At 46.3% G+C, this 419710-nt stretch overlaps 7 protein-coding genes and 3 long non-coding RNA genes across 45 annotated transcripts; 5 read left to right on the top strand and 5 right to left on the bottom strand.

The window, feature by feature from the left end:
- Positions 1–13930: 13930 nt before the first annotated feature.
- On the top strand, positions 13931–39459 carry PTH1R (parathyroid hormone 1 receptor; the record flags this gene model as incomplete). Of its 5 annotated transcripts, XM_082347392.1 has the most annotated exons (16): positions 13931–14040; positions 16285–16341; positions 18701–18823; positions 29369–29471; positions 31374–31508; positions 33131–33241; positions 33353–33471; positions 33640–33734; positions 33960–34152; positions 34656–34809; positions 36414–36474; positions 36837–36903; positions 37190–37284; positions 37950–38091; positions 38197–38238; positions 38903–39454. In XM_082347392.1, the coding sequence occupies 14 exons, from the start codon at positions 18749–18751 to the stop codon at positions 39278–39280; spliced, it is 1770 nt and encodes a 589-aa protein (XP_082203518.1). In that variant the 3' UTR covers positions 39281–39454. The 5 variants fall into 5 exon arrangements, with proteins under 5 accessions (XP_082203518.1, XP_082203517.1, XP_082203520.1 ...); XM_082347391.1 differs by lacking the exons at positions 13931–14040; positions 16285–16341 and adding an exon at positions 17534–17670; XM_082347394.1 differs by lacking the exons at positions 13931–14040; positions 16285–16341; positions 29369–29471 and adding an exon at positions 17637–17670 and having other exon boundaries at positions 38903–39459.
- On the bottom strand, positions 19473–33114 carry LOC309608127. Of its 3 annotated transcripts, none has more exons than XR_014232655.1 (5): positions 32592–33114; positions 29728–30140; positions 29355–29498; positions 28554–28634; positions 19473–27385 (listed from the first exon to the last, which is right to left on the bottom strand). It is a non-coding gene; the product is annotated as an uncharacterized lncRNA (long non-coding RNA). The 3 variants fall into 3 exon arrangements; XR_014232656.1 differs by having other exon boundaries at positions 30085–30140; XR_014232657.1 differs by lacking the exon at positions 32592–33114 and having other exon boundaries at positions 29728–31366.
- A 2781-nt stretch (positions 39460–42240) lies between the features above and the next one.
- Positions 42241–105946, bottom strand: CCDC12 (coiled-coil domain containing 12). 7 transcript variants are annotated; one of them, XM_082347450.1, is made up of 9 exons: positions 105523–105673; positions 72427–72494; positions 62396–62475; positions 60913–61086; positions 60705–60766; positions 60425–60459; positions 59304–59380; positions 45232–45380; positions 42241–42327 (listed from the first exon to the last, which is right to left on the bottom strand). In XM_082347450.1, exons 1-9 carry the CDS (start codon positions 105631–105633, stop codon positions 42256–42258), a joined length of 828 nt encoding a protein of 275 aa, XP_082203576.1. In that variant the 5' UTR covers positions 105634–105673; the 3' UTR covers positions 42241–42255. The 7 variants fall into 7 exon arrangements, with proteins under 7 accessions (XP_082203576.1, XP_082203571.1, XP_082203573.1 ...); XM_082347447.1 differs by lacking the exons at positions 42241–42327; positions 45232–45380 and adding exons at positions 54027–55582; positions 56538–56586 and having other exon boundaries at positions 105523–105945; XM_082347445.1 differs by lacking the exon at positions 60913–61086.
- Positions 72504–90178, top strand: LOC309608128. The gene is made up of 2 exons (XR_014232658.1): positions 72504–82571; positions 83762–90178. It is a non-coding gene; the product is annotated as an uncharacterized lncRNA (long non-coding RNA).
- A 2040-nt stretch (positions 105947–107986) lies between the features above and the next one.
- Positions 107987–138921, top strand: NBEAL2 (neurobeachin like 2). Of its 8 annotated transcripts, none has more exons than XM_082347281.1 (54): positions 107987–108163; positions 117528–117616; positions 117688–117816; positions 117918–117999; positions 118099–118223; positions 118423–118505; positions 120147–120232; positions 120332–120614; positions 120777–120883; positions 121391–121471; positions 123060–123143; positions 123548–123646; positions 124103–124704; positions 124787–124919; positions 125006–125125; positions 125331–125652; positions 125877–125959; positions 126074–126166; positions 126359–126536; positions 126665–126798; positions 127171–127330; positions 127580–127682; positions 127850–128003; positions 128108–128266; positions 128473–128632; positions 128809–128894; positions 129061–129573; positions 130237–130415; positions 130510–130669; positions 130911–131048; positions 131141–131497; positions 131585–131734; positions 131884–132041; positions 132193–132317; positions 132405–132540; positions 133019–133179; positions 133278–133594; positions 133695–133790; positions 134092–134216; positions 134301–134441; positions 134609–134739; positions 134856–134965; positions 135056–135173; positions 135281–135378; positions 135449–135565; positions 136190–136279; positions 136366–136475; positions 136625–136797; positions 136932–137026; positions 137284–137400; positions 137499–137657; positions 137734–137882; positions 138222–138357; positions 138442–138921. In XM_082347281.1, the coding sequence occupies exons 1-54, from the start codon at positions 108113–108115 to the stop codon at positions 138541–138543; spliced, it is 8247 nt and encodes a 2748-aa protein (XP_082203407.1). In that variant the 5' UTR covers positions 107987–108112; the 3' UTR covers positions 138544–138921. The 8 variants fall into 8 exon arrangements, with proteins under 8 accessions (XP_082203407.1, XP_082203408.1, XP_082203403.1 ...); XM_082347282.1 differs by lacking the exon at positions 121391–121471 and adding an exon at positions 108655–108678; XM_082347277.1 differs by adding an exon at positions 108655–108678 and having other exon boundaries at positions 131141–131734.
- An 880-nt stretch (positions 138922–139801) lies between these two features.
- On the top strand, positions 139802–142927 carry LOC309608106 (death domain-containing membrane protein NRADD-like). Its single transcript, XM_082347462.1, is given in 6 exon segments — positions 139802–139969; positions 140584–140736; positions 141750–141812; positions 141815–141932; positions 142052–142194; positions 142297–142927. Coding segments are annotated over 6 exon segments (933 nt in total). The 5' UTR covers positions 139802–139833; the 3' UTR covers positions 142617–142927.
- A 2868-nt stretch (positions 142928–145795) lies between these two features.
- Positions 145796–264301, bottom strand: SETD2 (SET domain containing 2, histone lysine methyltransferase). Of its 6 annotated transcripts, none has more exons than XM_082347285.1 (21): positions 264067–264296; positions 230742–230784; positions 224926–229286; positions 221572–221703; positions 218617–218745; positions 215176–215299; positions 213816–213893; positions 212009–212106; positions 209812–209938; positions 201263–201397; positions 200390–200509; positions 198315–198977; positions 180702–180750; positions 175226–175409; positions 167953–168622; positions 160526–160660; positions 158184–158323; positions 154666–154777; positions 148932–149012; positions 146969–147070; positions 145796–146619 (listed from the first exon to the last, which is right to left on the bottom strand). In XM_082347285.1, the coding sequence occupies exons 1-21, from the start codon at positions 264135–264137 to the stop codon at positions 146458–146460; spliced, it is 7716 nt and encodes a 2571-aa protein (XP_082203411.1). In that variant the 5' UTR covers positions 264138–264296; the 3' UTR covers positions 145796–146457. The 6 variants fall into 6 exon arrangements, 4 of the variants coding, with proteins under 4 accessions (XP_082203411.1, XP_082203412.1, XP_082203413.1 ...); XM_082347286.1 differs by having other exon boundaries at positions 230742–230757; XM_082347287.1 differs by lacking the exons at positions 145796–146619; positions 146969–147070; positions 148932–149012 and having other exon boundaries at positions 154672–154802; positions 264067–264298.
- A 130-nt stretch (positions 264302–264431) lies between these two features.
- On the top strand, positions 264432–417791 carry KLHL18 (kelch like family member 18). 8 transcript variants are annotated; one of them, XM_082347383.1, is made up of 14 exons: positions 264432–264800; positions 299955–300348; positions 325724–325807; positions 337486–337573; positions 351951–351994; positions 394177–394307; positions 397449–397589; positions 402361–402559; positions 404764–404924; positions 406169–406305; positions 407824–408046; positions 411985–412089; positions 413687–413798; positions 414539–417791. In XM_082347383.1, the coding sequence occupies exons 2-14, from the start codon at positions 300277–300279 to the stop codon at positions 414923–414925; spliced, it is 1884 nt and encodes a 627-aa protein (XP_082203509.1). In that variant the 5' UTR covers positions 264432–264800; positions 299955–300276; the 3' UTR covers positions 414926–417791. The 8 variants fall into 8 exon arrangements, with proteins under 8 accessions (XP_082203509.1, XP_082203508.1, XP_082203513.1 ...); XM_082347382.1 differs by having other exon boundaries at positions 407809–408046; XM_082347387.1 differs by lacking the exons at positions 299955–300348; positions 337486–337573 and having other exon boundaries at positions 264772–264800; positions 407809–408046.
- Positions 278615–290677, bottom strand: LOC309608134. The gene is made up of 2 exons (XR_014232664.1): positions 282250–290677; positions 278615–281930 (listed from the first exon to the last, which is right to left on the bottom strand). It is a non-coding gene; the product is annotated as an uncharacterized lncRNA (long non-coding RNA).
- On the bottom strand, positions 314023–363107 carry KIF9 (kinesin family member 9). Of its 5 annotated transcripts, XM_082347365.1 has the most exons (22): positions 362997–363107; positions 361790–362032; positions 358912–359009; positions 357076–357241; positions 354869–354975; positions 352798–353022; positions 345339–345422; positions 345136–345228; positions 344225–344372; positions 343058–343122; positions 340973–341050; positions 335411–335479; positions 334468–334572; positions 332918–332973; positions 332056–332146; positions 331436–331569; positions 329683–329874; positions 328303–328517; positions 325091–325267; positions 324541–324656; positions 324025–324129; positions 314023–317190 (listed from the first exon to the last, which is right to left on the bottom strand). In XM_082347365.1, the coding sequence occupies exons 2-22, from the start codon at positions 361974–361976 to the stop codon at positions 317140–317142; spliced, it is 2562 nt and encodes an 853-aa protein (XP_082203491.1). In that variant the 5' UTR covers positions 361977–362032; positions 362997–363107; the 3' UTR covers positions 314023–317139. The 5 variants fall into 5 exon arrangements, 3 of the variants coding, with proteins under 3 accessions (XP_082203491.1, XP_082203492.1, XP_082203493.1); XR_014232633.1 differs by lacking the exon at positions 324025–324129 and having other exon boundaries at positions 325074–325267; XM_082347366.1 differs by lacking the exon at positions 324025–324129.
- Positions 417792–419710: the final 1919 nt, after the last annotated feature.

Raw genomic sequence — 419710 nt, 5'->3', positions numbered from 1 at the left:
GAATTCCCATGTGTCTGTGCCTGTGTGTCTACACGGAGGGGGAGAGGGAGGTCTGCGTGTGTCCGTGTGTGTTGTCTCCGTTTGGCTGGGTGTTTGTATGCAGAGGGGGTCTCTGTGTATCTATGGGGGGAGGGTCTGTGTCCATGTGGGGGATGACCCCCCCGGGTCCGCGGGTGTTGCTTCTGTGTGTTTGTGTCTGGGTGTTTATCGTGCCTGCGTGTCTGGTCGTGGCTCGCAGGCAGCTGCAGCCCATCTCTGGGAACACCCTAAATGGCAGTAGGATGGGGTCTGCTCCCTCGAGGGCGGTCACCCAGCCTAGCTCAACAGCCAGGCAGCCTCCACAGCCTCCCGCATCAGCATCTGCCTGACCCTGAGTTTCTTGGTTTCACCTTCACTTCCTATCGCCCCTCTTCCACAGCTTCCCGCGACCCACTTCCCCCACACACCCCAGGGCCTGCTCCCCGCCAGACCCTTGCACACACTGTACCCTCTGCCCTTGCCCCTCTGCTTGGCGCCTTCAAGGCTCGTCCGCACTGCACCCTCCTCCAGGAAGCTGTTTCCACTGCCCCATGTTGCCCTCTGCTGACACTTCTGGTGGGGTCCTGAGAGGGTCTGCCTCTCTGAAGGACCCCAGGGCACTGGGAGAGGTTTGCCTCCCGGGTGCCCAGCCTAGGGTACGCCCCCCCCCTAGTTCCTACCCACAATGCCACCCCAGATGGCAGTGACAGAGGGCAGCCTGGCTGGTCTACCATTTCAGGAGTTGGGGGGAGGAGGGAAGGCTGAGGTGGCATAAGGCCCTTCCAGACACAGAACTCGGAGAGTGGGGACATCTTGCAAACACATTGACCTCCATTTCTTGCCCAGTGTCTGTGCCGGGGGGTGGAAAGGAGGTGTTCCCTGTTATTTTTAAATGCCTGGAGCCTTTGATAGAAACTTCAGAGGCATTGCCCCCCCTCCTGGCCCCTGGGGATTTCCCAGGTGTAGGGAGGCACTGGGGGTGGAGCCTGAGGGGAAGATTCACTTGGGCCTCTACCTGGATGCCCCCAACGTCCCCCTGCTGAGCCCAGGTCCCTCTCATCCTGTCACTCAGCCTCATGGTGAGGGGAACAGCAGTCCAGGGATAGGGCTGGGTCCCCTCCTAGCTGGAACACAGGACATTCCTCCCCTCATCTGGAGGGCAGAACACCCCACATCTGGAAATCTGACAACATCCGGCGCTGGGGGAGAGGCAAGTTTTTCACTTTTCTTCCAGATGTTTGGCAAGACTATTAAGAAAGAAAGGGGTGGAGGAGGGTCCTCAGAGACCAGCCAGAAATACCACAAGAGGAGAAGACAGACAGAGGGGGGGACACACAGAGAGAGACCTCTGGGTGGCCCCATCACCCAGACCTGCTGACCCTCAGGACAACTGACTCTGGACCCCCTCGAGGGCTCCCACCAGCCACAGGCACAGCCAACAAGACACCACCCAATCCCCTTTCACTCATCATGGGGGAAACCGAGACCCAGAGCCTTGGACATACGCAGGGGCGCCCAGAACCCCGATCTCACTGATGCATCCACACACAATTGCCATCCCTTGGAAACCACTCAGCATCAGTGGGAACAGGAGTAGATGGGTGACATGGGCCTCCTGAGGCTTGGTTCCCAGGTGTGCAGACTCATGCAGCCTGCTAGAGCCACACAGAGCCACCTTCCTCTGCCTGGTGAGGGGATGTCTTGGTCCTCTTCCCTCGAGCACAGGGCAGATATGGTCCTATAGTGGGGACGCCGTGTACAGAGCCATCCTCCACTCCCTCCCCAGGGCTCAGATGGGCCTTTGACTGTCTGAGCTCTGGCTCCTGGGAGCAGCAGTGCCCTAGGCTCAGCCCACAGGGCCACTCTCAACCCGTAACTAATGCCCAGACCCCAGCAGGGACTCTGCAGGGATCACCCCCCTTGACTGCCAGCAACATGCCTGTCGAAGACAGGAGGAAATTAAGGGGTGGGCAGGTGGGCAGGCAGGTGAACAGGAGAGGGGACTTAGTGACAGGGAGAGGCAGGCACTGGGTAGCAAAGACGAGCCACAGAAGGCTTGGCACTCACCTCTCTCTCCCAGGTCCCAGCCTGGGCTCCGTGCCCCTTAGGAATGACAGCCCAGCAGACAAGATCCTGGCAGAGCCTGGGGAGAGAGACAGGGGTCTGGATCCCTCTTCTTTGACTCCCCCAGCTCCAGTGTCTGAGTTGTGGCCCAGTCTGATGCAGACAGCATATCCCAGAGCCCTCTCTGGGGGCAGCCACCTTACCTCCCCCTCCCCCAGCTGAGGAAACTGTGGGCCCTGACTTCTGAGGAGCCCATGAACAGAGACAGGAGACCCCTGGCCACATTGGCCTCCTTCTTTGTTCTTTCCAGCCCCCATGCCTTTGCACAGGCTTTCCTCCCTCTGGTGCCCTTGTTTGGGACCCTGGCCATGGCTTGTTCCTTGTCACCTCTGGGTCTCAGTGAGATGTCATCTCCTCCAAGAAGCCTCCTCAGACTACCCTGGACCTGCTCCCTCTGCCCTGCCTCTCAGCTGGACTCCCCATCCCTGCGCACCCTAAAATGAGCTGTTTCCCTGTTATCTTGTCTCTTATGTGTGTCCCCCCTCCCATGAATGTCAACTGGCATAGGAGGAGTTTTTGGTCTTCCATGGCTGTATATCCGTAGGGTCTAGAACAGAGCCTGGTACACAGTAGGCACTCCATAAATGTCAGATGAGCAAATGTCCCAAACATCTCACAGGGGGACTGGAACCCTTTGCCGAACCCCATCTCTGGAGTAAGGCAAGGGGAGATTTGCTGATTGACTGACAGTACTTGTGTCTGCCAGGGGCACCCCGGACAGCGATGCAGCCATTGCTGCCCCTCAGCCCACCTGCCGCCCCCCTCCACGCAGGCCTGCTCTTCATGCCACTCCCCATCCATTGCTAAGACTCCTCTCAAGAGCCTGAAGTGGTAGGGACGACCGGATGATATAGGCAGTGACTTGACCATGATGCAGCCAGCAGGGGGCGTAAAAGGGATAGGAACTGGTCTTTGGATCCTGAACCCAAACCCCAGAAACCAGGATCCCAACCCAGATCTCAGACTCCAAATCTGGAACCTGGAACGCCAAACCCAGACCACAGACTCAGGCCTCAGAATCCGAACCCCAAACTTAGCTCCTGGAACTCAGAGCCCAGGACCAGATTCCGCTCTGGGGACACAGACTCCAAAACCTAGGATGCCAAAGCCAGACCTTCAACCCAGACTCCAAACCCTAGACAGCAGGCCCAGGACCCAAGACTCTAAACCCAGAATCCAGATCCAGGACTCAAGACCCAGGGCCCAGGACCCAGGACTCTAAACCCAGACTCCAGGCCCGTAAACCCAAACCTAGACCCCAGACCCTGGACCCAGGACAGGGGCTGCTGGTTTTCCAAAGGGGCACTGCCTCCTGCCCTGTGTAGACAAGGGTGGAGCAGGGGAGGGGCTAGCTCTTGGCTAACAGCAGGGGTGAGTGCTTGGCAGACCTTCCTGCTAGTGTTCAGAGGGGCATGAGGAATGTCCCTCATCCTGTCAGAGCCAATTTGGGGAACTCAGAATATGGCAGCCACATGGAGGGAATGGTGGGGAGTGAGGAGAGGGATGGATAGGTGAGGCCTGGCTATCCCCTGGGCCCAGGAACCAAAGTCAGGGAAGGAGGGTCAGGCTCCCCATGTGCCCTTGTCCCCCTGGCTGCAGGCTCCGCAGACTGCCCTGGCCCGTCCAGGACCGCCCCTCCTGGCCCACGGCCTTTGGGCTGGGACGCAGGCCCAAACTTCCCGGAGGAGTCAAGAACGCGTCCTGGGCCAGACCCAGAGCCTTAGAAGTAGGTCAAATGTTGTTGTGCAGCAGGTCCTGGGGACCCCATCTGGGCATGGGCAGGCCCACGGGCTGCAGCTCACCCACCAGGGCACACGCGTGTATTCACATAGATGTGGACTCACCACTACACGCCCATAAATACAGACCCTACACAGGGCCGCTAGTTCCTGCCCAACTGCTCAGATGAGGGGACTGAAGCCCCAAGAGGGGCAGGAGCTGCCCAGCAACTCTGGATAGAGGCGGCACGAGGCAGCCACGAGGACCCAGAGAAGGAGAGGAATTTCTGCACCATCCCACGCCCCTGGAGCCTTGGGTGAAAGTCTGACTCCAAGGAGGACTTCCCAGCAGGGCTGCTCTGCCACCAACAGGATGTGGCCTGCTTCCCGGAGGCACAGCCCCAGGCCTTGAAAGATGGGAAGGAGTGGCCAAGGGGGAGGCAGGAGACTTCATATGCTCTTGTGACCCAGGCCGGTCCTGGCTCCTTTTGTCCTCAGTTTCCCCATCTGTACAATGGCCATGGGTGGGGCAAAGTGATCCTGAGTTCGAAAGACAGTCACTGCCCCTGAGCAGTCATGAGCCCATCCTCGCCACCCCCATGCCACACACAGACAACTCTGTCCTCAGCAGGCCAAACACACCCCCCAGGCCCCTCCTTCTGCCCACTGTGCTGACAGGGACCAGATGCTCCAACCTTGTGGTTCTGGGGGTGGGGGTGGCAGGGCCCAGCGGGCTGGCAGACGAGCCCTGGGTTTGGCCCAGGGACCTATAATCAGCTCCTGCCCCTCTGATCCCGGCCCAGGACTGACGCTTGGGGCTGTGGTGTCCTGGCCGGCTGTGGCCACGGCCGCTATATTTGGGAGCCCAATTGAGGATGAGGGAGGGGTGGGCAGGCAGGAGCCTCCAGGGACCAGTGTCTCATGGGGGACAGGGTGGGGGACCCTGTTGGCCAGGCTTGTTCCCTTATGGAAAGAGGGCACAGCCTTGACTTCAGGGGCCCAATCTGAGGGGCGTGCTCTGCTCTCAGGGGCCCAGCCTGGGGGTCATCATCCCTGCCCTCAATGGCTGGTCTAAGGAGGTGGATTGAAAGTCTGAGTGCATGAGAAAGCAGAGGGGGGTGCTGACAAGATGAATGGGAGTGGGAAAAAGGCTCCCAAAGGGCGAGGTCTGTGGCAGAGGGGTCTGAGATGCGAGGGATAGGAGGAGGGTGTGCCAACATGCTACGCAAAGGGATGGAGAAAACAAAGGCCCGAAGCTGGGGTCCAAGGGAAGGGAGTGAGGTGCAGCCCTAGCCCTGGCTTCCCGGTTCTGCCTGCTGGTCTAGCTTCTAGAGGGGCCCAGCCCCTCCCCCAGCATGGCCTGAGGCCTCTCTGAACTGCCCTGGACATTCCCCGCCGTTGGGCCAAACCCTGTACTCTCCCACCAGCAGTTTCCCAAAGAGCAAATATTTATTGTCCTTGGAAGAAAAAAAAGAGTCCCCTTTTAGGATTAGGGTATGGGAGCTGCTACTGAGGCTTGCAGGGGTTCAGCAGCGGCCTGAGATGACCAGAAACCCCACCTAGAGGCTGAAGGCAGAGGAAGGAGGGTGAGCTGGCCTCAGAGGAGAGGGGCTGTGGCTGCCCCAGGCTGTTGGGCGGGGGCTCTGCCCAGATCTCCATCTCCCCAAGATTTCCCCAGAATAGGTCTGAGGGTGTACAGACTCTGTCCCCACGACATGAGGTATGAACGTGTGTGTGAGCGGGTAGATGTGTGCAGTCTGTGTGTGTTCAGATGCATCACTGTGGGCAGGAGGATGGGAACACATGTGTGATCCTGTGGGCGTGTGTCATCTTATGTGTTCACGTGTGTCACACGAGGCTGTGACCACATGTGTGTAGGAGCACGCCTGGGCACTCCTGGCTCTGTGTGCGCGTCCATCTGGGAGCTTGTTCATCTGTTGGCATGGGGCGGGGTAGGGGCATGTGGACACAACCTCTGTTGAATGGCCAATTCAGTCAAAAATGCAAGTAAATTTAGCAGGGGAAAAAAAAACCCTGTCAGTCAGACGAGGAGTCTGAATTGGGTGGTTGTTTGACTGGATGGACCGACTGTCTCAGGCAAACAGTTCGCACTGGCTGGGAGGAGGAACCAGCTCCCCTGGGCCATCATGGAGAAACTGGAGACGGGGACCCCAACTACGGCAGAGACCGAGACACAGAGACCAAGACAGAGACAGAGGTGGGGACAGATTCAGAAACAGGGGAGGGAGAGTTGTTGAGGTGGACCAGAGACAAAGGGAGCAGGATGGAGCTTCCCAGAGCCTACAGACAATGCATGTGCACACAGCCCTCTGGCCCCCAGTCCCAGCTGCAAGCCGGGTTGAAGGCAGATTCATTCTTTCCTCTCACTCACCCTCAAGCAGCCCAAGGTGGACCAGAAGGGGGCGCCAGACTGGGATGCAGGAAGGGAGGGTGGGATGGGCAGCTATGACAAGGAGACAGTGACAGGAATGAAGGCAGTGCAGGGGACCGGGATGGCGGTGGTGGAAGTGAAGGCAGGAGGTGATGGTAGTGATGGCAGCAGAAGAGGGAATGGTAGCTGGGAGAGCCTCCCTCCCTGTCCCCTTGCAGACCACACCTAGCTGTGGAGGCGCCACAGACCCAGGGCTGTCCCCAGCCCACCCCACCGAGCACCAGCTGTGTCCTTGCCTCCAGTGGCCACACAAACACCCTCTGTGGCTCAGGGTGTGGAGCTGCATTGCAAATGACCCAAGCCCCCAGCCAGGAATAGTTAGGGTCAATTCCCGTACCTGCCTGTGTGGATATTTATATATCTGCCCGCCCACCTGGTGTATTCATGTCTAAAGTACGACACACACGTGCACACTCACACACACACACACTCACTCACAGGATACCCCATTCAGGCTAACCCGCCCCCGGTGTGTGTCTGTGTCTGTCTGAAGATGCCTACTGGTCCCTGGACGCCCCTCACGTCACCTGGTCCCTTTCTACCAATACGGGGACCAACAGGAATCACACTGAAGAGTGTATGTGCACCCATGCACACACACATACTCACGCACTCACAGTCACTCAGGAACCCCACCTACGGGTGCTTGGACCCAGAGCAGGCACACTCCTATGCACACATCTTTAAACACAAACCCTCACACTCTATAGATGCCTTTGTGCGCACACACCTTCATACACAGGTGCACGTGCACTTTGCCCACACATTCCCTTTGCGTGCATACGTACACACATTCACATGCCTCTGCATACACACACCCCTAACACATCACACCTTCAAGTTCACGGTATAGGAAGAGCTCTGGGTGGGAATTAGGAGTGCTGGGAAGGAGGAGAGAGGCTGAGGGCAATAGAAATCAGGGGACCATGGCAGGCCTGCCTGGTGAGGTGTGGGTAGGTGGCAGTGTGAGTGCACGTGTGTGTGTGAGTTTGAACGTGTGTGTCCAGTATTTTGGAACCTTTCCACTGCCTCCTCTCCAAATCCCCTGGAGGGCCATCCCCACCCCCACCCTGCTCACAGAAGGAAATAGAGGCCAGAGCAGAGCAGCTGGGCCTGGGGAGGTCAGCGTCCCCAAGTTTGGGGCTTGCAAGCCTTAGCATCTGTGTTGTTCTTGGAACACCCAGGCCAGATAAGGACTGGGGTCAGAGCTCGGCTCTCGTGGGAAAGGACTCTCTGGAAGGCTCCCGACCCATTCCTTTCCCAGATGTTGGACCCCAGAGCAGGCAGCAGGAGGGCAAAGGGGATGGCTGGGGGACAGGTAGGGCCCCATCACGCTGGGCTGGAGAACTGGAGGGGGTCCACAGCAGATTCAGATTCACAGATGCCCAGGAATGTGCAGTGACCCCTCAAACCAGCCCAAGGACCTCCAATTGTCAGGCCTGGAGCGGACAGAAAGGGATGATACCAGATACCCTACTCTCTGCAAAATCTGGACTTGGGACCCTCTGCTCCAAGGAGCCTCATTAGGTTCTGGAGCCAGGGCTAATGGTCAGAGACTCTGTGTCTGAGAAGTCTGCAGCCTAGCTGGATGGAGAGGCTGTTTTGAGGAGATGGATGGAGTGCTAGGCGACATCAAAGCACCATGTCCCATCCAAAGCAAATCCAGGTATTGGTCCTGGGATTGGTTATTGGGGCCAGCAGGGGACCCAGTTCTGGTCCTGTCCCCATCACTGACTCCTAGAGACTCTTGCTCTCTGGAGACCTCAGTGTTCACACCTGTACAATGGAGTGGGGTTTTAGGTCAGCTCAGCAGACACACAGGCCCCCCAGCACAGTCAGTTTGGGGCATCTTCGGACCTGAGTCTCCTCCTTCCCCCACTTGCACCAACCTTTGTCCCCTGCCCAGGTCTCAGTGCCTCGGAGAAGGCTGGAGCTTCTTTGCTGGAGCTTAGAGCTTAGAGTCAAGTCAATAAGGGAACAATCGGCTGGAATTCCACATGAATACAGGGCTCTCCAAGGCTACAGATAATCGAGGAGGGACTGGGGGATTCCTGTGTCCCCTGGGAGCCTTGCCTGACGGCAAGCCCCACCCCACTGAAGAGGGGCCCTGTCTTCAGGAGTCCTGGTCCGAGGGGATATGCAGGAACCTCTCTGGTAGGTGTAGCAGGCCCCTCCCCCAGCCCATCCCCCACCTAGCCTGCCTGCAGCTCCCTGCCTGACCTATAATCACTGTAGATGCAGTTTGGGGTCAGGAACCATGAAGAGGAACCATTGACTGCATCAGTCAAGAGCCCTCACCACCTTCACACTCCCCCTGCCTGGCCCTGGGGTCCCCCCAAACCCATCATCCCACTGAGAGCAGAGGCCACAGGTTCAGATGGGCTGGCCTGGGCTGGAGCACTGGGGTGGGCCCTCCCTGCAGCCCCAGGCCTCCCAAACTTCAGTCTCCCATCTAGGAGTTGGGCTCCAGTCCTGCCAGCTTGACCCTTGGGCTGCTCCCTGATTTGCTAAGAACTTTCCAATCCATCAGGTTTAATCTCCTAAGGCTCCCTGGAGAAGAACTTTCTGACAACGCATGACAAGAGACTTGTCCAGAGGCCAGAGGAGGGTCTTTCTGAGATCCTGGGATTCCCTCCCTCCTCTTGGGGAAACTGAGGCTCAGAAGAGGCTGTCTCCATAGCAACTGAGAGATAAGAGGGGCAAGGGGCGGGGAGAGTATTTGAAGTCTAAAGCTCCAGCCACTAATTCTCCCCTCCTGCAGAGACGTGGGACAAGATGATGCTTTTTTTTCTACCATGAAAGACTCAGCAGGACCACAGAGATGACCCAGTCCCTGCCCTCAGGGCTCGCAGTCTATCAAGAGAGAGGCAAGAATCAAGAATCCAAGGTCTTACTCTGCTGGGGGCTCAGAAGCAGATCCAGGAAGACCTAGGAGAAAAGGGGACATTTGAAGGGTATATGAGACACCCCCCAAGCCAAGAAGGGGAGGGCAAGTCAGACAGTGAGAAGCAGGGGTAGAGACTCACTAGGGTTCAGGCAATGGGAACCCCAGGGCAGTGGTGCCTGCAGGGAAGTGGCTCCCAGAAGTGGAGCCTCCAAGTCTCTGAGCCCAGCCCTGCACACAATAAGTTCTCAAGCGTTTGGGGAGTAAGTGATCTGATCCAGGGGGGTCACAGGAAGGCGTCTGAGCAAAGGAGGGGCTCCATCAGGTCTGACCTTCCAGAACACTTTTCTTTCTCTCTCATCCCTCTCCTCTCTCTGCTAGGTCATCACGTCTTTGCCTCCGTCTGCCCCCAAATAGCCCTCTGTGATCATGCTTAAATTGGAAAATATATGTGGAGCAGTAAGTGGGAGGGGCGGAGGTGGCCACTCTTCCGTCAGGGACTCAGCTCTGCTCCCTGGGCCAGGAATGGCTTCCAGAGCCTGCTGTGGGGCGAAGGGTGTTGCAGAGGGGTGGCGTACGCTAGTTGGCCCAGAAGTCAGCACTCCTGTTCCCCGCCTCTGCATGCCCACACCAGCTCAGGAAGGCAGGGAAGGAAAGGGGTGCAGTGGAGGTGGGGGGAGGCTAAACCACCAGTCTCCCTATGGAGAGAGCATGACTGAGTCCATAGTCGCCGGGGCTTCTGCTTCCCACCTGCGAAGCGGGGCTTGAGGTTTTCATTCACTCCTGAAGAGGCAGAGGGGCCCCGGAGATGGAGCAGCGGCCCAGGACAGGTAGGAGCTGGGTGTGTGACTTCGAGCTGCCTCTCGTCCTTGCTGGGCCCAGCTGGTGACCAGTGCCCCCTCCAGCTCCGGGGAGGTCTCTGAGATAGGCATAGTCATTCTTCTGTTACCCTGGAACCTCCTCCAAGGTGGCGACTCACCTGTCTCCATCGGGGGCCCTTCAGCCTCTTCCACAGCCTGAGAGGGCCCTGGGTGTTGGGAAGGGCTGGGGACCTGGTCTGGATGAGCTGGGTGACCTCTAGCATGCCATTGCCCCTCGCTGAACATCGTTCTCCCACACAGTTTTATAAACTTCCCCAAAGTACTTCCCCTTCTGGCCAGTTCAGCCACGTCCATGGCGCCTCTGGGCCAGGCTCTGTGCCGGCTGTCGGACAGCCAGGCAGACACAGCCCTGGTCCCAGCCCGAGATGTTCCCAGTGTCATTGTCAGTTCATTGCTTAGCTCAGCTAGCGTGCCCTGAGGCATTCAGGGTGAGAGGAAACTGAGGCCCAGAGAGATGGCCCAGCAGTCCCCAGATGGCCCAGTCTGAACCAGGACCACCCACATAGATGGTCCCTCCAGACCAAGCAGGACCCAGTGTCAAGAACTAAGGGTCTCCCACCCAAGGTCTCCCCACCACCGCCCCCAGGCAAGACCCAGTGTCTGAGCTAACCCCCTTCCCACTGCCTCCTCCTTCCTGGCCCCCTCATCCTTTCAAACCGCAGGGCCCATCCGGCCTCTGGAAAGCGTGCCCAGGACCTCGGTGATATTTTGAGTTTAAGAAAACTTTGCAGTCGGCAGGAGCTCTTAAAGGTTATAAATAGCAGCAGCAGGAGCCCATGCCGGGAGAGGCGGAAACACGTGTCAAACACACATGGGAGGTGGTATTCCAAGGCACAGACCCCCTCCTCACCACCACTAGGGACTCACCAGGCTTCAGGGGATTTTACAACCACTGGAGTGGGAAGTCACACCCCACCTGGAAGGTGTCTGGGAAAGGAGACTCTGCTCTTGCCCCCAGCCAGGGTCCCTGAGCGGTTGGCCAGGTTGCCCCGGGCACATGGGGGCGCTGTTGAAAGGGGTCTGGGGTGGGAGGTCTTGCTCCTACCCTCTCCCTCTCTGCGCAACACGGGAACCCCGGGGGCTGAGAGGAGTTTTGGACTGCGTCCCCTCTAACCCCGGTCAGCATAAGCCCAGGGTGAAGAAGGAATTATTCCAAGGTCACACAGGAGCTGGGTAGGATTCAGACCCCCAACCCACAGTTCTTTTCACCAAATGCTGCTGCTGCATCCCTTCCATTTTGAGGGACCACAGGACAACACCTTACCCCACCTGATTAAGTGCAGCTGGAGGACTGTGTGGAGGGGCCCCTGATACGCGTCATCCCCTCCTGACCTGGGGGTGAGCAGACCCTAGGGCCTCATCTCTCAACAGCCCATCCAGTCCCCACGTTTCCACTTCTGATGAAGATCTGCCTTTGAACAGATGAGGAAGGGAGCGCTGGAGAGGGCAAGGGATTCCCCCCACCCCAGAGGGCTGCACACCCATGCCCACCTTGCCAGGGTGTGGCTTGTGGACAACCCAAGGCCAGGTGTGGGGTCTTCACAAGGAATTCAGCTCTGGTTTGGGCCACTGCAGTCTCAGGTTTGCCTTGAAGGCCATACGCTTTGGGGACATGCTCTCAGGAGCCTGGTCTGAGGGAACACAGACATGAAGACCCCCTCGATTTTCCCGACTGCTCCACAGTAGGCATAGGCAGGAACCGTTACTCCGCAAAGACTGGGAAGCCAAGGTGTGTCTGAGTTCCCCATGGCCATCCCTAGTCCTGCCTCACTCGTGCCCCACCTGCTGCCCATGGCCCCCCGCAGGTCTGGGGGCAGCAGCCAGGCCTGGCGTCCAGGCGCTCTGAACCTCAGGGAGCCCCGAAGGGTTTATGGGGCTCCTAATGAATGGGCCTGTTGAGCTCAGAGGGGGCCGGGCCCGAGTAAACACGACTGGGTCTGAGCTGCCATTCTCCCCCTGCCTCCTTCTTCAGGACCCAGGACGAAAATACGACTTCCTGTCCCTGGAGCTGAGGGTTAGACTCGCCCCTCAGAGCCCTGGGCTGGGGCCCACAGGAGGAGCACAGCCTGGCCTGCACGGGCAGCCCCCCAAGGTTGCGGGGGAGACGGGACCTCAGGTTTTCAGAGTCACAGGTCTGCATCCAGGACCCGAGTGCTTGGGCACTTTATGGGGCCCCTTCAAACCCTGAACTGTCCATCTGTTAATGACAGACTGGGAAACTGAGGCCATGAATAGGAAGGGGATCCACAGGTCAGGACAGAACAGGCACTGAGCCCCAGCCTCTTGCTTCTCTGGCCAGTGAGGATGGGAGCAGCTGGAAGAGCAGGGGGCGTGTGTGGGCTCAGAGGAGGGAGAGGCTCCGTGGGGGGAGGCGCAGGGCAGTGGGAAGCTTTACAGAGGGCAAAGGAGGTCTTCCCCCTTGGACACGGCTGCCCACTGACCTGTAAAGCTGAAGTCTGCCCCCCCTCCATTGGCCCTGGTCACAGAATGGGTCCTACGTGCCCTGGGATACCCCTTGGAGCCAGACACTTGGGAGTAGCCCAGGCCAGGGGCAGGAGCCCTGTTAAGTGCTATTTGTCATAGTCTCGCTATATGGCCCTGGCCAGCCCAGTCTACTCTCTAAGCCTCATTTTCCCTACCTGAAGGCCAGGTATTGGCAAGTTCCCTGCCCCTCTTTCCAGCTTGTGAAGTAGAAAGTACTTTGGAAACTATAAAGAGTGCTACCCTCCCCAGGAGCCTGGGAGACCTGGGGAGAGGTCGCCCCTGAGTGCGGGGGCCCTAGGAACATGCCCCAGCCACTGGGTGGTTCCAGGCCAGCCGCCTCACATGCTAAGCACTGGGGGCTGTGGCTGGAATGTGTGGACAGGCAGCTGCCACGTGAATCATTACACCTCATCAGGCTGAGCCTGGGACTTCCAGACTCAAACCAGCTCAGACTGGGCTCTGGCAGAAGGGCAGCCTCCAACTAGGATCTCCGGGCCCTGAGGTGAGGTTCCAGGATCTTGCATGGTCTCTTCCTCACCATCTGTCCACGTCCTCACCCTTAGCGTCCAGGTCCAGCACTGGTTCTGCTACAGCTCATTCTGCAGAAAAATAGAGAGAGGTCATCCTGTCTACAATCCCCTGCCTCTGTGACCTCTAACTACGTAAGCAGGCCCTGAGTCTGGGGGGAACCGGGGTAGGGGGGCAGCCAGTCAGGGCTTCCTGGCTGGTTAAACACCAGGAGCCCATGTTCCAGTAAGTAAAGAGTCTGACAGAGAGAGGGTGGCTATGGGGCTGCAGGGATCAGGACAAGGGCTGGGTGGACGAGGGTCCCCATCTCTCCTAGCTGGGGGACACCGGGTGCTCAGTGCTTGGAGGGGAAGCCTTCTCAGCCTCAGTTTTCCCGCTTGTGACCTGGGTTTGAACTACCCTCATCCACCATCTGATTGCTCCAGGTGCCCAACACTTGAATGAAGTCACTCATAGGGGCTGTGCTCATACCTCGTGGTGGCCTGAAATTTCTGAGATGTGGAAAAGGCTGGAAGGGGCAGGCAGGGACACAGGAACAGAGAGAAGGAGAGCTAATCAGAGAAAGTCTTGGCAGGGCAAGGAGAGGACCACTAAGGTACACATACACCTGAGGGACTGAACGGGCATGGGCACCTGGCAGGCAAGCCCATGGACAGTGGCGGGGAGGGCCCAGCCCAGGGCACCTGAACACTGGTACACTTGGACCTGCCTCTGCTTCCTGACCAGGGGTCTGGGACAAAGTCCTAGGCTGGTGCAGGGTTTGGTAAAAAATAATTAATTTTTCTCTTCAAGTGAAAGCTCTGACTCAGGCCTTTTCCTGTCCCGAACAGCAACATCCTTGCTTAGGTCTGAACCACAGAAGCTGCTCAGGGCTATCCACAGCCTCCCCATGGCCAATCTGAGTCTACTCTGTGGCTCTAGGTCCCATTTGGAACGTCCTGTGGGCTCCAGGTGAGTGGGGTTCAGGGGAGCCCTGAGACCTGAGTGTAGCTGGAAGGGGTGAGGCTGGGGCACCCAGTTGGGTTAGTGTGTGTGTACCTGTGCTTGTAGGGCAGACAACGTATGCCCACTAGGAGATATCTATGGATCTGGTGCTACCGCAGCAGGGGCTTGTGACCATGTGATCAGAAGGGACAGGAATCCCACACTCCCAGCCGCCTGTCCCGGGAGTGCTCCCTGCCTGGGACAGGGCAGTCTGGCCCCCTGTGTCCCCAGCTTCCCGCCATTCACCTTCCTGAGAAGTGAGAAAGCCAGGCTTCCTGCTGCAAGGGGAGGGGGCTGCTTGACCAGCTGTCTGGGAGCCTCCAGTGACTCATCCGGGTGGGGGGTGATTATGAGCAGCCGAAATGGCTGTAAAAGTGGCACCTAGGTTCACTTATGGCCTGGCCATCCCCTCCCCTACCAGCCCCTTGTCTTGAAAAGCTTCCAGAGGGGCTTGGGAACCTGGAAAGAGGTCTGGGATTGAAGCTTGGTGGGGGCTCAGCCTGGGGTCAGGGTTCAACCAGGGGTTAGAGATCAGACAAGGAAAGGACTCAACCTGGGGGTAAAGCTAACTCTGGGATCAGGGCTGAGATTGGGATTCAGGCTGACTTTGGGGCTAGGGCTGAGGGAACGAAGGGTCGGGGTCTATGGGCTAATTTTACCAGATAGCTTCCAGGCTCGGGCAAGGGATTTTCTGAGGGAGTGAGGCCAGGCTGCAGGTCTCAGAGAGCCTCTGTTTTTCCTGTTTGAGTCTGGTGCCCACCCAGGCCCCAGGGTCTGTGTACCTTGGCCAGAGCCCTACTCATGGTGGCCGTGGCGGCAGCAGAGGCCTGTCAGCCTAGGGCTGCTGAAACAGAGTGCAGTCCCTGCTCCAGTTCTGAGCGCCAGTGACAGCCTTGGCTCCTCCTCCTAGGCCCCAGCCTGGGGATCAAAGAGGGGAGTCCCCACAGGGACTCACTCCCACTCCCCACCCCCAACCAGAACTTTCTAAACGCCATTGAAACTGACCTGAAACTGACCAGAAACTGACCCTGGGGCCCTGGGGCTTGCCTGTCAAAAAGGGTGGGCTGTGCTCTGCCAGGCACTGGGGTGCTACCAGTTAATGTGTGACACCCCCACCCCCATAGTGGCACTTTAACCAGAGGCCTGGGGGTGATTTAGGGGGTCAGTGGCCCCGCCCACAGTGGTGGAATGTCCAGCAGGAGACTCTGGAGTGAGGCACATGAATTATGGCTAGGGAAACACCCTTAAGGGGCCCAGAGCCCATGATCCCTCTGTGCAGCCCTATCCACAGCCCACCCTGGTCCTCCCAAGCACAGGGTATTGTTTGTTTCTCAATCTCAAGCTTGCTGGTGTCAGATCTGAGAAGGACTTCCTCCATCAACTCCTAGTTTCACCTCTCAGTACCTCCAGTCCCTCCATGAATGTTCTTTTCCTATCATCAAGGGGTGTGGGTCATCAAATCATAAAACTTGGAATCGAATTGCTTAGAAACAGAGACATAAAGCTTCTTTGAAGAACCATGAGTGTTCTTTAGGTGCCTGCTCTGGGCACCTGAGCCTCTGTCCCTGTTCCCAAAGAGCCCACACACCATAGGGAGCAGTCTCCAAACCACAGCCACCCCTCCCCCAATAATGGAAGAGATGGAGACACAAGGAGAGAGGGATGTCCTTTACACCAGGCAAAGAAGTATGATCCTGGCTGAGGAAACTACAAAGGCAAAGGCAGCGCAGTGAACACAGAAAGAAGACCAGGAGTCTAGTCAACGGTGCCTGTTGGGGAGAGTCACCTTTGTAGGAAACTGCCTCAAACAGCAGTCTAAACACCAGGACAAGAAACTTGAGGGTAGTGGGGCATGGAAGAGAGTATGACCATAGAAATGTATGGAGAAGACCCTTGTGAGTACAGTCTGGGAGATGGGTGGGTTTGAGCAGGAGGAGGGGGTGGGTTGCCAGGAAAGTTGGCTGCAGTTGGACTCCAGTGGCCTTAGGGCTTGGGCTTGGGCACTCATTCACTTTGAAAAGAGGGGTCATCCCTGAGACAGGGGGCCGGTTTGAGGGCTCTGAGGAGCTCAATTTCCACAGGCTGAGCCTGGGGAGCCCCCAGAGTCCATGGGTCTCTCAGAAACCCAAAGAGATACCCATCCTCAGAGGCACTGAAACAGTAAAGTTAAAAGTGCCCTTTGAATCAGCTGGTCAGCTCCCCATTTTACAGATGAGGAAACTGAGGCTCAGACAGCAGGAGAGTCGTCGTGTCCAGGATACCCAATTGGTAAGTGGGTGAGCTGGGGTTGCCACTTAGCCCGGATATTTCCTATGGCCCTGACAGTCGCATTAGCTTCCTCCTGACCATCCTTAAAGCCCTTTGCTCCAGGCATCCCCAGGCCCTCCCTGCACCTCAGCTTCCCCACCTGATACTTAGAGGTCGTAGGCTTGGGGTCCGAGGTCCTCTCCTCTGAGCACTCCTGCATCCCCCTCCCCCCCACCCCCGGGCGGGAGCACATAAGCCCCGCCCCCATCTGGCCTCTGCCCCCAAAGTCTCCTCCCGCCCTTTTCGCAAGTTGAGGGTCCCCAGTGGGCCAGAGCCGGCCAAGAGCTTTTGGGGGTGTGAAGGAGTGGGAGAGGGAGGTGGAACCCCACGGTGGGGGTCCCGGCTGAGCCCTAGGTCTTGCGGCCTCTAGCCGCCCGGGGTGGAGTCAGGGGCGGAGCTAGAGAGGCCGGGCCGGCGTCTGGATGGGTAGAGACTCGGAGAGACCCGGACCCGGGAGAGACTGGGGAGGGAGAGAGAGGGACGTGAGCCCAGAGACGCGGGCAGGGACGGGGGCGGGTCTGGGGCACAGCAGACCGACCCACTCGGGAGATTCCTGAGGCTGGGGGTCCAGGCGAGGGCGGGGCGGGCAGGAGGGCGGTGGCGGAGCCAGGCTCTGGGGCTGGCGGCAGAGCAGCCTCCCCGGGGATCCCGGTCCAGCCTGAGCGGGAGTCCCGCGGGCGGACAGACAGCGCTGCGGCCGGGGGCGCGCGGGGTACCTTCAGTGAAGAGGGCCTGCTTCGCGGCTGAGGGCCCCTATTCACCGGCCGGGGCCGGACGATCAGAAAAAATAACGTCTGTGCCTTCCCGGAGAGGAAAATGAAGCGGCGGGAGCGGCTCGGGCCACGTTCCCGGGCCCCGATGTCAGAGCTCCCCGGGCCCCGTCCCCTCCACACTCACATCCCGCAGCTGTGCGACCCCGGGCCGCGGCCTCCAGAGAAATGTCCCGGGGCAGGGGGCGGCGGGCTCCGCTCTGCCGCTCCACACCGCGTCGGAGAAGACGGAGGGGGGGCGGGGGCGGGAGAGGCCCAGGGAGGGCGCGGGGGAGGGAAGAGGCGCCCGGGCCGCTGGGGGGATGGGGAGCGGCAGACGCCGAGGCGAGGGACGCGCGCGGCGGGCGGCGGCTCCAAGAGGCGGCCGGGCGGGGGGCGCTGGAGGCCAGGCCGGCCAGGGGGGAATCCCAAGAGCTCCATGAAGTCTCCCCGGGGCCGCGGAAGCGGCGCTGTCCTGGGGAGGCTGTCGGGGGATCCCCGACACCCATGGCTAGGCGGGGGCCGCGGCGGCGCGCTCGGAGTAAGTCGGGGTTGGGGGCCAGCGGCGAGGGGAGGGGGCTGGAGTTGGGTAGGGTGACTCCGGGCCTGACCAGGGCGGGCGGGCTGGTTTGTCTCAGTGTCAGTCAGCGGCGCCTCTTCGGAGCCCCGTGGAGCCGCCAGCCCCGCGCCGCTCGGCTCCGTGGCTTTTTTGGAAACTTGCAAATGTTTTCGTAGAGAGAACAGGGGGAGGGGAGGGAGGGAGCGAGGGAGTGACCGAAACGGAGCTCGGGGCTGCTGGAAGAACGGAGGCCAAGGCCGGGGGAGCTAGAGACGGACTGACAGACAGGCAGAGAGACCGGGCGTCCCGGCCGCAGGCGCGCTCTAGCGGCGCGGGCGCAGGCGGGGCTCCGGCCGAGGATGGGGAGGGAGTGCCGGAGGCGGACGCGGACGGGATGAGGACCAGAGGGGGCCGAGGGGCAAAGAGCTGGCGGCCCGATCGCCGAAGGGCTCAGTGTCTTTGCAAAGTTGGGATCGAGTACCCAAGCTGCACGCCCGGAGCTGCGCAAAACGCGTTCCCCCGCCCCGCCCCCCTACTTGCGCTAGCCGCGGAGCTAAAAATAACAGCCCGTTCGCCCCCTGCAGACCGCGACCCCAACCCCTCCCCCGACCCCTCCCCCACTGGGCGTGGGGCAAAGCCACAGCTCCCAGTTCCCCAAAAGAAAAAAAAAAAAGAAAAGAAAAGAAAAGGCGGCGCGGGGGGAGAGGGGGGCGGGGGGCGGGGGGCGGGCCGGGGGCGGGGGGCCCGGCCATATGGATGTGATTTCTCCTCTCCGAGGCAGACGGGCAGCTCCGCAGCTCTCGGCGCCCGCCCGCCGCCCGCCCGGCCCCCGGCTGCCTCCCTTCCTCCCTCCCTCTCTCTCCTTTGCGCTCGCTCCCTAGCCCTCAGCGCATGGGCCCCGCGCCGGGCCCCGGGGCCTCGGGCCGCCGGGCCTCCGGGGTCCCCTAGGCCCTGGCGTGGGCGGGGCAGCCCGGCCTGACGCAGCTCTGTACCCCCCCACCACCACCACCAGGGCCGGCGGCGGCGGCTGCCCCGAGGGACGGGGCCCTAGGCGGTGGCGATGGGGACCGCCCGGATCGCGCCCGGCCTGGCGCTCCTGCTGTGCTGCCCAGTGCTCAGCTCCGCATACGTGCTGGTAAGTCCCCCGCTCGAAGTCCAGGACAGGCTTCGGGCTTGCTCTGGGGTCCCTGGGCGGGGGCTGGGGGTGGGGGGAAGGTGTCCAGGGCTCAGAGGCTTGAGTTCCCCCAGTAACCTGAACTTTGGGTGGGGGTCCCCTCTGGCCTGGGATCCTCGGTGCCTGCTGTCTCTGGGGTGTCTGGACTCTGGGTTCCAGATGCCTAAGATTTCCTTATTTCTGAAGACTGGGTTGGGGTCCCAGGTCTGGAAATCTGTGGTTAGGGATCTCCTATCTTCTGCTTCTCTGAGCATCACTGCTCTGTGTCTCCCTGGAAGATGACAGTGTGATCTAGCAGAAGATTAGGCTTTGGCCCTGATGTAGGGTCACACAGACTTTGCTCTGGGGTCCTCTGTTTTCTGCAAGTTTTGTTTGCAATCTGGGACACAGGGCTGTGGGTCTGAGGTCAGGGGGTAGGATTTAAGGACCCCTCAAGCTCTCACCTTCGCATGCACACACACATGCGTGCACTCATGCCCAGCTTCACCCAGACTGGAAGATGTCTGCCCAGGGAGACGGGTATGGTGTGGCATGGAGGAGGGATGGAGCTCCCCTGAAGGAGACTGGCCTCACAGAACACTCCCACAGGAGAAACATGCTCCGGTGAGTGAGGAGACCCACATTTGTACCCTCCTGAGAGCAGAGGCCAAGAGGGGACCAGAGAGAGAAGAAGCGACAGATAAGGTTAGAGAGAGAGAAGAGAGAGACAGAGACAAAGAAGATGGGGGTGAGAGCTCCCCAGAGCAGGAGGAGTAGATAGACCAAGAATAGCAAAGAAAAATAGGGAGAGACTGACAGAGGCCAAGAGCTGGAGACAAAGAGCCGAGTACCCTCCTCAGACTGGGCCAGGGTCTGGGGACCATTTCCTGGGGAGTCAGTCAGATCCCACAGCAGCCCTGTCCTGGGGGATCAGCCATTGCTGAGGAGACTGTCTGCCTGTGTCTGACTTCAAGGCCCCCGCTGCCTCCCCCTCACCTCCCAGGTGCGGCTATTTGCCATCTAGAGACACAGGCAGGCAGCCTTCCCCTGACCAGCTCCCTATCCAGGCGGAGCCCCAGGCAGAAAGGCAGGAGCTCTTGGATTCCTCCAGCTCTGCCAATGCCTGTGTAACCTTGGGCTATCCTTCTTCACGCCTCAGTTTCCCTATCTGTAAAAAGACACCAAGAAAGAAACATTTGCCTAAGAATCCCTTGATCTGAGGCTCTCCTCTCCTCTGCTGGCCTCAGTACACCCCATTCACTGTGGTCCATGCCTACACAGCATGGCACCCCACAGCCAGAGACATCGCCCCATACAAGGATTTGTTGATAAGGAAACTGAGGTTCAGAGACGATCAGCACCCTGTGCAGGGGTGCTTCGAACACTGGTGAATGCCAGGGCCCAGAGCCATTTCCCCAGCGTCCCCTCGGGCCAGGCTCACCTTTCCCAGGGCCCCTTCCAGGGTGTGTGAGCATAGCCGCTGTGCAGAGCCAGCCAGTGTGGTCTGTGTGCACACATGTGTGCAAGTGACTGTAGAGGAATAGACAGGGTGATGGGCGTGGGTGACCTGTGAGTATATCTGTGTGTCCGAGCAGGGCTCTGTGGGACTCAGCATGGTATTCTCTGGGTCTGCGTAAGTGCAAGTGTCTGAGACCTTGTGTGAGCTCACGTATGTCTGAGGCTGTGGTCTGCACATGACTTGTAGGAGCATGGTTATGCATGTGTGTGTGTGTTTGTGATCACATGTGCATCCAGGTCTATTGTTTTCTTGTTTTTATTTAATAAATGCTTCTGTAGTGCTGTCTGCTTGCCAGAAACTGTTCTAAGCACTTCACAATATTAGCTAGTTTAATCTTTCCAACAACCCTCTGAGAAAGGTTCTGTTATTGTCCCCTTTAACTGACCTTCACACAACTGATATGACCATTATTTGTTGCATGTCAACCAGTGCCAAGCCCTGTGCCTCTATGAGGGACCCACACTGATTTCCAGGGAAGCTGAGGCACGTGCAGAGAATTTGCCCAGCTTAGCCCTGGCCCAAGGCTGAGGGTAGGAAAGGAGGAGGGATGCCAGGGCTGGGTCTGCCCTGGGACCTTGTTGGGACATCTATGGCTGGACACTCAGGCCGTGAGTGCAATGAACCTCCCGTGGCTCCGGGGATAGAGGATATGGCCTGAGGGTCACCCAACACCCTGTAGGCCCCCTGGCCTCAGCTGGAGCCAGCAAGAAACTGAGAGTCTGCCAGCTCCCTCTCCTAAACCCAGGGGATACTGCTTCTACCCTCAGCTGATAGACCCTGTCACCAAACCTATGTGCTGCCTGCCCAGCTGGCCCCAGGACCAGGCTCACATCTTCCTCCATGAGGGACCCCATGGTTGGAGGAAAAAAAAGTGTCCCACTGGGAGGACACTGGCTGTGGCCAGACTTAGCTGGTCCGTCTTGTGCCTTACAGAAAAGAGTAGCTGTGAGGTTGGGAGTCAGGTGGGGTGAAGTTTGGAGGAAGGGATGGGCCCACAGATTGTGAGTGGGAGGTAAGGGGTGGTCTTATCCTTGGGGATGCCTCATCCTAAGGACACCCTCAGCATGCACGCTTGTGAAGGAGAAACTGCAGTAGGAGAGGCTGAAGGTCAGCGTTGTGGGGTTGGGAGGCTTAGAGTGTAGAGATATGACCTCAGGGTCAGACTCAGGAGAGATTGTGGTAGGTGGGACCCAGGGAACCATTCTCAGCAGGCTCCAAGGGCAGCTCAGCCAAGGGGCTCACTTTTAAAGACAGGAAGGAACAAACACGTATTGAACAGTGGCCGTCCCCCGATTCTGACCTAGAAACGGTCACAAATATTTTCTCATTCCATCTGTTCATCCACCCATTTTATGGGAAAGGGCCCTGAGGGTCACACAGTGAGTCTGTGGCAGAGGTGGGATTTGAACCCAAGTCTTCAGACTCCTGCACTGAGCTTCTTCCTCCAAAGCAGGGTGAGAGCTTGTGCTGGCAGGAGATCCCTATGTCCCACTCAGGTTTTCTTTTTCTTCCTTTTCTTTCTTTTTTTTTTTTTTAAGTAGAATCCTTTGGTTATTTTACTTTTATTTTCTTATTTTAATTTCATAACTAATACTTGAATATGTTCTTTCTTATAAAAGAGTCAAGTAATACAGATTAAACAGAAGTTATCCTTGATTACTCCCAAACCCATTCCCCATTCTAGAGAAAACAATTTTAAACAGTGTGGGTGGGGGATGTCCTCCCAGATCTTTTTCTGTATATTTCCAAACAGGTACCTTTTTGTATACATATAAAGTAGATAGTTTTATTCTATCATTTGCTGTTTGTTTGTTTTTATAAATTTATTTATTTTATTTATTTATTATCTTTGGCTGCATTGGGTTCGTTGCTGTGCACAGGCTTCAGTAGTTGTGGCTCGCGGGCTCTAGAGCGCAGGCTCAGTAGTTGTGGCTTGTGGGCTCTAGAGCGAGGGCTCAGTAGTTGTGGCACACAGGCTTAGTTGCTCCGTGGCATGTGGGATCTTCCCCGACCAGGGCTCGAACCCATGTCCCCTGATTGGCAGGCGGATTCCTAACCACTGCGCCACCAGGGAAGCCCCTGTATTTGTTTTTTAGTAAATGATAGCAGTTTGTATATAGGGCTCTGCCATATGCATTTTTCTACTTAAAGGTGTGTCTTGGAGATCTTCATGTCAGTAAACATAAATCTATCTTTTTAAATGCTGCATAGTGTTCCAAAACCTGAGATTCATTAAGCAGTCCCTAGGAATGTACATTTAGATAGTTTCATGTGTGTTTGTATGAGTGTGTGTGTGTGTGTGTATGAGAGAGAGAGAGAGATTCCAGACGGTGGCAGGGAAGCTCCTTGAAGTGCCCTCTCATGTCCTCGTGTAACCATTTCCCTGTAGCATATTTCTAGATTCTGTCATTGCTGGGTCTGAGAACATGCATATTTTTTATTGTAATAGATATGGCCAAACTGCCCTCTAAAAAGCCTGTGCGGGTTTATACTCAACACTAGGAATGACGGAGGAGGTCTCTTCCCCACACCCTCTGTCTCACAGGGTAGCCTGAAGATTCTTTTCCTCACCTTTGCCATGGTGTCTCTTGCCATTTTAATTTGCCAATTACCAGTGAGCTTTTGGACTTTTACATTGGCTTAGTGTCCATCTTCTAAGAGCTTGCTCAGAGCCATTACCCATCTTTCTATGGGTTATTTGTCTTTTTCGTATTGATTCGTCGAAGCTTTTTATATCACCTGCCCTTAAACACCTCCACCCTCCACCCCCAGCTCTGGGAGTTGCCTGAGGACAGGGCAGGAGGAGGGGGGCTGAGCCCTCCCGGGAACTTGGGTTTTCTTCGGAATGTTGTAATGAGGCATCAAGAGGCCTCCCCCAGATTCCTGTTGTGGGCCTTCTGGGGACACTCCCTGGTCCGGCCACCACATCAGGAAGGCAGCTCTTTCAGAGAGCCCCCGGAAAAAGAAAGGGTGGAGTGGGGGGTTTGCAGATGCCTGAAATTGTCTGCAAAGTATAGTGTGACTGGGAGGAGGTGCAAAGTTTTGCTCAGATTCTCAAAGACATCAGAAACCTCCAAACCTTTCAGAACCCCAACTCTGGGACCTGCCTTGTGCAGAGGTGAGACCTGGTAGGATTCTCTTCTGCTGACCAGGTTATGGTTAGGTTAGGTCATACCATCCTTCTGGGCCTTGGTCCCCAAGCCCAGGTAGAGGCCACTTATGAAGATCCACAGAGTCCTAGCAGCCAACTCTGCCATCCCAGGCTCCATCCCACTGCCTGCCCTGAATGCCTCCACGCTGGCCAGGATGAGAGGCGTCACAGTGCCTCCCCCCAGCCCCTCCCAGCCCCGAACACAGGCAGCCTGTTCAGGAAGGCCAGGCGAAGGGGAGGAAAAGTCAGCACTTGTCAGCCGTGGCGTGGTGGGGCAGGAGTGTCCCCGGCAAGGAACCCGTCCCAGCCTGCTCAGGCCAGCCAGCCAGCCAGAAGGCAGCAAGGGCAGGGAGCAGTCCCTAGCCAGCTGGCATGGGAGACATCAAGGGGTGCCAGCACAGGTCCCAGTAGTGGAACCTGGAGAAGAGGGGCAGGAAGGCCAGGAGGTCACGAGGGGGTCTCCCGTTAGCCAGGGTTTTCTCCTTCTGGCTTTTCTGAAGGTACAAACTCTCCTTCCTCCTAATACGAGGGTGCAACTGTCCTCTGCCCAGTTAGAGATGAGCACAAGCTGCCGTCACCAACGCCATCACCACCTGATCACCTCTACGTCTACCTCCATTCCTGAATTACCTTTGTGGAAGCTGCCTTAGGTGCTCTGCAAAGAGGCTCTTGCTTGACACAGTGAAAGATACAATCCAGAAGAACTCTGTGGCAAACTGGTATTGAGGCTGGCACTAGAGGATCCATGTGGCGGGGTGCTTCCTCCTTTCTTTCCCTTCCTCTGGGGTTGCTGCTTCAGTATCAAGCAGACCTTAGCTCCATTCCTGGCCCTCTTCTTTCTAACTGTACTCTCGCCTCAGTGGCCTCATTTGTAAGATGGGGATGCTGAAGGAGATGTGGTTAAAGCTCCAGGGGCAATGGCTGGTGCCAACATGTAGAGGGGCTCTCATGGGGTGGGAGACACTGGTCACATCCAGGGATGAATGTTGGTAGATCTGCTTTCTCCGGAGGTGACCAAGAAGCCAGCAGCTGCCTTCCCCTGGGGGAGCAGGCCGACCCCAGTCAGAGCGATGGATGAGATGACCCAAGAGGGCATCCTGAGGCTGACACCATGTGGTAGAAGGAGCCTTTTTCCCAGAGACAGAGGTGTCAGCAGCTGAAGAAGGATCCCTTGTATTTCCTCCTTTGTTTTGCCCGGAGGAGGAGAATGTAGGCATGTCTGGGATCACAGACAGCAAGTGTGTGGAATTTGGCAGTTAGGAGAGGAACTGAGAGGAGTGGCCCTCATTTGGTCAGTGGCACGAAACTGACTCTCCACCACCACTGTCACCATCACACCTCCACCACCATCACTAGCCTTGACATTGCCCCACTCACTGTCTTCACCTCCACCCCCACTGCCACCATCACTGCCATCCGCAGCTCCAACACCATTCTCAGTGGGGTCTCCCTGGGAGCTGAGTTAGAAGGAGCTGCTTGCCCCCTGGCGGGAGGGGTACTGAGCAGATGGCTTTTCTCTTCCTTTGAGCTTCTGAACTCAGGAAATGAGAAACACATCCGGGCTTCTTGACCACACATTACTTTCTCCCTGAGACAGCAGCTTCTATGTTTGTAGATAACATACTGGCTTCCAGCCCCCATCTCACCCTGCCTGTAGCCCCACAAATACCAGCCCTAGGCTCCCAGGCCACTTCTCTCCCTGCATATTCACAAACTGCAGATCATGCACATGTGTGTACACAGGAAGGTTCCATGTTAGAGGGTTGGACATGGGGAGAGTGCTACAGCCAAGCCCTACAATGGTTAGGTCAGGGGAAGTCAGCCCTAACCCAAGACCATAGGAGGGGTGTGGGAGGAAAAGGGGTTTGGGGCACCTGGCACCAGGGCTAGGTGACCCTATCAGTGGTGGGTATGGACTAACTGACCCTTGGCCATGACCCAGCTCCAGGTCCCTCAGTCCTCATCCGTGAGACCCGAGATGCACAGACTCTCTGGATCTAAAATGATACAAGTCTGAGTGAGTCCTCCTTACCAGGAGCTAGGCCAGGAAGAACTGAACTCTGCAGGGGGAAAAGGGCTGGTCGGGGAGGGCGCAGCGGATGGAGTGTCCAGGCCAGGAGGAGAATCAGAGCTATCAGCATTTTCTGCATCACTCCATTAGAAAAGACCTCACTCAGGGCAGAGGCAGAGGAGGGGCCCTCCTGCCCCTTAAGCCCAAGTATGGGGGTCTGGCAGTGACCCTGAATCTTAGTGTGAGTCCAGGGTGGATCGAGAAATGCAGGGAGTTATTGGGGTGTCCTTTCACCCCAAAAGCTTGTCAGGCACACCTCACCTGCAGGCCCTCCTGTACTCCCTGCTCCCAATCCTCCTTGGAGTCCCACCACCCACCTGCCCCTCACTGTGGGCCCCTGGTCTCAGTCATCTACTCAGACAGTCTCCCCCTGCCTGTCTGGGTCCTGAGCCCGGGGGCACCCATGTGCCCTGCAGCACGGTGGCCCATAGCCGGAGGCGGGGAGCCATGACTTGGTGCTGCTGCTGACCCAGTGGTAATAATAGCAACCAGCTTTTTGTGGGCCCCACCCCTGCCCAAGCTTTTCATACAGGACCTCATTTAACCCTCACAACAGCCCTATTATTATCCTGATTTTACACGTGGGAGACTGAGGCACAAGGGTTAAACAGCTTTGCCAAAGATACAAAGCCAGTCAGTGGTGGAGGCAGGATTCAAGTTCCGGTGCTGGTGGCAGAATCTCCTTAGATGAGGAGAGGGTGCAGCTGGAGGGAGAGGTGATGGACGAACTCCAGGCAGGCGAGCTGTGCTCTAAAGCAAGTGGGGATGCTCTTGCTGTAGAGCTGCCCTCCACTCCTTGGGAAAGTGCTTTCTTGGCTCCTTGGCTTGAATTCTTCTTGCTGCAGTGGCAGTTCTGCCATGATTGGGTGACAGAGAAATGGGTCATACAGTCCAGGGGGGCCAGAGATGGTGCCACCGTCCCTGTGGGTGAAGGAGTCTGGGGGCTATCTGGTGCCTGAAGCACATACCTTCCCCTCTCCTGGGCATTCCCAGACCCGCCAGGAAATGAGACTCCAGAAAAGAGGATGTGCCTCCTCTTGGCCATAGAGTGCAGCAGCAGCAGTAGATGGCGGCTGAACAGATGCCTTGGGCCTGTGAGAGGGTGTGTGGGTCAGTTCCTGGTCGTCACCCAGCTGCACACCTGTCTGTTTGTCAGTCTGCCAAATGGGCAGTTTTCAACCCATGGCTGCCTGCCTTTAGTCTAGGCCATCAGCCGTAACCCTCAGTGGGTCACATCAGTGGGCTAGTCTGTCTATCAGGAGGGCTGGTGTGCCAGACTTTGGGGACTGGTGGAAGCCTGTCAGCCACCCAGGAGCTTTTCCTCAGCTGGAAAAAATCTGGTGATTATCCGTTCATCTTGAAAGAGACGAAGGTGGGCAGAAGGAGAAGGGGTGGTGGGGAAGGGGGCATGCTGAGGGAGTAAGGATAAGATGATAGGAAAGGTGGTACTGACAGTGGTTATGGGGCTGGTGGCAGTGATGGTGCTGATGTTGCCTTTGGTGGTAATGGTGCTGGTGGGGACGGTGATGGCAATGCTGGTGGTAACACTGGAGGTGGTGGTGATGGTCACGGTGGTAATTGTGCTGGTGGAAATAGCACTGGTGGTGGTGATGGTAATGACGTTCTACCAGTTGTGATGGTGATGATGGTGGGTATACCGATGGTAATAGTAGTTAGTGCTCATGGTGGTAACGGTGCTGCTGCCACTGCTGGTGGTATCGGTGGTATTGGCGGTGGGCGGCGTGGTTGTGTTGGTGGTGTTGGTCGTGGTGGTGATGGTGGTGGTGGTTACTGACAGAGGTACTAGTTGCAATAATGGAAATGGAGGTGAAAGGGTGCTGTAGTGGGGGTGGGATGGGCAGGGCAGCTACACAGGGATCAGACCCCTCAGCAGCTTGGATCCCCAATGCCAGAGGCACAAAGAGAACTTCAGGTTAGTCTTGGAGCCCCCTGGATTAGGGAAAGCCCGAGTTGTCCTCCCTCAAGCCCCATCTCCCCAGCGCTACTTCTGCCCCAGCCTGCTCAGCCTTAGCTGCGGGTGGGGGAAGTTAGAGGAGCTGTAGGGGCCAGCAGCAAGCACGTGGGAATCTCTCCAGCCCTTCCTGGGCATTGGGTCCAGCTGAGATCTGAGGGTCCAATTCAGACGCCAGTGATCCGCGAAAGCACGGACACCCACAGACATGCAGGCTAATGAGCAACCGTATCACACACTCGCAGACACACACACGCGGACCTTTGCCCAGAAACATAGGTACACATGCATGTTCACAGACACCTCAGGCTCACGTCCCAAATGTGCATGCTGGACGATCCCCACGTGAGAATATACAGAGACAGGGGCACACACGAGTGCACACACCAGCCAGACAGTGTTTGTGCGCGGCCACTCAAGGCTGTGCCGCCACTCACACGCGCACACGCAAAGACGCGCACGCGCCTCTGCTAAGTGAAACCAGCAGAACCCAAGCCCAGCCGAGCCAACTGGAGACTCCTTGGCCCTAGAAGCCCTTGCTGCTGCCACCGAGAGACTCGGTCAATTAACTTCTCCCTGCAGCGTGCTCCCTGACCCTCCCGGCCGGCCGGCCGCCCCCGCATGCTGGGGCCCGCCCCTTCCCCCCACCTCCACCTCCCTCCCCTGCCTCCTCTGGGCTCTCCCACCCTCCAAAGCTCCGCTCAGACTGAAGGGACCCGGCCCTGACAGGGGATGTCTGAGGGGATGCAGCTCTGCCTGTTGAAGGTCTAAGGGAACCAGGCTCTGTCCTGGGGGTCTGCGGGGACACGGCCCTGACTTGGGGGTGAAGGTGGGGTCTGAGGGCATGCATTAACCTCTTGTGGGTCCCACTCATGGGAGTGGCTGGGCTTGGGCACACTGAGTTGTTCCCAGGGCAGGATGCTGCCTTTACCCTCTGACTTCCTTCCAACCCTAAGTCAGGGAAACAGAGGCTCAGGGTGAGTCCCATCTCACCCCCACCTCCATGATGTTCCTGCTCTCTTCCTTAAAATGATGCCAGTGAACCCTCGTGGGTGGCAGCCAGTATCCAGGGTGTACGTGCTGGAAGGAAAGAAAGGAAGGACATTCCAGGCAGAGGGAACAGCAGGAGCAAAGGCCTGTCCACATCATCAGAACACAGGGTCTACTTGGATGTAGGGAAACTTCCAGATAAGCAATGGATGTGGGTGACTCCCACCCACAGCCTGCACAGGAGTGCCCCGCCCAACCCAGACCACTTGCCAGCAATTTCTCCATCCTCTCCCTCTTGGGACCTCAAGGGTGGGAGGAGCTGAGGCACTCTCCATTCACGGGGAAAGCACTGACTGGGGAGAGGGCCAGGATGGAAATTGGTGACTCCCAAGGTCCCGAGGGCACTAGGACTTGAAGGAATCCAGGCCCCGTTTGTTTCCCCAGAGTTCACCACCCCTTATCCACCCCCTCTCCACCCAGGTCCCCAATAGACAGCCAGGATCCTGTGAGGATCCACCCTGGGACATTCCATCCCTTTCCCACGTACCCCTGGGGAACAGACTGGACAGAGAATATCAGTGGCTGCAGCCTATGGGGTTACTATCGGGCAAGCAGGGGACAGCACCCCTCCCCCTTTTCTCCCTATGGTGGGGCAGGCCCTTCCCCTTGAAGCCGAGGCTTCCCTTCTGTACAATGGAGCTACATAAGGCAGATTTCCCGCATTCTTTGGAAAGGGGGGGAATCCCTCAAGGAGGTTGGGATAGTTGTGGAGTCTGCTGCTCTGCTGGTAAGTCCTGCCTGCAATCTGACCTTCGGCTTGGTAGGTGGATGCAGATGACGTCATGACCAAAGAGGAGCAGATCTTCTTGCTGCACCGTGCCCAGGCCCAATGTGAGAAGCGGCTCAAAGAAGTCCTGCAGAGGCCAGGTGGGGGCGGGGCCAAAGGAGGAGGGTCTGGGGGCAAGGTCAGGAGACAGAGGGGCCAGAGGAAGGTGGGAGCCCAGGATGCAGAACCAAGTGGCACCAAGGGAGGGTAGGTCCAGGTAAAGTGGGCCAGGCCAAAGTGAGGACCAAAAATGGGGTGAGTCAGGTGAGATTAAAGTCAACAGGCTCAGAGATGCACTGAGCCTCCCCACCCAGGGTGGGGATAGGAGGTTATGGAGGCAACTACTGTCTGAATCACCTCGAACTGGCTTAGATCTAGTCAGGCACGCCAGGATCAGGAGCACTGACTAGGGCTCCAGACCCCGCTGGAGTGGGCTGGGACAGCTTTCTGCAGGAGGAGGAGGTATCCAGTGCAGGTCCAGAAGGAAGAATAGGTCTTTGAAACAGGCCCCCTGGGCAAAGGGCAAGGCAGAGGTGTCCAGGGTCAGGAGAATGGGGCTGGCAGGGGAGGAGAATAGAGGGATACGGATGGGCTTCTATGTCAGTCACACTCACTGTCCAGTAAAGGGTTCTTGATGGGGAAGGAAGGCTTCCTTCTACCAACACAGCATCTCCATGGGACCCCTGCCACGGTGAAGCTGGGAGGGGCACTCACCTGACCTCACATCTCCTGCCCCAGTCTCAAGCTGGTCTCTTCCTTGAGTCCATTTCCTGGAAGTGGAAATGGAGCTTCATTAGCAACCATCCAGGCCTCTGACTTCTGTCTGATTAATCTCAACCTGGAAGAGGCCCAGACCCCACCTGACTGGCAGGCAAGAGCAGCTTCCTCCCCTGAGCTGGCCCCCAGACTGCTGGGAGAGGACGCTGATGCACACCCAGGACGCAAGCACACAGTGACATACCCTGGAGCCCACAGACTTTGCGCCCATTCACAGGGACTCACATGGTCTCTGCAGTCACAGCCCTGCCCACATTGGCCCCACCAGTGGCTCCCTGATCCTCTGCCCCAGTCACATCAGGGTCTGGGGGGCTCCTGAACCCAGCCGTCTTTCTGGTTGTGGAAGCATGGAGGCACCTCCCTCTGCCCTCTCTTTGTTCCCGATGGAGGCCTTCCCTTCCCACTCTACCTCATCCTGCTACCCCCACCCTACTGATGCCCCAGGGCGCAGGCAGGAAAATGGGCACAGCCATTCTATCCCAGCCCAGGGTGTCTGCACTCAGCTTCTCATTGTGGCCACAAACCCCGACATGGGAGGGCCAGGGGGCCCTGGCTTGGGCTGTAGCTGAAGGTTAGATAATGAGGAAGACTTTCAGCAAGGAAGAGAGACCTCAGGCATCTCTCCAGTGGAGGGAAAGGCCAGGCCCCATCTCAGATGGGGAGTCTCCAGGGTCCCTTGTGGAAGCTGTGAACCCCTTACTCGGGTATCCTAGGGCAGGGGATGGGGTAGGTGGGCTCATCTGTCCTCCCTTGACAACTGCACACTCTTGCTTTTGTCTTTCGCACCACCAGCTTCTCGACCTACACAGCGCTCTGGCCGGCTTCATTTTCACTGTTTCACCTCTGTTGACATCACCACTACTGTCTACTTTTGCCATGCGCCCCCTGGTGGGGCCTTCGCCTCCTGCGTGGGCTTTGGCTATGACTCCTGGGTCAGACATTTCTGCCCAGATTTACCGCTCAACCCACTCACTAGTTGATCCCACACCTGAATTGTGTTCGTTACCATTTGAACCCCTTGTTTACAGTCTCCATGCCGACTGATTACTTCTGCACCTGGCGAGCACTTTACAGTTTGTAAAGCACGTCCCTACCTGTCATCAGCCTAGGTGTCAGCAGGGCAGGGGACAACCCCCATTGTACAAAGGGGGAGTCTGAGGCAGGAGGGTACCCTGGGTCTTCTGCTGTAGTGCTGTCGACAGCCATAACTGCCCTAATTTCTCCAGCTGACATAATGGAATCAGACAAAGGATGGGCATCTGCATCCACATCAGGGAAGCCCAAGAAAGAGAAGGCATCTGGGAAGCTCTACCCTGAGTCTGAGGAGGACAAGGAGGTGTCCGCTGGCAGCAGGCATCGAGGTACGTCTGTGCTTCCATACATCCATCTGAGACCGACTCGGACCCACTTGCCCCACTGCTCTACAGCCTTCATGTGAGCTCATGCTCCTCGGCTCTTGTAGAAGGGGAGGTGCTAGGAGGAGACTCAGCCGAGGGGGCAGAGTGTGGAGGGGGCAGGCAAGCTGGATGGACTAGGGCCCCCAGGAAATGTGGGCAGAGAACTTGACCCCACACCTCAGGGGTGGACCCAGGGCTGTGGCCCCTCCCATGGAGAGAGATGACAGAGAACCCTGGAGACAGAGGGGCAGGGAGAGGCTGGGAGAGACCCAGAGACAAAGAGAGGCAGGAAGAGACAGAGAGGGGACCAGGAGGCACACACTGGGACTGGGACTCAGGGTGTCAGAGGAGGGTGCATCAAGACACATAGTGGGGTTGGCCATAGAGACAGAGCAGGACAGAAGGGCGGCTGTGAAGGGGTGGGGCCAGACAGTGGGACAAGGAGGGCAGAAGAGAAGAGAGGGAGGGAGATGCGGGCTGCATTGTCCCTCAGGGAGGTAAGGAGAGACAAACGCAGAGCCCAGGCTGCAGCCACAGGGCCAGTTTGAACCGGCTGGGTGGGCAGGAGATTCCAGATGGGCCACATCTGGGAGGCTGTGGTCACCCTGTGGCTCCCCAGGGATCAGAGGGAATTGTGGGCCTGGCCAGGCGGGGCTGGGAATATGGTGCCCAGGACAGAGAGCCTTTCACCAAGCTGGGGTGGGTCTAGCTATCAAGGCAACCTTCCAGGGTGGCTGGAGAGTCCTGTGGTTGGAGCCCTGCAGGGGGAAAGAAGGGAGCTGGGGGTGAAAAGTGGAAGATTCAGAGGCTGGAGACTCTCCAAGGTCACTTAGCATCTCTGCTGTGAGGCTGGAGCCCCAAAGTGGGATGTGTCGCCCTGACTTGAATCCCACAGTTAGCACTTAGATTTGGGGGATTATATGTACCCCCACGAGTGGTCACCAGAGTCTCATAGCAGGTGCTCAGGGCGGGTCTTGGATAGTGGTGGAAGTGCATATCAATCCCAATTTCCCAATGAAGAAACTGAAGTGCAAAGAGGGTAGACACCTGCATGAGGTGGGCAGCTCTTCAGGAGTCCAGCTGGCACTGGAAACTAGACCTTCTTCCTCTAGTCCATGGTCCCTGGGCAAGGAGCACATAGGAAACATTCTCAGCTGAGGGACAGTTAGTCTGGGAACTTGCTCTTCTTTAGGGACACCTGGAAGGTGGAACCAAGAACAGAGAGAAAAGAGAGAGGTCTGGCTAGGGGCTGAGCACCAGAGGAGGGCAGGGCCCTGGGCTGTATGACCTTGGCAAATCACTCGCCTCTCTTGGCCTCCGCCAGCCAATCTAGAAAATAGGACCATTACCAGCACCTGCATAGAGGGTCTGTAGGGAATTCTATGAGGCCAGGTGGGTGCAGGGCACAGTAGGGAGTAAGGGCTCAATACATTCTCTCCAGAATGCTCCAGGCCTGAGTTCTCCAGTCTTGGGGCACACCTATCCCTGAGGGAGCCAGAGACCACAGGTGTGTTTATTCCTCTGGGTCACTAACCATGGATCTGACTGATGTCCCCCACCTTTTCTATCTATCTCTGTGGTCACAGGGCACCCTTGCCTGCCAGAGTGGGACCACATCCTGTGCTGGCCGCTGGGGGCACCAGGTGAGGTGGTGGCCATGCCCTGTCCTGACTACATTTATGACTTCAATCATAAAGGTAAGGCAGGCTGGAGTAGGGTGGGGACCACAGGGATGTCAGGACTTGGAGCTCAGGGCTTCAGTGATTCCAGACCTCTCTGCCTGCCCTAACCCTCCCACGGACCTGCAGGCCACGCCTACCGTCGCTGTGACCGTAATGGCAGCTGGGAGCTGGTGCCAGGGCACAACCGGACATGGGCCAACTACAGCGAGTGCGTCAAGTTCCTGACCAATGAGACTCGTGAACGGGTGCGAGGATTCCTCCTCCCTAACCTGACCCGTATAAGGCCACCCCACTCCACTGTTGACCCCTGAACCTAGTCCTGACTCCTCCAGCAACCTTAAAGTGGCCTCTGACCCTTAACCTGATGCTCACCCCAGTCCCAGGGCTCTGACAGTAACTCCCCACCTGCACAGGAGGTGTTTGACCGCCTGGGCATGATCTACACCGTGGGCTACTCCGTCTCGCTGGCCTCTCTCACCGTGGCTGTCCTCATCCTGGCCTACTTTAGGTGGGCGGAGCGAGGAGTGGGGCGGGGGTCTGGGGTGGGGAGGGGACGTGGTCGGGGAGGGGTCGAGTTGGGGGGCGGTGGGCGTGGCCAAGGGCGTGGTTGGACGGGGCGGAGGCATGATGTCTCTCTTCCCCTCACTGTAACCCTACACACCAAGCCCGGCCTCGTGCCCTCCCGCTGCGCGTCCCCGTGCCCCCACCCACGGTGTTGTCGCGCGCTCCGCAGGAGGCTGCACTGCACACGCAACTACATCCACATGCACCTGTTCCTGTCCTTCATGCTTCGCGCCGTGAGCATCTTCGTCAAGGACGCGGTGCTCTACTCCGGCGCCACGCTTGATGAGGCTGAGCGCCTCACGGAGGAAGAGCTGCGCGCCATCGCCCAGGCACCGCCGCCGCCCGCCGCCGCCGCCGGCTACGTGAGTGCCCCCTCCGGCGGCCCGCGCCCGCCCGGGGCCCCTCGCCACCAATGGCTTCGCGGGAGCCCCACCCACCCTGCGGCGCCTCTGCCCTCGCCCCCGCCTGTCTCCTGCAGCCACGCGCTTCAGGCCACTCACACACACCTCTCTGCGTCCATTGCACCTCTCAGCCCTGCTTCCAGGCCCTGTTGCCCAGAGCTTTGTGAGTGTTCCCCCTCCCGGCGCTTTCATCAACACTCCTGCCTCGGCCCAGGACCCCCAGTCACCCCACCTCTTCACCTTGATCCCCCACCCCCGTCGTCAGTGCCCTCCTGCCTGGGCAACATCGCCTCCACACACACCCCTCAGCCCCTGCCCTCGGTAGAGCCTGTCCCTTCCTCACCAGCTTGACTAGCACCTGTCGTATCTTACCAGCACCCCCTCCCACTGCCCATCCCTCAGCCCAGCCCAGCCCTCCCCAGATGCAGGCCCTGCTTTGTGGCTAACACCAGCTGGTCTCCTAGGTGGGCTGCCGGGTGACTGTGACCTTCTTCCTTTACTTCCTGGCTACCAACTACTACTGGATTCTGGTGGAGGGGCTGTACCTGCACAGTCTCATCTTCATGGCCTTCTTCTCAGAGAAGAAGTACCTCTGGGGCTTCACGATCTTCGGCTGGGGTACGCAGGCACGCAGGCAGTGAGGCGCAAGCAGGGTGGGACCATGGGCGGCAGGGTCAGAGAGTGCCACTGAGGGGAAGGCACCCATACAGCGTATCCTGTGCCGGATGTGGGGCAGCAGGTGGTGAGCCTTCTGTGACTGACTGCCCCCCCGCAAGCTCAGGGAACAGGGGTTGGCCAAGGGTTAGGGTTCACTTGGGGTTGTCTCAGCCTGGAGTTGGGGCTCACCTGGAGGCAGGTTCACCCGGGGTTGAGGCTCAGCCCAGGAGAGGGAAGGGGGGACTCTCAGGTCAGGATTCCACTCAGGATCAGAGTGGATCTTGGGTCAGAGGTCAACCTGGGGCTGGAGTTGGAAAGCAGCTATTCTCACCACTGTATCACCACTGCTGGGGCTGGAGTTGGGATCTGGAACCCTCCCTCCACCCTGAGCCCCACTTCTCCACCAGTCCCCATGCTGCGTGGAGCTGTCCATGCTTCTGCCACCCTGCCCACAGGGTCCATGGCCCAGAACTGCAGGCCCTGGCTCTAGCATCATCTAGGCTTCAGCAGCTCCTCTGCAGAATGGGTTGCTGGGGTTCTGCACTCCTCCCCCCACGGGCTGTGGGATCGAGTTACCAATAATTGTCCATTATTGTTGGCAGCTCCAGAGCTTGGCCAGGCTCCGGGGCAACTGGCCAGACTGCAGAGGGGTAGGCGGGGTGGCTGGAGCCCTCCCTGCACTCAGCACCTAGAGGCCCTCACATCAACAACCATAGCCTCCCTGCCCCTTGGTGGACACTCTGACCTTGACCTCATCCGTGGCAAGCCCCAGAGTTGCAGGCTGATGTGGGCTCTGGGGCTAGAGGGTATCAGTGTGGGCGGGAAGCACACAGATAGGGGAACACAGAGAACTTTGTGGCACAGGAATGTCACAGCTCTTTTCCTTGCATAAACCCAGCTCATGCCCTGCCCTTCCCAAGGGTACCCTGGGCCTAGAATGAAGTGTGTGGGGGCAGAGGGTGGGGATTTGGGCTCCTTCCTAGAGGCAAAACTCACTCAGAGGTACCATGTACCATCTGAGTTGGCTTGGGCCTGGGCACACTGAGATTTCCCTGTAGCCCTTTATCCAGCCTGGAACAACAGCACACCCTATCCAGCCTCATCCATGGGGCTAGGACTTTTTAAAGGGTGGCAGTGCTGGAATAGAAAACCCGTGATGATAAGCTCCCTCCCTCACAGGGAACCCCCAGCCCAGAGCAGCACCCTTTAGGGGAGGGGAGGGCAGAGTGGACTGGGTGTGGATAAATTAGTGACACCTTATTCACCAAGTGCCCAGCAGGAATGCATGTGTGGTACAAGATGCAGAACCAAGATGAGGGCAGAGGGCTGAACAGGGTCCTGAGGGCTGGAGCCCTGAGGGGAGGCTGTGTGGACAGCAGGGCAGCACATGCAAGAGTAGGGCTCTGTCACCAATTAGCCCATGTGCCCAGGGCGAGGGGGGTCAGGGACAATGGTGGGCTAAGCTGGGGGTCACCAGGGATGAGGGGAATGGGACTGGCAAGGTGGTCTGAGGAGAGAGACATCATGGACAGTCCCTCACACACTGTCTCCCTCTCTGCCCACAGGTCTGCCCGCCATCTTCGTGGCTGTGTGGGTCAGTGTGAGAGCCACCCTGGCAAACACCGGGTAGGTCCAGGTGGAGAAGTGGGCAGGAGGCTCTGACACAGGCCAGAAACACCCCTGCTACCTTCTTTCTCTGTAGAGCATATGAGGGGCACCTCCTGTACTCTGGCCCTGAGTGGCCCAGTTTCAGGAGTTTTCAGTTCATCTTCAAGCTGGGTACCCGCTCAGGGTCAGCGGAGGCTACTTCAAAAGGGACCTCTGAGGATGGCCTCAGGCCTGGCCATATATGACACTCCCCTGTCCTGTGCTCTTGGTGGGGTTGGGGGACAGCTCATGTCAGAGCAGACCAGCTCTGGAGCCTCCCTCTGGGAAGGCTCAGGTTGGGAACGGCAGCAGGTGGGGACTGATGCCTCAACCTCCCCCAGGTGCTGGGACTTGAGCTCCGGGAACAAGAAGTGGATCATCCAGGTGCCCATCCTGGCCTCCATTGTGGTAAGCAGGGGTGGCCACAGAGCTGGGTCGGGGTATGGACCATGGGTCCCAGTGACCATCCCCTGACAGGGACCTATAGAGGCTTCCCTGGACCCCAGGGTTGGAGCCACAAGGCCCAAGAAGCAGCTGATCCCCACCCCAGTCCACATGGGGAAACCAAGGGCCTAAGGAGCCACCTGGAGACACAGTGGCAGAGCAGAGCCTGAGCAGGGTCATGGGTCCCAGAGTCCTTGCCCCTCTCTGCTAGGGTGCGGCCTCGAGACACAGCCCTCCCTCACTCCCACAGCTCAACTTCATCCTCTTCATCAACATCGTCCGGGTCCTCGCCACCAAGCTGCGGGAGACAAACGCTGGCCGGTGTGACACGCGGCAGCAGTACCGGTGAGCCACACCCACCATGCCCAGGCTCCTCAGAGTTCAGGGGTCATCCAACCCCAGCACCATGTACAAAAGCAGACAGAGGCTCCAAGAATGAGCCTGTCTCAAGGAAGGACTCAGCTCCTGACTCCCTGGCTGGCCCTGCCAGCAGCGATGGGATCTTGCCTGGCTTCTGGGGGCACCCCCAAAGCCAGGCTGGGCCTCTTGGTGCTAGGCCCTGCACTAGAGCTGGGGTCTGTGAGGGCAGGACAAACCCAGACTTCTCTTCAGAGAGCTGGTCGCAGGGAGTCTGAGAGACAGGTGGGCAGTGGGTGGCCTTGAGAAGGCAGAAACTTGACTGAAACCTGAGGAGGGACCTTGGGACACCGAGGTAAGGCCACGGGGGAGTGGGGGAGTGCCTGCAGAGGGACCAGCAGGTGCAAAGGGCCCTGGGACAGGGCGACATAACTTATGGTCCACTCTGGGACACCTCAGAATCAAGGGGCCCTGTTAACACTTTGCTGAGAAAACAAAGTGCCATTGGCTCAGGTGAACTGGGCTCCCCCACTGGCTGCCAGAGCCTCGGGCCTTTTAGTGGCTTTTGGAGCCTGGGGTTGGCAGGTCGGGGTACACAGCACCTGTTGAGGGGGAAGTGGCTCCACCCTGACGCCCCTGCCCCGCTGGCCCAGGAAGCTGCTCAAATCCACACTGGTGCTCATGCCGCTCTTTGGCGTCCACTACATCGTCTTCATGGCCACGCCATACACCGAGGTCTCAGGGACACTCTGGCAAGTCCAGATGCACTACGAGATGCTCTTCAACTCCTTCCAGGTGCGCAGCCCTGTCTGAGGGTGAGGGGTGGGTGAGGTTGGGGAGGCTGCTTCCACCCTCTCCAGATGCAGCTCTGGGCCCTGACCCAGTACCCTCTCTCCACAGGGATTTTTTGTCGCCATCATATACTGTTTCTGCAACGGCGAGGTAAGCGGTGGGCCATGCTGGGGCTAGGCAGGAAGGACGTAGAAGTGCCGGGGGAGGGTGGGTGGAATTCCCTGGTGGTCCGGTGGTTAGGACTCCGTGCTTCCATTGCAGGGGTCCTGGGTTCGATCCCTGGTCGGGGAACTAGGATCCCACAAGCCGCACGGCGCAGCCAAAAATAAAAAAAAAATTTTAAATTAAAAAATGTAAAAGAAGTGCCAGGGGGTTGCCGAGTCCTGTCCCTTCATTCTTCTGCCTGGTTCTTACTCTGTTCCTCCAAGAACATCCCTGAGGACGTTCTGAAGGCAGAGAGAAGTCTTTCCAGATGATTCAGGCTGAGGATGCACTAGGATTTGTGGGCAAAGCCAAGTGTCTTCCCAACCCCATGGTTGAATCGTCTGTCATCCGGATTGAACACTCATCCACCCTTGGGGTCATTTGAGCTTTCTAGATTCTGGGTGTGTCAACTGCCTGCAGCCAGGCACCATGTTCTGAGAATGACGGGATTCTTCTTGGCCTTGAAATTTTCCAGCAATAGCCTGTGCCTCTGTTTACATTCAGTGCTGAGTGTTGCAGGGGCAGGGATGGGGGCACCGCTGGGGTTGGGGACATGTGGCAGAGGGGTTAGGGGCACACCTGACCACCCACCCTCCTCCTGCCATCCCAGGTACAGGCTGAGATCAAGAAATCCTGGAGCCGCTGGACATTGGCACTGGACTTCAAGCGCAAGGCACGCAGCGGGAGCAGCAGCTACAGCTACGGTCCAATGGTGTCTCACACAAGTGTGACCAACGTAGGGCCCCGCACGGGACTTGGCCTGCCCCTCAGCCCCCGCCTGCTGCCTGCTGCCACAGCCAATGGCCACCCCCAGCTGCCCAGCCACACCAAGCCAGGGTCCCCAGCCCTTCAGACCACACCACCTGCCGTGGCCGCTCCTAAGGACGATGGGTTCCTCAACGGCTCCTGCTCGGGGCTGGATGAGGAGGCCTCTGCACCGGAGAGGCCACCTGTCCTATTGCAGGAGGAATGGGAGACAGTCATGTGATTGGGGACCCGAGGGTTGGACCTGTGGACATAAGGGTTGACAAGCGGACCAAGAGGCAGGTTGTTGGACAGTTGCCCACTCAGGGCTGGGGCTGGGAGGACAAAACAGGAAAAAAAAAAAAAAAAAAAGGAAAAGGAAGCAGTGTGTGGCTTCCTGTGGTCTGAACTGGGCACTTATTCCAGGAGGGGAGGAGCTGGGAGCCATGGGGGTGTTCTTGGTCTTACCTCAGGAGGAGGTCTAGGAACCATGGGCCAGTCCCTGGGGGGTCGGGACCCAGCCCGGCAGAAAGGGCCTGAGAGAGGCCCCTGTCTAAGCCTAGAGAAGCTCAAGTTTGCTGGGTCATCAGCACCCCAGTGGACCCAGGCAGGAGGAGGGCCCCAGCCTTTCCCTGTCTCCAGTTGTCACCTCGGCTGCTCCCTGCACTTGTACCCAGGCTCCATGGGCACCCAAGCTGGCTTTGGCCCAGGCTTCTCCAGGCCATCTCTCCTCCTGCTGGCCCCCAGTCACTGTCACCCAGGGCTGACAGCAGATCCCTTGGGTCCCTGGCCACACCCCCAAGCCTTGGGCCCTGCTACAGGCCCCTTCCTGCCTGTCTAGTGGCCACGCTATGCCCTTTGGAGGCTGGGGCCCTCAGGGAACCCTCCAAACGTGATCCCCAGCCCCTACCCTGGACCTGACACACCTCTAGCAACCAGACAGAGGGTGCAGGGGCAGTGCCAAGGCCATCGGGTGAGAAGTGGGCTGGGGTCTCTGCTCTGGCTAAGGAACTGTGGGGGAGCCAGGGACATGAGGGCAGAGGCTGGCTGGGGTGGGTGTCTGCAAGGCGCAGCACATCCACCACTGTGGATCCAAGGCGGTCACTAGCATCCCCACCCGACATCCACCCACCACATTACTTGCCCCCTCAGCCCCTGCCCACCACAGTCTTGGACTCTAGAATGGCACAGGCCCGCCTCGGCCTGACACTCTGAGAACTGAGCCAACTGCCTCTCCACTCCATGTTCCTGCTCAGACCTGAAGATGGCCCTGCCTCTGGGCCTATGCACAAGCTGGTACCCCTGCCTGGCCCTTCCTTCCTCTCATCTCCAGCTCCAACCCTTGTTCTTCTCCATGGACTCAGCACCTGGGGAGTGCTCCCTGCCTCCAACTCCCTTCCAGCTCCCCACCCCACACGGAGGGCTAGGAGAGGGGTCATGAGGCCAGGACCACAGACTCAGTTGGTGGGTGCTGTAGGCATACTCAGAGGCCTCAGGTCCTGCCCGCCTGCCCTTGTAGATGGTGGGCAAGGCAAACAGCTATCCAAAGGCCTGGTGCACCCATGGAGCTCTCTGTGGCACCACCTGCTTGGAATGGTGTGAGAGAGGCACAGGGCAGGACCTGAAGCCCACTGAGCCACCAGGCTGAGCATCAAGGGTTCCTGTGAATGCTGAGAGCCACTGGAAGTTCTAGAGGGAGAGCAACAAGGTGTGAGCAACATGCTCCAATGTAGAGGCCCGAGAAGGTTACACAGAGGTCAGGGGTGAGGTAGCCTTGCAGGGGCTGGTGGCCGGGTGGGGGGATGGGGATAGGGGTGGGAAGTACTGTTCTGGAAGCGTCCTAGATGAGGTACTGACTGGGGGAAGGAGACCTAAGCAGGACAGACCCCCCCCCATTCCCCCCGCCGGGCCCCAGGGGAGTCTGATGCCCCTCTCCAGGGCTTAAGCCATGGGACCTCCAGATCACTGGGCCTTCAGGGCAACTCATCCCACCCACCCCACAGGCAGAGTCACTGAGGCCCCCAGCTGGCTGGGCCTCAGGGCCCCATCTTCCAGCCCAGACTCCTCCTCAGGAGGCTTCTGAAGTAGAGTCCACAGACCTACTCACCCTGAAACACTCATACTGGCCACCTCTAGGACAGAGCTATGTCTTCCTTTCAGACTGGGTGCCCCCCCTGGGCAGAGTGGAGCCTCTCCTCTCAAATTGGATTTCCTCTAGAACATGGTTTAGCCTCTTCCCACAGACTGAGGACCTCTTCCACCCCATGACAGGGCTGTGTTTACTCCTCAGACTGGATACCCCCAGGACAGAGCTGTGTTCATCCTTCAGACTGTGCACCCCCCAGAACAGCACTATGGTCACCCCTCACACAGACCGGGCACCCCCCAGAACAAGGTTATACTCACTCCTCAGACTTGTTACCAACTTCCCTTTAGATGAACCCCCAAGACAGGGCTGTGCTTTCCCTTTGAACTAAATGCCCCCAAGACATGCCGGGTACCCCCCTCAGGTTTGGTGATCCCAAGCAGGGCAAGGTTCCCCCATATCCACTTGGATACCTCCTGCCCAAGGGCTGGCCCTCCTTCCTCAGGATTTTTGCACCCAGGACAAGGCCAGGCCTCCCCCTTTAGACTGGGCTGGATGTCCAGGATAGGACTGGACCTCTTACATCAGTCTAAGCTCCTAGTCCAGGACAAGGTCTCCTCCCTTAGACCTGGAGCTCCTGGGCCAGGGCCAGCCCCCCCCCCGCCACTCAGAGAGACCCTGAGCCCCACCTGGGCCATCCAGGTGTTGGCAGAGGAAGTGGGAGCCCTCAGAGGGCCTGGCAGGCAGTCAGGACCCTGTTTGCCTTGAACAGGGGCTAAAGCCAGGTGGTCATTTCTCCCTTCAAGGCCTCACAGCTCAGCCAAGCCGCAGGGAACACGTAAACACCAGCCGAGTTGGGCAGCAGGCAGGCAGGGAGGAGGAGACCAAAAGACCCTGACTCATCAGCCTCCTTGGCCACGGTGTCTGGACACCTCATGGTGCAGCTCCAGACTCCAAGTCAGGCCAGTAAGACGAGCTCCAGCTCCCACCTGTCTTGGGCATGAAGACAGGCCCAGCCTTTTCTGGCCTGTCTCCCCCCAGCCCAGGCTGAGAGAGGGATCTCTGAAGACCCATGGGAGGAACGTACCCTGCTGGGGGCTCCTAGAACATAGGCCAGGCTTCAAGAGGAAGCTTCAGCTCAGAGCAGGATCTAGAGGGTCCAGGGTCATCGAAGAGAGGCCTCTAACGACCCACAACATGCAAGCCTGTGGAGAAGGAAAGACTAAGTGGGGCCCATGTGTCAGCGGAGAGGGAGCAGGCTTTGACAGTCCACTCCCATTACCGCTCAACCTGGGGCGGTGGTAGGACAGAGAACAGAATGAGGAGAAACGGGACTGAGTTCCCTGGAAGATGAAAGGGACGTGACCCAGTCCAGCGGTCTGATGAGAGCCTTGTTCAGACCGTTTGTGAGGGAAAATGGACCTTCCTTGGGGGAAGAAGGGGACATGACCATGCTCTGAGGGCACATAAGCGGACATAGACCTGCCGAGGTTGTCCGAAGGGACACAGCCCTGCTCTGAGGGTGGGTGAGGAGACAGAACTTCCATGGGGGTCTGAGGGGACACAGCTCTGCTCTGAGGGCATGTGAAGGGACATTGGACCTCCTGACGGGGTCTCAGGGGACACAGTTCTGCTCCGAGGGCACCTGAGGGGACGAGACTTGCCCTGTGTGGTCTGAGGAGACACAATCCTTTCCTGAGGGCACGTGAGGGGATATGGACCTTCTGTGGGGGCCTGAAGGGACACAGCTCTGCTCCAAGGGCGCATGAGGGGACATGGACCTTCCATCGTAATCTGAGGGGACTCAGCTTTGCTCTGAGGGTGCGTGAGGGGACAAGACCTGCCCTGTGTGGTCTGAGAAGAAACCATCCTTCCCTGAGGGTACGTGAGGGGACATGGACCCTCCGTGGGGCTCTCAGGGGACACAGCTCTGTTCCAAGGGCATGTAAGGGGACATTGAACCACCTAAGGGGATCAGAGGGGACACAGCTTCACTCCAAGGGCGTGTGAGGGGACTCTGGACCTCCTGTGGGGGTCTGTGGGGACACAGCTCTACTCCAAGGGCGCATGAGGGGACACTGAAAGTCCTGAGGTGGGGTGAGGGGACATAGCTCGGCTCTGATGGTGTGTGAGGGGACATTGAACTGCCCGAGGGGATCTGAAGGGAAACACTCTGCCCTGAGGGCCTTAGAGGGGACATTGAACTTTCTGAGGGGGTCTGAGGGGACACAGCTCTGCTCCGAGGGCACGTGAGGGGACATGGACCTTCTGTGGGGCTCTCAGGGGACAAAGATCTCCTCCAAGGGCATGTAAGGGGACATTGAACCACCTAAGGGGATCAAAGGGGACACAGCTTCACTCCGAGGGCATGTGAGGGGACTCTGGACCTCCTTAGTGGGTCTGAGGGGACACAGCTCTGCTCTGTTGGTGTGTGAGGGGACATGAACCTCCCGAGGTGTCTGATGGGACACAGCTCTGCTCCAAGGGCACGTGAGGGGACCATGAACAACCTGAGTGGGTCTGAAGGGACACAGCTCTGCTCTGAAGGTGTGTTAGCAGAAATTGAACTTCCTGAGGGGGTCTTAAGGGACACAGCTCTGTTCCGAGGTTGTCTGAGGGGACACTGGACCTCCTGAGGGGACATAGCTCTGCTCCGAGGGCGTGTGAGGGGACATTGAACCTCCTGAGTGGGTCTGAGGGGACAAGCTCTGCTCTGTGTGTGAGGGGACATGAACCTCCCGAGGGGGCCTGAGGGGACAGCTGTGCCAGAGGGCAAGTGAGGGGACATGGACTTTTCGAGGGGGTCTGAGGAGACACAGCTCTGCTCCAAGGGCACGTGAGGGGACAAGACCTGCCCTGTGTGGTCTGAAGAGACACAATCCTTCCCTGAGGGCACGTGAGGGAATATGGACCCTCCGTGGGGGTCTCAGGGGACACAGCTCTGCTCCAAGGGAGCGTGAGGGGACATTGAACAACCCGAGGAGTCTGAGGGGAAACAGCTCTGCTCTGAGGGCACGTGAGGGGACATTGGGCCTCCTGAGGGGGTTTCAGGGACACATCTCTGCTCCGAGGGCACCTGAGGGGACACTGAATCTCCTGAGGGGGTCTCAGGGGACACAGCTCTGCTCCAAGGGTGAGAGGACATGGACCTTCTTTGGGGGTCTAGGGGACTCAGCACTGCTCCAAGGGCGCATGAGGGGACAAGACCTGTCCTGTGTGGTCTGAGGAGACACAATCCTTCCCTGAGCACATGAGGGGACACTGGACCTTCCATGGGGGTGTGTGGGGACACACTCTGCTCCTAGGGCGCATGAAGTGACATTGAACATCCTGAGGGGTTCTGAGGGGACACACCGTGCTCTGGGGGTGTTTGAGGGGACACTGAACTTCCTCACAGGGTCTGAGGGGACACACTCTGCTCCGAGGGCGTGTGAGGGGGCATTGAATCTCCTGAGGGGGTCTGAAGGGATACAGCTTTGTTCTGAGGGCGCCTCAGGGTACACTGGACCTCCTGAGGGGTTGAGGGGACACAGCTCTGCCCCGAGGGCATGTGAGGTGACACTGGACCTCCTGAGTGGGTCTGAGGGGACACTGCTCTGCTCCGAGGGCATGTGAGGGGACATGGACCTTCCGTGGGAATGATGGGCCACAGCTCTGCTCCGTGGGCGCGTGAGGGGACACTGAACCTCCTGAGTGGTCTGCGGGGACACAGCTCTGGTCTGTTGGTGTGTGAGGGGACACGAACCTCCCTAGGGGGTTTGAGGGGACACAGCTCAGCTCCGAGGACATGTGAGGGGAGATGGACCTTCCGAGAGGGTCTGAGGGGAAACATCTCTGCTCCAAGGGCACGTGAGGCGACAAGACCTGCCCTGTGTGGTCTGAGGACACACAATCTTTCTCTGAGGGCACGTGAGGGGACACTGGACCTCCTGAGGGGGTCTCAGGGGACACAGCTCTGCTCCGAGGGCGTGTGAGGAGACAAGACCTGCCCTGTGTGGCCTGAAGAGACACAATCCTTCCCTGAGGGCACCTGAAGGGACATCGACCTTCCGTGGGGGTCTGAGGGGACATAGCTCTGCTCCGAGGGCGCAAGAGGGGACAAGACTTGCCTTGTGTGGTCTGAGGAGACACAATCCTTCCCTGAGGGCACGTGAGGGACATGGACCTCCACGGGGAGTCTGAGGGGACTCAGCTCTGCTCCAACGGCGCGTGACGGGCAAGACCTGCCCTGTGTGGTGTGAAGAGACACCATCCTTCCCTGAGGGCACATGAAGGGACATGGAGCCGTTGGGGTGGGAACACTGAGGGGACACAGCCCTACACTGAGGGTGCTTGTGGGCATGGACTTCCTGAGGGGCTCTGAGGGGAAAAAGCAGCGCTCTGAGGGTGCTTGATGGGGCACAGACCTTCTGTGGGGGTCAGCAGGGACACAGCTCTGCTCCGAGGGCACAAGAAGTGACCTGCCCCTGCCCCAGGGGGTCTGAGGGATACAGTTTTGCTCCTAGGGGGTGTGAGGGGTCATGGGCCTGCCGGGGGGGCGGGGGCGGTGGTCTGAGGGGATGCAGTCCTGCTCTGAGGGTACTTGAGGGGACATGGACCATCCATCCATCAGGGGTTCTAACAGGGTCCTGGCTCTGCCTTCATTTTTAGAAGTGAGGTCTGGCTGTGGGGACCCGGTCAGAGGGTGCTGGGTCAGTGGCTCTCATTGAGCACTGGGGCACATAGGCTGGACTGTGTTCAGCTATAACCCTGTTGTCTCCTCAGCCAGCTCCAGAATGATCCCCGCCTGAGGCTCCCATGGCCAACTGAAACAAGCCTTGCCTGGGGCAGAAGAGCCTCCTCTTGGGCAGCGTAGGGGACTCTAGAGCTAGACAGGGGTCTGGGCCCTGGCTGGCTTCCCGTGTTTGCTGTGTGATCCAGGGCAAGCTGCCTTCCCTCTCTGAGCCTCAGCTTCACTTCTGAGGTCGGGCTCCTGTCTAGGTCTCTTGGCCTGTGTGGTCTCAGTACCCCGACCTGCTCCCTGGTGGGCCCCCAGGCTAGCTTTTGGCTGCCTGGACAAGGACTTTATCTTTCCCTTGGGCAGACTTGGGGCCCTCAGCACTGAAGGCCAGGACATCCCCAGGTGAGAGGCTCCCTCCTTCTTCGGCATCCCGGTCATGCAGGCAGTGGGGGCCAAGAGGGTGGGTGTGGATTCTGTGCACCTCCTCCTCATCCAAAGGCTGGGGGTCAGGAAAGGGGCCAGGGTCTGGGAGGCAGAAAGTTGTATCCCAGGCCTAAAACCATCCCTTCAGGCCTCAGCCTTCCATCTGTGCGTGAAGGAAGGGGAGGTGGGGCCCGTCGTGTGCCTGAATTAATTATGCCCCCGCCACCTGCAGCATCTGTTTTAGGGGGGTAGAGAGGAGAGTTTCAACGCCCCCAAAGGCTTCCTGACTGGAAGGCCTGATGGTTCTCAGTCCCAGTTCTCAGACTGCAGGGTGGGGACACGGCCAGCGGTTCTGGTAGGGGACTCTGTTGATGGGCAGCCCCATGGGGCTCCTGTTGGCTTTGCTTCCCAATGGTGAGGAGGAGGGGACGAGGCCAGACTGGGAGGACGGGGTACTGGGCATGGGACGCTGGGCTTGTGACCCCTGCAAGCTCCCTTCTCAGAGCTTCAGTACCTGTGGCTCCGGACGCCCAGGCCCTGGTGCACGAGGCCCTCCACCTGCTCCTCTCCACTCCCCACGCTGTGCTCTCCAGTCAGCCCTCCTTGGGGGCCTCTGCCCCAGCACCCTTTTCCTGCTGCAGCATGAGTCAGGGGACAGCCTTGGTGTGAACCACGTCCTGGCCCTGCCCAGAGGCGAAACTGTCAGGCTACCTGCCCCCAACAAGCTCACCCCCACCCGTGAGATAGAGAGGTGTGTTGTGTGTCTGTTGTTATCTGTATGTGTTTGTATATGTGCTTATTTGCATTTGCGTGTGTTTGTCTACGTGTTTGTTTGTATATGTGCCTAGTTATATGTATCTGTTGTGTCTACTTGTACTGTCAGTTTGTAGTTCTAGTTGTATCCTGTGTCTGTGTTTGTAGATGTGCTCATGTTTGTAATATGTATCTGTGTGTCCATCTGCATGTGTGTCTTTTGGTGTGTCTGTGTGCGTGACTGTATTGTGTGTGTAACAATGTGTCTGTTTGTATTTATTGGTATGTCTGTGTATATGTGTGTGTTTATTTGTGTGTGTGTGTCTGTGTGGACCCGTGGTCTGAGAACGCCGCCTGTGGGTGGAATTTGGCCCAGAGACATGTTTGGTTTGGCCCTCATAGTATTTTCAACATCTTGAGCCAACATTTAAAAATCAGGATATTTCACATAAAAATTCAGCTTTTCGGTTTCTTTTAAAAATTCAGAAGCCCTGGCAGCCTCGGGCCTGCGTTCCCATGAGGCCACTCTCCTCCAGAGCCGCTCAGGGGCTGCCTCGTCCTCCTACCCTCCACAGCCTCACCACTTTTCTCGCCCAGCAGCACCTTGAGGATGACCGAGTTTGTGATCCCTAAGTCTGGTTGCCAGGGAGTGTGTGCACGAGTGTATGGGATGAGGTCGTGTGTGTGTATGTAGGGGGGAGGGTGTGTGAGTGTATGTGTGTGTGCATAAATCCATTTTGCAATGGGGAGCGTGTACACGTGAGTGCGTGTGTGCATATGAGGTCAATCTGTGTCAGTGGGCTGAGCACACGTGTGAATGTGTGCGTGTGTGCATTAGGCAAATGTGAGTGTGTGGGGGACATGTGAGTGCCTGCATGTGTGTAGGGCATCTGTGCGTGTGGAGGTTTAGGCGTGTGAATGCATGCGTTTGCAGGTGTGTGTGCATGGGGTTCGCGTGGACATATTTGTGGCCATGTGGAGTGTGTGAGCCACTGCGGTCTGAGTATGCTCTGCACAGGAGCTTCTTTTGGCCTTTGAGGGGGAATCGGATTCCAGGCTTCTGGCTGGGCCACCTTGTGGGATTTATTTCTTTCTCAGTGCCAACCGGAGGCCTGAGTAATGGGAACATTTTAAGAAAACCAGTAAATACATAGAGAAAGGGCAGGCTGGCTGGGAAACAGGCTGGACACCCCTGCCCAGCCCACAGCTGCCAGAGGCCCTGAGTCCAGGCCTAAGGCAGGGAGGGAAGCAGCCCTAGAACCCAGCATGCTCAACCACTGTGCTCTATGGATACCCACTTCTGCCCATCCAGTGGGTGAGTCCCCTACACTACCTGGATGGCCCCTGGATCTAGGCATCTTCACAGCTTGGCTCTGAGCAACAGATGCTCAGGACAGGCCCAGGGGATGCCATGTCAGACCTGGCCCAGGGGCTAAGGGGACCTGACCCTCCAGGTGGGGCCCCTTTCCCAGCCAGGCTACAGTGGGTCCACATCCCTGAGTATTCTGTCCACACACGTCTCACACATACGTAGACCCTCCCTCGGGAGGGATGAGGCTGCCTGTGACCTGGCAGGGTTGGTGCTCCCCACAGGGTTGGGAGGGTACGCAATACACTCCACTTGGAGCCCACACACCCGAAAGCGCCTGGTGCCTGGAACCTGGGGAAGGCTGGTGTCGGGGGGCGGAGTGGAGGGTTCTGTTGCTCCCCAGGACATGGCCACCACTGTCCTGGGTTTCGGGCTGACTGAGCCCCCACTCTCGGGATCACCTCTGATATCAGCCCCTTAAATGACATAGGTCCCACGGGAAAGGATGGGGTGCTTCCTCTGGTGGGGTGAGGTTCCTTACAGAAGATCCACTTCAGCAGCGGGAAAAGCAGGCTATGCTGACCCACACTCCCCTGCAGGGGCCCTGGGTCAGTGTCTTCTGCTGCCCCCCAGTGGCCGTGTGAGGGCAACGGGGGAAATAAAGGCTACACGGAGATTCTTATCCATAAAGGTCTGCTGGCTGAATAGAATCGCTGGGCTCTTGGCCCTAGATCCCCACCACTCACTACACCCCACCGTGATGCCCAGTGAGATGGTTTGGGGAAAGCGAAGTCTTTTAGACTGGTCTGAGGGAAGGAACGTGGCTCCTAGCACAGATCCCGAGACCACTTGGAAGGTCAGCTCCTGGAGAGCAGGGCAACATCAGGTTTACAGCTGCATCCTTAGCCCCTGGAACAGTGTCCAGCACAAGGTAGATACTCAGGAAACAGGATGAATTAATGCCTGAATCGCCAGCTTCTGTAAGGGTGCTGCAGCAGGCCCCAGATGCAGCTCAGAGCCCCATGGAGAGGTCACCTGAAGGTAAGCAGGAGTCTCGCACACTGAAGCCCAGAGGTGGGGAAGAGCAGCATGAAACCCCAACAGGGGACTTGGCCTGGACGATGCCTGGGGCTTGAAGATGCACAGGTAGAGTCCAAGGGACTTGATTTGCCCAAACTGGTCACCTTCACACAATTCACCTGCAGCCCACTGGGCTAGACAGAATTTTCCCTTGTAACTTTAGGGGCTGTGCCTCTCTGTGACCATGTCTGCCATTCCTCACCATGTTACAGGCCCTATACCAGCCCGGATGTCCACCTGGCCTCTAGGGTCCTGTCCCTGCAATCCCAGGTATGACTTCCTCCCAGCCCTTGTGCTGCCTCCCCTCTTACCCAGAGGCATCAAGCATGAGTCTCTGGGCCAGCAGGCCCTGTACTCCTGTCCTCTGCTTGGCAAAGGGGTATCCATGCTGTTGCCGAACATTTCAAGCTTGACACCTCTCCTGAGATGACCCAGAGGCCAGCTGTCCTCAAGGATTTCAAGCAGGAGGAGGGGCCTGGAGTGTTGGGAGGTCAGGGCTGTCCTGGAGGAGTGCATGGTGAGCCGGGTAGCAGTGGGCACACCAGGGCTCCATCCACAGAGCTGGGCACTGCCACTTGGCCCATTTCTTCAGCCCTATGACAAAGGGGCTGCTGGGGCCTGAGAGTCTGTTGCCGGGGCCTGTCCCTCCAATCAAGAGTACTTTATTATTCTAGGTAGGAGTCCTTTATCAGATATGGGGTTTGCAAGTATTTTCTTAGTCAGTAGCTTTTCTCTTCATCCTTTTAACAGGGTCTTTGTTGGAGCAAAAGCTTTTCATTTTGGTTATCAAATTTGCCCATTTTTTTCCTTATGAGTTGTGCTTTCTCATGTCTAAGAACGCTCTTCACCAAGCTCTAGGTCCTGAAGGTTTTCTCCTATAATCCACTTTAATTTTTGTATAAGGTCTGAAGTATAGGTTGGGGTTCCTTTTTGGGGCCTTTGGATGGATATCCAATCACTCCAGCACAATTTACTGAAGACTATCCTTCCTCCATTGAGCTCATTTTGCACCTTTGCCAAAAATTAGTGAGCCGTACCTATGTGGGGCTACTTCTGAGTTCTCTGTATTCTTCCATTGATCTATGTGCCTACTTTTCCACCAATACCACCATCTTGATTACTGTAGCTGTATAATAAGTCTTGAAATGGGTAGATTGATTCCTCCTGCTTTATTCTTCTAGTTAAAAATTGTTTAAGCTGTTCAAGTTCTTGTAACTTTCCTGATACATTTTAGAATAATCTTGTCTATATATAAAAATCTTATTGAGATTTTGATATGAATTGCATTAAACCTGTGTATCAATTCTCCAGTAAAACCACCTGAGCTTGAAGATTTCTTTTTCAGGGGTTTAAAAATTATGAATTCAATATCCTTAATAGTGACAGAGCTATGGAAATTATCTTTTTCATTTTGGGTGAGTTATGGCAGTTTGCACTTTTCAAGGAATTGGTCCATTTCATCAACTTGTCAAAATGTGGGTAGCTATTTACAGTACCCCTTTATTGTCCTTTTGATGTCCATGGGGTCTATAGTGATAGCCTTATTTCATTCCTAATATGCCTAATGTGTGTATCCTCTTGCTTTTTTTTTCTTTTTATTTATTTTCGGCTGCTTTGGGTCTTAGTGGCTGCACGTGGGCTTTCTCTAGTTGTGGTGAGCAGGGGCTACTCTTCATTGCGGTGCGCGGGCTTCTCATTGCAGTGGCTTCTCTTGTTGCGGAGCACGGGCTCTAGGCGTGTGGGCTTCAGTAGTTGTGGCAAGTGGGCTCAGTAGTTGTGGCTCGAGGGCTCTAGAGCGCTGGCTCCGTAGTTGTGGCACATGGGCTTAGTTGCTCCGTAGCATGTGGGATCTTCCCGGACCAGGGATTGAACCCATGTGCCCTGCATTGGCAGGAGGATTCTTAACCACTGCACCACCAGGGAAGTCCCTGTCTCCTCTTTCTTCGTCAGTCTTTATTTCTTATTAGTCAATTACTGATTTCTGCAATGTTTACCAGTTTCTTTGCTCACCACTTCTTCCTGCATCCTGTGGCAGGCACTGCTGGCTGCCTTCCCGGTACTCTTTCTACCCTTCTTCCTTTCTCATGGAACCTCAATTTCAATCATGGTGGCAATGTGCCCAGCTTAAAATACCCTTACTCCCCACATGTCTGCAGTTAGGGTTGGATCTGACACAGTAATGGCTGATCAGATGTGAAGGCAAGGAAGGGGGACTGGGCTTGAAGCCATGGTTTCTTCAGCTGGCTTGCCCTTTGCCCTTCCCCCTCCTGCCTGTAGCTCGAACCTGGGAGGTCGGGGGCGGGGGGGGGGGAGGCTCCCAAGAGAGCTAAGGACGGCAGCTGAGGACACAGAAGGGACTCACGTCCTTGGTGGTCTCAAGAAGTCACTGTACCACCTTAGACATAACACAAGAAAAAAACCCTCCTCGTTTAAAATCCTGTAGGTGAGCATCTGCCAAATGCCGTCCTGATTCCCATATCCTTCTCCCTGCGCCCACCGTGCTCCTCCTGCTATGGAGCGTCCTTTAGTAGTTCTTTCAGCAAAGATCAGTGCAGAGTAGACACTTAGTGTCATAAGCCTGAAAATGTCTGTCTTGCCCTTATTATTTATTATTGAGCAGACTGACGTTTATGTTTCCTCAGCACTTAGGAAAAATTTGTCTTCTACTGTCTACCATTGATGAAAAGTGGAACTCATTCATTAGTAGGCAATCCTTTCCGTTGTTGTTTTTTTTTTTTTCCTCCTGTAGCTTGCTGGATTTTCCTCTTTCCCCACAATGTTCTAATCTTGACCATTGTAGTGAAACTGCAGATGTGGCCATTAAAAAAATTCCACTTCATACTTATCGAGTAATTTAGGTTGTGAATTCTGGAAATTTCTTTTAAAAGTGTGTGAAATACAGTATATACAACCAAAAACAATGTATAAAATGAATGGATAGAGAATAAAATGAATTCCCAAAACTTAAGCCAAGATAAAGAACATTATCAACACCTCAAAGGGCCCCTTCCCAGAGTTAACCACAAGCCTGATGATGAGGATCATTGCCTTGCTCTTCTGCGCCGACTTTACCACCCGTGTGTGTATCCTTACAGAGTATATTGTTCTACTCTGCCTGTGTTGGAACATCACACAAATGGCTTATACTTCTTTTCTTCCGTGACTTGCTTCTTCTTTTTTTTTTTTTAATTTATTTATTTATTTTTGGCTGCGTTGGGTCTCTGTTGCTGTGTGCGGGCTTTCTCTAGTTGTGGCGAGTGGGGTCTACTCTTCGTTGCGGTGCGCGGGCATCTCACTGCGGCGGCTTCTCTTGTTGCGGAGCGTGGGCTCTAGGCGCGCGGGCTTCAGTAGTTGTGGTACGTGGGCTCAGCAGTTGTGGCTCGCGGGCTCTAGAGCGCAGGCTCAGTAGTTGTGGTGCACGGGCTTAGTTGCTCCGTGGCATGTGGTATCTTCTGGGACCAGGGCTCGAACCCGTGTCCCCTGCATTGGCAGGTGGATTCTTAACCACTGCACCACTAGGGAAGTCTGACTTGCTTCTTTTGAGATGTATCCACAATCTTACACGGGGCTATAGCTCATTTCCTTGCTATAGAGTATTCCACTGTCAGAACCATAACTCATTGTGTTTTACTGTGTGTTATTGTGTGTATGTGTGCTATTATGAACATTGCTCCTGTTAGGGTTCCTGTCCCTGTCTGCTGGTATTCCTGTGCAACAGTGCTCTAGGACACTAATAGTGGACTTGCTGGTCACCGGCTGTGCACCAGTTCAACTTTTTCAAAAGTGGTCTTACCAACCAGCACTCCCACATGTGGCAGGTGGGAGGCCTGCTGCTCCACAGCACACCAGGGTAGCTAGTAACCCTTCTGTCTGAAAAGTCTCCCTTGTCTGGCATCACCCCAGCTACCTGAGCTTCCTTCTGTCGATTTTGAGCATGACAGACCTTTTCTAATCCCTTTCAATCTGTTTGAAAGACTGGGTTTAGGTTTCTTTTTCTAAATGACATCAGACTGAGTTTGTTTGTTTGTTTGTTTGTTTGTTTATTTATTTATTTATTTATTCATTCATTCATTCATTCATTTATTTATTTATTTATTTATGGCCGTGTTGGGTCTTCGTTTCTGTGCGAGGGCTTTCTCTAGTTGTGGCAAGCAGGGGCCACTCTTCATCGCGGTGCGCGGGCCTCTCACTATCACGGCCTCACCTGTTGCAGAGCACAGGCTCCAGACGCTCAGGCTCAGTAGTTGTGGCTCACGGGCCCAGTTGCTCCGCGGCATGTGGGATCTTCCCAGACCAGGGCTCGAACCCGCGTCCCCTCCATTGGCAGGCAGATTCTCAGCCACTGCGCCACCAGGGAAGCCCAGACCGAGTTTTTTTAAAAAAAAGCGAACAGGTACATTAATAGTAATTAATGACATATTTGGATTTATTTGTCCCACCTTTTTCTCTCTTTGCCTTCTTTTGGATAATTTATTTTTTTTTCTTAACTTCTTTGGAAGAGGTACACTCTAGGGATTTCCCTGGCGGTCCAGTGGTTAATACTCTGCGCTCCCAACGCAGGGGGCACGGGTTTGATCCCTGGTCAGGGAACTAAGATCCCGCATGCTGCATGGTGAAGAAAAAAAAAAAAAAAAAAAAAGAAGGGGTACATTCTATCACTCATATTTCTATTCTTAGGGTTATCCTAGAAATGTCAGCCTGTCTGTATACCAGAGCCTTTGCTCTCTTCCTGAGTGAGCTTGGTAGATGACTGTAATTCCAATCACCTCTCACCTTAGGACTTACTATTATTGTTGTTATGTACTCTAAGTAGCTCTTGCTTTACTTTTACTTCGCAACACATATTTGTTTTATAAGGTTAATGTCTACTTAAATTTACACTTTCTTTCTCTTCATTCCTTCTTACATCTCAGATTTTCCATCTGGGATTGTGACCCTTCAGTCTGAAGACATTCATTCAAAAAAAGACATTCAGTTTTTTTTTTAAGGAGAATGTTTATTTCTTTTTTAAAAAAACAGCTTTATTGAGATATAATATATACCTCATACAATTCACCCATTTAAAGGTACAATTCAATGGCTTTTAGCATATTCACAGACTTGTACAACCATCACCATAATCCATTTTAGAATATTTTCATTACCTCAAGATAGATTTTTTAAAAAAGTCTGCTGGTGACAAAACCTCTGATTTTGTTTGTCTAAAAATATTTTGTACTGGTAACATATTTTCTCTGGGTATAGAATTTCAAGTTGACAATTACCTTTTGTCCAGTTAACACTGATGCCAGATGGTACCATTCCAGTTAACACCGGCTGTGTTTGAGACATTTGCTGTGGGCTTGATCTTTGAAAGATAATATAATCTTCTGTAATTTTAAGATTGTTTCTTGGTCTTTTTATTCTGACAATTTATTCCAATGTGTCCAGGTATGTACTGGTTTTAAAATACATCCACAAATTCTTAGACTCCACCTCGAGGTGGAATCTAATTCTTCTCCCTTTGAGTGTGGGCTGGACGCAGTGACTTGCTTCTAACAAATAGACTGTGGCATAATATCAGTTCCAAGACCTGGTCATAAAAGACCCTAAAGCTTCCTGCTGCTTTCTCTCTGGGATCGCTCATTCTGGGGAAAGCCAGCTGCTACCACATGTGAACACTCATGCAAGTCCTATGGAGAGGTCCACGTGGCAAGAACTGTGTGTGCGTAATGCTTCTCTAAGCATTCCTGTGAGCCCTGGGAGTGGAAACGGTCCTGAAGCAGATCCTCCAGCCCCAGTCGAGCCTTGCGATGCCTGCTCCCCTGGAGGACATCTTGACGGCTACTTCAAAGAGATCCCAAGCTAGAACTACTCAGCTAAGCCACTCTTGAATTCCTGATCCACAGAAACTGTCAGATAATAATGATTTGTTGTTTTAAGCCACAGAGATTTGGGGTAATTCGTATGCAGCAATTTATAATTAATACGAAGTGTGAAAAAAACTTGAGGCAAACTTGCTTATTGAGCTGTAATGAACATACAAAAAGTACACAAAACATATATGTACAGCTCAATGAATATTCGTAAAGTGAACGTACCTAATGAATCACCACCCATAACAAGAGATAGAACATTTGACTGCAGATGTCTTTTGGTTGCCCAGCTTGAGAATTGTTGACCTCGAATCTGTGGACTGGTGATTTTGAAAAGTTCAGTCATTTAAAAAAAAAATGACCTTTGCCCCATTTTTGCCTTTTTTCTCCCCCTGGAACTCCAACCACATGTTGGATCTTCTCACTCTATCCTTCATATCTCTTAGCCTCTTGTTTTACATTACTGACCTGTTTATCGCGCTGGCTGCATTCTGGATAACCTCTTCAGATCTAGCTTCCTATTCACAAATTGTCTCTTTGGCTCTAATTCACAGATACAAGGTTTTAAATTGCTATAATAATTTTTACTTCTAGAGCATCACTTTGGTTCTTCTGCAAATCTATTCTGGTTTTCAAGCTTCTCTTTTAGTTCTTAAATAATTTTTAAACATTGAAATTAACTGACTGATAATTCTAATGTCTGAAGTCTTTGCAACTCTCATGCTACCATGTTCTTTCTGATGTCCTTTGCTCTGAGTGCTTTGTTGCCTAGTATATCTGGTGAACTTTTCTGTACGCTATTCCTCTTTCTTGGAACTTTATTGGTGGGGATTCTTTGAGGACTAAGATGAATAAAGATTCATTCAGGTCAGATCTGCATTTCCTTCTATCAAGTGTCTGAGACCACCACATTCTGGGACCACTGTAAATCTTGGCCTGAGGCTTCTCATGTGCAAACCCACATGAGGGAGGGCTGCCTCAGTTCTCAAGGGAGACTTTATTCTACTCCAGTAATTGGCAGGGTTCAAGTTCCCCTTGGGATGCCAAGAGTACAGACTGATTATTAGTTCACAGAGGGTGCTGCCCTTTGGGGCCCCACCAGGCATTGAGGGCCTCCAAAACCAAGGCTCGATTTCACCTGGCTTGTCAAATACCTTCAGGGCAAAGGTCAGGCTTCAGCATTCGGCCGCTTCTCTTACCTTTTGGCCTGAGTATTCCTTACTTTCTTGCCAGATCATTAATGCATTTAAAAACCATTTGTCAATATTTATTTACCTAGTATTTTAAGCTGTTTTCCGAGGGAAGATCAGTTCAGGCAACCATCCTACCAAGAAGCCAGAAACAGAAGTGATTGCTACTCCTTCTTCAAGTACCTTTTTTCTCCAGTTTTCTTTTCCCGAACGAATTCCTATCAGCTAAAGGACAGCTACCAGTATGTCAGGGTTCTCAACCTATCCCCTCTCTCTCCTTCTTTCTCTCTCTCTGCCACCTTTTGGATCTTCAACTTTACTTCCAATTTATTAATCCCTTCTTTGACTATAAGTTATCATTTAGCTCTTCCAGTGAGTTTCTTATTTTAATAAACATTCTTGGGCTTCCCTGGTGGCTCAGCAGTTAAGAATCCACCTGCCAATGCAGGGGACACGGGTTCGAGCCCTGGTCCGGGAAGATCCCACAAGCCGTGGAGCAACTAAGCCCGTACGCCACAACTACTGAGCCTGTGCTATAGAGCCCGCAAACCACAACTACTGAGCCCGCGTGCCACAACTACTGAAGCCCATGCACACTAGGGCCTGTGCCTCGCAACAAGAGAAGCCACCGCACTGAGAAGCACATGCACCGCAACGAAGAGTAGCCCCCGCTCTCTGCAACGAGAGAAAGCCCGCACACAGCAACGAAGACCGTACGCAGCCAAAAATAAATAAATTTTAAAAAATAAATAAACAATCTTTATTTCCAAGATTTCTGATCAGTTGTTTCTTATACCAAATCCCTGTTCTTGAGTTGTGTGTGGGAGGGGGGTCAGTCCCTCTTTGATCTCCCTGGTAATAAAACAAATGCTCATTTTAAAGCCTGTTAGGATGTTATCGTTATACTTTCTTCAAGTAGAAATTCTCCCACTTGTTGGGCTGCTGGCCATTCTTTACGGCACTGGATTTTCTCATGCATTTTATAATTTTTGAGTGTCCCTCATGGGTGATAGTTTTTGCTTTTCTCTCTCCCTGCAGGGCTGTTGTTCTGTAAGGGCACACAGGGCTGTAAATGCAGACGCGAACTTTTCATTAACTCTCTGGGCTCTCATACAGTGGGGATATCCTTACTCTGGTGCTGAGTGGGAGCCTAGCTGCCAGTCACAGGTGTCTGAGTCCTACACTGCCACAGACAAACATCCTGCTTCCAACTGCAATCCCAGGAGGCAGGGGCATCTTTTCACCCTTTATTCCTAGGAAGGGAAGCCCAGCTCTAGACCCCGGCTATGCAGAGGGAGCCTGGCTCCAGTCCTGACACCTGTGGGGCACGTCTGATCCCTGTCCCTTGTGGGAATCAGTCCTGGCCTTGTCCCACTGCTCACCGCAGCAGCCAGCCACCTACCGCTTCAGCCCTTACTCATAGCTGCCAGTTTCTGCTCCCTTCCCAAGAATTACCTTCTTAGAGGAGTTGCATAATTTTAAGTTAAACCACTTACTTTACTGTATGAGTGACAGTCTGTGTGCACACACTCCCTCCACCTCTACCGCCCGAGTCCTCAGCACCGTCTACCAGAGCTGGGCCATTGTGTTCCTAGAAGCTGGCACGGAGGGAGGAACACACTGGGATGACTCAGGGCAGGGGCGGGAGGCTCAAGGGGAAACCATGAAGGAAACTTAAGAGTGTGATCATCCTGGAGGAGATGAAACTCTAAATGGTCACAGGTACCTGGAGTCAGACTTGTGGCCAGCCGGTCATTCTGGAGAGTCAGCTCCACGGAGGAGGCTCACGGTCCTGAAACCAGGACCTTGGGGACCCAGGGTCCAAGACCACCCCCGAAACCCAAGCTACAATACCCCAGTCTTTAGCAGAATGGGCCACCCTCCCCCATACGGGCACCCTGTGCCAGGGAAGCCAGCGTCTAGCTCTGGCCGGTGAAGTGGGGAGACAGGCTGCTGGGGTTGTGGGTGGAATGTGAACGAGCAGTGCCAGGGGCCCCAAATCTGTAGTGGCCCAGAGTCGAGGCTTTGCCAAGGCACAGCTCACCCCCTTCATGGGCCCAGTCGCTTCCTTCTCACTGCAAGGGGGTCCACAGAGGACCAGAGTGGGAGCCTCTCCAAGGTATCCCAAAAACTACTATAAGGCCTATCTCTGTCACCCAAGGATTTTGAGATGATCACCGCTGACCAAGGACTGGACCAGAACCTGGGCCCAGAAGATCAGGCCTGGGCCTTCCCCACCCCTCCAGCCTCAACATGTTCAGCCCAACACAGGGCTTACTCATATTAAACATCACTTCTGCAGCTGCCCTGTCTTGGGGCCCAAACCCAGAGTATCCCAAATATTCAGGAGGTTTCTGCCATACACAGGGGTCTGCTTGTTTCTATTTCCAGACATTAAAAAAATTCAAAATAACATATATATGTAGAGATACAGCAAGCCCACAGAGTTGTTGCTGGCTCTGCCCCAACTCAGCACGGTGGGGACCACTCAGGAGACAAGGAGCCGACCTCACAGCATGGGGAGGGGTGGGGTTCAGACTGCTAGGCAGGGAGTCACTGTTCTGAGGCCAAACTGGAGGTGACGGCAAGCCCAGCCCCTACCCTTGCCCAAGACCATCCTCCTATAGGACAGGCCTGAAAGGTGGGCGGTGAGGGGATAGGGCATGCCTCAGTCGGAGTCACCAGCCTCTTGTTCGGTGGTGGTAGCCGCCACTGCAGAGGCCAGGTTGTCCTCCTGGCCCTTCAGCCTCTCACCTGGAAGGGTGTCAGATAGGAGGAGTGGAGAGGGGCCGTGTGCTTGCGCCACCACCCAGAGGGCCGGGAACCCTGCCTTACCAGGCCCCGCACTTACGGATCAGCTCGGCGATGGCCCTCTGGGTCCGCTTTTCTAGCTTCTCCAGCTTCTTGGCTACGTCTCTCTTGAGGTCCCTGGAGCAGGGAGGTGGGAGGAGGCCGGAGGCTGAAGGCTGGCCTGGTGTGGCCTTGGGGCCTTCCCCTCCCACAGCCCCTCCGGCATCAGGAATCACACTCGGGTGCCTGAGGCCAGGATGCTCCTCCCTCTCTCTTTCTGTGTCCTCCAAAACCCAGCATCAGCCACCCCTGCCCGTCCCAGTGAGGCAGGGACTAGCACCACAGACCCACCCAACACAGGGGCCCGAGTCAAGGTGTACAGGGTAGATGGTTCTTAGGGTCCTCTCTTTGTCTGTTCCCCTTGGTCTCCATCAGCCAGTGACTTGCCCTGGCCCGCTGGGGGTCCTGCTCCTCCTTCGACCACACGTTCACCCTCACCACCAGGAGCTTCCAGAAGTGCACACACGGCCTATTCCCCCTGGCTCTGGGTTTCCAAGGACACACGCCCCATGCTTTTGTTTCATCAAATTAGAACACCTTCAGCTAGTGCCGTACTTGACACAGAATTGCAAGTGAGAGGGAAATGGCTGGTACCTCTGGCCCAAGGTAAAGTGAACACACGGCCCTCTCTCACCATCTTTCTCTGCCCAGTCACAGGGGCACCAGGAAGGATGAGCATCCCCATTTCACAGCAGAGGGAGCTGAGGCCAAAGGGAAACAGGCTAGCTGGTGGCAGAACTGGGGCAGAAACCTTCATCTGCCCTTCCCACCGTCTTGCCTCTACCCTATGGCTCCCTGCGGGCAACGGTCAGCCTTGTTCAAATGGAGCTCTCTGAGGTGGGGCGGGCCCTCATCCTTTCAGAAGGGACTTTTGAAGGGGACTGCTGAGCCCCCGCTGCCCGAGCCCCTCCCCACCCTTAGGTGTCATTCCCCGTCATGTCCCTCTCATTCTCCACTTACGTCCTTCTCGGCACTTACTTCAGACAGTAATAATCTCCTGTAGCTGTATGTCTACACTGCCTGCCTCCCGTTGCGAGGCTGGGAAAGGCCCAGCCAGAGCCTATGCCTAGCACCAAGAGTGTCCCAGTCAGTCTGCACTGGTCCTACATGGGCAACACTCACCAATCAGGCTTCCGGGGTGCGAGGTTGGCCAGGTCCTGGGGAGGGAGGAGACACATGTCAGGGCTGGAAGGGCTTAGCCCCAAGGGAAGTAGAAGACAGGGGACAGAGGTAGGAAAAGGGGAGAAAAGGGAGGAGGAAGGAGGGGACTGAGGGGAAACAGGGAGGTAGAAAGGGAATAAAGAAGTGACGAGAAGGAAGGATGTGTGAAGAGAGCAGGTGGGAAGGAGAAAAGGACCCACAGAAGGAGCAAGGGAGGACGGCGACACCCCCAGGCACTCACCACTTCCTCAATGATGGGCTCTGGCTTGGCGGCCTCCAGCTGCTCCTTCACCTTCTCTTCCACTAGAGGGCGCAAGACAACAACAGAGGCAGGTCGGAAAGGAGCCACCACTCTCCCAGATACGGCAAACTGCAGGCAAACTGCAGCCGCAGGTCCCTGGGAGAGTCTGGGATTTCTTGCCCCGGCTCTCCCCTTGGCCCCTAACTACCTAGAGGTGAGATCCTGCAAAGGCAGCTCTGGAGGAAGGGCTTGGGTTTCTCAGGATGAAGGCAATCCGGGGATGAAGGAGGGCCAGCAGGCGGCAGGCAGCCAGCTAGAGTAGACGGAGCCCAGACCTCTAGCCAGGAAGCATGGGTGCTTCTCTTAGTCCCAGGATCCCCAGCTGGGAAATGAGACAGTTGCCTGGATATATCCAAAGTATGGTTTTGGGAAGGGCCTTGAGGACTGGCTTTTCCCATACCCTCCTGGGGCTCCTGGGCTCTGAGGATGTACCCTGGGGATGGCCAGGGCACAGGTGGCTTTTCTTCCCATCCCACTCTTAGATCTGTGCTCCCAAGACCAGGGGGGCAGCCACCTCGAGGAGTCCTGCCCACGTGTACCTCCCGGCTCCACCCAGCTGCCAACAGCACAACGGGCCTCTGGGTGGCCTGACTAGGAGGGCCCTGCTCCTGTGGGGACAGATGTCAAGAACAACAAATTTGGGCTCCACGGGCTTCCTCTAACCCCCCTCACCGTTGTCCTGGGTCTCCTCATGGCCCCTCTGCCCTGCCTCACCTCCCTCCAGACACAGGTGCTGACCCTGAGACATGGGACCAGTTCCCCGTCCCTGTCCTCTGTCCTGCCTTACTCTCCCCACCATGCCACTGCCTCACCATGGCGAGGCCCAATCCATGAAGCAGATCACCTGGGAAGTGTGTGAATCTCAGGGCCGAAGGAGATGGGGAGGCAGACTGGAGTGTGGCTGAATGGGCAACACTTTACTCTTTTATAAGATAAATGTATCTATTAATTTATTACTCATATAATTAAAAATTGATAAAAACAAAGAATAAAAAACATGGCCAGGGATCTGCAATGATAAGAAGCACCCCAGCATCTCCAGCGTGGATGGCTCTGGACAGGCTGCAGCTGGCCAGATGCTCCGGCTGCTGTGCTGCTCCCCACACCGTGGTGTGACTGGGCAGCCTCTGGGCCAGGCCCTTCATCCCACCAGTGAGAACACCTCTGCCCATCCTCTGTGCTCTGGCACTGCCACGCCCCAAGCTGGGTGGGTGTCTGCCTGCCCACTACTCTCCAAGGACCTGGATGGTCAGCCCCTCTTCAGCGTCTCTCACTCTGACCCTCCAAGGGCCCACAGCACCCATCACCCTGCCCCTGCTGTCCAAGGGCCCCAGGGCCACTTCCACTTCTCAGCCCAGAGAGGTCCTCTGAGGGGATGTGGCCTCTTCCCTCACAGGTCCCTGGAAGGCCTCCTAGGCAGGGCGTGAGCAGGGCAGAGCAGGCACAACAGGCCGCTTCAGTGCCCAGACTGCTTCTAGTTGCGCATCTGCCACGAGATGGTGACGGAGGGTCCTGGAGGCCCAACTTCCAGCCCTGGCACTGTCAGTTATTCTCCAAGAGAGGGTGACACCTGCCAAGGTGGAGGCAACCAACAGTGCCATGGAGCAGAGGTGGAGACGCAGCCCACCTACCTGCGATTGGCTTGGCCTGGGGCACCCTTCTCCTCTTCAGGTCCTCATCCTCTGGGACATAGTTCCGCAGCCTGAGTTCCCTAAAGGGCAGAGAGAACAAGCAGAGAGAAAGTAAGGTATAACACGGTCTCATTCACCTTATACACTTGCAGGTTGGCATGTGATGAAGCCATAGGAGCTGGCTACTTCCTGACTCTCCTCTGGTCTCTCTGGAGATGATCTGGGGAAGGGAGACAGCGCAGGAACAGAAGCTTCGTTGTGACAGGCTCCCTTCTCTGAGCCCCAGCCTCCTCATCTTCCAGTTAGCAGCCGGGCTGGGCGCTCTCCCAAAGCCCCACCTGCACAGTAGGTTCTCATCAAGAGCTGGGGTTGGGGTGCATAGAGAGCATTCACTGGATGTCTCTCCAGCATTATCTCCATTTGACAGTTACGGGAACTGGGGGTCAAAGAGACTGCACCATTTTTATAGGGTCCTACAGCAGTGGTCGCAGCATCTGAGACAAGGCAAGGTGGGACTCCAAGCCAGGGCCAGAGTTACTCCTAAAAGAGAAAGCCAGTGGTCACCCACTGGTTCCCCAAGCCCCACCTGCTCCTCAGAGCCTTCATGCCCTGGAGCCTCAGCTACTGGTGGCAAGGGTCTGGTGTGCTGGGAGTGGCCAGCAAGGGCTGAGGGAACAGGCACGACAGTGTGCAAGGCTGGGAAAGCCACAACGCACCTGGACAGCCACGAGAAGTTCCCATACCTCACCCCCGCGAGGGGGTTTTAAAATCTACCAGAGCAGATCCCACGACCTCTATGAAGCGGGAGCGGCCACAAGGAGCCAGAATGGCACACTGGGATTGACCAGCGACCGTGGCGTTGTTTTCCTCTCATCGCAGTCTCCTCGGGCAGGGCTGGCAGTACCGAGTGCTCACTGGAGGCCTCCCTGGCTCAGCAGCTCATCAAACCCCGACTCCCACACACAGCAGCCTGCCCGCAGCACGGGCCCTTGGCTAACTCCACAGGGTGGCAAAGAGAGAGTTCCTGGGGGCTGCTGCTTAATAAAGGCAAGACAGAGACACTGGGACAGACCATCTGGGCCCTGGGAGAGGCAGCAGTGGCCTCCCCAACCTGTTAGCCAGATGGGACCGGGATGTGGGTCCTCTTTCTTCCCCACTACCTCTTCTGAGCCCTCTCAGGACTGCTGGCGCCTCAGAAGTCCTGGGAACATTTTCCCAACAGGAGGCCTCCTGTGGTCTGTCATCTACGGAACCCTCTGTCTGTGCCAGGGAAATGTGTGGCTGATTTCTCCAGCCCCTGGGCCTAATGCCAGGTCACTAAGGCACTGGGAGAGAAAGTGGGGCATGATAGGTACATTGACTTTCGTTTATAACAGGGTGGGGAGAAAAGCGGAAGAGAAACTGGGTGTGGGAAGAAAACTGTGGGGATTAGTGAGAATAAAAAAAAACTGTCACTCTCAGAAACTGGCTCCAGGGTCTTGTAGGAAATCAGGGAGAGGAGAGTCTGGTGGCAGCTGTACCCAGAGCTCACAGCAGTAACAACAAGCACCCACACCTCCAGCACCCCCTGCTGCCCAGGCTTCAGAAGACTAGCCGGAATGAGGGCGGACACAGCAGGAGACAGGGAGGGGCCAGAAGCAACAGGAAAGAGCAGCAGCCACCCCCAGCACCCCCGCAGCCCCGCCGGCCACTGTCCCCTGTTCTCCCCTAGAGCTGAGCACTGGTCAAGCAGTCAAGAACACCTGGGTCTCAGTCACTGTGGAATTGCCCCATTCTGGGCTCCGATTTTCACATCTGTAAACAAGAAGGCTATGCTGGGTGTGTCGAGCTCTGTCAAGCTAGGTTCAAGTCCTTTCCTGGTTCAGTCTGTTGAGGGATAATGAAGAGACTGACCCTCACTAACGTCCAATTAACTGCTCCTCCCACCCCACCCCCATTACCACCAAATGGCAAAAGTCTCTGGAGAGGTCATGGGGCACTGGGTTCTGCTCTGGGGCCTGGCCTTTCTAACAAAGGAACAAGGTTTAATTCCCTCCTTCTGCAAACTTAAAAAAATCTGTGTGTTGGTGAATTACCACGGCAACAAGGACCTGAGGGGCTGCAATCACAGAAAGAAGGGAAGTGCAACAAGGTGAGCCTGGCTTTGGGCATTACTTTCCCCTTAAAGCATTTGTGTTTTTACAAGCAGAAGCTGAAAAGCCGAGAGACCAAGCAGAGCTTCCTGCAATCTCATGAGGCTGAAGAGACAAAAATTTGTGTTCAGTGAGAGGAAGCCTCTTCATCAGTCCTGAAAGGGTAGGTCAGGGTATCCATGCCTGCCAAAAGCTGGAATAAACTCCTTCTGGGGGAAAATAAACTATTCAAAATCCCAAATTATCTCTGGAATTTTTCATATGCAATATCCAGAATTCAACCAAAGCCAAGAGAAAAAAATAAAGGTAACAGAAATACACTCACAGGAGATCTAGATACTGGAATATAATATCAGAAATGAAATGTAAGTTAATTGAAATTATTAAAAGTTCAGGAAGGTATACCACAAGATCAAGAATTTTAGCAGAGATATCTGAATTTCGGAAACTGTAAAAATCAATCAAATGGAAATTCTACAAGTGAAAATAGAATCAAAATTAATAAATCAATAAATGGGTTCAACAGCAGTGTGGATACTGCTAAAGAAAGGATTAGTGAACTGTAAGATAAGCCAGAAAATATCCAGGCTGAGGGACAGAAGTAAAAAGTTGAAAAATACAGAAAATAACTTAAGAAACATATGGAACATGATGAAAAGATCTAACATACATGTAATTAGAGTCCCAAAAACAATATTTAAAGAGATAATGAGTAAAAAATTTACAGAATTAATTAAAAACACCAAGCCATAGATTAAAGAAACTCTATGAACTCCAAAGAAAAGCATAACTAGGCAAATCACTGTCAAACTACTTAACACCAAAGACAAATTCTTAAATTAGACAAAGACACCCAAATTTCAAAGGAGAAACTGAAAATGACAGCTGATTTTTCAACAGAAGCCATGAAAATCGTAAGACAATGGAGAGATACATGGGAAGGGCCGAAAGTAAATAAAATGCCACACCAGAATTATAAAGCTAGGTTAAACAGCTTTCAAAGGAAGACTTTTCCAGATAAAGAAAAGTTGGGAAAATTAGTCATCAGAGGATCTGTTCTTTAAGAAATACTAAAGGGAATGCTTTAGACTGAAGGAAAATGATCTCATATGGAAGCATGGAACTCAGGAAGGAATGAAATGCATTCCTTGAAAAGCATGAAAGAGTAAATATGTGGGTAAATTTAAATGAATATTGACTGTATAAAACAGTAATAATGACTTGTGGGATTTCAAATATAGCAACAACAGTACACAAGACAGGAAGAGAGGCAAATGGCCTTAAAGTGTTCTGAGGTCGTGGCACTGTATGGGAAATGGTAAAATGTGACTTGTTATGACTTTGATAAGTTAAGGATGTATGTTGTATCCCTGTGGAAACCACTAAAAGGGAAAAGAGTATATTATTAGCAAGATAACAGGAAGGAAATGGAAAGATTAAAAACAAAAAATCCAAAAGAAGACGAGACTTGAGACACAACAGGAAAGCCAAGAAACAAACGGTAAGACAAGAGGGTCACGAGGTGGGCCCAAGCTGCCGTCCTGGGGGCTTCCCCCTTCAGTGACTGGAACTGCCACAGCTCTTGGAGACTGGGTGGGATGTGACTGCACTCATCGGCAGGCACTGGCATCTGGAATTCACCCTTCTGGAGGCCACTAGAGCCAAACGCTGGTTCTGCTATCCCCATTTTAGAACGAGGAAGCTGCTCGGGGGAGAGGGTACAAGAGCCTTGGCCTTCCAACAGTGTGACCTGGGTTCAAATCCAGCTTTGAAGCTTTTGAGACAGGATGGAAAGGGTCATGCTTTCGTTGGCTTCCATATGGAAATCAAAGGTATCATTTCTCATGAGGCTGTAGGTGACACAGACTGTGGACATCAACACTGCACAGAGTGGTGTCCTGCAGAGCAAAGGTCAAATCGCCCAGGAGTGCTACCTTCCCACTCCACACTGCTGCCCCAAACCCTGAGAGCTCTCTAACTGCTAGGATGGGAATATGGCAGACTGTCCCAAAATGGGACGGTCAACCCTCCAAAGTCCAGAGAGTAACCCTTGAATGCCGGTGGGAACGAGCAGCCCAGAAGACACACGCATGGCCTCCCAAGCCTTCTCAAAATACTGCCCAAGCAGATCGAAAGTGGTCCTCGTGTGGCCCACAGGGTGGCAGGGACGCGCCTGTTTCTGCACATTGCACATCAAGTGGCAGGGCTGGCCAGGACATACCCCAGCAGTTGAGGCCCAGCCAAAGAACAGCCTACTACCTGCCTCTCCAGTATGTCTGATCTCCATGAACTTGGCAGCATTGTTACTAGTAAGTCCAGGAGCCTGGCTTCTTATCTTACTGCTTATCTCTACAGCCCTTTCTGCTCAGCACTGGGTGTGAAATCGACCTGGACTGAAATCTTCTGGATAAGGGAAGAAGACAGATTCCAACTGCATGGGCTCTTCCTATGCCTGAGGCAATGCCCAAACACTGAGGAAATGTGAGCCATCCCCAGCTCTCCAGGAGCCAAAGGCAGAGATGGTGGAGAGAGCCAGGCCAGAGGAGAACCAGGAGCCTTTCAGACTCCCCCGGTCTAAGGCTGCAAAACAGGAGAGTCCTGTGCTAAGGTGCTCTGGAGGACACAGACATTAAGAGATCCCTCCTGGAGCTAACCCTCTCCTAGCGGGGAGAGTGCATCATGCAAACCCTGGTTATGTGCCCTTTGGCCCATATGAACAACAGAACGCCACATGACCAAAGGGACAAGGAAGATGCTTTTTATGAACTTTTGTGTAATGAATGTCAAGATGTACTGTCAAATGGACATGAGCGAGGTGAGAAACAGTAGTATGGCAGTATAGTGTGCTATCACGTGTGTAAAAACAAGCATGTGTATGGGGGGGGATATATCAGAATATTTGAATATCTGTGCACAGTTCACCTCTGAAAGGAGCCAAGCAGCTGGCCCTCAAGGTGGTCTTGCAACTAGGAGGCTGGGAGTAAAGGAAGATTTTTTTCCCCTGTGTGTCTTTTAACAACTTTTGCATTATGAACCATGAATCCTTTACATACTCAAAAAATAAAATAAAATATATATAAAATACATAAAGATACACCCAGATATTACACGGATCATTATATAACCACTGAAAATAATGTCTGCAAAGGATTGTTCTGAACATATAACAGAAATTTAACAGATAGAAAACAACAACCAAACGTTGACAATGAGGGACTTCCCTGGTGGCACAGTGGTTAAGAATCCACCTGCCAGGGCAGGGGACATGGGTTCGAGCCCTGGTCTGGGAAGATCCCACATGCTGCGGAGCAACTAAGCCCGTGCGCCACAACTACTGAACCTGTGCTCTAGAGCCCGTGAGCCACGACTACTGGGCCCATGTGCCACACCTAGTGAAGCCCGCACGCCTAGAGCCTGTGCTCCGCAATGAAGAGAAGCCACCGCGATGAGAAGCCGCGCACCACAACGAGGAGTAGCCCCCACTCGCTGCAGCTAGAGAAAGCCTGCACGCAGCAACAAAGACCCAATGCAGCCAAAAATAAAATTAATTAATTAATTTTTTAAAAAGTTGACAATGATTATCTAAGAGTGATTTTTCACTTGGTTATTTTGAATGTGCCAAGCACTAGTTAAGTCAGGCCCCTGCCCAGCTGGAGCTGCCATCACATCTGAGCCGCGTGGTCTGCACCCACTCTCACCCAAGACTCTACAGAGCCCAGCCCAGCTTCTCTAAATTTACAGGCTGAGGGGCTTCCCTGGTGGCACAGTGGTTGGGAATCCGCCTGCCAATGCAGGGGACATGGGTTCAAGCCCTGGTCCGGGAAGATCCCACATGCTGCAGAGCAACTAAGCCCGTGCACCACAACTACTGAGCCTGCGCTCTAGAGCCCACGAGCCACAACTACTGGGCCCACATGCGCCTAGAGCCTGTGCTCCGCAACAAGAGAAGCCACCGCAATGAGAAGCCCGCGCACCGCAACGAAGAGTAGCCCCCACTTGCCACAATCAGAGAAAAGCCCGTACGCCGCAACGAAGACCCAACGCAGCCACAAACAATAAATACATAAAATAAAATAAATAAATTTTTAAATAAATAAATAAATAAACTTACAGGCTTAGCTTTGCCCCCAATCCACCTGAAAATGCATAGCTGCTGGGCACTTAAAGAAGTAGAAACAGCTGATATGCCAAAACTCAAGGACTGAAAAATTAATTATGGCACTCTCAAAGAAATACAAGGCAGCCATTGAGAATTTTATAGAAGCATATTTATCAAAAGATGATCAAGATATGGTATGTGAAAAAGGTTACAAAACAGAAGGATATTCACAGATACAGGCTAATAGGATTTACTAAATTTCCGACAATTGAAAACATCTTTAAGTACTTTCAATACCAATTTAAATTTAAAAAGAGGCGTGGAGTAAAGGTTTATGGCAGCTAAGCTGAATCCCAAAGGGCCCACAAGATGAGAACTGAAGTGGCCACACTGGCTGTCGGGGCCCAGGCGGCGGCGGGGCCCGGAGCCTGCACAGTTCACTGCCCCCCACTCTCCTGGGGCCCGATCTATCCCTCAGACCACTCTGGGGGCCGCCCTGGGCTGCAGAATGCCGGCTGCAGGCTGCGCAAGAGAAACACTCTCTCTCCACCGCATAGCTGTCGGCAGCCCTGATGCCCGCCCCTCCAGCCCCAGCCAAGAGGACACATGGGACAAAGGCCGCAGCACTAAGAGTGAAGGCGGTGCAACGGAACCAGGCCTGGCCTGCCTGGGAGCTCGCACGCAGAGGACGGGAAGGGCTCCGTGTCCCCATCTGTGACACGACAGCTGGATGAGCTCAGCTGTTCTCCACCCTGCCTGCACACCAGACAGGGATGGTGGAGGGGTCCCAGTGTCGCTCCCCTCCCTCTCAGCTGGGAGATCTTAGACGAGTCACTTCACTTGTGTGAACTGTGGTTTCCTCACCTCACGGTGGACCACAACCTTCCCCCAGAACAGGTTTAATGAGAAGGGCTTTCGAGGCACTGGAGATCACAACATACAAGATGAAGACTGTTTTCCATGTAGAAAGGCCCCAGCCGTGCTCCCACTCTCCCCCTACATGAAGGGAAGCACCTGGCCCGGTCACACATCGAGTCGGCTTCCCACGACACCACATTCCTTACACCAGTTCTCTCTTGATTCACTCTTCCACATTCCTGCGCCTAGTCCCGAGCAACAGGATCAGGAAAAACAGGGCGGCCGCAGGTCTCTGTGCTGCTGCCTCAGCACGAGTCATGGAGCCACAGCCCAGCCCCTCTATCCAGGGCCGGGACATTCCGGCCTGGAGCGGGAGTGAGGTAACTCAGCAAGTGGGGGCAGCGGCCACTCTGAGCATTACCGCGAGAGCAGAGCAATGTCTGCCGAATCAAGCTGACGTCATGGGTCTGCAAGCACACCCTGGTGCAAAGCTACCATCCTGGGGACCCAACCGGCAGGTGAGAGAAGGCCTGGCATTTGCCAGCCTAAAGGGCTTGGGCACTGGGACAAGGCTGGGCCGGGCCTCAGCTGGGGTGGGACCTTTCTCCACATGGAGTTGGAGAACCGGTTTTCCATCCCTGAGGAAGGAAGGTTCGTGGCCTAGTTCCTTCTCTGGTACGTGACGCTCACCCAGGGTGTCCCTGAATGGTGACGGCTCTGGCTGGGTGCAGACCTCAATCCTAAGCCAAGGGGAGGTGACGGCTGTGGGAGCTGAGGGTTTGGGGCTTGCTTGTTCAGGCACTTAAGACACGCTCCCCCGCTCCATGCCCAACAGAGTGTGCAACACCGGCCCTCTCCTCCCACCTGGCAGGGTGGCCACGACTGTTGGCCACAAACCCCACCCTAGACATACCTCCACGGCATACACCAGCCAATCTGCCATCAGGAGAAGTGACTGAGGGCTTACAAAAAACAACAGCAACTGACATAAATGCCCCTTTTTGTGGCCAGGTTTCCAGGGCTGCCGTATCACATCTTATCTAGGCAGCAAGCAGGGGGCTGTGTTAGAGATGAGTCATGGGCGCCCCTGCAGTTAACCATGAGGGAAGGTTGGCTGGGAGAGGGCAAATCCAGACCAGAGGAGAAGCAGGGGTCCTTCTGGGGGTGGGAACTTGTCTTTCCTTCCCACAGAGCCTGGCCTACGCTAGTCGACCTTTGGAGGACTGACTCCCACTCAACGGGGATTTGGTTGTAGGGGAATGCGGTAGGATTTACCCTGAAGAGAGTAATAAAAAAATAAAAAATTTTTAAAGGAATTCTGATCCATACATTCCATGCAATACCAATCAAAACTCCAGCAAACTTTTATTTATTTATTTTTTATTTTATTCTTTTTTGTATTCGTTTATCTTTACTTTTAATAAGTAGGCAACAATACAAACACGTACACTTGAATGATGCCTACGTTCTGAAATTTTAAGAGGAACTGACATGAGACAGTCCATCCCTTCCACACTCCTTGAAATACCCATGCACGGGGCCACTAAGGAATGGGTTAGGATGAAGGCAGGGGCACCGTCTCCGGAAAGCCACCCCTTCCTCTCCTGGTTTCCACAACATATCATTGACCTCCTCTGTCACTCTTTACTCTCAGTCACCTTTAGCAAGCTTTTAAAATAGATATTAACAAGCTGATTCTAAAATTTATAAGGAAAGCCAAAGGAACTAAAACAGCCATGACTCTAAAAAGGTCTCCTTGGACAGATGGGTAGGAGCACGGGCAGAGAGGAACGTGGGTGATTCCCCAGCATGGCTGGTGAGGGGTGAGGTCCTGGGGTGCCTGCCTCCAATCCTGCTGGATTTTCCCATTTTCTCAGCCACAACCCCTGGCCCCGCACTGTATCTGGTTAGACAACTGAATCTGCAAAATGACCCAAGGCTCCAGCCAGTAATCAAAAACCTAAGAACAAACCAGAAGAAAACCAAAGGGTCTCTCAGCAGTTACCACAGAATGGGGGAAATTGTGCAGGCACCCACCCCCAAGCCCCCAAGTCTGCAGTCACTCGGCAAAAGAGCTATGACCTGGCCTTCGTCTCTGTCACCAGAGAGGGCCGCATGCTGCGCTGGGGGGGCCAAGGCCCAACAAGACACCACAGAGCCCAGTGCTAGGGTGACAAGGGTCCCTGCACCACCACTGGGCATCACCAGCCTCTCAGCACAGAGCTGTCGCCTTCTGTGATAACAAGTGAGATGGCAAGGACCCTGCAGGGCTGCTGTGAGGAAGGCGTGAACACACTTTGTAAAGTGTTAAGTCACACATGCACAGACACACACGAGCCCCTGTGGACTTGAAAAACCCCTATCTCATCTGAGATCAGCTCCTGAATAAGAAGGCAGAGATGAGGGGCCTGCATCTGGGGAGGGTTCCACTCACACTGGTGAAGGAAACAGCAGGCTGTGGCATCAGGAAGGCCTGCTTCCGAGTGCTGGTCCAGCCTCCTCTGGGGAGCAGCCCTCCCCACCTGCTGCACCCCCTCAAAGCACAGCCCACCGAGATAAGCTTTCTCAGGGCATCAAGATCTACTCCCCCAAGTGAGCAGGCGCCCAGGCTGCTGCCTCAGACAGAGCTTTACACACCAGGGAGAGTCTGGACCTGATTCTGCAGGTGCTGTAGAACCATGTCACCCAAAGTGTTTTAGGACAAGAGTGAGGGGACATAATATGAGGGTCTGGAATAAAAGGCTGGTGGCTAAGAGTCAGAAAGCCAGTGGGGGAAAGGGTGCAAAGAAGGTTCCAACTGTAAGACTGTCCTGTCTGAACAAGGCAGCCATGAGGTGGAGAGGAAGGAATGGGGTAGAGACTGAATGCAGAGTTGGGAGGATGTGGAAGCCAACAGGTACTGGAGGAGAGCGCAGGGCAGAGAGCTGCGTGTGGGGCATTACCTGTGCTTCTCGCCTTCCTCCTCCCCTTCTCTGAGCTGCTTGGTCTTTGGCTCCCCATCTTCCTTGTCCTGCAAAGGAAGGGAGAAAACCAGCTGCTCAAATGAACACTCCTCCTTCCAGGAGCCAGACAGCCTGGCCAGGACCAGCTTGGCATTCCAGCCTCTAAGCGGGGCACATGCCTGCTGCAACCGACAGGGCACAACGCTGGAGCCACGATTCCCACCCCTCAACTCCCTCAGCAGAATTTAAAACCCATGACCCTGGGCTTCCCTGGTGGCGCAGTGGTTGAGAATCCGCCTGCCAATGCAGGGGACACGGGTTCGAGCCCTGGTCTGGGAAGATCCCACATGCCGCGGAGCAACTAAGCCTGTGTGCCACAACTACTAAGCCCACGAGCCACAACTGCTGAAGCCCACGCGCCACAACTACTGAGCCCACGTGCCTAGAGCCCGTGCTCTGCAACAAGAGAAGCCACCGCAATGAGAAGCCCGCGCACCACAACGAAGAGTAGCCCCCACTTGCTGCAACTAGAGAAAGCCTGTGCGCAGCAAAGAAGACCCAACGCAGCCAAAAATAAATAAACTAAATAAATTAAAAAAACAAAACAAAACAAAACAAAACCCATGATCCCAGCCCAGGCCCAGACCAGGGTGGCCCTCAGACAACACTAGCAGGAAGAGCTGGAAGGTCTTAGGTGGTGAGAGATGATGCTGGTCAGTGCCGCAGAGGGCCCATGCTGGCAAGTCACCAGCCACCCTCATGCATCGGGAAAGATGGGGCAAAGAGCAGTCACCAGCAACGAGAGCAGCACAAAAGCTCAGGTCTCCTGACCGCCACCCCCCGCCTTCCAGGCCAGAGGCCTCTCCAGAAACACCTATTTGGTTCCCTTTAGGAGCAGCATAACTCAAATTAGGACCAGCTTGTAACAAGTTCACTCCTGCAACGTATTCAGGGGCACAGAGGGAAGGGGAATTAGTTTGCAGTTTCCATGGGAAAAATTTCTACATCTGGTTATCTTCCTCTTCCTCCCTTCCCCACCTCTTTGTAAGTCCAGAGAAGCCATGTTCATCTCAACCCTGACAGAGTATGCTTGCTCTCCAGGTGCGCCGAGGGCCCAGCAGAAGGACACCCCAATGCTGCTTCCACCTGCAGCAGGAAACACCTTCCTGGGCTTTCTTCCTTACCATGTGACCACTGCAGTTGGATCAGACCTGCCTGCAGACAAACGAACATGGAGGGCGTGCACTGGGTGTGCTCTCGCATGCGCCCACGCCCCCAGTGTCTGTCCTGAGAGAATCTGGGACAGAGCCCTGCCTGGGGTCTCCCTGCGTGCCAGGGCTGGCCCTCCAGAGGGGATCAATGTGCCCCTGATAACTGGCCATGACCTGCCTTTGACTTGCTGGAGTTTGTTCCGAGGAGACATTTGGAAGCCCCTGCCATGGGGGACCTGCTGCAATGGAGAAAAGAACGTATAAATTATAAGTAAAATAGCTGCTTGTACCACCTCTCCTAGAGGTTTGTTTATGTCACTGACAACGGCCTCCCCGAGAGTGGCATTCGCATTATGAGTCACTTCCTGCCAGTGTTCGTCGTGGAGACCCTGGAAACCACCAGACTGCGCCATTCGTTGGCCACACACCTACGGGCAAGGAGACCACCCAAACCAGGCTTGGAGTCCTGGACCAGAGAAAGGTTTCCGTGATGTGAATAGAGCAAGATGTTCCCCTGGCTCTCTCAACCCAGGGCAGCTCAGTCTCCTGGGGATGAGGCAGCAGGAACGACAACAGCTACATGAGTGAGGTCAACATGGGTCTGTGGGGTGGGTAGGGGGCTTCCTACCTTCCTACTAAGGGGTGGGCAGAATTTGGGTGTTACAGGATGGGGAGAGAGGAGCAGGAAGGGCACTCCCAGAGGAGAGCAAGCTTGAGCAAAGGCGGGGTGTGGTCTGAAGAACACACAGGTGGTTGGAGCAGCAGTCAGGGCACAGGTGAATGCAGGTAAGGTTGTCAAGGGGTGGGGCCGATCACAGAGGGCTCTGGCCAGTGTTCTAGGGCAACGGGAGCAGAGCTGCTGGAGGAAGGACCAGAGGCCTTTCCCAAGAGCCTGCTGACAGGCTGGGCAGGGAGGCCCTGGGGCAGAAGCATTTGTTTGGTGATGGCCAAAGAGATAAGGGGAGCAGGCGTACAAACGCTCAACTGAGAAACAAGTTAAGGCTCCCCACGTGGCTCCCAGGCTGCATGCACCTCTCCCTGACAAATGCTAGTGATCACATTAAGCCAGAAGCCAGGACATGGGAAACTAAAAGCTCCTTCCTAATTGCCAGGCAGTGGACTCCCTGATGGCCAGAGGTCCTGCAGCAGGGGAAGAAGGTGGCAGACACCTCCCCTTGGTGAGAAAGGACAGAGGTGGAAGAGCAGCAAAGGCTCAGCTTTCCCCCGAAGTGGGCTGATGGGCAAGCCCACAGGAAGGCTTCTTTCCATGAGGGCCCTGTTAACCTGGGCCAGCTGGAGGTAGAGGTTGGGGACCGTGGAAACAGCCTTTGGGAGCGACTCCTTTGCAAACACCATGCCCGTTCACAGCCCCTGAGCAAGGGCAAACTCAGCGGCACAGCTGCCACCACCCTCCTGGGGTCCCGGAGACACTCAAGTGTCTCGGCAAAGGCCAAGTTATTCATTAATAAATGAGAAAACACTCAATGATCTAAATGACATTTTAAAAACATGCCCCGCAGTCTGGTGGGCCATGCAGACTGCTGAGGTTAAGGAAGACCCCAGCCTGGGATGCTGTGCAAGAGCAGGGGCTCAAGAATGGTACCCATATGTGCATGGAGCGGGAGCCAGTAAACAAATGAACAGGCCACGTAAGTGCCGGGATGAGGCGCGCTCCAGGCTGCCCACTCAAAGGCAACTCAGGTAGCACGGTGAGCATCTTTGAGCAGGGAAATGGCTTTGGGGCAACCCTGGCCTAGGTCACAAGGCAGGACTTGCACTGCCTGGGACAGTGGTAGGAGGCACTGACCAGTTTCATGGCCCACCCAGCCTGAGAGACTCGAAGGCCCTCAGAACTGGAGGGCTCACAGGACCACCGCCTTCCGAGTCCTCAATTCAACCCATGGGGGAAGCTGGCAAATGACCGCCACGGAAAGGAAAGATTTTCCCAAGGTCACAGAATCTGTCAGTGGTAGCTGGGGTTCTGGACCAAGGTCCTCCTGAACTCTTGCATTCTTGCCAAGGAGACGGGAGAGGCTCTTAGTTTCTAAAACCAGCTCTGAACCCAGTCACCTCTCGCATGCTCCCCTCACAGTTCAGATTTGGCCACGTGCATTCAGACCAGTCACAGCCAGCCTGGGCCTAGGTCTAAGCCCTGGAGGACACCCACGGGAGTGCAGGCAGGGCCCGAGGTACACAGCATCCCAGGGAATCTAGAGACATCTCACCCACCCCCAGACCCTTAAATGTAACTCGTCGCCTAGCCCTGCCTACACACACCCTTCCCCAATCTCCCGCCTTTCTCCCTCCTTCCAACCCCATGTTCTATCCCACCCCCATAGGTCCCCACCACAGCCAAGCCCATAGCTATTCCCCCCACCCTTGCCTGCCACCAGCTACCCCCTACACTCTGGAGAACACAGCAGCCTGCTGCACCCTCCTCCTCCTCTTTCTAATCCATCTCCCCTACATCTCTCTCCACCTTATCCATCCACATGGACGGAGGGTGTCCTCTGCTCAAAGCTCTCATTGGTCCCCATACCCTCAGGAACAGCATTCTCCTCAAGGTGCAGCCTCTCAAGGCCTCAGCACTCTCCCTGTAGCCCATCCATACTGGCCTCGTCCAGAATACCCTGACACCGGACCCTCTGTCCCAAATCCTGATCTGTCCATTCTGATCACCCCTAACAAAGCCCACCCTCTGGCCAGTTCTGGACTCCAGCTCAAAGGCTACCTCCTCAAGGCAGCCTTCTGAGGTTCCCAGGCAACGGGCTCCGTCACTCCTCTGGGCCCAAGACACAGGCCTGTGGTCATTCCTACTCATAATCAGGCCTCTGTGTCCCTTCCTCAAGTCCCTCTCAGTGTGGGGACATCTCCTAGAGCTGGCATAGCCGTGAGCCTGGACTACATCACCTTCATTAACTCTGTGCTAACTTAACTACTACTCTCTCCACCAACTCCAGAAGAGCCCAATTCTTAGAACACTGGTGGCTGGAGGGCAGGAAAGCCAAGGCCTGGACTGGGGTCCTCCCCACAGCCCGCTTGCCTGTTACTGAAGGTACCCCACATTTCTGACCCCAGCCCAGGTTTCCACACGTAGGCCCTGCCCCTGCTCTCACCTCCCTCAGAGCCCACAGGAGGAAGGGGCCTCTGAGGCAGGACTTCAGGGGCTCTCAAAAACAGCCCTGCTCCAAACAGAGCCTGACCGACCTGTTTCATAATGTTTGAAATCCTTTTGCCAGGAACAACACTTTTACAAATAAAATTAGCATTGTGCAAGATCGGTGTTATTTCTTCTTTAAATATATGACAAGACTTCATCTTGGCCTGAAGTTTTCTTTGTGTGGTTTTAGGTATGGGGCTCATTAGATTTTCTATTTCCTCCTCAGTCAGTCTTATTATATTGTGTCTTTCAAGGAATATCCATTCATACTGAATTTACTTGCATAAAGTCGTTTATAATAGTCCCTTATTATCCTTTTTTTTTTTAAATTTATTTTATTTATTTATTTTTGGCTGCGTTGGGTCTTCGTTGCTGTGCGCAGGCTTTCTCTAGCTGCGGTGAGCAGGGGCTACTCTTCATTGCGGTGCGCGGGCTTCTCATTGTGGTGGCTTCTCTTGTTGCGGAGCACGGGCTCTAGGGGCACGGGCTTCAGTAGTTGTGGCACATGGGCTCAGGAGTTGTGGCTCGTGGGCTCTAGAGCACAGGCTCAGTAGTTGTGGCACACGGGCTTAGTTGCTCCACGGCATGTGGGATCTTCCCGGACCAGGGCTCGAACCTATGTCCCCTGCATTGGCAGGTGGATTCTTTTTTTTTTTTTTTTTTTTAATAAGTTTATTTATTTATTTATATTTATTTTTGGCTGTGTTGGGTCTTCGTTTCTGTGCGAGGGCTTTCTCTAGTTGCGGCAAGCGGGGGCCACTCTTCATCGCAGTGCGTGGGCCTCTCACTATGGCGGCCTCTCGTTGCGGAGCATGGGCTCCAGACGCGCAGGCTCAGTAGTTGTGGCTCACGGGCCTAGTTGCTCCGTGGCATGTGGGATCTTCCCAGACCAGGGCTCGAACCCGTGTCCCCTGCATTGGCAGGCAGATTCTTAACCACTGCGCCACCAGGGAAGCCCCTGGCAGGTGGATTCTTAACCACTGCACCACCAGGGAAGCCCCCCTTATTATCCTTTTAATGTCTGTAGGATCTGTGGTGATATCCACCGATACTGATAATTTGTGTTTTTTCTCTTTCCTTATTAGACCAGCTGAAGATTTATCAATTTTGGGACATGTCCAGACTTGGTGTTTTTTGTTTTGTTTGTTTTTTAAATTTTTTGGCCACGCCACGCGGCATGCAGGATCTTAGTTCCCCGACCAGGGATTGAATCCATGCCCCCAGCAGTGGAAGTGCGGAGTCCTAACCACTGGAATTCCCAAGACTTGGTGTTTTAACTCTGTGTTTGCTCCTCAGTCCCCTCTCAGAAGGAGCCCTCACTAGCTGAATGCACCTGCCTCTGGATGGTATACACAATGGGGGGTGGGGAGATCACTCCATACTTGCTGCCTGAACGTAGGGCGACTACCAGAAGTAGCTCAATTAACCATCAGAAATGTAGAAAAGCAGGGGGAGAAGGGAGGCTGCTGCACCTCCTCCTGCTGACCTCCCCACCCAGGCAAAGACAAGGGTCCCTCTTCCCTAGTACCCCTGGACCCCTCTGTGTGCTGGGTCTGCCTTAGGCACAAGGATAAAGGAAACAAGAACCCTGCCCACAAAGAGCTCAAGGAGCAGGTTTAGACAATGGTAACTGTGCCAAGAGTGAGGAGGAAAGCTTCATTCAATGTTTTGTATACTTGCAGAATCGGCAAGGAATAGGTGTTGTCAGGGAAGGAGGTAACCCCTCAACTCAACTCTAAATGCCAAATGGGGACTTGCCAAGTGGCTAAAGAAGGCAGAACACTCCTGGGAATGGTAATTGCCTGGCAGACATGAGAGCAGAGCAAGGGCACTGTTAAGACCTGCAGGGCAGACCCAGGTGGCTGGCTCACCCAAGACTGAGGGGGTCAGGAGTAGAGGGGGGCTGGCAGGGTCTTCCTCCAGTGCTCTGGGTGGGCCGAGGCTGATGCTCGGAAAGGCACTTTGGCAGCCTGGAGAGTGGGTGGTGGGAGGAGACGGAGACTAGAAGCTAGGTGAGATGCTCCACTCCCAGCCTGGACCTGTCCCTACCTGTTCTTTGTGCATATGCGCTGGGGAGGGCGGTTAAGAGTAACTGAGGGCCGGGTGGGTGCCATCAGGGGCAGATGTGCTGAGGCAGGGGTGCTTGCTTTGAGGGGACAAGGAACAAGCCCCTCCCTCATCTGAAGAGGAGCTGCTGCCTGGGGCTCTCCCTTCCAGAAGAAAAAGAGGGAGGCAGGAAAGGGTTAACAGAGAGACACTTCAACTTCTGGGCTAGGTTCCTCCCACCATGAGACCATTACTGAAGCAGCTGGAGAGCCAACAGAAACTCACAGGTACAGAAACACTTTCCAGTGCCCAGGCAAACATGCCTCATTAGCTCTGAGTATGCCAGGGGTACTGTCCATGGAAACAGCCCTTCTGTTCAACAATCAAGAGAACAGGCTCCAAACCCTAGTTCCCTAAGAAGAGGTGAAACTGGCCCCGGTTTGAGCCTTTCCAGTTCCAACTTGGCCCAGGGTGGGGAAAAGTCAAAGAGACATGGGCACAGATGCCAGGAAGTGGGGAGCAGGAAAGCACTGACAATGCTGAGGGCAAACCTGGCAGGTTTCACAGTATCACCCTGTTGCCCATCCTCAGAGCCAGGGCAGCCCCATGTGGGGCAAAGGGACCTCCTGTCGGGTGCAGCTGCAGCGGGAGCTGTGCTCCAAGGGCACTTAGGGGGTAGGGCAGTCACCCAGAGTCTGACTCACCCTGAACATGCAATGATAAGCCCTGGGCCGAACACCACCACGCCTGGGCACAGAAATTGCATGGCTCTCTACTGCCCAGAGACCGGGGAAGGGGGTGGGGAGGGGAGGTTCCAACAGGCAGCTTGGGCGGCAGGGCGCCTAACTCTGGGCCCTGGCACTCAGTTTGCTGCTACGATGACCTGGCCGGTATGCCCACTGCCCGCCCAGTAGGCAGAGAGATCCTTGAAGGCAGATGCTTGTCTTACCCACCTGTACCCGTGGGCCTGACACCGCCTACAGCAGGCACAGCACAGTGGTTGAGCTCATGGGCTCTGGGTGGGAATGTGTCTGGCAAGCCCGGCTCAATTTCACCTTGCTGTGTGACCTTGGGCAAGCCATTTAACCTGTCTGGCCTGGGTTTCCCCATGTATGAAAACCAGGACTATCATACCAACATCATGGCACTATTACAAGAAAGAAATGACCAGGGAGGAAGGAGGAAGGCCTGCGGCTTGGGTAACAAGACAGCAGACCCTGAGGGGCAGGGAGAATCGGGCCAGGGCAAGAAGGGAAGGGCTGCAGAGAAGCCACGAGGCCACAGGGCCAGACTGCTGGCACCTGCAGAGGTCACGGGAAGTCTTCACTTTCATTGTTTTCACCAGGCTTTCTCTGCAATCCCGAGATGGGCAGTATTATAACATCTGCTCCACGAAGACGTCAGAAGACATGTCAGACAATCTGTGCAGGGGGAACAGGTCTTCTGATTCCCCGTTCAGTGCTTCACCAAGGATCAGAGAGTTCAGAAGGGGAGGGTGGGGACTAACGGCCCAGAGCTGAGAGCCACTGCTCTCCTGTGGGTGTGGACATTCCCTAAAGGCTTGTGAGCGGAGAGAACAAAGCGCAGGGAGTTGAGGGCTGGGAGAACAGAAAGGGAGCGGGAGATAAGGACTGCAGATAAGAGCCGGAACTAGGTCAGTGGCGATGGGATAGAACAAGGGGGTGCCTGAATGCTGCGAGGGGACAGGGAGAAGTCAGGGACGACTGAGGTCCTGACGATGACTCACTGGGAGAATGAAGGCGCCTTTAACAAAAAAGGTGGCAGTGCTTAGGGGACAAAGAGAAAGGGTGCGGCAGCTTTCAGGATGACCAGGGTTGAGGCTTAATGCCTGGAGTCTGGCAAGGGCCAGTGCGGACAAAGGCTGAGGTTCCAGTGCCTGTCAAGGTGTCCGCAGCAGCAGAAAATGGGCCCACTCCTCAGCAGAGGCAGGGCTGGCCCCACCACTGATACCCCATCCCGAGGCCCAGGCAACGGCATGCAGGCCAACACATGGCCTCGCCCCAGATGACTGCTGACGTCCTGCGTGTGGCAGGCTAGTGTGGGGAGGTGACCCCAAGCCAAGTCGGGTCCTATTCTTGCCACAAGTGCAACTGGGGAACCAGTAGTGCTCGAAGGGGGTGGCAGATAACCCCTCCAGCAGACTATTAGTCAACAAATATTGACTGGCTCCCTCCTGCTAGGTACTCCACACTGGCCGAGGAGAAAAAAAGAACAAGTAGGCACCTAGTGTTCACAGACCAGGGTGTGGACTCAGCCTGGGTCCGTGGACAGGATTCCAGAGGTCCATGATCAGACACACACACAGGCCAGGTGTGCAAAGGCTCATTTTTCTGGAGTAAGAATCCACAGCTCTTCAGATTCTCAAGGGGGTGATGACCCAGAGGAGGAAAGGGAAGGTGACAACAGCATGGTGGGGAAGGAGGTTCTTTGGGTGGCACTTGAGGTATCTGGGGAGGCTCTCCAAAGGAAGTACAGTACCACCTGTCTTGCATTTTACTTTTATTTTTATCTTTTTAAATTAATTAATTAATTAATTTTTGGTTGCGTTGGGTCTTCATTGCTGCACGCAGGCTTTCTGTAGCTGCGGCAAGCGGGGGCTACTCTTCATTGCGGTGCGGGGGCTTCTCATTGTGGTGGCTTCTCTTGTTGCGGAGCATGGGCTCTAGGTGTGCGGGCTTCAGTAGCTGTGGCACATGGGCTTCAGCAGTTGTGGCTCGCGGGCTCTAGAGCGCAGGCTCAGTAGTTGTGGCGCACGGGCTTAGTTGCTCCGTGGCATGTGGGATCTTCCCGGACCAGGGCCTGAACCTGTGTCCCCTGCATTGGCAGGTGGATTCTTAACCACTGTGCCACCAGGGAAGCCCTCTGTCTTGCATTTTAAAGGCTGAGTGGAAAGAGGGGCTGGGGGATGGGCAGCAGAGGGAACAGCTATCACTGTGAGTGTGCAGAGGCTTGCTAGGGCCCTTCCCCTGCTCCCACATCCCCTGCAGGAAAGCCTTTGGAAGGTCACACTGAGGGCAGAGCAAAGACCAGTCCCCTCCTTTCCTTCATACACAGTCAGCCTGGACCAGTTCCTTTGGGCAGCCAGGCAAGACTCCCAACTCCCGTCCAGACACCTGTAGGGGGCACTGTGGTTTGCAGGAAGCCGGGCAGCAGGACTGGACAGGCCGGACAGTAGGAAAATCACTCTCCACTGCTTACCAATGGTGAGACCGTGGGCACCTGCAGGACCTCTCCGAGGCTCTTGCTCCCTCCCCTGTTAAAGTGGGGCTGGTGCTATGTCACAGGGTGTTTGAGGATTAAACAAGCTAACTTGGGGTCCACCATCTGGTGCAGGACCCCCCATGACACCCATTATGGGAAACAACCTGCTGGCATCCTGGGGTGTTCCGAGTCCTGCCATCCATCAGCAGTGAGCCTGACTCTTGCTGCATCCTCCTGGGGAACCAGATGTTCCCTCTCCTTCCCCCGCCACCACCTACTTGCCTGACCCCTCAATATCCTTTTCTGATAGTGCTTCTTTATTTTCTGCCAAGTTTCTGTAAATGACAAAATTTAATTTTTAAAATTGAGACTCAAATTAAGAACGACCTGTCTGATTCCTTCAGGGGCCCCAGGCTGGAAGAGCAGACACCACATCTGTGAGGCTTCCCTACAGAAACCTTGTTCTGCACCCACCACAAAACTCCACGGCAGCTGAAAGACGGTTGGTAGGTTGCAGCACTTTCCCCTAGCTGTGCGGGCTGAAGGTTACACCCCTTTTTTAGCAGAGGGCATTCTTCCCAGGCAGGCCTTCTAATGATAACTGTCCCAGACATTTGATTTTACCTGGATTTGCCTACAAGAGATTTTGTTTGTCACCTGTCTTCCTGCCTAGATTCAAGCTTCAAGAGGCCTGCCTATCACTGTTCCCCAGCACCTGGCACATGACAGCAGGGAAACAATAGCCAATGAATGAATTGACAAGTTGGGGGGAGGCAGGATGCACATGTTAACTCCCCCGCTTACAGATGAGGTTCTCCTCCCCAAGTTGGTTGTCTGAGCCTCCAAACAGCGCCCATGCCTCAGGCATCACTAGGCTTGTGATGTCGGACCCTACACTCTTTCCGTCAGTTTGAGGAGACAGACAACTGGAAGCCCACTTCCCTGCCTCTACACACACAGTTCCTTTTACCCTCACATCTGCTTGTTCACCCCTAAGCTGTCTGTTCTATCCTCCCCTCTGACAATTACCCGCGCCTCTGCTTCTTTCCCGGAGAATAAGGGCAAAAATCTCAACCGTGCCCACTCCCTAAGAGAGTGGTAAGAATCAAATCTGACTAGGTTCCACAAAATTAGAAGACTTTCCAATAAAAGGTGAGCTCTGGGGAGGGCTGGACCCAATTGTTATTCAACTCTGTTCTACTGTATTTCCTACAACAGCCGTTATAACAGTATGCCAGGCAATTTATTCAATTAACTGAAATAACATTTTCATTAATCAGCATAAAAATTTAATAAGGACAATACCGCTTTCTCCTTTCACAGATAAAACTGGAGGCCCAATGTTGTTACTATTAAGTAACCCACCCAGAGTCACACTGCTTGGGGTTGCCAGCGCCCAAAGGGTAGCGTGGGCCCCATGCCTAGGTGGCTCCCCCACAAAGCCCAGCCCTCTGCTCTGATCCTACTCCCACCCGCCTCAAATACGCAGGTGGTCTCACTGGCATCTAATGGCACTCAGCATCACATCACAGGGCTGATATCTCTTCCTGGTGACATTTCAGAGAGACATGACCAAACCATCAGGAGCCCCAGATACAGACATTTCTGGGCCAGGAACTCCAATCCCAGGAAAGCACCAAAGGAGACAAAAGAGCAATGTATGTAGAGGTATTCACAGTTGTGTTTCTCGTAACAGGCAGAAGTGGAGCCAGGAGGTAGATGTGACCTGCCGGACACAGTGAGGCAGGCCAGCTGCTCACTGAAGTAGCAACCTGATGGGCACCACCGTGAGACAGAATAGGACTATGAGGGGTGTGGAGCCCACACACGTAACCATGAGTGAAACCACGGCAACACCTGACGCAGAAGGGTCACAGACTTCACAGGCTCACACAGCAAGACTGTGGGCAGTGCTTCTTCCGTTTCCTTTAATTCTGTTGTCAAAATGACTTAATAACAAAATGATTTAAAAACAAGAGTGACACGAGGAACCCAGCTGCCTGTGGCTCACTGCTTGACTGTACTCACACCATAAACAGACTCTCCTGACCTTCACCTGGCTCAACAGGAAAGCAGGAAACCATGGGTGGCCCTCAGGCCCAACACAGCCCAGTCAATGTTTAATGACCTTTCTCCAGCTTAGAAAAAAAAAAAGCAAAAACTAAAAACCCAGCATTGCTGGGGAAGAGGAGGACAGACTGAGGCCTGCACACACCAGCGTCCCTGTGCACCCAGGGACAGGCCCCGCAGTCACACTACAGGCCGAGGGGCATCCAATCAGGCCAAACATCTCCTGCTGAATAATCAGCGTGAAAAGTTCAGTTAAGAAATTAACTGATGGCGAACGATGAGGTTACCTCCCCTACCCTCACCCTGCCCCACCATTTCCCTTTTGTGGAAGGAGGGGGAAAACGTCTCCCCCGCCACAAAGCAGAACTCACAACCACCAGGACTTCCTCACCATGCTAGACTCACAGCTGAAACAAGAGCAAGAGAATCCCAATGGCAAATGATAAGGTCCCTGAAGCTCCCCTGCCCTGGTACGGGACAGCCTCACGTGGCACTGTGGGGGGAGTTGGCCTGGAGCCCCCTCCCTATCGCCTCACAGGGGACAGCCAGAGTCACCAGGCACGGGGAATGGGGGGCCCAGACGATCAGTTGTGGGGAATGGAAGAGCCACCCAGAAGCTCAGGTCCTGAGGACATGCCGCTGGTGTCTGACCCTCTTCAGATCCACCGGCTGAAGAGCAAACAGGCCTCCCCCTTGCACCTGAACTCTGGCTGGTAGGCGGGATTCTGAGGCGGAGTCCCAAAGGGAGGTCCCAGGGAGCCTCTCTCCTGTGTGTTCACCACCCCTGGATCCAGTGGAAGCAGCAAGCAAGGGCCTGAAAACCCCAGTGAGTGGCCCCTGAAATGACACCCTTCCACACCCCCCCACACACACCTAAGCACACATGCCTGTTCACAAGGATGCTGGGTGCCCCCAAGCGGTTCCCCAACAGCCACCAACAGGACAACATCAGGGCTCCTGTTACCCACATCACACGGCTGGCTTATTAAAAGCCTGTGACCGCCTAACATGAGCAGCTCTTCTCCACATGGACAGGTGTCAAAGCAACCCCAGTCCATGCCTGAACAACAGATTTGGAAACTTAACTGTCTTAGTAGACGTCACACACAGTGAAGTTGATCTTGCTGACATGGCTGCTGCCTGCAGACGTTTAAATAAGCCCCTGAACTCCTCCCAAAGGGCAGGTCTGCTTTTCCTTCAGAAAAACCTCAGCCCAGCCAACTCCAAAGTCCATGTGCCTGCCACACTGCTTCATTTCTTCATTCGAATGTTTACAGAGTGCCTCTGGGTCTTGTCATCTGGCAGACAAAAAGGTGACTAAGACGTGACTGCTGTCCTCAGGGACTTGAGGGGCAGGTGAAAGGGGAAGCAGACAGGTGAACGGAGAGTCCCCACACAGCGAGGCCGTGAATTCCTGGGTGCTAGGGGAATGCAGAGTGACTAACAGCTGAGGGGAAGACGAAACCTCAGCTCACCTGGAGGAACACTCAAGGCAGAGCGGGCATGGCAGGGAGCGCCGGAGTTACTGGAAGGAGTGGGTGTACTGAGGCTGGGCCTTGTGTCCATGGAGAGGGCAGAGACCCCCAAGGTGCACCTGGAGGAAGGACCCAGCATGGGAAGGCCTGCCCCATGGGCTACAGACTTTATCCCATGAGCACTGAGAAGCCAACGAAAGGACAGGCAAGGAGGTGGCAAATATGTGCTGAGAGTGTTATTTATAAAGAACATTCAGAAAGGGCCAGAAAGGAAAGTGCAGGGCTCACTGGTTGAGGCCACTGGAAAAACAAGCCACATATGGGTTCAAAAAGCCACCTGCTTACCCCCCAAGGATGGCAGATGGCAGCTGCCTCTGAGTCTGTCTGGAGGGACAGCCCCTTCCAGCTGCACGGTGCCATGCTGTGCTCGCAAAGCTGCCCACACTTCACTCAGGCACACAGGGCCTCTCGTCCCCACAATTACCCTGGGATCAGGCGTTATCATCCCGCCCAAACGACGAGGTTCGGAACAACTACGGAACTTACTCAACGGTTCACAGCTAATAAAAGACAGGTCAGCATTTAAACTGAAGTTTCTGATTGCATCATGCTTCCAAAACTCAAATAAATAGCCTCAAGGCTTGGGTGTGCTTTCTGCACAGTAGCCAGAGAAGTGTGACCATGTCCATTACCAAGTGAGAAAAGTAACAAAACCATAAACTGTTAGGGCTGCAAAGACCTCAGATATCATCCGGTACAACATGAACTAGATCCAGTGGCCCAGGGAGGGTGTTAGAAATCAAACTGACCAAATCAGAATCTTCCAGGGTAAGACCCAGGAATCAATGTTTCAAGAGCCTGCCCACTCCCAGGTCATGATTCTACCACATGGCCCGATTGAGGAGCTTCTGAGTCAGACCACATCCCTCCTCTCAAAGAGGCTGACCCACCGGAGGAAGTGACCTGTACGATGCCACCCCAAGCTGCCTGAGTGCCTACTGTGGCCACCAGGGTGGGTGGGCTCTGGATCAGAGCAGGCAGGATGAGAAGAAACACAGAAATCTCTCATACAACATAGACATCCTGAGGGCCACAAGAGACCCAAGTAAAGTACAGGACAAGAAGGGCAAGAGCTAGGGCTAACTAGACCTCAGGTCTCTGGACTTCAATTTGACTGGTATGTTGTCTATTTTACCATGTTGCCTGGAGCCATGGAGGAAGGTGACTGGAACTTCAATTCCCAAGTCATTCTATGGGCTGCCCAATGCCCACACCCCTCCCTCACTTGGGAAGGCTCCACGTGGAGCCTCGAGGGAGGAAGAGCCAGCTGCAGGCTATAAAGTGCCCCCCACTCACTGTCCCAGCTGTGGGGAGGCGCCAGCAGCACAGACTTCTCTCTGGCGGCACTGGTAGCAGAGCAAGCTGCAGTGTCTAGTACTTGAGAGCGAGCCATTTTCCTGTGAAATGCTGGGCTTCTTTCTGACTGCAAACCTCCAAGGTAGGCTCTCTCTTTTTTCAAAAATGAACAAACAAACCAGTCAGAATAGATTTCTGTTGCTTGCAACTAAGTACCCTAGCTTCACGTGACCACTTACAGCAATAGCCTAACAATAATTATGGGCATCACTTTAAGCATTCCAAGTTTCTTAAATTCCCTGACTCATCTGATCCACAGGGAGACCCTGGATGCAAGCAAGGCAAAGGTTCTGATGCCTAGCTTGCAAATGGAGAAGCTGGGCTCAGGGTGTAAAGTGTTCTGTGGACTTGGTCCCAGCATTCCCCCAAGTCCAACACAAAGGCCAGTGGGTGATGCAGGCAAGCCAAGGCGCTCACCTGGCCTGGGGTTCCTCTCACCATCCTTCCATCCCAAGCTGGAGCTGAGCTTGAAATGTGCAGGGTCCCAACACTGGCACCCCAGTTCAAAAAGCAAATTCTTTACAAGTCAATTCCCAGGCAAGTCAGCAGTTTACAGAGCAACAAAGTGCGCTGAAGCTCCTAGGAGACTAGAAGCTATTTTAACCTCTGATCAGCTGCTTCTCAGTGTCACAGTCTGAGAAGTAAAGGTAAGACAGCTGTCTCCTCGCTGGTGTGATCTCCAAGTGATAAAATCCTAATTAAACCAAATTTAAACTACAAGCCAGAATTGGCACATTTATTTGTTGCGGAAAATATCGCTTAAACAAGGTCTTTCGGTCTTCACCTACACATATTTCCTCTGGAAGCAAAGCCTTTTTTTCTTTTTAACCATGTGCTGGGCTGAAAGGTTGAGAAGGCAGAACCCCACAAGGAAGCTGTGCTGTGGGACTACGCTGAGTTCTTGAGCTTCTCAGAGCTGCACTCTCCAAAACTGCAGAGGGGCATTAAATGAGGGAGCGTATGTGATGTGTGCAGCTCTGTGCTGTGGCTGCACCGAGAAGCCCTCTATCAGTAGGCGCCAACACGGTGATGACTGACAGTGGGGCCGGACGCTCTCACCTGCACCCTCCGGCCTCTCACCTGAGGCCCCGAAATTCTACCGCCCAAGTGAGGCCTGCACCCCCACCCCATCCCTGAAAGGGGTCATATGACAGATCCCCACACGCATGCCTCTCCCCTCCCCTCACTTCATCTAGAGGAGGACCGAACCCTTGCCCTTGAGCTGACCTCAGTTTAGAAGGGCAGATCCATCACGTGTGCAGAGGACATGAGTCCAGGTCAGAAAAGCTAGCCACAGTGGGCGGGTGAATGGGGCAGGAGCTTCTCCCTAAAGTCAGACACCTCCACACGTGCCTGTTCTGCTCCTGCCCCTCGCCTTCTCCCAGGCCTCCAGACTGCCCTCCACTCAATCCCTCCACAAGTGTTTTCTCAGCACCTCCGCTGGGTCAGTTATGCTGCCTGGGGCACAAAGCCAACCAATAAGACACAGTGGGGAAAGCAATTCACACTGGGCTCGGGACTCCCTCCTCCATGCAGCCCACACCCTGCTGCAAGCCCTCCCTCCAGGAGGCTCACAGCCCTCTCGGACACCCCTCCCGCCCCTCCGCAATGCACAGCAGTACGCAGTATTATAACTGGTGTGCGCGGGTCTGTCGCCCCACTGGGCCCAGCCTCACTGACATCGGTCCCCAAGCTCTTCACAAGCCCAGCACACAGCCGGCGCTCCTCAGTAAGAGTAAGGACAGCGGTTACACAAGGGCTTGGAAACTTACGCCTCGCCCCAAAGAGCCCAGGCCTCAAGCCCCACTCTCTAAGGAGTCATGGACTCCTGGACCCAGGGCAGGAAAGTCCTGCTCTCACCAAAGGACTGCCTCTCCCAGCTATCAAACACACAGGTGCTTCTTCTTTAGGATTCAAACTGCCCTGCCCGAACTGGAGTGCAGTGCGGCCCTGCCCGAACTGGAGTGCGGCCCTGCCCTGAACACAGGGTGTGGGGGGAGAGGGAGTGCCATCCTTGAAAGGACAAATGTTTTCTGCTCCAGCCACTCACATTTTCTCTAGACAGAGCAGCTCTTGAGAGCCCTGAATCAAAACAGCCCTGGAGTGTGGATTTTACTCGCCACGGGGCCTCATTACCACAGCAACTGTTTTTCCTCTTGGAATTCTTTCAAGAGTACAAGCTGTTGCTTCCCTCAAAAACAAAACCGGGGAGAAGCCAGGGCACCAAGGAGTTAAGGGAGGGCCCTGAAAGAAGGAGGGCCAGACGTGACCAAGCCACAGCAAGCTCTGCCTTGGGGTCTCCCAGATCTCTGCAATGGCTTAGCAACTAGAAATGGCGAGTCCCTCCCAGCTGTTTAGGGTTGTATGTGTTGGGGGGTGGGGAGGAGACAGTGTTGAGGGTGTGGGGTGTGGTTCATGTGTGTGTTTTGGGGAGTTATGGGATGTGTAGAGGTGTGGGATGGAGGTACTGAGGGTTGAGAATGCAGGGGGAGTGGGTGTAGTCTGGCGGGTTGCTGTGTGGGGTACGTGGGGAGGGGCTGGGGAAGTGTGAGGAGGTGTGGGATAAGATGAGGTAAGGGAGTGAGCGGGGGTTGGAGGGTGTGGGGGGGATACTGTTGTGTGTGTGTGTGTGTGTGTGTGTGTGTGTACGTGCTGGAGGTGGGTTGGGGGTACGTGAGGGGGATGTGGGGAATTATGTGGGTGTGGGTTGGGGGGAGGTGTTCTTCAGTATACCAAGATGAAACACGGGACATATCTTCCCCTGAAACAAGAACACAGGGTTGAGGTGGGGGTTGCTTCCCTGGTGGCGCCATGGTTAAGAATCCGCCTGCCGATGCAGGGGACACGGGTTCGAGCCCTGGTCCTGGAAGAGCCCACATGCCACGGAGCACCTAAGCCTGTGACCCACAACTACTGAAGCCCGCGCGCCTAGAGCCCGTGTTCCACAACAAGGGAAGCCACCGCAATGAGAAGCCCACACACCGCAACGAAGAGTAGCCCCCACTCGCCACAACTAGAGAAAGACAGAGCATAGCAGTGAAGACCCAATGCAGCCAAAAATAAATAAGTTAAAAAAAAAAAACCAAAAACGAACACGGCGGAAAGTCGGGGAGGGATAAATGGGGAGATTGGGATTGACAAATACATATTAATATATATAAAATAGGTAAGTAAGAAGGACCTACTGTATAGCACAGGGAACTCTACTCAATACTCTGTAATGGCCTACCTGGGAAAAGAATCTAACAAAGAGTGGACACATGTATATGTATAACTGATTCACTTTGCTGTACACCTGAAACTAACACATCATTGTAAATCAATTATACTCCAATAAAAATTTGAAAAATAATAACAAAGAAAACAAATTGCATTTCAATCCTGTATTACAATATTTAGTACTATGGAGCAACCACATCCCGGTCCAAGTGTTAGCAGGAGTGAATTTAAAACATACAGCCCGAGTTTGAAACAGCTCACCTAGAAGCAATTGTTCGAGGCAACTCATATTTCTAGTCAGAACACCCCAGTCAGTTGGTCCAGAACGTGGAGAGAGTGGATGGCAAGTCCAAGCAGCTTTGGGGAGCCAGGCTCAGCAGGTCCCTGCCCTCTGTGTGAGTCCGTGGTCTGGTGCACAAAGCCAAGGGGCTCAGAGTCATGGGACATAGAACACCCAAGACAACTGCCAATGCCATGAAATATCTAAATGCTTTGTTAAAATAAGTTTGAGTTGTCCCTGCCCCAAGGAGCTGCCTGTCTACTGAGGGGCTGGCGTGAACTGGGACTCAGTAACATTCAAAAAAAAAAAAAAATTAGTTACTACTATTATTATTATAGTAACTACAACTATTATCAAGATGTGGGAGGTTAGCAGTATGGCTTATCAAGGACCCTGCATGCCAACCATTCACAAGGAAACAGTCTTCTTTCTAAAAAAACAAATGCCAAATAATAAGTAGTGCTGAGTCACTGATATCCATATGGGGGAAAAGTCTTGACCTCTACCTCACACCATGTAAAAATAAATAAATTCCAGATGGACTGGCAATCTAAAGGTGACAGGTAAAACAGTAAAACTTCTAGAATATAACATAAGAGAATATCATCATGACTCAGAGTATGCAACCATTTTCTTAAATAGGCCATAGAAGGTATTAGGGGGAAAAATTGATAAACTGGCCTACATTAAATGAAGAACTTCTGTTCATCAAAGAATGTAATTAAAAGCAAGAAAAGTGAAGGCCCAGAGGCGGGAGAAGAGACAGTTGCGGCACACATATAGAACAAAGGACTCACCCAGGACTGGAATAAAGAACTCCTAAAAATCAATAGGAAAAAGTATCAGGCAATCCAATAAAAGGCCTGAACAGGTACTTCATATAAACATATGAAAAGATACAGAACTCTATTAGTTAGGAAGAAAATGCAAATTTAAACCACAAAAGTGCTAGAGAGAACTCTCATATACACTGCTGGTGGGAGTGTAAAATGGTACAGGCGTTTTGGAAAACTGTTAGGCGGTATCTACCCTATATATGCCCTATGACCTAGCAATTCTACTCCCAGGCATACACCCAGCAGACATATGTACATAGATTCACCAAGACATGCACAAGATTGGGTATAGCAGCATAATCCATAATAGCCCCACCCTGAAAATCTAGAGTGGAATGGATAAAATGCAGTGTATTCAAACAATGGAATACTGTACAGCAACAAGAATGAAGTAATGCCACACTCAATAAAATAGCCCACACACATAATGGTGAATGAAAGAAGCCAGATACAAGAGTATGTGCTGTATGATTCCATTTACATAAGGTTCAAAAGTAAGAAAAGCCAAACTCTGGTGTTAAAAGTCCCAAGGGATTGACTACTCTTGAGATGTAAGCACCTTGGGGGGGCAGGAGGGGCATTCTGGAATGCTGCCACGTTTCTTGATCTGAGTTACTGATTACATGGGTGTATTCACTTAGTGAAAATAACGGAGCTGATTTGTGTACTTTTCTTTATGTATAATATACTTCGATTAAGAGTTTTAAAACAAATTTTTAGTGCCATTTCATTGTTGTTAAAACAGAAAAACTGACATCCATTTAGAAACCAAAAATAAATCATTAAAACCTAAAGCGGGGGCTAATTCTGTCTAGATGACAGTAAGAAGTACGTTCTCCAAAGAGAAGAATATCTCGGGGCCCCCAAGCACACCAAGAAGACAGCTACCTGGACACCAAGAGGAAAGCACACTCCCTCACACCCTCCTGACTCTAGGAGACAAGCGAATACAACTGAGGGATTCACCAACAAGGTCACACAAATTCTTCTGTTGCAAAAGCTAACAGAAAGATTACACACCAGCTTGAATTTCAAGATTCCTTTGCTTTCCAATTCCTGTCCCCCATCAGTGGGGCCTTGAGAACACCTGGTTACATCTTGTAATGCCACAGAAGTCACCCAAAAGGGAAACTGAGGCTTGAATAACTGTGTCAGTGCAGTGGAGGAGCAAGAAAGAGGGATCTTGTCTTCTGGCTTCCTGTCCAGGGTCCCTTCTGCTACATGAGGCTGCCTCAGCCACTGCAGGTGAGCTAAAACCGTAAAGGAGCCAGAACAGCTGTGCATCTACCTCGGGAAGCCCTACCCTCCCGGGGAAACTTAGAAAGAGGTTCACCCATTGCCCAGCTCAGTAGCTTCTCCCCACGATAGCAGAGCAAGCTGAGGGAAGGTCTCGTTCTCTTCCCTGCAGCCCATGGCAAAGCCCCTCCCTGCACAGCTCCAAGGGGGAGGCTGCACCAGTTCCACCCCATCGGGACGGCTCCATGGGACTCAGCCATGAGGTGGTGGGCTCCTCTGTGCCCATCTCCAGGGGGGCGGTCCTGTGTGACATTGTACAGCCCCTGACCCTCTCTGGGTCTCCACTGTCACATCTGTAAAGTAAAGGGGTCCTCACTGGGGGTAGAACAAGAGTACAGCAAAAAGAATAAACGCACATACACACTTCTCATTTCTCAACACCTTTCTGCACCCACCACCTCACTTCATCTTCATCCTGGGGGGCTGGGGTTACCGTGGCCCTCTTCCGGCTGAAGAAGTGTAAGCTCAGAACACGAGGAGATTTACCTATCGGTCTCAGAGTTAGCAGAGTAGCAGGCAAGGTGGCAAATGCAATCTGCCTAGGCAACCCTGGTGCAGGGACCCTCAGAGAAGCCACCAGCCTGACTCAGAGGCAGCACTCAGTTCAAATGGAGGCAGCCCTCGGGGCCTGCCCACCCACAGGGATGGGTAAGGGCAAAAGAGAAGGAAGCAGGAAGGCCGCCTGCTCCACAACACTGGGCCAGCCCAGAGAGCCAAGCCACAGGGGCACTGCCTCAGCCTGCACTACCTCTCCTGAGAGACCAGTGAGTCTTACAGCTGGGGTCCAGTGAGGCCTTGCTACAGTGGAAAGGAGGCCCAATTCACAGTGAGGCTGTGGTTGCCATGCTGCACCTCTATCCAGCCGGCCTGGACCCCACTGGCACCCTCCCCTCCCACACACACTTCCCTGAAACAGCTGGACCAAGCTCGCCTGCCACCTTGTCCTGCCCAAAGCCATCCCAGTACTCACCTGGCTTCCCTCAGCCCCACTGCCCCCTCCCTCTAAGTTTCCTCCGCCGACTCCTCTGAAACGCCCGCAGGGCGAGCCTCAGGGCACTGATGGTGCCCCCAGTTCTCCCCCTTTGCTGTCTAAGCTCTGAACCCAGGGGCCCTCATCTAGCCCCACAGCTTCAAATCCCACTACACAAGCACCTCTCAACAATCCAGATGCCCGCCTGCCAGTCTCTCCCCACTTAGATGTCTAATAGTCATCTCAGGCCTAAAGTGACCTAAACTGGACTCCTGATTTCCCCTTCAAGACCACTGTCCCCTGGACTTATCTCAGGAACAGGTCCCGCCATCCACTCAGCTCACTCACCCGACAGCCCATCTGTCAGGACGTCCCGGAACCCTGTCGGAGGGCCACTGCCTCACACCTGGGCTAATGCAGCAGCCTCCTACCGCCACACACTGTCAGGGCAGGGCACTGGTGCTCAGGCCTCCAGTGGCTCCCCATCACCCTCAGAGGGAGGTCCAGCCCCTGGGGCCCCAGCCTCCCATGGCCTCTCTACTCTCATGCCCACCCTACGCCCCCAACCTTTGACCCTACTCCTGCCACACAGGGATTCTTTCTGCCCCTGAAACAAGCCAAGCTCCACCTAGCTCGGAAGGCTCTTCCCTACATCTTGGCATCCCATCCCTCCCACCCCCACCCCTCACTCCTACCCCCTCTATCTCAAACCTCCCACTCAGAGAGATCTTCCCAACCGAAGGCGGCTGTGCAGCACACGCACGCACACACACACCCCCACCCCCATCCTAGCCCTCACAAGTTCCTGACGTTATCTTCCCTGTTTACGTGTACTTTACTAACCACCCACTCCTCCCATGGAAGCCCCTGGAGGCAGGGAGGCAGTCTTATTCACAGGCTAGATCCCCAGGGCCTGGCACACAGCTGGTGCTCAATAATACTTGTTTGGTGGCTGGCTGCAGAGTTCCTGCAGTCAGAAAGGGCAGCTAATGCTCCAGGGAAAGAAGATGTTCTACTTCCTTTTGTCAAGGGAGAATGTCAGGGGAGTGATCAGAGATTTCCAGAAAAATGCTGTACCAGAATCATCTGGGGAACTTTAAAAATGCTTTGATTCTAAGATCCTGACAGGAGGTTTGGGATGGGGCCAGAGAAGAGATTGCAAATTGTCTCCCCAGGTGATCCTGATGCACTGGTAGGTCTGAGGACCTCTGACTGAACCAACATCTTTATTTTACAAATGAACAAGTCACGGCCCTCCAAGGGGATGACTGAATCCAAAGTTTCAACACTGGTTCATCAACAGGTATCTGTGTTGGGAGCCCAAACCTCCCACCCACAAGGTTCTCTCTCTCACTGGCTCTAAGACCTTAGGGTCTGAGCAGAGGTGGGGAAGAGAAGGTCAGTCCTTAAGATGAATGGGAACTGCACACCTCGTCAAGGTTGCAGCTCTGCAAATCCACTTTGTTAATCTAACATCTTGCACTAAAAATGAATTCCACCTTCAAGGAATTAGGGCTAGGCTGAGTAAAGCCAGGGTACCAGGAGGATGTCCTCTTTGCTTCCATCGGAAACACAGCGGGCTCCACCCACTGTCACTCAGCAGAGAGGGCTGGAGGACCACTTGACTTCCCTGCTTCCAAGAGGGCAGAGGATAAAGGACAGACACCCATGTTTATAAAAGGCCCATGGGCAAGATCTTGAGCTGGACACTTCTTGGACCTCTTTCTCTGTGCTCCTAGCTACTGAAGAGGTCAGAAGCCATGTCTAGGATAGGGAGGCTCAGAGTTTTGAAGATCTGCTTCTATCCCAAAGATGTGATGAATGGAGCTGAGATTTGAACCACATTACCTGGCTCCAAAGCAGATGCTCCCCGCTAAGCCAGGCAGCTCCCACCAGGCAGCCTGATGGCAGTTTCTGTGTGTGATGGGAAGGAGGCCCCTTCCTGGGGGCCGCTTGTTCCCAAGCACCTTGGGTTGAGGAGTGGAGAGGGATACAGGGCCAGGGCCTAAGGGACCATCCAGGATTGGCAACACGGCAAAGCACTGGCACAAGAGGTCCCTTCAGCCTCAGGTTTCCTTGTCTATTAAACAGGGAGAAACCAACACCTACCTCAAAGGGCTGCTTTGGGGACTGAACAAGTCACGAGATCCTGTCACAAACGGCCGTGTAAATGTTGTGACTGCCAACCTGCAAAAGGCTCTCAACCCAAGAGGCAGTCACCTCCTCAAGTGACTTAGCAATCAGGCTGTTGGGCATGGGGTGTGGCCACGTGGGGTGGGGACAGAGACAACTTCCTGAGAGGTGATCAGGACGTGGACAAGTCAGACTCCCCCCAGCTCACTGGGCTCTCCTCCACCGCCCCCCTCACTGCCCTACTCTGCCCCCTCCCCACTTGCTAGCCCTTCCCTCCAGCTCCCTCTTCTGCCCCCATCCGGCCAGGACCTTCCCCGGCGCACCAAAGTCAGAAAGTTTCAACGTGCTCCCCTTTGCCTTGGCACTGCTCCCACTCTCCACATGCACATTCCTTGAGTGTGAAGATCACAACTGTACCGCTGAATGGTCAGCATTTAACTGCACTGGGTGCACACACAGAAGGTCAGGGATACGCATGTGCTGGAGACACCAGCCACGCAGACTGACAACTTCAAAGCCCTCTGCCCCAACTCTAGGCCTCCCAAGACCTGGCTCTGTGGTGCAATGTATAGCACATTGGACTTTAGGCCCCCCAGGCTGATCTGATGGTCCCCTGGGTTTCCACCTGCCCTCTCCCTCTTAGCTCTCAATAAATGGGAGTTAGGTAGAGACATGGTCTCTTATGAGATGGACCAGAGGAAGCAAGTCCTCCAGAGATGCACTATCCTATAAGACAGCCATAAGTCAAGTGTAGCTGTTCAAATGTAAACTATTTAAAATGGAATAAAATTAATGTCCTGTTAGCCACATTTCAAGGGCTCAAGAGCCACATGTGGCTTGTGGCTATGGTACTGGACAGCACAGATTATATGTAGAACACTGAACAGTGCTGCTCTGGTCTCTAGAGCCAGGTGAAAAACAGGAACTGCTGTTGAACCTGAAAGCTGACAGCCAGACCTTGGCCCTGAGATCACATCCAACCCCTGAGGGGCTGGCCAGGCTGACAACCAGTCTCCCTGTCTCAGGGCAGAAAGAGACAGCCTAATACAGGCCAAATGTCAGTAGAGCCAACAGCCAAGGGGCAAGTGTTTGTGCCAAGTGAATCACCTTCAGAAGCCACCATTTGGCTGCTGAGAAAGAGGTGAGAAAAGAAAGTGGCCTCAGAGTGCTCTGCTGGATGGCATGGTAGAGAGATGCCACAGAACTTCACCTACAGCCTTGAACTATTCACCTACTCACCCAGCTTGGAACTTCTGGATGAGCATCAAGAAATGAGGTTCAAATACTGCAATACAGAAATATGTGCCCTGGCAAGCTGGCCGCCCTTGCAGCTGCAAGCCCTGGCTCCTGCAGAACTTGGCCACCAAAGCACCCAGCAGCACTTTCAGACCTCATCCCTGCCCCAATCCCTGCCAACTGCTTGCTGTCAAACCCTCTGGAGCATCCCCCACTCTCCCTTCTGTGCCCCTGGATGTTCCCATCTCTGAACTGCTCCCATGGAACATTCCTCTCCAGCTTCTTTAATACTCCCTTCCCAGTCCCATCCACCACAACTCAGCCCATGTTCCACTCTGCCTTCCCATGAAGCCTCCCCGGACCCAGCTTGGCTTTCCCAGGAAATGAACCCCAGGAGCACAGTCGAACATCGTATGTGGTCTTTCCACCTGTCAACCTGGGTTGGCTGACCTACAGGATGCTGCTACAAGCAGGGTTGTCCCTGCATAAAAGCCCCCTCTAGCAGGGGGTCTTGCTTGGGCTGGAATCCAGGAGAGTCACTTATGTTCCATAACCTTGGGCACCTGAACCTCTTCTTGTCTTGCCCCCTCTCAAATCAGTTGCATCAGGTGGGCTAGCAAGGAAGCACTTTGTAAAACTGCTAAGCTGCACAACCATGATGGAGCTTTACTGCTGAATAATACACAGAAACTTCATGACTATAATTTTGAGTCCATCTGTCACAATCTCAGGACTGATTCCTCCACACTACACTAAATTATAAGTTTATAGTCTTGTGGTGGTGGGGGGGGGAAGGAAGATAACACCATGAGGAACATCAACCTCATGCCCGAAACCCTGACGCCTCCAGCAAAACCATGTGCACAGAAGGTATCAATGAAGGACCTGCACAGAGTCTAGGGGGCCAGCAGGGAGCCACCCCATGGGGCAGACAGGCACTCTCCATCAACAGGGGCGGCTGAGGCAGCGCTCGACCCTGGAGTCTGTCCCACAGAGGCCTCATCCTAACATCAGAAGACTGAACTAAAAGTGGGGCACCACTTCCTCCCTGAGAGAGGAGACCACTTGCTTCCTATCTGCCGGCAGTAGGCAGGCCATACTTCCTCCCCACTCCCAGGTCCCACAAGAAATGACTGTGGACTGAAAAACTCAGACTTTAGACCCTTGACTGTCTTTTTCCCAGGCATCTACCCCAAAAGTAACGTCACTCAAGAACTGTGGAGATTACGTATGACGCTAAAAACACAGGTAACAAAAGGTAAGAAAAGATAATTTGGACTTTATCAAGATTTTAAAAACTTTCGTGCATCAAAAGACACTACCAAGAGAGTGAAAAGACAACCCACAGAATGGGAGAAAATATTTGCAAATCCCATACCTGATAATGGTTTACTATCCAGCGTATATAAAAAAACAACAACTAAACAACAGAAAGACAAGCCACCCAATTAAAAAATGGGCAAAGGACATGAGTAGATATTTCACCAGAGAACATATACAAATGGCAAATAAGCACATAAAAAGATGCTCAACAGCAATAATCATTAGAGAAATGCACATCAAAACCACAATAGTGGACTTCCCTGGTGGCGCAGTGGTTAAGAATCTGCCTGCCAATGTAGGGGACATGGGTTCGATCCCTGGTCCGGGAAGATCCCACATGCTACGGAGCAACTAAGCCTGTGCGCCACAACTACTGAGCCCGCATGCCACAACTACTGAGCCTGTGTGCCACAACTACTGAAGCCCGCATGCCTAGAGCCCGTGCTCCGCAACAAGAAAAGCTACCACAATGAGAAGCCCATGCACCGCAATGAAGAGTAGCCCCCGCTCACCGCAACTAGAGAAAGCCCACACACAGCAACGAAGACCCAAAGCAGCCAAAAAATAAATAAATAAATAAAATTAAAAAAACAAAAAACAAAAAACATGACAGTGAGATACGAATAGTGAGATACCACTTCACGCCTACTAGGAGAGCTATAATTATATTTTTTAAAGGAAAATCACAAGTGTTGGCAAGTATGTAGAGAAATTGGAACCCTCATGCATTGCGGGTAGTAGTGGAAAATGGTACAGCTGCTCTGGCAAATGGTTTGGCAGTTTCTCAAAAAGTTAAACACAGAATTATAAGCAATTCCACTCCTTAGGTATATATCCAAAAGAACTGAAAACACGGACTCAAACAAATACTTATACACCAAAAAGTACACCAATACACCAATGACAGCATTAGTCACAACTGCCAAAAGGTGTGCATCAACAGATGACTGGATAAACAAAATGTGGTATGTACGTATAATGGAATATTATTCAGCCTTAAAAAGGAATGAAACCCTGTTACATACTAGAATGGATGAACCTTGAAAACTTTTGCTAAGTGAAATAAGCCAAACACAAAACAACAAATACTGCAAGATTCCATTTACATGAGGTATTTACATCAGGCAAATTCAGAGAGACAGAAAGTAGGTTAGAGGCTACAAGGGGCCAGGGTAAGAGAGGAATAGGGAGTTATTGCTTAATGAGTGCAGAGTTTCTGTTTAGAGTGATGAAAACATTTTAGAAATAGTGGTGACGGTTGCACAACATTGTGAATATACTTAATGCCAATGAAAAATGGTTAAATGGCAAATTTTATGTCATACAGATTTTACCACAATAAAAAAAATACCAAAAAAAAAAAAGAACCGTGGCAAATAAGGCTACACCCATCCTTGTCAGTGGGAAGAAGGGCCAGAATCAGGACTAATTGGGATCTTAATCAGTAGGGATTAAGGCATGTACATACGGGCAGCTTGGACTTAGGGCCTATACTCTTTTTTTTTTTTTCTTACTTTATTTTAAAATTTATTTATTTATTTATTTATTTTTGGCCACACCATGTGTCATACAGAATCTTAGTTCCCCAGCCAGGCATCAAACCTGTGCCCCCTGCAGTGGAAGCGTGGATTCTTAACCACTGGACTGCTAGGGAAGTCCTGGGTCTATACTCTTTTTCCACTATTGTTTTTTGGGGATGTAATTCATAAAACCTCAAGGAATCAGAAATTATATAGGAAAGCTTCTCAACTTGCCCCCACCCTGCCTCTGAGAAACCAGTCCAAGTCAGTGCATAAAGAGAGCCACCACCTGTTCTCATCATCCCTCCTAACCCCAGCACTCAACTGGGATACCTCCTCCTTATGTGACAAATAAAACCGCCACCCATTTATTGGCCTTAGTGCTGCCACCTATAAACTAGCCCTCCTTCTTCCTTCTTCTCAAGGCTGTCATCAAGACCAGATAAGATAAGCCAGGCAGGCGGTATCATTAGCCATGTTAAATCTGAAAACACTGTTGCCTTTAATAAAGAAATTCAACTGCTAGAGCTACAGAGTAAAATAGGAGCACCCTGTACTCCCCATCTCTCTTTCCTTCTTTCCTTTTCTTCATAACACCATCTCCGTCTAACACTAGATACATTTTGCTTGACCATCTGTGCCCCCAGCTAAATGAAAGCTGCTTGGGGCACAGACTTCTGTGTGCTTTGTTCACTGTGGTACCTCCAGTGCCTGAATGACTGGTGCACAGTAGGTGCTCAGTACACCTCTGTTGAAGGAATGGATTACTAGCTCTAATGACCCATTTTGAAACAAACCAAACAACATTTCATCACCTACTGCTAATGCACCATTGACACCACTGCATGGAAACCGAAGAGTCAACTAAAAATTCTAACTTCACTTTCTAAGCAGGAAAAGGACTGTACGAGTGGAAAAATCAGGGGCTCCTAGATACGCATGCCAAGAAAGGAAAAAGCTTCCAATGGAATCAAAATTGTGGCTTCACAGTAACTCTTGTTTCTTAAAATGAATGCAAGGAAACTCCAAAGGCCAGTGAGCTCTCAATTCCAAGAGGAAAGTCATGTGATTTCCAAATGCACATTTTTCAGAAATGAGTTCACAGCCATGAGCTTTCTGAAGTCAGAACTGTGAAGATTAAACCAATTAAAGTAGTAATCAGTATGCCAACAAACTGGATAACCTAGATGAAATGGACAAATTCCTAGAAACACACGATGTAACTAAACTGACTCATGAAGAAATAAAAAATTTGAATAGACCTATAATTAAAAAGACGACTGAATAAGTAACCAAAAACCTCCCAGCAAAGAAAAGCCCAGGGCCAGATGGCTTTAGTGGTGAATTCCACCAAACACTTAAAGAGTTAACACCAAACCTTCTAAAACTCTTCGAAAAAAATGAAGAGAAGGAAATACTTCCTAAATCATTCTAGAAGATCAGCACTACCCTGATAGCAAAGCCAAACTACAGATCAATATCCCTTATGAATACTGTTGCAAAAATCTTTAACAAAATACTAGCAAACTGAATTTAGCAACATATTAAAAGGTTTACACACCATGGCTAAGTGGAATTTACTCGTGAAATGCAAGGACGGTTCAACTTACAAAATTAATCAACATAATACAATAATAAAATATAGGAAAAAAACCACACGGTCATCTCAATTGATTAAGAAAAAGCATTTGATGAAATCCAATTCCCCTTCATGATAAAAACACTCAACACTAGAAATAGAAGGAAACTTCCTCAACATGATAAAGACCATATATGAAAAACCCATAGTGAACATCACACTCAACAGTGAAAGACTGAATACTCTTTCCCTAAGGCCAGGAACAAAACAAGATGCCTGCTTTCAACACTTCTATTCAATATGGTACTGAAAGTTCCAGCCAGAGCAATTAGGCAAGAAAATAAATAAAAGTCATCCAAATTGAAAGAGAAGTAAAATTATCTCTGTTCAATAATGACATGATCTTATATGCAGAAAACCCTAAAGAGTCCACCAAAAAAACAAAACAAAAACAAAAAACAAAACAAAAAAAACAAAAACAAAACCAAAAAAACCCTGTTAGGATAAATAATTTCAGCAAAGCTCCAGGATACAAAATCAATGAACAAAAATCAGCAGTATTTCTATATGCTGGCAATCAACAATCTGAAAAGGAAATTAAGAAAACAATCCCATTTACAACAACACTAAAAAGAATGAAATACTTTGGAATACATTTACCAAGGAGGCTAAAGACTTGTACAATGTAAATTAAAGAGTATTGTTGGGCTTCCCTGGTGGCGCAGTGGTTGAGAATCTGCCTGCCAATGCAGGGGACACGGGTTCGAGCCCTGGTCTGGGAAGATCCCACGTGCCGCGGAGCAGCTGGGCCCGTGAGCCACAATTACTGAGCTTGCGCGTCTGGAGCCGGTGCTCTGCAACAAGAGAGGCCGCGATAGTGAGAGGCCCGCGCACCGCAATGAAGAGTGGCCCCCGCTGGCCGCAACTAGAGAAAGCCCTCGCACAGCAACGAAGACCCAACACAGCCATAAATAAATAAATAAAACAAATACTTAAAAAAAAATAGTATTGTTGAGAGAAATTAAAGACTTAAATAAACATAAAGACATCCCATGCTCATGAATTGGAAGACAATATTGTTAGGATCACAATACTAGCCAAAATGATCTACAGATTCAGTGCAATCCCTATCAAAATCTCAACGGTGTTTTTTGCACAAATAGAAAAATCTATCCTCAAATTCATATGGAATCTCAAGGAATCCCAAACAGCCAAAACAATCTTGAAAGAGAACTAAGTTGGAGGACTCACTCTTCCTGATTTCAAAACTTACTACAAAGCTACAGTAATCAAAACAATGTGATACTGGCATAAGGACAGACATACAGAGCAATGGGACAGAATAGAGAGACTAGAAACAAACCCTTGCATATATGGTTAAATGATTTTCAACAGGGGTACAAAGAACATTCAATAGAGAAAGGACAGTCTTTTCAACAAGTGGTACTGGGAAAGCTGGATCTTCACATACAAAAGAATGTACCGGATCCTTATGTTATACCATATGCAAATACTAACTTAGAACGGATCAAAGACCTAAATGTAGGAGCTAAAACTATAAAACTCTTAGAAGAAAACACAGGGGAAAGCTTCATGATCTTGGATTTGATGATGCTTTATTAGGTATGATACCAAAAGCAGGATCAACAATAGAAAAAGATAAACTGAACTTCATTAAAATTTAGAACTTTGTGCATCAAAGGACATTATCAGCAAAGTAAAAAGACAACCCTGGGAATGGGAGAAAATATTGGCAAATCACCCATCTGATAAGGGGATAATATCCAGAATACATTAAAACTCCTACAATTCAACAACCACCAAAACCCAATTTAAAAATGGGCAAAGGATCGAATAGACATTTCTCCAAAGAAGATACACAAATGGCCATAGGCACATGAGAAGATGCTCAATATCACTACTCATCAAGGAACTGCAAATCAAAACTACAACCACAATTAGGATGTGTATAACCAACAAAACATAAAAAAAAAAGTGTTGGCAAGGGTGTGGAGAAACTGGAACCCTTGTGCATTGCTGGTGGGAATGTAAAATGATGTGGCAGCTACAGAAAACATGGCGGTTCCTCAAAAAGTTAAACACAAAATTACTGTATGATCCCAAAATTCCACTTCTGGATATATACACAAAAGAACTGAAAACAGGGACTCAAACAGATATTTGTATACCCACTACTTACAATAGCCAAAAGCTAGAAGCAACCCAAATGCCCACTAACAGATAAATGGATAAACAAAATGTGGTATATACAAACAATGGAATATTATTCAGCCTTAAAAAGGAATGAAATTCTGACACATGCTGCAACATGGCTGAACCCTGACAACATTATGCTGAATGAATAAGCCAGTCACAGAGAGACAAGTAGTATATGATTCTCTTATATGAGAAACCTAGAGTAGTCAAATTCAACGAGACAGAAAGAATGGTGGTTGCCAGGAACTGGGGAGAGAGGGGAAAGGGGAGTTATTGTTTAATGGGTACAGAGTTTCCATTTGGGATGATAAAAAGTTCTGGAAATAGTGGTATAATTATATAACATTGTGAATATCCTTAATGTCACTGATTTGTACACTTAAAATGGTAAATTTTATGTTATGTATATTCTACAATTTTTTTAAAAGTAAAGGAAAAAAAATAGGTCCATATTTTCAGCGCATTGAGAGAATCCCTCTTAAAAGGCCAGTTTTCCTGATAGCCTGGGGCATCCTTCCCATTGTAAGGGGGCCTGAGGATGCCATTTTGTCCTTTGTATTTTGCCCTCAAACCCAATTCCATAATCTGGACCCTAAATCCAAGGAAACAGCTCGGGTTGACTAGCTACTGTTTGAAAGGCTGAGGTCTTGAGCATCCCTAGGCCAGGCAGTTTGCAGGGATAACTGTCTGACAGAGCCGACAAATTGCCAACAAAAACAGAAGCCAATCCCGCTGGCTTTCACTTTCTATTACTTCCCCTTACACTTTCTCGCAGAACACCAGACAGCCATGCAGAAAGGAAACGGGCCAAACCAACCTGCCTGATTTTTTTTAGTTGGAAAATGGAGTCCCTGTTTCCCCCCGTTCCTTGCAGGTCTAGATATTTAATATCCTTTGTATTTTGTACAGTTGAGGACAAAGTTTTTGCCCACCCCAAAACAGCAGAACGAACAACGTCCATCCTCTGTACTCTATATACTCTCTACGGCTCTTGCATACAGATAATCTAACAGATTATCCTGTTAGATCTCAAAATAACCCAGTGAGAATGAATGTTTAGGGGTTGTTATCCTCCGCTGGAGACATGAAGAAACCAGAGCTCATGCGATGAAGCAGTTAGTCCCAAATCCTACAACCCCAAGTGACAGGACCAGGATTCGCACAGAAGTAGTGAACTTCAGAGTTCTCCTTCCTCTCGATTACTTCGGAAAGAACAACGAAGTAGAAATGGAATCAGACCATTTTGGTGTCAAAAAAGACCAAGGAAAAATGTTTCCAAGTTTGGCAACTAATAGGACTAGGAGGTCCATCCCCAAAGAAGAGCCTGGTAAAAAACTAAGCGCCCGCCTCTTTCCCTTAGGTCTACCCTAACCCAGACATGGATCTTTCCTTCTGGTTTTTTGTACTCAACGATCCAGCCGGGCGCCCAGAGCAGTCCCGTACTGCCCTGCCCAAGGCGCTCTGGCACACAGGGGAGAGTCTGCCAGACTTGCGGAATTTCACCACGATGGGAGGCCGGCTGGTCACGGGAAAACGAAAGATTCAGCGTGCTCAGACACGAACAAATCACGCCTAAACCAACGAGCATATGAAACTAAAACTGGCCCTGTAAATCCACACGGGAAACACCGGACAGGAGCCAAAGGGCCTACGGCGCGTCGACCACTGCCCTACCATACCAACGCACGCGCGACAGCACTAGCAGAAGCATAGTACCGCTCCCGCAGACCCAGACTTCGGCTGGCGCCGACGCCGTGCGCATGCTCCAGCAGCGCGCATGCGCGTCCCCGGCAGTTGCCTTTTCCCAGTAGTCCCCTGCCCTCTCGCCCCGATCCCGGATCCAAACGCTGGGTACCTCAGCCACGGCCCTCACTCTGCATTCCTCACCTTGCGCCCGGTTTTCTCCCGTAGGGCCTTCAGCCGTTCCTTTCGCCGCAGCGCCTCTTCCTCTAACCGGCCCACACCGGCCGCAGCAGCCGCCATCTTGCCCGCAGACATCCCCCCGCCCCCACTCTTCTCTTGTCCCGCAGCGCGCAGGCCCAAGGTGTTAGACGAACCCCTCACGGCCAATCCAGGGACGAGAATGGGAGAGCAGGAAGTCCTGAAAGCCAACCAATGCTGAGTTGCTACAGGAGGACCCGCCCTCTTCCTCCCCCACAAAACATCTAGCTTGTCGGGGGTCGGCAGAGAAGGCTCTAAGGCTCGATTCGTCCAATGCCAATCAGGGAAAAAGCGGCAAGAGGAACCAGACCTGAGTGAAGGAGGATAGAGCGCGTCAATCGCTCTGGTTTTACCTAAGCGCCAACCATGCTGGGCACTTGGAATGCGCTGCCCCATCTTTGTCCACTTGTCCTGATTCTTAAAGACTCGAATGCCTTCAAGAAGCCTTCCCTCACTCTCTACTCCGACCCCAGCCTAAGAGGTCTGCCTCTCCTTTCCTCTTAAGCTATCAGTGGCTTCCTGGATGCACTTGTTCATGGGCCTCTGGGCCCTTCTCTGTCCACTCTCAGCTCAGACAAAACCTAAGCAGAGCAGGGCTTGGCTGAATGGCCATTTTCCTCTGGGTTCATGGATGATCCCCTCCCACCTCCAACCCCCCGCCCCCCCCCCCGGGGTGGCAAAGTACCCAGGGTCAGACTACCTAACCTGGAGAAGAGCAAACCCCAACTTGGGCCCAGTGGGCCCTAAGGGACCACCCTGAGCTTAGTTCCTGAGAACTAAGCTGAGAGTTGGTTTGGCCTCCGCCAATAGGTGCACTGCTTCCCAGCAGGAGCTGCCAGGGTACCCCTTCCCAAGTTAATTAGCATGCCCTGACAACTGAGAGACCACTTTGGCTGAAGTCAGTATCTTCTGACAGCCTATCCAGGTCCCCAGAGCCACACCTCCTCCCACCTGGGGAGAGTGACTTGTCTCTCAGCAAAGCTGTTCCCTGCTTGCCGCCTCCCTTCCCACGCTGACAGCAGGTGGACACCCACTCCTTGCTTCCCAGTTCCCTTCAGAGACCCCCAGTGCCACCGACCCCTGTCCAGATGGCCCCCACAAACGACCCTCATGACCTCTGTAACTTGGGCCTTTTGGTGCCTTCTGCCCTGCATCGGGTGGGGTGCCCTGCTGGGGCCTGGTATGCAGGTAGTACCCAATATGCATGTAATAAGTGTTCAGGAAATGTCAGAAGTAGGATGGATGGGGCAGAAGAAAAGGCCAGAGTGGAGGAGATGCCCAAGAAGCCAGGAGGACAGAACAGGATGGGTATGAGGACAGAGTCTGTCTCTTCTTGGCCACCCAAGGTCTAGGGGGCGCCAGGCTGGTCAATTCCTCCAATTGATGGTAACTCTCTGGGTCCCACAAACTTTCCCCTCAGCCCCAACAAAGGGCCTCACCCCTGCCCAACATCATGGGCCCTCCTCACCTCCCAGGGCGGGTAGGGGGAGGTGGGGGAAGAGGCCCAGGGTTGATGGTGGCAGTGGTTCTGGAAAGTCAGGCCTCTGTCCCTGTCCATACTGCCCAGTTGGTCCTCATTTGGCCCATTTGGGCCCCAGTTTCTCTGCCTGTTAAACAGAAGCATGAGGTACCCTTTAGCCTTTAACCTCTTGAAGTTAAAGAAAAAAAATGTGAATCAAGTGCTGAGCCCTGGAGTGGAGGGTGCCTCCATTTGGAGTATCTAGGCAGGCTTCCTGGAGGAGGGGATCCAGGCGAGGCGAGGAGTACCTAAATCTTCCAGGGATCTGCCCAACAGATGGAGGGAACTGCTTCCCCAGAGTTATTTCAGGCTTGTCTTGCTGTTTTCCCCCTCCCGCCCCCGCCCCGCCCCGCCCTCCTGCCACACTGTCCTGCTCCACTAACAACAGGATTAAAAAAGTGACACTTCGGTCTCCCCATAAGCGTTTATACCAACTCCTGGCACGTGGTAAACTCTACAAGTGGTCGTCACCGTTGTTGTCCTCGTTAGATATTGAAGGACCCTGCCCATCTGCACGCAACCCGCAGCCCCTTCCCCCAATCCCGCGAGCCTGTCCCTTCCACGAATGGTGGCCATTCCAGCCAGGTGGGCTGCGTCCCGGTTAGATCTAGACGTAGGGCGAATCTGGAATCCCTGACCCCGACCCTAGTCCGGGTGGCTCAGATTGGCCTTTCCGGAGGGAGCGGATTGCGGGGGGCGGGGCTGCTGGGCGCCCTCCGGTGCCGCCCTGACCTCAGGCTCCTCCTTCTGTCGGGCTCCCCGCCCTTTGCACGGTCCCGGGATAGGCGGGGCGGCGGTGGCGGCTACAGAAGCGCAGGAAGCCGGGCGGCGGCCGACCGGGAGGAGGAGGAGCGCCACGGCGGCCAGTACTACTTCCCTCAGTAGTACCGCGCCGCTCCGCCCTGGAGTGACGCCCTCCGCCCATGGGCCTGGCCGAGGGCAACCGGCGGGCGGCGCGGAGGAGGCGGCGGCGGCGGCGGCAGGTGGCGTGCAGCAGGGTCGGAGCCTGGTCGGGCCATGGCCGCCTCGGAGCGGCTCTACGAGTTGTGGCTACTCTACTACGCGCAGGTGAGCCCGCCCTGCCCCGCGCCCGCCGTGCCCACAGCTCCGCGCGCCCAGCGTCTGCTGCACCTGCGCCCGGCGCCACCTGGGCCGTGTATACGCACGCGCCGGGCGTGCTCGGGCTCCGCACGCACGTGTGCGCCCCCGGCCGGCTGGTGCCTCTGGCACTTATAGCTGGGGGTCGGCCCTCGCGGGCGCGCACCTCACAGGAGCCTCTTGGGTGGGGACAGTGCAGCCTCGGTTGTCCCTGAGGAGAGGGGCCTGGACCAAGACAGGGCACTTACCCCTTTTACAGATGGGGATACTGAGGCCCGGGAAAAAAAAAAAAGGCTGGCCGGGTCGGAAGGGGCGAGAGCCTTACTTTGCATCTAGGCTTGCCCTTCCTGTGGGCGCAGCCCAGTTGGGTGGTCATGGCCTACGGGTCTGAGTGGGCTGGGGGGCTTCAGGCATGCAAGGGAGGCGTCTCTACTTCGGTCTGACTTGAGTCAACTCCTCAGATACCCTGCGGCGAACTGCCGGTGGTGAGCTCCTCCTTGACCCCAGGTGGCCCCACCCCAACCCCCGGGGGGCAGGGTGTGGATTACGGGGGAGGGGGGTGTCCAGCCCAAAGAAAAGATTCGCCTTGGATGCTGGGGATGAAAATGGGGAATGCGGGTGAGATGGGAGGGATGTTTGAAAGGGATGGAGGGAGGCCATTTTCTCCTGAGCTCCCCGTCCTTCCTCAGAGACTACCTCAAGTGGCCTCAGAAGATGAAGGGAGCAACTCTGACCCAGGTGTACCCCAAACTGTGTCTCGCACATACAGGCCCCCACTCTCCTTCTGTATTCACAGCAAGGAGAGAACCCAGGGTAACGACCCCCCTCCCCTTCACCCAGCACCAGCCTTCCTCCCTGCACCTGCCTGGCATCATACTCCTGGCTCAGGTGTGCCTTGGGCACAATGCACTATTGTGTGCCCCTGATCTCGTCACTAGGGGGAAGTTCATGCTCAAATCAGCCGGCCCTCTGAAGAGGCTAGCCAACTGTCTCCCAGGACTGCAGGCCAGGACTTGGGCCCCAGGGATCAGGAGTCCAGGCCATAAGGGCCATAGCTTCTTTAGCCCACTTCGGTGGTGCGAAGTCCAGGCACCCGGCAAGAGGCAGTGCATGGAGTAGAGTCTGTCTTTGGTGTGACCCAGGGCATGCTCTTTACACCCCTGAGCCTCTGCTTCCATATCTGTAAATTTGGCACAGTCCTGGCCTCGGGTGGCCTGGACTGTGCAGAGGGATAGCCAGTATGGCTGGTCCAGGCCAGAGAAGTTCCCTGCTTCCCTGCCCCACTGGATCCCCTCACCCCAGCTTCTCTGTCTCCATCTCCAAAGGTTGGTCCTTGTGAAGGAGCAAAAGATTTGGGAGGAAACCTGCCCCTGGCCCTCATGCTTCTGATTGCCCCCATGGTCATGGGCAGGTTCTTGGTTTTCAGTTTCTTCAGCTGTGACCAGGCAAAGGGGTGCTTGAACAAGGTGATGAGTCTGAGGGATGTTAATCAAGCTTCTGATTGTCTCCGTGGTCGTGGGCAGGTTCTTGGTCTTCAGTTTCTTCACCTGTGATCAGGCGACGGGGGGCTTGAACGAGGTGACGAGTCGGAGGGTTGTTAATGGTGGGTCTTCAGGCTGGGTGGCATGCTGCTGGGGAAGGGTGTCTTGGCAGTTTCCCAGGATTGTACCTCCGACGTGGTTACCTCCTGCTGCCCCTTCTAGCTGAGCTCTGCAAGTGGTCAGTCCCTCACAGGTGTTTAGCATTCATCTGTGCTGAGTCCCTTCTCCCCTTCCAGCTCCTCACCTCACAGGGCAGGTGTGGAGCACAGGCTAGCTGGTTGTAGCCTTAGAAGCCTGGGCAGGCAGGGTACAGCCCGGGGCCAGGCAAACAAATCCAGGATATGAGTGTGAACCCAGGAGCCGGGAGGGGCCAGGTTTCCTGGGGGAGAGGAAGCTCCAGCCAGCCTCCCAGCACTGCCTTCCTGCCGGCTTGGTCCTGCCTCTGCTCCCGGAACGTGGTCTCCACCCTCTGTACTGAGCTCCCAGGGAGTGGTGGCTGTGCTACTTTGAGCCCTGCCAGGGACCTATTGTGTGTGTGCTTGGGGGAGAGGGGAAGATAAGGTAAAGGGGTCGAACTGAGAGAGGGTATTAAGAGGCCCCTGAAATGGCCAGCTACCCAGCCAGTAAGCTCCCCCAATACTTTCGCCCCTCCCTTCAACAGTGAGAGCTGACATCAGCTGGCAAACCTGTTTCCCCAGTTGTGGGTCTAGGCCTGCCCTGGGAGCGCCCCTGTTTCTGCCCTTCCTTTCCCCTCACAGACCCCAGGTTCAGGCCTGCTCACCCCCTACCTCTTGGGGCCACGAGTGGGCGAGGGGGCTGTGGGTGGCTACTGAAGGAGGAAGGAGGGCCAGAGTGCACCCTGGACATCACTCAGTCTGAGCCCCTCAGAGCCTTAGTGGGGAAACCAAGGCAGGGTCGTACCAAGGTCGTCGGACAGGTTTGGGGCGGAGTCTGGCAGAGCTCTGGCCCAGCCTCCATCCTGTGTTCCTTTACCCAGGAAAGGTCTAGTCCAGTGGGCGGGAAGACTCAGGTGGGCCTGCACCATGGGACGGCACAAGCTGTTTCCTCTGCCTGGAGCCTTCTCCCTCCTGTCTGAGGAGGCCTTCCCCGCCTGTTCCCGCAGCCCAAGCTGGACCTCAGCCCAGGCGTGTCCCCACTTGAACCCTCATTGTGCTTGCTACTCTGCGGTTTCCCCACGCCTCACATTTAGTAGGTGCTCCTTGGGTATTAGCTGGATGTCTGGGTGACTGATCAGGGATGTCTTACCAGAGGACTGCGTTTGGGCCTGGAGGGCTGAGCGCACAGGAACAGGAGGAGCAAGCACACGGCAGTGGGAACTATGAGAGGCAAGTTCGTTGGATGGGTGGGGGCACATCCAGAGGACTCAACCCAGCAGGGCTTCCCCAGTGAGGGCTTAGGAGGTGGGGGAGAGGATAAGGGGACTGGGGCAGCACCCAGTAGGCTAGCAGTTGGGTGGCCTGTAAAGGTTATGCAAACTATGCAGATGAGTGGCCCTCTTTCAGGCCGGAGCAGTAGTGTTGCTCAGTAGCCCTCCAGTGAAAGGGAGCATTGGGGAGCATGAAAGCTGAGGGGCACTTAGGGTCCCCAAAGTCAGGACAGGACAAACATTCAGGGTACAGGTGGGGAGCCTAGGCTGAACTCTCTGCTTATGCCATTGAGGACTCAGGGTTCCAGGAAGGTCGGGTCAGAGCCTGAGCTGACCTTGCTCTGCCCGCCCCTCCCTGGTCCCTCACCCCTGACTGATGAGCTCTACTGCCTCATGGAAACCTAGTCAGGCCCTCTGCTCCCTCCGAGACCTTAGCTGGGTCATATTTCTTCCTGTGCCTCAGTTTACCATCTTGAAATGGGAAAAAAGGACCTCCTTGGTGCTTGACCCCCCCCCAACCCTCTTCCATACCTTAAAGGGGCAACCAGGGCTTCCTCCTACCTGCCTTTATTACTGAGGCAACTGAAGACGGAGGGACTGAGGTGATGGGGAGAGTAGCACAGAGTCCAGGGTTGGGGGAGGGGCTGGTAAGCCCTGGAGTTTTTATGGCAACTGGGGAGCTGATGTGGAAGTGTGGGGTCACCGTGGAAACAGGTCAGTTACTATGGGGACCCTGAAAGGAAATTCCTGTTTTCCAAAGTGATAGGACAAGGGGAAGGTTAAAACCTGAGGGATGTTATGGAGACCAGAAGGTCCATGCCTTTCAAGACCCCCTCCCCAGGTAAGGGGGAGAGACTGGCCCAGCCACCTAGGCACTTGGACCACTAGCCTCAGTTGTCCTTGCCTCTGGCAAAGTCCCCATCTTCCTGCTTCGTTCCTTGGCCCGAGGCCCTCCAAGTCTGACCTCCAGTCGTCCTGGTGTAGCCAAAAGCCACCTTCAGCTTGACGTTGCCATCCCCCTCCTAATGCTGAGTGGGGAGACCCCCACACATGAAGGAGGTCATCCTGGTCAGGCCCCACCCCACCCTATCCCATTTCTGCTTGCCTGTTCCAGGAGATGGGGTGCTCACTACCACCTAGGCAGCTCTGACTGGGAAGAGTCACCACTATGGAGCTTCAGTCTTTTCTCCCTACCCTACTTCTAGCGCTAACCTGGGGTCCATGAAGATCCTCCCATTCCACCTGCCTGGGACAGCCAGCTGGGGAGTGGCCCATGGGACCTTGGCTCTGCCAGTGAACCAAGGTCTGCCACTCATCTGTCACTCATGGAGGTGGGTGGGGAGAAGATGAGTGTTGCCCTGGAATGCCAAGGGCTTGGGAAGGCAGAGCCCCTGAATATGGGAGTGGAGCTCCCATTCACCTTACCACATGCTGGTGGGTGTGGTTGGAGAGCCTTTACCTGTTAAGCAAAGAGATGGTTTTAAAGAGGCAGCTGAAACAGAGAGATTAATCGTTTGTTTTGTTTTTTTTGTTTTTATTTTATATCAGAATGTAGTTGATTTACAATTTGTGTTAGTTTCAGTTGTACAGCAGTGATTTAGTTATACATATATCTATTCTTTTTCAGATTGTTTTCTCATATAGATTATTACAGAGTATTGAGTAGAGTTCCCTGTGCTATACAGTAGGTCCTTATTGATTATCTATTTTATATATAGTAGCGTGTATATGTTTTTTTTTGTTGTTGTTGTTTTTCTTATAAATTTATTTATTTATTTATTTATTTATGGCTGTGTTGGGTCTTTGTTTCTGTGCGAGGGCTTTCTCTAGTTGTGGCAAGCAGGGGCCACTCTTCATCGCTGTGCGTGGGCCTCTCACTGTCACGGCCTCTCTTGTTGCGGAGCACAGGCTCCAGACACGCAGGCTCAGTAGTTGTGGCTCACGGGCCCAGTCGCTCCGCGGCATGTGGGATCTTCCCAGACCAGGGCTCGAACCCGTGTCCCCTGCATTGGCAGGCGGATTCTCAACCACTGCACCACCAGGGAAGCCCCAGTAGCGTGTATATGTTAATCCCAATGTCCTAATTTATCCCTCCCCCGCACCTTTCCCCTTTGGTAACCATAAATTTGTTTTCTAAATCTGTGAGTCTGTTTCTGTTTTGTAAATAAGTTCATTTGTATCATTTTTAGATTCCACATATAAGTGATAACATATGGTATTTGTTGTTCTCTGACTTAGTATGATCATCTCTAGGTCCATCGATGTTGCCGCAAATGGCATTATTTCATTCTTTTTATGGCTGAGTAATATTCCACTGTGTATATGTACCACATCTTTATGCATTCATCTGTTGATGGACATTTAGGTTGCTTCCATGTCTTGGCTATTGTAAATAGTGCTGTTCATGATACATGAACATTGGGGTGCATGTATCTTTTCAAAGTATGGTTTTTTCCGGATATACGTCCAGGAGTGGGATTGCTGGACCACATGGTAGCTCTATTTTTAGTTTTTTAAGGAACCTCCATACTGTTCTCCATAGTGGGCGTACCAATTTACATTCCCACCGACAATGTACGACGGTTCCCTTTTGAGAGATTAATATTTAGTAAGCTACCAAGTGTAAGAATCAGGTCTGGACTCCAGAACCCTTGCCCTCAACCACATTCAATTTGGCATCCCCGGCCTCTGAAGTACCAGACAGGGCTGCCTCTTGGGGAAGGTGCTGGCTCTGATGGAGGTACATTTAAGCAGAGGAAACACGGAGAGCAAAGCACATGCAGACTTGTGGCGGTGGGGACAGTGAGTAATATCCAGTGGGGCGGCCAGTGAATATGGCATGTGAGGCTGGAGATGAGGTGGGCACTACCCGTGGGGGGGCTTCGGATGTCGGGGGGAGGCTGTGGATGTGCCCTGGGCCTGTGGCAGGGTGGCTGACCGGCTGCTCAGACAGTAGTGGTAACTGACGGGTACTGGGGGCGCTGGGTACTGTTTAAGGAACTTTGGGGATGGGGGATTCGGAGCAAGATCTGGTCCCTGAGACACAGGGCAAGCCAGGCCTGATTACAGGCTCGGGGTAAGGCACGCAGGTCTCAGGCAGCACCGAGTCAGGAGCTCAGTGGTCCCTGTCCCTCTGAAAGACAGTCCCACCCACCCATCCACGCCTCAGCCGCCTGCCCTCAGCCCTCCCGGGTTACCTCAGAGTTCTGAGGAAGTGGCAGTTCCATGCTCACCCAGGACCTAACCAACCCGTGGGAGCTCCCCTCCTCCAGCACTGAGTGTCCTCAGGGCTGGTTGGGCATAGACTGGGGTCCCTACAGGGGTGACTCTGAGATCCCCATACCCACAGCTTTCTCCCCTGCTGCAAGGCCCTGGGAGGAGTGTGACTGCTCCTGACCTGCCTTCATGGGAGGGGCAGGGTTGGGACCCTGGCCTGTCGGGTTGGGGTGGGGACTGGGCTGGCCCACCGATGTTCCTGTTCAGAGCTGGAAAGGGAAGGAGGAGCCAGCGAGGCAGAGCTCTGAGAGGAGCGTGGGGATCCTGAGCAGCCCAGCCACCTCTCGCCGGCTCTGGAGCCTTCGGCATGCAGCACTGCCTCCATGCTCGAGGTCCCTGCTCTGCCCTGTCTCCCAGCCCCGGTGCCTGGAGGGACTCCCTCACGCCCCAGCACTGCAGCCTCAAGCCACCGGGCCCAGGTCAGAGCCAGGCCGAGGCTTCCCGGGGAGAAGAGGTGAGACCCCCAGAGTCAAGACCGGCAGTTACCCCTACCCCTGCCTACTACTGTGCTTTAGAGACCCCTCCTGCCCCTCCAGAACCCACAAAGGCTGCTGCCTTGATTGCCTCAGACCTGAACCCAGCCCAGCCTGGACCTGCTGGAAGTTTGCAGGACTGGACAGGCTGAGGGTGTGGTTCTAGGGACAGAAAAGCAGGGGTGTGCAGAGTTTGAGGGGCCCGTCAGGTCTGGGAGGGCCGATCCAGGTGATGGCCATGAGGAGGGTGGGAGTTTCCTGCTTAAGTACCAAAAGCCCAAGTCTCAGATGGCAGTGGGGCATGGGGAGATCAGAGGCCTGCACAGGAGAATGTGAATCACAGATGTGGAAGGGCAGAGAGGCTGGAGAAGCAGTCCCTGGTTGGACTAGGGGCCCAGAATGCCTGGCTTAGCAATTAAGCCTTTTATCTTTGGGTCAGGGAGGGAGGACATGGTCAAATGTGGGCTTACAGGTGCTCAGCAGAGCTGCAGTGGGCAAGAAGGACTCAGGTTTTGGGTGGGAGAGACTGTGGCTTGACTGGGGGTGGTTTGGGGCTAGAAGAAGGGAGGATGGTATTGGGACAATTTTGAAGGTAAGGAGGGATGTGTGGGGTCGTTGAGGCAGGGTCGTGGGTCATGTGGTCAGCTTGGGCTGAGTGGCTCTAGCCACCATGAGTGATCCTGGCCTAGAACAAAGGTTCAGCTGCAACTTGCTAGTGGATGAGGCATCCCCTCTGGGGCCCCCCGTTTTCCCATTTGCAGTGGGAAGAGTTCAAAAGAAATGGTCTAAGAGCCCTGGCCTGCTCTGGTGTTTTCAGGGTTGGGCATGTTGGTGTCCTTGCTGGTTTGTGGAGAGGAGAGGTATAGACAGAGGTAGGTGAGCAGGGAGGCTGCCAGCGGCAGAGGGTGGAGAGGTCGCCAAAGGTAACTGACAGGCAAAACGTCACAGTGGTGTGGGCCTGCACCTTGGTGGCCCCAGCCCCTCTCTGAATTGCCTGGGCCTTGGCCCTGTGACAAAATGTACAAGGAAGGTGTCCAACCACAGGGTGGAGGGCTGCTTTGTCTAGGTTTTTTGGGGGCCTGGCCCAGTCTGCTGGGGTCAGGCCCCTTCCCTGGGGCCCATTCAGCCCTGGCCCTGTGGTCTGGGGCCCACAGGTGGCAAAAAATTAGCCGTCCATGCAAAGGTAGTTCTGGAGGTCCTTGATGTGAGGTCCGTGGCACCTGGGGAGCAGTCTCAGGGTGTTGTCTGTGATGTGTCCCTTGCCCCTACATGTTCAGTATGGTACCTGTCCTTCCCCCCTGCCCCTGGGAAAGAAAATTGCCTTCTGGGCCCTGCTGGTTAGGGTGGGTGCTCCAGATAGGGCTGGTGTGGAAGGAGAGAAGGAGGAGGGATGGAAGGAGGAGCTCAGGTCCAGGCCACCACCCACTCCATGCCTTGGGAGGGGCTTAGAGGTTAGAACAGATTAGGGCTAGTCCAGGGCTTACCTGTGTCCCTGGAGCAAAGAGACCAGCAGGGCCAGATGGGGAGCCTGGACGCGGGAGGAGGGTGGGGCAGAGGTATGGATGAGTCCTTCAACATCATTGCCTGGGCCTGAGGCCTTAGACCCAGGTCAGGGAGCTGTGGGTGCCTTGAATGAAGGGCACTATAGTAGCAGGGACCACAACCTGTCCCTGGATAGGCTTGCCCTGACTCCTATCCCGGAGTTCTCCTGGACGTCTTGCCTGTAGAACTAGTTTCTGTCCACAAGCTCCACCCAGGGCAATGTGACCCCCACCCCTCTGTGCTGCAGGCCCCACCCCCGGTGCTAGGCTGGGTCCTTCACAGCTTCTCTTGCTGGGCCCTGGGTGCCCCAGGCCCTCCCACATCCCTGCGGTCTGCCGGGAGGAAGCGGCCCCCTTCCCCCACCGTGACTTTGCGCTTCCTGCCCCGGGGGCCAGGGTGGGAGGGGACGTTTCCCGTTCACACCAAAGTTTCCCTGGCTAGTGGCGCCCAAACTTGGGCTCAGCCGCAGTCCCTCTTACCCATGGAACCAGCTCTGGGGCCTGGGGTCCAGGTAACCAGCCAGGGTGTGGGCGGAGGTTCCCAGGGTGAGGCAGGGCATTTTGCCTGTACAGGTGGGGGATGTGTGTGTGCGTGGGTCTGCTTGGTCGATGGTGCACATGCAGCCTGGGATATACAGTCAAGGAAGGTTTCCTGGGGGTGGTGGCTGCTGAGTTGGGAGAAGGTGGCAGGCGAGAGCCCAGCCCGTAGCTTTGGGTTCAGGGAGGCTGGTGAGTGGGAGACCTTTAGCCCCAGCACCCCTGTGGGCCACAGCCATGCCCTAGGCATGTATACACTTAAGTCCCTCCCCTGCCTGTGTCAGGCTTGCCTGGGTCCCCAGGGGTTCAGGAAGTGGGAGAGGAGACTGGGAGGCTGAGAAAAGCAGATGGGGGCCCTGAGAGAGTGGTCAATATGTAAGGCAGTCCTCTGATGCTGACCTTCCACTTCCTGTCCTCCTCCCCCACCCATCCCTCCCTTTCTCCACCCCCACTGCTCTGCCTTCAATCTCTGTGTACCCCCATTCACTTTCCACCTCTGTCCACATCCCCTTGTCCCTCCCCTGTCCACTGCGCCCCTTCTGCCCCCACCACTGTTCCCCCGAACTCCTTTGCCTGCAGAAGGACCTGGGCTATCTGCAGCAGTGGCTGAAGGCCTTTGTGGGTACCTTCGAGAAGAGCATCTCACTGTCCTCTCTGGAGCCACGCAGGTGAGGCTGGAGCTACATGGAGGGTGGGAGACTGAGGGGTGCTCGGCACCTAGTGACCCCGCTCCCTGCAGGCCGGAGGAGGCAGGTGCGGAGGTGCCGCTGCTACCTCGGGATGCGCTGCACGTGCTGGCCGAGCAGCTAGACGAGGGGGACCTGGAGCAAGTCCTGCTGCTGCTCAAGCTCTTCGTCATCCTCTGCAGGTGGGTCCCTGTTGTCTTCTCCACGGTGAGAGAATGTGCACTTCTGGGCCGGGGTGGGGGCTGGCTTGTCACCGGGACCTCTCCCATCATTCACTTCCCAGGAACCCGGAGAATGTAGAGGCAGGCTGGGGCCAGGTGCTGGTGCCCCGGGTGCTGGCATTGCTGACCCGCTTGGTGGCCAAGGTGAGGTTGGCAGGTGGTAGGGGTTGGCCACCCCTGGGGGTTGACAGGTGGTAGCCACGGCCCAGCTAACCCCCCTTCACCCTCTCTTCATGCCTACAGCTGAAAGAACCCCCACCACCGGAGAAGGGCCGTGAGTCCCAGCTGGAAAACGTAGCCCTGCATGCCCTGCTCCTCTGTGAGGGCCTCTTCGACCCCTACCAGACCTGGCGGCGCCAGCACAGTGGGTGAGAGGCGGCCCGCAGGCAGAGGACCCAGAGGAGGCCCGGGACAGGATGGGGGTGGCCACAGGATGGGGGTGGCCGCACTGGCTAAGGTGCGGAGGTGGGAGGGGCCGGTGTGCAGGCTGCTATGGGGAGGATGACGCAGGAGGAGTGAAGTACTGGCCTCACCTCGGCCCCTGCCCACCCTGTCCCCACCTGCCAGGGAAGTCATCAGCTCCAAGGAGAAGAGCAAGTACAAGTTCCCTCCTGCGGCTTTGCCCTGTGGATTCAGCACCTTCTTCCGAGGTCAGGCCCCACCCCTGGCCTGCCTGGCCCCGCCCCCAAACATGAGCCCCGTCCTTTGGTTCCCCATTGCATATGCAGGATAGGACCCACTTGTGGCTGCACTCAGGGCTGGGAGAACCATGGGAATTTGAGTGGGCTTCCAAAGGCAAGTAGGAGTTTAGGGGCAGAGAGGAGAGGAAGGGCATGTCTGCACAAAATGAGTAATTTCTTTTCGGGGGGAGTCGATTTCCCTTCCCCCTTCTCTCCTGTCTCTTGGGACCCCCCCCATTGCTTGTACCCCACTCTGATCTGGACCATCTTAAAACTCCCTGGTCCAGTCTCTTTGTCCCTGTAGCTCCACCCAGTCTCCTCTCCTCCACAAGACAGTGTCTACATTAGGTGTCTCCCCTTCCTGCTCCCATACTCCCAGGGAAGCTGACCCCCCAGAACATCTCTGGCCACCTGTTCTCCCTGGGCACCTTCTGCTCCTGAGTGTCCTCTCTCCTCTCATTGGAGGACACTGGACAGGATTTCAGATGGGCTCATGGCAGGATGCTGTCTGGACAGGGACAGGCCAGGTTTGGGAAGGTGGTGGCCTAGGAAATATCTCAGTGTTTCTGGGATGCACCAGGGAGCTGCGGGCCTGGGTTTGGAACGGGAGCAACAGCTCCAAGAGGGAAGATGCCCCTGGGAAGCTCCCTGCCTCTGTTCTCCCACAGCCTGAGTACTCTTCTTAAAACACACTGGATTTTGTTTCCCCTACTGTAAATTCCTCAGTGGGGGCCTGACACCCTCAGAATCCAATCCTCTCCACAGCCTTCCTTTCCAGCCCTGTTTGCTCTCTGCTCTCCGCTCTCCAGCAATGGTCCTGTCCTCTCATTCCTAGAATCCAACTAGTTATCCCACCTTTGGTCTTTGCCCATACTGTTTCCTTTCCCTTCCCAGGCCAACTGCATTATCAGGCCTCACCTTGAAAGCCCTGTCCCACGGGAGGCCCCCCACCGCATCCCACTGATATCAAGGCAGCTCTGCATTCCCCCCCTCCAACGCCCACACACTCATGTGACCCAGGGCTGGTTCTTTCTGCTCTCTGGGTTTCAGTTCGTGTCCTGGCATCCTGTCCAGCTTTACTGGAGCAGGGCCAGGTGGGCCTCCCAGATATGACGCTGTGAAAGCCCCTAGAAGTCCCCAGTGGGGGTGTAGGGGGATGGTGTGTGGAGCATCTGTATGGTAGATATGGCAGGGTCCCCAGAGCCGGTCACGGGATGCTCCAACCATCACAGGGCAGAGGGACCAGGAGACTTGCATCTAAGAAACTAAACCCTGGGTTGCCATGGGGAAGTGCATGGGGGGTGCTCACCCTGGGGTCCTCATTTTGGGGCTTAAGGTTCCAGGGAGCTGGCTAGGCTCTCAGGGCAGGGCCATACCCCCTACAAGCTCCCCAATGAAGGGCTGTGTCCTCCTCAGACCTCCTAGCATAGAGTCATGACATTTTAGACTCCCAGCACAGAACCTGGTCTTCTCCCTCAGATTGGGCCTCCCAGCCCTGTTCCTTGACCCAGCCCCCCACTGCCACCCCAGGGCACCCACCTCTTGTGTGGTCCCCTGGACCCCCAGCCCTGTAAGCTTTGTGACATTGTCTTGCTCCCCACCCCCATCCAGAGAGCCTGCAGGATGCGGATCACTTGCCTCCTGTGCTCCTGCTGCGTCTCATCCACCTCTTTGGTGCTGTCCTTGCAGGAGGGAAGGTAGGCTGGGAGGAGCCTGGGAGCCCGAGGGTGGCTGTCTCAGGGTCTCTCTGCTGGGTGAGCCCTTTGCCCATTGCCCGTCTCTGCCCACACCTGCAGGAGAACGGGCAGAAGGCTGTGAGCGCTGGCACTGTTCAGGGCCTGCTGAACGTGGTGCGGGGCTGGGGCCACGGGCCAGCCCAGGACCCCCGCCTAGTGCCGCTGGCACTGGAGGCACTGGTGGGTGCGGTACACGTCCTGCACGCCAGCCGCACACCCCCCCGGGGGCCAGAGCTCCGAGCCCTGCTTGAGGGCTACTTCCATGTCCTTAATGCCGACTGGCCGGCCGGGCCAAGCCTGGACCCCGAAGAGGCCCTCATCACCCTACGGGTCAGCATGCTCGGTGGGTATAGCCTCTTGGGCTCTTGGGGAGGTGGCACTAGCAAGGGAAGGCCCTAGTGATGATGGAAACGCTAGCCTGGGCAGCATGGGAAGAAGGTTTAAGGCTGACCAGAGGCGCTGCTGAGACAGGCTTGGGCAGGGCTGATCCTTGACCTCTCCACAGACGCCATCCCCATGATGCTGGCATGTGAGGACCGGCCAGTGCTGCAGGCCACCTTCCTCAGCAACAATTGCTTTGAACACCTTATTCGCCTCATCCAGAACAGCAAGGTGGGCGGGGCCCAGGCCGGGGTGGGGGGCCTGGACCCCAGAGGCTGGGGGCACCACGTGTGGATGCCGAGCTGCTGATGAGCAAACTTGGGCTGGTGGGATGGCTTGCACGATGGCTTGCACTTCAGTGGGAGGGCCTGGGGCTCAGGATGGCTCTGGACCCCACGTGAAGAGGGTGTTGTAGAAGGACGGGAGCTGCCCTGGCCCCTTGTTTCCCTTTTCCCCAACCCCAGACGTAGGGGCAGGAGGAAGGCTCAGCTGTTTTGGATGCAGTGCCTATCCCTGCCCACTTATCTGCCCCCGGCTCTGTCCCTCTGGGCAGGGTATGGGTGGCTCAGCTCCCCTCCTCTTCCCTAGTGCCTGGTGGGGCGCTCGGCCTGGGGCTCAGGGCGCATCCTTCCCTATGGGGTGGAGCCCTGGCAACTGCTCCAGGTCCTGCTCTAATCCCACCCTTCCCCCATCTTCTCTCTCCTCTGCCTCCTCCACTTTGTGCCTCCCCCCCGACAGCTGTACCTGCAGGCCCGGGCGCCCCCTGAGGGGGACAGTGACCTGGCTACCTGGTTACTGACCGAGCCCGATGTCCAGAAGGTACCACCCTGGGGCTGACCAGCTCAGGCACCCACGTCCCTGGGCACCCACCCCCCGGCGCTCCCTCTTTGAGCCTTTCTGCACTGTGCAGGGGGAACGAGCAGATACATGCCAGGCCTGGTATAGCCTAGCGACGGGGCTGGGTCCCCCATGCTGTCTCACCTACCTTCCAAATCCCAATCCTAGGAAATGGCGCAGTTGTGATCTGTTCCCTGGCTTGTATTAGTCTTGGGAGCTGGGGTTTGGCTATGCCAACCTGGAAGGAACCTTCGATACTCAACCACCCCACCCCCATTGCACAGAAGGGGAAACAAGAGGCCAGATACTCAGGGATTTGGCTGTGGTCACTCACAGAGAAAGAGGTCCCCCACATGGGGCCACTTCTTTGCTTGGATCCTTGCACCTGCCTTAAGCAGGTCACTGGGAGTTCCCTATCCTCTCATGCCCTCATGACGTGCTCCCTGCCTCACCTTGCATGGGGGCTGTAGGAGGCTGCGGGGTGTCAGGGGCTCTGCATGGGGCACCCTCTCTCTGGTGGCTCAACAACTGGGCCCCCACCTCCAGAGCCCCGCCCTGGCTTTGTCCTCATGAAGCAGCCCTGTGTGTCTATTGCACTTGGCTGTTTTCTGAGAACCTGCATGTCCATTCATCTACAAAGCAGGCAAGGCCAGTGAGACCCCTGCTTTTTACAGATGAGGAAACTGAGGCCTGGAGGAGGGAAAAGATCGCCTGAGGTCCCTTGCGGAGTCAGGCAGAGCTGGGACCAAGGGCCCCATGGAGCCAAAATACAGCCTGGCACCTGCTGACAGACTCTCCAAGCCCTCCTGACCTCTCAGCCCCTTGGTAGGGCAGGGTAAAGGAGTAGCATACCTCTGGCTGTTGGGTTCAGCCAGGGTGAGCCTCAGTATCCCCACCTGGATCTAGGGGAAAGGGGCAGGGTAGGACTTAAAGGTCTCGAAGGTTCTTCTGGTTCTAACATCCTGTGATTGATTGTCCCTAAATTCCCCAACCCCCTGTCAATCATCATGGGTGATGGGGCACTTGCCAGCCTGCCTGCACATGTGTTTAGCTTGGGTGGGGATGGGTGGAGACCGGGGCCCATAAACCCACCGGACAGTAGAGGGCAGAGGGCTGTGGCCAAAGGGTTCACTGGTGATCTGTCCCTGTATCCCAGTGAGGCCCTTCCCAGCCTTGGTTTCTTCCCTGGCTTCTCTGTCAGAGTGGGCCTTGCCAAGCTGCTCAGAGAGGGCCCCAAGGTCAGGGTGAGGGTCATGGCAGTTTGGGCAAAGGTAGAGGGCGTGGTGGCTTCTGTTCTAGCACTATGTGGCCCAGACAGGGTTGCCACACTCCCAGGGCCCCAAGGTCAGGGTGAGGGTCATGGCAGTTTGGGCAAAGGTAGAGGGCCTGGTGGCTTCTGTTCTAGCACTATATGGCCCAGACAGGGTTGCCACACTCACAGGGCCCCAAGCCAACTCAGCTACTTGCCTTGGGGCATCTGTTCCTGTCCCTGCACCCGTTTTACTGCAGGGTGCCGCCAGCTGCGACGTCCTGGCACCTGCCTCTCCTGACTGCCCCTCCCCACCCCAAGGTACTGGACCAGGACACAGACGCCATTGCAGTCCACGTAGTCAGAGTGTTGACCTGCATCATGAGTGGCTCCCCCTCCGCCAAGGTGAGGATGCTGCGGTCCTGCTGTAGTCGGGGTGTGGGATGGGAGTTAAATTGACCAGTTGTCTCTAGAACAGGCCTGGCTGATGGCTGTCAGAGCAAGTGAGCTGGGGAGGTGACCATCCTGCCCTCTGGGGTACGGCTCAGTCCCCTGGGCGAGCATGGTCATTAGTGAGTCCTGGGAGCTGGCTGTCCTGGCTCAGAGCTGGAGGGCGGAAGGATGCTTGTGGCTGACCACCATCTGCAGCCTTCCGAGGTAGACCTGTTCCTCTGCCAGCACTGTGACCCAGAGGCAGAGCCAGGCAAGGGGGCCCTGAAAGGTGATGCCTCTTCCAGGGTTCCCGTGGGGTGGTGTGAGTACGCCCTGGGGCCCACATACACACTCTTTTCCCACGCATCCCTGCACAGGAGGTGTTTAAGGAGCGCATCGGCTACCCTCACCTGCAAGAGGTTCTGCAGAGTCACGGTCCCCCCACCCATCGACTGTTGCAAGAGCTGCTCAACATGGTGAGGGCAAGGGCTTGGGGGCAGGGTCCCAAGGGCAGCCAGGACTGAGTCAGGGCTACCACAGAAGGTGAGCTCTCCTCCACCTTAGGGGACCATGTTGACTGTGTGTGACCTGGGGCCTGACCCTGTGTGTCAGGGTCACTGGGGTGAGGATTCTGAGCTGCATGGGGCCCAGAAGCTGCTGCATGTTAGCAAGCCCCAGGATGATTCTAGGAATAGGCAGTTGGGGTTTAGGCCCAGCCAGACCGAAAGCCAAGGGTTATTGTTGGTAGCGATGGTTGTCTGAGCACCTCTGGCTTTCCTGAGCCTCAAACACAACCTGTGAGCTGGATGGGGTAGCACACGTTGTGTTCCCATGCTGTAGGCAAGTAAACTGAGACAGGAAGTCCCACTGTTGGTAGGGTGGCCTGTTCCATGCCAGTTGCCCGGGAACTATCACATTCTCTCCACCCGCAGGCTGTGGAGGGCAACCACAGCACGTGTCCGCCACCACCAATCCGCAATGAGCAGCCGGTGCTGGTGCTAATGCGGTGGCTGCCAGCACTGCCCACAGCTGAGCTGCGGCTCTTCCTAGCACAGCGCCTCTGGTGGCTCTGTGACAGCTGCCCTGCCAGCCGTGCCACGTGTGTCCAGGCCGGTCTGGTGGGCTGCTTGTTGGAGACGCTCAGCGAGGGGGTAGCCCTGGGGGCCCGCTGCCAGGAGCAGCTGCTGGCGCTGCTGCAAGCACTGGGCCACGTGTCACTAAGGCCCTTGGAGCTGCGTCGCTTGCTTCGTCCCCCGCCAGGGCTGGACTCAGGGCCGGGTGGAGCTGAGGCTGGGGATGCCCGACACGCAGGTGCCATCATCCGCGCGCTCTCAGGCATGGCCCGGCACCGGGGCCCGGCACGAGCCCTGTGCTACTTTGACCTCACGCCCAGCATGGCGGGTATCATGGTACCCCCCGTGCAGCGATGGCCAGGACCTGGCTTCACCTTCCATGCCTGGCTGTGTCTGCACCCCACGGCTGTAACACCTGCCCCGGCCCCCACCCGGCCGCTCCAGCGAAAGCAACTGTACAGGTGGGTGACTGCTAGGGACCAGGGCGCGGTGCCAGGGTGAGCAGGAGAGCCAGTGGGCATAACTGGCTTGGCCTGCCCCCAGCTTCTTCACCAGCAGCGGCTCAGGGTTTGAAGCCTTCTTCACGGCGGCTGGGACCCTGGTGGTGGCCGTGTGCACCCGGAAAGAGTACTTGACCATGAGCTTGCCTGAAGTGTCCTTTGCCGACTCTGCCTGGGTGAGCCTCCGTCCTCATGTGGCCCAGGGAGGTGGAGGGGACACCACGTCCCAACCTGTGACCTGATGTTGTGGCTTCTGTTCTAGCACTGTGTGGCCATTGTCCATGTGCCCGGGCGCCGGCCCTTCAGCCAGAACCTGGTGCATGTCTACAAAGACGGCCATCTGGTGAAGACGGCACCCCTTCGCTGCCCCTCCCTTAGTGAGGTGTGCCAGGCAGGGTTTGGGGAGGCTTGGGCAGCTGGGGGCACTTCGACAGGGTGGGGCCTGGAGCCCCGTGTCCCCCCTCCCCCACCCTACAGGCCTCAGCCTCTGGGGCCTGTGCAGCCTTGGGGGTCACCGAGGAACTGGATGCAGGTGGAACCCCAGGCTCTGCTGTGACCTGACCACTCCCCCAACCCTGGCCCCGCAGCCTTTCTCCTCCTGCTGTATCGGCTCTGCTGGGCACCGCACAACGACCACCACCACGGGCCTGCCTGTGCCACCCGTCCCCGCTGCCCTGGCTCACACTCACCCCTCCCTCACCCGCTCCCTGTCAGTCCCGGCCACCACAGGGCTTGGCTGGGGGTCCGGGCTGGTGGCCCCCCTGCAGGAGGGCAGCATCAGCTCCACCCTCGCAGGCACACAGGACACTCGGTGGGGCAGCCCCACATCCCTGGAGGGCGAGCTGGGGGCTGTGGCCATCTTCCATGAAGCCCTGCAGGCGGCAGCCCTGCGGGTCCTGTGCACCCTGGGTATGCAGCGCCGTCCCCGTGCCCTGCCCCAGCCCCTACCGCGTTGCCCCAGGACCCAACTGGTTGGGTCTCAACAAGTGCCCAGGCCAGAAACGAGGGGTTCGGCGGGGGGAAGGTGTCCCTGCGGGGGGTCTGTCCTCTGATCAGGCAGAGGAGAGGCAGGCTGTGGGTGGGGTTTGGCCAGAAGCCCAGCCAGGTCTGAAGCCCCCCTGCCCACCCCCTAGGGCCCAATGAGACAGCACCCTTCAAGCCTGAGGGTGAACTGCATGAACTTGGCACCAAGCTGCTCCTCCATTACTCACCTCAGGTATTGGGGGAGTGGGCAGTTGGCTTAATCCCGCTCCCTCTCCCTGCCTCCCACCCTCTGTCTCCCGCCACCTCCTCCACTGAACCTTGCTGCCTGCTCACCCCCTGTCCCCAGGCCTGTAAGAACAACATCTGCCTGGACCTGTCCCCTGGCCACGGGCTGGATGGCCGCCTGACAGGCCACAGGGTGGAGACGTGGGACGTGAAGGTGTGTGCTCACGTGAGCAGTGTGTGCAGGAAGCATGAGCATGGGCACATGTGTACAGGGTGGGCTGGGGAGTGGCACTGTGCCCTGGGAGGTCTTGAGGAGACCCAGATTTCCAGGCTGGAGGGTCTGCTGGGATGGAGTGGGGCAGGAGATGGCTGGGTGCTGCCCTCTCATGGTGGCCCCCACCCGCAGGATGTGGTGAATTGCGTGGGAGGCATGGGTGCCCTGCTGCCCCTGCTGGAACGAGTGGCTACACAGCCCCAAGAAGCCGAGGCAGGTCCAGCAGAAACACATGACCTTGTGGGGCCTGAACTGACCTCTGGCCACAACACCACCCAGGGACTGCTTCTCCCACTAGGCAAGTCCTCAGGTAAGTGTCCCTGGTTCCTGAACTGGGGGGAGGAGATCTTGGCATGGTCGGGGGGCTGGACTGCTTGAGGTCTCTGTGGCCACTGGCAGGCCTTTGACGTACATCTGTTCCCTTCCTGGTGGCGGTAGAGGAGCGAATGGAGAGGAATGCAGTGGCTGCCTTTCTGCTGATGCTGCGGAACTTCCTACAGGGCCACGCTGTGAACCAGGAGAGCCTGGTGCAGTGCCAGGGGCCTGCCATCATTGGGGCCCTCCTGCGCAAGGTGGGGCCTGTTGGGGCAGGCGGGGAGGGGACTGCCCTGTCTGACTAAGGGGACTGATTGGAGGGACCAAGAAGGGGAGCCTGACGCCATCAGTCAGGAAGGGCCTCCTGGGAGAGATGGCATTTGAGCAGGGCCTTGAAAGGCCGGGCAGGGTTTGGCTAACAGGGTCTGGGGGAAGTAGCAGCACAGCAGGGCACCTGCACAGCAGGCTGGGAGCTTGCACTTCAGAGGTGGCAGGGAGCCACCGAAGCGTTTTGAGCAGACAGGATGCTTGTGTCCATCTGCCTGTGCAGGGCAGGGTGGAAACTGGGAGGCCTGAGAGTGGGCGGGCAGGGCCTGATATCTCACCCCAGCTCCTCTACCCTCCCCCAGGTCCCCAGCTGGGCCATGGACATGAATGTGCTCATGTCTGCCCAGCTTCTGATGGAGCAGGTGGCAGCCGAGGGCAGTGGGCCCCTCCTGTACCTGCTCTACCAGCATTTGCTCTTCAACTTTCACCTCTGGACCCTTAGCGACTTTGCTGTGCGCCTGGGTAGGTGTGGGGACTTGGGTGAGGGGATGCCGCCAGGCAGGATGTTGGTGGAGGTTCTGAGAAGCTATAGCCCTGTGGGTGATCTGAGGGGACATATCTGCCCTGAGGCGTCTGAGGGGACCATGACCCTCTCCTGGTGGGGGGTGGAGGTGGGCAGGGAGGTCTGGCAGGGGCATGACCGCTGTCTTGGAGGATGGAAGGGACCCGGCTCAGCCAGGTAGCCTGAGCCCTCTGCCGCTTCCCACTTAGGCCACATCCAGTACGTGTCTAGCATAGTCCGTGAGCATAGACAGAAGCTGCGGAAGAAGTACGGGGTCCAGTTCATCCTCGATGCTCTGCGCGCTCACTACAGGTGAGGCTGGTGGGGGCAGATGGGGTGGGGTGCTGACACTGCAGCTTCTGGCCTTGGGGGCAGGTCTGTTCAGTCCCCCAGCTCACCTTCCCTCTTGCCCTGTTCTCCCCTCCATGCCCCTGTGTTCTCCTGGCCCTGGGTGCATGTTTCTGCTGGGACCTGCCCAGCCTACAGCGGGAGCGCCCCCTAGCGGCTGATGACCTGCGCACAGTGCAGACTTCACTGCTGGGCCTGGCGCGGGAGTTTCTGGTGCGGAGCTCTTCCACTGATGACCTGCAGGTGGTGCTGAACTTTCTGGCGGCTGCGGGTGATGATGGCCAGGTAGGCTGGAGGTTGGCGAGGGTGAGGCTAGGGGGAGGGGTGGAGTGTGGACCACGTTCAGGGTTGGGGGGTGGCCGGCTCAGTGTGAGACTTTGTATCCCCAGGTGCTGGGTGCGCTGGACCTGCTGCTGGCACTGCTGCAGGGCTCCCCAGCACAGGAGTCTTTGGCTGTCTTCCTGCTGGAGCCAGGGAACCTTGAGGTGCTGCTGGCACTGCTGGTGCGGCCAAGGCCCATGCCCTTGCTGCCCGACCGAGTCTGCAAGGTACACTCAGCTCACTCCTGACCCTGGCATCCTAATTCACGGGGGCCCCCGCCTGAGTCCAGAGAGGTGTAGAAGGCCTTAGGCTGGTGGGTGAAGCTGCCTTTGCAGGCCTCTCTTGGAGCCACACACCTGCGTGGTGACTCACCCTCCTACAGTAACTCTTTCCCCATGATGATGACCCCCTACCCTCTACGACCCCTACACAGATCCTGCGCAGACTGCAGCAGAATGAGCGCTTACCTGAGCGCAGCCGCCAGCGGCTCCGGCTACGAGAGTGTGGCCTCCAGGGTCTCGTTGCCTGCCTTCCAGAGGGGGCCGTTTCCCCCCAGCTCTGCCAGGGCCTCTTCAAGCTGTTCCTGGGGGCAGGTACAACCTGGTTGGGGCCAAGAGGCAGGCCAGGTAGAGGGGTGATGTGGATCCAGGAACCAGGGCAGGTGGGGATAGGGAAGGTGTTGGTACCAAGGGACCAAGGCTGAGCCAGCAGAGGAGCACAGTCTCCCTCTGGGGTCAGTCCCTCAGGCCTTTTCTGGCCATTTTCCCAGATTGCCTGAACCTCTCAGATCTATTGGCTGTGGTGCAGCTGTCCCTCCAGGCTGACCTCAGCATCCGCTTAGACATCTGTCGTCAGGTGAGTGGGAAGTGAAAGCTTTGTTGGGGGTTGGGAGGGGCTTCTACCCTGAGGACTTTGCCTGTGACAAGGGGTCTCTGGAGGCCTCCCATGCAAAGGCCCCAGGAGGAGGGGCTGGGGCAGGCTGTCGGATGAGTCCCTCACTTGCTGTGCCCTGGCCCGGCAGCTCTTCCACCTCATCTACGGACAGCCAGACGTAGTGCGGCTGCTGGCCCAACAGGCCGGCTGGCAGGATGTGCTGACCCGGCTGTTTGTCCTGGAAGCCGTCACAGCTGGCAGTCCCCTGCCGTTTACCCCCGAGCCACCCACCTCCCCGGAGCCAGCCTTACACAAGCCACCCACTGAGTCACCTGAGCCTTCGGACGTCTTCCTGCCCGCAGAGGTCCCCTGCCCTGACCCTGACGCCTTTTACCAGGCTCTTTCCCCATTCTCTGCACCCTTTGAGCTGGGCATGGAACGGGCCAGTGTGAGTTCAGGCAATACTGCTGGCGGTGGCAGTGGCAGTGGGACTCTCACTCCAGCCAGCCAGCCTGGCACACCTTCCCCGCTGGATGGGCCCCGGTCCTTCCCTATTGCCCAGGGCCGCCACAGCTCCAGTCTCTCCAATGTGCTGGAGGATGGCAGCCTGCCAGAGCCCACCATCAGTGGGGATGACACCTCTAATACAAGCAACCCTCAGGTGAGGCGGGCCCACCGTCTACCACTGTACGGCACCAAGGGAGGGCACCTCTGGGACACAGGGCAGGCAGCGTAGCTTTTCCAAAGGTGTTGCCCTGTTTGACATCAGGGCTACAACTGCCATTCGGGTCTGGCGCTGCCGCCTCGTAGCTTTTATCTGCGGTGTGTTCCCTGGGGGGTGGGGGGTATTCTGGAACAGGGCAAGTCATGCTGAGACAGAGTTGGGGGCACTAACCAGGCTTCAGAAGGCCCTTGAGAGCCTGTGAGGCAGGGACTTCACAGGGCCCGTGGGCAGCATTGCTCTAAGGGTCCTGCCTTATGCTTCTGGATCTGGGGATGGGCGTCTGCTTATTCTATGGCATTCTTCCAGAGAATTCTAGGACAGTCCTTGAGGCCTGTGAGGACTGTGAGGTAACCGTGTGAACTGCCTCATCTCCCCTTAGGAGTCCTGGAATCCCAGGATCCTCCCTGGAACTCGGGCAGTGGCTGAGGCCCACACCATCTGTTTAGGCCTTTAGCACCAGCCTGGCTCGGCTGTTGGTCAAAGGCTTGGCTTCCTGCTGTCCCTACTAGTGGGTGGGTGGACGTGCTGAACAGGGATGGTAGTGGGGCAGTGATTGCCTCCCTCCACAGCCTGCACCCCACACACCCACTGTGTCCGCAGCAAACCTGTGAGGAGGAGCTTTGTAACCTGCTCACCAATGTGCTGTTCTCGGTGACTTGGCGGGGAGTGGATGGCAGTGACGAGGCTGCCTGGCGGGAGCGCGGCCAGGTCTTCTCCGTGCTCACCCAGCTGGGGGCCTCGGCCACACTTGTGCGCCCACCAGACTGCATCAAGCGCAGGTGAGGGGGTGACTCAGGAGGGGGAAGAGCCTCGGGGAAACCTGGGGCCAAGAAGGCGGTCAGGTAGACACCTGGGTCCCTCGCCCCCCTCCAGCCTCCTGGAGATGATGCTGGAGTCAGCCCTGACCGACATCAAAGAGGCCCCCCTTGGGGTCCTAGCCAGCCTCACCCAGCAGGCGCTTTGGCTGCTGCGCCTGCTGCAGGACTTCCTGTGTGCCGAGGGCCACGGTAACCAGGAGCTGTGGAGTGAGAAGGTATGACAGCTCAGAGGGGCACGTGCTCAATGTTCTCACGCACCTGAGGGCATCTGGTCTGGGAGGTGGATGAGTACACGTGTGCCGTCATGGGTGCATCAGCTCCCGGTATCTGTGAGCGTAGGTTTATCTGTATGTACACACCCTCCCTGGCCTCCAGCCCAAACCTTACCTTGCTCTTGCCCCATGGGCTTTTGGCCTCCTCTGGTGATGGCCGCCTGGAATATATGGTGTGTGGCAGCTCTTTGAAGGTGTGTGCAGCCTGCTTGATCGCCTGGGGGCCTGGCTGCACCTGGCCAATGGCACAGCAGATCTCCGAGAGATGGCACAGATCGGCCTGCGCCTTGTGCTTGGCTACATTCTGCTGGAGGACCCACAGGTGAGCACAGGGTGGGTGTGAGGGGAGGGTGTGTGGTGGGTATAGGGAACTCCGGGAGTAGCTGGTGACACCTCCACCCCTTCGGTCCACAGCTGCACGCCCAGGCCTATGTGAAGCTGCACGCACTGCTGCAGACTGCAGTGCCCATGCGCCGGGAGGAGGCTTGCTATGTGCTCTCCAAGCTGGAGGCGGTGCTGGCGCGGGCGCTGAACACCCCACCCTCAGAGACCCCCACCGGGGACGGGGAGCCCCCATCTGCAGCTGCTGCTGCAGAGCGCTGCTCGTGGCTGGTACCGCTGGTGCGCACACTGCTGAACCGTGCCTACGGGCCACTGGGGCTGCAGTGGGGGCTGCCTTCCCTGCCTCCCACCAACGGCAGCCCCACCTTCTTCGAGGACTTCCAGGCCTTTTGTGCCACCCCCGAATGGCGTCACTTCATCGACAAGCAGGTGCCTGGAGCTGGGGGCACGGGCAGAGAAGTGGGAGCTGGGGACCCACGTCGAGCACCGGTCTCCTCTCCCTGTCCCATGTTCCAGGTGCAGCCCACCATGTCGCAGTTCGAAATGGACACCTACGCTAAGAGCCACGACCTCATGTCAGGCTTCTGGAATGCCTGCTACGACATGCTCATGAGCAGTGGGCAGCGGCGCCAGCGGGAGCGGGCACGCGGTCGTCGGGCCTTCCAGGTGTGCGACCCGAGGCAGGGGGCGGGGAGCTGCTCCACACGTGGGCCCAGAGGACGGCTGATGGGATGGAGTGGAGAAACAGGGACAGCACATGAAGCAGCCAGCGGGACTCACCCATTCCTCCACCTACCCACCCCCCCACTCCTCAGGAGCTGGTGCTGGAACCTGCACAGCGGCGGGCGCGCTTGGAGGGGCTGCGGTACACAGCGGCCCTGAAGCAGCAGGCAGCGCAGCACTCAACCGCCCTGCTGCACTGGGGGGCGCTGTGGCGTCAGCTCTCTAGCCCCTGTGGGGCCTGGGCCCTGAGGTGGGCGGGGCTCGGGGTGGAGTCCGGGTGGGGTGGGGCTTGGGAGGGAGGAGCCAGGGGGGTGCCTTTGCGGGTGAAGCCTGGGAGGAAGCCAGAGGTCTACAGCCTTCTGCCCGCCTGCCCATGACCATCACTGGGGACATATCTGTAGGGACCCGCCTACCCCCCGGTGGAAGCTCTCCAGTGCCGAGACATACTCGCGCATGCGTCTGAAGCTGGTGCCCAACCATCACTTCAACCCTCACCTGGAAGCCAGTGCCCTACGTGACAACCTGGGTGAGAGGGTGTGCTGAGCTGGGTCCACCCAACCTCGTGCGCCCTGTCTTGTCTGTCTCTGGCTGAGCACCCTTGGGCCTATTGCAGGTGAGGCCCCCCTGACACCCACAGAGGAGGCCTCACTGCCTCTAGCAGTGACCAAAGAGGCCAAAGTCAGCAGCCTACCCGAGGAGCTGCAGGAAGACCAGCTGGGTGAGGATGAGCTGGCTGCGCTGGAGACCGCGTGAGTGGGGCTGGGAAAGAGCTGCTTGATGGGGGCAACGGGTCTGCTCCAGTGTGTGCTGGCCGGCAGTGGGATTGACTCCGGAGTCTATTTCCCCTCCTGCTGAAAGGGATGGTCCAAAATCAGGTGGGGGTATTGGGCAGAGCTATAACAGGATGGATAGTTGCTCTTTCATGGCTCGGCACCCCAGAGCAGGACTGAGAAACACAAACCAGACTAGGATGGGGGCCCATGGGAGCAGGCAGGGGCTGAGTGAGGGAAGCTGGGGACGGGGGTTGGTGTCCTGGCAAGACATTCAGAGGCCCAGGTTTCGGGGCGGGGACTGCGGTCGGTCTGGACCCTGGGCAGCTCCTCCTCCTCCTCTGGGAGTCATGAGCTGTGTACCTCATGACTTGGTGACACTCTGAGAGTGTGGTCCTTGGGCTTGTCAGAAAGGGGATCCCAGAGTCTGGTGCCTAAAGTGGGTGCTGGCCCCCAGGTTGGAGGCCGCAGAACTGGATGAGCAGCACGAGAAGCTGGTGCTGTCAGCTGAGTGCCAGCTGGTCACAGTGGTGGCTGTGGTCCCAGGGCTGCTGGAGGTCACCACACAGCACGTGTATTTCTACGACGGCAGCGCCGAGCGTGTGGAAACCGAGGAGGGTGTGTTCTGATGGAACGGGTCGGAGGGACAGCAGGGCTGGCTGGGGTCCGGTGGGGCCAGGGCGAGTGACTCCTGCGCTCGCTGTCCGTCCCCACAGGCATTGGCCATGACTTCCGGCGCCCACTGGCCCAGCTCCGCGAGGTCCACCTGCGGCGTTTCAACCTGCGCCGTTCGGCGCTTGAGCTCTTCTTCATTGATCAGGCCAACTACTTCCTCAACTTCCCCTGCAAGATGGGTGGGGCCACGGCCTCATCTCCGTGCCAGGCCCCCAGGCCCCAACCCTGCCCCATCCCGCCCCACACCCAGGTACGGAACCAGGTGTACTCGTGGCTCCTGCGCCTGCGACCCCCTACCCAAGGCTACCTGAGCAGCCGCTCCCCCCAGGAGATGCTGCGCGCCTCAGGCCTTACCCAGGTGAGAGCCCTGGAGTGTGAGGATCGGGTGAGGTCAGGGCCCTGTGGTTGGGAAGAGGGCTGGCAGCCCAGCTGGCTCATCTCTTGCCCCTGCCCCTCAGAAATGGGTACAGCGTGAGATCTCCAACTTCGAGTACCTGATGCAGCTCAACACCATAGCGGGGCGGACCTACAATGACTTGTCTCAGTACCCTGTGGTGAGGGCCTGCTCCCCACCTCCCCCACTCCTCTGGTCTGCCAGCCCTGGTTCACCCAAGTGTGGGTACTGATGGTGGGCCGAGCCCTGAGCTTGGTCCTGGGCGGGTGCTGCCTGAGGCCTGGCCTCTGTTCTCCCTGAAGGGAATCCTGTCCCAGACAGTCCCTCCTGCTCCCCTGCAGCGCCTCCACGTGGTGCGTCCCCACCTGTGGGCTCCGCGCGTCTTCTTGAGGGTGAGGGTGAGGGCAGGGCAGGTAGGCCATCAGGACCCTCATGCAGCTCCTGCCCGGGTGGGCGGCCAGTTCCCCTGGGTCCTACAGGACTACGTGTCCCCAACGTTGGACCTCAGCAACCCAGTCGTCTTCCGGGACCTGTCCAAGCCCATCGGTGTGGTGAATCCCAAGCACGCCCAGCTTGTGAGAGAGAAGTGAGTGCCTGAGCAAGGCTGGGCTCGGGGGTTGGGATGGACAAGAGGAGGGCTTCTGCTGCATCCCCCCAACTGTGGCTCTAGGTATGAGAGCTTCGAGGACCCAGCGGGCACCATTGACAAATTCCACTATGGCACCCACTATTCCAACGCAGCAGGCGTGATGCACTACCTCATCCGTGTGGAACCCTTCACCTCCCTGCACGTCCAGCTGCAGAGTGGCCGGTGCGGAGGGGCAGGCAGATGGGGCGGGGCAGGGCAGGGTGGATGAAGGGAAGAGGCGGGCCTTCCAGGCATCCTGGACCCTCTGGCTCCCTGCTTTCCTGCGGCCACACCTTCTCCCCCGCTGTCTCCCTTCTCTCCACCTCACTTTGGCCCGTGCCCCTCCCCAGCTTTGACTGCTCTGACCGGCAGTTCCACTCAGTGGCAGCAGCCTGGCAGGCCCGCCTGGAGAGCCCAGCCGACGTGAAGGAGCTCATCCCAGAGTTCTTCTACTTCCCTGATTTCCTGGAGAACCAGAACGGTAGGAGCTGGCGTGGGGGCGGGAGGTGTGGGGATGGAGAGCACAGGTTGGGGCGGGTGGCCAGGGAGCAGGTGAAGATGGCGCAGACAGACAGCTGACCCAGTCTTCTGTGCCAGGCTTTGACCTGGGCTGCCTGCAGCTGACCAACGAGAAGGTAGGTGACGTGGTGCTGCCCCCCTGGGCCAGCTCTCCTGAGGACTTCATCCAGCAGCACCGCCGGGCTCTGGTGAGATGAGCACACGCAGACAGGCGGGCAGCCAGGGTTGGTGGGGGGGCTCAGCCGTTCCTGGACTGACTGCCTCCTCCCCGCCCCCAGGAGTCAGAATATGTGTCCACCCACCTGCACGAGTGGATCGACCTCATCTTTGGCTACAAGCAGCGGGGGCCAGCTGCAGAGGAGGCCCTCAATGTCTTCTATTATTGCACCTATGAGGGTGAGCAGCGTCCTGGACTCAAGTGGGAGCCGGGGCACAGAGGAGGGATGAATGCGGTGGGCACAGAGGGAGTCCTGACTGGCCTGCCCTTCCTGTCTGATGCTCAGGGGCCGTGGACCTGGACCAAGTAGCAGATGAGCGGGAACGGAAGGCTCTGGAGGGCATTATCAGCAACTTCGGGCAGACTCCCTGTCAGCTGCTGAAGGTAAGGCCAGCTTGGAAGACAGTGGTCAGGGATGCCCTGGCCACAGTCCTGACCGGCCACTTGCCCACAGGAGCCACATCCGGCTCGGCTTTCAGCTGAGGAAGCAGCCCAACGCCTTGCACGTCTGGACACTAACTCACCTAGCATCTTCCAGCACCTGGACCAGCTCAAGGCCTTCTTTGCAGAGGTGAGAGGAGGCAGGGTCTCAACTTCCTACTTTGTGAAATTCGTTTAATCCCACTGTCCTTACCAACCTCTTGGGGCAGATGGAAAACCTAAATCAAGGTCACTGATACTAAGACATCTTAGAAAAAGAGGTAAACATCAGAGGAGATGGGAGTGCGGGTGGGATGCCTTCTTCGTGAGGAAGAGTCAGGACAAGGTGTTGACTCACCTGACCATCCTTAGGGAGACCAGAAGGAGGGAGTCCGGCCTTAGATACTCTACCTCACTTTCCTGTCTGCATCCCAGAATGCCCCCAAGTCTGACGTGTTTAGGCTCTTCTCTCCTCCTGCTAGCAGGCTCAGAGCCGTGGAGTAATGGGTTGGGATGACCAAAGTTGAAACCAAGCTTGACACCCTGGAAGGATCTTCCTTGTCCATCTGGTTTCTCACTCACTTTCTGAGATGCCCTGAAGGCACACTGGTCTCTGATGCCTATTTCTCTGAGGGACCTCTGTCTGTATGATGCCTAGCCTGTGACCCCTGGGGGCTGAGGGCCAGGGACTGAGTCGTGTTCCAGGGAGCAGGTAGTGTAGTGAGGGCCCTAGCTGGCTGCTTAGGCACAGCTAGCCTTGCTCCGCCCCCTGCAGGTCATCAGTGATGGCGTGCCCCTAGTGCTGGCCCTGGTTCCCCACCGGCAGCCCCACTCCTTCATCACCCAGGGCTCTGCAGACCTGTTGGTAAGTGCACTGGGCCGGGCCCCACCTCAGCTCCAACCCCTTTCTGACTCTGCCCCAAACCCACCTCTGTCCCCTCTTGCCTGCAGGTGACCGTGAGTGCCAGTGGGCTGCTGGGCACCCACAGCTGGTTGCCCTATGACCGTAACATAAGCAATTACTTCAGCTTCAGCAAAGACCCCACTGTGGGCAACCCGAAGTAAGACAGAGGGCTGTGGGCAGGGGTGGGCTTTAAATACCCTGCACCCCAAGTCACCTCCCTACCCAAACAGAATGCGGGCCAGCTGCAGGCTCTGGCCAAGATTTCTGAGGGCCTGGCCTCACCTGTGGTCCTCCTCACTGGGTCAGGATGCAGCGATTGCTGAGTGGCCCTTGGGTGCCAGGCGGTGGCGTGAGTGGGCAAGCCCTGGCAGCAGCCCCAGATGGAAAGCTGGTGTTCAGTGGTGGCCATTGGGATGGCAGCCTGCGAGTGACTGCACTACCCCGGGGCAAGCTGTTGAACCAGCTCAGCTGCCACCTCGGTAGGTGCAGTCTTGGAGCTAGGGGTGTGCAGGTGGGAGTAGGGTTCCAAGGCTGGCCAGGGAGGGGGTAACCACTCTGTTTTGCTGGTACCCTCTCCTCCCCTCCCCTCCCCTTCCCTTCCCTCTCCATTCAGATGTAGTAACCTGCCTTGCACTGGACACCTGTGGCATCTACCTCATCTCAGGCTCCCGGGACACCACATGCATGGTGTGGCGGCTCCTGCAGCAGGTATGCTGGGTGGCAGCCCTCCGGGGCCCCCATAGTCCGGATCTGCAGTCCATCTGCCCCTCAGTGGGCCTCTCCAGTCCTGCTCTGCTCTCTTCTCCTTCCCTCTGCTACCATGAGCAAGTCTGGGGCTCCACAGCCCTCCAGCTCTCTGGCTTTGGACAAGACCTTCACTTTTCTGAGCTTTAGCCTTCTCACTCACTCAGGGGCCAAGGTAGTGGGAGGCCCCAGTCCTGAGCCAGCTCTGTTGTTCCCCACAGGGTGGTCTCTCGGTGGGGCTGGCATCAAAGCCTGTGCAGGTCCTATACGGGCATGAGGCTGCAGTGAGCTGTGTGGCCATCAGCACTGAACTTGACATGGCGGTGTCTGGATCCGAGGTGTGTGTGTATGCCTGTGTCCAGGGGAGGCTGTTTGCTGGGCACTGCCCCTGGAGCTCACACACCCCTGCCTAGCACCCTAAGCTGCCTTCCTGCAGGATGGAACTGTGATCATCCACACTGTACGCCGTGGCCAGTTTGTGGCCGCACTAAGGCCCCCAGGAGCCACGTTGCCTGGACCTGTGTCCCACCTGGCACTGGGGTCTGAGGGCCAGATCCTGGTGCAGAGCTCAGCACGGGAGCGTCTGGGGGCCCAGGTACGGGAAAGGGGCGCCCAGCCAAGATAGGGGTGGTTGGGATTCTGTCCTTGCTGACACCTCCTGCTTCCTCCAGGTCACCTACTCCTTGCACCTGTACTCGGTGAATGGGAGGTTGCGGGCTTCACTGCCCTTGGTAGAGCAGCCCACAGCCCTCGCGGTGACGGAGGACTTTGTTTTGCTGGGCACAGCCCAGTGTGCCCTGCACATCCTCCATTTGAACAAGTGAGCCCCACTGTTTATGGGTTTGTGATCCCTCAGGGTGGTGGTCATTGGCAGAGGACACTAGGAGGTGCCCCCGTGGACCCACATCCCCTTTACATGTCTGTGGACACATTCTTCAAGGCCTGTCACCTGTCCTCCCATCCCCCAGTGGGGAGATCTTGCCCTGGGCCTCCCTTAGCCACACACTCGTGGGAGGTCCCTTTCTGTGTCAGGATTTTAATCGAGTCATCCTTCAAAGGACTGGGAGGTAGATGGGAGAATGGAGAGACACCTATCTGCTGGATCAAAGCTTCCTTGTAGTTGCGAGTTCGTATATATCCCCTCCCTCCCTCCCTCCAGACTGCTGCCGGCCGCGCCTCCTCTGCCCATGAAGGTGCCCATCCGCAGCGTGGCTGTGACCAAGGAGCGCAGCCACGTGCTCGTGGGCCTGGAAGACGGCAAGCTTATCGTGGTGGGCGCAGGGCAGCCCTCTGAGGTGAGGATGAGGGCAGGGAGGGCCTCGAACGGGGTGGGGAAGCGACGGTCCTGGCTGACCCCAGCCTGCTCCTGCTCCTACCAGGTGCGCAGCAGCCAGTTTGCGCGGAAGCTGTGGCGGTCTTCCCGGCGCATCTCCCAGGTGTCCTCTGGGGAGACAGAGTACAACCCTGGAGAGGCGCGCTGACAGCCTGCCCTGCCCCGCCCCGCCGCGCAGCTCCGCCCCCAGCGGGCTTCGCCCCGGGAGGGCCCCGCCCAGGAGTCCAAGGACAGGGCGACATCCAGCCCACACTCTGGCAGGGGGTGGGCGGGGCCCCACCTCTGCCCAGCTCAGGGATTGGTGGACGATGTCACCCCAGGAAGTCCCGCCCCTCGCCGGCAGAGGGGCCGCCCGGAGTCCCAGCGCTGGCCTCGGCAGCCGCACAGCACTTTTTGCACAGTCTGGGGTGGGGAGCCCAGGTTCCCAAGCCCCCGTCCTGGCAGAGCACAGGGGCCGGGCCGTGGCCTTAATCCTAAGGGCGGCCCCCCGCTCGCATCTCAGCAATAAACCTGGACTAGTTTTGTAGCTGTTCCGCCTCCAAGCATGTGTGCACGCGCGGCGTCTCAACCCTCCCTGGCCACAGTCCCGGGCTAGTGTCCCCCTGGTCCATGAGCACCTGCGGCGACCCGTCCTCTCCCCAACCACACCGCCCCTGTCCCTAGGGGCTCCGGCCGCAGTTTCTCCGGCAGCTGCACGCTCAGTCCCCCTTCGGGCTCACCTCCACGCATGTGTGCGTTCCTGGGCCGGGCGGGGCAAGACCGTGGGCGGCCCCGCCCCCTCGGTGTCCAGCCCTCCTCCTGTCCACGCTTTAGTCTCGGGCGGGTAAGAACCTAGTTTCCCCAGGGACTCCACTCTGTCTTCCCGGCCGGCCCAAGGCCTGGAGGCCCCGTCCCGCCCGGCTGAGCAGATCCTGGGACCCGCGGAGGGTCGGCCCCCACAGGTCAGGAGCGGGTTGGGGACAGAGCTTCGGGTCTTTCTGGACGGAGGGAGCCGAGGCTGCCTCTCTGCCCCCAACTTCCAGACCCGAAATCCTGTGCGGTTGTGGTGCCAGCTTCTGGGTTGGATTGCCTGTGGGAAGTCGGGGTAGTGTGGGCGTGTAGGGTGTTGCTGTGTGTGCGTGTGTGCGTATTCTGTGGGCCTTGAGATGGGTGCGTGTGGGAGTTGGTAGAGGCTCCAATCCCACAGCTCGGGGTGGGTCGGACACAAGGCCTGGCTGTCTCCGCGAGCGTTAGTCACAAGCTCACACGCCAACCCGGATCCAGAAAGGGCCCCTTATGTGGTAAGTGACACAAATGTACATACACATCTTTCAGGTGGCAAGGGTCACCACAGCCTCCGTGCCAGACCCACTTGCCGACTGTGTGCTTTGCCATATACATGGGCCTCTGGCCTTGTGGAGGGAAGTGAGTTTGGAGTGCCTGGGTTGGACCAGGTTGGATGTGGATGTGGGGGAATTGGAGGACCTTCCCCCAGGTCTCATCTCTATCCCTTTTCCAGGCAAAATCCCCTCCTCTGCCCAGACCAGGGTCTCTTCCCCAGGCCTCAGGAGGTAGGTCCCAGCAGGATCAGCCTTGTAAGTACAGATGGGTCCTGGATTGAGTGTTCTTCAGGTTTCTGGCCTCCAGGTCCTTTCCAAATTCCCAGATGAGAAAGGACCAGGGGGGCCTCTGGGCCCACATGCCCTCTGCCCTTGCTGAACCCACCAAGGAACCCTCCTGTCCAGCCCCTGAGCAGGAGGTGAGGGCTGGACACTGACCCTAGAGGCAGGAGTGGGAGCTTAGTCACTCCAGGGACTATGCTCTTGCTGAGAACTCTGGAAAGCCTCCTATCAGCAAGTCTCCACCTGGCTCTGGCTTAGATGGGGATAGGAGTCTCCCTGTGCCACCCCTGGACTCAGACCAGGGGTTTGCCATGGTCTTTGAGACAGGGTGGTTTCCAGTGTGCCCTTTTCCATCCAGAGCTGCAATATGGTCTCCTCCAGCTTTGGCCAGCTGGAGCCAGCAATATCACTTCCACCCCATTTGACCTGGAGGAAACTGGTCCAGATTGGTGACTGGGGAGATTGAGGGGGGAGGTACCCAGCCCTGGAATGAATCAGGATGAAGTGAGCCAGGAAAGGGGGACAGACTACCCCAAGGGACTCCTGACGTCAGGCTTGAGGAATTTCCCCCATGTCCCTATACACAGCCCCTTCTGGACTCAGAGAAGTCTCCCAGCTCCTTTTTCTGAGTGCTGCCCATGACATTCCAACCCCTTCTCTAAGAGATGCAGCCACTGGGAGCACTGCTAGCTGGCAGAACCATGCTTCACAACTCCAGCCACAGGGAAGGCATGGTCCATGTGAGTAAGTACTTCTTTTTTTTAAATATCTTTATCTTTTTTTTTAAAAAATTATTTATTTATTTTATTTATGGCTGTGTTGGGTCCTCGCCTCTGTGCGAGGGCCCCCTCCAGTTGCAGCAAGCGGGGACCACTCTCCATCGTGGTGCGCGGGCCCCTCACTATCGCGGCCTCTCCTGTTGTGGAGCTCAGGCTCCAGACGCGCAGGCTCAGCAATTGTGGCTCACGGGCCTAGCCGCTCCGCGGCACGCGGGATCCTCCCAGACTAGGGCTCGAACCCGTGTCCCCTGCATTGGCAGGCAGATTCCCAACCACTGCGCCACCAGGGAAGCCCGTAAGTACTTCTTGATCCAGATTTTGGGCACTGAGAGGGTAGGATGAGAGGTATCCATGGGCCCCTGGCCTTGCAGGCCACACACAAGTCCAGTCACAGGCTCTGGAGTCCCTGTTTCTTGTGCCCTGCCTGCACTGGATTGGGGGACAACTGGCCTGCAGGCAGAAGTTAGCAGCAGCATTTACTTGCCTTCCGGGTCAGTTTTATTTTGCAAAAATCTACAAGGTCTCCTGTGCACAGAGGCTCCCACGGGGACCAAAATGAATCAGTGTGCTCTCACAGTCCAGAGTTGGTGGGGGAGACAGGACACACAGTTCAGTGCCATAGTAGGCAGAGGAGATGCACCAGGAGCCAGAAAAGGGAGACTGGGAGAGATCAGGAAAGACTTCCCAGAGTAGGAGATTTCCTGCCAGTTTGTCAGATGGCAAAGGTAGACCAGCAAGAGCAGACGTCTGGAAGCCCGGAGAAGGTACATCCGGGAAGGGCTAGGTGTTCAAGCGTGGCAAGCCAAGGGGAGGCTGTGGGAGATGAGGGTGGGGAATGAACCAGTCAGCTTTTGACGCCACGGTATGAACTTTTGACTCTACACAGTAGGGACTATGATTTCCAGTCTTTTTAGCAGCAAAGTCTACGTCTGCTGCCTCCTTGCCTCTGTCCTTGTCTGTCCTTTCCTCCACAGATAAGACCCGGAGGGAGCAGGACAGGGACAGGGAAGGGGTGGGGGCAGGGGGAGCCCTGGCCCCGGTACCTCCTCCCCATTCCCCCCTGAGCTTCCAGGGGCCTTGGGCAGCAATATTCCTGTCTACTGTGCCCTCCTGGCCTCCGTGGTCCTCGGTCTGCTTGCCTACGTGGCCTTCAAGTGGTAGGTGGTCTGGGCATTGCCCTCTGGTAACCTCCCTCCCCATCTGGGCTCCCAACCAGCTCCCTCTCTGTCTCAGTGAAGGCTGGAGCAGGCTGGCAGTTTCCCCCTGCTCCCCACAGCTGGTGCTCACGTAAACAAAGACAGCAGCTGGCCAAAGCTCGGACTGCAGAGCTGGGGGCCTTCAACAGGGACCAGATGCATGGGGATAGCAGTGTCTTCCAGGACTCTCCGAGCAGCCTGGAGCCCTGTGTCCCCAGCCAGGGTGAGCCCCTTTCCCCAAACTGTAGTCCTTCAGACCTACCTAGCTCTGCCCCACCGCAAAGCCTGCCTAACCCTCACGTGTCCCTCATGTCTCCCATCCCAGGGCCACATCCTGAACTTGGCTGCCGGCTTTACCTCCATCTCCCTCGGCAGCAGCAGGAGGAAGTGGAACAGCTCCTGGAGGCGTCGGGTGAACCTGACAAAGGCTGGCGGGGCCTGGCGGGCCACCTGGGCTACCAGGCTGAGGCAGTGGAGACCATGGCTCAGAGCCAGGTGCCAGCCTACACCCTGCTGAGGTACTGGGCTGTCCAAGAAGGCAGCGGTGCCACCCTCAGGGTGCTAGCAGATGCGCTGGCTGTCCTGGGCCGTGAAGATGTGGTCCGGGCCCTGGGCCCACTGGCTGAGGACTGCTCCGTGGTGTGACGCTTCAGAGCCTAGCCTCTCAGGGAACCTGCTCTGGTGCTCCCACCACCCCCAGCTCATACACCTTCCCTTTCACAGGCTTCCTGGCATTGGTGACCTCGGCCTGCTGTTCTGGGGGGACAGGGAAGATCCAGGCACCACTCACCTCCCCTCGCCCTACACTCCTCCAGGACAGGGACCAGGATGTCACGGGGAGGGGTTGATAGTGAGGAGCAGTCCTGCCCTCCTGATCCCCATTCCACCTCCCCTTACTTAGCCTCAACTGTTTTTTCTACTTTTGTATCCCATATTAAAGGCAACTTCGGACTATTGTCCTGGCTCTGTCTGGTTCCGTGGGCCTGTGAGACAGTTGGGTAGCTATGTGGCAGAGGCCCAGAAAAAGGATGGGATCCCTAGAAGGTGGGAGGAGCCCCTGAGTTGGCAGGCAGTGTGTGCCCGCAGATTTGTGAGCTCTGGGGGCAGAGTGTATGTAGTTCACATCCTGCATCTGCCATTCACTGGCTGAACTGTGTTAGGAAGCATTTTACCTTTTTGAACTTCAGCTTCCTTAACTGGAGAACAATAAATAGACTGGCACATTCAGAAGCCTCCCACCAAGACTCTCAGGCTTTGGGTTTGAGACCATTTTCCTGACTTGTGCTGTGACTAGCCTCAAGGGCTAGAAGCCTGCCCCACCCCTAGGCAGAAAGCAAGAGGCAGTTCAGAGGCAAAGTGAACTGCCTCTGAACTGGTCCTGGGAAGCTAGTTACCAAGGGCCTCAGGTCATCTCTAGGTGAGGAAAAGGAAGAAAGTGTTCTTTCAAGACCCATACTCCAGACTCGGAAGAGGGAGGTCCAAACATGCTTCCACACAAGCCAAGGACAGGCAGGTCATCCCACCTACCTGAGGGGCTGTTGAGGACAGGGCAGCTGCAGCCAGACCACCTGCACCCCTCGCATATGCCCACCCTGAATGGAGGAGCAGACAGGTCAGTTACTGTGCCTTTGGAGGCGGTTGCTACAGCAGACAGGCCCTGCCTAGGAAGAAACAATGGCTGCCATCCTGGTATCCATCAATCAGGATCAGGGTGCTTAAGAAGCACAGTCACCTAAACTCAGGAGACTTGGGTCCAGTCATGATCCAGGGGCCCGGGTTACAGCCTGTCCCCTAGCTGAGATGTGACCTGCATTGGCTGTTGTGTGAGTACCAAACTCATCAGACTGCTGCTATTCCTATGCCTCAGAGTTTACCAGGGCTGCTTAACCCTGTAAATCTTATGCTTAAAATCAGGGCAGGTTTGGAGCCACCATCATCCGGAGATGAAAGCAGGAAAGGCTTGGTGTTTGGTCAGCTATAAACAGGCCAAAGCACTGGAGACATCACACCTACTTTGGCAGGGAGTTGGCCAGAGGGCTATCAAGGATTAGATCGGCAATGAGGGTGAAATCCTGCATTGAGAGGAATGAACAGGTCCTGGATTAGCCGGTAACTCTCTTCACCACCGAGGGGATTTGAGCCTAAAGGTTTCAAGGGGTGTGTGTTTCAAGATCTTCCCCTCACAAACTCCAGAGGAGGTAAAATAACTGAGAATTCCTCTGCAAAGAGGTCCTTTCTGAAACTTGACAGCTCTCTGGTCACCACCCTTTAATGAAAGGCTGCCTAGATTTCCTTGGAAAATCTGAAACCTGGACCCTCAGGTAAAACCATGAGTTTGACTTGGTTGCCAGCAGCAGTGCATATGGCTGCACCTCTGCATGGGAGACCTACCCAAAAGAGAAACACTTTCTTTTAATGTGCTCAAGCACATTAGTTGAAACATTTTCTTTACAATGTTAAGGGGAGGACTTCCCTGGTGGTGCAGTGGTTAAGAATACGCCTGCCAATGCAGGGGACACAAGTTCAAGCCTCAAGCCCTGGTCCGGTAAGATCCCACATGCCGCAGAGCAACTAAGCCCGTGCACCACAACTACTGAGCCTGTGCTCTAGAGCCTGCGAGCCACAACTACTGAGCTTGCACGCCGAGAGCCCATGCTCCGCAACAAGAGAAGCCACTGCAGTGAGAAGCCCGCGCACTGTAACAAAGAGTAGTCCCTGCTCCCCACTAGAGAAAGCCCGCGCACAGCAACAAAGACCCAACACAGCCTAAAAATAAAAATGTGCTATCAACATTTCAAATGTTTAAAAATAAATAAAATAAAATGTTAAGGGGGTTAAATTAAGGTCCCTCCATTTGATATAATAATGTGCTTGAGTTAAACAGTTTAAGGCTGCAGTACCATGGGAAAATACTTTGGCTACATTGTTAAATAGCATGTCTAATGATAGGTCTTTAAAATAGGTGTTTTTCTCCTCTTTTCACAATTTCTTTAATACAAGGATATGAGATGAGTTACTGAGCCTCTCTGAACCTCAGTCTCCTCATCCGAACAGTGCCAATTCCTGTGCCTCCAGGTTGTGAGGATCAAAGGAGCACAACCTGAGCTCTAAGTGCCCAGCAGGCAGTGACTGTTCCAACTGCTGCCCACCCCACCCAATATCTGGCAGGCCACAGCCTCTTCCCCAAGGGCATTGCTGCAATGAGCAAAATCACCCCAGTGAGGAAGGGATGGTAACCAGTCTGCAAAGATGGGCTGGGTCCCAGGCTGGCCTGAAACCTTTGGCCCTTCTCACTGCCCAGACAACTGGTCCATCAAGGATGGGGTGTGTCTCCACTGAGCTGTGTCCTCCAGAAGATGTCCGCTCTCATTACCTGAGCACTGTACCCCTTTATCGGGGTACTCCCTCTAGGATCCAAGCCCAGTGTCAGGAGGCATGGTGGGGAGTCAGGGAACCCAAACGTCAAATGAGCATTCCTGTGGGCTCTGGGAACTCAAGTCTCTGGAGAGAAGAGGTTCATTCCCTTTCACCAGCCAAAAGGTACAAAGGGAAAGACAAGTGCCTTTCTCTGGACTGGTTTATTAACCAAAGTAAAGAAGCCCAGCGCCAGAGAGGTCGCAGGTCCACTTCCTTTGCTCAGGAATGCACGTGTAAGATGCCTACCTCAGTCACAGTGGGACCTGTGGGGAAGACCTGGGATAAACTCCAATCTCAAGGATTAATTTTGGACTTCACACACCTATGGCCACCACCTCTTTTCTCTCTCTGTGCCAACACTATATACAAACATGCTTGACTAGCTTTTAGGGAACACACGTGCCAAGTTCTTTAATTGATTTTATTTTTTACATAAAAAGTTCAGTAAAAATTGGATAAAGTAAAGTGATTTTAAGCAGTAAATCAATCTTATCAACATAGCATAAGGCTGGCCGAAACCACAAGGCAGCCTGCTCTGGAATATTTACATGATAACAAATTAAACCTTGCAGGAGAACTTAAACCATCCTTACAAAGTCTTCTGTGATCCTAGCACGTAGAGGCTTAAAAGCAAAACAAAAACCAAAAACCAGGAAAAAACAAATTATTTTCAATATATTCACATATACATTAAAATATAATACAGATCGTCAGGGTAAGGGGTTGTGGGTGGGGATGCGCATGAGTCTGTGCGCTGACAGCACCGCCAAGGAGGAGACCCAGGCTTGAGAGTGGGGTCAGGCCTGGCCAGGGTCTCAGAAGGGAAGTCTCAAGGGCCTAAACCCTTGCCTCAGATGGCCTCTACCAACAGCTCACAACCAGGGACCGCTTGTAGATGGAGCTCATTTTTGTGGCTTTCAGTTGAAATCTGCAGGTTTGAATTCCCCAGGGTGATGTGTCATCAGTAGCACAGCCCTGACAGTGGGGTGGGGAGAGAGGGCCCACGGGATTTCTTCTCCCCAGAGTCTCTCCTACCAGCTTGCCCGTCCTCCCACCCTGGCCCTGAAGGTCACTCTAATTCAGTGTCCTCTTTGGGTTTGTAAACAGCCCCAAACTTCTGCATGTACTTCTTAATGTACTCCTTGGTTTTGTGTTTCACATTCTCATTGCACTCCAGGTCCTCGGGGTTCTTACAGTACTTCAGCTCCTTATTCATAACGCCGTGAGTCAGCTGTCCAGGACACAGGAAGAGAGATCACAGCCACCAATCAGAGTGGAAATGATTTGAGAGGGGAAGGCCAGTCTGCTGCCTCGGGCCCCTTCTCACAAAGACTGGGAGGTGAACTGGAGGGGGAGGTTGGGGCAGGCTGGTGCTGGGATCACCAGAAAGGGGAAGCTCAGCTCTCAGAGAACCGCTACCATCAAGTAGGGTACCCTCTCTTCCCAAACCTTCCCCCTCTGTTCCTGGGTCTCCAGCCTGGGCATATGTCAAGGAAAACCCACTTTTTATGATGAAAGGGGCCTTCTTAGAAGGCATAGTTTGCCCAGAACGTTGTCAGACCACAAGCAGGGGGGAATACCTTGCGAGCTAGGTGTTTGAAATCTTCAGTTGTGGTAATTCTTCCCACTTTGCAGTCAGGTTTCCGGTAAGGGTTCAGGCACTGGACGATGAACTGGGACATCTGCAGGTACGGGGAGAAGAGCACACTGCTCAATAGTCCAGAGAAGGCAAGAAAGTTGTACTGAGGAAATACTTAGAATAGGCAGTAAGCAGAGCCAGCCAATCCTTCCCTTTCCCTCACTCATGCTAGCTGGTGTGGACAGAAGAATGCTAGTATGCCAGTGGGATATAAGAGAAAAGAATCCTGGGTCAGCCTCAAGAGGGAAAGGGCTCCCTTGGATGGACTTAGCAAGCCTCACTTGCAGATGGAGGGACAGAGCAGCAGGACTCCATGCTGAATCTCACAGCAGCCCCAGATTTCAGCTAACAAATCTCATGTTCTTGGCATAAAGAGACTGTAGCTAAATTCTCTGGCCCCTGGAGGCAGGGCAGAGAGGGCCTTTCTGTGCTACCGGGAGGCTCAGTGACTCCAGGAAATGCAGGCATTTTGTTACTGAAGGCTACTTAGATTCTGTAAGTGTTGTACTTCATTTGATTCATACTACATCAATGTGAAGCAGAGGGACACATGATATGACAGCTGGTTGGAGAACATCTGGGGTAAGACCCTTTTCAATACGCAAATTCCCATGTCCTCCTGAGCTATCTCTGTAGTGTCTGTCCTACCCAGTGGCTCTCAAAAGAGATCCAGGCACAGGATTTCTGCAAGTATTTGTGGCGCTAAGCCACAAAGTTGACCCCAGGGGAAAAAGGGAGTGAGGAGGTCAGTGATAGCCACTTCACCAGGGAGCACCATGAACAGGGTCTACCCATCCCTGGAAGTCAGTGAGTTTTCAGACATTCAAAGAACAAGGCTATATCACAAGGTAGGCACTAAATAAACAGCTGCTAGTTGGCTGGGCTGAAATGCCAATAATCACAAAGCGACAGTGAGAAACTTAAGTTTTAACCCTAGAGAAGGCTTTTACTCAAAATTTTTCTGTGGTCTCCTGCTTCCATACTCTCTCCCTTCAATCCATTTCCCCAAATAAAATAGGGGATTTCATTATTCCCAGCTTAAAATCCTGCAATACTCCCTGCAACTCATAGTACAAAGCAGCACAATACTGTGCAGCCTCATCTTCCAACACCCCTCACGTACCGGGTGCTACAGCCCACAGATTCCCTGAAAGGGATGACGCCTTCTTCTGCCTCTGTACACTCTACTGCCTGAATTACATCCCTCCTGATCTATCTGGCTAATTCCTACCCCTGATTCAAGAGGCCTTCCTGACACCCTGAACAGAGACCTCCAAGCCCTATCGTGGCACCTTCCTCACACAGCTGCCATTACTTTTTTTTTTTTTTTTTTAATGCCATTACTTATTTACAGGTCTACTTCCTCCAAGAGACAGACTATGAGCCCCTTCAGTGAACAAAGACTGGAGTTTAGAATCTGGATGCCCTGAGGCAGAAAAGGTTAGTGTCTTGAGAGCTGTACTGCACTTCCAGCAGCATAAAGAGGAGCTGCTTTCTCCCAGTCACTTGAGGATTAGGCAGCCACCAATGAGATATCACAGAAAAAGAAATGGACTTGGAGCCAGAGGCCCGAGTTCAAGTCTTCTGTCCAGAGCTTGCCTTCTCTGAACCTCAAGAGCTCCTCCACCAGCATAAGAGGAATGACAATTCCGGTCTTGCCTACCTCACGCGCTGTTGTGGGGATAAAATGATATAATGGATATGAAAGTGCTTATTATCCCACTGTAAAGGACCATACCAATATGTCATCACATAACAACTACACAGTCCAATCACAGAAGCAAGGGAACACCCAAAGGCAGGGCCACCTAGTACTACAAACAGCTGTGCACACTTAGGATGAGAAAGAAAGAGTCTCAGTTTAAGCCTTCAGAACTTAGTGTCCACATCCCACCAAACCTTACCTCTTTTCTGAATACTTCTTTGCTTTTCTTAGCCAGCTCACTGGAGGTGTCTGCTTCTGCTGTCTTAGGCTTTTTTGAGGTCTAGAAATGGAAAACACCACAGTGTGGGAATGAGAGGTCAGGTCAGTGATGCCCTGCTCTTCCAGAACCTCCCTTCTTTCCCGCAATTGGGATGCCTGACTCTTGGTATTAGAATCTTAAAGGGACATGGCCTGGAGTCAACTTAGCTGCTGTTACCACTCTCACTTCATGTTTAAATCTTGTCATCTGGCACTGGCCTCGCTCCTATAAACCAAGTTCTAATTCTCTACCCTAAGTGAAAGCTACATCCTTGATGTAGCTAAACATTTGTTTCAGGGTCACCTTCTCTGCAGAGAAATGTGCTGTGTGATTTGGACCACTCAGGTCCCTGTTCTGAGCTGCAGTATCCCACACTGTCAAGAGAGGCCAAGTCTCAACGGGCTCCACCTCTCCTGTCTCTGACATTCTAGGACTCCTGGACAAAGGCAAAATGCTTTAGCCACACAACCATGGTCCAAATACCATGCTCCTCATCCAAGTCCCCTAGACTGTAGGAGACAGTCTCAGCATGCAAGAGAGGCTCCTTAAAGGTTGGTATCCTCGGTTCAGGAATGGAAAGACTAAAGAGGTATCAAGGTGTTGCGGGGGAGGAGATGAGGGTCATGCAAGTCAGTGAACAGATGAGTAGATCCTAAGACAGAAGATACTCTGTCCCAAGATGCTAAGATGATGACAAACCTAGGAATGCTCCCTTCCAGCACTGCAAGGGGGCGGCTGCCAGTCCCCCTGCCCCCCGCCTGATTAGGCACTGCTGAGAGGTGAGGGGCCAGCAGCCCTGGCATTCAGAGCACCTGCCATCAAGGCCATCTCCCCATACCTTTGCTCACCACCAGTCATCAAGCCCCTTCCTAGTAAATGTACTTTTCCATGGAAAAGATTATGAGCATTCCCCTTTGAATGCAACTCACTTCAGATGGATGTAGAAGCAGTTGGCATTACAGGTACTTCATTTTTTTGCTAGCTGCTTAGAGCACAAAATTATTTCAACCTACCCCCACTTCTGATTCCTCTCTTTCCAGAAACAGTATGAAGGTGCTGGTGATGAAGGGACTGTTCAACTCCCTCTGCTCCGGACTGGCTCCAGAGAAAGGTGGCACTCCCCTGGCTTTTGGGCTTCTATACATCAGCTTTCCCTGACTTGTTATAAAAGCTTTGCGTATTTTCTACTTTTCTACTTTCTTTCTGTGGCTGTGGGAGCAGGAAAGGGAGGGCAGGGTAGAAAGAACATACAGATTCTACCTCTGGTTTTAGGAAACAAAACGCAAATAACTCTGTTTTCAAAGGTTTTGCTTTGATATTTTGTGGTTATTTTTTCTAGCAGTAGAGCGTGGGTGTGCTTCACAATAAGACCTCATGTAGCAAGGGATCAAGAATTGCCTGAATAAGCCAAGGTAATTTCAACACACCCTCAGCTGCTGTCTTGTGGATCTCAGAAATGAGTAGCAGCAGCAATGAGTACAGAAAGCCCCTTAAGGTATAACAATGATCTCAAGGCTCTGGCTCCTATAGAAGAGGCCAGGCTCTCAGTGAGGGCACTGTGTAAACAGGAATGTTCTGCTTCGCTCTGAATGGGGTATGTGTTCAGAAAGCTAAATAATTCCAGTGCATTTCTAATTTAATCTCTGATGTGGTGAGGTTGTAGGGCTTTAAAAACACACAATCCCCTGAGCTCTCTCTAGGAGCTTTCCTGGTCCAGAAGAAGTTGAGGTATCAGAAACACTACACATGATTCAACCTAAATTCTGCAACACATGAACCTGTACACACCAGTTAAAAGGTTAAGAAAGAAAGATCCTTGAAAATAATAAAAACTCAGTATATTCTGTTTTGAAGTTGCTGCCACCGTTGGTAACAAAAAGAGCAAAATAATTTCAGTTTGGTTCTAGATCAGGAACTATATACCACACCTTAGTTTGTCAAATGAGGCATGGGAGAGGGCGTGCAGGAAGTGAGAGGACAGGAACAAATCATCTCTATGACACTTTCAAGAAACTGGCAGGCCATGCCTTGCCTCTTCCATATCCACTTGTTTGCTTAGCCCCAAATGATGCCTCTCAGATGCCTTTGCATGCATCTTCAACATCTCCATCCTTAGTTCCTCACTTTGCCTAAACTATTAAAATAGTCTTCAATCTGATCTCCAATGCTACCAATCTCACCTTTTCAAATGGGCCTGTTTCACTCAAGGGACACATATTTGATTGCCTGTCTTGCTGCTTTAAAAGCATTCACTGGCTTTTAAGCATACAATAATCACATTGGTAGGACACCAAGATCTTAGACAATTTAAATCTGACCTACTTTTCCATATTTTTGTCTTGCTCACTACCTACCCCATATGTATCCAAATTCCCACCATAACCAAATTATTTTTATTGTTCCCTATATAGGCTCTGTCTTGTACTGACTTTATACCTTTGCAAAAACGGCTTTATTTGCCCAGAATCCTCTTTCTTGCTCACCTTAGCTATAGGTAAAATCATGTTTTCTGTGACATATCACTAGTGCATTTTCTTAGACCATTAATCACTGTGTTCCCATAGCATTCTGTACATACTTCTACTACAGCAATTATCCCGTTGTGTTCTTGGTTTATAGATGTGGTTTTTTCCTTAGATTGAACTTCATGAAGATTAGTACTCAGATTTATTTCTCTTTCTATCTGTAATACCTTACACAAGGCCTGTGAATTAATGAGAATTTACAATGTTACAGTCTTCATCTCCAAGGGCTTTAAAATCTAAATGAAGGCCCTAAAGACGGAAAAAAAAAAAATGGGAGCAGAAGGAATAAACACATAACCCACAGGCATCCTTCTCCTGTCTGAGATGCTAGCTAGGTGAATACAGTAGTAAACTGGTTAGGAAGGTTAGATCCAAATAAGTCCCTGGCTATCCAAGTCAGACTAGGTCCTAATGATAGGGACAATGGTCTAGAAAGAAATCCAAAGACTGACACCTCAAGCCTTCAACTTGTGCATCATGGCAAGGTTGGTTGGAATATCAAAACTCATTTGTTCCTTCATAAACTATCAAAGGGTTAATAACAAAATAGATGACTTCATTTATATTTTCTCATTAGAAATACAAGAAAAGGTAAAGCTGACAAGCCAGAGACAAAAGCCTAAGAAGCTAAGAGAGTGAATGAACATCCAGATAGTTTTTTTACTGGAAGAACATGACAGTTACGGGGTTTTTTCCCTTAGGTACCTGTCCCTATAAAAACTCTCCCACAGAAACTTCATACACTGCCGGTAGAAATGTACAATGATATAGCAACTTTAGAAAACAGTTTGACAGTTTCTTAAAAAGTTAGACATAGACTGTCTAACTTTGATCCAGCAATTCCACTCCTAGGTATCTACCCAAGAGAACTGAAAATGTATATCCAAAGATTTGTACACAATTGTTCATATACCATTATTCATAACAGCCAAAGAGTGGAAACAACCCTAATGTCCATCAACTGGTGAATGGATAAATAAAATGTGGCACATCTAACAATCGGATATTATTCAATGCTAAAAAGAAATCAGCTACCAAGCCATGAAAAGGCATGGAAGAACCTTAAATGTATATTGCTAGGTGAATGAAGCAAATCTGAAAAGGCTACAAGTCCAAATATGTGACATTCTATAAAAGGCAAAACTGGAGACAGTATAAAAGATCAGAGGTTGTCAGGGATAGGGATGGGGATGGGGGGAGGCGGGGAGAGAGGACGAGATGAATAGGGGGAGCACAGAGGATTTTCAATGCAGTGAAACTATTCTGTAGACGATAATGGTGGATACATGCCATTACACATTTGTCAAAACCCACAGAATGTACAATACCAAGAACACTAATGCGAACTACAGACTTTGAGTGATAATAATGTAGATTCACTGATTGCAATAAATGTACCATACTCTGGAAGGCTGTTGATAGTGGAGGACGCTACGCATGTGTGATGACAGGGGGTGTATGGAAACTCTGTACTTTCTGCTCAAATTTAAAGGGAACCTAAAACTGTCTGAAAATAAAATATATTAAGAAAAAGAGGTATATAAGGACCTTTTCAGACAAAAATGAGAGAGCTCATCACAATTAGACTTGAAATACTCAAAATATTAAAGGAAATTCTTCAGACTGGGACTTCCCTGGTGGTCCAGTGGTTAAGAATCCGCCTTCCAATGAAGGAGACACAGGTTCGATCCCTGGTCAGGGAACTAAGATCCCACATGCCACGGGGCAACTAAACCTGCACACTGCAACCACTGAGCCCACGTGCCATAACTAGAGAGAAGCCCGTGCACTGCAACAAAGAGCCCACACACCTCAACGGAAGATTCCCACATGCCGCAACTAAGACCTGACGCAGCCAAATAAATAAATTTTTTAAAAAGTGGATAGAATTTATAAAAAAAAAAAAAAAGGAAATTCTTCAGACTAAAGGAATGCTAAATATAATGCTGAAGAAAGAAAAACATTTCCCCCAAAGTGAATAAAATATAAAAGGAGGTATGGATTTGTTTCCACTTTCTTTCTCCCATTCCTTCCTTCCCTCTTCCACCTCTTTCCACTGACTTAACTAGTTAAGTGTCTCTTATTTTCAAAATTAAATACTATTCAAATCTTAGAGCATAGATATATTGTCTTTGATTTCATTCAAGACACCACATCCTTGGAGACAGTGAGTCCTGTTCCAAGTGGAAAAGGATAAAAATTTTTAATTCAAGCATTGAGAGTCACACTGATTTACATGACCTCTAATCCTGATTACTCTCTTGTTAGAAGGAGAGATGAGGAATAAGCTATTTCGCTTTACTCTAGAATAGTATTTCCAGAGTAAAATATCTCAGTTTCAAATCTTAAAAAAAGGGGGGGCCCAGTTATACTTTTTTGGTGAGGTTTTAATGCAACTAGTTTAACTTCTTTCCAGACCCACCAATCCCAAAATGGCAGGACATTAAAGCAGACTAAGAAAGACTGCAGTTAAACAGAAAAAACACATTTAAAAGAAACATAACATTAAGAAGAATGCTGTAATCTACAGGGAAAGAGCTAAGATATATTAAAGGAAGTTATAATGGAATAAGAATACTATGATTATATTTGTATGTTTAAAATGAAAAGAAAGAAAAACACCTGTGTGTGTTTTCCATAAAGGTCTGGAAGAACATACAACAAAGCAAGGTTTTGCAACTTTGGCACTACTGACATTTGGGCCAGTTCTTTGTTGTGGGGGATTATCCTGTGCACTCTAAGATGTTTAGTGGCTTCTCCGGCCTCCGTACACACTAGAAGCTAGTAGCATCTCCACAGCTGTAACAACCAAAAATGTCTCTAAATATTATCAAAAGTCTCCTGAGGAGCAAAACTGCTCTTGGTTGAGAACCTGTGCACTAAAAAGTTAACAGTATTTATCTCCGGAGAGGGAAGTATGATGAAAGGGGAGCAACTAAATAGAAATTAAGGGCTTTTATTTTTTGTTCTATATACCGTACTTCTGTATTGTTTGCAAGTCCTACCACCTCCAAGCATTTTTTTATATGCGTAATTCTCCAGAACAATAAGAAAAATAGAATTCCAAGATAACGTGGCTACTGACTCTACAAAATGACAAGACAAAGAATCCCAAATGATCAGGAAACATATCTGTAAGCCACACTCACCTTCATGGGATTTTCATCATATGTTGGGGTTCCCAGGTCCATCTCAGCTTCATGCTCAAGGCTGGCATCATCTCCTGGGCTTTCCCAAGTAGGAGGATCCCACTGAGTCTGCCTAGAAGAAGGTAAGAACAGCCATGCTGTCATGGCCAGAAAACAGAGAACTCTGGCATAGGTATCTCTGCTCATGTATACATAATATACAACATGCAATGAAACACAGAACAAGTCATCTCCATAAGACAGAGACATTCTTCCCAGCAGCAATGGTTCTATCCCAGAGACATACATTGTTTTTAGCCCACTGTATTTCTGTAGCCAATGCTGTGGCAACATTTGCTGGGTATCAAAGACAACAGTAAAACCAAACATCTTTGTCTCTCACCTGACTATCAATGTCCTGAAAACAGGATTCAGCCAAGTCTAAGGAAAGTACATGGAGTAGGTGCCTGCCTATGCCACCCCTCTGCAGGTGATCAATCATGACCGTACCTAGCATGTACCCGGAGCAAAATAAAATAAATCACAACACCCTCCTCACAATCCTTGATCATGTGAGAAAACTGTTTCTTGCCTTAGGAGTCTTCTTGTTTGTAGTTTTGCCCCTCTGGCTTGATGACTTACAGCATGGAAAAGATGTACAGGTTAAAAACTTGTGCCCTCTGCTAAAAATATTTTCAGCTGGCTACAAAAAAAGAGCTCAATCACGTTAACTCGTTGCATGTTTTTTTTTTTGGCCACGCCGCGTAGCTCTTGGGGAAATTAGTTCCCGACCAGGGAATTCCCTCATTGCATGTTTATGGCTGTTTTGAAAGTTAGCAGGCAAAGGTGGTTTTGTTTTTGTTTTTGTTTTTTTTTTAAGCTAGATCTGTGAAGTAACATGTGGAAGTAAGGAAATTCTATTCGGGAGTCAGAAGTCAGCTGTCACAGGAAATGCTCTAAGGGGAATCACTTAAAACGTGAAAAGCCTCCAAGAAGCTAGCGACGTATCTGACAGGTCTATCCTGCCATTAGTCTTGTGCTTTCCTACCACAGCAATCTTTAGTTAGCAACATTAAAGGCATTTGATGTAAATCAGTTTTGCAGATGATTATGAAAATAGGTTTATCTCTGACCGATAGAACTAATTATAAAATGGGCTCAAGATTTCTATTGTAATCAAAGAACCACAAGCAGCTGTGGGTTTTATTATGGGAATTAAACAGAGCAGGAGGTATTAATGCTCTTAGGTGCTACTTAAGGAAAACCTAGAAAAAAAGATGGAAAAATTACACACATAAATAAGAAATACAATTTTTTTTTTTTTGAAAAGTGATAGTCCATTAAAAAGCTTGCTTTGGTATTGAAAAAACAAAGTTCTGGTAAAATTTGCAGACACTGGTTTTTAAAGTCACAACACTTTCAGTCAGCAGCATAACAAAGGCTTGTTTTTTTGTTTTTTTTGGCTGCACTGGATCTTCATTGCTGCGCGTGGGCTTTCTCTAGTTGCAGCAAGCGGGCTTCTCATTGCAGTGGCTTCTCTTGTTGTGGAGCACAGGCTCTAGGCATGCAGGATTCAGTAGTTGCAGCACGCGGGCCCTAGAGCTCGCAGGCCTCAGTAGTTGTGGCGTGTGGGCTCATTAGTTGTGGTGTGCGGGCTCTAGAGTGCAGGCTCAGTAGTTGTGGCGCACGGGCTTAGTTGCTCCGCGGCATGGGGGATCTTCCCGGACCAGGGATTAAACCCATGTCCCCTGCACTGGCAGGGGGATTCTTAACCACTGTGCCACCAGGGAAGTCCCAAGGGCTTGTTTTATAAAGGTATTTTTATGGGAGTAATGAAGACCTTTCTAAGTAGAATACATAAAGGGAAAATATCTGACTGCATGAAATTTTTAACTTCTTCATGTCACAAGACATTACAAACAAAAACATTTGCAATATTCTTGATAAAGAGATTAACAATGCTGAGAGAAAATGGGTAGATGCCCCAAACAAACAATTCACAAAAGATACAAATAGCCAATAATCTAATGAAGACGTTCCATCTCAAAAATAAAAGAATTGAAAATAAAAATAAGATTTCTCATCTACTATTTTACATGAGTTAAAGAACCTACATGAAGAAAAAGGCACTTTTGTGTACCTTTTGTGGGAGTCTAAATAGGTACGATTTTTTTTTTTAATGGTAAGCTGACAATACTTACCAACTTAAAATGTGTATCTCTTTTGATCAAATATTTTGCCTCTAAGAATCTGCCTGAAGAAGGCAGTAAGATTAGTATTAGTGTCTGTAAGGATGTCCAGGTTTAGAGTTATATATAAAATAGTGAAAATCCATCAATCAGGGTGGGTTAAACAAAATTTGGTATAGCCATACAGAAGAGCAGGGGTTAGGCAAACTTCTTCTATAAAGGATCAGAGAGTAAATACCCTTGACCTTGTGGACCAAATGATCTCTGTCACAACTAGTCTACTGTCATTGGAGTATGAAAGTAGCCATCAACAATTCCTAAATAAATGGGTGTGGCTGTGTTCCAAAAAAACTTTATTTACCAAAACAAGTAGCCCATGGACATAGTTTGCTGAGCCCTGCAACAAATATGCAAGTATTAAAAATAATGTAATTTTTCATTAATTGATACAGAAAGTTCTATAAATAGATTGGTAAACAAAGCAGATGACAAAATATGCACCCCAATAACTCACATTATATACCAATGCATACATACACACACAGAAAACACATATATTCACATTATATACCAATGAATACATACATACACACACAAAAAACACATATATTCACATAAAGCTATCTGCCTAAAATATATTTTTTTAATTCTAAGAAAAAGATAAATCAGGTTTTTTATATAAATTGCAGGAGTCATCAAACTATGGCTCACGAACCAAATAAAGTTTTATTGGAACAGAGACATACCCATTCATTTATGTATTGTCTATGGCTGCTTACACAACAATAGAAGAACTGAACAGTTGTGACAAAGAATGTTTGGCAAGCAAAGCCTAAAATATTTATTATCTGGCCTTTTACAGAAAAGGTTTGCCCATGACCCCTGATTATCTACAATGTTAGATTAAGTCATTACCATTTTCTAAAAAAATTCCTTAGTTCCCCTGGTGGCACAGTGGTTGGGACTCCGCGCTCCCAACGCAGGGGGCCCCAGTTCAATCCCTGGTTAGGGAACCAGATCCCACATGCTGCAACTAAGAGTTCACATGCCTCAACTAAGGAGGCCGCCTGCTGCAACTAAGACCTGGCACAACCAAATAAATAAATAAAATAAAATAAATTCCTTAGTTTTCTCCAAGAGTCTTGCAGATTAAAAACACCAGAACATACCTAAAAAGGACCAAAGTCTAACATATGTCATAACATTTATGATGGGATTCTGGAAAACCAGCAGCCCTCAGGCACAGTTAACAGCTAATAAAGAGTCTATAACCATAAAACTCCCCTTACAGTGGCAGCTTCTTTGACCAACTGAAAGCTGATTTGGGGGTGCTCAGACAGCAATTCTTACCTTGTGATCACATGGTAGTAGTAAATCTTCCCTTCTGGGTCTCGGGCTGTCTTCCAGTTGGGAGGTAAGACAATGGTTTTTGGTTTGGGAGGAGATGGGGGTGGTAAATCCAGGAGATTATTTGTCACAACCATTTCAGGCTAAAAAGACACACAAGTTCTTGATCAGTGACATTTCTTTTAATCTGGCTGAAAAGGACAAAAATAGTCTACTTAAGCAGTATGTAAAAACACACATCTACCTCTTCTTTTAAAAAAAGATAAAAAGTAAAGGTACAATCTGGGAAATGATCAGAGACAGTGTATACGAAGAGCTTTAGGGATCTATCAGAAAATTCACAGCAGGCTCCAAGTTCACCATCCAATACACCATATTTTAAAATATTCAGCAGCTCATTATCTAGAACAATATTTTTCAACCTTAAAAAAAACCAATGCTAAATGGCATATAACCAACTCCAAGATACCAATTAGCTGAATGGGCTTTAGATAGAAGCAAATATGATAGAATGTTAACATTTATCCATTATATATTTTTTGTATGTTTGAAACCTCATATTTATATTTTAAAAATATAGAAATGGGTGAACAGCTTTTTGTTTTTTAGTTTAATTGAAAAAATTTTTTCAAATAAATAGCTTTTAAAAATTTAATGCCACATTTTGAAAAACATAAAAACTTCATAATCACTGTTATAAACTGAATTGTGCTTCCCCCAAATTCATATGAAGCCCTAACCCCCAATGTGATTGTATTTGAAGACAGCACCTTTAAATAGGTAATTAAGGTTTAAATGAGGTCACGAGAGTGTGGCCCTAACGCAGCAGGACTGGTGTCCTTGTAAGAAGTGGAAGAGGCATCAGGGAATGGGCGCAGAGAAAAGACCAGGTGAGGGCACAGTGAGAAAGCAGCCATCTGCAAAACAGGAGCAGCCTCAGGAGACAGCAAACCTGCTGACACCTTGATTTTAGACCTGCAGGCTCCGAGACTATGAAAAAATGAATTTGTTAGTTAAGCTACGTAGTCTGTGGTATTTTGTTAAAGCAGCTCTAGTAAATTGATGATATAATCACGATAAGGATATATACCCTTAATTGTTCATTCTATGTAAGCCAGTTAATAAAGAAAAAAATTTCCAACTTTACCCTTGCTTGAGCAGTTAAAGAGGAACCTGAGATCCCAGGCTCAGATAAAACATGGCCACTTTTAAGAAAACCTAAGTCTCCGAGCATGGCTGCTTTGTGAATACCCCCCAAGCCTTACTTCACAGAGCTGCTTTTTGTTGGCCCCACTTAAGTTCCACTTCCTCCATTCCTGTAGTCCTCTATCTAGCCTATAAGGTGATCTCTTTTCCCTAAGCTTTCGTGTCACTTAAGAATATTCCAAATTATTCAATATCTACTAGATTACCAATCCTTCTCCAATTTGGGAATAATTTTTTCCCCTCCTCAAATTCTATCTGCATATTTCATGACACTAAACGTTGACTACTTTTAGTATTATTCATTGTGATCCTCATCTCTCTTACTGGAATGTCAGCTTTTAAGCACAGGAATGGAATCTTACGTTTGTTTTCAAAATGCCTAGAAGGACCCAATTCATAGCAAGCCCTCAAATACCTGCCATACACACTGTCTTATTTCTAAGTGTTTCACATGTAGTCTTTTTACTCCATCTCCACCAACTGCCCTACTTATCGAAAGCCACCATCACTCACCAGAATGCAACAAGAGCCTTCTCTGGAATTGTCAGTATTCTAAACTGCTAATTTGGTCATGTTTAGTTTCTCAACTGCTTCTAGTGCCAGCTCCTATTTCCCATTTCATCTAAAAACAGCATTTCATCAAGATTTCATCATATCCTTCTACATATGTTGCAGAATACCAAAAGCTTCTTTCAATATATATTGTACAACATGTAAAGTGAACTATATCATTCAATTTTATATCTCTAGTCCTCAGTACAGTATCATAGTCTAGTTCTCCATAAAAAATGATGGAGCTAGTCTAGAAAACTATTACTTGAGAAATTCATAGCAAAGTATAAGAATACAAGATCAATCAGTTTAAATTACAAATAAAAAGGATCCTAAGGGCAAAGTACACATAAATGAACATAGCTGTAAGTTCCACAGAATTTTTTTTAATTGACAAAACTGTGGAGTAGTGCTCCCTCAGGGTACACAGGCACTTGAGTGAAACTGGCGACTACAAAAATTTTTATAAAAAACAAACAAACAAAAAAGGAGTAAAAAAAACCCCTAACTAAACCAAACAAAAAGTAATCTTTCTAAAGATAAGGTAGGTAGCCAAGGAGAGTTTTAGCAACCAAAATATTTCTTACTGGCTGTAAGGGCTGAGGCTGCCCTGGTGCAACTATTGTAGTCACGGCTGTGGCTGGCTGTACCACCACTCCTTGTGGGTGAGCTGTGAAAATCTGTTGTCCCTGGATGTACTGAAGACTTGGCTGGGCATAACTCTAAAAGATAAAATGAAGAAATTCACAATTTATAGTTTTCTAGCTCTTAATAAGCAGTATCTGACTTTGAAGTTGACAAATCTTATTGGAAGATACATCCATTAATTTTTTTTTAACTTTCAATGTGAATATTTTACTACAAATGTGTAAAACAATCTTTTACTTCAAACTCTTTTTTTCTTTTTTGAATAATTCCCTAAGTCATTTACTTACTTTGATTTTACTTTATCATAAAAAGTTAGAAAACTTTTTTGAGGCGGAGGCAGGGATGGGGGTGGGGTGGAGTACTCATGAAACCTGTCCAATTGTTTGGCTTCAATGAGACTTGAATAACAACTGAAGTGCTACTCCTAGGATATCTGAGAAAGAGCTCCACACAATGCTCTTTACCGAGAGCATTTTAACTACCAATTCCTAATAACAGCTTGTTTTGACCAGAAAAGGTCAAAAGGAGTGATCCACAGTAGAGGAAGTTGAAGGTGATCAAATTTTAAACTAGTTTTCTAGCTTTTTGTAGGTTTCTATAAGAAAGACAGCAGAATTCAATGTATCTAAAATCCTTATGACACACTGATTTATATACATAGTGCTTTATCAAGCAGAAAAGCCCTTTGGCATATATTATCTCACTCAATCCTGACCACCATCAGAGGTGGGTGTATCTCCCACACCTGGAGTTATACAACAAATAAGTACCATGGCTAGCTAGGACTTAAACCTACTCTGAAATTACGATAGAAAAACTGTTTAAAGAAGTGACAAGAAGTCCTGAAAACAACCTTGTTTTGTTAAAAGGTGATGACTACCAAGGAGCTGAACAGATACGTATTTAAGGACAGATTTTTTTTTTTAAATATTTATTTATTTATTTAATTTATTTTTTGGCTGCACTGGGTCTTCGTTGCTGTGCGCAGGCTTTCTCTAGTTGCAGCGAGCAGGGGCTACTCTCCGTTGTGGTGCGTGAGCTTCTCATTGCAGTGGCTTCTCTTGTTGCGGAGCACAAGCTCTAGAGCGCAGGCTCAGTAGTTGTGGTGCACGGGCTTAGTTGCTCCGCAGCATGTGGGATCTTCCCGGACCAGGGCTCGAACCCATGTCCCCTGCATTGGCAGGCGGACTCTTAACCACTGCGCCACCAGGGAAGTCCCTTAAGGACAGATTTTGACCCTATAAACTGAGATTCTATCAGGTAAAATGATTCAGAAGTATTAATTGATAAGTACTCAAAATACAAAATATAATCAAAATATAATTATTCCAAATGATACCAGTAAAGACCCAAGGAGTCTGAATAGGTAAATATAGCTGCCCAGCAGATTTCTGGATGAATAATTACTGAGAAGACACACAGAAAGAGGAAGAATACAATACATGATTCAGTATTGCAAACAGCTTAATCTACACATATCATAAACCAGATTCAATGCTAACTGTCAAAGCAGAACTGTCAGAATAGTATCACGAAGCTGAGAGAAAAATGTATACCTTAGAAATATTTTCATCTCTAGGTATTTGGATACAAGATGGGAAATATGTGCAACATCAAAAATTTTGTAGAAATTTATCTCCTCACCTAACTCCTGTCCCAAAGCCTGAAATTTGATTAAATCCAGAACACTTTTCAACACTGACATATAACCAGACAATACTGAATCAGAAGTCAGTACCAAAGAAGTATTAGCAACAAAGATGACCAAATACTGCTTAACAAATTAAAAAGCATACTCTAAAGATAAAATATAAATAATTCTTAAAGTTCTACTTTAACTTTGATAAAATAAACCATAAAACAAAACATCTAACCGGGCTCTATTCTATGATCACCAATTTATCTGGAAAGTTAAGTTTCCAAGGAAGTTTCTAAGGGCCAACGCCCAGAAGGAAGCATCCTCAAGAGGCAAGTTACTGTGCATGTAGGAGGTCAACACATATGTGCTGGTAACCCTGATTCTGAGTAGAAACAGTTTCTGGGAGGCTGAAGAGGACAGATGGATAAATTGGAATTTTCCCAACCCACTAAGCCAAACACCAGATACTGTAACGAATCCCAAATTTAATTTCTTTCTGACCCACTCTCCTAATCTAATCGATTGGCAAATTCTGTTGGCTCTGAATTTTTTATATATGTATGTACATGTGTATGTGTATCTGTACGTATGAGTTTATATATATGTGTGTGTATGTATATATATATATAAAAATACATAAAAATAAAATCTGATCATTTCTTACATCTCTCCTTCTACTATTCCAGTATAAGTGGCCATATTCTCTTGCCTAGATTATTCAACAGTCTTTTAACTGATCTCCCTACTTCTGCCCTTGACTCCCACAATCTCTTCACCCAGAGCAATCAGAGTGATTCTCTTTAAAATACGTCAAATCATGCCAGTCTGCTGTAACTGCTCCAGTGGATTTTCACATTATTTACACTAACAGCCCAAATCCTCACAAAGCCCTGACCATCTTGTTCCTACCCAAGGCCTTGACCTCATTTCCTACTACAGGTATACCTCAGAGATATTGTGGGTTCAGTTTCAGAACATGCAATAAAGTGAATATTGCAATAAAAAGTGAATCACATGAATATTTTGGTTTCCCAGCACATATAAAAGTTATGCTTCACTATACTGTACTCTATTAAGTGTGCAGTAACATTAGGTCTAAAAAACAATGTACATACCTTAATTTAAAAATGCTTTACTGCTTAAAAATGCTGACCATCCTCTGAGCCTTCAGAGAGTCATGATCTGTCTGCTGGTGGAGGGTCTGGCCTCGATGTTGATGGCTGCTGACTGGGTGGCTGTGGCAATTTCTTAAAATAAGACAATGAAGCTTTTGCCACATTGACTGACTCTTCCTTTCACCATTTCTCTAGAGTATGTGATGCTACTTGATAGCATTTTACCCACAGTAGAACTGCTTTCAAAATTGGAGTCAATCTTCTTAAACTTGCCTCTGCTTTATCAACTAAATATATGTAATATTCTAAATCCTCTGATATCATTTCAACAGTCTTCACAGCCTCCTTACCAGGCGTAGATTCCATCTCAAGAAACTACTTTCTTTTTTGCTCACCTGTAAGAAGTAACTCTTCATCCATTCAAGTTTTATCATGAGACTGCAGCAGTTCAGTCACATCTTCAGGCTCTGCTTCTAATTTTAGTTCACTTGCTATTTCTACCACATCTGCAATTACTTCCACCACTGAAGTCTTCAACCCCTCCAAGTTATCAATTAGAGTTGGAATCAACTATATCTTCTGGATAACTTGCTGCAGTTTCTACATGAGCACTTGCTGCTTCACCTTGCACTTTAATGTTGCAGAGATGGCTTCTTTCCTCCAACCTCATGAACCAACCTCTGCTAAGCTTCAAACTTTTCTTCTGCAGCTTCCTCCCCCATCTCAGCCTTCATAGAACTGAAGAGAGTTAGGGAACTGGTTCTGGATTAGGCTTTGGCTTAAGGGAATGTTGTGGCTGGTATGATCTTCTATCCAGACCACTAAAACTTTCTTCATATATATCAGCAATAAGGCTGATAAGACTATTTTGCTTTCTTATCAATTTCCTTCAAGAACTTTTCCTTTGCATTCACAATTTGGTTAACTGGCACAAGAGGCCGAGCTTTTGGCCTATCTCAGCTTTCAACCTGCTTTCCTCACTAAACGTCATCATTTCTAGGTTTTGATTTAAAGTGAGAGATGTACGACTCTTCCTTTCACTTGATATTTAGAGGCCATCGCAGAGTTATTAATTGGCCTAATTTTAATATTATTTTGTCTCAGGGAGTAGGGAAGCCCAAGGAGAGGGAGAGAGATCGGAAAATGGCCAGTCGGCAGAGCAGGCAGAACACAACATTTACCGATTAAGCTCGCTGGCTTATATGGGCTCAGTTCATGACACCCCAAAACAATTACAATAGTAATGTCAAAGATCACTGATCACAGCTCACCGTAACAAATATAATAATAATGAAAAAGTCTGAAATAGTGCAAAAATTATCAATTTGTGACACAGAGACATGAAGTAAGCAAATGCTGTTGGAAAAATGGTGCCAACAGACTTAATTTGACACAGGGTTGCCACAAACCTTCAATGTGTAAAAAATGCAGTATCTGCAAAGCACAATAAAATGAGGTGTGCCTGTACTGTCACCTTAACTCATTTAGAAAAGGAAGGGCTTCACAATTATATCACACATTTTGAATGACAAACATTTCATATCCTGATTTTGAAAAAAAAAATTTAAAAGCTAGATCAAAATACTAATTTTGAGAACAACTGTCAACAGGATGAAACATGTTATCTTCAGAGTGATCTAGAGGTTAAACACCCAAATCTAAAATAGAAAAATGCTAATATTTTGGAGGGTAAAATTTCTTTGACCCTCAGTGAAACTACATTCATGAAGAATTTATCTGACAAGATCACAGTTGTGTAAGGCTTATCATGGAGACACTCTAAAGGATTCAATTAATGTGTAGTAAAGCTGTGGTTTCTTTAGCATGAAAAGTCTGGCTACAAATGCTGGTTGTGAGATAACTTCTAAACTGAAATGGCATTACCCAGCTTGATCATTCCCTGTATTTACTAGATATGGCTCCAGACAAATTTTATGTTTCTAAAATGCAAAGATATATTTAAAGGATAACAATTTATCAACAGGAAGGAATGTTACACATACTGAAAATAATTCCCAAAGGAAATGCGAAAAACATCTTAACAATATCACTGCAAAACAAAAACAGAAACCACAAAAAACAAAACCTAAACAAACAAAAACCAAAAACACCCAAAATTGCAACATTCATTTGGAGATATAGTGTTTGAAACTCAAACTGTCAAAAAGTAGAGGGAAAATAAGGAAGTCTGTTGGAGATTGGCTCTACCTACAAGGGACTTGAAATTACACAAAAGCTAATTTCTCAAACATAAATCCAGTCTAGAAATATCTTTAAAATGTGACTTCTAATGGGAATTTTAAGAGAGGGTCCAATATGTTATAGAGGGGAAAACATAACTGTTCTGCTCCCACTTCTAAAGGGAAAAAAACAGCTATTACTTTATATCTGAGTCACTTCACTTATGTGAACAATTTATAGTGTAAGCACTCAATTTTTTGAGATGTAATTTAGTGTAACTTTTTAAGAATAGGTCACTCTAATGTCACAAGACCACTATAAAGCACATGGCCTCAGTTAAAACTGAGCTTTTATGTCTAATAAGCAGCTGTGGCAAAAAATTAAAGTCACCTTCTGATAACACATCTGCTCCAAATTTCAAAGATACTGCATATGTACACACACTCACAAATTTATATTATACCATATCACATACTACTTCACTGTCAAGGTTATTATACCTTATTATAGGTTATTATACCTCAGCTCATGTTGGTATGGTTGATATTTGATTTGAACAACACAGGCCTCAACATAGACCAGATATATGAGCCAGACACCAGATAGATGACCTTGATCAGCTGTAATTCACAGCCCACTAATGTCAATACTCTCAGTATTAAGGTAACTAAGAACTATAATTAAACCTTCAAGGTATATGGTGCTTTAAATTTATCATTACTAATATCCATTATCTCATACAAACCTCAACCACTCTGAGGCATTCTGCTCATTTAATAAATGAGAAAACTAAAACTGAAGAATCTAAGTGCCTGTCTCCAGGACACACAGTAAGTGACAGACTAGGACTTAAAATACACACGCTAACAACATGCTCTATGCTTCTCATTACCCAGAGTTGAACATCATCTCTGATTAACTAATCTCATAAAGAAGGGAAGGATAGTCTGAACCATCTTAGTCCATTTATCAACTACTCTTGCACACGAAAAGCAGATTAGGGAGTCAATAAATGACTCCTTGGTAGGAACAGACTGAAAACTTGAAATAAAATTGTAATACTTGAGTCTTAAGGCTATGACTAAACCCTAGAGAAATCTTTTACTCACTGGGATGGAAAAAATTAATTCTATTTTAAAAGAACAACCATAAGATCACTGAGCTCTCTACTAAAGAGTCTTTAATTCTGTAGGAGGCAGAATTATGCATAACAAACACCACCACCAACAACAATAAAAAGCTACTAAGAAAATTGATAGCCAATAACCAATAATGCCCATTTTCTTACCTGCTGTATTTAGCCCTATAACATTAGTTTTAAGCCAAACATGAAAGGAAAAACACACACACAAAAAACTAAGTATAAGAATGTTCAGTGCAGTATTATTTATAATTATGAAAAAGAACTTTCAATTTAAACAACTACCCCAGGAAAATGGATAAACAGTGACCTTATAAGCAAATGTGGTATTATACAGACGTTAAAATGTGTATGTGTATGTATGCATATATATATATATACACACACACATAAAAATACAGAGTAATTTGGAAAAATGGTTAAGAATCACGTTACACAGAAAAACATGGGATAAAAAAACTTCCAAGTCTTCAAAATTAAAAATTCATAAAATATATAAACATGTGGTTAAAGAGATCATAAAAAGTGAAGGCAGTTAATACAGTTAAGGTTTTCAGAATTAAAGCAGGACACTGTCACGGCCTTTTGAACAAATTTTGATACAGCTTCATAACAAAAATACGAACAGAAGTAAAAATTACTTCTGTTACTTCAATACTAAGTAATGTGTACAGGAAACATCTCTGGGAGTTTCCGCCATCCACAATAATTCACCTTTAAGGGGTGACGAGGAATGATGGGAGAGACATAGGAATGTGGTGAAGACGATGCCTTAAAGAGTCTTTTTTTTTTTAATGTATTGGTTTTATAAAAAAGAAAAGAAATTTGATTAAAAACCACAAAAATACACTTCAAAAGTTATTCTCTCTCTCTCGCTGATCACTTGCTTTTGGGGAAGCCAGCTGGCATGTTGTAAGCAGCGCTACTGAGAGTGGTAAGGAACCAAGGACAGCTAACAACCATGTGAGTGAGCTTGAAAGTAAACCTTACATCCCCTGTCTAATCTTCAGATGACTACAACCCTGCTTAATAGCTTGACTATAATTTCATGACTCTGAGCCAGAACCACCCAGCCAAACTGCTTCTGAATTTCTGACCCACAGAAACTATGAGATAATAATTACTTACTGTTTTAAACTGCTAAGTAATTTGTGACACAACAGATAACTAGTATATATAAAATTAGCCAATATGTAAAAGTGGTCAATGGCAGGACTTCCCCCTCACATCAGATTTAACATCCCATAAACAGACAGTAAAACAGACAAGAGAATTTCCAAAATTAGTTACCTGTACAATTGGTGGAGTTGTCTGTGAATAGGGTGATGTCACACCATAGACAGTTGGACAAGCCTGTCCTTGATAATATATGGTTGCTTGAGACTGTGCAGGAGAGTACTGCTGCTGTACACTCACGGACTGTTGGTTTGAATCCCAAACACCATAATTCTGTCCCTGGACTGGGCCTGGGGCTGGCACTGGCAAGACGGTGACACTGGAGTCTTGGTGTACCACACCATCACTTTGGGCCACATACTGTGAACTGGAAACTTCCACAGGGGCTGCCACATGTGGCACCACTGGCACAGGTGGAGGGGCAGCAAGGGGTTCTGTAGAATGTCCCACCAAGGGCTGAGAATGATCATAAGCAGCAGGAGAACACACAGGATCCATGCTGGGTGTGGGGAGGAGCACCTTTCCAGCATTAGGATTGCTGGGATCCACATAGGCCTGCATGGGATAACCTGGTGGGTAGCCAGCAAAGGGGTGATGAGGGGCATTGTAGCCAAGAGAGTCATAGGGCAGTGGAGATGTCATTCCCAGGTTCTGCATCTGCTGCTGTTGTTTTTGAGCCTCCCGCTGAGCTACCTCCTGCTCAAACAACTTTCGACGCTCCTCTGTAGAAAGTTTATTGCGATCTTTAATTCGTACTTTCTTTTTAGAAGTTGGTGTATCATATCTAGAAAGAAAACAATTAGAGCACCACAAAAAGTTTTTCCCTAAATCAGAGACATAACCAAAGCACTAATAAATGTTATGTCACTCGATACTAAACCATTAACCACACCAACTCCAATTTGGCACTGGTTGAAAATCATACTCAAAAGTACTTAAGGAGTTTTGCAGATAGGAGAGAACCTCAAGGAAATAGACACTTAGATGAAAATAATAACTTTATCCTTATCCTCAGCTTCTAGAACTTCAAATTAAAGATACATGTAGTATCCTAAATAGATTCTTCTTTATAGTTAAGTTCTGTAGTTCTGTAACTACAAATTCTGAAATTAAAACAAAAACCCAAATACACTAATAAAAGCTACAGAATTTGATGTATGTCTGACCACACCCATTAATATCAACAGGTTAGTTAAGTGAAAGATAAGCATGTACACATAAAAGTATGGGGAGTTATATTCACATACTCTTCTTTGTGCAGTACCAAGTATAATATCATATTGCTAAACCTAATACCCTGTGATAGTTTTGACAACTATCCCCAGTAAGCCCCCAAGAAACCATCAGCTCTAACATTCACAAGAGAACTGAGGACTTAAAAGATTCTTTTGTGAAGTCTATGGATTGAATCGAACTTTTGAGAAAGGCTCTTGGCAAAAATGAAAAATGACAACTAATTTCAAGATGTTTCATTGCAAAGAAACATCTAATAACAGATTCCTGGATAAGGGTACAACATTTATCCAAACAACAAAAAATATATGGTCTAAAAACCTCTTAGTTGAAAACATCCTTTAAAGTGTTAGTGGGGTGGTAGTACCCTTAGCTGCCTGGCAGAAACAAATGCAAACAGTCTATAGAAGAGAGCACCTTAAATCCAGGCCTCAATGAATTCCTACAGATTAAGTTCTAAGGAACAGGAGTTCATTAGAAAATAAAATTAATCTTGTCATTTGTGACAACATGGATGGACCTAGAGGGTATTATGCTGAGAAAAATAAGACAAAGAAAGATAAATACTGTATGATTTCACTTGTATGTGGAATCTAAAAAACAAAACAAATGAACAAACAAAACAAACAGTTACAGATACAGAGAACAAACAGCTGGTTGCCAGAGGGGAGAGGGGAAGAAAGAAACAGGTGAGAGAGATTAAGAGGTACAAAAATTCAGTTGCAAAATAAATGAATCACACGGTATGAAATGTACAGTATGGGGAATATAGTAAAAAACTATGTAATATCTTTGAAAGGTGACATACCGTAACTAGACTTATTACGGTGATCATTTTGGTATAGAGATATCAAATTACTATGCTGTGTAACTGTGTAACAGGAACTAACAGTGCTGTAGGTCGATTATACTTCAAAAAAATTCACAGAAACAAACTCATAGAAGATAAACATGTACTAGGGATATAATGTACCACATGATACATATATAATGAACACTGCTGTATGTTCTATATGAAAGTTAAGAGAGTAAATCCTAAGACTTCTCATCACAAGGAAAGGTATTTTCCCCTATTTCTATAATTTTGTATCTACATGAGATGATGGATGTTCACTAAACTTACTGTGATGATCATTTCATGATGTAAGTCAAATCATATGCTTAACATCTTAAACCTATACTGTGCTGTATGTCAATTATATCTCACTGAAAGCAAAAAAAAAAGTATATAATTATAAAATTATAAAATACCCCCCCCCCACCCCACACACACACAAGTGAGAGGAAGAGACACACAAAGACTGCTGATACTGGAATTATCACACACAAAATATTAGAGATGTTTAATATGTTTAATAAGATAAAAGAGGCTATTAAAAATATGCCTAAGGAACAGGACCATAAAATACTATCAGGCAGATTTGAATAAGAACCCCATGAAGCATCTAGAAAGGAAAAAGAATGAAAATTAAAACTCAATTATCATATAAAATTGAAATTGCACATACCTGGCAAAATTCTACTTAAATATCCAAGAGAAACTTTTGCACATGTACACCAAAATAAGATAACAGCACCATACATAACAGAAAAAGCTTTATAACAAAACATTATACAGTAATAAAAATGAATAAACTGACACTGTTATGAATAAATCTTAGTAAATAAATATCAAGTCAAAACAAAGTACTGTCAAATTAAATGCAAAATAATAGCCTTTTCATACAGTTAAAACTAACATATTTTTAAGAGATATATATTAGATGACATAAAACTATATTTTAAAAAAGGCAGGCCAGGGTATAATGAACACAGAATCCAACAGATACTACTTGTTATCACAAGTAGTAAAGACAGGGGACGGTACAGAAATAAGTGACATAGCAAGATTTATATAATTGTTAAGATCCTGACTTTTGTGCTGGGACCTCCAGGGCTCATTACATTATAATAAATGTATGGAGAAAAGGTCCATGGATAGAAATAAATGTCATGAACCAAGAAATAACCTAATATTCAATTCAATTCAGTGCCCATAAGAGCCATGGTATGGTTAAGCAAGAGATTAGATCTGAAGAGAATTAGTAACTTGGAAGATGATCTTCAAATTTAAAAAGTTCGATGAATTTCAACCAGGTTGAAAAAAAAAGAAATCCTCATATAAACACAGGGTAGCGATAATGCAGAACACCAAATACAAAGATAACTTCTTAAAAGCAGGTCAAGAGAAAAGCCAGGTTACTTAACAAAGAATAGCAACCAACAAGTTTCATAAAATCAATAAGGAAAGTCAGAAGAATGAAGAATAACAGCTTCAAAGTGTTGAGAAAAACTGTCAACCCAAAAGAACTTCCTTTCAAAAATGAGAATAAATGTTCACATAAAGACTTGTTCATAGCCAGTAGTATTCACAATAGTCATCTGGAAACAATCCAAACGCCTATCAACTAATGAATTTATAAACAAACTATAGTATACCTATACAATGGACTACTAAGCACTAAAAAAGAACTGAGACACATAATAACATGGATGGATACCTCAAATATAATATGCTAAGTGAAAGAAGACAGAATATATTTTATAGTATATGATACCATATATATGACATTGTGGAAAAGACAAAACCAAGTCAGAAAGGAGATCAGTGGTGGCCAGGGACTAGGAGTAGAAGAAGGGGACGCACTACAAAGGGGTAAGAGATAATTTCATGAGGTGATGAAATGTTCTATTGGGTTGGCCCAAAAGTTCGTTTGGATTTTTCTGTAAGATGTTATGGAAGAACCCGAATGAACTTTCGGGCCAACCCAATATATAACCTCTGTGGTTGTAGTTACATAACTGTATGCATCTGACAAAACTCAATGAGCAATACACTTAAAATCATGAATTTTACTGTAAGCAATTTATACTTGCTGGTTAAATAAAGCTGATTTTTAAAATTGAGCGTGAGCAATGCAAACAAAATATGAAAAAGACTTTTTAGACAAAAACTGAAATATTATGAAGAGAAACTCACTAAAAGAAACCATTTAGGGACTTCCCTGGTGGCGCAGTGGTTAAGAATCTGCCTGCCAATGCAGGGGACACGGGTTCGATCCCTGGTCTGGGAAGATCCCACATGCCAGGGAGCAACTAAGCCCAAGCACCACAACTACTGAGCCTGAGCTTTAGAGCCTGCAAGCCACAACTACTGAAGCCCACGCACCTAGAGCTGGTGCTCCTCAACAAGAGAAGCCACCTCAATGAGAAGCCCGCACACCGCAACGAAGAGTAGCCCCCTCTTGCCGCAACTAGAGAAAGCCCGCATACAGCAACGAAGACCCAACGTAGCCAAAAATAAATAAATAAACAATTTTAAAAAAAGAAACCATTTAAAGGGGTCTGAGATAAGAAAGAAAAGAAACTAGTAAATGTAAACAAACTAAAAAAAATCAGTTGGTCTACATAAAAAAATTAACAATAACTGATGGGAGGAGGGAGAAGGAATTATAATACTGGACAATAATACCATGTAAATTGGGAAGGCTGAATGGTCAGAGTTATTCAGGATATTGGTTAGCTTTAAATTTTATTAAATTGAAACAACCAGTTAAAGAATTAAAGAATTGTCACAAAAGATAAAAAAACAAAAACAAAAACACCCAATCAGCTATAAGCTATTTATTAGACACAGAAAAGTTGAAAGTAAAAGGAAGGAAGAGCCTTCCTGGGACAGGCCTTCCCCCATATCCTATGCTTTAGCTCCTCTCTGAAGTACCTAGACAACAGTATTTGATGCACATTTCCTGAGCTGTTTTACAGATGTGAAAACCCCCACCAAATGGAAGATGTTAACTACTTAAAGACCAGGAGCACATAGCCCCAGGCCTCCTTAAGCCTAAGGACTGATAATATTAACCCCTGTGACACCACCCTGTTACCTCACCATCAGCCAATCACAGAACAGTGCACAAGCTGATCACTTACCCTGTGACCCCCCTCCCTCACCTGGCTTTTAAAAATGCTTTGCGGAAACCCTTCAGGGAGCTTGGGGTTTTTTTTAGAGCATGAGCCACCCATCTTCTTGCATGGCCCTGTGATAAACCTTTCCCTGCTCCAAAAAATAAAAAATAAAATAAAATAAAAGGAAGAAAGATATACCAGTTAAATCCTACTAAAAGGAAGATAAGCATATTTCTATGAATATCAAACAAAAGAGACTATAAAGCAAGCTTCAATAAAATTCTAAGAACTGTTATCATACAGATCAATTAATGACAAATTGAAAATTTAACAAAAAGAAGTTTAAACACATTGCATATCCTAATAGTATTTAGAACTAGATTATGATGAAGCTGCATTAACAAGAGTAGTTCAAGCAGTCTTACAGTTCTTAAACACTTCTATTAGAAGAGAATAATTAATGAGCTAAGAATCCCAACTGTTCCAGTTAAGAAATTAAAAAAACAATATAACAAGCCTAAAAAAGTGGAAGGAAACAAAATATGAGTAGAAATCAATTACCAAGATAAAAAATGCTATCATTCTGTGATTTGCATTGGAGGTATTGCTAGCAAAGTAACATGAACAAGGCATAAGAACTAGAAAGGAAAGCCAAAACAAATTCATATGATATGGACTGTTGACAATGACAAATAAAGGAGACAGTGGGGCAAAAAAAAATCCTATACTCTTGAAATTAATACAAGTTTTGTATGGTTAACAAACATAGGATCAATATACAAAGGTGAATTGCATATCGAAACACCAAAACCAAAATGAATATGTAACAGAAGTTAGGGTTTTCAGAAATAAATACACCAAAAGATACTCAAGTTTTTCTGGAGAAAACTATAAACAAAGACATTAATGAAAAACTTTATCTTCATTAAAAGTATTAAAGAAGACCTAACTAAACAGAGAATATTCAAATACTCAAAGCAGATTCTAAGGAAGAATAAATCTGAGAAAAGACAGGGCATCCCAGAAGATCAAGTAGGGATTTGCCCTACTTGCTATCAAGACTTAAATATAAGATAGTCATAGGAGCCCAGAAACAGATCCTCCCATATGTGAAAACCTGTTGGAAAGAGGCAGCACTGCAGATCAGTGGGGAAAGGAGGGGCTTTCAAGTAGTAAATGATGCTGGGACAACTGGGTGTTCACTTAGAAAAAAATGAAACCAGATTCCTACCTTAAAATATATACAAAAATTAATTCCCAATGGATTAAGGACTTAAATCTTGCTAAAAAAAGAAAAAGTGTATACACACACACACACACACAAAGTCATCTCAAGAATTGGGAAGAATTTCTGAAAACACTGTAAACACTAACCATAAAGGAAACATACAATATATATGATATATTCAATTACACCACAATTAATAAATTCTGTGTATTGAAAGATACAGAAAGAGTCAAAACACAAGTCATAAACTGGGAAAAAATACTTGCAGAATTATATTTAGAATATAAAAAAAGAACCCCTAGAGCTTAAAAAGACAAAATTTAATGAACACCACATATAAAATGACACTTCACAGAAGAGTAAACAGAAATGGTCAATAAACATATGGCAAAATGTTCAATCTATTTAGTAATTAGAGGAATGTAAATTAAAATCATGATGAATTACTATTATATACCCAGAGAACCCAAAATTAAAAATTCTGACAACTGCATTACATGACTGCTATATCTCAATTTTTTTTGAAGTATATTTAATTTAAAAAGAACTTCTCGGGAACAAATGTTTTCTAGTACCCAGCAGGTGATTATGTGGCCTGTTTTTCTAACAGCAACACAAGACAGCCTCTGACACAGGGATCAAACAACATTTTGAACTGGTATGGTGTAAGATTCACTAGAAAACATAGGGTTATCTCCCATCAACCCCCATTCCCCTTTAAAGAACAAATCTCTGGCTCCTCAAATAGCATTTAAACGTTATGAAGTAGAAGCCATTCGAGTACCAAAAATCTATTAGTCTTCACAGCTATTATTACTGTCAAAAGAGGCTCTCAGTAGTTATAAGTAGAGTTTCCTTTTATACTCACTCACAAAAGAATACATTTATTACAAAAGCACTTGTTGCCCCAAATCAGAAGTGTATCACTTGGGTACTTTTTGACTTGCTCAGAAAAGAGAGTAACTCACATAGGCCACTTACCTGTCATCTGGCCTTTTTGTTCCCCGCTCATAGGCAGAAGAAGGTGGTGAGAGGGAGCCCCTTCGTTTCCTTTTCTCTTTATTTTGAGTTTGTTTGTCTGGGTCTCTCTCTCTTGACCTGTTAGGAGTCTTTGGGGCAACTGTTTGATCTCTGAAGCCAACAGCATCCCTTCCTCGTTCGGTTACTAAGGGAAAAGGGTTTTTTAAAAAATTTACTTGGTAGATTTTTCTCCATCATGATAGTATACCAACTGTATAATAAAATTTCTATCCAACAAACAGATCTATGGACTCCTCCTTCATATACCCAGTCCCGAATGTGGACGAGACACAAGGTCTTATATGCTTGTGTGCTCTACTTCCTAAAAGTCTCTTCCATGAATGCCCTTTTCTACCTTTTTCCACCAAAGTCTCAGTCCAAGCTTTCATCATTTCTAACAAGTTCTGTGGAACACATGCATGCAAGATGTTCCTGATACCTTTAGTAAGGCAGTCTGCTTGTCAGTTCAAAATGTAAAAGCCTTCCACTGCCCTTATAACTCTGCATATTTACAATTGGTAGAAAAACAGCCTGGCATGCTAAACATAAAAACCTCAATAGAAAAATCCCTTTAATTAAAAAAAAAAATTAGACAACTTTTTATGAACTACAATTTCAAAAGAAAAATATTTCAAACACAGGTGAATCAGGTGGTAACTCAGGAAGTTATCAAAACCAGAGAGCTACATCTTCAAAAAAAGAACGCCAGCTTCCTATTCAAAGATGGAAGCTGGGGGCTTCCCTGGTGGCGCAGTGGTTAAGAATCCGCCTGCCAATGCAAGGGACACGGGTTTGAGCCCTGGTCCAGGAGGATCCCACATGCCGCGGAGCAACTAAGCCCGTGCACCACAACTACTGAGCCTGCGCTCTAGAACTCGCAAGCCACAACTACTGAAGCCTGTGTACCTAGAGCCTGTGCTCCGCAACAAGAGAAGCCACCGCAGTGAGAAGCCCGCGCACTGCAATGAAGAGTAGCCCCTGCTCGCCACAACTAGAGAAAGCCCGTGCGCAGCAACAAAGACCCAACGCAGCCAAAAATAAAATTAAAAAAAAAAAAAAAAAAAGATGGAAGCTAACCTTCTTCACTCAGTCTCTTTACCTAGAATGGTTCTCACCCAGTTCCATTGCCATTGCTCCCAAAAGCTGCCCTAAGTACTACTTTTCACTGATCACACTACCTAGTCTTTCATTTTCCTAAGTAGTCTAGATCCCACCAATGAACATTTCAATATAAATTGACTGGTATTATATGCTGTTGCTTTGTGTGTGTTAGTACTGCTACCTACTAATCATATTGCTCTCTTCATAAGGAGAGAATTTCTTTTTTTTTTAAAGTGTTTTTATAGCTACTTTATTTATTTATTTTTGGCTGTGTTGGGTCTTCGGTTCGTGCGAGGGCTTTCTCTAGTTGTGGCAAGCGGGGGCCACTCTTCATCGCGGTGCAGGGACCGCTCTTCATCGCGGTGCGCGGGCCTTTCACTATCGCGGCCCCTCCCGTTGCGGGGCACAGGCTCCAGACGCGCAGGCTCAGTAGTTGTGGCTCACGGGCCCAGCTGCTCCATGGCATGTGGGATCTTCCCAGACCAGGGCTCGAACCCGTGTCCCCTGCATTAGCAGGCAGATTCTCAACCACTGCGCCACCAGGGAAGCCCAAGGAGAGAATTTCTTATAAAATATCTCTCATAGCGCAAAGCGGATTCTCAATAAACATTGTTTTTTCTTTTCTCATCTCAGAAAAATGTGCTATCAGTTGTTTTTTCCCCAGCAGTAGGATTAGGTTTACATATACCATTCTCACAGTTCTTTTAGCTGGCCAAAAACTCCATTTATTTACAAAAAAGTTACTAATCTACAGCCATGTATGAGTATTTGTCAGTGAGAAGCTAACAGAACTAACTCATCTAATACCACATGCTGGCAGAAAATACTATACAATTAAAACAACTGTTCAGCTCAGAAGGTATTAGCACAACATCCTTTTGTGAAGTATTATTATCTAGTTTCATCTGGATCTGCCCATGACTACTCTATTTCCTCCCTCAAACCCAGGTTCCTTACCCTGGTGTTAATTTCCTTAAAATGTGGCTATTTCTTCACTATATACTGGTAAAACAAGAAAAGGAATCATACCAACAGTACATTCTGACTCTGCATCTTAGAATATGTGAGGCAAAGAAATCATCTTATATATTCAGGCTGATTTTCTCATATTTTAAAACGAGGATAAAGCTAGACTGCAGGGCTTCCTTGGTGGCGCAGTGGTTGAGAATCTGCCTGCCAATGCAGGGGGCACGGGTTCGAGCCCTGGCCCGGGAAGATCCCACATGCCGTGGAGCAACTAGGCCCGTGAGCCACAACTACTGAGCCTGTGCGTCTGGAGCCTGTGCTCCGCAACAAGAGAGGCCGTGACAGTGAGAAGCCTGCGCACCGCGATGAAGAGTGGCCCCCGCTTGCCGCAACTAGAGAAAGCCCTCGCACAGAAACGAAGACCCAACACAGCCAAAAATAAGTAAATTAATTAATTAATTAAAAAATAAAAATAAAAAATAAAAAAAAGAAACTGCCAGTGTTTAAAACAAACAAAACCCTCTGCCTTTATTTAAAAAAAAAAAAAAAAAAAAAGCTAGACTGCATATTTCCCAAAGTATTTCACAATCCTTATGAATTTTAAAAGTTCTAAGCTTTTTTTTTTTTTTAAAGTACAAAGGAAGGCACTTTTTTTTTTAAATCTATTTATTTATTTATTTATTTATTTATTTATTTATTTATTTATTTATTCATGGCTGTGTTGGGTCTTCGTTTCTGTGTGAGGGCTTTCTCTAGTTGTGGCAAGTGGGGACCACTCTTCATCGCGGTGCGCGGGCCTCTCACTATCGCGGCCTCTCTTGTTGCGGAGCACAAGCTCCAGATGCGCAGGCTCAGTAATTGTGGCTCACGGGCCTAGTTGCTCCGTGGCATGTGGGATCTTCCCACACCAGGGCTCGAACCCGTGTCCCCTGCATTGGCAGGCAGACTCTCAACCACTGCGCCACCAGGGAAGCCCAAAAGTTCTAAGCTTTTTAACTGCTTGACATTGAGGAGTAACATAGGAAGTCAGGTTTGCATTATAAGCATTTCTCTAATCTAAAAGCCTGAGACTGAGATGGAGGCGGGGGTTCCCCACATGTGAGGATGAGACTGAAGTTGGCACACAAAAGGCTGCTCCCTGAAAAGATTATAACTGTCCACTACAGACCATGTCCTGCTTCTCTCAGAGGGCCATACCAGACTAGATATTTACAAAATAATGGTGGCAGGGTGGGGTGGGGGGACCTTCATAGGTATTGAAACTTTGCTTGTCTTGCTAATGTTTTCAACTCAGTGGGCCCAGAGAAGCTAGCCTCTGATGATCAACTCTATAGTGGTGTTGCTGATATTGCCAACCAGTACTACTCAACCCAGCTTTCTTTCTTATGGGAAGAATTCTTTGTAGCCCTAAGTAGGATGTCTGGCTATGAAGAGACTAAACCAGTAGAACTAAAAATATCCAAAAGATACAAAAGTGATGTAAAGGATACTTTACAGGGCTTTAACCAATAAGATTATTTAACCAATAAGATTTAAGATTACAAAAAGTTCTTCATGCCAAAAATAAAGAAAAAGACCAAAAACATGATCACACTGGCTCCTTTACTCTATTTATATTGGGTCACTGCTGGAGGGGCACAAGAGACTAACAAGAGCCATCATAATTTATACCATTGCTTTAATCTCTAAAGTATGTTGGAAACATAGCTAAGTGGTAAAGCCCAGAAACCATACTGCAATGGTTTCCCTATTATCTGTTCTGTAATAATGATTCTTAACCTTGTGAGGGGTCACTGATTCCTTGAGAATCTGATGAAAGTTTTGAATTTTCCCCAGTAAAATGAATGTATACCAAGGATTTTGCATATAAACATCTACAGGTAAAAACTTACACACACCTAAGGAGTATAGGTTTAAGAATGTCTGCTCTAGAGGAAGAAATGAATGGAAGAAAAGCTACTAAAAGGCCATGACTTCAAGGAAAGAAACAACACAGGGAGTATAAAGGGACATCTCCTTTGACAAAAATTCACTAAGAATAAAAATGCACAGATCCACCTCCTAGAGCAATGGAAATAAAAATAAAAATTAACAAATGGGACCTAATTCAACTTAAAAGCTTTTGCACAGCAAAGGAAACTACAAACAAGACAAAAAGACAACCCTCAGAATGGGAGAAAGTATTTGCAAACGAAGTGATAGACAAGGGATTAATCTCCAAAATATACAAACAGCTTGTGCAGCTCAGTATCAAAAAAACAAACAACCCAAACAAAACATGGGTGGAAAATCTAAATAGACATTTCTCCAGAGAAGACATACAGATGGCCAAAAAGCACATGAAAAGATGCTCAACATCACTAATTATGAGAAAAATGGAAATCAAAACTACAATGAGGTATCACCTTACACTGGTCAGAATCGCCATCGTCAAAAAAATGTACAAACAATAAATGCTGCAGAGGGTGTGGAGAAAAGGGAACCCTGCTACACTGTTGGTGGAAATGTAAACTGGTATAGCCCCTATGGAGAACAGTACTATGGAGGTTCCTTAAAAAACTAAAAATAGAGCTACCATATGATCCAGCAATCCCACTCATGGGCATATATCTGGAGACAACCGTAATTCGAAAAGATACTTGCACCCCAATGTTCACTGCAGTACTATTTACAAGAGCCAGGACAGGGAAGCAACCTAAATGTCCACCAACAGAGGAATGGATAAAGAAGATATGGTACATATATACAATGGAATATTACTCAGCCATAAAAAAGAATGAAATAATGCCATTTGCAGTAACATGATGGACCTAGAGTTTGTCATACTGAGTGAAGTTAAGTCAGAGAAAGACAAATATCATATGATATCACTTATGTGTGGAATCTAAAAAAATGGTACAAATGAACTTATTTGCAAAACAGAGAGAAAGTCACATATGTAGAAAATAAACTTATGGTTACCAGGGGGGAAGGTGGGGAAGGATAAATTGAGAAATTGGGATTGACATATACACACTACTATACATAAAATAGATAACTAGTAAGGACCTACTGTATAGCACAGGGAACTCTACTCAATGCTCTGTAATGGCCTATACGTGAAAAGAATCTAAAAAAGAGTGGATATATGTATATGTATAACTGATTCACTCTGCAGTACACCTGAAACTAACACAACATTGTAAATCAACTATACTCCAATAAAATTTTTTTAAAAACCCATGTTTTCAAACTTATACCAAATATTTCATTTACCTAATGACACATTATCTGGTTTCAAAAACAAAATAAAGTTCTTATCAGTTACATCTGCATATTTCTAAAAGAATATTTGTAAAGCCATATGCACAAAGTATCTCTGAATACCTACTTGTGCTCTCCTTTTCAGTTTGACTTTTCTTTGGAATTCGATATACCTCCTGCAAAAAATAAACCAAAAGAAGAGTTATCAGTGTGGAATGAAAGTGGTGATTGCTTTGAAGCTGAGTGATTTCACATGGCAACAAAGAAATGGGGAGGAACAATCTGGTATTTAATTTTTCTCCGAAATGTTACTTATGTTTGGCTTTAAATAAAAATAGAGCATGGTCCCTTAAAAAACAAGTAAAAACATATAGCACAAATACATATTTATTTCTAAACGTCTACCAGGCTTGTATGACCTCATTAGCCAAGTAGCAGACTAAGTAACTAAGACATTTTATTTCTGGCAGGAATACACCTCCTGATGATCTTAATTTCTATATGCCTTCTGCATATAAAATGAAGTCATCTATAGTTCCTTTACTGAGAGTATTCATATGAACAAGTCAAACATCTCACTTGCCATCCCTACTTAAGGGGAGAAAAGGTTAGTAATAACTCAGCTATATAAACACACTTCAGAAAAATTACATGTGTAAAGACAATTCCTGCTATTCAGCGTATTTTTCTATAAATCAAAATCAACTTGGCTAATTGCCAAATGTAATCTACTTTTATACTGCTGTTATTTTAAAAAAGGAAAGTTTTAGATCATTGTTGCTCTTCAAATACTATCTAATACTTTATCAAAATTGTTCTTGAGAAATATAAACTATGTTTTTAAGCCTTGAGGTACCTTTTCTTGCTGTATGAATCTAAAGCCTAGCAACAATTCTGTTCCCTGACAATCTCTCACTGTTCTAAGTCCATCAAGTAGCTCTTGGGCACATACTTCCTTATCCAGTCACCTTGTTAAGTGGGCAAATGGCAAACCCACACATTCTCAATGGTACATCATACAAAACCCTTCCTTCAGAGTAATCTCATAATATTGACCACACCTATATGACCTGGTAATCCCATTTTATAGGAATTGTACTCCAAGAAAAATCTTTCCACACGATTTTTGGTTCTAGCAGCATTTGTGGAAAACGAAATAACCCACATGTCACACAACTGAGGAAAGTTCAAGATGTAATATTCAGCTGCCATTAAAAATGCCAATGTGGACTTTACAGACGCAGGGCAATCTGTATGAATGCATTATCTTATTTGAATTTCAAAACAACACTATGAGGTTGTTATCTCCATTTTACAAATGGGAAAACTTACTTAAAAAGCTCAGCAACCTGCCCAAGGTTATGATGCACTTTTATCATCTGTACCAGATGACACAGTGGCATTATTCTGGGAAGAAGTACCATTTTTGGGGATTTATCCACAAATGTAGGTAACATCCACCATCCCCCTAGCCTTTTCTAAGTAGAACTTCCACTGCAGCTGGGATTCTCAATTCTGGCTGCAGAATTAAACCACTCCAGGCAACTTTTATAGATATACTATCCAAAACAAATTGAATCTAAAATTCTGGGAATGGGTCCCAGGCATCTGTATTTTTTAGAAGTTCCCCAGATGATTCTGATGTCCAGAGAAAGTGGGCATCACTGAACTACTGGCTTCTCTTAACAGCCCTCACTCATTCCTTCCTCACAAGGGAGAATCTGAGAGAAAGAACTATGTATGTCTGTCCTCAGCTCAGAGCCATCTGGGCTCTTTCTCCTCTTGGGCTGCTTCTGCCTGTAGAGAGGATACATTCCAATCTATTCCTCTGAGGGATGCCTGGAGTTGTCTAATTCAATGTCTACCTGTGGGTATGAATCAGGGATAAAGAGAGGAAGGACTTAACACTTTTAGCTCTGACTTCTCTATCCACCTCTTGGAGGGGTTAACAAACTCGGGAAAAAGAACACCACTTATCAGCACCTACCCACATTATAGGGAAAAACAGGTATTCTGCTAATTTTAAAAGTTTGAAAATGACTGTTGCATTAGGTACTCTGTAAACCTAGGCACTCCAAAAGAGTTCATTCATGAAGGGTGCTCAGAACAGATGTATCGAGGGATATCTGAGTCAACTAAGAATTACACAATTTTAACTTATTTAGTTTCTTTTGCAGAAGGTCTCAGCATTACAAGTATTTATTACAAACATTTATAGCAATTTATTACAGACCTCAAGTTTGGGACCCATTCTATGGTGGCGGTTAATATACCAGAGGAAATGCTTCTCAAAGATACATTCTTAATTCCATTCAAAAGTTTAGAGCAACTGCTAACTAGAAAATGTATTCTGATCACTAAGTTGTACACATGAAACTAATATTGTATGTCAAACATACTTCAATTTAAAAAAAAGGATTCAGGGACTTCCCTGGTGGTCCAATGGGTAAGACTCTGTGCTCCCAATGCAGGGGGCCCGGGTTCGATCCCTGGTTGGGGAACTAGAGCCTGCATGCATGCCGCAACTAAGAAGTTCGCACGCCACAATGAAGATCCAGTGCAGCCAAAATAAATAAGTAAATAAATAAATAATTTAAAAAAATTTTTTAAGTATTCTGATGTTCACAAAATGGCTGATTACTACTGATTAGTGACCAAGAGCTACTGACTATTAGAGTATGCCTAACACTATGGGGAAGTTCTATCAACATGCACCCAAGCACTTGGAATTACTAACTTCCTCCTCTTCATACTGTCAAAGTTGTATACAAAATTTAAGCTGGAAACTAAGATTATCTACTTTGAGGCCCTGAAATGCAACAGAATTTTTCCAAAGTCCCACAGCAACAAAAAGTAAGAAGGAAGCAGCACTATAAAGATTACTGTAACATTTCTTAGGATCATTCTGTCTTGTGAATAAATAGCAATAGTGTTAGCCTACATGATATGAAAATCTGTTTGGAATAATGTCACACCCGCATGGCACAGAATCCACTGCTGAAAATGCTATCTGAGTTGCCTTCATTCACACTAATCCTTTATCTAAATGGGAGATTAAAAAAATAAAATTAGAGGATAAGAGTTAGAAGTCCTACATCTCCTAACAGGTAGCCAGAAAGCAGGGAGAGAAAAAACTGAGGGTAAGAAAATATTTTTAAAAAAAAAGAAAATTTTTTAGAACTGAAAGACATATTAAGTCACCAGATAGAGAGTACTCAGAGCACCTCCCACAACAAAGGAGTCAAAATGGTATCAAAATAGCAACACTGTAAGCTGGAAAATGATGCAATGACATCTTGAACATTTTGAAGGAAAATTTATTTCCAAATGGTAATTATATGATTTGCCAAACAAGAATAGAATAAAGGTATTTTTCAGAGTTATAAGGTCTCAAAATTTTGTCTACCAGAAGAGAATGTTAAAGACACTCCAATGTGGAGGGTCTAAAACTCAAGATTCTAGATGGTGTGAAATACATCTCATAAACTGTCTACAGTGTACATTGTACCATACTAGGTACAATAATTTATAAGACCTAACAATAATTCCTGACAGAGTGATGGAAAATCTTTCGAAGGTTACTGTAAATGAATTATCCAGCATTTAGATGATATAGGCATAGATTAATAAATATATGCATATAAATTCGACAACGGGGCATTCAAAATAGATCAAGTGTCCAAGCTCTACTTCTGTGCAAATAACTAGGCGGTCGTGGCTATTTAAAATAACACCTGCAAAAGATCTGAAGATGTCATTCTAACCTGTCATAATTTCAAAAAAAGTTGTCTTCCAACAATACTGTCCCTAACTGAAAAGTTTAGTTATCTAGAAAGTATTTTTAAAGCAACTGTTATAATTAGCAATAGAAATTTTTTAAATTACAAAAGGGGTATATGTTTTGACTATGGGTTACTTGAAAAATGATGAAGATGTTAACAGAAATGTACACCAAAGATGAAGAATTAGCTTATAAAACAAGATTATGAGTTTGAGTATGAAAGGCAAGTGGAGGAGAGAGCCAAGAGAAGCCTGAAGGGACTTCCCTGGTGGTGCAGTGGTTAAAGAGTCCAACTGCCAATTCAGGGGACACCGGTTCAAGCCCTGGTCCGGGAAGACCCCACATGACGCAGAGCAACTAAGCCCGTGTGCACAACTACTGAGCCTGCGCTCTAGAGCCCACAAGCCACAAGTACTGAGGCCATGTGTCACAACTAGTGAAGCCCGTGCGCCTAGAGCCCGTGCTCTGCAACAAGAGAAGCCACCGCAATGGGAAGCCCGCACACTGTAACAAAGAGTAGTCCCTGCTCACCACAACTAGACAAAGCCCATGCACAGCAACAAAGACCCAATGCAGCCAAAAATAAATAAGTAAACAAATTTATTAAAAAAAAAAAAAGAGAGAGAGAAAGCCGAAAATACAGACCTAAAATTCAGGAAATAGGCTAAAGCAAGAGATCCACAATTTGGGAAAACCTTAAGAAAACAATCGATATACTGTGTTACTGTCAGAGATGGCCAAGAAAGAAGGTACATAGAGAAAAACAAGCTGACTTGAAGGAAAATGAAATTAAAACGTGGAAAGTCTTTATACCTGAATCATATCGTAAGTTTTCCATTTCTTAATAAACACCTGCCAGCAATCCCACTTCTGGGTATGTATCCAAACAAAATGAAAAGCAGATCTCAAAGAGATGCCTGACTCCCATGTTCACTGCAGCATTATTCACAGTAGCCAAAATACAGAAACAACCTAAGTGTCCATCAAGAGATGAATGGATAGAGAAGCTATGGCATATGTATACAATGGGTATCATTCAATCAGTAGAAAGAAGGGCACCTTGCCATTTGTGACATGGATAGACCCTGAGGATATTATGCTAAATGAAATAAGACAGAGAAAGACAAACACTGTACAATATCACTTATTATATGTAATCCAAAATAGCTGAACTCATAGAAACAGAGACTAAAACAGGGGTGAAGGGAGGTAGAGTAACAAACTTGGTCAAAAAGTTACAAACTTCCAATTATAAAATGAGTAAGGGGCTTCCCTGGTGGCGCAGTGGTTGAGAATCTACCTGCCAATGCAGGGGACACGGGTTCGAGCCCTGGTCTGGGAAGATCCCGTTGCCGCGGAGCAACTAGGCCCGTGAGCCACAACTACTGAGCCTGCGCGTCTGGAGCCTGTGCTCCGCAACAAGAGAGGCCGCGATAGTGAGAGGCCCGCGCACCGCGATGAAGAGTGGCCCCCGCTTGCCGCAACTAGAGAAAGCCCTCGCACAGAAACGAAAACCCAACAGAGCCAAAAATAAATAAATAAATAAATAAAAAGATGAGTAAGTTCCGGGGATCTAATGTACAGCATAGTGATACAGTTAATAATACTATATTATATACTTGAAAGTTGCCAAGAGAATAGATCTTTAATATTCTCCCCGAAAAAAAGAAATGGTAATAATGCAGGTGTTAGCTAACACTATGGTGGTAACCAGTTTGCAATATATATGTGTATCAAATCAACACGTGTACACGTTAAACTTACACAATGTTAAATGTCAGTTATATCACAATAAAGCTGGGGAGAAAAGAAAGGAATGTAGATACTAACACAAAGCACCATTTTAACTCAAGAAATATTATACAGCTATGAGTTCGATGTTTTTGTCTTTATTGTATGTGAATCATGATTCCCCAAAAGCAGTTAGATTATATTTAAAGTACAGTAAATAGATTCTGAGTAAATGGATTCTCTTATGGAAAAAAAAGTTTACTTTTAATTATACGGTTTTTATACTACCCATTTTTAGTTAAAAAAACAAACAACACTTGAAAAAGTTACCTACTGCTAATAGGTCACACTAAATGGGTCTAAACTGGGATGTTTTCTTCCAACAGTCTCAAAAAGTACTCATTGGAAGTTTGCTGGCAAAGTACTCCAGCACATTTTTAACACATCTCAAATGATATAGAATAGACTCAAATAGAATAGACTCAAATAGAATAGACTGTAGAAAAAAACAGGATTAAAACCAAATTACAAAACAATACTTTTTCTGGGAAGTGTAAAAATTTAACACTGATGTAGACTGTTCTTTAGCTAAACAAGACTTTGAGAACAAAATAATTTACAATGAGAGTATAATTTTTTACCTTTTATTATATACAGATCAGATTATATATTCTGTAATAACAGATTTACTTTTTACAACTAAGACTATTTTTCCTTGCTATTAGCAAGTACAGATAAAATTGTGTAGTGTATGTGTCAAACAAATCTTTATTCCTAAATGACATCAAGACTAAGAACAAAAAAGAGAAAGAGACTCTGAGCAAGGTGCCATTTTTACAGCTGGAAGAGGAGATAAAAAGCAGCAGGAAGGGACAAAAAGAAAATGTGAAAGCAAAGTTATGCGATATGGAGGCTAGAAGTTAAAGTGCCAACTTCAGGTAAAAGGAATTCTAGGAGAGAAGGAACTTTTTTGAGAAATAATGAAGATGAGTTTTCCAGAATTAAAGAAACATAAAATACCTTTGATTAAAAAGGCAAAGAGCATCAAATAAGAAACAAAAAGACTATGACCTAGCAATTCTGCATCTGCGTTTATCCATCCGTCCCCCGCCCAATTTCATACTGGCTCATATAACTATATGTAGAAAATGATATCCATACAATGGAGTATTATTCAGCTATAAAGTGTAATTAACTACTGATACATAGTACAACATGGATAAAGCCTGAAAACACTATGCTAAGTAAAAGCAGCCAGACACAAAAAGCCACAGATTTCATGATTCCATTTATCCTCATTATTCAGAGATTCTGTATCTGCAAATTCACCAACTCACTAACATTTATTTGTAATCCCAAAATCAATACATGAGACAAAACTTCACCAACTCTTCCCCCCAAAAGATGAGTCAATTGTTGGTATTTTTTGGTACACTTTTTCCAAATAATTAACTGATAACATGATGCAACATTCTTTTCCCAAGAGTATCTCAGAAATCTTTTCATTACTTTTTCTGAAAATGCTTCTAGTACACTAGTGGTCTTATATATTTCCTTTCCAACTTCTTCAACATTATTTTTACTGACTTTATGAAATCAGTGCATTTTTATTTAATAGGTCTGCCAACTTTTATAACAGTGAGACTTTGGCTGAAAAAGAAAATAACCCATTGGACAACGATACATGCTGATGTTAACTGAGAAGGGACGTTTGAATAAGAATTTTTTTAAGTGTTCAGTTCACTAATGTTTTTTGTCATAATTTTTGTCTCTCTAAGCAATTTTGAAACTGTGAAGATACTGAGAATACCATATACGTGTGAATATGTATATATGAATGTTTATGTATTTAGTTACATGTGAGAGAGAAGCTTCTCCAAGATAACTGAACGCATTAGATTTTTTAAAACCCCACTTTAAAAAAATCCTTTTTCCCAGGATTTTCAGGTATTTGTCAAGTTTCAGGGTTAGAAGCAAAGAAACCAAATATTTACGTGAATTTACTGAACACTGAAAATCTAGAAAAAGAGATAAGAACTTAGAAAAATAAAATGATAATAAATAAATAAGCTCAGGAATTCCCTGGCAGTCCAGTGGTTAAGACTTGGCACTTTCACTACCATGCCCTGGGTTCAATCCCTGGTGGGGGAACTAAGATCTCGCAAGCTATGCGGTGCAGCCAAAAAATGACAACAGAAAAAACTAAGCTCATTTGGTTCCCATTGAAACCATATGGCTTACAGACAAATCATCTTGGAAAATACATGGTTAAATCAATTCTGTTAGTCATTTAGGCTAAGGATATTAAAACACTTACATCTGGGTAGTATCAGACTGTAAAGAAACCTGATTCACAATTCCACACACCAGTGCAGGGGTCAGCAAACTACACCCTAAAGTCTGACCTGCAGCCTGGTTCTTTAAGTGCCCCTTCAACCCCAGCTAAGAATGGTTTTTTGTATTTTTAAAGAGAGGGAGAAAAGGGGAGGGAAGAAGAAAAAGAAGAAAGGGGAAGAAAAAGGCAGAAAGAAGGGAAGAAGAAGGGAGGAGGAGACTGAGGCCTTACAGTCACATTTTAAATTTAAGTATTTTAATATTTACTATCTGACCTTTTACAGAAAAAAATTGCCAACCCTTGATCTAGAGAAATAAAAGCACATCTTTGGGTAATATATGACTGTCATGGAACCTGATTCATAATTCTATATACTAGCATAAAGATTTTAAAAATCTATTTTCTTGATTAACAACAACAAAATTAAAAAAATGAACATACAACATATAACTTCAATGTCTATGGCCCTATACCACTCTAAGGTTAAGAAGAAAAAAAAGAAAAAGAAAGAAAGAAATTACTGGGCAAATACTGATATGTAAATACCCTAGGCTCCTTTTCCCTCAGCATAATTCTGTGAAACGCTTTCAGTGGTAAAGGTTCTATAACCTGGATTTAGCTTCCTTTAATAGAAGGAAGAACTGTACCTCGATCATCATACCCCTGTAAAGTGTTAAGAGTCTATGATTTTATCTCATAAATTGTATTACAAAAAGTGGGAGCAGGGGTATCTCCATTAGGTCACAGACGTCCTGAGATTTGACTGGAAAAATAACTTAGAAGATAATACCCATGTCTGGAAGTTTTATAAAATCACACACGAGAGGGGTGGAGGAAGGGAGAGTAAGGGGAAAAGGGAGTAGAATAATTTTATTTATTCTTTTAAACCCCTGAAGAAACACTCTAACTTCAGACAGCTGGGCTCCCAACAAACAAAAGATAATAAGATCCAATTTCAGTTTTCAGCCACTCAGAAAAATGGGCAAAGGATATGGACATAGTTCTTACAATAGGAAATATAAACGTAAATATATTCAATACTTCATGCATAAGAGAAATGCAAATTAAAACTATAACAATATTCCATTTTTGCCTATCAGTCTGACCAACATAAAGTTAGACAACACCTGTGTTCGCCAGGGTGTAGTGAAACAGGCACTCCTACACATAAACATTGCTGATGAGAGTTAAACTGGTACAACTATGAAGAGAGATTTGACAGTACCTATCAAAATTACAAATAACACAGACTATGACTCAGATACACAACTTTTAGTAATTTATCCAACACGTATATCCCACATATGTGAACATGTTCAAAAAGTTACTTGCTGCTAAGCTAAAGAAAGGAATCAACCTAAATGGCCGAAATAGAAGACTGATTAATATATGATTATGATAAACTGATTATGGTATATTTATACAATAAAATACTAGGCAGTTATGAAAAATAAATTCTTCATAAACTGGTATGAAATAATCTTTACAATATATTAAGTAAAAGGGAGCTAAACAGTGGTGCCAGATTTGTAAAAAAGGCAAAATATATACACATAATATGCACAAATTCTCTCCAGAACGCTCACAACAAACTAGTTGTATTGGTTGCCTCCAGGGAACAGGACACGGGGCAGGGTCAGGAGTGAAATGTTGCCTTTTGCAGTATGCCTTTTGAATTTTGTCGTGTGCAGGAATGGTCTATTTTAAAAATTAAAAGAAAAGATAACATGCCTCAGAAGCAGCCCTAGACACAGTACCAAAAGACTTCTGTGCATTGTGACTGCATTCAAGGTAAAGAATGAGGGGCTGTAAAGTCTCAGGCAGAGGCCTAAGGAACATGGGGAGTCCCAAGGCAACTTCTAAATGCTGCTATTTAGCAGTACCATACCTTAAAAAGCTTTCCTAGTTCACTGACATTCAGTTTATTTTTTATTTTTATTTTTAAAGGAAGGCATCCAGGGTGCTGGTAATATTCCATTTCTCTCTCTCTTTTTAAATAAATTTATTTATTTATTTTTGGCTGCATTGGGTCTTCATTGCTGTGCCCAGGCTTTCTCTAGTTGCAGCAAGTGGGGGCTACTTTTCGTCGTGGTGCACGGGCTTCTCATTGCAGTGGCTTCCCTCATTGCGGAGCACGGGCTCCAGGTGCGTGGGCTTCAGAAGTTGTGGCACGCGGGCTCAGTAGTTATGGCCTGAGGGCTCCAGAGTGCAGGCTCAGTAGTTGTGGCGCACGGGCTTCGTTGTTCCACAGCAAGTGGGATCTTCCCAGACCAGGGCTCGAACCCGTCTCCCCTGCATTTGTGGGTAGATTCTTAACCACTGCGCTACCAGGGAAGTCCCTGCCATTCAGTTTAAACTTGTCCCCCCAACTTCCTCCTTCTCTAGCCTTACCCACCTTGACTCTAATTCAAAAAATCTACCTTAACAACACTCGGTTTTATTCAACACGCATCTAAAATGTGCCGAGCTTCCACTAGTACTGAAGCACAAGGTGAACACCTGACACATGTGCCTGCTTTCAAGGCCTCCCCAGCCCAGTAGTAAAACGTGTGTGTAGAAAAATTAAAGTTTTATGCTGGTAAGTAATCACTGAAGAATAATCAAGGTCATGATGATTAAATGTTTCTCAAATTTCAGATTTCTGTTTTCTAGGCAAGTTAATTCCAAATCTAAGATTTTCTTTTACACTTTCAAATTTACCTCCTCTATAGTTTTTCTAATTAAAACTTAAAAATCACCACAGCTCTCCAAGAGACTTCACTGAAGTTATATGTTGCACTAATCAATACAACACTGCAGCTAAGACCATCCAGAAAACACTTTTTGGACCACAATTTGTTCTTTTCCCAACCCACATATATACACACCCCTGTTTGAGAAACTGCTCATATTTATGGACCCTTGCCCCAGAAAACCCCACAGTTTTACGTATGATTTCAGGCGTTCTGAAAATCCCTTGAAATTCAATCATGGATCACAGGTTGATCTCTGCAGCATTAAGGAAAAAAAGATACTTGAACAAAACACTAAAATGATAATTTCTATGATTTAAGAATGAATTTGAACTTATTACAGTTATTAAAACAGAAACAGATTGAGAGAAGTCTGAAAAGTATTCAGCAAAGATACATAATTGCATGAACTGTCTAGCAAGGACGTAGCAATCACTATTTGCTGGATCAGAAAAAGGAATGGAAAGAACATAGGATTAAAATCAGAAGATAATTTTCAGCTATGTCACTTAAAGTTAAGTTACAAACTCATGGGCCTGTTTGTTTCCCTTTTACAGTTGATAAAAACACCACCACTTACTTTACAGGGTTGTAAAGATTACATGACACTCATTCAAGTATTTTCTGACCACCTATCAAATAAAATATACACATTATGGATTCAAGAAGAATCGGGACTTCCCTGGTGGTCCAGTGGTTAAGACTCCGTGCTTATACTGCAAGGGGCGTGGGTTCGGTCCCTGGTCAGGGAAGACGCCACATGCCATGGTGTACAGCCAAAAAATTAAATTTAAATTAAAAAAAAAAATAGCAGCAGTGTGGTACCATGGAAAAAGAAGGACCTTCTTCACTTCATCATTCAAATATTTATGAAGTGCCAAAGTACAAAGTACGCTCTCACAATGCCCTGGGGAGACTCAAGTGACCAAGACAGACACAGTCTCTGCCTCTGCACAATGTACAATTATGAAATGTTACCTGCTATGATTGGAAAGGATGTTATGGGAGCATATAGAAAAGGGAGAATACTCTGTCTTGGAGGAACAGGAATGGTTTTCAGGGGAAAGGATGAAACTTAAATGAGAAGAGACATCTAAACAAAAGAAACTCTTCTCAGAAACAAGTCAATGAGTGTGTGTGTGTGAACATTAGTAGCACTGTCCCTCTGGTAGGCCAGAAACTCTTGAGGTGAAAATGCATACATAAATAAGGACCAGATTATGCCATGGTATGCAAGCCTTGTTAAGAAAAATGGATTTAACTTAACAATGTAATGAGGAACCGTTTAAAAGTTTTAAATAGGACTTTGACATGAACAGATGTATATTTCCAAAAAGATCACTCTGGATACTGAATGTAGCACAGATTGTAGGGGGCACAGAGTAGTCATTCACTATTATTAAGTGGTAACTTATTACAACCATTATTAAAAATATACCATGATTAAAAGTAACTCTTACTACCAATGATTAAGGAATGGTCTCTGCCCTTGAAGATCTCATGGTCCTGTGAGGAGAAACAAGCATCTAAGCAAGTAATTTTAATAACCTGTTAAGACTGCTACCACTGTATAGAAATACAGAAAAAGGAATGATGGATTAGAAAACCATCATTTGTTAACAATCATAGCTGTACAAGATTCAGGCAAATTCACTGGATGGATAAATTTCACAAAAAAGAGTATTTATTATTTCCAAAGGTGCTCCTATATTATACTCTTTAATTATAAAGGGGAAAATAGTAACTTTACATTGGAGAAACCTGGCAGACACCAACTTAACCAAGTGACTGAAGTTGACAATGCCAGTAATGGGATAAACGAACATTCCAAACAGAACTTCAGACAAACCCAAATTGAGGAATATTCTAAAAACTTTTAAAATATTCAAAAATGTGAAGTTTATAAAAGCCAAAGACTGAGGAACTAACTATTCCAGATTAAAGGATACTAAAGAGATACAACTCAATGTAACGCTTGATCTCAGGTTAGATTCTGGATCAGAAATTTTCTTTTTTCTACAGAGGACATTATGTGCACAAGTGGCAAAATCTGAATGAAGTCTGTTTAACAGATTAATAGTATTGTGTCACTGTAATTTTCTGATTTCGATAAGTACACTGAAGTCATAAAGAAGAATGTCCTTGTTTTTAGGAAATACACACTAAAATATCTAGGCGCAGTGGGCATGATATCTATAACTTATTCTTTAAAAGTTAAAAAGAAATTAAGAGAAAATGTTAAGGTAAATTTGGTAAAATGTTAACACTGGGGAATCTGGATGAAGGGTTTAGAGGAATTTTTACTGTTTTTAACATACATCTGTCACTGGATGTGTATCACATGAAGAATACATAAAGAACAGTATTCTTGCAGTTTTCCTGTAAGTCTGAAATTACATCAAAATCAAAAGTTAAGAACATTAAGAAGAAAAATTTATATATTTTCATTATGGTTATATATAAAACTAGATTATACCAACTTATCTGTACTCAAAAAGTCTCTTAAGTTTCTGACTAACTTGATCATGGTCCTGAGGGAAGAACAACATTCCTTACAGGTGTCTTCTAGCCCAGTAATTCTATAATGTATTTACTCTCCCACTTCTCAGATAGTCCTATATCCAAATCACTTCAAGTAACTTTTCCTAAACAGTCAAGACTTTTTTTTTTAAAAAGTAACTTCATGGGGTATGGAAACATGGTCATTATGTCTTTAGGGGAAATAGAATTAAGAGCTCACCCAAAAGAATAAAGTGTCAAAATGACTTCATTCAAAATCAGAATGTTTAGAGCAGCCAGGTTCTGTACTTTATCATTTAGATGAGGTGTTGGCAAACCTTTTCAGTAAAGGACAAAGCAATAAATATTTTAGGCTTTGTTGGCCATCCAGTCTGATGCAACTACTCAACTCTACCAGTACAGTGCAAAAGCAGTCACAGACGTATGTAAATGAATGAACTTGGCTGGGCTCCCAAAACTCCATTTACGAAAAAAGGCAGCGGGGCAGATTAGGCCAATCCATAATTTAGATGAAAGTATTATCTGATAATAAAGAAACCAGGCTACTAGGAAGTTTTAGACCATGTTTGCCTTTTATCAAATGAGATTCTTATTACAAAAATTCAATGTAGTTGTACCTAAAATAGTGCTCTTTGGAGGCAATTCTGTATGTTAAACAAAAGGATAAGTAATACTGATCCTTTTGAAGACAGAATAATGTCTACTAAGGATTTTGAAATTTATTACAGAAATTCAGGGCACATCATTTCATTTTGAAATGTTGCATAGCAGATTTCACATATTAGTTAGGAACTGAAATTCCAAGCAGTGACTCAAAACTTGTTTTATTTTTTTTGACCACGCGGCTTTTGGGATCTTAGTGCCCCGACCAGGGATTGAACCCAGGCCCCCAGCAGTGGAAGCACAGAGTCCTAACCACTGGACCGCCAGGGAGTTCCCCCAGACTCAAAACTTTTCAGTTGAGTAACTCTCTGAATTATTTAAAACTTCTGTAGAGAGTTCAATGCTTAACTTTCTAGGAAAATAATATGTTTAATTAAAGATAATATCTGGAGAATAAAGATGAAAAAGATAATAAGGATGGTTCTTAAGAAAAGTCCAACTTATCACATGTACAAAATGTCCCTAAATCATCTAATCCAGATGTAACTATAACTACTCAGACTTCACTATAAGGAGACACACATCCTGTAACCTAAATGTTTATAAGAGAGGCTCTGGAATCACTAGCCATCACAATCTCTCAGCTGTTTAATTGCAACTGAAACTGCCAAATTCACGAGAACCTTACCTCTTCTTCTCATGATCCAAATGAAGATTTTCCAGTCAAGTTTATAATTAATCATCACTTATAAACAGCTGTTTTGCCCTGTGAAGTCTCGGGTATATTTTCAGCATGAGGGGTGATGTACAGTAATTCCTTTTACAAACAGAAATATATGCACATGTCCCTGCTGAAAATGTAGCCCAGTTAATTTGCATGTGAAAATGAATACATGATCATGTGTAGCAATGTGCTAAGTGATGTTTCTTGTTGAGGTCTACTTTAGGAGTCAAAAATGTGTAAGCCTTGTAGAGCCAAGGCAGTGGTCCTGTGTATAGAGGTATAGAAAAAGTAGCTCACTTAATCCTTTCTCGCCAGGAGTCGGGATTTTCCCAGAACGACATCCATTGTCGGCAATGGACGCACCAAAATAACGCCGGTGCCAGTGAGTTAACCACCTCTGTCCTCTTTTCACCTATTATATTTTTCATGCATCATCCAACTTCCCAACCATCTTCCTGTTTTCTTCACAGAATGCACGCTAGGTTCTTGTTTTTCTTCAGCACGAAGTTGAAAATGGAGTTGAGAAAAGGAGACACATGGTCAGCTGGTGATGTTAACAAGCTCCTTGCTGCCCTGAGAAGCTAGATGGAAATGGTTCAAGTTACAAGGGGGATCATCATCAGATCTGGGAGGACAAAGAGTAATTCATGAAGCTTCATTCCCTTCCCTCCCACCCGCTTTCATTTACTGATGATCCCTATAGTCTGCCTTCACAGCAAAATCAAGATTAAGAAATCTGAAGCAACCTCTTTCAGTTCTTCACTCCATCCAGTATGTAGAAAGGACAAGTGGAACACATGTCCAGCAATGTTACAGTGGCCCGGGAAGGTCAGGGAAGCTTGGAGTGGCTAACATAACCACAATCTTAGATCAATGCTTTTTAGTATAATCTTGAAATTAACACCAGCAACTAACACATGCTTGGTAACAGGTGCTTAATAAAGGTTGGTTGAATAACACATTTTCTTTTCTGCCAACGTCTACTTGAACACACAGGTGGAATTCAGACAGAAGTAGTTAACTCTTTCAATGCCGGGAATAGGATGGATATATAGTAATCACATCAAGTCGTTTCTCTAAAACATGTTCAAATTATGGGTTCCCTAGCTGAAGTATATTTTTTAAGGACAACTATAACCGGTTTTGAAATTAGAACCATGGTGAATGTTAATTAGAATGATAGATGAATTAAGAACCCCAGCACCAATGCATAACAAAACATCACAGTTCAGGCAAGCAAAAACATTTCTCAGTAATGCAATTCTAGATGGGTAATGATTCCAGAGCAAACTATAAAGTTTGAGGAAGGAGGATTTTATTTAATAACTTCCTTGATGCTAAGAACTGGGATAAATCCAAAATATGAAGGTTAAGAAGAATATATTTTAGGTACAAATAAAATTTTAAACCTCAAGTCAAGAGGATCATCAGTCTACATAGTACTGTGCAACTACTTCGATCTTTCAGATAGGAGTGAAGAGGACAAGCAAGGGAAGAAATAATTTTGTAGGACTCAAAAACATTTAAGTCTGGAGTGTGAGTTTAAAGTACCAGTTATATCTAATTGAGTTAAGGATATCCCAGAGAATAATTTATATCATTACAATTATAATTAAAAAAAACTACCATACAGAGAAACAAAAACATTTACTTATTGCAGATTTTAAGAAGAGACAGGTTTTTAAGAAATTAAGATGATTATGTCTTTTTTTTTTTTTTTTTCTGTATTACATCAACCAGAGCCTTCTCAGGCAAAAGTGAACTACTAGGTCTACAACCCCCCTCTCTATAAAACTATGTCTGTAAGGTCTTTTCTACCTTCACCTGAGTGCTTGTCTCCATTTCCACCTTCCTTACTGAGCCAATCATAGTACAGGCTCTACTAGCAGTCTCCAAACACAAGAGGGACTTCGTCCAGGGACTCCTGTGACCTCACAAAGCAGGCCTTAAATAAAGGTTCACACAAATGACTGTCTCAGCAGCTCTTTCAATTAATTGCAACTCCAGTTCCTGCGTTCACATGTTGTATCATAAACAGATTTACTCTGAATCTTTCCTTTTATATTTATAAAAAGGTCAGATTTCAAATAATAAGGCTGAGTTTATGCTGAACTGTAGGTGATCAAAGAGTAGCATGAGTAAGAGCTCAAATGGGTAAATGAGAGCTGAAACCACACCATACTTAAAGACGGGTCTCAACACAGTAAATTACAAATGCAAAAATAAGCACAGTGCACAACCAACCAACTACTCATTCTGCTAAGTGTAAGGATAGTTCCCTATGGGTCAAATGGTAGGATATAATGGGTGAGCTTTCTGGTCATAATTGGGAACAGAGAAGACTCAGGTGTCCATTTTGCTGCAACTCTGTATTCTTGGTTTATCTGGTTGCTTCACCTCTGGCGCCAGAAAGGAGGAACAGAAAAACAGAGGCTAGGTAGTAACCTGTTCCCACAGGGTCCTCAAGACCTGGATCCCAGGATCCCACTTACAATCAGAATTTGGCACATCTCTCCTAGGCTCATCCTGTTACTCACTTCTGTGTTTATCCAAGACCCAGACTGGGTTCTCTGCAAAGAAAACCCTGCACATCATGCTATATACTTTAACAAGTGATTATGCAAGTATTAGATGTAAGGGTTCCAGAACTCTGTATTTTTCCTCTCGATGACATCTTCTGGCCAGAGAAATAGGCATTTAAAAGCAGGCCTATTTCAGAAACAATAATAAAACTGAATATGAACTAGCTCCATATAATGTTGTTTTACTGGAACAGATATTTATGTTCAATAGTTTGTTTTTGTTTTTTTTTTGTCATGAGACATTCCACCAAGCTAACAAGCATGATTCTATAGCTTTATATGTTCAATCATTTTTGATGAGAAGTTGCAAAATTACCTTAGCTTCCAATTAATTTTATTTTTAATTAATTTCTAGTTAATCCAATAAATTAATTTCCAATTATTTTAAACATTCATTTTTTTCTTACAGACTTAAATGTAGAATCCATGTTTGTTACTCAAAGGATTTTTGTTTTTAATGTAAAGACCACTTGAATGACTGAATTTACTGTTGTGATATACTTTTGTAAGCAAGGAAAAGGGGGATGTTTGTATATTAGTTTGGCTGGTATCTCTGGCCAAGGTTTAAAAGACATTATTTATTTATAAAGACATTTATAATTAGCTGACAGAGAGATAGTATTCCATTTTTCAAAAATACATATAGCTAGAAAAGTAGGTAATTCGACTGAAGGTTTATAGAACTCTAAACCTGGGTAATTCAGGTTAAAATGAACAGAAATGTTTTCTTACCTTTAGGTCTTTCCAACTGTCCAGGAGCTTGGTGGCCAAATCACTTATATCTACTGTTTTATCTGGCTGTTCCTGGCTCCTCTCACTCTCCACATCAGATACACCCTCCTCTTCATCTTGGGATGGTGTTTCCTCAGCAATAGGTTCATCTAGTTTTGTGCCATTGCTCTCTTTAGGCTCTATTTCAGTGTCAGCCTCTGGTTCACATGTGGGTAGCTTACTGGCCTCCACAGCAATTTCATTATCAACTTTAGATTCAGGCAGCTGTTGTGTGAGTAGCTGTTGTGACTGTAACTCTTCCTCTTCTTCTACAGGGACGTTTTCTAACTGGTCAAGGTCCTCTTTGCCATCCTTGCCTTCTAACTCGCTGGTAGCATCAGAGATCGCACTGTCCATGCTATTTTCACTTATAATTTTAAGTCTGCGAAACATTAGCTTCTTGGGGGTGTCTGTGTCAGCTTCTATGCTCAGCTTGGTGGAAGGATCAGGTGTGTTGAGCGGTGTGTGAGCACGTGACGTATTCTCGCTAGAATACCCATCTCCTTCACTCAGCTGAGGGACAGCAGTCTTGGTTTGAGACCAACGTTGAATAATAGGAAGTACTTTGCTTTCCTCCAACATATTTTTAGTAGGAATGGGTAAATGTTCCAAAGTCTTTATAATCTGATTAAACATAATTTAAAAAAAACAAACATCACTTTGTACAGTTGACTTTTCAAGCCTCTCCATGGGACTCAGATCAATTCTGCAAAAGCAGTGGTTTTTTTACTGTCTTATTAAATTAAGACCTAAATCTTGTAACCACAGACGGATTTAAATGTCATAATATTACTTTCCTCTAGTATGGAAGGAAAAGTGTTTGATTTTTTATTTTTTTGGCTGCACCACGAGGCATGTGGGATCTTAGTTCCCCAACCAGGGATCAAACCCGTGCCCCCTGCAGCGGAAGCTCAGTCTCAACCACTGGACCACCAGCGAAGTCCCAGAAAAGTGTTTTAATAAGCCTGACCAGCAAGAATAAAATGTGGAGCAGGTGACTGCTCACACACCAAATAGGACTAATTTAATTAATATTCTCCACCAGTAGTTCTCAAACCCAGGTAGATTTTTTAAAAATATAAACAATACTGGACCTCATCCTGGGTATGTTTTTCTAAAAAGTTTCCCAAGTGACTGTGATAAAGGCTTGGGAACTAAGCAACAATATATATTTAAATGTCTTGCATACAAACAAAAAATGCAGATATTACTTAACCTCCTTAGCCTTTGACAAACAGCTGTCTAGCAAAGAGAGACACTCTCTTCATTCCGAGATAACCACCCCCACCCCACACTCTGAAATCCAAGAATTTCTTCCAAAGTACTCCCCCAATGTAGTTCTACAGAAACCCCAAGGCTTCCCCAACTCCTACTTATTGCTGAGTCTCCTGGGAGAAGGATGGAGGCAAGAGAATCACTCATTTGCCCACTCACGTTTTTGTTTTTAGAAGTATATTATTAAATGACTTTGGGATTATATTAGCACTTATGATTAAAAAGAACTACATTTAAATCAAGTTAGAAAATATTGTGTATTTCATGGGACGGTATAAATATAACAATTCCACTAACAACATTGTCAGTGAACATCTATTTAGATCTTTTAAAACAATTTACTCCTCAAAATGTTCTTACTCTTGTCATCCAGAATTCAGCTCTTCATAATTTTTTAGAACCCCAGAATTTAAGTTCCATATGGTTTCCTATCTTTTTAAAACTATGGTTTTAGCAACACACTGGATCTTTCACTTAACTATGATACTAGTATATCTTGCTCTTGCAGTTCCCAACTATGTAGTACTAAGCTTTAAAAGATACCATAGGGAAAACCACTGGGCAAACTCACTTCCAGCAAGGTGTATGTAAAGTTACAGTTATAGGAATGATATTGGGATGATAAAATGATGTAATTATTTAATATGAGTAGTAAATATAGTGCTAAATTCATTATCACTGATATTATCACAATACCCTCAACCTAAATAATAAATATAGTGGTCTTAAGAAACAAGCAGGTCAGCTGAATGTGAACTGACCTCTTCCTGAAGCTTCTGGTTACTTTCCCGGCCATCACCTAGTTCTGCCATCCAGATCCACAACAAAGACAGCCCATGACGTTCCAGAAAGGACTTCAGGCAAGACTGCGAATGTGTGTTCTTCCATGGGGGAAGCGAAGCAGGATGCAGGGTATTGGGGGGTGGGAGGAGGGAGACACATAATACCAGAGAGAGTGTTAAAGAGGGCCCACAGAGAGGACTAAACAGTTCATTTATATTCACAAAGAAACCTAGAAATTCTATTTTGATTAATCTACTAGAACTGTGCAATTAATGAATGCTTTAAAGTGAGAGATTATAATCTTTTTTGATACTTAAAATGTCAACCTGGACTTTACTAAAGTTCAAATTTTGAAGGACTAAGAAAAAAATTATATTCACCATTTTTACTGAAAAAGCTAAACCTATAAAAAAATTTAAAAATCTTTTCTTATTATCCAACTTCTTGTGGAATATTTAATAAACTGGAGTAAATATGATTACTGTTAAAATTCCTTGCTTTGAGATCCTGTGGTAAAAATGGCCTTGCCATGCTAATAATCAAGTGGCGGTGGGGAGAGACCCTCTATCAAGTGTCATGAATTGTTACACACACAAAAAAAATTCCACCATGTTCTTTGACTAGAGAGAAGACACACAATATCTACTAATAGATTAAATAATGCTGAACTCTTAAGACATTTTTAAGAGTACAAGTTTTCAAAGTCATATAGAACTCACATATCCATTTTAAAAACGAGTAACTCTTCTCATATCAGAATTATTCCTTTTCCATTCATCATTCTGGATTGTAGTTTAAATGTCCCACCTCAAGTTCAGAAATAAAAAATAAATTAATATCAAAGTGTTCACCTGTATGAGCTTGAGACAGGTAAGTTTCTGTTCCAAAGTTTCAATTCTAACCATTAGCCGGGATAAGCTGAGCACCTGGTTTTTATCAGAGAGACCCTCACCATTCTCCATCAGGGCTTCTAGCTCTCCATCCACCTGCCACAGCAAGGAAAAATATCTGGTTATAGACAACAACAACAACAACAACAAAACCCCCCCTAATCTAAGAATCAAACAATCTGAAAAGATGCTCGACCTCACCAGTAATAAGGAAAACTAAGACCACAGTAAGAAACCATATTACACTCACTATAAGAAGTCTGATAAAATCAAGTCTAGGCAAAGATGTGGGTCAAAACAAACTTTTGTACACTGCTAATGAAAATATAAATTGGTATGATCAATTTGAAAAGCATTTCATTCAATCATCAAATATTTACCAAGCACTTATACATCAAGTATAGTTCTAGGTGCTAAAGACATTGCAATGAAGCAAAACAAAAAAATCTGCCTTTATGGGAGGAAGAAAAATTATATTAAGTGAGAAGTATGTCAGGGAAAAAAAAAAGTATGTCAGAAAAAATAAAGCATTGAAATAAAGCTTGAAAAATAAAATATTTGTATCCCCTATGCCTAGCCACTGTACACCTAAGAATAAACCCTAGAGAAACTTCTGCACATGTGTACTCTGAGAATCAGAAGAATGTTCATTGAACAGCCATTCATAAGAGCAAAAAACTGCCAACAACCCAAATGCCTGTGGCCAGGCTGGATAAACCGGCATGTTCACATAATGGCATATACCACAATGAAAGGAATCAAGTGCAGCCAAATGCAACAAAAATTATCAATCTTAGCAAACATAATGTTATGTAAAAAAACTAAAGTTCCAGAATACTGCATGCTGTATGAATCCGTTTCTCTGCACCTCAAAAACAGATTTTTTATAGATACATACCTGAAAAGTCTATTTTAAAATGGCAAGGGGGACTTCCCTGATGACGCAGTGGTTAAGAATCCGCGTGCCAATGCAGGGGACACCGGTTCGATCCCTGAGCCGGGAAGATCCCACATGCCGCAGAGCAACTAAGCCCGTGGCCACAACTACTGAGCCTGCGCTCCAGAGCCGAAGAGCCACAACTACTGAGCTCACACGCTACAACTACTGAAGTCTGCACACCTAGAGCCCGTGCTCCGCCAACAAGAGAAGCCACCACAATGAGAAGCCCGCATACCACAATGAAGATTAGACCCCGCTCACCGCAACTAGAGAAAGCCCGCGCACAGCAACGAAGACCCAATGCAGCCATAAATAAATAAATAAATAAATAAATAAATAAATGATTTTTTATTCATTTGTTTGTTTGTTTTTAAAAAAGGGCAAGGGAGGTAAGACACAAAATTCAAAATGGTGGTATCCTCCAGGAGCTATAAGCAGAGAGAAGGAAGCAGAGAAGTGCTCACAAGCACATATAAAGTATAATTATAGTCTTTATAACTTACATAAATTCTTTGTTCCAAAGATATTAAATAATAGAGAACAACAGCAACAAAAAACAAGGTTCCAAAGGTTGTTTTCTAGCTGTGTTGCAGCAGTTATAAAAGATATAAAGACACCCTCACAGAACTTACTATCGGGGAGATAAAATTAACTCATATGAAAACGAACAATGAAGCATTAACTACAAATGTTAATGTTTAAAAACCTAAGAGGTCTAAGATGAAGGGAGTGCTTAAAATGAGAGTCACCAGAAATGAATTCACCAAAGTGGGGTTAGAAATAGGTAAGATAAATACAAGAGGAGGGAGGAAGCAGAAGGAAAAGTCTGAACAACCGGAAATGGAAAATTAGGACAGTGCATACTATGCTCAGCCTGGCTGGAGTGTATAAGGTGCAGTGAGGAATGGAGAAAAATCTTATCAAAAAGAAGGCTGGTGTTAGAACATCTCAGATGTACTATAAAAGAATCTGGATTTGATGAGACTAAGTAAGAGAGCTCTATTACTGAATCCCAAAAAGGGAATAATATGATCAAAATGGAATTTGAGAATAATTAGTCTGACAATAACAGGATGAAATCTAGACAAGATAGAGATTGAAGGAGAAGAGATATAACGATAGCATTAAATCAACTTGACATGAAATGATAAAAGTACAGAATGAGCTGATAATAAATTAGAGAAAAGCAAACCTAAAAGAAAAAATCTTGAAATTTTCTGTTACTTAACTGGCTAAGTGTCTCACTTAATATAATTTTAGGCAAGGCATTGAAACATTTCTATTTCATATTATATCCCAAAACTCTTTTATTAGGGTATATAGAACAAAAATAAATGAGAAAATATAAAATGCTGCCTGCAAGAAGTTGAAGATACATAAACTCATTTTTTCCTTCTAAAAAGTACATTTGAGGCTCATCCTTTTTCGTTTCCAGTATTATTTCTTAGGTTTTGAATAGATTAAATACATGAACAGAAAAGCCAATTTATAGTTAAATCTTAATGTAAAACAATTTCCTTAAAGATGTTTTTTTCCTTGCATATCCTAAATGTAAAAATTTCCTGTGTCCCAAATTCCAGAGGATTAGCATAGGAAAGACCAAGGGCTTTAAAATACTACTTTCCCTCTCAAATACAAGAATCTTGCTTTTGACAGTTTTGAGATGCAAATATTCACTAAGCTTATATTTCCTTTTGGGGTTATTTCCTTTTCATAATTAGGCATGTAATCTTTAAAGTTAAAACTGAGTTGTTACTTTCATTCATCAATAAACTGAGTAGATATTACTGTATAAAAGGCACTACTGGGATATAAAAAAGTAGCATTCTTAAGGAAATAAACAGTAAAAATGTAGAAGTATAAATAACAAAATTTTGCAAACAAAATACAGAAGGTGAACAACCTTTGAACATTCCTACTATAATGATAAGCTTAATGGTTGTATTACATAAAAGTAAGCATGCCAATCCTAGTGGTGATATGATACAGCTTCCATAATTTTGGGTACTCAAGTGAACAATCAATTGTGGAATTAATAACTTTTAGGACATCTGCAGGGGAGGAAGCCAGGAGATGACTGACATTGATTGCTTTCATTAAATTTACTAAAAGTATTTATTTTTCATTTATGGGTCACCACCTTCGAAAAAGGATTTGTGGTAAGTACAAGGAGGATTAGGATGTATTTTAATAAATTACTGATAAATGAAAATTTATATGTATATAGACAATTCTACAGCACTTAAAAATTTATTCTGTTAATTACCTAATCAGTCCAAGAAAAATGTTTATTCTTTATTTTGGGGTATGAACCGTCTTTAATGGGTCTAAAGCACCATTGTTAATACATTCTGATAAATATAACATACATATAGAAACAATTAGTAAATAAACAGGTTTAATAAACAAACAGTTGAGCAATATCCATGGCAACCAACACTCAGGTAAAAGGGCAGGGTGGGGGGATGGGGAGGATACTGTCAGTGTTCCTGAAGTGCTCCACGTGCCCCTTCCTTGTTATAATACCTTCTCTTCTTAACTCTAGAGATAATGTCTCCTTACTTTTTAGGAAATAGTTCTGATTTTTAAAATAAGTTTACTACATATATTATAAATCCCTAAATATTATAATTTTGTCTGTTTTTAATCTTTATGTAAATGAAATCACACTGGACAAAAAATCTTTGTGCCATGGTTCTTTTTCAATCAACTTTACATTTTAAGCAATCATTTTTGCATGCAACCATAAGTTTCTTTATTTTTGTGACTAGTTTTTCATCATATATTATAATTTATTCATACTAATGTTAATGGGTACTTGAGTTGTTTCTACTTTTTCTAATGTAAGCAATGCTGCTGTGATTCCTGATGTGCATTTTAAACAAGTCTCTCTCTGGTTATAGACCTAGGAGTGCAACTGCTGGCTCATATAGTATACATACATTCACCTTTAGTAAATAACACCAAAGTGTTTTCAAAAGTGATTGTATCCATTTACACCTCCACCACCAGTGTATGAGATCTACTGTTCCTGTGTATCATCTGACTTAATTTTTATCAATGTGGTCAGTATGCAAATAACATCTGATAGTAGTTTTAATTTGCACTCCCCTGATTACTAATGAGGTTGAACACCTTTCCACATGTTTACTGGCTATCTAGATTACTAAAGTGTCTATGGAAGTTGCTTATTTTTCTTTTGGGGCTATTTTTTTCTTATTGATTAGACAGAGCTCTCTATATATTCCAGATACTAGGATTTGTTTGTTATCTGCTGAAAGCAACTATTTCCTTTCTTATGTGGCTTTTCACCCTCTTTATTGTGTAAATTAGTTACTGTTAATTTGTTTCACAAACTCAAAAGAGATTAAGGTAAATTTCAGACTATTCCCTGTTTATAATTTACAAACTACAAATAACATCAGATAATAGTAGGGATTTATTATACCTCCATCAACTAAGTATTTAATTAAGTACCTAGTTTGTGACATACCCAAAGAAGACAATCACCTGTCCTGGAAGAGCTTACAGTTTTAAGTGGATAAACTGTATGTACATAGCTTCAATCATAAGAGCAAGGAATAAGAAATGTTCACCAATCAAAGGTTAATATGGGGGGACAGATGCAGACTACAGTGCCATTAAAATATTCTTGTTAATAGTTAAAATATGCAAAACTATATTTTAAACTGCTGCTATCTTTTCCTTTCCATGGCATCCCCTACCCAAAAGAATTCCAAAAACTAACACTTGGGAATTTCTTTCTTTCCTTTTTTTTTTTGGCTGTACCACGCAGTTTGCGGGATCTTAGTTCCCCGACCAGGGATGGAACCCAGGGCTATGGCAGTGAAAGCACCGAGTTCCCTGCCAGGGAACTCCCTAACACTTGGGAACTTCAAGAGGTGCTACTTTTGTGATTCTATTCAACTGTACCTGACCAGAACTCAGAATCTAAGCATCCAGCCGCAATTTCAGTAGGAGACCAATCCAATTAAAACTAAAGTGGAGTTAAACTCTTCATTACAGTCAAGGACAAACGACCCTTCTAGGAACCCAGATTCACTCTGGGTCATTCCTCTATCAGGGTAAAGTTTCATACAAAACATCCCTGTTCCGGAACAGCTTCAAATTCACATCTGGAGGGCTTCACTGGTGGCGCAGTGGTTAACAGTCCGCCTGCTAATGCAGGGGAAATGGGTTCGAGCCCTGGTCCGGGAAGATCCCACATGCCATGGAGCAACAAAGCCCGTGCGCCACAACTACTGAGCCTGCGCTCGAGAGCCAGCGAGCCACGACTACTGAAGCCTGCACGCCTAGAGCCTGTGCTCTGCAACGAGAAGCCACTGCAATGAGAAGCCCACGTACCGCAACAAAGGGAAAGCCCGTGTGCAGCAACGAAGACCCAAAGCAGCCAAAAATAAATAAATTAATAAATTAAAATAAAAATTCACATCTGGAGCAACCCATGACTTCAGCCCACCAACTGACTAGATTCACTTTACATCTAATTTAGTCTACAATACCATAAAATACTGATATGAACACACTATTACCAGAATAAAAACAAGCAAGCAAAAACCAGGAATATCTACATCTTGGTCCCTTGGGGTTGTTCCTGAATCTTATCAGGAAAGTAGAAAGCCATCTGATATTGTTATGATGGCAGTATAAAACCACCCAGGAAACCATCACACTACAATAACACTCCCCACCAATAATGCAGTTTTTAATGTAAGTTCTGAAAACAGAAAATAGCCAAAGGGAAGCTTTTATGGAGATTTTAGCTTAGGTCAACATGTTTAATGACTACTTTGTGGTTGCTCTGATAAACTATCAATTACATGAAACAAGAGTTAAAAATAAAAGTAATCTTGATGAAGTTTAAAGAAAAATTCCCTGTAATAGTCAGGTCCAAAAGCTAATAGGCTATGACCCAGTGACCCCACTTCCATGGATATACCTTAAAGAAACATGTACAGAAGAGACATGTGCAAAGACATTAAGAGCAAAGGATTGGAAACACAAGTGTTCATCAGTAGGAATATATGTAAATAAACTGTTATATGATGAAAACCTTTACAGCAGTTAAAAATGTACATATATATACATATACATACACCAACATGGAAGAGTAAAAAACAAATTGTAGGGGTTTCCCTGGTGGCGCAGTGGTTAAGAATCCGCCTGCCAGTGCAGGGGACACGGGTTCATCCCTCGTCCAGGAAGATCCCACATGCCGCGGAGCAACTAAGCCTGCGAGCCACAACTACTGAGCCTGCGCTCTGGAGCCTGTGAGCCACAACTACTGAAGCCCACACGCCTAGAGCCCGTGCTCCGCAACAAGAGAAGCCACTGCAATGAGAAGCCCACACACCGCAATGAAGAGTAGCCCCCGCTCACCGCAACTAGAGAAAGCCCACGTGCAGCAACGAAGACCCAACACAGCCAAAAAAATAAATAAAATAAAAATTTAAAAAAAATTGTAGAAATATATATATATATATATATATATATATATATATATATCATTTCTAAAACTCTACACAAAGGAACTCAATACGGTTAAAAGCAAAGAAAAGAGCTAGACTAGCTCTTTCCCATCGCTTATTGGGTGACCTTGTAACCTCTGTGCTTTAGTGTTCTCATCTGTAAAAGAAGGAAAATCCTTGTACCTAACCTAAAAGGGTTTATTGTGAGAATTAAATGAGTTAATGTGTCAGGCGCTTAGAAGAGTGCTTAGCACACAGTTACAATATATATGCTCTCTAAAAAATAGAGCTGAAGCAACAATACTCTAAAGAGCATTTGTTCATCTTGGGTGGTAGAAGCATGGGTGTTTCTTGTAAACTTTCCCTTTTTGCATTTTTTAAATGACCCTTTTTTTGACCCTTTTTTTTTTTTGAATTTTTAAATGGCCCTTTCTAATGCTTCCTGCTATCTAAGTCTTCTTATAGAATTCAGATTCTCAATAACTAATTCTCTCCAATTAATTTGGGTTTACTGACATCACCTTTTAAGTATTATATTTTTATCCCTTTCCTGACTTATGTTTTCTATCTGCTCAACTAAATAGTAAGACTACTGTCATTTATAATTCTTAACATAAGTATGGGTTCCTGAAAAGCCTAGGAATGAGCTAACTGCAAAAGACTCACAGGTGGATTTGCTGGTTAACACCTCTGGCCCCCTGGCTCCTTCTGGCCCTCCACTAAGATTCATAGGTCTGGGGATAGGCCCAAAAATGTGCATTTTTACAATGGACCCTGCCAAGTGGTTCTGAGGTGGAGAAACACTGCTCTGACAAAGGGATCCTCAGAAAAAGCGGAGGCGTGGGGGAATTTTTAAAAACGACACAAAATTCTTGTCCCAGTTAAGAGCTCCTGTAGTAGCAAGATACCACTCACCTCCAGTTGTGACTCAGGTGAACTGGGATAGAAGAAAGGCTATCAACCACTGTTCTAATGGATTAAATACAAGGACCATCTGAGACTATCCCTTTCTCACTCTTGGGTTGCCTGTTACCTCTCAAAACTCACCTTACGCTCCAAGGAGGATTTTTAGAGATTTTAAGAACACGTGCAAACAAAAGACAAAACAATATTAAAAGATTAGGAATGTAGATCAGACTTATGTGAGTCAACAGATAAACATGTTACTTATACATAAGATTAGGAGGTTTTTTTTTTTTTGAAATTCACGTTCTTTTATTTATTTATTTATTTATTTATGACTGTGTTGGGTCTTAGTTTCTGTGTGAGGGCTTTCTCTAGTTGTGGCAAGTGGGGACCACTCTTCATCGCGTTGCGCGGGCCTCTCACCATCGCGGCCTCTCTTGTTGCGGAGCACAGGCTCCAGACGCACAGGCTCAGTAATTGTGGCTCACGGGCCCAGTTGCTCCGTGGCATGTGGGATCTTCCCAGACCAGGGCTCGAACCCGTGTCCCCTGCATTGGCAGGCGGATTCTCAACCACTGCGCCACCAGGGAAGCCCCAAGATTAGGAGTTTTACAGGCTCTCAAAAACTATTAGCCTGTCTGGGGGGCTTCCCTGGTGGTGCAGTGGTTGAGACTCTGCCTGCCAATGCAGGGGACACAGGTTCGTGCCCTGATCTGGGAAGATCCCACATGCCGCAGAGCAACTAAGCCCGTGAGCCACAACTACTGAGCCTGCGCGTCTGGAGCTTGTGCTCCGCAACAAGAGAGGCCGCGACAGTGAGAGGCCCGCGCACCGTGATGAAGAGTGGCCCCCGCTCGCTGCAACTAGAGAAAGCCCTCACACAGAAACGAAGACCCAACACAGCCAAAAATAAATAATAAATAAATAAATAAAAATTAAAAAAAAAAAAAAACAAACTATTAGCCTGTCTGTTTTCAAGATGACTTCAATAGTTCTCAGTATCCAAGTCTCATCTCCATGAAACAAAAATAGCAATCGTACTTCCTTTCCATGATTATCTCATTTGACCCTGAATTTCTCTGGTTGTAGTTTGACTTTTCAAAGTTCAATTAGGAAAGCTACCTCCCTTCTTAAAATGCACATGGTGACAGTTGAAAGAAGAATGGAACACTTACCGAATCCTTCTTCCGAGATCGTTCTTTCTTCATTTTCCCTCCTGCTGCTCTGATGCTGACTCTGTTCTCTCCTCCCAGGTAACCCCGACAATTAGCCGACCCACAGAAACATTTCTGCGCTTCTTTCCTGTTCGAGGAGCATAGGAAAGATGCCAATTATGTGAAAGTAAACCATAAAAAATGTTGATAGTATAGCAATTACATACAGGAGAAGAGTCAATCCAGCTTAAAGGAAAAAAACAGTTTTTTTAAGAGACACCAACAAACCTGATACTAGCTAATGGAAATGCCTGAAAATTGCTCTTAAAAATAAGTCATTCTTTATTAGCTAGACAAAACTAGCCAAGAAATTAATAAGTAATTTCTCCATTTATGAGAGTTTCTACTAATGTATGAAAATAAGAGATCATATATACCTGTTGGGGCTAAGAACAAAATTGCTTAAATAGATCAACACCTATAACTTATATGTAAATATTTAACTGACACACAGAACAAAATGTATTATTATGAACAGATATATAGATATAAAATGCATAATTAGTAAAGGACACTTAGAAGGAAACAAGTGGTTATTAAAAGTTATCATTACATAAGGATGAGACACTACTAATAAATATAATAATAAATATAAATAAATGTAATAAATAAATGTAACCATGGAGTCAAGGTAAAGTGGAGGAAAGAATACTGGCCTAAGTCTACAGCCCTGGGTATAAACCACCTCTGCCATTTATTTACTCTGCAACCAGAGCTACCCAAGGAAAACACGAAGGACTATTCCAAAAGTAAACTGATAGATTTAGTATATTACAGTAGCAATCAGAGGCACAAAATTTCCAGTTTCCTTTCTTTCAAAGAGGACAGTACAAATACAAGAGGAAAAAAAAAATAATGGAGGCCTACATGGAACCTGGTCAACCCCAGAATACTTGACCATTGCCTAGATCCATTAGTTCATGAGGTGTTGCAAAATGGTGATACCATTACTGGCTTCATTTATTAGCTAAAATAACCTCTATAAAGAATTTCCTCTCACCAACGGCTTGGTTTAATCAAAAATTCACTTGGGAAAGGAAGGATAAATCCTTGATTTTTTTCTTCTTTTAATTTTTAAACTAGTGGTTACTCGTAGGGAGAGGGAAAGGGGAAGGGGAAAAAGAGGGATAGGGGATTAAGAGATGTAACTATTATGCATAAAATAAATAAGCTACTAGGATGTACTGTACAATAGAGGGAATATAGCCAGTGTTTTGTAGTAACTATAGATGGAATATAACCTTAAAAATTGTGATTCACTATGTTGTATACCTGTAACTTATGTAATATTGCACATCAACTGTACTTCAATTAAAAAAAAAACAAAAACTAGTTTCCAAAATCATGAATTGGTTCCTTTCAATTATGACTAATGCGCTTTTATTTTTAAAATGTCATTAAAACTCATGGATTTTACGTAGTGTGTTTCAAACCACTTGCCATTATTATTCTTAATGATGCATAAGTGTTAATAAGAACTCTCCCACTTTTGGTAAGTGAGATTCTATTCAAGCTACCTCCGAAGTCCCTTTGACATGACCCTCCTAATCTTTTATAACTGGTTTTCTGGTATGAGGAGATTATCCAGAGTTATCTTGTTCAATACCTGTCCCAAAGTTGACACCAGACATTTCTCCGAGGAACCCTGTTCCTTTTAGTGCGGTTTTATTAAAACCACAATATAAATGCTAGGGGTATTCAGTGCTATTGCATCAGTTACTGGTTGTGGTAGAACTAGGTAACAAATTATTTTTCAGAGTACAATATGGTATAGATGAGACATGATAAAGTCATGAACTGATAACTGACAGATGAATTATGGCCACACAGGGATTCATTATATTGTTCTCTTTATACCATGTCAACACCCTGTTGACATTTCTGTAATAAAAAGTTTTAAAATTACATTAGAAACATAATTATATAAATAAGGCAGCATGAAGTTCAGAGAAGGAACATGTAGTTCCAGTACAATATCCCTTAATGGCCTGAAGTGTCATACAGAAGGAAAATACACAGAACTAAAAGAGAACACTATAGATAAGAACTGACAGTACATATAACTTCTTAGTAATTCACATCTAAGTTTTAGATTTCTATATCTGAACAGTCTATTTCTCCATCAGAAGCAGCAAAACAGAATGGAATCAATACTCACCCATATCTTTGGAACTGATAGTCAAATGTTAACTCTGAGCCTGAAGGAACCAGTTTGGTGGTAAAAAACCCAACTCTCAGTTGTCCGTTCACAGTCCACTGAGATGTTGTTTTTAAAAGAAAAGAAATTAGTAACTGGTTAATCTATGTGTGTGTGTGTTTTTTTTTTTTTTTAAAAAGATCATCATCATCTGCCTTAATTATGCATGTGCCTCTTTAGATAATAAAGGCTTTTCCAAATAGCTAACAGGGAAACTAAAAAAAAAAAAAAAAACAGAAAAAACTTAAGTATCACTCTTATTTAATGAGCTACCAGATGAATATCATCTATAATTTAACTCTAATAAAAGTAACTGCTACTTTAACTTATCTTAATACACATTTCCACATGGTAAAGATTCACTTGTAGTAAAAATAGGCAAATATGGGATGCTTGGTGTCACTGAGTACCAGGCGAATTTGTATTACCTTATGTTGAAAGTAACTAAGATAAGATGGGGCGTGGAAAAAGGGAAACAACAATGCCAGAAGTTTAATTTCATGAAGCAGTGGACATAATGCTGAGTGTACAGAAAGGGAAGGGAAGCATCAGAACAGATACATAAAACTCAAAAATTAAAATGGGGGTAAATACACAGGGATTGGACCTTGTAGTTCCAGAATATGTAAGATGTAAGATGACTGGGAAGCTCCTGTCCAGACCATTTGAACCCCTACTGATGAAAAACCCAGACTTAAAGAGGTGAAGAGAAGCAGTAGAGGTGGAGTCTCACAGCTAGACATGTGGCCACCAGCTGCAGGCAAAACTAGAACCAGAACTTAATTAGGTTAAATAATTTCACACTGGGTTCTCCTATTCGTTATATGTTTTGGCTCTTGGAAGAGCTGTATCTAAGATCTATTAGTACAGAGATCAAAGGGCAAAAAATATCCAAGAGTCAAAACTATTCAATATGAGAGGAAATCACTGATATATTTTTCTAGGGCGTGGGTCCATAGCTTTCTTAACCTAAAAAAGAACCAATATTCTAATGTGCATATATATGCTTTTTTTTTTAACTCTAAGCTTAAAACACAAATTAGACGGTACCAAGATCATTACCTCAAAATGTTACATCGAATTCGGTAAATGGATTTATCAAGTGTCAACTATGTGCCAGGCACAAGGACATAAAGATAACCAAGACCCAAAGTCTGGCCTTTGTTGAGGAGGAGAAGTATATCCACATGCATACCATATATCGTCTCTCTCATCTGTGGCCATTCAGCCCCTTATAAATGTTATTAAAACCACCAAATTTGGCACCTGGATAAGACTGATATAAAATCTGAATATAATAGTACACACTGGACTTCATCAAAATTAAAGTTTAGTTTTTCATTTCAGCACCTTAAACAATATCTAAAATTTATGGGCAGAGATGTGACAATTAAATGCAACTGGAGTTCCTGGATTGGATCCTAGACTAGAAAAATGACAGATGGCAAAACTTGAATAAGGTCTTTAGACGAGTTAGTAGTTAACAGTATTTCCTGGATTGGGTAATTGTATTATGGTTATGTTCAATGTAAACATTTGCAGAAGCTAGTGAAGGATAATATATAGGAACTCTGTACTATTTCAGCACTATTTATTATTTTATACATCTAAACTTACTTCAAAATAAATTTTAACAGAGTAAGAAAAAAAATCATTAAAATGATTAAAAAATAATATCCATGGGTACCTTTGGTATAGAATCTAAAATTAATAGTCAGAACAGCAGTCCTGAACAAATATCCCAAACTCTAAATCTACCTCAACTTACTTTTTGAGTCTCACAGTTTGGTTCACAGCTGTGATTCATGAACCGGGAGCAATTTCCTTTCTGAGTGGCATCTATTATCTAGGGAAAAGGATAATTTAACAGTTAAAAATGAGACCTTAAAACATATGTGCATTTTGCAAAGGCAAGGCATCCGGCAAATTTAAGACCCTTATCCCTAATCCCCCGTTCCTTTAGAGAACTCTCTCATATTACTTTACACATCAAAGTGACAAATATCCGGGGCTTCCCTGGTGGCGCAGTGGTTGAGAATCTGCCTGCCAATGCAGGGGACACGGGTTCGAGCCCTGGTCTGGGAAGATCCCACATGCCACAGAGCAACTAGGCCCATGAGCCACAACTACTGAGCCTGCGCGTCTGGAGCCTGTGCTCCGCAACAAGAGAGGCCGCGATAGTGAGAGGCCCGCGCACCGCAATGAAGAGTGGCCCCCGCTTGCCGCAACTGGAGAAAGCCCTCACACAGAAACGAAGACCCAACACAGCCAAAAATAAATAAATAAATAAAGGAGTTTCTTTAAAAAAAAATAGTGACAAATATCCAACTTCTTCCTCAGAAAGATCTCTAACTATCAACATTTTACCTAGGGGGCAAAATTATCTCCATATATATCAATGTCTCATTTTCTTTTAGCTATTTCTTACATCCTATTATATTCCAATCTTACTTCCTGTGTTTAAAACTTCATTTTCAAATGCATGCGATACCACAGTGCAGTAGCTCTCAAACTTGAGTATGTATCTGAATCCACTGGAGAGCTTGTTAAAACTCTTGCTGAGCCCACCCTCAGAGTGAGATTCAACAGGTCCTAGGATGGGTCCCTACAACTTGCACTTCCAGATTGAACATAGAGGCAGACATGAGAATCTAGCTAAATTCTAGTAAGCCAGACATTAAAGAGATTTGTAAATGGTACTCCTCACTAAAAAAAAAAACTTTTTGGAAAATGCTTAATTTTCACAAAAGCATATGTTATTTGTGTCAACATCATAGGCTTATTGTCACTTTTAAATGGTTTAATAAAAAAATATTTTCAACTTCTCAGCTTTCATCTTTAATATAAATATTGATAAATATAATCCACATAAACAAAAGCTCTTTGGGGGCCATCAATAATTTTTAAGAATTGTAGTATGAAGCATGTATGTTTACATTTACATATACATGTAAATACCCCCCTCTCCCTCATCCTTTTTGTAAGCAAATAGAAAAAAACTATCCACACTGTTCAGCTCCTTATTTTGGTCACTTAATATATTTTAGAGATCAGTCCATATCAATGACCCCTTTCAAACTCAAGAACTTCCAGATCTGTTTCAAAACAAACACATTCATGCCACTTACCTCATCATTCTTCAGGGCCATGAAATAGTAGTGGATGTTTTTGTTTCGTGCATACTCCTTTACCCGGGCTTTAAACTCTTTATGATCAAGTACCTCTCCACAATATTCCAGGACAAAGGTGTTCCTGGCAAAAGAAAAACAGCATTTCCTGCCTAGGAGATATACGGAAAACACATACATCCATGCAAAAATAATGCATTTTAAAAACTATTGTAAAGTGGACAGATTTGCTGTTACACAAGATGTAATTAAAATATATGTAAAGTGCCTAGCAACTAATCGAGGTTAATTTTCTCCTTCCTAATACTTTGCAAAGAATGTTGACTCTAAGAAGCTTTTATAATTTACACTTATAACAAAACGCATATCCTTGCTCTCAATAGATATTAAAACGAACTTCCGAGTCTGGTTTACATTATCATGAAAACAATGATTCACAACTGAGAAACAGTTATGAAGAAATCAGAAGCAGTGAAAAATTAGAGGCTTTATGTCCTAAGAAAAAAGAAGGCAACTTAAATACAGCAGCCCTTCTACTTAACTACCTTTACTCTCAAAGGTCTCTAATGATGTTAAAGGTCAAATATACCTTTTCTCTGACTGCATTCTCTGTGAGTTTTCTCTAGCATTTATCAACAATCATGATTAAGCTCTCTCCTTGGCTTCTTTCAGTTACCTTCTACCTTTGATTGTTCTTTCATGGTTATTTACCTATTTCTTCTCTATTGAAGATATTCTCAGTCTCTTCCCTCTCCCTTTATTTTATAAAAGCTCATTCTCACCAATGACTTCAAGTATTACCTCCATGTAAACAAATGCTTCTCTACAGTTTACTCCCAAGTTCTGACCTGAAATGACCTACCTGGAAGTCTTGTCTTACCCTTTCAAAATAAACATGCCCTGGAATTCCCTGGCTGTCCAGTGGTTAGGACTCGGCACTTTCATTGCTGGGGCCTGGGTTCATTCCCTGGTCGGGGAACTAAGATCCCACAAGATGCACAGAGAGAAAATAAACAAATGTGCCCTAACACTAACCAAAGAGATTTTTTAAATGTAAAAATGTAAATCATTTGTATTTGTTATGATATACTGACATAATCAGTATACTTCTCCTTTTTTTCTTTTTTTTTGGCCACGCTAAAAAAATGCTATGTTTAACGCTTTCTTTAAGAAGCCAGAAACAAAAAGCCACATTTGTATTTCATATAAATATCTAGAATAAGGTAAATCCATAGAGATGGCAGATTTAGAGGTTGCCAAGGGCTGGGAAGAGGGGGCAATAGGGAGAATCTGCTTAATGGGTAAGGGGTTTCCTTTTGGGGTGATAAAAATTTTTGGAACTAGACAGAGGTGATAGCTGCCCAATATTATGAATACTAAATGCCACTGAATTGTGCACTTTAAAAAGGCTAATAATATATTGTGTGAATTTTACTCCACCCCTCCCCCACCCCGCAAAAAACCAAAGTCCCATTTGGTATCCAATAACATTAAGTCAACCTAGACAGCACTGCCTTCCATTCCTATAGCCTAAAACTTGAGGGTTTTGGTAGGAATTTGCTTATTTTTTTGGTGGCGTCTGTCATGGTATTTTAACAGTAACTAGCAGCTTTGCTCCAAATACCTCCTCCTCATACCGTGCACATCTGACAGTATGCCCTTCTTAAGTGGGAATACTCTACCAGTGAACACCTAAATAGCTTAGAGTTAAAAATTTATAAAATTGGTATTACCATCAGCACATGGAAGTACATGAGTGAAGGTGTGGGAATCCTGGAAACATTAAGTCCTAGTATATTTTACCAAAGCAGGGTTCTTTGTGGGTAGTTGAGGAAAGCTAAAGAGCTTCAGGAAATTTTAACCTGCTATGTGAACCAGTCACGCATTCTCTCCTCTCTTCTCCCAATCTCCTTCCCCGTAACAGACACGGACTCCTGAGCCATCAAATAGTCTCTGTTGCATACAACAAGAATTTACGTTAAAGTTGAAGCTATGTTAGTGCAGACTCTGCCAAGAGGCAGTGTCCATTACTACCCCTGTAAGAGAGGGTTATGTCCAAACTGGAGTTCCTTTAAAAAAATTTTAAAAAGACTCTCCAAAAGAAAAGCCTGGCTGGCTTGAGTAGAATAAAAGAAAGCATACCTGAAAACCTGCATCTAGACCAGAGTTAGTGATTTTAGAAATGCACCAGACTGCCTTGGGGAGTACTGAGTTCAGTGTTGTTAACAGTGTTCAAGGGAAGCTTAGTCTACTATTTATTTAAAATATTATAAAGGATCCAATGAATTTGGATATGAAACATACTGAGATGATTCTGAGATACTTGTTTCAAAGAAACAATTTAAAAATGGTTATAAACCAAAATACTTTCATAATACTTTGCAGAAAAGGGAAATATATGAGGTTCCTACTATCTACTTTTTTATATAATAAAACGTGGGTTTTTTCTGGTTGGTTCTCAAAAGGATAAGTGACATGAATATCATTTCCTATTTTCACAATAAAAACCAAATGATTTGGCTTTCAAAAGATACATGAGGTTCCTGTCAGAAAACTAAATTACCTGGTGGTGGTGGTGGTTATTATTATTAGGTTATTTGCTACCTGGTTGCTTTGAATCCCCACAATAAAAAGACTAAAACCCCTCACCCCATCCCAATTCCCATTCAAGTGTAGCCATATGCTAAGGATTCTGAAACAATAGTTGTCCCTGAGTCACTAGAATCAGCAACTGTTTTATTTTCTTCCTTTATTCCTTTGATGTATTTTTTAAAATTCTTCAATCATAAACACATGTAATCTGTATATACTTAACTTTAAAGAAAAAGGTACTCAACTTTCATGAGAATACTTAAATATGCTAAATGTAAGAAAATTAGTGGCTAAAGGAAATACCGAATATGGTAGAAAATAAAACTGAACCTTTTATTGCATTACATATAAAAGTTACATGACTTTAGAAGGCAACATTTATTCATTCAAAAATGTTTAATGAGTGTCTATCAAGTATGCTTTAATTCTCTATCTCAATATCCTCAGACACTCTCCACTACTCTTATCCCAACTAAACTTTATATAGATTCAACTTTATAGATTCTGTCCTAACTCCTTTTTATAGAGTTTCATAGGGATTCTGGGGATCTACAGCAAACACTTGGTAATTACTTGGAATTAAAGGTAACATAACTATCAGACAAAGAAGGACCGGCCTAGTTCAAATATCACAAGGGACAAACTGCTCTCTCATATATAGACAGGAGAGATTTCTATTTAATTTCCTAAAAGAAGTGAATTTAAAACGAACAAACTAGCTACCAAGTGGTCATTCTGCACAATAATCATTATTAAACTTCAGTGTAATAGGCAAATTATTTTCCTAAAAAGTATCTAACCAACTTCAACAACACAAATGAAGTGAAAGGCGATTAAAACATAACTTACGAAGGAAGGTCTTTAGCAGCTCTCAAGCCCCAGCCTTTCTTTTCTGTGAGTATGACTTCCACATCTGCATGCTGTTTTCTTTGAAACCGTCTATTGGAACAATAATCCCCATTTGGACACCGAGAAGAACTGAAATGAGAAAAGGAGAAAATTAATTCTTCAAAGCAGTAAAAGAACCAAAAACACGTTCACTAGAATGTTATGTAAATATATCCATATCTTTATGGCATAATCAGCATACGTGTGGTAAACCTCCAAGTGAGCCTTCCTCAATAATTCTTTCCATCATGAAGGGATTCCTTAAAATTGAGTGTCTACATTGTTAAACAGATGATGCCCGAAATACAGTCTTGTCAACTGGTCATTACCCCTCTCTGACTGTCTAAGATACATTTCCAGGCTGCATGTAAGTCTGCAGTACTCTGACAACTATGCAGAGCTAACTTATTTTCAATCAGTGCACCTTCTCTTATATTCCACTCCAATCATCACTAATTTCATCTTTTGAATGTAGCTAACTACTTGAGCTACATTTAAGAGAAACCAAAGTCGTCATTAAACATATCTTTGTTCACAGTAAGCACAATATAAACTGGCAAGGCTCTTCCCTCATGGATCTTAGAATAAAACTAAAATCAAAAATTTACTGAATTCTTAATATTCCAAAGCTGACAGATACAAAGGCTTTTAATACTGAGTAAGGCTACAATAAAAATTACCAATTATTTCCAATATATTATTATTTATTGCCAAACCAGTAGTAGTAAGCAACATTTTTACAGATGTCCAAAGGATAAGGGATTCACTCTGGAGAGAAGCAGTGAAGGAAAGCTTTCCGGAAGGAGTAGGATTAAAGCAGAATCTCTAATGACACATAGGATATGGACACATAAGGAAAACAAGAGGTACAATGACAGTGCCCACCTGTGTGCAGAAATAGGAAACAAGGCCTACTTGAGAAAAGGGGAATAAAATAGCTAAGGATAACTGATAAGAAAGGTGGGTTGCTGGAAGATGAAAAGGCAGGTTGTTGATGTACTATGAAGGGCTCTCAATACCAAGGTTACATTTGAACCTAATCTTGAGAACCACTAAAAGTTTTGAGCGTGGGAATAACAAGAAAAAAGAATTTCTGTACTTCATATCTGTTCAACAAGGTTGGCAGGAAAAACCAGAAGAATGCAGAGACCAGGGCAAACAATGTCAAATTAGGAGAATACTGTTCTTATGTCTTCTCTTCTTTTTTAATTAATTAATTAATTAATTAATTAGGCTGCGTTGGGTCTTTGTTGCTGTGCGTGGGCTTTCTCTGGTTGTGGCGAGCGGCGGCTACTCTTAGTTGCAGTGTGCAGGCTTCTCATTGTGGTGGCTTCTCGTTGCGGAGCATGGGCTCTAGGCTCACAGGCTTCAGTAGTTGTGGCACACGGGCTCAGTAGTTGTGGCTCGTGGGCTCTAGAGCGCGGGCTCAGTAGTTGTGGCTCGTGGGCTCTAGAGCGCAGGCTCAGTAGTTGTGGCGCACGGGCTTAGTTGCTCCGTGGCATGTGGGATCTTCCCAGACCAGGGCTCAAACCTGTGTCCCCTGCATTGGCAGGCGGATTCTTAACCACTGTGCCACCAGGGAAATCCCTCTTCTCTTCTTATATGTTTACTGTCATCTCTACTTTTAGTTTACATTTAAAAATACCAAAAATGCTTTCTCTTTTTTATTTTTTGAGGTATATGTTTTATTTTTGTAACACTATTACATAAGCAAAACCAAAAACTGAGTTTAAAAAAAAAAAAACTTCATTAACACTAAAAATAAGGTGCCTATACTATAAATCACCTTAATATTCTTTCCATGTTAAAAATGATACAATTTTCAATCGGACTGGTTTTTTTTTTAAAAATCACATTTTTTTAATGTAAAGGTATTTACTGTTTATATGAAAAATATGGAAGCAAATGTCTATCAATAGAAGATTAATAATTATGGGTTAACTATGAATAGAATACATAATGTAGTCAAGAGAAAGATTTAGATAGGCCTAAATATGTAGCTCTGAATAGGTCTCCAAAACATATTTAATTAAAAGTGTGGGGACTTCCCTGGTGGCACAGTGGTTAAGAATCCACCTGCCAATGCAGGGGACACGCGTTCGAGCCCTGGTCCGGGAGGATCCCACATGCCGCGGAGCAACTTGGCCCATGTGCCACAACTAGTGAGCCTGCGCTCTAGAGCCCACGAGCCACAGCTACTGAGGCCCACGTGCCTAGAGCCCGTGCTCCGCAACAAGAGCAGCTACCACGATGAGGGGCCTGTGCACCGCAATGAGTAGTGGCCCCCGCTCGCCACAACTAGGGAAAGCCCGCGCGCAGCAACGAAGTCCCAACGCAGCCAAAAATACATTAAAAAAAAAAATTACTAAAAAAAAGAAAAGTGTGTGTGGCAGGTGAGGGCAAACAAAGTTTCAAAAAGTACATATAGTAAGGATTTCATTTCTACACATAAAAAGAGGAAATGTCTACCCATGCTGGTATAGGCATAAAAATTATCTGGAAAGACTACAAATAGAGGGATTGAGGCTTGGGGGAGCAAGACATTTTACTTTAAGCACTTTTGAAATGTTAGGGTTTTAGCTTATTTTATAGTAAAAGCTAAAAAATACCAACATTTACCTCTCAGGACGTGAACCTTACAAGAGATAAAAGGAGACTGGGTAAAAATTACTATTACTATGTTAGCATTAGGGCTACTTTACAGAGCACTTACAACATGTACTATAATCTAACGCACAATGCAAGGGAAATTTGCCTCCTTATAAACACTATTACACATTGGAGATTTCATTGCTCAGAAATACTCAACAATAGGTAGAAGGAGAAAAGTTAAATTTACTCCTAATAATTCTTCTTAAAATTTAGAGACATTTAATAGAATAGTTGAGCAAAAGAAGAACATTCTAATTTACTTACCATTCAATCATGAGGAGACGATTAAGACAATCTTCCCCACATGCTATTTCACCTTGAGCTCTTTCATCTTTAGAAAGAGGTGTACACTCACACTGCATTCGCTTAATATCCCGATGGGATTTATTCTTCTTTCTATTGGGTAAAATTTTATTAAAATTGGTTAAATAAATGTCCTGGCAATGATACAACATACACAATCAAAAATGTGCTAAATCTCACTAGTTTCCCATTTAATGATTCTGGTTAAGTCAATCATTCAGAGAGAAGAAAACATCTAACCACTAAGCATTTATGAGACTGAAAACACTAAGAATTGTATTGCAAAACAGGTGAGAGAGACAACCTCAGCCTTGGCAAATGGGAAGCTGGGATAAGTGCAAATCTATCATTTTGGACTCAGTCCTTATTTCCTAGTCCTTGTCATCTAAACCTTGAATTCTGAGCAGTTTCAAATGTTAATAGTCATATTTGGCTCCACAGAAAAATAGGAAAACTCATGAATATCAAATAATAACACAGCTGATTAATTAAAGTTAGGTTTAAGAATCAGTCCTCATGGACTTCCCTGCAGTCCAGTGGTTAAGGCTCCACGATTCCACTGCAGGGGGCGAGAGATCAATCCCTGGTCGGGGAACTAGGATCCCGCATGCAGTGGAGCAGCCCAAAAAAAAAAGAATCAGTCCTCATGGATATACAAATAATAGTTGAGATACAAGGCTAAGGAAGAAAAGGAGTTGCTTTAGAAAGAAAAAGGAGTTTTTAATTAAGAATTTAACTCAATCAAATCCTTTAGAGAATCCTTCAGCAACATCACTTTTGTACAAATCCTGTTTAAAAGAAAACTGAATGATATAAAAAAAAAAAAAAAAAGAATGACGTATATATTATTATAGAATAGCATTACTACAGAGGACTAAACTTTCTCAGTGTAGATTTGGGGGAGAAGATAAACTGTTCGAAATTGACTGGGTTCATAAAAACCTAAGCCAGAGTTCGCAAAGCAAAAGTGAAAATGTGATTATTTTTGTTGAACTCAACTCTGGCCTTTTTGTTGAACTCAATTTTTTGATCTTTGTCAAAAAAGGAAAAAAAAAATTCAAGGACAGACGAATAAGATCCCCTTCTTAAGATTAGGGAACTATGACTTACTCTTCAGCTATTAGACAAGTGAAGAACACAGCTGCTCTAAGTGACTGTCTTAATCTCCTAACTAATCTGCTTTCACCTCCAACATATGTTCTCTACTACAGTCCCAGTTTTATAAAGTACCTAGTGTGTCATGATAGTTTCCACGAAGTCTGAGTAACAAGAATGATTCATCTGGATCAATTAAAGATATAATTCATTAATGAGCATAAGAATATGCTTAGCCTGAATAAAGATGACTAAAGATAAACAAATTATCTTTTTACAAGTACTTAAGAGCTATGTATAAAAACAGTAGCTTTATTTTGTATTGTTCCAAAAGGCCAGATGAGGACTACCGGGCACAGATTTCGTTCAGGTAAGCCTATTTTCACTAGACATAAGAATGCACACACTATTTTACAATAATTTGTCTTCTTAGTGGCTTCTATAAATGCCCAGCTTATATCAAGCACTTTAAAACGCCTCTCACCAACCAATTATGTATATAAAACTCACTGAATAAAATCCAGAGGGTTGGGTTGATTAATTTTATTTCTGTTCTTTCACAAAGATAATGTAAGTTGCATCACTCTACTCACAAAATTCTTACGGAGTACCACTTAAAATATTCAATATTTTGAAGTTAAACCTAATTTACAACTAGTTATAAATGAATGTAATTGTAAGAGGCCCGTTTTATCCTTAAAAAACAAAAAAAGTGTTTTTGTTTTTGCTTTTTAAATAGGAAAAACTTCTGATGGGTCTAACTTTAAGATGAAGTCTTTTACCTTATCCACAGTGGAAAATGTCTTCATTTTAAAAAATTCTGAATGCTTAAAGGGATGATGGCTAAGTTGATTCTCAACTAGAGGAGAAATTTCCAAAAGGAGGTAGGTGGTTAGGAGACTATAAATTTTTTTTTAAAGGCATATTCAACATATATTTACATTGGGAAAACAAGATTATCGAAGAGAGGTGAAAGAAAGTCGACTGAGAATCTGTGCTCTAGAGGAATTTGTTTTTATTATCCTAGTCTCATTATACCTTGTTTCATGTTAGGGATTTCACCATTTAAAACTTAAAAACTTGTTATGCTACTGCCACGTTTAATCTACTAGCAACAGATTTTGAAACATGACAAAAGAAAACTATATTCTAATCTAGTTCCAGCTTGTAAAGTACCTAAAGATATTTTTCAAAAATGTTCAGAATGGTGCTCGCTTCTGTAGCATATATACTAAAATTGGAACGATACAGAGAAAATTAGCATGGCCCCTGCGCAAGGACGACACGCAAATTCGTGAAGGGTTCCATATTTTTAAAAAGAAACGAAGTTGAGTTATTTCTAGTGACGTGGATGGACCTAGAGACTGTCATACAGAGTGAAGTAAGTCAGAAAGAGAAAAACAAATACTGTATGCTAACACATATATGTGGGATCTAAAAAAAAAAAAAAGGTTCTGAAGAACCTCGGGGCAGGACAGGAATAAAAACGCAGACATAGAGAATGGACTTGAGGACACGGGGAGGGGGAAGGGTAAGCTGGGACAAAGTGAGAGAGTGGCATGGACATATATACACTACCAAATGTAAAACAGATAGCTAGTGGGAAGCAGCTGCATAGCACAGGGAGGTCAGCTCGGTGCTTTGTGTCCACCTAGAGGGGTGGGATAGGGAGAGTGGGAGGGAGACGTAAGAGGGAGGGGATATGGGGATATATGTATCTGTATAGCTGATTCACTTTGTTATACAGCAGAAACTAACACACCATTGTAAAGCAATTATACTCCAATAAAGATGTTAAAAAAAATGTTCAGAATGAAGTAAGGAAAAAAAAATCCAACGTAACTTTTTTCTTCTCTAAAGGCAGACTATTTTGCTGGAGTTTTGTTTCACTTTCTGCCACAGTTTCACATGTAAAAGAAATTTAAGAAAAACTGGGCTGGTCTATATACTTTTTTTAATGTACTTCTAGAACCAAAGAGGTAATGGGACCAAAAAAAAAAAAATTTAGACATCCCCTTCCTGGGGGGGGGGTGGGAAATAGGGAGACTGCACACCACCAAATCTAAATAGGTAAATACACTTTTTAAATTTTTTAAGTTACATTTTATCACACAACCATATTTCATACAATCGAGCTCATATATTCTGAACTTCTGAAAGTTAATTTTTTTCCTACAAAAAGAGGTTAATACTTGTCCAACAAGTATTAATTTGGCTTACCTTTCTGTTAAATAAACATTTTCTTCAATCAGATCAAAGTAACAAGGCATCTTCCCTTGCTTGGCACATTCCTTCCACCGCTGTGGGTCCCTGAAGTCCTCCATGACACACGAAGGCCCAACCAATGCTGAGCCTAGATGCACTGCTGTCTCTCCCTGCTCTACCTCCACTCTAACTTTCTTTCTGTCCTGAAGCTCACCATCACTTTCAGAATCACTCTCCAATTCCTGTCTCCTTTTTTTAAGAGGCCCTCTATCTTTCATATCATTTTTTTCTAAGTTTTTCGAAAGATCTTTCTTCTCATTCACAGCTAAAGAGTCCTTAATGGAATTGCTGCTTATTTCAGGTGCTTGCACTGACCCCTTGTCCTTCTGAAGGGACAGAAAAAATTTACTGGACTGGCTTGAGAAGTGAGATCCTCCACGTTGATCCCAATTCTCCTCCTCTTCACGGTCATCTGTTAAGGAATCTGGTACCTGCCCTTGAATTCGATCATACACAACCCCAGTTCCAGGCGGTCTACCTGCTGATCTTGGATCCCAGTAGCCATTGCCTTGCCAGTAATTACGTGTCCCACTATACTGTTCTGCACTTTGCTGATACTTGTGTCCACCATAGGCTCCATAGCTGCTGTCAGGTTGCTGATATGTGGTAGTAGGCTTTTCTTGTTGAGAGACGTCCCACCCTAGATTTCTGAGCTCTTCTGATGAACGGAAACCATCCGCTCGGGAGATCTCACAAGAAGAAAAATCTGACTCTGTTTTTCCCAGTCTACTATCTGCCCTGTTAGGGAAAGTGGTCTGTTGCCGAGACTTACTTGAGACATCTTCAAAATCATCAGAAGAATAAACTGGCAGCTCTTCTTGCTGCCTAGAAGTTATTTTGGCTTTCACTGTTTCCTCAGAATTTGGATGACCTAGAGGGTCAGATTTTATGTCTGTATGACTTGTACTATCAACCCCATCACTCTGAGGATGAGCAATTTCAGACAGGTGATTATCTATCTGTTTTCGGCTGGGCTGTATAAAAGAAATTTCTGAATTCTTCTCTGTTGCTTTATGAAAGAAGAACTTCTCAGTTTGAGGACAGGCTTTACTTGCTATACTCTCAAATTTTTCCTCATATGAATGCCTCCTTGGCTCCAATCGCTCATCTTCCCAGTGGTCAGAATAGTGTCTGTAACTTTGACTGCTCCGAGAAGAACAAGGACTTGTTTCTTCCATGGGCAAAGTAGAATTCTTTGGCACAACCACAACAGACTGAAGACGGTTTCTTGGAATACTGCTATCATCAGAATCTGTATCTTCTGAATCACTTTCATCACTTGAACTTTCGGAAGAACCAGAATAATCTTCATGGACAGTAGATACAATCTCTGAGGCATGACCACTACTGTCACATTTTAAGGTGTATGTTACACCATCACTGTCCTCCATGATTAAATTCAAATCACAAGAAGAAAATACAACTTCTGAATCATCAGAAGTATGTGCATGTCCTCTTCCACCTTCTTCATCTAAAGAGATTTCTGGTCTTCCTCTTCTATCAGGCAGTATGGAATTCCCTTCTTCTTGAGCCTCTTGCACACATTTCCCAGATAGTCCATTATTATGCCTGTTTTCCCAGGAAGCAAATCCTCTTCCTGAATCAGGGAGGCCACTACCTACTTCTAGTATTTCTTTCTCTGCATGCTTTAAAAACTCTGAGCTTTTACTCTTCAGCACAGCATCCAAAACTGGAGATGTATTCTCTCCACATTGCAAGAGAGTTAAACTGTCTACTTTTATTCCTGGTGGAAGACTCTGAAGAGATGAAGCAATACATGAGCTCCCTGTAGGTTGATATAAATCATCAAAATGATTAACAGAAGCTGAACTAGTACTACCAACACTCTGCTTATATTCTCCACATGCAAATTTTGAGTGCTGATCTGTCAGACTTCCATTATCACATATAACTGTTTTTGATTTCAAATGCACATTCATAAAGCTATTTGAAGAAATCTTCATTACTAAAGGCTCAGTATTTTCAGCTCCGGAATGACACAAAGAAGGGCGGTTGTCGTTTGAAGTACAGTATATATCTGAATCTTTGGTTTTACAGCAAGAAACTCTCACATCAACTGGTTCTTTAACTATTGTTTTGGAATAATCTATAGTCATAACTGGCAAAGATATGAGTTGATCCTGGTGTGGCGACACCGGAGGTTCTGTTTCTCTAAATGGGCTTTCTGACTTACTGTGCTGCATGCGAGTATCATCCAAGTCTTTTTCTTTACATCTATTAATATTTTGAAATCCATTTGATGAAAGCATGCACGTTTTGACCAAAGGGGATACCTCTGATCCAGTCACACTATCATCAGAAGACATCAAAACAGTGTCACGTTTAGAAGTGCAAAATGTTGCCAAATCAGATTCTGCCCCAGGAGATCCGTTTATATTAAATTCTGTGGGACAGTAACTTCTTAATTGATCATTCTTCACTTTACATAAAGAGTGTAATTCCTTAATACTGTCATGGCTATCATGTCCTATAAATTCAGACTTAAAAACAGGTGATTCATCTAGCTTTTTAAAAGTAGGTGAATCATTTAATCGATTTGATGGAGATGGAGACCCAATCTTCTCTCTTTCAGGAACTTTACTAATCATTCTTAATTCACTACCTTTTGAACAAGGAGTCTGTAAACTACAAGAATGAGACTGTTTGATTTCCTCATTCAATTCTGTACAACAGAAAGAATTTTTAAATTTATCAGACTTGGGTACAGGTTTTGAAGGGGCAGATTTATAACGGGAAGCACTGTTATCGTGCTTGGAATATGATGACCCCCGTCGGAATCCCAGTTCATTAGTGGGAGAACAACATCTTTTTATTGCTTCATTTTCTGAAGTCCTTTTGGATTCTCTTTCTAATTTTGAAGAATACTTTCCTCTTTTCTCCGTCTCTAAGTAAGAGGACTCAGTTTTACAGTCTCGATCAGATTTAGAATAGGAGGAGGATGTCCTTAGGTCTCTGTAAGAGGAGGAATGAGATGAGGTGCGCCTTGAGTAGGTCTTCTTATACTCGTCTTCTGAGTCAGAACTTTCTCTTGCCCTGTTATCTGTATATGGCCGAGAATAGCGTGCCCTCTCTCGATAAGGGGAACTCCTATGGTAGCGACGATCAGAGTCATAATAATGGGATCGTTCTGACCGAGAATAGGATGAACTAGTTCTAGAACCTCTGTCAGATCTAGAACGAGACCTGCTCCGCCTTCGCTCTCTCTCTGATCTACAGCGAGAAGATATATAACGAGTATCTCTTTCAAGTTTTGAGTAGCTAAAATATTTATCATCTCTCTCTGTTTTAGATCGTGAAGATTTCCCTAAATCCTCACTTTTTAAAGTTGCTAAGCTCTTTTTTGAATCTCTTTCTTTTTCAGTGTTGGCTGAAAATTTTAAATCATGTGATCTTTGACTTGAGGAAGTCCGTACAGAATCTTCATCAGATTCTGAACCAAGAAAGGTGCCTTCAGATTGTGAGGATTTCTTCTTAGAACCTGTTTTTTTAGAGCCCAGACTACTCTTAGAACTATCTGGAATTTCTTCTTCCTTCCCAATATGGGAATCTTCTTTTTGTGAAGGAATATCTGCTTGCTCATTCAAATTGTGAGTTATGTGTTCTTCTGAACTATTAGATACAGGGTCCTGCTTAGTGTCCACTTCTGATGATTCTGGTACAACTGTAACTGGTGGTTCCTTCAACACTCTAGCAGCTACATCTACTGGTGCTGTCATCAGAACTGTCACTGGTGTGTGTGGCAAGGCCACTGGCTCTGTTACTGGTGCTGGTAATGAGGGTGTTGTGGCTTGGGGAGGTGGAGGTGGTGGAGGTGGAGACGAGGGTGGCGAGTCTACAGTTGTTGATTCTGCTATGACTGCTGGTAATGGTACTATGGGAGGAGATGGAGATGCCACTGCTGTGGTAGAAGTCAGCAGTGGCCTGGATGTTACATGAAGCAGATGTTTCTTAAAATGGATTTTGCCCAATTCTACCCTTGATTTTGGTGGGGAAGATTCTTCTGTAGTAGATAATGTATCTCCAATGTCCATTTTAATTTTAGGGGTCGAGTCTACTTGAAGAGGTACAACTGGGGAATTTGGAGTATCATTTTGCTTTTCACTGCCAAGTGCCGTCAGAAACCTGTTCTGCAAAGTTTTCTTTGTAAGGCTGAAGCTGAATGACACCTTCTGTCGTCCCTGTTCCTCCAAATTAACTTTTGTCTTGGTGCCTTTGGGCAAAAACCGACTAGAAGCAACACCTTTGAACATTGGTCCTTTGATGAAACCTGTTTTCTGCACATTTTCAATCTTTGCCTATAAATAAACAAAAAAAGCAGTTACTACTACAATAAAGTTACTTTCAAATGGCTAGCATCACAGTTTAAAATGTCAGGGAAATGAAAAGTCCTTTTTAATGACAAACAGCATGAATTTCATTAAGCTGTATATGCATTTTTAAAAACTCTTTATTATAGAAATTTTCAAACATATCCACAAGTACAGAGAATAGTTTAATAAACCTCTAAGTACACATCCTCAGTTTCAACAATTATCCATATTTTTCCATTCTTATCTTAAAGAATTTTATCCAGTTTTATAACTATTTTCCAGGCAGAATTTTTAACGAGAATTTAAAAAATAATCTGATGTGTATTTCAAGATACACTACAAGAGGACATGTGGATAGAGAGCAATAGCTAACATCTCAGTAATGAAAATACTTTGTTCTTGTGTCCTATCTGAGAAGAAACATCAGAAGTCATTATAACCAGTGGTCTTCTGGTATCACATAGAATCACTTGGGTACTTGGTAGAAATATAGATCTGTGACAAAACTCCAGGAAATAACAATTCAATAGCTCTAAGGTGAATAAGAAAGTTTATTTTGTTTTGTTTTTTGAGAACAAGCATCTCAGGCAATTCTGAGGGATTTCCTAGATTTGGGAAACCAGTGGTATAGAGCAGTCTCCCATCTCACTCATTTCACAGATGAGGTAACCAAATGGGGACCAGGTCTTTCTGCCTTCCTGGAAATTACTCTGTCCTGGCACACTACTACTGCATCTGCCTGGGCCCCACACACCCAGGCCATGCTGATTTACAGTCTGATCCTACCGTGAGTGACAACTACAAAGTATACATCTAAGAAGACTTCACCCTTCATTATTTGCCAAACCACCAAAGGAACTGATGGGTGTTAGAAGTTAAAGGCATAACCTCGGTTGTAGACAGAACAGCAGAAAAGTCTATAGCAACAAACTCAAGCCTAAATTAAAGATAGTACACTTGCCATCCACAACATTTTTCTAACTGACATTCTTTAATCAACCCTGACTATTTAAGAGAACAGTTTTCCACTTCAACATGGTAAAATCTGAGATCAGCTTTCAAAATTATACAGTTACCATTCAAGTGGGAAAGTAAATGTTTTCACATGCATTATCACAGAGCAGTGGTCTTCAAATACTTTTAAAGAAAGAAAATTCACTTTTCAAATTGAATCTTACATGGAAGCTCAATGCATAAAAACAGGTAAAAAGCTGTCTCCAAAGTTGCCAGCTTCCTTTACCTTGACTAAAGCTCTTGAAGCTCCAAAGTCTAAAAACCATTTTCTTGAAATATACAACATCCCTCACTGGAATGAATTACTATAGATCCAAAAACAAAACTAAGCAAAAACTATTACTTCATTTCACATTCAAAATGATAGCTAAATTTTGAATGTTTTCAAGCTCATAATCGCTGAATACCTAATTAAATTATACTTACCTCATTTTCTTCTTCTCTATTGTCATCCAGCCAAGAAAGCATGCAAAAGAATAAAAAGAAATCATAAATACTTAAAACCGATTGAAATGTAAGTTGTTTTTTATTAAAACTTAGGATACCTACAACCTCCAAGTATATTCTATATAGGCTGTCCGTTCCTTCATAGCCTTAGTTACATTTAGCATAGCAAAAATTTAATGAAGATAGTGTCATGCACTGTGCTAGGTGATGGAGAGAAAAGGTGAATAAAGCAGAGTCCCTGCCCTCAAGAAGCTCTTACAATTTCCTGTAAATACAAAATATAATTTTGTTATAAAAGTAATTCCAACATAATGGAGTAAATACAAGGATAGAAATATGCACAAATGTAACAGCAATGAGGAAGATAAGCAACTCAGTTTAGTGGAAGGATAGGAATGCAAAGAATCCTTCCTAAATGAAAAATTAGTTTTTGAAGAATGTATTTGAAGGGAGATCCTAAACGAAGGAAGATCCCAGGCAAAGATATAGAGATTAAAACACAGAACAATATGAGCAAGGAAACTATAAAATAATGTTATCTGAGTATAAAGCATAAGGCAGAAAGAAGCCAATAATTAGCCAAAGTAGGGAGCAGTGGCCAGGTCCAGAGGCCAGGTCTCTTACGATGAGAAACATTTTATCTTATGAATTAGTGGTTCTCAACCTGTTCTGGTATCCATTCAGCAGTCCCTTTGCTGAATGCAAGGTTTACACTTTACATCAGAGCATGTGGCTTTCTGAGCTCACAGTTATATTCTAACAAAGATAACCACACTATGTCCTGACTGAGGAATCAAAAGCTAAAAGTCTGGTGTATACCAGTGCACTGAAGCACACTGGGGGAAGAGAAGATACAAAAGGGTTTTAGGCTATAACAGCCAGATTTGTATTTTAAGCCAGTGTCTCTGCAGGCTATGTGGCAAGACTGGAGTACAATAATCTGTTTTAAATGCCCCTTAAAAGAAATGTACTAAAAATCTTTTTCCTAAATGTAGGCTTTACTCCACTGTAATTCAGTCCATTCACCAGAGTCCATGGTAGCCATACAAAACAAAGTAATGAAGGGGAAACAAAGTTGGTAATACGTGGATGAGATCTAAAGCAGTGCCAGGGTTAAACACTTTTTTCTACTCTAAAACCACAAAGACTACAGAGATGTGACCTTACAACTGCTGTATTTCATCAATTCTATGATATACATTTTTCCCATATATAACATCTCTACACAATGCATCATACTATCAATAACATCACAGTCTAATTGGCAGAGTTTTTTCCTTTCTTAGTGATTAAAAAAAATAATTGTGTCTCACAATACGGCATACTAGATTCGATTTAAATTAGTACCATGTGACATTTTTTTTAAAGAACAGAAAAGGAACCTGGAGATGTCCAAGCATTTGGAATGTCATTCATATTTGTACTCCTCTTTTCAGTGGATGTTTTTGAAAAAACATTCATGGTTGTCTTCACGGTATCCATACACACAAAGTGCTGGAAATACTGAGGTTACCAGAATGCTTTCCTAAGTCTCAGCACTTATACTTTGGATAAACAAGTGAAAAGAATTCTGACAAGCTGTAATCAAAGTGATCACATAATCAAAGGGCTAAAGAAACATTATAAATGTGGGACTTGTGTCGGCATGTGAGGGGAAGAAATAGAGTTTCAATTCAGAAATCAGAAAACTGCTTGACAAAGATAGCAAGGCATTTCCCATAACTTGATAATATTTTTTAAATTTATAATAAAAAGGGGACTTCCCTGGTGGTCCAGTGGTTAAGACTCCACGCTCCCAATGCAGGGGGCCTGGGTTTGATCCCTAGTCAGGGAACTAGATCCTGCATGCCGCAATGAAGACCCTGCATGCCACAACAAAGACCCAGTGCAGCCAAATAAATAAATAAATATTTTTAAAAATAAATTTATAATAAAAACAATATAAGCACATACAAAAAACTGGGGGGAAAACATCAAATTTTTCTCATCTTAAAATCATTTCATGTTAATAGAAATCAGATTACACACAAGCAAAAAGAAAAGTCCACAATCCAACCCATCCAGAGACAACTGCTGTAAACACCTTGGTATATAGAGCCTTCTAACACTTCTTTTGTGTGTGGGGAGGGCGTTAAAACAGAGATTTTTGTTTTTCTTTTTGAGTATAGTAATCATACCATACAAGCCATTCTGTATCTTGCTTCCCCCTCTCATTGTAAATACAGCAGGTGAGCAAACGAGGTGTTTAGATCAAAGAAAAAAAATGGAATCACTACAACAGATGGAGGAGGGAATGATCTTGAGAGAAGGGGATATAGATGAGTAAAGACATAGTTAAGTTTCAAAATAAAGCAAGAATATTCCTTTTGGCCTGTATTTCTCTCTGACATCATTAGTTGAAAGTTAGGGGCAGGGACAAGGTAAAAGACTTGAAAAAATTCAAGTGTGGGGAACAAAAATGGAAGCAGACTATAATCTTCAATGTTGCTGTCCCAAGTTGGACATTACTAATTTATAATCGGAGTCACTGGCACACTTATGTTACTTCCCCTTGCAGCATTAGGCTATCTAGAAGCAATGAGGAGAAACAACTGATGAGTTACTCTATCAAGTTGGGTGGGACAAGAGAGGTAGAAGAAGGCAAGGGGCTGAGAGAATTGAAGGCATTCCCAAGAATGATCCACAGATAATAGAATAGGGAGTAAAATCTGAAGGAAGCTGATAAACTGAAGGAACAGGGTAGGGACAAGATAGCAGCAGCTTCAAAGAGTAGATTTGGTGGAAACCAGAAAGAGAAGTAGAAGGGTGTGGTGAAGGAATTGGATATTATGGTCAGACTAATATTTCAGAGTTGGAGTACCCTTCAGGAGATAATACCTAGGTGTGGCCAGGTGAGTAGACTGCCACAGCAATAAGAGGACAAGCCCTTTTTGAAGATATTAATGAAATTGTGAGGCCATATTTAATAGCAAGAATCAGCCACAAATGTTTCTAATAAAAGAACACTTGCGGGGACTTCCCTGGTGGCGCAGTGGTTAAGAATCCGCCTGCCAATGCAGGGGACACGGGTTCAATCTCGGGTCGAGGAAGATCCCACATGCAATGGAGCGACTATGCCCATGCGCCACAACTACTGAGCCTGCGCTCTAGAGCCCGCGAGCCACAACTACTGAAGCCCACGTGCCTAGAGACCGTGCTCCGCAACAAGAGAAGCCACCACAATGAGAAGCCCACACACCGCAATGAAGAGTAGCCCCCGCTTGCCGCAACTAGAGAAAGCCCGCGTGCAGCAACAAAGACCCAACACAGCCAAAAATAAAAAATAAATAAATAAATTTATTTTTTAAAAAAAAGAAGAACACTTGCTTTGGTAAATAATATAATGTCAAGAGCAAAGAATAGGGTTTTTGAAGGAAAGTTGCTGGAACAAGGGTTGGAAGCCACAGGTAAGAGTACTGAGCCTCCTGTGCCCCTGCCATAAAAAATGAGGCATGCGAAAACAGGCATTTAAGTCTCCAGCATGGGACTGTGCTAGAGTGCCTTATTTCTTCTTTTGAAAAGCTACTACAGAAGAAAAACCAGAAGAATACCGCCAGTTTTCTGTCAAAAACGTACAGTATGCAGATCTGCAGCTTACTGAAGAACTATAAAGAATTCTGATTAATCCATGTCAACGCAGAGACAAATCTCTATTAGGTCACAGGACACATGTGGGAAAAAACTTAATTAAGAGTTTTAGTCATAGCAATCTCAAAGAACCAAAGAATGACATGATTATTCAAATCAATCAACCAACCAACTTCTCAGGCTAGAACATAAGAAGTAAAGTTTCCAAAGGGAGGCCTGGTATAATGAGAGATATTTGGCCATATCAACAATATTCATAAGTATAAACAAGTTGGACAGTAAGGGAATCTATTCTAGATACCATGTTACACAGGAAATGGTTACAGTTAAAACGGAAGTATTTTTATTTACTGTGGAAAAAAGACATTTAAAATGTCTTTAAAAAGCAGTGGTCCCTAACCTTTTGGGTACCAGGGACCAGTTTCGTGGAAGACAATTTTTCCACGGACTGGGGTGCAGGTTGTGGGGGGGGTGGTTCATGCAGTAATGCGAGCAATGGGGAGCAGCAGATGGAGCTTTGCTCGCTGGCCCACCGCTCACCTCCTGCTGTGTAGCCCGGTTCCTAACAAGCTGTGGACCGCTATCGGCCCTTGGCCCAGGCGTTGGGGACCCCTGATTTACAGAACTTTAGTGATTTATTTCAAAATATCAAAAAACTTCCAAGATAAAATAGTATTACTTTGCTCAATTCCAAAACTTGGACCTGTGACCAAGAGAAGTATAGAATGACAGATTTTACCTCATTTTAATTTAGAAAATTTTAGTTTTTTTCTCTATTTGAAAAAGTAACACATGTACGGAGGGGAAAACTTTATAATACAAAAAGATATACAACTAAAATTAGATCTCTCTACGTAGTGGCAACTATTGTTAAGTTTTGTACATCCTTCTAAAAATTGTGTGCATATATGAGCAAATACATTACTTTTAAAGGAGAAAAGACATACAGAAATGGAAACATACCTTTCTCTACCTTTTCTCCACTTAAAGCCCTGGATATAATTACATATCAACATATTTAGATACAGCTTCAGTTGTAGTTCTACCGGCATAATAGCTTTTCATAAGTCATTGGTATTTTCTTTTTTCTGGGAAGTGCTTTTTCAGGTCCTTTGTCAATCGATTACCTATTGAGCTGTTAGTCTTTCTTACTGCTTTATAAAAACAAAATGTGAGGAAGCTGCAACTGGAATGTATCACTGTACAGGGTACTTAAGTTTCCTTGTCCTCAGAAATGTTTAAGAAGAATCTGGATGAGAACTTACCTAAGATCAGACAGAATTCCTAACCTAGATATAAGGCTACAAAAGTGAGGTCCTAGAAGGTCTCAATCCGGGCCTTCAGTTTATTAAATTTCCTGAACCACAAATCAGGAACAGCATTTTATTTTGATTTTAATAAGTAAAGACTTTAAAGAGTCACTCCTACTTAATCTTTAAAGATTTCTTACTAAAATTCAAATATTCCTCAAATATAATACTTAAAGCCAGTGTTTCTCACATCTGAGTGATGTAGGGGCCTTTTTTTTTTTCCTAGTAAGTTTGAATGTGTATGAATTTTTTATTCAGAGCAGTAGATTTTTACAAAATACTGTCTTTTAGATTCTGTATTGAACATTCACCCTGAGGACTTTGGTCTACTGAATGAAAGCTTTAGTCCCTCTAATAGAATTACAATGCATACGCCAAATAAAAATCATTAAGGGAGAATCTCAGAAGTCCATACTCTTTTTTTTGTTTTCATATACATATATCTATTCTTTTTCAGATTCTTTTCCCATATAGGTATTACAGAGTACTGAGTAGAGTTCCCTGTGCTATACAGGTCCTTGTTGATTATCTATTGTATACATGTGTTAATCCCAACCTCCCTTATCCCTCCCCCCCACCTTTTCCCTTTGGTAACCATAAGTTTGTCTTCTAAATCTAAATTTATTTTACATTTGACCCTTGAACAACATGGGGGGTTGGCACCCCAACCCCCGCACAGTTAAAAATCTGCATATAATTCTAGTTTATATGTTTATGAACATAAACTGTATGCTTATGTTTATTTTATAATCCTCCGTATCTATGGTTCTGCACCTGCGGATTCAATCAACTGCAGATCATGTAGTGTCCATTTACTGATAAAAATCCGTGTGTAAGTGGACTTGCGCAGTTCAAACCCATGTTGTTCAGGGTCAACTGTACTTGAAAATTACCACTGAAAGGTAATGGTAGTTTTCAGGTGAAATAAATTTTAAAACTTAAAAATAATTGTTAAGGTCTGTAGGTTAGAAAATAGTATTAATGTTACTTTCTTGAAATTGAGTTGTACAGTGATTATATGAGAATGACCTTGTTTTTAGGAAATACACGTTGGAAGACACAGGGATTAAAAGGCATCATGTCTGCAACTTTCAAACATTTCAGAAAAAAAGAAGTAATTGTGTGTGTGTGTGTGTGTGTGTGTGTATAAAAAGAGAAAGGTAAGTGGGAAAATGTTCACATTTGGGGGCTCTAGATGAAGGGTATATTAGAAATCCCTATTGTTTTTGAAACCATTCTGTAAGTCTGAAATTATTTCAAAAATTAAAAATTATTTTTTTGGGACTGCCCTGGTGGCGCAGTAGTTGAGAGTCTGCCTGCCAATGCAGGGGACACGGGTTCGAGCCCTGGTCTGGGAAGATCCCACATGCCGCGGAGCGACTAGGCCCGTGAGCCACAATTGCTGAGCCTGCGCTCCGCAACAAGAGAGGCCGCGATGATGAGAGGCCCGCGCACCGCGATGAAGAGTGGCCCCCGCTTGCCGCAACTGGAGAAAGCCCTCGCACAGAAACGAAGACCCAACACAGCCAATAAATAAATAAATAAATAAATAAATTAATTAATTAATTAAAAAAAAAAAAAAAAGAATCCACCTGCCAATGCAAGGGACATGGGCTCGATCCCTGGTCTGGGAAGATCCCACATGCCACGGAGCAAATAAGCCCATGTGCCACAACTACTGAGCCTGCGCTCTAGAGCCCACGAGCCACAACTACTGAGCCCGTGTGCCACAACTACTGAAGCCCACATGCCTAGAGCCCATGCCCCGCAACAAGAGAAGGCTCCGCAATGAGAAGCCCGCGCACAACAAGGAAGAGCAGCCCCCGCTCGACACAACTAGAGAAAGTTCGCGCACAGCAACGAAGACCCAACACAAAATAAATAAATAATGGATTTTTTAAAAAGTATTTTTTCAACCTAAGATAAAATATAAAAAACCATTAAATACCCTCACAGACTCCTTCACCCCTTAAGAATGTGTTAAGAAAAAAAAATACTAATGGACTCTTGGAGATCCTAGAGCCTCAGCTGGAGAAGCACTACCTGAAGAAACACTACTTGAAATCTTTCTAAATTCATACTCTGGTAGGCACTGATTAGAATAAGCTACATAAAAACTAGAACTTATAATAAATAGAGTATAAAATTGCAGAGATAGTATTGTGAAGAGGTGAAAACTCAGAGCTAAGACAGGAGAACTGGTTGATAACAAAAGGAAGGATGCCAACAATGACAAAACCGAAAATTAGTATTTCATAACATTGCTTATAACACATCCTAGCCCAGAGGTTCACTTCGAGTAGTACTCTGAGCTCTCTAGAAGAAAACTGGTTTGCTGTATATACCCCGGCCCAAGAGCCACGCAGAAATACTGGCAAAGAACCCTACTCAAGTACCAAATGATTATCCCCAACATTAAGGAAGAAATGGAATTTCACAGCTCCAGCCACCCAATTTGTTTCCCTTTTAAGATTTCTAAATCTTTGACCTGCTCCCCAACAGGTACAAATGAAAATATCTGTCATGGAAAAAAAAAGTTGGAATGAATACACTGAAGTCATGCATGTTTTGACACTTATGCATTAAGGCACTTACAGTGTCATACATTCAACACTTAAAATGTCTCAGATCCTCAATGATATGAAAAAGTACATACAGGATAAAGTCTTCATAAGTAAAACTTTTACCACAAAAGATCACATCTACCTAGTTCTCTGCTTGGCCTATGGTCATACACGTTTGCAAACCTCTTCCAAACAAAATGAGTTCATCCTTCTACAGACTAAAGTTTTGATACAGAGTAGGTGTCCTAGCTAACTACCACGAGTTAGCTAGGCTTAAAGGAAATGTGGAAACTGCATCAGAACATATCTTTCCATAGCACACAACCACACTGATGGATTGACCAATGACTTATTTTAGAAAAGCAACACTGTTAATTGTTAAGTATCAGTACACATCTCAATCACAAGGCTATTTGTTCAACAATTATTTAAGGATCTACCCCACTGAAGGAGGCAATATTAGTTCTATAAAGGCAAGATGTCAAGTTCACAATCCTTACCCCATCAGGATTTTCACACTCTACTGAAGTAATATGGCATAGAGGTATACCAAATAACCATGATACAAGGTAATAAATAATTATTGCCATAAATGAAATGGCTAATAAGGGGCTTTCTTATTAATTTTTCTTTTTTCAGTTCAACTTAGACTCACTTTCTGATTCTCCTTTAGTATTTATTACTTTGCTTATAAGGATGTCAGTGCAACAGAGCAAAAAGATCAAACTTTGATACCTACGTTGGAATCCTTTCTCTACATTTACTAACTCTATGATTTGTGCCATTCAATTCCCTTTCTCACCCTCCTAGATGCCTACTTCACACATCCCCCTACCCCAAATCTCAGTCACCACCATCTCCCTGACCACTCTCAACTGATACCACCACTTTGCTCAGTGTCCTATTTCTTGCCTTCTCAAGGACTTTCATTTCCTAATTAATTCCCTCTCCTCTATCATCAGTCTCTGTCTCTCTCCATTCTCATTAGTCAAACAGATTTTTATATGTCTTACCTTAAAAAAAGAGGGGGGGCAGGGGCAGGGATACATCACTAGTGACCAACATCTTAAGGCCAATGGCAATTTCTTCCCTAGGCTTTCACAGACCGCATTCTCCTGTTTTTCCACCTACCCTCACTGGCTACTCCTATTAATCTTATCTGTTGGCGTCTTCCTATTCAGATGTCCTCACGTTGGGAGTGTCCCAAAACCTGATCCCTACTTGGCCTTTCTTCTCTTCTCCATCTACTTTTTTCCCTCCTACCTCATCTCATCCAAATTCATGGCTTTAAGTGTCATCTATATAGACTGTTGACTTCCACATCTCCAAACCAAACCCTTTGCACTTATTTACCTAAATGCTCACTGGACATTTCTCCTTGGATGTCTCATTTACCCCAAATGTAACATGGTCAAAATGGAACTAATGATGATAACCCCATACACCAATTAAGATGATTGTTATAGACACATATTATGAATTTTATGTTAACAGCCAAGTGGTCTTTCAAAAACATAAATCATATGGCACATACCTGCTCACTCTCTCTGACCTTAGCTCTTTTCAGTCCCTCCTCCTCATTCCCTAGCTTCTAGCCACGTTAGCCTTCTTTCCATTCCTCAAACATTCCTGAAGGTTCTCTTTTAGAATACAATTCACCCTAGATCTCTGACAGATTACTTCTCAATCGTAAGATGACATCCCAAATGTTATCCCCTCTGAGATTCCCCCATCATTCTATCTTATAGTGCCTTACTTCATTCCTGGCCTTTATCAATATGAGGTATTTTTTCCCTTTGTTTTGTTTTAATGTAGTGCCTGTTTCCTCCCACCAGAATACAAACTGCTTTAGGGCAGGGATTGGGTTTATCTTGTTCACAGGTGCATTTAAGTGCCAAAAAACCCCGAACATAGAAAGTACTCAGTAAAATTTGGCTGACATCACACTCACTTTCCTATCTAGCTAGGTTTGCTTTACACTACTCCTCACTAAAAATTTCAAAAGTTAAGATGGTCTCTTCTAAGTTCAAACACAGATCAGTCTTGACTTCAATAATTTTGCAAACTGTTCTTCATTCAACCATCTTCCCTCTCTCTCAGCGTCCACACACACATTATCAGCTTCCATACTCATCTTAGTCCTCTCAGTCACTTTCATTCACTTGACAATTATCTGAGTGCCTACTATGTGCTCGGCACTGTACTGCCTTTTCCTATGCCTTTCTTTAACACTCCAGACGCTACTAATAAACTCGACTCCTACATCATATACTTTGCAGAATGACAATCACACACATAGCCTTGACTTGCATTTATTGTTCCTGCCTTCCTAAATAGAGTTTAAGTTACAAAGAGACAAAGGCAACATCTTGTCCTTACTGTATAATCTCCCCTGGGTTTACCAGTCCCATTCCTAGCATAAATTCTCATTACTTTTTTTTTTTTTTTTATGAGAGATATTATTCAGTAAGATTTCTTTCTCTCTCTCTCTCTCTCTCTCTCTCTCTCTCTCTCTGGCTGTGTTGGGTCTTCATTTCTGTGCGAGGGCCTTCTCTAGTTGCGGCAAGCGGGGGCCACTCCTCATCGCGGTGCGCGGGCCTCTCACCATTGTGGCCTCTCTTGTTTCGGAGCACAGGCTCCAGACACGCAGGCTCAGCAGTTGTGGCTCACGGGCCCAGCCGCTCCGCGGCATGTGTAATCCTCCCAGACCAGGGCTCGAACCTGTGTCCCCTGCATTAGCAGGCAGACTCCCAACCACTGCGCCACCAGGGAAGCCTCTCATTACTTTTTTTTTTTTAGAGCTTTTTAAATTTTATTGATTGATTGATTGATTGATAGCTGTGTTGGGTCTTCGTTTCCATGCAAGGGCTTTCTCTAGTTGCGGCGAGCGGGGGCCACTCTTCATCACAGTGCGCAGGCTTCTCACTGTTGCGGCCTCTCTTGTTGCAGAGCACAAGCTCCAGAAGCGCAGGCTCAGTAGTTGTGGCTCACGGGCCTAGTTGCTCCATGGCATGTGGGATCTTCCCAGACCAGGGCTCGAACCCATGTCCCCTGCACTGGCAGGCAGATTCCCAACCACTGCGCCACCAGGGAAGCCCCCTCATTACTTTCTGAATCAAAGAAATTTCTTAACAATAATACCAGGTTTTAGCTTTCTCATTTCAAGCAATTCTCAAAGGAAAAGAGGGAAATACCTCAAAACTGACCTGTGGAAAAAAACAAGCCATACAGGCCATAAATTAATTTATAACATTTGCCATACTCTCATCCAAGAAATAGGACGAATGAGGACAACTGAATTAAAACACTGATGAGAAATATATGTGATTTATGTGGACAAAAAAGTCATGAATACCACTGCTTTTTATCAAAGGCCTGGAAACTTTAGGCAAAGCACTTTGGAATGAATATGCTAACATGAACTGGTGCCAATGGACTTGATAAACACAAGCACTATTTCTCACTTGCCCTAAAGTCCACATCTTCAACTAGCATAGTACCTCAAACATAGAGTTTCAACTGGTAGAGGTTCATGTACACAGATTAAATCTAGAAAAAAATTAATAAAAACAAATGTTAGTAAAATTACAGCATTTACACGGCAGGAATATTCTCACAGTATGTCATCTGATCAAAGCTATCTCTGATTATATAAATGTAAGTCAAAACAGCACTTCTCTCCCCCATGTCATACTCATCAACTACTCTTATACCCCCAAATAGTTGCAACTTTAATGCGGAGTGTCTATATAGACAGTAAGTAAAGCTATTTTCTTTAAACAAGAAATCACTTTGTAAACAAACACAGCTGATCTCGAATGTATCACTGTACAGTTCCTGGTCAGTGAGGAAAGGCAAGAATATGATCCCGAATGTTAACAATTGTATACACCTGAAATCTGTTTCTAAATCTGTCTTCCAAATCAGCTTGCAGGAACACTTGAATGAAGTGAATTATGTTCTCCTGTTAAAGCAATTTGTTCTCCAAAACCCATAATTAGGCTGCATGGGGATCTAATTTGAACATTTTAGGGCTTGTTACATACAAATGAGTTTCACTACTTTTATTCATTACTTTGAGTTAAATCTCTCAAATTATCTGTTTTATTTTCCTCACTAGCAAATTGTGGGAGAGGGGATATCCATTACCAAATAACCTTCAAAACACAGAATGCATAAATGCTGAAATTCAGTTTTACTACTAGTCAATAAATCACAGAAAGAGCTGAAGGTAGTTCTCAGTAACCTCATTACATTATGTATACTACTGTCTTACAGCCCCATTATTAGACCACCATCACCATTATAAGTAGCTAATAGAATATTTTCCATTTTTCAGGTACTTCGTTAAACGCTTTACATACATCTAGCTCATTTGATTCTCAAACCTAAGAAGGGTATACTACCTATTTGTATTCCCACTTTTACAAATGAAGAAACCTACAGTTATAGCTGGCAAAGTGGCAGAGCCAAGTATCCAGGCTGTTTGACTGCAGAGCCCTTGCTCTTTAAGTCAAATATTTATTAGCTATTATACAAAATTGGGAGAAAAAGGGTAAAAAGTTTCAGAGAAATGTATTTTGATTCAGTGTAATAGTAAATGTATCTGCCTAACAACAGAAGGGGCTGTATCATGAAATAAAGAGTAACAGAAGTGTTCAAACTAGAGTCCTGATGATCATGTGTCTGTGTTTCAGGGCAATCAAACAGATGGTGAGTAATAGTTGTACTTTATAGCAGAATTCTAGCTAATAAATGCAACAATCATCAATGGTAACAAAACCCAGTAGATGAAAGTTTGAAGAACTTTGTAATGAATGGATCAGAGTGACTACACCAGAATCCACTGATTAATTCTGACATCACTAAAAGTAAGACAACAGGGTATGTGCCCCCCACATATGATGCAATAGGTAACTGATAAACTACTGGCAGTCGTGGGGGTGAGGGGTCTGATGTAACTACCAGTCTCAAAAAAATATATAGCAAACATATAAGGAGACTATCACAGATTAAGAGAGATTTGAAATCTAGTAATCACATAATGGGACTTCCCTGGTGGTCCAGTGGTTAAGAATCCACCTTCCAAAGCAGGGACGTTTGATCCCTGGTCAGGGAACTCGGATCCCATATGCCGCAGGGCAGCTGGGCCCTTGCGCCACAACTACCGAGCCAGCGCTCTATGGAGCCCATGCGCCACAACTAGAGAGAAGCCTGTGCGCTACAATGAAAGATCCTGCATGCAGCAACGAAGATGCTGTGTGCCACAACTAAGACCTGATGCAGCCAAATAAATAAATAAATATTTTTTAAAATTCTTTTAAAAAATTACTTAACTATTTAGACCCTAATTTTTTTTAAAAAAATGAACAGGGATGGTGTACTAAATAACATTAAGTATTTCCTGCCAATTGCATTAGATATGATAATGGCATTGTGGTTATTTTTAAAGCCTCTCTTATTTCTATATATTAAAGTATGAAATGAGAGAATATCTGGCATGCTTTAAAATATTCCAGTAACAACAACAAAAAAGTAGGGGACAGATGAAACCAGAATGGCAAAACGTTAATAACTGTTGAAGCTGGATGAGTACACTGGGCAGGGGCAAGGGGTATTCATTATACCGTTCTCTCTTGTATGAATGTTTGAAATTTTCCATAATAAAAAATTTTAAATGTTTAATTGCAATATGAAAGAGGATAACAAATCTCCAAACAAGTAAACAACAGGAGACCATGTGTGCACATGCAGCAAGCAGAGAAGTGTGCTGGCAAAAGATATGTATTCCTGTTACCATCCAATCACCCACCTACCCACAATCAGGGCCCATCTACCTGGTTGTGGCTAAGCATTAATCCCTTGACCCAAGCAAAAGTAATCACCAGGATTCACCCATCTGATTTAGCATTTATCTCTATGGTTGTAAGAATTTAACTCCCCAACAATAACACCCCCCCCAAAAAAAATCATAAACACGTAACCACAGTAAACATTATGCTATGATGGGAAGTATTTTCCATAAGTTAACTTTTGCCAAATAACATCAATACACAGTTCTACTTTAGAGTCATTTTTTAAAAATATTTATTTATTTGGCTGCTCCAGGTCCTAGTTGCGGCATGTGGGATCTGTAGTTGCAGCACGCGAACTCTTAGATGCAGCAGGTGGGACCTAGTTCCCTGACCAGGGATCGAACCTGGGCCCCCTGCATTGGGAGCGTGGAACCTTAGCCACTGGACCACCAGGGAAGTCCCTACTTTAGAGTCATTTTATTTGAAGAGACTCAAGGTGAGAAACTTTTAAAAAAAAAACCAAAAAAACAAAAAAACTCAACAATGGTAAATATAAAACTGTCTTGTGTGTGGGAAGGAGAATATTAATATTCTGAATATTTGAACCCATTTTCCACCCATTTGCCAATCTCTTTGGATAAGGCACCACTGTGCTAAATTTTCATTTCGTGTGAAAATTATCTTTTGAGTTCTCAAGGTAAACCTAAGAACAATAGAGTATTTTGTACATCATTTTGCAAATGAGAAGTCTGGATGCAATTTCCACTTCCAGATACCAAATTCCAGATATATACTATATTATAATAATAATGTATAACGATAATAAAGCTAGCTATTCCATAAAATAGAATTTTATCAGAACTTCTATACCATAGATTTTTTGTTTTGTTTTGTATCTCAAATTTCAAGTTATACTATATTACAATTTAGAAAACACAGTTCATCTACAGCCCTAGCCGTCAAGTCCCTAGCCACTTTAAAATATTCCAGCCATCACAGAGGGGCAGTAAGTGACATAAACAACTCACCGTAAGAGGTCAAATCTTATGCTCTATGACAAAGAAATACTGCAAGTTGACAAGGCAGATGCACACCTCACAGAGAAACAACAAAGGGTAAAATAAAATGATAAAAGGACTATGACAGGACTATGACTTAGAATTAACAACAGTAACTAATACCATACCCAGAAGTTGAACTAGGCAGCTGGTTTTCATGCCTACCATCTACACCGATGAGAGCACTGAAAATCAAAGCTGACACTATGTAAACACTGTAACTAGTACACGGTTCAGCCAAAGTTTTCTGTTCTAGCGCCTTCTGTCCAGAAGGCATGCTCCATTCAATTCCTCTTCTCCCCCATTACATGTTTTCAAAACACCTGATGAGGAGGCATAACAGAATAATATATAAGAGCAAAACCTTGAAAAGTCTGTCAAACTGGATTTGAAAACCAACTCTAATACTTTTTAACACTTTTTAACCTAAGATGCTAAGAGAAATGGTGGCCAAACAGATTATCTATAAAACTGAGATAGTAGTACTGTAATTACTTCAAAGGTAATGAGCAGAGAATATCTATTTAAAATCCTCCATACAGAAAATATCTGCAAACAATGCAACGGACAAGGGGCTAATATTCAAAACATACAAACAGCTTATACAACTCAATATCAGAAACAACCCACCCAATCAAAATATGGGCAGAAGACCTAAATACAGACATTTCCCCCAAAAAAGACATACAGATGGCTAACAGGTACATGAAAAGATGCTCAACACTGTTAATTATTAGAGAAATGCAAATCAAAAGCACAATAAGGTATCACTTCAAACGGGGCAAAATACCCATCATCAAAAAGTCTACAAACAATGCTAGAGAGGATGTAGATAAAAGGGAACCCTTATACACTGTTGGTGGGAATGTAACTTGGTGCAGCCACTATGGAAAACAGTATGGAGGTTCCTTAAAAAACTAAAAATAGAACTACAGTATGATCCAGCAATTCCACTCCTGAGCATATATCCAGAAAAAATGAAAACTCTAATTCGAAAAGATACATATTCACCAATGTTCATAGCAGCACTATTTACAATACCTAAGACGTGGAAGCAACCCAAGTGCCCATCAACAGACAACTGGTTTAAGACGATGGGATATACACATACAGTGGAGTATTACTGAGCCATAAAAAAGAATGAAATATTGCCACTTTTAGCAATGTGGATGGACCTAAAGAATATTATGCTTAGTGAAATAAATCGGACAAAGACAAATACTACATGATATCACTTATATGTACAATCTAAAAAATAATACAAATGAATCTTTATACAAAACAGAAAGAGACTCACAGACACAGAAAACAGATTTATGGTTACCAAGGTGGGGAGGGGACAAATGAGGAGTACAGGATTAACAGATACAAACTACTATACATAAAATAGATAAGCAACAGGGATTTACTATAGAGCACAGGGAATTACACCCAGTATTTTGTAATATAACCTGTAATGGAATATAATCTGCAAAAAAACCAAATCACTATGCTGTACACCTGAAACTAACACAATACTGTAAATCAACTACACTTCAGTTAAAAAAATAAAAAGTGAAACCCTCCATAGAGCGCCTGCCACATAGTGCTCAACAAATAAGCACTGTGAGCTATCTGAATTACGTATTTGAAAGATTCTCTAACAATAGTCTTCACTACTAGAAAATAAGCATGGGGCTTCCCTGGTGGTTCAGTGGTTAGGAATCCGCCTGCCAATGCAGGAGACACGGGTTCGGGCCCTGGTCCGGGAAGATCCCACATGCTACGGAGCAACTAAGCCCATGCGCCACAACTACTGAGCCTGCGCTCCAGAGCCCGCGAGCCACAACTACTGAACCCGCATGCCACAACTACTGAAGCCCATGCACCTAGAGCCCGTGCTCCACAACAGGAGAAGCCACCGCAATGAGAAGCCCACGCACCACAATAAAGAGTAGCCCCTGCTCGCCACAACTAGAGAAAAGCCCGGGCGCAGCAACAAAGACCCAACACAGCCAAAAAATAAATAAATAAAATAAATAAATTTATTTTTTTTAAAAAAAAGAAAAGAAGCATGAATAGTAAGGTCCTTGTTCGTATTTATGTCTCCAGGTACTGGCACTGATATGCACAGTAGATCATTTCAAATAAATGAGGAGTAGAGAAGTGGAGGTAAGAGATGAAAGGTAGGAACAGATTGAAGAGAATGGTAAAAAAATATAGAGAAGCCAAGAGGAGCAGGGAGTTAACACTTAACTGTGGTGTTCAAACAATGCCAACTGGCTCCGTTTGTCATATATCCATAACTACAGAAATTGAGACTAGAGTCTGGAAACTACTGTTATAGCAATATAACCTTGACCAGTGATCAGTAGGCTCATGTTTTTTCAAGTTTTTAATTTGAAATAATTACAGACTGACAGGAAGTTGCAAAAACAGTACAGTCTCTGTACTCTTCACTGAGCTCCCTCCAATGGTGATATCTTATATAGCTATAGTCCAAAACAAAACCAGCTAATTGACATTGGTACATTACTTTTAACCAAATTAGACCTTATCTGGTTTTCACCATTCTTAACCTGCATTCATATTCGTTTGTGTGAGTAGTTCTACACAATTTTATTTCATGTATAGACTCATGTAACCACTATCACAATCAAGATACATAACTGTTCCATCAGTGACACTGTATTCTGAATATCTAAATTTTAAACTTCATTTTTGTAGGAATTCATATTTATTATGTTTTAAAAGTATCAGTCCATGACAGACTGGAAAAAAACAGAAACAAAAACCCTGGTCTTGGGCTTCCCTGGTGGCGCAGTGGTTAAGAATCTGCCTGCCAATGCAGGGGACGTGGGTTCAAGCCCTGGTCCGGGAAGATCCCACATGCTACGGAGCAATGAAGCCCATGCGCCACAGCTACTGAGCCTGCGCTCTAGAGCCCACGAGCCACAACTATGGAAGCCCGCGTGCCTAGAGCCCATGCTCCGCAACAAGAAAAGCCACCGCAATGAGAAGCCCGCGCATGGCAACGAAGATAGCCCCCGCTCACCACAACTAGAGAAAGCCCGCGCGCAGCAACGAACAACCAACGCAGCCAAAAATAAATAAATTTTTAAAAAAACCAAAAACCCTGGTCTTTCACCACAGATAGTTTGAGAAACACTAACTAAACCAGAACATGCACGAGTTAGCTTTATTCTATTTGGAACCCCTTACTTTCTAAATAATTGATAACTGCGCGCCTAGAGCCTGTGCTCCAAAACAAGAGAAGCCACCGCAATAAGAAAGTAAGTATTTATTTTTCTATTTTGGGGTAGTAGACAATGCTAAGTTGAAGCATATACAGAAAGTCTCCACTTTCTATATGTTAGGGTTTAACTGCTAATAAAGTTCTATTCTTCACTCCTTTCACTCCTATCGTACCCAACAGACCAAGGAAAACAGAAAGCTAGGCTTTCACTTTAAAACAATGCCTCCAGAACAGTGCAATGTGTGGGGATTAAATAGACCTTATGACCTGAAAAAACAAAACCAAACAAAAAGGTTCCCAGAAGCTTCACAGTGCTCATCCAAAAATCTTCTTTTGGATTTCTTTTTTCCTTCCCAGATTCCTGAAAATACACTACAATCATTTTTTACCTGGGGCTTTGAGAAATTTTCAATATGTTTAGACCACATGCCATTTATTAAGACATTTTCTTCCAGCTTCTAGCCCACACTTTGCACACTCTAGTTTGTTAAAGTATGATTAGGACCCTATAAACTACATTTCTCCTTTGATAGTAATAGCAGGTGCTAGAGGAAGAATCAAAGGCTGGAAGAATATGAGGGAATATATATGCTCCTTCTTATTGGTCACAGTTCCTATGTGTATGGACTCATTAATGCATTTCATCCTGGCGTCGATTCCAGTTTCTACCTTTTTCCCAAAATCCCAGACCAGCCTGACTGCAATTCCTCACACACAAGCACCAGTTGTCCAATATCCCTCCTTTGGAAATTTCAGCTCCAAGAGGGGCCCTACTCCAAGCTTCTGGGTTCTGGTAACCACACCCTCTTCCCTTTTTTCTCCCAGCCCTAGGGCAAGTAGCTACTTCTGCCTTTCTGTTACCTCAGTGTCCCCTTTTCATTTTCTTAGTTCTCCAAAAACGCTTTTAACCAATTCCTTACGTTAAATTCTGTTCTCCTGACAGTATGAGAACAACATGAAAGTTTAAAACTCTTTCCTTGAAAGCTTATCATAAAAGAGAAACATAAAATACAAGTAATTATTCCAACCTGTGATATCATCACTCTAATGCCAAGTTGGGGCTTCTTACCAAGCCACTCTAAAAGCATGAAACTGGGGACTTCCCTGGTGGCACAGTGGTTAAGAATCCGCCTGCCAATGCAGGGGACACGGGTTCGAGCCCTGGTCTGGGAAGATCCCACATGCCGCGGAGCAACGAAGTCCGGGCACCACAACTACTGAGCCTGAGCTCTAGAGCCCGTGAGCCACAACTACTGAGCCCACGTGCCACAACTACTGAAGCCCGCACGCCTAGAGCCCGTGCTCTGCAACAAGAGAAGCCACCGCAATGAGAAGCCCACGCACCACAATAAAGAGTAGCCCTTGCTCGCTGCAACTAGAGAGCTCCTGCGTGCAGCAACAAAAAGACCCAATGCAGCCAAAAATAAATGAATAAACAAGTAAATTTTTAAAAATAAATAAATAACAAAATAAAAGCATGAAACTGGGATGGGTCATGCTTTCTGGAAAACGTAACACATTCAAAAACTGTACATAAGCAGTCGTGAAAATGAGACACTCAATATATGATTGTTCATTAGTGCTCTGGAGCAAGTGTATGCAAATTTTTTATAGAGAGACAAAAAGTAAGTATTTTAGGCTTTGCAGGCCCTGCAGTCTCTGTCACAACTACTCAACTCCCAACATTTTTTTGTGAAAACAGCCATAGACAGGGACTTCACTGGTGGTCCAGTGGTTAAGACTTCGCCTTCCAATGCAGGGGGTACGGGTTTGATCCCCGGTTGGGGAGCTAAGATCTCACATGCCTCCCTGGCCAAAAACCAAAACATAAAACAGAAGCAATATTGTAACAAATTCAATAAAGACAAGAAAGAGAGAGAAAGAGAGGAAGGAAGGAAGGGAGGGAGAGAGGGAGGGAGGGATGGAGGGAGGGCGGGCGGGAGGGGCCACAGACTGCTGTGAATGAGCGAGCATAGCTGTGTTCCAATAACACTTTATTTATGGACATAGAAATTACAACTTCATATCATTTTAACATGTCACAAAATACTATTCTATTGATTTTTTTAACCATCTAAAAATATAAAATCATTCTTAGTTCACAGGCTGTACGAAAACATGCAGGCAGGCTGGATTTGGCCCAGTGGCCTGTTTGCCAACCCCGTTCTAGATTGTGCCTCTTACAAAATCAAAGTATTATGTTCACTGATGGACTAAAAAAAAAATTACTCTAGCAAACCTAGGTTTAAACTATAACTAACCTGAAATGTTAATGAAACAGACAAAACAATGTTACTTATCCTCCTCAAACTTTCTTTAAATGAAGACTAAAGATAAGAAAATTTACTAACAGGGAAATTTCAAAGTATGATGCAGGTTCAATTTAAATATTTGCCAAACTTGTGTACCTTCTTTCTACCTCTACAGCACCATAAAATAAGCACTGGTTTTAAAATTAACCTTGAATAATGTAAATTTCTAAATCAGAGATTAATTGAATTAGGGTCTTAATGATGTTCAACTGAGAAGAACTTAGGTAAAAGTAATAATGGTCCCCATTTCCCAAACAATTCTTAAGTAGAAAAAACATCTACAGACATTAGCAAGTTACATTCAAGTTTCTTATTTCAAAGTAACCATGATTGTATAGTCTCTGTTAATCTGCAACTACTTTGATTCCTTAGTATTAGCAATGAGGAACGTCTCTTTGGCATCTTATGCTCCCACAAATATGTTCATTATTGCTACTTATGAACTGTGTCCATCTGTCCAAAAACTATGAGTTGAAGTCCTAACAGCACCCTTGAACTAGGACTACCTCAAGGCCTGGACACAGTATGCACTGATAAGACAAAAAAAAAAAAAAAAAAAGTAGCACAAGCAGCAGTGCAGTAGTATGCATGACACGAGAAAGGCATAAAAACAAACATTACACCTCTCAACAAAAGGCAAGTTCTCTACATGTGTACCTCTCCTGGTTTTCCTTAATATATGGAAAGACAACAAACCAAGGCTTGAGTTTCATATGGGATTAAAAGTTCCTAGAAGCTCATTTCCAATGCAGATTTCAGACTAAAGGCACTTGGCCAAAGGGGCAGACCTGGATGACCCACATATCCAGTGTACCTTTTGCTGAAATGATGTCCAGGCCTCTAATCCTCTAGAATACATATCTGCAAAGTCAGACGAAAGAACCAACTCAACTAGGGAATCACCTGCACCTTCCAAATTGAACTATTATAAGCACCTCAAAACTAATCCAGAAGACCTCCAGGAAAACAACTCAGAATACAGAAATCCAGCTGATTATGAATGGCAGCTATTCCAAATATTTCTTAATACCGTTAAAAAGATAGTCTTTGACAAATCGGTAAATGAAGAGACCTTTGCTCAAGTTGTGGTACTGCCATTAAACTAGTGAGCATAGCGTGAACTTCTTTGGGCCTCCTTTTCCTTCCTTATTCTGTAAAATGAGAGGCACTAGCTCCCATGCCCTTTAAAATCACAGCCATGGAGCATAAAGACTTAAATATAAGACATAACACCATAAAATTCCTAGAAGAGAAGGTAAGCAAAACATTCTGACATAAATCCTAGCAATGTTTTCTTAAGTCAGTCTCCCAAGGCAATAGAAATAAAAGCAAAAATAAACAAATGGGACCTAATCAAACTTCTAAGCTTTTGCACAGCAAAGGAAACCATAAACAAAAAGACAACCTACAGACTGGGAGAAAATATTTGCAAATATACAAACAGGTCCTACAACTCAATAACAAAAAAAAAACAACCCAATCAAAAAATGGGCAGAAGACCTAACTAGACTTTTCTCCAAAGAAGCCATACTGATGGCCAAAAGCCACATGAAAAGATGCTCAACACTGCTAATTATTAGAGAAATCCAAATCAAAACTACAATGAAGTACCACCTCACACCAGTCAGAATGGCCATCATTAAAAAGTCCACTAATAAGGGCTTCCCTGGTGGCTCAGTGGTTGGGAGTCCGCCTGCCAATGCAGGGGACACGGGTTCAAGCCCTCGTCTGGGAGGATCCCACAGGCCGCGGAGCGGCTGGTCTCGTGAGCCATAATTACTGAGCCTGCGCGTCTGGAGCCTGTGCTCCCCAACAAGAGAGGCCGCGACAGTGAGAGGCCCGCGCACCGCGATGAAGAGTGGCCCCCGCTTGCCGCAACTGGAGAAAGCCCTCGCACAGAAACGAAGACCCAACACAGCCATAAATAAGTAAATAAAAATTAAAAAAAAAAAAAAAAGATATCTTATTAAAAAAAAAAAAAAAAAAAAAAGAATCTGCCTGCCAATGGAGGGGACACAGGTTGGAGCCCTGGTCCAGGAAGATCCCACATGCCGCGGAGCAACTAAGCCCATGTGCTACAACTACTGAGCCTGCGCTCTGGAGCCCGCGAGCCACAGGCACTTAAGCCCGTGCGCCTAGAGCCTGTGCTCTGCAACAAGAGAAAGCACCGCAATGAGAAGCCCGCGCACCGCAATAGAGTAGCCCTTGCCCACCGCCAACTAGAGAAAGCCCACACGCAGCAAAAAATAAATTAATTAAATAAATAAAACTTAAAAAGTCTACAAATAACAAATGCTGGAGAGGTTGTGGAGAAAAGGGAACCCTCCTACACAGTTGGTGGGAATGTAAATTGGTGCAGCCACTGTGGAAAACAGTATGGAGGTTCCTCAAAAAGCTAAAAATAGAGTTGCCATATGATCCAGCAATCCCAATCCTTGGCATATATCCAGACAAAACTATAATTCAAAAAGATATATGCACCCCTACATTCACAACAGCACTATTCACAGTGGCCAAGACACAGAAACCACCTAAATGTCCATCGACAGAGAAATGAATAAAGAAGATATGATACATATATACAATGGAATACTACTCAGCCATAAAAAAGAATGAAATAATGCCATTCGTAACAACATGGATGGACCTAGAGACTATCATACTAAGTGAAGTAAGTCAGAAAGAGAAAGGCAAATACCATATAATATCACTTATATATGGAATCTAAAATATGGCACAAATGAACTTATCTACAAAACAGAAACAGACTCACAGACATAAAGATCAGATTTGTGGTTGCCAAGGGGGAGTGGGGGAGGGAGAGGGGTGGACTGGGAGTTTGGGGTTGGTAGATGCAAACTATTACATTTAGAATGGATAAATAACAAGGTCCTAGGCACAGGGAACTATATCCAATCTCCTGGGATAAACCATAATGGAAAACAATATAAAAAAGAGAACATCTATATGTGTATAACTGAGTCACTTTGCTATACAGCAAAGATTGGCACAACATTGTAAATCAACTATACTTCAATAAAAAATTTTAAAAAAAGAAAATTATAGAGCTAAGCAATTACGCTTTTTAAAAAAAGCATCAACTATCCTACAGAACAAAAGCCTCAATTTTTAGAGTACCAAGTTTTCTACCATTTTTCAATGTCACAGCTTTATGGTATATCTAAAAACACCCCTTGATTTATCACTGCATTTGTAGCTTCCTCACTTCCTTTTGGCCCCTAATATTCATAATGAGATAAATGAAACTATTGATCTGAAGGATTTGAATAAAAGACAAACAAGAGTAAAGCACACGGGCCTAGTTTAAATAGGTTATCCATTCCGGAAAATACACAAGTATAAAACAACTAAAAAGACTGGGGCGGGGGGGATGTAACAAAGCACACTACACTGTCCCACCAAAGGCAGTTGTCATAATCTCTCTCAGACCACCACCATGAGATCTCTAATTTTCATTAGTTTGTCTCCACCAGGATCAACAGAAGAAGGCTAAAAAGTGTCTTGAGCACCAATCACTCTCATCAGCTCAACACATACCACTCAGTACCCTGACCTCCTCTCTCCTAATCTAATAGTTATTTAAGACGGTCTTTCAATGTCAGTTATTATTAATGCTGCTATTCACTCTATGAGAAAAACAGAATAATGATAGTAATGAAGAATCAGGTCAACTCAAACATTTACCAATACTAAGCACATACTACTATGTTCCCAGCTGCTAGTTACTGGGATTCCTCCATTTAAAAGAATAAGTCTCTAAAACATATTTATCATGGTCCTTGGATTTTCTGGTACATAGGACTACAAAATCCCTTAGGTCCTAGCAACAGAACCAACAAGTCTAGATCATGCAAGAGAATGGATGAATGCTAAAACAGACAGGCTCCAATGAAATATTAGTCTTTCTTGATGCTATCAGTAACCACCCAAAGTATCTTAAAAGTTGGAGAATTATAAAAATACACATGTATACAAATACATCTTTTAAAATATTTATATGGAAAAAATAATAATAATGAAAATACTTAAGCAATGAGTACATTTCACAAAAGCACATAGCTAACAAATTTTGCAGCTAACATATGCACAGCTGAAAAAAATGTCCTATCATAGGTTCCAACTCCTGCTCCAATTTCGTATCCTCTGACACTATCATTATCTTGTCTAGTAATAAAGAAAAGGAGTCAAAGAAAGGTGAGCACCAAGTATTTTTTGGTAGTCTCACTGTCTCTCTATAATACACATGAGCATTCTATAACTGGGGAAATACTTGTTTTATACTCAACTACCACTGTTTCAATTTGTTACTATTTAGTTATTAATTCGTCAAACTGCTGTTAATCTGCCAAGAAAACTCCGTACTATATTTTTCATAATTTATACAATTGGTTTCCAAAATAATAATACACCCATAACAGATTTTTTAATTTTTTAATGGATACAGTAAACTTAAGCTTAAATAAGATACCTATGATGGTGACCTTGAGGAAAACTTCAGTAGTACATTTTCACCTATTTCTAACAAAATGTTTTATTGTACCTCAACAAAATTCAACTGTTTACTATAGATAATCCTTAACCAAATTTTCAGCACAGAAGCAGTACCATAAAATGTGTTTTAGAGTTGATATAGATACTAGAATTGAGAAATTAATGGAAGAGTTATATATTTAACCAGGCAATTTTAGAAAGTTTGTGTGTGTGCTCAGGTTCAGAAAAATGGACTTCCAAAAAAAGGTTTTTGCATCCATCTATACAATTTATGAAAAATGTTAGCTCTAATTTACATTCATACAAAATTCATAAAAATTTTAAACATGGCATCTTCTGCCTACTAAAGTAGAGCATATATAATTAACAACTATTCACCAAGAAGCAAAATATCACACACAAGACTCAAAATACAAGTTAGTCCATGAGTCTCCAAAGAGCTAATCATGAAGCAAATACTGGTGATTACTACACAGCCCTCCCCAAAGAGAGTCTAACTGTACTTGGCAGGAAGTGGGCAGCAGGAAGAGCTACAGTCAGAAACCACCACTTGCTCCAGGTTCTTACAAGCTCACAGCAGTGCTCCCAGTAAGCAGACCTGGTAGAAGCCTGCCAGCACGATCAAATTCCTATCAATACCCACACCATTTTAAGGATATTTTCACTTGTGAGATGTTAGCATCAGACAGAAAAGGCATTCTAAAATAAAAAGCATCTTTAGGAATTCACACCAACTTTAAACCTCCAGCTAAATGACCAAAGTATTTGCTCAGTTGGAAAAGATACTGAAATAACCATTGAGCTTGATTTAAAAAAAAAAAACTACCAAATTATGGCTTCCCTGGTGGCGCAGTGGTTGAGAGTCTGCCTGCCAATGCAGGGGACACGGGTTTGAGTCCTGGTCTGGGAGGATCCCCCATACCACGGAGCAGCTGGGCCCGTGAGCCACAATTACTGAGCCTGCGTGTCTGGAGCCTGTGCCCCGCAATAAGAGAGGCCGCGACAGTGAGAGGCCCGCGCACCGCGATGAAGAGTGGCCCCCGCCTGCCACAACTAGAGAAAGCCCTCGCACAGAAACGAAGACCCAACACAGCCATAAATAAATTAATTTTAAAAAAAAAATCTACCAAATTAAACATAAAGGACATTATACATTAATTCTAAAGCTAAGGGACTCAAATACAACACCTGATTAGTGTATGGTTAACCAAGAATGACAAAAATTGCCTCTCATTTGAATCCATGAAAGTACACTTCCAAATATAATTCCCATTATGAAAAAAAGCAAACCTATTGAATTTTCAGTTGGCTAGTTTGTTGGCAAGCTTCAAATCAACCATTTTCAAGAGACTATACTTAAACACCTTGAGTTTTTTTTTTTTAAGGAATTCCTTTTATTTTTATTATTTATTTATTTGTTTATTTATTTTAGCTGTGTTGGGTCTTCGTTTCTGTGCAAGGGCTTTCTCTAGTTGCGGCAAGCGGGGGCCCCTCGTCATTGCGGTGCGCGGGCCTCTCATTATCGCGGCCTCTCTTGTTGCGGAGCACAGGCTCCAGACGCGCAGGCTCAGTAGTTGTGGCTCACGGGCCCAGCTGCTCCGCGGTATGTGGGATCCTCCCAGACCAGGACTCGAACCCGTGTCCCCTGCATTGGCAGGCAGACTCTCAACCACTGTGCCACCAGGGAAGCCCACACCTTGAGTTTTTAAAATAAGCAACCAATTAATCAAAGGGCAGGAATAAAAGCTATTTAATACATCAGCACCAGACAGGACAAACAGAAATAAGTATGGACAAAAAAATAAAATTTTAAAAAAGAAAAGAGAGAAATATAGGAATCAAACTCTAAAGAGAATCGCAAAACACCATCATACACTACCTGATATACTTGGAAGGAGACATTTTCCACACAGCACATATCCTAAGGCCCTTTTTTTTTTTTTTTTTTTTATTAAAATTTTTTTTTTTTAATTTATTTATTTATTTTATTTATTTATTTTGGCTGCGTTGGGTCTTCATTGCTGCGCGCAGGCTTTCTCTAGTTGCAGCGAGTAGGGGCTATTTTTCGTTGTGGTGCGCAGGCTTCTCATTGTCGTGGCTTCTCTTGTTGCAGAGCATGGGCTCTAGGCACGTGGGCTTCATTAGTTGTGGCGCTCAGGCTCAGTAGTTGTGGCTTGCAGGCTCTAGAGCGCAGGCTCAGTACTTGTGGCACACAGGCTTAGTTGCTCCGCGGCATGTGGGATCTTCCCGGACCAGGGATTGAACCCGTGTCCCCTGCATTGGCAGGCGGATTCTCAACCACTGTGTCACCAGGGAAGCCCCTAAGGCCCTTTTAAACTCCTTAACATGGTAAGAAAACAAAGCAACTTAACACAGTACATTCACAGTATAGAATATTCCCTGTTAAAAAAAGATAAGCACATCTTATATGTAAATGCAAGCATGTAGATGATACTATATGTGTAGTAGACAAAAACAAAAGGTCTGGAAAGGAATACACTAAATTGTCAGTAGTGGTTACCTCTTGGATGCGGGATTTGAAGAGATGGAGCCAGAAGGAGATGCTAAAGGTGGATTTTTACTTTTTCCTCTATAAACATCTGTATTATCTTACCCTTTTGCAATAAGCAATTATTGTTTTGGTAATTAAAAAAAGAAACCATTTCAGGGCTTCCCTGGTGGTCCAGTGGTTAAGACTCTGCACTTCCATGCAGGGGGCACAGGTTTGAACCCTGGTCAGGGAACTAAGATCCAGCATGACGCTCGGCGAGGCCAAAAAAATAAATAAATAAAAATAAAAAAAGAAATCATTTCAAATCTATTACCAGACGTTGTTATTGTTTTCAAAATATCACACTGATGGTTAGTACAAAGAGATAATAGTAGTAAAGTACCTTCAAACCTTGAATTTAAAGCTCTATCCTCAGAATAAAGAAGACTAAGAGACACGACAATTAAATCCAATGTGTAATCCCAGACTGAAAAAAGAGGACACTATTGGGATAATAGGCACACTTTAAATATGAACATATATCAGGTGTATTATTATAAATGTTAAATTGCCTGAATTTAATTACTGCACATTGGTTATCTGAGAGAATGCTTATTCTTAGGTAGTACCATGAACTATTCAGTGGTGAAGGGTGATGGTGCCTACACCTTACTCTCAAATGGTTCAGCCAAAAATAAACAAACACAGGTATATATGTTTTTATATAGAAAGATAAAGCAAATGTAGTGAAATTTCAACTACTGGTCAATCTAGGTGAAAATACGGGAGTTCACTATACTATTCTTAAAACTTCCCTGCAAGTCTGAATTTTTTTTCAAAATAAAAGATTCCTTCCCCCTAGAGAGTGGATCTCTCTCAGAAAGGAAAAGGAAGAATCCTAAACCTGACTTTCAGTTACTCTAGGTGTAAATGTTTCAGTTTCTAATATGAAACGTCTCTCAGGGTCTTACAATAGTAGCCCTTAGTGCATTACAAAATAAGGTGCTCTATAGTATCCTGGAAGAATTAACAGAAATGATGAAGCTAGTCAACTTTTGATTCTAGCATATGACTATTATAGCTTCTCTGAAAAAACTGACAATGCTCATAGAACAACACTAAGTATCAGGGTTAAGAAAAATTATTATAAATATCTGTTAAAGAGTAAATCATAATGCATTTCAATTTAAAGGGGACTAGATTAAATCAATTAATCACTACAGTGAAAAGTGGCAGCGAAAATGTGAAACACAAAAGTCCCACTAACACTAGAAAAGTATGATTGATAGATATGGCTTGGCAGCTTGAACATTTCTTAGGAAAACACAACTGTATCAACTGTTGCTTGATACCTTTCTAAAGACATAGAGTGTCAGTAGAAGTTTGGTGGGCCTGAAATCTAGATAAGGCAAGAGCAAAGAGGGACATGAATTCTGGAGAGGTATACTCTATCCTAAGTACTAGGATAGTTCCACCAGGCTTTCTGTGATTACCAGGAAAGCCTCCAAGTAATATTTTGGCCTCCCATGTACCTACCGAAGACTGTACCCTGGCCTGTAGAACATACCTCAATCACTACAGAGCTATTTCTCTCTTATAAAATAACAAAAACTGAATTATGTACTGGCTGCAAAGCTACTAAAGGTCCAGACCATATGTGGAATCTGGTGATCACGTTATTCTTTCAGTTGGCTTCCTATGGCATCTCTATCCCCATTGTAACTTAGATGAATTATGAGAATTTTATGAGAACACAACTATCTTCACTGCTTTATATTTTATTTGACATGCCGAAGTATTTTTTCCCAGTTAATAAACTTTATTTTTGCCAAATTCACCATGCTTTTCGTATCATGGTGCCTTGTAAAGTACTGTTCTTTCTAGCTGCATCTTTCCATCCAATACTAATAATAAAAGAGTTAACACTGTCCTAATTCTTAAATCCTCATAAAACCCTTTGTAGAAAATACTGTTATGATCCTGACTTTACATATAAGGACACTAAGGCACAGAGTCATTACAAAATTTGCCCAGGTTCATAATGCTATTAAGTAAAAGAGGTGAGATTCTAAACCAGGAATTAGGATCCAGAGCTCAAGGGTTTAACATTTTTTGTGCCTTGGACCATTCTGCAGTCTGATGAAGCCTGCAAATTCCTTCTCAGCTTAGTATTTTTAAATATATGAAATAAACAAAGGAGACCAATTACCTTGGGGACAAAAAACCCAAATGTATGATATAGTAGTATATATATGCTTCTCAACAATCTAGTGGTGGATCTCCTATTTACTATAATTTCTATGTAATGATGAACATAAATAATACTTTGAGATATCTACAATAATCACAATATAATATCTGTGATTTGTACTAGTAGTAAAATCACAGGTACTGTTAATTGTACTGTAGTTTGCTGTTTACATTAATAATTAAAAGGAATGCTAACTTCTAGTTAGAGGTTAGTGAAGAGGTAATTTTCCCCCTAAGTTTATGGATGCCATCCATGTTAACACTGCCCACTATATCAATCCTCTTAACACTGCAGTTTAAAAGGACCAATCCTGGGTCCTTCTCTCTTTCTACGCTGGATCTCTTGGTGGTCTCATCCAGTCTTGTGGCTTTGAATACTACTTAAGTTGATGACTACAAAGTTTATCTCTAGTCCAGACCCTTCCTCTAAATTCCAGACTTGGATATCAATTCAACCAGAATGTGTAACAGGCATCTCAAACCTACCACGTCTAAAACTGAACTCCTAATCTATTCCCCAAACCTGCTCTTCTCACGGTCATCCCTATCTTAGTTGATGGCAACCCCATCTTTCTCACTGCTCAGACCAAAACTCTTGGAATCATCCTTGACTCCTCTCTTACGTGCCACATCTGATCTATCAACAAATCGTACTGGTTTGATCTTCAAAATATATCCAGAATTCAACCATTTCTATCTCCTGTTACTGCCCTGATACAAGTCACCAGCATCTCCCTCCTAGATTTCTAGCTTCCTTACAATTATAAGTCTCCCTGCCTCTACTGTTGTTCCCCCCTGCAAACTGAGTGATCCTTCAGAAGCTGAAAGCAGATCATGTCACTCCTTGGTTGAAAACTCCAGGCAAAGTCCTTATAAAGCCTCTACCAAGCCCTGTGAAATCTGTACCCCACCCCAACATAATGTACTATTACTTTTTTGTTCATTCCATCCTAGCCATACTGAGCAGAACTCACTAGGTCAGCCTCAGCACCTTGGAACAAACTATTCCCTCTACTTGGAAAGCTTTCTCCCCAGACGTTAACCAGGCTAACTTCCTCCTTTTTAAGTCTTTGCCTAAATATCACTCTCAAGAAGGCTCACCCAGTTCACCTCATTTTAAATTTTATTTAATTTATTTATTTATTTATTTATGGCCGTGTTGGGTCTTTGTTTCTGTGCGAGGGCTTTCTCTAGTTGCGGCAAGTGGGGGCCACTCTTCATCGTGGTGCGCGGGCCTCTCACTATCGTGGCCTCTCTTGTTGCGGAGCACAGGCTCCAGACGCGCAGGCTCAGTAGTTGTGGCACACGGGCTTCGTTGCTCCGCGGCATGTGGGATCCTCCCAGACCAGGGCTTGAACCCGTGTCCCCTGCATTGGCAGGCAGACTCTCAACCACTACGCCACCAGGGAAGCCCCACCTCATTTTAAATTTCAACATCTACCCCAGAAATTCTGAATCCCCCTTACCGTGCTCCATTTTCCAAAGCACTTACCTTTGAACATTCCATTATTATTTATTGTTTTTCACCCTGCACTAGGAGGGGTGCCCACACTAGCAAAACTGTTTTGTACACCACTCACCTCTAGTATGCCTATGTTTGGCACAAAGTAAACATGCATATATTAAAAAAACAGCACTTCTATCATTGTAAAGTACTTGCCTGTGTCTCTCATTAGAAGAATTCCTTGAAGACTCTGACTGGATCTAATTTGTAGTCCCCTCAACACCTGGCCTGGGGCCTGCCCAACAGCAGACACCTAAAACACTGATACTCAGGTGATTACAGCCACTTTCACCTGAAACACAATCCTATATGCCACAGGAAAAGCCAGGTCTTACAGCTGTGTCTGATTAAATACTCGGTAGAAGGCAAACACAGAACATCAGGTTCCAACTGTTACTTCAATCAAACTGGGTTTAAGTTTCATGCTTCATTTCTTCACGTGTCTAAGAAGCATTTCAAACTATCTGAAGTCTATAAAGGTCACTTGGTCATTCCTTCCCCCCAGCCATGGCACCACCTCTCTAGCCCACATAATCTTTTCATGCTTGACTTAAAATCCTCTTAAGTGTTCCTTGATGACCCCAGCTAGAAGCACTTACCCGTGCCATGCTCTGGGCCAAGTGCTTTCCATATGTTATTCTCATTTGATTCTCCCAAAAGCCCTATGAGGTTGCTTCCATTATGACACCTATTTCAAAGATGAGAAAACTCAAACTTGGCGAGATCAAGTCACTTGTTCAAGGTTCAACGAGTGTTCAAACACAGGTCTGCCTGACTCTGAAATCCAAGTTCTTTAACCCTCCACTATACTGCTTTTCTCTCTCCAATATTACAAACCCTAACTAGTTTATACATACTACCTCATAGGATTTGTTGTCACTTCACTTATCTAGGCTTCAATTCCGGCATCTGTAAAACAGGGGATATCGTTCAGGATGCCTCCTATCAAGAGCCCTTCCAATTCTTACAGTATTATGAAATAAAACATTTTATAATCCTTTACATACTCCAAGTAGGTTAATACACACACATACACACATGTATTTTAGCACTTAGTCACTTAGAAATTAGAAATCTCCACTGCCAAAAAGCAGTGAAAATAAAAACTCCAAGACCTTATATAAAAAAATAAAACATTCTTGATTCCTCTCCACATTCACATCTATCAGAGATGCACTTCTAAGTCCATTTTCCCACGTAGTATGAAAAATTGTTTTCCCCCAAGAAGTGTAAGAATGTGATACTTAAAGCTTCTGGACTTCACCAAACAACCTGGTAAAAGGAACTGAAAGCAGCCACTTAGCCCATTCAGGAGCTAGCATGTTATTTTAGACAGGACAAGTGCTCAATAAGCGTTTATTGGATCATGATACAGAATTTTTTGTTGTTGTTGAGGTTTTCCAAGTCTCAAACCAAAAGCCTATAAAGAGCCACACCAAAACTAAGGTAAAATGTGTCAAAAGAGCATATCTCTTGGAATCATTCTGGCCATAAAAGTGAATTTCATTTGAAATCCCTATCAACTGTTAAGTTTGAAATGAGTCATATTCGTAGGTCTACACTTAACCAACACCAGCAAATGGAGTTTAAGGATAGCTTTTTAAAACAATACTCTTGTGAGGATGCAGAGAAAGAAGTGAATCCAGGCTCTGGAGTGGAAGCTCTCTTGAGATATCAGATACAGTAGCAGACGCAGCCCACAACAGAAATGTAAAAATGTCCTAGGCTGAAAACATACTATTGGGCAAAACGATATTTCGGTTTTCTAGAACACTGTCTGTTTATAGAATCCTCAAACGATTCTTGCTTTTTAACAGAGTCTTCAAAAGGAGTAGAAAGTCATCCGTTCAGGGTAAGAGGTTGCTGCTACCAAGGAAGTAGAGTGTCCGAAAGTGTGCAAATCTCAGAATCTAGTAGAGAACGTATGCCGCTGCGGACGCTTTCACCTCCGGGCGGAAAAACAAACCCGGTGTCACCTCAACATTGGGGCCACTCAAACCTCGCCACCATTACAAAACCGAAATGCCAAAGGTGCAGAATATGAAGCCGGAAGCACTACCAGGCCAGGATCGAGTTCCAGGAGAAAAAAATCAAAACCGAGAGTGCAGCGCGGGGCCCTCGGCCGCCTTGGGCCGAGAGACGCACGCTAGGCCCTTCCGGTCGGAGCCGCCGTCGCCGGTAGGCCAGGCGACGGGCCAGACTTTCACCCGAGCCCGGGGATTCGCGGCCTACCCTCGCCAGTGCCCTCTCGCCGAGTCTGGCACCGGCTGCTCCTCAGACTCGGCCCCTTCGTCTGTAGCGCGGCCCGCGTAGGCCGCGAGGAGCCGGAGGAGACCGCCGAGCCTCGGGCCGGCCGGGTCGGTGCAGACGCGGCGGTGGCGGCAGAGGCCGCGCCGCCCCTCCCCCACCGGCCCGGCCCAACCGCCGCTGCGACGCGAGTAGCGGCGCCAACGCCGGGCCCAACCGCCGGCCCGCGGCGGCCTGGACAAGGGGCCGGTGGCGGCGGCGCGGGACTGCTCCCCACGCCGCCTGCGCGAGTCCACCGCAGGCCCGTTACTCCCCGCGCCACAACCCGTCAGGACGCGCCGCCCTCGGCTTGCGCTGAGGCGGCCGAGGGCAGCGGGAAGCCGCTGAGCTGATACTTACTCAGGGGTCGGGTGCTCGGGGTCGTAGAAATCCCCCATCTTCGGAGGCGGCTGCGGCGGCAGCTGCTTCATCGGGAGCGGCTGGAGACGGCGACGCGAGCCCCCTCCCCGCGGCAGGGCGACGGGAGGGAGGGGAGGGGAGGAGGCCGCTGGTCCGACCGCGGCGGCGGCGGCGGCGGCGGCAGGGGCGGCCCGCGTCGCTTGCTCGCTCGCTCGCTCCCTCCCTCCGGCGCCCGCCCGCCGCTCTCTCCCCCACACACTCACACGGGGAGCGACGCTTACCCCGCCTCCCCTCTTCAGCACAGGCCCGGCCCCTTAAAGAGACACGCACCCGCCGCTAGTCCGCCGCCAGTCGGCGCGCCGACAGCTGCCGGTTGTCCTCAGGCCGGAGCGGGAGGAGCGGGAGGAGCGGGAGGGGCTGTGCGCAGCCCGCGGACCCGGCCCGACTTCGCCAGCGACTTCCTGGAACAATAAGCCCCAGGCCTGAGCGCCGTTGGCCCGCCCCGGGCCGAGAGCCGCTGCGCCGCGAACCCTCCCTCGGGCCCGCTTGGCGGCGGGGCGCTGAGGCGTGACCCGGCGCGCCCCGGCGTTGTTTGCCGGCGACGACGGGGAAACAGCCCGAACCCGCCGGCACACTAGCCTGCCTGCTCCGCCGCTCTCGAAGACCTGCCCTCCCGGAGCGCCGGAGTCCGCAGCGGCGCCGAGGGCCCCTCCCCCGGGCCTGCGGGCTCTGAGGTAAGGCGGTCGCCGCTTCTCCCGTGCCTCTCGCCCCTCTCTCCTTTATTTTTCCTCGCTTTTTCTCCCTGTTGCCTCTTCATCTCGTCCCCTCAGCAAGTACGTAAGCGGAGCTAGGCTGGGGATTCGCCCTAAAGCCGAGCTCTGGGGACGCCCCTTCCTACCTCCCGCCCCCGCTGGGTCGGCTGGGCCCCGTCCGCCCGTCGCCGGGCTGCGTTCCACCACCCACACCTCCACCTGGAGCTGTACGTATTCTGCCCCCACCCCAGCATCTGGGAGCTGCGGATCCCGTCTTCTGCGTGGTTCTTAAAGGCCTTGGAGGAAATATCTTTTAAGAAAAGTTTATTAATCACTTTCCTGCAAAAACGACATGGTAAGATGAAGTAGGACAACTTGAAAGGGTTGTGAGTCTGTTATTTTTGGAAGGAGAAACAAGAGTACATAAAGCCATTAGCTAAACTCTAAGGGAGGTTCATAAGATCAGATTTTTTGTGGTTGTTTTTTTTTTTTTTCCACTGTAATTTTGAATCGGATTTTACCAGCAAACAATTGGATGGAGGTATGTGTTATGGACTGAACGTGTACTCCACCCCACAAATTTATATGTGAAATTCTGTCCCCCAATATAATAGTATTAGAAGGTGGGACGTTTGGGAGGTGATTAGGTCATGAGAGTGGAGCCTGCATGAATAATGGGATTAGTGCCCTTATAAAAGTCCGTTGAGCTCTCTCCTTGTCTGCCCTGAGGATACAAGGAGAAAACAGTGTGCAACCCAGAAGAAGGTCCTCCTCACCAGAACTCAGCCGTTCTGGCACTCTGATCTCCAACTATCAGCCTCCAAAACTGTGAGAAATAAATTTCTGTAGTTTATAGCCACCCAGTCTATGGTATTCCGTTTTAGCAACCGACAGTATAAGAGACTAGACATCCTTTACTAACTCTTTTTTATATCGTGTGTGTGTGTGTGTAAACACATATATGTATGTTGTCACTGTCTGTTAGTGCTTTATCATCATTGTTTCTCACTTGGGGATTATTTTGGCTTTTTTGTTGGTTTTTAGGCATGTCATGCAGGTCCAGAGCCTGTCTGACTCCCTTGGTTCAAGTCTCCCATGGCCACTTCTTTACAAACTATGAATATTACTTAATTTATCTGCTTTTTCTCATTGTAAGATGAGAATATTAATGTGGACAGGACCTCACTGTTTTAAGGATCCAATGAGATAATATTTGTAAAGCTTTAAACCTTCAACAAATAACAAGCACTCACTCAGACGTTATAGTACAGTGGTTAAGAGCTGCGAGGCATTGTATACCAGCCCACCACTTTCTAACTTTGTGACATTAGGCATGGTTACTTTTCATACTTCCAGTGCCTCATCTGTAAAATAGAGGCATTATCCACTGCACAGAGTGTTGTGATTATTGAACTAAATTGTATAAAACATGCTTGCACAATACCTCTCATTAAGTGTTATGTTTTAGGCTTTGAAAGAATAGATTGGAGCCCTGTGCCTTAGATGCCACATAGGCCATTGGGAGCCACTTGACATTGGACAGACAGGAAAGGACTACTTTTTTTTTTTTTTTAATGTATTTTTTTAAACGCATTGTTTACTTTGTTTATTTATTTATTTATTTTTGGCTGTGTTGGGTCTTCGTCTCTGTGCGAGGGCTTTCTCTAGTTGTGGCAAGCGGGGGCCACTCTTCATCGCGGTGCGCGGGCCTCTCACTATCGCGGGCCTCTCTTGTTGCGGAGCACAGGCTCCAGACGCGCAGGCTCAGTAATTGTGGCTCACGGGCCTAGCTGCTCCGTGGCATGTGGGATCTTCCCAGACCAGGGCTCGAACCCGTGTGCCCTGCATTGGCAGGCAGACTCTCAACCACTGCGCCACCAGGGAAGCCCAGGACTACTTTAATTATAGGTGGATGTGGCTAAAATAATTTAAGTATGAGGTGATAAGGACCTAAACTGAGGTGAATGAGAAAAAAGCAGTCAGTTACAAGTATCCTGTTTCCTAAATAACAAAGTAAGTAGTTCTCTTGCAGGAGGTGCAGCTGGTCTTGATAATACCTGGTCTTAAGATAACATTAGTCTGGTTAGAACCCAATAAGCATGCCAGACTATGGGATTCAGTGGGAAATACTAAGCCCCAAACATAAATAAATGAACCGAGTTTTTACAGGCAAGATTGTTGGAAGATTGAGTACTATTTAATGGCCTCATCTGTCACTGTACTAGGAGTTCTCTGTACACGTATTTTAAATTCAAAGAGAAGGCATCCTTGGAACACGTACTTGGGCCTGGCCTCTTGATCAAAACTGTGGGATAATTTGGTCTTTAGCCTATAATTGACTATCTCCTACTTTCTTACATAAAACCTTTTACAAATATGTTTGAAGGAAAAATGTCAAAAGTCTTACAGTAAAACATATTATAAAAGGCATTCTATTCTTAGAGTGCTAAAACCATAGAAATTTTCATAATTGCTCCTGCCATTACTGTTCCTGTAGGCCCAGAGCACCCCCATCTCAGGGGGACCCAAACATAGCCAGTAGTGACCCTGAAACAAAGTTGACTAGGACATCTCTTCCCTTAGGGGAGATGGAAGGACAAACATCAGATATTGCCCACAGTTATGCTCCTGGTACCTGGATGGGAAAAGAAAAAATATAATTGAGGTGAAGGAGAGAGCACCAGTTGATTGCTTGAGCACATTCTTCAAAACTACTATGTGTAAACAAAATTTTTCAGGTCATATGTTGACAAGACAGTTCTTAGGACTGATAAAACACAGAAGCAATAATATCAAGACACCGAGGTAGTCTGAGGTACCGCTGGGTGGTGCCTCTTTTCAGTGTGCCCAAGTCAGAGCTCTGCTGGCTTCAAATGGGAACCTGGCTAAGGCTCTAGGAGAGAGAGAGAGAAAAGGTTGTTAACCCCTCGAACCTACAGCTGGGGCTGAGTGGGGAAGCTGCCCCTACCTACTTACCCTTGCCTCTTCCTGTCCCATTCTTCCCTCACCAAATCCTTCGCTGACCTAAGGATTGTCAGAAGACTGTATTCCTCAAGAAATGCCAACATGGGAAGGGCATGCAAGCCCCAGGCCTTCAGTCCTACAACTCCCCAGAGTTCCTGGATTTGCCAAGAGGGGACAGGGTTGACAGTGGCAACAAAGTCAATGTGGGCAGCGTGAGAAGGACAGTGTGAGCAGGGCAGTGTGGGAAACCATATCTCTACCCATGTGCTCCCACAAACACCGTCACGTTCGCAGAATTAGGCCCATTCTTAATGGCCATAGCCTATGGTTAATAATGGTCTGCCCATGTATAAAAGGTTGAATTTAATATCAGAGAGGCAGTTTGGGAGTATACATGAATGATATACAGAAGGCTGGGTTATATCAAGATCAAATGTTTGAGAGTTGAAGCTTGCCAGTACAAGGTTTATGAAGATCACAACAGTTTGTGAGATGCCTAATTAATTTCCTTGATTATTTAAATATTATCTTGAATCTATTCCCTGATGTTAATGATCCTGTCATCAGTTTGTTTTTTTCTAGTCCAGTGTTCTTTTGAATAGAGGAATTGTGTTACATATTCCAAAAATGTATTTTTCTTTATTTGGTCTCTAGGAAACCAAAATCGGCTGTTACTGTAGTTGCACATTAACCATTATGTCATGACTACAAACAGGTACATCTTAGCATTAGAATAGAAACGTGATTTGGGTGTCTATAAGCTGTTATATACAGTTTTTTAATGCTGATTTACTGCTTAGTTTTAATAGATCAATATGTCATTCTGTTGTAACTGAAACATTCTTTTCCATTAATTAAAAATATAATGAGGGGCTTCCCTGGTGGTGCAGTGGTTAAGAACTCGCCTGCCAATGCAGGGGACACGGGTTCGAGCCCTGGTCCAGGAAGATCCCACATGCTGTGGAGCAACTAAGCCTGCAAGCCACAACTACTGAAGCCTGTGCGCCTAGAGCCCGTGCTCCACAACAAGAGAAGCCACTGCAATGAGAAGCTTGTGCATGGCAACAAAGACCCAATGCAGCCAAAAATAAATAATAAATTAATTAAAAAAAATATATATATATAATGAGAAAGGTGGTTTTCAAAATATAAAGTATGTTACTCTACAAATGAAAGACATGGATCAAGTGGTTTAAATGTGTATTTACTCTTCTGTAGGACAGAAATATATATAACCAACATCTCAGCATTTGGGGACCATGAAATGGGATAATGTCTGAGAAAGTACCTAGCACATGTAAACTAATAGCCATACAGTAAAAAATTAGATACCTTATAAATTTATATAGCTACATGAGACTCAGCAGAATTGAAACTTATTTTAGATTTAATCAGTATACCGAAAAAAGACAGCATCATTTAAAATAATGGTTATTTTAACTGTTCTACACAAATCTTTCACACTCTTTGGCTCTGGAATACCTTCCTTGGGGAGGTGTAATTACAGTTGATTTTTATTCATGTTTAATTAGCACATTTCAACACAAGTTACGAATATAGAAAACAATACAAGATCTACATTGAGCCTTATTACATATATTATTTGTATCAAGCCAAGAACCTTCCTATATATATAATATTATACTCTGTAGTTGTCTTTTCTGTTCCATACTGCTTTGTTAACTGACTTTCATTACATAAGTCTATCTTCCCAACTCTTTAAGTTTGTTTTATTACTTTGCTACTTTTTTGAAAACCTTACTTTTTTTACTTTTTTTTTTCTTTTAGAAGCTCTTAAAATGTTCACTTTGAATTTTTCTGTTGGGACCAGATTGTTGAGCAGTTAACAGGCTTCTATAAGTCTCCTTCATAAGTTCCTACAAGCCAACCATATAATTGGGCTTGAAAGTGCTGACATAAAAGAACCACAGGGACTTCCCTGGTGGCGCAGTGGTTAAGAATCCGCCTGCCAATGCAGGGGACACGGGTTCGATCCCTGCTTCAGGAAGATCCCCCATGCCATGGAGCAACTAAGCCTGTGCGCCTGTGCTCTAGAGCCTGCGAGCCACAACTCTTGACCCCGCGAGCCACAACTACTGAAGCCCGTGTGCCTAGAGCCCATGCTTCGCAACAATAGAAGCCACTGCAATGTGTCTTGCCTGCGCACTGCAAGAAGAGTAGCCCCTGCTCGCCGCAACTAGAGAAAGCCCGCGCGCAGCAGCAAAGACCCAACACAGCCTAAATAAATAAAATTAATAAATTAAATAAATTAATTTAAAAAAAAAAAGAACCACATACTTTAGTCCTCAAGTATACAGGAATATTGTTATTAGGTAATTTTTTTTGCAATATGTGTTAATCTTGTCTTCCCTACAAGATTATCAAGCACTCAGGGAAATGATTATAGTGTTTGTTTGTTTTTGTCCTGTTTTATTTTGAATCTTGGCACCCTTTCAGAGAACTCATCTCCTGAGCTTCTTCCCTTCCAGCAGAGGATCAAACTGCTCAAGATTATCTCTGCTTTACAAAATAAACCAAAAATTCCAAAGGTTAAGTCACATGACTAAGAAGTGGTAAAGCCAGGATTTGAGCTTGGTTATCCGATTCAAGACATCTTCAGGCAGAAAATCTGGAGTTTGTCACCAATAGAACAGAATCCCTGATATAAGAAAGAATCATGAGCAAAGAAATCGGTAAATAAGTGGTTAAAACTAAAAAATATTTACCATAGAAAGTAATAATAATACATAATTTGTGTGGTTAATAAAGCAAGATAGAACTAATATCCTGGATAACAAAGTCATAATTTGGAAGTGGGATGGGTGGGGTGATGATTGGGTATGAAGTTTTCCAAGGTCCTTGTACTGTTTGGGAAGAGGGTAAACATACTGATTAACTTTAAGCTTTACTCTTTTAAGTGTACAAGTTAAAATGTCTTGGGTAACTACCAAAAGAGTGTATCATTTCCAAATTCATGAAGGGAGAAAATCAATTTTTTTTAAAAAAGCAAGATATGTAGAAAAAAGAAAGAAATAGTGAAACATAAAACCAAAAACAAAACACAGAAAGATGTAAATGGATAGAAAGAGATGTCAGGCTAGGGCTTCCCTGGTGGCGCAGTGGTTAAGAATCCGCCTGCCAATGCAGGGGACGCGGGTTCGAGTCCTGGCCCGGGAAGATCCCACGTACCACAGAGCAACTAAGCCCATGTGCCACAACTACTGAGCCTGCACTCTAGAGCCCGCGAGCCACAACTACTGAAGCCCACGTGCCTAAAGCCTGTGCACTGCAACAAGAGAAGCCACGACAATGAGAAGACTGCGCAGAGCAACAGGAAAATCTGTTTCCTGCTCCTCTGGATTGTTGGCAGAACTCAGTTCCTTAAGTTGTAGGACCATAGTCCCACTTTCTTGCTGGCTATAAAATGAGTAAGGGTCATTCCCATCTTGTAGAGGCTGCCACATTCCTTGGCTTATGGCCCCTTTCTTCCATTTTCAAAGCTAGCAACAGGCATGTTAAACCCTTGTCCTTGTCTCTGTGTTCAACTCTTTTTGTCTTCTTCCATTTTTAAGGATTTGTGATTAGATTGAGCCCAGGTAATCCAGGATAATCTCCCCACCCCAAGGTCTGTAATTCAATCACGTGGAAGTCCCTGCCACTTAAGGTAATATATTCACAGGTTCCAGGGATTAGGGAGTGGACATCTTTGGGGAGCTATTATTCTGCCTACCACACCATCATAACTTGTTAATATGGTGAATTACATGAAATAAACTTGCAATATTGAACCCGAACTTTCATTCCTGAAACAAACTCAACTTGGTCATGATTTTTACCTTGTAAACAAATTGCTGGATTTGCTTTAATAGTATTTTGTTCGAGATCATTGCATCTTTATTTAAGAATGAGAATAGCTTATAATTTTTCTTTCTCATCCTGTCCTTGCCTGTCTGGGTCTGTATGTTCATCCGTCCATCTATCCTTTCCTCCCTGCCTTTCTTTTTTGAAGGAAAATTGACCGATAATTCATTTTTTTAATGGTTCTAGGACCAAATAGGTTTTCTACTTCTCATTGGTCAGTTTACTAATTTATATTATCTTAGAAAGTTGTCCAAGTTGAACGAAGTTTTCGAATTTATTGGCGTCAAATTGTTCATTTTTTCAGTTAATTTTATAATCTCTGCAATTTCCACAGTTTTGTCCCACTTCTCATTATTTGTATATTTTTTCCCCAATTTGCCAGAAATTGGTCAACAGTCTTTTAGAAGAACCAATTCTTGGCTTTGTGCATCTTCTCCACTGTATATCTTTTATTTCTTTCATTAATTTTGTATTTTCATTTTCACTATTTTATTTCTACTTTAGTTCTTAAGTTTGACATAATTTGTTAATTTTGTCTTTTTTCCCCCTGTAACATAAGCATTTATTTTTTTATTATTTTTTTAATAAATTTATTTATTATTTATTTTATTTTTGGCTGCATTGGGTCTTCGTTGCTGCACGTGGGCTTTCTGTAGTTGTGGCGATCGGGGGGCTACTCTTCATTGTGGTGCGCGGGCTTCTCATTGCAGTGGCTTCTCTTGTTGCAGAGCACGGACTCTAGGCGCGTTGGCTTCAGTAGTTGCAGCACACGGGCTCAGTAGTTGTGGCTCGGGGGCTCTAGAGCGCAGGCTCAGTAGCTGTGGTGCACAGGCTTAGTTGCTCCACAGCATGTGGGATCTTCCCAGACCAGGGCTCAAACCCGTGTCCCCTGCATTGGCAGGCGGATTCTCAACCACTGCGCCACCAGGGAAGCCCCATAAGCATTTAAATTTCTTAATTTCCCTGTTATTACTTTAGCTGTATTATACAATTTTGTTATTTAGTTATTTCATTGATCTTTAGTTCTAATTAGTTATTAGAACTAAATAACCAATGTTATTAGAACTAAATAACCAGTGAGTTATTTACAAGTCTCCTTTTGAAACTTCAGAAGTGTTTTCCCCCCTAGTTAGTAATTTCTAACTTAATTGCGTAGTGCTCATAGAATGTGGCCTATATAACATCAGTCATTTGAAATTTGTTGAGAATTACTACCTGAACTTATATGTGGTCAATTTTCATAAATATTCCACACGTGCATTAGAAGGATGTGAATGCTGTAATTGTATAGTGCAACACCAAATGTGTGTTAATTCAGTCTTAATTATGTTGCTCGTATCTTCTGATTCTTGTCTATTAGATCTATCCATTATTTTGAGGTGTTTTTAAATCTCCACTATAGTGGTAAATATATCCATTTTTCCTTGTAATTTGTCAAATTTTGCTTTTCTTATTTTAAGAATTTGTAATTAGGTGCATATATGTTTAGAATTCCAAAGTTCTAGGGCCCTGAACTTTTTATCATTATTTAGTGAGCTTTGTTTATTTCTATTTTGTCTGATGTTAACATAGCTACACCTATCAAAATGGTTAAGTCTCAGGAACATAAGGAGCAGGATAAAAAGGAATAAATGAATATATTTTTCCCTTTATATGAAGTTTTACAAGTCAAAATTAAACAACAGATTGTACAGGGAATTAAACTTGGCAGAACTTGGGGCTGGGCTGCTCATGAGAGCCCGGCTCTCCCACTCCTGCCAGGATTCATCCACTCCAGGATTTGCAGGCCACAGAGCTCAAGCGGGCAGGCTGGCAAGGGGGATCACCCACTGGAATCAGAGATCCGGGGTCCCTGCACAGGACCTGACCCGTAGGGGAAAAAAAGAAAAAAAATGGCAGAACTCAAGAAGGAAAGGGAAAAGTAAAGAATTCGGGATAATTTTTTTTCTAAAGGGGTAAAAGGATCACATGGAGGCACCCAGAAGGTTTCAGAGAATAGGTAAAGTTCTATTTCTTAAACTAGGTGGTAAGTACATAGATATTTTTTTTTGTCTACCCTATGCATGATTAATATTTGTATCTATTTACTATTTAATAAAAACTTTGTGTGTGTGCATCCTTTGACACAGCAAATTCTATTTCTGAACTTCTACTTCATAGAATATCCATACCAAGGAATACTATATTGTCATTAAAAAGAATTTTCACCATGCTTGGTGTTCTAGAGGAGTTTTCATGAGGTTTGGGGGTTTGTTGAATAGGAAAAGCAAGATTTTTAGACATAATAAAAATGTGTATATATATATGAATATATTTATTTGATTTTGTGAGTGTGACAAAAGATGCGAGCATATCTTTAACTATATGTCATTTAGCCAGGTTATATTGAGTTGGGAGTTGAAGGGGAGGAAGTGAGAGAAAAAATAAGGAAAAATTACTACCACCACACCCCAGTAAATAAATATTGATCTACAGATGTTTGTATATATTTAGAGCTCCATTAAGAAATTAGAAGAACAAAGTATGTATCTACTGAATTATAGGGATGTCAATTTAGAAAAGTATTTGGAGTCTATTTCTTTAAACCAAGATATGCATATTAATGTAAATGCTTGTGTAAGTATATCCAAACAATGAGAAAGGTGCAAAAAGGTACAGACTAGTCTGATACTATTGCTGATGTTTTGGATGTGGGGTATGAGAGAAAGAAAGAAATCAAAGATGAATCCTAAATTTTTTACCTCAACAACTGGATGACTGGTGGACACGCGACTGGGAGAAATAGCTTAGGGGTTATCGAATTAATAATTATGCTTTGAACATATTAAGGCAGAGAATGCTGATAAACTTCAAATGGAGATGTCAAGTGAGCAGTTCAAAATGCCAGTCATGAATTTAGAGGATTTCTCATAAGGAAATACAAATTTTGGAGTCCTCAATATACAACTGATATTTAAAGCTATAGGACTGCATAAGATTTCCTAGGGAAAAAGTACAGCTAGAGAAAAAAGCAGAAAAAAGGACAGTGCTCAGGATTGAGCATTGAGAACTTAGTGCTTACAGGTCAAAGAATGATAAGCCAGCAGAGGCACAGAGGTGAAGTTAACAACAAACAGGAGAGTGTGGTCTCATGGAGTCCATGAAAAGAAAGCGTTTAAATGAATGAACAAAGAAATTCAAAAGCAGTATTGCTTCCCACTCTCAGTTACTTTTCAGATTTATCCTTGTATCAGTTATCAGTTGTCCGGCATAGTGGGAGGCCAGAAATCTGCACTTCCATCCAACAGGAACAAGGCACCACTCCCCTCTGTGGTATGAAAGAAGGAGAAATGGGAAACCTGAAATTTCACCCCCACCTGGCAGTCAGGAGGTGGCACTCCATCCCATCTGGCCTAGTGTCAGAGTGGTCCTTTTAAAATAGAAGGTTTACACAAGATCCAGAGTCTTACAGTGCTCTAAATGTCCAGGATACCATTTTTTAAAAATCATTCATTGGGATTTCCCTGGTAGCACAGTGGTTAAGAATCCACCTGCCAGTGCAGGGGACGTGGGTTCGATCCATGGTCTGGGAAGATCCTACATGCTGAGGAGCAACTAGGCCCGTGCGCCCCAACTACTGAGCCTGTGCTCTAAAGCCTGTGAGCCACAATTACTGAGCCCATGGGCCGCAACTACTGAAGCCCACGTGCCTAGAGCCCACGCTCCACAACAAGAGAAGCCACCACAATGAGAAGCCTGTGCACCACAATGAAGAGTAGCCCCTGCTCGCCGCAAATAGAGAAAGCCGGGCGCAGCAACGAAGACCCAGCGCAGCCAAAATAATTTTTTTTTAAAGCCTAGAATATTAAAAAAATTAAAAATAAAATCATTCATCATACACCAAGAACCAGGAAAATTTCAAATTGAATGACAAAATACAATTTTAAAAGATGCTGACACCAGAAAGAGAAAGGCAAATATCATATATCACTTACACGTGGAATCTAATATATGACACAAATGAACCTATCTACGAAACGAAGACTCACAGATGTAGAGGACAGATTTGTGGTTGCCAAGGGGGACAGGGGTGTGGGAAGGGATGGACTGGGAGTTTGGAGTTAGCAGATGCAAACTATTACATATAGAATGGCTAAACAACAAGGTCCTACTGTATAGCACAAGGAACTATATTCAGTATCCTGAGAGAAACCATAATGGAAAGAATATAATAAAGAATGTATACATGTATAACTAAATCACTTTGCTGTACAGCAGAAATCAACATTGTAAATCAACTGTACCTCAATTAAAAGATGCTGACACCAAGATAAATCAGATGTCAGAACTATCTGACAGAGATTTTAAAGCAACTGTCATAAAAATGCTTCAACAAGCAATTATGAACACACTTGAAAGAAATAAATAGAAAGTCTCAGCAAAAATATAGAAGATATAAAGAAGAACCAAATGGAAATTTTAAACTAAATGGATGAGCTCAACAGCAGAATGGAGAAGATAGAGGAAATAACCAGTGAACTTGAAGATAGGACCTAAAAAACCAAAAAAAACAAAAACAACAACAAAAACTATCCAGTCTGAACCACAAAGAGAAAATAGACTGATGAAAAAAAAAAAAGTTAACTGGTCCTCAGGGACCAGTGGAACTATAACAGAAGATCTACATTTGTGTAATCAGAGTCTCAGAAAAAGTGAGAAAGAGTAGAGCTGAAAAGTATTCAAAGATATGATGGCTGAAAATTTCCAAATTTGTCAAAATACGTAAACCTACAGATTCAAGAAGTTGAATAGACAGAATAGACCCAAAGAAATCTATACCAAGGTACATCATATTTAAACTTCTGAAAGCAATGAAAGAAAAATACCATCTATAGGGAACATTTTTTGGATGGCAGATTTCTCATCAAAACCGTGGTGGTCAGAAGGAAGTGGCACAATATTTTTCAATTGCCGAAAGAAAAGAACTGTCAAATCCATTCTACATATGGTGAAATTATCCTTCAGGAATGAAAGGAAACTACAGAAAACTTAGAAAAACTGAGAATTGTCACCACTAAATCTGCTATAAAAATTGCTGAAGAATATTCTTCAAATATAAAGGAAATGATGAAAGATGGAAACTTAGACTATCAGGAAGAATGAAAGCACAATAGAAAGAGCAAAAATATTAGTAAATACAACAGACTTCCTGCACTCAAGTCTTCTAAATTATGTTTGACAGTTGAAACAAATATATATATATGTATATAACATTGTCTGATTTGGTATGCAGTGTATATAGAAGAAATATTTAAGACAATTATAAATAGGGGAGGGTAAAGGGACTTAAAGAGAGGTTAGTTTTCTATACTTCATTTGAACTGATAAAATATTAAAAACAGTACACTGTGATAAGTAATGTATGTATAATGTAATAGAGTACCCCCCAAAAAATCTATACAAAGAGATACACTCAAAACATTATGGATAAATCAAAATGCAATTCTAAAAATATATATATATTCAATTAACACAGGAAGACAAAAGGAAACACCAGGAGGAACAAACAAAATGAAATAAAATGGCAGACTTAAGCCAGAACACATCGATACATTAAATGTAAATGATCTAAATACAGTAATTGAAAGACAGAGAGGGACTTCCCTGGTGGTCCAGTGGTTAAGACTCTGTGCTTCCAATGCAGGGGGATCGGGTTCGATCCCTGGTCGGGGAACTAAGATCCCACATGGCATGGCCAAAAAAAAAACAAACCAGAGATTAGGAGAGTAAATTTTTTTTAATGTTTATTTATTTATTTTTTCTTATTAGTCATCCATTTTATATACATCAGTGTATACATGTCAATCCCAATCTCCCAATTCATCACACCTCAAGCCCCAGCCCCCGCCGCTTTCCCCCCTTGGTGTCCATACATTTGTTCTCTACTTCTGTGTCTCAATTTCTGCTCTGCAAACCTGTTCATCTACCATTTTCTAGATTCCACATATATACGTTAATATACGATATTTGTTTTTCTCTTTCTAACTTCACTCTGTATGACAGTCTCTAGATGCATCCACGTCTCTACAAATGACCCAGTTTCGTTCCTTCTTATGGCTGAGTAATATCCCATTGTATATATATACCACATCTTCTTTATCCATTCGTCTGTCAATGGGCATTCAGGTTGCTTCCATGAGCTGGCTATTGTAAATAGTGCTGCAATGAACATTGGGGTGCATGTGTCTTTTTGAATTATGGTTTTCTCTGGGTATATGCCCAGTAGTGGGATTGCTGGGTGATATGGTAATTCTATTTTTAGTTCTTTAAGGAACCTCCATACTGTTCTCCATAGTGGCTGTATCAATTTACATTCCCAACAACAGTGCAAGAGGGTTCCCTTTACTCCACACCCTCTCCAGCATTTGTTCTTTGTAGATTTTCTGATGATGCCCATTCTAACTGGTGTGAGGTGATACCTCATTGTAGATTTGATTTGCATTTCTCTAATAATTAGGGATGTTGAGCAGCTTTTCATGTGCTTCTTGGCCATCTGTATGTCTTCTTTGGAGAAATGTCTATTTAGGTCTTCTGCCCATTTTTGGATTGGGTTGTTTGTTTTTTTAATATTGAGCTGCATGAGCTGTTTATATATTTTGGAGATTAATCCTTTCTCTGATGATTCATTTGCAAATATTTTCTCCCATTCTGAGGGCTGTCTTTTCGTCTTGTTTATGGTTTCCTTTGCTGTGCAAAAGCTTTTAAGTTTCATTAGGTCCCATTTGTTTATTTTTGTTTTTATCTCCATTACTGTAGGAGGTGGATCAAAAAAGATCTTGCTGTGATTTATGTCAAAGAGCGTTCTTCCTATGTTTTCCTCTAAGAGTTTTATAGTGCCCTGTCTTACATTTAGGTCTCTAATGCATTTTGAGTTTATTTTTGTGTATGGTGTTAGGGAGTGTTCTAATTTCATTCTTTTTTTTTTTTAAAGAAATTCACATTCTTTTATTTATTTATTTATTTATTTATTTATTTATTTATGACTGTGTTGAGTCTTCGTTTCTGTGCGAGGGCTTTCTCTAGTTGCGGCAAGTGGGGGCCACTCTTCATCGCGGTGCGCGGGCCTCTCACCATCGCGGCCCCTCTTGTTGCGGAGCACAGGCTCCAGACGCGCAGGCTCAGTAATTGTGGCTCACGGGCCCAGTTGCTCCGTGGCATGTGGGATCTTCCCAGACCAGGGCTCGAACCCGTGTCCCCTGCATTGGCAGGCAGATTCTCAACCACTGCGCCACCAGGGAAGCCCTAATTTCATTCTTTTACATGTAGCTGTCCAGTTTTCCCAGCACCACTTATTGAAGAGGCTCTTTTTTTCTCCATTGTATATCCTTACCTCCTTTGTCATAGATTAGTTGACCATAGGTGTGTGGGTTTATCTCTGGGCTTTCTATCCTGTTCCATTGATCTGTATGTCTGTTTTTGTGCCAGTGCCATATTGTCTTGATTACTGTAGCTTTGTAGTATAGTCTGAAGTCAGGGAGTCTGATTTCTCCAGCTCTGTTTTTTTTTTCCCTCGAGACTGCTTTTGCTATTCGGGGTCTTTTGTGTCTCCATACAAATTTTAAGATTTTTTGTTCTAGTTCTGTAAAAAATGCCATTGGTAATTTGATAGGGATTGCATTGAATCTGTAGATTGCTTTGGGTAGTATAGTCATTTTCACAGTATTGATTCTTCCAATCCAAGAACATGGTATATCTCTCCATCTGTTGGTATCATCTTTAATTTCTTTCATCAGTGTCTTATAGTTTTCTGCATACAGGTCTTTTATCTCCCTAGGTAAGTTTATTCCTAGGTATTTTATTCTTTTTGTTGTAATGATAAATGGGAGTGTTTCCTTAATTTCTCTTTCAGAATTTTCATCATTAGTGTATAGGAATGCAAGAGATTTCTGTGCATTTATTTTGTATCCTGCAACTTTACCAAATCCATTGATTAGCTCTACTAGTTTTCTGGTGGCATCTTTAGGATTCTCTATTTATAGTATCATGTCATCTGCAAACAGTGACAGTTTTACTTAGAAGTTCCTTTAGCATTTGTTGTAGAGCTGGTTTGGTGGTGCTGAATTCTCTTAGCTTTTGCTTCTCTGTAAAGCTTTTGATTTCTCCATCGAATCTGAATGAGATCCTTGCTGGGTAGAGTAATCTTGGTTGTAGGTTCTTCCCTTTCATCACTTTAAATATATGGTGCCACTCCCTTCTGGCTTGTAGAGTTTCTGCTGAGAAATCACCTGTTAACCTTATGGGAGTTCCCTTGTATGTTATTTGTCGTTTTTCCCTTGCTGCTTTCAGTAATTTTTCTTTGTCTTTAATTTTTGCCAATTTGATTACTGTGTGTCTCGGCATGTTTCTCCTTGGGTTTATCCTGTATGGGATTCTCTGGGCTTCCTGGACTTGGGTGGCCCTTTCCTTTCCCATGTTAGGGAAGTTTTCGACTATCATCTCTTCAAATATTTTCTCGGGACCTTTCCCTCTCTCTTCTCCTTCTGGGACCCCTATAATGCGAATGTTGTTGCGTTTAATGTTGTCCCAGAGGTCTCTTAGGCTGTCTTCATTTCTTTTCATTCTTTTTTCTTTATTCTGTTCTGCAGCAGTGAATTCCACCATTCTGTCTTCCAGGTCACTTATCCGTTCTTCTGCCTCAGATATTCTGCTATTGATTCCTTCTAATGTATTTTTCATTTCAGTTATTGTATTGTTCATCTCTGTTTGTTTGTTCTTTAATTCTCCTAGATCTTTGTTAAACATTTCTTGCATCTTCTCGATCTTTGCCTCCATTCTTTTTCCGAGGTCCTGGGTCATCTTCACTATCATTATTCTGAATTCTTTTTCTGGAAGGTTGCCTATCTCCATTTAATTTAGTTGTTTTTCTAGGGTTTTACCTTGTTCCTTCATCTGGTACATAGCCCTCCTCTGCCTTTTCATCTTGTCTATCTTTCTGTGAATGTGGTTTTTGTTCCACAGGCTGCAGGATTGTAGTTCTTCTTGCTTCTGCTGTCTGCCCTCTGGTGGATGAGGCTATTTAAGAGGCTTGTGGAAGTTTCTTGATGAGAGGGACTGGTGTTGGGTAGAGCTGGCTGTTGCTCTGGTGGGCAGAGCTCAGTAAAACTTTAATCCACTTGTCTGCTGATGGGTGGGGCCAGGTTCCCTCCCTGTTGGTTGTTTGGCCTGAGGTGACCCAACACTGGAGCCTCCCTGGGCTGTTTAGTGGGGCTAATGGCAGACTCTGGGAGGGCTCACGCCAAGGAGTACTTCCCAGACCTTCTGATGCCAGTGTCCTTGTCCCTTGGTGAGCCACAGCCGCCCCCCGCCTCTGCAGGAGACCCTCCAACGCTAGCAGGTAGGTCTCGTTCAGTCACCTGTGGGGTCACTGCTCCTTCCCCTGGGTCCCGATGAGCACACTACTTTGTGTATGCCCTCCAAGAGTGGAGTCTCTGTTTCCTCCAGTCCTGCCGAAGTCCTGCAATCAAATCCCACTAGCCTTCAAAGTCTGATTCTCTATGAATTCCTCCTCCCGTTGCCAGACCCCCAGGTTGGGAAGCCTGATGTGGGGCTCAGAACCTTCACTCCAGTGGGTGGACTTCTGTGGTATAAGTGTTCTCCAGTTTGTGAGTCACCCACCCAGCAGTTATGGGATTTGATTTTATTGTGATAGCGCCCCTCCTACCATCTCATTGCGGCCTCTCCTTTGTCTTTGCGTGTGGGGTAGCTTTTTTGGTGAGTTTCAGTGTCTTCCTGTCGATGATTGTTCAACAGTTAGTTGTGATTCCAGTGTTCTCAAAAGAGGGAGTGAGAGCATAGGAGAGTAAATTTTTGAAAATCATGACTCAACTATATGAAAAGGCAAAGGAAGTACAATAGAATAGCCAAAATACTTTTGACTTCATAAAATTTAAAACTGTTGTGCTCCATTCCAAAGATGGGCAGAAGACCTAAATAGACATTTCTCCAACGAAGATGTACAGATTGCCAACAAACACATGGAAAGATGCTCAGCATCACATTAGAGAAATGCAAATCAAAACCACAATGAAATACTACTTTATATGCACTAAGATGGCTAGAATAAAAAAGACAACACTAAGTGTTGACAGGATGTGGAGAAATTGGAACTCTCATACATTGCTGGCAGGAATGTAAAATTATGAATCCACTTTGGAAAACAGTCTGGAAGTTCCTCAGAATAGTGAATATAGAGTTAATATATGAACCAACAATTCCACTGTTGAGTAATAAAAAAAAATACATTCTGGGCTTCCCTGGTGGCGCAGCGGTTGAGAGTCTGCCTGCCAATGCAGGGGACACGGGTTCGAGCCCTGGTCCGGGAAGATCCCACATGCCGCGGAGCGACTGGGCCCGTGAGCCACAATTGCTGAGCCTGCGCGTCTGGAGCCTGCGCTCCGCAACAAGAGAGGCCGCGATAGTGACAGGCCCGCGCACCGCGATGAAGAGTGGCCCCCGCTTGCCGCAGCTGGAGGAAGCCCTCGCACAGAAACGAAGACCCAACACAGACATAAGTAAATAAATAAGTAAATAAAAATAAAATTTATAAAAAAAAAAAAAACATTCCTACAAAACTTGTACATGAATGTTCACAGCAGCATTATTCATAATAAGCAAAAGTGGAACCAACCCCAAAACTTACATTAATTCATGAATGGATAAACAAAATGTGGTGTATCCATACAATGGAATGTTATTCAGCAGTAAAAAGGAAGTCTGATATATGCTACTGCATAGATGAGCTGTAAAAACATTGTTTTTTGTGAGGGAAGCCAACCACAAAAAACCACATATTGTATGATCCTATTCATGTGAAATGTAAGAATAGGCAAATCCATAGCAACAGAAGGTAGAGTAGTGGTTGCTGATGGCTGATGGAGGTGGGGTGGAGAAATGGGAAGCGACTGCTAATAGATACAAGGTTTTATTTGTGGGTGGACAAATGTTCTCAAATTAGACTGTGGTGATGGTCTATTGATATACTAAAATCCATTGAATTATTTTTTAAATGGGTGAATTCTATTGTGTGTGAATTATATCTCAATAAAGCTGTTAAAAGAAGAAACCACAGATAAGATTCAATTGTATTTCTGTATGCTACTAATGGACAATTGGAAATTGAAATTTAAAAAGCAGTGTCAGAGAGGAGCTTCAAGATGGTGGAAGAGTAAGACGTGGAGATCACCTTCCTCCCCACAAATACATCAGAAATACATCTACATGTGGAACAACTCCTACAGAACACCTACTGAACGCTGGCAGAAGACCTCAGACCTCCCAAAAGGCAAGAAACTCCCCACATACCTGGGTAGGGCAAAAGAAAAAAGAAAAAACAGAGACAAAAGAATAGGGACGGGACCTGCACCAGTGGGAGGGAGCTGTGAAGGAGGAAAAGTTTCCACACACTAGGAAGCCCCTTCGCGGGCGGAGACTGCAGGTAGCAGAGGGGGGAGCTTCAGAGCCGCGGAGGAGAGCACAGCAACAGGGGTGCGGAGGGCAAAGCGGAGAGATTCCCGCACAGAGGATCAGTGCCGACCAGCACCCACCAGCCTGAGAGGTTTGTCTGCTCACCCGGGATGGGTGGGGGCTGGGAGCTGAGGCTCCGGCTTTGGTCGGATCCCAGGGAGAGGACTGGGGTTGGCTGCGTGAATACAGCCTGAAGGGGGCTAGTGCGCCACGGCTAGCTGGGAGGGAGTCCGGGAAAAGGTCTGGAACTGCCGAAGAGGCAAGAGACTTTTTCTTGCCTCTTTGTTTCCTGGTGCGTGAGGAGAGGAGATTAAGAGCGCTGCTTAAAGGAGCTCCAGAGAAGGGCGCGAGCCGCGGCTACCAGCGCGGACCCCAGAGATGGGCATGAGACACTAAGGCTGCTGCTGCAGCCACCAAGAAGCCTGTGTGCAAGCACAGGTCACTATCCACACCTCCCCTCCCGGGAGCCTGTGCAGCCGGCCACTGCCAGGGTCCCGTGATCCAGGGACAACTTCCCCGGGAGAACACATGGCACGCCTCAGGCTGGTGCAACGTCATGTTGGCCTCTGCTGCCGCAGGCTCGCCCCACATTCTGTACCCCTCCCTCCCCTCGCCCGAGGGAGCCAGAGCCCCCTAATCAGCAGCTCCTTTAACCCCGTCCTGTCTGAGCAAAGAACAGACGCCCTCAGGCGACCTCCACGCAGAGGCAGGGCCAAATCCAAAGCTGAACCCCAGGAGCTGTGCAAACAAACAAGAGAAAGGGAAATCTCTCCCAGCAGCCTCAGGAGCCGCGGATTAAATCTCCACAGTCAACTTGATGTACCCTGCATCTGTGGAATACCTGAAGAGACAACGAATCATCCCAAATTGAGGAGGTGGACTTTGGGAGCAATGATATATATTTTTTTTCCCCTTTTTCTCTTTTTGTGAGTGTGTATGCGTATGCTTCTGTGTGTGATTTTGTCTGTATAGCTTTGCTTTTACCGTTTGTCCTAGGGTTCTGTCTGTCGTTTTTGTTTTTTTGGTTTTTTTAGTATAATTTTCAGCGCTTGTTATCATTTGTGAATTTGTTTTTTGGTTTGGTTGTTCTTTCTTTCCTTCTTTTTTTTTAATTACTTAAAAAAAATTTTTAATAATTATTTTTTGGTTTTTATTTTAATAACTTTTTTCTTCTATCTTTTTCTTCCTTCCTTTCTTTTTTCCTCCCTTTTATTCTGAGCCGTGTGGATGACAGGCTCTTGGTGCTCCAGCCAGGCGTCAGGGCTGTGCCTCTGAGGTGGGAGAGCCAAGTTCAGGACATTGGTCCACCAGAGACCTCCCAGCTCCATGTAATATCAAATGGGGAAAATCTCCCAGAGATCTCCATCTCAATGCAAAGACCCAGCTCCACTCAACGACCAGCAAGCTACAGTGCTGGACACCCTATGCCAAACAACTAGCAAGACAGGAACACAACCCCACCCATTAACAGAGAGGCTGCCTAAAATCATAATAAGGTCACAGACACCCCAAAACACACCACCAGATGTGGACCTGCCCACCAGAAAGACAAGATCCAGCCTCATCCACCAGAACACAGACACTAGTCCCCTCCACCAGGAATCCTACACAACCCACTGAACCCACTTTAGCCACTGGGGGCAGACATGAAAAACAATGGGAACTATGAACCTGCCTGCAAAAAGGAGACCCCAAACACAGTTAGTTAAGCAAAATGAGAAGACAAACACACAGCAGATGGAGCAAGGTAAAAACCCACCAGACCTAACAAATGAAGAGGAAATAGGCAGTCTGCCTGAAAAAGAATTCAGAATAATGATAGTAAAGATGATCCAAAATCTTGGAAAGAGAATGGAGAAAATACAAGAAACGTTTAACAAGGACCTAGAAGAACTAAAGAGTAAACAAACAATCATGAACAACACAATAAATGAAATTAAGAATTCTCTAGAAGGAATCAACAGCAGAATAACTGAGGCAGAAGAATGGATAAGTGACCTGGAAGATAAAATAGTGGAAATAACTACCACAGAGCAGAATAAGGAAAAAAGAATGAAAAGAATTGAGGACAGTCTCAGAGACCTCTGGGACAATATTAAACGCACCAACATTCAAATTGTAGGGGTCCCAGAAGAGGAAGAGAAAAAGAAATGGACTGAGAAAACATTTGAAGAGCTTATACTTGAAAACTTCCCTAATATCAGAAAGGAAATAGTTAATCAAGTCCAGGGTCCCATACAGGATAAATCCAAGGAGAAACACACCAAGACACATACTAATCAAACTATCAAAAATTAAATACAAAGAAAAAATATTAAAAGCAGCAAGGGAACAACAACAAATAACATACAAGGGAATCCCCATAAGGTAAACAGCTGATCTTTCAGCAGAAACTCTGCAAGCCAGAAGGTAGTGGCTGGACATATTTAAAGTGATGAAAGGGAAAAACCTACAACCAAGATTACTCAACCCAGCAAGGATCTCATTCAGATTTGATGGAGAAATTAAAACCTTTACAGACAAGCAAAAGCTAAGAGAATTCAGCACCACCAAACCAGCTTTACAACAAATGCTAAAGGAACTTCTCTAGGCAGGAAAGAGAAGAGAAGGAAAAGACCTACAATAACAAACCCAAAACAATTCCTCTGGTAATAGGAACATACCTATGGATAATTACCTTAAATGTAAATGGATTAAATGCTCCAACCAAAAGACATAGACTGGCTGAATGGATATAAAAACAAGACCCGTCTAATGCTGTCTACAAGAGACCCACTTCAGACCTAGGGACACATACAGACTGAAAGTGAGGGGATGGAAAAAGATATTCCATGCAAATGGAAATCAAAAGAAAGCTGGAGTAGCAATTCTCATATCAGAGAAAATAGACTTTAAAACAAAGACTATTACAAGAGACAAAGAAGGAGACTACATAATGATCAAGGGATCAATCCAAGAAGAAGATATAACAATTGTAAGCATTTATGCACCCAACATAGGAGCACCTCAGTACATAAGGTAAATTCTAACAGCCATAAAAGGGGAAATCGACAGTAACACAATAATACTGGGGGACTTTAACACCCCACTTTCACCAATGGACAGATCATCCAAAATGAAAATAAATAAGGAAACACAAGCTTTAAATGATACATTAAACAAGATAGACTTAATTGATATTTATAGGATATTCCATCCAAAAACAACAGAATACACTTTCTTCTCAAGTGCTCATGGAACATTCTCCAGGATAGATCACATCTTGGGTCACAAATCAAGCCTTGGTAAATTTAAGAAAATCGAAATCATATCAAGTATCTTTTCTGACCACAACGCTATGAGACTAGATATCAATTACAGGAAAAAATCTGTAAAAAATACAAACACATGAAGGCTAAACAATACACTACTTAATAACCAAGAGATCACTGAAGAAATCAAAGAGGAAATAAAAAAATACCTAGAAACAAATGACAATGAAAACACTACGACCCAAAACCTATGGGATACAGCAAAAGCAGTTCTGAGAGGGAAGTTTATAGCAATACAATCCTACCTTAAGAAACAAGAAACATCTCAAATAAACAACCTAACCTTACACCTAAAGCAATTAGAGAAAGAAGAACAAAACAATCCCAAATTTAGCAGAAGGAAAGAAATCATAAAGATCAGATCAGAAATAAATGAAAAAGAAATGAAGGAAATGATAGCAAAGATCAATAAAACTAAAAGCAGGTTCTTTGAGAAGATAAACAAAATTGATAAAACATTAACCAGACTCATCAAGAAAAAAAGGGAGAAGACTTAAATCAGTAGAATTAGAAATGAAAACGGAGAAGTAACAACTGACCCTGCAGAAATACAAAGGATCATGAGAGATTACTACAAGCAACTCTATACCAATAAAATGGACAACCTGGAAGAAATGGACAAATTCTTAGAAAAGCACAACCTTCTGAGACTGAACCAGGAAGAAATAGAAAATATGAACAGACCAATCACAAGCACTGAAATTGAAACTGATTAAAAATCTTCCAACAAACAAAAGCCCAGGATCAGATGGCTTCACAGGCGAATTCTATCAAACATTTAGAGAAGAGCTAACACCTATCCTTCTCAAACTCTTCCAAAATATAGCAGTGGGAGGAACATTCCCAAACTCATTCTGTGAGGCCACCATCACCCTGATACCAAAACCAGACAAAGATGTCGCAAAAAAAACTACAGACCAATATCACTGATGAACATAGATGCAAAAATCCTCAACAAAATACTAGCAAACAGAATCCAACAGCACATTAATAGGATCATACACCATGATCAAGTGGGGTTTATCCCAGGAATGCAAGGATTCTTCAATATACACAAATCAATCAATGTGATACACCATATTAACAAATTGAAGGAGAAAAACCATATGATCATCTCAGTAGATGCAGAGAAAACTTTCAACAAAATTCAACACCCATTTATGATAAAAACCGTCCAGAAAGTAGGCATAGAGAGAACTTAGCTCAACATAATAAAGGCCATATATGACAAACCCACAGCCAACATCGTCCTCAATGGTGAAAAACTAAAACCATTTCCACTAAGATCAGGAACAAGACAAGGTTGCCCACTCTCACCACTATTATTCAACCTAGTTTTGGAAGTGTTAGCCACAGCAATCAGAGAAGAAAAAGAAATAAAAGGAATCCAAATCAGAAAAGAAGTAAAGCTGTCACTGTTTGCAGATGACATGATACTATACATAGAGAATCCTAAAGATGCTACCAGAAAACTACTAAAGCTAATCAATGAATTTGGTAAAGTAGCAGGATACAAACCTAATGCCCAGAAATCTCTTGCATTCCTATACGCTAATGATGAAAAATCTGAAAGTGAAATAAAGAAAACACTCCCATTTACCATTGCAACAAAAAGAATAAGATACCTAGGAACAGGGCTTCCCTGGTGGCACAGTGGTTGAGAATCTGCCTGCCAATGCAGGGGACATGGGTTCGAGCCCTGGTCTGGGAAGATCCCACATGCCGCGGAGCAACTGGGGCCGTGAGCCACAATTACTGAGCCTGCGTGTCTGGAGCCTGTGCTCCGCAACAAGAGAGGCCGCGATAGGGAGAGGCCCGCGCACCGCGATGAAGAGTGTCCCCCGCTTGCCGCAACTAGAGAAAGCCCTCGCACAGAAACGAAGACCCAGCACAGCCATAAATAAATTAATTAATTAATTTTAAAAAAAAAGAATAAAATACCTAGGAATAAACCTACCTAAGGAGACAAAAGACCTGTATGCAGAAAACTAGAAGACACTGGTGAAAGAAATTAAAGATGATACCAACAGATGGAGAGATATACCATGTTCTTGGATTGGAAGAATCAACATTGTGAAAATGACTGTACTACCCAAAGCAATCTACAGACTCAATGCAATCCCTGTCAAACTATCACAGGCATTTTTCACAGAACTAGAACAAAAAACTTCACAATTTGTATGAAAACACAAAAGACCCCGAATAGCCAAAGCAATCTTGAGAAAGAAAAATGGAGCTGGAGGAATCAGGCTCCCAGACTTCAGATGATACTACAAACCTACAGTAATCAAGAAAAGGTGTTACTGGCACAAAAACAGAAATATAGATCAATGGAACAGGATAGAAAGCCCAGAGATAAACCCACGCACATATGGTCACCTTATCTTTGATAAAGGAGGCAAGAATATACAGTGGAGAAAAGACAGCCTCTTCAATAAGTGTTGCTGGGGAAACTGGACAGCTACATGTAAAAGAATGAAATTAGAACACTCCCTAACACCATACACAAAAATAAACTCAAAATGGATTAAAGACCTAAATGTAAGACCAGACACTATCAAACTCTTAGAGGAAAACATAGGCAGAACACTCTATGACATAAATCACAGCAAGATCCTTTTTGACCCAGCTCCTAGAGAAATGGAAATAAAAACAAAAATAAACAAATGGGACCTAATGAAACTTAAAAGCTTTTGCACAGCAAAGGAAACCATAAACAAGATGAAAAGACAACCCTCAGAATGGGGAAAAATATTTGCAAATGAAGCAGCTGACAAAGGATTAATCTCCAAAATTTACAAGCAGCTCATGCAGCTCAATAACAAAAAAACAAACAACCCAATCCAAAAATGGGCAGAAGACCTAAATAGACATTTCTCCAAAGAAGATATACAGATTGCCAACAAACACATGAAAGAATGCTCAACGTCATTAATCTTTAGAGAAATGCAAATCAAAACTACAATGCAATATCATCTCACACTGGTCAGAATGGCCATCATCAAAAAATCTACAAACAATAAATGCTGGAGAGGGTGTGGAGTAAAGGGAACCCTCTTGCACTGTTGGTGGGAATGTAAATTGATACAGCCACTATGGAGAACAGTATGGAGGTTCCTTAAAAAACAAAAAATAGAACTACCATATGACCCAGCAATCCCACTACTGGGCACATACCCTGAGAAAACCATAATTCAAAAAGAGTCATGTACCACAATGTTCATTGCAGCTCTATTTACAATAGCCAGGACATGGAAGCAACCTAAGTGTCCATCGACAGATGAATGGATAAAGAAGATGTGGCACATATATACAATGGAATATTACTCAGCCATAAAAAGAAACATAATTGAGTTATTTGTAGTGAGGTGGATGGACCTAGAGTCTGTCATACAGAGTGAAGTAAGTCAGAAAGAGAAAAACAAATACCGTATGCTAACACATATATATGGAATTTAAAAAAAAAAAGGTCATGAAGAACCTAGGGGCAAGATGGGAATAAAGATGCAGACCTACTAGAGAATGGACCTGAGGACACGGGGAAGGGGAAGGGTAAGCTGGGACAAAGTGACTGAGTGGTAGTGTATATATGGACATATATACACTACCAAATGTAAAATAGATAGCTAGTAGGAAGCAGTAACATAGCACAGGTAGATCAGCTTGGTGCTTTGTGACCAGCTAGAAGGGTGGGATAGGGAGGGTGGGAGGTAGATGAAAGGGGGAGCAGATATGGGGATATATGTATATGTATAACTGATTCACTTTGTTATAAAGCAGAAACTAACACACCATTGTAAAGCAATTATACTCCAATAAAAATGTAAAAAAAAAGTGTCATTAGCAATAAAATAAAAATATGGATAAATTTTCAAAGGATATGAAAGACTTGTACACTGAAAACTATAAAATACTGCTGAGGAAAAGAAGATATGTAAATGGAGAGATATACCTTCTTTATGATTGAAAGACTCAATATTATTAAGGTGTCAATTCTCCCCAAATTTAACTACAGATTAGGTGCAGTACTAATCAAAATTCCAGCAAGCTTTTTTGAAAACATTGTCTTACTGATTCTAAAATTCACACAGAAATTCAAAGAACTAGAACAGTCAAAACAACTCTGAAAAAGAAGAACAAATTTGGAAGGCTAATACTACCTAATCATAAGAGTTATTATAAAGCTACAGTAAATCAGAACAGTTTTTTTGTTGTTGTTTTGTTTTCAGTCACACCTCATGATCTGTGGGATCTTAGTTCCCCAACCAAGGATCGAAGCCGGGCCATGGCAGTGAAAGCACTGAGTCCTAACCGCTGGACCGCCAGGGAATTTCCAAAACAGTTTGTTTTTTTTTTTTATAAATTTATTTAATTTTTTTTTTTTTGGCTGCGTTGGTTCTTCGTTGCTGCGCGCGGGCTTTCTCTAGTTGCGGCGAGCGGGGGCTGCTCTTCGTTGTGGTGCGCGGGCTTCTCGTGGCTTCTCTTGTTGCGGAGCACCGGCTCTAGGTGCACGGGCTCTAGAGCTCAGGCTCAGTAGTTGTAGCGCCGGGGCTTAGTTGCTCCATGGCATGTGGGATCTTCCCGGACCAGGAATCGAACCCGTGGCCCCTGCATTGGCAGACAGATTCTTAACCACTGTGCTACCAGGGAAGTCCCAACGGTTTGGTTTTGACATAAAGATAGGCACATATATCAAAGGAACAGAATAGAGTCCCAAAACACCCCACACATGTGTAGACAATTGATTTTTAACAAAAGGCATAAAGGCAATTTAGTGGAGAAAGGATACCATTCCAACATTGGTGCTTAGTTGGACATCCATATGCAAAAATAAACAAACTTGGATCCATATCTCACACCATACAAAAACTAACTCTAGATGAATCATAGACCTAAATGTCAAACCTCAAATTATAAAATTTCTAAAAGAAAACAAGAAACCCTTTGTGACCTTGACTTAGGCAATAAAAGCACAGAACAAACTGATTAATTGGACTTCATCAAAATTAAAAACTCCTACTCCTCAAATGACACTGTTAGGAAAATGAAAACACAAAGCATAAAGTAGGAGAAAACCATTGCTACGCATATATCTGATAAAGAACTTGAATCGAGAATACGTAAAGAACTCTCAAAAATCAATAAGAAAACAGCACAATTTTTTAAATGAGTAAAGGATTTGAACAGGCACTTCATCAAAGAAGATATCCACATGGCAAATAAGAACATGAAAAGGTGCTCAACATCATTGGTCACTGAGGAAATGCAAATATAAAATGGAACAAGATTCCACTACACACACACCTATCAGAATAGCTAAAGTTAGAAAGACTGACCATATCAAATATTGGCAAGGATGAATTTTGCTTTCTTCTTGGTGGTGGGAGGTGAAAGATGCAATAATTTGTCTTCTATTTTGGAGGTGATGTACCAGACTACTGGACCCCTAAAAGTTTTACTGATGTGGTGGTCCCCAAATCTTCATAGGATTTTTCTCCCAGCCATTGTAGCACATGACAAAGACTCCATCATGCTAGCCATTTATTGCTTATTTGGTCCAATTAATATGATGTCATCAATATAGTGGACCAGTGTGATATTCTGAAGAATGTCCAGATTATTTGGATCTCTTTATTTTATAGTTTGACTGAAGTCAAGAGAGTTAAGCTAGCTTTGGGCAAAACTGTAAATGTGTACTGTTGTCCATTTCAAATGAATGGGAACTGTTTTTGAGATTAGGGATTGTCTAATGTTTAAAAACTTTTAACCCTATCGTAATATGCAAAGCGTCTGTTCATTTCGTTCACACTATTTAACCCTAGCATATGACCGAACATAATTCAGCATATCCAAGTACCCCGTATGGTAGAGACAATTTTTGGTCATTTTATCCCTAATACAATCTAATTTCTGCCTCACCAGACAGCACTCACAACTATGTACATCTCAGAGAGAAAACTTGTATGTATACTCCATGGAAGTACAATAATTTTCCATGCTTTTTTTTTTTTAAGGTTTCTCTTTTTTTTTTAATTAATTAATTAATTAATTTATGGCTGTGTTGGGTCTTCGTTTCTGCGCGAGGGCTTTCTCTAGTTGTGGCAGGCGGGGGCCACTCTTCATCGCGGTGCGTGGGCCTCTCACTATCGCAGCCTCTCTTGTTGCGGAGCACAGGCTCCAGACGCACAGGCTCAGTAATTGTGGCTCACGGGCCCAGTTGCTCTGCGGCATGTGGGATCTTCCCAGACCAGGGCTCGAACCTGCGTTGCCTGCATTGTCAGGCAGATTCTCAACTGCTGCGCCACCAGGGAAGCCCTCCATGCTTTTTTTAAATTGAGAAAATGGTTTGTATCTAGAGAACTGGTGTTCAGATCAAAGTGCTCTCTCAACAGCAATTTATTGAATCCTCTCTATATGCCAGAACCTGTGGGTAGAAATAGAGGGTACAGAAATAAATGAAATAATGTCTGCCTTTGGGAGGCCCTCAAAGTAACTGGAGAAACACTTAAAACAGTTAAGGGGTAGTACTGTATTGAACGTACTGTAAAGATGGGACCAGAGTGCTAAGGGAAAAGGAAGTAACTCCTCATGCCTGGAGGAGTTTAGGAAGGACGTGGTACATAAGTTGAGCACTAAATAGTAACTATTTATCTGACCAAAAAGGGGGCAAGTGAGGGCATTTCCAGGCAGTGAACATTAGCCCTATTAGCGAGTTTGTTAGTAACTTTGGAGCATACTTGAAGCCAAGAGGGTTGTTCTCTCCTTTCCTACAGAGAACCAAAGCAAGTGGTTAGATAGCTTTATGTGCTAGGTTATGAGAATCTGAATCTAGGTTATAGACTTTCAACAATGGAGCAGCAGCTAGCCAAGGCAGGGGCTAAGACGAAAGACTGCCTGAAATCATTCTTAAATACATGCTCATGTGAGAATGTCTGGCTTCCTAGGGTTTGTACTATCTAGGGTGGTGTAATAACACAGCCATCAGGAATGAGCCTCCCATTCCCTTGGAATACATTTTCACAGCTTTAAAATTTTTTTAGTCCTTTACAAATTCATGAAGAATGAGGAACCCAAAGACGATTTAGAGTTGGGCTCCTCGGTGGAGTGAGGGCTGCTTTTTTTCTCAAAGGATGCTTAACAACCCTTGATAGTTTGGGTCATCACGGTTGAATGCTGGCAAAGTATAATTTTTTTAAATGTTGAAAACATGATTCATACAAACACAGAATGAACATATGTCAAGATTTATTAACTTATTAGTAAGGGAGCCAGTAAGTTAAAGCTGGTTATAAGATCATGTTGAGGAACTGGGTATTCATAGACATTTATAAAAGAAAACTAGGAGTAAAAAAGGAATGTTAGAATTAAAACGTTAGATTAGATATAAAACTGGTTCATATCCAGGAGGGCATTCAAACTGTACCCTTTGGGTTATCTTTTCTACTGGATAATATCTAGCATATAACTTCAGAGTCTAAGCCTATAATTGATAGTAATAACAATGCTACATTCCCTTAGGCTAGGTGATGAATTAACTCTTAGATGAGACCACCATCCATCCCCAGTAATGCGTTGAAAAGTACGTGCCACCTACCTTCTTGCCTTTTTTCCAAGTAATTTTTCTTAACAACATTTCATATTTCTTCAGCCAGGCATTTGAGTTCTCTTCCCCCACCCAGCCCACATCTGCCCCAGCATGCCTTTTTAAGTCCAGCTGCCCTCTACACATTACCGTCCATGTATACCACACTCTTCTACTTCAGAACTATTGCCCACCCTCTCCCATCAACCAAAGACCCTGCCGTTCATTGCCAGAGGTCAGAGTACAACTTATCCTTCAAGGGCAAGTGCACTTGGTACTCTCTCCTCAGAATCAGTGCTGTAACAAATTGAATTACCCTTGACACCCTTCCAAATTACTTAGTACCAATCTTTCTTGGCTGGTCTAAAAAAAATGGTTTCTTGGGATTTCACTATTTTATATGCTTGGAACCTCTGTAGAGACAGCCTGCTGAAAAACTAAGTCTTCAGCTATTAAGGTATTTGGTCCTGTTTAATTGGATTTGATGGCTTGGGCACACCTGCACTAAAGCTTTCAAATGAAATGCGCGTTCTGTTGCATGAGCCTAATTTAAAACTGGCCCAAGGGGACATTTTGTACAATTGGTGGAAAATTTGTGATATCATGTTGAGACTTAAAATGACTCAATTCAGCTTTGACAGATTTTTTTTTTTTTTCTTTTTGGCTGCATTGCGTCCTCGTTGCTACACGTGGGCTTCTCTCTAGTTGCGGAGAGCAGGGGCTACTCTTCATTGCGGTGCGCAGGCTTCTCGTTGCGGTGGCTTCTCTTGTTGCGGAGCACGGGCTCTAGGCGCGCCGGCTTCAGTGGTTGTAGCTCGCAGGCTCTAGAGCGCAGGCTCAGTAGTTGTGGCACACAGGCTTAGTTGCTCTGCAGCATGTGGGATCTTCCCGGACAAGGGCTTGAACCCATGTCCCCTGCATTGGCAGGCAGATTCTTAAGCACTGCGCCACCAGGGAAGCACTTGACTGAATTTTTGATGCAAAAAAAAAAAATCAAGGAACTTTGGAAATTGGGCCACAAAAAGAAGGATGATAGACCATTAATTCTGGCAGTTGATAATGGGACAACTGCATATCCACATGCAAAAGAATGAATTTGTTATACTAAGTGAAGTAAGCCAGACAAGGACAAATATCATATGATATCGCTTATACGTGGAATCTAAAAAAAGTGATACAAATGAACTTATTTACAAAATAGAAATAGACTCACAGACATAGAAAACAAACACAGTTACCAAAGGGAAAAGAGGGGTGAGGGATAAATGAGGAGTTTCAGATTAAAATGTACAAACTACTATATATAAAATAGATAACCAACAAAGACCTACTGTATAGCACAGGGAACTATACTCAATGTCTTGTAATAACCTATAATGGAAAAGAACATAAAAAAAGAATATATATATTTATATATATGTATAACTGAATCACTTTGCTGTACATCTGAAACTAACACAACATTATAAATCAACTCTATTTCAGTAAGGAAAAATTTTAATGCAAAAAAAAAAAGAAAGAATGAATTTGGACTACTATCTCACAAAATTAACTCAAAATGGGCCAAAGACCTAAATAAAACTGTAAAACTCTTAAATGAAAACATAGGTGTAAATCTTCATGACCATGAATTTGTCAATGTTTTCTTAGATATGGTACCAAAAGTACAAGTAAAAGAAAAAAAACAAACTGGACTTCATCAAAATTTAAAACTTTTGTGCTTCAAAGGACACCACCAAGAAACTGAACCCACATATAAGAGAAAATATTTGCAAATCATATATCTGATAATGGACATGTATCTAGACTATATAAATTCTTACAACTTAATAATGAAAGATAACCCATTAAAAATGGACAAAGGACTTAAATAGACATTTCTACAAAGAAAATATTAAAATGGCCAATAAGCACATGAAAAGACACTCAGCATCATTAGTCATTATGGAAATGGAAATCAAAACCAAATGAGATACTACTTCATACCCCCTGGGGCGGCTGTAATAAAAAAGACAGATAATAAATGTTGTTCAGAATGTGGAGAAATTGAAACCCTTATACACTGCTGAGGGAAGATAAAATGGTAGAGCCACTTTGGAAAACAGTCTGGCAACTACTCAAAAGGTTAAACATAGAGCTACTATTTGACCCAGCAATTCCACTCCTAGGTATATACCAAGAGGAATGTACACGTATGTCTACACAAAAACTTGTATTTGGGTCATAACAACACTATTCATAATAGCCAAAAAGTGGAAACAATCCAAATTTCCATCAGCTGAAGAATGGATGAACAATTGTGGTATACCCATCATTTAAATAGTATTCCTATATAAAAAGGAATGAAATACTGATACATGCTACAATATAGATTAACCTTGAAAACATGCTAAATGAAAGAAGTCAGTCACCAAAGACCACATATTGTGTGATTTCATTTATGTGAAGTGGCCAGAATAGGTAAATCTCTAGAGACAGAAAGTAGAGTGGTGGTTGCCTGTGGCTGGGGGAGATAGAATGAGGAAATGGGGAGCAACTGCTAATAAGTTCAAAGTGTTTTAGAGGGTAACAAAATGGCGTAATATTAGATTGTGGTGATGATTGCACCACACTATTAATATACTAAAAAGAGTTGAATAGTTGTGATAGAGACCATATGGTCCACAAAGCGTAATATATTTACTATTGAGCTCTTTACAGGAAAGTTTGCCAATTTCTCCCTTATAGTAAGTTTTAAATTGAAATGTGTGAGCCCTCCAACTCTATTCTTCTTTTTAAAAATTGTTTTGGCTATCCTGGGTCCTTTGCATTTCCATATAAATTTTAAGATCAGCTTGTCATTTTTTCCAGAAAGGCCTGCTGGATTTTGATTGTGATTGTGTTAAATTTATAAGTCAAATTGAGGAGATCATTTTTTAATTAATCTCAAATTGTCTTTTACTTTACTAGTGAAAAACCTCTTCAACTGTCTTCTGTGTCCTTTTGATAAGAACTATATCATTTTTGAGCACTCCCTTGCTTTCTGGCATAAATTATTTCAAGCTCATTTCATAATTTTTCTTGTCACAGTCAAGGAGTTCTGGTTCTTTCAGTGGAGTCAAAATTTTGGTACTTGGTACTAGATCTTGGTACATTGCTATTGGGGGTGTTACTGCTCCAAAGCCCTCTCAGTGCACAGAGCTAGGGTATATTTGAATATAAATAAATAAATAGATACATACATAAGTAAATCCCCTATATACACATGCATACACATTTATATCTATTTATTATTTATGTCATTGTATGTGTATATTTGTATATTATATATGTATATACCTATATTAACATTCATGAGTGGTTCACACTGAATCCACTAGTTATAATCCAATACCACAGAGTTCTTCCAGTTTTCTTCATTTCCATATTTGTTACTCCCTTCTTTGCAATGAGAACCCTGGCTTACATATTCCTTAGTATACCTATATGTTTATATATTTTATATAAATAGTTATAGCTGTGTCTATATCTATACACTATATACTATATTAGTCTATATATATTTATGTATGGTAGGATTGGACTTTCCAACATCTCTGTGACTATCAGAGACAGACTGTCTTCTTTCCTCATGTTCTAACTGGGAACCCAAGAGGTCAAGGAACATTCCCAAGATCATTCTATTTGTGATGGACACAGGCCTTGCTGAACACAGGCCTCCCCACCCCCTGATGGGTTTGATTGTTTCCTGTGATTCCATAGCAAGCACAGACCTGACTCCCAGTAGGAGGATGTCTTAGATTGGCTGCCCTTGAAACAGACTCTGAGCTGCAGAGAGTTTGTTCCACAAACTTGTACAGCAAGTCTGTTAGAGAACATGCTCAGTAGACACAACTGTAAGGGGCAAAGGAGGCAGAACTGGGCAGAAAGAGAAGCCAACCAAGGTTGGAAATGAGGCCTCAGATCACTCTACAAGCAGATCTGGAGCTGTGGTAGCCCCCAAAGTTGATTCAAGTTGTGAGATGAGGAGCTGGCTTTTTTATCTCCACATCAGCCCACCATTGGCTATGGGCTGGCCCATGGAACGGGGCATAGCCTGCATGGCCAGGTCCCTGTAGCTGAGGGCAGTTTCCAGTGAGAAATGCAGATATGAACTGTCAACAATTAATACTTCCAGCAGCTGAGGGATGGGTGCATCAGCTCTGAAGAGGGGATGGGGTAGAGCCCCACAGAATCCACTAGAGGGAAAGAAGTCTAGCCTGCAGGCAGTGGTGTCAGACAAATATTCAGCATCACACAGGAGGTGGAGCTCAAGGAGCAGAATTAGAACAGGCAAGGGCAGCTGGCATTATGGCGCTAGAAACAGGTCCTGGGAACAGCTTACTGGGCATGAAGAGACCATATGGTGTGAGAAGGTTCTGAGCTGGACCTTTTACTTCTGGCCTGTGTGTTTAGGTGCTGAATGGTCCAAGTAAAAAGAAATCGCAGGATCTCTCTGAGTTGCTTCCTTTCAGTTCATCAACTTCAAGTGGCAGTTGTGATTTAGTTATGTGTTGCTTTCCTCCTTGAGTATTGAACTTAAGACAGATGATAAATTGACCTCATAAAAAATATAAGCTCAAGGGGAATTCCCTGGCTGTCCAGTGGTTAAGACTTGGGCTTGGGACTTCCCTGGTGGTGCAGTGGTTAAGAATCCGTCTGCCAATGCAGGGGACACAGGTTTGATCCCTGGTCCGGGAAGATCCCACATGCCACGGAGCAACTAAGCCCGCGCGCCACAACTACTGAGCCTGCGCTCCTGGAGTCCATGCTCCACAACAAGAGAAGCCCCCGCTCGCTGCAACAGGAGAAAGCCCGCACGCAGTAACCAAAACCCAACACAGCCAAAAAAAAAAGACTCTGGCTTTAACTGCCGTGGACCAGAGTTCAATCCCTGGTTGGGGAAATAAGGTCCCACAAGCTGTGCAGTGCGGCCAAAAAATTCTGATTTTTACAATGGAGTCTTAGTCTGAGACTGGTTATGATCCTTGGATACTTCTGCCAGCCACTTAAAGACAACATAAAATTGTGGTGACGCTACCCTGAGATCAGCTCAGCCCACAGTTAAGTCCTAGAAGGAGGTACTTTTCTGCTCTAGTCAGGAGTCTTTGTCTTCTGTGGGATTTGTGCCTATTCTCCGTGTATCACATGGGGTTCACTTCCTTCTTGTGCTGAATCCACTTGTGTCTAATCCATTGACTATTCTCTCAACCCACTCTCTGCATTAACTCTGTTCCATGGGAGAGCCCAGAGGACACTCCTTTTATCAAAGCAGTCAAGAATGCACTAGCAGGGACTTCCCTGCTGGCTCAGTGGTTAAGACTCTGTGCTCCCAATGCAGAGGGCCCGGGTTCAATGCCTGGTCAGGGAACTAGATCCCACATACATGCCACAACTAAGGAACCAGCGAGCTGCAACTAAGGACCCACCTGCCGCAACTAAGACCCAGCACAACCAAATTAATCAATTAATTAATTAGTTTAAAAGAAAAGAAAAGAATGCACTGGCGAGGGGCTTCCCTGGTGGTCCAGTGGTTAAGGCTCTGTGCTTCCAATGCAGGGGGTGTGGGTACTATCCCTGGTCAGGGAACTAAAAATCCCATATGTCTCACAGAGCGGCCAAAAAAAAAAAAAAAAAAAAATGCACTAGTGAGAGAGGCACCAGCATCAAGAAAAAACAGTGGTGACTGGTCTTCGGAGGCTGGGGCTAACAGTAGGAGATGCTCTTAGACAATCAGCTTCATCATAGGATGCAAAAATAATAGAGGTCACGTGGTATAGGACTTAACTCTAAGAAGAAAAGTGAGCTCAATTATTTTAATTAAAGAAATGCAGAAAGCTCTACAACTGGTTAATAGAAATGGGGTATAGTCATCATCTTACTTCATCTTCCCAACAGCCCAGTGAAGCCATTTTACAGAGAAGCAAATCAATGCTGGGAAAGACCAACACCTTTACCCAAGATCCACTGAAAGAGGCAGACCTGGACTCAACTGCATGGCCACCTGTCACCCAAGTCCAAGCGTTAGCATCACACCACGCTGCTTATGGAAGCAGTATGAGACACAGTTCCAACCCCTCCAGTAGCTAACAGGTCTCTGGGAGACAGGATCAGCATGAACAGATTCAGAGGAGGAACAGAGATAATGTGTGTTGAAACTTGATTCTATGGGATTTTCATCAGAACTCAGAGGTTGGCACTTACTGCACGGACCTACTGTATGAAGCAGGTGGATTGGCCAGCACAAGGGGTCGCCGTGGTGCATCGCCCAAATTCCCCTTCTGGACCCAAGGTACTTATCTCACTAGCTGCCTGTGGGTTTTAATCACAGAACATAGAGCTTCTGAAATTCCATACCATGCTCAATGCTTGGCTTCATCATAGCACTAGTGCTCCTTTAAAATTGTGTGGTGGATCATCTCCTAACCTTGAACGCTGACTGTAAACTCATTTTCTTCCTTTACTTTCTCAGAGAATTGCAGGTCAGCTACTTGCAAAAGTTCCTTTATCTTTGCCCTGGCATCTGCTTTCTTTCCCTTCAGGAAGCTCTCCTGCTCTTAGGCTGAAAACCTGGCTGCTCTGTGTCTGAACTGTAACCCAGAGTCATGATAAATACATTTATAGCATGTGCTATACTGAAAAAAACCCAACAACTTAGCTTCCTCAAAAAATTAGACATAGGGCTTCCCTGGTGGCGCAGTGGTTGAGAATCTGCCTGCCAATGCAGGGGACATGGGTTCGAGCCCTGGTCTGGGAAGATCCCACATGCCGCGGAGCAACTGGGCCCGTGAGCCACAACTACTGAGCCTGCGCGTCTGGAGCCTGTGCTCCGCAACAAGAGAGGCCGCGATACTGAGAGGCCCGCGCACCGCGATGAGGAGTGGCCCCCACTCGCCGCAACTGGAGAAAGCCCTCACACAGAAACGAAGACCCAACACAGCCAAAAAAAATAAAAATAATAAATAAATAATAAATAAAAAAATTAAAAAAAAAAAATTAGACATAGAATTACCAAATAATTCAGCAATTTCACTTCTGGGTACATACCCAAAAGAATTGAAAGCAGGAAATCAAACAGATATTTGTATACCAATGTTCATAGCAGCATTATTCACAATAGCCAAAAAGTGGAAACAGCCCAAATATCTATGGATGGATGAATAAATAAACAAAATATGGTTGGGATATTAATCAGCTTTAAAAAGGAATGAAGTTCTGATACATGCTACAAATGGATGAACCTTGAACATATTATGCTAAGTGAAATTAGACACAAAATGACAAATATTATATGATTGCACTTATATGAGGTACCTTTAATAGACAAATTCATAGAGACAAAAAGTAGAATAGTGGTTTTACAATAGCCAAGACATGGAAACAACCTAAATGTCCATTGACAGATAAATAGATAAAGAAGATGTGGTATATATACGCAATGGAATATTAGTCATTAAAAAGAATGAAATAATGCCATTTGCAGCAACATGGATGGACTTAGAGATTATCATACTAAGCGAAGTAAGTCAGAAAGAGAAAGACAAATAACATATGATATCACTTATACATGGAATCTAAAATACAACACAAATGAACATATCTACAAAACAAAAACAGACTCACAGATATAGAGAACAGACTTGTGGTTGCCAAGGTGGGTGGGAGGGAAGGACTGGGAGTTTGGGATTAGTAGATGCAAACTATTGTATATAGGATGGGTAAACAACAAGGTCCTACTGTATAGCACAGGGAACTATATTCAATATCCTGTGATAAACCATAGTGGAAAAGAGTATGAAAAAGAAAAAATATATATATACATATATAACTGAGTCACTTTGCTGTACAGCAGAAATTAAACACAACATTGTAAATCAACTATATTTCAATAATTTTTTTTTTTAAGTAGAATAGTGGTTACCAGGGCCTGGGGGAGAGGTGAGTGGGAAGTTATTGTTTAATGGGTACACAGTTTCAGTTTGAGATGATGAAAAAGTTCTGGAGATGGATAGTGGTGATGGTTGCACAACAATGTGAATGTACTTAATGCCACTGAACTATACACCTAAATACAGCACATGCTATAAATGTATTTTCTTCATAACCTTGGAACCGCAACTTTAGTTCATTTACAAGATGGAAAATGTCAGCTATATAATCTAGTTGCTAATACCAATCTTCTCTGTCATTAAATCAGATCAGATTTACCTATTGTCAGAAAAACGTGTTTATTTTTTACATCAAATAAATGTGTTAATACTTATTTCAAGGAACATGACAGTAACCACTAGGAAATAAATAAATCTATAAATCAGATTATTAAAATCCATCTAGTTTAAAGTGATATAGTTCTTGGGCTTCCCTGGTGGCGCAGTGGGCTTCCCTGGTGGCACCGTGGTTAAGAATCTGCCTGCCAATGCAGGGGACACGGGTTTGAGCCCTGGTCTAGGAAGATACCCCATGCCACGGAGCAACTAAGCCCGCGTGCCACAACTACTGAGCCTGCGCTCTGGAGCCCGTGAGCCACAACTACTGAAGCCCACGTGCCTAGAACCTGTGCTCCACAACAGGAGAAGCCACCGCAATGAGAAGCCTGTGCACCACAACGAAGAGTAGCCCCCGCTCGCCGCAACTAGAGAAAGCCCCCACGCAGCAACGAAGACCCAATGCAGCCAAAAATAAATAAATTAATAAATAAATAAAGGGATATAGATCTAATATAATTAAGTATCCATTTTATAATTATTTTATTAAAAATAAGATAATACATCAATATATTGTTTCTTACTAATTTCTAATAATGCAATGTAATGTGTAGCTAAAATTATACATTACTTGTGAAGCAAGGAGTATGATAAATGCATGGTTTCCCTGGGTAAAGAGTACATATGTGTATGTGGATGTGATTCAAATTCTAGTGTTTAGCTTTTTAAAAAAATAAATAAATATCAAGTATAAAAACAGTAAATAACTCCATATAGGAAATCTTTTCCTATTTAATGAAAGAGAAAAGTATTTACTGCTAAACACTAATTAAACTAGCATGTAATTTCATTTTTTTTTGGTCAATAGAAGGTAGACGATATTTAACAATTTTTAGGGAGTTCCCTTGCTGTCCAGTGGTAGCACTCAGTGCTTTCACTGCCGTGGCCAGGATTCAGTCCCTGGTCAGGGAAATAAGATCCCGCAAGCTACATGACGCGGCCAGAACAAAACCAATTTTTAAAACAATAAGGGTTTACCATTATAACAAATACTTCATGATATGATTTTTTTTTAATGAGTCTGAAAGACTTTTTCCCTTTTTTAAAAAAATTATTTATTTGTTTATTAATGGCTGTGTTGGGTCTTCGTTTCTGTGCGAGGGCTTTCTCTAGTTGCGGCAAGCAGGGGCCACTCTTCATCGCGGTGCGCGGGCCTCTCACTATCGCGGCCTCTCTTGTTGCGGAGCACAGGCTCCAGACGCGCAGGCTCAGTAATTGTGGCTCACGGGCCTAGTTGCTCCGTGGCATGTGGGATCTTCCCAGACCAGGGCTCAAACCCGTGTCCCCTGCATTGGCAGGCGGATTCTTAACCACTGCGCCACCAGGGAAGCCCTTTTTTTTTTTTTGGCTGCGTTTTGGGTCATCATTGCTGCGCGGGGCTTTCTCTAGTTGCGGTGAGCCGGAGCTACTTTCGCCCAGGTGCTCGGGCTTCTCATTGTGGTGGCTTCTCTTGTTGCAGAGCACAGGATCTAGGCGAACGGGCTTCAGTAGTTGTGGCTCGCGGGCTCAGTAGTTGTGGCTCGCGGGTTCCAGAGCACAGGCTCAGTAGTTGTGGCACACGGGCTTAGTTGCTCCGCAGCATATGGGATTTTCCCAGACGGGGCTCAAACCCGTGTGCCCTTCATTGGCAGGCAGATTCTTAACCACTGCGCCACCAGGGAAGCCCATCATGATATGATTTGATAAAAATGATTTTAACTACCTAATCAAGTAATGCACAACAAATCTAAAATAAATCAGATAAAAGTTTTATCCAAGAAATCTGGAAAGATTTAGTAGTCCCATGAAAACGTTCCAGGTGTATTTAAAAGAATCACTGTCAATAGTCTGTACTTTTTTTCTTTCCAAGAATGATCATTTAAAGACCTGCTTACATTATATACATATAGAAAGACATTTTTGGCATTCAGGACAGAATTTCTTATTGTGCTTTTTTTAAATTGAAGTATAGTTGATTTACAAAATCGTGTTAATTTCAGGTGTACAACACAGTGATTCAGTTTTACATATATATATTCCTTTTCAGATTCGTTTCCCTTACAGGTTATTACAAAATATTGCGTATAGTTCCCTGTGCTGTGCAGAAGGTCCTTGTTGATTATTTTATATATAGTAGTGTGTATATGTCAATCCCAATCTCCCATTTTATCCCTCCACTACCCCCCTTTCCCCTTTGGTAACCATAAGTTGGTTTTCTATGTCTGTGAGTCTCTTTCTGTTTTGTAAATAAGTTCACTTGTATCTTTTTTTTTTTGGCCAAGCCACGCGGCATGTGTGATACTAGTTCCCCGACCAGGGATTGAACCTGCGTCCCCTGCATTGGAAACTTGGAGTCTTAACCACTGGACCGCGAGGGAAGTCCCTGTATCATATTTTAGATTTCACATGTAAGTGATGTCATATGATATTTGTCTTTCTCTTTCTGACTTACTTCACATAGTATGATAATCTCTAGGTCCATCCATGTTTCTGCAAATGGCATTATTTCATCCTTTTTTATGGCTGATACTCTTGCCTTCTTTGTTCCGCTCTCCAAGAGCTAGGCATTCTTGGGCAATAGTCAGGGGATAGAAGAGGCAAAATTATTGAATAAAAATTGTCAATACTCCCACTGCCTCTGTCATTTATCCGAATTCAAAACTTGGGGCAGAATGCCCTGGTCTTAATTTAACTTTACTCTTAACAGAAATGAGCCCAAGACAGGGAGAGACAGGAAGCCCTCTCCAAGAGTAAAGAAGGGTAATGACTTTTTCTTATAAAGGGACAGAGGGCTATTGGTGATCCAGGCCTAGACTTGGGCCAACCAATGTTAGAAAATTTATGGGCAATGAAAAACCGGAAACATGTATCAAAGCCCTAAGAAGGCCTTCTCATGTCCCAGGGGAATCAGATCCTGGTTTGAAGACCACACATCTTGGTCATAGTGGAGCTGGTGAAGTGATATTGCCTCTTCACTCTACCAGATCCAGAAAGAATTGGAGGTAAATCCCTCGGCCAGAAAAGGGAGGGACTATGACCTTTTAATGAGTAATTAATAATAAAAACAATAATACCTTTTCTTCTTAATTTATTCATAGGTTTTCATGAATAAACTATATACTATTACTTTTTATTATTTATGCCTAGTGCTCACACACACTGGTTTTCATGTTTACTTGACATTAAAATTGACAAGAGAGATCTTTTAATTCTTTTAATAGTTAGCCAAAATTAGATTTTCTCTTCAGAACTTTTTTGTTTGGAGATCTGTAATCATTTTGTGACTTTGTTTAAGTTCCTATATTGAGATCACCCCAGAACACTTTTTAAAGGATCAGTCTACCTAAACTGTTACACTTGGGAAATGGCTCAAGAGATGCTAATTTATCAACATAATGAAATACCATGAAGTCAACAGAAACGGCAATGTTGAAGGCAAACGATGTGGTTGTGTACAATAGCATTTTAAAAAAATTTATTGGAGTATAATAGATTTATAATGTTGTATTAGTTTTAGGTGTACCACATAGTGATTCAGTTATACATATACATATATTCATTCTTTTTCAGATTTTTTTCCCATATAAGTTATTACAGAATATTGAGTATAGTTCCCCATGCTATACAGTAAGTCCTTTTTGGTTATCTATTTTATATATAGTAGTGTGTGTATGTTAATCCCAAGCTTACAAAGCATCTTAAATGCAGAAACTAGAACACTGATATCAGTGAGTCAGGTTATGTTGGTTCAGAGCTGAATTGGAGAAATTTAACATATTAAGTGGGAGATATATGAGGAATTTTTTCCCTTAAATCATTTTCTTAGTGTGGTTAAAATATGTGTTGTACAATAAAAATATGCAGTGTATGTTGAGAGCAGTGATCACTGTTAATGAGTAAACAAAAGTGTTCCTTGCAAATTAATTAGTAAGTAAAAGGACTTTCAAAGGGCAACGAGCTTAAGTTATAAAAGGGAGAGTTGGTTATAGAAAAACCTATTTGGCAAAAGGCTGCCAAAGAGACCCTAAAACATCTCTCCAGGGGGTAAATTCAAGAAAGGCCAAAGTAATAGGCTTATGGGGTAATGAACAAATCTGCAGAATAAAGGTCCAAGGACCTGTTGCTATTGATAAGCTTGAATATTTTGACATCCCCTCTCAAAGCAAGAAAACTGGCCAAGGCAAAGGGAAATGTAGTGTGTATAAACTCAACAACCACATATCAAATGTGTGTAAACCTCTGCCTCTGTGTTTCAGCATTTGCCCCCCTCTCAAGGGTTCTCCTCTTTCCTCTTTCCCTCCTTCCTGGGATCCTGGGTAAGGAAGCTTGAATAGGGGGAGTGGTTGGTCCTTGCTCATTAACCTATTTATCCACTTGGATTCTGCCTCTGCTCTGGCACCTCACTGGGATGTGCTGGCCAGTGAAGCTGACCTCAAGCTCCACTGCCTGGGAGTCTTCCTCAGCCACAGTTACTCTACAGCTCAGTTGCTTTGTTGGTTCTGATGTCATGTTGAATGTAGCACCATGTTGAACAGAGTACCACTGTGTGGTAGGGCCCTTTGGATGCAGCACTATGTTGGTGGTGGCAACATGTTAGAGGAATTCCATGTTGGATAGAGTGCCACATTGGCAGCAGTGCCATGTTGGATGTAGCACCATGTTGGCAGTGGCACCGAGTAGACGGGGGCATGTTGGTGGGCCATCTGTGATTACTGAGTGCTGCACGGGCTCTCTAAATGACTGCTCCAGGGAATCCAGGACAAGCTGTCTATTCTGGTATTTCTCATCCCACCCCGAAACTGTGGGTCCTTAATACACATACTGTCCTTGGAAGTTCAATCCTGAGAGAAGTGTGGAACTAGAGCCCCATCTCTGACTTCTTCCTCTCTTCCAAAAAATCTTAAGAAAGTAAAAATCACCCATCATTCCACCCTACATAGATAGCTACTGATGATATTTGCATAATAATATTTTTATTTGTGTGTACGTTTGAATGAAATGGTACACGTTATACATAATGTTTTATAATACTTTTATTTAGTAGTATATTTGTCAGTCTTTGTGTGTGTGTGTGTGTGTGTGTGTGTGTGTGTGTGAGATCTTATTTATTTTAATTTTTCTTGAAATATAATTGATTTACAATGTGTTAGTTTCAGGTGTACAGCAAAGTGATTCAGATATATATATGTATATATATATATTCTTTTTTAGATTCTTTTTCATTATAGGTTATTACAAGATATTGAGTATAGTTCCCTGTGCTATACAGTCCTTGTTTTTTATCTATTTTACATATAGTGGTGTGTATATTTTAATCCCAAACTCCAAATTTATCCCTCCCCTGCCTTTCCCCTTTGGTAACCGTAAGTTTGTTTTCTATGTTTGTGAGTCTATTTCTGTTTTGTAAATTATCTTTATTTTTAATGGCTGTATACACTTCCATGGTATAAATGTACAACTCATTTAATCAATTCCCTCTTCATTTTGGGTGCTAACAATTGTTCACTCTTATATAAACAGTGGTGTATATCCTTGCAGAGAAATCTCTGTTCATCACCATGATGTTTTCATTAGTAAATTTCCTAGAATTAGAATTTCTGGGTCAAGGGATAAACTAAAGTGGTGCATGCTCACTGTAAAAATTCAAACAACACAGGAGTTTATATTGCTAATAGGTGTATACACTTCCAGCCTTTTTTCTCTGCATGTCCACACACATATGTGCGCACATGCACAGACACACATTTATAAAAGGTAAAATGGTATCATACTATGCATATTGTTCCACAGCTTGCTCTTTTATAAAAACTAGAGTAGATCATGAACATCCTCCTAGTCTATAAGTTTACCTCATTTTAAGTTGCAGAGTATTCCAGAATAAAGGTATATTTTGTAAGCCATTCCCCAGTGGACAGACATTTAAGTTGCTTACAGTTTTTCTCTCTTATAAATTGTGTGGCAGTAAATATTCTTGTTTGTATAACTTTGCACACTTGTGTGAGTAATTCTTTAGGATAAATTTCTAGAAGTGGATTTCTGGGTCAAAATGTGTTAGGAACATACTGAAGTTCAGTCTCAGCCTTGGTATTCTACCAAAATTTGATATTTGCATTTGGTTTTAGCCAAATAGCAAAATGCCTATCTCGTGATCACTTCTGACTTTCCTGACCTCGTCATCAGCGATCACATGGTAGCCCTGGACATCAACAAGTCCATCTAGTCGACCAAGCTCCTGCTTTGCTTATTGACTCTGGTAGGTAGAATAATGCCCCTCCCGCAAAGATGTCCATTTCTAATACCTGAAACAGTGAATATGTTAGGTTACATGGCAAAGGGGGATCAAAGGTGCAGACAGAATCACGTTTACTAATCAGCTGATTTTAAAATAGATTATTCTGGATTATCCGGATGGGTACAAGATAATTACGAAGGTCCTTAAAAGTGAAAGAAGGAAGCTGAAAAGAAGTGTCAGAGGGAGACAAGACTATGGAAGAACAGTCAGAGAGATGACTTTGTAGATGGAGGAAAGGGGCCATGAGCCAAGGAATGTAGACAGCTTCTAGAAACTGGAAAAGGCAAGGAAATGGATTCTTCCCTTTTGTCACCTTGATTTTAGCCCAACATCAGACTTCAAACTATAAAATAATAAATTTGTATTGTTTCAAGCTACTAAATTCGTGGTAATTTGTTACAGCAGCAACAGAAAACTAATACCGTGATCAAGAGATTTCTGGTCTAAGAGAGCTAATCTGGTTAAGTAAGTATTTATAGGATGGAAAATCAATGAAGAAAATGTTTCATGAGTGTCCTTGACAATGGAACACACATGGTAAAGCTTGTGAGTGGTTTTGGAATCAGAGGCATACAGTGCTTTGTCTATACCTTTCAGATGTTTCTTCAGACAGTCCCTTTAGTGCAGCAGGATGTGTTGGTCAAAGGCAGAGAACGGGCTGCTTTCATCATTTTTCTTCAGGCAAAGACATTACCTGACCTGTCAGAGATTTGGGAACTGTCTTGTCATACATATACAGGTTGAAATGGCAGCCATTAGGTGTTTAAGTACAACGATAACAAGACTTATCACTATTTTTCAATAATAATACCAACACAGTAGGACTTACTAACAACCAATTGTTGCTTACGATAAAAATAGTTTGCAGGAACCTGATAAAGAGAACTGAAACCAATTTAATTTCCTCTCTCTGGATTAAAAAAAGTACTGGGTCCATGCATACTTTCCTGTCATTATACACTGAGAACAAGCAAAAATAACTTAGCTATTTGTTCCAACAAATACTTGCTCCTAGAAGACTATGAACTAACAAAAAGAGCTTACTTATCAAAACTAGCATTTTACTCATTGACACTTGCTTAAAGACTGTTGCCTCACTGTGCGTACCAATCCAAAATTATTGTTATAAATTCTGCCTAATCTCGATCAGTTTCCTGCTTTGCAAGACCCTCCTTTAAACTACCCAGTTTGGGCCCTAAAGCCCTGTAAACATCCTTCCCTGACTTTCCCCTTCTGAGAAGTTTTTATGACTTTGTCAATTTGGCATTCTCTTTAATGCTGTAAGTTTATTAAATTTAACTTAACTTTAACAGGTCTTCAGGGGGTCTTTTGGAGAGTCTTTTCCCAATAGAGATAACCTTGAGAGTGCTAGTATACTTTCCATGAACCCTACTCTAAAGATTCTCCTATATTCTCACTCCAGGGAAGATACTGAAGTTGGTGTGTATGCAGTGGAAGCTGAGTATCACATGGATATTCATAAACAGTTTTGTTTCCTTAAACACAAGTCACCTTGCTCCACAGCAACAGTTCTAGGTCCAAAGTCAAAGGAATCTATTTACTAGAAATAAAAATATGTAAGTGAAAGTAACAATGTTACATCTACTATTTAGTAAGTGTTTTCTTCAAGTAAAGCAAAACTCTTCAGTTTGTGTGTTTGCTTCAGTGAAATTGTATCACCAACTTAGCCTCAAATCCAGGAATTGAAGAGGAGATAAATCTTTACCCAGTCAGCTCACTGCTAGAGAGGAAGGAAACTTTAATAACTTGATGACAACATCACTGTCAGCTGAACACTTTACTGCAGAACCTACGGAAATAAATCTGGTTCCTCCACTCACCTTTGCTGACTATACTGAAAATGAATGACTGTTTAGTATCACAGAAGTACACGTAACAATCGAGCAGCCCGTGTTACTTGGAAATTATGGTGCCCATAAGGATTAAAATGTAAAACTTAAAAAATTTGGCTACTAAAATAAAATAATTATAATTATTTATAAAAATAATAATTACTATATAATAATTTTGAAATAATTTTAAAATAATTCTAATTAAAATTTGTATTTGAACAAAATGTGTTTATGGTACACCTCTGTTATACACAATTAAAATTGTTAAAGGTATCACCAAATTTTTATCCAAAAAGTTTGTACTAATGTAAAAAGTATGTACCGATATACATTTTTAAGGCTCTGGAGATAGACTACCTAACTGTCCTCCAGAAAACATGAGCCAGTTGATTCTGCAGCACTGAAGAAGAATGTCCATTTATCTGTTGTTAAAGGAGAATTTTTCAAAAAAGTTATAATCGTGAACAGGAATAAATAATGGGCATTTATGAATTGCAAAGTCTTCATAGACATTAACTTGCCTCGTCCTTTTAGCATCCATGTAGTAGGGAGGGCAGTAACAGCTGCTGCCTCCATTTTACAAATGCAGAGATTGAGCCTCAGAGAAGTGGCACCTAAGGTCACAGACTCTGAGTGGTAGCATGTGGACTTGGCACGGGGTTCTCAGACCCTGTGTTCCTTTTTCATGTACCTGGCCACATATGTGACCACATTCTCTATGCTCTCAGCATCTCTGGGAGCCTTCCAGTTCCTCCTTCAGCCCCTCTCACCTTCTGCAGGAGAAGGCTAGACACAGCGCTATAGCAAAGACAGTTTCTTCCACCCTTGCCATCTCTGCCCTTGCCATCATTCCCAAATTTAAGAACAATACTTGTCCACTTGGGACTACCCTGGTGGTCCAGTGGGTGAGACTCCACGCTCCCAATGCAGAGGGCCTGGGTTCAATCCCTGGTAATGGAACTAGATCCTGCATGCATGCCACAACTAAGAAGTCCACATGCTGCAAGTAAACGATCCCTCATGCCACAACGAAGATCCCGCGTGCCTCAACTAAGACCCGGTGCAGCCAAAATAAATAAATAATAATAATAATAAAAGAACAATACTTGTCCACTCCACACACACTCAACTCTAGCATCCTAATGCTTTTTACAGCTTTTCTGGACAGAGCAGAATCTCCTTCAAGGGGTGTATAATAGGAAAATCCCACTTGTTTCTTAAAAGCCATTTAGTTATCAAATCACACAATCATGGCTGACCTTTGAGGTAAGCCCCTTCCCTGCCTGCAATACTCCCTCTTTTTTCTTCCAGCCATTGCTGATACATTTCTGCAAATAGGGTGCCTCTCCCTTTATTGTTGGAAAGCTGAGCTGGTAAAAATGTCTTTCATCTGCTCATATAAAAATATCTTTCTAAATTAAATGTTATTTTTGTTAAGAAAAGCAAATTATATTTAACAGAAAAATTTAAAAATATTTTAAAATTTAAGGGGAAAAATCACTTCCAGTTTCATCCAGAAATAACCACTTTTGACATTTTAGTCTTTTTTATTCATATATGTGTGTGAATATCTCTGTATATGATGTAATTTTCAACTGATATGTTAAGTAACTTTTCCACAACTGCTTTTATAGAATCACAGAATCTAGATTTAGAAGAAAACTCGAGGCCTTCAAGATCTTTCTTCCTGGTTTGAGGGCTTTGATTGGGTCTGCCTAGACACTGCTTGTATCCTCCAGGAACTGGGAGCCCAGTTTGTACCAAGACAATCCATTTCTGGGTTGGAAAATTCTCATTCCGTTTTTGTCTCCTGAAATGACAGAATATGAATATGAATATGTCCTATTTGGATTTCTCTTCTCAAATTGAATATCCCTGGTTTCCATGATTATTCCTTGCTTGACAGAATTTTCAGAGCCACTCATGATGCTGGTCACCCTCCCCAGGGGAGTCTGTTCACTTATAACACTGCCTCCAGTCCCTGACATGAAGTCCCAAGTGCAGCCTGGCAGATGTGGTGTGCAGTGGGGCTGCTACTTCCCTAACCCCAGACACTTGACCTCCAGTAACACTGCCCAGGATGGCACTATATTTTTAGCAGCTACTTTTACTGTAAACTTTTGGGTTGGTCTTAAAAAGCCATCAGTCAGGATTAATTGGAGAAAGATAATGCCAGTCTGAATGCTGCCTTTTCAAATCCAAAATCTATTTTGGGGAGTGGAAAGGGAGCCTAACATTGGTTGGTGTGTGTGTGTGTGTGTGTGTGTGTGTGTGTGTGTGTGTGTGTTTGTTCACCGTCTATCAGATGTAATGCTGAACACATTCATATCTTTATTATTATTATAGTTATTGTCACTGTCATGGCAGTTTCAGTTGGTTGAGGTCCTACTGTGCACTAGACATACATTAATTTCATTTCACAGAGCCCCAGGATAATTAATTGTTCTTTTACACATGAGGAAAGGAAGGCAGGAAAATTGGACAACTTGTTCCAAGGTCCCACACCAGTAAGATGTTTACGCCCATGTTCTACCCCTATATCGTATTGCCTCAGAAAAGTGCAACCACTGATCAACAGTCAAGTTCAGAGTGAGACTCCTGGTAATTCCCTGGTAGTGCAGTGGCTAAAGACTATGTGCTTTCACTGCGGAGATCCTGCAAGCTGATAAATGATCAGATTTTTAATATAGTTCAGAGGTTAAAGTCCACTAAATTTCTTGACAGATTCAATGTGGGGTGTAAGAGGAGTGAAATACAAAACTAAGGATTTTAGCCTGAGCAATAGGGCTGAGATAAAGAAGGCTGTGGGTGGAGCATGTTTTGGGGTAGCATTTGAGCATTTAGGTTTTTTGTGTTTTTTTTTTTAAATAAATTTATTTATTTATTTATTTTTGGCTGTGTTGGGTCGTAGCTGCGTGTGGGCTTTTCTCCAGTTGGAGCGAGCGGGGGCTACTCTTCACTGCGGTGTGCGGGCTTCTCATTGCGGTGGCTTCTCTTGTTGCGGAGCACAGGCTCTAGGTGCGCGGGCTTCAGTAGTTGTGGCACATGGGCTCAGTAGTTGTGGCTCACAGGGTTTAGAGCACAGGCTCAGTAGTTGTGGCGCACGGGTCTAGTTGCTCTTCAGCATGTAAGATCTTCCCGGACCAGGGCTCGAACCTGCGTGCCCTGCATTGGCAGGCGGATTCTTAACCACTGCGCCACCAGGGAAGTCCGAGCATTTAGTTTTAAACATGCTGATTTGTAGATATCTTAATAGACACTCAAGTGGAGATGCCAAGTTAGCAGTTAGCTATACAGGTATACCTTGTTTTATTACATTTTGCTTTTTGCACTTTGCAGATACTGCGCTTTTTACAAATTAAAGATTTATGGCAACCCTGCATTGAGTAAATCTATTGGTGTAAATGTCTAACAGCATTTGCTCAACTTGCGTCTCTGTGTCACATTTTGGTAATTCTCACAATATTTAAAAATTTTTCGTTATTATTATACTTCTTATGGTGATCTGTGATCAGTGATCTTTGATGTTACTATTGCTAAAGATTACAACTCACTGAAGGCTCAGATGATGGTTCGCATTTTTTAGTAATAAAGTATTTTTTAATTAAGGTATGTACATTTTTTAGACATAATGCTATTATACACTTATTAGACTACAGTGTAAACATAACTTTTATATATGCACTGGGAAACTAAAGAATTCATATGACTCGCTTTATTGAGATATTCACTTTATTGCAGTGGTCTGGAATCAAACCCACAGTATCTCCAAGGTATGCCTGTACAGTTTTGGGGATCAGGAGAGCAGCCAAAGCTAGATATATAAAATTGAGAGTTGGCACATGGATGATGTTTAAAGCCACAAGGCTGGATGAGATCACCAAGAGAGTGATCTCCCTATTATCTCCTCTGGATCTGTGATTAGATGTTTCCTAAATCTTCTCATTCTCTCCACCATGACTCTTATCCGTGCTTTCAATTTTCTTTCTCTTCCTCCCTCTACGCTACAAGTCCCAGCAGTTTCTTCAGATCCAACATCCAGGTCATTAATTCTCTCTTTCACTGTTTCTAGTCTGTCATTTTAACTTTTAGAACTACATTTTCTTCATTCCTAGAAATTCTTTTTAAAAAAATATGCACTCTATTTTAGTAGCCTTTATCATATGTTTGACACATACTTTGTCTTTATTTAAAACATAACATATATATTGTATAATCTTTATCCAGTAATTTGTTATCCGAAGTTCTTATAACTCTGATTCTGTTTACACTGTGCCTCCATCATGATACATTGTTTCCATGTATGCCACATGTGCACACATGTGCATGCATGTGCATGTGTGTGTCTGTGTGTGTGTTTAATCTTTGGAGCTCATGTTTACTAGGGCTTTGTGGGAATGCTGTGTAGCTGGATAAAGGGCCTGAACACTAGATTTTAAAATTTGATTCTACTAGGTGTTTCAACCTTGGGAAAATATTTTTTTTCTGTCTAAAAACAAACATTTAGATCTCCAGTTTTATTGAAGCCTTGGGCTAATTTTTATGCTAATTCTTCAGCCTGGTGGTTCCTGGACCACACAGTGTAAATTTGAATCCCAAACCTGTGCAGGGTTGCAAATTCTCACAGGACCTGTTCTCCCTCATCCCTGGGGATAGTTTCCTTGTTATTTCTCCATGTCAGTGGGGAAATTTTTTTAGCTCACCTCCTCATCAGGTGCTACCTTTATGCAAGGGGTCCCATTTCCATCTTCCTATGAGGCATGGGCCATAGTCTTATTTCTCACACTTACATGGGCATTAACACTCAAGAGCAACCATCCGCTCACACACCTTCTACCAGCCACAGCCGGTTCACACACTGACCACTCTGGTTTTCAATTCTCCAGCTCCTGGCAGTTCCCTTTCTTTCCTGCAAATTTAGCTTTGCATTTAAAAGAATGTTATACTTTAGACAGTATCTCTGTTTGTAGCCAGAGTGTTTTCAGGTTACCTTATCTGTCACATTGATGGAATTGGAAGTCCCTTTAGGGGTGATTGTGATGGTCAGATTAGCTCAGCAGGAATTATTTTCTAGAACAACAGGCATATTTGAGTGGACATCATGCCCCCCAGCTCCCTGTCATGTTGGAAGCATCTGCTCCTGTGAGGAGTTTGCATGGAGGGTGATCTACAGAGCACCGTTTGGCTTATTCCTGTGGCTCTGCCCACGCTGATGATTACTTGTTTCAGTTTGTGCCAGAACTGACCGAGGCGTATGTGGTGATGAATGAGCTAGAGACAAATGGGACCAACTGCCATGACAGAGGCCCAGCCTGCCCTGGCCTGTGGGCCCCAGGACTGGCTGTCCAGGAATTCTGTGCAGGGACGTCCAGCATGCCACATGCCATTCTAGCCAGTGACAGGGAATGAAGGGAAGGGGGACTGGTTATACCACAAATGGCTGCTTCCTGTGGCTTCAGCAGGATGATGTACCCCTGTTTACTATGTTCTATTTCCTGAGCTGCTCCAAAGACGTGGGAACCCCAAACAAGTCCTGGTAAGGGCAAGGGCAGCCAAGAAGGGAAAGAATCTGAACTCTCTAAGGCCTCCAACTCATCAGCTGGGATGATGAGCAGAGCCTGGACATATCGGCCTGTTTGGCCACATTTAAAGGAAACATGAGGACTGACCAACAAGGCTGTGTGTACACCATAAGTGCTGATCAGTGACAGCCCCCCGTGTATCATCCAGGGGAATGAAGTCAGGGGACTCCAAAGCTGCTCCGGGAAGCCTTGGCATAGAAGGAGTCTCTGAAAGCTGTTTCAGGACCATTGTGTATCTGCCAGTCAGTGAAAGAGAAAGGGGGTGGATAGGAGAGAGGGCAGAGACCTTAAGGAAAGCCTTCAGCTTTCTTTCTTCAACAAAACCCCCATCTGGCTGCTCACTGATGGGCTGAAGAACAGAACCATAGGGTCTTTGATTGGAAAGATGCCATTTAGTTCAACCTTCCAGCTAGTGCAGGTTCTGCAATCTCCGTGCCAGACAGCCTCCCACCATGGGGTTCTCACTGCTAACTTCATGGTAGGAATGATCTCATTTTAAGCCTCTTCTTATTTTGAGGTAAAAATCTGCCTTTCAGTCATTTCCACCTACACCCCATCCTCTCCTGGTTGCTGAGGAAGAAGCGCCTCCTGCCTTCACTGGCTCAGGAACACAGAGAGGATTCCCTGAGAGAACCTACAGTCTCACCCATGAGAACCAGGGCTCCTCGGACCCAGCTCATCCCCAGGATGGCCATCCAGGAAAGGAAAGAGGCTGACCAGTGGGACAAAGGCCTGCCAGAGGGAGACTGGCTGAGCTACTTCTTCACTTTCTTACTGGAGACTCAGTTAGGACCCCTGTACATAGGGAAGACATCCTCCCAGATAGGAAATAAAATAAAGTTCTTGGATGAGCGCCGAAAGCTGAACTAGAAAGTTATTTTATCCTGTCCCTGCATATAAGACAGTGAATCGAAACCAAAAGTGTTCTGTGAAGATATTCGAAGGTGTCCTTTGAAGGCTGTTCCTCCTGGCAGGTAGGCCATTGTGTGTTCTCTGGGCTGCGCCCAGCCTTGGAGCAGAGGGATTGGAGTCTGGGCAGGTGCTTTGGCAGTGCCTCTAGAGCAGGCAGGAGTAGCTGGGGGTTTCGTCCTTCAACGCACTGGCAGTGAGTCCCTATTTTCTATGTGTCTGCTGGAGGCCCATCATGGTTTTCGAATAATTGTGCTAGACACAGAAAAGGGGAGAAAACAGAAGTTGATTAGGACATGCGGACCTAACAAGGACTCAGAAGCCACACCACTTATATCCACCCCATCATTCTTCCTGCAAATATCACTGTTTGGGGACAAGGATTCCCTTTGACTAGCCCCAGTTCTGTGAGAAACAATGTTCCATCCCATCCCTCTCATTCTTTCATCCTAAAGAAAGTGTGTAAAACTGTTTTTAAATGTTTAAAAGGAGACAGGCATGTTTCAAGGGCCCACTTGAAAGTTTCTGACAAGAAGTAGGTTCAAAAAAAGAAAAGAAGAGGGCTCTCTCTCCAGAGGGGTGGGGGCCCATGTATTCTGAAGGGCCTTCCCTCGGCAAATCAACCAGATGTTCGTGAATCCTACCCTTTTAATGAACTGCTAGGCTCTTGGAAAGCTGTGGAAAAAGTAAGCTGAAAAAGAATCAGTGGGCAGGGCAGTGAGCAAGCAAATGCTAAAACCAACATAGAATTTGGAGGTGAATCCTAGATTCCCCACATGGTGAATCTGAACTGAAACTGAAGCTCCCACATGAAGCTGGAATTATTTTACCCCAATTTTTTATTGTGGTAAAATACACATAACATAAAAATTTCCATCTTAACTGTGTTTAAGTGTACAGTTTAGTGGTATTAAATACATTGATAATGTTGTGCAACCATCGCTACCATCCATCTCCATAACTCTTTTCATCATCCCAAACTGAAATTCCATATGCTTTGAACAATAACTCCCCGTTCCCCTCTCCCCCCAGACCCTGAAAATCACCACTATACTTTCAATCTTTATGATTTTTTTAAGTCAGTCATTTAATTTTTAAATTATTTTTTTTAAAGTTTTATTGGAGTGTAGTTGATTTACAATGTTGTGTTAGTTTCAGGTGTACAGCAAAGTGATTCAATTATACATATACATATATTCATTCTTTTTTAGATTCTTTTCACATATAGGTTATCCCAGAATATAGGTTGTCCCAGAATATTGAGTAGAGTTCCCTGTGCTATATAGTAGGTCTCTGTTGGTTATCTATCTTATATATTGTAGTGTGTTGTATGTTAATCCCAAACTCCTGATTTATCCCTCCCTGCCACATTTCCTCTTTGGTAACCATAAGTTTGTTTTCAATATCTGTAAGTCTGTTTCTATTTTGTAAATAAGTTCATTTGTATCATTTAAAAAAGTTAGATTCCACATATGAGTGACATCATATGATATTTGTCTTTCTCTGTCTGACTTACTTCACTTAGTATGATAATCTCTAGGTCACACCATGTTGCTGCAAATGGCATTATTTCATTCTTTTTTATGGCTGAGTAGTATTCCATTGTATATATGTACCACATCTTTATCCATTCCTCTGTCGATGTACATTTAGGTTGCTTCCATACCATATCTTGGCTATTGTAAATAGTGCTGCAATGAACACTGGGGTGCATGTATCTTTTTGGATTTTGGTTTTCTCTGGGTGTGTGCCCAGGAGTGAGGATTGCTGGGTCATATAGTAGTTCTATTTTTAGTTTTTTAAGGAACCTCCATACTGTTCTGTATAGTGGTTGTACCAATTTACATTCCCACCAACAGTGTAGGAGGGTTCCCTTTTCTCCACACCCTCTCCAGCATTTATTTACTTATTCATTTTTATTTATTTATTTTTTTGGTGTGTTAGTTTCTGCTTTATAACAAAGTGAATCAGCTATACGTATACACATACCCCATATCTCCTCCCTCTTGCGTTTCCCTCCCATTCCCTATCCCACCCCTCTAGGTGGTCACAAAGCACCGAGCTGATCTCCCTGTGCTATGCAGCTGCTTCCCACTAGCTATCTGTTTTACATTTGGTAGTATGTATTTGTCCACCAGCATTTATTTTTTGTGGACTTTTTTTCCCCCCAGATTTATTGAGATGTAATTGCCATATAATATAATATTGCATAAGTTTAAGGTGTACAGTGTGTTGATTTGACACACTTATATATTGCAAAATGATTGCAACCATAGCATTAGCTAACACCTCCATCATATCATATAAGTACTATTTCTTTTTTGTGGTGAGAACATTTAAGATCTACTCTCTTAGCAACTTTCAAGTATATACTACAGCATTATTAACTATAATTACCATGCTATACATTAGATCCCCAGAACTTATTCCTCTTATAACTGGAAGTTTGTGTCCTTTGACCAACATCTCCCCATTCCCCACCCCCATCCCCAGCCCCTGGTAACCACCATTCTAATCTCTGTTTCTATGAGTTCAGCATTTTGTTTGTGGACTTTCTGATGATCACCATTCTCACCAGTGTGAGGGGATACCTCATTGTATTGATAGTTTTTGTTTATTTGTTTGTTTTATTTAGTTAGTTATTTTGGCCAAGCAGCGCAGCATGTGGGATCCTAGTTCGCCAACCAGGGATCGAACCTGCATCCCCTGTGTTGGAAGCAGGGAGCCTTAACCAGCACCAGGGAAGTCCCCTCATTGAGGTTTTGATTTGCATTTCTCTAATAATTAGTTATGTTGAGCATCTTTTCATGTGCTTTTTGGCCATCTGTATGTCTTCTTTGGAGAAACGTCTATTTAGATCTTCTGCCCATTTTTTTGATTGGGTTGTCTGTTTTTTTGATATTGAACTGCATGAGCTGGTTGTGTATTTTGGAGAGTAATCCCTTGTTGGTTGCTTGACTTGCAAATATTTTCTCCTATTCTGAGGGTTGTCTTTTTGCTTTGTTTATGGTTTCCGTTTCTGTGCAAAAGCTTTTAATTAGATCCCATTTGTTTATTTTTGTGTTTACTTTCATTACTGTAGGAGGTGGATCAAAAAAGATCTTGCTGCAATTTATGTCAAAGAGCGTTCTGCCTATGTTTTCCTCTAAGAGTTTTATAGTGTCCAGCCTTACATTTAGGTCTCCAATCCATTTTGAGTTTATTTTTGTGTATGGTGTTAGGGAGTGTTCTAATTTCATTCTTTTACATGTAGCTGTACAGTTTTCCCAGCACCACTTATTGAAGAGGCTGTTATTTTCTTCATTGTATATTCTTGTCTCCTTTGTCATAGATTAGGTGACCAGAGGTGCGTGGGTTTATCTCTGGACTTTCTATTCTGTTCCAATGATCTATATTTCTGTTTTTGTGCCAGTACCATACTGTTTTGATTACTGTAGCTTTGTAGTATAGTCTGAAGTCAGGACACCTGATTCCTCCAGCTCCATTTTTCTTTCTCAAGATTGCTTTGGCTATTCGGGGTCTTTTGTGTTTCCGTACAAATTGTAAAATTTTTTGTTCTAATTCTGTGAAAAATGCCATTGGTAATTCGATAGGGATTGCACTGAATCTGTAGAATGCTTTGGGTAGTATAGTCATTTTCACAATATTGACTCTTTCAGTCCAAGAACATGGTATATCCCTCCATCTGTTTGTGTCATGTTTGACTTCTTTCATCAGTATCTTATCATTTTCTGAGTACAGGTCTTTTGCCTCCTTAGGTAGGTTTATTCCTAGGTATTTTATTCTTTTTGTTGCAGTGCTAAATGGGATTGTTTCCTTAATTACTCTTTCTGATCTTTTGTTGTTAGTGTATAGAAATGCAACAGATTTCTGTGTATTAATTTTGTATCCTGCAACTTTACCAAATTCATTGATGAACTCTAGTAGTTTTCTGGTAGCATCTTTAGAATTTTCTATGTGTAGTCTATCTTTATGATTTCTGACTACTCTAAGTACCTCATGTAAGTGGAACCATACAGTTATTTGTCTTTCTGTGACTGGTTTATTTCACATAGTGGCTGTACCATTTTACATTCCCACCAACAGCACACGAGGGTTCCAATTACTCCACATCCTTGCCAACACTTGTTATTTCCTTTTTTTTTTTTTATTAGTAGCCATCCTAATGCGTGTAAGGTGGTATCTCATTGTAGTTTTGATTTGCATTTCTCTAATGATTAGTAATGTTGAGCATCTTTTCATGTGTTTACTGTCCATCTGTATATCTTCTCTGGAGAAATGTCTATTCAAATCCTTTGCCCATTTTTGAATTGGGTTTTGTTTTCTGGTTGTTGAGTTTTAGGAATTCTCTGTATGTTCTGGATATTAATCCCTATCAGGCTGGAATTCTTGAAGGAGTTTAAAATGGTCCTGGGTTGGTAATGCCGCATGGCAAAAGCAGGTGCAAACTCTTTCAGGAGGAAAGTAATTTCAACTTATACATTCAGGACTCTTAGAGCTTAAGTTCAATCACATTTATGGTCAATTGAATTTCAACAAGGGTGCCAGACAATTCAATGGAGAAAGAATCATTTTTTCAACAATTGGTAATGGGAAAACTGGATAGCCACATGGAAAAGAATAAAGTTGGACCCCTGCCTCACATCATATGCCCCCTCCTCTGAGCCCAGAAGGGGTAGGCCTCTCTGTGGTCAGACAAGGAAGCTCCTGCATAGTGGTCACAGTCAAACAATGTCCGAGGCTGGGCTGCCTATGCCTACTTGACCCCACTCCATTCTCTCCCATAGAGCCCTGCCCTCCTACAGGTCTGGGCTTCTTTGATCCAGGGCTGATCTGGGCTTCCCTTCAGGGGCCAGAGTTAATAAAGCTTGATGCTCACAGCATAGGCTAAATGGCTGCCTGGATAAAGCCATCCTCTCTCCTTCTGAAGGAGTGGGCCCAGGCAACTAGGATGGGCAGGTGACCCTGCCCCAAGCCACAGCTGATTGAACCAAGAATGCACACTTAAACCAAGAAGAGTCAGTTAGGCTTCTCCCTCCAGAGAGACACAAAGTAAGTAGTCAGGTGACACTGGGTACTGGGGCTGTGAAGTCCTGGAAAATAAGGGCATGCCAGGGCCAAGGCTGGAGCTAGAAATTGAGAGGTGGGGAGGAGAGAACAGAGAGAGGAAGGATCAAACCTCAAGGAGAAGCTAAGGTCAGATCTGGAAGGAGAAAGGCCTGGAGGGAGAGGAGCCTGGGCCCTCCTTCCTACGGATAAGTTCTATGGCCTGCTAATCAAAGTGTGGTCTTGGACTAGCTGCATGGGCACCATCTGGGTACTTATTAAAAGTGCAGACTCTCAGATTTACCCTGGACCTGCTGCATCAGAATCTGCATTCTAACAAGACTCCTGGTGATGTATGTACACAGCACAGAGTGAGAGGTGCTACTATGGAACCTTCAGAATCTGTGTTAACAAACCCCTTCACTCAAGCTTCTTTGAGTGGGCTTTAGCTCCTCACAGCCATCAAAGGTCAGTGAAGGTATCAGTTTAACTACAAATGTAAAGAATGAACTCAATCAGGAGAAGGGCTTTCTAACTATAACACAAAATCCAGAAGCCAAGAAAGAGAAGACTGATACACTTGATTTCATAAAAATCAGCAAAATAACTACAAAAAAACCATAAGTAAAGCCAAAAGACAAATAGGGGAAAATATTTGCAACTCATATCATAAAGAGCTAATCTCCCCAATATATCAAGAGTTCCTATAAATTAATAAGAAAAAGACCAACAACCAATAGAAAAATGGGCAAAAATATCAACAGGCAGTTTATAGGAAAAGAAATTAAAATGGCCCTTAAACATATGAAAAGAAGCTTGACTTTACTGATAATAAGAGAAATACAAATCAAGGCTAGACTGAGAGACATTTTTCACCTTTCAGATTGGAAAAAACCAAAAAGCAGGATACTGCATCTTGCGGGGAGGCTGTGGGGAACTAGCACCCTGTATATGCTGCTGGGGGGTGGGGGGTGGGTGATGGGTTCAGCTCTAGGCAGGCAATTCGGCACCATCTATCAAAAGTACAAATGTCCTTTTGGCCAAGAAATTCACTCCTACAAACTTGCCTTTCACTCCTGTGTGAATTCACATTTGTACAAGGTTAATTATCACAGCAATGTTTGTCATAGTAAAGAAATGGAACCTCCTAAAATCCCTCAATATGAGATGCATTAAATGAATTCTGATAGATCCTTGCAATGGAGTACTACTATGCAGCTGTGAAAAAGAACACAGCAGCACCGACAGGTTGAAAGGGGACGATCTTCAGGATAGACTTAAGTGGAAAAAGCGAGAGGCAGAACAATGTGCAGGAGGAACACTAGAAATAAGTGACAGCGGCTCCTTGTCAGAGGGGACTGGTGGGAGCTGGACTGATGGGGGACTGGGTATTAGTATTTTCATGCTTTTTAATGCTTCAATTGTATCATCCTATTGAAAATGTAAATGAATACCACAAAAATATTTTTAAAACAATGAGCTCACTTGGGCAGTCACCCCATGTGGAGCTGCCACCTGCCGTATAAGAACTGCCTCTGGGCACAGAAAAGCACACAGCATACAGGCCTCCTGTGTTCTGGCTCCAGGCTGGGCCTCAGCAGAGCGGAGACCCTCTGTTCTAGCCCAGCCCGCTCAGTGGGGAGAGTACCAGGCCATGTCTAGCTTTGCCTTGGCTGCCTGTGGTCCTCTGGTCCCCTGCCACCTGTGCACAGTGGCCTCCATTGGAGAGGGTCTCCCCAACAGGAAGTGGCCTCAGGGGAGCCCCAGGCCCTGTCCTGGCATGTTATTCACACATGGGCTGTCTTAGCACTCACCAGCCATGTCCAGGCCTGGCCAAAGTCTGTGGGACCCCTATTGGTTCCAGCCCAGCCCCAGGACTCTGGAGTTGGCAGAAGATACCCACTGACTCTGGGTGACTCTGGATTTCCCTGGGCTGGCTTATTCCTTCTCTGCCTCTCTGCAGTGGGGAGTGTAATCCTGGGTGTCCTAGTAATGAGGTCCCTGAGGCCTTGCCTTCCTGGAGACATGAATCCCCCGAGTTACCTTCTGTTCTGTCTTGACTTTGGCATTGTAGAAGGAGACAGAATCAGGGCCCTCTGGCAGCATCGTCTGCTGCAGCTGGCTGAACCTGTCCTGGTCATCTTCTCCCTACAAGAGGCCCAACACAGCACAGTCCCTTCACCTGGCATTGTCAGGATCCACTCTGACAGGGCCTGTGGTGGGCATTAGGGCAGCCTCTCGCTGGGTCTGCAGACCTCCACCCAGGATAGCTCACAATCCCCCAGCCTCATGTTTTCCAGTGTCATCATGGACACCCTGTAACCGCCACCAGGGAAAGATGAGCCACTCAAGAAGGGGTGCAGCAGCATGTGGTGTTTTTGGTGTCCTCATCCTTGATAACGGGGGAGAGACCTGTACCTGCCCACCTGCCTGGGCCAGCTGTAGGAGAGGCTGGGAGCAGCCGGTACACTGCCAAGCTTGTGGAGAGAACAGAGGACAAGGCACTGCCCACTGCCCTGTGCTCGTCCACCATCCCCACCCCTGCCCTGTGCCACTCACCAGAGACACAATCCTGCTGAGAGGCATCATGCCTGGCCGGATGCTGTCACCTGGCTTCAGTGCCACCTGCAGGTCCTCAGGGACAAAGAAGGACTCATTGTACCAGATGTCAAATTCTGCAGGGAGACAGGGAGATGGCACTGTGAGGGTGGGGAGACCCTGAGGAAGCAGGTCAAGGCTGTGTGTGTCTCTCTGTCTCGTGCTTGTCACAGCTCACCCTCTCTTCACTTCCTGCTCCAGGGTCTCACCCTTTCCCATCTCCATCTCCTGCCCTCAGAATCCTGGAAACACACATCTAAAGCCCTGTCCAGGGACTTCCCTGGCAGTCCAGTGGTTAAGACTCCACTGCAGGCTTCGATCCCTGCAGCGGGAACTAGGGGAACTAGGATCCCGCATGCCCCAGGGCATAGCCAAAAAAAAAAAAAAGTCCTGTCCAGCCCCTGCCTCTGCCAGAGAAGAGTTCTGAAGCCACTTCTAGAACCCAGACGGTAGCCCTGCCCTGTGCCTCCTGGAACCCCAGGTGGCCAGCCAACCTTCCCAAACGGCACACCCGTGAGCAGGCGATGTCGACACTGATCCACCAGGTGCTGGCAGTACTGGATCTCAGCCCTGAGGTCCTGTAGGTCCTGATACTCTGTCCGGTACTGCTTCTTGAGGTCTTTAAGCTTCAAGATCAGCAGGAATTCCTCCTCATCAATGATCATCAGCCCCTTGTTCTCATACTCGCCTGCAGGGGGAAGGAGGAGGTGAGGGAATGAGGTGCCCACCTGAGGTGGTCAGAAAGAGGGGAGAGTGCTGGCAAAGCATGAAGACAGGACCTGGGAAGGGCTGGGGTGCAGCATGGAGGTGGACAAGGCGTGAGAAGGCCAGGCTACTAGGATATGTCTCACAGGGAGAGGGAGCTCAGGTCAGAGGACCACACTGGCATTTTTAGGACAAACAGGAGGGGTGGGCAGAGGAAAGGGTAGAGATGGCCCAAGTTCCACGATTACTTTGATCTTAAACCCCACTAGCCAAAGATATCCAGTAAATACCTCTATTATACAGGTGTTTACCTTTTTTTTATAAATTATGTAAACAAGCTGCCACCACTGGCTAGTACCACAAGGCAGTTGGGCAGGGTTCCTTATTAATAACAGTAGATGTAAACCCACATTTCAAATTGTCTTCTTGACGATTTCAGCATTCGCCAGCTACCTTCTTGTCAGAGACCATCAGACATCTGTATCTTGTCGGATGGCTGTCAGAGGGCTCCAGGAGGAGAGAGGTCAGTTGTGCTATTAGTCATCTCCTCCACTCACTGTCTCTTTGGATGGACCTTTTAAGGTCTGTCAGTTTGATGAAGGTTGTTGGGTTAAGACAAAATAACAATATCTGTGGAGCCACTCACCTGGCTGTCTACTGCCCACAGCACCTTGAAAGTTCAGCAAAGGCGTCGTGTCAACACCCAGCCCAAGGACCCCTGGAGAGTGAGTCCTGTGTGTGACCGAGGTGTGTGGCCAGGGTGCACGAGGCAGTCCCCAGGTACCGGAGGAAAGCATTAGCACTTCCACTGATGTTTACAGGGGAGAAGTGAGGCACATTAAGTGTCACTGACACCTTTCATGGAGAGGCAAGGGTTCCAGTTCAAGGTGTTTGCAGTGGTGGGGGAGGGGGGTCCAGGGTAGCCCTCACCTTCAGTGCAGAGCAACCTGGTTTGCTGCCGTGGGCCTGATGTGGTCACTTTTATACAGACAAATCCGTCAGTCACAGAGTAGAGTCTTTACAGTACTCTGTTGACATGGGGAGTGACATCTTTTGTACTACCCAGAGGTTCTCTGATTATCTCCAAAGAAAACGCTTATGAGAGCTGAACTTAAGATGATTTTTCTTTTTTTTTTTTTTTTCCCCACAAACGACAAATTAATGTCTCAAATTCAGTGACTGTTCTGGGCTGATAAGTGGCTATCAGTCAAGGTACCTAGAAAATATTTTAAAAAATGAATTCACTTGATCTGTTCCCTTAAGATAAAGGTATTTTGCTTGGCATTTTAACAACCAATGGGAAAACAACTGCTTTGGAAGGGGAAAGAGCAAAAATGTTTTTTGATACTGATAAAAGTTTAAATATTTTAAAATATTGTTTATTTCTTCTACATCCCATCCTTTAAAAATATCCATTTTCAGGTATATTGAGGAGTAAGTGATATATCAGCATAGCATGCATATATATTATTTAAAATATGTAAATATATAATAAGGGGTTGCATATTCAAAGGAGGTGTGGGGGGACTTCCCTGGTGGCGCAGTGGTTAAGACTCCGTGTTCCCAATGCAGGGGGCCCGGGTTCCATCCCTTGTCGGGGAACTAGATGCCAAATGCGTGCCGCAACTAAGAGTTTGCATGCCACAACTAAGGAGCCCACATGCCACAACTAAGGAGCCCTGGAGCTGCAACTAAGGAGCCCACCTGCCACAACTAAAAACTGGTGCGACCAAATAAATAAATAAATAAATATTTAAAAAAAACAAAAACAAAAACAAGGTGTAGGCAGAAGGGACAAAGAAGGGCTTGTTGGTCCTGCAAGGCCTTCACTCTAGAGGTTCTGGGTGGGGTCATGTCTGGAGCCACCATCACCCACCTTCCCCTACTTCCCAAATTCATGGAGGGCTTTGCCCTCTGGAACAGTGTGTTACGCTTGGTCCATAGGGTATGAGCAAAGTAGCCCCAAGAATTTGGAAATAAAGTTGCCCTCTGAGAAATAAGTGAGTAAAATGCAACCTCTGTGAGTGAGATGATCCCCCTGACCTGCAGAAAACCAAGTGCCACCTGGAGATGCCCAGGTGATCAGTGAGATCATTCAAGAAGGCTGGCCTAGCATAGGGTTGCGATTTAGCAAGGGAAAGCCCAGTAACCGGTGGTGTGCCCTGCCTGTGAACAAGAGTGTGGCCTCTGAACCACCAGCCTCAGTGTTGGGATGGTTACTCATTAAAATGCATGTTCTGGGCCCTGCTCCAGATTTCCTGAGTCAGAGCCACTGATTGCAGCCTAGGAATCTGCACTTGACCAGCCCTCCCAAATGAGTCCTCTGCTCACTCAAGCTTGAGGGTTCTTGGTGCACATTGAAGGTATGGGCAGTGTCTGCCACTGGGACCAGGGCACCAGGTCAGGGTAACCAGGTGAGCACTCTCCCCACTCCCCACACAGGGGTCCCTGCTCGTTGAGCCTGAGGGCTTCCCACACCACCTGCCTTAAGAGACGAGGCTTTGCTAGGCCAGTTTGTTGCAGGGTTGGCATGAGGAATGGTCTTAGTGACAGTGAATCACTTGGCCCCTGGTATCCACATTCTCATTCCCTCCTCAGTTTCTCATGTCTTGACCAGCACCCCTACCCCAATCAGACCACTGTGGTCAGTGAGGAGACAACACCAGGACCCATGGACCTTGTGGCGGTCGCCAGCCACCCATCTCCCTGGGGAAGTGTCTACAAGACCAACATTCTGTCCCTCCATGGGCAGAAGCACATATCAGATGGAAGGTCCAGCACTTAGATCTGAGATAATGCAAGAAGGGGGACTTGCAGGCAGAAGCTAGCTGACAGGGAAGGACTCTGTGGTTCCCCAGGGATGACTAGAGCCAAGTGATGACCCAGGGATGAAGCCTGCACCCCAACATCCCCTGCTGGCCCCCTTCCAACTCAGTCCTCCAGTGCCCAAGGCTGCCCCATCCCGAGCAGGATGACTCAGATCCCACTGTCCCCCAACTATCTTCCCATCACCTTTACCTTGCTTCTCTCGTAGTGACTTCTGGAAATTTAGTGCCTCCTTGGTCATGTCGATCTCCCGCTTGATGGCATTGATGCGCTGTGTGGTCTCGCTGGCCCTTTTCCTCCGCTCGTTCAAAATGGATTTGTTTTCTTTGAAGATGCGGTTGATCTCACTACCCCGTTCGTTCTTAAAGTCCTCAAAGGCCACAGGCTTGGCGGGTGGGGTGCTGGGCCTGAAGATGGAGGGGAAGGAGGAGGGAGAAATGGGGCAGCTGTTTTGGAGCCACCGGGCACTTCACCTTTCTTCCCTGGGGCTTCTGTAAGCAGGAGGTCCGAATTCCTGGGCACCACGTACCCCAGATGGGAGCTAAACTGTGTAGGAATCATTCTCTCGTCTCTGTTTTACTGAGTACACAAGGGCACGTGACTATTGCAGAAAATGAGGAAAGTAAGGAAAAGTTACAAAAAAAACCCCAAAATACCACTCATTACCTATTGGCAACCACATTTTAGTGTATCTCCTTCATTTCTTTGATAACTGTTTTAATATTTGGAGTCATGCAATATATATAATTTTACATCTTACTTTTTTCACAGAAGCATTCTTTCATGCTATTAAAAACTCTTTGAGAACTCTAGTTAATAAGATGTAAGATGAAGTGCTGGGCAGGGGAAAGTGGATTGTCTGCAACTTACTTTGAAATCCATTTTTTAAAAAAAGATGGATGGAAGGATGGAGAGAAAGACACATGATGAAATACTATAGTAACATTAATGGCAGAATCAAGAGGGGTTTCACTATACAATTCTTCCACCTTCTCTGAATGTTTGGAAATGTTCACAGGCTGGGGAAAAATTCTTCATGTACATCTTTGTACATTTAAAGGGCAGAGAAAATAATTCACTTAGTGCCCTTTCCCTAATGTCAACTATTGAAGGTGTTACCAAAAATTTTTTCTTTTGCTTTTTAAATTAATGACACAATCTTTTTGTATAAATCTTTGTCTACATCTCTAATTATTTCTCAGGATAGATTCCTAAAAACTCAATCACTGACTCACCACAGAGAGGAACTGGGTGGCTGGAGGAAGGGTCTCATACCTGAGAATTTTGTATCTTTTGAATACATTACTTATTCAAAATATGCAAATTTAATTATTTAAATAATTGCTATTTGGAGGGTCTAAAATGATTCTGTGTATAATTGTGTATCTTGGATGACTCCTGAGGTTGAACCATTTTGCACGTGTATAAGCCATCATATTTCTTCTGTTTTGGACTGTGCTCCTAGTCTTTGCCTATTACCCCATTTTATTTCTCTTCTATCTGCAGGTGCTCCTTCCTTGTCATACTCTGATTTTGTATGATCTGGTGCAGCGGTTACTGTTAGATGGTCACCTGGGTGGGTGTGATTCCTCCTTTGGGGATTCCGAGGCAAAGGGCTCAATACTGGAGGTCTCCTGGTCCTGCAGAAGCATGTCTTTGACATCTCCATCCTTGGAGGATGGGGTCAACTGGGTCTTGGAGGTGGAAGCATCCAAGTCCTTGCCACTCACAGGGCTGCTGGCACCCTCCTTTCTTGCCAAGGAGCTGGAAGGAGAAGGCAGGGAGACCCCAGGCTCAGTGTCTCTGATGCTGAGGGGAGTAATCTTGCTCAGCACTCATACACCAGAAGCCCCAGCCCGCTCAGCTCCGATCTTGAACATAAACCCAGGCCAAAGGGCAAAGAGTACAACCCTAAGCCATGCAGATGGGGAGGAAGAGGAGAGAATTTCTCTCCCTTTTATCAGAACAAGAAGTCCTCCTTCCAGCAGTCTCAGCAGGAGACACCTGGGAAGAATGGGCAGTCTCCAGTTTGGAAGCATAAGGACCTTTGGGGTGGGCCACAGGCTCTAAGGAGCATCATGGCTGCTGAGGTATTAGTCACACAGGCATCCCCGGGAAGGAGTAGCAGAGCCCCCACCCAGGGTGTGTCTGTCTGTGGACCAACAGTAAAGAGAGACACGTCTGCCCCGCTGCTCTGACCAGTCCACGACTTGCTCTCCCACCTCTATCAGTGCCCACGCCAGCTCTCCGGAAAGTAGCCATCCTCCCTCTCCAACTGATGGCACCCAGGGTCCTCCCTCCCAGAGAGGTACATGTGAGCAGGACTGAACTAAAGCGAGGATGTCCATGGTTCCTTCCACTGTTTCCTTCTCTTTTCTTCTTCTTGCAACAGGTGTGGCTTGGGGGAACCAAGCCTCGATCCATTTGTTACTGCACTAATTACCCAACGGCAGAACAGACAGGCTGGGGGTGTGACCGCCCTCCTGAAGAGGCAGGAGGAGGCCAGGGCATCCTCCTACCCGACTCCAGTACTGCATGTGACAGTTTTCTACAATCAGCTCTGGCCCGTGTCCTTTTACAAGTGATAATAATGGTAACAACTTACTTGTATTGAGGTCTTCCAGGGACAGGGACTGCATTTACTCACTTATCCTCAAAACCACCCCAGTGACTGATGCTATTATTATTATTATACCCATTTTAGGGATGAGGAAACAGAGGCAGAGAGGCTCTTACACCTCACAGAAGGTGACCCCCTTGGGTGAAAGAACTACTGAGCAGGGAGGTGAGCCCAGGCGTTACCTCCAGAGCATGTGCTTTGTCCACCACGACACAGCACTTCCCAGGGAGGCTGGTTCATGAAGGGAACCTTGACACCCTGCATCTACAAACGAGTCTTGCCTCAAAGGTGAGCTGGAGTTTTTAGATGATGTGGGTGCCAATTAGCCGGGTCACAGAAGGAACCTGGTGGTGGGGGCTGGGTTTCCACATGAAGTACCGGAGGGCGAGTGCCGGCCTGGCTTCTCACTTCCACTCTACCACACCTTAGCAATGTGACCTTGGAATGAATTCCCCTCTCTGAGCCTTGGTCTCCTCATTAGTTAAAATGGAGACATGAACTCCCACCTCGTGGAACTGCTGAGGATGACAGGTGACCGGCCCCAGCCTGGGCCCCACAGATGCTGCTAGTATTGGCAGGAGAGGTATCCATTGTGACCACCCCATAACTAACACTGGGGGAAGGGAGGGACAGCTTATGTCCTCCCTTTCACCAGCCACGGAGGGCCAGGTGCTGATCAGCTGGAGCAGCAGGAAGGTCACTCACCTGAGCTGCTCTTTGAACATCTTCTTGGACTTGGATTTCTTCCCGGGTCTGGTAGAGGAAGGGGCGACTCCGAGTCCGAAGCCTTGTCCGTCAGGCTCGCCCACTAGGTGGCCGTCAACGTCCACGAGCCCTGCCTGGACAGAGGCCAGTTGCAGGTCTGTGGTTAGATTAAGGGTTCAGGCTCCCTGGGGAACCAGGCGTATATGGACCAAAGGTGGACATGTTCATCCCACACACCAAGATGTGGCTCCTGCTGATGTCACTCCAGGCTGTCCCCAGCAGAGCTGTCTCTGACCACCCTACTCAATGTCCACTTCCTACATCAACTCCTCTCATGGTCTGGTGTCTCATTCCATACTCTGAGGCTCTTGGGGCCCGTTTCCAACCTAACTCCGGGAATTGGTCTTGTTTACTACTAGCCACATCTCCATTTTATGGAGAACATTTTGAACTCATATGCGGTTTACTCCTGCATGGGTCACCCCATGCTCATGCTGGTGTTACCTTTACCTGTTGCAACCCTAGATCTGCTTTAATGCAGGACACTCGCTGTCTCTGGAAAGATCTGGGGATGGAAAAATCTGATGTGAGTCTTGTCGGCAAGAGGCAATTGTGCTTACCTTCTGGACAGCAGAGATGGCTGCGAAGTCATCCTTGTCTATGAGGGTGTACTTCCTGCGCAAAGCGGACTCCACTTCCTGTTCCTGTTGGCTTGGGAGAGAGAGTGAAAGAACCCCTCACAGCTGGGGCCATGCTGAACCCACTGCGGCAAGCACCAAGTACTGGAGTTAGAAGTTGTTTGTGTGTGGCCCCTGCGACAGAGCCACATCCTCATCATGAACCAGACCAGACAAAACATGCTCATTCCTCTGCTCCCCACTCCCCAGTGCGTGTACCCCTTGTCCAGCCCCCAAATCTGCAGGGGCCACCTTATGTGCCAAGCACAACTGCTCTAAGATGACCTTTAACAAGGACCGTAAGCCTGCCTCGGCACCATGCTTCCCCACCTGTCCGTCTCTAACAGGCCCTTCAAAATCACATACCCAGCTTCTGTGATACCATCCAGCATCAGCCAGTCAGGCTACAGGTATGTCTGTACCCAAATAAACCACAAATCCCTCCTGAGGTGGGGAGGGGGTTGTGGGGAGTATCAAAGTGTCCTGCTCCGGCCATCTTCAGGGCTGGCACTCCATAAGGACCTCCTGTCCAATTAATAAACTCAGGAAACCAGGGACCACCTCGTCTCTGAGTAGCCCTTGAATGGAGGGCTGTCCTCCCCACTTCCCCCAGGGGAAGGGAAGGGCAGGAGGATATGAGAGCTCAGGCCCAGAGACACCCAGGGCCTGCCATACCCAGAGGCCTCTGATCTGGCTCCTCACACACCAGAGAGAAGGCAGTGCACTTGGAGACCGGCATCCATACCATGGGAAATGAAAATGGCAGCCTGACGTAGGAGTTGGGTGGATGGGGTGGGTCCCTTACCTCAGAACCACCCGGAACTGGTTGAACACCTCCTGGATCTGTCTGAGGTTGATTATCTGGAGGGAAGAGAACAAGGCAGAGGTTAGACCAAGGGCACCACGGGACCAAGGCTGTGTCTGTGTTAGTAGAGAAACCAGGACCCCTTGGCTAACCCGTGGACCATCTGTCTCAAGAATGGGACATCTGGGACTTCCTTGGTAGCGCAGCGGTTAAGAATCCGCCTGCCAACGCAGGGGACACGGGTTTGATCCCTGGTCCGGGAAGATCCCACATGCCGCAGAGCAACTAGGCCTGTGCGCCACAACTACTGAGGCCACGTGCCTAGAGCCCGTGCTCCGCAACAAGAGAAGCCACTGCAATGAGAAGCCCGCACACCATGACGAAGAGTAGCCTCCGCTCACCACAACTAGAGAAAGCCCGTGCGCAGCAACGAAGACCCAACACAGCCAAAAATAAATAAATATTAAAAAAAAAAAAGAATGGGACATCTGCCAACACCCTCTCAGCAAAGTGGCAGTCCAGCCCTCCTCAAGAACAGAGGAACACCTGATTAGTAGTTTTAAAACTATTTACTGCGACTATAAAAATCACTTTTTCTGAGTGAAGACCTGTATAAAATTAAAATGACTCTAGTTCTTGAAAATACTAAGAAAACATTTAAATAAAATTTATTGTCCTCAGCTCTCTCCTGCTTCCAAAAGGTTCCATTACAAACCTTTCTGTGTGGGCACAGACACACTCACCTGTGGCTGAAGAAAGGCCATCAGCCTCCCTCTTGGGCCTATAGCCCGCCAGCATTACCCTCGACGCCTTGGTCAGTCTGGGGCTGCCCTCATTAGGAAGACCAGAGCAGCCTGCCCCTCAGTTGTCCCAGGCTTGCCTCTGGCAGCTGCTCACAGTAACAGGTCGGGCAAGGTTCTGCCCATGAGCTCCCTGGTGAGAGGTCTGCCAGCCTGTGCTATAAAAACAATGCATCTTTCCCTGTGTGGCTGCTGTCTCCTCCTCCTTGGCCCACTCCAGCATGGGCCCTGGGGGTTCTGCCTTGTAGACAACCAGCATGACCGTCATCCTTTAATGCCCTCACTCTGCCTGGCACAGTCAAGCCCCTGAGGTGCTGCATCTCAGTTCATCCCAGTTCGGTTTCCCTCCCCACCACACCGTACAGGTGAGGCCACCAGAGTACACGAGCTTGAGCATTTTCCTGAGGTCACTCAGCAAGGAGATAGCTGAGCTGAGATTCGATCCAGGGCAGCCTAGCTCCAGGGTCCACACTTGTGCCCCCAGTGATGGACCACCTCCTGTGTATTCAAGGCTGTTTAAGGCTGTCAGCCACTCTGTGGGTCACCTACAGCCCTGCAACCCTAAACATGGATGCCGAGGCCCTGAGGTGGGCTGAAGGGCCCTGAGGCCAGGAGTCCAGCACCACCTACCCTACACCCCCTGTACCCTCTCAGTGTGAGGTTCCAAGGCTAGCACAGCACGCTTCGGGGTATGGCCGGGAGATGGAGGCCCGGGCCAGCTGGACACGGTGGTCCTGAGGGGCTCCTTACGTCAATCTCGTCCAGCGTTCCCTCCAGGTACCTCCGCACCTGGGAGTTGATCTCGGCAATCTGAATTTCATCCATGGGGTCATAGTTCACAAGGGTACGGTTGGCCTTGGAGGAGGAAAAGGAACATATTGTTAAGCTCCAAGCACCCGAGCCCAAGCGGGGTGGCAGGGACCATTCTGAGAACCAAAGTGGGGAGGTTGGGCACAGACCCTGGCCGCCCAAGCCAGCTCCATTCCCTTCATCACCACGTCCTGGCAAGGAGGGCCTGACTCACAGGCCAGGTGTTCAGGTCAGCAAGGGACAACCAGGTAGGGCGGGGAAGGAGAGGCTGCCCAACAGGGGGCCTGCTACTCCAAACAAGGGGGTTCTGCTGACTGAGTCTCAGCAGACTCTGTAGGATGAGGGCCACAGGAGGGAGGGGGCAGCCTCTGCCTTGAGGCTCCTCTGGACCATGAGCATTAGCTCAGACAGGCTACTGGAGGACTCCTGCCCCCACCCCCTACCTTCATGGCTCCCTGCTGCTGTCCCCACCTGACCATCCAGCCTTGGTCAGGGGCCACCTCTCCTGACCTTGACCCATCATGCTGTCTGCCCCTGTACCCCTGCCAGGCCTCTGGCCCCTGCCCCTCATCCCCCTGCCTACTGCCTGACCATCTGACACCCCTGTCCACATCTTCTTGTTTGTCCAGTGTCCCTGCCTACCAGACATTCCTGGTCCCCCAGCCCTTCTGCCCCACCCCCGAGTCTCTCTACTCAGCCCCCAACCCATCTGGCCCCCTGTCCACCCAGTCCCTCCGCCCACCCAACCGGCTCTGCTCATCCAGTATCCCTGCCCTGACCCTTTGCCCCCTCCCAACCTAGCCCTTCTGCCCACCTGGTAACCTGACCCTAGTCCCTCTAGCATTCTGGCAACCACGCCCCACCACCACCTCTAGCCCCTTACCAGGCTGTCATGGATGGCTAGTTCCTGCTTGAGCAGTGCCAGCTCCTTCTCCAGGTTCTTGACCATCCGCTGCCAGGGAAACATATTGTGTGGGGTGGGGGGGTGAGGGGGAAAGCAGGGAGGACGGTCAGAGAAGCCACCCTGCCTCTTCCATATCAAGCCTATAATTCCCCACCTGTGCCTGGACATCCTTGCTCTTCCAGGTAATCCATGGGGTGTGATCTCAGCATCTGGATGATTCCCTCCCCACTGGTGACTTTTCCCCAAATGGGTGACTTTAGGGTTTGAGGGGGTCTAAGCAGTCCTCTGGCCTCTGCCTCTTACTGCAGAGGAGACTGAGAACAGAGTGAGCACGGGCACCCCTAGGGCCACCTCAAACCCTGACTCCCAGGAGCTCCAGGATACTCCAGTCCAACAGGGTAATGGCCCTCTCAGTGCAGCCCATGCCTCCAGGGTGCATTGACCCTCATCCTTCCCAACCACTACGCAAAGCATTACCATTCCCCACTGATAATCAGGTATGCCACCTCCAATTTATTGCTGCTACAAAAAATGCTGCAAAACATCTTTGCACTTACATCTTTGTATACGAAAACACAGTGATCTATGAGCTGCCTTATTACTTCTATGTGATCTGCCTTATTACTTCTTTCCTACTCTTTTCCCCCTGCTCACTCCACTCCCACCAAATGGGCACATTCCTGCCTCTGTATTGTCTGTCCCCTCTGCCTGGGACACTCTCCTCCCAGGTATTTCCATGGCTCACCTCCCTCAAGTCTTTGTTCAAAAGCTTCTAAATTAGGCGCACCTCTATCACCTCATGTAAAACTGCAATCCCCTCCCCACCCTCACACCACTCTTTTTTAACATCTTGCTCTACTTTTCTTTCATAGAACATACCCTCGAGCAGTGTTGTCTAATAGAACTTGCTGTAATGATGAAAATGTTCTGTGTTTGTGCTGCAAGCCACATAAAGCTATTGAACACTTAAAATGTGACTGGTGGGACCAAGGAAGTGAATTTTTTTTTTCTTTTAATTAATTAATTAATTAATTATTTTATTTTTGGCTGCATTGGGTCTTCATTTCTGTGCGAGGGCTTTTTCGACTTGCAGCGTGCGGGAGCCACTCTTCATCGCGGTGCGCGGGCCTCTCAGTGTCGCGGCCTCTCTTGTTGCGGAACACAGGCTCCAGACGCGCAGGCTCAGCAGCTGTGGCCCACGGGCCTAGTTGCTCCCCGGCATGTGGGATCCTCCCAGACCAGGGCTCGAACCCGTGTGCCCTGCATTGGCAGGCAGACTCTCAACCACTGCGCCACCAGGGAAGCCCCCTGAATTTTTAATTTTATTTAATTTTTACTGATTTCAGGGGACTTCCCTGCTGGTCCAGTGGTTAAGACTCCGCACTTCCACTGCAGTGGGCACGAGTTCGATCCCTGGTTGGGGAATTAGGATCCCGCATGCCGCGTAGCACAGCCAAAACAAAAAAATTTTTTTTACTGATTTCAGTAGCCACATGTGAGTAGTGGCTACTGTATTGGACAGTGAAGCTCTACAACTTACCTATTTTGGTTTTAAGAAAAATTATATATATTTAAGGTGTACAACATGACGTTTTGATATACATGTACACAGTGAAATGATTACTACAGTCAAGCTAATTAACATATCCACTAGTTACCATTTTTTGTGTGTGTGGTATGAGCATCTGAGATCTACTTTCCTAGCAAATTTTCAGTACACAATACACTACTATTAATTATAGTCACCATGCTATACATTAGGTCCCCAGAACTAACTCATCTTAGAACTAAAAATATGTACCCTTTGACCAACATCTCCCCATTTCTCAGCCTGCCCCCACCCACTCCTGGTAATCACTGCTCTACTTTCTGCTTCTATGAATTTGACTTTGTTAGGTTCCACATATAAGTGAGATCATGCAGTATTTTTCTTTCTGTGTCTGGCTTATTTCACTTAGCATAATGTCCTCTAGGTTAATCCATGTTGTCGTAAATAGCAAATCTAGAAATGACTGATTTCTTATGCTTATTATATCTATCTCTCCCACCCCCAGCAGACTGTCAGCTCTTCAAAGACAGAGATTTGTGTTTCTGTTGGTACACTGATACATCCCAAGTGCTTCAAAAAGTGCCTGGCACATAGTAAGTACTCCATAAATTTTAGCTGAATGAATAAATGATACATTTCTAGAAGCAGAATTGCTTAGTCATTTTACATTTGATAGATACTGTCCTAGTGTTTTTCATATAAGAAGCACAAGGGACTTCATGCTGAGAACCTTCACTGTGAACAACAGGGCTTCCTTTAGTTGTCAAAAAATGGCCACTGGAGGGAGCCCCTGACAGCTGGTTCTCAGGACTGGTGACCAAAGCTGTCACCAGTCTGTAGCAAGGGGTCCTGGTGTCCCGGTGGCTCAGTGGCAAATCAGGGCACAAAGCCTGAACTCAAGACACATGACCAGGGTCCAGGTTCTGACTCTGCCCCTCTGGGCATCCTCAAGATGGTCCTTCAGGTGGACTCCCTGTGAGGTGAACGGGAGAGGACTGGTGGCCAGCCCCCACTCATCTCCATCCCTTCCTCTCAGCTGAGGGATCTCAGCTCTAGAAAATGCGCTACGCCCAGCTAGGAAAAGTCTGGCTGAGCTGCTGGGGACCTCCAGCTGGATGACTCTGTCCAGTGTGGCATGAGGAGCCAGGTTAGACCTCTGGGCCAATCAGGTGATGGTGGAAATGAGCCATCTGCTCCCATGGGTCACCAGCCTCTATGCTGCACCCTGAGAGTATGGAAGCCACTTCTCCTACTGCCTGGAAAGCTTAGTGGCCTCTAACTTGCCCTCTTCTACTGACTGGAAAGAAGCTGCTTGGAAATAGGGCTGAAGCAGAAGACCCCACAGAATAGGGTCTGGCAGCACCTCCTGGCTGACCAACTCCCTTATAAGAAACAGGGGTATTTTCTGGATGGAAAAAAAATGCCTCAGAGACAGCACAGACCCATGTAAGTTCCTTGATGGTTAGGTGTTTCCATCATAAACGTAATGAGGATAATTCAGAGAGTTCTGCTTAAGTCCACGCCAGATTGTGAGCAGCTATCAGCCTAAGAAGTTTCCCTATTTTGACCCCATGGCAGCGTGCAGGTGTGCTTCCTCTTGGCAGAGTAGGGTACCCCAAGTCTCTCTGCTGTCTGTTTATGCCCGTGGCTCACAACCCTTACACCACCTCACAGAATCACAGAATGACATAGTGGGAGGGTTGCTGGAAGTCATCAGTCCAACCTCCTAGTTCACAGATGAATATCCTGAGGCTCAGAGCCTGAGCAACTCACCACAGAGAGCTGGTAGCAGAGCTGGATCAGGAACTCAATCTCCCACCTTCCAGCCAGCCCCACCAACCAAGGAAACTCTACAGAAGCTATTCCACCCCCTTGAAAACAGGTATCAGTACTGAAAATGGTGCTGGAAACAACCTGGGAATACAGGCTACAGTCTAGGAAAGGCAACAACCAAAATAATTTTCCAGGTCTCTCTCGAGAACTCATACATATAAAGGAAAATGTTTATCATAAAGATTATAAACACATTTGCATTTGGTGACATGGCAACTTGGCTGTCCAGGAACAACAGTGCAGATTTCAGAACAGGAATTACATTAAAATGAAAGCCCTCGCTGCCAGGTGCAACGCCCACTCAGCCAGGTTCACAGGTGGTAATGTGGTAGTCCTAAGCTAAGAGAGCACCAAATAAGAAAATAAGAAAAATAAATAAGAAAAGCTCCAAGCTACAGAAAAGCATAGAAAATAATGCCATGAAACCTTGGGAAGACCACCCTAAAATCTGACTTTAACAGCATGCCACCATATTGGCTTCAGGTGTTTTTGTTTTTGTTTTTTTAAGAAATAAAACATTTCAGATAAATGTGAAGCCCCTGGCTACCCCACTCCAAATCCATTCCGAACCCTGACATCCAGAAGGAGCCTCTGCTCAGTTTGGTCTTTTCACTCCCATACATTTTTTCTTTGTACACACATCTATCCACTAATGATGATCAGCATTGCTTTGAATGTTCTTATACTTGGTATAAATGAGAGATGCCACCATTCAATCCCCAAGTTGTTTTCTCACTAGAGATTATCCATGCTCACAGCTCTAGCTCTGGCTCCCTCCCTCTGCAACCTACTTAGCTACCCTTCTGTTAAAGGCTATTAATCATGTTCCTAACTTTTCACTATTACAACAAGCAGTGCAGCACCATCTTCTATAAGTCTCTTTATGTGCATATGTGAGAATGCTGCTAGACTATATACCTAGAAGTGATACCGCTGGTCTGCAGAAGTGACTAGAGTGCTAGCTAACATTCCCTGAGCATTTACTCTATGACAGCACTGTGCTAAAAGATTCCTACCCATTATCTTGTTCTTCACATCTCTTTGAGAGTGAACTCTGTTACTCCTGCCTTAGAAAGAATAAGTATCTCGCTGAGGTTATACAGCTGACGAAGGAAAGAGCAGGCTGCTGAACGAGTATAGCCCCACGCAGGGGCCAGCGCTCTTAACTACTGTGCCCGTCATTCTCCAAGTGTGGTCCAGAACAGCAGCAGCAACAGCACTGGGGACACTCATGAGAAATTTGAATCCTCAGCCCCCACCCCAGACCGATGGAATCAGGAACTCTGGGAACGGGTGCAGTGACCTGTGGTTCAATGAGCCCGCAGGGTGATTCTGATACCCACTCAAGTTTGAGAACCACTGCTCTAAGCTCTACTTCCTCCTCAACCTCCAAACCATGGGTTAGATCCACAGAGCCCCCGGACTGTTATTTTCCTTCAGGATTTAGAATCTGAAAAGTTTAGCTAGTTTGTCATGGGTTTAGGGCATGTATATGTTCCTGTCTCCAGTAACTACGATTGCATAAGCATGTTAAAGGAAAACCAAATTATTGGTAAATGTGTTTTTACTTTACTAGATGTTGCCAAAATGCTCTCCAAAGTGGTTGTCAATTACACTTTGACAAGAAATAAATAAGCATTGCTGTTTCTGCACATACCATTGTTTCCACATTGTCAGAAAATTTCTAATTTTTGCTAGTCTGAGGGTGGAATTCCACTAAGGTTTTAACTTGCATTTCCCTGGCTATTGGTGATGCTGATCATTCTTCTGATTGGTCAGCTGTTTGCTGAGAGGGATTGCTCAGACTGGGAAGAAAGAGGTTCTGTAGTGACCTAACCAGATGAGTCTGAGAGATGGTCCACACTGATTTAGCTCAGAAACAATTAGCTCTAAGGACTCTCATGCAGAAGCCCAGGGCACTCAGAGGCCTTGAAGCCCCACATAGGAATTGGGTGGGGGCCTGACCTAGCCCTTTCACCTTTGTGGCAGCCCCCAAGGGACTCTAAACACTGGCCTATCCCAGAGCAGAAAGGGACTGACCCAGGATCACATGGGTATCTTTGGTCAAGGCAGGAAGGGAAGCCAGGCTCTTGTGACCCAGGCAGCAAACCCATACACCTTCCCCACAGTGAGATAGCTGCCTACAAGCCCCTTAGTACCTCAGCGTCATACTTTTCATTGATGGCAGGCTCAGTGGTGACCAGCTTCATCCTGCTGGCAAACCGCAGTGAAGACAGCTGAAAAACAGATCAGACAGACCTCTAGGTTCTTGGTCAATTACTTGTGAGTAGAGATATTCGCAAAACAGGTTAAAGGAGTCCACTAGAAAACAAGTCTCCCTGCAGAGAGGAATGCTCCATGGGCCCATGGAGTGACGTCTGGGGGTCCTGCCCGAGTCCCTCTGGGGGCACAGCCAGCCAGGGGTAATTATGGCTGGGGGCCCATGGGGTGGCCACAGAAGCGGGCACTTGGGAAACAACCCCGCTGCGCTGATGTTCCACGAGGAGTGGAGGGCTGCTCCCTGGCAGTGAGGAGCAGCCAGTGAGCCCTGACATCCCAGCCTCATACTGTGCTGGGCTGACTCGGAGCCCTGAAACAGGGAAGCCGACTTGGAGGGGGGATGGGTAACCCAGAAGTAGCCTCAGGAAAGCCTGAAAGGGCTCTTCCATTGGACAGTCTTGCCTAGTGGTTAAGAGCTCAGCCACCAACCAACTGACTGCACAACCTCAGACAGGTCTTGTAACTTCTCTGTAAAGTTGGGAAGACCTGCCTCACAGGGTCACTGGCAGACTTAGTGCTGAGGTATGTAATGTGCTCTGGACAGAACTGGCCCACAGAGAGCCCTCAGGAAGAGACCCCTGTCATTTTAGTTGGAGTTGCTTCTGTGAGGGTGAAATCAGACTCTCCTGCTGTAAGCACAGCAGCAAGTGTGGCCACGACTCCCTCATACACACATGCGTGGTCACTGCATAAAGCAACACAAATCATGACAGGAACTGTTTTAAAGTATTAAAGCATTTGGAGAAGAGAATCATGAGCTTCCACACCCCCAATATGCCTTTGTCCCAACCCCCGATACTCTTCCAGCAGCTCCTTAGGGCTCCTATGGGCTCAGTCCTAATCAGAGATCCCAGGTGGTGTGGGCACAAGCCTCGGAGGACAGCAGGTACCAGGAGAGCTGCTTCCTGTGTGACCATCTCAGGGATGGGGATAAGGGGAGAAAGGGTCTTCCACGGTCTTGGAGGATGTATTTCTTAACCAGGCAGCCAGGAGGCCCAATATTCATATGACTCCTCTTGGGGTTCACTCATGCTTTGTTATGCTGTGAGACCAGTAGGTGCCTGAAGGCTTCCTCTGGGGATGCTGTCTGCACGTCAGCTGGAGCTCCCCTCTCTGGCCTCCCAAGTCCCAGGGCACTGGGTATGTGGCAGGAGAACTCCCCCTGGAAGCTGGGATGGTCCCTAATGCACCAAGCTGGGAGGCCCTGCAGGAGCATCTTGCCCTGCAATGTCCCTGGAAATGACCTGTTTCACCTAGTGGATTCTCCAGATGACTGAAGCTTGCCCCAAACATCCACATTTGAGCAAAATGTCTAGGGAGAGATTTCCAAACCTATCTTATTTAGGATGGGTAGGGAGGAGAGGCGGGGAGCCCCAGCCTGGGTGCCTAGCTATGTGGACTCACCTGTGTCACTGGCTCACTTCGTATTTCTGCCTCTGGTTCTCATAAGCTTCTCACCTCCCCGGGTCACCTGTTTCCTGCTGCTGGATTAATCTCCCCGAGTCACAACTCTGGCCACAGCCCTCTCCTACTAAAACCTGGTGACAGCCCCAGCCACCTGGAGCAGAATAGCCAAGGCCTCAGCATGGCCGCCAGGGCCTATCCAGCCGCTGCACCTTCTTCTTCTTCCTCTCCTTCCTGAGATCCTCGCTGCAGTGGCCAAATACTCCTGGCATGGGCCAGAAAACACAGTCCTTGCCCCACAAAGCTGGCTCTCAGCCTTCTCTCCTCACATAGGCCCCACACTGAGCTTGCCACCTGCCTTGCCTCTTCCTTGACATGGCTTCTGCCCCTTGGTACTTGGTATTTGGATCCTGGCTGGGCCCCCTTCAGCAATTTTGGCTCAGACTCATCCCTGGATCCCTCCACCCTTGACCATGTCTATAGCTACTGTGTCAGTTTACCCAGCCCTGGCATGCATGAGGAGGAATTCCATCCCGGTTGCATTGGCTGTCTTTACATACCGTCTCTTCTAACTGGGCGGCTTCTCCATAGATGTTTGTCACAAGGACCATATTGCAATTTCCCCCTGCAGAAAGCAGGACACAGAAGGGTCATGAACCATGTGTGTTTTCTGCCAAGAGATTCCTTTGAGGCTGGTGGGTGGCAGAGGTGGGAGGGCTCGGAACATTTGTGTCCCTTCAAAATTCATATGTTGAAGTCCTAACCCTCAATGTGATGGTATATGGAGGTGGCGCCTGCAGGAAGTAATTAAGTTTACATGAGGTCATGAGGGTGGAGCCCCATGATGGGATTAGTGCCCTTGTAAGAAAAGAAAGAGACCAGAGCTCTGTCTCCCTTTCTGATCTCTTTCTTTTCTTTCTCTCTCTCTCTTTGCCATGTGAAGACACACGAGAAAGTGGCCATCTACAGGCCAGGAAGAGAGTTTTCACCAGGAGCCATTCCTGCCAGATCTTGATCTGGGACTTCCAGGTTCCAGGACTGTGAGAAATAGGTGTCTGTTGTTTAAGCCACCCAGTCCGTGATATTTTGTTCTAGCAGCCTGAGCTGACTGAGACAGGGTCAGAGAGGACACACGCAAGCATGCATGAGGCTAGGAGGCAAGGGGAAGAAGAAGAGAAGCAGGAGAGGCTGTCAAATGTACCTAAAAGAGGAGCTGGGGGAAAAGCAGAGGAGAGAAGGCCTGGGGTAGGGCAGAGGCCTCTAGGCCAGGGCTTTGCTTATGGTGGGGGGGTTGGGGGGGAGCACTCAGTTAATAATCACACAGCAACCACCATGCCACTGGGCCCAATGTGAAAGCCTGGGAACACAAGGATAACAAGATACAGACCCAGCTCCTCAGTCAGGGAAAGGAAGACATCACAGGAGAAGCCCTCCACCTTGGTATTCAAGGTGATGAAGGATTCTGCCAGCTGGTTCAGGGAAGAGGGGAAATGAGAAGGTACTTCTGGTAGAGGCAAAAGCTTAAGCAAAGGTTCTGAGGAGTGAAGAGAATGGCATGGGGGACATGAGAGGGCACTGTGCTTGATTCTGCCTTTCCAGGTGTGCCTGAGGTCACTGTGAAAAGGCTGCAGGTAAGTCCATGCCACCAGGAGGGAGCAATTCCATTATCACCAGTAACAGACATGCCAGGCCTGTCCATCCCCACTGTGCACCAACCACACCCTCACCTAAGGAATCCTTCAGGGCGTGGGTGAGCTTGCACTGCCGGAAGGGGATGTGGTCTCGCTTCTGGTCCCCGAGGGCAATGATGGCCTGCTCCAGGAATGACAGCGACTTGTTGATGTAGGTGGCTTCCTTCAGGACTCGGCCCTCAGACTACAAACCAAAGGTCAGTTCCTCATCAGACCAAGTGGAGAGGCTGCCCCACAAAGAACACTGCAGGTCTGTGGCCAGGCCAGAGCCTCCTTCCCAGAACCAGGTCTTCTCTCCCTGTCATGGGATTGTATTGTATCCACCTTGGGCTAATGGGAACACTCACAGGAACACTCGTGCAAATATTCTTATGAATGAATGCTCATGTGAATATGAATACTTATGTGAATATATGAATACTCCCTTAAGAGTCACACTATTATGAATACACATGGGAATATTTGTGCAGATACTTGAGCAAATAATCCTGGGAATATACATTCATTCAATACACAAATACAAACATTAATACGAATGCACATAGGAATGCTCATCTGAATGCTCTTGTGAATACTTACGTTAATACGCTCACATGAATATTTATGTGAGATGAAAAATTAATGCAAATATTCATTGTGTGAACACTCACACTGATACACAGAGAAATGCTAATACGAGCATGGAGCATTGACTGAGCACTGACTGAGTGCCAGGCACTTTGCTAAGAATTTAGGAGCCATCATCTCATTTAATGTTTACAAAAATCCTGCCAGGTAGGAACTGCCTCTCTGTTTCACCTCTGCTAGTTCTGTCCCTCCAGCTCCACTGCGCCTAGCTCGGGATGGTACTCACGAATGCCCAATGAGGGACGGCCCAGGTGCACAGAAACTAAGCCGGAAACAGAGCTGTGGCTTCTTGAGGAAGAATTTCCTGCTCCCCCACTTACCCCAGACTTCCCCAGCCTCTCTGAGCCTGCTAGATCCACCAAGTTAATTTTGGAAGTGATGTACTTTTCGTCTGATAAGGTCCGCGAATGGGCCTATGAAACACCCAAAAAGAGGTTAAACTGTCACAGGGAGAAGGTTCTTACTGAGCAGGCCCCATGGGAATCGACCACCCCTCTCGGCTCTTCAAAGAGCTTGCACTTACCTCCACGTAGATTGTGAAAATGCAGTGTGACCTAGATGAGTTCTTGTTCATTGTGTGGGAGGCTATAATCCTGTTGGTCTCTCCCTGAAGAAGACGGAAAACACAGACAATGTTCTGAAATATTAAAATAACATGGCATTTGGATCATTTTCCTATTATGCAGAAAAGATATTTATATCACTGCTATCAGCCAGGCCTTCCAGGGAAATCTCATTTATAAACTAGTAGAATAGAAGACAAATTGGAGTCCAGACCTATACTTTCACTCACTGCTAGAGATGTGTGAATTTGTATAATAGTTTTCTTTCTTTCTTTTTTTTTTTGGCCACACCATGCAGCTTGTGGGATCTTAGTTCCCCGACCAGGGACTGAACCCGTGCCCTCGTGAGTGAAAGCGCCAAGACCTCACCACTGGACCACCAGGGAATTTCCTGTATAATAGCTTTCTGAAAAGCAAAGCAGCAATAAGAATTAAGAGGCTTAAAAATGTTCATGAATATTGAATCATAACCAACCTACATATCCAACAATTAGGGAATGGTCTAGCTGTACAATGGAATGTTATGCAGCCAGGAGAATGCTGACAAATAGTTTGTTGTTGTTGTTGTTTTATAAATTTATTTATTTATTTATTTTCAGCTGTGTTGGGTCTTCGTTGCTGCACGCGGGCTTTCTCTAGTTGCGGCAAGCGGGGGCTACTCTTCGTTGCAGCGTGTGGGCTTCTCATTGCAGTGGCTTCTCTTGTTGTGGAGCACGGGCTCTAGGTGCACGGGCTTCAGTAGTTGTGGCTCACGGGCTCAGTAGTTGTGGCTCACGGGCTCTAGAGTGCAGGCTCAGCAGTGTGGCACACGGGCTTAGTTGCTCCACGGCATGTGGGATCTTCTGGGACCAGGGCTCGAACCCGTGTCCCCTGCATTGGCAGGCAAATTCTTAACCACTGAGCCACCTGGGAAGTCCCAACAAATAGTTTTTAATAACAGAAAAATGCAGAATCCAAAATCATAGCAAACTGACTTCCACAGCACAATAAAAGGACTATACACCACAACCACATCCTTGCATACCCCGGGATGCAAGGATGGTTTGACATACACAAATCAATGTAATACACTTCATTAACAAAATGAAGGACAAAATCATATGATGGTACAATCTAAGGAATGCAAAAGCATTCATAGAAGAAAGAATAAACAGATCGTGCTACCAAGATGTTAATAATGGTCACTTCTGGGTTGGAGTTTATAGGTGAATTTTTTATATATACAGGCTTGTGCTTTCATATATTTTTTTTACAGTGAACATGTATTACTTTTAAAAGTTAGAAAAAGTCAATAATTTGTTTCTTTAAAGGGACAGCAGGCCCTTGCCTCTAACTCATAGGATTGGGCACTATGACCAGAATACACTTAAAAGGAAATGTGGTGGAAATGGCCGTTCTTAGAGAAAGAGATCCTTGCAGGAGGGACTCCGTCTCCTTAAAGGCCCCTGAGAGGTGCTATGAACAAGCCTCAAATCAGTGATACCACGTTCCCCTGGGGAGAGTGGAGCACCCGAAGAGGAGGGGAGGCCCTGGGCTGTGGAGGAGGCCTGGCTGGCCTCCAGGCTATACCCTCATTGCCTCATACTGTCCACCTGTCCTGCAAATTCAGTGACATTCACCAAGAGTACAAGGGGTCACTTCACCTTTATCTTTCAGTCCCCTCTTTCTGAAGTGCCCTCTTTGCTTGTCTTTCTGCCTTCTAATTAAGCAACCTCTGAAGGCCAGAGAAGTGTCCTTTCCTCCATGAAGAGTCCTTTGCTGACTGCCCTCCCCCTAACCACATCCATCCAGGTGTCTGTCACTCCTGGAGCACAGTTCAGATTGTGCCCTGGTTGTCACGGGTTTCTTCCTCGTCCTTCTCCACCCCACGGCGAGCCTCTTTAGGCCTCACATTTATCCTTCCACCATCACTGCCTAGCAAGGACATGGCCCTTGAGGAACTACTGCTGCAAACAAACATGCCTGGTTCAATTCTAAATATGAGTGCTGAGGCAGTGCCAATCATGCTTCTGAACAGCATCCACTGAGCACTTATTGTGTGCAAGGCTCTGTAGTCAGTGCTCCAAATGCATCATCCCATCTGGTGCCTCTGCTATGGGAAACAATGCGGAGGCTCTTCAAAAAAAATTTTTTTTTAATTTATTTTATTTATTTTTGGATGCATTGGGTCTTCGTTGCTGCGCGCGGGCTTTCTCTAGTTGTGGTGAGTGGGGGCTACTCTTCGTTGCGATGCACGGACTTCTCATTGCGGTGGCTTCTCTTGTTGTGGAACATGGGCCCTAGGGCACGTGGGCTTCAGTAGTTGTGGCTCGCAGGCTCTATAGCGCAGGCTCAGTAGTTGTGGCGCACGGGCTTAGTTGCTCCGCGGCATGTGGGATCTTCCCGGACCAGGGATCAAACCCGTGTCCCCTGCATTGGCAGGCGGATTCTTAACCACTGCACCACCAGGGAAGCCCTCTTCAAAAATTTTAAAATAGAACTACCATATGATTCAGCAATTCCACTTCAGAGTATTTATAAAATAAATCACAGGGATGTAATGTACAGCATGGTGACTATTAATAATACTGTATTGCATATTTGAAAGTTTGAAAGTTGCAAAGAGAGTAGATCTTAGAAGTTCTCAGCACACAGAAAAAATGTGTAACTATATATGGTGACGGATGTTAACCAGAGTTATTATGGTGATCATTTTGCAATATATACAAATATTGAATTATTATGTTGTACACCTGAAACTAATATAATGTTACAAGCTAATTATACCTCAATTTAAAAAAATGCCTGATCCCATCTGATTCTCATAACAATGTTTTGGGGTAGGTTTAAAAACAGTGTCTCCACTTTTATAGATTAGCAAACTGCAGCTTGAAGAGATTAATGATTTGCTCGACATTAAGGCTTCATAGATTGAAAGAAACCTGAATTTGAGCCCAAGTCCCCAACTCTAAGTTCTACACCTTTTGCATTGTATCACAGCCCAAAACATCAAGGGGGCCTTCCAGGAATACAATGGACTAAATATTCAGAAAACTTCCTACTGCAAAACACCTAAAGATGATAGAGAGAATATTTAAAAATTCCTTTTGAATGCATGGCTGAGACTGCAAGAAAGTAAGGTCAGGACCCAGGGCCAGACACAAAGCAGGAGCAGGAATCCAGGAACTGCAAGCTAGAACCAATGCTTTTATTGCCCTGAGGGCACCTGCAGAGGGGGGGTGCTGTATGATAGCCCTTGCTGGATTTCTTGGTGATTCTCTGAGCAATGAAATTGACATGTTATAAAGATAGAGAATATCTCCTTTTGCTCCCAAAGCCATTTGCTCTTCACATTCTGAGGGTGGTAGACCTAGAGCCACTTGTATCCTCCCTCACCTCCCTCCACTCCCATCCCCCCACCCAAGCCATCTGTTACATTCAAAGGGTGATAAGATCTTTCTCCTTCAGAACCAAAAGCTTAACTTCCAGGTAGAGACCTTGCCCTCCTTCCCTAAGAGAGGATTTACAAAATAAAAGCACATGCTCTCTTTCATTCTCCCTTTCTGTCTCTAGCTGCACCGCCCCCCACCTCCGCCCCACCCCGCGCTGCGCTGCAATCTCTCTCTATCCTAACAGAGGGGAAGAGGAGTAAATGTACCAGCTCCTATATAAGCTCTGAGATTCGTAACTTTGGAATTCCTCTCCAATAGTACAGACACCCTCTCCCCTCTGTAGGGCTTCCCTGGTGGTGCAGTGGTTAAGAATCTGCCTGCCAGGGCAGGGGACACGGGTTCGAGCCCTGGTCCGGGAAGGTCCCACATGCCGCGGAGCAACTAAGCCTGTGCGCCACAACTACTGAGCCTGCACTCTAGAGCCCGCGAGTCACAACTACTGAGCCCGCGAGTCACAACTACTGAGCCCATGTGCCACAACTACTGAAGCCTGCGCACCTACAGCCCATGCTCCACAACAAGAGAAGCCACCGCAATGAGAAGCCTGCGCACCACAACAAAAAATAGCCCCTGCTCGCTGCAACTAGAGAAAGCCCGTGCGCAGCAACGAAGACCCAACGCAGCCAAAAATAAATAAATAAAATAAATAAAAATGTTTTTCAAAAAATCTGATTTAAAGAGACCCTGGATTGGTAATGTTCCCTAGGCTCCTGAAAGAAAAAACTATTCTCTAAAGTAATATAGTCTCAACCCAAGCCTCAGAAAAGACCCACTGATAAAGGGCCAAGGGAGTAGAGCTTATAATCAAATTACAAAGTATATTTGTTATGATAAGGTAACATTTTATTTTGATTCATAGAACGTTTGGAAGAAATATACAGGGAGGTCCTCTCTACCTTCTACTCAGCCTCTCCCTATGATTAACATCTTATAAAACGGTAGTACTATGTCAAAACCAAGAAATTGACATTGGTATAATCCACAGAGCTTATTCAGATTTCACCAGTTATACAACTTATTTGTGTATGTATGTCTGTATGTGTGTGCATTAACTATGCAAGTTGTTATTTCTAGGAAAAACGAGAGAGAAAATATAAATATGAACGAATATATAACTTCCAAACTAGTAAAGAGGGAAACAAATATAATAAAAAAAAATCCAATGAAAAAGAAGGCAAAACAGGTAAGAAAAATAAATGGGACAAAGACCACACAATCAAATGACAGATTTAAACCCAAGTATTTCAGTAACTACGTTAAGTGCAAATGGAAGGAAGTGCTTCGGTTAAAAGATAAAGACTGTCAGAGTAAATTTTAAAAAATCCTCTCATATGCTCTTTACACAAAAAGCCAAAACAAGAAATTTATACACATTCAACTAACCTAAAATTAAGAATTTTTGTTCATCACATAACACATCAAGAGAAAAAAAAAGTCACAGGAAATAGAAAACATTGTAATACACACAACTGAAAAAAGAACTAGTTTTCAGAATATATAAAGAATTTATACAAACAAATAAGAGAGAAAAAAGACATCTGTAAAGAAAATAAACAAAAGACATGAACAGGGAAATCCAAATGGTCAATAAACACATAATAAGGTCCTTAATCTCACTGGTAATCAGGGAAATATAAACCAATGAGTGGGACCACAGTGGGAAACACTACACACCAGCCAGATTGGTCAAGATTTTAGGGTCAGAATAATGGGAATTCTGATAACCTGTTGTGGGAGTATACCATTATGGAAAATAGTTGGTATCATTTAAGAAAGCTTAAGACACACACACTGTATGACTCAGCAATTACAGTTCTTGATTTTACCTAGAGAAATTCATGCTTATGTGCACCAGATATACATACAAGAATGTTTCTAGTTCTCGTTCCTAGTGGCTGTGTCTGAAATACACCCAATCTAGGAAAACCCAACTGTCCATCAGAAGTAGAATGGATAACTAAATTGTAGTATATTCACACAATGTAATATGATGAAAGTGAAAAATATACAACAACATCAGATGAACTACACATAAAAAGTAGATAAAAGGTAAAAGAAATAAGACAGAATTCATCCTACGTGATTCCTTGTATATAAATTTCCAAAAAAGGAACTTATGCTGCTGGAGGAAACATAGGTGGGATGCTCCAGGTGGTAAAGCTATAAAGAAGACAAGGAAATGATTACCATACAAGTCAGGAGAGTGCTTACTTCAAAGGGTATGAATAAATAATTATTCATGATTAAAAAAACTCTTCACAAACTTGGACCTTCTTTAAACTTAAGCCACCAAAAACCTGCGACAAACATCATTCTTCATGGTGAAGTGTTAGGAGCAACAATAAGACGAGAATGCCTCATTGCTGCCACCTGGGAGGCTCCTTCTTCTGTGTACATGCAAGGGATCCAGGTTTCTATCACCCCTGAGGACACCTAAATGCTTTTTTTAAAAAAAGTTTTATTTGGGTTTCCTGGTGGCGCAGTGGTTGAGAATCTGCCTGCCAATGCAGGGGACACGGGTTCGAGCCCTGGTCTGGGAAAATACCACAGGCCACGGAGCAACTGGGCCCGTGAGCCACAATTACTGAGCCTGCGCGTCTGGAGCCTGTGCTCCGCAACAAGAGAGGCCGCGATAGTGAGAGGCCTGCGCACCGCGATGAAGAGCGGGCCCCGCTTGCCACAACTGGAGAAAGCCCTCGCACAGAAACGAAGACCCAACACAGCCATAAATAAATAAATAAATAGGAATTTTAAAAAAACAGTTTTATTTGACATAAATATACATATATATATATTTTTTTTTTAATTTTTTTTTTTTGTTAGGCTGTCCCGCGTGGCGTGTGGGATCTTAGTTCCCCAACCAGGGACTGAATCCGTGCCCCCTGCGTTGGGAGTGTGGAGTCTTAGCCACTGGACCACCAGGGAAGTCCCCGACATATATTTTAAACACCATAAGACTCATTGTTTTAAGTATACAATTCAATGATTTTTAAAATCAGTAAAATTACAGGGTTGTGCAACCATCACCACAACTCTATTTTTAAAATGTTGTATCACTCCAAAAAGTTCTCTCAGGCCCATTTGCAGTCACTTCCTGTACCCTCCCCCAGGCAACTACTAATCTGCTTTCTGTCTCTATAGATGTGGTTATCTGGACATTTCAAATGAATGGAATCATACAACAGGTAACTTTTTTATTTCTTTTACTTAGCATTTTTTTGAGATTCATCCAAGCTGTAGCATGTATCAGTGCTCCATTTCTTTTTATTGCTGAACAGTTTTCCATTGTATGGATGTACCACGTTTTGTTCATCCATTCTCTGTTGATGAATATTTTGGTTATTTCCGGTCTTTGGCTATTATGAATAATCTTAATATGAATATTTGTGTACAAGTCTTTGTGTGCACATTTCACTTCTCTTGGGTAGACTTCTAGGAGTAGAAGTGCTAGGTCCTATGATAAAATTAATGTTTAACTTTTTAGGAAACAGCCAAAATGGTTGCACCATTTTACATTTCACCAGCAATGCATAGAGTTTTAATCTACATGATTTTTAAAAGAATAACATATCCCGGGGAATTTTTTTATTGATTTGTAAGAGCTTTTATATACCAAGGACATTAATTCTTATTTTTTTCTATACCACAAATGCCTGTGATTTAATGCTAACTAAAAAAAAAGGACAATTTCAACTAAGTAAAGAAAAAACTTCACAAGAAAAAAAACTAGAAGGAAATAAGCCAAAATACACATTATTGTTGCCATATGTAGAAAACAGATGAGTGAATTCTTTTTTTGCTTCTGTATTTTTCATTACTATCTGAACTTGCTAAACAAGCATATATTAATTTTCATTCTGGTTATCAAAGTAAGTAAAAAACTAAGGAGGGAGGAAAAGAAAAAGGAAAGGAGGGAGGAAAAGAAAAAAAAAAGGAAAGGAGGGAGGAAAGGTAAGGAGGAAGGAACCCATAGACTTGATCACCTCACCTCAAAAAGAAGGCTGAACGCATCCTCCTCCTGACTTGTGAGGTGGACCGACAAGCCCTTAATGAAGACCCCCTGAGGACTTTCCACGATGGTCATAGGTGTGACCGAGGGTTCAGCGTAAGGCAGAGTGGACAGGAGATCAAACAGGCTCTCATTATAGATTTCCAGGTAGGAAACACGCACAGTGATGGCCTGTGTGGGGCATTCTTCGATCATCTTAAAAACCTAGATGGGAGATTGGACAGCAGTCACTGAGAGCAGAACTCCAACGGCCAGCCACTGCTAGGGGAGTTCTTACCTTAGGAGGGAATCCTTGCCCTAGAAGAGTTTACAGTCTAGTTGGTGTGATGGTCATCAGCAACAACAATTATTAGTAGTTGCAGTCTATCGGGCAATATTTATTATCATCTTGTAGTTTTTTTGAGGCCTGACTTACAGATCGGCTAATACTTGTACAGTCTCAAGAAGTAGAGGCATGATGAACAGAAAGGACTCTGGAGTGAAGATCTCTTGTTTTGTGGGGTTTCACCACATATAAGCTTCTTTCACATCCATTTTTTAATTCTACCCTCATGATGCCACTGTGACTGTAGCAGGGCAGGGGCAATACCCATCTATGGTGGCTCAGCTAGTAAGGGAAGAAGTCAAGCCAGAACTCAGCCTTCTCGACTCCTAATACCCTCCCCAGTGCTTATCAGCAGGTGACTTTGGGCTGGTCTTTTCCCCTCTCTAGACCTTAACTTTCTTATCTGTCATATGGGGAGTTGGGCTGGATGATCCCTGAAGTCCCCCCCTTGCTCTAACAGGCTAGATCTGTGCTGTCCAATATGCTAGACACTAGCCACAGGTGGCTCCTGAGCGCTTGAAATCTGGCTCGTGCAAATGAGGAACTGGATTTTAAATTGTATTTAATTTTAACTAAAAATTTAAAACTGATACTAAATTCAGTTATTGGTAAACTTTTAAGTATGTTTGGAACAACCTGGGTTTATAAATCTACCTTTTCAACTGTAAATTTCATGAACTCTAAATACAGAGCAGCTCCTTCTGATGAATATTTAGTGTCTTAAATAGAAATGGGCTGTAAATGTAAAATACATACCAGATTTCAAAGACTCAGTATAAAGAAAAAGAATGTAAAATATCTCAATAATTTTCATATTGATTATATGTGGAAATGATATTTTGACTATATTGAGTTAAATAAAATATATTATTATATATCATATATTGTATATTATTTTTAAATAATTTCACTTGTTTTACTTTTTTAAATGTGGCTATTGGAAAACCTAAAATTGCATATGTGACTTACATTATATTTCTATTGGGCAGCGCTGGGCTAGACTATAAAGTCTAAGATGCTGAGATACTGAAGCGTTGACAGTGGGAGGTTAAGGCTATTGCTTCAAGAAATTATCGCATGGATGGTTACACGCTAGAGGGACATCTACACTTCTTACAGCACAGGGCTATAAAACCTCAAGATGCTTTTTAGGGAAAAGTCCTTTCCCTCCCACCTTCAAAAAGAGGGTCCTCACAGAACGCAGGCTAGCAGACTCTGAAGGAAGGCCCATCTGTCCTGTCTTCAGTCACACTTCCCAGACCCCCAAGGCTGACTCGGTCCTGAAAGCTCATGTCATGCCCTGCTTCTTCCCTTTGCTCTTTCTGGGGCTGTGGTGGTGCAAGAAACCAGAGCAGGCCAGTAAGGAAGCTCTGCAATGGTTCATATCTCCCTCATTAAAACCAGGAAGGAACAGGATTAGGACCTCCGAATCCTCAATTACAGGGTCACAGACCATCAGAGCAGCAAGAAGCCAGTCAGCACATCTGACTCCCTCTTTAACAAATGAGGAAACAGGCTCAGCATGGGCGTAGGTCAGAGCCTGGAACCTAAACTCTTGGTTTACACACACACACACACCCCACCCTGGGTAACCTGTCTCCCCTACAGGCTGCAACTCCTTTGAGGCTAGACCCCACTGTCTCCAGGAGCTCGCCTGGGATGGGCAGCATGTATGGTAGAAAGAGGGGACCTGTGTGGCATCCCACCCACGGGCCCACTCTCTACCTGTTGTAGGGCACGAGGGAGGATCCCCCGGTGCTTGTAATTCTCAGTTGCCCCCGTCATGGTGTATGTCTTGCCAGCTCCCGTCTGCCCATAACACATGATGGTGCCTGCAAACATTTCAAAACACGTCTTGGTGACATCCAGAAAAACAGCTCCAAGGATAGCTCTCCCATCCCCCAGCATGCCCAGTGCCAGCCAGAACCCTAGTGTGAAGGTGGCCATCAGGAGCAGCCAAGGACAGCAGGAATTCCAGCCATGGAGGGTGGGTGAGCAGGGAAACAGGTATATAAATGGTCAAAACACAGACAGCTGCTCTGAATCTGTGGTCCATGTAGTACTCTACTGCTTCCTCTCCCACGAGGGGATCTGATCCTAGGGCTTCTGAGGAGAGCAGGGAATTCCAGGGAACAGAGGAACTGGGAATTTTCCTAGAAAGATGAGAGAGATAAGAGCATTGAACTCAGCCCTTCTTTAGCAAGATCATGAACAGCCAGGCTCTCAGGGCTTGGCCTCCCTGCAGGGCAGCCCAGGCAGGAGGAAAGAAGGGCTTTCAAAATCCCCAGGAAGAGATGGGAGTCAGAAGGGCATTTTCTATTAGTGGTGGGAATTCTTTGTAGACTGCAAGTTCCCACTGGACTAAAGGGCTGCTAGTTGGTCCCAGGCCACTTTCAGAAATGGAACACCATGACCAAGCCCTGATCTGTCCCATTGCCCTCTCTGGGAAGACTTTCACTTGCACCTCTCTCGTGCTTTAGGTCTACCATCACCAGGCTCTGGGACACAAACCAGTCACCCTGGGCTCTGGTTCCCACCTGCTTTTCTTCTTGGCTTGAGCAGCCTGAGCCAGACCCAACCCAAAGGCTGCTTCTGGGAATTTACAAAGCAGATCTGCCTGGGCAATGCTGGGCCGTGGAAATCAGCGTTTGCCTTTGCCACGTGAATGCTCTAGTTCCTGGGATTGGTAGCTTTTACACAAGGGGTCTTAATTCAGCATCTGAGCTGGAGTCAGAAGCAGTGTCTATTAATCCTGCAGAAATGTGCAGGAAGGAGTCAGTTCAGCTGGGACTCAGAGCCCATTTGTGGCTCCACAGCACTCAGAGCCCACGACTCTTAGCCTCCCCGGGCCTTAGCTCCTTTGTCTCTACTTCCTCAGGGCCACATCCCCTCAGGACCAATGGGGACCGTAGCTCTATATCACACACAGGATACATTACAACGTTTAGGCATCTACACTCAATGGACTTTTAAGCAGAAGACCTAAAACTTGCAAACAGAGAACATTCTAGTCAGGAGCCACCAGACAGGCAAAGTCTACAGACTGTGACATATTTTTTTCTATGGATTTTTTTTTTTTTTTTTTTTTGGTCACGCCGCGTGGCATACGGGATCTTAGTTCCCCCACCAAGGATCAAACCTGCCCTCCCTACAGTGGAAGCACAGAGTCTTAACCACTGGACCACCAGGGAAGTCCCTCTATGGATATTTTCATCTTTTTAAGATTTTAAGGGACTTCCCTGGTGGTCCAGCGGCTAAGACTCTGTGCTCCCAATGCGGGGGGGGCAGGTTTGATCCCTGGTCGGGGAACTAGATCCCACATGCCACAACTAAGACCTGGTGCAGCCAAATAAATAAATAAATATTTTTAAAAAAAGATTTTGAAACAGTCTTAGAGTGAACTAGTTTGTAAAAATTTCCCAATAAATTTTAATTTGTTAAAAAAAGCTTTTTAGTTAAGCTTTTAAGAAAGTCAAACTGTACTCAAGTCTTTAGTGATATGTGTAAATAATACTGTACTACAATAGAATAGATTGATTGTGCTGGTAGAATGAATGGAAATATCTCCTAGCAGGTAGCCAAGAGAAAAATGTTTTGACTCCATCAAATTTATCATAAAGACGTTATGTTCAAAACTAATATTCAGGGGATTTGAAACGGGATAATAGTTGAATCCCCATGACCTACAGAGAGTCAGGGTCATTTAATCTTCCTATGAAGGTAGGATCCCAGGACCATGGATCAAGCCATGCCCACAATATCACCAAGCAAATAAGTTTTCCACCATAAGAACATGGAGACAGACAAATAATCAAACAAAAGTTAGTAAGTGAAGTTGTATTTTATTCACCATAAAATACTTGTACCTCTTCCTGGGTGGGCGGGGGTTCCACAGGTTCTTATGTAAAACAACAGTTAATCAACTAAATTACCATTATAGCCATTGAGGGCTTGAGAAACCACATCCTTTGCGACTGTCTCATAAACCAAGTCCTGGGAGGCATCATGGAGAACTCCATCCAGCTTGAATGACCAGTCTGTCTGCTGGTTATTGACAACTCCTCTCCGAGTATCTTTTTTTAAGTGAATATCAATGGTCTAGGAAGAGAGAGAGATACTTGTTAAGAAACTGGTATAAAAAAGTCACTGATAGCCAAGGCCTGACCTGGAGGAAACAGAGGAGGTAAACTTTAGGAAGAACAGGGACTTGCATGTATTCTGAACAACCTTTGGGAGCTGGGAAGGAAGGCACTGCAGGGAGGCCACACACCCTCAAGGTGGAAGGATCAGGAGACTGGAGCACTTGCTGGTTTCAGCACATCTCACCCTAGTGCTCAGGGTGCTGTCTGTCTTGGTTCCCCCATTTCTGATATGGGGTCAAGCATATTTATCACATATCAATATTTATCACATTAAACAAGCTTTAGATAAATTCAATAAGCACAGGGAGGCCTTGAATTAGGCCAGAGAGAATAGCGGGCTTGGTGATGGAGCCCTGGGCTTGAGCCCCATCTCCCTGGTGACTGGCGGTGAGGCCTCCCTCAGCACTGTGGTGAGCACTTACTTCCACACACACGCTATGGGCTAATGTGAGCAATGATGAAATGATAGCCACAGGAAAGGCTCTGGACTCCTCAGACACAGTTACTCACTGGTATTAAATTGAGGGTGACTACCTACTTGTAATCAGCAGACTTTTAGATGCAAAGATTTCTAAAAAAATTTTTTAGAGTTTTAGATCCCTCCATAGCAAGCCACTGTGGCAGCAGCTAGTTTAGAAACATATTGGGTTAGGTCAATGGTAGATTCCAATCTTCGAAATGGGAACTTCTGATGTACACAGACTCTCACTGGAATCTTATACTGGCTGCCCTAGTCCAGAAGCCAAGACACAGCCACATGCAGAAAAACTAAGATCAACAGAGAAAGGCTTGGTCTATTCATACATTAAATGCTCTGTGCTTCAGTGGTCGCTGAATCCATGTCCAGCAGGGTGCACTTCACAGTGCTGCATGTGAGTTTCTTTCTGACTGCTAGGACTTTCGAACCTTGAGAAGTTGGCCTTTGAATTCCTCTCTTAATGTCTCCATGCTGCCCATAGTAGATCCACAAATGTTTGCTGAATGAAAACATCCCATAGTCTCGAGGTGTCCTAAGCCTGTCACAGCCTTCAGAAGAGTTGTCAGGACAGTGGTGGGGACAGGGGGATGGATAGATCTTTCCAGTTCTCTCCGTAAGAGTTTCTCCCTCCCTTTGGTAAGTTTAATAATAATCATCTGAAGACATTCCTATTGTACTTCCTGGGAGATCTGATCACCAGAAAGTTTTATGAGTGTGGACAAATGTCAGCTTCCTGTGTCAGATATAAGGATAAAGGTAAACTTTTTTTTTAAACTTTTTATTTTATATTGGAGTATAGTTGATTAACAATGTTGTGTTAATTTCAGGTGTACAGCAAAGTGATTCAGTTATACATCTATCTATTCTTTTTCAAATTCTTTTCCCATTTTGGGATTGACATGTACACACTGCTGTATCTAAAATGGATAGCCAACAAGGACCTACTCCCATTAAAAATGGGAGTTTCACGACTTTCCTCATCAACAGCATTGTGGGGGAGTGCTTTGGCCTTGAATGACTCTAGATTCCATCTGAACTTCTACCAATTCTGTCTTGGTCCTTAAAAGGTTGCTTGGAAACCTTAGAGGTTGTAGTGAGGAGGGACAGAGAGATGCCCAGGCAGGTGAAGGCAAACACACTGTACTTACTTTGTTGTCACCTCCATATTTGATCATTTCATGAGCAAAGTCATCAGTAGGTTTGACACGGACAAACGCATGAACTTTTTTCCTAGTACCCATTCCAGCTAAAAAGAAGAAAATAGCAAAATTTTCAGTAGTCATCCTCCAACAACCATTAGAACGGAGGTGTCATTCATCAAGAAGATCAGAAAACATGATGTGCAGTCCATGTTTTCCTCTCCCACTGAGAGCCAGTCTTCCTTTTTGCCCCCCAGCATTTCAGTGATCTGTCCACAGGACGCTGTTCAACAAGTCCGTGTACTTCCTACTTTACAGGGTGCCTCACCACTCTCCACCAACCCCCTAAGAGACCGAAATACAAAGCAAAAAGAATGCTCCCTTTAGTGGCCTAATTTTAGATGTGGTTTCTAGAAATGTTCCATATCAGAGTTTACCTACACTTTGCCTTATTCACTGTATTTTCCTCTAAAATACTGACTATGAAATGCATTAGAACTAATTTTCTTTTTTTCATTAATATACCTTACTTCAGATATAGCACCTCCTTCTCTACCTCCATTAGACTAACTTAGATAAGAAAAAGATTCCCTGGAAGTACATTTAATCTAGCCCATAGTCTAATATTCTTTCTTCTCTGCCACTCCATTGAGAGAAAAATCTCAGTCCCCTACGTCCTCTCCCTCTCCTAAAACGTAATTATGTATATTCTCATCATTTTCTCTCAGGCAGTCACACATGTATTTCTATTCCTTCATTTATACTATCACAAGTAATTACCATGTATAATAAAATGTTAAAATAAACATTGAATGTAGCTTCATCGAATAGGTTGAAAGCTTATAGTTATAAATGACAGGGAGGGAGATTTACGTAAATTAACTTCTTATTATGTGGAGTTTTCCTATAGTGGGAAAGACTTTCTCAAAGTAAGGACCATAAACACTATAAACAGTCAAGCAAGATGCCAACTAGCAGAGATGCTACAAAAGGGATTGTTTGTATTACAGGGAGAGTTAATTGATCTCTAATATCCTGTCCAACTAAAGTATTTCATAAACATTTTAAAAAATTGAATTGTACAGGAATTCCCTGGTGGTGCAGTGGTTAAGAATCCACCTGCCAACGCAGGGGACATGGGTTCAATCCCTGGTCCGGGAAGATCCCACATGCCACGGAGCAACTAAGCCCATGCGCCACAACTACTGAGCCTGTGCTCTAGAGCCCGCAAGCTACAACTGCTGAGCTGTGTGCCACAACTACTGAAGCCCATGCGCCTAGAGCCCGTGCTCCACAACAAGAGAAGCCACTGCAATGAGAAGCCCGCACACTGCAACAAAAGGGTAGCCCCGCTCGCCGCAACTAGAGAAAGCCTGCGCGCAGCAACGAAGACCCAACGCAGCCAAAAATAATAAATAAATAAATTTATTAAAAAGAACCCAAAACTCATTTAGAGTTAATGCTCCACAAAGTACAAAACAGACTTTGAATAGAGACAATGCCTGAGGGTCAGGATGTGTGCTGCATCATGCACTTCTCTTTTGATGCCCCTGACAGGGTTGGGCCAGTTCCATAAGAAATGAGGCATTTGCCCCTAAAATAACCTGTACTTTCATGGGGTAGGACAGAGGAGTTGAGGCTAAAGAAAACTCCTGGATACTTCTGAAAAAGACAACCAGCAAAGGAATTGCTGAATTTATGAAGAGGTAGGGAAACATGAGGGATAGGGAGCTGACTCAATTTCATCTTCAAATTGGTAAATAGCAATATCATCACAGTTGTTCAGGAAAAAATAGCTTGTTTGTGCTACTGCAAAGTGTTCTAACAAACTGATCAGATGGTCAATATTTTTAAAAAGCTAATTTTCAAGACCTTGACTGTTAAAAAATTAATGTCCCTCCACATTTCTAGACATAACTTGTGGTGACCACTTGATTTCCTCATACAATTATCTTAGCTATCATCAAGTGGCATTAAGTATCTCTACAGAAGCAAATTAAATAGAGACAGGCCCTGCCCTTTCAGTTTACAGTTTCAATGAAGTGGGCAAAATAAAACTCTAACCCCTATACAAACCCTTCAGATGTCACATTAAATAAGCAAACTACTTTCACACCTGCCTACTGTAGAGTGTGAGTCCACTTCCCACATTCCTCAAGTAATTATTTCATGGAAGTCTTTTCCTGGCCACTGTGGGATCACTCAGATCTTTTAATTTTTAGAAAATGAATCTGTAAGGTATTCCGGTAAGTAAGGATAATGGCTTGTCCAATTTCAGGTCTAAGATTTTTGTTTGCAAAATTGAGCTCTAGAAATAAAAAGCCACAAATAGCTCTAACAGGACTCCCAAACTGAGGAAACTTAAGAGATGATCTCATCTCCAAGTTCACTTTGATCTAGGCTTTTGGGAAGTGGAGAGTGGAGAGAGGTGTGCTGACTCAAGCAAACACTTACACTCAATTTCTAAAGTTCTGGGAACCATTCCCCATACCAGTCTGATGGCCCATCCTCCTGCCCAGGGAAGTTAAGATGCTGCCCAGGGTGCCCTCTGAAAGGGACCATGAAGAAGTAGGGCGGTTGCTCAAGCCTCCCTCCTGGCAGCCCCTACCCACTGACAGCCCAAGGGCAGCACAGGCCAGCTCCAAGCATTACCCTTCCCTCAGAGCCTACCCCTTTTCTGCCCAGCAATTTGCCAACATGCATATGCAGTCATTCTGTCTGTGCTTCCCAATTCTCCCCATGCTCACGCCCATGGCTCCAGGCACGCCAGGAGCCATATCTGCCTGACACAAGCCTTCTCTATTAACTACATCCCTCCTGCGAGTCCACTACCCAGCAGCCCCTCAACACCCAGTCATTTGGAGACCCCACGCCGACTTGCACTTACTGAAATAATGCTTGTTACCGTTCTTACGCCACATCATTTGAGTGGGTTTCAGCTCCCAAATTAAATTACAAGCTGTTTGAGGGACAGGACTGTGCCTTTTATTTCTTTTGAATCCCCCCTCAAAGTCCGGAACAGTGCCCAGCACAGAGCAGGTGCTTAAGAAATGGTGATTGGTGGTGATGGTCATGACTGGAAGTCAGAGGGTGGCGGAATCTCCATATGTGGGTCCATCTTCGGTCACTACTGAGAGAGTCCCAAAGGGCACATGATGTCACTCGTCTCCCTCGCCACCTCCAACCCCTGAGCCCACAGCGCTTCCAGGAGGACACTGGGTTTCCAGGCCCACTTGCAAGAAGCCAACTTCAGCCCATCACCACGCTCTGCCTTTTAGTAGGGTCCTTCTCTCTCAGGACCTTGTGGGGAATGCCTCTCCCTCGTGGACACCACCCTTAGATATTTCTGGTGTAAATAAGTGAAACTTTGAGTGGCCACCAGGAGCCCTCTCTGCTGAAAGGCTCACAGTTTCCTCATTTGTTTTAGGGGTGGGAATGAACAGATTGCCACCAAGCATCCCTGAAAGCTCAACAAAAGGAGAGGACCAGGTGGGTCCCTATCTTCCAGCGCTCCTGTCCAGAACAGAGGCTCTCAAGGAGAACACTCATAGCCACCAGAAAGGTAGCAGCATCTGAAGCCCCCAAAAGAGGGTCCAAACGCACCTGGCCTTGGACTAAACAAAAGACTCGGACCCAGGCCAAACTGGTCTTTCTCCTTTTTCTAACCCAACATGCTGGACCCCTGTGTGGTGTCTGGGAGGCAGTGGGCCTTGGGACCATTCCTGTGCCTCTCTGGAGCGATTTCCGCATTTGTAAAGCGAAGGGCCGGGATGGCAATCCCGAAGCCCCCTCCAGTTAGAAAACCGAACACAGAAGAGTCCAGAAGACCAGAGATCTCTGAACCTCAGGGGCGACGTAGGACCCTCGTGGGGCCAGGGAACGTTAGATCCAAAGACCCTAAGCCGCAGCAAGGCTTAAAGGGTCCCCTCGACGCCTCACCCTCCTCCGCCCGGGTTTCACAGATCAGCGAGCCAAAGCTGGGGGACTCCCGGATGGAGCGGTGTTCAGATTCCAGCAGCTGCCCGCCGCCCAGGCAGACACCCCCTTTCCGGCCTTCCTTCTCCCCACCCGGACCGCGCGTGATCCCTGCTTACCGCCCTTCCGCAGCCCGACCACTGCATTAGCAGCTACAGAAACCCGGCAAGCTCGGCTGCCGGGCTGTGTACACAGTCGCCGTGGCAACGGGCCGCTTCCGGAGATTCCGGAAGTAGGGGTGGTGGCGGAAATGAAGTCCGCGGTCCTCTGTTGAGATACGAGTAAGGCCAGGGCCGAATTAGGAGGACGGGAGATGGGACCGATTAATCTAAAAAGACTGCGGCAGCTGCAGGCGCGAAGCCAGGGTAGGGGTAGCGAGGGAACGAAGGGTGCGCAAGAACCAGGAAACAGGGCAGCCGGGCTTCCGGCGCACAGCAGTTTGAGACTACGGCGGCCGCGCAGGCCCGTCTAACCCCAGCCCTGCGCTCCGAGCTGCCGTCCATAGGCGCCCTCGCCCCGCCCAGCTTAGCTTCGAGCCAGCCGGCCAGGCCTGCGCAGTCGCGGCGGCCGGGGAAGATGGTGGAGGACGGCACGGAGGAGCTGGAGGATCTGGTGCACTTCTCCGTGTCCGAGTTGCCTAGTCGCGGCTACGGCGTCATGGAGGAGATCCGGCGTCAGGGCAAGCTGTGCGACGTGACGCTCAAGGTCCCGGGTGCTGGGCGGCGCGGGGCTGAGGGCCAGGGAACCGAATGGGGAGGGAAGAGAGGCGGGGGATGAGGGAAGAGAGGTCTAGAGCTCAGCGGGGTGGGGAAAGGAGGTTGGAGGGAGAGCGAGTAGGGGAGAGGGGGGTGCTGACTGGGAGAGGGGGATTGGGGCTGAGTGGGGAGACGGACAGGGACAGCCTCTCAGCCCTTAGAAAGAAAGGCTGAGAGGTGCGCCGCTGAGGCCCTCGGAGTGGAGACATTGGGGTGCCCGCCTCCCTTTTCTGTCACTCAGACGGGAGAAAATGGACTTGCAGCTCCTCTATGGACAAAGGGGCTGTGGCTCTCTCTACATTCTGATGGGCACTACGGAAGCACCTTTTCTTGCCACTACAGACGTTTCTTTGTGCCCTTCGAAGTTAGCTGCGCTGTGGTAGAGGCGTGGGCTTTTCCTGAGGAGTCATTGCTTGCCCTTGACTGATAGATTACTACCTTGTCTCTTAAGAGCTTTTAAAATCGCATCTGGTAATCTTTTGAGGTGGGCAACCACTCTGCCTCGCAGGAGAAGGCACACTACCACCACCAGCAGCACCACAAAGGTCTCGGAGAATGGACTGATGGGCTGCGTGGGGAGAGGGCTCTCTTAACCACCTGTTCCCTATTGGCATTCTGGGCGCAAGAGCCAGGCTTCCTCCCGTGCTTTGCATCCATTCCTGCTAGAGAGGCATGCTGTGCTGCTCCTTGGCCAAGCTGTTGAGCCAGGTGGAGCTCTCCAGGCGGGGAGATGCTGCTGCAAACCCTGCTCCCTGTTGGGCTTTGGCTAGAAGGCTGTCAGCATCTGTGAAGGACCCTGTTTAAAAAACAAAACTATGCAGAGACCTGTTTGCTCTTCTTCTTTTCGACAGCGTTAAGGAAACTTCCTCTTCCACATATTTGAGTCAGACCTCTGGAGACAGTAAAGTAGAATGGTTAAGAGTGTGGCTCTGAGAATGGTATATGGTTCAACCAAAGACTAAAAAAAAAAACAAAAAAAAAACAGTGTGGCTTTGGAGATAGAAGGATTTGGATTAAAATCCTTGGGAAAGTTACTTAATCTCTCTAAGCATCAGCTTTCCAAATGTAAAAATAGGATGATTCCTAATTCTTAGTATTCATACGAGGATTAAATGAGAAAATTTGTGGTATTCTTTGCATAATGCCTGGTCTAAGGTTTTCATCACTCTAAACCCCTCCTGAAGAAGATTAGTTTTCCAGGAGAGGAGTGAAGTAGACTGAGAGGGGAAAGCATCTTTAATGGGGAACCAAAGGGTTTGAGAAAAATGAGCTGGAAAGAAGCAGAGAAAGTAAATATAAATGAGAGATTTTTGTCCACGGTGATTACATAGTAGTAGATGTCGAGGCTACTAGAGATTTGTAAGCAAAAGAATGATCTGGTTGTGGCAGTAACACTTGGGGTTAGTAGAGACTAGTGAAAAGCAGTAATGGGGGCGAATTTTCGGATTAAGATTTAGGCTGTAGGGGTAAGCCAGGGAAAGCTTATAAGACACACAGAAGCAAATAGGGAATGATAGAGTGAGATGGTCACACTACGTAAGTTAAAGCATTGCATTTTGCCTCTGCACTTAATGCACATATAGAGTATAGCAACCCTGTAGCATAAAAATGCTTGTGTTTTTTCCATTGAAATACTTTTTGTTTACTCAAAGGGACAAGTAAATTATCAGAAGTGATTCCAGCTGAGAATGTCTGTCTAAATTGTTATATTAGTTTCAAGGATCTGGGACATAAGGACCAGTATAAAGGCATAGGCTAGAGCTGGACAGGACTGTAGAAAGTTCCGCTTCATTGGTTTTCTAACTATTCTGTGGAGGCTGAGGAGTAGTTCAGTGCCCTGTGATGGTAGGGCTCAGAGAGAGGCCAAGCAAACCAAGCTCTGCCTCATTTCACTCCCCTTCCCTAGAGCTGCTCTGTGAAATCTGTGTCAGTCTCTCTCTTTTTTTCTTTAATTAATTAATTAATTAATTAATATTTGGCTGTGCCAGGTCTTAGTTGCAGCATGCGGGACCTTAGTTGCGGCATGTGGGATCTAGTTCCCTGACCAGGGATGGAACCTGGGCCCTCTGCACTGGCAGCGTGGAGTCTCAACCACTGCACCATCAGGGAAGTCCCTCGGTCTTTCTTTTTCAAGATAGAGTCTTTCTTGAAACTTCTGGTGATTCCAGACTTTCTTCCAAATAAATAGAAACAAAAGCTGGTTGGAAGCTTTTTGGTGTGGGATGGGTTTATTGATTAGTGGGCCTCCCAGTAGGGCAGTGGTTCTCACACTTTAGCAGACATTAGAATCACCTGGCAGCCTTGTTAAAAAAAAGCAGTTGTTCAAACATTGTTCACCCCAAAATTTCTTATTCAGTAGGTCTGGAATGGACCTGAGAATTCACATTTCTGATAACTTCCGCAGTGATACTACTCCTGGTCTCGGGCCACATTCTGAGAGCCACACCTGTAAGGTGGTGGACCTGTCCTTTGCTATGGGATATGTTCAGAGTCCATGGATCTTCCTTCAGGCTTCTGCCTACATGGAGTAAGCCTGGCTGTTGTCATTCTAGGAGCTGATGGTGGGAGGGGACTGGGAGCTCTTGCTTCTGTATGCAGACTTTCCCTTAATCCCCCTGAATAGTACCACTTCATGTCTTCCTTGGTGCTCTGGTTACCCAAGTCTGGAGTCTCTGGTTCATCCTGTCCAGAGAATAAACCTCCAGACTTCTGCTGGGGCAGTGACGGGGCACTTGCCTGGGGCAGGGAACCAGTACTGCCTGTTTACAGCCTTCCTTATGTTCACACCTTCAGAGGAAACCTGTATCTTCAACAGTTGAGTTTTGGAGGGTGTTCTGGAGTGACTTGCCATCTAGAGCGCTCAGTATTCTCCATGTAAGTCAGTTACTATCCATTTGTCTGCTTTTCATCTTCCAAAATATGGTGACATTTCTAATCTGCTCTCTCAGCTTCTTTGTACTTGGGAGCTTTGCTATTCCTTGATTGTCGGTCTGAGAGGTAGCACAACACAGACTCGAGCCAGATCGCCTGGGTTTGAATACTGGCTCTGCCACTTATTAGCAGTGAAAACTTGGACAAGTTCCTTAAATGCTGGTGATTCAGTTCTTTCATCTATAAAATGGGGATCATCACCTACCTAGTAAGAGTGTTGAGGATTCCACTAGTTAATGCACTTAAAACAATCATGTAGTAAATATTCAGTAAGTAGAAGATATTTATGAATAATAACTTAATGGGATTTCCTATTAAGGGGAAGTGGAGATAAATGCATGTGTTCTGCCTGCCATTTTGAATTCGTTTTAGACTCGGTTTAATTCTAGATGGTTTTATCTAAACATTATGTTCATTGCCTTAAAAGCGTTTGCAAAGCACTGATCTACTTCCATAGCTTGCATTTTACAGATGAGGACCAAGCCTAGAGGGAGAGGGGACTCATCCAAGGTCACAGATTAAATTGGGCAGAGCTAGAACTAGAGACTAGACTCCTGCTGTCCAGACTCCAGGTCAGGTGTTCCTTCCTGCTCTCCTGTTGCCTCTTCTATCAGTGACAGTGACTGAACTGATTTCAGCTGCTACCATTTGAATTAATCTACCTCAGGTCAATTGTACTCATCCTTAACAACATGTTACCTTTTCTATCTTTCCAAGTTTTAGGGAGAGTGTGACAGTCAGCATTAGCAAGCATGCCACTTTCTCAAAATTCACTGCCAACTCTTGAACCTTGCTTAATTTTCTTTTTGGAAATATTTGAAATTTAAATTCCTTAGGTGCCTGTTGGATAGTTAAGTAGAGGCATAACAGAAAAGAGTAATATTGATATATTGGATTTTTTAAAATCACATTTTATATCTATGGTAATTCGAACTTCTTTGAAAAACTGAAAGCACTGAACCCTCTCCCCAGAAAAATGCACATACTTACATATGTGCAAACTTTTGCATTCAGTCATAAGAGCAGTTCCCCTGGAGCCCATCTTTGGATCTTGGGTTATGAATAGAACTGAGTATTATTCTCCTATCAGGAAAAGCCCATGTCTTTCTCCTTGGCAAATCATTTTATCTTAAAGGTTAGAAGGATAGTAGTGCAAGACTTCTTGGCAGCCTGTAACATAAGGCTTAGTCTGGGTAGAGAGGTTTGCAGTCACAGAGGCGCTTATCTCCTCTTCCCAACAGTTGGTTTCATCCCCTTTCCTCTGGGCTACCAGGAGCCCAGTGCTCAGGCCGCATCTGTCATGTTCATCTGGGTCCAGCAAATTGGGCAGACTCCCCAGATGCGATGCGTGTTCTCCACAATCTCTTATTCATGAGATTTAGACTCACCAGATTCCTATATTTCTATTCTTTCCTCACATACTCCTTTCTTTTTCTTTATTTGTGAGAGCAGAATAGGATCACTGCATATACATACTATTCGCTGACCCATAAGCTTAGAAGAGACAGGAACCTCCTCTACACACACACACACACACACACACACACACACACACACACACACACACACACACTCTCTCTCTCTCTCTCTCTCTCTCTCTCTCTCTCTCTCTCTCTCTCTGTCTCTCTCTCTCTCTCTCTCTCTCTCTCTGTCTCTCTGTCTCTCTCTCTCTCTCTCTCTGTTTTGCAACCACTAATAAAGGGTTCCTCAAAGATCTGCTGGCGTCAGTCTTCCCAGCATTTTCCCAAGGCCTTTGCTAAAGTTTTGAACCCAGATCTGAGAATTTAGCCTTCAGAAGGAAATATCTTTTCCATGGGTGAAAGGCACAGTATTAGAATATTTCCTTTTGCCCCACTGAATCCAGGTTCACAATTTTCACTGAAACTGACTTCAAGAGCCTCACATTTGAGTGTGGAATCTTGCTTAATTTGCTGTCATGCTGATTTTGTGATGAAAGAGTAGGTGGAGAAGGATATCAGGAAGTGAGGTGAGGACTTGTTGATGCATGCCATTTTTATGTTATGTGTAGTGAGTTACATGGGTGTGATTATAGAGCTAGAATAATCATATTAAAAGGAGCCATAGAGGTCTTCTATCAAAGCCATCCATTTTACAGGTGAAAAAACCCTGAGGCTTAGCAATATTAAGGGATTGCCCAAGGCACAAAGCTGTATTATCTGAGATCCAACACAGCTGTTTGGTGGAAGCGTTGCTTTTACATCCTCTGTCAGATTACTCACCTGCCCTGCTAATGGTATAAAGCAGAGCAGGGAACAAACACCATCTGCAGTATCATCTGTGAGCATGGAGGGCAGGGATGTGTATGGCCAGATGCAACACCACTGTTCTATTTCAGGAGAGAAGACAGATGCAGGCTTTTTCTGCTAGTCTTCTGGACGTATGAATTTTTGACTGTTTTGATTTGGAAATGACACTGTATTGGGAAATATTGTGCCTCTGAATATTGCTCATTCCCGGGGCTTTCTACTGTCTTTTTTCAGGTAATTGTGTTTCATTTTCAGCCTTGCCTCTTTTTAATGATTAATTAAAACTAAGGGCAAGAATGTGCTCCTTTAGAGCACATGCACACATATCACAACCTGCACTTGTAATATGAATTCATATTCATCAAAAAGTCAGTTTTGCTCTTTTTTCTGTGAGTTATGTTGTAGGCGATGCTGTTAAATTTGGACACCAATTAGATGAATGAGAGAGTTTGATGCTTCCTGACACGTAGGTGGGGAAAGAGGGTTGGAGATTGTATGGTTAGGGCACTCAAGATGGCTGTTCTCTTGCTCTCTGTACATCCCCTGCCCGGCCAGTGCCTGCTCCACCTGTACCCTACTCGTATGACTGACCTTCCTACACTCTTTTCCCCACCCCAGCTGATGATTGTTCTTATCAAAGGAGCCGGAGGGGTGTGCCCCTCTGCTGGTTTCCATGGTAACTAATGAGCCCACCTGACGTCAATTCCCCTATAACTAGTAATCTCCCCTTCCATGTGGGAGTGAAGACTGCCGCCCTGTCCTGCCCGCTGTCTGCCACACACGCTGGGGTGTCGCTCCAGGACCTTGCTTCAGACATGTAAGGTCCCCCATCCATTACACCATTGATGTCTCTGTTGCTGCAGACTCCGGGCTCTTTCTTTGGTCTTAAAGCTGGGCAAGTGCAGGCCATGTAGGCCTGCTGTGTGCAGCCCAACAGAGGTATCTTGGAAAATCAGTTACTAGCTGAGCAACATTCATGACATTCATCCTGAGGCTTCTGGAGCTTGGCCGGCCAGTTGGGTGAATTTAAGAAGCCTGTGTTTGAGGATGCTTCTTACTTCAGGTGGTTCCTCTATTGTTTTGTGCATGAGATTCCATTGTTTGCCCCTTGGCCATGCCTGGTTCAGCTTGTGGGCTGGTTGATGGAAAATGAGACCACGTTGTTTTTCTGAAGATGTGTTCCTCTAGCCCCTCCTGAATTACAAGTATGGCATCTACCTTCCTACTTTTGGTTCGTTGACTGTTGGCACTCACATTGCTTCCTTGGCATAGAAACGAGCCATCTTCCCCACAATCAGTTTAGGCCTTTTCTACCCAAACAGCCGATCACATCATTACTTGTTTCTAGGTGGGGAGAAGAGAGAATGAACCAAGATGTGTGAACCAGGAGTTGGCAAGCATTTTCTGTAAAGAGCTAGATAGTAAATATTTTAGGATTTGTGGGTCATACAGTTTCAGTTGCAGCTACTCAACTCTGGTGTTATAACACTAGAGCAGCTGTACACAGTACATAAATGAATGGGTCTGGCTGTGTTCCAGTAAAATTTTATTTACAAAAACAGGTATGGGCCAGACCCGTTGGCTGACCTCTATTGTATACTGATATGGCCTTTATAAAGTTTAAGGTTTTTGGAGTAGATTACACTTGCTTTATTGCCCCGGCGTATACTTCAGAAATTGGAAGCATCTCTTGTTAAAGAGTACAGGTGAACCAGAAGTGAAAAACTTTCTTTTTCCAGCTTACTGCAGGTGATCATGGGACTGTCTTGGTTGGTGACTGAATAACTGACATAGGAGAAGTTACTGTTACATTTTCCATCTCATCTTTAAAGTCTTGTAGCTCTGCTGAAGCTTGAAGCAGACTATTCCAAAGCATTAACTAAAGACACCGTGCTCCCTTTCTGTCTTAGTTGAAGCTGAGGATGCTTAGCTGCTTGCACAATGGCAGGCCAGAGGAGACCGTGATGGCTCCTGTGTTCCAGTGGACCTGAGCGGCTGTGTGCAGGGCCGTGAAGGTAAGGGCCAGAGTTTGGGCTTTTGGTAGGCAAAGTAGATCAGTAGTTCAGGTATGGCCCAATATGTCTGGGCAGTGTGCTGCATATCTGATGAGAACACAAAAATGCTTTTCAGAAAATAAGCTCAAGAACAGATATTTGTGCAAGCATGTTCATAGCATTGTTGTTCACAGTATGCAAAAGATGGAAGCAACCCAATGGTGGACTGCATCAGTGGTTGAATGGATAAAATGTGGTACGTTTTGTTCCATACATACAATGGAATAATATGCCATATATACATTGGAATATTATTCAGCCTTAAAAAGGAAGGAAATTCTGACACATACTGCAGCATGGATGAACCTTAAAGACATTGTTCTAAGTTTTGAAATAAGCCAATCACAGAAGGACAAATATCGTTTGATTCTTCTTAAATGAGGTAACTAGAGTAGTCAAATTCATAAAAATAAAAAGTAGAATGGAGATTTCGTAGTGCTTGGGAGAAGGAGGGAATCGGGAGTTAGTGTTTAATGGGTACAGGATCTCAGTTTAGGAAGACGAAGAAGTTCTGGAGATGGATGGTGGTAATGGTTGTACAACAGTGTGAATGTACTTAATGCCATTGAACTGTACACTTAAAAATGGTTTAAATGGTAAATTTTATGTATATTTTACTACAATTAAAAAAGAAGAGAGAAGCTGAAGAAGACTTGTTAGCAAGTGGGCAAATGAGATTGCTCATAGTGCTTTGTGATTGGAGAGACACTAAAAACAGAATTTGTCTCTGTATCCAGATCCACTGATCAGAAACATTTCATACTAAGGAGTAATCTTTCTTCTTTAGCTTTTGCAGTAAGCTGCTTCAGCTGTTAAGAGCCACATTTTATTAGCTCAGCCCTGTGGCTGCACCTCATATGGTCACTTAAAAGGAATTGACTTCTAAGAGATACACATTTAAGTGAGGCACACATGTTATAAGCTTATTTTTCCTGTACTGATTTGTAAAATCTAAATGTCATGTAACCTTTAACAGAGGTATCCTGAGGATCAGCGAAACATACTGTGCTAACCTGTCTTCCACTGAAGGTTTGTTGGCATAGTCTACAAGTTACAAATGACTTTCAGATCTTTGCTCCAACCGCTTATTTTGGTCCTAAACACTAGACCTGCATTTCCATTTGTCCTGTTGTTCCTTATGCTCATTAAGTCTAAAATGAAGCCTCTTTCCCTTCTCAACAATCTCTTCTTTTGTTCCCTTTGTGTAAGGATGGCACACCATCCATCTAGTCATGTAGGATTGAAACTCTAGGATTGACTTTGGCTTGTCCCCTCTCTTTTAGGGTGTATTTGTGGCATTTATCATAATGACAGTTACATAGTTATTTACAGTATTGTAACTCTGTGAGAGCAGGGGCTGTGACTGAATCATTTACTGAGGTGTCTGCATAACAGGTGCTCAGTAACCCACTGTCCTAATTCAGACCCTCTTCACCTTTTACCTAACCTGGGGTTTCTTTAACTCTAGCAGCTTGCTGAGAATTCTTATAAACCCTTTAGGGGATGATCCTGGTATAGCTAAGGGATTGTTTTTCAGCTCTGATCATGTCATTCTCCTGCTCTGAGTGACTTCCCTTTCATTCTCATTCAACAGTGTATCAGCAGATATGTCAGCGCCTTCCATGAGCCAAGTACTGTCCTAAGTGCTGGGGCCGCAGCAGTGAGCAGAGTAGGCAGAACCTGTGTGAGTGTGAGCTTACCTTCCAGCCTGGGGGTGTGTGGGACAGGACCACACAATAAACAAATGAATAGATATAAAATGTCCAGTGGTGATGTGTACTGTGGAGAAAAATAAAGGATAATAAGGGGACTGAGTGCTGTTTTCTCAGAGGGACCAGAGCCAGTCTCTCTGAGTAGAGACCTGAAGGAAGGGAAGGAGGGATCCGTGAGTGTATCTGAGGGAAGAGTATTCTAGGCAGAGGGAATAATCAGCACAGCTGAAGCAGGAGCATAGTTGGCATTTTGGGGAAACAGCAGGCAGCTGGTGTGATAAGAATAGCATGACCCAGGAGAAAAGTGGGAGGATACAAGGTTGGAGAGGTAGCCCCCAGACCCAGCATAATTCCTTGCACAGTACAGTACAGTTCAGTAGATACTTGTTGAATGAGTGAGTGAATGAATGAATGAATGAAGCTAGACAGTATTTATTTATTTATGAATGAGTGAGTGAAGAATCAGGGCAGGGCAGGGTGAGTCTTAGAGGTGTATCTAAGAGAGGTAGGATGCATTTTCCATAGTTCATGAAGCAAGCACAGAATATCATTTCCACTTTCCCCTTCTTGTCCGTTCAGGAGAGAGAATGGTAATGGCCCGAGCAAGAGAGACCAATTCTGGCTTGTTCTTGAATGAACGTCTGTTCTTCCACACCACAGAGAAAGTCAGAGGTTAGAAACTTGTCAGGGGAGCAGGAAGTAGAACAGAGCTGCTCAGCTCTTGGTGGTTTTCAAAGGTGGTCCTACCCGTGTTGGGTAAAGCTTGCCTTTTTTCCCACATGTCCACAGGCTATCACTTTAAGTCAGCAAGACATCTGGGAAGAGCCATGGGGTAGTGGCAGTGCAGGAGCAGCAGCTGGTGGCTGGTTTTCTCTAGGATTAATGGAAGGACTGCTGATTTAACTGAATCTCTGATTATTCTAAGCTGCTCACAGAAATCTGTCACTGCCTTCTGTGAGATATAAGAGGGAGAAGCTTAAGGATGTTCTGTTGGTGTCGACTGCCACTCTGGTTGAATTTTCTAGGATCTCCACCTGTGTTCTTTTTTATATAGTTTTGGCTGTGTTAGGTCTTCATTGCTGTGCGCGGGCTTTCTCTAGTTGCGACGAGCAGGGGCTACTCTTTGTTGCAGTGCACGGGTTTCTCATTGCGGTGGCTTCTCTTGTTGTGGAGCACGGGCTCTAGGTGCGTGGGCTTCAGTAGTTGTGGCATGTGGGCTCAGTAGTTGTGGCTCGTGGGCTCTAGAGTGCAGGCTCAGTAGTTGTGGCACACGGGCTTAGTTGCTCCGCAGCATGTGGGATCTTCCCAGACCAGGGCTCGAACCCATGTCCCCTGAATGGCAGGCGGATTCTTAACCACTTCACCACCAGGGAAGCCCTCCACCTGTGTTCTTGATAGTCCAGTTCCTTCAGACTTGGCCCCTCTCTGCCTTTCTCCCCTAGTTGCCCACAGTCTCCGCCTGCTGGCTGTCTCTAAGGACCTAAGTTCTCCAACTTATGGGGCTCTGCTCTAGTATTCCTTTGGCTTGGAGTACCCACTCACCTCTGCCAGCAGAGTCCTACCCACGCTTCAAAGCTCCTTTTGTAGTTTTCTCTTCTTAAGGGGAGAGAAGCGGCCAAACACTCCTTCCTCTGTTCTCCTAAAGCACTTTGCATTTGTGTCTGTTCAGCATCGTCTTGTGGTCGAAAGTTTGCTTGCCTTACTCCCTGCCAACCTGTGTTTCTGTTGGGCAGAGACCTGTGCCATCTTCTTTCTTTTGCCCTATCACAGTGGGGAGTTGTTGTGTGAAATCCCATCTCTCCGAAGACAGTTTTCTCATATCCCTCCAGGTGCAGTTAATCTCTCCCTCTCCCACTTTAACTCCTCGTTACTCAGAGTATTGTCATTGCATCAGCATTGCCTGAGAGCCTGTGAGAAATGCAGGATGTCGGACCTACTAAGCTAGAATCTGGTGATTCTTACATCCTGTGCACCTGAAAGTTTGAGAAGCATTGCCTTAACACTTTGCACCTACCCCCCTTAGCATACTGAGCGGAATGTAATGTGTTAGAGAGTCTTTCTCCACCTCTAGATGCTGATCTTTGGAAGCATGTGAAGCATCCATTAGTTAACACAGTACTTGGCATGTTTCAAGTGTTCAAAAGTGTTTGCTGAATTACCCTCAAGGGCCCCTGGCATTATGTTTGAGACGCTCCTTCAGTCAACATATTGTTGAAGTGCATTTAGCTGTGCATGGTGCTTTGCTAGGTACGTGAGGCACCCTGCTATGAGTAGGAGTCAGCCCCTCTCTTTGGCATTTAAAGATTGGTAAGAGAGAGAGCTGCCCATCAGTCAACTATGAAACAAGGCAGAGTGTGATAAATTCTGTAACTGCCCCGGTATCACCAGAGGCCTGAGGGAACACCAGAGAGACGGCAGTTATTTCCAGTTTAGAGGGTTTGTGATGGTTTCATGGAGAGGATGGTGTCTGATTGGTACCTTGCAAGATGAATAGGACTTTGACAGACAGATATGTTAGGAAGAGGCATTCCATGCTGGGGAGAGCCTGTTCAAGGGCCCAGGCATGAAAGTGCATATGCAGGATGTTTCTTGAACAAGTAAGACATGGATGAGCAAGGTGGAAGGTGTGATTGGGGAGGTGGGTTGAATGCAGACTGAACTTGAATTCTCATGGTCAGGAGTCTGAACTGGTAAGAAACATTTGCAAATCACATGTGGTTGGTACAGTTAGATGTTGAGTGGTTTCTGATGGCTCCTCCCTCCTGTCTCCCACTTACCTCGCATTCTCCCTTGCTGGACATGGGTGAGCCAGGGGAGGGTTTGGAAGAGGTGGGGACAGGCCTGAGTGTTTAGCCAGCCCTTTACTGGCTCTTTCCGTGGGACCATAGCCCCAGGTCTTTTTTTAGTGCTAGCTGGTCAGCCACTTCCTCCCTCACCCCCTTCCTGAATCACTTACCCTATGGGGCCCCCTAAAGCAGAGACACCCAAGCTCCATCACAGAGGGTTTCACACATTGTGCTTTAAATGCCATCAAAACCCCAGATCAAACCAATTCCGTATGTTTCATTGTACTTGTCATCTGTTTCCCAGCCCCATGGGTTTGTGAGGACTAAACATTTCTGCGTAGAGTAGGATGGATGAGCATCCCTCTGACCGTGTTCTGGGCTGGCAGGCAAGCTATCCAGCATTCAAGATGAAGTGACACCCCCCCCACCCCATTTCATTACATGCCACCTTGTTAGACATGCACCTGAACTAGACAACTGTGGAGTGGCTTATTTCTTCCAGGGTTGAGAATGCACTGTTAGCTTGGAAGGCAAGCCCTCCGCCAGTTGGCCCCAAGCCTTATCATCTTTTTCTTGAGGCTTTTACTTAAACTAATAAATTTTCAGATAAGGTTAGAGAGTAACACTCCTTATGCTTTCTTTCGTTAAGGGCCAGTGCCTTCCTCCCACCATTTCCACCAGCCCTGAGCCAGAAGACCAGGATTAAAAAGAAGAGGTGAAACTCATAGAAGTTTTGTTATTTTTATCTCAGATGAAGGACTGAGAGCCACCTTTTAGATGAAATCATTTTAGGATTCATTAAGAAGACTCGAGAATGAGGCACTAAGTGCTAGGATACAATCCTTCCTTTCCATGGGAAGAATATTCAGCCTTGATGGGGAGACATTCATTAGGGACAACATAGTGTGGTATCTTGTGTGCTAGAGGCTGGTACCAGGTGCTACAAGAAGGGGAGAGCCGACTGCCTGGAAGTCAGGGAAGCCCCTCAGGAGGGAGCGTTTGAGCTGGATCTTCAAGGGTGAGGAATAATTCACCAGACAGAAAAGTAAGGGATAAGGATCCAAGCAGAGGGAACAGAACGATGTAAGGGAATTGGCAGAGGCTTGGAAGAGAGGCATGGTGGGGAATAAAACTGGTTAGGGTAGATGGGCCCCAGTTTAGAATTTGGATCTGACTCAGGCAGTAGGGAGCTCAACAAAACGGAGACTGACATGACCAGACTCAATTTTAAATCGAGTTGATTCATTCAGAAGCTTCATTCATTCCACATATACTGAGTGCTAATTGCTAGACTATTCCAGGAAACATGAAAGATTGCTCCCTTGGTGGAACTCGTGTTTTAGTAGGGTAGGTAAGTTCGTTTTGTCAGGCAACCACCATTTGCTCTTGTCAAGGTTACCAGTGACCTCCATTTCCACGAGGTAGAGCTATTCCATGACCACAGAGACCTCCCTTGTGCTACCCCTTTATCATCAGGCCTATCTCCCTCCCACCCACCATCTCTAATTGCTAGCAACCACTAACTTGTTCTCCATCTCTCATTTCAAGAGTGTTATATAAATGGAAACATAGAGTATTTGACCTTTGAGATGGGCTTTTTTTCACTCAGCGTAATGCATTTGAGGGCCATCCAAGTTGTTGTATCGATAGTTTTTTCCTTTATAGTTCTGAGTAGTAGTCCATGGTATGGATGCACCATGTTTTGTTTAACCACTCACCCACTGAAGAACATTTAGATTCTTTCCAGTTTGGGCATATTACAAATAAAGTTGCTGTGAACATTCATTTACAGGATTTTGTATGAATGTAGGTATTCATTTCTCTGGGATAAATGCCCAAGACTACAACTGCTGTGCCACATGGTAAATTCATTTTCAGTTTTAGAAGAAATCACCAAACTGCTTTCCAGAGTAGCTGTACCATTTTACATTCCTACCAGCATATGTGGGTGCAATGGTTAATTTTGTGTGTCAGCTTGACTAGGCTTTGGTGCCCAGTTGTTTGATCAAGCACCAGTCTAGATGTTGCTGTGAACATATTTTTTAGATGTGATTAACATTTAAATAGTAGACTTAGAGTAAAGCAAATGACCTTCTGTAATGTGATGGGCCTCATCCAATCAGTCTAAGGTCTTAAGAGCAAAAACTGAGGTTTCCCAAAGAAGAAACAGTTCTTCCAGGTTGCGACATAGAAACCCTGCCTTTATTTCCCACTTGCTGGCAGATTTCAGTGAATTTTTGTGCAAACTGAGGTTTATGTCAAAGTTCCTTTTTTTGCCTAAAGATGTCCAATTGCTCCAGTCCTATTTGCTGAAAAGACTGTCTTTCCTCCATTCAAGCTACACAAATGCTTGTGTACCTTTGTCGAAAACCAGTTGGCTGTACCTGTGTGGGGCTACTTCTGGGTTCTCTGTTCTGTTTCATTGGTCAGTGTCCCTATTCCTGCACCAGTACAGCACAGTTTTGCTTATTCTAGCCGTCTGTGTAATAAATCGTGAAATGGGTAGAGTTACTCCTCCCACCGTACTATTTTATTTTACCTTTTTCCCCCATTGTAACTGTTTTTAATTGTACAATTCAGTGGCATTAAATGCATTTACAATGTTGTATAGCCATCACTGCTATCTATTTATAAAAACTTGTTCATCACCCAAAGCAGAAGAACTCTATAAACATTAAGCAATAATGCCTCAATGCCCCTTACCCCAGACCCTGGTAGCCTTTGTTTTATTTTTTCTCCCTATGATTTTCCCTATTCTAGACCCTTCATACAACTGGAATCATAAAATATTGTCCTTTTGTCCCTGGTTTATTTGGCTTAGTATAATGTTTTCAGGGTTCATCTATGTTGTAGTATGTATTAGAATATCATTCCTTTTTAAAAAAATAGTCTTTTGTTTTGTTAGAGCAACTTTAGGTTCACAGCAAAAATGAACAGAACACAGAGATTTCCCATACACTCCCTATTCCCACTGCACACACAGCCTCCCCCACTGTCAGTATCCTGCACCGGAGTGGTACATTTGTTATAATTGATAAACCTATATCGAGACATCATTATCACCCAAAGTCCATAATTTACATTAGGGCTCACTTTTGTGATAAATGTGTCATACGTTTATCAAAAACCATATTCTGTGCCCTAAAAATCTGCTCTGAATATCATCTGTGCTCCACCTATTAATCCTTCCCTAACCCCTGGCAACCAGTGATCCTTGTACTATCACCATAGTTGTGCCTTTTCCAGAATGTCATGTAGTTGGAATCATACAGTATGTAACTTTTTAAGATTGGCTACTTTCACTTAAATATGCATTTAAGGTTCCTCCCTGTCTTTTCATGGCTTGATAGCTCATTTCTTTTTTTTTTTTTTAATTAATTTATTTATTTTTGGCTGCATTGGGTCTTTGTTGCTGCGCGCGGGCTTTCTCTAGTTGCGGTGAGCAGGGGCTGCTCTTCATTGTGGTGCGTGGGCTTCTCATTGCAGTGGCTTCTCTTGTTGCAGAGCACGGGCTCTAGGCGCGTGGGCTTCAGTAGTTGTGGCACGTGGGCTCAGTAGTTGTGGCTCACTGGCTCTAGAGCGCAGGCTCAGTAGTTGTGGCGCCTGGGCTTAGTTGCTCCGCGGCATGTGGGATCTTCCCGGACCAGGGCTCAAACCTGTGTCCCCTGCATTGTCAGGCGGATTCTCAACCACTGCGCCACCAGGGAAGTCCTAGCTCATTTCTTTTTAATGCTGAAAAATATTCCATTGACCTGATGTACCACAGTTTATTTATCCACTCACCTACTGAAGGACATCTTGGTTGATTCCAGGTTTTAGCAGTTATGAATAAAGTTGCTATAAACATTTATGTGCAGATTTTTATGTGGACATACTTTTTTTTTTTTTTTAAGATTCTTGTATTTTATTTATTTATTTATTTATTTATTGGCTGTGTTGGGTCTTCGTTTCTGTGCGAGGGCTTCCTCTAGCTGCGGCAAGCGGGGGCCACTCTTCATCGCGGTACGCGGGCCTCTCACTATCATGGCCTCTCTTGTTGCGGAGCACAGGCTCCAGACGCGCAGGCTCAGTAGTTGTGGCTCACGGGCCCAGTTGCTCCGCGGCATGTGGGATCTTCCCAGACCAGGGCTCGAACCCGTGTCCCCTGCATTAGCAGGCAGACTCTCAACCACTGCGCCACCAGGGAAACCCAGACATACATTTTTAACTCCTTTGGGGAAAATCCCAGGGAGTGTGATTGCTGGATTATATGATAAGAATATGTTGAGTTTTGTCAGAAGGTGCCAAACTGTCTTCCAAAGTGGCTGTACCATTTTACATTCCCACCAGCAATGAATGAGAGTTTCTGTTGCTCCACATCCTTGCCAACATTTGGTGTTGTCAGTGCTCTGGATTTTGGCCATTCCAGTAGATGTATTTTTACCTCATTGTTTTAATTTGCGTTTCCCTGATGATGTGGTGTGGAGTACCTTAATAGGCTTATTTAATATGCTTATTTGCCATCTGTGTATCTTCTTTGGTGACATTTCTGTTAGTCTTTTGCCCATTTTTAAATTCTGCTGTTTTCTTGTTGTTGGATTTTAAGAATTTTTTGCATATTTTAAATAACAATCCTTTATCAGACATGTGTTTTACAAATATTTTCTTCCAATCTGTGGCTTTTTCCTTGATTTCATTCTCTTTAAGGCTGAATGATAATCTGTTGTATGTATATACCATGTTTTGTTTATCCGTTCATCTATTGATGGGCACTTGGGTTGTTTCCATCTTTTGGCTACTGTGAGTAATGGTGCTATGAACATGGGTGTACAAATACCTCTTTGAGACTCTGCTTTCAGTTTTTTTGGATACATACCTAGGAGTGGAATTGCTGTGCCATATTGTTATTCTATGTTTAACTTTTTGAGAAACCACCAAACTGCTTTCCACAGTGGCTACACCATTTTGCATCTCACCAGCAGTGCACAAGGGTTCCAGTATCGCCACATCTTCACCAACACTTGTTATTTTCTGTTTGGTTTTTCTTTTTTTCTTTTTTTCTTTTTTTTGATAATAGCTATCCTCACGAGTGTGGTGTGAAGTGGTGTCTCATTGTGGTTTTGATTTGTATTTCCCAGATGATTAATGATGTTAAACATCTTTTCATGTGCTTATTGGCCATTTGCACTTAATTTTTGTTAAAAATTGTTTTAGCTATTTTAGTTCCTTTACCTTTCCATATGAATTTGAGAATAATATTTATATCTATAAAAATAATCTTGCTGGAATTTTGATAGGAATTGCATTAAATCTGTACACCAGTTTGGGGAGAATTGACATCTTTATTGCGTTGAGTCTTGTAATCTTTGGACACAGTATGTCTCTCCATTTATTTAGATCTTTGATGTCTTTCATCAGCATTTTGTAGCACGTAAGTCCTCTAAATCAGCTTGTTGGATTTACACCAAAGTATTTAATTTTTTGAACAATTATATAATTATATTTCACATTCTGGTTTACACACGTTAATGGATAGTATGTGGAAATACAGTTGACTTTCTGTGTCAATATTGTGTCCTGTAGCCTTAGGTACTGTGACCTTGCTGAACTCACTCGTTAGTTCTAGGTTAGTTCTGTGTGGAGTTTGGTGTTTCTGTGTGGGGTGGGGGTTGGTAGATTGCTTTGGATTTTGGACAGAAACCGTCATGTCATTGGCAAATAGGAATAGTATTATTTCTTATTATCTGATGTGTATTCCTTTTATTTCATTTTGTTACCTTACTGCACTGGCTGGAACTTCCAGGACTGTGTTAAATAGCAGTGGTAGGAGTAGACATCCTTGCCTTTTTCTTCATCTTAGGGGAGAGCATTCAGTCTTTTACCAGTAAGTATGAAGTTAGCTAAAGTTTTTTTGTAGACATTCTTTATCAAGTTGAGGAAATTACCCTCTACTCCTAGTGTTTATCATGAATAGGTGTTGAATTTTGTAATATGCTTTTTCTACGTTGATTGAGAGGATCATGTGACTTCTTTTTCTTTTAACCTGTTATTATGGTGGGTTATACTGATTAATTTTTTTTTGTTTGTTTTTTTTTTTGTTTTGTTTTTTTATATTGTAGGTTCTTATTAGGCATCAATTTTATACACATCAGTTATACTGATTAATTTTTGAATATTGAACCTGCCTTGGATCCCTGAAATAAACCCTACTCGGTCACAGTATATAGTTCTTTTCATATATTGCTGAATTTTATTTGCTAATATTTTGTTAAGGGTTTCTGCATCTATATTCATGAGGGATATTGGTCTGTAGTTTTCTCTTTTTTTGTACGATCTTTGTCTAGTTTGGGTATTAGGCTAATACTGGCTTCATAAAATAAATTTGAGTTGTCCCCTCCTCTTCTATTTTCTGGAAGAGATTGTTTAGAATTGGTATTAGTTCTTTTTTAAATGTTTGGTGGAATTCTCTAGTGAAACCACCTGAGCCTGGAGACCTTCTTTTCGGGGGTTTTAAAATTACAAAATCGATTTCCTTATTAGCTATAGGGCTATTAAAATGATCAGGGTCTCATTTTGGAGGGGGAAGGGGAGGAGGAGTGTGAGCTAGGAGTAACATTTCTTCAGAATCTACTGTTCACACTTACAGAGGAGGGCACTAAGTAGCCCTAGCTCCTGTCCATCTGAACTCAGGCAGGTCACATACCCCAGTTTTGATGGGGATTCAGATGCTGGGTTTGGCTATCCCTATCCAACGTTATGATATTTTTCTCAGAATATAAACTGCTAGGAATTCGAAAAATGAGTCATCCATGCAACAGATATCTGTTGCCCATTTCTGCATTCCCCGCAGTGTTCCCAGTCAATAAAACACCAGTGTTTGCTTTATGCCTTTGATGCCTGTAGCGGATGCTGTCACCCTGGTGTTTTCACACATGGGGTCCTTTAAGACCTAACTGTTGAGCAGAGTGGGGGCCTTGAGGCACCACCAGGGTGCAATCAGAGCCGAAACCACCTTTAGTTAGAGCCCATCTATTAAGATCAGGAAGGAAGGTCCCCCTTTCCTGCATTTCCCCAGGGCTTTCTCCAGACCACAGTGCTCAGAGCTCTGGCTCTTAATGGCAGAACTAGCCTCAGTAGTCTAGACCAATCATTTATTGGCTCATGTAATCAAACAGGAGAAAAGATAGGGTTGATGATGGGCCTGGGGGACTGAAATGCTGCGGAGACTTGTCCCCTCTGTGGTCAGCATCCTCCTCCCACTGCAGACTGCTTCATCACACACGGAAGGGGATGGAGCACCTGATAGCTCCTTGTTACCTGGAGGGATTGTCCCTCTTCCTTCTTTCTTATTTGAAAAATCCTGAGGAAGGGTCTAATTGGTAGGGCTTAGGTCATATTTTGTATAGTGTGGTGGGAATGAAGATAGAAGACATTCCCAGAAGAAGGTAAGGCACACTGAATAGAGCTGACATGAGATGGAGTCCATAGCTAGTCATGTTTGTTTGGAAGGTTTTTAGTGGCATGTATTGAAGCTACAAGTGTTTTCTGTTAACCTTCAAGTAACCTAAAACTGTTAATAGATCACCATCATCGTACTATTATAGATCATTCATGGTTAATATATTATTATAGCAGTATTAATACATAGTTAATAGCTATATTTATACTAGACAGCTATATAGAGATCATATGATATCTAGTTGATAATAAATAATAATAATAGATTGTTGTACTAGCCCTCAAGTGTTGTGGTTATTTGAAGATTTACTGTACCTACTTATATATGTAAGAAAATTTTGAAGGAAATGAGTAGAAAAATCACAGTGCCTCCTTCTCAGTCTTCCATATCCTTTTCTAAACTTAACTGAAAGAACCTGCAGTCCATTTAGACTATAACTTTTAGTGAAACTGCCTTTTTGTCTACAGGGTTAATTTATTTTCACAGGGAATTGTTGATTTTCTGGGCAGCTATTAGGGATAGAGTTGGTATTTTAATTTCAATAAATATTTACTGAACTGTTTAGGGGATGTACAAGACCCTTATTACCTCAAAGAGTTTGAAGTCCACTGGAGTAGGTAAGAACAGAAAAGTACAATTCTTGAGACTGAGGCTTCCCATCTCTAACATGGAGTAGCCTTACTTGTCTAACATGTAAGATTTTGGTTGCTGTGGAGAGGTGGGCTGAGCTGGCTTTGTGCTGGGTGGTCGCTGAATAACATGGAGGATTGGTTGATACCTGAGGTTGGAAGGCAGATGCTTCAAGGCATCTCGACGCAGTCCACCTCCTATGTATCTGATGGACAAGGCTGCGTTATTTGCTGAGGCTAATTAGCATTGAAACTCCATGGGGGTGGGGGGTTGGAGAAAGAATAATTGTATAACTATGATTAAGAAACTGAAGTTTTAGGGACTTCCCTGGTGGTCCAGTGGTAAAGAATCCGCCTTCCAATGCAGGGGACTCGGTTCGATCCCTGGGTCGGGGAACTAAGATCCCACATGCCCTGGGACAACTCAGCCTGCGCACCACAACTGAGCTCGCACGCCTCAATGAGAGAGAGAAAACCCGCAGGCCACAACTAGAGAGAAGCCCACGTGCCGCAACAAAGAGACCACGTGGCGCAACAAAAGATCCTGCATGTCTCAACGAAGATCCCGCATGTTGCAACTAAGACCCGATGCAGCCAAAAAAATAAAGAAAATAAATAATAATTAAAAAAAAAAGAAACTGAAGTTTAAAAAAAAAGGCATTTGGTGGTTACAGGCTGTTCATGACTCCAGAGTGAATGCCTTAGCTCACTTCCTTTTGAAAAGGAGCAAGCATTTTATAAGACACTTTATCTCAGTGTTGGATTCCACAAAGTGCAGACAGATCATACTAGTTTGGCAGGGGAGTCTGTGCATACCAGCAGAAAATCAGGTGTGACGTGGGTGGAGAATGGGAGGGGGACCCCGTCTTAGATAAGTGATCAGCATCTTCTTCTTTCTAGAGAATGTGTTCACATCCCTCTTCATAATATTTCTTCCCTGTGACTCTAGAGCAGAGGTCAGCAAACTTTTTCTATAAAGAAGCAGATAATAAATACTTTTGGCTTTGCGGGCCGTTGGTCACTATCACAGCTACTCAGTTTTGCCATTGTATGGGCATGTCTGTGTTCCAATTAAACTTTATATATGGACACTGAAATTTGGATTTTATACAATTTTCACATGTCATGAAATATTAGGGTTGATTTTTTTCAACCATATAAAAATGTAAAAACTACACTTTGCTCATGGGTCACACAAAAAAACAAGAGGCAGGAAGGCCAGATTTTGGCCCATAACCATGGTTTGTCGACCCTTTCTCTAAAGGTCTTAAAAATAACTTCTATAAAGTTCTCAATTTAAGGACATTTTATTTATTTAATAAGTACTTATTTAGCACTTAATATGTGCTACACACTGTTTTAAATGCCATGCATTAAATGCTAATTTAATCTTCACAATAACCCCATGAGGGAGGTACTGTTTACCCCATTTTTGCAGATTTCGTGAATTGAGGCACAGTGAAGCTAAGTAACTAGCCCAGAGTTACGCTGCTAGTAAACGGCAAAACCTAGATTTGAACCCAGGTAATTTAGTTCCAGAGTATGTTCTTATCTACCATGATATACTGTCTCTCTTAAAGAACTTGTAATTATTGACTTCCTAGCCCAAAGGAATTTTAGAGATTAACCCATCCCTACTCATTCTTACAGACTCATTCTTACACACAAGATTCATAGCCTTTATGATTCAAAAGTGTGCCTTAGTAAAATTATGGATTACTACTTATGCACTTTCAGCATCTCTTGTGACTGCCTAAACGCTTAGTCTTAAACCCCACTGATCCCAAGGGCATTCTGTCTGCACAGGCAGGGCACTTAACTGTTGACTTATTGTTTAATTTATGTTCATTGTGGGCTCCTTGAAGGTAGGAGCAATAGTATCAAAATGTTTTCCATCAGAGAGAAATCAATTCTGGGTGTATCTTTTGCTCTCTTTGGGAACACCTGTCTCAGATTACTTCCAACTCAGATTTTGTCCTGCTGCTTTTCCTGCTTGAAAAAGCAACTGGTTGAATCTTGCGCCTCACCTGCCTGTGATAGGGAACAGAATTTGTGGTGTCACGCTATACTATCCCTGTTGATCCAAAGATACCACCAGGGCAGGGTCAGGAATGGAAGATTTCCCAGTCTTTCCAAGGAAGAAAATGGGAAGAGAGGTGTGTGTGTGTGTGTGTGTGTTTTAAACCAGCTCAAAACTTAGGTGGACATGAGGTGCTCAGGATTTCTGGTTCCTTTTGCTCAGTCAAGGTCTCAGACACTTCTAACTAGAAGGGACCTCCGAGAACCTCTGGTGCAGGGGTTCCTGTGCTACAGGGATTCTGCAGAGTTATTGCAGGGGGCCCTCAAATCTATATGTGCACCAATCTGTGGGCCAGATAAATTATATCGTTTAGGTGTGCGTACAGTTATTTTTCAAACGCATGTAGATTCCATCATGATTAAAAAGAAAGCTTTACTGAATTCGTGTTAGGCTACTGTTATTAACAGAACTACTACCTTTTGAGAAACCTGATCCAGTTAAAGCCCTTTATTTACAGATGAAGAAACTGAGGCGCAGGGATGAAGGGAAGAGATTTGCCTGGGTCATACAGAAAAGGAACAGCTGGCCTTGAAATTGGTGCAGTTTGTATGTATCATATGGCTTGTGCTCTCTGTCTTCTCTGACATGGGCACAGGTAGAGACTGGCAAGTATTTTGACCTTTGATGCCATGCTGAACTTTCTAATAATGCCTAATAGAGTGGTTGATTGTGATATTTTTTCCAGTATTTTTGGTGCTTTTGAGAAGTTTTTTTAAACTAGTATATTCCTTGCTGTGCGCATATAAGCAATAATCCTATATTCCAACCTGGAAACCTGAGGTATGGTAAAATTAGGCAGCTTGCTTGTATCTATAGTAGAGCTGGCCCTAAAACTCAGAGATTTAATCTCTCTACCAGGGTTCTATTAATCAGATGGAACTTGAGAGGATTTCAGTTATTTATATCTTGGTCTTTCATGGCTGTTGCTCTCAGCTGGGTGCAACAAAAAACTTAAATCTCTGTTAAGTGCCTGACGCTGTGCTGGGTGTTTTCACATGTATTGTGTATAACTTAATTTAACGAGACCAAAGTTGCAATGCTGAGGCCTCTCTCAGAACAAGCTAAATAGCACTCTGCTCCAAAGCCCATCCATCCAGGCATTTATTTATCTGTTCACCATTATGGAGCACCTCTGTTAGGTTTGCAAATGTGCCCTTGAATTATTCCCATTGGTGGCCAGGCTGGGACAAATCAGCACAGATCCATCCCTCCAAACAAGACCCAGGATTGACAGCAACATCAGCTTGGTCTGCACAGGACAATACTTTTTTCCCATTGGAGCTTCAGGAATTTGGAGTGACCCTGGTCATTTGGTCAAATGATGTTCATATCAACCATTCTTAAATTAGATCTTCTCAAATACACTTGAGAAGTCAGATGAATAGGAATGGTCTCACTTTATTAGTTGGGAAGCCAAACTTGGAGGGGACGTGTCTGAGGTAACATAACTGGTGAGGGCCTTCTAACTCCAATGTTGATGCCACACCACCTGTCTGGTGGACCACCACTGCTCAGGAAAAGGCTCTGTGTCCACTCTTTGTAGAAGCCAAGTGGCAAGAATGCTCAGTCTTTGCTGCAGTTTTAGTGGAAGTGGTTTGGGCTTTCCAGTTTGAATTGATTTTTTTTCTTAGAAGCAAATTTGGCGGTATTGTATATACCTAGGAAGTCTTGTGATTGCCCCTAATTTGCTCCACAGATGCTGGTCATTGCAAATCATCCCACAGTGGTTAAGTGGCTGGCGCTGATACACACTTAGTAAGTGGTCCTGTGAGCACGGGCACTAGAGGTGTGTTGTGTACCTAATATCTTGATCCCACCTGGGTAACTTCCACATGTGTGTTCATGAGTTTAGCTCTTTCAGTTCAGAGTGTTTCATGACACCATAGATTCATTTCTTTCCTTCCCTCCTATCTTGGACTTTGAACCTGGCTCTTCCCAATACTTTAGTATGTGATTCCATTTAATTCACTAACATTTAATTAAATTCATTTAATTTACTGTCTGATTCAATTGCATTGCTAATACTTTATGATTATAATAAATATTGTTTTATTAATATTTATAATATTGTTTATTTAAAGGTAGGTATAGCAAAATGTGATTAAAGGTAGAGATATATGCCAAATAGCCTTAACTTTTCTGACCAATCAATTATATGTTGCTTATTGATTATTTTTTCCTAAATTCTGTAGCAACAGTTCACATTTCTTTGCCACCTTAGGGAGGAGATTTGCAGTAACAGTGTGTAATTGAAGATAAGTGGAGAAAGTAGCCTTTGCATGGGCCTGTGTAATTCAAGATGTTAAAATAGGGAACACACTGTCCTCCTGTATAAGCTGTAGTTTACAATATTAGATTTGTCAGTAATAAAATAACATCTGGATTTCCCATTTGTTTTGTCCCTTTTTTTTTTTAGTGAACTTTTTTTTTAATGGAACTTGTTTTTTTGTTTGTTTGTTTTTTAATTTTTATTTATTTGTTTATTTATTTATGGCTGTGTTGGGTCTTCGCCTCTGTGCGAGGGCTTTCTCTAGTTGTGGCAAGCGGGCGCCACTCTTCATCGCGGTGCGCGGGCCTCTCACTATCGCGGCCTCTCTTGTTGCAGAGCACAGGCTCCAGACGTGCAGGCTCAGCAATTGTGGCTCACGGGCCCAGCTGCTCCGCGGCACGTGGGATCCTCCCAGACCAGGGCTCGAACCCGCGTCCCCTGCATTGGCAGGCAGATTTTCAACCACTGCGCCACCAAGGAAGCCCATAGTGAACTTTTTATTTTGAGATAACTGTAGATTCACATGCAGTTAAGAAATATTAACAGTGAGATTCCCGTGTACCCTTTGCCCAGTTTCCCTCAGTGGTAATATCTTGCAAAATTACAGTACAGCATCACAAGCAGAATATTGACATTGACACAATCAGCTACTCTTATTCAGATTTGCCCAGTTTTACTTTTATTCACCTGTGTGTATTTAATTCTGTGTACTTTTATTATGTGTGTTAGTTTATTTTTTAATTCTAAATATTTCCCAGTTGGCTGAGAACTTGAGCTGGGAGGGGTGTGTTATTTACTGGGTCCCTCTCAAACTCCACCAGTAAACAACTCAAGTGTGATTTTCTTTCACATAATAGCTACTTAACTGGGGCAAGTTAATTCTAAATCTTGGTTTCCTCATCTATAAAATGGAATTCACAGTGGCTACTTAATGCAGAGGGTTGCTGTGAGGACTAAAATGAGAAAATATGTGTAATGGGTACTTAGCAAAAGGAACTTCATAAATGATCATGTCTTTTTTTTTTTTTTTAACTAAGAGTACAGTGAGAGTATTTGGGTTTTTTTTAAGCTTTTCACAAAAGTGTATTTCCTAGGATTGTAGAATTGGAAGGTCCCTTAATAGTTTTAGAATCAGTGAAGGACTTCCCTAAATGTTCTTAGGTAATAAGCTGTTATTCTTTGTGATAAACTAAAATCTGCCTCCTTGTAACTTCCAGATCTGCCCTCATCCATGTGATAGCCCTTCTAGTCTTTGAGGACAGCTATAGTCATCCCTAAATTATCTATCCTTTAGCCATTCCTCGTAAGATGTAGCTTCCAGACCCTTTCCCATCTTGGTCTCCCTCTTCTAGATAAAGACAAATTAGTTGTTCCCCTTAACTGAACACAGAATTCAGATGTAATCTGCCTAGCATATCCCAAGATAGGCCTGTCTTCTCTTTAGCTGAGCTTTTTTGGGAAATCAGGTCACCTAGTTCGTGCACATACAGCTTGTTCTTTTGTCTTCTGTTTACTTTGTAGATGGAAAATAAATGCATAGCAGTGTAACACAGCAAACTGAATGCACATTTTGCCCTCATTTCCTCCTGTAATCCCATTAAAATGATAGTAAGAGGGAAAAGAGATCAGCAAATGAGAGGTCAACGGAATGTTGAAGCCAGGAAGCAAGTGTGATGAACTTAGTGGGCCAGAGGAACTGAAAGTGCCTGCTCTGGCAGGGAGGGGTTGGGGGGAACTAACAAGAAAGAGGATTTGTAATGCAGAACCCTGGAATAGCTCCAGAATTGGAGAAACCAAATATTGAAAACAGGAAGATTAGTTGAAAGTCTGTGTGAAAAGCAGTTAGGTGCCTACAGCCCCTCCTCTACTCTCTCAGGAGACAGATATTTTAGTCTTAGATATTGAACCAGAGGCGCACCAAGCACAGAAGATGAGATGGAATATGGAGCAAAACTGAAAATAGGGGCTTTAAGACAAAGTTCTGTATAGTGATTAATAGGACCATTCCCCTTTCTCACAGTTTTCAGAATATCTGCAGGCAGGTGCTCTCATGCAAGAGACAGAAAGATCCTTCTCTGATAAATTTAATCCCAGAGAAAAAGTCTTAACGATACTGTCTACTTTTGGGGATCCTCAATAAAATGGCAGATTCTTCCTGCCTGATCACCCTAATGTGAAGCCCACAAGTTGGCAAGCTTAGCTCCCATACACAGAGCTTTCAAACAGCTTCTAAAAGTATGAGCAGATAGCCAAGTGTCATGAGACATTTAAAGAACATAAAAGACAGAGTCCAGGGGACTTCCCTGGCGGTCCAGTGGTTAAGACTCTGCACTTCCAATGCAGAGGGTGCGGGTTCCATCCCTGTTTGGGGAACTGGGATCCCACATGCCGTGTGGCCAAAAAATAATAAAATAAAAAGTACTGTTCTGAAACTCTAAATGGTTCCTTAGGGGGGGGGAAAAAAAAAAGAGTCCAAATCAAATGGAGGTGAAAAGAACTCAGGAAACAGTAAAATCAGGGAGGAGAAGAAGGAAAGATTTTAACTATAATATCTTGAGAGAGATTAGAGAAAATATTGCATGCATAAAAGATGAACTAGATTCTTTAAAAAAAAAAAAAAAAAAAGAACCTCCAGAAAACAAGACCTCTTAGAAATTAAAAATATGATGACTTCCCTGGCAGTCCAGTGGTGAGACTCTGCGCTCCCAATGTTGGGGGCACGGGTTTGATCCCTGGTCGGGAAACTAGGATCCCGCATGCCACATGTCATGCCCCCCCCAAAAAAGGGAATTAAAAATATGATAGCAAGTATGAAAAATACAACACAGAAATATTGAAAGGTAAAGTTAAAGACGATTCCCAGAAGATAGACCAAATGAAAGAGATGGAAAATTGGGGAGAACAGATAAAATAAATTATAGAGGATCATTCCAAGAGGTCTAACACCTGACTAATGGAAATTTGAGAAGAAATAAACAGTAGAGAGGAGGAAATTATCAAAGAAATGGTATGAAAAGATGTTTTCAGTACTAAAATCATATCTATAGGTTGATACAGCACAGTGAATGAAAGAAAACCAACTCCAGGTTATAGCCCTGTGAAATTGCAGATCTCTGAGGATAAAGAGAAAGTCCCAAAAGCCTCTAGAGAGAATAGTCATATAACGTTAGTATTCAAAATGGCATTAGCTTGCTCAAAAGCCACAAACTAGAAGACAATGGAACAATACCTTCCAAATTCTGACAGAGGTGAACTCCCTGGTGGTCCAGTGGTTAGGACTCTTTGCTTTCACTGCCAAGGGCATGGGTTTGATTCCTGGTTGGGGAACTAAGATCCCACAAGCCACATGGCATGGCAAAAAAACCAAAAATTCTGACAGAAAAAAAAAATTCTCAACTTAGAATTTTATAGCCAGCTAAACTATCACCCAAGTTTAAGGATAATAAAGACATTTTCAGACATTTTGTGCATATGCCCTCTGATATTGTGATATAATAAGAAATATGTTTTTGGTCTTTGTCCCTGGTTCCTGGCACAGAGCTCTTAAAATCATTATAACTTCCTGAGTAGTAGGGGTAGTAAGAGCATCTTTTGTTGTAATATTTGCCCTTTGTTCTCAGTTCCTGACACAAGAGCTTCTAAAACCCTTGGAATTTTCTGAGTGATAGGGGTAAGAAGAGAAGTCAGCTAAGTTTACGCTAATGAGGTAACTCTTTGTGGGCCCCCTAGATAGCTTCAGGTTGGGGGCTGGTTGCCAGAAGAACCAACCATGTGATCAGAGGGTTGGAACTTTCAGCACCACCTCTCTGCCTCTGGGGAGGGGAGAGGGGCTGGAGATTGAGTTAATCACCAATGAGTTAATCAGTCATGCCTACAGAAAAATCCCATTCTAGCAAATTATCAAACCTGAAGAGGAGGTTTTGGGGACCCCCCCGACCCTGACCTTATAGCTGATGGGTCAGAAGTATGAGTGGCCCAGTTAGCATCTGAAGCAGGGGCAGTCTGGTGGGACTGAGTCCTTAACCTGAGTCCTATAACCTACTCTAGGTAGTTAGTGTCAGATTTGAATTAAATTGTAGGATACCAATTGGTGTCTGGAAAGTTGGAGAATTGGTTGGTGTGAGAACAAAGCCCACAAATATGGTGAAAGAAGTGCTGTGAGTTAAAAACAGTTTATAGTACACCCTTTCTTAGGAAGATCTGCTAGAAGACACTTTTCACCAGAACAAGGGAATAATAAAGAAGAGGACTAAATGGGATCCAGGAAACAGGGGTTCCAGTATAGGCAAGGGGAAAGGAATTCCCAGAAAGACAGAGTTCCAGTATGGATGTCACAAGAACAAACTGATAGGGTACCTGATGGAACATATTAAAGGGAGTTTTACACTTTATTATTATCTTCAGGGAAAACAGAAATTATACCAACAAAGAAATGTAATCATAGTATACATGCTGGCTTGGCTACAAATAGTATTCACATAGATCTAATAATGCAATTCTTAATGTTAATTTGACCAAAATTTGGCATAATTCTATGGGAAAATGGAGATAGTATGTGAAGTAGTATGGAGTAGTATGTGAAGAGAGCATGTCAGAGCAAAATCCTAATCTTCCATCATAAGAATTAAATACATAACATAATGGTTATATTTTGCCACATAACAAATTACCCCAAAACTTAGTGACTTAAAATAACAGATATTTATTATCTCACAGTTTCTGTGGGTCAGGATTTGAGAAGCTCTCATGAGGTTACAGTCCAGGTGTCACCTTGGGCTGCAGTCATCTGGGCCTCTCCTCAGGATATGTTGTTATCTGGCTTCCCTGAGAGCATGTGATCCAGGAGAGGCAATTAGAGGAATTTGCAGTGTGTTTTATGACCTAGCCTTAAAGTGACATACCGTCATCACTTCTGCTGCGTTGCATCAGTCACACAGACCAACCCTGAGACATTGTGGGAGGGGCCTGCACAACATGAATACCAGAGGGCAGGGATGAATTGGGAGCTATTTGGAAGCTGACTACCACAAGTAATAACTAAAAGTGAAAATTCAAGAAATAATATTAGAGGCATATTACTTAGAAAGATAGAGATAAATACCAGAAGAAAGTGGCTGCCCCGGGAGCAGAAATCAGGGAACCAGAAACTTCTGGTTTTCATTATAAGCCTTGTAGAACAACTTTAAGAAATATTTGCATTTATTACTGTGATTTTTTTTTTTAATTATGAAAAACCCTCAAAGCATGCAGCCATGTAATGTCCCCAACACTGGTAGTAGAACAACACATGGATTATACGAGGAACTCCTAGAATCTGAATCTAGTAAGGATCCTTTGGTATTTGGATGGTTGTGTGCTTCATCTTGAAGGACAGTTTACAGATAATAAACCTAAAGTTCAGTGAGAAAGAGGACATAGTGACAGAACCTGAGCTAGAATCCTTGAATAAATATGACACAAAGAGATGAGCATCAGATAGTGAGATGGCTCTGGCATTTCACTAATGTGGAACTTAGGTGAAGGGGAAGAAAAAAAAAAAGACTGTTTGCTCTTTCTGAAGAGTAGAAAATTCTGAAGTGGAAATGTTTATGTGTCTTGGAGCTATAAATGGCAAAGTTAAAGGGAGTATCCTTTTGGCAGATAGTTGGAAAGCACTTTACGGAACTCCCCAGGCTAAGGATGTGTTCCTGAGCATTTGGTACAAGTTAGAGAGAGAGTCTGCCTCTGTCCACATGAGCCCTGCGGGCCATGCAGAGCACTGGCCAGTCCACAGCCCCAGTCCTTCCAGCTGCTGCCACCAGGGTCATGTTCCTTAGAGAACTCTGGGCTCCTTGTGGTCTACCACAGGCTGGTTGGTGCCCAGGGACCCCCTAACATCTGTGCCCACAATGCCGCCTCTGTCCTTGATCCCCACATGCACCCCCTATTCAAGCTTGGTCTTGTTTCTCCTCATCTCTTCCTGTCACTGTCTGTTTACTCTTCTGGAGGAGCCTACTGTTAGGTGCTTCAGCGTTCTTGGCCAGTTTGTCTCTTCCATCTGCCATCTAATAAAACTGGAATCAGGATAAAGTGTTCGAGAAATCAGGTCTTTGAGTTGGTGGGGGGAGTTTGGAGGGGTGCAGTGAAGATTGCCATATAAATAAAGACTTTTAACTATTTTAATACCTTATGAAAATGTGTTGTCTACATTCTCCTACTATAACCGCATATGTTGAGTTTAAAATACTTCAGGGTCTCCATGAAAAGCCTCAGCTGTCATGTACTGGGATGCCTTCAGTACCACTCCAGTGGGCAGAGAGTTGAGCTGTGGAAGGGGCAGGGTGGGTTTTTGTATTTGCATTCCTCAATATCTGTCTTTGTATTTTACTTTGCCCACAGATTGGGGACCACAAATTCAGTGCTCACCGGATCGTCTTAGCAGCCTCAATCCCGTATTTCCACGCTATGTTTACAAATGACATGATGGAGTGCAAGCAGGATGAGATTGTAATGCAAGGAATGGACCCAAGGTACTAAATTCCTCCATCAGGTTTCACAACCTGCTTTCTAGGTGCAGTTTCAGCCTTGTGTTTGGTGCCCTTTGAGGGCCTTCCAGCAGGACCCAGTATCTAGCACAGCTCCACACACATAGTAGGTGACCAGTAAACAAGCTAGAACCTCAGCCAGTGGCCTGAGACAGGGTTAAAATAAGGAGAGTTTTGATGTGTTTTTACTCAATGAGAGTAACACGTCTCATAGGAACTAGAGTCCAAGATACGTTTTTAAAACTAGGACTGGGCACAAAGTTGGTGGTATATTATTCTCTTCACTTTTCTGTGCTAGCCTTTTTAGCTGGCAGACTAGTCTTTCAAATAAGTGTCTTCATTCATTACCCTTCCCATCAGTCCAGAACAGTGTTGTCCACTGTTGTCCAGCTTTCTCCCTCGATGGAGATGTTCTGTTTGTCCTCTCCAAATTGGTAGCCACTAACACAGGTAGCTGTTGAGCACTTGAAATGTGACTAGTGGGACTGAGGGACTGAATTTTAAATATTATTTAATTTTAATTCATTTAAATTTAATTTTAGGGGAATTCCCTGGCAGTCCAGTGGTTAGGACTCCATGCTTTCACTGCCGAGGGCCTGGGTTCAATCCCTGGTCGGAGAACTAAGATCCTGCAAGCCGCACAGTGTGGCCAAAAAATAAATAAATAAATAAATGATACATAATAATAAATTTAGTTTTAAATAGCCACGTGTGTCTACTGGCTGTTAATGGGACGACGCAGGTCGAGAAGGTAGCAGAAATCACGGTTATTTGATGGGTGAGAAAACTGAAGCCCGGGACTGCCCTGGTGGAGCAGTGGTTAAGAATCCGCCTGCCAATGCAGGGGACACGAGTTTGAGCCCTGGTCCGGGAAGATCCCACATGCCCCGGAGCAACTAACCCCGTGCACCACAACTACTGAGCCTGCGCTCTAGAGCCCACGAGCCACAACTGCTGAGCCCGCGTGCCACAACTAGTGAAACCCGTGTGCTCTAGGGCCCATGCTCCACAACAAGAGAAACCACCGCAATGAGAAGCCCGCTCATTGCAACGAAGAGTAGCCCCCGCTCGCTGCAACTAGAAAAAGCCTACGCGCAGCAATGAAGACCCAATGCAGCGAAAAAAATAAATAAGTAGAACTAAAAAAAGAAGAAAACTGAAGTCCAAGGAGGTCAAGCCCAGAGTTTATCCCATCTAAACGTCTTTCAGTGTCCCAGAAAGCCCTCCATAACGGAATCATTGGCCCCAAATGTCAGTAGTGCTGAGGTTGGGAAATTCTGCCCTAGATGAATTTTAGGGTCAGGAGGCAGTACTATAAACCCTGAAATTGCATCATTTATGCACTTACTTAAAGTTATCTTACATCTAGACCCTCTTTACAGAAATACTTTCCTGACTTCTGTATGAAGACTTTATATAAACACATTCCACATTATGCCTTTTTGGGCCTTGAAAGGAAAAAGGCATATTTATATGACTTAAAAGATTTCACTGCAAGTCTGTGAACTGAGGCTGTGTGTTTATAACCTAGACTACATCCAAGGGTCCACTGTGCACCTACTATGTACCTGGCATTGTTCTGGGGTCTGGGCATGCAGCAGCAAACAGGACACGCAAGATGATTCTTGTTGGGAGAGAGACAATAAATAAACCAGTGACTCCAAAATGTTAGCCAGTAAGCTGTCATTTGTTGCCTAACGTCTTAATCTCCCCGTGGTGAAAACTTGAAGGAAAGGAGCTAGGAAACTGTATGGTACCTTCTGGATGATTGAAGGTGATTTGCTCCAGTACATGGAGAGGATCTGTATACCCACTGCAAGGGTGCAATGTCAGGCCAGCTACTTGTAATGAAAGACATAGAAGTGTGTCTATATCCAAGGGCAGTTGTACACTCTCATCTCTGAGGTCTGTGTCTGACAGAGCCATGCTAATCACCATGCACCGTCCAAGTGCTTCATTTAACAGATAGACTGAGCACCTGTGATCTGTGCTGCTGTAGGTACTGAGGTATAGCAGAGGAAACAGAAAGCACCTCTTACTATTCCAACTTTCTAGTAGTGGCGATCTGGCAGTAGACAAATACATACATGATACGGCTGGGAAGTAAAAGTGATGTGAGAAAAGTAAAGCAGAGTAAAGGCTAGCGAATGATGGTGAGGGTCTGTGCTATTTCAGGGTGATCAGGAAAGCCCTCTGTGATGAGGTGATATTTGAGCCAAGACCTTAGTTGAAGTGAGGGAGCAAGACATCTGGGGGAGGAGCCCTTCAAACAGAGGGAGTAGCCAGTGCAAAAGCCCTGAAGTGAGAGTGTGTTCAGCATATTGGAATAGAGTGAGGGGGAAAGAGTGGAAGGTGATGAGGTCAGAGAGATGGAAAGGGGCCAGACCACATACAGCCCTATAGACAGAACTTGGATTTCATTCTTGGTGTGAATTGGAAGGCAGAAAAAAATGTTGGAAACCTCAGGCTGGAAACTTATCCCAAAGAAATAATCCAAAAATGTTACTTATAATAGCTATTATGCTTACCAATAAAGGAAATAAATTATAGCACATTTACATGTTGGATTACTGTATAGAAGCCATTGAAAATGTCAAACGTGGGGAGTTCCCCTGGCGATCTAGTGGTTAGGACTCAGCGTTCCCACTGCCATGGCCCACGTTCAATCCCCGGTCGGGGGGAACTGAGATCCCACAAACCGCGTAGCATGGCCAAAGGAAAAAAAAAAAAGTTGAACATGAAGTCAGTGTAGAAACATGGGAAAGGACTTCATAAGTATTACATGATTATATCCATACAACTTAAGCATGCAGGCAAATAGGAAATGAAAATTAATCTAGAAAAATGACTACAGTTGACTCAGTAGTGAGATTCTGGGTCACTGCTTTGTCTTTTCAGAACCTTCTATAATAAAATCATTTGGGCAGTAAAGACAACCTAAGAAGTAGAATGATAGCTATGGTGAAGTAATTATTCCATTCAGGTAGATTCTCAAAGGGCATGGGCTAAATGTATTTGAGAGCGGGGCCCATCCGTTCCTCAGGTAACAATGTCAGCTTACTTAGGGCTTGAGTATCCTGTGGGCTGAGCACCATCTCTGAAGAGCATCTTTCCTCTTTCCTCTAGCGCCCTGGAAGCTCTGATCAACTTTGCCTACAACGGCCACCTTGCCATTGACCAGCAAAACGTCCAGTCGTTGCTGATGGGGGCGAGTTTCCTGCAGCTGCAGAGCATCAAAGACGCCTGCTGCACATTCCTCCGAGAACGGTGAGGTGATGTGATGGGCCTGGCCCGTGTTGGGGAGCAGACCATTTCATTTCTGGGGTCCCCTGCCAGTTTGCTGAGTCTTTGGGGGCATGGAGAGTCTCACGAAGGGAGTGAGCTGGGAAGATAACTCTGCGGAAATGACCTTTCTTGAAATCAGTATCAAGCAGTACCCAGTTCTTTGGGGTGAACCTCTCAGGAACATGATTTATGGAGCCTTGTCTGCACTCTCCCTTGGTCTGACATGTACCTCTTTTGGTCCTCTCTCTCCAATCTAACCAGCCACCGCCAGATATATTCAGTGCTCCCTAACTGTTCACAGCTGTCTTCCTCTTTGTTTAGATCCTTCCCCCTCCTTGAATTTCTTGGCCTTCCTTTTTCCTTCTGCTCTGCAAGAGCCCACCCAAATTTCACCTCCTGGAATTCTCTGTCCCCTTCAGTCCCCTGGGAGCAATCATTATATGCTCCTTTAGAGTAAGGACCATGGATTATACCCCTACGGATGTCCAGCACTTGGCCATGACCTTTTGAGTACTGAGCAGATAAGAAGGCTCTTCCTCCCCCTCAAGAGGCAGAGCTCTTAGTCACAAGATAAAAGCCGCCTTTAACCACTAGAGGCTTGGGGGTGAGGGTTAGTGCTGGGCTACACACAGGCAGAGAGAAACCAGAACAGTGCCCCTCTGTCTGTGGTCTCTGCAAGGCCTGGCTCCACCTGAACTCCTCTGATCACAAGGCCCCTGGCCTGAAGACCAGCATTCCTCTGGCTCAGACCTGGCCTCCTGAACCTCATCCCCTCTTAGAGCCGACCTCTCCCTCCTCCATTTCTGTTCCACCAGCCCAACTCACTTAGCAGCTCTGTGGACCCTTCCTGCGGTCCACATCCTGCTTGTGCGGTGCTCACGGGCATCAGTGAGCACTGCTGTGTGTGCAGATGGTCTTAACGACCGTGGTAATGATGCTAACACGCAGGGGCACTCTGTGCTGGTTTCATTGGGAGGTAGGTGGTCCTGTTCGGGTTTTGCAGCTGGAGACCACGTAGTGAGTGCAGCCCCAGAGCCTGGCTTGACCTGCCCTAGGATGCCTTCTGGGTCAGGCTAGAGAGCTGCGTGTGATGGGCTGTAGGGCACACTGTCTGTCCTACTCATTTGTGAGCTTAAGGACACAGACTGGACTTGGTTCATCTCTGTATTCCCACAGAATTTGGAGAATGACTAAGTAAGGCCCTGTGGAAAGGGTGAAGTTGGCCATTCTCACAAGGGGACAACAGCTCCACCTAGGGGCTTTTGAGTTCCTCACTGTCAAGACTGGATCCAGGCTCTATTATAAAGTAGTGTCATGTAAAAGATGCTTAGAAAAGTGATTTTTAGACCAGTGCAGTTTTTACATGCACCAGTGACGTATTAGGAAAAGGTACTTTAAGCACGAAGCCTGATGTTTTGAGTCTGTCCTTGACATTTTTCTGTTCAGCACTGGGAGCCCCCTTCTGAAGCCTAAACTCAAACCTTATTCCTATTTTTATTCTCTGCCACAGGCCCCAGAGGATTGGCCTTTCTGTTTTCTTTTCAATAGCTACCATCACTGCCTATGTTCCTGGGGGTGGTTCTCCCTGAGCCTGGCTGCAGAGTGTGGTGGAGTCTCCCAGCTGCCCCCTTCCTGTGTGTTCTTGAAGACAAGCATGTGGGCCCTTCAGTTTCAAGGTCTGATTACTAAAGACTTGAGGGAAACCATCCTGAGCGGTAGTGAAAAGGACAGGGCATGACTGAGCACAGAAAAGCTGCAAAGCCGTCAGAGTTCTTAGAGCAGTAGTTCCTGAGGCCACTTTGCCTGTTAGAGATTCAGGCTGCTAATTTTTTTTTTTTTCCCATGAGGTTGGGGTTGATTTTTTTCTGTGGCTCCTTTTCCAGCCTTCAGATGAATGGACCTCCTTGTTTTTAGGTGAAGATTGGAGGTGTGTATTTTCCAAAATTCTTCTCTCAGAACTGGATCAGAACATCAGATGCATCAATGAACCAAGCCAATAACTTATTTAATTCAAGTCACTGCTTCCTACCTCCGATAAAGCATTACATCTTATCATGGTCAAGCTGTGTCAGCAAGGAAGGAGGTTGTGAAGTGGCTGTTGACAGATATGGGTCTCTGTCTGCCCTTTGGGTTATTGTCCCTCTTGTCTTCCTCCTTCTCCTGAATGCTCCCCTCTCCTGCATGGCAGCTCTCCCTCCTTTTTCCCCACCAGTTGGCTTACAGACAGGCTCCCCACATCCTACCCTCTTAGATGTGAAAGCCCACTTCAGTGGAAAGTGTGTTTTGTGCTCAATTATTCCAAGCCGGTCAAAGACAACCAAAGGTGAGGCGCAGGAATCCTAACCTGGGAGGGAAAGGAGGGAAACGTGTGCCAGTCGGCAAAGTGAATCATCCTTTCCCGCGTCTTTGGACTCTATCCAGTTCCCTGTCCATGGCATTTGAACCCTCCTCTTGACTTGATGTCAGAGCAGTAGGGATGAGTGAAGCACATGCTGTAGAGGCCCACGGAGGGTCTCTCCTCGTATCTGATCTGCCATACGTGCTTTTAACCAGTCTCAACCAGGAGAAAGGCTAACGTTACTTGACAGATGACTGAGCTGACATTCTGACCCTGAGTCCCATATTTCTCCCTGGCCATGCTGCTTGCCCAGGAGTGCTCAGTGCTTATGTTTCCTTGGCCTTTGGAAATGGCCTAGGTTTCCAAAGCAATGGACAGAGCAAGTTTAGGCTGGAACGAAAAAACAGCTATGCAGAATTTAGACTAGTCATAAAGCCAGGCTCCTGAGATGCTCTGCCCTTTCAGTCCCTGACGGGTCTGCTACCGGGGTGGGCAATGGTGAATATCGACTAGTAAGTATAGCTTACTGTAACCCTTAATATGGGGGAGAGGGGGAAGAGAAAGCGTTCTCACAAAGAAGAGTAAACCTGGGCAATTTTAATCTAATATGTATCATCTCCCGCCACAAGATTGTCAGTCACAAAATCAAAATAAGAAAAGCCATATCCCCCATGGTCCACTGCTGTCACCAAGATTTTGGAACCACATTGGGCTCATTTGGAATTTTATCAGGTGTAATAGTAGTAAGAAAAACAACCATAATAAAAATTAAACCAGAAGCTAACTTCATACCAAGCACCATGTCGGATGCATTTCCTACATTCCTACTTAGTCATGGCCACAGCCCTCGGAGGTGAGTAGCTGTTGTCATCACCTTTTTCTAGGTGAGGCTATTACTGACACTTGAGGAGCCTAAGGAATCCACCCAAGTTGCCCATTGTGGCAGGGTCAGAATTTACCCTGGGTTTCCCTGGCCCTGATGAGTGCAGGTCTGTCTCAGGACTGTGGGAGTGTGCACAAAAGGCCAGAGTTCAATCTCAGCACCATCACTTGCTTGTAGAGGGACGATGAGCACATTTCTTAGTTTCTCCGAGCCTCAGTTTTCCACCTAAAAATGAGAGCAATTACTATTGTGGAGTGTTGTTTAAAAGATCCTGGAGAATGTCTAGAAGCCCTGGCAAAGTACTTGACTCACTGATGGTGCCAAATAAGTGATAGCTGCCGCTGTTTTCTGAACAGTCAGGCCCATAGAGCCTCTTTTTGTTTAAAAAAAAAAAAAAGGAAAGAAAAAAGTGTAAGGGTCCTGATATTAAAGAAGTCATCTCTTCATGTGGTTTAAACTCTCATTCTACATCTTCAGGGCCTTCCCGGTGACCAGAGGTGGACGTTCAGTCAAGAATGTCAACCACTGAAAGAAAGCAAAGTTTTCCAGTATGTGCTCTATTCTTCTCTCCTGAGAGCTGCTTCCCAGGACTTCCCAGAGAGCTCACTCCATATAGACACACGGAGCACTAGGCCCAAGAGGCAGGCTCCTTTGAGGATAATCTGCCTTTTTTTTTTTTTTTTTTTTTTGGACAGCGTTGGGTCTTCGTTGCTGCATGCAGGCTTTCTCTATTTGCGGCGAGCAGGGGCTACTCTTCGTTGCGGTGTGCGGGCTTCTCATTGTGGTGGCTTCTCTTGTTGAGGAGCACGGGCTCTAGGTGTGCGGGCTTCAATAGTTGTGGCGCGTGGGCTTCAGTAGTTCTGGCTTGCGGGCTGTAGAGTGCAGGCTTAGTAGTGTGGCGCACGGGCTTAGCTGCTCTGCGGCATGTGGGATCTTCCCGGACCAGGGCTTGAACCCGTGTCCCCTGCTTTGGCAGGCAGATTCTTAACCACTGCGCCACCAGGAAAGCCCCTGCCTTATTTTTATACCTTTACAAGTTGAGTCCCAGAGAAGCTCACCTGATGTCACACAGGGGGTTTCCACTAAAGCTGAGGGCAGAGCTTGTTTTTTTTTTTTTTCCATTCTGTAACTCTACCCAGAACCAACTTGAGAATGATCAAAGATAACATTCTTCCTCTAACTTTTTTCTTTTTTTTTTTTTTTTAAAAAGTATTTGTTTATTTATTTATTTATGGCCGTGCTGGGTCCTCGCCTCTGCGCGAGGGCCCTCCCCAGCTGCGGCAAGCGGGGGCCACTCCTCATCGCGATGCGCGGGCCTCTCACCATCGCGGCCTCTCCTGTTGTGGAGCACAGGCTCCAGACGCGCAGGCTCAGTAATTGTGGCTCACGGGCCCAGCCGCTCCGCGGCATGTGGGATCCTCCCAGACCAGGGCCCAAACCCGTGTCGCCTGCACTGGCAGGCAGACTCCCAACCACTGCGCCACCAGGGAAGCCCCTAACTTTTTTCTTTTTATCTTCTCTTATGCCAAAAGGCTTCACCCCAAAAACTGCCTGGGTGTACGCCAGTTTGCTGAGACCATGATGTGTGCCGTGCTATACGACGCGGCCAACAGCTTCATCCACCAGCACTTTGTGGAGGTGTCCATGTCGGAAGAGTTCCTGGCCCTGCCCCTGGAAGACGTGCTTGAACTGGTGTCTCGGGATGAGCTGAATGTGAAATCAGAGGAGCAGGTCTGTAGAGCAGTCCAGAGGTGACATGGGGACTGCTGCTCTTTCTAACCTTTGTTTTCTATTTTACTTTTTTCAAAATGTAGATCATGGTGTGTGTGCAGCTGTTGTTTATTATGGGTTTGCTTTATCATACCATATGCATTTTTCATGAAAACTTTTTACATATTTTAGTGTCTAAATAATATTCAGCTGATTTTTATCAACGCTGTGACCCTCATTCTTCAATGTTCAGGTTATTTCCAAAATTTACTATTAGAAATAATGTTTCTGTGAACCGGAAATGAGCATAGATAACTTTCTGAAAGAGTCTTACTCTAAAGGAGAGTAGAGCGTGGGGGCAGTTGCTGGGGGGGAATATGGAGTCAAGAGGGTTTTGTTTTTTTTAAGATGAGAGAAATTACAGTACAGTTGGACTGCTGATGGGAATTTTTCGGAAGAGAGGGAAGAATTGGTAATGTAGGAGAAAAGGGAGAATGGTGTCCTGGGGTAAGTGAGAAGAGACAGAGTGTAGGGCACGGGGTGTGTGTTTGAGAGGAGCTTAGGCTGTTCACATCCACGGCCACAAGAGGGAGAAGGAGAGCACATGCCCAGCGCAGGGGGAGGATGGGTGGGAAGGGAGATGCTGGGAGTTTTTATTCACACTCTCTTCTTGTTTGTTTCTGTGTTCTCAGCTGAGAGTGAGGATGAGGGAGGAATGTTAGACGTTTGAGGAGAGATGAAAAGGTATGAACCAGTCCTCTAGGAAAGGGGGAGAGTAAATGGACGAAGCTCAGGAAATGGAGAGGGCTGGATAGGAAGCAGGGCCAGATGAGATTTTTCAGTCACAAGTTCAATATGAGCTGGTCAGCCCTGTTGTGTGTTTTCTATCAGCTGCATATACTGGTGCAGGGTAGGGGGTGAATTGGATATAAAGAGCTGGACTTCACCAGGGTACAGATTTTTTTCCAGTTAAGTATGATTAAGAGAGATAGGAGACTAACATGGGAATAATGACCCTTGGAATCCATGTCGGGTGAGAGAAAGGTGAGGAAATAGGCTACCGGGGACCTGAGAGGGAGCCATGCCCAAGGCTAAGTGGAGTTGGTTGCATGGAAGAGGAAGTGAAGCTATTGGCAAGGTGAGGTGTGGGTGATCACAGGGTCCTCTGAGGACAAAGAAGACATCTGCTTGGAGCGGTCAAGAAAAGATTAAATGAGAGCATAGGGTGTTAGTAGCCGGAGAGGAGTGAAGGACATCCTTTCTGTTCAACAAAAGTGTGGTGCAAGTTGTCTTAAGAGGACAGTGAGTCAATGTTTCTTTGAGCAGAGGGTGACGAGGGCTGGGCAGTGAAGGGCGTCGGATGTGGGGGGAATTGGACCTGGCCCTGCAGGCACCCAGCGCACCACTGCGGCAAGGCCTCTGCTCATCTGGTCAGTTGGTCATGAGTCCTGGCCTATCATGAAGCTATCCCTCGGCAGAAGGAGCCCCAGGCTCCAGGAGGCAAGCCGTTGGGATGTTAGTCCCAACTCAGCTCATTTCCTTAACGTCTGAAGAGTCCTCACACCTCCGTATTAGTGACCGTTAGAAAAGTGAACTCTGGGCTCAGCAGTGAGGGCCCTGAGATTTGGAGGAAAGAGCCCCATCCCAAGAGCAAGGGGTTCTGTCCCTGGCTCTTCTGCTAGGTAATATGACCCAGGGCAGCTCACATCTATTGCAGTGATACATTCTACAAGGGCTATGGGGCTTTAGAGGGAGATAGCCTTGTGACCAGAGCCATTAGGGAAGCCTCCTTGGAGAACACGGATCTGGATCCAGGCCTTAAAAGAAATGGGAATGGGTTTAGATGGAAAGGAAGAGATGGGGACATTCGAGGTGAAGGGGACAGCCGGCCTGGCTAGAGAAGAGGGTGCAGGAGCAGTGGGAGGGAAGGTCAACAGCACTTTGTTACAGTACAGGAAGGAAGAAGGAAGCTTTGACAGGTTTTTGTTAGGAAGTCATAATGAAAGCCAGGAAGGTGTTGCGGTAACCTAGGCTTGCCTTTCAAGAAAGTGGACTGAATGGGGTAGCTGGGGACGTGGAGAGAAAACAGTGGATTCAGGAGACAAGTAGGAAGAAAGACTGGTGGGCCCAGTATAGGGAGCAGAGCGCTTGAGATTGGGGGGTACAGGGGTGTGGCCTCTGGGTGGAGGAGTTGCCGCCAGAGCTTCCCCTCTCTGTTGTGGCAGGTCTTTGAGGCCGTGTTGGCCTGGGTCAGATACGACCGGGAGCAGAGGGGAACCTGCCTGCCTGAGCTGCTGTCCAATATCCGCCTGCCCCTCTGCCGGCCTCAGTTCCTGTCAGACCGAGTGCAGCAGGATGACCTGGTGCGTTGCTGCCACAAATGCAGGTGAGCAGAGGTGGGCCTGCACAAGAATGATGCCAAGGGTCTGGACGGAGAAGAGAACTTGGCCACTTAGCTCGGGGGAGGAAGGATTTGGAGTGGTTGTTCTTAATTCACAGCACACAGATCGATCTGCCTTCTGTCTAGAACCTGGAAGAGCCCCAGTCTCTCACCTTGGGCAAAGAAATGTGCCGCATAGGAGCAGCAAGGCAAAAGGGGCTTCCTCCCCTAAGTTATTTGAGGATTTTCTAGCATCTCCTTCCATTGAGCTGTTTATGGACCTACAGGCGTCTATACTGCCTGCCCGGACCCTGTCCACACCAGCAGCTGACTTATTGGTGACTTCCTGAGGCTCCTCATCCTCTTCAGTAAACATTAGTCAGTGTGCTGGCCTCAGGTGGGTCTGCCCAGCTACAGTGATGGGCAGGGGTGGGACATGTTTAGCAGCATGCAAAACTGTTACCCAGAGTAAATCAAAAACAACAGGGTGCAGCAGAGCCACCAAAACAGCCCAGGAGATGGCAGCCCTGTAGAAAGATTGTTATAAAAGTAGAGCAGCAGAGGAAAATATGCATCTTCCTTCAAATTGCTCCTTATATTCACAGCTGGTTCAGGAAGAAGTCAGTGGCGTGGTCCACGCAGCGTGAAAGTGTGTATGTCAGGGAGGGGTGGAGGTGTGTCTGGAGGTAGCTGAGACCCTGTGATGAGCAGTCTCAAGGGTGCTGTTGGGGAGTTTGAGCTTTGTTCTGTAGGCAGTGGGTAGTTATCGAAGGGTCTTAGAAAACCAGCTTGGACCCCGGTGTGGAGGCTGGAATGGAGGGGTGGGGCTGGAGGCAGGGAGATCTCTCAGGAGCAGTTGGCTTCTGCTGCCACAGTCCAGGTGAGATGGTTAATTGCTGGGTGTGCGCCATAGGGATGGAAAGGAAGAGCTGGGTCTGAGTGGCAACAGGATGCAAGCAGCTTGTTGAACCTCCCCAAGGCTAGCTATTTTAGGGAACACCCTGTATTTCTTCTATTAAACTAACAGAGGTGGGCTCTGCTCATCTTGCCCCTCCAATGCTGAGCACGTCCCAATAGCTGTGTATACTTTCCCCTGGACTCACCTGGGTTCTTTGAGACCAAACCTTCCAGAAGGCTTCTCCTCCCATGTTTCCCCTGCAGTTGTGGTTGGGGGAGCCAGGCTCAGACCTACAAATGTGGGCCAAGTGGAGAGAATACCTCCTGTCCTAGCATCTTGCACTTTATTCCAGGGACCTGGTAGATGAAGCAAAGGACTATCACCTCATGCCAGAGCGCCGGCCCCACCTGCCAGCTTTCAGAACTCGGCCTCGCTGCTGCACGTCCATCGCTGGGCTCATCTATGCCGTGGGGGGCCTCAACTCAGCAGGTATCTTGCAGCTCCCCTTTGTAGAGCCCTGTCTTGGATGCCGTGGTTGAAGCACCAAACAATCTAGCCTGGCCCTCTGCTTCCTCCCCCTTGCATGTCACCACCTTTATCCCTCTTGATTTTATATACTTGTTCTGCAGTTAGCGCATGTCAGATATTAATACCATTGAAGCAGAATATCAGCGCAAAAGGGACCTTTAGAAACCCTGGAGGCCTGGCCCCCTTCCTTCACAATGGGGAAATCGAGGCTCAGAGAACTTTAGCTACGTTCACACAAGTCTTTTGGCTGAGCAAGGACTAGAACTCAGGTCCTGGTTCCTGAGCCCGCACTCTTCCCCTAATATCACGTCACCTATGGGATTTACTCAGCTTTGGATAGGATATAATCAGAGACCCAATTCTGTTACCAGGCTCATCACATTCGGTCATGTGGATCTCTGGGCTTAGACTGTGAGAGTGTCACCATAAGAAGGAAGATTCTCCAAATACGCATGGTCTGCACTATCAATACTTTTTACTCTTCACCTCTTACCTCCAGTGAAACCCACATGCCTTGTAGTCCATGTGTTATTGGCAGTTCCTGTATCATACAGTCAAGTTTTCAGGAAACCTCCATGGGGCACCCGCACTCCTGCCCACCCCAGGCACCACTGCAGGGCAGTAGCGATCTAGGAGAGGGCAGTGGAGACACCTGAATCCTTGCAGTGCAGTGGCACAGGGAGTCGTCACCTCGGATGTGAAGGCCAGGCCTTTTCCAAGCTTGTGGGAGGTGGGGAGCGGGTGGGCAGTCCTGGGCAGTTTCGTTTTTAATTGAAAGTTAATGGGAGGTGGGTACTGGCCTCTGCTACTTGTTAACCATATGACCTGGAAAAGGTAAGTCCTCAACTAGTAAACGCTAGAGCGTGGCAGGTGCTGAGTGTCCCAAAGCAGAATAAAACAGGGAGGGGGTTATTTTATTTGATCTTAAAAAACTGATGAAAATGGTAGGGTTGGAGTTATTATTCCTTGCTACTGTGACTACTGTTTATTGAGCACTTGGTATATTCTAGAACTATGCTAGGTGTTTTACATATTATATCATTTAATCCTCATGGGAACTCTGCTATGGAGATTATTTCACATGTGAGAACAGAAGATGGGGATACAAAGCAGCTTGCCCAGGGTCACCGCTAGGAAGTGAGAGTCACATTGGAGGCCATCTCATGCTCTGTGTCGGGGAAATAGTGGATCCATTTGCCTTCACCTTTGCCTTTAAGCAGGTGAAGAACCTCCTTGCAACTTAAAACTGCCTTCTCTAGGAAGTAAATAAATGCCTCCTGTCTGATTCTGATTTTCCTTAAAGAATTAAGTTTGAGGTTATCATGGCTGCAGTTTCTTTGTGGGTCCTCCTGGCTTGAGTAATTCTGCGGGAAGAGCTGATAGGACAAAATTGAACATTCCGTATAATCATTGCGCAACAGCTGTGATCTAAACGAGCGGTCTCATTTGTTTTAATTTGAGTAGCAAATTTTTATGCAGGTGATTCCCTGAATGTGGTGGAAGTGTTTGACCCCATCGCCAATCGCTGGGAGAAGTGCCGTCCCATGACCACAGCCCGCAGCCGTGTCGGTGTGGCCGTGGTGAACGGACTCCTCTATGCCATCGGGGGGTATGACGGCCAGCTGCGGCTGAGCACTGTGGAGGTCTACAACCCAGAGACGGACACGTGGACCCGAGTGGGGAGCATGAATAGCAAGAGAAGGTATTGTGGGAGCCGGTCTGTACGTCCTGAGCATACACACCAGGCATCTGGGAGACACCATGCTAGACAAGCAGAGCACATTGTACAGCAGACGCTGGCTTCAGCCTGGGGATCCCCTGCAGCCAGGCCAGCCACTGCCCGTACCTCCTGGAAGCCAGCCCCCATCTGCTTAAAAGTAAAACCCCTGCCTTGTCCTTTGAGGAACTTGGGGAGACAAGACAGGGAAGACAGGGACACCTGGAAGTTTTATTTTTTAAGTGCCAGGTAAGGACTAAAGGTTTGTATTATGGAAGACGCGAGGCAGGAGAGAAGCTGGACTGGAAGGTCTGGAAGATTTCAGGGAAGAGGTGAGATTAAAGTTGAAACCTGAAGAATAAGGAGGATTTAACTTTATTAGTCATAAAAGGGAATCCGAGGTGTTCCTCTTTATACTTTCTTTCCCCCAGGATCCCTGCCCCACATGTGCTTTCACTACCAGGGAGTGTGTGAACCACAACAGTACTCTTTACTTCTGGATGCCACACGTCCCCCAGGCATGAGCACACAGCTAGTTGTGAGGTGGACCGAATTTATGTCTCTCTCTTTATTTTTAAATAAATTTTTAATGAATTAATTAATTTATTTATTTATTTATTTTTGGCTGCATTGGGTCTTCGTTGCTGTGCGCAGGCTTTCTTTAGTTGCAGCCAGCCTTACTCTTCCTTGCGGTGCGCGGGCTTCTCATTGCGGTGGCTTCTCATTGCGGTGGCTTCTCTTGTTGCAGAGCGCAGGCTCTAGGCACGCGGGCTCAGTAGTTGTGGCTCACGGGCTCTAGAGCGCAGGCTCAGTAGTTGTGGCGCACGGGCTTAGTTGCTCCGTGGCATGTGGGATCTTCCCAGACCAGGGCTCAAACCCGTGTCCCCTGCATTGGCAGGCGGATTCTTAACCACTGCGCCACCAGGGAAGTCCCAAATTTATGTCTCTTAACGCCTTCCAGCCACTTGTCTCCTCCTGCTCACATTTCCTGAGTAAGAAAACATAGTGCTTCCATTTAGTCTTCTTAGTGCCAAAGTGACTGGCAGCATCCTTCCTTACGTCAGCCGTGTGTGGGGTATTGTCATGGTTGGACGGCAGGAGCTTTGGAGGGGGAGAGTGTAACTGGACAGGCTCTGTGTTCTCCCACCCTTGGGGTAGCCGCACCAGATTGTGGTATTTTTTTTGTTTGTTTGTTTGTTTTTGGCTGTGTTAGGTCTTCGTTGCTGCACGTGGGCTTTCTCTAGTTGCGGCGAGCCAGGGCTTCTCTTCGTTGCAGTGCATGGACTTCTCATTGCGGTGGCTTCTCTTGTTGTGGAGCATGGGCTCTAGGCGCACAGGCTTCAGTAGTTGTGGCGCACGGGCTTAGTTGCTCCATGGCATGTGGGATCTTCCTGGACCAGGGCTCAAACCCGTGTCCCCTGCATTGGCAGGCAGATTCTTAACCACTACGCGACCAGGGAAGACCCAAGATCGTGGTTTCAGATGACACTCTGATGTTTCTCTTCCAAAACTAACGGAAGATGGGACAGCCATCCAAGGCCCCCTGCCCGTTTAACCAGAACAGCTCTGCGTTTATCCCTCTTATGTACTGAGCTTCCTTGACATATGCCCAACTTCAGGAGGAAAAAGTTAAATGAAATTTTTTTTGAAAGGGGCAGTTCGAAAACCACGGGACCAGTTGCCCTTTAAAGGCCTTTCTGCTTTGTAATTCTCTCGTCTGAGTATTTGCCTTACAGACCCCTTTGTCTGGCCATGATTTGGGTTTTCTACTTGTAAGATCACGTGACCGCCAAAAAAAAAAGATCAAGTCACTGCATGTGGTCAGGAAGAAGAGTCATGTTTCAGTGTGGCAGTCCTTTGCCACATGAAACTGTCACACGAAACTGTCACACATGGTCCTTGATACACATGGTGTATCACGTTCAGTAGTGTTTGTTTGTGGCCTTGAGCAGGGAGGAATCTGCCTTTGTACCAGTAAGATTCACAAAAGGCCAAAGTAGCTTCGTTTTTGGAAGAAAAAATATGTATAGAAGATCTGCTCCTCCTGAAGCCGTAAGCTACACTCTCGTGGTTCCTTCCTCCCCCCCACCTCTGCCTCCGTGCTTCCCCTTCTTGCTCCTTGGATACTTTGCAGCTTTCTGTATCCTCGAATAACTCACTGCTCCATATATATCCCCAGCCAGGAGGGCCTTTTTCGCTTTGATGGCAATCAGTTGTTCTTCGTCGTGTGTCTGCTCTGGGCCACTTGCGAGCTGCGACGTCGCGGGATTTGGAGTGCTGTCTGGGAGGAGCCCTCCGGGTAGCCCTTTCCCTCACTGTGGTTAACGCCCTGTCATTAGTAGCGTCGGCCCAGCTCCATTTTGTCCCCTTTAAATTACAGGCTACCTTAAAATGTTCACAGTCACTTCTCCCCTGATGAACCACACCCCCTCTGTCCTGCCGGTTGGTGACAGCCTCCTTTCTGCCGTCATTCCCTGTCCTTCTCCGGTCTTCCAGGCCGCTTGCGTGGAGCCTTCTCCCATGCCGTATTCCAGTCCACGTTTGTCAGCGTTTCTTCCCCTTATCTCTTCACACTGTCTTTACCGTTTCGTTGATAGTTAATCTCACACAGTTTTGTGGCACCTCTCGATTCTTTCTCACATTTTTGTTGAACTCCTAACTTGTTACTTTTGTCCACTTCTAGAAGGATAGTGACATGTCTAGTGAGTTTGTGACCTTCCCACAGTCCTCTCCCAAGGCAGGTCCTTTTCCTCTTTCAGGCTGGTTCAGGGACATCGTGTGGATCACTTTGATTTGCTGTATACGTTTGAAAGGGGGCTGTAAAGCCTGGTATAGTTTATTTTCCTATTTGTTAGACACCCAGATTCATTTTTAATCTTCTCCAGCATCAGGTTTGAAGACAGTGAATCGGGCAGCTTGGCATTCATGTTTAATTTTTCATGAGGCTTTATGTAGAAGATTCTTAGGAGAGCTTGGCATGATGAACAGTGTGGGAAGCAGACTTGTGTCATTGAAATCTAAGGCCTGCCTCTCTCTGGGCAGCCCTGAGAGGATAGCCCAGACTCCCCAAGCCACAGCTACTCATCTATACAGTGGTGATGGTGATGCTTCATGCAGGATGTGGTGAGAGTGAAAAATAGCAAGTGTGGAGCACCTGATGTGTGTAGTAAGTACGAAACAAACAGAAGCTGTTGCCTCACCCACTAAGACAGATTAGGGGACATGCAGGGCCATGTATGTAATGAAAAGATGTCTGTCAAACTTTATAGTGAATTGAGTGGGGAAATCAAGGTAACACAACAAATGTATGTTGAGGGCTTGTTACGTACGAAGCACCACACTAAGTACTGTCAGGGTCGCACTGATAGAGACCCCAGTCTTCCAGGAGGTTCCCACTTGTTAAGAGGTGGCAGGTCGATTCCTGGTACCCCGTGGGCAGGAGTCTGGCTTGCTCAGTTCTCTAAACCTGGTGCGTGGGATGGTGTGCCTCGTGAGGGCCTGATGAAAACGTGCTGAACGAATGGACGACTGACAGGAGCTGTGATAAAGGAGCTGCTCTGGGAGCGTGGGGCTGGGAGGGAGTAATTCTTGTTGGGGGATCCAGGATGGCTTTTGGAGGAGGAGAGAGAGGAATTTGACCTGGGCCTTAAAGGTAAATCAGACCCTGAGCACAGCAGGGTGGAAGATGAGCATATCAGGGACTGAGGAGGAGGGAGAGGAAGTAACCCCAGGCAGGGGGGCGGGAGGCAAGAGGAACCACAGGGCAGCTCCTTTTCCCTCAGTGTTACACTTTGCTTAGTCACATTCCTGGGATTTAGGTCTGTTGTAGAAAGAGGCAGTTGGGGGCTAGGTTTACTTCTCAGTGAGCGTGAGAGGTTGCCCCAAGAAGTCTGAGGCCCATCGGGATGACACCTGTGTTTCAGTGCCATGGGGACGGTCGTGCTGGACGGGCAGATCTACGTCTGTGGTGGCTATGATGGCAGCTCTTCTCTCAACTCTGTGGAGGCCTACTCACCTGAGACGGACAAGTAAGGACTCCAGCTCCCCTGGGGCAACTGGAGCTTGCTAAACAGAGTGTGAAAAGTCAGAACTGCAGTCTTTTAATCATGCTTCTCAAGGATAGGGAATATCTCACCTATTTAGCCCCTGTAGTACCTTGCATATAATAGGTATTTAATAACCTTTGGTTAAATGAATGAATGATTAAATAAATTCTAAAAACAGTCTGCTTAGATACTTGGAAACATTTATTAATGCTCTGTACCTCTTAACTAAATCAGCGCATTTTAATAGAAATGCAGGTGAAAGGGGATGAGACATGAACAGCACTTTCCAAAGTGGTTAAGATAGGATTTGGAAAAAAAAAGTTACGTTTCAAATACTCAGAGAAGCTTGGGAAACATTGATGTCTGTACCACCAGAGGCCTCATCTTCCCATAATACATATGACTATTTTAAAGACTGAAAAATTCTGCGGCAGAGACACCTCTTTAACTTCATTTTATCTAACACCTGTCACCATCTGGTGGGCTTATTTTGCGGAACACTCTTTGGAAAACACTGGCAAGGTTAGCCCCAGTTCTTCATTTCAGTATTTGAATCAGCTTATACTATACCAATATAAGCACATTAGTAGAATGGATTCATCACAGTGCTTTTAAGCCAATATTCCATTCACTTAACCAACTTACTATGTATCGGGCAGCGAGCAGGGTCTCAGATCCTTAAGTAACACCTAGTCTGTTGGGGCCACAGCACAAGGTGATCGTCCTCCCTTGGGTGCCTATGTCTAGAGCTCTTGAGCACAGAGTGGGGAGGGCTCTCATCTTCCCCACAGCTCGGGGGAGAGTCAGGTTGCAGAGATGTTTTCTAAGGGGAGACCCATTGTGGATAGTGGGAGACGTGCATCCCAGGTGGGGGGACAGCAGGAAGAGAGGCTTGGAGATAAGAAAGAGCTATGTGTGGTTGAGGAGCAGGTGTGGGTGGCGCATGGCAGGAGGCGAAGCTGGAAAGTGGATGAGGACCAAGTGGTAAAGAACCACATTAAGGAACTTGGAGTCTGCCTTAGAGGAAACAGGAGTCCTCACTAGAGGACGTGCTATGCAGGATCGGAATGGGGATGGTCGGAAAGCCAGGCCACCTGTAAGGGGACTGTTGCAGTGGTCCAGTGAGAGGCCAGAGCTCGGGCAGCAGTAGTGGGATGGGGACAAGCAGTGACTAGGAAGCAAACCAGGGGGGTCGTGGTGACCACAGAATGTTGAGGATGATGGAGAAGAGGTCATAAAAATGCTGAGATTATAAGGATAGCAACTAGGTAGCTAGCGGTCCCATTATCCAGACCAGGGAGTGTGATGGAGGAGCAGATCTGTCAGAGAGGTCTTGCTTGGGCAATGCTCATTTTGAGTGCCGGCAGAGATGACCGGCTATGGGCTCGAAGCTTAAAGTGAGAGGCGGCAGCCAGAGTGAGCCCTTAGCAGAGGTGGTGTGGGAGGCGATAAGAAGTGGGGAGATTGTCCAGGGTGAGACGGAACACAGCACAGTTCCCCTGAATCCTTCTAAGCTGTCTTGGGAGGACAGGAACACCAAATCTCATGGCTCCCCTTCTACTTTGCCTCTTTCCTGAAGGTGGACTGTGGTGACCCCGATGAGCTCCAATCGCAGTGCTGCAGGGGTTACAGTCTTTGAGGGCAGGATATACGTGTCGGGCGGCCATGACGGTTTGCAGATCTTCAATAGTGTGAGTCTGGACTACTCCTGGGCTAAGGGCACCTACTCTTGTTATCTTTGAGAGTTATTTTGAAAGGATATTCTTTGGAAAAAGCCTCAGCCTTGCCATTGCTAGGTAAGGTGTCATCTAGAGGCCTCAGGCCATCTGCCACATGCTCTGTAATGCTTCCAAGAATGGGAACCAGTGTGCACAAAGGAGAGACGTAGAGTGTGGCCATACCACCCACACCCCCACCCTGTTCAGTTCCCCAGCGGATGCTGCGTGAGACCTGGTGAAATTCCTGCCCAAAGTAAGCCCAGTCATATACAGAGGGTGAATTTTCAAATAGTTGCATTCTTCTGGATAATTTGTTTGAAATTGCATTTATTCTTTTAAAAAAATCTCGAGAGCCACTTACTGGTCACTCCAAAGTCAGTCAGTGCTGTGAGGGAACACACTGTGCACAGATCTCAGGAGACCCTGCTCTCATCCCGGCTCTGTCACTACATAGCAGGGCATCCTGGGCAACTCCTTAATTTGTTTCCTCAGGTGTAAACAGAACTGGTCAGGTTAGGCCATCTCTCTCTCACCTGTCCCTATAAGCCCACGAGCAGGTGCGCAGCTGAGGAAACTGGGCATCAGGGGCAGAGCACACACTGGCAGAGCTCCTCGTCCCCAGGCCTCCCCCTGGGGCCTGATGCCAGGTGGGCCGCCGGTGACCAAGCTTTGGCTTTGACTGTCCCGAACCTGCACCTCTCTCCCCGCTGCAGGTGGAGCACTACAACCACCACACAGCCACCTGGCACCCGGCGGCCGGCATGCTCAACAAGCGCTGCCGGCACGGAGCTGCCTCCCTGGGAAGCAAGATGTTTGTGTGCGGGGGCTACGACGGCTCGGGCTTCCTCAGCATCGCCGAGGTGTACAGCTCTGTGGCGGACCAGTGGTGCCTGATAGTCCCCATGCACACACGCCGGAGCCGGGTCTCCCTGGTGGCCAGCTGCGGGCGGCTCTACGCCGTGGGGGGCTACGATGGACAGTCGAACCTGAGCTCGGTGGAGATGTACGACCCAGACACGGACCGCTGGACGTTTATGGCCCCCATGGCATGTCACGAGGGAGGGGTCGGTGTGGGCTGCATCCCTCTCCTCACCATCTAAGGCGAAGGGTGGGATGTGGTGGGGTAGGGATCTGGTACAAACACAGGCACTTCCTTCCAGGGATAGTCCCCCTCGGAAGAGGTGGTGGACCAGAAGACAGGGTGAAACGTGAGCTTGCCAGAGGTACAGTTTTTCCAGGTGCTTAAGTCCTCCCTCCCTGTGCAGCCCTTGTGACCTTCAGGCCTAGGTCATCAAGATGCACAGCGTGGGACAGAAGCCCCTCTGGGTCCCGCAGCTGGTGACACAGGACTGCTTTGCTGGTCCACATGTCCACAGGCTCCATCCAAGCCCAGCTCCCACCTGCCACAGCTCTGTGGGTGACCCATCTGCAGAGTGTCTTCCATCTGACACTCCTTGCCTACTGCTCGCCAGCCGTGTTGTGGCCAGTTTGCGATGGGGTGGCTTCAGTGGCCAAGCGTGTTGGAAACTGTGGGGTGTGGGTGGGAGAGGAGGGACACAGGCCGGGTTGTCCTCACTGCGAGGCTGCAGCCACGGCAGTGCTGGTTGCACACAGGCACCTCCTCCCTCCATCCGAGTGCACCGAGAATTTTGTCTGCATTGCTGAGTAAGCAGGAGGAACAGAAGCTTTTCCTGTGTCTAATTTTGGGATTTCAATGAGGTCTTTTTCATCTTGTTCAGGAGAAACAGAGGGAGAGGATAAAAGATACTTGAAAGAAACTGAAGGAAAGTTAAAGAAACACTTGAAAGAAACTGAAAAGAAAAATAATTTTTTAAAGTGAACATTTTTTTGCAAGAAGAAAACATAAAAGACACTAGAGGCAAATATGTGTTTAAATGGAAAACCACCCAACGTGAGAAGGGTGGTATCCGCTCCCACATTCGGATCCCAGGGTCCTAAGGCCTCGCATGGCACTCGGGGTTCCCTCTGAGCCCCTGCGTGTCCAGAATCAGTGCACACTCGACCAGTCCTGTAGCAAGGTGCTCGTGGGGTTTGTCTTCACACCCACTATCAGAGGACTTTTTTAATCGTAGGCTTAGCGAGTTGGCTAAGTTATTGCCACTCTTCTAGGTGGGAGCTCCCAGCTTGTCGCTGGAGGCTCCAGATGCCCCTGTGGTTATCTCCCACTGCCACCATGGCACTCATGCAGATTCCCACCCCACTTTCATTCCTTCCTTATTTGACCAGCAGGAAACAGCAGGTCTGGCCAGATTCTCATTTGCCCATCTATCATTCTTGGATAGTTTTCTTCATCGTGATGCTTCTGAGGTACATTGACCATTTGTACCTCTAGAACCTAACCAGAGACTTGGTCCTTCCACCAGCCACGGCTGGCTTGGTCCAGTAACCTTATCTACCCTGCCAGTCCGCTGCTCCTCCATCCACTCGCCAATTCCAGGGGTCTGGTCTCCCCTCCAGCCCTTGGCAGACTGACCAGCAAGGTGGACCTTTATATTCTAGCAAAGCTGGCTTTATGACATAAAGAACTAAAAGCCGAAAGAATCTCTTGCTGCTGCAAAGAACAGATTTTATATTTCTTCCTATGATCTTAGCTAATGACCTCTTGAAGAGACTCCATGCTCCTCCTTCCTCCTCCGTGGATGGGACCTTGATGCTGCACAGTGGGACCCCAACAGGAGGACTCTTCTCTTACCAGTGCACTGGGCAGTGGAGCTGTCCTTCAACTGCTGCTGCCAAAATTTGGTTTTCTAAAATTCTTCCAGTCGAGACTAAAAGAGGATACATTTCCAATGCAAGATTGGGTCTCAGGGTCCCAATCTCTACTTCGTTTGTCTCCTGCCCATCGCTGCCTGCCTGGGTGTCCTGGAAGCCTGTTCAGAAAGGCATAATGTGACACCTGAGACGTCTCTCCTACCCTGGGACTGTGAGGTTTACCAGTGTGTGCAATCGCCATGTTTCCAGAGGGAAGTACCTTTGTTACCTGCCACTTAGGAGCTGGGCCTCTGCTAAAAGCACTTGAAAATGATGTTTTTATTTTAAAAGACTTAACAATCTGATATAGTTTAGCCTGGGCTCGTGGTAGAGCTCTGGCATTTCTCGCTCCCTGTCGGTTTGCCTGTTAGAGGTAGACTTGGAAGGAGGGTGGGGGTCTGTGATTCCTGTTAGAGAGGAGTTATCAGTGCTTGTCTTCTTATTATAAGCCCCTTTCTTTTGTGAATTTGCAACAGCACTGACAAACCTGGGTTGTGAATGTGTTAAGAATCAGCCAGTGGGCCTCACTAGGTCCTTAGGATGCTGACCCAGATTTTGCCACTGGGGTTGAGAGATCATTTTCCCATGATCTGCTGCTCTTGTGATAGCCTTCCTACATCTACTCCCACCTCCTGGTGTAGAAGTTACACTGCTCCACCTGGGGTCAGTGTTTCCAAGTAAGGTGAAGCCAGTGCCTTGATCTGGGCTCTGAGCACAAGTGAGCAAACACTAACATTTTCACACTCCACAGTTGGTTCCTCAGTCTGATGGTGATGACTGTTTACAGGTGGCTGGTCTGACCCTTTGGTGTTGGAGCCTTTCCAGTAAAACCATGAAAAGAAGAGATGCCACCCATAGATATTGTGAAAAGGGTATAGGGCAGATACTATGGACAGTGAACCTTGGGGTCCAGCCCAGCTCTGAGCAAAGGACTGTGGCATTCGCTGTCCTAGGGTATTTCCCCTTATATAACACAAGGAGCCTTCTCTTCTGGGTTTCATCTGAGAGCAAAGCCAGGATGGGAGCTGAAGTCCAGCCTTTTGACTTGGCCACAGAGATGTGAGTAGGTAGGAAATCTGATTCCCCCTCCCCCCAATTTATTGTTTCCCAGAAAAATCTTAATTCCTTTTATTTATAGAACGCATGTCTTTTGTGTTAAGAAACCAAAGAGAAATAAAGAGTACACTCCTAATATCTTCTTGCCCTTTCCTGGTTTTATTTTTTTTAATTAGAGATAAATCATATTTTTATTGTAATTCAGTGAAAAAATATTGGACAAAGTGAAAATATTTCTGTGAAAATAAGGAAGAAGCCCAGCAGCATGGCAAGAGTAGTCTTTGGAGAGACATGTATATTTTATAAGAATGGGTTCTGATGAAAAATATATGCAAAAGACTTCATGAGCATGTTGCATATTTGCTCCTGTCCGGATCACCACTTCTCTTGGATTTCCCCTTTTCTTCACTCACTGCCGTAAAACTCCTAGAGTTCCTAAGTGGAATGTGACTGCCTGTGACCGCCTGGAGCCAAAATCCCCAGCTCCTTTCTTATACCTCCAAGCCAGAGGTGCTTAGGTTTGGTGCACATAAAAGTCACTGGAAATTTTTTAAACCACAGATTGACTTGTAGAACCCTCCCCAGAGACCAATTCGCTAGGACTGGGGTGCAGCTCAGGCCCTTGTGCAGGCAAGTTTCCACCATGGTTGGTATGCTCATCCCGGTGTGAGAACCGGACTCCAGTGTTTAGTTTCCTCTTTCCCAGATAGAGCCACATTCCAGATCTGCCTTCCTGAGATTGCACCCTGGTTACTGTGGTGGTGGATTTTAGGAAACTCTTCATTCACACTTTTCCAAAAGTCAGCTTATGGTCAGTCTCATCCAGTGGGTAATGGTTGTACTCTTGGATGACAACTTTTTTTTTTTTTTTTTTGTGGCTGTGTTGGGTCTTCGTCGCTGCACGTGGCCTTTCTCTAGTTGCCGTGAGCGGGGGCTACTCTTCGTTGCAGTGTGCGGGCTTCTTATTGCGGTGGCTTCTCTTGTTGCGGACCGTGGGCTGTAGGCACGCGGGCTCTAGAGTGCAGGCTCAGTAGTTGTGGCTCACGGGCTTAGTTGCTCTGCGGCATGTGGGATCTTCCCAGACCAGGGATCAAACCCGTGTCCCCTGCATTGGCAGGCAGATTCTTATCCCCTGCGCCACCAGGGAAGCCCTGGATGATAACTTTTTAAAAAAGTTTTTGGAAGGGTATGTCACTCCCACATACACCCCCCCAGCACGTTTCACATATAAACACTGTTGATTCTCACTTGGTCCTCTCAGTAACCTCCGTGCAATAGGTGACATAGCTCATTTTAACATAAATTGTCTCAGAAGGGCTGAGTAACTGACCTGATTCATCAACTAACTGGTAGTATCATCAAGAATTGAGACCAGATCTCCACATTCACAGTCCAGTTCACCTGAGGAAAGCAGTGTCTTCGTCCTCTGGAGCAGCTGATCCATCCAGCCTCCATGCCCCGAGTGTGGAGGTCTGCTGCCCAGGACTGTGATGGCCTTCGAGAAGCAGACTGAGCAGCGAGAGAAAGAGAAGAACCCTGTTTGGATTATGGAAACAGGTACCTTTGTGTTGAAACAGAGGAAACCAGATTATCTGTGGGCTCTACTGTGGGAGAAAGGTCAGATGCCTCTAAAGTATTAACAGCCCTTTCCATGTAACCTACACCCCTTTGCTCAGAACCAAAGAGCCCATGGGTAGAGAGTGGACCAGTGAACTTTAGCTAGACTCATCTGCTTGACTTTCCATTTCTTTGTTGTTGTTGTTCTTTGAACTCCTCTGCTTTCCCAACTAGCAGCAGAGCCCACTCCTCTTCACCCCAAAGATCAACAGTACTGGTTTTTACTGCTGCTCACAATAACATAACATTACCCAATGGAAAAATGGCAAGGGAATCTCACAGTCCTTACAGAAATTATCCCAGGCTTACTGTTTCCTATTTCATCTCTAGTGATACACAGATGTTTTCCTCTAACAGAGCTCAGTTCCCTATTTAATTCTCTTTTTCTAGTTTTGCAGTTCAGGATAAAAACCCAAACTACCTAGCATGGCATGGAAGGC

Source organism: Balaenoptera borealis (genome assembly GCF_965194805.1).
Source record: "Balaenoptera borealis genome assembly, chromosome: 12".
NCBI lineage: Eukaryota > Metazoa > Chordata > Mammalia > Artiodactyla > Balaenopteridae > Balaenoptera > Balaenoptera borealis.
The sequence above is the reverse complement of the archived record's forward strand: the minus strand, read 5'-3'. Positions and strand labels throughout refer to the sequence as shown.

What these genes read in the sequence shown, in the direction of transcription:
- CCDC12 (XM_082347450.1), bottom strand. Translation starts at nt 105,633, where the DNA reads ATGTCTGCGGGCAAGATGGCGGCTGCTGCGGCCGGTGTGGGCCGGTTA. An exon ending in GCACCCCGGAAGCCTGATTG is followed by an intron (nt 59,381 to 60,424) that starts GTGAGTGTTGCC and finishes TCCCTGCTCCAG; the next exon opens with GGACCTCAAGAGAGACGTAG. An exon ending in GGCCATCGCCGAGCTGATCC is followed by an intron (nt 45,381 to 59,303) that starts GTAAGTGCGGGG and finishes ATGTGCCCTCAG; the next exon opens with GGAAGGATGGTGTCTCTTCA.
- NBEAL2 (XM_082347277.1), top strand. Translation starts at nt 108,113, where the DNA reads ATGGCCGCCTCGGAGCGGCTCTACGAGTTGTGGCTACTCTACTACGCG. An exon ending in CCAGACTGCATCAAGCGCAG is followed by an intron (nt 130,416 to 130,509) that starts GTGAGGGGGTGA and finishes GCCCCCCTCCAG; the next exon opens with CCTCCTGGAGATGATGCTGG. An exon ending in GCCCAGCTTGTGAGAGAGAA is followed by an intron (nt 134,217 to 134,300) that starts GTGAGTGCCTGA and finishes CTGTGGCTCTAG; the next exon opens with GTATGAGAGCTTCGAGGACC.
- SETD2 (XM_082347285.1), bottom strand. Translation starts at nt 264,137, where the DNA reads ATGAAGCAGCTGCCGCCGCAGCCGCCTCCGAAGATGGGGGATTTCTAC. An exon ending in CCTGTCTCAAGCTCATACAG is followed by an intron (nt 200,510 to 201,262) that starts GTGAACACTTTG and finishes CCCCCATGGAAG; the next exon opens with AACACACATTCGCAGTCTTG. An exon ending in TACTACCATGTGATCACAAG is followed by an intron (nt 154,778 to 158,183) that starts GTAAGAATTGCT and finishes ACCTTCTTCTAG; the next exon opens with GCAGACTCAGTGGGATCCTC.
- KLHL18 (XM_082347382.1), top strand. Translation starts at nt 300,277, where the DNA reads ATGAAGCAGGTGGATTGGCCAGCACAAGGGGTCGCCGTGGTGCATCGC. An exon ending in AGCATGAATAGCAAGAGAAG is followed by an intron (nt 408,047 to 411,984) that starts GTATTGTGGGAG and finishes CCTGTGTTTCAG; the next exon opens with TGCCATGGGGACGGTCGTGC. An exon ending in GTTTGCAGATCTTCAATAGT is followed by an intron (nt 413,799 to 414,538) that starts GTGAGTCTGGAC and finishes TCCCCGCTGCAG; the next exon opens with GTGGAGCACTACAACCACCA.
- KIF9 (XM_082347365.1), bottom strand. Translation starts at nt 361,976, where the DNA reads ATGACCATCACCACCAATCACCATTTCTTAAGCACCTGCTCTGTGCTG. An exon ending in AGCCCTCAATGGCTATAATG is followed by an intron (nt 354,976 to 357,075) that starts GTAATTTAGTTG and finishes AAATGTTTGCAG; the next exon opens with GCACCATCATGTGTTATGGG. An exon ending in ATGAAAAGTATGACGCTGAG is followed by an intron (nt 335,480 to 340,972) that starts GTACTAAGGGGC and finishes TTTCCCTGGCAG; the next exon opens with CGGATGGTCAAGAACCTGGA.